This window comes from Peromyscus eremicus, chromosome 7, assembly GCF_949786415.1.
Source record: "Peromyscus eremicus chromosome 7, PerEre_H2_v1, whole genome shotgun sequence".
NCBI lineage: Eukaryota > Metazoa > Chordata > Mammalia > Rodentia > Cricetidae > Peromyscus > Peromyscus eremicus.
In genome coordinates this window covers 990,356-1,526,159 of record NC_081422.1, presented here as the reverse complement: position 1 = coordinate 1,526,159, position 535,804 = coordinate 990,356, and the positions used below count along the sequence as shown (strand labels likewise).

The 535,804-nt window shown below is 37.0% G+C and overlaps 1 protein-coding gene and 1 long non-coding RNA gene across 2 annotated transcripts; one reads left to right on the top strand and one right to left on the bottom strand.

Moving 5' to 3' along the window:
• Positions 1 to 72,888: 72,888 nt before the first annotated feature.
• On the bottom strand, positions 72,889 to 393,291 carry Gucy1a2 (guanylate cyclase 1 soluble subunit alpha 2). Its single transcript, XM_059267262.1, has 8 exons — positions 393,010 to 393,291; positions 366,023 to 366,084; positions 361,260 to 361,381; positions 332,193 to 332,911; positions 209,827 to 210,312; positions 191,601 to 191,744; positions 95,034 to 95,188; positions 72,889 to 73,378 (listed from the first exon to the last, which is right to left on the bottom strand). The coding sequence occupies exons 1-8, from the start codon at positions 393,289 to 393,291 to the stop codon at positions 73,171 to 73,173; spliced, it is 2,178 nt and encodes a 725-aa protein (XP_059123245.1). The 3' UTR covers positions 72,889 to 73,170.
• On the top strand, positions 222,345 to 247,233 carry LOC131914682 (uncharacterized). The gene is made up of 3 exons (XR_009380173.1): positions 222,345 to 222,440; positions 225,176 to 225,301; positions 247,146 to 247,233. It is a non-coding gene; the product is annotated as an uncharacterized LOC131914682 (long non-coding RNA).
• Positions 393,292 to 535,804: the final 142,513 nt, after the last annotated feature.

Sequence of the window (535,804 nt, the reverse complement as noted above, 5' to 3'; positions counted from 1 at the left end):
TCTCTCTCCCTTCTCAGGTCTTGAACTGTTTTCCTCACATGTTTAATTGCTTTTTCATGGTTTTCTTGACTTTCTTTAGGGGATTTATTGATTTCTTTCAATTTTGTGTTTGCCTTTTCCTCCATTTCTTTAAGGAATTTTTCATTTTTTTTCTTGAAAGTCCTCTAGCATCTTCATGAAGCTATTTTTATAGTCACTTTCTTCTGCTTCTTCTACATTGTGATGTTCAGGTCTTAATGTTGGAGAAGGGCTAGGTTCTGCCGATATCATATTGCTTTTTATGTTATTGTATGTATTTTTGCATTGATGTCTGCCTATCTCTTCTTCTAATAGGTACAAGAGGTGCCTGTGTCTGAGCAGGTTGCTATTGGTCCACTGTGCTTGTTGTGTCTGTGTCTCACGGGGCTCATATGGGTCCAAACTTAGCTATTGGTCTAATTGGAGCTGGGAGATTCTGTATGTCAGGGAGCTGCTCTTGGCTCAACCCAAGCTAGTTGATTCTGTGACTCACGGAGTCACTCTTGGTCTTATCAGGGCTCTTGGTCCAGTCAGAGCTGACAGATTCTGTGTTTCAGGAAGCCTCTCTTGGTCCAATGAGAGGTGGCAGATTCTATGTCTCAGAAAGCCACTCTTGGTCTATTGAAGGCTGACAGATTCCCTGTCTCAGGAAATTACTCTTGGTCCAATAAGAGCTGTCAGTTTGGTTTCCTTGCCTCAAGAAGTTACTGGGTCTCAGGCAGATGGATATTGGGGCTGGGTGTGTAGATTACAGGGTCTGATGGGGGTTTTGGTGGGGAAGCCTTCTTTCAGGAGTTTCCCTCCTGGCCAACAACTGGGGCAGAGTTGGGTGGGGTTCCGAGGAACTGGCTATGTCCCCTGTTCTTATTTCTGAGATTTTGTTAATGTAATGTGGTATAAAGAAATGATCAGTTTCTTTTTTATTCTTGCTTACTTCAGGGTCTCCGTTGTAATTAAGAAAATAATCCAAACACCTAGATATTTGAAAGAACTGGATTCAGAGTCACTATTACAGGCTGGCATGGTGCTGTGTTGGTTAGTTTTATGTTAATTTGACACAAGTTAGGATTATATGGGAACTCTCAATTGAAAAAATTCCTCCATAATAATGACCTATAGTCAAGCCTGGTTTGGCTTTCTTGATTAGTTATTAAATTAATTTAATTTTATTGGAGTAACCAGCCCTCTGTGTGTGGTGCCAACCCTAGGCATGCATGTGGTCCTGGGCTGTATAAGAAAGCAGGCTGAACAAACCGCAGGGAGCAAGCCAGTGAGTAGCACCTCTCCATGGCCTCTGCTTTGGTTTCCATCCCCAGGTTCCTGCCTTGATTCCCTTCCCTGGATTCCCTTCTTCATGAACAAAAGCTAAACAACTTAAAATAATATTTTACATTCTCCAACAGTAAGCAAATGGATGAAACTAGAAAAAATCATCCTGAGTGCAGTAACCTAGACCCAGAGAGACAAATATGGTATGTATTTACTTGTAAGTGGGTATTAACTGTTAAGTAAATGATAATCATGCTATAATGCACAGATCCAGAGGGTTTAGGTAAAGAGGAGGGTTATGGGGTGCTGCAGGCTGCAGGAATATATCGTAAGAACTCAGCTAGCTGGTTATGGCAAAGTCACTACCTGGAGGGATGAGGAATTCCTCCAGAGGAAGTCAAATCCCAAGGAGTTTTTGGTGTTACTTGGCTTGTTATATCAGCTGTATTCTGTTATGAAAATCATGTGTGCCTTCATGGTTTTCCCAATTGACTTTTTCCTAAGAAGGGCTAACAGTGTGGACTGATCACTCTCTGGACATACACATTCCAGGTATTTGGAAAATAGCCTTGGGAAAGGCTTTTTCTGGAATCAGATATCTCCCTTAGTCACTTTCAAGGACTATAGGAAACACCGCCTGAGGGGGGCGCCCAACTTCTGGGGACTAACAATGATAACAGCCCATGTGCAAGTCTCTTGACTTAAATTCCACAAGGAGATGCCGCCCAGGTGGGCCCCTACTTTCAAGGACTAACAGTGATAGCAGCCCACATGCAAGTCTCCTGACTTAAGGTAAATTCCACAAGGAGACACCACCTAGGAGAGGTGGACATTAAGTAACAGCTTTACACAATTTAGCTTGGACCCTCCCTTTTATATACCAGGACTTCCAGGGCACAGGACAGAGAAGAGAAAAGAGAATGCAAGAAGTAAATGGGTAAGAACTTGAGAGGAACAAACTGAGATGGAGAAGAACTAGATTGAAGGGCTAGAAGAGAGGACTAGAGGAACGAGATGGAAGATGAGGAAGAGCCAGATGGGGAAGAACAAGATGAGGAAGACCCAGATGAGAGAGAAGGAGATGGGACAGGAGCTGATAGGGGAAAGAACTAGATAGATGAGAACCTAGAAGGGACAGAACTAGATGAAGGAATTAAGATAGAACTAAGAGAGGACAGTGGATAAATATAGAGAGAAATCAGGCAAGAAAGGAGCTAGACATGAGAGCAGAATAGAAGCAATGTAGAGAGAGAACTATCACAGAATAATAAAGTGTATGAACTAAGGTGTTTAGTGTACATAGATTCATTTCTTTTCATCAAAGATTAATTATCAGCTGGTTGTAGATTCTTCCCAGACCCTGGGAGGGGACTATCGAGGGGCTGGACCCCTTAGTCCCTGATAATGGGGCAGAGAAATATTGTTCTCCTTGGGAAACAGAAAAGAATCTGTGGGTGGCCTGGGGACCAATGTGGATGGAGCAGAAGGGATCCGGTCTGGAGAGGAGGGAGAGAGGGAGTGTGGAAAGACATGATTGGAATTGGGAGGCATTTGGGGGACAGTGTGGAAACCTAGTGCAGTGCAAACTTCCTGGAATCTATAAGGGTGACCTAGTGAGGATACCTAGTAATGGAGGATACAGAGTAAGAACTTGTATTCTGTAGCCAGCCCAGGCTTCCAGTGGTGAGATTGGATTACATTTTGTTGCGTTTTCAGCTGAGGGGGTTTCATGGAAATACCTAAACAATCCAGACTGATACTAGGACAGAAGGTTGGTCTCTGAAAAGTGACAGTGAGGCCCCCTTGTTGAGGCCAACTTCCACACAGTTCATTGAACATAGAGAGCTTGAGCTGGTGTCTGCATGGAGCCCTCATCCCTACATTCTAGTCAGTTTGGCTCAAGAATGTACTCTGCAGGCTGAGGAAGGAGAAACCTATACATGAACCCAGGCACAAAACCCTCAACCTACAATCTGCCCTGCCTGGAAGATGTTCTGGGGGCACTGGCAGCACAAAACATGTAGGAGTAGCCAACCAATGCTTAGTTTAACTTGCAGCCCACACTGCATGAACAAGCCCATGCCCTACATTACCTGGATGGCCAGGAACCAGAGACTGGATAGCCAACAGATCTGGGTAAAATAAAACATGCTTGGCAAAAATAACAGCTAATGAAATGATTCCTAATGCTATTCTGCTCTACACATAGAACAGTGCACTGTCCAGTTGTCATCAGAGAGGTTCCCTCCAGCAGCAGATGAGAGTGAGTGCAGAGACCCACAGCCAGACATGCAGAGAACAGAGTCTAAATTGGAGGTCTCCATCTGATCTCTCCCCTCAGAGATCACAGAACCTTGCATAAGGGGAGGAAAGTCTGTAGAAGTCAGAGGGGATGGAGGACACTAGAAGAACATGGCCCAATACTCATTTTTTACTATATTTGTTTAAAGGTTTTCACGGGAGACCACTTTATTATGTGCCTGCAGTCTCCTCTGACCATGAGACAAACCTTACTTGGGCATGCCAGCCCCTGTGTGGCTCTGGTAGCTATCTCTGTCCCCCTCAGTTCCCTGAAAGCCTAGCCTCATGCTGGTGCATTTACCACCCCAGCTCTGGGAAGCTGCTTTGTCCACAATGTAGCAGACATTTTTACCTAGCACTGCACTGCTGCACAGCAGGGCCTCTTAAAAGAGCTTGTGCTTCTGTACACTGAGCCTACCCAAGAGACCACTTTCTCATGCAAGTAAGCAAGGATCACACAGGTTCACAACAACTGAATCATCAAGCATGGGGCCCTCATGGGTCTGCATCAGGCCCTCCTCTGCATATATACTATAGCCTTTAGGTTGGTGTTTTTGTGGGACTGCTAATGGTGGGAAATTGTAGATGTAACCAACTGTCTTATTAAATAAGAAACACAGAACCAGTGCAAAGAAAAAAGCCAAGAGATCAGAGCTAAGAGCCTTACCCGCCTGCTGCAGCTAGCCTCTTAAGCCAAGAGACCTCTCTGAAAGAGACCTACTTTCTGTCTGTTTGTCTTTATATAGACTTTCCGTTCTGCCTCCTCATTGGTTGTAAACCCAACCACATGACTGCCTCATCACTGCCTGTCTATGCAGACCTCCAGACACACATTGGAGCGTGTGTCTCCAATGCTGGCTGTATCCTTGAACACACAGAGATCTACCTAGCTCTGCCTACCAAGTGCTGGGATTAAAGACGTGTGCCACGAATGCCCATAGCTCTGCTATGGCTTACTATTAGCTCTGACCCCCAGGCAACTTTATTTATTAACATACAAATAAAATCACATTTCAGTAAAAATAAAATATCACCATAGGAAATGTGTATCTCTGACTCTTTTACAAGCTCTTGAGACTATTTTCTTCCTTGGGTTGCCTTGTCCAGTCTGGATATGAGGGCTTTCATTTTTTCTTATTGCATCTTGTTTTATCTTGTTTGGCTGACTCTTGGAGGCCTGTTCTTTTCTGCAGGGGAAATGGAGGTGAAATGGATCTGGGGGAGAGGAGAGTTGTGGAAGAGATGGAAGGAGTGGAGGGAGGGGAAACTATGTTTGTGATGTATTGTCTAAGAAAAGAATCTATTTTCAATAAAAAAGGAGAAAGTTTTTCAAAAAATTCATTGTATATGATAATGGATTTTATATGATATGGACTTAGATTCTTTTGACATGTTATTTTTCTCCTCATGCCTGTTACTTCCATCCACTTCCAAAAGACTTATGTGATTTAATATACTTATAAAAAAACCTAGAATCCTCAAATGAGAGTAAACATTCAATAATTGAAAAAAAATCAATTTACTTTGGCTTCTGCCGTGAAAGTGAAACAAAATTGAGAACAAAATCTTACAGGTATGAGGCATGAAGAGAATCTCCAGAGTCTGGTTTTGATTAACTCAAATTTTCAAAGACAGGTGCCATGCTTCCCAATCATTTCACATTGACACTGAGTCTTTTACTTGAGAGTTTGTGGCATTCCATAACTATTTCATAAAGAAAACTCTTGGTTGTTTGGGATATTTGTACACTGTGTGAAGGTGTATTGCTGTGGTTGGTGTAATAAAAAGCTGAACATCCAATAGTTATGCAGAAGGTATAGATGGAATTTCTGGGGAGAGAAAGGAAGAACAGGAAGTATCTAGATGAATGGGAGACACAGAGAGGAAACAGAAGGTTCAAGATGCAAGAGAGGTAATGTCATGTGATAGAAAATAAATTTTTGTAAATGAATTAATTTAAGTTATAAGAGCTAGTTAGGAACAATCCTATGAAAGGCTGAGCTTTCATAATTAATGTTTCCATGTCACTATTTAGGAGCTGGCTGGTGGGACAAAGAAAGACTCATTACATATAATATCCAATGTGGAGGCTTGAATGTTGGCATAGGGCATGAGAAAGTGGTCTCTTGGGTAGGCTCAGTGTACAGAAGCACAAGCTCTTTTAAGAGGCCCTGCTGTGCAGCAGTACAGTGCTAGGTAAAAATGTCTGCTACATTGTGGACAAAGCAGCTTCCCAGAGCTGGGGTGGTAAATGCGCCAGCATGAGGCTAGGCTTTCAGGAACTGAGGGGGACAGAGGTAGCTACCAGAGCCACACAGGGGCTGGCATGCCCAAGTAAGGTTTGTCTCATGGTCAGAGGAAACTGCAGGCACATAATAAAGTGGTCTCCCGTGAAAACCTTTAAACAAATATAGTAAAAAATGAGTATAGACCATCATAGAAAAAAGTAGCTTAAAAGTAACAAAAAGCCTTTAAAGAGTAAAGTAATATAAAAGAAAAAAGCCACATAAAGGTGGGAAATAAACAGGGCATCTAAATCCTGTATGGTGTTTTGTTGACTTTGAAAATTTGAATGCTGATGAGCAAATAGCAGCTGCGGAGAGACATTGGATTATGGAAACTGCTAAATTAAAACTATCTATATATTTTTAAAATGTCTTAACTTCAAAATGGAAGTCAGAAAATATGTTTTATCGGGGGAGAGGTTATGCCTTTGTTTCCATAGCAAACAAAAAGTTATGGTTCTCTTCAAAATTAATGAAGATCAAATTTGATTGGGAGAGACCTCCAGAAAGTCTTGACTACAGACATGAAGAAAGAAACCAAAACAGTCTACAGGATAGGTGACTTATATGCTGATCCCTCTGTGTGAGAACAGCTCTGAGTCTCGATGAAACATGATAAATCTTGTTGGCTACAGAATCCTCATGACTCATTATTACATACCATCCTTTCACATGGCATGGATAGAGGTTTGGTTATACAGTCCAAACAAACATAAAGTTAACAGATGCCTTTTACCTGCTCAAATGTAGTGATAACGCCCGCGCTACTACCACCCGTTCACCATGTCTGAGCGAGGGGCTATGGATCGAATAACAGAGACAAAGACAGCAGGTCACTTGCCTCAGAAGAATGCCGAATGTCGAATGCTATTTATTGAAAGAGGGAGGAAACTTTAAATACAGGCTTAAAGCACAATGGGAGAACCCCAGAGGGCAGAAGTTCACTACTGATGTTTACAATCTTGCATCTAAGCTGTTAATGCCCAATATGTAGGATACACAAACAAGGAACTTTCCTTAAGCATTCAGGAGGGTGGAAACTGGCAGGGAATTAGCATAGGGAAGACATCTGGTCAAGGTCGGCAAGCAGGCAACAGTTTACTCAATATGGGAAGGCCAGGGCCTACACTCAAACATAAAACAAAACAAAACAAAAATCTTTAATTGACCTCTACATGCCAGGAAACACATGACTTCATTGGGGAACAAGATCTGAATATAGCACAAACAAGTTCTCCTTCTGGCTAGGCCATGGAGAATCTGACTCAATTCTGGGAGGCCTGATGGATAGTTCACTGCATATTTCTGGGCATGACCCCAGGAACATATGTGCTACATGCTCTCCTTGTTTTTCTTATACAAATCATATTACTGGTTGCCTCTATTTTCACTTTCTTAGAGCTGAAATAGCTATTGCATTAGGAAAACTTACCCCTGATGACTCTCCTCTGGGTGAGCCAGAGGAGACGTTGTTAAAACTATACAGTAGACCTGATTAATCTTCTAAAGCCTTTGGTGTTTCAAGTGTGACCATGAGTTCAGGATTCTCAAGAACAGGATGCCGTCTTTCCAAAACATCCTGTGACTAGCCTGAAAGAGTCACAGTAGTTCATGACATTATAAACCTGCATAACTGTTTTGGAGAGAATGATTTTAACCACAAGAGTCTAGGAGAAATGCAAATAAACAGATGATATCAAGAGTTAATTGGAACAACCTAAGAACAGGGAATGAAGCAGAAACATAGGAATCCACAATGCCCTCCTTTCTAATAGCTGTGTCAATACTGTAGGATGTTGAGAGAAAGGAGACATGAGAACAATAAATAAGCAGTGCCAACTATTAAGAGTAAGCGTTTAAGTAATACAGTTTACTGGATGATAGGAGAAAACCTGGTATATCCCCCATAGGAGTAGAGTAGCACAGAATGAAGAATGAATTGATTCAGCCTTGGCTGATGAGTTAATAGTGAGAACTTAGATTTGACTAGAGGTAAAAATTAATCACTAGAAGTAAAATTCTCTTCCACTTTGCATGATGTTGTAACCGCAAAAGCTGCCCAGTGTGCCAGTTGGACACTTGTATGTGTGTCTAGTTAGAAAAAAATTCCTTTGTTACTTGCAACACTACTTATGCTCCTGACATTAAAGCTATGAATCAAGTAGGTAATGAATACTGGTGGGGGAGTTGGGGAACAGAAGGGCAACGAGGTAAGGGAACAAACTGGCAATTATTGTGACCATTATTAGAAACTTAAGGAAACAAATATGGTTGTAAAACTGTTAATGCAAACTCTTGAAACTGTATAAATAAAAACAGCTCAGGCTATCTGGGGCCACTTGTTTGAAATATGAGGTCATAGTTCCTTCATTATGCTAAATTCACACATCTGTCCCAGGTCATCAGACCCATTCCTAGCATATTCACATCACACATTCCATATTTGCATTAATGCAGGCATATATGTTACCTTTAAAAGTTTATGTATTATCAGAAAAAAAATGGACCAGACATAATTAAGTCAAGTAGCCCAGGTGATTCAGCCTCTCAGAATGTCTCTGTTGCAGTCTCTTCAAAATTCTGCACCCAGAACAACATCAAAGCTGCTAACTGAGATTGTGCAGCCTCACAGACTATCCAGCTAAGACTTCAGATAATCTCTACACTTTCCCATTACACAGACTAGACAGCCAATATTACAGCAGGTTTCCCTTAAACTGCTAAGTGGTCACTGTGGAGCTCTGGCAGATTGCTCCACCCCCTTCAGTTCTCTGAGTGCCTTGTCTCATGTTAGCAGCACCTGGCTGGAGCAATTTTTACTTCCCCAGCTCTGGGAACTTGCTGAGTCCAAGCATCAGGCATTTCTACCTAGCCTGCCAGCTGCTCAAGTGCTCTGCTGCATAGCAGAGCCTCTGATAAGTGTTGTGCCCAGATCATGACCCCCAGAGAGACCACCAAAGACGAGCATTCCGGAATGCAAAAGCAAGGTTTAATTCTGGGATATCCAAAAGCAATACAAGCCTAGGTAGGGACTTTGTTCAATACATCCAACACAGTAGAGGCTGGAGGAAGAGCCCGCCTGTCTGCAAGCTCAGTTTTTAAAGGGAGAAATCACAAGGTTACATCATTTAGGGGTGCTGGTATGGGTACAATTCTGATTGGCTCGCTTCTAGGGACTTCTAGAAATTACTTCTAAGGGAGAGGTTGCCCGCCACCATTTCTCATTGGCTGCCCTCAAGTGGGGGCATTTCTGTGGTCAGTTACCCTGGAAACCAGGGAGAGGACATTCCATAGTCCCGCAGGCATTACCTCGTGACTATCTTGTGACTCTGTACTTTTACACTTCCTGGTTCTGGAATCTGAACTGACTGGTTTCAGTAACTAATGGCCTATTCCCAAAAGGAAAAATCTTAGGCCTTAATTTTAGGGTGAAAGCATTTTGGTCTTAATTCTAAGATGGCTCATTTTGGTCTCACAATAAGAGCCTGTGCTTTTGTATGCTGTGAGCAGTGGGCTAGTATGCAATGCTAAGTGGCTCCACTGCTCAACATCTTTCAGAGGTAAGAATGACAAATGATGTTTCAAAATAATAAAAAAATTAAAATGTGAACCACACATGTTAGTTTCTGTTACAAGTACATTTTAAATTCAATATGCCCATTTAGAAACAGCTTGTTCTACTATAGTTGGTGACATACACCTGTGATGCTGGCACTTATAAGGTGGAATCAGGAGGATCAGAAGTTTAAGACCAGCCTATGCTACATAGTGAGTTTGATGTTAGCCTGGGCTATATAAGATCTCATGTCCAATACAAACAAAACCAAAGAAACAAACAAAAAACCCAAAACAATAACAAAAAACATCTTGATCAACTATGTAAAATATGGAACCCAAATATTATTTCTTAAAAAAGAAGTTGGAGTTAGAACACATGTGAGTTCAGGAACTGTTATGGTGATAATAAATGTATTCCTAAGCAATGAGAACTCTGAACCAGTATGATCATAAATATGAGACCAACTTGGGATACATAGTAAGCCCTTGTTGGGAGGAGGTAAATTCAGGATTTAGTCTCAGTTCCTGGAATATTAGGGCATGGCAAGAAACTTGTGAGACAGGCAGGAACATCCTTAGATATGCATGTGCAGAGCACAATGTGAGGACTAGCATACTGGCATGGTGTTTATACACATGGCATGTGTCAACAATGGTGTAGAGAGAATAGTTTTGGCAAGACAGATGAGAAAATCATCCATGCTACCAAAGCACTTCATCAAAGCATAGATCAAGAAGATAGTATTACTTTGACATTCTAAGAGGCTTCTTATAAATAATTATTTTTGTTTTTCAGTCATTAAAGTAAACTACCCAGGGAGTAGGAATCATAAAGATCTTTCCCCTTGAATTTCTTCCAGAAATACCTTAGCCACTATCTTTGGTTTATAGTTGTCTTATCTGTATTTGGTTGCTGTTTGTACCTAAATTAAGAATGTTAGCTTCTGAATGATCTTGTATCCCTCCAAGCAGATGGACTTGAATCTGAGCAATGCATGTTCACAGCTTTAGATAAACCTCTAGTGTAAGTATGGTCAAATTATAAAGAGGAACATTCTGATTTATTTGGATTAGTGCAATAATTTACACTAAAAAAAGCACTTGCTGTATTGACAATGACCGGTTTGCAGTAACTCGGAACTCTCTTGTATCAAACTCAATATAAAGCTACTAGGGCCCTGGACCTCCATTGACTAAGATATTATAGGACAAGGTAATATCCTTTATTCAAATCTATTGTTAACAATCTTATTCAAATATTCCATCAGCAGATGTAAAACATACACTTCTCCATATCAACTGATACTATGTGCCCTGACTACCATTTTTAACCTTCAGTTCTAATTTAATGTGGCTTAATTGTTCACATAGTGGTCAATCTTGTTCCCATCAAGTTATTTCAACACAGTTATAAGAGAAATTTCTCAATACCTACATGTGATTCTGTGGAGGCTATTACCCTATAATGACTACTTTCGTTAACTTGCAATTCATTATCATGCCCGACATCCAGTGTGATGGGAGGAAGCAGTTCCTAAATCAAGATTCCCTCTTCTCAGCTGAGTCTAGTCTGTGCCAAGTTGACAATTAAAGATAATCATCTCTACGACCATCTTAACACTCACACAATTCACTTGAAGACTTACAAGTTTCCTTATTAATTTATTCTTTCATTTATATTTACTGAGAATCTGTGAATATTCTGAAAATACTAAAATACAATGGAATGCAACTTACTTCAAAGCTCTTGACTATCTGTCTCTGTATGGAGCTTACAGATCAGTAGGTCATTGGCATCTAGAATTTAAAGGAAATAAATATGATAAAACTTTAAACACCAAGAAAACAAAACAATCTAATTAAAACTTAGAACTGAATAGTGTTCTCAGAAAAAAAATACAAAGGACTAAGAAATATTTATTAAAATGTTCACCATCCTTAGCTATCAGGAAAATGCAAATTAAAACTACTTTGATTTCATCTTATCTCAGACAGCGTGGCCAAGATTAAGACCATGAAAGGTCACAAATATCATCAATGGTGTGTAGAGCAGAGAACTCTCATGCACTGCTGGTAAGGTGCAAGTTGGTATGGCCACTGTTGAAATTAATGTGGCAGCTCCTCAGAAAACTGGAAATATGTTTACCATAGGATTCAGCCATACCTTCCCTGGCATTTTTGGCCAAATAATCAAAAGGATTCTATTTCCTACTGAAGAGATGCATGCTTAACCATCTATTAACCATAGCTAACATATAGCAATAGCCTAAATGTTTGTCAGCTACTAGATAGACAATTAAAATATTGTATTTATATATAATGGAAATTTATTCAACTATAAAGAGACATGAAATTAATTTGCAAGTAAATGAATGGAGCTGGAAAACACTACACTGAAAAAAAAATGCCACAATATGATCTTAGCATCAAATCTCTAGATTTGTGTGTTTACTTCAGAGCACCTACAGAATCCAGGAAACTAGAAATGGACCATTGATGAAGATGAGACAGAAAGATCCTAAGGGATGTGGATAGTAGAACACAGTTGATCAGAGGAACAAAGAAGTTTTAGTGGAGGGAGGGTTGAGAAGGTAGGACAAAGGAGGGGGCTGAAGGAGGATCAGCTAATTCTAAGGGTTGTTGAATTCTCTCACTTTCAAAGTAAATATATTTTAAATGTGCATGCCTCTTCTTAGAAGATGTTAAAACAACACAGCTTTATAATGTTCTTTTCATTTAAAAGAAAGACATGGAAATTGGAGATATTTGACAAAGAAAAGAAAATCTTTATACTCACAGTTTTGAAATTTGTTTGCATTTTTATATTGCCTCTTTTCCTTCCTTTTATCTGTTTATAGTAGAGCCTATCTTTTATTTTTATCTTATATTGAAATCAATCAGAAATGATTGTCATTGACCTTATGGTAGTGTGTGTCCGTGCGTGTGTGTGTGTGTGTCCGTGCGTGTGTGTGTGTGTGTGTGTGTGTGTGAGAGAGAGAGAGAGAGAGAGAGAGAGAGAGAGTCACTATGTTGTAGCTCTCCTGGCTCTCAGAACTTGTGCAGACCAGACTGTTTTTTAACTCATAGAGATCCACCTGCATCTCTCTCCTCAGTTGCCCTGATACAATTAAAAACAATTAAAGGAGGGTGGAATGTGCTCAATATTATGCCAGAAACACCCTCACATTGTGGTGAATCCTTGAAATAAGTACTTTAAATATTTAATTGGTACTATAAGGGCTATACGTGTAATTTAACAGCTACTAACATTGTAGTCACTCATTCATTTGTGTAGACAAGGACACAAATACCAGCTCATTTGATAATTGCCTCCCTGCTTCCAAACATCCAGACCCTGTGGTCAGATCACACCCACAAACATCTATAGGACATGGCTTTCATAGGAGGTGGTTAGAAAAAGCCTATCAACCTCAGGAAGTAAAGGGGAGAAGACAGACATACGATACGAAAGAAATTCTCAACTGGAATCCTCTTTGGGTTCAGTTGTTTTTGCAGCTTTTCTCTCCCTCTTTGAACAGAGTTGGAAGTGTGACATTTTAAAGTCAGTTTTTATAGAAACAAATGTCAGGAGAGGTGAGTCATCCTAATATCTCTAAAAATAAACCTGGGTTGTCAAAGAAATCAAAACTTGGCCCTCAAGCTTAGCCAGTGGGAGAGCAAAGTCTTCCTACCGTGGGCTGTGCAGCTGCCAGAGGTAACCCTAGAAGCTGAGGGCAGTGCAACTGGGGAGGCTGAAAATGAAGAGCAGAAGGAACTTGTGGGTTTTGCTTTATTTAACTGTGAAGTGGCCCTCAGGAAATGTACTATATTGAGAAGAGGAGAGACTACTTGCCTCTTTCAAATAAGGACCACGATAGACCTCCTAAGGGAGTACTCTCCATAGTTCAGAATTTAAATGCAGTTTTCTCAGCTGCAGAGAGAGTTACTTCCTGGGGATGGTATATAAGATGGCTGACGTGCTGCCAGCAGAGATTGGAGAAAAGGGGACCCGAGATTGTGGACCATCAACCCTCCGTGTATTTCCCTCTGGATCTTCTGCTTAGTATGCCTCTAGGGGGCCAAGGCAGAAATGCGTATGTGTCCCAAGGTCATGCTTTATGGCGTGCACATGTCATGTCCTCCTCCATATAAATACTTCTTGTAATACTAGTCTTCCTCTTCTTCTTCTATCTGATCTTCATGTTCTGTGTTCCTAGATCAATGATGATTTCTGTGATACAGGAAAGGAGTGAAGTAAATTTCACAGGAAATTATACAGAGATGATGACCCAGGCTTGGGTTAAGGCAGTTATGTAGTTCATGGGAAAGAACCTGCAGCCTGGGGAAGCTTTTTAGGCTTGGATAAACTGTACTGAATGTGTGGTCAACTATAGCACATGGTATGATGTGTGTCAACACACTGAACTCAAATTGGCCATGATGAATAATTCAGTTTCTGAGGATATTCCAAAGACATTTTGTAAAACTTGAGACCCTAAGGGGTATTGGCTGAAGACTGTGGATGGAGTAACATATAGATGGCATGACAAACTAAAAGTGTGGGAACCTAAAATAGGAGGAAAATAGTGGCCTCCACCAAGAAAGGGAGATGTCAACTTTAATCCAGATATTTTTTATTCCTTCTGAAGGAGTGTGGAGACAATGTGGCAGTGGTTGGAGTGATTGCTACAAGTTTTATTGGATTCCTAGATTAAAAAGAGCTGCCAGAAAAGGTGAGCTTCCTTTCATGGAAGCTCTAAAAATTGGATCAGGTCTTCCTTGGAATTTTTGGGATACAGAAGGACAAAAGTTGCTGATTTTAGGGACAGATTTCTTGTCTGAGGTCATTGTGGCCCACCAGTCATGGGGCTTGGTGTTTGCAGAGGGCTGAGGAGGAACTTAGGTGTCTGCAGGGGTCTTGAGGTCAGAGCAGGATGTGTGAGAAGGAAATGACTGTCTGGTACATTGACCACTGTTCTTATTTTTACCTTTTTTGCAAAATTGCATGTTGCTAGCCTCTAGGTCAAGTTCTCAGAAGATTGTATAATCATTAATAATAAAAACAGATTTGCTTGCTTTGGTGTTAAGTTTGGGATAGTTCCTGTGTTTAGTAAAAGATGATGGAAAATATATTGGTGATTTTCTAAGAATAACCTTAGGAAACATGAGAACATTTTGTATTGGATGATTCCCCTCCCCTTTTTTTTTCTGTTTCCCTTTACTTATGATAATAAAAGACTGAGGTTACCAGGGCAAAAACAGAAGCTAACGAAACTGTAGCAGAGAAGCTACTTAGCAACTGCAGAAGCCCGAAGTGACCTGTCAGCTTGCACGAGCACTGCCTTCCAGGTATCCCATCTTTCAGACCCCTGAAACTGCTGAGGCTGGTCCCCAGCAGTTACTGTGTGGTAATAAGCAGCCACAGTGATCTGAATTTTGGGCTGTGAGATCCACATTACCTTCAGGGGAAACTCAGGTCCTCTGTGGTATCCATGTGGGCCCTCATGTATACTGCAGTGTCAAATGGAAACAAAAATTCTACCCTGCACTGAATCCTAAGGGGCAAGCACAGAAAATGGCTTTTCTATGTAACCTCTCAAAGATATTCTACCTGTAGGCAAGCATGAATTCACTTAGAACTTGTGACAGTTAGCTTTAATTGTTCAGTTGATACAACCTAAAATCACCTGAAAAGTGACAGTGAGGGGATGTCTATGTTGGCATGTGGGTGTATATCTGTGGAGAGTCATAATTAAGTCAATGGATGTGGGTACCACCATTCCCCAGGCAGGTTGTCCTAACTGTGTGGAGAACAAGCCAGGGAGCATGCATGTCTTTACTTCTGTCTGCTCTCCACTATGGAAGTGATGTGATTACCTGTTTAAAGTTCCTACTTTGACTTTCCACAATGATGGACTATAACCTGGAACTGTCAACTGTAATAAACCCCTTTCTCCCTTAAGTTGCTTTTTGTCAGTGTGTTTAATCAGAGTAACAGAATAAAACTGGGACAGATGCACATGAAAAAATATACTGTATTATTTTTAAATTTTTCCCAAAATGTTCAAGGTTAGGGAGTTAGTGCAGCAGTAAAGCATGTGTTTTGTAAGTAAAAACACCTGAGTTTTATTCCCAAAGACAATACGAAAAATCCAGATGTGAACAAACATGCTTTCCATGCAAATACTGAGGATGTAGAGACAAATGGATCCCTGGGACTTGCTTACCAGCCAGGTGACTCTATTTGGCAATTTCCAGGTCAGTGGGAGACTTTGTCACAAATAAGCAAAAAAGGTACACAGTGCTGAAGAATAACAGGCAGGTTGTTTTCTGTCCTCTGGAGACATGTTCACACAAGTCTCACACACACACACACACACACACACACACACACACACACACACAGAACTTAGTATATTTGTATATTGTTGTGATATAATACTCTTATAAAAACAACTTAGGGAGAAAGTTCACAGTACAAGGTACAGTCTATCATGGCAGGGAAGTAAAGGCTACAGTTGCTCAAAGCAGATGGACATATTATTTACATGTCAGGTGAATAAGCAGTGAATGTATATTGCTAATGTTCAGCTTTCATTTTCCATTTTATACAGTAGAGGATCCTCTGACTAGGGAATGGCCCTGCCCACCAATAAGATGGTTTATCTCACACCAATGAACATAATCAAGGTAATTCTCAATATGCACCGCCAAAGGCCCATTGTTCAGGAGATCCTAGTTATGTCAAGTTGATAATTAAAACTCTCTCTCTCTCTCTCTCTCTCTCTCTCTCTCTCTCTCTCTCTCACACACACACACACACACACACACACACACACACACACACACACATACACACACAAATACTCTTTTTCAGATGCAGGACATTTCACACACAATAACATTATAGTGAATGACTGGCCATCGCAAACATGACTGCACTGGAGACTTGACTCAGTGGTTAAGAGTTCTCTATGCTTTCCCAGAGGTTCTGGGTTTGGTCCCCAGAACTCACAGTTGGATAGCAAACATCTTTCTGTAACTCAAATTGTAGGGGATCTGACACCTTCTGACCTCCATGGGCAACCTCACTTATATGCACATGTTCTCAAACACATTGTCTTGGTCAGTGTTCTATTACTGTGAGGAGACACCATGACTGGAGCAACTCTTATAAAAGAAAGCATTTAACTGGGGTTTGCTTACAGTTTCAGAGGTTTAGTCCACTGTCATCCTGGCAGGGAGCATGACTGCACATAAGCAGACATGGTGCTGGAGAAGTAGCTGAGAATTCTATATCCAGATCCACAAGCAGCAGGAAGAGAGAGACACTGGGACTGGCTTGAGCTTTTGAAATCTCAATACCCACCCCCAGTGACACACTTCCTCCAATAAGACCACATTTCCTAATCCCTCTCAAGTAGTGTCACTTGGTGATGACTAAATATTCAAATATAAGGGCTTACGGGCCATTCTTATTCAAACCACCACATGTACATTTATATAAAAATAAAGATGAATCATTAAAAAACTGATTACATTGCCTAGTGATATTTTAGCTTCCTTAGCTTGTGTAAAGTACACACTGAAATTCACACAGCACCAAGTTGCTTAACAATGCCTAACAAGTTAGAACAGAGTGTGTTCTAGTTCTAAGCCCCATATGGCTACAGAGCAGCACTGAATGAATCTCATGAGCACCGAAATACTCATAATTTAGATTTTGTCATTGTTATTTAACAGTACTTATTGTATCACTTACCTATCCACATATATCTACATGTCCATCTTCTGCTATAGTTTGAATACTGAAGTTACTTCAAAAGTCCATGTATAAAACTTCTGTTTGCCAGGGTGGTGAGGAGGCGGAACCTTTAGGACTTAGGGACTTCCTTGGGTTGTGGGTAGCATGCACTTAAAGGAAACTGTGGAGTTCTGGCTCACTTCTGGCTCTCTTTTGCCTTATAGTGATAATCTGGACATTTGTCTCCACTATGTAGACCCCAAACTTATGGAATCAGTTGTCATAAGCTGAGTCCTCAAAACTATGAGACGAAATTAACATTTTTTTATTTATTTTTATTTATTTATTTTTTTTTTTTTAGGATTTGATTGTCTCAAGTATTTTGATGTGTTGATCTAACATTTCTTTGTGGTGGTATTGTGTATCCATGGATCAAGTTTTTCAAAAGTCAAAAGTGGATATCAGTGCCTATGGTATAAAAGAATAAAGGCCTGGGTTCAAATCTCCAACACCTACATAAAAAGTCAAGTCTTGCTGTGTTTATCTGAAACTCCGGCATTGGGGAGCTGTAACAGCTCTATCTCAGGAGCTTGCTGGTCATCCAGTCTACCAACAGTAATGAGCTTCTAGTTCAGTAAGAGACTTCATCTTAAAAGGAACAAGGCAATGAACAACAAAGGAAGATACCCAACATCCTCTTCTGGCCCCCGCTCATCCATATGCATGTAACACACACAAACACACATAGAGAATCATATGTGTGTTGTCCTGTAGAATTTGAGAGATAATGTTTTAATTTCTGGGTTATTAAGGTCTTTTAAAACAATGATTGCATATTTTTCTCACTATCTGTCATACAGTTAAGTTGTGATAATGAAGTGACAAAACTCAGAATTTTGTTAGAGTAAATGTGGTGAAAAGGAAACCTCATATCTAGCATATGACTCCGCAGACCATGGAATGAGCAGACAAAAAGCTTGACTATGTTTTAGAAAGACACTTTAGCAGCCCAAATTCTACAAACTTTTTTTTTTTTGCTTTTTGAAAATATGATCTGGTTGATTTTACTTCAGATTCTTAAATAATTCCTTAGAAGTAGAGATGAATATCAGACGATCAGTGTCCACACTCCTCTAAATATTTTATTTATACAATTTATTTCTACTCAATTGTCCAAAGTACTTTATAAGATAGTCAAAACACTCCATCAGTTGCCCTCTTGAAGGAAACAGGATTTCTTTTAGTGAGAAATAAATGATTTGCAGGCAAAATGATCTTTACTAAACACAATGCAAATTAGAAGTGGACATTTTAGTGGGAAAAATGATAGAACACGTTTTATGTGACTTAAGAGTGCTGGATAACTCCTTTTGTTCTAAATTATCTTTTATTTCAGTTTCTTAATTCTACCTAAATTCTTCCAATTAGAGATTCATTTTAAATAACAATTCAGTGTGAGAGAAGTGACTCTAGGCCTCTGAGGCTTGTCATTGTTCATACCTGGTATAATTCAGTTCAATCCTATTTTTCTCTTTTTATTTTCCTGATGGAGCTGAACTGTAGGAACATAGTGATAGTGAATGGTGGGAGAGAAGGGAAACAGAGAGAGACATATTTATTACAATGATATTAGCTGCTATCTCCTATCTAAAGCAAAGGTGTGAATCCTGTCTGCTTATTAAAATTGCCTATGTAGAAAAGAAACAAAACCATCCTGAACTTGCTTGCCAGCTAGTCTACCCACAGTAATGTGTGGTTGATATATTGTGCACCCCAATAAACTTATCTGAGGGTCAGAGAACAGAACAACCACTTTATTAAACATAGGTTTAGACAGTGGTAGCACATGACTTTAATCTTAGCATTCCGGAGGTAGAGATCCATCTGGATCTCTGAGTTCAAAGCCACACTGGAAACAGCCAGGCACGGTGACACATGCCTTTAATTCCAGAAGTGATGGCAGGAAGCAGCAAGGTATATAAGGCATGAGGACCAGGATAGAGCCTTATTAAGCTTTTAGCTTTTACACCAGTTCAGCTGAGATCCATTTGGATGAGGACTCAGAGGCTTTCCATCTGAGGAAACAGGGTCAGCTGAGGAACTGGCAAGGTGAGGTTAGCTGTGGCTTGTTCTGTTTCTCTGATCGTTTAACATTCACCCCAATACCTGGCTCTGGGTTTGTTTTTATTAATAAGACCTTTAGAAATTTGTCTACAATAGAGATCTTCTAATTCAGAGAAAGGAACAAGGTAAAGAACAATAAAGGAAGATACCCAACATCCTTCTCTGAACCCTGCACATCCATCTGCATGTAATACATACAAACACATACATAGAATTGTGTGTATGTTTTATCCTGTAGAATTTGAGAGATAATGTTTTAATTTGGGGGATATAAAAAAGGTCTTTTAAAACAATGATTGAATATTTTTTTGTTTGACCAATGCCGAAGCCCCTCAGCTCCCATATAGAATTACATCAGAATCTTTGTGTGTGTGGCAGGAGTTGGGGAAAGCCATAGTTGTTACTCCTTAAAACTACCAAGGTAGTTTTTAAATTAACTACTTAGACTGAGTTATATCGTCTCCATCTTGGTAGCACAGTGGTACTCCCATGATAGAATATCCTGAGCAAGGATCCTAGGATTGATTTTTAAGATTTCTGAATAGTTTCAATGTGCAGCAAAGTTTATAATCATTGCTTGTATCAAATAACCTAGAGGGCTTATCCAACAAAGCATGCTGGTCTCCACCTCTAGACTTCCCAATTCAGCAGTTCTGGCTGCTGGGGACCCCCAGAAGTGTCATTTTGAACAGGCTTCAAGTGTGGAAATCATCATTTAGAATCATGTTGTAAAGCTGTTCATCTTAAGTGCCAATGGCGAACCTCGTCCTTTCCTAGGCATATCATATTTTTGTCCACCATGAGAAATGGATAAGACTTTTGTTAGCTCTATCGTTTGTGCTGACCCCAAACTGAAAAATAACCAAATATCATGTTCATTTGTGTTCAATTTCCAGCACCCATATTACAGAACTCACAGTCATGTGTAACTCCAGCTCCATGAAATGTGTCATCCCTTTTGGCCTCATCTGACACTGTACCCATATGCACAAACCACCACCACATGCATAATTCAAAAATATACCAAATATTTTAAAAACAGAGCTGAAGCAGAATGATTTTCAGTTGTAAGAAATATTTTATATTTGGAATCTATTCCGATAGCTACATAGTGGCTCTTTCTACTGTTTTATGTGTAAAGTTGGAAGAAAACCATTTTCAAGGAGGAAATGATCACAAATAAGGTTTTATTTATGAGCCACGGTATTTTCTATTTGTTATCTGGTATAATTAATGATCTTATTCTCTTATTCTTAAAGGGTGCTGACTTAGACAACGAAGAGTATGTGTCTAATTTTATTTTAGGATTCTTTTACTAGATACTTGAGACATAGAAATGATTTATCCAGTGATAAATTTTACTCTACATTATAAGAATTTCTTACTGTGCATATGAAAAATGAAGAATTCCATGTATACCTGACCTTGAAAAATATTATTCATTTCCAAATTATAGCAAAGTCTTAGCCTTTCTCCCCATATAAAAGGTTCCAGTCAGTTGAATCCTTTGTCTAGTTATACCTACACACCCTCCAAAAATCCCAAACAAGCTTTTTTCTTCACAGAAACAATGTCCATGAAGTCATGCCAAGACCCTAAGTATAATGATTAAAATAATCAATGTCACCAATGCTGTCTACCTTTGTTTTGCCATCCTGCTCTGCTCTCTAAGTGGCACTCTTGGTACCTCAGCCTGCTCCAGGGATCACAAGAGGGTGCCACTATGTTTTGATTAGCATCTACTTTTAAATCTGAATCCTGCTCCCTACCCCGAGCCTGGGGTTTCTCTGTGTAGCCTTGGCTGTCCTGAACTAGCTTTGTAGACCAGACTGGCCTGGAACTCATAGAAACAGAAATCTGCCTGCTTCTGCCTTCTATACGCTGGGATTAAAGATGTGCACTACCACATAGGCTTGTAAATACTATTCAATCAAAGCTTTAAATAAATCAGATAAAATTGCAGCCCTGCCAAAAAAAATTAGAAAGATATTGTAGAAAGAGACAAGAGTCCAGGCATAAAAAAAGAAATAAAAGTTGTACTAAATTTCTTCTAACACAAACTCTCTAAATAAAACCTCCAAGTATGAGCCTAGGAATATCAAAGTGTTCCCACACATTCACATCCTCCTCTTTTCCAACCTACTCTCAGAAAGAAAAAAGCTAAAGCCTCTAATTCTTAGGCCTTCAGGACAAACTCCCAGTGACATCAGCAAGATATTTCCTTTGCAGACAGTTATGAATTTGTCTGAAAATATTTCAAGTGGCTTGTTCAGAACTCTGCTGTCATAAGAGGACCTTTTAATCCCTTTTCTACCACTGCAATAAACTAGGATGGAAAGCCTGAACCCTCAGATGTAATGGTGCCCTCCTGGCTCTTTGTGAATAAAGCTGCTAGAATTTTGTATCTGTACCAGATCAAGAAATTTCCTGACCCTGGAAGCTGTTCTCTGCTTGCCATTTTCAGTTTAAAGATCAGGATCTGTGGCCAATAAAATTGGCAGTTTTCACTAAGGAGCTAAAAGCTCATTTACATGTGATCATGCTCGGCAAATAGCCTGATTTGAGAGGAAAAAGCTAGTTAACTTCAGACACAGAGTAGATTATTAAGTAGCACACCAAGCTAGGATCAGGGAATAAAAGCCCATTTGAGCCACCTTATATGGATGGAACTTTAAGCTAAAACAAACACCATCACGGGTGTTTGAAGTTAGAAAATGAAATGGAGTCAAGCCAGTGGAGACATACGTACTTGAGCAGAAAATCAGTGACAAGACTGGTCTCTCTGTGTTTCTTAAGTGGGTGATATTCCCCCTGGTCTCTGCTACTTTATATTTTGTCCTGTTTGGTTATAGGTAACTCTGTATTCTGCTACTTGCACTTACATAACTGATTACAGTTCTGTTTTCCACTGTCATTAAAGAGTCCCTGTGTCTTGAAGGATGGATTCTTGTAACTAGTTCAAGTCAATTCCTTCATTGGGTTTTCTTGGATTACCATCTGTCCTAGTCAAGTCAGGTAATGATGAGAAGATTCCTGCAAAGAAGGCTGTGAAAGGCTACCTTGTACAAATTCTGCTATAAGAGTATGGATTGCTTAAAACAACTACATCTTGGATGGATCTGTGTCCAAATGCTCAAAATTATATCCCTTTCTGTCTTCTAAATTATGAAATTTAAGAAAAATCTATATTGCAAATGACAATGATATCTGTCATTACAGAAAACAATGTAGTTGGGCAGCAATGGCTCATACCCTTGTTCCCAGCACTCAGAAGGCAAAGGCAGATGGATCTCTATGAGGTCAAGGCCAGCCTAGTCTACAGGGCGAGTTCCAGGACAGCCAGAATCACACATAGTAACCCCGTCTTGGAAAAAAAAACAATGTAAGTTTTCAGTTTTCTGTAATGAGTATATATATTCATATATATGCACATGTATAGACATTTATACATATGTACATTAGATATAAATTTTTTATGTGTATGATTGGTTTACTTGCATATGGGTATGTTCACCACATGTATGCAGAGGCCAGAAGAGGCTGTCTAATCTCCTAGAACTGGAGTTACAGAATATTGTTAAGCTGCCACATGGGCACTAGAAATTCAACCTGGGTGCTCTGTAAGAGCAGCAAGTTCTCTTAACTACTGAGTCATCTCTTTAGTGTCAAAAAAGCATATGTTTTAATTGTGGTATTTCTAAAGTACAAACTTTTCCTCAAAAGATCTCTGATGACATGGATGAAAAATTAAATATTATAGCCTTTGTAAAATGTTTCTATTATGAAATTTCATTAGGGTGTTTAAGAAGAAAGTATTTATATTTTTAAACTAATCCCTCATCAAGAAAACAATCGTATTAGAAGATTAAGGCCCTTGAGGACAGGTCAAACAATAAATGGCATGCCATATTTTTTATTATTGTAATAAGCTGAGATCAAAATAAATGTATTAATGTGAGAGTGTAGCTCAAGGCAGAGAGAAATGTGAAACAAAAATTTTCACAACAGAAGAAAGGGTCTCTGGTGAGAGGTTGTTTTATTTTGAGAATGAAAATTTTTGTATTTCTATCATATTTGAGTTTGATACCTTTCTATTAAACATTGGAACATCTCTTGCTTTATTATTAGTGAGCATGCATTTGGATTTGGCAGTAAACACCTGGATGTGACATAGGAAGTTTCAGTTGAACCAATTAGAACACATTTTAAGAGTAAATGAAGTGAGAGCCCACCAGCACCCAACTGGACAAAGATGTGAGTCTCTGTCCTCATACTCAAACACCCCAGCCCCTAGGCTTTGAGCCCAGGATCTCAACCCTGTACCCCTACACCACAACCCATTGCAATTCCAGTCTCAAGCCAATAGGCAGGCCTCCTGCAGACAGGTCAAACTACCACCATCCCCCACCAGACCCAGTAACCCAAAAGCCCCACCTCCCCAAATCCAACCCACCCTCCAAGACTGCAACTGTTCCCTGAGACAGAGCTCACCAGCACCCCAATTGGACTAAGTGATGAGTCTCTATCCTCATACCCAAACACCCCAGCCCCTAGGATTTGGGCCCAGGGGCACAACCCTGCACCCCTACACCACCACCCATTGCAGTCCCAGTTTCAGGCCAGTTGGCAGGCAGACCTACTGCAGACAGGTCAGACTACCACCATCCCCCACCAGACCCTGTAACCCACAAGCCCCACTCCTCCCAACCTACCCACACCAAGATTGCAGCTATTCCCTGAGACAGAGCCCATGAGTGCCAATTGGACTAAGATCTACTCCCTGAGACAAAGAGTCCATCAGCATCGACAAGACCAAGAGCTCCCACTGGACCAAGAGTATCGATCAGACCAAGAGAGGCTCCCTCAGACATAGACACCACTTGCACCAAGTGGAGAAAGAGATGGGTAGATGCCAATGCAAAAATACAGTCAACAACATAAAAACCAATATAGCCCCATCAGAACCAAAATTAGCAAGACCTGAACATCTCAACACAGAAGACACAGAAGAAATTGACCTTAAAAATGACCTTAAGAGGATGATAGAGATCTTTAAAGAGCAAATGAAAAATTCCCATAAAGAATTTAAGGAAAAGTCGAACAAAAACTTGGAAGAAGTCAGTAAATCCCTTAAAGAAAGCCAAGAGAAAACAATTAAACAAGTATGGGAAACAGTTCAAAATTTGAAAACTGAAATTGAGACAATAAAGAAGACACAAATTGAGGTAATGCTGGAAGCAGAAAATCTGAGTAAACTAACAGGAACTACAGATACAAGCATAACAAACAGAATGCAAGAGATGGAAGAGTGAACCTCTGACGCTGAAGATACGATAGAGGAAATAGATTCATCAGTCAAAGAAAACACTAAAGCCAATAAATCATGACCCAAAATGTCCATGAAAAGACCAAACCTAAGAATAATAGGGATAGAAGAAGGAGAAGAATACCAACTCAAAAGCAGGGAAAATATATCCCACAAAATCATAGAAGAAAACTTTCCCAACCTAAAGAAGGAAATGCCTATAAAGATACAAACACATTACAGAACACCAAATAGAATGGACCCAAAAAAACAGTCCCCTCGACACATTTATAATCATACCACTAAACATATAGATAAAGAAAAAATATTAAGAGCTGCAAAGGAAAAAGGCCAAGTAACATATAAAGGCAGACCCATAAGAATAACACCTGATTTCTCAATGGAGACTCTAAAAGCCAGAAGGTCCTGGACAGACATTATGCAGATACTAAGAGAACATGAATGCCAACCCATACTATTATACCCAGCAAAACTTTTAATCAACATAGACGAAGTAAACAAAATATTTCATGATAAAACCAGATTTAAACAATATCTTCTCACGAATCTAGCCCTACAGAAAACACTAGAAGGAAAAATCCAACCTAAAGAAGTTAGATACACCCATGAAAACACAGGCAATAGATAGTCCCACACCAACAAATACCAAAAAAGGGCAACATACAACACTACCACTAAAAAATAATAGGAATTAACAATCACTAATCATTAATATCCCTTAATATCAATGGTCTCAATTCATCTATAAAAAGACACAGACTAACAGAATGGATATGAAAACAAGATCCATCCTTCTGCTGCATACAAGAAACACATCTCAACTTCAAAGACAGACACTATCTCAGAATAAAAGGCTGGGAAAAGACTTACCAATCAAATGGATTTAAGAAGCAAGCTGATGTAGCTATCCTAATATCCAATAAAATGAACTTCAAACTGAAATCAATCGAAAGAGATCAGGAAGGACATTACATATTTATCACATGAAAAATCCTACAAGATGAAGTCTCAATTCTGAATATTTATGCGCCCAATACAAAGGCACCTAACATGTGTAAAAGAAACATTAATAAAGCTTAAATCACACATGAAACACCACACACTAGTAATGGGAGACTTCAACACCCCACTTTCACCAATGGACAGGTCTGCCAGACAGAAACTTAACAGAGAAATAAGGGAACTAAGAGACATTATGACTCAAATACACTTACTAGATATCTACAGAATATTCCACCCTAACACAAAAGATTATACTTTCTCCTTAGCACTCGATGGAACCTTCTCCAAAACTGACCACATGCTTGATCACAAAGCAAATCTCAACAGATAAAAAAATTGAAATAACCTCCTGTATCTTATCAGACCACCAAGGCTTAAAGTTAGATTTCAATAACAAAAAAATTACAGAAAGCCTACAATCTCATGGAAACTGAATAATGCCCAATTGAATCACCAATGAGTCAAAGAAGAAATAAAGAAATTAAAGATTTCCTAGAATTCAATAAAAACAAACGTACAGCATACCCAAACTTATGGGACACTATGAAAGCAGTGCTAAGAGGAAAATTCATAGCACTAAATGCACACATAAAGAAGTTGGAGAAATCTCATACTAGTGTCTTAACAGCACACCTGAAAGCTCTAGAACAACAAGAAGTAAACTCACCCAAGAGAAACAGATGCCAGGAAATAATCAAATTGAGAGCTGAAATCAGTAAAATAGAAACAAAGAGAACAATACAAAGAATCAATTAAACAAAGAGTTGGTTCTTTGAGAAAATCAACAAGATAGACAAGCCCTTATCCAAATTAACCAAAAGCAGAGAGAAAATCCAAATTAACAAAATCAGAAATGAAAGGGGGGAAATAACAACAAGCAATGAGCAAATATAGAGAATCATCAGGTCATACTTCAAAAGCCTGTACTCCACAAAATTGGAAAATATAAAAGAAATGGATAATTTTCTAGATAGGTACCACATACCAAAATTTAGTCAAGACGAGATAAACTAAATAGACCAATAACCCCTAAGGAAATAGAAACAGTCATTAAAAGTCTCCCAACAAAAAAAGCCCAAGACCAGATGGTTTCAGCACAGAATTCTACCAGGTTTTCAAAGAAGAGCTAATACCAATACTCTTCAAATTGTTCCACACAATAGAAACAGAAGGAACCTTACCAAACTCTTTTTATGAGGCCACAGTTACCCTGATACCCAAACCACACAAAGATGCAACAAAGAGAAAGAATTACAGATCAATATCCCTCATGAATATTGATGCAAATATCCTCAATAAAATACTGGCTAACTGAATCCATGAACACGTCAAAAAAATTATCCAGCATGACCAAGTAGGCTTCATCCCAGGGATGGATGGATGGTTCAACATAGGAAAATCTGTCAATGTAATACACCATATAAACAAACTGAAAGAAAAAAACCACATGATCATCTCATTAGATGCTGAAAAAGCCTTTGATCTTTGAAAAAGATCCCATACCCCTTCATGATAAAGGTTCTAGAGAGATCAGGAATACAAGGAACATACCTAAACATAATAAAGGCAATTTACAGCAAGCCAACAGCCAACATCAAATTAAATGGAGAGAAACTCAAAGAGATTCCACTAAAATCAGGAATAAGACATGGCTGTCCACTCTCCTCATACTTATTCAACATAGTACTCGAAGTTCTAACTAGACAACAAAAGGAGATCAAGGAGATACAAATTGGAAAGGAAGAAGTCAAACTTTCACTGCTTACAGATGATATGATAATATATATATATATATATATATATATATATATATATATATCCCCAAAAATTCTACCAGGGAACTCTTACACTCTTACAGCTGATAAACTCCTTCGGTGATGTGGTAGGATACAAGATTAACTCAAAAAAATCAGTAGCCCTCTTATATACAAATGAAAATTAGACTGAGAAAGAAACCAGAGAAACATCACCCTTTACAATAGCCACAAGTAATATAAAATACCTTGGGGTAACCCTAACTAAGCAAGTTAAAGACCTGTATGATTAGAACTTTAAGTCTCTGAAGAAAGAAATTGAAGAATATATCAGAAAATGGAAAGATCTCCCATGCTCATGGATAGGTAGGATTAACATAGTAAAAATGTCAATCTTACCAAAAGTAATCTACAGAATCAAAGCAATCCCCATCAAATTCCCAATACAATTCTTCACAGACTTGGAAAAAACAATACTTAACTTTAAATGTAAAAACAAAAATCCTAGGATAGCTAAAAGAATCCTGTATAATAATGCAACCTCTGGAGGCATCATATGATCCCTGACCTCAAGCTCTACTATAGAGCTATAGTAATAAAAACAGCTTGGTACTGTCATAAAAACTGACATGTGAACCAATGGAATTAAATTGAAGAACTCACATTAATCTACATACCTATAAACATATGATTTTTAACAAAAACCAAAACTGTATCATGGACAAAAGAAAGCATCTTCAACAAATGATGCTGGCATAACTGGATGTCAACATGTAGAAGATTGCAAACAGATCCATATCTGTCACCATGCTCAGAACTCAACTCCAAGTGGATCAAAGACCTCAACATAAATCCAGTTACACTGAACTGATATAAGAGAAAGTAGGAAGTAGACTTGAACGCATTGGCACAGGAGACCATTTCCTAAATATAACACCAGTAGCACAGACACTGAGAGCAACAATTAATAAATGGGACCCCCTGAAACTGAGGTTTTGTAGAGCAAAGGACATGGTCAATAAGACAAAATGACAGCCTACAGAATGGGAAAAGATCTTCACCAACCCCACATCTGACAGAGGGCTGATATTCAAATATATAAAGAACTCAAAAAGCTAGACTTCAAAATACTAAACATTCCAATTAAAAAATGGGCTATAAGCCGGGTGGTGGTGGTGCACGCCTTTAATCCCAGCACTTGGGAGGCAGAGGCAGGCAGATCTTTGTGAGTTCGAGGCCAGCCTGGTCTACAGAGTGAGATCCAGGAACGGCGCAAAGCTACACAGAGAAACCCTGTCTCGAAAAACAAAAAAACAAACAAACAAAAAAATGGGCTATAGAGCTTAACAGAGAATTCTCAACAGAAGAATCTCAAATGGCTGAAAGACATTTAAGGAATTGCTCAACATCCTTAGTCATCAGGGAAATGCAAATCAAAGCAACTCTGAGTTACCATCTTACACCTGTCAGAATGGCTAAGATCAAAAACACTGAAGACAGCTTATGTTGGAGAGGATGTGGAGCAAGGGGAACACTCCTACATTGTTGGTGGGAATGCAAACTTGTACAGCCACTCTGGAAATCAATATGGTGGTTTCTCAGAAAATTGAGAATATGTCTTACTTAAGACCCAGCTATACCATTCTTAGGCATATACCCAAGGAATGCTCACTCTTACTACAAGGACACATGCTCAACTATGTTCATAGCAGCATTATTTGTAAGAGCAAGAACCTGGAAACAACCTAGATGCCCCTTAACTGAAGAAAGGATCAAGAAAATGTGGCACGTATACATAATGGAGTACTACTCAGTAGTAAAAAACAATGATATCATGAAATTTGCAGTAAAATGGATGGAACCAGAAAATATCATCCTGAGTGAGGTAACCCAGACTCAGAAGGACAAACATAGTATGTGCTCACTCCTAAGTGGATACTAGATGTGATGGAAGGGATGGTCAGACTGCAACCCACAGCTCCAGAGAGGCTAGCTAACAGGGAAAGATCCTAGGAGGGACACATGAATGGCCCAGTGAAAGAGAAGTGGATTAGATCTACATGAATGACCTGGGACTGCGGGGGAGGTGGAGGGCGAGGAGTGGGGGATGAGAACATAGGGAAATGAGAGGGTCAAGCTGGAACAGGGACAGAGTGGGAGGGCAAGGAGGGAGATACCATGATAAATGAGGACGTCATGGGAATAGGAAGAGGCAGGGTCCTGGGGAGGCTCTCAGGAATCTACAAGGTTTACCCTACTTGGGAGTGTGGGCAGTGGTCTAGAAGGTGCCTGGACTGGTCTACTCTGGTAACCGGTCTAGTGAATACCCTAACCGCCATCATAGAGCCTTTGTCCAGTGACTGATGGAGGTTGATGCAGAGATCCATGGCCAGGCACCAGGTTGAGCTCCAGGAATCCAATCGATGAGAGAGAGGGGGCTGCAGGCTGGGGAACGTTGAGATCATAATGGGAAGACATGCGGAGATGACCGGCCACACTGGTGGAAGCCAATGAACTGTATGTAGACTAGTGGCTGTGGAGCCCCCATGGGACTAGACTAGGCCCTCTGGATAAGGAAGATGGTTGTTTGGCTCAAACTGTTTGGGGAGTAACCAGACAGGGGGATCAGGATCCATCCCTGGTGCATGGGGAGGCTTTTAGGAGCCCAGTGCTGGTGGTATGATGCCTTGCACAGCCTTGGTGCAGTGTGGAGGGGCTTGGACCTGCCTAGGCTCAGTGTGTTGGGCTCTGCTGTCTCTCTATGGGAAAACTTGACTTGGGGGATGTGGGGATTTGAGTTGGCTTGGGAGGAAGGTCTGAGGGGTGGCAGGAGGGAGGAGATGGGATCTGTGGGTGGTATGTAGAGTGAGTAGAAAATTTCTTAATAAAGAAAAATGAAAACAAAACAAAAAAAGAGTAAATTAAGTAAGGAAATCAGTATTTTCTTGTCTTGTTTCTGTAAGGCTTTCTATGTGTCTTTAGGGCAAGTTTTTTTTTTTAACCCCAATTACACCATTTGGTGTATTTTTTTTATGAGCAAAATAGGTATTGTATTTGTTTCTAATCCTCACAAGTAATTTTTTCATAAACCATATATTTTGATCTATGCTTACTGTCAAAGAAATTTACAAAAGAACTTAGAGAAAGAAGAAGCTAGTTTTTACCATGATGTGTTTTCTTGGCTATAATAGAATCTGAGAATTTGGAGAGATATTTGTTATTATTGGTTCCTAATGTATGAAGTTCACCTTTAACATTTTATGGCTTATCAACATTTAAGTGTCATCATTTAAGAAAGGGCAATAAGTGGAGTCTGGAAAGATAGTTCAGTAGTTAAGAGCACTGGTTTCTCTTCCAGAGGACCTATTTTGATTGCCATCATCCACATGGAGGCTCACAACCATCTTTAACTCCAGTTTCAGAGAATCCATCACCTTAACTGGGTGGACACATGATAATACATACAGGCAAAACATCCATACCCATAAAATCGAATTAAAAATAAAAATTTAAATGAATTAAATAAAGTGAAACGGATTAGTTTAGACATTTATTTTAACCTAAACTATCCTCAAAGCTTATGATCTAAGAAGTAAGAAGGAGAGCAAGGTTAGTCAAGATTCTCAGCTTTTTATCTCCAGCCAGAGTTGTCACCCACACTCAACTTCTGATGACTCTGTTCTAGATATGAGGATGTCTCAAAATTAAGTTTAACTAAGTTAACAGATACCCTGGCTCAATGATTAAAGTGGAGAGCTATCAAGAAATGCTATGATGTCATCCTAGCTTCAGTCCTCTATGTGCACCCACATACAATGTGCCCACTCACTTCTGAACACACGTGTACACACAGTACGCAGAGAGACACATGCCAAAATATGAGAATCAAGTTGATGAGTATAACTTCATCGGATAGTTTATATATTAGATTAATTAAGCAATTATTCATATGGCAAGTATTCATTGAACATCTACTATGCACCAAGCACTCTTATAATTATTTGATGCAGAAATAAACAGAAGACATGGGCCCAACATAACAGTTTTGGGTTCAAACAACAGAAAAAAAATTGTGCATTCAAAGTCAGGGGCAACATGATCTGATTTATTTTCAAAGTAATACTATACTGGAATAGAATTGGTGGGAAGTCTGAATCAGACATACATATTGAAAAGTGGCTTTGGATAAGAGCAGAGTCAGTGAAAAAAGGTGGACTGGTTCAAGATATCTTGAGAAATACTCAATATATCAACCAATTCTATTGATTAAGGGCATTAAAATAAGGGAAATATACCTCAAGATTTGGGAATAAACAGATTTGAGGGCTATTGTCTGAAACAAGAAAGATTAAACAGAAAAGATACTCTGGATGAAATTGCATCCCACCCAATTCATAGATTGAATCTCTACTTCCAATGTGGCTATTTGGAAACAGGCCATTGATGATGTGACAAAGGTTAAAGAAAATTATCATGGGAGAGTCGTAAAAGAAGATGACACCAGCATGTCTCATGAAAGATGCAGTGAGACTACACACAGCAAGAAGGTGGTTATCTGCAAATCAGAAAAAGAACCTGAAATGACATCAATCATCCAGTTGGACATATTCAGCTACCTGAATGTGAGACACATACCTCTGTGGTTTAAACCATTCAGCCTGTGTACTTTTTTAGAATATTTCCAGACTAATATGAAAATGTGGGAAATGCCTGAAGTTTGAGGTGGAAAGGAATTAATGACATACAGTACTCTTCCTTATCCATAGTGATGTACTTCAAGACTTTTGGTGGATGCACATTGATCCTATTTATACTATATATATATATACAGACTTATGATAAAGTTTAATTTACAAGTTAGGCACTGTGAAACAACAGTATCTTAAGACAGATTTTAGAAAACTTAGCATACAATTTAATTTTTTTGATATTTTTAAATTTGTGTTTCAGGACCACATGTGTTGTAGCACATATAGAGTTCAGAGCCGACTTGAAGGAGTAGGTTCTCTCCTACTGTGTGGGTTCAGGGGAGCTCAGGTTGTCAGGCTTCACTGCAAGCTCTTTTAACCGTTGAGCTGTCTGGCTGGTTTGAGTTGTTTCCTTTCCTTATTAAGCTGCGTCACTTAAAACTCTGTACCCATCTTCTTTTTTTTTTTGTTGTATCCAATTTGCCAGTTACACTGATTTTTACTAACATACATGGTGTGATTTTATAGCAGTTGTTCCAATTACAAAATCAGTGGTTGAGTGCCGGGTGAACAGGTAGTATATACAGAATGGAAATGCTGGACAAAGGGAAGATTCACATTGCAGGTGGGATAGAGCAAAACACAAGATTTCATCACACCACTAAGAACAGTATGAAATTTAAAGTTCATGATTTTTTTCTGGAATTTTCCACTTAATGTTTTCTGATTATGATTTTCCAAGTAGGGGGCAAAATGATAGAAAGTGAAACCAAAAATAAGAAGAGACTGCTTTAATAGACCTTAGAGGGAAGTCTAAGAAAATATAGACACCATTAACATTTAATATATTTGACATACAGACCATCCTACAGCACTGCAGATAAATGAGATCATGGGAAGCTGATGTGTAAATAAAAAGGAATTATGAACTGTAGCTAGAGTTTTCCTGCCTGGCCCACAGTCAGGACAAATCTCTCTCACCCGCCAGTCCCACAGCCGCTCAGACCCGACCAAGTAAACACAGAGACTTATATTGCTTACAAACTGTATGGCCATGCCAGGCTTCTTGTTAACTGTTCTTACAGCTTAAATTAATCCATTTCTATAAATCTATAAGTTGCTACGTGGCTTGTGGCTTACTGGCATCTTCACATGATGTTTGTCATCGAGGGAGCTGGCAGTGTCTCTCTGACTCAGCCTTCCACTTCCCAGCTTTATTCTCCTCCTTGTCCCGCCTATACTTCCTGCCTAGCCACTGGCCAATCAGTGATTTATTTATTGACCAATCAGCAACACACTTGACATACAGACCATCCCACAGCAATGAACTCTTGGGTACCTTTGTCTAAATTGGGTGTGGGAAGAATAGCCAGCTGAGTAAGTTCAGAAAACGTAGTCACTCAATGAGAAGCTTGTTATCAGAGGCTTACAGTAGTAGAGATGCCAAGATAAGAACATTTTAGAGAAGAGAAGTCATCTTTTTGTTACGTACTGTTGAGAAGACAGATATGAAGAAAATTAAGAAACTGCTATTGAATGTGGTGACATAAAAGTCACTGGTGATCCACAGAAGATTTTCTATGTAATACCGAGGTGGATTCCATGTTTGAGTGATCGAAAGAGTGAATCAAAAGTAAATAGGTGGTGTCTTTTATACACTCTGAGTTTGATATTGGTCTGTAAGAGGAATGCTTACCTAAGGAGGAAACTGAATCTAATGTGGGCTAATGAATCCCTGGGGAGGGTCATGTCTAGGATGGATTCCAGCTACTCCTTAGGTAATGAATATGACTCTATAAATAAGATATTACAAGCCATGTAACAACCTCCTACTTCTTAAGGAACAATTTCCTTTGAAGTATTCATTTTCAGTTTTGATTTAAAGTACAAACTTCACATCTATGGAAAGGGTTACTCACATTTCATTGCTTTCAAATAGAATCCTCAGACAGCCTGTTGTAGTCCTGACATGAACCAGCTTTGTTGGCTTCTAATTCAGTTACTTTGGCTGGATTGTTAGTTACTTCTATACTCTTGGATCAGATAGACTGTATCTCTTAACCTTTATTTAGTACTGGCTTCAAGATCTTTTTATATTGGTTTGGTTTTATTTTTATGTATTTCCTTTATCTATATGATCTAGATTTCCATAGTGATGACTTGATTTACACAATCATGTCCTGTTTCTGGTGTTTGAACAGAAAACTTCATCCTATTCTGACTGGTTTGATGAAATCATGTGTCATGTCTATCCCACCTACAATGTGAATCTTCTTTTCTTCAGTATTCTCATGCTGGCCACTGTAATACCCAAAGTTGACCTGTAAGCCACACCTGCCAAGGACAAGGTAACTTCCTGGAATGCTGGAAGCTGTAGTTCTTGAGAAATAACAAGCCACATGTTTTTATTTCCCTAAACACGTTTGTTTGAACCAACTATACTAGATGTGCTTAGTTGCATGTAGGTGGGAGGTATGTAGGCCAGAAATGTGTGAGGATGTGTGTTTGTCCCTGATTGGACCTAATGGGAAATGCAATGAATTATGGGTTTTGACTTTTTAAGCCCCTGTAAAATGTGACTCAGGGCCATTTCTTGGGAACCCAGAGGTAGACCTGACCAGAGTCACTTTTTTACCTGGCAGGTACTTAGTTAAAGTTTGCTCCAAATTTGGCTCAAAATTGTGGAACTGGTTTTTCTCTTGAAGTCTCTCACCTGCTCTCATTTTCTATGATCACAACATCCAATCTGCTGTGGAATAAAAGATGTGGATGTGAAGGACACTCACACATCAATATCTGTGTCTTCAGGGACTCTTTGTTCTCTATGCCGAGGATACTGGCCTTTGAAAGAGATAAAACCCTACCTCTTGTTTTTCTAGGTCGTAAAGATAGTAAAAATGAATCTCCATAAATGACTCCTGGCTCTTTCAGTTTCTGGACCTATGTGGTATTTCTGTACTCCAGACGAGTCATGCTCTGCAAGCATAAGGTGGAAGCCCGATGATGAGTAGCAGAGAAACTATCATAGCCTACCAGAAACGTAGTCAAAAGCCAGATTATGCTGCCACATTACCCCTCTGCCATAGAGTCTTGACTTCATTCTGGCACCAAATAAAATGTAGTTTATCTATGTCCAATGGAAACAAAAAACATGCCTCATGTGTAATCTAAATTTTCAAATTTTAAATTTGAACTTCTAATACATAAACTTATTTTATATTAATGTTTTCATTCTTTATTGGTTTTGTTGAGATATAACTCATGTGACTTACAATTTCAAAGGAATAGTTAAATGAGTTGGGAACCCCTCACTACTCTCAAATTTAGAACATTTCACTTCTTCCATCATCATATAATTTAGCAGGCATTGCCTGTGGCAATTCCCTATAGGCTTCACAGCAGACAGGGAAAAATAGATCCTCAAAAAGACAAGGATGAAACTAGGTTCAGCCTGATTTTCACTGGGCTAACATTTCTTGGAGTCTGACCTTGGCAATTTTACTTTGGCCATATATAAGCACAGCACAATTTGGGGTAAAAAGTTTCAGATAACAATGAAATGAATTTCATTAATATGTAGCACAAATCCTAATTGGTCTTAATAATAAAAACCCAGAACCAGATATCAGGGTAACTGCTGAAAGGTAAGAGAGAAAAAGGAGCAAGCCACAGCTACATCTTACCTTGCCAACTCCCCAGCCTGTAAAGGGTTGAGCTCCGGTCTCCACTTACCTTATAGCCCTCTCTATGCCCAGCCATATCACTTCCTGTTTCCTCCTCCCAAGTACTGGGATCAAAGGCATGAAATCCTAACTGCTGGGATTAAAGGTATGTGCCACCACTGCCTGGCCTCTATAGTTAGCTAGTGGCTAGCTCTGCACTCTGATTCCTAGGCAAGCTTTATTTGTTAGAGCATAAACAAAATATCACTACACTAATATGTTTTAGTAATTTCAATATACCTAAAATCTATATTTTGAACCTACATTCCTGAGTAAATATTGGCCAAAGGAATTGTTAATTCCATGTGATAGATATGCCATTTAATCTGCATCTTGAATTTGGGATGACTATGTCTCTATTGATGGAGGACACAAATATCTACCTGAAATTTTCACTTTTTGTTGAATTATATCAGTGTGAGGAAAACTGGTTTGAACATTGCTTTCTGCTCTAAAATCAGTTTTTAGTCCCAATAAGGAAACCTGCTGAGCTGTAGCAGTGACAGAGAGATAGTTTCTATATAGCAGGTATCTAATCCTCTCATTGAGTACAAGGATTGTATTGTTTGCCTTAAAGTCGGGCTGAGATTCAGTAGTAGTAGAAGAGAAAACTTTTTGTAAAATTCTTACAAAGCTAAAGTCTGAGGAAAATATAGCAACATAGCAAGGAGGGCAGCTGTGCAAGTCATTTCAGAGTTCAGACAGAAAACAAAAGTCTGAGAAAGAAGGAAATTTGGCAGGTATCGGGGAGGAAGAGACTCCGCTCAAATTTGAAAACAAATATTATATCTAAGAGGAAATGAGGAGGAAAGGAAGGAGGGAATGAAGAAAAGGTATATGAGGGAACAGGGAGGGGGAAACACATGGAGGACGGGGGTGGGGTGGGGAGAGAAGGAAACGCGAAAGAGGAGACAGAAAAGAAGAAAAGAAAAAAGGAGGAGGGGTACCTCATCCTTGGATTTATCCTGCCTCTCACGAAGACCTACAGGTGTGCATTGTTACACTTAAACTCTCCCCACTGAAGGTTTGACAAGGAGAGTGAAAAGGCACTGCAGCAGGCCTCAAGGCTAGAGGACATAAAGGTAATGATTAATGAGTAGTTTGAAACAGAGCCAGCCAACTGTCAGAGAAGGCTGTAGCATTAAATGTTGATCTTTGAAGCCATTTTTATAGATTACAAAGATACACTTAGTATCAAAGTGTCAGCCAAGCAGGACTGACACTAACACTTTTACTATGGTTCAATTTATGACAAACCTAGCCAGAGAGAAAGAAATCAAGGCTTATTGGAGATAACATGCTTAGGGAGACCACATAATTTACTGAGAATACAACACAGAACTGAATGGATGGGACACTTAATAGCAGACAAAATGGGTAGCTGCTCTGGCAAATTCAGGATGCGCGTTTGGCCTCAATGTGTAATCACTATTAAAATCTATGTTATATTTTCTGCAAGCTCATATATTGAAGTTCTAATTCACAGTGTGATTGTATTTGTAGATGAGATTATTTCAAGGACATAATAAAGTTAAGTAAGTTCATGGAGCAGAACATTGTAAAAAAATGGGGCCCTTTTCAATATAACTGTTTTCGCTAAGAGAAGAGAAATAAGCCTGTTTCTCTTGATATGTGACAGGTCATGTGACCATATAATGAAAGCAGTTAGCTGTATACAAGTCAAGAAGATGTGCTTTACTAGAAACCCACTCTGATAAAATCCTGATCTTGGAATTTTAGTCTTCAAAATTATGTGTACATCAATTTCTGTTGTATAAAACATATAGTCTATGGAATTCTGCAGTGATACCTAGAATTAAGAAAATCTTAAAGTCAAAATCCTACTTCTTTAACAATAACTATAATTAGAGTAGAAATAAAATGTATGGGTCAGGCCAATGTTGCTGACTCTAGAGAGGTACAATGTCAGTATTCCCAAAGATTGACACTAAACACCCTGGAGATTTTTTTTAAAATCAGGAATTCTGCTTTTCTTCAAATGATTCCTCACTTAAAAGAGAAAAAAAAAGGCAGAGTAGTCAAATATTCTTAGGGTAGACTCAGTGGCAGTTCATGACAAAATAAAACTCAGAAAAACTTGGGAACTGTATGAAGAGAATAGGAGGAAATAGTGGCATGTTGCTCTGTATTTATTTGCTCAAGCCTAAGGCCTCTTCTTTTGACAGTGGAGAAGCAGAAAAACTGTTTCTGTTTGGATAGTGACACCCACACCTCTAACATGTGTTAAACATGTCCTATATACTAATCAACCCATGAAATAGAAGGCACAGAATGTGAGCAAGATATGTGCTTAACAAAGTTGAAGTGCATGCATATTACATGACAATTTCAGAATCTCCAGTTCCATCTATTTTAAGCTTTAGTGAGTTTAAGAACTGACACTACTTTAGCCAATGACAAGGCTTCAACGTCATTGATAACCTTGGAAATGTAGGTTTCAGGTATCTTGAAATATAAATGGGAGTTTACCTTCGTCCCACATGTGGAATAGAAGTTGCTGGAATTTTGTTAATCATTCTCAGTCTTTGAAGAGAGTGCTTCATGGTGAGTTGTAGGGAGAAGATTGGCCTTCAGTAGAAACTTCTGCAGCATACAAGAGTAGAACACTTAGGTAAGGCCCAGGTGGCTGCACAGTTGGAGCATGCCTGGTTAAAGAGCCCTTGAACAAAATAATTCTATTGGAGCTTTGCAGTTTATTTAAAATTTCTCTCCCCTGAGATTTTTAGGGATAGACATTTAAATATATTTGTGTATTTGTGTGTGGCTCCATGCAATGCTATCATTTCTGATAAAGAGACCTTGGTGTCCTAATTCATTTGTGCTTTAAGAACTAAGTTTTGCCACCAGGCCTGCTTGAGCTAAAATCTTGTTTTTGCCACTTGACATGGTTACTAGATTTCTCTGATCTCCATGACATTGTTACACATTTGGGAGGATCCATGTGTAACCTCAGGAGTGTTCCCTGGAGACTCAATCAAGAGAGTGATTTTAAAGGCTCCATATTGCCACCAAAAGCAAGAACCTAAAAAGCAAAGTGAGATGCTAGTTTTATTTTCAAGTAAACTCAATATAATTTTTCCAATGTCTTGTCTGAAATCTGTTTGCCTTCAAGGCACCATTATTTTTAAATACTCCTGTAACATTTCTGTGACTATATTCAAACTACAGTGGAATTATGTAATACTAATACTTATTACACATATTAAATGAATTTGAAATTTTGCATTGTGATTATTTGAACTGTATGATTTTCATTTTTAGATTAAGTAAATCTGGGTATGATTCCCAGAATTTCCCTTTCATAACTCTATAGCTTGATGCAAGATACTTTAACGTGAGAGAAACAAAATGATACCGAGTACTTAACCATACACTAGTACATCTCTAATTCATAATGAGCATGAAATAAGCATTAATAATGGCATTTTATCAGAATTAAGTGAGGCAAAGAAGGGAGACAAATAGATATACATTTGCTTAACATCATAACTTAGATTTGAACACACGTGTGGGATTCCAAAGCTCACATGTTGTAGAATATTAGTTTAAAGTGTGTTACTTTTGTTTATGTTGCACTTATCTAACTCTGTGAAGCTGTGTTACTGTGCCTGTCTACAACACTTGATGGTCTAATAAAGAACAGCCAGGAGCAAGGCAGGAGAAACTATAGGCAGGACTGGCAGGGAGAGAGAATAAATAGAAGGAAATATCTGGGAGGAGAGGAAGAAGTGGCCAGAGAAGGAGGAGGACACCAGGGTCCAGCCACCCAGCTAAACAGCAAGCCACAGAATAAGAAATAATGAAAGGTATACAGAAATAGAGAAAGGTAAAAGCCTAAAGGCAAAAACTAGATGGGATAATTTAAGTAAAGCTGGATAGCAATAAGTCAAGCTAAGGCTAGGCATTTATAAGTAATAATAAGCCTCCGTGTGTGATTTATTTGGGAGCTGGGTGGTAGGCCCCCCAAAAGATCAAAGATAAACCAGCAACACCCATGCCGTTCATTCAACTAGAGCGGTGCATAGCCCCCAGTCATCTGTTAATCCAACAAAGCTAATGATATTTACTTTGTTGAGTTTTGTAAACACTATTGACAGTTTATGCTGTTTTCACACCATGCTCTATAAACACTAGTGGTTCTTAAGTTATTTTTAATGTAAATCATTGTATTTAAAAAGAAAAACAAAACACTGATAATTTGGAATCATAATCTATTAATAGATTTCCATTTACCTAGCAATAAAATTCATAATGTGAATAGACTCAATACAAAAAAAGCCCAACAACAAAAGAACAAAACTGACGAAAACACTAGGTGAATGAACCAATTGGATTTCTTTAAGAACTGGAAAAATTCATCACATATTTATAAATAACAGACATCACCTCAAGTTTGAATTTTTTCCAAATGCTAAGTTTTACCTTAGTCTCTTTCTGTGGAAAATCCAGACTGATATTTCAGAGAGATAGTTTACTATAGAGAAGGAAATCACATCCTTCCGAGATGTCTTTCTGTTTAATAAAAAAATTAAAATATGGTAGTAATATTTTGTTGAATTCTTCCATCCTCTCCACATGACCTTTCTTCTTGTTTTACTTTTCATCTCTGGCAGTTCTATTGTGGGTATAGGAACTCTTGGGGAAAAACTGATAATATTTTAAACTCATGAAATGATACCAAATAAGACACTATTTGTTGCATATATTTTGAGTGTTAACTGTTGATATGGCTAGTGGATATTGAAGATTTCACTTTTTAAACAAATGTTGCAAGAACAATGATGGCTGCTGAGTTATGTCCTGAATTCTGTTAAGTCCTCAGGTTCAATCAATGCTAAATTATAGAGGGAAACAAATATTCAGGACATTAACTGGGACTTGTCTGCTTCCCGGATGCTGTTTAGAATTATTTCCAGAGTCCAAAGCCAAGCTCTTCTGTTTAGAATCCTGACTCTTTAGTTCTCCCTACCAAAGTTTGTGTTTCTCACAAATTTTCCCATGAACCAAATAGAAGAAAGAGTTGAATCTTGTCAAGGCATAAAACAAACTTAACCTGACCTCTGTATGACTTTGAGTTTAGAAAATCTCCATTGATCATGTGTGTGCTAGCCTTGGTGGTCACTTAATACCCTACCTAACTCAATAGAACTGGCCATTGTAGTAAAGTTGAACTTCTATTTATACTGAGGAAGTCTCCTGCCCTTCAGAAGGTTTCTCTTTGTTCTTCCCTCTTTCCCTATTTTCTTCTTTATTTCATCCCTTTCTTCTCTTACACCTCTTCTCTTCCTTTCCCCCAATTATTCTTTTTATGTTTCTGCCTTTGTGCCATAACTTTATCACTTTGTACTTTGTAGATTCAATAATTGATAAGACAGAGTTTTATAAAGAAACCCTCAATTACCACTGACTGACAAAAGATTTAGCTTATTCAAAAAAATTGATGAAGGTAACCTTAAAATGATGTTTTTAAGTCTGGAGTGAAACTTGGATTTATTGTTTCTACACAAATGGAAAAACTAAATAATATTTCAGGATACTTTGAGATTGTAAGTGGATTTGTGCCCATAATTCAGAGGGTATCATATTACTAGTTTCTTCAAATTATAGAGCGGTTAAATGAAGAAGGGAATTCAACATGAAAATGACTCCCTACACACAGCTTTAACTAGGCAGAAAAGGCACCTGACTTGAAAATTACTGCTTTTTGAAATTATTATTTTGGTAGTAGAGATGCTAACTTGGCATTTCCCTCTACTTAGGCTGTGCTTCAAGCAGCATGGAACTACTGCATTAAAATCACTGGTACTGTGGGTTATTATCTCATCAGGGTCAACATTGCAAATACACTCTTAAAGAAATTTGAGGGAAATGAGCTAAACTCAAGGTTTTGCTAGTATACCAATGCTGATCTTCAAATACTGACAGCATTCAATTGTAGGGTCAGGTCTTTCGTCATGTTGAAGTACTCACATCCATCCCAGTCAATCATTATTGCACAGGAGAGCATTTGAATCTCACATTATCACTGATCCATGTTCACTGTGCAACGAAGAAACATGAATGTTCAAGTGAGAAACCAACTTGGGGCTTTTCTAGCTCGATGTAAAAGGTATGAGAGGGGTCTGGTAGGACTGTTTATTCTAGAAAGATTATTACACTGTGATTTTTAAAATTATATATATATATATATATATATATATATATACACTCTATATGGAAGTAAGTAAATTAACAGAATTTGGCTGTCTATAGTTCTCTCTTATTTCATTAGAGCATGCTAATCAGCACTTAAAGGCTTGGCAAGAGGAGAAGAGCAAATGGGACAAATCAAGGAGTATTCTGTTGAGAAGACTAATAGTGTAACTCCTGCTCCAGGTGATCTGGCACCTTACTCTGGCCTCTGCAGGCACCCACACAAATGTGGTCCACAAATATACATCGAAGTGTACATCCATCCTCATAAAATAAAATAAATATGAATAAATTTATAACTAGTCTAATATAGCATATTAAGGATAAGAACCACATTGCCATCTCAATAGATGCAGAAAAAAGCCATTGACAAACTCCAATGTTTCTTTAAATAAAAAAGCTGAAGAAATTAGAAAAAGAAATTTCATCTCCCAACATAACTGAAGATATACGACAGACCTATAATCAATATTAAACTGAAGAGGGAAAACTGAAGCATCACTGCTATTTCTGTATATAAAATGCTTCAAAAATTAGCAAATAAATAAATAAGGCAAAAAGGACATTTGAACAAACAGGAAAAGGAGTCAAATGATGATTTTCCTTTTAACCAAGAAATAATCCTACACGTAAAAGAACACCTAGATGTTACCAGATGGCATGTACCTGGGAAGAACACTGAGCAAAGTAGAAGGACAAAAAACCTACACACACACACACACACACACACACACACACACACACCCCACACACACACAGTTTTTAGTAAACCAATAATGATCAACTAAAACAAAAGTCAAGAATATAACCCCATTTGTGAAACTGTGAGTTCAAGGCCAGTCTGGTCTCCAAAGCGAGTTCCAGGAAAGGCGCAAAGCTACACAGAGAAACCCTGTCTCGAAAAACCAAAAAAAAAAAAAAACCCAAAAACAAAAACCTAGGCGCCAGGCGGTGGTGACGTATGCCTTTAATCCCAGCATTCAGGAGGCAGAGGCAAGTGGATCTCTGTGAGTTCAAGGCTAGCCTGGTCTACAAAGCGAGTTCCAGGAAAGGTGCAAAGCTACACAGAGAAACCCCGTCTCAAAAAACCAAACAACAACAACAAAAAACTAGGCATAAATTTAACTGAAAATGTTAAAGATCTTGTCTTAATTAAGGTTTCTATTGCTGCAATGAAACACCATGCCCAAAAAACAAACTGGGGAGGAAGGGTTTGGGGGCTTACACTTTCATATCTCTGTTCATCGTTGAAGGAAACCGGAACTTAAACAGTGCAGGAACCCGGAGGCAGGTCATGGAGAAGTGCTTCTTACTGGTTTACTCATTCTGCTTTCTTATAGAACTCAGGACTACCATTCCAAGGGTGGCCACACCCACAATGGGCTGGATCCTCCCTCATCAATCACTATTCAAGAAAATGCCTTAGAGCTGTATTTTAGGGAAGTAATTTCTCAGTTGAGTTTCCTTCCTTTTAGACAACTCTACCTTTAGCTAGCACAGACCTCCACAATAGAAACTGTAATTCATTAAACAAAGTATCACAGGTTTTCTTTAACAAATGGAAGCTGAGGACATAGAGAGTATTACATAAAAAGAAGAGGAAAGAAACCACTAAGAATGTAGAGAAAATTGGAGGAGATAATAAATAGTAATAGAGGGAGTGAATGCTACCAGAGTATATTATATGCAATCATGTAAATTCTATAATGAAACATCCCTCCCTGTACAATAATATTTGCTGATTAGAAATAAAAGAATTTAGCATAACCTGAAATAAGATCAGAAGGACACAGATTGGAGATGTTCATTGTGCACAATTGTAGAATATTACATAGTTGCTCTGGCAATTTCTATTCTAATCTAGAAGAGACAGAAGATATTAGTAACATCTTGGTCAGTTGGATTGAAGACAGTCTTGATAGTGCTCATGGAAGGCAAGGAGCTGACATATAATGTCAACTAATACACATTATCAATTCCTACCATTAGCAAGGGTCAGGCAAGAGACACAAACTGAGCCACAATAGTGAAATTGCATCCTTACATCAGCTATGTGTCAATATCTTTCAAAGGTATTTTTTTCTTCCCTATGTCTTCACATATATCTCTGCTCTCTTTTACTTCAGTTCACTAGATAATTGTTTTTAATAAACAGACAGATAGGTCAGAAACTCAGAGATGGGCTTAGTAATGTGTGAATGAATAATGCCTACAGAATATGGTACACTTGTTCTGCTAAGAAAATAAAACTGAGATGTCTTTCCTGTGACCAGGTGCAGTTGGTTCATTTTAGAAATGAGTCCTACTTGAAATTACTTGAGAAAAATCTATGAACACTGTTGAAGATAAGCCCAAGGCTAATAAAGAAAGATTTTTATCTGCATGGGAATCAGGGCTTGTTGTATTAACTTCAAGTGTCACTTTTATTTTAAACTTGGCAAATTAAAATGAGATTAATAGTCTACTTGATCTCATGTGAAATATTGAAGTAAACTATAGCACAGATGGAATCATTTAAACAGTATTAGAATAAATGATGCTATGTATACAAAGTAAAGTAAAGGGCACTGAGACTATGATGAAATGTTTTAATTTTTGTCCACTAGAAGAAAACAAGAATTACTTTAGGATTGCTTTCTGAATAGAATCCTTATAGTTTGGGAAATAAAAGTTTGTGGGACATGAAGAAGTACTAGCAGTCAAACCCAAGACTTTACATAGGCAAGACAAGTGAGCTATATCCAAAGCCCCGTTTCTTCTTTTAATAAAATAACTTTAATTGTTTGTGGCTATGAATAATTTAACTTATCTTTGTAAGACTCTATAGTCTTGTTTTTATTTACTATAATTACAATGTAGACTACCTTAAGTATCTTTTCTGACTGCCATTCATGAACTTTGAAAGCTGAGCTGTATATTTCTCATTGAACTGTAGAGCTATGGGCTACTTCGCACACTTCATTTACTGTTTCATATAGCAGATACTCTATTTTCTATAGTAAATGAACTAGAAGTACCATTTAAAATAATTTACCTCTAAATTGACTTCCACATTCTTAACAGGGTTTAAGAACTTTGATGACTTACCAAAATTCACAGTGAATAATAGGGGCAGAGGAATAGCTGAGCTCTCTTTCACCCGAATCTAATTCCAGTATCACATAACCCAATATTGATACATTTTTTTCACAAATGTGTACTACAATTTACTTAATGAATACTACAATTCCAGGATTTTAAGGTGTTATATTTTCTGTCAAGTCTAGGGTTAATTCTAAAACTTGCTATTATATAAACTAATAAAGTTTACTACATTCCTTAAGAAAAAATAAAAACAAAAGCCCAAATTGTGCTCTAATCAGCTCTATCAGATTCCTTGTTTCTGCTATAACAGACTGTTACAAACTGGGTGGCTTACAATGAAACCAACTCAGGAAATGTTCTTTCCAATATGGAGCCTCTTATTTTCACTCTCTAAAGATCATTATGATTAAATAAAGTTTACTCATATAATCTAGGAACTTCTCCATCATCAGACCATCAGTTGAGCTAACACTATCCCTTTTGTTATGTAAGTTAACATAGTTGGGATTTCTAAGGATTAGGATACAGACATCTTTGAGAAGCCACTAATTAAACGTACAACCTATCAGAGAAGGATACTGTCAATGGTGGCTTCACCTCTTTGGCTGACTCCCTAACATTTGTTCTGTAATTACTAATATAGAGGAGGGTAAAAATGTTTACATGTGTCTAACTCTGTCCATCCTGATGGGCTACTTAGCTCGTTTTGGCATCATTACAAAAGATCTGTACAGAAGAACTGTCACCTAGTAGTTTAACCTGTAGAACTAAATCAGCAATTCCAACATATATGAGTTTTATTCATCTTGTTGCAGTTCTTGGACTTAATATTTCTGCTATGCTAACCTGCCAAACCTTCAAAGTTGTAGGTCAGACTGTTCATAAAATAGTGATTGTCTTCTGCAAGCTGAAATATAACCAATCAAAAAGAAAGAAAAAAAGAACAAAAGAAAGAAACATAGAAAAGCCTGTCAAAAGGGGTTGTAGACAATTTTTATCCAGGTACAGTACAGACATCATGTGTATTCAGTCATCATCAAAGGATACACAATGCATCCTCAAAGCTCACCTCCCACTCCTCCTCAGCAAAATTTTTAAAACTTCTTTACAGTATCCATTGCTATTAGGAGACTCATAAATGTATTATAAGCTTGTTTTTATATAGTCATTGCTCTGGATTCCAGGAAAACATAAAATGAATGCAGTCTGGTAATCAACTTCAAAGCAGTCATTGTCCAATGCAATGTATTTAAAAGTGTAGGGTCTGGATGAATTGTCTGAGAATTTGATAGACTATAATTCCTTAGGTCTCATCCAAGACATACTAAATCAAAAATTCTGGTTTTGACACACAACAAATTTTAACAAATCCTGCAGGTGACTATGATGCAAGCTAGAGTTTGAGAGCAACAAGGGTAATATGTGAGCCAAAACAGGAAGCACTAAAACAAAATGCACTCATTGTTCTGGTTATTGTTTTAAGCATATGACTTACTTCCTTCTAATAAGGCTACATACGTGAATTTTTTTCTTTACATTCCTGAAGGCATACAGTAACTCTTATAAATGAGTCTATAATCCATTGTTAGATTGAGTTTGTATTGTTGATGACTCTACTGTGAAATTATTGTGTTTGATTTTGAGAAATTGAAAGGTGATGTTTCAGGCTTTTGTTGTAGATGTGAAGTGGTTGCCATTTGAATTGGGATCAAGACAGAATAGTGTTTCATGAACTTTGCCTCCATGTAGGGAGCCAACAAAACATTTCACTGTTGCATCTGCTTTAGCAAGGACCTGTCCTGTGCAAATTTGTTTGATGTCAGGCTTTCAATTAAACTATACCATATTGGTATCCAAGCATTAGTGTCTTATGAAGAGCAAAGTTGAACTATGTCTGGCATTGTTTGAAACAGCATAAATCTCTTGTCGCTATAGGTGAGCTAGCTCAGCATCTGGCACTAAAGTCACTAATGAACTACAGAAGATATTTTATACTTCCTGAAGGTATGCTCCTGCATGGCAAAAACATGTAAATGGTTACTAAATGAACTAACAATTTTTATGAACTTTAGTATTTAAAACCTCTTGCAAATTAATAAAAACATCATGCACAAATATTAGCCAGGCCCCAAATCTATACAACTTAAAAAAAACTTATTTACATTTAGAATTGGCATTCAAAATGAAGCACAAAGCTTCATATTAAATTCTATACCTTCAGTATGAAATAGATTTTGTTCACTTATCTACCATGAAACAAAGAAGAAAATGACATAATTAGATCTAGAAATTTCAAATCTACACTAGTATTCTGATTCTGTTTGAATGCCATCTGTGAGAGCTTTGGCAGAGGAAACATAAGAGCCTGGGTTCTAGACCCAGATCTGCCAACAGAACATTCTTGAGGAAATCCCTTTCTTAGCCAAATGAAGAGTGGACCAGATTGTATTTAGCTGTGGACATTTAATTCAGCTCCTCATTAAACAGCAGCATTGTCTTTCCTTTCTATCCTGTCTGTACTTGTTCCACTCATTCAAACAGAAATTTCGACTCACTGTATATCATTAAGTGACATTTATATGCTGTTGAGCCCAAATTAAATATTCTTTATATCTCTCCTGATTTCATGCCTGTAGATCCTGTTACTTATCTAGTATCTATGCTTGGATTTCTAACAGATCCCAGTTTTTGTTTTTATAATCAGAACATTATTTATATCACTTTCCCCCTTCCCTTTTCTTCCTTCAACTTCTCCCTGCCCATCTTCCTTCCAAATTCATGGCTTCTTTTTATCTGAATAACCCAGTTTTAAGTGCACCAAATTGATCTCCTGGGCTCCATACCCAGAAACCTCATTCAGTCATGCCTCACTTACAGTGTATTTTGATTCCACATTAAAAATCCCTGGGGACTGAAGAGATGGTTTAGAGGTTAATAACATACAGTGCTCTTACAGAGGACCCAAGTTAGGTTCCCAGCACCCACACTGAGCAGCTCACAACTATCTGTAATTCCAGTTCCAGGTGATCTTCTGACCTCTAGGGACACATCCTAATACATCTGTTTCCATTCTTGTTCTTATATCAAAGCCCAACAACTGTTATCTCCATATTCTTCTTAAGTCTTATTTATACTTCTTCAGTCTGCTCAAATCCCCATGACATGTAATAATTCTCACCCACTCTGATATAATTCCTGGTCATTCTGACTGTTAATGTTGCTTTTCTTGCTCTCCATGGACACTGTCTGTTATCTTTCTACTGCCATGACAAAATATCATGACCAAGGCCTGGTCATTTCATGGGGATCATAGATTCAGTGTTAGAATCCATGATCATCATAGTAAGGAATATAGCATCAGGCAGGCAGGTGTGGCACTGAAATGTAGCTGAGAGTTTACATTTGATCCACAAGCAGGAGGCAGAGAGAGAGAGAGAGAGAGAGAGAGAGAGAGAGAGAGAGAGAGAGAGAGAGAGCGAGAGAGCGAGAGAGAGCGCTAACTAGAAATAATGGCATGAGCTTTTGATATTTGAAAGCTCATCTTCAGTGATACCTTCCTTCAACAAGGCCAAACCTCCTAATCTTTCCCAAGCAGTTCTTCCAGCTGAGGATCAAGTATTCCAATATATGAATACTTGAAATATTCAAATACATTCAAATAAATAGCCCCCTATGGGGGATAGTCTTATGCAAGCAGCCATAGGTACGGTCCACCTTCAGGCCTTTCACAATCTCCATCCTCTATTTCTTTATCAGATAGACAAGCCTTTGTTTAATATAGCTTTCTGAAAGAAGCTTATAATTAACATAATATTTAAAATTATAACATCCATCTTGATCCAGAAATATCAGACAACCATCTTGTTCTGGCTATTGTCTCACAGAAATATTTTAACTCTTAGCCTACAATACATTTTCTCAGTGTCTTAGCATAATTTTAAGAAAATGACTAAAAATATATAATTACTATGGCTGGAATCTTGAAGAAGCTATTGCTCATGGCACTATGAATGGACAACCCAAATCCAGGCTAGGAAGACTAATTTTAGGTTTTGTTTGTTTGCTTCTTTGTTTTGTTGTTTGAAGAAAATGTTATTTCATTACACTTTTCCTTTTTCTTGAGTTTCTCAGAGCAGAATGCAACATGCATAAAAGAATAATAGAATTAGGTTAGAACACCTGAGTTTGAGTCAAGACTCTCTTTTGAGAATAATGTGACATTATTCAATAAACTAAATTTTCTTTATGTGATTTGGTGGCAATAATCCAGCCCACAGTGATGGGGATTTATGTGAAAATCCTATAAAGTATGTGGTATGAAGAATGACTCCATGAGCAATCCATTCTCTTTATATATACTGTGTTTATATTTAGGAAGCATTTGCCTTGCTTACTATAAATCCCTTCTCTTTATGCTTCATCTTGAATGTAGCAGCAGAGATGATCACCACAGATGATGCTTCTAAAGTTTACTTTAATTTGGAAAGAAGCAGGGGTTGGAATTAGAGTAGACCATTGTAAATAGCCTTTCTCTATCTCACCAACCAGCTTCCAAATAATGACATGGAGACTTCTTATTAATTATGAAAGTTTGGCCCATACTTTAGGCTTGTTCCTAACTAGCCTTATATAACTTAAATCAATCCATTTATATTCATCTATCTTCTAACCTGTGGTATTACTTCCCTTCCATCATGTACCTCCTGTTTCCTCTCCATGTCTCCTGTGTGCCTAGATTCTCCTCCACTTCCTTTCTTTCCCAAGAAATTCTGCCTATATCTCCTGTCTATCTACTGACCATCCAGCTTTTTATTACAACAATCACAGGAAATATATCTTCATACAGTGTACAAATATCCCACAGCAGACCATTCTGTTGGTGTCTTTAGAGATACCATGACTCATTTCTTCCTATATTATCTATATGAGAGTTGTGGCATGGTAAAACAGCAGATCAAAATAGCTATACCAGACAATATATCACCTCCTCTCATACCCTCAACAACCCAAAGGAAAAAAACGTTCTCACACTTACTAATCCATTGGCAAGTAAACTTTTAAGATAGTAGAATATGAAAACATTTTTTCCAAAAAGTGATTTTTGCCCTCTGAATAATAACATTTATTTCTTTTACATGTGAATTTATTCATTTTGCTTCACAGCTTAGAATTTCCTTATACAGTGGTATATAAGAGGAAGTTTAGCAAGCATTTTGGTTTGTTTCACGTTTCAACACTTCACTTTTCAACACAATAGTTTCCAACATAATATTTTTGTTGATTATTGATTGTTTTGGAATTTCACATCATGCACCTAGATCACACTCTCTTCCCAGTCTTTCCAAGTTCTCTCTCCCACCCATGTGACCTCCTCCACCCAATAAAAGAAGAAGAAGAAAAAAAATGTCCAATTTGTGCTGCCCATATACTCACTGGAGCATGTTCAAACTTTCAGGAGCCAGTTCCTTGAAGAAAGCTGAGTCCTTCCCCACCTGCACCCCTGCTGGAAGCCAAGGATTGTGGAGAGGTACACTTCAGCATTCTGGTCACAATTTTTAAGAATTATCTCTGGTGCCTTTCTGTCTAGGCTGTTACTTTTTTTTTTTTTTTTGGTTTTTCAAGACAGGGTTTCTCTGTGTAGCTTTGCACCTTTCCTGGAACTCACTTTGTAGACCAGGCTGGCCTCGAACTCACAGAGATCCGCCTGGCTCTGCCTCCTGAGTGCTGGGATTAAAGGCGTGTGCCACCACTGCCCAGCTGTTACTTTTTTGAAAGGTGGGGGTAGGATGGGGTGAAATGGATGTAGGGGTTGTCACAGAAGGATTCTATTTCCTTCTTTCTCAACTTTGAGTCTTTTGTCATTGATACCAGTGCAAAAACAGATTTCAAAGCCATTAATATGTTTTTAAAAGTCCTTCAATAGAAAATCAGTTCAATAAAATCATATATTTTGATTTGATCTAAATGAAAAAATCTTTCCTTTGAGAGGAGTATTTTGAAACTAAGGGAAATTTGTCAATAAGTGAATTTTGTTGTTGTCACAGCTAGGGGACAGAATGTCACTAGAACTTAATACATAGAAGCCAGAGATACTACTAATAATCCAACCATTCACAGTTCAATTCTTCAACGGATAATTACTCAACTTCAATGATGGCAGCATGGAGAGTGACCTTGACAGACCTGGAATAAAATGAACCACATGGATATTAAACCATGACTTTGCAATCTGCAATACTTCCAGTGTAGCTTTATAACTTTCTTATGTGCTCTCTAGTTCTCAAGAGTAATCCAGAATATTCATTAAAGTATGTCGGCTTTCCAAGTGAGATTCAGTGGCAGGCCTAAAAACCATGTGCTTGTTTTTGCAATCATATAATTTTTATGTATTCATCTCTCTTCTTCCTAGATTGAAGATGGTCATACCTGCCTAGGGTTCCAGACTTGCAATGGCACCAGAGGATCTGAAGCAAACATCTTCAGGCAATCAGCTCCTGGCTAGAAATGTCCAGATGATGTCCAGGTGTCCCTGACAGCCATTATTAATGAGCATTCATTTAACTCTACTCATCACAGGTAAGATAGGCTTAAGTCTTGTTTCTCGGTCTTACCAGGAAGTAGAGAATAAGTAACAGTATACACTGTGAATGGAAATTGGCTTCAGTATCTAGTTCTGCAAATAGCATTCAGACACCTGAAAATGTCTGTGGGAGAATATAGCTATAATAAGCGTTTATTATATCCCACTTTTATCCCCATAGAATAAATTTACAAAAGAACAATTTAGTGCATTCTTAATGATTCTGTCATTAAAACAGGCTTTAAGCACAGGCCATGTTAACAAAGACTCTTTGTGAGCATGTCGGGTACATAGCACACCCCAATTCCCTTTCTTATGGAGTCTGTACTTGAATACTTTCACTTCAATACCAAGTTGGATTCATTTTCTGATATATCATTCTAAAACTGGGTCATAAAGTAATAATTTTATTTAGAAACTATTGTATTCTTGAGGAATGTCACAGTTATTAAACAAATGCAATGCTTAATATCCCTTAATTATATAAGTTTCCTTGGTTGATTCTACCCCCATATCTCCATAACCAATCACAACCACACACAGGAATCCCAGGTTAGTTAATTGTATTTGGTTATATAAAGACCTGAGGCTGCTTTAGAATGTCAGTCAGAGCCTGCCACAGACACAGGTATAGATACCAATTATAAATAGATAGATTATAGATTAGATAGGTAGATGACAGATTAATAGGTAGGTAGACAAATATTGATATATTTGGTAGAAAGATATTGATTAGATAATAATTATACAGACAACTGTGTTATCAATATAAATATAGAGATAATACAAATAGTTGATCAAAAGTATTATACAGGCTGAGAACTTCATTCTCTGCTTTCTGAAGAGCTGAGAACTAAATGGGCTGATAGGATGAAGTCCATTCTGTGTACTAAGATCAATGTTGCAGTTCAAGACTGGTAGGCAAAGAGCAGATCTCTGATGGGAGCCATAAGCCTAAGCGACCCTTGACACACATGCTGTCATGTTTGGGCTTCTCTCCTCTTTTCTTAGATCTAGGCCTTGCTTAAGTCTACATAGCACCAGAACCTCTTCTCACAGATACCAGAACCTCTTCTCAGATATCAGGTGAACGAGCTGCAGTTAAGCAATTAGGCAGTTAAGCAAGAGTAGATAGATAATCCCCAGAGTAATATTTCCTGCTGGCCGAACAGCCCATAATTAAGTCCCTTCCTGCTTGCAACCCCCTTTGACTACTTATATACGCTTTAAGAGAAAAATAAAATTTTAGAGCTTGATCAGACATCCTGTCTTGCTTTCATTCTTTGTGTCTCTTGTCCCTCTCGTTCACCAGCCCTCCCTTTGGGTCCCCATTGAGGACCCCGCTGGCCAGGGGAGATCTCTTTTTCTAGGTTATTTATTCTGTTCAGGAACTCCACATATTGGATGAGACCAATTTATAGAAAAGAGAAAATTTGCTTTATTAGATTTATTGATTTAAACACTCTTTTGGGGTATATGGTATATGGTTTATCTCAGCACTTGTTAGACTAAAATAGGAGGACTGTAAATCTGTGGCAAATCTATATTACATTGTGAGATTCTGCCAAAAAAGAAACAGGAATGGGGAGATGGATGGCTTAGTCTATAAAAGTACTTGCCTCACAAATGTGAGGATCTGAATCCCAGAACCCCACAAAAAGCCAAAAAGTCAGGTATGATGATGTGTTTTTGACACCCCAGCATAAACAAGATGGAATGTAGAGACAACAGATCCTGGAGCTTGCTTGCCTACTTGGCAAAGGTCAAGGCCAAAGAGAGACCCTGTCTTACACAAAAGCTAGAGGGTTTCCTGAGGAATGATACCGTTTGTTCTCTGACCTCCACGTGCATGGATATATACTGTATGCTTGTGAGCACACACATATATGTGAATACACAAACACACACATGCACAAGCAAAAGTAAGACAGCACATTAATTTTATTTACTGATATTTTAGTTTTCCATGATTAGATTACATGAGTAAAACAAATTAAATGAGTCAATGAATTAGAAGTTTGGAATATATGGTGATATTTTATTTGTACTGAAATGTGATTTTATTTGTACGTTAATAAATAAAGTTGGCTGGGGGTCAGAGCTAATAGCAAGCCATAGAAGAGCAGGGCTTTGGTGGCATACGCCTTTAATCCCAGCTCTTGGGAGGCAGAACTAGGTGGATCTCTGTGTGTTCAAGGATACAGCCAGCATGCAGACACACGCCTTTAATCTCAATACCAACCATAGAAGACCTGGAGATCTGTACAGACAGGCAGTTACAAGGAGGTCATGTGGTTGGGTTTACAACCAATGAGAAGGCAGAACAGAATGTCTATATAAAGACAAACACACAGGAAGTAGGTCTCTTGGCTGAAGAGGATAGCTGCAACAGTGAAGGGTAAGGCTCTTAGCCCTGACCTCTTGGGCTTTCATCTTTGCATTGGCTTTGTATTTCTTATTTAATAAGATGATTACTTCTACAGAATATAGAATTCTTGGGTTAACTATTGGCTGTGAAACATGTCTGCTTACCAAGTCTGCATTATCCCCCAGCTTCCATCCATTCTCTGTCTCTCAGCAACATTTTATTAATAATGATGAAAACAAATAGAAATCATGTTAATATGATGAATCATAGTTTGGAAACACAATGTCTTACTAGCTTCTACAGAATCTGTCCCTGAACTAAAGACCAAAGTCTTGTAGTTACTTCAGAATTTACATGAAGAGAATATCAAGTTAGTCAAGATTTCTGTGTGACCCTAGAGTAAAAGGAGCTATAGAAATCCAAGGCAATTTTTCTTGCACAGAAGTGGCAGCATGTATCATCATGGAAGTCTGGAAAGCTAGAAAAATGCACATATAAACTAAGAATACAAGAGCACTACTTTAGGAGCAGCTCAGGAAAGGTCAAGCAGACAGCTTCTCTGTGTCAGATAACACACCACTTATGGCCACTGGACCAGATGACTCTGTGGGCATGCTTCAGATAACTTCACAGGAATCATCTTGGTAGAATAATACCTTACTACTTACAATTTTAAATATTTATGAACTGTTTACATTCACCTGATCATAGACAGACACACACACAAATGTTTGTGTTACAAATGACATTTGTATAAATAACCTGGTCATCCTGATAAAAGGATGCTATAATGTTCTGTGAGATGTTCAGCCATATGATTCAAATTGCTTCATCAAGTAGTTAAGTTAGCACAAAAGAGTTCAGGAATCTGAAAGGTGTGTACAGAGATGAAGTAGTTAACACTTATAGTAGACAGTTTATATTTAATAAAATGGGAAGCAGTAAAAGCTGGTGAAAACATGTCTCAATTTCAGTATATACTATGTAGTTCAAATAATAATGTTTATGCCAAGGGTTTGCTGGTGAGCCAGTCTAGCCTACTTGATGTCCTCCTGGCCAATGAAAGATCAGGGTCTCTCAGAAACACAGTGGATGGCTCTTGAAGTGAAATATTCCAATTGCCCTCTGGCTTCAACCTACATGCAGAAAAATAGCCACTTTTACACAAACAAAATGAGAGAATTCATTTGCCAGAATTTGAATATGTCATTTGATTTTATAGGATAATATAAGAACTATTAATGAAAATTTCATATTAGGTTGAACAGATATGTAGATTCACATAAAGAAAAGAACACTGAGAAAGGAATACATATGATTACAACAAAATATCTCTCTTTTTTTAGTTAATCAGCAGTTAAGGGCTTGTACTGCTCTTACAGAGGACCTGAGTTCTATTTCCAGCACTTTTTACTCCATTTTTCAGAAGATCTGATGCCCTTTGCTGGCCTCAACTAGCACCCACGTTCACATGTGCACAGAATCACAGATGGACTGATACATATATACATAACTAAAGGCAAAAGTAAAATATCAAACAAATGCAGAAAAATCCATATGTTTTATATGCCTAGGTTTATTTCCTATTTCCCTCATTATTGGGAATTTGAAAATTAACCATTCTGATACAATTCTAGTTCTCTTGAAGTAGAATAATATTGTATGACTACATCACGTTTTATTATCATTTTAATCTCTTTTTGCATGCCTACTTGGTCCACATTTGGTGTAATAAAAAGGTTATAATTAAGTTCTACATACAGGCACAGATTCCCTTGTTCTCCCCACTCCCACCCCCCTCACCTTCCCCCCAGCCCGCCCCCCATTCCAATCTCCTCCAGGGCAAAGCCTTCCCCACAGACTGAGATCAACCTGGTGGACTCAGTCCAGGTAGGTCCAGTCCCCTCCTCCCAGGCCGAGCCAAGCGACCCTGCATAGGCCCCAGGTTTCAAACAGCCGACTCATGCAATGAGCACAGGACCCAGTGCCACTGCCTGGATGCCTCCCAAACAGATCAGGCCAATCAACTGTCTCACCCACTCAGAGGGCCTGATCCAGTTGGTGACCCCTCAGCCATTGGTTCATATTTCATGTGTTTCCGTTTGTTTGGCTATTTGTCTCTGTGCTTTATCCGACCTTTGTCTCAACAATTCTCTCTCATATAAACCCTCCTCATTCTCGCTAATTGGACTCCCAGAGATCCACCTGGGGCCTAGTCATGGATCTCTGCATCCAGATCCCTCAGTAGTTGGATGAGGTTTCTAGCACGACAATTACTCACTCATAACAGGATACTAGATGTGGAACAAGGATGGCTGGACTGCTACTCACATCACCAGGCAGGCTACCTGGAAAACAGGACCCCAAGAAAGACACAGGGATCGCCCAATGACAGAGAAATGGAATGAGATCTACATGAACAGCCTGGACATGAGTGGAGGTAGTGAAGGGCGAGGGTCGAAGGAAAGAGAGCTTGGGTGAGTGGGAGATCCCAGCTGGATCAACAACAGAGAGGGAGAACAAGGAATAGGAGACCATGGTAAATGAAGACCATATGAGAATAGGAAGAAACAAAGTGCTAGAGAGGCCCACAGAAATCCACAAAGATACCCCCACAACAGACTGCTGGCAATGGTCAAGAGACAGTCCGAATTGACCTACTCTGGTGATGGGATGGCCAAAGGTTATAATTTAAACCAAATATTGTGGCATATGGCTGTAATTCCAACACTCAAAAGGCTCGAACCAAAACTTCTAGAATCAGCAGGATTCCTTTAGAATCCAAATTATGTGATTATACAGAGACATTCTGTCTAAATAACAATTTTGTCACTCCCAAAAAAAGAATAAATCAAGTATAAAGTTCAGTAAATGGACTTTTATTTATTTTTCTATTAGCCAACTATGGAAAAGGTCTCTGTCTCCCCCTCCCATTGTCTTGCTACTGTTACTATTCTGTCTTTCACTTTCTTTTGTCACCACTAATTTTTATAAAGACCTGTAGCTTTTCTATGTGTATCAATGTATTTCTTGTTTGAACTACTTTGTTATTGTTTGTTTCTAAAGGTTCAAAAAATCTAAGCCACTCCCTATCTATTCAAACACCACAACCATCTGTTCCCCAACCCCTAACTTGTCCCTTTGGAACACTCAGTTTAAACACTGTAGCCTCTTCCTTTCTAATTTTATCTTCCCTGTTCTTTAGCCTTGCTTTGATATTCCCATCTCTTTGATTCTCTGACAGGCTTTCTTCATCCTGAGGATTCACTTCTCCATGACCCATTCTATCTTGTCTGTTAAGTATTAATGTTTTTTGCTTAATGACTTTACATTTATTAACCAAACACATTGTCTTCATACTCCAGGAGGCTTCAAGCACATCAGATCAACTTTTCCTTCTTATTTTTGTTTCTAGTTTGACCTTTTGTTTTCCAAGCTGTATACTTTATTCTTCATTCCTAGATACTCTGTCAGGCATGTATACATGCCTTAAACTTTTACTTATCATTCTGATCTTGGCTCAAAAGACATATCCGCATGACTTCTTCCTGTGTAGTGTGGTATGCATCACATGCTTTGTTACATTTCTTACATCATATTATTCACATTTTATAATTAAAAATTTGATTGTACAATTCTGAGTTGTCTTTCTTTCTCTCATGTTCACACAGCTCCCTCAAATGAAAACTATATTACTCATCATCATAACTGAACCCAGAACAGTTATTGCCAAGCAGTCTGTTTGGTAAATATTTAGCTAGTGGTGAGAAAATGAACACGTCTGTCAAGTATTAGAAAAAATCTTCTGAAATAAAAGATGAAGAAAATTGGAGTTGATTTTAAGGGAGAGAAAAATACTAAAAGAACAGATCACTGTCCCTTTGTAGGTGTTGAAAAATATAGGGAAGAGAAAATGTGATAGCTCTGTAATTATGAGGAAACTTTAATGTACTTTTTAACAACAAATAAATACCACCTAGGAAGGTTATAATGAAAAGTTAATAAGATAAAGAATATAAAGATGGATCCAGTTTACTAGGGGCCACATACTTTCTTCATTTGGGAAAGTTTAAAACAGAATTTACTTAGATTAAAAAAAAAGTTGGATACAGCCTTGAATATCCTCTCACATATGTAAGGAAGCAAAGGTCTTTGAGCTTCCAGGTGTTCATTGTCATCTAACAGAGTCCAGCACATGGGCCAATGTGATGATGTATGCTGGGTTCTGTTCAGCTTATCTTGAGGCAGTGGGAGGGGGTTGCCTACTCTTCCCTTACTTGTGAATTGTGATGTGGTGAGTTGGACACAACCAGCAAAGAATATTTTGTGATTTAATAGCAAGCTTAGCCTTTCTCTGCATGTAAGAATGCTAATTTGTAAAAGGTAATATGCTCATTCTCACCATCTTACATTAGTGCTAGTAAGTCCAGGGATCAATAATCCTAGTGAGAAATCTTGATAATGAAATGCCCCACTCATGATCCCAACAAAAATTAATTTTCCATCCATATAGAAGTAGCTGTTACCACAGACCAGTGTTTCCAATGATTGTGAACATCTTTACTGAGAACATACAGAAATGCTGAAAATGAGTGATGATGATGAGGAGAGACACTCTCTGAAAACTCTGCTTATAATTTTAATACCTTTCACACAGTGTATTCTATCCCGAAGTATCTTCCCTCAATGTAGTTAATAATTTAAAAGAAGCATGATAAAATTTTGCCACTAAAATTCACTTTACCTGTTTTCATGTCAGTGAGCTGCCATCAACCACACACAGAATAGGAAGTTGTCTTTATAATATGATGTAGGAGATTCAAAAATTAGCCATCATCCTGAAATGTTTCCTTCTTTTCACATTTTGCCATTCCTTCAGTTCCCACTTTAAGAATACTCTAGGCCAGGAAACACATGCTGTATTCTCTTCCTTTTTTAATGTTTCCCTTTAAATTCAATCTGTGGTTCCTCCTTCTCTTTAACATGGAAATAAACATCTCTATGTAAGTCAACTTTTACAAAAAGACAACCAGACTCATTCATCCTGGTTCTTTTTAAGCTTAACTGAGACATTCTGATGCATCTGATGTAATGAGAGATCAAGACATTTAACATCTGTCCTGCAGAATTCTATTTACATAATAGAATCAATGTCATAGTGAGATGATGTGCAGAATAAATAAAAAATTTAAATGACTTATATTTAATTAAGAATTATATTCTAGTATCTGTAAGATTAAGTTAGAGCTTCAATAACTTCTTTCCAGTGAGGACACCAGATAAAAGAAAGCTTGAGCTTAGAATTTAAAGATGGCCAATATTTTTATGGACTTAGCCTTTGGAAAAAGATGCACTTGGTCTAGTCTTTGAGAGATGGCTCTTTGTTTTGAAATAGCCCAAATGTGGATCTCTGAGAATGAGACCACCTGAGTCACCAATGCTATCAAAAACTGTACAGAATTCATGCAAAATCAACAGATTCCTTTCCATTCATTTGTACTCTAGAAACAGGACTCATAGTTTTATGATGGCTGCACAAGCTGCACAAGCATTTACATTCAGAGACAATGGTTTACTAAACACAAATCTAATATTTTTATATATAAGCTATTGCCTTCTTTGAAGTGAGAATATCAAATAAATCACATGCTGTAGCAAGGAAATTAATTACCCCCCAAATCTCAATCTTGTCTTAAATAAAGACTCAAACTAGTTCCACATAAAGGAAGAGGGAGAGAAAAACAGGCTTCTTTAAGTGGATATCTTAGGTGACAAAAGTACAGTTATATTGGATCACATAATGGTAATTATTGATTGTAAACTTGACAGTCTAGACTTATCTGGAAGACAAATGTCTGGACATACCAGTTTAGAAATATCTATATTGTCTTTGTTGAGGATTGTCTGGAACATAAGCAATCAAAAGGTTGTGTATGAGAGGTTGGCTACAGTTTAACATGACTTGTCCTCTGATATTCATGTTGGGGCTCAATCTCCAGTATGAGATGTTATATGTATAGAAACTTACCTGAAGTTTACAGTTATTACCAGTGGGAGGTGGTTGGGATTTACATTTGATAATATTCCTAGGTAGAGCTTCCAGGATTGAAAGCTATTTCACCATGGGAACCCTGATGGCTAGGAACTCACCTAGCAAGAAAGCTGTCACTAGAGATGGCTCTTTGGCCTTGGACCTCCGTAAGTATGAAGTAATATGTAATTCTTTAACTTTGCCAGTTGGTGATAACTGTATTCTTGGTGACAGAAAATAGGCTAAGATGGGGACAACAAAATAACGAAGGCAATTTGACTCTATGTAAACCACGATGAGAATGCAGGATCAGGATCATTAGGTTTTTGAAGTGTTTAGAAGGAATGTGCTTCATGTAGTCCTGAGAAGTACTCAGTGGGCATTTAGTTGTCATTTATTGCTGGCAGTGGTGCTTCTGCTTCTGCTTTCAGGAAAGTAACTGTCTGGTCACAAGATGGGTGGATTATGCATCTCCTATGTGGTAAACAGAACACATAAGAGTGCAGTAATTGCAACAGGAATTATTTGCTTTTATGACTAACTTGGGGGCAGATTCCATATTATAAAAATAATGCAAAATTAACCACACCTAAGATTGTGTCTTCAAGCTTCAACATTAGCCATCTAAATATCATACTGTGGTCACTCCACTCACTCAGTCATTTGTTCTCTCATTTTTTTTTACCTGTTATTCAGTCTTATCCTCAGTCAGTCACAGTGTGAATAATAAAAACTGTTTAAAGAAGAATCTGTAGACTCCTTTCATCGGTATAATTTATTGATTTAAATACTATGTAAGTGACAGTTTTAACTTTTAAGGTGAATGACGCATGATTTGAACAGTTCTGTAGTGAATCATGTAAATATAACACACATTGGTTATTTCCACTTTGTTTTTGAAGAATCTCAGGTGCCTATCAATTATATTTTACACGTACAAACTCACCTTGTTCTGCAGTCTGCAATACAATAACTATTCCATCATGAAGAAGGATATATACATTGTGTATAATTTGGGACAATAACAAATAAAATAAGCAAACAGGTAAAAAGTCGTGCTACATGAAAAATAAAGAAGATATAGTGGATGTTTATAAGTAATAAATACTGCCATACATTTACAGGTACTATTCTTAAAATTCTAGTGAAATGAAGCATATTTGATCATTTTAATCAGAAATTTTTTCTTGAAAACTGTGCTATTACTTTGAAATATAATTTGGAACATGAAATGAAACTTTAAAAAATTAATGATACAGGTTTAAGAGATGCATTCATTAAAATAAATGAAAAATAGCTTGACATTTCAAAATATATGTAATTTAACCATGCCCTACATATATAATAATATATTTACCAGGTATTATTTGATGATATTGTAATTTATGTTTATGATAACTAGATTATTTTGAAAAGAAATGATTCACAAAGTACAATCTGTTAGCAAAATAGCATATGTATATTTACAGCAAGCCAAGCCCAAATTTTAGACCCATGAGATTGCAACAAACAAATGGACCAAAATGTTAAAATAACTCAGGTATTTATTTAAGTAAAAAAATTACCTCATGCAGAGGACAGCAACGAAAGCCTAGCACATAATAACAATGTCTTTATGTTAGCACAGAAACCTAGTCTTTACTATGTGGTGCTGAATGTTCGGTGCATTGTCTTATGCACTCAAATGAGCAGGATAAACTTGATATTTAAAGTACTGTTTGAGAAAAGGAACCCTTTGGTATTAAAAAATGGCAACTCACAGTTAAACAGTCTGAATTCAGTAGGCTGATTTTGGAATGAGGAATGATATGTATCTCTGAATGCATTTAATTGGTATGCTTTAGAAGCATAAAGAGACAGGTTAGTCAGTTGAATACTAAAGATGTACTGTAGGTGCCAGAAGCCATTACAATACTTATAATTTTTTCCAAGGCAAACTCTCTGCAAGATTACTTTCTGTTCTAAATGAAACAAATTGGTCATCTGATAACATCAACAAAAGTACAATTCTCTTCATGGACTATTTTCCTACCAAACCTCCTGAATTGTCTCATGTTATGGCCTACTGTGACAGCAAGACTAGATTTCCTAATAAAGTAAATGTTGCTTTAAATTTTGTGGTCAGTAGCATGTAGATTTTGTACACTGGAATCTTAGAAGTTGATTTTCAGTCGACTGCAAAAAACACAGGGAGTGAAAAATGGGACTTTGGCTCACAGCTTAATTTCTCAATTGCATTATCCATATTTCTCCCTTTTAAAAATAACTTTTAAACTATTTCCCTAAATAAATGAAAATGGTAAAGATATTTGAGTGTTAAGATTGGTTGTATTTTAGAGACTAAAGAGGGCTTAATGAGGAAAAATCATAAGAAAACACAGTTGGTAGCCATGTAAGTTTCAATTTGGTGATTATTCTCCCATTTCTCAAGTTCAGAGTGGAGAATGGGATACATAAAAGATGATGAGCAAAGCTGTTGCTGTTGGGAGTTGTTAATTTTTTTGAAATTTGTACCTTCATTTTGATGAGATCAGAATTTAAGATTTCTGGTGCATAACAAAGAATATAATTAGAAATGGGAACTGAAATGCAAAAAGTTGCAGCTGGGAGGGTAGTTCCCAGATGGACTGCTTGCCTGGCATGCACAAGACTCCAGATTCTAACTCCAGGAATGGAAATACAATGTATAGGATGTTTGATTTTAAAAAGATATCTTCCTAAAGAGGAAAATTTAATGATACACTTATCCCACTAGAGAATACAAAGTTATTCTATGGAAGTTGGAGTATAATATTCATACAGGGATATATAAGTATAAAATAACACTTTCAATTTGGGAAAACTCAAGATTTTAAAAAGTTCAAAGTTTATTCAAATGTTGAGATATGTTTCCTAAAATTCCTCTTTTGCCTGCTTCTTTAGTATACCTAGGATACTTGAATTATTTTCCTTTACAAACCAAATACATTGATAACACATTATCTAGTTTTCCCTGAAAATTAAATGGTTTTGGATTGAGATTTATTAATGATTGATCCCTTGTTATAACAATATAAAATAATCAAAATTGTTTTTTGAATTTCAGACTGTGGAAATTCATTTATAGTAGTGACTACATCAAAATTGTGCTTAAGACAGCTATGGGCATAGATCTAAGAATCATGGAGACTACCGCATATTGTTTCTTCAACAGAATAGACATAAATTCTGTGTAGAATGTTTTCAGATACTCCAAGAACTAGAAACACTATAACATGCCAATCTGATTCATTGATCAGTATCCAAGAAGTTTGTCAGTGTATCCCTTATACCTAAAGAGCTAGTGAAATTAAAATGCATTTGATGTAACTATCATTTTGAAAGCCGCTTTCAGAAAAGCTTCTTTTCTATTTCAGTATTTAATTTAGCAGTGTGATTCTCAAGTCTCATGAAAATGTGAAGATTTAACTATGAAAAGATTTTTCTAAATGAAGACACACAGGGCAAAAGGCATGAGCTTTAAAATGCTGATTTTGATACTTCACATGAGACCTCAAAGATGTTTGTATAGACCAATGTTTCTCTTGTATGACAAAGCCTTCAGCAGCCAAAATCCAAAGTCACATTCACTTCTCTTCCCAAATGATCTCTGCTAAGTTCTAACTGTTTCCTCATAACCTCACCAGTCTACAGAGTGTTCAGTCATGTGAATGTGGAAAGAAGAAGCCTCAGCTCAAAAGAGTGAAATACTACTTTTATGCACCTTATAAGAGTTATGGAAGAAACAGAGACAGAAAAGACAGAATAAGGGGAGGAAGGAAGGGAGGGAAGAGAAGTATAAGATTTAAAATGGAGAGAGAGGAGTACAGGAATTAAAAACACCAACACATTTATAGACTTGATTAGTTGCCCTGCATAGTACCTTTGTATGCAATCCATTCAACAGACTTTTGTTGAGAGATTTATTCAGAAATGATACAGATATATCATATTTAAGTTGCAACTACAGCTGATGCAGATGCTATTTGAATTCCTATCAGGCTTCTCATAATATCATAAAGGGTATATTTTAGCTTGATTTGTCGTGTAACAAATACCAATTGAAGATATAGCACTAAAATTTCCAAAGAGAACTAAATTATGCCACTGGTGGACATATTTGATGAAGAATTTTGTTATTGTCATTTTCCTTTAAATAGTCATTCTAATTAGTGGTTTTATTAAGTTCCTTTTTTGTTTTCTAAAACTTTAGACATGCTGAATTTTATACATTATTTTATCACAGTTTTTTAAATATAAATATTGTGTTATTTAAGAAATTTGTAATGAAATACCCATATCAATAACTCAGCTTTCTCTTAGGTTAACAAGGACAGACTACAGACATAATTTTAATGTAAGCAAATAATGTCTCCTCTTTATCCTCCCTGTAGGGGCCTCTCAGGGGCCTCTTTCTTATTCTTTCCTTCCCTTCAGCTTCATCCACCTAAATATTTTATATATGCTCATAAATTAGGACAACTTTTATGGACAGATAATAATTTGTATTTCATAGACAGAAAAAAAAATGTGTTTTAAGGATCAAAAGAAAAAGCAAGAGGTAACCATTGTTTTAGGTCACAGAGTCACATAACAAATGATAGTTCTGAATTTTACAAGTGCCAAGTGACAAACTTCAAACTAATTAAAATGAAAGGGATGATAATTTTGGCTACTATCCACCTGTAATTACCTTACACAACAGCAAAAATTCAGGAACTTTTCTAAAATTCCTGCTGAATTACTTTAGTTTTATAATCCTGTACAATATCTAGACTTCAGTGATTAGAGATGGTTTGATCTTTCTTGTCACCATTTTCTGCCAGTGACTACAAAAAATATTTGTCTGAGTATCCACCTCCAAATCAAGGTGGATACTTTTAGTTCCAATGTGGAAATTTATACCCCCAAAATTGCATTATTTCACATTGTTGCTAATGCTTCATTATTTTGCTTTATTCTCTGGAGATATTTAACTAGCAGCACTTGGGGTGGGGAATGAGGAACTTTTAAGTGGTTGCATTCAAATATACTGGTCAAATCTCAGAAGAAGAGCTATTTCTCTTTTGGCAATGAAAATCAGTGACACAGAAGAAATTCAAATGCTTCCTGAAAAGCCAAGAAAGCAGAATTGCTCTTAGAACTGACATTTCTTTGGATGTGGAAATGCATGGACTCTTTTTTTTTTTTTTTTGAAACAGGGTTTCTCTGTGTAGCTTTGGAGCTTTTCCTAGAACTCACTCTGGCCTCAAACTCACAGAAATCTGCCTGCTTCTGCCTCTCAAGTGCTGAGATTAAAGGCAGGTGCCATCACTGCCCGGCTTGAATGGATTCTTTTTAGCCAGGCTTGATGTGGAATACTCTGTTATTCCAATGATTCAGATGCAGTTGGTAGCTGGCTTTTATTTCAGGTTTTTGTCTGACAATTCTGAGGTTCCTTACTATGAACGAGACTGAACACACTACTTTTGACTTTTACTATCAACCTCAGAAATAGTTTAGCAGTTCAAGTACAAGAAGACTGTCCAATTAGAGAAATATGGTTCAATGCCACAATTTGTAAGTTCATCTTATTTATAACAACTCTATAACTTTTGCCTGTAGCATGGAAAACATGGAAGAATAAAAATCATTGAAATGTAATTAATACATAATTAAGTATTATTATCATAGGATAAAACCTGAGAGACTAAGTCAAAGAATTAGTTTCTCATCACTAAAGCTCTTGGTGCATCTTAGGAAATATTTTTTTAAACCCTAACAAATCTGAAGTTTATATACAAGTGAGCTGACTCAGTATAACAAATCTGTATCCTAAATTATTTCTATGACTGATGATTCTCATTAAAAATGGGGGAGGGGAGAGGAGCCTACTCCTCCTAAATATTTGATCCTAAATGAATTCTGCATGAAGTAACCAGTTATAAGTAATTAAGAAATCTCTGAGTGATAATGACAGGCTATTCAGCTTTTTTCAAAGTTAGAAGGCAGAGAGAGTACCTTCATTTTTTCCCTGAACACTGTTCTGAGTTCTCTCCTTACCTCTAGTTCTCTGGAGCATCCCAGAGGAGGATGGGTCTGGGCACACCTAGGAGTTACTCCTTTCAGAAGCCCAGTTCTTGCTTTGTTAGCAGACAGAGTGCAGGCTGAGAAAGTATGAAATATGGAATAGCTTCAAAGATGATGGCACAGGCTTTAGGGCATGAAACATTTTCCAGACTTTGGGATTGAAGTTCCCAATAAGGAAAATGTCATTTCTATAATGACAGGGGTGAGGGGGAGTGCAATGTATAAAACAGTCTTCTTAATGAATGTTAGCTCATCCAAACATGTTCAAAGAGAGAAGAAAATGTTCTGTTTAACGCCCCTTGCCTACTGACTATCTGTCCTGTGCTACATTCAGTAGACTTTTCTGTGACATAAGGCAGAGACAGTGTTTGGCCTTCTCTGTTTTGGAGATTCAGATGTTCTGACACTTCTATTTACTGTCATCACTGTGACCAAGACTCACCCTATCTGCCACCTTCATAGAGTTGCTCTTTATTGCTCTGTGAGCTTATAAATGCAGCTTCACTGAGACTCACAGCTGCTGCAACCCTGACACTGTCTCATTTGATGACTGAAAATGGCTAGTTTGGTTTTTTTCCTTCTTAAAAAAACACCACCACCACTACCACCACCACCACCACCACCAAAACCCACAAGAGTAACATACACACAAAATGTGTTACCTAGCATTCATTAAATCAGAAGTGTCCACTATGAAAATCTCTTCTCCTAGTCTTGATACCTTTAGAAATCTCTCTGCTCTTTTTATTTTCATTCTTCAAGACCTTCTCAAACCAAGATCTATAGATGTTTCAGCAAAGTTTGCTTTCTCAATCAGCTCTTCTAACTTACATGCTACTTCCACTTATACATTCTTGTTGCTCGCTGGTATAAACTACAGAGATTCAAAGATTTGAGCAATTTACAAATAGTACATGTCTTTGAGAGAAAGAGAAATCACAGTAAAATAGTTGTAAATTATGTATCTGACATAGTCTGATGGAAATACACTACATGTCTGTAAATGAGTGACTTTTGAGATGGATTAAAATACTGTTTGTTCAATTTTTAAAATCTGATTCAACCCTTGCTATTCATTTTGAGGGAAATACCAAATAACTTTAAAAGTTCCAAACCACCAATATTATTGCTTATGGAAACCATGTCTCTATTTCTTCAAAAGTTTGGTGAAATGCACAGAAACCATTATGTATGGCATCATTACCATGGCTTAAATTATTGCTTGAAAGATTGTTATAAAGTATTGCTACAAAGTTACTTTGAGACAAGTATAAAATCCTATGTGTAATGTACATGATGAGACAAAGTATTAAGTATTAACTTGGTGTCCTTTTATAACATAGATCACAGCATTCTGAAGTAAGGCTGTCACTTCAATACATGCGTGTGTCCTAAGCTCATTTCTGTACCTTGGTGGTGAGGCCAGCAAATGTAATTAATGTACTGCACAGCTTTGGCAGTAACTAAGAAAATAGCTAGTATGCCTAATAGCCCTATAGTGAGCAATATTCATCCCTCAAGCTTATCAGTGCTGACTTCTATCCCTAATAAGTTTGAAGAAGATTCATGCTCTGAAAGCAGAGTAAGTATTTGAAACCAAAGCTAAACTCAAAATTTATGACAGAAATAATAGCAAGTAGCCCAGAGAGTGTTTAAATATTCAAATAACTATAAATTAAATAATATATTGCTATGTCAGTCAACTTGTGTTAACTTGTAGCTATTGAGACTGTATGTGTGCTTTTCAATAATCCCTACATCTGGCTGTATGTAACATCTGTGTGTAATATCAGTGTCACCTAGAGAGGTTTCCTAAATGCTGATTCTTGGGTCCTGAGACATGATGAATTCAAGTCTCTGAAGAAAACACCCAGGAATTCACATTTTTAATTTCCTAGGTAATTCTTATGGAGCCAGCCAGACACTTTTAAGCAGACCAGCTGAGTCATTAAACTAGGGTAGCAAGAAAGAGCAATGACGCATTTGACTGAGTGTACGACAAGGACACACAACATACCAGAACAAAGACAAAGACAAACCATTTCCACACATTCCCGGGTCCTCTCCAAATGACATTCCGTTTAGATTCAGTAACCACATGCACATATGCACACACAAGCATATGCGTGCACGTTGCACACACACACACACACACACACACACACACACAAGATTCAGTACTTTTTAAAACAATTTGAAGGGATGCAGTCAGTTGTGATTTTTCCTGTCCTATAAATGTCTTATTTTATCAATGAAAGGAAAAGAAGAAAGAAGAAACAGAAATGTATCAGGGCACTAAGGATTAGGTTCCAGTTATTTGAATAAAGTGTGAGGAAGGAATTTTGCACACTATCTCAATAGACTCTGACAAAATTATGTTAATCTATCTAGAATATCAGCAGCTGTTCTTCATTCACCACCACAGGAATTCTGACATGAGCCAACACCTAAGACCATTTTACTTCCTTAACAAAAAAATTGTTCCATCTTGTTAACACAACTTTTGTGTGTGTTAAGTTGGCTGTGAGTTAGGCACACTCATGTAAGAACAGACCATAAAACCAACAAATTTATTTTCTCTTACATCAGGAATTTGAGCTATCACTTTCTACACAGGCTTATAGAAGTCTCTAAAATAACTGTATTTTGTAGCTATAGGTTTACAATCTAATAACAAGAAGAACCAAACTAAGATATGATAATGGTTCAAGGATTTGAATCATTAGATTGCATTGGCTGAAAGTTCATGTATGTAAAATTATTTCCAAGGGAATATTCAAGGAGTACTTAGAGTCAGGCTGTGTTTTGAAGGAAGAGAGTAAGTGCAGACACAATTAATGACCAACAGACTGTACACAGTTAGTTGTAAGGAAGGTCCAACATCTCCCCTGATCAAGCATTACCAACTCTTTCTATGGCTGTCTGGTTCAGAAGTAAGGAATAAATGATATTTGATGGAGACTGGGCTTGAGGGGTTGAGATGGTATCTGCTGAGCACACAGAGGACAAAAGGGGGAGGGAGAGATAACTCATGTCTTACTAAAGACATGATAATACAAAAACTTACACCACTGTTACTTTCTGCCCTAAACATGTACAACACCCATCAGCCAGTCACAAAGCCAAGCAACTGTCAATGGTGATGGTCATAAACTCCAAATAACTCTTAACACTGCACTACTGCAGACACACTGTTTCAGTTAGCGGCAATACCCTTTCTGTACAGAATATGGAGCTTGATGGTTCTGTAAAGTCTTTGTTTCTGTGTTCTTTTGCTTTATTGCCAGAACTCTTTGGAAGAATTTGCAAGTTTAAAAGGATTGCTGGACTTGAGAATGATATTTTGTTTAACTCTTTAAAATCCTGTTTTGCTTTCCCTGAAGAGGCACAAACTTTCACTTTCTGAACTTGTATCACTATCCTGAAATCACAGTCATTACACAAGACAGGAAAGTTTGAGACTTTTAAGAACTAATGTGTGCTGAATCCACAGACCAATTCTCCACTTTCATGTATCACAGTCTATGTCAAAACTATGGGTCATAGCTCACTGGACTCCACATATAATATGACATTGAAAGAGAATCCCAAAGTAGTCTAAAATACAATAGGAGAAATGCATACAGAGGTAGATTTTAGAAGTTGGGTCACAGATAACCTTCACTACATACAGCTGAAAGGCCTAACTATGTTTCTGAGACATCTTACTTTTTCATTGTGGCCACTGTTGTTTACTAAACTACGTAAGACAGATTCTATATAGGAAGATTTGGATAAATATATAGAGATTATAACTATGCTAAATTGAGGATTTTTTTTTGTAGATGATGGTATTCTTCTCATCAAATGATTCTTCTGCCTCAGGGAACTATTGGTAATAATGTCTAGTTGCAAAGGCCCTTTGCTAAATTAGCTACATCACCCAATATTCAATCAGGGAAGCTATAAGTGCATGCTGTATTTGAAATCATTTTTTTCTGCAGTGAGCTAAACATATTACACCAATATGCAATCACTTGGTTTCTATCGGGATTTTTCTAAATTCCTTTCAACCTGACGCACTAAAATGTATACAATTCCTAAGAGTTTTAAGCATATGAAAGTAATGGAGAGATGTAAGTCAATAAAATCAAAATACTGTCTCATATTTGCAGTCAAAAATTCTAATGTAGGGCATATGAACTCCATTGTGTAGGAAAAATGAAAGTATAAATTTTCATAGCTTCTACCTTATATGACTGCAGTCAGAATGAACAGAATAAAGAAACTTTTATTTATTTATTTATTTTTACCATTTTACATAGTGCCCCACAAGCACATACAGCAACAGTGTAACTATTATGGTCATTTGAAATAGTTTGGAAAACTCATAAAAGGTTAGACAATTTCCTCAGACTGTCTTCAGAAATATGTTTAGATTATAGTATTTGAAGAGTATAGGTTCCTGTCAGTGATATATAATAGATTTCTGCAATGCTCTTTAAGGTGACATTTCTGAAGTATAATGGCTATTTCCTTGCTATGCAAACTAATGTAAACAAATGTAAACAAATGCAGAGTTTGCAATGATTTGTGAAAACTGAGAATAAATGAACAAATTCCCCTTTTGAGACCTATAACAAGTCACTGAATACTGGAGTGGATTTCAAATAGTAGGTTTTTAAAAATGCACACACACGTGTGTGTGTGTGTGTGTGTGTGTGTGTGTGTGTACATTTCTCACATATTTTCTTAAATACAGAGAGAATAACTGTGTGTTTAAGATAGTGGCTCAGATAAATCTTAGCAGAAAGTATAGAAATAGATTAGATGGTTCCTTGGAAATCTTTTTCAGTCATATGGTTACAGAATGTTTATTGAATATTGAATAATTGAATATATCATAATAAACACAGTTACTGCACATAATAGGCATAAATGACCTCAGTGAGCATGGCTATTTTTCCATTTCCTCAACAATAAGGAGACTCTTAGCTTTTTTCAGACTTTTTTCAATATGAGTATGACTACTTTGTGTTTCTAGCTTATTCCATCCATGCTCCCTGAAAATCCTCTCAATCCCTCTACTTTGAAGAAGGTGGGCTAATACCCAAGTCTCTTGAAGAAATTTATTTATTATTATTCTCATGAGGATACACCAGATTTAGGCTACAAAGCCTCCTAGGCATGCTCTGGCCATCTATCAGTATGATGTAAAAATAGAGACCTATGCCTGGGAAAAGGGGGAACAGGAAACAGCTTAGAACCTGGAGGCAGTATATCTTGCCTTCTCCAAGTGAAGATTGTTGAACTCATGTCTCCAATATAACAGGGCAAGAAGATAGCTCAAATTAGAGAGAGACCATGACTAAAACAAGTACTTTGCATATTTTGAAAGTTCTCAAGTCACACAATAAAGAATGTAAAAACATTGATTAACCTTCACAGACGACATTGAAAATTAATATATATCTTATCTAAACTATGTTATAAAATCTTTAGTGCAGCCCCAAATTCCTGAACAGAAAAAAGTATATTGCATCCAGTAAACATAGTTATCAGTGAGTATATATACTGGAGTAAGAAAAAGTCCACTCTAATATTTCAACAACAAATGCTTCCAGGTCATTGAACTCTTCAGAAGTTTAGATTTTATAGCTGATTCCAAATACAAAAATTCTGGCCACACTGTGTACTCGTAATTTTAGTGTGAGCCTATAATAATTATTTTTCATGCAGTGTTGGCTATTGGTAGCAGGCCATCATTTTAGTAGAACATGCAATGGAAACCTATCTGTACATATATGGTGCTTGCTAGATCAGGAGTTAGGCCTGTTCCAGTGTTTCTGAGCAGATTCACTGCTTTAAAAACCTTATCAAATTGCAGAAGAATATACTTTTTAAGAGTCTCAAAGCCATGGAATCCAGGGTTTTTCTTTTTTTGTGTGTCTAGGCAATAAAAAACAAATGTCCTGACAGGCTTTTGTCAGTAACACTGGCTTCAGGGATTTGTCTGAGACTAGAAGTTGGTACTTAGATAGCATCAGTAAAGACAGGAAGGGAAGTTACTAATATATCATGTCATAAGATGCTAGTTCAGGTTGCAAACTCCATCTACATCCTACGTTCTAACTGGAAAAGAGCTCAGTATTGCAAAGCAGTTTTGTTTTAACTGATACACATTTGAAGATTACCAAGAGATCTTTACCAAATCTTAGTTACAGATATATCTGCTACTAGAAAATTCCATTTCCTCTGGACACCAAGCTACATTAAATAAATCTAAAAAGTGTGTTCACTAAGCAGATACGTGTTTTCTCAACAGCTGATATCCTTGGTTATATATACTCTCAATCCAAGCACTAATCTCTATAAATAAGTGAAACTATATTAGATTAGTAGGTTGACATCACATAATATTCCAACAATGCGACAGTACATTCTGAATATCTAATCATGTTGTGTGAAATGTAATTATCTATAAGAAGATATATATGTATATATTTATAAAAATAGGTAATATCCCTAAAATATTTTGTTGAGTTCTTCCTGCTTGGAAGTTTAATCACACTATCATGATTTATGTATGGAATGCCTATTCAGGAAAAGATAATTAGAGAATAATCCTTACCTACCAGTTGACTAAATGTAGGAATATATATTCAAAACTGGCTCTCAAAAGTGGTACAAATATATAGGAAGAGATACCTGCATGGGTGGTGAGCAAGAAAACACAGATGCTATTGACTGGTTACTTTTGAAAAGGGGCCTGTACCTGTAAATAAAATACATATGACCAGAAACACTCATATGGATGAATAAATCATATTTTCCCTCCCACTATCCAGTTTTCTTTCTTTCTTTTTTTTTTGGCAGCAGTTATTCACCATTTCAAGGATTATTGCATGACATTGACACAGAAACTGTACTATATGTTCTTACAGAGCATTGGAAGAGAAGCAATCCCTTCCTCCCGTCGTTGGGACCCATGTTCTGGGCTTGTGCTTTTTGGAGGAGTCTTTGATCCTCAGCAGGTCTCAGAGGCTTGTCTCCCGAAGGAACATCGTGCCAATATTGTAGGAAATCTTTTTTATTCTTGATGAAGACAGAGAAGGCTTTGGCGGCTTTGGACCAGTCCTTACCTCCAGGAAATAGCAGACCCCAGGGATTTCTTTTGGAAAATTGTCTGGAAGTTCTTCACGGGAACGAGGAATGAATGTGAAACTGTCCTCTCGTTTTAATAATCTAAAAAAATGTAAATAATGTGAATGAAACAATTGGAGAAATTAGACTAAATGAAAAGAAATTCTAAGTTTAGGAAGCTATTCTCCAACTATACCAAAGCTAACACCTTTGATATGACTGACACAGGTCTCAAATATTAGGAAGTGTTATGACATAGGATAGATTTCTCCACATGTTATAACAATAGTATAAAAGCCTACTTATGGTATTTAAAATATTTCTTCAAGTCTGATTTTTTTCTAAAGAGCAGTCTCTGAGAAATATTTGTTCAAATTTGATTTTTCCTAAATAAAAGCCTATTAAAGTCAAAACATGGGGCTTTGTTTCAAATTATAGGACCTAGTTTTTCTGTTTTGAAAATCTGCCTAAATTCTGGGATTTTATTTTTATATTTTTCAGACTCTCAATAAAATTGGCATATGTGTATTGTGTGTCTGACACATGAATCTAATATTTAGTATTGGCAAATTAATGACTTCAAGTTTCTGTGATATTTGGTAACTGATTTCTAACAAGACATGTTTTCCAATCAAATCGTGGTTAATGCTTTCTAGTCATACCCAGATACTTATTGTCAGAATAGGAACGTTGCAGGAAATTTTTTCTTTAAGCTTGTTGAATTCCATGAAAAGTTCTGTTTGATAACCATATCTGAAGAGACCATCCAGCAGTTCAATTTAATTCAACAATTCTTTACGAATGACTTGATATTGTTCAAGTATCTCCCCCACCCTACTCTTGCGAACACAGTCTAAGCACTTCACAGTTTTGTAAATAGAAATAAAAATAGAAAATTAAATAAGAATGAAAAAAAGCCCTCCACAAATAGTAAAAAAATACAGTGTATTAAAACAGAATAGATGTTGTAAGAAAACTTGATACAAAAAGAAAGAAACTCTAGAAGAGGAAAATATAAAAAGTGAGAGAACCATAAAGGATTTTGTACATGAGAGGTTATTTTAAGAAATGAAAAAACTAATGCAGTGAATATGTATGATAGATCTGAGGGTCAGAAACAAGGTTGTAAGCCGGACAAATGTGTTTCAGGCCATTAGATGGACAGTATTACAGAGTATGGTGGTTATGACCAGAGATCAGGACATATTTTTGAAATCACAAACAGTTTAGATTTTATCTAAAAGATACAGTGGAGGTAAAGTCATCATCTTTTTCATAATGGCTACATTTCTTCATAAATCAGGTTAGTGTAACTGCAGCCTCATAATATCATGTAGGAGATAAGAGGGAAAGGAATCATTTTCAAATGTCCCTATTAGGTAAAATTATTATATGAAAGTGACAGTTAACAATAATAATAATTATTACATTGTGAGCAGCCTATGGTTACTGCCATGATCCATAGTTGTAGCATTTTGCTGTAAAAGGATAAAAGAAGACTTTGAATATGCCTTAAAATGTAATGCAATTCATTTGGGATGTGAGGCTCATTCTAAGTTTTTAAAATTCTTTAAATAGCCTGTATTTATTTGGTTCACAGATATAATGAAAGCAAGGATGAACATATTCCTCTCTGCTAAGTTTGTGGGATATGCAAGACAGTTCAGAAGTAGTGTTTTGATCAAGGAAGCAGCAGGGGCAGTGTGGTCTGCTAACTATTAGTAAAGCTGAGCTGGATTAAAGCTAGCAAGACTACCTTGTAAGTAAGATAATTCTCCACCACAAAAAAGTAAAACTGAGGTGCAGTGGTGTCATTAATGACAACCAGAATGCTGCTTACTTCCTTTGCAATGGAACAGATGTTCACTTCTTTACAAGTAATATCTAATCAATTACTTCATAAATAATATATTTTAAAAACTCCTAACTACTTTAGGAGAAATTGTCTAGTTTAGCAGTGAATCCCAAAATAATTTTCCTAAACTCAAGTGGAGCAGGCATTGTTGTGTGGTATATCACTCAGGGACATCAATCAGTTTATACTGGTGTTATGCTTGCAGCAAAGACAGGCTTTGAACATAGGAAAATGGGGATACTATGAATAAGCTAGTAGAATTAATAGAAAGAAATAATCATAGGAATAAAGAGGCAATACCTGCAAATATATGATGCAAGGTATCTGACATCAAATAAAACATAAATATGTAGGATTAAGAAAGAGAAAAGGGACCCTTGGACCCATGCCTAGGACACAGCCAATTCCCCGGAATCCCCACCCAACTCTGTCCCAGTTGCAGGCCAGCAGGTAGGGCTCCTTCAAGAAGCCCCACCCCCTACTAAGACCCCCCACTGGACCCTGCAATCTACACACCCTGCCCCCATATACATCTGCCTGAGACACCAGCCACTTCCTGAGGCACGGAAAGCAAACCACCAGCCCTCATTGGACAAACAGCTCTCATTGGAACAAGAATATTCTCCTGAGACAGAGAATCCGCACCCCTTATTAGATCAAGAGTGGCTTTCTGACTGGACCAAGAGCCCTGATATGACCAAGATTGGCTCTGTGAGTCAGAGAATCAACTAGCTTCAGTTGAACCAAGAACAACTCCCTGAGACACAGAATGTGCCTGTTCCAATTAGACCAAGAGCTAAGATTGGACCCAGAGGGGCCCACTGAGACACAAACACAACAAACACAGAGTGGAACAATAGCAACTTGCTCAGACAGGCAATTCTTATACCTATTAGAGGAGGAGATGGGCAGATGTCAAGGCAAAAATACATACAACAACAAAAAGAGCAATATGGCATCACCAAAACCTAGCGCTCCTCCAACAGTAAGACTTGAACATCACAATGTAGAAGAAGCAGAAGAAAGTAACCTTAAGAATAGCATCATTAAGGTGCGAGAGGCCTTTCAAGAAAAAAATGAAAAATGAAATTGAGGAAAAAACAAACAAAAAATTGGAAGAAATCAATAAAAAATAGAGGAAAAGACAAATAAAAAATTGGAAGAAAATAATAAATCCCTCAAAGAAAGCCAAGAAAACCATGAAAAAGCAATTAAGCATGTGAGGGAAACAGTTCAGGACCTGAAAAGTGAAATAGAAACAATGAAGAAGACACAAATAGAGGGAATGCTGCAAATAGAAAATCTGAGTAAACAAACAGGAAACACAGATGCAAGCATAAACAACAGAATACAAGAGATGGTAAAGAGAATCTCTGGTGTAGACGATACAAGAGAGGAAATAGATTCGTCAGTAAAAGAAAATACCAAAGCCAAAAAAGTCATAACACAAAACATCCAGGAAATCTGGGAAACCATGAAAAAGCCATTTCTAAGAATAATAGAGATAGAAGAAGGAGAAGAATGCCATCTCAAAGGCACAGAAAATATATTCAACAAGATTATAGAAGAAAACCTTCCCAACTTATGGAAGGAAATACTATGAAGATACAAGAAGCCTATAGAACACCAAACAGACTAGACCCCCCCACAAGTCCCCTCACCACATAATAATTAAACAACTGAACCTTCAGAATAAAGAAGGAATATTAAGAGCAGCAAAGGAAAAAGGCCAAGTGACTTATAAAGGCAAACACATCAGAATAACACCCAATTTCTCAATGGAGACTTTCAAAGCCAGAAGGACCTGAAGAGATGTAATACAGACACTAAGAGACTATGGATACCAGCCTAGAATAATATTCCCAGCAAAACTTTAAATCTCTGTAGACAGAGTGAACAAGACATTCCAAGACAAAACCAGATTTAACCAATACCTATCCACAAATCCAGCCCTACAGAACACACTAGAAGGAAAATTTCAACCTAAGGAAGTCATATTCACCCACAAAAACACAGGCAATAGATAACTCCACAGCAGTAAATCCCAAAGAAGAGAAATACACACACACTACCACCAAAAAATAACAGGAACTAACAATCACTGGTCATTAATATCCCTTAATATCAATGGACTTAATTCACCTATAAAAAGATACAGGTTAACAGAATGGATACAAAAACAGGACCCAACTTTCTACTGCACACAAGAAACACATCTCAATTTGAAGATAGTCACTACCTTAGAATAAAAGGTTGGGAAAATTCTTACCAATCAAATGGTCTTAAGAAGCAAGCAGTGTAGCCATCCTAATATCCAACAAAATAGACTTCAAACTAAAATCAATCAAAAGAGATCAAGAAGGACATTATATACTCATCACAGGAAAGATCCACCAAGATGAAGTTTCAATTCTGAATATTTATGTCCCAAACACAAGGGCACACGCGTATGTAAAAGGAACATTACTAAAGCTTAAATCAAACATAAAACCCTACTTCAACACCCCACTCTCACCACTGGATAGGTCTGCCAAATCGAAACTTAATAGAGAAATAAGGGGCTTAACAGACGTTATGACTCAAATGGACCTAATCAACATCTACAGAACATTCCACCCTAACAAAAAAAGAATGTAGCTTCTTCTCAGTACCCCATGGAACCTTCTCTAAAATCAACCACACACTTGGCGACAAAGCAAATCTCAACAGACACAAAAAAATTGGAATAACCTCCTGTAATCTAAAAGACTGCCATAGCTTAAAGCTAAATTTCAAAAAAAAAATTACAGAAAGCCTACAATCACATGGAAAATGAGTAATGCTCAACTGAATCCAGAAAGAAATAAAGAAAGAAATTAAAGACTTCCTACAGACCAATGAAAACAAATATACTATATAACCAAACTTATGGGATACTATGAAAAGCAGTTCTAAGAGGAAAATTCATAGCACTAAATGCCCACATAAAGAAGTTGGAGAAATCTCACACTAGTGACTTAATAGCACACCTGAAAGCTCCAGAACAAGAAGAAGAAGCAAAGTCACCCTGGAGGAATAGACACCATGAAATAATCAAATTGAGAGCTGAGATCAATAAAATAGAATCAAAGAGAACAACACAAAGAATCAATGAAATAAAGAGTTGGTTCTTTGAGAAAATCAACAAGATAGACAAACCCTTAACCAGACTAACCAAAAGGCAAGGAGAGAGCATCCAAATTAGCAAAATCAGAAATGAAAAGGGAGACATAACAACTGACAATGAAGAAATCCAGAGAATCATCAGATTATACTTCAAAAACCTGTACGTCCCAAAATTGGAAAATATAAGAGAAATGGACAATTTTCTAGATAGGTACCACATACCTAAGTTAAATCAAGACCAGACAAACTTATAAAAAGACCAATAACCCCTAAGGAAATAGAAACAAAAGAAGCCGAGGACCAGATGGTTTCAACGCAGAATTTTACCAGATATTCAAAGCAGAGTTAATACCAATACTCTTAAAATTGTTCTGCACAATAGAAACAGAGGAAACAGTATCAAAGTCCTTCTATGAGGTTACAGTTACTCTGATTCCCAAGCCAAACAAAGATGCAACAAAGAAAGAGAATTACAGACCAATCTCCCTCATGAACATTGATGCAAAAATACTCAATAAAATGTTGCCAACAGACTCCAAGAACACATCAAAACAATTATCCACCATGATCAAGTAGGCTTCATCCCAGAAATGCAAGGTTGGTTCAACATATGAAAGTCTATCAATATATTACACCATATAAACAAACTGAAAGAAAAAAAAACCCACATGATCATCTCACTAGATGCTGAAAAGGCCTTTGACAAAATTCAACTCCCCTACATGATAAAGGTCTTGGAGAGATCAGGAATACAGGGAACGTACCTAAACATAATAAAGGCAATTTACAGCAAACCAACAGCTAACATCAAATTAAATGGAAAGAAACTCAAAGCAATTCCTCTAAAATTAAGAACAAGACAAGGCTGTCCACTCTCCCCATGTTTATTCAATATAGTACTTGAAGATCTAGGTAGAGCAATAAGACAACAAAAGGAGATCAAGGATATACAAATTGGAAAGGAAGAAGTCAAACTTTCACTACTTGCAGATGATATGATAGTATACATAAGTGACCCCAAAAACTTGACCAAGGAACTCTTACAGCTGATAAACACCTTCAGTAATGTGGTAGGATACAAGATTAACTCAAAAAAATCAGTAGCCCTCCTATATACAAATGACAAATGGGCTGAGAAAAAAATCAGAGAAATATTACCCTTTACAATAGCCACAAATAATATGAAATACCTTGGGGTTACTCTAACTAAGCAAGTTAAGGACCTTTATGACAAGAACTTTAAGTCTCTGAAGAAAGAAATTGAAGAAGATATCAGAAAATGGAAACATCTCCCATGCTCATGGATAGGAAGGATTAACGTAGTAAAGATGGCAATCTTATCAAAAGAAATCTACAGATTCAATGCAATCCCCATCAAAATCCCAACACAATTCTTCACATAACTGGAAAGAACAATACTCATTTTCATACGGAAAAACAAAAAAATCCAGGATAGCTAAAAGAATCCTGTACAATAAAGCAATCTCTGGAGGCATCACAATCCCTGACTTCTAGCTGTACTATAGAGCTACAATAATAAAAACAGCTTGGTACTGGCATAAAAACTGACATGTGGACCAATGGAACTGAACTAAAGACCCTGACATTAATCTGCATATGTATGAATACCTAATTTTTGACAATGAAGCCAAAACTGTACAGTGGAAAAAAGAAAGCTTCTTCAACAAATGGTGCTGGCACAACTAGATGTCAATATGCAGAAGATTGCAAATAGATCCATATCTGTCACCGTGCACAAAACTTAAGTCCAAGTGGATCAAAGATCTCAACATAAATCCAGTTACACTGAACCTGATAGAAGAGAAAGTAGTGAGTAGTCTTGAATGCATTGGCACTGGAGATCACTTCCTAAATATAACACCAGTAGCACAGACACCGAGAGCAACAATTAACAAATGGGATCTCCTGAAATTGAGAAGGTTTTGTAGAGCAAAGGACATGGTCAATAAGACAAAATTACAGCCTACAGAATGGGAAAAGATCTTCACCAACCCCACATCTGACAGAGGGCTGATATCTAAAACATATAAAGAACTCAAGAAACTAGACATCAAAATACCTAATAGTCCAATTAAAAATGGGCTATAGAGCTAAACAGAATTCTCAACAGAAGAATCTCAAATGACTGAAAGACACTTAAGGAATTGCTCAACATCCTCAGTCATCAGGAAAATGACTCTGAGTTACCATCTTACACCTGTAAGAATGGCTAAGATCAAAAACACTGAAGACAGCTTATGTTGGAGAGGATGTGGACCAAGGGGAACACTCCTTCTCTGTTGGTGGGAATGTAAACTTGGTATAGCCACTTAGGAAATCAGTATGGCGTTTTCTCAGAAAAATGAGAATCAGTCTCCCTCAAGACCCAGCTATACCACTTTTGGGCATATATCCAAGGAATGCTCAATCATATCACAAAGACACATGCTCAACTATGTTATCAGCATTATTCCTAAGAGCAAGAACCTGGAAACAGCCTAGATGCCCCCTAACTTAAGAATGGATAAAGGAAATGTACATATACACAATGGAGTACTACTCAGTAGAGAAAAACAATGACATCATGAGGTTTGCAGGCAAATAGATGGAACTAGAAAATATCATACTGAGTGGGGTAACCCAGACTCAGAAAGACAAACATGATATGTACTCACTCATAAGTGGATACTAGATGTAAAGCAAAAATAACCAGACTACAACTCACAGCTAGTAAAGAGGACTCTAGGAAAGACACAGGGATCACCCAGTGACAGAGAAATGGATGAGATATACATGAGCAAACTGGAGGTGAGGTGGGTAATGGAGGGCAAGGTTTGGGCAAAAGAGAGCTTAGGGGAGTGGGAGGTCCCAGCTGGATCAGGAACAGAATGGGAGAACAAGAAAAGAGATACCATGATAAATGAAGACGCTATGGGAATAGGAAGAAGCAGAGTACTAAAGAGGTCCCCAGAAATCCACAAGGATACCTCCACTATAAACTACTAGCAATGGTCAAGAGGTTGCCTGAGCTGACCTACTCTGGTGATCGGATGGTCAAACACCCTAACTGTCAGGATAGTACTCTCATCCTGTGACTGATGGAAGCAGATGCAGAGATCCATGTCCAAGCCCTCGGTGGAGCTCCAGGATTCCAATCGATGATAGAGAGGCGGGATCACATGAGCAAGATATTGAGACCATGATTGGAAAAACTACAGAGACAACTAGCCAAACTAGTGGAAACACATGAACTTTGAACCAATAGCTGAGGAACCCCCATGGAATTGGACTAGGCCCTGTGGATAAGTGAGACAGTTATTTAGATTGAATTGTTTAGGGGGCCCCCAGGCAGTGAGACCAGGACTTGTCCTTAGTGAATGAGCCAGCTTTTTGGAACCTAGTGCCTATGCTGAGATACTTTGCATAGCCTTGGTGCAGGGAGGAGGGGCTTGGACCTGCCTCAACTGAATGTACCAGGCTCTGCTGACTCCCCAGGGGAGACCTTGCCTTGGAGGAGGTGGGAATGGAGGGTGGTTTGGGGAGTAAGACTGGGGGGGGTGGGAGGAGGGAGGACAGGGGAATCAGGGGTTGATATGTAAAATGAATACAAAAATCTCTTAATAAAAAGAAAAACAAAACAGAAAAAAGAAACTAAAAAAAGAGATAAGTATGTGAATTTTAGAATAAGAATAGAAAACCACAATAAGATACGTGACTACCAACTGTAACATTCAACCATAACCTTCATCCTTTCAAAATGTCCTTAAAGCCCCAAATCAACAATTAGGGCCTGTGTCTATTTCTTTATCTCATCTATAGTTTGCATCAGTGTGTTCTTTATGTTTTGCTGTAATTAGTATATTCTGATAGTGAAAAACAAATGTGGGTTTTCTCTGAAGGTATTTATAAAATACTAAATGAAGAGGGCAACCACTGCTTCAGATAACAAGACTTTTAAATAATTCATTACATTTTGTCTGGGAGGTATCTCTTGGCAACACATTGCTCTCTTGACATTTTAAATAAGTCTCATATACTATGCTACAAATCACAGAGATAGCAGCTTTTGAAGAATCTTATCCTTGTCTAAGTAAACAATTTGGTATCAAAAAGTGAATACAATTTTAAATTACAAGAATGGAAGTGATGGCTTCCTGATTCTAGCTCCTATGCGAGCCAAGATTTAGAAGTCTTTGAACACTCTGGATGACTTACTGGGGCACCTGGTGAAGAAGTCAGTGGAAATGTTTCACACAGTGTGCCTGGCCATAATTATTTATGGTTTTGAGCCAATGATCAAATGTGTGTATGAGAATTAGGAATGTAAACTGATCACCACAGAGCCTCTGATCCCTCCTGAAATGCTAAATCTAGGTGCCTGGAATGGCTCTAAAACACTTCCTAACAATTCATTTCTTCAGCACCTCAGCAGTGATTGATAGGGAAACTAATATTCTACATAAATCTAAACTAATTCCCAGCTTATTGATAGACAAAGTGGGACTTTCAAAAACCCACGTAATAAGGATTTGGAAACCAAACATTCTTGTTTAGCTGCATATCACCATTACTCCTATCAACAGGCTTTTGTTTAATTTTAAGTTGATTTTTGAAATTTTTTGCTATATTGGATCAAGATATGATACAATGCTGTAGAAATGACACTGATTCTACCTCCCTCACATCTTGCTTTCATACCTTTTCTCCTAATTGCCCCATGTTTTATGCTCTATCTTACTTATAATCTTCCTTTGGAAAAGGGTTTGAAGCTTATATTGATATACATGGTCTGAAAGTAATTTAGTTTTAATACAAGATGCAGGGTATAATGCTCTAAAAAAATAGAGTCACAATGTGTAATCTTAGGTATCTTATTATTGCGTATACAACATCCCCCCAAATTGTAAGTAGCATACTTAACTTACAGCTAGAATGTCCATAGAGCAGAGGGAAGAATTTGGTTTTCATTTCCATATGCATTTCCCCTCAACTGTATATTTTTATTTATTTGCTAATTAAAGAACCCATTGTGACTACTTGCTGAATATACATCTCATAATGTTTCAAGACTGTGGAATGAAGAAAAGTGAGCAACTGTGCCGTTTTCAAGACTGCAAACTTAGAATCATGCAGTTTTCTGACCAGTGAGGTCAGCAGGAAGTCAGATATCAGGTAGTTGTAATTGCTTTCTATGAACTAATACCTGCTTACCTCTGATTATATCATGAAACAGAAACCAAATTAAAAGGACATTAGGAAAAACTTCGATTTTTTTGAATATGTCATTCTTTAAAACAGTTATCTCATTGGCTGGTTGACCTCATGGAGAAAAACATGAATCCAATTCTAAACATGAATGGAGGCCAGTGAGTGTGTGGAGATCCTCAGTGTATAAACTTTTGAAATGTTTCATGAAACTTGAATAATCTTTTGTTTATTTCAACAATTAGAAAAAATTGTGCAATATACAAGGCTAGAAGAAAATGACATTTCCCAAATGCCTTCAAAAAAAGTAATCAAACTTGTCTATCAACTACCAGCTCACTATAGATTATTGGGGAAGGTGAATACTAAGGATTAAACTGAGGGCCCTACACATGCTTAGTGACCTCTGTCATTGAGTTTTTGCCCCAGCCCTGTGCTTTGTGAGTTATAATCTTACTATATAGCCCAGGGTGGCCTTGAATTTACATCTTTCTAACTCTTCCTTTCAAGTGATTGGATTGCCAGCCAGCAACATCATGCCTGGCCATAACTACAGGAGGTGTTAAAGCCAAAGCAGGAGGCAGTACAGAGTATAGCTGGCATAATTGAGGACTAGAAAGAATATATGGATAGTGATCTTTTATATTATTTAATTGAAACATATCTACTTTATTCTACTTTATAGTTTATCAGTTAGATTAGACATTGAATTCTTGAAGAGGAATTATTTTCCCTTCAATATTTAATTGTTCAAAAGTCGGATATTACTCTGTTTATTAGCCCACTAGAGGTGAGTTTTCTTCTAAACACTCTCATCTTCAGTGTCTGTTTCTATATTATGGAAATTAATAACTCCGTGCCTCTACAGAATAGTGGCCGATAGTGAGCTCTTTTGAAGCTTTTGACATAGTAGGATACACCTCTGGTTTGGAGACTCTTGTTTGTTCTTTCATTATTTCTTGACCTTTTCCTCTGTTTCCTTGTTGTAGGTTTCTGCTTAGTAGGACGTTAGACTAGGTAAATTGATTCTTCAATTTGTTTTCCTTCCTTTATAATTAATTTCTCATTTTTAAACTGTATTTTCTGGAAGATTGCCTTCTTCACTACATACTGTGAGATTTCATGTATCATATTCATTTTTCAGGAGATTATTCTTACATGATTATTTCCTTTTCAATTATGCTGTACTTTTACTATCTTAAACCTATGAGAACATTAATCACCTTAAACATTCTTTTACGAAAAAAAAAAAAATTGAACAGTATCTGACTATTGAGTACTGATAGCCTTGGCTGGACTACTTATAGACCAGGCTGGTTTTGCAGTGTTGGCAACCTGTTAACTGAATGCTAGGATTAATGCCACCACACCTGCCTGGAAATCCTTCACAACTTTTTTTTTTAATATTTGTTGAGGTGTTATCATATCTTCCTTTTTTTCCCCATAAAATATTTTTTCATACAATATATTCCGATGACAGTTTCCCCCTTCCGCAACTCCTCCCAGATCCTTCTCCCCTTTCCTCCCACTCAGCGCCATGTTTTCTTTCTTATAGAGCCTGCACAGGTTCAAGTCAGCTCCTATCCCTAACAAAGAAGCTATCTTCAATTAGCGTCCATTTGCAAAGGGAAAATTAGTTTTCTCCAATGGAGTCTCCCTGGGAATATTAACTGCACTTAAAGGAAGGCCTAATGCCCAGAAGTAGATAGCCAACACAAAATTAACTCAAACGTTTTTTTGTAGTCTTTTTGTCTCATATTGCCTTGTTTGGAAATTTTTTGAGTTATTGGTCTTTTGCTTGTATATTATGGTTTTTGATTTTGTATTTTTATAGGTTTTATTTTTCTGTGTGGGTATGTGTTTCTTGTGTCTTTACAATTTTTTATTAATTAGTTTTTGTAGTAGTCGTTGTTTCTTGCTAGTTTGTTTTAGCTCCTTTCTTTCAAGTCAAAGTTATTGAAAAATAATGTTCATTTTTTTCATAAGAAATGGTTGTGTGAATAAACCAAGCATAATCGCAAGACAAATCCCATGTAGACATTCTAACTTTCTAGTGCCTCACAGGACTTGTGTTCTCTGCAACACTGTATACTTTTATTACTATTATATTGTTTTTACAGTAAAAGATTATACTCCAGGAAAGAATAAGGATAAACCTAGGTTTTCATGCTGCTGTTATCATTAATTATTTACCTTGGTATCTTTTCCATAAGGAATACATTTGGAGTCATTACAATGACACTAAGCATGATTGAGAGAATAGGAGTTAAACAGACTCCCTTCGTAGGCAGACAGAGAGCAAGAGAGGCCATGGCTCAGTAATAAAGGTGGTGAATTTCCAAGATGGCAGGCTTTTTCCTCACCCTGCTGACTTGTGACAGAAGCTTGGCACCTTCAAACAAAGGTTTTCTAGGATTTTTTGCTCCCATCAGCAGGCCTCCTGCTGATGGACTGCCTCAACAAGCTCAAAGGCCTGCTCAGGACATGAATGAAACACAACAGTTCTGGACTGTTCAACCATCCTAGATTTCTTCAAACTGACCAACAAAAATTAGGGGAAGAAAACTCTATGAAGACTTTAAAATCCCCAGCCCTCAAGAAAAGCCTGGATTTTTCTGCTTTTCAAGTCCCCCTCTCTGCAAAGCAGAGAGTTTTTTCTCTGTGTATCTGCTGCACATGTGTGTGCTTCCTCATCCCCAATGAGCACCTTTCTTCACCTGCTGACTCTCTTGTGGGGCTTGAGGTTTCTCTGCTGCCATCTGTTTCCCTTGGAGATTGTCTCTGCCTTTTAATTTTTAACTAGCAAAGCAAACAAACTCAATCTAGTCCCATAGAGTGTATCACTAGTTCCACCACTTAGAGTGTAGTGGAAGAACGACAGGTTTAGAAATGAAAATTTCTAAAGGGAAGGAGTATCCTGTGTTTTTGTAAATGTTCTGAAGACCTCAAAATTCTCCTAATTTTTGTCTTTCTACTTGAGTAGAAGAGAAGAAACTGTGCTTTATATTTTTCTTTTGTGCTTCACAATTCAAGACCCTATGTAGTTTAGAGAAACGTCCAAAGACACTTTAGGTATTGAATCAGCTAGACAACCTGAAATCCCCTGAATGATTCCTTTTCTGGAAACAACTTTTCTGTCCACACAAAGGAAGTAAAAATCTAGCTCACCTTGAAATAAAGCATAAGAATAAAAATTTATTGATTTTTAAAATAGTTACTGGCATGCTTAATTGTCTGGAGGAAATGTTACAAAATTGTCAATTAGTGAGTTTTACCTCTCAGGTTAATGGGTAAGTTAAAATAAAAGAGTCTTCTTAGGTATCCACTGAAAACTAAAAAGCAAGGAGCTAAAGGTATCTGTGACCTCCACCTCATTCCTTCTGTACTCCCACACAGATGAGTTGTGAGGTGAGAAGGGTTGAATGCATAGCCCAGTCTGCATGCCTGGTGTGGAGAGCGCACTATGGGCTACACCTCCACATTAGTGAAAACACTAATGCCGCTCATCTTAGACTTTGAAATGTGGAATAACTAAGGGTTATTGCCTTCTTTGAATACTGCTGATTTTAACATTTAACAGTTTATGATCTTCATCTGCAGCAAATGCAAAGAGATTTAAAATGCAAAATAGTTATTTAAAAGTTTTACACACAAACAAAAATGAAAACTTTGACAAGATAGCTAATTAGCCTTTGTAAATGTCTTATGTTTTTTCACTTCTCTGATAATTTATCTTTAACCAAGTGTATCATAATCATACCAGGCTGTCTGTATAAAGGACAAGGGAATGGATGAAATTAAGAAAACACAAACTTTCAGTTTTTAAAACAAATCCCCACTCATTTTGTTATTTTTCAATTCTGGGTCAAAGTTGACTTAAATAAATAATCTTCCACATTCCCTAATCAACCCCAAAATAGCCTAGATTAAAAAACAAAAAATAAAACCAAGTCCAAAAAAAAAAAATCTACACAGAACCATGAAAACAAAGAAAGTAAAAAAAGCCTTGAAGGCATGGCACACTTAAAGAGTTAAATCTACTTCTTTCATTTACTCTTTTGAAAAATGTCTCTTGCAAATTCTTCTAACGTGTTTCTTAGATATAATAAATTGAGAGAAAGAGTCTATAGTAAAAAAGGCAAAAATCAGATATGAGAAGATGTGAACACAAGCTCTGAAAATCTCATCTCATGCTTTCTAGTGTCTTCTAGTCCCACACAGGTGAAAAAGTAGCAAATCAATTAAGTGTGCTCATTAAGTTACTCATTGCTCTCAATTATAAGAGAGGGAGAGAGAAAGAGTGTGTGATTGTGTGTGTGTGTGTGTGTGTGTGTGTGTGTGTGAGAGAGAGAGAGAGAGAGAGAGAGAGAGAGAGAGAGATTTCATGTTAATTTATTTCATAGCTTATTTGTAGTTTTAACATTAGTGAACCTTGAGAACTTACTAATTAAACTAAAAGGTGCTGCATAGAGCAATAGAGCTGCTCAAACATGTTGGCAGTTGTAATGAGTTTCCACATGCAGATGTGATGAGTTCTTGAAGTTTCTAAGAAAAATAACTTTGTCAAACATCATGAACACTGACTTCAGAGTGACTCCTCTTACAATGGGTGACAATGCACCAGTCTCTAAGTTTAACCAGAAACAATGAGTTAAAGCAAATGGACTTGTCAGTGCATAAAGCATTATATAATACATAACCATGACCCCTCATAGTCATCAAGAGAAAATGTACAATTTAAACTGGCTTCAATTTTTAGAAGCTAAAGAGTTCTCCAAAAATGCTATATATTTTATTAAACATTGAAATATACATTCATATAATATGAGTTGTAGCTAGACTACTTTTGGGAAGATATACTAAATATTACATAATACAAATAATTCAATATAGTGATATATAAAATTTTGTCACTTATTTTAAGAGATAGTTTGCAGAAATGAGAGAAAATTAGAAATATGAAAGGACACAGATGCTTGATTTCATGCTAAGACTCAAAGTAAGAAGTTTAAAAGAGAAAATTATTTCTAACATATTACTATGGATAAAGTCAATAGACACAGCTTTTCAGCCCCAATTCTAGTGTTGAACATGTAACACAGCCCTGTCAGTCAACCCGTTCACTTTTGTTTTATTCTCTCTGCCATGATGTCAGCTCATGACATCAGGTCTGGAACAAGGAGAAGCCCCTCCTTTAGTAGATTGTCACCCTATAGTAATCTCTACCTACTGCCTGTATGACGTTACTTGATGATTTTATATTTCCAAGTTCAAAAAACTTCTACATGTTTCTGGTACTACACAATGTTATCTAACATAAAACATTCAAAATCTCAAGTATATATTTAATTTAAAATTTTAGATTTATGGAGGAGTTGGCAAGATTGTATATTCTCCTATTCTTTTTACTGTTCCTCTTGCAAGTATAGATCAGTCATCAAAACTAATAAATTAATATTGTATATTATTAAGCAAATAGTAAACTAATAAGATTCAACTATCTTTTTACTGATTGCTATTTTTGTTTGTTTGTTTCAGTATTTTGTTTTTAAAAAAAAAGACCTATACATCATTGTGATGCAGAAAACAGATGAAATCTGTTATGTCTAAAAGAAATCAGGACAAATGGCTGTGGTGCCTATTAGCATACCAAAGCGGATGCTGGCCTCCAGGCTCACTCAATACTTGTTGTGCCGGGGGCGCGAGACCCCTGAAGATCACCAGAAACACGAACTCACCAAAACGCAAAAGCAAGGTTTATGAAGTAGTTCAAGCCATGGCAGGGCCCTCGTCAAGCCATCCAACACAGTAGAGGCTGGAGGAGGTGCCTGCCCTTCTGCACGCTCAGTTTTTAAAGGCAAAAACTATAAGGTTACATCATTTAAGGGTGCTAGTACGGGTACAATTCTGCTTGGTTCAAGTTTTAGGGGCTTTTCAAATTTATGTGTTATCTTACTTAGTTTTAACCAGTTGTTTGTCAAACTTTATAGATTACCCCTAGCATTGTGGCATTCTGTAGTTAATCAATTGTTACCAGATAGTCCTTCAAACATCCTGACTTTGTACTTTGACCATCTCCAGCATTGGGGCATTCTATGGTTAATCAGTTGCTACCAGATGGCTCTTCAAATATCCTGACTTTGCCCTGGGACCTTATGTCAGCAGCTCTGAGAATTTTTAAACTCAGGCTGGTTTCAAGCTGGGGTGAGGGGCTTGCTTGAAATGGGGGGGTGCTTTGGTTCTTCGTACTTGTGGCTCTTCTCAGCTCTTCACACCCTGCTCCCTACCCTAAACTTCTACAGCTCTTTGTCTTCCCTTCTCCAGCTTTTCATTCCTATATAACCTGCCATTTCATTCATGTGCTTTCTTGGCTCTCTCCTGGTCCCTTGTCTTGACCTCCTCTCACCTCTCTCTCTTGCCTTTCTCTCTCTTGGTCCTTCTCTCTTAGTCCCACCCCAACACACTCTTTTCTCTCATGGCCCAGTTCAGTCTGCTAGTCTTGTTTAGTCTACCACTTTCTCTCCCTGCTCTGGACTCTTCCAGATGCACCTGGCTGTATTCTCCCTCATATCTACAATAAAAACTTTCCTTTCAATCATACCTTGCAGTGGTCATGTCCTTACTTTATACAAAATCATCTGGTTTTGTGAGTTATTCAAGTTTACAAATGATTAAGACAGTAATGTCAGCTTTATATTCTTTTATTTTGCCATTATTTTATTTAATCTATCAGTACTTGGTTTTTAATATTTTCTGAATCCTTAGGCTTTTTGAAAATGATGATGAGGTTATATAGGTTATAAAAGGTCCAGGAAAACGAACTTGTGCATATACACAGAAAATGCTTCAGGAAGCTCCAAACTATATCAGAGAAGACTCACTGGGAAACTCCCAGGTAATTCCTCAACCCTAATCATGTTTCCTTACATGTGTTCTCATTTATATTGCTAAGGCATATGGGAGCCAAGAAATTGACTCAGTAGGCAGAGTTTGTCACACAAGTATGAGGGACTAAGTTTGGATCCCAGCATGTGAGAAGAAGAAAGAAAGAACTATGCTTATATTTTATCTGTGTACCCCAATAAAGTTTATCTGAGAATCAGAGGAAAAAGTCAGCCACTATAGTAAACAGAGAGGTCAGACAAAGGTAGCACACACCTTTAATCCTATCACTTGGAAGGCAGAGATCCGTCTGGATCTCTGTGAGTTCAAGGCCATAATGGGAACAGAGTCAGGCATGGTGGTACATACCTTTGATTCTAGCACTAACCATAAAGGTCTGGAGGTCTGTACAGACAGACAGGAAATGACAGAGCTGGGCAGGAAGAGGAAGTGATGTAACTGGGCAGAGACAGGAAATGAGATGGTAGAACAGAAAGGCATATAAGCGTGGGTTTTAAAATTTTTAAAAAGACATATATGCAAGAATGTTTTAAAATTAAGGAAAATTTAATATTAAAGTAATTAAAGAGTTTCTATATTTTTTAGTTTCCATAGAGGAAACAATTAACTCTGTTTTGTACAGCCATTTTTTTTGTTTGTTTCTTGAAGTGCTAAACAGTCTTATTAATAAAAAAACATGAAGCCAGATATTGGGGTGAAAACCGAGAGATCAGAAAAGCAGAAAGAAGCTAGCCACATTCTCATCACTTGGAGATTCTCAGCCAAAGAGACCTACTCTGCTCAAGATAATCAGTTAATTATTTATGGTAATTGAAGGTTTAATGAAGCCATCATTGATTTAAGCAACTATTTGGGTTTCCCAGATGTCAAGACAAATGTTTGTAATTTGTGCACTGTCTTTAAATGATGAGGAACAAAGCTGAGTGTAAATATCACTATTTGATAAAAATGAGATCATCAAACAAGGACAAATTTAAGACTCAACAATTCTTTTGTCAGCACATAAAACTAGCAATGAAATGCTGTAGGTACAGAGGAAATGATCCTGAGCATACATGCAACACAAGGACTTACTAATGTCAAAGAAAATGAGAATGCAAATCCAAGTTCTACTTCTGGCTTCCAACAGTTTATCCCTTTCTATAATGATTTCAAGATTAAAAATCTGATACTTCTTAGTAGAGGAAACTTTAGCAAATGCAAATAGCATATCATATGAAAAATAAAGCAGTTTAATTTTTTATTTGTTTATTTTATTTTATTTTTCTTCTTTCAAGACAGGGTTTCTTTGTGTAGCCCTGGCTGCCCTGGAGCTCACTCTGTAGACCAGGCTACCTTCAGATTCTGTAGTGCTGGGATTAAAGTTATAGGCCACCATCCCCTGGCTGAAGTTTAACTTTTTGAATGGTTAGGGAAATAATACCATTAGGAGCACAAGTTCTAAAATAAAATTTTATTGCTTGAGTATGTATCTGTAGAAAACTAATTTATAAAAATTGGATTTTGAAACACACCAAACTTATATGAATGCTTGTCACAATGAAAGGGAGGGATGTTTTCAAATTAAATCAGTACATTTTATTCATTTTTATTTGAAAAATAATTGAAATACAGATGATAAAACCATTGCTGGAATCATGGATATAGATTTCTTTTAGTTTTTGTACTTCAGAATTGTTATATTATTGTAAAAAGTGTTTATTTTCAATCAATTATTTGAATATTTCAAATAAAATATATTTGGGTGAACTATTAAATTATTACAATTTATTCTCATATCAAGTTAATCTCACGCTCTTAGTTTGAGTCATAAAACTTTACTGAAAATTAATCACATAAAACTTCTTAAGATTTCAAGATAATCAGGAAATATAGGACATTCTATTTGATGGAAAGTAGAAATGTCATTTCTCATGGGATTGATATTCAGTTTTACTTGATAGATTCCTGTTTTCCTTTAAAAAAGAGCAGTTTTCTTCTTTGTAGAGAAAGTTATTGCAAGGCCAGTCCTGGCATTTTGCTTTGGGGTACTCAGGAGAGGCAGAGTGTGTGTCTGTGGGTTTTTAAGTCATCTGTGCAATGTTAAAAGCTGAATTATAAAGAAAGTACTACAGTAAAGTACCACTTATGTATATTAAACATTGTAAAATAAAATTTTATTGTTTGAAGAATATGTATCTGTAGAAAGTTAATACATAAAATTGGATTTTGAAATACACTGCAGATTGCAGAACTGCCGACATCAGAGTAGAAAAAAACAGGAGTAAGTGCTAAGGCATGAACAAGAAGCAGCGAGGTACAGACAAAGTGTCTGTTCAGAGCGGTGTGTATGACACGGGGTGAGGACACCTGTGTTTCCACCACGTTCATCTCCCTACCACCAATGCAATCCCAAATGTTACTCCTGCTTTACAACCTCCGTGGTGATATTCTAAGAACATGAGGTTGATTACATCTCTCCTCTGCCTATAACTTCCTAATTGTTTTGTTGCTCTTACGATGAACCAGAAAGCCTTTAACAGGCTTACCTGCCCTTGCTGGTATGAGCAGTTTATTCTTCCATCCTCATTTTAACCCATTCCTCCTGTTGAACTCAATCTCCAGTTCAGGGTCTCCTTGATTTCTACACTACTCTGTTGCAGTTGATTATTTATTTATTCTGCATTATCTACCATCTAGTCTATGATCTCTTGTGCTCCTCATCATTAGAAACTCATCATCCACTACAATGGTTAGAATAATAGTATGTCATCAGCAAATATTTGTTATAAGAAGGAAAAAAAGGTAGGAAACAGAGAAAGAGGGATGTTTATCCTAAAGACACATGAAACATTAAAATATTTTATATGGTATTTCTAGGAATTACATGATTTAAAGACAAAGAACATATCTTTTAGGAAAAACCAACAAAGCAGTTCAGTGTGTCAATCTTTGAACCTAGCTGATTTTGAGAGGCAGGGATAAGGGGACAACAATAGAACCAAATCCTCCAATGGTTAGAGTCACTGAAATCACTCAGTTCTTTATACTTTCTCATCATTAAGGATTGTGACAAAAGGAATGTGAAAAGAATTATGAAAACTTAGAATCAGCACCAAAGCACCCAGATTTTGCGGTCTGTAGAGCTTCTATCACCTGGACACAAGCCAGTTATGGTTATGGTGCAAAAGCTCCCATTGGACAATCCACTTTTATTGCGCCACTATTATTTGTAAATGAAGTTTCCTAGAAAATATAGATATACATGGTAAATTTATGAGTATGAATATCAGCAAATTTCCTTTATCTGGATTTTTAATGGTAAAATTATGATTTCTTCTAAATAGATTTCTATCATCAAATTTGCTATGTCAAGTAATGTCAAATGCCCAGGATTATGATAGAAAAAATTGGAGAAATTTAAATGAAAATTAATTTTACAAATATCCCAAATCAGCAAATACTTGTTAAGTAAATGAAGACAGGTAGGAGGCTGGTCAGGAGAGGTCAATCAGATATGCTAAATCTGAACTCCTTTGATGAGTAAGAAGTGTATCTTTAAAGCAATTATACGAAACTCTCCATCTTAACTGAGCATATGTCTCCAATCCCAACTCTCTTTTGACTTATATTTATAATGTCAATTCCCTCTCTCATTTATTTCTAGGAATCTAGAAGTGTGTGTCATTTGTCTAAAAGACTTTAAATATCCTCTATTAAGATATGGTATGAAAAGACTCAATATTTCTATTTCTATCTTATTTACTGTTACAACCAATTTTCTTTTTTTTATTTTCTGAGGGTTTTTTTTATAATCACATCAACTGAAAATTTCAGTGGTCACTCTTTTCTACTTAAGAGTTTTTCACAGGATTTCTAAGTCATCAGAAATATAGTATAATTAAGAATCTTGTGTGATAATGCTTAGCATAAAGCCAAAGTCTCAGGCAAGGTGGGAGATTTTCAAACTGGTCTTTATTACTGATTCCGAAACAGTCCATCCTATCAAACATTTATCAGTCCATTCAATTAATGGTGGTGGAGTGTTTAGTATGTGTTAAACATTTTTAATCAAAATTCTGGGTAGATAATGATGAGCCAAACCCAAAATGGCCTCTGCCTACATGAAATTTAATATCTACTATGGAAGGTGACATCTAGCAAGAATAAAATAAGGATGGGTTAAGGAGAAAAAATTGTGTAGCACTGTCCAAAACAGACCTAAAGATAAATAGAGTTCAGGTTTTATTATGTGTATTTAATTTCATGTTTCCTATATTTCTAATTCAACGATTAAAACAAATGAACTATGTGTTTTTCCCCTTTTTTTTGCAAACAATAAGAAGCGTTTTGAAAACATTAGGATTTACAGTGTAATGTAGACTGAAGACTCTTAACATTTGCTCTTCTATGTTTTAAGCAGTTAGATCACAGCAGGACCAAGACTGTGGAAAATGACAAACCTACTTATCTCTCAGTCAACTCATATTTCCTACCCACTTTATCAGGGTGTAAAAAAAAGTTTGTTATAATTACTATATTTCAAACTGGACGGAAATACTCATAATTTCATGAAAAGTGACAGAACCAAGAAAAGAGAAAGGGACAGATGACAGAGTATCATATCAAGTCAATGCAAATGATAAGAGAGAGAAATTAGAGAATACTTACTGGTAAGTAGTTGGGCTGACGTTGATACGCCGAGGATGACTTCCTGATTCAAATTTGCTTGCCAGAGTGACATTATTTCCAAAAAGACAATATCGTGGCATTCTCACGCCAACCACACCAGCTAGCACAGAGCCTGAGTGAATGCCTATCCGCATCTGCAAAAAAGAAAAAGAAATGTAGAATAAACAATTGTTTCTATTTGACATGCCATTGTCTTTTTAAAGTTTTTTTAATTTTAATTTATGTTCATGGTTGTTTTGCCTACATATATGTATGTGGACCACATGCATGTCTTAAAGCTCTCGGAGGCCAGAAGAGAGTGTGAGATCCTCTGGAGCTGCAGTTAAAGATAGTTGTGAATCACCATATGGGTGACGGGTATAGAACCTGTTCTCTGCAGGAACAGCAGACTTAAGTGCTGAGTCATCTCTCCAGTCCTGGCATGAAACTGTTTTAAATAGACATGTTGCCAAATATTAAACAATTAGACCAGAATAATCTGAGACTAGGTCATCATTCTGAGCCTAATATGTGGTTTGTTACAGTGTTCAATGAACATGAATACTGTAGAATAAATAAAAGAATAGATTAATTATAAGAACAAGATATGCAGCCTTTTAAAAAATATTTATTTTTAACTATGTGTACGTGTGTGTGTGTGTGTGTGTGTGTGTGTGTGTGTGTGTGTGTGTGTGTAGATGAGCACATTCACATGAATGCAGAGAGTATGCTGAATTCCTGGAGCTGGATTTAGAGGCAGTTTGAGTACAGGGAACTTTGGTCCTTGGAAAGAGCAGTATTCTCTTAACTCCTGAGTCATCTGTCTAGGTCAGGATTTACAGTTAACTTGCTGCATAAATATGTTTGTTTTATGTTTAATCCTGTTCCATTTTCATATACTATCTAATAAGTTAAAAAATATTATTCTTTGTATCCTCCATCAAATTATTTCCACATGAAGACCTATTGTTCCACCTCACGGAATTAATTGCACTTGTGAATGAAATGTTTATATCTGTTTTAATTATTGAATTTTACCTTGATGTAGGTAAAATGTACCTATTTTCTTACTGCTGAATGCTCAGTAATATACAGAATAATACCTAAAGCAATGGAAACTCTCTACAAGTAAGTCATGAATGTGGAATAAATTGCCGACTCTCCAATACATTAATATGGCATTACAAAAAATTCTACTAACCCTTGATTGAGGCAAAGATTTTATTACAATGATGAATAAATTAGCCACTGTACCTGATAAAGATTAATGTGGTTCAAGACTTGAAGAAACCTTCAATATAGAATTGTTACACAGTGAAACATGAAGGAAGCAATAAAGTTCTATCAGTATGGTATAGAACCAAAAAACTGAAGCTAGGAGACAAAATAGAAGGTAAGAAGAGAGGCAGAGAGAGGGAGGGAGGGAGAGAGAGAGAGAGAGAGAGAGAGAGAGAGAGAGAGAGAGAGAGAGAGAGAGAGAGAGAGAAAGAGAGAGAGAGAGAATGTCATTATGGAACTGAGATTTCTGAACTTATTAACTCATGATAAGACCGACAGACTGAAACAAATATGCCCTAGTTGTAGTTCCCAATAATAACCATCCGCATTGAAAAACAAAAATCAAACCACCAAACAAACAAACAAAAAAACTGATTTAACTTTATTTGGAAATTCAATATGGTACGAAGTGTCAAGATACTTTATTGAAAAATGAAAATATCAGAGTATTTGTCCCACCAGCTATGAAGTTGCGTATAAGCACACCTAATTGGTGGATGGGTGTCATTCAAGAATGAAATAGATAAATGGAACAAACCTTTCAAAAAGGGTTCCACGCATGTATATGTGCCAGAAGCATGAATACTATAGGCTAGCATTTGAAATTATTGAAAAAATAAAAGACTGTCTTTCTGGTAGAATGACTTGTATTAATTTTGTCTCAAGGTAGGAGAGACATAACTTCTGAAAATAGTACTCCAACTTCCAAACACATCATGGCATCCTCCTCAAATCAATAAATGAAGATGTAATAAAAATCGCCTTTTATTTGTCTGTCTATATCATTTTCCAAGTGAGTGGTGTAGATTGTGAAGGTAGCTCTTCTTTAACTAAGGACCAGGCCATTACTTTGTGCTTCTCCTCCATGTTTTGGCACAATTAGGAGCATCCTCAATATTCAACTCATAGGATGTAGGAAGATAATACAAAAGTTGAAAGCACTTTGCAGCTTTATGAAGAATCTCTATGCAGTTACCATTTAAGTTAATTGCTCTGAACATAACATATATGTTTTCTTCTGGCTACTTTTATGTACTTTTCCTTTAATAACTTTAAATAATTATAAATTATATATTAAAATTATTTTAAATTATAAAAATAAGTCACAATTAGTTGTGATTTCCTTTTGTGTTCCTTTTTTTTTAATGCTTTGGGCTTACTGTGCCCTTCAATCCACCAGTATGTAATTTTCATGAAATTTAGAAATTTTTTATAATTAAGATTTTCTTTCCATTTTTCCCTTTTTGAGGCTCTGCTTACATGTGTGTTTAGATGCTTGCAGTTTTTACAAAGATCCCTGATGATCTGTTCATTTAAGAGGACATTCTCTTTGTTTATTTTTGGATTTCTACAGCTGTCTTCAAATTGGCTTATCTTTCCTTTTGCAAATCTTTTTAAATCTAATGTGCTCTCAATGCCAGATACTGTATTTTTTTCTCCTTAAAAGTTAAGTTTGGGATATTTTCTTTTATCTTCCAGATGCCAACTTAAATTTTAAGCATATGTACTATGCTTTAAACTATTTTGAATGCTCTATTCTGCCAGCATTTGCTTCAGTTCTATATCCATCACTTTTTATGGATTGATTGTTGTCATGATGAGTCATCATTCAGCTTTCTCCATGCTTAGATACATTTTATTAGGTGCTAGACATCATGAAGTGACCTTGTAGAGTGCTGGATTCTCACAAATATTTTTGAGCTTTGTTCTGGAATGCAATTAAATGACTTAGACACTGTTTCTTTGTATTCTTGCTTTAAGATTTATAGGAAAGCCTGGCACAGTGCTTCATGAGGCCTAGTTATTCTTTCATAGATAAGGCAATAACATTCTAAGTGGTATCACCTATACAGGGAATTTACGGCCTTTTGAAGGCTGCCTGGCACGGGCAGTGGATGAAGTCCTGAGTGAATGTGCTTTGTTGACATGAACGCAGCTATTTCAAGGACCTCAGTGCTTCAGACCCTTTGGAATGGCAATACCTTCAGAGGTCAGGCTCAGGGAAATGTCAGATCTTCCCATTGTCCCCATAATAATGTTCACAGAGTGTGCAGAAAGCATCTACCTCATGTGTATGTGTGTTTGTTGTGTTTGTGAGTAAAATAAGAATACTAAGATAATACTAAAATAATACTACTAAGATAAAATAATAGTACTAAGATAATACTAAAATAATAATACTAAGATAATACTAAAATAATAATACTAAGATAATACTAAAATAATAATAATAAATTTGAGAGGAAGTAGGAAAACATGAGGGGAGCTGGAGGGGAAAAGAAGAAAGGGTGGAAATAATATAAAAATAGTATTCATGTATGAAATTCTTAAAATATTAAATTAAAAAACAGATACTTTTTTCCATTTTTTGGTTGTTCTCTCTTCTCTCCCTTCATGGTGAAAGTTGTTTCTTCACATGGACTAGTTAATGCTTTGCAGAATATTTGTGGAAGACACTGGGGAGATAGATCTCTGGTATTTTCTGTGCAATCCTTGATTCCAGTATTCTGAATGTCACCTTTAGCCTGACTGATCTCCCCAGATGCTCAGTTACATATTTTTAATACTAGGAATATATTCCTCACTCATCCCTCTCTGGACCTACAGTTAGGAAGCTAGACAAGCCCAATATCAATCTTATTTGTTCTCTAGTTCTCAAGCCTCACCACTTTCCAGTGCTAAGGATCCAGTGTTACAAAAACACATCTCTACTTCATGTCTTGGGTGTTCATTTCATAAAATAGTAAGATATAAAGAGTGGTAATTCTGCCTCGGTGCTCCACATTGGCTGGATTCAAATGTGAGCTAATTTTTAAGAAAACAAACTATCTGAAAAATAGGCACCTACTTCTGATGACAGGTGTTCAATGTTTTTAAAGGGGGAAATGTGAGTTGCAAATGTCCCTACAGACAAGATAAATGTAGAGCATTTTTTCTAAACTTAGCAATATATTCAGTCTTCTCCTCTTCCTCCTCTTCTTCCTTTTCTCCCTCCTACTTCCTTTCTCCCCTGCTCTTCTTCCTCATCCTTTTCTTCTTCTTCTTCTTCTTCTTCTTCTTCTTCTTCTTCTTCTTCTTCTTCTTCTTCTTCTTCTTCTTCTTCTTCTGCCTCTCTCTCTCTCTCTCTCTCTCTCTCTCTCTCTCTCTCTTTCTGTCTCTGTCTCTCTTTTGCTTACTTTCTAAAAGGCTGTTTTTATTGGTACATTGTGTACTCCACACTTCAAGTGACACCCAGTCCTTACAACTGACATAAGTTTGGACCAATGATTACAGTGTGATTGTTTTAAGTGGAGAAAGGAAGGAGTGAATCTAATATTAGTAAATTTCATAGCTTCATTATTCTGTAGCATGTGTGGAACAAAAATACTTCACCTGACACAACTTCAGTGAAGACCTTGGTTTCCTTCTAAAAGACCCGCTGCTGTTTAAAAAGGTTTTCAGAAGAAGAATTATTATAATCCAAGAAAGACGATGGTAAAACAAGGGGCATTCTTGGAGTTTGGGAAGAGAAAAAATTGCGTTTTAAAAATAAATTTCTTAGAAGACTAAATTAGCAATAAAATGTACCCCCTCTGACACACACACAACTGCATAGACCTGTCTTTGCTCTATAACAGAAAAGGATTAGTTGAATTATCTAATCTGGGAAGTATTGGGGAGTTCTAAGAAGACAGGACTGGGAACTTAGAAGCTGAGTCATCATAGTCTACTTTCCTTTGCTTGTCTTGTAAGGACTTGCAGAGGTTTCCTTGGAATTGTGTCCTATATTTATGGAAGACACTGATTACCCCATTCAAAATATGCCAAGAACATCTACCAGGGAAATAAAGTGAAGAGATGCTTTTGACATTGATGCAGAGTCAGATCTATTCTGGCAGATTTTAATTATACATGAATGGGCTAAGCAAGCAATAACATTCACATCCAGTCTGTCAACATATCCTAGGATTGTGTGTTTGTGTGTGAAAAAAGATTATTCTGTATTAGGCCAATAACTCTCAACTGGGGTCATTAGTGTCACTCCCTGGACATTTGGCAATATCTGAAGACATTTTTAGTTTTTATGCCTGGGATGAGGAGCTGCTACCAGCAATAGTAATAGACCTTCAAAGGTAAACCTCCTTCTCCTTTGAAGAGTCATCTAGAACACCAAAGTTGAGAAAACCTACTCTAAACACTCCTGCAAATAATCACAAAAACAGCAGAAACAAACCTGGGGATGGTTTAACCAGACCGAAGCTTTGATGAAACATGGTAGACTTCAATTTTATGAGGAAGTTCATAAAAACAATGTCTGTTCTCAAGGTTTATTTAAAAATATATTAACTTCAGGATTTATAGCTGATGTCAAAATCGCAACTACCTAGAACTCTATGTCAAGCTCTCAATGGATTCAATTATTCACACAATATTATTATTTATCAACTGGGGCTCATAAACAACTACATTTTGGGAAAACATTCTTCCTCCTACTTTTTACAAATAGAAGGCTTAACTAGCCAGGCCTATCTTGAATTTAGTGAGGAAAGAATGTTAAGTTTGAAAGGTCACCATAAGTTTATTAGTCTAGTCGCTTTGTTTGAAATTAATTAAAGTCCAGAACAGCATAAAGAAAAGGGCAAATTAGTGTTGAGGATAGCTCTAGACCCTAGGTCCTCTGGTTCTGGGTTCAGAACACTCTAAAGAGTATGAAAATTGAAATGAGATGCCTCGGTGAGATTTCCCAGGAAATCTCAGTAAACCTACAACACTCTTCAGATTAAATTAAACAACAACAAAATCTCAGATTTAGTCTCATTTGCCAAACCTTACCACTTTCCAGTGAAAATTCAGAAAAAAAGAAACAAAACTAGTCAAATACCACATCACAAGCTGTCCACTGCCCCTCTCTCTGACTGTTCATGTTTTTCCTCACTCATGTCTTTACCACATCCCCACAGAAGATGCCCAAAGCAATCATACTATTGTGAAATTTTATGCCTGTTAACTGTTTTATAAGAAATACTGATAGTCTAGCCTCAATCACAAACTCTCTGCTGAGTACTCAGGCTGTGAAAAGAACAAAATGAAGAGTTTTTTTGTTGTTCTGGAGTTTTAAATGAATGGGAAAGATATCATAATAAACAAACACAGGTGTGCCCTCTGCACTCAGGATGGGAAAATCCCAAACTGGAAGTTAGCCTGGGCTGTATATTAAAACCCTGTCTCGAAAAGGTCAAATATTGCTAATTGAAATTAAGAAAAATGCTAAAAGATAAAGGGTTAAAGAGAAAAAGACACAAGAAAGAAGAATTTTTATTAACTCAGTCTGGGGAAGACAGAAGCCCCTTTGTGAAAAGTTCCTTAGAACTCACCTAGGTGGGCTGAGAAAAAGGCTCAACCATACTCAGGAGGGAGAGAGGAAACCATTCAGGAAGAGTAAAAGTAATGTAAAGAAAGAGTTTGGCACACTAAATAGTATATAGTAGGCCCTGGATTAAATCCTTACACCACTACCAAATGAAACAAATAAAATTATATTTTAAGATATTAAAAATGACTGTTTCAATTGAAAGGGGATTTAAGCCACTGTTCTCATTATTGAGCAAGAGAGAAGTTTCTTCATCAACTGAAACTTTACTCATGTTAGTTTTATTATAAAATATTCCTCTTGCCAATAAAATGAGGTGAATGAAATTCCTTTTCATACTTTCATCTTATTCCCCAATTAACAATATTTTCCCAATAAGAAATAGTCACCTAATATTTTAAGTTCAGGTTTCAAAGTCTCCAGATCTGTCAGCAGAATATAAACTCACATGTGTTCTGTCAGCTCTATGGCTTCTGCCTGCTTCCCACACATGCAAGTGAGAAGGAAAAGAACCTCTGTGACTATGTGGTAGTTTTCCTACTAGGAGGTGGTCTAGCCTTCTGTCTTGATGGTGTCACATGCCACACTCAATCAATATGCTTAAACAAATAGCACTGTGGGCAAAATATCTATCTATATTTACTCTGAGCACCACACAGGACAACTCATGGACAGCTCCACTTTACAGAAAATATATTACCAAATAATTATTCTCATTTCTTCTGTTAACATAAAATTTAAGATGTAGTGTTTACAGTTGGCCAATAATAAGACAAGAAAGAAAGTAGGTTCAGTCTGATTTTAGTATGGTGATGGGCCAGGACTTCTAGAGTCTGACATCAACTCATATATTTTTTGCTACATTTAAGCACAGCACAATTTTGGAAAAAAGTTTTCAGATAACAATTAACTCAGTCAAATGAATACAACAAAGCTTAAGACATGTTTACATTGAAGATCTCTACAAAGTACATATGGCTTCATCCTTAAGATGGCTTCTTGTTGACTTAGAAACAATGCTCAGGATAAGGGTCTAGGGAGAATGACTGAGGTAAATATTAATGGCTGGCCCTATGATAACATAGAAGTCACTGAGGCTGTTATAAACTACAGAAGACATCTCTTACAAGGATGAATTTTATGGCTTAGAAGCAATTTTCAAAGTTTTAGGCAGTGAAGGTCTGGGATAAACACACATAATATTCTGAGTGATATGGGAAGAGCCTGGCACAGCATGAAACAAAGGATTACCAGACTGTAAACTACATTTCCCCCCAGCATTCCAGGAGAACAGACAAATATCTTCTCCCTTTGGAGAGATCAGCTGTGAATTTCACTTTTCCTGGCTTCTCCAGTGCTTATCTGTGTACACAAGCACATTTTCCCCTCTACAGTTTTATAAAGTCATATGGGGTGAAATTTTAAACAAACGCTTGAAGCTGAGAAAGAGAATGGCTTTGTGATCTTGTTTGAAGTGTTTGATGGAGAAAAACAGAATCCTTCAAAACACTGATTAGGAAGCCTGCTTGTTAATGTTATAGCTGATGACACTGGATAAATATCAGAGATTGCTATAGGGTGGAACAATGTGGCTGAACTTCATGGCTGCTTCTTACAGGGCACTCTATGATACATATACTTTTATTTAAGTATACTTGGTAGGTAGAAAACTATTTAAATACCATCCAACCTTCAGGTGATATTATTTTGTCCTAAAAGCAGAGTTCTGAACCTTATCTTTGTGTAGAAGACTCAATATTCTTTAAAAGTAAGAAATTGATTTAAAGCAACTGTAATAGTAAAAGTAAATATGTTTACATTTTGAAACAACTAGCATTTAATTTAGCTATTGACAAAATTAGCATTTTGTGCAAGGAATATGGGTTATTAATGTATCATTTAATAACATAGTAACATTTTTTTAATTGCACCAGAAATATGGATAGTTAAGATATCCTATAACAACATTACATTAAATTTAAACATATATTAAATGATTAGTATAACACAAATTAATTTGTAGTAAAGACATTCAAGGAATTTCAAAAATTCAATGCCATTTTTTCTATCAATATTTGATTTTCATTCTAATATTTAGAATTTCTTCTGACATCCAGTATTTGGCTACTTATCCAATAGCACTAAGGAAACATTACTAATTTCATAAAGAACATTAATCAAATCTTTCTGTAATTTTTTTATTTATTCTGTTAAGTGAATCTCTTTTGTACAATTGCCCAGATTAAAACCCATCTCTTATTGATATCATAAAGGTATTCCTTGCTAATGGTGCCATCTTTAACAGGTAGAGTCTGTTAACTGCTCAAAATCCAAATGTCATAAGAGGTTTCTATTTTAAGGCAATCACTGAAAAATATTGCAACAACTTATGCACTCACTGTTACCTGAGAGAAATCATTTTTCTACAAAAATGTAGAGATTAACAAGAGGGTATTAAAAGCAAAATCTTTAGTAAGAGAAATTTTTACAGCAACATGGATCAAAAAGTAATTTTAAAAATTATGAGCATGTAGAAATGAAATTCTTTGAAAAGGAATAAAGGGATTTATGGAAAATTAATAGTATCAAGTAGTGTTTAATTTATTCATCTAAATTATCTAGCATATGTATGCATATATGTATGTATGCATGTATGTATGTATGTATGTATGTATGTATCTTCATGGAAAGAGATAAGATCAGGCAAAGAGAAGAAAACCATCTTCCTTCCTTCCTTTCTTGATGAATATATAAACTACTGACTGTGTGACATGTTTGTCAATTGCCATCTATTCCCTTCTATTGCCATGTCTTTTGAAGGACATTTGAGGATATTTCAATCCCACTACAAGGCTTTACCTGCTTCCTTTAAGAAACATGAAGTCAGGCCGGGCGGTGGTGGCGCATGCCTTTAATCCCAGCACTTGGGAGGCAGAGCCAGGTGGATCTCTGTGAGTTCGAGGCCAGCCTGGGCTACTGAGTGAGTTCCAGGAAAAGGCGCAAAGCTACACAGAGAAACCCTGTCTCGAAAAACCAAAAAAAAAAAAAAAAGAAAGAAAGAAAGAAAGAAAGAAAGATGAAGTCTTTCCATGCTGAAAAAAGATGAAAATCACATTTCTTAACAAAATGAGTATGTGATCATCACAGTCCTCTAACTATTAGAATAGTAAAGAGTTGTTCTTTTATGACCCTATCAAAACTAAAATTTTTAAATGTATTATTTTCTTTTAATAACTTACTTATTAAAAATAAAAGTAAGATGAAAAACTGAAATATTCTATTAATGTCCATAATTACTGCTGGATAATTGGGTAGCTACAGGGAAATTATATTTCATTTCCTTTCACCAAATTTCTGTATATCACAAGAAAACAATACATATGATAGAACTTTAAGAAAAACACAATTATGAGATTGTAACTGTTCCCTGAGACAGAGCCTTGCAGGACCTGATTGGACTAAGAGGTGAGTCTTTATCCTCATACTCGAACATCCCAGCCCCTAGGCTTTGGGCCCAGGGGCACAACCCTGCGCCCCTACACCACCATCCATTGCAGTCACAGTTTCAGGCCAGTCAGCAGAGGCAGACCTCCTGCAGACAGGTCAGACTACCACCATCTATCATGTGCTAAGACTGCAGCTACTCTCTTAGACAGAGCACATTAGAGCCAATTGGACTAAGAGCTGCTCACTGACACAAAGAGTCCATCAGCATCAACAAGACCAAGAGCTCCCACTGGACCAAGAGTTTCGATTAGACCAAGAGAGCCTCCCTCAGAGGCACAACTTGCACCAAATAGAGAAAGAGATGGGTAGACACCAGTGCAAAAATACAGTCAACAACAACAACAAAAATATGGCTCCATCAGAGCCTACATCAGCAAGACCTAAACATCCCAACACAGAAGAAACAGAAGAAATCGACCTTAAAAATGACCTTAAGAAGATGATAGAGATCTTTAAAGAGCAAATTAAAATTTCCCTTAAAGAATTCGAGGAAAAGTATAACAAAAAATGGAAGACGTCAGTAAATCCCTTAAAGAAGGCCATTAAACAAGTGTAGAAAACAGTTCAAGATTTGAAAACTGAAATGGAGACAATAAAGAAGATACAAATTGAGGTAATGCTGGAAGTGGAAAATCTGAGTAAACAAACAGGAACTACAGATGCAAGCAAAACCAACAGAATGCAAGAGATGGAAGAGTGAATCTCTGGCACTGAAGATACGATAGAGGAAATAGATTCATCAGTTAAAGAAAACACTAAAGCCAATAAATCATGACCCAAAATGTCCAGGAAATTAGGGACACCATGAAAAGACCAAACCTAAGAATAATAGGGATAGAACAAGGAGAATACCAACTCAAAGGTGCAGAAAATATATTCCACAAAATCATAGAAGAAAACTTTCCCAACCTAAAGAAGGAAATGCCTATAAAGATACAAACACATTACAGAACACCAAATAGACTGGATCAAGAAAAAATGCCCTTGCCACATAATAATCAAACCATTGAACATACAGAATAAAGAAAAAAATATTAAGAGCTGCAAAGGAAAAAGGCCAAGTAACATATAAAGGCAGATCCATAAGAATAACACCTGATTTCTCAATGGAGACTCTAAAAGCCAGAAGGTCCTGGACAAACATTATGCAGACACTAAGAGACCATGGATGCCAACCCAGACAGTTATACCCAGCAAAACTCTCAATCAACATAGACAGAGTTAACAAAATATTCCATGATAAAACCAGATTTAAACAATACTTATCCACAAATCCAGCCCTACAGAAAGCACTGGAAGGAAAAATCCAACCTAAAGAAGTTAGATACACCAATGAAAACACAGACAATAGATAGTCCCACACAAACAAATACCAAAGAAGGGAAACATACATCACTACCACCAAAAAAAAATAACAGAAATAAACAATCACTGGTCATTAATATCCATTAATATTGATGGTCTCAATTCACCTATAAAAAGACACAGGCTAACAGAATGGATAGAAAAACAAGATCCATCCATTTGCTGCATACAAGAAACACACCTCAAATTCAAGGACAGATACTACTTCAGAATAAAAGGCTGGGAGAAGTCTTTCCAATCAAACGGATTTAAGAAGCAAGCTGGTGTAGCTATCCTAATATCTAATAAAATAGACTTCAAACTAAAATCAATCAAAAGAGATCAGAAAAGACATTACATATACATCACAGGAAAAACCTGACAACATGAATACTCAATTCTGAATATTTTTTGCCCCAAATACAAGGGCACCTACATTCATAAAAGAAACACTACTGAAGCTTAAATCACACATTAAACCCCATACACTAGTAGTGGGAGACTTCAACACCCCACTTTCATCAATGGATAGATCTGCCAGACAGAAACTTAGCAGATAAATAAGGGAACTAACAGATATTATGACTCAAATACACTTAATAGATATCTACAGAATATTCCACCATAACAGGAAAGAATATGCCTTCTTCTCAGCACCCCATGGAACCTTCTCCAAAATTGACCACATGCTTGGTCAAAAGTAAATCTCAACAGATACAAAAAAATTGAAATAACCTCCTGTATCTTATCAGACCACCATGGCTTAAAGTTAGATTTCAACAACAACAAAAATAAAAGAAAGCCTACAATCTCATGGAAACTGAATAATGCCCAATTGAATCACCAATGGGTCAAGGAAGAAATAAAGAAAGGAATTAAAGATTTCCTAGAATTCAATGAAAATGAATGTACAACATACAGAAACTTATGGGACACTATAAAAGCATGCTAAGAGGAAAATTCATAGCTCTAAATGCCCAAATAAAGAAGTTGGAGAAATCTCACACTAGTGACTTAAAAGCACACCTGAAAGCTCTAGAACAAGAAGAAGCAAACTCACCCAAGAGAAACAGATGCCAGGAAATAATCAAATTGAGGGCTGAAATCAATAAAATAGAAACAAAGAGAACAATACAAAGAATCAATGAAACAAAGAGTTGGTTCTTTGAGAAAATCAATAAGATAGACAAGCCCTTATCCAAATTAACCAAAAAGCAGAGAGAGAGAGCATCCAAAATAACAAAATCAGAAATGAAAAGGCAGACATAACAACAGTCAATGAGGAAATCCAGAGAATCATCAGGTCATGCTTCAAAAATCTATACTCCACAAAATTGGAAAATCTGAAAGAAATGGATGATTTTCTGGAGAGGTACCCCATACCAAAGTTAAATAAAGACCAGATAAATGATTTAAATAGACCAATAACTCCTAAGGAAATAGAAACAGTCATTAAAACAATCCCAACCAAAAAAAGCCAGGACCAGATGGTTTCAAAGCAGAATTCTAAGAGATTTTCAAAGAAGAGCTAATACCAATACTCTTCAAATTGTTCCACACAATAAAAACAAAAGGAACATTACCAAACTCTTTTTATGAGGCCACAGTTACCCTGGTACCCAAATCACATAAAGATGTAACAAGAAAGAGAATTACAGATCAATATTCCTCATGAACATTGATGCAAAAATACTCAATAAAATACTGGCTAACTGAATCCAGGAACACATCAAAAAAATTAACAAGCATGATCAAGTAGGCTTCATCCCAGGGATGCAAGGATGGTTCAACATAGGAAAATCTGTCAATGTAATACACCATATAAACAAATTGAAAGAAAAAACCACATGATCATCTCATTAGTTGCTGAAAAAGCTTTTGACAAAATCCAACATTCCTTCATGATAAAGGTTCTAGAAAGATCAGGAATACAAGGAACATACCTAAACATAATAAAGGCAATTTACAGCAAGCCAACAGCCAATATCAAATTAAATTGAGAGAAACTCAAAGAGATTCCACCAAAATCAGGAACAAATAAGGCTGTCTACTCTCACCATACTTATTCAATATAGTACTTGAAATTCTAGCTAGAGCAATAAGACAACAAAAGGAGATCAAGGGGATACAAATTGAAAAGGAAGAAATCAAACTTTCACTATTTGCAGATGATATGATAGTACACATAAGTGACCCCAAAAATTATTCCAGGGAACTCCTACAGCTGATAAACATCTTCAGTAATGTGGAAGGATACAAGATTAAGGAAAAAAATCAGTAGCCTTCTTGTATACAAATAATAAATGGGCCGAGAAAGAAATCAGAGAAAATCACCCTTTACAATAGCCACAAATAATATAAAATACCTTGGAGTAACTCTAACTAGGCAAGTGAAAGACCTGTATGATAAAAACTTTAAGTCTCTGAAGAAAGAAATTGAAGAAGATATCAGAAAATGGAAAGATCTCCATGCTCATGGATAGGTAGGATTAACATAGTAAAAATGTCAATCTTACCAAAAGTAATCTACAGAATCAATGCAATCCCCATCAAAATCCGAACACAATTCTTCACAGACTTGGAAAGAACAATACTTAACTTTAAATGGAAAAACAAAAAACCTAGGATAGCTAGAAGAATCCTGTATAATAATGCAGCCTCTGGAGGCATCATGATTCCTGATCTCAAGCTCTACTATAAAGCTATAGTAATAAAAACAGCTTGGTACTGGCATAAAAACTGACATGTGAACCAATGGAATTAAATTGAAGAACTGACATTAATACACATACCTATAAACATATGATTTTTAACAAAAAGCCAAAACTGTACCATGGACAAAAGAAAGCATCTTCAACAAATGGTGCTGGCATAACTGGATGTCAACATGTAGAAGATTGCAAATAGATCCATATCTGTCACCATGCACAGAACTCAACTCCAAGTGGATCAAAGACCTCAACATAAATCCAGTTACACTGAACTTGGTAGAAGAGAAAGTAGGAAGTAGTCTTGAACGCATTGGCACAGGAGAACACTTCCTAAATATAACACCAGTAGCACAGACACTGAGAGCAACAATTAATAAATGGGACCTCCTGAAACTGAGAAGGTGTTGTAGAGCAAAGGACATGGTCAATAAGACAAAATGACAGCCTACAGAATGGGAAAAGATCTTCACCAACCCCACATCTGAAAGAGGGCTGATATCCAAAACATATAAAGAACTCAAAAAGCTAGACTTCAAAATACCGAACATTCCAATTAAAAAATGGGCTATAGAGCTTAACAGAGAATTCTTAACAGAAGAATCTCAAATGGCTGAAAGACATTTAAAGAATTGATCCACATCCTTAGTCATCAGGGAAATGCAAATCAAAGCAACTCTGAGTTACCATCTAATACCTGTCAGAATGGCTAAGATCAAAAGCACTGAACACAGTTTATGTTGGAGAGGATGTGGAGCAAGGGGAACTCTCCTACACTGTTGGTGGGAATGCAAACTTGTACAGCCACTCTGGAAATCAGTATGGTGGTTTCTTAGAAAATTAAGAATACATCTTCCTCAAGACCCAGCTATACCACTCCTGGGCATATACCCAAGGAATGCTCAATCTTACTACAAGGACACATGCTCAATTATGTTCATAGCAGCTTTACTCGTAACAGAAAGAACCTGGAAACAACCTAGATGCCCCTCAACTGAAGAATGGATCAAGAAAATGTGGCACATATACATAATGGAGTACTACTCAGCAGTAAAAAACAATGATATCATGAAATTTGCAGTAAAATAGATGGAGCTAGAAAATATCATCCTGAGTTAGGTAACCCAGACTCAGAAGGACAATCATAGTATGTCCTCACTCATAAATATATACTAGATGTGATGGAAGGGATGGCCAGACTGCAACCCACAGCTCCAGAGAGGCTAGCTACTAGGGAAAGACCCTAGGAGGGACACACGGATGGCCCAGCGAAGGAGAAGTGGATGAGATCTACATGAACAGACTGGGTTTTGGGGGATAGTGAGGGCGAGGAGTGGGGGATGAGAACATAGGGAAATGGGAGGGTCAAGCTGGAACAGGGACAGATTGGGAAGGCAAGAAGAGAGATACCATGATAGATGAGGACATCATGGGAATAGGAAGAGGCAGGGTGCTGGGGAGGCTCTCAGGAATCCACAAGGATGACCCAACCTTGGACTGTTGGTAGTGGTCCAGAGGTTGCCTGGACTGGTCTACTGTGGTGACTGGTCTAGCGAATACCCTAGCTGTCATCATAGAGCCTTTGTCCAGTGACTGATGGAGGCTGATGCAGAGATCCATGGCCAGGCACCAGGCTGAGCTTTAGGAATCCAGTTGATGAGAGAGGGGAGGGATTCTGCAGGTGGGGGATGTCGAGATCATGATGAGAGCATGTGTAGAGATGACCAGCCACAGTAGTGGAAGCACGTGAACTGTGGACTGGTGGCTGTGGAGCCCCCATGAGACTGGACTAGGCCCTGTAGATATGGAAAACGTTTTTTTGCCTTCAACTATATGGGGGGCACCCAGGCAGGGGGATCGGTATCTGTTCCTGGTGCATGGGCAGGCTTTTGGGAATCTGGTGCCTGTGGTGTGATGCCTTGAGCAGTCTTGGTGCAGTGGGAAGGGGTTTGGACCTGCCTAGGCTCTGTTGACTCTTTATGGGAGACCTTGATTTGGGAGATGTGGAGGTGTGGGGTGGATTGGTAGATAGGGCTGGGGGGTGGGAGGAGGGAGAAGTTGGGATCTGTGGGTGGTATGTAGAGTGAGTAAAATATTTCTTAATAAAGAAAAATGAAAAAAAATTAAAAGGAGCCCGTTGATACAACCAACAATGTAAGGAAAAAAAAAAAGAAAAACACAATTAATGATATGAGATTGAGAGTGACTATAGACCATGTCTCACTCCAGGAAGTATACCCAATCCTCTGTGTCCTTCTACAGAGATACATATGATGTCATCCATGTTCCTAACATTCACAATGTTAGGAAGTAGAATCATCTTAGATATCCACCAACAAATAAATGGGTAATGAAAATGTGATAAACATAGACAACAAAATTTTATTCAGATGTAAAAATAAGTCAAACTGTAGAATTTGCAAGTAAGTAGATGGAAATGGAAAATTAAACCCAGACACAGAGAAACAACATCCCATGTTCTTCTTCATGCATGGATTCTAGCTTCAAATCTCTAATTGAATTTGAAGTTTTTATAGAAACCAGGAAACTAGAATGAGACCATTGAGCAATAGATGTCTTAAAGGGACTGGGATATTAAAACTTAAGTAATATGGAATTAGAGATGAAATGCTTGGATTCCTGGAGAAGAAAGGCTTGAGCTTAGAGGAGAAGGAGGGGTAGTGGAGAAATGGAGGTTGGAAAACAGGGTTAATCAAAATAGAGTATGAAAAACCTATTAAAATATAATTTACGAGTCTGGAGAAATGGATCAGATATTAAGAACGATTACTGTTTTTGTGTAGGACCCAGATTCAGTTTCCAGCGTCTACATGATGGTTCACAACCAAATGTAACTCCAGTTCCAGGGTTCTGATGCTTTCTTCTGGTTACCATGTGATACATGTAATTCCTCCAGGTAAACATAATCTATATTTGATATGTATATGTATATCTATCTATCTGTTTGTCTGTCTGTCTGTCTGTCTCTCATCTCTGAACAAAGGTTCCCAGGAAAGAGCCCTACCTTCCACAGAACATTTTACAAGACTGAATAAATGATTAAAACTTCAATGATGTGGAGAGCTTGGAAGGTTTCAGGTAGATTAGAGACTAATTAAAATTGTCTTAGTCTAACTTTAGTCGCCTAAGTAGCCATTCCTTACACAGCTCTGTGTTTGATCTAACTTCAGGTGTAACAACAGATAAAACCTTTTGTATTAACAAAATCCTGGTTTCTACCAACCAAAAGGAGCAATGGGGCAGTAAAGGGAACCTTTTTATCTTGAAGTGCTGGTCATCACAGGAGATCTAACAATATGACAGCTGGGTATCTGAGGGTTACAGATGATGAGAAAGGTGTAATCTCTTGTGAAGATGTCAGGCTTTGGAATTTTACCTACCACTCACTTGTTCATACTCTGAGCTGATTACATCCCTAAAATCCTCTGTGGAAATGATAATATGTACTACACTCCACTCAGGTACATAATAAGCATCCCTTTGTAAATGAGGTTGATTCCTAAGAATGGCCTTCTATACTCTTGATCCACCTACTTCTACTGCAAATGTCTGGGATTACAGGCATGTTCCATCATGTATATTAGCAGATGCATGCAGTTCAACCTCAGGTGCACATTAGGAACCCTAGAATGACCTAAACACCCCATAGTTTCTTATCATGTAAAAATAGCTCATCTTTAGGTTGAGGCAATAAGAGGTATCCAGGAGGACTATAAAGTAGAAAAACAGATTAAGCATAATAATAAAAATAATAATCTATAAACAGAGAAGGCAATCAGTTATCTAAGCCAAGTACCCAACCCTTAACCCTAAAATAGTGTTGAGATAGTATTTACTCCCAGTGTGAGGGTAGGAAGGTTTTTGGCTCTTGCATCAAATTCCTGAGATGTTGAAACTGAAATACAAAAGTTAAACTGCTTGCTAAAGGACACACAGACAGTGAAGTTTAGAGACAGAGAAACAAAAAAAAAAAAAAACCACAATCCTTATAGCTTCTATTCAATGTACATTTCCATTAAACTATCCCTGAAGTCCTCTTCCCTTAATTCAGTTCTTTTATTATTAAAGTAAAAAATGCATAAGGATAATTTTATAATATGTTCCCATGAAGCTGCTTAAATAACTACATAGGAAAATGAAAGTAACAAGGCAAAGGAGAGTGTCTCTGAATGGTTGAATTTTTTTAACAGTTTTATTTAAAAATCTTACCATAATACCAGAAAGGTATAACAGAAGTCATATTCAAACAACACCAAAATTCAATCAAACTGTGAATTAAGCCCGAGCCTGAAAGCCTCCTGTAGATATCCAATGAAGATTGTGAAACATGAAAAGGATGCACTATAAAAATTAAGAACATTTGAATAAGCTGTAGTTTTCAGAAATGATATATCAATATTGGATCATTGATTGTAACAATTTTATGATACTGCTATTTCAGGTGAAACTTGGTGTGTGATATTTGGGGATTCTTTATGCCATCTTTTCATTTTAAAATGTCTAGCAACGTGTTAAAATTAAAAGTTACATATGTAAATATGCATCCTCCATTAATGTAGAGAACATATTAAACAACATCATCCTTTTTTTAAGAGACTAATATACCACAGGGTAGCCTGAACTCGCTGTGTAGCCATGAATGACTTCTACCTTATGATTCTCCTCCATCCTCCTCCCAAATGCTGGGATTGCAGGAGTATACCACTTGCCTATGCCCAGTTACACACTGTTATCGTGAAAAATACATTACAGCATCAAATTGAGACAATAATAGTGAATTTGAAGGACTGAGATGTGGAAAAATTATTGAACATAATTAAAATACAGAATTTTTAAAGCTAAGTCAACCAGTCAACCAAAACAAGCAACCAACCAAATAGCAACAGCTTTCCTCATGCCTCTGGCACATAAACTTTAATTGTCAGTTCCATTAATGATTTTGACAACATTTCCTCCACTTGGGCATTAGATGGTGCTCATGATCATTTTTACCAAGCAGAATGGCTCTTTTAAATGGGCAATAAGTCTCTCAAAAGGAGACATGTCTGAGATATTGATACACTAATGCTTGGTGAGAATAAATTATGGAAAAAAGATAGCTGTAAAAAATTCATTGAGTTGTGTAGAAAATTCAAACAATCAAGAAAATTGGAAATAAATCACTAAGCAATCCACAAGTCCTGAAGGCCCAATGGTGGTCTTCAATATGTTCCCAGGGACTGAAGACAGTGCTCTTGTTACATCCACAGCATCTGTCAGCTTTTAAAAGAGTCCAATTAACATTTTAAGTTCCAAATCATTTTATGTGCTTATATTTAGAAATGGGTTTTACATTTTATAGACATTGGTAAAGTGTTTATTTAACAAATAAATAAATTAATGAAGAAAGAATGAAAGAAATTTCTGTCCTAGGCTGAAATGTTATTCTCTCCTTTTTCTAAATACTAACAGCATTATATTTTTACCACTCTAGGCATCACATATTCGTCCATCTTTGCGTCACTCATTAACATTTACAAATTAAAACTGAGAAGCACTTTTAACAAGATATTTTGAACAAATGCATTATACCCAATCCAAATTTTAGTTGCTACATTCTCACAATTGAGAAAAACAAAAACAAAAACAAATCACTTCATCCTAGACCTCAAGAAATTATGTATTTAAATTCTCTCAAATCTGGTTAAAACCAACCTGTTAATAGCTGCAAGAGGAAAAAGAACAACTTGACAGAAGCCCAAGATAATTACTCAGAATTCAAAGCTGTATTTAGTGATAGATCAGCCCAGCTCTCATGGAGCCTTTAGTATAAAATAATACAGTATCAGTAGATTCTTATGAATCACTGTACCCCTGGTTGGAATAGGTCATTGGAGTTTACTAGGACTTTTCTTTTAACTGGGGTTATGAAAAAATTTCTAAAGTTTGAAGTGACTTAGTGGTGTGAGTGATTGCTTCATTGACCCCCACATCAACAGTTGCCCAATTCTCAAAGGAGATACACTTTTAAAATACCTTTTAAAAGTCTCTGAACAAAACTGCTTTTTAAATAATAAATTTTAAAAGTATTTCACATTCACCTACTATTTCTCTTTAAAGGGGAGTTTCATGAACCAAGAATTTAAGTAAAGAATGTTTTCCAGAAACTTGCCTGAAGTACTCTTTCACTCTTGTTATCCTACTCACTCTACCAAGTCAAAATCAGCAGCAGAAGCAACAAAAGATATGAACAGATGAAACATGATAAATCATGTATATTAAGTGTATAGGCCCATGTCACTTGCGCTACAGAATTATCTGCACAGATTGCTTTCACTTATCTCATAACTGGACACTGGGACTCAGGAACACAGCAGAATGAGGCAAACATTCTTGATACGGCCAGGGGCAAATAGAATTGGCCTTCACCAGAATCCATTTCTGACAGTCAAAGGACCAAACCCTTTTATTCGTCAGGTTAAAGTGAATAAAAATTGTGTCAGAAGATTTTGTTAGTTTGGGTTCTTTTCTTTATAGTCACATAGCCACACATATAAAATGGATCCATCTATTGCAATTTACATCATACTCATATATATGTATATGTATATGTATATATATATATTTAATTAAAAATTATCTACTTACCCTACATACCACCCACAGATCTCACCTCCTCCGCCCCCCCCCCCGTCCTCCCTCCCAAGCCACCCTGATCCCCATATCCTCCAAATCAAGGTCTCTAATGGGGAGTCGGCAGAGCCTGGCACACCAAGCCGAGGCAAATCCAAGCCCCTCCCAGGCCCGCACCAAGGCTGCTCAAGGTGCCACACCGCAGGCACCTGGCTTCCAAAAGCCTGCCCATGCACCAGGGATGGATCTCAATCCCCCTGCCCAGGTGTCTCCCAAACATTAATGTCACTGTCCTGCCCAGCCCCATCTCACTCCCTGGAATAACCTGCCCCAGTTTTTTAAAATTTTTCTGGAGGAAGCAGTGTTCTTGAGCTTGCCACATCTTGGTCACAGGAGTCTATATTCTCCACATCCCAAGGAGTCCTTTGCTAAAATTGCAGTACACAAATTTTGAACTGAAGCCTTTTAGAAAAGTAATATTCCAGTTCTAGTATATATGTGTTATACCGGGTGTTATATATTATACTGTGTCTGAGTCATTTCTCCTTTCTGAGCTTCTGTTTCTCCAGATACAAAATAGGGATTCTGTAGATGCCTCATCATAAACTGAAAAGGATAGCTAAGAAGTCACATCCCTGTCTCTAGCATTCTATATACTCCTTATATTATGTCCCACACTGTTGTTAAGTCCTGGACACTTATTATCTAATTTAATGTCATTATCTAATTACATATTTAGATATTTTGCCTCTGATTTACAGATGGTATAAAGTAGTTATGTTTATTGAAAGAAGCCTCCAATCATTATTATTACTACTTATCATAAATAGTTATTTTCCCAATGTATATTTAATCACATTTTTATTACAAATTATAATCCCTACCTTTTGCACATTGCATACTTAATTATTTTTAAAATCTTTTATTTTGATAAAGAAATATTCACATCTCCAATATTTACTTGCCTTCTCGCTGACATTAGTCATGAAATTATAATGATGACACTTGTTCGGAAGGTACAGGTGGACACAAGTCTTAAAATTATAATTATTCTAAATAGTTTGATTTTAAATTATGTTTTTAAGTTTGTTTTGATTTAGCTATGAGTATCATTAAAATAAAACTCAAGCTATGGGAGAATATCATTTTATAACATAGAGAAACATGTTTGAATATGTGATTGTGTTTGTCAAAATACTAATAAAAAGTGTTCCCTCAATAGGAGTTGGTAATATTTCATGACTTTGTAACCAAACAGACATCTACTTTATAATATTAAAAGCTGGTCCACAGATTTCTTCATGTTTAATTAAATGTCTCAATACCTAGTGGCCACTGTACTGGCAGCAGTGGACTCAATATTTTTTCCTTTTCTTTTTTGCACACCTATACATGGAGCTATATACTCAGTAGTGAGGTGGGGGCATATAAAATATCTTATGCAGCATTATTTCTTTCTTTTCAGTAAATGCACAGTAGCAGACCACAGATTGAAGCATTATAGGTGTTTGTGCTCCTTGCCCCAGTATTCACACATTGATCTCCTAACTCATGTATCTCTAACCTGTTTCTCCTTCAGATCTCCAATGCACAGCTCCAGATGGCTCTTTCTAAAACGGTCTTCTGAACAGGTCTCTCCTCAGAATCTCCTGATACCTCCTAACTTTATGGAATAATCATCCAGATGCCTTTGCAAAAAATTCAGTTCTTAAACAGTCTGAAACCTCACAGATGTCCTGGCTCATCCACTGTTCCTCCCAGATTTATAGGCTGCTGTTCTTAATGAGCCATGTGCCTTGTTTTGTGATTTGCCAAGAGATTTCACATTTCTAAGCTCTTCTATATGCTATGTCTTTTGCTTTTACTTTCCTCTCTACCTTAAGAATCTCTTCACAGTTCCCTGCTAAATTTATTAACCTTCAGTAGGTAACTCCTATATCCTCTAGTAAAAGCTTCCCTTACTTAATGTTTCTCTACTCCCATTATTGACTTGCCATAGATTATTATACTCTCTGTTATTTCACTACGTGTGTGTGTGTGTGTGTGTGTGTGTGTGTGTGTGTGTGTGTGTGGTGTGTATTTAAGCAGGGCATACAGGCAATGGTGGACTCTGAAATTCTGATGAAAAATAGAACCCAATCATGTAAGCATGTAGATCAGTGATTCTCCACCTGTGGATCATGACACCTTTAAGAGGCCAAATGACCCTTTCACAGAGTAACCTAAGACAGAAAACACAGATATTTATATTACAATTCATAACACTAGCAAAACATGACATTAACATTATGAAGTAGCAATGAAACAATTTTATGGTTGGGCATCACCACAACATAAGGAAGTACAACAAGTGTAACAGCATTAGGAAGGTTGAAAAACACTGATATAGGCGGTGAACTGTTGTGAGACAATCTTTTTGTACACTGTGAAGATGTCTCTACTAAGGCACCTTCTGCTTGGTTTAATAAAGAGCTGAACAGCCAAGAGCTAGACAGGAGAGGATAGGCAGGACTTCCAGGAAGAGATATGAAATCTGGGAAGAATAAAAGTGAGATTTGCTAGCCAGACATAGAGGGAGTGGGACTCAAGGCACTAAGCTGAGGTAATGATATACTTGGTGTCAAATGTTGGGCACATATATTCAAGCATAGAGTAGCTTGCATGTTACCTGGCAGGAGACTAGATAGAAATGCCTGCCACAGAGCTGAGGTGAAATGGGTAAATGCAGCCCTGGTCACTACTTGCGAGCATGAGTCTTGGCTCTCATGGACTTGAGGAGAGCAGAGTCAGCCACTAGCACCATGTGTTAAGTGGAGCCATGGAGCAGGTGGCCTCGCTGTTTAATGTTTGGCTCATTCAGTCAGAGAATCTGCAGACATACAGAAAGCCAGAGAAGCACACCAAAAAAATCCTCTGAACAGGTGCAATGTGCTTAAAAATGTGCTTAGATGCTGAAGAAAGAAAAGAAAATTGGTATAGACAGTGATAGAAAAAATAAATAGTTTAAAAATAATAAAGTGAAATTATTAAAGAAGAGTAAAATAATATAAAAAGAAAAAAGACCCATGTAAGGATGAGAAATACACAGGACATCTAAATCCTATACAATGCTTTATTAATTTAAAAATTTTAAATGCTAATGAGCAAAAATAACAGCTGCTAAGAAACAATAGATCATTGAAACTGCTGAATTAAACCTGGCTATAGTTTAAGTATGTTTTAACTTCAGAATGAAATCAGGAAATGTGATGCACTGGGGAAGAGGTTATGCCTTTGTTTCCACAGAAAACGAAACTCTACTGATTTCTTCAAAATTAATGAAGATCATGTTTGACCATGGAAGACCTCCTGAAAATCTTGGCTGCAGACATGATGGAAGAAAACAAAACCAAACCAAAAAACTGTAAGACAGGTGACATATATGTTAATACTTCTACATAGGAATAGCTCAGAGACTGGGGAAACATGATAAACCTTTTTGGCTACATAGTCCTCATGACTTATTATTACATGCCATCCTTTCATTTGGAATGGATGGAGATTTATATACAGTATGTTTATACAGTCCAAATTGATTTATAAAGTTTACAGATGCCTTTAATCTGCTCAAACATAGAGCAAGAAATAATTTTTAGCTAATTTGTGCATAATGCAGATATATATGTTACCTTTAAAAGATTGTGTGTTTTCAGAATAAAAAAGGACCAGACACCAATAAAGACAAGTAGCACAGGAGATCCAGCCTCTCAGAATGCCTCTGTTGCCTCAAAAATCTGCATCCATAAAAACTTCAAAGCTGCTAGCTGGGATGGTCCACCTTCACAGACTATTCCAGTTAGAACTGCAGATAAGCCCTGCACTTTCCCATCACACACAGACTGGACAACAAATAATACAGCTAGCTCACCCAGGACTTGACCATTATCCCAATTTTCTTATATTCCCCCAAGGATGCTGACATCCTCAGACAACAGCAAGTAATTTTAAGAACATGACACCTACATTTCCAAAAGGTATGGTGGTTGATATTTGGTTGTTTGGTGGGTTAGTGATATTTGTCATTGTTTACAGGAGTTAGTTGCAAGTTGTTATTGGTCATGGTCAGAGAGGAAACTAAGCAAAGGAGGTTGGATTAAGGGATTTCTTCATTCCTTCTTTCTTTCCTTCCTTCCTTCTTTCCTTCCTTCCTTCTTTTCCTTTCCTTTCCTTTCCTTTCCTTTCCTTTCCTTTCCTTTCCTTTCCTTTCCTTTCCTTTCCTTTCCTTCTTTCTTTCTTTTTCTTTCCTCTATCATTTTTCTCTCTTATCTAAAAAAGGGGGAATATAAGAATGTATTTTTGTGTATAGATACAGACTTAGGGTTATTTTTGTTATAGCATACTGTACATATATTTCTACTCTTGTTTCAAGTATTGTACTTATGCAGCCCATTTAAAATTTTAATGTAAAGTTCTAGTCATTGACACCTTCTATTACAAATTGTTTAGGATAATTAAGATAACAATAAAACTTTTAGTAAGGGTTTAGATGTAGATAAATAAGCTTTATTTAGCCACATGCATTTTAAACAGACATATGGTCTTCAATCACTCCAAAAACCTACAGAATATGGAATTTAAGATGTTTTAATAACATAAGGATTTTCATGACAGTGAGAACATGTCTGTTACTGGAAGCACCAATTTACTTTAGGAAAGGATAGTTGACATCAAAGAATCTCCATATGGAATATTTATTTTTCATCTGTGGCAAAGTTAGCCATTGAGCAAGAAACTTCCCTTGCTTTAAATGCTGATGACAGTATGCTATTCAAATTAGACAAGCAGGACACAAAAGAAAGTGACTGCCAAAATTTGTCAAGACAAGGTAGGCCAGTCCTTCAAAATTCCTGCTTCACATAAAAGTCTGTCAGATATTCTAGGCCTATAGGCTAAAGATAGATGTCCCAATATTACAGTGGAACTTTGGATGTCTGTCCAGGCAGCCATCTCTCTCTGTCATTTCTATAGCTTTGGAAGTTGTTTACTCTGTTCTTCCTGTTTACTCAGGTAATGTTTTATCCTTCTCATTTCTAGATGAGTTGAAGACTAGATAGTTATATTCTTTTCTTTGTTACCAGATTCAGAAAAGGAATTCAAAAAAGAGATATAAAGTTTATAAGGTTGAGAGACATAAAAGCTTAAGTTGTTGAACTAAGAAAATGTTTTATGGTCTAAAAATATATTGTTAAGTTGGTAATATAAGTTATGAAAGAAAGCGATTTAGATATAAAACTTTGGACACATCAAGATAGGATGATAGAATACTTTCTATCTATAAGATAGATAACAGAGTATTTTCTCCAAAGTTGCAAAATACAGGTAGACTAGACATTTTGAATGTAATTCTTACCTGATAATTGTTCTTATTCTATACAGTTTTTCTGTGTTGAGATTAAATAAAACCTTTCCCTTTTATTTAGACAAAACAGAAGAAATGTTGTGGGATAATCTTTTTGTACACTGTGAACATGTGTCTCTGCTAAGGCACCTTCTGATTAGCTTAATAAGGAGCTGGATAACAAATAGATAGGCAGTAGATGATAGGTGGGACTTCCAGGAAGAGATATAAGCCCCAGGAAGAAGAGAGGTGATTCACCAGCCAGACACAGAAGAAATGGGACATAGGGTACTAAGTAGAGGTAATGAGCCACATTGCAGGACATAGATTAATATAAATAGATTAAGTTTTAAAAGCTAGTTGGGAACAAGTATAAGCAAAGGCCAATGTTTTATAATTAATAAGAAGTCTCTGGGTCATTTTTTGGGATCTGGGAGCACAAAGGAAGTCTAACTATAGTCAACAGGATTCTAATCTCACTGACAAATTCCTAGCACAAGCCTTGTAATGCAGATGAGTTAAACATTTAATGTGTATAACCACTTTCAGCTCCTTTTAAACAATTAAAACAGAGTATAACTTTTATAGTTACCAAGAATCAATATATTGAATTTATTTATTTGTGAATTTCAAAAAAATTCTGTTCAATATGCACTCACCAAGAGAAGGGATTGTGTATAATTATTTATGTTTATGTAACATAAACATTCTATAAATATTAAACAAATGAATAAAAAAGATATCTGACCTGCAATATCAATGTTTTAATAATCACACAATACTCATTCTCTTCCCTGAATTACAGAAGTATGATTGTATGATTTAATACTGACTAATTTATTCATTCTTTAAATATTTGTGGAGCTTCTGATGTGACAGTGTAGACAGTACAGAGGTTTCTCCATCTTGTATTCTTGCTGAGGACATTTCAGGTTTAACTGGAAGTTGATGTCCTTGGTGCAGAATCTCATGGAAAATTAACCAATTCTATATTCTAGAAACTCAAGGTCAAAATGTCCTAGATAACTAATCTTAGCTTCTGTTAAATTTCTTACTTATGAGAAATCTCCCCCTTGCTGCCTGCAGCTGCTGAGTGAGTTGCCAAGACATGGTTTCTGCCTTCAAAATCCCACACTGCAGACACTTGAAACATTTAGGACCTAATTACCTGAGTGTAGTTCCAGCCATCTAGAAAGTCTTTCGATAGGCTATAAACTGTGTCTGAGTGGTCACATCTGGTGAAACCCCTATAAAACATGCTGCATGTTGTCCCAAGTTTGGTGACACAAAACAGGTGAGTGTTTAGAGTGATAGAGATACAATTAGTAACTAAGAAAAATACCATCCTGCCACAAGCTAATATGGTGATATTTTATTTTGTACTAAAATGTTATTTGTATGTTAATAAATAAAGTTGCAGCCGGGCGGTGGTGGCGCATGCCTTTAATCCCAGCACTCGGGAGGCAGAGGCAGGCGGATTTCTGTGAGTTCGAGGCCAGCCTGGGCTACCAAGTGAGTCCCAGGAAAGGCGCAAAGCTACACAGAGAAACCCTGTCTTGAAAAAACAACAAAATAAATAAATAAATAAATAAATAAATAAATAAATAAATAAATAAATAAATAAATTTGCCCGGGGGTCAGAGCTATTAGCAAGCCATAGGAAGGAAAGCTGGGAGGTGGTGGCGTACACTTGTAATCCCAGCACCTGGTAGGCAGAGCTAGGTAAGTCTCTGTGTGTTCAGGGATACAGCCAGCATTGGATACATATGCCTTTAATCTCAATACCAATCATAGAAGACCTGGAGGTCTATACAGACAGTCAGTGACAAGGTGGTCATGTGGTTGGGTTTACAACCAATGAGAAGGCAGAACAGAAAGTCTATATAAAGACTTTAACACAGGAATTAGCTCTCTTTCGGAGAGGTAGGACCACTGCAAGAGGAAGGGTAAGGTGTTAGCTCTTAGCTCTGACCTCTTGGCTTTCTTCTTTGCATTGGTTCTGTGTTTCTTATTTAATAAGATGGTTGGTTACATCTACATTTGGTGTCCAACATGACAAGAATCCATTAAAAATCGCTTGGCTTGGCTTGGCAGCAGGTCCAGTTTCTCACCTGGGCAGCCCAGCTCCCTAGCTCGGGCACAGGTTGGCTTGGTTTCAGGCCAGACTGACCGTAACCTCAAGTGGTTACATGCAGCTGTTGCTACTCGCTTAAAGCCGGTGCTACAAACAACTCATGCCTGCCCTGCCAAACAGGGCCCCTGCCTATAAAGCCAACGTACATGGTCGGGGCTTAAGGAAGCCAGAGCCCAGGTTTGACTAGGCTCAAGCGGGAAAAACGTGGCTGGATTTAAGCTTTTAGCCAGAATTTGTGCGCTCTCTCTCTCTCTCTCTCTCTCTCTCTCTCTCTCTCTCTCTCCACACCTCGGACACCAGGTGGCTGTTTTGAAATTCCCTCAGATTTCTACTGTTCTATGCAGACTTGGTAAGTCAATTAAGATATCTGTTTAAAAGAGAATTTTTTTCTACATTAAAAAGAAATGGGCTTTATGTGTACACTGGAGAAAATTTCAAAAGGTTTGAGAAATGTTAGATATTTTGGATGTGGAAAGCAAGGACATTTGAGAAGGGTAATCCTTAGCCTCAGGCTTTGGGAAACTCCCAAAGGGGCCTCAGGCAGGACCCCACAGTAAATCCAGTTCAAACCTTTCCTGCAGTTGTAGAGGAAACTCCCACTCAAAGCAACTAAATAACCAAATGCCTATTGAAATAAATCATGTAGGTTGGGATGACGAAACAGAGAGAATAGGAAATTCAGAAAAAAACAAAAAAAATTTTTTGGCAAACTTCTATTAAGCACTCTAACAATGGAACAACTATATGAGAAGATTAATATTGATTGAATTATGCAGTTTATTACTTTTCTTATCCTCATTTTACTATTTAAAAAGGTAGTCAATTTAAGTGCCAGGATAACAGTCTTAGAAAAACCTGTTAAACCTGTAAAAATGAATTATAAAGAAATTCAAATTCAGACAGAAGAAATTAACAGTGAAGTTATTTCAAAATTGATCATAAGGTTACAGAAAGAAAGTCAGTTTTCACACAATCACCCTTAATTTATCCGGTAGCCATACAGCAGGTACCTGGTGAAGAGAATGGACAAAATACTTGGATTCCAATTGAAATGTTAGACTTATGAAAATTTAAGGAGGCAATAGCATCTTATGGCATGCATTCCCCATATGTAAAGCAAATGTTAAACACCTAGTCAACTTATAATAGGATTCTACCACAGGACTGGTGGGAGCTGGCACAGGCTGTTCTTGAACCCGGACAAAATCTCCAGTGGAAAATGTGGTTCAAGGAGGAGACTAAAAATATAGAAAAAAAATGGAGGGATAAAGGAATACAAGTCTGCCAGGATCAGCTTATTGGAGAAGGCCAATATGCTTCAGTACAAACACAATGTTTATATGATGTCCAAACCCTAATTCTATGTCAAACGGCAGGCTTGAATGCATGGGACAGAGTTGAGGAACCAGAAAAAAAAACTGAGTCATTTACAAAGGTTATGCAGGGGCCAAAAGAATCTTTCACAGATTTCTTACAAAGATTGACTTAAGCAGTACAGAGAATGGTCCCGAATTCAGAGGCTAGTCAGATAATAATCGAATCTTTGGCCTTTGAGAATGCAAATGCAGCATGCAAAAGAATAATCAGGCCGTTAAAGGCAAGATCACCCTTGGAAGATTGGATTAGAGACACGGTTAATGTTGAGGCTCATGACCATGATGCTATGTGGGTAGGAGAAGCAATTTCAAAAGGTTTGAGAAATGTTAGATATTTTGGATGTGGAAAGCAAGGACATTTGAGAAGGGACTGTAAATAGGTCATTCCTAGAAATAATGTTTCTTCAAGGAACACTGGCAACAGAATGCCCTTTCCTTCTGCAGTATGCAGAAGGTGTGGTAAGAGAAAACACTGGACCAACAAATGTAGATCAACAAGGGACAGACAGGGTAATCTTTAGCCTCAGGCTTTGGGAAACTCCCAAAGGGGCCTCAGGCAGGACCCCACAGTAAATCCAGTTCAAACCTTTCCTGCAGTTGTAGAGGAAACTCCCACTCAAAGCAACTAAATAACCAAATGCCTATTGAAATAAATCATGTAGGTTGGGATGATGAAACAGAGAGAATAGGAAATTCAGAAAAAAAAACAAAGAAAATTTTTTGGCAAACTTCTATTAATGAACAAAGACCAAAACTAACAATAAAAATAAATGGTGTTTTGTTGTCTGGTCTGGTAGACATAGGTGTGGACATTACCATAGTTGCACCAGAATTTTGGCATCCAACTTGGCCTCTTCAGGAGGTAAACATTCACCTGTTAGGCACTGGCACATTATCTCCAGTGAAACAGAGTGCAAGATGGCTTGAATGTATAGGTACAGAAGGACAGAAAAGAAAATTAAAACCATATGTGGCTAACAAAGCTATGAACCTGTGGGGTTGAGACTTGTTGCAACAATGGAATACTCAGATTAACATTCCTCCAATCTCAGAAACAAATTATAAACTAGTATATGTTTCTGAGAGAAATATTAGAAGATATTATTCTAATGAGTGGTCACCAGCCATCCATGTCATACAAGAACAGGGCACAACAACTAATGATCTACCAAACACACCAACAGCTCTACCTTTAAAATGGTCAACAGACAAGCCTCTATGGGTTCAGCAATGGCCTTTAACAACAGAGAAACTACAAACTTTAGAAGAGCTGGTAGAAGAACAGTTAAATGCTCAGAATATTGAAGAATCAACCAGCCCTTGGAATTCTCCTGTATTGGTTATTAAAAAGAAATCTGGTAAATGGAGAATGGTAACAGACCTTAGAGCAATTAACAAAGTAATTCAGCCAATGGGCTCTCTACAATCTGGAATTCCTTTGCCTACTCTGTTATCAAAAGGATGGCCTCTCATAGTTATTGATTTAAAAGACTGTTTCTTTCAAATACCCTTACAAGAAAAAGACAGAGAAAGATTTGCTTTCACAGTGCCTACTTATAATAGTTCTCAATCGGTTAAAAGATTTCAGTGGAGGGTCCTCCCACAGGAAATGTTGAATAGCCTAACTCTGTGCCAATGTTTTGTAAAACAGCCATTGGAAGTGGTACATAAAAAATTTCCTAAATCTATAATTTATCATTATATGGATGATATTTTATTAGCTGACTCAAATGCAGATACTTTAGAAAGAATGTTTGAAGAAGTAAAGAAAATTTTGCCTTGCTGGGGATTACAAATTGCTCCTGAAAAGATATAAAGAGGAGATTCTATTAATTATTTAGGATATAAAATAGAGCTACAAAAAATTAGACCCCAAAAGGTGCAAGTTAGGAGAGATTGACTACAGACTCTTAATGACTTTCAAAGATTATTTGGAGACATTTCTCATCTAAGAACTATTGTTGGGGTAAAAAATGATGAACTGAATAATTTGTTTAAAACTTTAGAAGGTGACAAGGACTTAAATAGTCCAAGAGAATTATCACCTGAAGCTGAGAAAGAATTGGCCTTGGTAGAAAAGAAAGTACATGAAGGGCATGTAGATCGTATTGATCCAAAGCTGGATTGCATTTTGGTTATTTTTACATTTTAAGCATTCCCCTACAGGAATATTAATGCAGAGGGAAGATATTATATTGGAATGGATATTTTTACCAAATGAACCAAATTAAAAATTAAAAATTTATGTGGAAAAAAATCTCTGACTTGATTTGGAAAGGAAAATTGAGACTTCGTCAATTAGCAGGAATAGACCCAGCAGAAATTGTTGTACCTTTAACTAAAGAGGACACTGAAAAATTATGGACAGAAAGTAAATCTTGGCAAAGAGCTTGCAGTAATTTTTTTGGGAGAAGTTAACAGCAAATATCCCAAACTCAATAGAATTGATCTTATAAAGAGAGCTGATTGGATTTTGCCATGAATTTTATGGGAAAAAACCATATCTGGATTTCGTACATTTTATACAGATGCACACAAAGAAGGAAAGGCAAGTTACAAATCAGAAAATTTAAGTAAAGTGGTTGAAAGTCCTTATAATTCAGTTCAAAAATCAGAATTGTATGCTATTCTGTTGGCATTAATGGATTTTCAGAACCTCTCAACATAGTTACTGACTCCCAGTATGCTGAAAGAGTGGTATTACATATTGAGACTGCAGAATTTATCACCGATGAGTCATAATTAACTTCACAATTTATTCAATTACAAGACACAATCAGGAGAAGGAGTCATCCTTTATATATAACTCACATTTGTTCCCATAATGGTCTGCCAGGCCCTCTAGCACAAGGCAATGATGAGATTGATAAATTATTGATAGGAAAATGTGCTGGAGGCCTCAGAATTTCATAAAAAAACATCATGTCAATAGTAAAGGTTTAAAAAAGGATTTTTCTATAACCTGGGAACAAGCCAAAGAAATAGAAAAGAAATGTCCTACTTGTTCCTTCTACAATCAAACGCTATTACCAACAGGATGTAACCCAAAAGGTACTCAGAGGAATGAAATCTGGCAGATGGATGTGTTTAGCTTTGCAGAATTTGGAAAATTGAAATACGTACACCATACCATCGATACTTATTCAGGATTTCAATGGGCAACTGCTTTGAGTTCTGAAAAAATTGATTCTGTAATCACTCATTTGCTAGAAGTTATGGCCATCATGGGTATACCTGTACAAATTAAAACTAACAATGCTCCATCATATGTCTCTGTTAAAATGAAACAGTTTTTTTGCTTATTACAATATAAAGCATATTACAGGCATATCACATAATCCTACAGGTCAAGCAGTTATAGAAAGATCAAATAGAACTCTAAAGGATATGCTAAATAAACAGAAAGGAGTAACAAAACCCCCCAGAAATAGACTGCATAATGCTCTATTAACTTTGAATTTTCAGTGCCAATGAGAAAGGAACAACGGCTGCAGAGAGACATTGGATAATAGAAAAAACTACAGAATTACAGCGTGTATACTTTAAGGATGTGCTGACCTCACAATGGAAACCATGATATGTGTCACGTTGGGGACAAGGTTTTGCTTTTGTTTCTACAGGAGCAGATAAGCTGTGGGTACCATCAAAATTGATAAAGGTTTGATTTGACCAAGAGAGACCTCTTAATTAGAGGAGGTGATAGTTCATCAACTAGCATGAACATCCAATTTAAACTAACATACCAGTAACACATGCTTTTTCATTTAATCAGATAATAACTTGTCAAAAAGGAACATCCCCAAAAAACCTTGGGGAAAGGTTTTTGTTTTTATCTTTTAGGAGAATGAAGGTCAAGGAATCTGAAGAACACTGGACAAATGAGACAACTGAAGAAAAGGGACAAATCATCTATCCCAGGAAACAGTGAAATGGTGTATGGGTATATCATCTAAAAAATTTTATGTCTTCCTAAATGCTTGTTTCTGCTTTTCTCTAAAGATTTAACACTATTGGTCTTCTAATAATCCCAGTTCAATTAAAATTTAAAGCTGACTTTGGAATTGGAGAATGGCTCTCTCCTTCTTTAAACTCAAGCATGTTGTTAAAAGGAAAATGCAAACTCCCTGTATCATGCCAGAAGAAAAGAGCCATCTTCTGCTATGGGACAGGAGAAAAGCCAAATTAATTAAGGGACTATTCTATTACTAATCTCAACTCTTTGATTCTGTTCTGAATCTTTAAACTTTTCTTAAAGTATGAATTTTATATCAAAATTTACAAGATTTATATATATATACATATATAAGTTTAAAATGTATATATATATATATATATATATATCTTTGTTAAGATATGAATGGTCATAAGGAGTATTAACTAATTCTAGAAAGAAAAAAGGCTTCAATTAGCTGCATATATATGTCTTTGTGTTCGAGTCTCTTATCAGTTTTCTGCAGGAATTCATGGCCCGGTCTAACATCAACTGAAGTCTCCAGGAAGAAGATGGGGCCCCACAACAACAACAATTCCACGTGGACAATAATAACATCACTAAGCTGACAAACATCATCTACAGATCAGCTTTGAACTACAAAGTGCTCAGAGCAATTTTGAGAGGGCTAGTTTAGATGATCCAGTCCTAAAGACTACTTGAATAAGGAATTGAGATAAACCCTGAACTTTGACATTATACACAGACTGGATAATGAAGGATATAGTTACCTTTCCTAGAATTTGACAATTAATCTAAAATTTTTCTTTTCCAGATAAAGATACCTTCAACATACCCAGCAGGAAGCAATTTTAAGAATACGACACCCACATTCCCAAAGAGGTGGTGTGGGGTGGGTGAGTTTTTTTTTTTTGGTCTTTTAATGGGTTTTGGGTCTGGGATAATTTTCATTGATTGGGGGTTGGTTACAAGTTGTTGTCAAGGGTTAGGAAAAGGGCTAAGCAAAGGAGATTAGATTTAAGGTTCTTGTTTAAAAAAAAAGAAAGAAAAGAAAAATGTAAATACTTTACATTGGATTGGATTGTTTTATATTGTATACAAATTATATATATTGAAATTGATATTTTTAGAAAATGCTATATGTATATTTCTAATTGTACTTATACCGTTCATTTAACAATGTAATGCAATTTTCTGATCCTTGAATGTTATTATTACCAACTATTAGGATATAAAGAAATGAAAGTTAATAGTTAGACATTATAATAGAACTTGTAGTCATATTAGGTATGTTTTCAAGATTGAGCAGATATATTTTAGATAGACAGGTCATCTTCAGACCCTTCAGAGATCTACAGAATATGGCATTTAAAACATTTTAATAACTTAGAAAATTTTTCTTTTTTGTTATGATTATGAGACATGTTGGCTCCTGGCAGTACCAATTTACTTCAGAGAAAATATGGGCATTGAAAAAACTGCAATTGGAGTTCACTTTCATTGTGGCAAAATTTAGCCACTGGACAACAAAGTATCCTCAAATCAACTGCTGACAAACAGGACAGACAGGACACGAAACAAAGAACTACTGATTCTTGCCAAAACAAGTGTGGTTATAGCTTTATCAAAAGTCATCTTCTGAGGCCAGGACAATATGGCACCATCTCTGAAGTGGCCTTCACAATCTAGAAAAGGTACAGTGCCCTTTTCTTCGAAGGCAGCTGAACAGGCAGTGGGCCGATGGCTTCTGATGTGCAATGGAACAACAGCTGAAACAGTTATTCTTGAAGAGTAATTAAGCTCATGCCTCTCAATAGTAGAATCGCATTTAATAGAGGGATGTGGAGAAGAACAGGATGCTGAGATGAAGCCATATATACACAGCCAAGAGAAATGGACAGCTTAATTCAAAAACCATCAACAAGAGCCGGGCGGTGGTGGCTCACGCCTTTAATCCCAGCACTCGGGAGGCAGAGGCAGGCAGATCTTTGTGAGTTCAAGGCCAGCCTGGTCTACAAAGCGAGATCCAGGAAAGGTGCAAAGCTACACAGAGAAACCCTGTCTCGAAAAACCAAAAAAAAAAAAAAAAAAAAAAAAAAAAAAAACCATCAACAATTTCCAGAATTTAAAATCCTGAATCATGACATGACACTAGTGGAATTCAGGTGTTTCTGGTATATGGACTGCTTTCACCCAATGTGAGGTTGAACTGTTGACCTTGTGCACATCCTACTTCACAAATGAGTCTGTCAGATACTCTAAGCCTATAGGCTGAAGATGATGCCCCAACACTGCGGAGAAACCTCAGGTGACTGTCCAGGCAGCTGGTTGTTTCTGTCAACTCACAATTTTTTGGAAGTTGCTTGCATGTACTTCCTGTTTTTATTTTTGTTAGCTAATATATTTCCTTCTTGGGTCTCTGAGGGAGTTGAAGATTAGTTAGTTATAGTTGAATATTAATTAGGATAGAAAGTGAATTAGATACATTTTGGACTTACTAAAATAGGATAGATAATGGAATTATTTTCTCTGAATTTGTCAAATACAAATGGACTAGACATTGTTTAGGTATTTATTACTTGTATATATTGTATATAGTTATTGTACTTTTGTATATAGTTTATCTTATGTTAGTTATAAGCTTCTTCCTTTTTTCTTTTTATTAAAATAGAAAACGAGAAATATGGTGATATTTTATTTTGTACTAAAATGTTATTTGTATGTTAATAAATAAAGTTGCAGCCGGGCGGTGGTGGCGCACGCCTTTAATCCCAGCACTCGGGAGGCAGAGGCAGGCGGATTTCTGTGAGTTCGAGGCCAGCCTGGGCTACCAAGTGAGTCCCAGGAAAGGCGCAAAGCTACACAGAGAAACCCTGTCTTGAAAAACAAACAAACAAACAAATAAATAAATAAAATAAATAAATGCATAAATAAATAAATAAATAAATAAGTAAATAAGTAAATAAATAAATAAATAAATAAATAAATAAATAAATAAATAAATAAATAAATAAATTTGCCCGGGGGTCAGAGCTATTAGCAAGCCATAGGAAGGAAAGCTGGGAGGTAGTGGCGTACACTTGTAATCCCAGCACCTGGTAGGCAGAGCTAGGTAAGTCTCTGTGTGTTCAGGGATACAGCCAGCATTGGATACATATGCCTTTAATCTCAATACCAACCATAGAAGACCTGGAGGTCTATACAGAGTCAGTGACAAGGTGGTCATGTGGTTGGGTTTACAACCAATGAGAAGGCAGAACAGAAAGTCTATATAAAGACTTTAACACAGGAATTAGCTCTCTTTCGGAGAGGTAGGACCACTGCAAGAGAAAGGGTAAGGTGTTAGCTCTTAGCTCTGACCTCTTGGTTTTCTTCTTTGCATTGGTTCTGTGTTTCTTATTTAATAAGTCAGTTAGTTACATCTACAAGCTAATGTGTTTGTTTAAAAGAAAGTCAGGTTATTCTTAAATCCTAGGTCAGACTAGGGCTCCCCCATGCCTAGGAGGTGTTGAATTTGGAAGAAGGAATTGTGGCCTTCTGTCCATAAAAAGCAAACCAATCTATCCTCCATTTCAAAAGATTTTTCCAGTCTTTTCTGTATTCCCAACCTGTTTGTGTGAAAACGTGTTGCCAACTGAATGATTCAATTTTATTTAAATATCTGTGGGCTGAATGTGTGACTCTGCAAATGAGCAATTCCATTAGGAAACAGACAAGTATATTTAAAAGATTTTACTTTTGTCAAAGGAACTTATGTCTTAGCTATGAAAAACTGATTGGCATGGTGTGGTGGTTTGGATAAAAATGGCCCCCATAGGCACAGAGGGAGTGGCACTATCAAGGAGGTGTGGTTTTTTGTTTGTTTTTGTTTTGTTTTTTTGAGTAAGTGTGGGCCTTGTTGGAGGAAGTATGTCACTAGAGGTGAACTTTAAGGTTTCAGATGCTCAAGACAGGCCCAGTGTCACACTCTCTTCCTGCTGCCTGCTGATCCAGATGTTGAACTGTCAGGTACCTCTCCAGTACCATGTCTGCCTTCATGTTGCCATACTTCCTACCATAGTAATAATGGACTAGTAAAACTCTGAACTATAAGCCGGCCCCAATTAAATGTTTCCTATATAAAAGTTGCTGTGGTCACAGTGTCTCTTCATGCACTAGAAACACTAACTAATTCAAATAGGAATGACTTTTTAGGAATTCAGGAAAATTTAATGAGAAGCCATTTTCTACCATGATACCAGACAACTTACTTTTTGGAAAATCAGCAGGGAATATACTTCTTCAAATGGAAACAAACAAAAAACCACTAAGTGTAAACCAAGAAGTGTCTCACCTGCCAGTGTTGTTGCAGTTAATTATGCCAGGATGGGAGGGTGGAAAACAGCTTGATGATCCCATCATTTATAATAATTCTCTCTATATGTCTTTTGAGAGCGAGCACAAGGATTTTTTAAGTCTATTTCCTCCATTATCTATAAACAGTTCAGTTATTGATCTCTTCTTCAGTCACCACTGAACCTTAGAGTTGTACATCAACTTATTCAAGTATTATTCTGCATTTAATTATGTTTTGGGAAGGTGTTCTCATTCTTCAGTCTGTGTACCTTTTTAATTCCCCACAGTTACTTTTCTAGGTAAGTTGAATAAGTGTTTCTAGTATGTTTTGTACATTGCAGAACTAAGCCAACTCTTCTCAAGTGGTAAAGGAAACAGCTTCTCCTTCAATAGCACAGTTTTTGATTTAGTTAATATGTATTATTTTCAATACATACTTCATGTTACATAATTAAAATTAGTTTTAAAGACATGTTCATATTTATTCAGTTGGTTTGCTCTGAAGAAATGGAATATTTAATGACTTTCTACAAGACTGTGCTTAAGTACTAAGCACTGAGAAGCCTTTCCATACTTCCATTATACACATAGACAGCAGAAATAACAATGAGAAAGATGTTTTTGAAGGAAAACAACATGAAATGTTACTGCAAACAATGAAATATTTGACAGGATTAGATTTGGAAAAGGAAAGAAAAAGAACAGAGTATTCATCTTTGCTATGGAAAATTTGTCTCATAAAGTCATCAATGAATAAAAATAGGTAACTTTATTTATATCCACAAGGCAAATAGAAGCAGATACCATATATTGTGAATTTTTATACTCTACTTTTATCTGTTGTTTATACGTACATATTTTTATAAATTTATGTTGTGGTGCACATGTGGAAGTCAGAGAAAAGTTGTGGAACTTAATTATTTCCTTCTAGCATATAAGATTAGGGATTGAAATCAAGCTTTAGGTGTGGCAGCAGGTAACTTGACACTCTGAGCCACCTTACCATTGCAAAAGTCATTTCTTTTTTTAGAAAACAAAAACTACATTTTGTTGTTCTTTAACAATTTCATACATGTATATGTCTCCTGATCACTCTCTTCCTCCCACCCTCTCTTATCTCTCTCTAACTTTTTCAGCTCCCTCATCCCTAACAGCCCCATTCCCAGATTAATGACTTCCTAACCAAAGTAAATTAAAATTTAAGATCAACACAGACTTTAAAAAAAGAAGCGTAGTGGAAGAATATATTTCTGGATAAAGCTCCCCAAAGGAATTACTACTTTATAAGTCATTTTTTAAAAATTGATATCTTTAAACTCAAATTTTAGTGGCTTCCAAGGTCTAGATAAAGGCTACTTTTAGAGTACAATTTTTAATAGACATGAGATGAATTTTTTTTATTTTTATTTTTTTTAAATTTTTATTTTGCAATACAATTCAGTTCTACATATCAGCCACAGATTCCCTTGTTCTCCCCCCTCCCGCCCCCCTCATATTCCCCCCAAACCACCCCCCCATTCCAATCTCCTCCAGGGCAAAGCCTTCCCCACAGACTGAGATAAACCTGGTGGACTCAGTCCAGGTAGGTCCAGTCCCCTCCTCCCAGGCCAAGCCAAGGGACGCTGCATAGGCCCCAGGTTTCAAACAGCGGACTCATGCAATGAGCACAGGACCCGGTGCCACTGCCTGCATGCCTCCCAAACAGATCAGGCCAATCAACTGTCTCACCCACTCAGAGGGCCTGATCCAGTTGGTGACCCCTCAGCCATTGGTTCATATTTCATGTGTTTCCGTTTGTTTGGCTATTTGTCTCTGTGCTTTATCCAACCTTGGTCTCAACAATTCTCGCTCATATAAACCCTCCTCATTCTCGCTAATTGGACTCCCAGAGATCCACCTGGGGCCTAGTCATGGATCTCTGCATCCAGATCCCTCAGTAGTTGGATGAGGTTTCTAGCACGACAATTAGGGTGTTTGGCCATCCCATCACCAGAGTAGGTCAGTTCGGACTGTCTCTCGACCATTGCCAGCAGTCTGTTTTGGGGGTATCTTTGTGGATTTCTGTGGGCCTCTCTAGCACTTTGTTTCTTCCTATTCTCATGTGGTCTTCATTTACCATGGTCTCCTATTCCTTGTTCTCCCTCTCTGTTGTTGATCCAGCTGGGATCTCCTGCTCCCCCAAGCTCTCTTTCCCTCGACCCTCGCCCTTCATTACCCCCACTCATGTCCAGGGTGTTCATGTAGATCTCATTCCATTTCTCTGTCATTGGGCAATCCCCATGTCTTTCTTGGGGTCCTGTTTTCCAGGTAGCCTCCCTGGTGATGTGAGTAGCAGTCCAGTCATCCTTGTTCCACATCTAGTATCCTGCTATGAGTGAGTACATACCATGTTTGTCTTTCTGAGTCTGGGTTACCTCACTCAGGATGATTTTTTCTAGATCCATGCATTTGTCTGCAAACCTCATGATGTCATTGTTTTTCTCTGCTGAGTAGTATTCCATTTTGTATATGTACCACATTTTGTTTATCCATTCTTCAGTTGAAGGGCATCTAGGTTGTTTCCATGTTCTGGCTATTACAAACAATGCTGATATGAACATAGCTGAACAAGTGCTCTTGTGGTATGGTTGAGCATTCCTTGGGTATATGCCCAAGAGTGGTATAGCTGGATCTTGGGGGAGATGGATTCCCAATTTTCTAAGAAAGTGCCATATTGATTTCCAAAGTGGTTGTACAAGCTTGCATTCCCACCAGCAGTGGAGGAGAGTTCCCCTAGCTCCACATCCTCTCCAGCGTAAGGTGTCTTCAGTGCTTTTTTATCTTAGCCATTCTGACAGGCGTAAGGTGGTATCTCAGAGTTGTTTTGATTTGTATTTCCCTGATGATTAGGGATGTTGAGCAATTCCTTAAATGTCTTTCAGCCATTTGAGTTTCCTCTGTTGAGAATTCTGTTTAGTTCTATAGCCCATTTCTTAATTGGACTGTTGGGCATTTTGATGTCTAATTTCTTGAGTTCCTTATATATTCTGGATATCAGTCCTCTGTCAGATGTGGGGTTGGTGAAGATCTTTTCCCATTCTGTAGGCTGTCGCTTTGCCTTGTTGACCGTATCCTTTGCCCTACAAAAGCTTCTCAATTTCAAGAGGTCCCATTGATTGATTGTTTCTCTCAGTGTCTGTGCTACTGGTGTTCTATTTAGGAAGTGGTCTCCTATGCCAATGCGTTCAAGACTACTTCCTACTTTCTCTTCTCGCAGGTTCAGAGTAGCTGGATTTATGTTGAGGTCCTTGATCCACTTGGACTTAAGTTTTGTGCACGGTGATAGATATGGATCTATTTGCAGCCTTCTACATGTTGATATCCAGTTTTGCCAGCACCATTTGTTGAAGATGCTATCTTTTTTCCATTGTGCACTTTTGGCTTCTTTGTCAAAAATTATTTGTTCATAGGTGTGTGGATTAATGTCAGGGTCTTCAATTCGATTCCATTGGTCCACATGTCGGTTTTTATGCCAGTACCAAGCTGTTTTTATTACTGTAGCTCTATAGTACAGCTTGAAGTCAGGGATCGTGATGCCTCCAGAGGTTGTTTTATTGTACAGGATTCTTTTGGCTATCCTGGGTTTTTTGTTTTTCCATATGAAGTTGAGTATTATTCTTTCCAGGTCTGTGAAGAATTGTGTTGGTATTTTGATGGGGATTGCATTGAATCTTAGATTGCTTTTGGTAAGATTGCCATTTTTACTATGTTAGTCCTGCCTATCCATAAGCATTGGAGATCTTTCCATTTTCTGACATCTTCTTCAATTTCTTTTTTCAGGGACTTAAAGTTTTTGTCATATAGGTCCTTCACTTGCTTGGTTAGTGTTACCCCAAGGTATTTTATGTCATTTGTGGCTATAGTAAAGGGTGATGTATCTCTGATTTCCTTCTCCGCTTTTTTGTCCATTGTATATAGGAGGGCTACTGATTTTTTTGAGTTGATCTTGTATCCTGCTATGTTGCTGAAGGTGTTTATAAGTTGTATCAGTTCCTTGGTGGAATCTTTGGGGTTGCTCAAGTATACTATCATGTCATCTGCAAATAGGGAAAGCTTGACTTCTTCCTTTCCAATTTGTATCCCCTTAATCTCCTTATGTTGTCTTATTGCTCTGGCTAGAACTTAAAGTACTATATTGAATAAGTATGGGGAGAGCAGACAGCCTTGCCTCGTTCCTGATTTTAGTGGAATTGCTTTGAGTTTCTCTCCATTTAATTTGATGTTGGTTGTTGGCTTGCTGTAAATTGCCTTTATTATGTTTAGGTATGTTCCCTGTATTCCTGATCGCTCCAAGACCTTTATCATGAAGGGGTGTTGGATTTTGTCAAATGCCTTTTCAGCATCTGGTGAGATGATCATGTGGTTTTTTTCTTTGAGTTTGTTTATATGGTGTATCACATTGACAGACTTTCATATGTTGAACCATCCTTGCATCCCTGGAATGAATCCTACTTGATCATGGTGGATAATTGTTTTGATGTGTTCTTGGAGTCTGTTTGCCAGTATTTTATTGAGTATTTTTGCATCAATGTTCATGAGGGAGAACGGTCTGTAGTTCTCTTTCTTTGTTGTATCCTTGTTTGGTTTAGGAATCAGGGTAATTGTAGCCTCATAGAAGGAGTTTGGTAATGTTCCTTCTGTTTCTATTGTATGGAACAATTTAGAGAGTATTGGTATTAACTCTTCTTTGAAGATCTGGTAGAATTCTGCACTGAAACCATCTGGTCCTGGGCTTTTTTTGGTTGGGAGACTTTTAATGACTGTTTCTATTTCGTTAGGGGTTATTGGACTATTTAAATAGTTTATCTGGTCTTGATTTAATTTAGGTATGTGGTACCTATGCAGAAAATTATCCATTTCTTTTAGGTTTTCCAGTTTTGTGGAATAGAGGTTTTTGAAGTATGACCTGATGATTCTCTGGATTTCCTCAATGTCTGTTGTTATGTCCCCCTTTTCATTTCTGATTTTGTTGATTTGGATGCTCTCTCTCTCTGTCTTTTGGTTAGTTTGGATAAGGGCTTGTCTATCTTGTTGATTTTCTCAAAGAACCAACTCTTTGTTTCGTTAATTTTTTGTATTGTTCTCTTTGTTTCTATTTTATTGATTTCAGCTCTCACTTTGATAATTTCCTGGCATCTATTTTTCCTGGGAGACTTTGCTTCTTCCTGTTCTAGAACTTTCAGGTGTGCTGTTAAGTCACTAGTGTGAGATTTCTCCAGCTTATTTATGTGGGCATTTAGTGCTATGGATTTCCCTCTTAGTACTGCTTTCATAGTGTCCCATAGGTTTGGATATGTGGTGTCTTCATTTTCGTTGATCTCTAGGAAGTCTTTAATTTCTTTCTTTATTTCTTCCTTAACCCATTGGTGATTCAGTTTGGTATTGTTCAGTTTCCATGAGATTGTAGGTTTTCTGTAGTTTTTGTTGTTGTTGAAATCCAACTTTAGACCATGGTGGTCTGATAGAACACAGGAGGTTATTCCAATTGTTTTGTATCTGTTTACATTTGTTTTGTGACCAAGTATGTGGTCGATTTTAGAGAAGGTTCCATGGGGTGCTGAGAAGAAGGTATATTCTTTTTTGTTAGGATGGAATGTTCTGTAGATGTCGATTAAGTCCATTTGAGTCATGACATCAGTTAAGTCCTTTATTTCTCTGTTAAGTTTCAATTTGGGGGATCTGTCCAGTGGTGAAAGTGGGGTGTTGAGGTCTCCCACTATTAATGTGTGGGGTTTTATATGTGATTTAAGCTTTAATAATGTTTCTTTTACATATGTGGGTGCCCTTGTGTTTGGGGCATAAATGTTCAGAATTGAGACTTCATCTTGGTGGATCTTTCCTGTGATGAGTATGTAATGCCCTTCTTGATCTCTTTTGATTGATTTTAGTTTGAAGTCTATTTTGCTGGATATCAGGATGGCTACACCCACTTGTTTCTTAAGACCGTTTGATTGGAAAGTCTTTTCCCAGCCTTTTATTTTTAGGTAGTGTCTATCTTTGAATTTGAGATGTGTTTCTTGTATGCAGCAGAAAGATGGGTCCTGCTTTCGTATCCATTCTGTAAGCCTATGTCTTTTTATAGGTGAATTAAGTCCATTGATATTGAGGGATATTAATGTCCAGTGATTGTTCATTCCTGTTATTTTTTGGTGGTGATGAGTGTGTACTTCTCTTCGTTGGGGTTTACTGCTGTGGCTCTATCTATTGCCTGGGTTTTTGAGGGTGTATCTGACTTCCTTAGGTTGGAATTTTCCTTCTAGTGCTTTCTGTAGGGCTGGGTTTGTGGATAAATATTGTTTAAATCTGGTTTTGTCATGGAATGTCTTGTTCACTCCATCTATGATGATTGAAAGTTTTGCTGGGTATATTAGTCTAGGCTGACATCCATGGTCTCTTAGTGTCTGCATTACATCTGTCCAGGACCTTCTGGCTTTCAAAGTCTCCATTGAGAAATCGGATGTTATTCTGATAGGTTTGCCTTTATATGTCATTTGGCCTTTTTCCTTTGCTGCTCTTAATATTCTTTCCTTATTCTGTACATTTAATTGTTTAATTATTATGTGGCGAGGGGACTTTTTTGGGGGGTCTAGTCTGTTTGGTGTTCTATAGGCTTCCTGTATCTTCATAGGCATTTCCTTCTTTAAGTTGGGAAAGTTTTCTTCTATGATCTTGTTGAATATATTTTCTGTGCCCTTGAGTTGGTATTCTTCTCCTTCTTCTACCCCTATTACTCGTAGGTTTGGTCTTTTCATGGTGTCCCAAATTTCTTGGACATTTTGGTTCATGACTTTGTTGACTTTAGTGCTTTCTTTGACTGATGAATCTATTTCTTCTATTGTATCTTCAACGCTTGAGATTCTCTCTTCCATCTCTTGCATTCTGTTGATTATACTTGCATCTGAAGTTCCCAATCGTTTTCTCAGATTTTCTATTTCCAGCATTCCCTCTGTTTGTGTCTTCTTCATTTTTTCTATTTCCCTTTTCAGGTCTTGGACTGTTTCCTTCATTTGCTTCATTGATTTTTCTTGATTTTCTTTCAGTACTTTATTGTTCTCTTCCAGGACTTTTTTGATTTCTTCTAATTTGTTTGCCCTTTCCTCTAGTTGTTTACAGCATTCTTCACATTTTTTTGTCTTTTCCTCTACACAAGCCTCTAGCTTCTTCATGATGGCTTTCATAAGGCTATTTTCTTCTGCTTCTTCCAATTTCTGATGTTCAGGTCTAGGTGTTGGAGGAGGGCTAGGGCCTGGTGATGATGTATTGCTATTCATTTTGTTGTATGTGTTTCTGCCTTGACGTCTGCCCATTTCCTTGTGGTTCATTCTTGGCCTTATCCGCACACTTGGTTCAGACAGAGCTGACAGATTCAGGAAGTCTCTCTCTCTCTTGTCCAGATAGGAGCTCTCTTGTCCAAATTGGAAGTCCGGGGAAGGATGGGAGCTCTTGTTCAGAAGGGAAGTCCGGGGGAGGATGCTCTCTCTCTCTCTCTCTCTCCTGTGCTTCAGAAGGGAAGTCTGGGGCAAGATCGAGATGAATTTTTAAGTCTAGTGTAATGATAGAAAAGATGGACTCTGAGGCAGCAAGAGTCAAAGTCTATATTATAAACTTTTGAGTCATATGTAAGGAAACAGTTGCAAGGACAAGTAAGAGACACTGAGGGAGAAAAGCTGGAAAAGCGAATCTTTCTGTGGGCTGGGAGGAAAGAGAAATGCACAGGTCTAAGAGAAGGTGTGAACTTGGTAATGGTATTCTGAAACATGTGGTAGTCTACAATCTATACCCTCTTGAAAATGACCCCACTTACTCCTGCTGGAAGATTGGTCATACACTGCATAGGACTGTAAGAACAAAAAGTGGTGATAAACTTAACATATTGGTACTTTCCACAACCTCTAGGCAAATACATCTGAATTCCATTTTTTCCTATAAAATGTGTAAAAGAAAAAAGATCACTTAACAGTTAGCAGTATTTTCCAGTGCTTTTCAAATAACTATTTCTGAAGAACATGAACAAGTAGAGAATTGTACTCAGAAAACTCAGATGATGGGACCACACAAGTTCACTGACCCTGCAATTACTGGCCATGGCCTTTCTTGGTGTCTTCGCACTCAAAATCTTTCCCTCTTTGATTACACTGACCTGGTTTGACCTTGAGGGAGAACAGAAGGATACAAAATTAATGTAGGAATGTTTATCTTTCAGCTCTGTCCTGGGTCAGGCTTACTCCCAAGATAGGTTAGGAACATCATATAAACATATGGGTGTTACTTGGACTATCTTTTGGTTATGCAGCCTCTTTCACAGTAATTTGAGAAACAGTGTATCTTATAGAATATAAAGTTTCACTAATTATAAATGATCAAGTATTTCTGGCACTACTAACAAGGACAACACTTATAGACATGCTAATGTGTCAGGGAGGAAGCTCAGGAGACCTCAACCGTGCACAAAGTAGTACAGGCAGCTAAGGTCTGTTAGCAAGAGGAGAAATAATCTTCTCCAGGAAGGGCACACCAACTATTTTTCCAATACCACATGGTAAGAAATGAAAACATGCATACAAGTAACATTATACAGTTTGATCAAGTTGTATTTACATATTTAGGAATACACATCTATATATAACAAACATATAATATATGCAACAGCACTTAATAAAAAACTGGCCCCTAATTGGAATGAGACCAAGGAGGGGTACATGGGAGAATTTGGAAAGAGGATAGCTTGGAAGGAAGGCAATGATATAATTATATTATGATCTCAAATATTAAAAACAATGAAAAATATAGAAGTGCAAAGAAGAAAATGGATAATCTAAGCAAATATGATATTGCTTTTATGTCTCTTGATTACCTTTAATTACAAAAGGAGGTGAATTTTAAAGCAAAATTTGTGATTTTTTTTCCTATGGACATGCTTACATATAACTTGTCTTACCACATGTGCTCTACACACACACAAAAAAAAAAAAAACCAAGCAAACAATGACAAAAAATGCCAAAAAAAAAAACCCATAAGAAATATGTGGATTTTCCTGAGGTTCCTCACTTTTAGAGCTTGACTCTTCTGAATTCATGTCTAAGCTAGAGTTATTGTCACCTACATCTTCTTACCTGTGACCTTTCTTGAGGTATTAACAGTCTATATTGCATATATATGCTAATTTACAAAATAATTGGTTTCACACTGATGTTTTCACTTATATAATTTTATTGCTCATTTTTTATCCACTCAATAGCCTCCTTTGCCCTGCCTTTTCTGATTCCCTAGGTTTCTCCTCTGCTATTATGCCAACCACCCACATACTTATTTTCTACGTGAGTAAAAACATAATGTTTGTGTTTCTTACCCCCCTTTAGGGCCCCATTCCATATCATAAAATACTCCTTCTACTTTCATAGAACTAGATAATTATATATTTGGGTGGTGTGTGTGTTTAATTTTTTAATTCTTTATGGACTCTAGATATTAATCTCCTGTTGATGATTCTTTCCCATTCCATAGTCTCTTTCTTTATTCTGGTGATTGTTTCCTTGACTTTATAAGTGTTTTCTGTTTTCATGCAATCCCATCAGTCAGTCCTTGCTTTAATTTTCTGAATTATTAGAATCCAGTATGCTCCAGGGTATCTTGTCAGTGACGCCTTCCTTTCTATTGCAGTGATCACAAGGATTTCGTCACACTTCCAAGATACCACAGATACACTTGAAGTATTATCTTTGTCATCCAACAGAAAGTATTAGTCTTGTACATCCCCATGGAGAGATTTCTTCTACACCCTCATGGGAAAGGGCATCTTGTACATACTCACAAGAAGACTAACTTAATATTCTGATGAAGAGGGAATTTCCTGTACACCCACACTGGAAGAGAACTTTCTGTACATCTGCAAAGGGAGTGGATTTTCTGAACACCCTCATAAAGAGATAGTTTCCTTTACACACTCACAGAGAAGGAACTTCTGTGTACTCTTATGGGGAAAGAAATTTCTGAAAGAACAGGGACTTTCTTGCCAACAGGTGGAGACTTGTGGGTGTGAGGGTGCTGATGAGGGGACTGGTAAGAAGGCTGAAGTGTTTTCCTGGTAGACTTTTTGTTGCCCTTGGCTGTCCATGAAGCAAGGAGAGGATCAGGTATTAAGGAGACTGTTTCCACAGCCCCTTTCTTATAATCAGGTTTTATGGAAGTGTTTTTACAAATGGAAAACAGATGCATCCATATTCACTTGCTCCCTGATCCACGTATTTCATGGCCCTCTTCCATGTTTTGTAAGGAATGATGACTCCCAGTGCTCAAAGCCTCCCATGGATCTTACTACATCGGATTAGGTTCTTGCCTAATGAACTCAGAGTGGAAAGCACAATTGCTTGAACTAGTGTCCTTTCAGTGCAGTGCTATTCAATGGAAATAATGCAATGCTCAGGTGTGAGCCAAAAATAGTTTAAAATTTTTTACTTGTCCATATAGTTTAAAATTTTTACTTTTAGGTTAATGTAAAAGACAGATGAAGCTAATTTAAGAACATTTTATGTAACATATAAAGTACTATCTTTTCTGTAAAAAATGTAAACTGTAAAAATATCTTCTAAAATATGTTTCTTAAAAAGTCTGAAATCTGGTGTGTAGCTTTAATTTGCAGGACTAGTCATCATCGACGTGTTCAAAGGCACAATTAATTACTGGGCATTATTAATTAATACTGCTGTATTAGTCTGTGACACACAAGCTCACATAAGTTGATCTGTACTTTAAGGAATGAAAATTATATGACAGCAGAAATATCAGCAAGATGTGATGTCACTGTTTATCATGGGGAAAGGAAAATAGAAAACTAGGAGTGAAGCTTCAGGGAATTGGCTCTGGTAACCCATGAACAGCAACCAAAAAACTTTGGAAAAAAAAGAAAATCTGAAAGAAGATGGTATGTGCCATTGTCATAATTATTCTGGAAGAAACAAATGCAATACTTTTAAGGAAAGCTGGATGCTTGTAGTCATAGACACTGAGAGAGACATGTACAATAGCAATAATGATGAAATGTCAGAGATAACCTCTCTTCACACTTCAAACTCAAGCAATTGCCATGAACATGGTAGGTTTCAATATTAAGTCAAATGTCACAGTCAAAGACATTGTATCCATTTACTTCTTAATCTAGATAACTGTTTCCTGACCCATGCAGCTAAAGAGATGAAACTGAATGAGGTGGTGCCATTGTAAATTGTTGCTTGTGTTTCTTCTCTCAGACAATGGATTTTCATTTGAAGACAAGAACTACCTAGTATTGTTTGTGTACCAATTACTGCTTTTCAACCAAATGTCATTTATTTTTATATGGTTCAGGTTGTTATCAAAATATACATGTAATATATCAAATAAAATGTAGAGTGAAAGGGCCACAAAATAGAATAATTATGGGGAGAACTGGTTACTCAGAATTATAAATGATAGCTTTTCAATAGGTATTAGGGTATTCTGATCTTCTGATGTGCTTGTTTGAAGAAAACTCAATTTTGTTTTCACTTGATAATTGTCTGATCATGGATTTTCTCTAGGTTTTAATACTAAGAAAACATAAGTAAGTAAAAGTGAAAACTTTTATTTATTTGGTCCATGGTAGATTCCCAGGTATGTGGGGGGTTGTATTCATGTATCCCATCTAACCAAATAATAAGTTCTATCAACTTAGAGTCACATATATCTGTCGAGTATGTTATTGACATTTATTTCTCTTTTTGTAGTCATTTGTATCTCTACAGATTGTTATAATTTAAAAATGGTGAGAGAAAGACACATCATGTGACAGAGCTCATATGGAGGGTTTATTGGAAGGGTCGGGGAGGAAGGAATATACACAGAGACCTGCCTCCTCAGAGAAGAGACAGAAAAAGGGACGGGAGGTGGGCAGAGCTTGTATCTTAAAAGGGGGTATAGCACATGTGCACAGAGACTATGGTAGCAACTTGGTGGGTGACATTGTCAGGACACTGAGCAGGCTAGCATAACTGACTGAGTACTAGCAAGTCCATACATGCAGGGATGACGCATTCTGCCATGTCCCCAAGAGGCAGGCCAGCATAATGCCTGAATGTCAACACAGACATGTTTCTGGACCTGTCTCCATCTTCTCGTCTCAGTTTGTTTGTTTATTTATTTATTTATTTATTTATTATTTATTTTTATTCCATGTGAATTGGTGTTTTGCCTGCATGTATGCCTGTATGAGGGTGTTGCATACCCTGGAACTTGAGTTACATTTGTGAATGCCATGTGGGTGCTGGGAATTGAACCTGAGTCTTCCGGAAGAGCAGCCAGTGACTGATCTTAATCACTGAGCCATCTCCTAGGCCCTCATCTACATTTTTAATATCACCTTAATTCAGAATATCACCAGCTCCTCAGATCATCCCTCAATTGGTCCACCTGTTCTGAAGTTTATTCCTTCAATTTCATGACCAACAAAACCAGCAGAATTGACTCTTTCCTGCTAAACAAAACATTATACCCTAATACCCCCTGCTCTGCTTTCTGTCCAACATCTGCTCTCTATCACATCACTGATTAGCCATCCACTCACTTTGTATAAATAGTCAATTTTTTTTTCAAAATGGAAGCCTGAAATTTTGTTTTCTTTTAGCTAGCATATATGCTAATTGTATACTCATTTCCCCACATAATATAATCACGTGTTTATGTTCTCATTTCTTCTGTACTCTCACTAATGTCAAGCAAGATCATTAATTTGAAAATTTTGGGGTTATTCATATAATACAGCACATCCAAAGATCTAGATCAGAGAATCTGAGTTTTAGATAGTATTTCAAACTCAGTAGATGTTTGCCAAAATGAATTAAATTCATGAACTTATCTATAGTTGGATACAAAAATCAGAGTTTAAAAAAGTAGGTCAGAAAACTAACTCTTGGGGGATGGTTAGCTCAGGAATCCACCCTAACATTAGATGAATCATGTTCTAATTTGGAAACTGATTTGGAAATGAATTAAGACTGAACTACCAAAGATCACATATGCACAATTAAAATGTAATTTAATGCCATCATTAAATTACAAACATACCTATTCTCCAACCATTACTGTATTAAAGAAAGGAAATAATTTTCTGTCAATCAGAGTTGCAAAGGACACTGGGAACACTAAAGTTGAATATGAGCGAATCTCTGGAAATTTCTACTATAAAATGTATCTTTCTGTGCTCACCAAACAGAATATTTTACAAATTATCATAAGAGTTGTCATTTTGAAGAACTCAACTTTGATATATGTCTACCCATATAATTTGAGCTTTTTTCTTAGCTATTTTAAAATTATTTTTAAATTACATTAATTAATTAATTTATTTATTTATTTATTTATTTATTTATTTATTTATTTATTTATTTATTGTGTGTGCACCATGGCATACATGTGGAGGTCAGAGGACAACTTCCTTGAGTCCATTCTTTCCTTATAACATGTGAGGCCCAGGGGTCAAACTCAGGTTGTCAGACTTGGCAGTAAGCAACTTCATATGCTAAGCCATCCTGCCAGCCCCATTTTCTTAGATATTCTTGGAATGCAGGCTTATGAAAACTAATAAGCTGCTAAATTTCTTTGAAATGGGTTATAATAAGCTTTTTTGGAGGTATTTGAAAAACAATATAGAAACCTTATAAAGTGAAATGATCTCAAATGATTTTCCTAAACTGAAAGTAGTTACTTGTCATAATAGAGTGATGGGATTGTGATGACAACAGAACTAATTTTATGTGCCATGAAGGACATCTAATTATATACTTCATCAGAAATTGTATTTTGATGGATAATTCTACTATCAGAATGGGTAATGATTGCTTTTTCTTTGCCTTTACATTTCTTTATAATTAAGAGCTACTACTTGGACATTTAATAAATGATTGTAAAATATTTTTGTGTGTGTATGTGTGCATGCATAATGTCTCTGTGTATGTGCATGTCAAAGCCAGAGATCAACCTTGGGTGCTGTTTCACAGGTGTTTTCCAACTTGTGTTTTGAGATAGGATCTCTCACTAGGCCTGGAACTTGCTAATTAGCCTAGTCTAAAGAGCTCCTGTCTTCTTCCTGCCTGTGTCTCCCCAGAACTGGGGTTGCAAGAATTAATCACTACATTCAGCTTTTTTATATTAGTGTTCGTTATCAAATTCAGTATCAAATGCTACACAGCAAGCATTTTAAAGACACTACTAGACACTATCTCTCCAGCTCCTACACTTATTATTATTATTATTATTATTATTATTATTATTATTATTATTATTATTTTTGGTTTTTTGAGACAGGGTTTCTCTGTGTAGCTTTGCGTTTTTCCTGGAACTCACTTCGTAGCCCAGGCTGGCCTCGAACTCATAAAAAACCCCTGGCTCTTCCTCTCGAGTGCTGGGATTAAAGGCGTGCGCCACCACCTCCTGGCAACATTATTTTTTTAAGGCTCCTAAGTTTAAGTTCTCTTAAATAATATTTTAAGTGCTATGTAAACATGGCAAAGAATAAAAATTAATCAAATTTAGATATGTTAAAAACAAACTGTAATTACCATAGAAATAATTTAACATTCTGAAAAATAGTGTAATTTACTAGCCATTTTATGAATCTACTTTGCATTATAGCGTTTGTTAAATTCCATCTCATCTTTAAACAATAAAACTCAATGATAGTTATTTGAACTGCCATTTGTGGCCATATATCCATTGTCCAGTGGATTGAGTATTTAATATTTTAATTTCCTATGTGATGATATAAATATGGATCAGCATTTACTCCACAGAAATAGGAACTGAGGAATGTGTTCTTAATTATTAACCTATGTAGATAGGCAACAGATAGTAACTAGCTAGAGGTACCTGTCCTAATAAACATATAGCCACTCTGAGGAGCCTCATAATTATGTTTATTTTCTATTGTAGCCTCTTTTTATATGCTTTTGGTTAGGCCTTGCATTCAAGCGTAGAGGTTTTTAATTATTTCTCTAATCATTATTAGTGTCTGATAAAGAAACAAGGGCTTTAAATTCCCATCTTCAGGGTCACTGTCACAACAAACAAATGCACAGGAATAATCATGCTTTTTCTTTGGCTTACATTCAGGGGTTTTCTAGTAAAAGCCATGAGAAGTCACTGGAATTGGGGCCTAAGAGTGTAGAAAGAATCTCAGTGATGATCACAAGTAGGAAGTCAGGTCATAGTGGAGGAGAAAGGCCTTTGTGTTACAACCTCTACCTTTGGCTTCTCCTTCTGTTCTATATTACAGGTGACAGGGGCAAGCCACCTCATTCTTTTGAGCCTGTTTAATTTGTAAACTGAAGATAATAAGATATACATTATAAAAAAATTTACGCATGCCTAATATAACACTGGGCACAATTTTCACTCTGAACAAACTATTAACCCTGAAACAAATGGAGTGATAGTGAGACAGTTAAATAAACAAATGCAGGTGACAGTCAATGAAGAACACAGGAACCAATATTTACATTTTCCAGTTTCTTCTACTCTGTCAGTGAAGTTTCTGAGCCTTCCAGAAGCAAGATTACTCAGATCCAACACATGTGAATGAAGATGTGAATAGAATATAGTATGATCTTTTGGATCATGAAATGTCACATGGACATATCAACTAAGTCAATGGACAAGAATCAAAAATTGATAGTGAATAATTCTAGCCATGACTGTGTAGTTTCTGGTCAACATCATTAAGCTGAACATGGTGGTACACCACAGAAATCATGTGAGAGAGAAAAGCCTGTTGTTTCAAGGGAGGGAAAAATCCCCCAGGGGACTTAGATGGATAGAGTATCACATAAGAAGGACTGTCAGGGCACCAAGGAGGGAACAAATGGAATCTTGGCTACAATAGTTTCTTTCACACTGAGTTGTGCAAATCACACCCTTTGAAGCATCAAAGAATGTGTGACAAGGGCTGTGGATGTAGCTCAGTTGCAGAGCAGATGCCCAGCATGCACAAGTTCCAGCATTCTATCCCCAAAACTGAAAGAAAATAATGTTTTAGAAAATGATAGATGGGAAATAATAGATTTAAAAGTTAAATTTCTTAAACTTTAGGCTTTTCAGAACCTTTAAAATCCTAACAAGGGTTTTTCACAGAGCAGGGACACTTTATAGTTACTTCAGTAACAGTTGTCTCAGAGATGACTATTAATGACCCATGAGGTTGGCTTTGGGATTGCTTTATGAGTATATCCCTCCCAATGTGAAGAAAATAGCAACTGCCTAAAGATTCATCCTGAAGATGCTTATTACCAAAATTTTAAAGCCCAGATGTGGAAGGTCCAGCAGCAGACACCAGCCACATATGATTTCACCCTCTACCCATCCTTTAGCAATGGGAGATAATCAAAGACAGTTGGGATCTCATGAGAACTAGGTGGCAACAGGTAGCCCATAGTTTTATGTGTGTTTGTGAGCACATGTGTTGCCTTTGCTGTGAGATTGTACAAGAGTGACTGGGTAGAATTCACCATGGAAGCTTACGAGGTGGTGGTGATTGTAACAGCAGCAAATACATAGACATTCTCAAAATGAAGCACCCTATGGAAAGTTACTGTCTATGGGAGGGTTGGTTCCCTATTGTTGTTCAAGTGCCCTTTAACAGTGTCTTTACTGAGCCACATGCCACCATAGAAATGTTGGTTAGTTTCCCAGAGTGACATTCTTACACATACTGTCTAACAGTAGGAATCCAAGCAACCAAGACTGATAAAGGCTTTCTGGAGTTTCCCATTTCTCCAAAGAAAACAAAGAGATAGAAAATAATATAGTAGGTTCTTTTAAAAAAATCACTTGGATAGCTGGGCAGTGGTGGGGCACGCCTTTAATCCCAGCACTTGGGAGGCAGAGTCAGGCAGATCTCTGTGAGTTCGAGGCCAGCTTGGGCTACCAAGTGAGTTCCAGGAAAGCCGCAAAGCTATACAGAGAAACCCTGTCTCAACCCCCCCCAAAAAAAAAATCACTTGGTTTTCAGGATAAGGTAGTTGGTCGAATTATTGTGATACACCTTCATAGAATAAAAAAGTTGCAGGTAATTTTCTCTTTTCTAAAAGGAGATTGCGATAATGGGCTCTGCTCTTAGGAGACAGAGAGAACCTTCTGTGTGAAAAGAGAAAAGAAGATTAAAAAAATAATGTGTCATAACAATAAATAGGAAACCAATATAAAATGCAAAAGCATCCTGAGGTAGCACTCCCTTCCTCTCTATCTCCAGAGAGCTACACCTGTGTGGGATGCACACATACACTCCTTGCCTACACACCAATAAGGCTCTCTTCTCTACTCTTTCTATAGGAATTACTAAAAAAAATTTAAAACTTAAGCACAAAACTTGAAACTATAAAACTACCACAAAAAGGCACCAGACATTGGTCTTTGTAGTGATTTTTTTAAAAAGTCTGAGTCCAAAGCCACAAAGAAACTTATAAATAAACAAATACGATTTCACAAAACTAAACAGTTTTGAACAGAAAAAGAAATAATTATCTCAATAAAGATACAACCCTCAGAATGGGGCAAAATATTCCCAAATCATGCTCTGAATGAGGAGAGAATATTGAAATTACCCAAAGAACTCAGAAGCTAATCAGTTAAAGACAATAGTTCTCTGAAGAATGCTCAAATACTTGTAGCTTAGACATGAAATTTTCCCCAGATCTCATGTTCAAAGTTTGCTCTGTCCACAGTTGGTCAATCTAATGATTGAAAAACAATTGAATCTTGAATACTCTGGCCCAATCAATGGGAAAGTCCACTGAAGAATTAATAATTTGATGGAATTATTAGAAAACTACTGTGAAATATTATTTGAGGATACATATTTTTCCAGCCCCCCTTTGTCTTTTTCTATGCCTCTTAGATGCTATGTGGTAAACAAGTCTGATCCATTATGCCTTTCAGCCAAGATGCTACACTTGCTCACAGGCCCAGAAACAATAGAACTAGGTCACACACTGAGGCCTCTGAAACCAAGAGCCAAAATAGATCACTCCCCTATTAGACTATTTCTCTTCCTTCATAGAAAACAGACATTCCTCAAAGGAACTTACATAAAAGGCTATCAGTTACATTATAAATATTCTTGTCTGTCATTATTAGATAATCCAAATTAGAACCACAATGAAAATATGGAGAAAGACTATTTACAAGTGGCAATTCTGTAAATTTACTGTGAATAATATTGTAAGTTTATGAAATCATTTTGGATAAATAAAAATAAATAAAAGGCTCTGCAAACAGTTGAAAATATAACTGCCATATGATCCATCAACTGCAACTAAAATCAGTGTGTTGTGGAGATGACAGCAACCACATGATCAGGGTCACACAGTACACTTAGCAAAGATATCATCCATTACTCTTTATTTTCATTGTGTGTTTCTTAATTATGCAAAGCCTGGTAGGGTAAGCTGTCCCAACCTGGGAGCTGAAAGGAGATGTTAATGACCTCTCTTTTTCTAGATAAGAAAATTAAAAGCCACTCTCTAGTTTTTTGTTTGTTTGTTTTAGGAGAAACTCCCAATATAATGATGTCTACCTGTTTGCATCTTAAACTTGAACATGTGTTGTCCCAGTTTCTTTATATCAGACTGTTGTGGGATAATGCTTTTATACACTGTAAAGATTTGACACTTGAGTTGGTTTAATAAAATGCTGATTGGCCAGTAGCCAGGCAGGAAGTATAGTTGGGGTGATCAGACTAGGAGAATTCTGAAAAGAGGAAGAGCAGAGTCAGGAGTCACCAGCCAGACACAGAGGAAGCAAGATAAGAATGCCACACTGAGAAAAGATACCAAGCCATACCACTAAATATAGATCAGAATTATGGGCTAATTTAAGTGTAAGAGCTAGTTAGTAATGAGTCTGAGCTACTGGCCTAGCATTTACAAGAAATATTAAGCCTCCGAGTCAATTATTTGGGAAGTGGCTGCTGGGTTTTTGAGAGTTGCTGGCAAGACAGAAACTTTTGTTTACATTAGACTTCACTTTCACATTTGACCCTTATATCACCTTCCAAATAAAGTAATTATAGCCACTGCTTACCACATATTCTTGAAATAATTCTCACCAGTATATCACATAAACATCTAACACTAAGTGTTTTCATCACAATATAACAAGATAGTAAATGCTTTCTTTTCTTTTCTTTTTTTTTTTGGTTTTTCGAGACAGGGTTTCTCTGTGTAGCTTTGCGCCTTTCCTGGGACTCACTTGGTAGCCCAGGCTGGCCTCGAACTCACAGAGATCCGCCTGGCTCTTCCTCCAGAGTGCTGGGATTAAAGGCGTGTGCCACCACCGCCCGGCTTCTTTTTTTTTCTTAATTTTTCTTAATTTTAAAAATTTTTGCCACAGATTCCCCTGTCCTTCCTCCTCCCCCTGCCCTCCCCCCAATCTATCCCCCATTCCCACCTCCTCCAAGGCAAGGACTCCCCTGGGGATTCAGCTCAGCCTGGTACATTCAGTTGAGGCAGGTCTAGTCCCCTCCTCCCTTCACCTAGGCTGAGCAAAGTGTCCCAGCATAGGCCCTAGGTGCCAAAAAGCCAGCTCATGCACTAAGGACAGGTCCCAGTCCTACTGCCTGGGGGCCTCCTAAATAGTTCAAGCTAATTAACTGTCTCACTTATCCAAGGGCCTGATCCAGTTCCATGGGGGCTCCTCAGCTCATAGTTCATGTGTTTCCACTAATTTGGCTATTTGTCCCTGTACTTTTTCCAATCATGGTCTCAATATCTCTTGCTCATATAATCCCTCCTCTCTCTCACCAAGTGGACTCCTGGAGCTCCACCTGGGGCCTGGCTGTGGATCTCTGCATCTGCTTCCATCAGTCATTGGATGAGAGTTCTATCATGACAGTTAGAGTGTTCGGTCATCCGATCACCAGAGTAGGTCAGTTCAAGCTTTCTCTCAACCATTGCCAGTAGTCTATTGTGGAGGTATCTTTGTGGATTTCTGGGAACCTCTCTAGCACTTTGCTTCTTCCTATTTCTATGTGTTCTTCATTTATCGTGGTATCTCTTTCCTTGTTCTTCCTATCTGTTCTTGATCCAGCTGGGAGAGCAAAGGACACTGTCAACAAGACAAAGTGACAGCCTACATAATGGGAAAAGATCTTCACAAACCCCACATTTGAATGAGGTCTGATATCCAGAATATATAAAGAACTCAAGAAATTAGACATCAAAATGTCCAACAGTCCAATTAAGAAATGAGTTAAACAGAGAATTCTCAACAGAGGAAGCTCAAATGGCTGAAAGACATTTAAGGAATTGCTCAACATCCCTAATCATCAGGGAAATGCAAATCAAAATGACTCTGAGATACCACCTTACACCCGTCAGAATGGCTAAGATCAAAAACACTGAAGACACCTTATGCTGGAGAGGATGTGGAGTTAGGGGAACTCTCCTCCACTGTTGGTGGGAGTGCAAGTTTGTACAGCCTCTTTGGAAATCAATATGGCAATTTCTTAGAAAATTGAGAATCAATCTCCCCCAAGACTCAGCTATACCACTCTTGGGTATATACCCAAGGAATGCTCAATCATACTACAAGGGCACTTGCTCAGCTATGTTCATATCAGCATTGTTTGTAATAGCCAGAACCTGGAAACAACCTAGATGCCCTTCAACTGAAGAATGGATAAACAAAATGTGGTACATATACACAATGGAGTACTACTCAGCAGAGAAAAACAATCACATCATGAAGTTTGCAGGCAAATGAATGGATCTAGAAAAAATTATCCTGAGTGAAGGAACCCAGACTCAGAAAGACAAACATGGCGTATACTCATTCATAGGATGACTAGACTGCTACTCACAACTCCAGGGAGGCTACCTAGAAAACAGGACCCCAAGAAAGACACAGGGATCACCCAATGATGGAGAAATGGATGAGATCTACATGAACAACCTGGACATGAGTGGGGGTAATGAAGGGCAAAGGTCGAGGGAAAGAGAGCTTGGGGGAGAGGGAGATCCCAGCTGGATCAAGAACAGAGAGGGAGAACAAGGAATAAGAGACCATGATAAATGAAGACCATATGGGAATAAGAAGAAGCAAAGTGCTAGATAAGCCCACAGAAATCCACATAGATACCTTCACAATAGACTACTGGCAATGGTCGAAAGAAAGCCCAAACTAACCTACTCTGGTGATAGGATAGCCAAACACCCTAACTGTTGTGCTAGAAATCTCATCCAATGACTGATGGAAGCAGATGCAGAGATCCACAGCCAGGCCCCAGGTGGAGCTCCAGGAGTCCAATTGGTGAGAAAGAGGAGGGATTGTATGAGCGAGAATTGTTAAGACCAAGAATGGAAAAACCACAGGGACAATCGCCAAACGAATGGAAACACATGAACTATGAATCAATAGCTGAGGAGCCCCCAACTGGATCAGGCCCTCTGGATAAATGAGACAGCAGATTAGCTTGAACTGTTTGGGAGGCCCCCAGGCAGTAGGACTGGGACCTGTCCTTAGTGCATGAGCTGGCTGTTTGGAACCTGGGGCTTACGCGGGACACTTTGCTCAGACTGAGAGGAGGGGACTGGACCTGCCTGGACTGAATCTACCAGGTTGAGCTGAATTCCCAGGGGAGTCTTTGCCCTGGAGGAGATGGGAATGGGGTGTGGGGGGGGAAGGCGGGGAGTGGGTGGGGAGCGGGTAGGGGGAGGACAGGGGAATCTGTGGCCAATATGTAAAATTAAATTAAATTATAAAATTATATATATATATATAATAAAAGAATATTGATGTATACTGAAAAAATCTGTTTTATTGTACCAGTAAGGGTGCAATAAATAGTCAAACTTTAATACAATTTTTCATTGTTAGTTATTCACAACTGAATCTGCTAAACTACTACACAATTGTTCTTTTGTAAATCAACTTCATTCACACTCTGGATAAACTAATCTTTCAGAGAAGAATTTGCCTTCATTCCATATAGCTAGAAAGTTGAATCCACCATCAAAGTGTAATCAGCTTTCACAGACAGTAGCAAAACAGAAAACATTTGACAAATTTAGGTAAATATATTTGGATAAAGAATTTGGCTTGAACTGGCAATCTGAACACCAATATAGAAATTTACTAGAGTACACTGATAGTTGACTATTTTAAAACATGCATTTGTCATTTTTATCAGATGTCCAAAGGCATAAACAGTCCTTGAAACAACAATGCTAAAAGGAAAGCTTCATCCAGATTGTTTACTAACTGATATGCCATAATTACATCTCTCATAGATTATCTATCTTCAAAAAATTAACATGACCTTTGCTCTACAAGATTATTGATGTAATAGCTAATCTTCGTCATTTAGAATGGATTTAGAATCATTGTAGAAAGACATTCTAATGTACAATTTGTTGGACTGTTTGTTGTCCTGAACTAAATAAAAAGGTGAAAGTAAACTGAACATCATTTTTCAATCATTTTTCTGTACTTCATGACTACGGCCACAGCCTGATCTTCTGGCTCATATTCCTGATGCCATGTCTTATCCATTAGCATGAACTGTTTCCGCTAAAACTTTAAACCAAAATAAACTCTTCCCTTCTGAAGTTGCTTCTTGTCAGATATATGGTTATAGCAAAGAAATTATAGTACATTATTCCTTACTGAAGAAATATGGACATCACAATATGTATATTTTATAATATTGATGTAACATCATTTCTGCTTTACTTCATTACACTTATGATAGCAAAGTTGTTTATTTTTTCTCAAGTACTAAAGGCGAAAAATGAATATAGACATATTTAATATTTTCAAAAGGACACAATTCAGATTATGTTATTTCAGAAAAAGAGGCATTGAAGGGATCAAAAGAAAAAAAAAGGCAAAGGGGGTGCCTTTTGATGGGGCCTGCTAAGAAATGCCACTAAATATGCCACTAAGCAAATATGTTATGTACAACAGAGTTAAGTACAAGAGGTTTATTGGGGGAGGTGGGAGGGAGAGAGTGAAAGAGTGAATGGTTGTGTTGGAGTAGGGACATGAGAGATATAGGCTACATCACTCATGTGCATAGATTGTGTGACCACACTGCGTGCAGATTATGTGATCATGCAGCTCACATAAGGCCCTAGGATGACTAAGCATCTTGCCTGGCTACTGGACAGCATACTCACAGTCATGTAGCTGGGGGAGTAGCTAGGAATTCTAACAAGTGGAGTAAGAGAGCAAGTTGCGCCTGGAGGACACATTCAAGGAGTGCACATGTCACATAGTTGATGGTAGAAAGGAACATAATAACAGGTGATGATATAACTGCCTTGGAGAATGTGGCAGGCTGCTGCCATGGCTGGAATTAACAGGCGTGTGTGTGGGTGGGGGGGAGCAAAAACAGCTTGACCACACAGCTGCCATGACAGGCTTAGGGGCCCAAACACAGCTTCTGTGACAGGCTTACTGGCAGGCAACAACTGGATTCAGGAAAAGCCATAAGCTAACACTACCCAGGGATGGGACAGCATCTAATGGGAAGTACCTGACATCTCAACACTCCAACCATTAAGATTAGATAAGATCACGAGATGTCTCTGAGCCTAGCATAGACCTAGTTTCCCTTTTTATCAAGATATCCCCTAGACAAATGCCAGCCAATCAGGGTCCTGAACCCTGGAAATCCCCTCATCCCAACCTCTGCTATGATTAAAACCCCACCCTGCCCAGGCTCAGGGATCTCTGCTTTCACCACTGCATCAGACAGATAGAGAGACCAAGCTCCAAGCTTGAAATAAAGGCTCTTTGCTTTTACATATGGAATTTGGTCTCCCTGGTGGTCCTTGGGGGGTCCCTGAAATGTGAGTGTAACATAGGTATATGACTGAGAAAAAAATAAAAGAAATATAATTTAGTGTACAACAAATTAACATAGATACTTAAGCCAAAGTATTTGCTTAAACACTTAGTAAATAATGTGGCAAAAATGTGACTATATTGGTATTCAAAGCAAAGCAGAGGGAAAAGATACTACATACAAACACAAAAGTTATAATGTTTAATTTAAAAAAATAAAGGAGTATAAAAAGATACAATGATCATCAATGTAAAAACAACTAAACAAAACTCTCTACTTCCTATAGTCAATGGCAAATTTAATTTCAATGAGCATATATGTCTAGAATATGAAATATCCTCTGTTAATGAAAAGTTATGGTTTAAGATATTTTTACTCTACCAAAGGAACAAAAGTTTCAATGTCAAATTTTACCAGTGTTGGTGCAATACCTAAAAGAAATTATTTTTTTACACCAAGGCCTTCAAATCAGCTTAATTCCCAGATTTATTTTCAATACATGGTTGATAAAATGATTTTGAGATGTTGCATTTCTCTGGAAGCTAATTGGCACCAATTACTTCCAATCTAAATTTCACAGTCATGATTTATGATTCAGTCAACTTATTTGGATAAATTTCTATCACTATAGTTTTATCTTCTGGCCATGGTTATCACTAACAACTCTAAATTTCATGACCAAAATATTTTACATAATTATATTATCAAAAGATTTGATGCTCCCACTATGTCATTATGTCATAGCCAGAAAACTTTTTGTCTGGTCCATTTGTAGATATTGTCTACTGTTTACTAATTATTAATTGAACATGTAAGTGAAATAATATACTGCTTCATTTAAAAATATCTGAGCCACTCTAATTTTAGGAACATGCAAAGATGGAAAGAAAACATGGTTCACAAGTACATCAATGTAAATCCTACTGATCATGAACAAGATAGTTAAGAATAATCCATGTACATATTTAGAAAATATAAACTAATATTAAACTATAATAGATAAATAAATAAACAGATAAAAATTGAAAATGTTCATTCTTCTAAACTAACAAGAATGAAAGTTTCCTGTCCATTATTCATAACAGTACAGTTAGCCAAATGATAGAAAAATGTCAACTGTTTTAATGAAACCAATGAAAGAAAACAAAACATACTTAAAAAAGCCCAGTGTGTGGCTAGCAATGGGAGTAACAAGCAGAAACAGACCAAAGGGAAGAGATTGGTCTGTGGCTGTGGAAACGCTTGTTAAAGTAGAAGAAATAGAATGTGTTTTTTTGTTTGTTTGTTTTCTTTTTCCAAGTCTGAATTGTTGAAACAAATGAACATGGGCTATTCCCTATCTGACACACCTTTTGAATCAAATAAGTAGTTAAAGAAAACTGGAGCTTGAACATCTGTGTGGCTGATTCAATGGTTTTTAACTGAGTAAATTTAAGTGATCAGATGTCTTGGTATAGTGTAGATAGAATTTTGTTATGAGTCAAAAATGGGAAATAAAAGAAAAGTCAGATTAGTATTTGGCAAGCAAGCAGTTTGGTCTACAATTCAATTATGCAGTTTTGTATGAGAGAAATCCAGTAGATGGTGAATGTTCAAACTGTCTGAATATAGTTTACACTTTACACAAAGCAGTGCTTTTGATTATTGTAAATACCAAAGTTGAGTAGAAGTACCCTTTAAGGGTAGATAATGCCTCCCACCCCCCAGGAGCTATAGCTTATTAAATGCAAATTCCAATGCCAGAAGTGGGCTTTGAGTTTTTGAGCATGGAGACTTCTGAGACCCCTGAAAACAATACAAACACTGTAGTTGGTTGCCTACCGGAACTAGAGAGATTAACATTCCACATGTTCTGATTACTTGATTCAGAGAAATCAAACTAGAATTGAGCTGGAAGCTCCTTCATGCTGGCTAGTCTTCACAATGCTGGAAGCTATTCAGGCTGCTCAGAAACATTTGTCATAATGGTTGTACTGATCTGTGAACCCTGTACTACTCACCAGCCAAGCCATATATTTCCATCAATGAAGTACAGGTAAATTTGTTATTGGGGCAGCCAACAACTTTCTGATCAGAATTGTGGTCAGCTACCTAGGAAGTTACTCATATCTGATAATATGGCTGGGGAGCTCATAGTCCCTATTGGGAAAGCTTCTACTGTTTTTGTGCTAAATAGACATGACCTGCCCATCAAGTTACCTTATAAATCATTATATTTACCCTTAACAATTGATGTTGCTGTCAGATTTGATTAAAGAAGTTTCTCTTCGCAGGGGATATCACTAACTGCAGAGACTCATAACCGGTCAAAGTGATGATAATAAGTGATTATTGAGTGCTCAGCTATAAATAGGACATCTATACCACCCATCTCCCAAGACTCAGAGAACATAATGAGAAAGTATACAGAAAGAATGTAAGATTTGGAGGATGGGGCAGAGTGGTATTGAATGCTTTCTTCTGGATATGACATGACCATTTCACTCTAGAATTAACAGCAGCTGTTATTACCTAAACAATAGCCACATAAGATTAAGCATATCAACATCGTGTCATGAAGGGTCAAGAGACTTAGAAGGCCCCACATTTCTTTGAGAATTCATCAAAAGTTAATGGATTCTGAGAGAGTGAGAGAAATTATTCTCAGTGGTCTAGCCACTGGTATGGTTTCTGTGACACTATAAATAACCTTTCACCTTTGTTCCTGTAAGCAAACATAATGAAATCCATTTGCTGTGGATATCGCTCTGTGTAAATAAAATGCTGATTGGCCAGTAGCCAGGCAGGAAGTATAGGCAGGACAAGCAGAGAGGAGAATTCTGGGAAATGGAAAGCTGAGGCAGAGAGACACTGCCAGCTGCCGCCATGACAAGCAAGATGTAAGCCACAAGCCACGTGGCAACTTATCGATTAATAGAAATGGGTTAATTCAAGATATAAGAACTAGATAACAAGAAGCCTGCTGCAGCCATACAGTTTGTAAACAATATAAGTCTCTGTGTGTTTACTTGGTTGGGTCTGAGCAGCTGTGGGACTGGAGGGTGAGAGAGATTTGTCCTGACCGTGGGCCAGGCAGGACTGGAGAAAACTCCAGCTACATCCATTGGCTCACAAAAACATACAAAGTACATGAAAGAATAAGAGAAACTAGTTGGATAAAGGAAGAGACCATGGGGACAAGGTGCAGAGGGAGTAGTTGGTAAAGAGTGTTAAAGTATGCTGAAGCCCATTACCATGCGTGATTAATATGCTAATAAAACATTTGAAAAGAATCAATAATTTAATATACAAAAAAGATGGTCAACTGATACCATCTATAGAGTATGGCCCTGTGATAGGGAGTGGCACTATTAGGAGGTATGTCTTTGTTGGAGTAGGTATGGCTTGTTGGAGGAAACATGTCAATGTGGCAGTGTGCTTTGAGATCTCATATATGCCTAAGCCACACCCAGTGCCTCATTCCACTTCCTGTTGCCTTCTGATCAAGATCTAGCCAGCCACTTTGCTCCCTACCATGATGATAATGGTCTGAACCTCTGAAATATAAGCTGCCACATCAATTAAATGTTTTCCTTTATAAAAGTTGCCCTGATCATGGTGTTTCTTCACAGCAATTGAAACCCTAACTAAGACAAAAGTTGGTACCAGGGACTGGAGTATTGCTGTGATAGGCATGATAATGTTTTGTTTGCAGGAATTTGGACTTTGGTACTTTGAGTTAGGAAAACAGTGGAATGCTTTAAGCATTGCTTAATGGGCCATGCCAGTAGAACCACGAAAGACAGTGGTGCTAAGAGTTGTTTGAATTGTGGGGAGCTGGCTTAAGAGGTTTCAGAGAAGAAGAATTTTAGTATGTTGTCTAGAGAATGTTCTTATAATATTTTGGTGAAGAAAGTTCCCTAGTCTGAAGAGTAAAGTAAAGAGTTTTGGATTCTCTTTGCAGAGGAAATCTCATATCAGCCTAGTATAGACTCTATTATGTGGTTACTAGTGATAACTCTAATGAAGATTTATAATGAAAAGGAGCAAGCTGAGCAAGAAAAAACAAACAAATAAAAAAAATACAGATTGAGAAAAGGGGCACCAGGACATGGAATAGAGCTAAATTCTGTGTTCAAGGAGATAAACAGATTAAGAAATGGAATAAAGGAAGTGGTGACCTCAGGACAAGATCCCACTCAGCTAAGTTTCCAACTCATGAAGAGGAACTAAAGAAAAGCTTAGAGCCTGACATGATGCTGCACACCTTTACTCCCAGTACAGGGAAGGCAAAGTCTATTGGATCTCTGAGTTTGAGGACTGTCTGGTCTACAGATCAGTTTCAAGACAGCCAAGTTTAGGCAATGAAGGACAGAAAGCTGGTGAAGTGTAATTGAACAAAGGCGCCATGTGCCATCCCCAGTAAGCAGAACTTGGCAACTTTGGTCATGTGGTTCTGGAGTTAAGGATAGAAGAAAGGGGCTATGGAATTTGCCCTGGAGACTAAGGAAAGCCACTGAGGCAAGGCATGTGTCAGGGGTATCCCTGAATGGAGGCCTAGAGAGGCCATTGTGTGAAGCTATGAAGTTGAAGCATGGATTGCTTGGCAAACCCAAGATGTTGGAGATGCTATAGTGATGAGATACCTGGCAAGGAAAGCTGCAAACAGGGGGTGAAACCAGCTCAAGAGAAAGAAGTGTGTTGCAGTCAACAAAACTGAATGGAATTGGAGATCTGAAGAGTGTTTTGACATTAAACATGGAGATGCAGAGTTTAAAGCTTTCCCAACTGTTTTTTGTATTACTTTGGTCCAGTTTCACAGTATGCTCCCTTCTCTATGTTTTGGAATGGTAAAGTATATCCTGTGTATATATGTGATCTTTTTTTAGTTTGATTTTATAGGAGATGACAGTTAAGAGATTTCATGAATCAGAAGAGACTTTGAACTTTGGAATTTAGAACATTATTGAGATTATGATAGACTATGGGGATTTTTGAAGTTGGCCAGAATGCATATTGCATTATAATATTGTTACAAGCTTATGGGGGCCAGTGTGTGAAATGTGGTAGTTTAAATGCAGTTGGCCCCTATAAGCTCATAGAATATTAGGAGGCGTGGCTTTGTTAGAGTAGGTATGGTCTTGTTAGAGGAGTATGTAACTGTGGGTTACGAGGTTTCATATATGCCCAAGCCACACCCATTGCCTCAGTCCACTTCCTGTTGTCTTTTGGTCAAGAAGTAGCCAGCACCATGTCTACCTGCATACCACCATGCTCCCTATCATGATGATAATGGACTAAACCTCTGAACTGTAAGCTCCCACCTCAATTAAATGGTTTTCTTTATAAGAGTTTTTCTGGCCATGGTGTCTCTTCACGGCAATAAAAATCTTAACTAGACAGGTTGCAAGTAACATCTATGTTTTGTTATGTTTCAAATCTCTGCTTACCTGGGTTTGTACATTGCCACAAAGGAGATCATATCTTCTACTTGCTTCAGCAGGTTAACATTGTAGAAAATTTTAACTTCAGAATGATGCCCAAACTTTTTTTCCTTTAGAGATTTCAAAATTTTATACAACAACGAGTTGTTGCTTCCTTATTAAGTTAAGACATACTTATGGGCCCCAGACCCCATCCCTGGGCACCAGCGACTCCGAGGAAGACCTGCCCAACTTGGCCCCAGGTTCTGGCCACCGGGCAGGTTCCCTTCTAGCCCCACTGGGAAGGATCCCCTTCTCCAAGACCCCTGGCAGACCCTGCAGTCTCCACGCCCTGCCCCCACGCCCATCCGCCTGAGCCCCAAGCCTCTTCCTGAGACTTAGAGGCTGGCCCCCAGTTCCCATCTTGCCCCGGACTTCCCTTCTGGAGGAGAGAGAGAGAGAGAGAGAGAGAGAGAAGAGAAAGAAGAGAGAGAAGAGCTCCCATCCTGCCCTGGACTTCCCTTCTGGACAAGAGCTCCCATCCTGCCCCGGACTTCCAATTTGGAAAAGAGAGAGCTCCCATCTGGACAAGAGAGAGAGACTTCCTGAATCTGTCAGCTCTGTCTGAACCAAGTGTGCAGATAAGGCCAAGAACGAACCACAAGGAGATGGGCAGACGTCAAGGCAGAAACACATACAACAATATGAATAGCAATACAGCATCACCAGGCCCTAGCCCTCCTCCAACACCTAGACCTGAACATCAGAAATTGGAAGAAGCAGAAGAAAATAGCCTTATGAATGACATCATGAAGAAGCTAGAGGCTCGTGTAGAGGAAAAGACAAAAAAAAATGTGAAGAACGCTGTAAACAACTAGACGAAAGGGCAAACAAATTAGAAGAAATCAATAAAGTCCTGGAAGAGAACAATAAAGTACTGAAAGAAAATCAAGAAAAATCAATGAAACAAATGAAGGAAACAGTCCAAGACCTGAAAAGGGAAATAGAAAAAATGAAGAAGACACAAACAGAGGGAATGTTGGAAATAGAAAATCTGAGAAAACAATTGGGAACTTCAGATGCAAGTATAATCAATAGAATGCAAGAGATGGAAGAGAGAATCTCTAGCATTGACGATACAGTAGAAGAAATAGATTCATCAGTCAAAGAAAACACTAAAGCCAACAAAGTCATGAACCAAAATGTCCAAGAAATTTGGGACACCATGAAAAGACCAAACCTATGAATAATAGGGGTAGAAGAAGGAGAAGAATACCAACTCAAGGGCACAGAAAATGTATTCAATAAAATCATAGAAGAAAACTTTCCCAACTTAAAGAAGGAAATGCCTGTGAAGATACAAGAAGCCTATAGAGCACGAAACAGACTAGACCCCCCAAAAAAGTCCCCTCGCCACAAAATAATTAAACAATTAAACGTACAGAATAAAGAAAGAATATTAAGAGCAACAAAGGAAAAAGGCCAAGTGACATATAAAGGCAAACCTATCAGAATAACACTCGATTTCTCAATGGAGACTTTGAAAGCCAGAAGGACCTGGACAGATGTAATGCAGACACTAAGAGACCATGGATGTCAGCCTAGACTAATATACCCAGCAAAACTTTCAATCATCATAGATGGAGTGAACAAGACATTCCATGACAAAGCCAGATTTAAACAATATTTATCCACAAACCCAGCCCTACAGAAAGCACTAGAAGGAAAATTCCAACCTAAGGAAGTCAGATACACCCTCAAAATCCCAGGGAATAGATAGAGCCACAGCAGTAAACCCCAACGAAGAGAAGTACACACTCATCACCACCAAAAAAATAACAGGAATGAACAATCACTGGACATTAATATCCCTCAATATCAATGGACTTAATTCACCTATAAAAAGACATAGGCTTACAGAATGGATACGAAAGCAGGACCCATCTTTCTGCTGCATACAAGAAACACATCTCAAATTCAAAGATAGACACTACCTAAAAATAAAAGACTGGGAAAAGACTTTCCAATCAAACGGTCTTAAGAAAAAGCGGGTGTAGCCATCCTGATATCCAGCAAAATAGACTTCAAACTAAAATCAATCAAAAGAGATCAAGAAGGGCATTACATACTCATCACAGGAAAGATCCACCAAGATGAAGTCTCAATTCTGAACATTTATGCCCCAAACACAAGGGCACCCATATATGTAAAAGAAACATTACTAAAGCTTAAATCACATATAAAACCCCACACATTAATAGTGGGAGAACTCAACACCCCACTTTCACCACTGGACAGATCTCCCAAATTGAAACTTAACAGAGAAATAAAGGACTTAATTGATGTCATGACTCAAATGGACTTAATCGATATCTACAGAACATTCCATTCTAACAAAAAAGAATATACCTTCTTCTCAGCACCCCATGGAACCTTCTCTAAAATCAACCACATACATGGCCACAAAACAAATCTAAACAGATACAAAACAATTGGAATAACCTTCTGTGTTCTATCAGACCACCAAGGTCTAAAGTTGGATTTCAACAACAACAAAAACTACAGAAAACCTACAATCTCATGTAAACTGAATAGTACCCAACTGAATCACCAATGGGTTAAGGAAGAAATAAAGAAAGAAATTAAAGACTTCCTAGAGATCAACGAAAATGAAGACACCACATATCCAAACCTATGGGACACTATGAAAGCAGTACTAAGAAGGAAATTCATAGCACTAAATGCCCACATAAATAAGCTGGAGAAATCTCACACTAGTGACTTAACAGCACACCTGAGAGCTCTAGAACAAGAAGAAGCAAAGTCTCCCAGGAAAAATAGATGCCAGGAAATTATCAAAGTGAGAGCTGAAATCAATAAAATAGAAACAAAGAGAACAATACAAAAAATTAATGAAAAAAAGAATTGGTTCTTTGAGAAAATCAACAAGATAGACAAGCCCTTATCCAAACTAACCAAAAAAACAGAGAGAGAGAGAGCATCCAAATCAACAGAATCAGAAATGAAAAGGGGGACATAACAACAGACATTGAGGAAATCCAGAGAATCATCAGGTCATACTTCAAAAACCTCTATTCCACAAAACTGGAAAACCTAAAAGAAATGGATAATTTTCTGCATAGGTACCACATACCTAAGTTAAATCAAGACCAGATAAACTATTTAAATAGTCCAATAACCCCTAACGAAATAGAAACAGTCATTAAAAGTCTCCCAACCAAAAAAAGCCCAGGACCAGATGGTTTCAGTGCAAAATTCTACCAGGTCTTCAAAGAAGAGTTAATACCAATACTCTCTAAATTATTCCACACAATAGAAACAGAAGGAACATTACCAAACTCCTTCTATGAGGCTACAATTACCCTGATTCCTAAACCAAACAAGGATACAACAAAGAAAGAGAACTACAGACCGTTCTCCCTCATGAACATTGATGCAAAAATACTCAATAAAATACTGGCAAACAGACTCTAAGAACACATCAAAACAATTATCCAACATGATCAAGTAGGATTCATTCCAGGGATGCAAGGATGGTTCAACATATGAAAGTCTGTCAATGTAATACACCATATAAACAAACTCAAAGAAAAAAACCACATGATCATCTCACTAGATGCTGAAAAGGCATTTGACAAAATCCAACACCCCTTCATGATAAAGGTCTTGGAGCGATCAGGAATACAGGAAACATACCTAAACATAATAAAGGCAATTTACAGCAAGCCAACAGCCAACATCAAATTAAATGGAGAGAAACTCAAAGCAATTCCACTACAATCAGGAACGAGGCAAGGCTGTCTGCTCTCCCCATATTTATTCAATATAGTACTTGAAGTTCTAGCCAGAGCAATAAGACAACATAAGGAGATTAAGGGGATACAAATTGGAAAGGAAGAAGTCAAGCTTTTCCTATTTGCAGATGACACGATAGTATACTTGAGCAACCCCAAAGATTCCACCAAGGAACTGATACAGCTTATAAACACCTTCAGCAACATAGCAGGATACAAGATCAACTCAAAAAAATCAGTAGCCCTCCTATATACAATGGACAAAGAAGCGGAGAAGGAAATCAGAGATACATCACCCTTTACTATAGCCACAAATGACATAAAATACCTTGGGTAACACTAACCAAGCAAGTGAAGGACCTATATGACAAGAACTTTAAGTCCCTGAAAAAAAAATTGAAGAAGATGTCAGAAAATGGAAAGATCTCCCATGCTCATGGATAGGCAGGACTAACATAGTAAAAATGGCAATCTTACCAAAAGCAATCTACAGATTCAGTACAATCCCCATCAAAATACCAACACAATTCTTCACAGACCTGGAAAGAATAATACTCAACTTCATATGGAAAAACAAAAAACCCAGGATAGCCAAAAGAATCCTGTACAATAACACAACCTCTGGAAGCATCACGATCCCTGACTTCAAGCTCTACTATAGAGCTACAGTAATAAAAACAGCTTGGTACTGGCATAAAAACTGACATGTGGACCAATGGAATCGAATTGAAGACCCTGACATTAATCCGCACACCTATGAACATATAATTTTTGACAAAGAAGCCAAAACTGTACAATGGAAAAAAGAAAGCATCTTCAACAAATGGTGCCGGCAAAACTGGATATCAACATGTAGAAGGCTGCAAATAGATCCATATCTATCACCGTGCACAAAACTTAAGTCCAAGTGGATCAAGGACCTCAACATAAATCCAGATGCTCTGAACCTGCTAGAAGAGAAAGTAGGAAGTAGTCTTGAACACATTGGCATAGGAGACCACTTCCTAAATAGAACACCAGTAGCACAGACACTGAGAGAAACAATCAATCAATGGGACCTCTTGAAACTGAGAAGCTTTTGTAGAGCAAAGGATACGGTCAACAAGGCAAAGCGACAGCCTACAGAATGGGAAAAGATCTTCACCAACCCCACATCTGACAGAGGACTGATATCCAGAATATATAAGGAACTCAAGAAATTAGACATCAAAATGCCCAACAGTCCAATTAAGAAATGGGCTATAGAACGAAACAGAGAATTCTCAACAGAGAAAACTCAAATGGCTGAAAGACATTTAAGAAATTGCTCAACGTCCCTAATCATCAGGGAAATGCAAATCAAAACAACTCTAAGATACCACCTTATGCCTGTCAGAATGGCTAAGATAAAAATACACTGAAGACACCTTATGCTGGAGAGGATGTGGAGCTAGGGGAACTCTCCTCCACTGCTGGTGGGAATGCAAGCTTGTACAACCACTTTGGAAATCGATATGGCGCTTTCTTAGAAAATTGGGAATCCATCTCCCCCAAGATCCAGCTATACCACTCTTGGGCATATACCCAAGGAATGCTCAACCACACCACAAGAGCACTTGTTCAGCTATGTTCATATCAGCATTGTTTGTAATAGCCAGAACATGGAAACAACCTAGATGCCCTTCAACTGAAGAATGGATAAACAAAATGTGGTACATATACACAATGGAATACTACTCAGCAGAGAAAAACAATGACATCATGAGGTTTGCAGACAAATGCATGGATCTAGAAAAAATCATCCTGAGTGAGGTAACCCAGACTCAGAAAGACAAACATGGTATGTACTCACTCATAGCAGGATACTGGATGTGGAACAAGGATGACTGGACTGCTACTCACATCACCAGGGAGGCTACCTGGAAAACAGGACCCCAAGAAAGACATGGGGATCGCCCAATGACAGAGAAATGGAATGAGATCTACATGAACACCCTGGACATGAGTGGGGGTAATGAAGGGCGAGGGTCGAGGGAAAGAGAGCTTGGGAGAGCAGGAGATCCCAGCTGGATCAACAACAGAGAGGGAGAACAAGGAATAGGAGACCATGGTAAATGAAGACCACATGAGAATAGGAAGAAACAAAGTGCTAGAGAGGCCCACAGAAATCCACAAAGATACCCCCACAACAGACTGCTGGCAATGGTCGAGAGACAGCCCGAACTGACCTACTCTGGTGATGGGATGGCCAAACACCCTAATTGTCGTGCTAGAAACCTCATCCAACTACTGAGGGATCTGGATGCAGAGATCCATGACTAGGCCCCAGGTGGATCTCTGGGAGTCCAATTAGCGAGAATGAGGAGGGTTTATATGAGCGAGAATTGTTGAGACCAAGGTTGGATAAAGCAGAGACAAATAGCCAAACGAACGGAAACACATGAAATATAAACCAATGGCTGAGGGGTCACCAATTGGATCAGGCCCTCTGAGTGGGTGAGACAGTTGATTGGCCTGATCTGTTTGGGAGGCATGCAAGCAGTGGGACCAGGTCCTGTGCTCATTGCATGAGTTGGCTGTTTGAAACCTGGGGCCTATGCAGGGTCCCTTGGCTCGGCCTGGGAGGAGGGGACTGTACCTACCTGGACTGAGTCTACCAGGTTGATATCAGTCTGTGGGGAAGGCTTTGCCCTGGTGGAGATGAGAATGGGGGTCGGCCTGGGGGGAAGGTGAGGGGGGCAGGAGGGAGGAGAACAAGGGAATCTGTGGCTGATATGTAGAACTGAATTGTATTGAAAAATAAAAATTTTTAAAAAAGACATACTTATGTTCATTTTTAAAAATCTTCATGTATAGCTATCATTAGTAGATATGTCTAAGACACTGAGCTGTTCCTATATGTGAACTTTTTTTTAATGGAACAAGACAAAGAAATTTTAAAGGGTGACCAACATTATTAGCTTTGCCATAAGATTGTAAATCATACATCATAATTATAGCAGCTCATATAACAGTAATGAATTCCAGTTCTGAATAAACAAATTTCTTCACTTATTTACTCTCAATCTCTCTTAATCTTGATGTTCTCAGTTATAAACAAAGATAACCTCTGTAACTATCATAGTCCATGAGTGTTATAAGGATTATATGCTACTAATTGTGATGGTTTTAATGAGATTTGTCCCCACAGGCTCATATGTTTGAATACTTGATCCTCAATTGGTATAACTGTTTTGGATTATGAGGTGTGCACTAAGGGTGGGCTTTGTGGTTTCAAAAGACTCCTGTCATTCCCAGTTAGCTATCTTTCAGCCTCTAATTTATGGATTAAGACCTAAGCTCTCAGCTGTTCCAGCTCCCTTGTCTTTGCACCAATATCATGGATTCCAACCTCTTGAAACCACAATTTCACTTAAATGCTTTCTTTTATAAGTTGCTTTGGTCATGATGTTTTGTCATAGCAATGGAAAAGTAACTAAAACACTAAGTATGTACATATAGGTCTCTGTAGCTGGAGTTTTCTCCAGTCCCGCTCGGACCCTCGCAGTTCCTCAGCCCACATATAAAATAATCTCTCAGAAGCTCATATTAATCAAAATTGCTCGGCCATTAGCTCAGGCTATTCACTAGCTCTTACATCTTAAATTAACCCATTTCTATTAATCTATAAGGTGTCACATGGCTTGTGGTTTACTGGTACTTTTACAACTCGCTTCCTCTGTGTCTGGCTGGCAACTCCTCTCTCAGCCTTCCTATTTCCAGAATTCTCTTCTCTGCTTGTGCTGCTTAAACTTCCTGCCTGGCTATTGGCCAATCAGCATTTTATTTATCAGTCAATCAGAGCAACACATTCATAGCATCCCCAGCACTTCCCCTTTTCTTTTTTTGAAAAGGAGAGGTTTTAACTTTAACATAGTAAAATTACATATAACAGAACAATTATCAAGCAAGAATTACAGTTACAATATCTAGTCTATTTATAATATCTAGTCTATTTTTATTTGGCAATATTGAAGAAGATATTTTATCTATTTTATATTTGTGAGTCTAAGGTTTTATATCTAACTTATCTTTTATCATAACTAAGGAAAATTATAACTATCCAGTCTTCAGCTACTCAGAAGGATATAATATTACCTGAGAAATGGGAGAAGGATGCAAGCAACTGGAAAAGGAGGATAATATGCCTACATGGGCATATAATCTTACTCATGTATATAATGAACATATATGCAATATATAGGAAAATAAGAGAAAGAGAGCAAGAAAGGGCACATTTTTAGCTTAGCGTCATGCCTGGTGCAGAGTAGGCACTAAGTAAGAGATTAATTTTATTAAATAATAACACATTAACAGGGCACAGAAGTTTGGCAAGCTTTACATAATGAGAGTATCAAACTTTTTCTTTTTTAATAAAGATTATTTTATTATTCATTTATTCACCCATTCATTTTTAATTAATTAATTAATTACTCTGTGTGTGCTTCTTTACACATGCTCCAAGAGGCTAGAGGAGAGTATGGACATTAAGGTGGCTTTTAGACTCCCAAAATAGGTTTTAGGATTGTAAGCCAGCCCCAAATAACAGTAGCAAAAACTGAACATATTAAAAAAAAAGGCATCACATGCAATGTAACCCACCATGACCAGTCTTAAGGTTTAGTGTACTGTTTAAAGAAAACAATTAATAGATTGATCTGAACTATTATCTTGTAAGACTGAGCTTCTTATCTCATTATCTGCAGTAACTTTTACAATTGTGGTTATTAGATAAGAAATGCCACAAATGCTCAATGACAAATACAATATGTTTTACATTATAAATCATCAAACACATGGCCTATAACCTGTGAGTGTGAGGACTGCTTTAGCTCCAAATGTACCTTCCACATTTTTCAGGAATACTGACATTATTATACCTTCTCATAAAACCAATAAAATGTTGCTTATATGTACCTGCATCATTTAGTTATCTCCTTGTGCAGATAAAAAGCATATAATTAACGTAAGGAAAATTGAAACTTTCTTATTTCTGAATGGTCCACCAAATGTGTGAAAGTAGATCTGGTGAACAGATACTCATATATTTTTAACTGAGAAAGATGGAATTGGAGGGTAAAATATTGCTGGACCTACAGTCTTGGTATGAATATTTTTTGATAAAATATTTAGAAATAATTACTTATGTAAATATATAGATTAATGACATTGGGTACACTTCATAAGGTTAAGTACATCTTGCCATTAAATTATGCATTGAGAAATTTAGGCATGTAGCCAGTTAGCCAATCAGTTAATTCACCTTTTACATGCGTCACATTTGGAAAGAAATGTTAATCTGGTGTGTTGCATATGAAGAATTGCTACTCTACAAACATACACAAACACAGACAAATATGTATGTATATGCAAGGCATAGCAAGTAATGATAATTGAAGACAGGATTCAAAAAATAAATTAGTGTAATATTTAGTTTATAACTATCAGCCTGTATATTTTAAACTGTCAACAATACTTTGGCATTTTTTTTTCTTTCTTTCTTTTTTTTCTGTTAACCAATTACACCTGGCATTGGGCTCCCTCTGGAATGTAGTTGATATACACAGTGACACTCCATGGGAGAAAACTGATTTTCACTTTCTAGCAGGTATCAGTCGAAAGCAGCTTCTTGTTTGTGGATGGAACTTTGTATCCACTTTGCTTCTGCATGCTCAGATTTTGTCTACTTTGAACTTGTGAAGGCCTTGTGCAGCTGGTCACAATCTCTCAGAATTCAGAAGCCAGTCACCAGTGTTGTGCTTGTAAACTGTCTTCTGCTTGGAGTCACCTACCACATTAGGACTTTATAATCTTTCTTCTTTCTTCACCAAAAATCACTAAGTCTTGATGAGACGGAGTTAGCTATGATATCCCATTTGTGCATGACTGCTCAAGACTCTGTTTTTCTCTCTCTCACTTCCTTCATATTGTCCATTTGTGGGTCTCTCATTATTTTCCATCTTGTACAAGAAAAAGCCTCGCTGATGAGGGTGGAGAGATGAAATGATCAATGTGTAGAGCCTATGTCTGGAGTTCATTTGGAGCTATATTTATTTAGCTAGTCCCCGGTTCTAGTCTTTCTTTCTTTCTTTTTATTCATTCAGGTTATTTTTCTTTTTATTAAGAGATTTTCTATTAATTTTACATATCAACCATGGATTCCCCTGTCTTCCCTTCTCCCACTCCACAGCTCTCCCTCCCAACCCACCCTTCCCATTCCCACCTCCTCCAAGGCAAGGTCTCCCCTTGGGGGTCAGCAGAGCTCGACACATTCAGCCTAGGCAGGTCCAATCCCCTCCTCCCTGTACCAAGGATGAGCAAAGTGTCTCAGCATAGGCACTAGGTTGCAAAAAGTAGGCTCATGCACTAAGAAAAGGTCCTGGTCTCACTGCCTGGGGGCCTCCTAAACAGTTCAAGTTAAACAACTGTCTCACTTATCCAGAGGGCCTAGTCCAGTTCCATGTGGGTTCCTCAGCTATTGGGTTCAGAGTTCATGTGTTTCCACTAGTTTGCCTAGTAGTCTCTGTACTTTTTCCAATCATGGTCTCAATATCTCTTGCTCATATAATCCCTCCTCTCTATCATCGATTGAAATCCTGGACCTCTGCCTGGGGCTTGGCAGTGGCTCTCTACATCTGCTTCCATCAGTCACTGGATGAAAGTTCTATCATGACAGTTAGGGTGTTCGGCCATCTGATCACCAGAGTAGGTCAGCTCAGGTACCCTCTCGACCATTGCCAATAGTATATAGTGGAGTCATTTTTGTGGATTCCTGAAGACTTCTCTAGCACTCTGCTTCTTCCAATTCTCATGGTGTCTTCATTTATCATGGCATCTCCCTCCCTGTTCTTCCACTCTGTTCCTGATCCAGCTAGGACCTCCCTAAGCTCTTTTTCTCCCAACCCTTGCCCTCTACCACCTTCCCTCACCCCCACTTTGCTCATGTAGATCTCATCCATTTCTCTGTCGCTGGGTGATCCCTGTGTCTTTCATAGGGTCCTCTTTACCAGCCAGCCTCCCTAGAGCTGTGAGTTGCAGTCTGGTTATCCTTTGCTTTACATCTAGTATCCACTTATGAGTGAGTACACACCATGTTTATCTTTCTGAGTCTGGGTTACTTCACTCAGGATAATATTTTCTAGTTCCATCCATTTGCCTGCAAACCTCATGATGTCATTGTTTTTCTCTGCTGAGTAGTACTCCATTGTGTATATGTACCACATTTTCTTTATCCATTCTTTGGTTGAAGGGCATCTATGTTGTTTGCAGGTTCTGGTTATTACAAATAATGCAGCTATGAACATAGTTGAGCATGTGTCCTTGTGGTATGGTATGTTTAGGTATGTTCCCTGTATTCCTAATCTCTCTAAGACCTTTATCATAAAGGGGTGTTGAATTTTGTCAAAGGCCTTTTCAGCATCTAATGAAATGATCATGTGGTTTTTTTTTCTTTCAGTTTGTTTATATGGTGTATTACATTGACAAACTTTCATATATTGAACCAACCTTGCATCTCTGGGATGAAGCCTACTTGGTCATGATGGATAATCTTTTGATGTGTTCTTGAAGTCTGTTTGCCAATATTTTATTGAGTATTTTTGCATCATTGTTCATGAGGGAGATTGATCTGTAATTCTCTTTCTTTGTTGCATCTTTGTTTGGCTTGGGAATCAGAGTAACTGTAGCCTCATAGAAGGAGTTTGGTAATGTTCCTTCTGTTTCTATTGTGTGGAACAATTTAAAGAGTATTGGTTTTAAGTCTTCTTTGAATATATGGTAGAATTCTGCATTAAAACCATCTGGTCCTGGGATTTTATTGGATGGGAGATTTTTTTTTTTTGAGACAGGGTTTCTCTGTGTAGCTTTGCGCCTTTCCTGGGACTCACTTGGTAGCCCAGGCTGGCCTCGAACTCACAGAGATACGCCTGGCTCTGCCTCCCGAGTGCTGGGATTAAAGGCGTGCGGGCGGTTGGGAGATTTTAATGACTGTCTCTATTTCCTTAGGGGTTATTGGTCTGTTTAAATAGTTCATCTGGTCTTGATTTAACTTAGGTATTTGGTATCTATCCAGAAAATTGTCCATTTCTTTTAGATTTTCCAATTTTGTGGAGTACAGGTTTTTGAATTATGACCTGATGATTCTCTGGTTTTCCTCATTGTCAGTTGTTACGTCTCCCTTTTCATTTCTGATTTTGCTAATTTGGATGCTCTCTCCTTGCCTTTTGGTTAGTCTGGATAAGGGTTTGTCTATCTTGTTGATTTTCTCAAAGTACCAACTCATTGTTTCATTGATTCTTTGTATTATTCTCTTTGTTTCTATTTTATTGATTTCAGCTCTTAATTTGATTATTTTCTGGCATCTATTTCTCCTGGGTGACTTTGCTTCTTCTTATTCTGGAGCTTTCAGGTGTGCTGTTAAGTCATTAGTGTGAGATTTCTCCAACTTCTTTATGTGGGCATTTAGTGCTATGAATTTTCCTCTTAGCACTACTTTCATATTGTCCCATAAGTTTGGGTATGTAGTATATTCATTTTCATTGATATGTAAGAAGTCTTTAACTTCTTTCTTTATTTCTTCCTTGACCCATTCATTGGTGATTCAGTTTCTATGAGACTGTAGGCTTTCTTTAATTTTTGTAGTTGTTGAAATCTAACTTTAAACCATGGTGGTCTGATAGAATACAGGCGGTTATTCCAAATTTTTTGTATCTGTTGAGATTTTCTTTGTGACTGAGTATGTGGTTGATTTTAGAGAAGGTTCCATGGGGTGCTGAGAAGAAGGTATATTCTTTTTTGTTAGAGTGGAATGTTCTGTAGATATCGATTAGGTCCATTTCAGTCATAACATCAGTTAAGTCCCTTATTTCTCTGTTAAGTTTCGATTTGCCAGATCTATCCAGTGGTGAAAGTGGTGTGTTGAAGTCTCCTGCTATTAATGTGCAGGGTTTTATGTGTGATTTAAGATTTAGTAATGTTTCTTTTACATATGTGGGTGCCCTTGTGTTTGAGATATAAATGTTCAGAATTGAAACTTCATCTTGGTGAATCTTTCCTATGATGAGTATGTAATGTCCTTCTTGATCTCTTTTGATTGATTTTAGTTTGAAGTCTATTTTGTTGGATATTAGGATAGCTACACCAGCTTGCTTCTTAAGACCATTTGATTGGTAAGAATTTTCCCAGCCTTTTATTCTGAGGTAGTATCTGTCTTTGAAATTGAGGTGTGTTTCTTGTATGCAGCAGAAAGATAGGTCCTGTTTTTGTATGCATTCTTTTAGCCTGTGTCTTTTTATAGGTGAATTAAGTCCATTGATATTAAGGGATATTAATGACCAGTGATTGTTAGTTCCTGTTATTTTTTGGTGGTAGTGTGTGTGTATTTCTCTTCTTTGGGATATACTGCTATGGGGTTATCTATTACCTGTGTTTTTGTGGGTGTATCTGACTTCCTTAGGTTGGAATTTTCCTTCTAGTGCTTTCTGTAGGGCTGGATTTGTGGATAAGTATTGTTTAAATCTGGTTTCATCTTGGAATGTCTTGTTCACTCTGTCTATGGTGATTGAAAGTTTTGCTGGTTTTACTAGTCTAGGCTGGCATCCATGGTCTCTTTGTGCCTGTATTACATCTGTCCAGGTCTTTTTAAAGTCTCCATTGAGAAATCGGGTATAATTCTGATGGGTTTGCCTTTGTAAGTCACTTGGCATTTTTCCTTTGCTGCTGTTAATATTCTTTCTTTATTCTGTAGGTTTAGTTGTTTAATTATTATGTGGGGAGTGGACATATTTTGGGGGTCTAGTCTGTTTGGTGTTCTATAGGCTTTTTGTATCTTCATAGTATTTCCTTTTTTAGGTTGGGGAAGTTTTCTTCTATGATTTTGTTGAATATATTTTCTGTGCCTTTGAGTTGGTATTCTTCTCCTTCTATCTTTATTATTCTTAGATTTGGCCTTTTTGTGGTGTCCCAGATTTCCTGGATGTTTTGTGTTATGACTTTTTTGGCTTTGGTACTTTCTTTGACTGATGAATCTATTTTCTCTATTGTATTCTCTACACCAGAGATTCTCTCTTCCATCTCTTGTATTCTGTTGGTTATGCTTGCATCTGTGTTTCCTGTTTGTTTACTCAGATTTTCTATTTCCAGCATTCCCTCTGTTTGTGTCTTCTTTATTGTTCCTATTTTACTTTTCAGGTCTTGGACTGTTTCCCTCACAAGTTTAATGGATTTTTCATGATTTTCTTTAAGGGATTTATTGATTTCTTCCACTTTTTATTTGTCTTTTCCTCTATTTCTTTACGGATATCTTCCAATTTTTTGTTTGTCTTTTTCTCAATTTCTTTATTGATTTCTTCCAATTTTGTGTTTGCCTTTTCCTCAATTTCACTTTTCATTTTTTCTTGAAAGGCCTCTAGCATCTTAATGATGCTATTCTTAAGGTTGCTTTCTTCTGCTTCTTCTACAATGTGATGTTCAGGTCTTGCTGTTGGAGGAGGACTAGGTTTTGGTGATGGCATATTGGTCTTTATGTTGTTGTATGTATTTTTCCCTTGACATCTGCCCATCTCCTCCTCTAATAGGTATGAGTAGCCTGTGTCTGAGTGACTTGCTCTTCATCCACTCTGAGCTTGTTGTCTCAAGGGGCCCCTTTGGGTTCAATCTTAGCTATTGGTCTAATTGGAGCAGGAAGATTGTGTGTCTCAAGGAGCTACTCTTGGGTCAACCCAAGCTAGTTGATTCTGTGACTCACAGAGCCACTCTTGGTCTTGTTAAGGCTCTTGGTCCAGTCAGAGCTGACAGATTCTATGTTTCAGGAAGTCTCTCTTGGTCGAATGAGAGGTGGCAGATTCTTTGTCTCAGAAAGCCACTCTTGGTCTAATGAGGGCTGTCAGATTCCCTGTCTCAGGAGGTTACTCTTGGTCCAGTGAGAGCCATTTGTCCAATGAGAGCTGGCCGTTTGGTTTCAGTGCCTTGGGAAGTGGCTGGTGTCTCAGGCAGATGGGTATGGGGGCAGGGTGGGTAGATTGCAGGGTCCAGTGGGGAGTCTTGGTGGTGGTAGGGCTTCCCCACAGGAGCCCTGCCTGCTGACCAGCAACTGGGACAGAGTTGGGCAGAAGTTCCCGGGAAATAGTTGTGTTCCAGGGATCTCAAATTTTTTCTTTTTTAAAAAAAAGATATATCTGGATTCAAAGTCAGTTCTTTTGCTGATCAGCAACATGATCTTGCCTAGTTATGTAAAATTTTAAAATGTAAAATTAATTATAATGAAACTTTTCAGAGCATTTGAGGGGCGATTAGAGGATAGGAAGTATAAAAAATAGCATAAATCTGACATTTATGGTGGACCGTCTGCATTGTTGTTTCCATATTCTTGCTCTTGCATTTACTATGTAACCTCCTCATATCTTCCTTAATATTTAAAGTATATCAAAAGAGGCTGGAGAGGTGGCTCAGTGATTGAGGGCATATACTGATCTTGTAGATTACCTGAATTTGGTTCCCACATCCACATGAAGTGGCTCATAACTGACTGTAACTATAGCTCCAGATAATCCTATACCTTCTTTTGGATTCTGTGGGTACCAGTACTCACATGTCCAGATACCCACACACATAAACACAATTAAAACATAAAATGAGCCTAATGTTAGAAGCAACCCATAAAATCTCACCAACACAACAACTGCCTATACATAAGCTAAAAAATGACAATATGCCAGAATGAAAAGGGCAAAGATCTCAAGACCTCAATCCTACATGAAAGACCACAGAGAACTAAGGAATGCTGAGAGAAGAAATAGTCTTCCCCAGGGAAGTGCATACAAATTGGTTATCTAATATAAAATGGTCAGCCTTGAAAACATACATACAAGTAATATATTTAGGAACACACCCACACACACACACACACATATGAAATAACAATTAATGGTAAATGGTAAAGAAGCTGTAAGTTTGAAAGAGAATAAGGAGGAGTGTATGGAAAGGTTTGGAGGGAGGAAAGGGAAGGCAGGAATTACATAACCATATTATAATCTCAAAAATAAGAGAAATAATTAAAAAAGAAAAGATGAAATTATTATATCTTTATGTAATACTTTTTAATTAATTTTCTAGAAAAAAATTATAAAAGCATATAAGATTTGCTTTATATAGGCTGTTATACAAATAAAATGCCAGATGGAGCAGTGTCTTTTCCAAAATCTTTCAGTTTGACTTTAGAAATGAATATGAGTATCTACAAAGACACTAGCATAATGTTGGTCTGAATATAAATAGTATTATCCTGAATATTTGATCTATACAAACCTTGAAAGACTTTATCAGACCTACCTCTCACTGATGAACTATTTAACACTGACATATTTGCTGAGGCTAAGGCAGTAGCAGAGGTGGGGGATTGTGTTCGGTTGTGAAACTACTGATGATGCCACCAGGTTCCAATGTTTAGTCCCAATCCAAAAATTACACAGATGAACTTAGTTAAACTAAACAGACTATAAACCAAACCAAAATGTCAGGAATGTGGTAAAGAAAAAAGAAAATGAGGAGTTCATAGGGGTTGGAAGGTAGAGGAGAGATGGTGGGGTGAGAAGACAACCAAGTTGCATTGTATGCATATTTGAAATTGTCAGATAACTAGCAACTAAAATTAATTAAAAAGTATTTGCCAACATTTCTGAAAACCAAACAAAAATTCCAATATTAAAAGATAGTTGAGAAAAATAATATCTATTTCTGATTCAGACACAACTTAGATGACATAACTTGTAGTTACTGATTCTGTGGATTGTAATTCTTAGGCAGGTTATAAATATTTCAGCTTCACTTACCTCTATCTCCTTCATGTATAACCAACCAGTTTAGAAATAGCAAGCATTCACATGCATTTGTTGATCAGAGTACTAAAATTATTCTTAGCAAGTCTCCAGCCAGTTCATGAAGAAACAAGTTTCATTTGAGTAGATTAAGCAATTGCACTCCAAAATAAGCCTTTCACCCCCTCAAATGTCCAGTGAACACTCTAGACCTGTGTTCTTTTTTTATTAAGAAAAAGTTTTTATTCACAATACATATCAATCAAAGATCCCCCTTTTGCCTCCTCCTGCTCCTCCAGCCTCCCCCTCTCAACTCACCCCCCATTCCCTCCTACAAGAAGGTAAGGTCTCCCATGGAGAGGTACATTTAGTAGAGGCAGATACAAACTCCCCCCCCCCATTCCAGGCTGTGCAAGATGTCCCATAATAGTGGGCTCCAAAAAGCCTGCTCATGTACCAATAATGGAATCTGATCCTACTGCCAGGGGACCCCTTAAGCAGAACAAGCTACACAACTATCTTGCTGTGCAGAGGGCCTAGTCCAGTCTCATGCAGGCTCCACAGCTAATGATCAAAACTTCATGAGTTACCCCTAGTTTGGTTTGGTTGTCTCTGTAGGTTTCCCCATCATGATCTTGATGCTCTTGCTCATAGAATTCGTCTTCTTTCTCTTTGACTGGATTCCTGGAGCTCAACCTGGTGTTTGGCTGTGGATCTCTGCATCTGCTTCCATCAGTTACTGGATGAAGGCTCTATGATGACAGCTAGGGTATTTACTGATCTGATTACTGGGGTAAGCCAGTTCAGGCATTCTCTCCTCTATTGGTAGTAGTCTAAGCTGGAGTCATCCTTGAGGATTCCTGGGAAGTTCCCTTGCACCTGGTTTTTCTCTATCCTCGTGATGTTTTCCTCTATCATGGTATCTCTTTCATTGCTCTCCCACTCCATCCCTGTTCCAGCTCAACCATCCCATTCACTTAAGTTCTCATGCTCTATCCCCTACCCTCTATTGCCCACCTCCTCATCCCCAGTTTACTCATGGAGACAGAATCTATTTCCCCTTCCCAGAGTAATCCATGCATCCCTCTTTGGGTCTTCCTTCTTAGATAGATTCTCTCGAGCTGTGGATTGTAGTCTGGTTATCCTTTGCTTTTACATCTAGTATCCACTTATGAGTGAGTACATACCATGTTTATTCTTCCAAGTCCAGGTTACCTCACTCAGGATGATATTTTCTAGTTCCATCCATTTGCTTGCAAATTTCATGATGTCATTGTTTTTCATTTCTGAGTAGTACTCCATTGTGTATATGTATCACATTTTCTTAATCCATTCTTGGGTTGAGGGGTATCTAGTTTGTTTCCAGATTCTGACTATTATGAATAATGGTGCTGTGAACATAGGTGAGAATGTGTTCTTATGGTATGATCAAGCATTCTTTGGGTATATGCCCAAGAGTTGTATAGCTGGGTCTTGAGGATTCCCAATTTTCTGAGAAACTGCCATACTGATTTCTAAAGTGGCTGTATAAGTTTGCGCTCCACCTAACAGTGGAAGAGTGTTCCCCTCACTCTACATTCTTTCCAACACAAGCTGTCTTCAGGTGTAAGATGGTATCTCAGAGTTGTTTTGATTTGCATTTCCCTGATAATTAAGGATGTTGAGCAATTCCTTAAATGTCTTTCAGCAATTTGAGATTCTTCTGTTGAGAATTCTCTGTTAAGCTCTGTAGTCCATTTTTTTAATTGGATTGTTCATTATTTTGATGTCTAGTTTCTTGAATTCTTTATATATTTTGGAGATCAGCCCTCTGTCAGATGTGGGGTTGGTAAAGATCTTTTCCCACTCTGTAGGCTGTAATTTTGTCTTATTTACTATGTTTTTTGCCTTACAGAAGCCTCTCAGTTTCAAGAGGTCCCATTTATTAATTGTTTCTCTCATTGTCTGTGCTGCTGGTGTTACATTTAGGAAGTAGTCTCCTGTACCAATGCATTCAAGACTACTTCCTACTTTCTTTTCTATCAGGTTCAGTATAACTGGATTTTTGTTGAGGTCTTTAATCCATTTGGACTTGAGTTTTGCATACCAATAGATAGGGATCTATTTGCAATCTTCTACATGTTCACATCCAGTTATACCTGCACCATTTGTTAAAGATGCTTTATATTTTGCATTGTACAGTTTTGGATTCTTTGTCAAAAATCAGGTGTTCATGATGTGTGCGTTAATGTCAGGGTCTTCAATTTGATTCCATTGGTCCATGTGTTAGTTTTTAGGCCAATACCAAGCTCTTTTTATTACTATAGCTCTATACTAGAGCTTGAGGTCAGGGTTGGTGATGCCCCCAGAGGTGGCTTTATTGTACAGGATTGCTTTAGCTATCCTGGGTTTTTCATTTTTCCATATGAAGCTGAGTATTATTCTTTCCAGATATGTGAAGAATTGTTTTGGGATTTTGATGAGGATTTCATTGAATCTGTAGATTGGTTTTGGTAAGATTGTCATTTTATTTGTGCTATTGCAAAGATTGATGTTTTTCTGATTTCTTTCTCAGCCCATTTATCATTTGTATGTAGGAGCGATACTAATTTTTTGAGTTAATCTTGTATCCTGCCACATTACTGAAGGTGTTTATCAGCTGTAGGAGTTCCGTGGTAGAATTTTTGGGCAGACCTGTGTTCTTATTGAACTAAAAGACTACACAGTCATTTGCCCACCAAAGAGTATTCTTTCTTCCACTTCAACATGTCTCCTACTAGGAACTATTTGCATACATTATGTACATTGTTGTAAAAATTGCCATATTCCCCTACACCAAGAGTCAGATCTGAATTAATGTGGTCTTATTAAATTAATTTTTATGATTCGTTCAACCTCTGAACAAACATATTTAAGGAAAAGGATTAAGTAAGATGATTTCTTCAAACTGAATCTACATGTGAAGTTGATCATGTTACACTTATATACAAGGTGATGTTTTTTGGTGCAAAAAGAAGCATTGCAAAAGTGGAGAAAATCAAATCAGCCATTAAGAAAAAGGAAGAGTTGCTAGGTAACAACGCTCCAAAATAAAAAGCACTAGAGTAGTAGTCAAAACAATTACCGTATGTGTCATGACAGTGACACAAAGCTGCATAGATTTTTGAAAGCATTTGTGATACTGAATTACTACTGGCACATTTGCCACTCAGGCAATTAGAGAGCTACCTTTCAGTGATGTGAAAATTTGAATTGTAGAAACAGGGAAACACAAAATTGACATAAGGTCAAAACAATGGAAGATGCTCCCTAGGGCTAATCTAGACCTTTTCTTCTATTTAGGTCACATGACTGTCTTTGGTACGTGGTGTCTCATGACATCACTGAATTGGATGAAACAACTTCAGTTTTTAACAGAATGTATTCTTCAGACTTACTTTATATTTCTTTGTGTTTTTATACTCATAAAACAAAAGCTTTGATTTAATATGATCATGATTGGTTGGTAAGTTATAGATGATTTGGTGCTTCCAGGGTCATCATATATTTTGTATTTTTATAACATAGGATCTATTCAAAATACTTTTTCAAGTTTGGGACTGTATATGAAATTTCAAGACAGAATATCAAACAAAACAAAATTTACAGCAACAATATCTTTAGAGTACACATTGTGTACTACTGTCTAAAACAATATAAGCTATTCTTTTTGTATTGTAAAATTCAATGTGCTAATGTTGTGTAACAACTTTTAAAAATACTATCTTAAACTAGTAGTAAAAAATTCTAGTTCAGCCGGGTGGTGGTGGCGCATGCCTTTAATCCCAGCACTTGGGAGGCAGAGGCAGGCGGATCTCTGTGAATTCGAGGTCAGCCTGGTCTACAAAGCGAGTTCCAGGAAAGGCGCAAAGCTACACAGAGAAACCCTGTCTCGAAAAACAAAAACAAAAACAAAAAAAAAAAAGAAATTCTAGTTCAATGTTTCTGAGGAAAAGGATCATATCTAAAAACAATAGACTAACCTTTCAAAATGGGCTGAAGTAATCACATCTTAACACGAACAAGAAGGGGCAAATGGATAGTCCCATTCTTTATACAACCTCAGGCAAAGCAAAGAACGGTCTGCCAAATGTGTGGAGGCTTCACCAAAGTACAAAGAAAGGAGAAGTGCATGCAAATCAAATACAAAGGAATCTCATCACTAATATAATTTTGAGCTTTTCCCTAGAGTGTTGTGCCAATAGTCCTGGGAGAGACACTTTCTGGAGAAAAACTTACAAAATAAGACAGATGATAACCTTTCTAGAATGAAATACTCTAAAAAATGAAATTTTAATAAAAGTATTTAACAGAGTAGCTTCATAAATTATTTAAACCACATATTTCTCTTTTGGAAATGTGAAACAACAACAACAAAATACTGAATAAAATAAAATGGAGCTATTACTGTTATTTGCATGCCCGTGAATACGGAGTTCCATGTTAATAAATGGAACATTGTCATCATCATTTCTCTGTTTTTCTTTCCACAAACCTGTCAATATTACATATGTTTGCATAGGACTGCCTAGAAAATGTCTGAAAAACACTATGAAAAAATCTCCAACAAGATAGTATTGTTAGGAATGAATGCCTTAGAAAGCTACTTTTTCCACGGAAATATGATGGAACATTTGTGTCTATAAATATTGGAATCACATTATTTTATCTCATTATACTTTAATTGGTTTTGTTTTGTTTGTTTTCTCTCAGAAGCCTGTTCTTTTCTAATGAGAGACAGAAGGGGAGTAGATCTGGATGGAAGAGGAGGTGGAGAGGAACTGGGAAGAGTAAAGGGAGAGGGAATTGTATTCATATTATATTGCATGAATAAAGAATATATGTTTAATAAATGGGAAAACAAAGAAGAACCAAAACAACAACAGTTAAAATGGAAGAAGCAGCAGATAAATTCAGCAATGAGGGAAATTCCTTCATTGACATATACTTTGTGGACATGTTACCTAATTATGGAACCTCATCTAGGATCACAGGGCAGGAAAGTTGCTATCTATAAATCAGCATTGAATCATCGTGCCAGACAAGTAATCTTCTATTAAAGCAAAGTTAGCCAAAATATGACATGATAATTATATTCAAAGTAGAACGTGGAATTTCTGTTTAATTTTTTTTTTTTCGAGACAGGGTTTGTCTGTGTAGCTTTGTGCCTTTCCTGGATCTTGCTCTGTAGACCAGGCTGGCCTCTAACTCACAGAAATTCGCCTGGCTCTGCATCCCGAGTGCTGGGATTAAAGGCATGTGCCACCACTACCTGGCTTTAAATTTTTTAAAGATTCATTTTATCTTTGATTGTGTGCATGAGTGTGTGTGTGTGTGTGTGTGTGTGTGTGTGTGTGTGAGTGTGTGTAGTTATGTACACTTCAATGTATGTTTCTACAGAAACAGAAGCATTTATTCCCTGATGCTGAAATCATAGAAGGCTGTGAGCACCTGACATAGAAACTGTAAGCCAAACTCAGGTTTTCTGCAACAGCATGAAATGCTCTCAACCTCTGAACCCTCTTTTCCACCACAGAGCCTGGCACCTGTGCTTTTGCACAAACAAAAATGAAAAGAGAAAAAGAGTAGGCATGATCATAATTGTCCTTGTCTGATTTCACCAGAAATTATAATTTTCAAACTAATGATAAAATATATTTTTCCTTGTGTATAACTGAATCTAATTAGAAAATGAACCATTTTGGTTGTAATATTATTAAAAATAAGTGATGTTCTTTTATTGTCTTAAAGGGAACATATAAAATAAATAAATTTCTTAAAAACTAAAATCATGGGGCTGAAGATGTGGCACAGCAGTTAAAAAAAACTTGCTGCTCTTCCAGAGAACCTGTGTTGGGTTCCCAACACCCATGGGCTGACTTATAGCCATCTACAGTTTAAGGGGATCCAACATTTTCTTCTAGCCTCTGTGGGAACAAGGAACCTGGTACAGTGACATACATGCAGAAAAAATACCTGTACATATAAAATGGATACATTCATTAAAAATAATAACTCTCAGGCAATGAAAAATTACATCTCCAATGTATAGAGGCCAACCTGAGTTATGAAGAAACCTGAAGGGATTGTATCTTCCCACCCCAGAAGATGTACCTAAGAAGACCACTACTTCAAACAGCCCTGTAGAACTAGGGGTATAGAAGCTCTCTAATAATGGAAAGCATAGACCTTAATAAAATCTCTATATTATGAGGTGAGATCCAAAAGGTAAAAAGCAAAGTTGTAAGCAGGGCTATTGAGATGGTTCAGGTAGTAAAGACACCTACCACCAAGCATGCTGTTAACTTGAATTCAATCCCCATGATCTACATGGTTGAAGGAGAGAATAAAATACTGCAAGTTGTTTCCTGATCTGATCTCCACATATGTGACATCATGCATGTGCACACATACACACACACACACACACACACACACACACACACAATGAATGAATGAATGAATGAAAATAAAAGGTATAAGCTAATATTAAAAATAGAGGGTCATACCCAAAATTAGTTATTTTTCATAGAACCCAAAATCTAGGTCAATTCATTTGATTTCTCTTTCTCAGAGCTGTTTGATTTAGCGAGTAATTTCCCTATGGATTGTAATACCAGTCTGGATCTTAAGCTATTTCTGTAATGTTGTATGTATGATCCCCACTACTGAAAATGATAATAGTGCCGGGCGGTGGTGGCACACGCCTTTAATCCCAGCACTCGGGAGGCAGAGGCAGGCGGATCTTTGTGAGTTCGAGGCCAGCCTGGTCTCCAAAGTGAGTTCCAGGAAAGGCGCAAAGCTACACAGAGAAACCTTGTCTCGAAAAACAAAAAAAAAAAAAAAAAAAAAACAAAACAAAAAACAAACAAAAAAAGAAAGAAAATGATAATAGTAATAACAGTAATTTGACACACAGGAGACAAGAAGCATGACTTAAAAATTAAATGAAATGTTGTAATAGACCATAGGCACATAATATAATAGACCATGAGGGATTAAATTCATGACATAAACTATTAGAAACTATAGTTAACCAAAATCCTCACTAGTAATATTATGTACCGTTTTATATGTTTTTTTGCAACCACTGGAGAGTGACTTACTTAAACTTCAACTACATGAATATCTATGAAAGTAAAATTAAACTGAGGGCTGGGGAGATGGCTCAGTTGGGAAAATGCTTGGTATTCAAGCATGAGTACCCAAGCTTGGATCCTCAGACACCCATGTAAATGTCAGGTAAGCATGGTGGCCCAACTATATTCGAGCTTCTGAAGGCATCCTCCAGAGCAAGCTAGTTAAAAAGACTAGCTATATTTTTGAGCACTGAGTTTGACTGAGAGACCCTGCCTTAATGAATAATATAGTAGAGTAATGAAGGATAATTCTTCATATCAATTTCAGCCTCCAAATGTATGTGCACACAGGTGCACATGTACCTGCACACATTTGTGCTCCCCATAAAACATACACATATATAGGCAAGCACAGTGCATATGTACATGAAAAATGGAAAAGAACAAAGTGAAAGTAAAGTGGAATGTGTCTGATAGATACATAGAACAGGCAGGAGCAGTTAGACTCACTGGAATAGCAAGGAGTTCATATAGCACCTAGGAAGTTCTGTCTGACCACCAGCTCTTCTCAGTAGATAGAAGATTTTGAGCTGAGAATTTCAAGTAAATGTACATACTTCATTACTAAGCACCAATTAGAATATTCTGTCAACAAATAAAAATTATAGAAGATTAAGTTATCAAATAATTAGTTTTTCTTTTGTTACATACTCTCAAAAGCTATACTCCCACTGATTAACTAAATATTTCAGTATTTGCAAAGAGTAAAATCCCTTTGAATATTAAAATAACATTAGATTTCCTTTTCAAATATTGACACATTTAAAAATTAATTGGAGATTACTTTGCAATTTCAGAAAATCATGTAAACTCATCAGCAGATGAAGTTTGAAGAGTTACAATGTAACGCATTGCAATACATGCAAATTGCATGTTAATATTTCTGCCATTGGATTAAGCAGTTAGAAAGCATTCATAGTATGTCCAATTTGCAAGTGAGATTGCTAAACACATTAATACGCAATGTGATTATATGTTATTTTTTCCAACTATTTCACAATCCCTCTATAATTGCATCATTATGTAAAATGCACTGTTCTCTGAACTAATGAAGAAAATTTGAGTTTATATGACTGTGAGATGAAATTTAATGAAAACATTTTAATGGGTCCAGAATTAAAACACAGACATTTAGATACACTCAACCTTCTATAAAAGCCTCTAGAAAGAGAAAATTCTGTTTTTCTCATATACTCGTAGCCCCATTTTCTAATTCTTTACAACACTTTTTATTTTAAGAGTAAAACCCAACTACTAACAAATATTTGGTTGTTTTAAACAGAGCAGTAAAAATGTTAGGATAAATTTGCCTTTCAACAATAAAAATTTATCTAAACTGTTTCCATAAAAATAGATCCGAAAGGGGCATGGTGTCACATGCCTTTAATCCCAGTACTCGAGAGGCAGATGTAGGAGAATCTCTGTGAATTTGAGGCCAGCCTAGTCTACAAAGCAAGTTCTAGGACAGAAAGGATTCTGTTACACAGAGAAACTTGTCTCGAAAAACCAAAAAGTAAAAGAAAAAAGAATGGGTTCATGAAAGTAAGGCAAAGAATAAAATCAGAGTTTTCTAGTAAAATTACAATATAGTTTAAATACAAAATTACAATATAGTTCAGCATCAACAACAAAAGAACAGAAATGGTTTTAATTTTTAATTTTCTCTTTGCTTAAAGTAGAATAAAATTAGCTTCCTTCTAAAGAAGAATGAAAATGCAATAGCAGTTATATCAGTAATACTATATTTTCAGATGGTAAAAAAAAAACTATTCCATGTAAATCAAGTGCAAAGAAGGATTTTTTTCTGTTTTGTTATCTTCTCTTTTTTATTTATGTATTTATTTATTTATTGAGAACATCAAGTTGGGTGGGTAGGAAGGGGGGAAGATATGGGAAAAGCTGGGGCAGCTGTCATTACAAGCTAGACCTATGCAAAACTATTACTTTATTTTTTCAAAAGTTAAATGGCTTGGAAAGCTCTCCTTTCTACAATTATGGCAACATAGGCAACAGAGCATGCAAGTCTCACATAATTCGAGATAAACAATCAGCAGGTCACTCATGAGTTCTGCTGCAATAACCATTTTATAATGAAAATTTTTTTTCCTTATGCTTGAAGATGTCCCTCTGGTACTGAGCTTGAACACATTTCAAAATCAAAGTCATAAGCCAAAAAAGAATCTTCATATACGCAAACACTATAAATTAGCAAAAGTCTGGATTTGTGAGGGTGGTTTTATTATTTTGAAATCTGTTTCTCCATCCTTATTAAATCTTTATGAACATTTCCTCTTCTGATTTAATAAGACTAACTGATTCACGAGATGGAGTAAATATTACAACCCACAAATGGAAACGTTAATGGGCACCCTGTAAAACACAATGCCCTGGCTCTGGTCATCACAGTTTATTGTGATGATACTGAAAATAAATTTTAAGCATGAAATCTTCTATCAGAGAAATCTCAATGTACAACAAAAATCCCCAACAATAAATAAGGTGGCCAGGTAATGGGGTTAAAAATGTCAGTGTGTGGTAGTTTGCAGTAGAGCTAAAGCTACATTTCTGTAGTTTATTTTCCCTGTAGTGATGGAAAGTGCCATTCATAATGTAAAAATGCCATGATGTTGAAAACTGCAAGTTTTCTTTTTAATATTCAATACTGGACTTCTATCATGACTTTAGGATTGGCCAGAAAACTCCAGGTTTTGAAACAGTTACACATAAACATAAAGACACCCGTGAAAAACAGTAAAGTGAACAATTTTGCCTGGGTTTCCTTTCCTTTTTACAGCCTGCTCTTCTTCAGTTTTAGAACAGTAGCTCCTTGTTTATAATTTGCACCTTTTCTATCAATGCAGGTAATTCTAAAGAGGTGTGTTTTTAATTTGTTAATTTTAAACTTTAACTGAGTGGAGCAACGTGGAATACTTTGATGGTGTCTCACTGTTTTTGACACTCATTCACATTGATGTCACCAACAAATTTCATTAATTACCAAATGAATGGCATGCTAAGGTATAAATATGTCATGATTTATCCACTCAAAGATTTATGGACAATTTAGTTATTTCCTAATTGAACCAATTAGGAAAAAATGCATCTATGGATTATCCTGTGTGTGATTTCAGCTATACAGTCACAAGTATCTCCCTAGGGCAAACCTCTAGAATAAGAGTTGCTGAGTTTTATGACATGCACAAATTAAACTTTCCTAATTGCCAAGTGGATTGTACCAGTCAAACCACCAACAGTTGTCATTCAGAATTCCGCTACTTTGGATCCTTTCAACAGTGACACTGCCAGAGGCTAAAAGGCTAGCTAAGCTGGTAGACAAAGTTCTGTGCCATAGTTTTATTATTTATGTGATTCTAATTATTGGTGAGGTTGACTAAAGCTGTTTTTATTAATTATATATGCTTAAAAATTCTGTGGGCTTTGGAGCTGTTCTTTACTCTCTTCAATGAACAGAAAAGCTTTAATTTTATTGTAGCAAAATTTAAACATCTCTCTTTTTATGGTTGTTAGAATTTTTATCTAAATTCACAATGTATTCTTTCCTACTTTAAGCCTCTAATTACATACACATTGAACCAACCTGGATTTGATTAAATACAGAACCAATTTAATTGATTAACTAATTGATCAGATTTATTTTCCCTACATGATTCCACAGCTCCTTTATTCAATAGCTCATGATCAATCCTACTGACCAGTTTTTTTTTCACAAATTGCCAAATGTTCTTCTCTGATGCACTTCAGTCTCATTTAGAGGCATTTAGTTTTTTTATTCCTTTGCATATATCATTTCTTGAATCCCTTAGGTAGCTGATTAGCATCTTTTAACAGTCCTAGTAAACATTTCCTTTTTTTATTCCTTGTGTATCTCAGTTCAAAAACCACTGAACATAGTAGATTCATGTCCCCATTGTCTTTGCTGCATCATTTACATATTTTGCATTTCACATTCCATTGTTCTTATTTCCTCATTAATAAACGAGATCATTAAATTATCTGGTCTTATCAATAAGAATTTTCTTCAGTAGTTCATAAAAAGAGAGATGTTTAAATTTTGCTACAATAAAATTAAAGCTTTTCTGTTCACTGAAGAGTGTAAAGACTTTTCTTCAGTACTAACTTTTAGTCTCCTGACTATGCTTCATTTGTGTATAGCAGGCTTCTAAGCCCACTCATCCAGTTCTCTCTTCATTTTTAAATTAGTGTGCTGATAGTTGAACATCTCTTCTTTCTTTTCAAGTATTTTTCCTTCTTCACATTTTACAGCTTCTCTTATTTCTTTAAGTATATTGAATACTGTCAGTCTAATTCCATATGGTAATTTTGATGTGTGATAATGTCATTACTGGTCTTGCCCTGTTTATGGTTTCTGTGGGTTCTTCTACTAGATGTCTGTGTGTCTCTTCCTTCCTTTCTCCCTCTGCCTTTCCCCTTCTCTCCACTGTCTCCCTCTCCCCCTCCCAGTTTTATTCTCTCTTGCTATATCTTTAGTTTTAGCCATTCACTTTTCAATGAAAAGTGAACCTATGTACCTATGGGGATTCTTTGAGAATATGGTTAAAGCTGGTGTTTTCTAACCAATCATAGGGACAAGTAGTATTTTTTTCAGTTTCCTAATGTTAATGACCAACCATTTATATTAAACTCAGCAATTCCACCCTTTTCAATGTACACACAATATAATTGCCACACTTTTCCATTTCCCATAATTTCAAAGATGTGTACAAATATGTGCAATTTATTTATAATGTGTTTAAAACAGCACTTTAATAGTTTAAAATGGAACGTTTATTTGGGGTGGTTAATTTAACATCACACAGGAACTAGAAAGGTACACAGATGTGAGGCATCTTTTCCCTCCATTTTTTCAAAACCTGTGGTTAGTGAAATTTTATAAAAGTTCTCCCTTGAATTTAAGGCACTTCTCTCATTATGAATGATTTGTTTTATAAGGATCTGTGGTAATAGCAATTCTGGGATTATTCTTTGAGTGTAATTGGCAGGAATGCAATTATATTAACTCAGTCATTCTCAGAGACAGATTGTAGATTTCAGAGAGCCATTTATGCATGACTACTAATAAATAAATCTCCACAACATAAAAAGATCACAGAACTCTGAGGCCCACAGCCTCATGAGGAGTGCTGGACTCGTGTGTTGGTTTGGTTAGAGCTCAGATTCTGATTTTCCCTACCAACCTCACTTGAATATAGTAACTTACCACAGAATTAGGGTCTTCTCCTTGGTCAAATTCTTTCATTTTTTTCTTCAGTTCAAGATAATTTGTCTTCCACATCACTTTCCTATTTGGACCCCTCTGAACTTGTGAGTTAGCACTGGTCATCCCTACCTTGTTTAGATTTATGAACTCCAGCAAGTATAATCCATAATGGAATTTCTGAATCCTTCCCCACCCCCCAGCAAAAGGTTCATTTGTTTTTCACATCAGCTTGTTGAGGTTACCTGAATGGGTCTTCCGTCAGGGGTCAGAACCTCTTCTGAAAGTTCCATCATCTTTAAAGCCATCAGAGCAATGGGCTTGGCATGGCATAAGCTTTTTCTATGCAGCCCTGCTGCAACACAGTATGCGTCCCCTATTGTTTCCACCTGCAGTAATCAGACAAATCAAATGCAAACATATAACGAATTAGACAAGAAATGATTAATTATCTGCAGTCACAAATGGTGCTGAAAACATGTCAAGTAAACATCAATAAACTAAGCAGTTATACAACTGTTGTAATCAAAATAGCTGTTTGTAAACAGCTACAATCAAATACTGACATCTCACTTCAGATTGTTCATTATCACTGTAGATGATCATTGAAATTAGGAATGACTGGAATATGATTATCCCTCCAAAAATAGAACTGTTGTGATTTTATCTAAATGGTTTCCAAATGATAGCTCTCTCAAGAGGCATTCTTGTATCTTCTTCAACCTTTCAATAGTCCTTTGGAAAGATTTTGTTTCTTATCTTCAACTTTCCTAACTTCTTGGTTGCCCCAGACTTCTACATTGCACTCACCTGAAATTTGATGTCAGGTTTGCTTTTACTTATTCTTAATAATTATAATACTAAAATTTATTAAAATCATACTCCATACCATTGATCATGCTAAGCACTATATATAAAATCTGACATTAAATGAAAGAAACTGATGTAAAATCTCATTATATTTGACCTGAGAAAAATAGAAAGGCAAAAGACAGCCACAACTATACAATGAAATAGTTACCAGTCCCTGTTATGGTACTTTCTGGCCCCAATCTAATTCCATTGTGGAGATATATATTAATTGGCCATTGCTGTTTCATTATTTAAAATATTAATGCAATATTAAATACCCCAGATTTCCAAAGCTTTGTTGTGAGGTCATCAATAGTTCTTCCTTCTGGAGTTAGATGTAGATTCCTATATCCAGCTTTGAATGGGTTCTAAAAATACAAACTCAGGTCCTTGTACAGCAAGTACTGTGATCTAATGAGCTTTCTTCACAACCATGATCCTTTTTATTTCTACATATTTTTAAATTTTGGAAGGTTGTTTGCTATGTACTTTGACATTAACTTGCAATTTTTTTCAGGAATCAAAATTAAAAGAGAGTAATTTATTAGTATGAATTACATGGCTGCAGCCAGTTTGAACATTAGTATGAATTATATGGCTGCAGCCAGTTTGAACATACATTTTCTTGGTTCCTGGTTCACAACTTCTTAGAATTTCTGTCATTATCACAATCATTATTTTCACCCACTTCACAGAAAAAAATGGGCTTTTCTAAATATTCATTTTTATAATTTGTACCACAAGATTTTATAACCCATAGAGAGGGTTTGGCAATAGCGCAGTTGACAAAGCACATGAGAACCTAAGAACTCCCAAGAATACTCATAAAATCCAAGTGTGATGATGTGTATTTATAAACTTCGTGCTGGAGCGGGGAGTCACGTAGATATTTGAGCCTTCATAGACAGCTAGCTTATCTAAAATCTTTGATTTCAAAGCCAATGAGAAACCCTTTCTGAAACTAACAAGATTCATTCTGAGGATTAGTATCAAGGTTGACACATGTACATGCACCTGCCCACCTGTGTATAACCACACACACACACACACACACACACACACACAGAGTTTGATAAAGATGAATCATATAAGGCATTTTCTATTTAGGAGAGAATGTAAGAGCATGAGGTGAGTTGATGTCATCAATTGATAGGCTGTATGAACACACTATAGAATAAAAATGGGGAAAGAAATTTAAACAGAATACACATGAGTTCATGAAATTCATATTAAGATACACACATGATATAATATAAATATTTTAAAACACTTGGCTTCCAATTACTAGAAAGTTATGATAGTTGTCATAAATAACAAAATTAAGAGCTGGGGAAAAATACGCCACACCAAGATTGGAGAGATTTCTTAGTGGTTAAGAGCACTGGCTGCTCATCCGAAGGACCTGAGTTCAATCTCCAAAATCCACATGGTGGTTCTCAGCCAGCTATAACTGCAGTTCTGGTTGTCCTGGCAGCCTATTTTGCTTCTGAAGGTACCATGCTACAGCAAACATACACACAGGCAAAACTTGTGTGTATATATATATATATATATATATATATATATATATATATATATATAATTTTAAGTTAAAAATTAACTTTAAAAGCATAGCAAGTCAGTGTGGCACATATTAAGATATGAAACTCTCGCAATTATTTATAAATACCCCACACATAGAGGCTAAAATAACTCTAAACATAGTTCATTGCATAGGTTTGGTTAAATCATCATGAGTTAATGTGACCTCAGAATCTAGCACCATAAAGTAACAGTTATTTCTCATCTATGTTTAGTGATTTATTCTGGTTGGAGGCTTAGGTGGAGGACAGAAATCCTTGGCACTTCTTACTCTCCAGAAGCAAGGCTAAAGCCTCCACACCTACAACCATTCCCCAGGGTCATTACAGATGCCCAGAAAGCTCCCCAGATGTGACAGATACAACTTCTAAAGAATCACTCACTAGAGCAAGTCAATAGGGACACATTTAGTGTGAAGGGCATGGGAAAAATCAAACCACCCTGGGCACAGGAGAAATAGCAATATTTGGTGAGTAGGAGTCATGAGAGCAAGAACAGTTGATTATATAAAGAGTTTCAAATGTCTAGATGTTTGCAGCATGGAAAGAACATATTTATGTGGTGTTTTATTTATTCTGGTTTATTTTCTTTTCAAGACACATTCAGCATTTTAATCCGAAAATACCAACCCCTGTGTAGTGGGATGTTCCTTCAACATGATTTCTCTCTTCTTCCTTCATTGAAAGCAGTTTTCTGAACATTTAGTAGAAATGTGTGTGTGTGTGTGTGTGTGTGTGTGTGTGTGTGTGTGTGTGTGTGTGTAGATACTTTTGTGGCTTCTCTTCAAAATAACTAGTTGCCCCAGGTTTTTGAGATATATAAGTGGATACACCATATATTGATGTGAGCTAAACTGAAATGAAGCAAGCAAACAAGCACTGAAAGAGAGGACATAATAATTGTCCAAAAGTTGGCTGTCTTTTGAAATGCTTTCTAATTGCTTTTGTAAATTTTACATAGTATTAAGTACAGCAGACACCATCAAAAATTGTGCATCTCAATTATTTTCACTCTCTCCAACTTGCTCCAGAGTAGGATCACATGCTGTGTAATGACCTCATGTACACTGTAAATGTGTGTTGCTCACACTGGTTAATAATAAAGCAGTTTTGGTCTATGGCAAGGCAGATAGGGTTAGGCAGTTAAATCAAACTGAGAACTCAGAGGAAGAAGGGTGGAGTTATGGCAGAAGCCAGCCAGCTGCCGAAGGAGCAAGATGCCAGAGAACCAGTAAGCAACAGGCCACGTGGCCAGGCATAGAATTGTAAAAATGGGTTAATTTATATGTAAGAGCTAGCTAGTAATAAGCCTGAGCCATCAGTCAAATATTTATAATTAATATAAGTCTCTCTGTGGTAATTTGGGAAGTGATTGCTGGGTATAATTGGGTAGAAAGGACAAAAAGCTCCACCTCTGTTTACAACCACATAAAAATAAAGATTTTCAATGAAGCATGCAGGTGGGGAGAGGGTAACACTTAGAAATGTCTGAAAAAAAACTATCCTTCCCTGAATGAGGGAGAAGAAGCTAAAGCAAGGTCAATAGAGCATATGACTGCTGTCTAACATATTACCAAAGCTGTTTGTTTTTTTATCAAGCTTTAAAGAGTTCACTTTTTTCCATACACCGTTACATTTTAAAATAAAGATTCAGATTATTTGAGAGATAAAGGTGAAAAAAATAAATTTCTGAGGTCTTTGAGTCCACTTCTTCTAGTTTAAGATCATTTAGAGAAGTGTATCTCTTATCAGACTCCCATTGACTAATAATCAAATTCTCCTATCCAAGTTAATGCTTAAGAAATACTTTGAGGGAGGTAGGACGAGATGAGTAACTTTCTTGGATTCACTTGTAGTGGACAACTTATTGTCACTAACACAAAGTAAAGTTTGCATGTGTGTGAGTTGTGTGCACTTGCATTTATACTTCCTCATCAGTTCACTTTGTTTAAAGGAGAAAGATATTCTCATCCAGAGCCATTCCTGGGCTCTCCTTCTTGGTCTTCCTGTCTCATCAAGGGGAAATGAACTTTTCTAGACTTGTCAGAATCACAGATTACAACTACCGGATCAAACATATCCATAAGCATATGTGTACACACACACACACACACACACACACACACACACATGCGTGCATATCCACACTCTGAATGCTGAGAGTGCTGTGATACAGTACACAGCACTCTGTGTTAGCTGAGTGTGGGTCTGATTTGAAGTTAGCTGAGTTCCACTAAATACATCCAATAAATTACACATAATGATTCAGGGATTTGAAAGTAAACAATTTCAACTAAGTGTTGACTGATAGGGCTTCCTCCAAAACATACTTTCATTTCTTAAAAAAAAAAATGAATCTAATTACACCCTTTTCGGTTGATGTTTCTGACCCAAATACTGCCTTCAAGGGTTTCTTTACAGTACTCAGTGGATACAGCATCCTGAAGGAGGTCATGGATATAAATAGAACAGCAATTTGGCCTGGGAACTATTCCCAAGTGTTCCCCACAGATTCCAAATGACTGCCTATTGAAGAGAGAGCTCTTCTTCTGATAAACATTCAGTAAGTATATCTACCATCTAGATCTAGCCTAAGAATCACAATCATGTGGAACATATTGATGCTAGGATCTACATCACTAATAATAAAGATCACTGAACACTGAGTCATGTTAGAGAAGAGAAATATACTGAAATATCCAGAGAAATTTTGTTTTAAATCCTCACATTAGATATGGGAAATTCACTTTTTTTCTGGTGTACAATAACAGATCTGTAAGATTTTTCAACAACTGTATTCCAATTTTCCAGACTCACTGACCGCTATCATTCTAATTTACTACATAGTCCTATCAAAATGGAAAGCACAATTTTCTTTACTAACTTTCTGTACCTTTTACTACTGTGTTTGTACTAAAGATATTGTTCTGTCTGGAGTCATCTTACTCATCTTGTACAAAAGAAATCTCAAATGTCTATTACTGGGCCAATAAGATCACTCAGTGGGTAAAACACTTGCATGCAACCTGACGACCTGAGTTCAATCCCTGGGTTCTACACCCCCATACTGTTTTCTGACTTCCACAAACACACCATAGCATGTGGTACCTGCAATCACACAGACAAACAAGAGTATGCTATTTTTAAGAGAAAAATTGTCAAGTAAAAATATTAATAGAAGTACTATTATTAATTAAGGTACTTTAAGAAGATAATAAAATATTTTCAAAATTTAATATTCATAGGTATAATGGAGTTATTACTTCTGATTAAACATAGTCACAGACAATGAGTTTCTCCCCACCTTTACAAAGGTCCAATCTGTCATGTGCTTGTAAATCTATCTCTTACACTATATCTTTTCTGCATCAATACCTAATTCTTCATGAAGATATTAGCTTTACTTATTTAGAATACTAATGGAAGTTTTTTGTTTTTGTAATTGCAGTAGGTTACTTTACTATCATCCCATCTATATTGATAAATCACTTTTATAGGTAGGACAATGATTTAGTTATCTTGTTTTTTGTTGTTGTTGTTTTGAAGCTTTTTGGGGGGGAATTTTTTTTTTTATTTTCTTCCTAGTTATTTTTTATTGGAAATAGATTCTTCTCTCATACAATACACACCACTGTTTCCCCTCTCTCCATTCCTCCTAGCTTTTCCCAACCTCCTTTCTCCCCCAGATCCACTCCCTTTGCATTTTCTCTTCAGAAAAAAGCAGACCTCCAAAACATGACATCTAAACAGGACAAAATATGATACAATAAGACAAGCAAAAGTCCTAGTACTGAGGCTGGACAAGACAACCCAACAGGAGGAAAAGAGTCCCAAGCAGGCAAAAGAGTCAGACATATACCAACTCTCACTGTTTGGAGTCCCACATCCTAGTATAGTAGTTAGAATTATGATATACTACTACATATCCATCTTAGTCATGAAATAAGATAATATAGATAGTGTTATGAAGTGTTTGAATGTGAAATGTCCCCAGTAGGCCCAGGTTTGAACATTTGGCCCTGAGCTGGTGGCATTTTTGTAGAAGGTTGTCAAATGTTTGGGTGGTGGTGTCTTGCTGGAGTAAAGACATCAGTGTGGGTGGACCTTGAGATTTTATAGCCTGGCTTTACTTCCTCTTCTTCTTCTTCTTCTTCTTCTTCTTCTTCTTCTTCTTCTTCTTCTTCTTCTTCTTCTTCTTTTTTTCAAGACAGGGTATCTCTGTGTAGCTTTGCGCCTTTCCTGGAACTTGCTTTGTAAACCCGGTTAGCCTCGAACTCACAGAGATCCACCTACCTCTGCCTCCCGAGTGCTGGGTTTAAAAGCATGCGCCACCACCACCTGGCTACTTCCTGTTCTTTTCTTTGCTTTTTGATTGCCCATATAATGGCCATAGGAACTGTAAGTCAAAATGAAACATTTCTTTCTTATGTTGCTTCTGTTAAATATTTTGTTGCAATAATCTATAAAGTAATTACAATAGAAATGTGTGTAAATTATCTTTCAAACAAAAATTATTGCTACATGCTTCTAAAAGAAATCTTTTTTTTCTTTTTCTTTTCTTTTTTTTTTTTTTTGTTTGTTTTTCGAGACAGGGTTTCTTTGTGTAGCTTTGCGCCTTTCCTGAAACTCGCTTTGTAGACCAGGCTGGCCTCGAACTCACAGAGATCTGCCTGGCTCTGCCTCCCGAGTGCTGGGATTAAAGGTATGTGCCACCACCGCCCGGCTATAAAAGAAATCTCATCTAGTCAACTCTCACTGGCCATTCAGGATGCCAAAATAACATCATATCAAAGTGACTAGGTTATCTGCCTAAGGGGTGGCATAGAAATATTTCTATTATTAAATAGACAACATTGGGCACATTCTCCAGGCTCCTGACATTGATTTCTTGTACAGAACTCATCTACCTAACTTGTGCTATTACTGACTCTCATCTGAGTTATATCAATAGGGCTGGTATGTCCTACTTATCAACTGACCACTCTGATCTATATCCTACACTACATTTAAAGTTCTATTTAATGAAGCAAATCTATTTGTCATTCTTTTCAAAATTCTTCATTGCCTTGCCCTTGTTCATATGATGAAATGAAAACCTTTAAGTGCTGTGGGATGGTCTGTACGTCAAATGCTCTGACTGGTCAATAAATAAAACACTGATTGGCCAGAAGCCAGGCAGGAAGTATAGGGGGGACTAACTGAGAGGAGAACTGAGAGAACGGGAAGGTGGGAGGAGACACTGCCAGCCTCCTCCATGACAAGCAGCATGTGAAGATGCCAGTAAGCCACGAGCCACATGGCAAGGTATAGATTTATAGAAATGGATTAATTTAAGATGTAAGAATTAGATAGCTAGAAGCCTGAGCCATTAGGCCAAACAGTTTAAATAATATAAGCGTCTGTGTGTTTATTTTATAAGTGGGCTGTCAGATGGCTGGAGTTTGGCGGGACCCAGAGAGAAAATTCTCCAGCCACAATGCCTAAGATTTCCATACACTGTAGCACATACCTACTTCTGTATCTACATCTCACCCTACTTGGTTCCATTACTCCTGTGATAATTTTTTTTTCTAATTCAGAATCTGAGTTGATTGCTTAGAATCCCATCTTTTCACCATTGCTCTATCTTGTTAATGTCTACTAAATCTTTATGTTCTTCTTTATCTACAGTCCATGTGCTTTCTAAAAGCATAATATTAATTTTTAGAGCACCGTGGAACTTGGAAACTGAAAAATCAATTCACCAACAAGACAGATATCAAAACAGAATGATTATTTGTGAATTCCACCTCACCTCTAACATATATAAATGACCTCTTTCCTTCTCATGGAACCATGCTCAAATGTGTGCTGGTTTCCATAAATTTGTTAACATCTGTAGGCATTTGGCTTTCTTATTAAAAGAAGTTAGACCAAAAGACAGAGAGAGAGCATCCAAATTAACAAAATCAGAAATGAAAAGGGGGACATAACAACAGACATTGAGGAAATCCAGAGAATCATCAGGTCATACTTCAAAAACCTCTATTCCACAAAACTGGAAAATCTAAAAGAAATGGATAATTTTCTGGATAGGTACCACATACCTAAATTAAATCAAGACCAGATGAACTATTTAAATAGTCCAATAACCCCTAACGAAATAGAAACAGTCATTAAAAGTCTCCCAACCAAAAAAAGCCCAGGACCAGATGGTTTCAGCACAGAAATCAGATCTTCAAAGAAGAGTTAATACCAATACTCTTTAAATTGTTCCACACAACAGAAACAGAAGGAACATTACCAAACTCCTTCTATGAGGCTACAATTACCCTGATTCCTAAACCAAACAAGGATACAACAAAGAAAGAGAACTACAGACCGATCTCCCTCATGAACATTGATACAAAAATACTCAATAAAATACTGACAAACAGACTCCAAGAACATATCAAAGCAATTATCCACAATGATCAAGTAGGCTTCATCCCAGGGATGCAAGGGTGGTTCAATATACGAAAGTCCATCGATGTAATACACCATACAAACAAACTCAAAGAAAAAAACCACATGATCATCTCACTAGATGCAGAAAAGGCATTTGACAAAATCCAACACCCCTTCATAAAGGTCTTGGAGCAATCAGGAATACAGGCAACATACTTAAACAAAATAAAGGCAATTTACAGCAAGCCAACAGCCAACATCAAATTAAATGGAGAGAAACTCAAAGCGATTCCACTAAAATCAGGAACGAGGCAAGGCTGTCCGCTCTCCCCATACTTATTCAATATAGTACTTGAAGTTCTAGTCAGAGCAATAAGGCAACATAAGGAGATTAAGGGGATACAAATTGGAAAGGAAGAAGTCAAGCTTTCCCTATTTGCAGATGACATGATAGTATACTTGAGTGACCCCAAAGATTCAACCAAGGAAAAGATACAGCTTATAAACACCTTCAGCAACATAGCAGGATACAAGATCAACTCAAAAAAATCAGTAGCCCTCCTATATACAATGGACAAACAGGCTGAGAAGGAAATCAGAGATACATCACCCTTTACTATAGCCACAAATGATATAAAATACCTTGGGGTAACACTAACCAAGCAAGTGAAGGACCTATATGACAAGAACTTTAAGTCCCTGAAAAAAAAAATTGAAGAAGATGTCAGAAAATGGAAAGATCTCCCATGCTCATGGATAGGTAGGATTAACATAGTAAAAATGGCAATCTTATCAAAAGCAATCTACAGATTCAATGCCATCCCATCAAAATACCAACACAATTCTTCACAGACCTGGAAAGAATAATACTCAACTTCATATGGAAAAACAAAAAACCCAGGATAGCCAAAAGAATCCTGTACAATAAAACAACCTCTGGAGGCATCATGATCCCTGACTTCAAGCTCTACTATAGAGCTGCAGTAATAAAAACAGCTTGGTACTGGCATAAAAACCGACATGTGGACCAATGGAATCGAATTGAAGACCCTGATATTAATCCACACACCTATGAACGTATAATTTTTGACAAAGAAGCCAAAACTGTACAATGGAAAAAAGAAAGCATCTTCAACAAATGGAGCTGGCATAACTGGATATTAACATGTAGAAGGCTGCAAATAGATCCATATCTGTCACCATGCACAAAACTTAAGTCCAAGTGGATCAAAGACCTCAACATAAACCCAGCTACTCTGAACCTACTAGAAGAGAAAGTAGGAAGTAGTCTTGAACACATTGGCATAGGAGTTCATTTCCTAAATAGAACACCAGTAGCACAGACACTGAGAGAAACAATCAATCAATGAGACCTCTTGAAACTGAGAAGCTTTTGTAGAGCAAAGGATACAGTCAACAAGGCAAAGTGACAGCCTACAGAATGGGAAAAGGTCTTCACCAATCCCACATCTGACAGAGGACTGGTATCCAGAATATATAAGGAACTCAAGAAATTAGACATCAAAATGCCCAACAGTCCAATTAAGAAATGGGCTATAGTTGGATGAGGTTTCTAGCACGACAATTAGTGTGTTTGGCCATCCCATCACCAGAACTACTGAGGGATCTGGATGCAGAGATCCATGACTAGGCCCCAGGTGGATCTCTGGGAGTCCAATTAGCGAGAATGAGGAGGGTTTATATGAGCAAGAATTGTTGAGACCAAGGTCGGATAAAGCACAGAGACAAATAGCCAAACGAACGGAAACACATGAAATATGAACCAATGGCTGAGGGGTCACCAACTGGATCAGGCCCTCTGAGTGGGTGAGACAGTTGATTGGCCTGATCTGTTTGGGAGGCATGCAGGCAGTGGGACCAGGTCCTGTGCTCATTGCATGAGTCAGCTGTTTGAGACCTGGGGCCTATGCAGGGTCCCTTGGCTGGGCCTGGGAGGAGGGGACTGCACCTACCTGGACTGAGTCTACCAGGTTGATATCATTCTGTGGGGAAGGCTTTGCCCTGGAGGAGATGAGAATGGGGGTCGGGCTGGGGGGAAGGTGAGGGGGGCGGGAGGGGGGAGAACAAGGGAATCTGTGGCTGATATTAAAATTAAGTTAAATTATAAAATAAAATAAAAAAAGAAACTATGAATTAAACAAACTTTTGGAAATATGAAAAACAGAAGTTAGAAATAGTTAAAAAATATACCAAATTCAATATATTTCTGTAACTCCAAAAAGTCTTCTAAATTGCTCCTGTTCCCTGAGCAATCAAACAGTGGCAAATGTAGATTATTGGAAAAGTGAGTGTAAGTCTTTAATAGTGTTCAATTTCAAAAGTTTCTACTGACAACAAAAGCATAAAATATGTGACTCCTGGGAGATTGTGAGCCAGTTATTCTTGCTAAGTATGACTGTCATTTCATTTAAATTCATTCATTAAATTAAAAATTCATTCATTAAAATAGAACAATACATACATATTTATAAAATTCCAGAAATAACTAGTATTTTAGAAGCTCTCCATTTTTTTTTAGAAGCATTTTATTCCTGATGTAAAATCTGATTCAAATGAAGTGATACATCCTTACAGTTCTGCTTTATTCTCTAAAGGACAGCTGAGGCCCAGTGAACTTGCAGCTTTAGCAGCTCCACACTCAGTGTCAGACAAAACAAAATCTCAGAGACAAAAGCTCTGTAAGACTTAGAACTTTGCATGAGAAAGGCCTACTTTCCTTTCTTACAATGGAGGTAAAAAATAGAAGACTTTAAGTTTCTTGTATAGCTCCTTATTTAACATACAAATTTGGGTTCTCACAATGCAGTTGTATGGAGCATGGGTGATTGTCACCAACATGTTTTCCCAACTCTCATCTTCTCTAGGATATGAACAAACAAACTCAAAAGTATGGGTTGGCAAAATGGTTCAGTGGGTAGTGTTTGTTACCAAGACTGACAGCCAGAGTTAAATCCTTGGGACCTACATGGTAAGGAGAAAAAAAAATTCTGCAATTTATACTCTGACCTCCAATGTGCACCATGGAACTCATGCATAATAAACAAATAGTCAAGCAAGCAAACAAATAAACAAATGTAATTTTTAAAGTGTACATAGAAAGTTTACACTTTCTGTGTAAAATATTCTATTATAGACATTTATCTGTATTTACTTCTGAATTCTGTGTTTATTTATTAATGTAAGTGCGTCTCTCACAATTCACGCTTTGGAAAAATAAAATCTTAATCCTCACTTCAACAATATGAGGAGGCAGAGCCTATTAGAAAGTATGTGGCTCAAGAGGACTCCACTCCTATGAACTGATTATTAGCACCCTGAGTCGTACTAGTGGGTGTGGGTTGGCTCTCTTTCCTTTTTGTCTTTGTAGTGTGAAAATGCAGCATGAAGCTCACAACAAATGCTGGTGTTTTAATATTAGGTTTCCTTGCCTACAAAGCTTATAGAGAATGTATTTATTTTCTTAAAAATCAACAACAACCACAAAAAAATACAGGTTAAGATATTCTGTTGTAGCAATAGAAAAAATGATGGGATATATAGACATCATCTCACAGAGTTAAGAAACTATTAAGACTCTGCAGTTGTCCTGGGAGGATTTCTCATACTTGCATTGGCCATGCAAGTATAACGACTCAAGTTTAGATGCTGTGGTGTTTTGAAAGACAATGGCCCCAACAGTGGTGGCACTATTAGGAGGTGTGGCCTTCTTGGAGTAGGTGTGACCTTGTTGGAGCAAGTATGTCACTGTGGATGAGTCTCATTTTTGAGGCCTCCTATGATCAAGCTATACCCAGTGTGAGGGACAGTTCAATTCCTGTTGCCTGCAGATCAAGAAGTTTCTTCTCCAGTACCATGTCTGCCTTCATGCCACCATGTCCCACCATGATGATAATGAACTAGATTTCTGAAACTGTAAGCCAGTCCGAGTTAAATATTTACCTCTATAAGAGTTGCTGTGGTCATGGTGTCTCTTCACAGCAATAGAAACTAAGACAGATGTCCAGAACTCATATAAAGCCAGACAGAGAGTATTTCCACAACCTCAGCTTACATATGTGAAATTCTCAAAGGATACATTTAAACAGTATATAAAAACAAATCATTAATGTTGTTCAATTTCAAGAGTTCATTTTACCGAAAATTCAAGCACTAATTTATGCTTTGAAAAATAGAAAAATATTTATCTACGGTTTGTAAACTAAAGCAGAACAACATGCATTATAAATAAATTGTTCATGAACATAACAGATTCTGTGACTCATATTGTATTCATGGAGATTGAGAGCTTATGTAGTCAAAACAGAATTTTCAATGGCCTAAGAATTTTCCAAAGAAGTCAAGATATCTGGCAATTTTCATATTATATTAATTAATTCTAAGAGAATCAACAAATATCTTAAACAATGGATAGCACTAATTAACTCTATTTTCTTTGTTGGTTCAATTCCTAATCTGGGATCTGATTTAGCAGGTAAGAGCTCAGGAGACATTGCTACATCCTTCAAGGAAATAATACAATTTGGGTTCTCTTTACCTCTGTGGAGACATCCTGTGTCTCTATGTTCCCTAGCAAGTCCTACACAGACCAAGACTGTTTCGGGGCCAATGTGTGCTGATGCTTCATTCCTTGACATGCTGTTTGCTTTCCAAGTCCTATAACCCATCCTCTTACACCCAGCCTCCAGATTTTATGGGCCCTAAGGGTGTGCCTGGACTTTTGTTCCTTCTTAATTTGTTTATAGGTTTTTAAAGTGAATGATACAAGTAATAAATTCTCAAAAAAAATTAAAACATAAAATTAAAATCAAATCACTCTTTGGAGGTCCACAGGAAGCTACAAGCTCTCTGACTCAGAGACTGTCATATAAAGCAAACTCCACTCTGTCCCAGAGCCAGTGCTCACCGTTTTATTCTACAGTAGGGAAAGGCAAAACGTCTGTATTCTCGGTCCATGATTCCTGAAGACAGATGTAGGGATGAGCCTGGTCACAAACACTCAGATATATGCTCAAGGCTTCTAGGCCTGCTTGTTCCTAAATCCCACCACTGCCTCCTCCCAGCATCTTTCTAGCTTTGGCTTAGGCATACATAGCAGTAGGAATTTTGTTGGTTCTGGTTACATTGAAATAAAATTTCAAAACCTTAGAGAGAGAGGGGGGGGGAGAATTAACATGATTCAAGTTCTGATTTATTTCCTGAAATGCCTGAATTATCTAACTTGTCACAAGTTTGGTTTTGTTTTGATGCAACAGGGACAGTGTGACAACTCCTGGTCATAAGGGACCAAGTGACATCATTTACATTTTTTTCAGTTCTAATAAACACTGGGTATACAAAGGAATACCCATAGATTTTCAAATATAACATGTAGCTCCCCCATCATATACCTAGGTATACTTGTCTAAAAACAGGAATGTCAGCTAACATTATATTTATTTTTCTGTACCAGATACTGTTACAAGGTATGATACTAGAGAAAAACAGAGTTAAGGAATCTATTAAGGATAGAAATCTGGATGAGTGGGAGAATCCAGCTTTCTCTCTGCTTCTTTCTTATCTCACACAAAATGTGTTGCCAAAGTTGAAGTGGAGAAGTAAAAGCTACATTGCAGTGTTACTCTCTAAAGCCTCTACCATTATTCCTATGGTTTCCTCTATTGTCAACGGACATTAATTTCATAAGTTAGAATTACTGGTTCTTCATTGTTTGCTTTCTATGTGCTATCAAATTAACAATATATGACATAGTACATTATTGATGATATATATATATATATATATATATATATCCTTCTAATTACAAAAAAAATCAAATTATAACATGAATTTCCTCCAAAGTACCCGGGTCTTCCTTAGTATTCACACACCTGTAACATCTTGGCAGCCAAGCCCTACAACGCATTTAATTTTTTCATGGCTTGAAATGTGCTCAGTAAAATCCACAGCTTCTTTCCACACCTCCCACTTTAGAGAACACTGAATTATTTTAGCAGAACCTTCTTATCATGGCCTAGATTTGCTGAATTCTTCCACTCCAATAATAATTCATCACCACATCTCTGTAATAATAGTGAAATGCTAAAATATGAGATGGGCAGCCACATGTTTAAAGACTTGGGTCTCACTGTGTTGCGGCCAACTTTGAATGTGTTCTTGAGATACTCCCTCAAGTTTGTTTTCTATTTTCATTCCACTTTATCTGCTTTATAATATAAATGTGGCTTGGACATTTTTCTCTGGGACATAATTATTCTATTCAAAACCTATAATACTTTAAATCTAGAGTTTTATATTTTGTATATCAATGGGGTTGCTTAAAAAATAACTTTTGGGATTTATGTTATAAGTATCCAACAATTCACAGCACATATTAGTAATTAGTCTATGGTATACAACAGCATAGTATAAATATGCTTAAGAATAAACTTGAATGATTTCATGATAGAAAGTAGACAGGTACAGGTCAGCCAAAGAATTGCCCATTTACATTCTTTTTAATTTATTTCTCATAATATACTTCTGTTTATCCTTTTTTTCACTCTCTTTAGAAATAGTGTGTGTGTGTGTGTGTGTGTGTGTGTGTGTGTGTGTGTGTGCACTCACTTACATGCACATGTATTTGTGTGTGCCGGAGGTTAACTTCCAAATATCTTTCTTTCTCATCCCCTGTCTTATTATTTTGAGAAAGAATCTCTCGGTGATCCTAGAACTTCCTGTTTCAGCTGGCTTAGCTAGCCAGTGATGACACCCATCAGGACCCACCTGTCTCTGTTCTCTGAGCACCAGGGTTACAGTTGCATACCACCATGCCTGGCTATTGTGTGGGTTCTGTGGACCTGAAGTCAGATCCTCATGCTTGATAAACATGCTCTTTTCTGCTTGGCCATTTCAGCCCCATCTTTCCCTTTCTCCATCCTCATCATCACTGTGACTTCAGCACATATTGCACCTCGATTGCCAAAACACACCTCATTTTAACCCAAATAAACACCCAAAGCTGTCCCATCTACCTATTGCAGATCCATATAACCTTAGCATTGAATATGTTAAAAACAAATAGCCCTGGAATTGTATGCATTCATATTTCATTACTTAAATTTGAAAAGCAAGTTTACTTTAAGAAAATTTGTGGTTTGAAACATATCTGTTTAATTAAAAGTACACATATACATGTAGTGGGTATTCATTCCACCTATGGCCTTGGGCTGTCCAGGCAGCCAGCTGTCTGTCATTTCTTGTAATTTTTCCGAAGTTGCTTGCTTGCACTTCCTGTTCACTCAGGTATACTATTTCCCTTCTCAGGTCTTTGATGGGGTTAAAGACTTGATGGTCGCAGTTACATTCCTCTCATATCTTGGCTAAGAGCATATCAGGTACTAGATTTAGATTCTTCAGGTTAGGACAGCTTTTGGAGTAATCTCTGTAATTTGCCATTTAACTATGATCTGGACAATTAGTTTGTTTCTTGATTGATGCTGTTCTTATTTTTTGCAGTTCCATTTTTGTGTTTATGTATTACCTTTTATTTCTCCTGGACAATATTTGATAATTGTTCTTATTATATATAGTTTTGTATTAGGTTTAGAACTTTCTTATTTAGACAAAAAGGGGAGATGTTTTGGTTATTCGTTCCACCTATGGCCTTGGGGTACCAGCCCCGAGGGCATGGCCTCTTGGCTAGTTTAAGATCTGGGGAGCATGCATGCCGGGTCCCCTCTGTCTCATGCTCTTGGATGGTGAAGACCGAGTCAGGTGGTGTAAAGCAGTGTGGGACTGGTTCTCAGCCTTCCAGGGACTCTGCAACTGAATTTGTCTTGACCTGTATCAGTGAGCTGTTCCCCCATATTACCCATTAACAAATAGTCCTTTTCTCAGTAATCCATGTATTTCCTCCATACATACACATAAAGATAAGAGGTAGAAAGTACAGTTAAGTATTGAAATGAGAAGATCAATTTGCAAGTTAAAGCTTACAGGTAGTTATTTATGCCTATAGGAATGTTTCCTTGGTTTAATAACATATGGGAAAATTTGAAGATCATGCATGATATTTTCACAGACTTATTTTTCCTTTGAGGTGTTGTAGCTTATCTTAGGGGAAGGAATATCAGATGTCTATGAAAGCTGATTATATTTTTAAGCTTCAAAACTGTTCTGTTATCCTCAGAAAGCACCACATTTCTCCTATTTCTCTTCAAAGCCTCCTGTATATTTTATTTAAACTATGAATTTCCATGTATTTTCTAAAATGAATCTATTTATCTATTTTTTTCACTTAATTATATAAACTTAGAGTTAAAAAATGCAAGCTGGAGGAGATAAATACTGAAAGCCAGTGATTTAAAAAAAACAACAAGATTAGTGGTTGCAATAATATGAAGGATGAAGTATGAAGGAAGAAAGTACAGGCAAATTTGGGCTGATTTCTTCTCTTTTGGGAAATAATCAGGACCAAAGAGTGTTAGGATTGGGGTGTTGCTCTAGCTTAGAACCAGACACTGAGCTACTTTTGTAACAAATTATGCAATAATAAATTACAAAGAGGTTAAAGGCAATTTGTAAAAACTCTTATTTTATATAACAAGGCATATTTCACATCCTTCCTCCACACAGAATGCTTACCACTCACAGGGTAAGTGAGCATCTGCTGTGTGTTCTATTTAATGTTCTATGTAGTCTCATTTTTCCAAGGAGACACATCTTAATGAGAATATCTCTTGAGTCATAAGCCAAGACAAAAATGAAACACGTAAATTCTTTCCAAATCTGTTTATATGCTGCTTAGACAAGTATATTAAAACCCTGCCATTCACCACTTGCTTAAATTAAATGTCCTTGCTGTCCTTCACATAAAAAAGCCCTGCACTCTGACATTACATAATCTGTGTAAGAAAACCATGCAAACTATTTATTAGGCAACTAGATGTTGAACTTCTGGAAGTATGGCTACAGTTTTAATAAGAATTCACACAGAGTTGGCCAAAACTAAATCATAAATGGTAGTTGGTACTCATTCATGACATCTTTCCATTTCAAAGTTGAAAACATTAAGGAGCTTCTAACTGAGAACTATTGACCATGTGGGGAAGAATGAGAATACTTACATATATTCTTTTAGAATTAAAGGCTCTCACTTCATTGACACTGTGAAAATCCTGATTACTCAAAGTTAAATAATACAGTCCATATTTAACATCACTTGTTATTTCCTTTAATCTATCAAAATAAAAAATTCTTAATCTATACTGGAGTCTCACATTTTAAGCAAAAAATTATTATGTGGTTCAAATTTGGCTAGTATCATATGTTTAATTATTTAGTAATACTGAATATAGAGAAGCAGCTGTGCAGAACTGTTTTTCTTAAAGAGCAATATCAGAGTTGTTGAAGCCAATATTGTAACATGAAATAATGAAATTTTGCTAAGTCTAGAAAATGTGTATTGTATATAAAATTTCTCTCTGTGTGTATATATGTGTAGAACATGTATAATATATATATATAATTCATTATCAAGTTTAAGTTAGTATGTGTTCTTATGAATTGTTTGTTATTCAACAGTACTTATATAGAAGTAGCTCATGTTTATTACCTTGTAAATATCCAAAAATCCACATTGGTGGTCAAATCTGGTATAGAGTTCATTGAGCATGCTGATCACCTGCATGGGAGTACACTGGGCACATATGGCTGTGAAACCCACAATGTCTGAGAAGAGCATGGTGACATCATCAAACTTTCTGGCTTGCACTTGCTGTCCTTGCCACAACTGTTGGGCTACATCACCAGGGAAAATGGAATACAGTAGATCCACTGTCTTCTTCTTCTCTTCTTCAAGGGCCTGGTGAGTTCTTTCTAAGGTGGCCTTTAATTTATCCATCCTCTTCTTCAAGCCATCCTGGGCCTTTGCTTGCTCTCCAACTAAAATGACATCTCGGGTAGCATCATGAATAGGGATGTCTGAGAGATGTAGTCCTCGGCCCATAAGTTCATCCAACTTGTCCACACATGGAGAGCCCAGAAACAAAACGGCATTTGATTCTGGAACATGAATCATTTGTCCTTTGATTTCCATCACCTATGAAATAGACATGGAATTTTGATCAGTTTTCCTCATACGCAGGTCAAAAAATTAATATATTACCTAATGACTAAGAGGAACAGAAATGTTTTCTTAATTGTATGGATTGTTGTTTTCACACTAGCAAATTTTCAACTGATTTAAAGTAAGTATAAATGTCATCGTTCATAATAGAAATAATTGTTTTGTATCTTATTATAAAGATGGTGACAGAATACAAAATGAGGTCAATGAAAAATGAAATAGGAAAAGATTTTTATTCAAGATGGAATTATTTCCAACTCAAAAACCTCCAGCTTAATAATAATAGAATCAGGATAAATTCACATGTCAAAATATCTGTACTTAACTGTCATTAAAATAGCACTCCATTCAAAAACTAAATCTGGGAGCTTAAGATGAACCATAACAATTATTTGGCTTTATGTTCATAATTTTTCAACCAGTTACAGTACTTGAGAAAAGTAGCAGTCATCACAATGACTAAACTAAAAGTAGTGGGCAATTTTGTAAGCTTAGAAAAAAAGAATTTAAACCAGTGATCTGTCATTAAGCCATCATTAGCAGAGAGAAGCACATCCATAAAACAAAATATACCCCACAGATATCAAATTAGAATAGCACTAAAGTCAGTTAAGAAGGTATAGTAAAGGGAAAAGTAAAGCAATGCCATCTTTTCCTTTTTTGACTTTTCACAAAAGTCAGGGAATTGACATTTAATGAAAACAAACAAACAAAAAACAAAAAAACAAAAAACAAACCAGAAACAGGGTTATGCTATCTCAGTTTGGGGTGCTACTGAAAACTGGCAGAGTGTAGCCACAGGACATGACTTCAATGAGTTATTTAGGTTAGATCAATATGCTTCAGCACAGTTGGATAGAAAGATACCTGCCTGTAAGCATCTAAGATGAAAAAAGGGCCAAGAGCTGATCAACCCTGAGATTGCCTCTGTCATTCCAAGTCATCATCCATTTCCACAGAGAATATGCTCCATACATTTACTCTCCATTATTGTTTATAAAAAGCCATAGGCTATCTTATGAAGCTAGATATCGAGAATAAATACAGGCTAAAACTATTCACCATTTACCACAACCTTGGGGAAGGGAATAAACTGAACTCTGGCTTGATGTAATGAGTTTAAAGAAATGAGTTCTCAATGCTCACTTTATGAAGTCCAGTATTTTACCCTTTTACTCCGTGTTCTAACTCTCACCAGAGCAGATATTGAATGTTTTTATTTACTAATATTGTTCTGAGTGATAAAGATAAAGAAACCAAATAACATTTTCTTTTTCAAATATTTTACAGTATATTGATGAACCCAAATTATATAAGCCAGAAAATTATGTGGTGAGAAATCATTCTCAGTTCCACACAAGTGGGTTTTCAGAGGACTGGAGGCCATGTTTGAAATCATTGTCTTGTAAAATATTTCTAGGTTGTTTCATACATTCCTAATATGCATTTTGTGGCAAAAGTATTGTTAATGTCATGTAATTTCCTAATGGAGGATAGTAAGGGCAAAAAAGGAATAAATACATAGTTTATCCTGTCATAGTTTAAAAATTAGTGTATATTGTGCCTGCTACTGAGACTCTTCTGTTGGATTTTCCAACTTCAATATGATAGTTTTTCCTTCATCTTATTATATTTTATTTTTTTAATGTTTAATTGTTATCTCACAGCAACCAGTTCTTTTCTAATAAAGAAAGGGAATGAATCTGTAGTGGAGGGGGAGGATGTAGAGGTAGAAAAAACTGTAATTGGGATATATTGTATGAGAAAAGAATTGATCTGTGGTGATATATTGTGTACCTTAATAAACTTATCTGGGCATCAGAAGATAGAGCCAGCCACTAGATTAGACATAGAGGCCAGACAGTGGTGGCACACACCCTCAATCCTATCACTTGGGAGGCAGAGATCTGTGTGGATCTCTTTGAGTTCAAGGCCACACTGGGAACAGAGTCAGGCAGTGGCAGCACATGCCTTTAATCCCAGGACTTGAGATCTCATGCCTTTGCTTGGAAAGCACACATGACTTTAATCCCAGGAAGTGACATGGCTGGGTGGAGAACAGTAGGTATATAAGGGCTGAGGAGATAGGAATTAATCAACAGTTCAACTGAGACCCTCAGGGGTGAGGACTGAGAAGCTTTCAGTCTGAGGAAACAGGATCCACTGAGAAGTTGGAAAGTGAGGTTGGCTGTGGCTTGTTTTGTTTTTCTGATCTTTCAGCTTTCACCCTAATATCTGGCTCCCGTTTTTTTTTTTTTTAATTAATAAGCCCTTTTAAGATTAATGTTATATCAATCTTTAACAAAAGAAAAAAATAGTACATTGACTACTTACTTAAAATTTAACAAAGGACCAAAAGCTTTCTAAACCTTAAAGAGCTTATAATCTTAAGTCTTAGTGGTAAGCTCTGGTGCATCTGGATTTAAACTTCTGCTTCCTCTCCTCTATCTCTCTTGTCCTCACTTCTTTCCTTCCACCCTCCTGTTCTCTTCACTGTCTTTCCTGTCTTACTTTTTTTCTTTCCTCCCCTTTGATTTTGGATGTATTTGTATTTTATCCTTCTTTTTCCTTTGGTTTTTGTTCTTACTGTCTGTCTCTCCTCACCACATTACTCCACTGCCCATCTGTTCTCCCTATGGTTCTCCTCTTTCTCTTTCCTTTTACTTCCTAGGTATCAATGGCCACATTTTCTGTCATAATTGACATTTTTTTGTTTTGATATTGTCCTTTATTTTATGACTTCTCTTTAAAGAGATCAACTGAACACACTGGAATCAATCCATGTGTGTTTCCACAAATAATATTCGTCATTTGATATGTGAGACAAAGTATATAAATTACTTTAACATACAAAGAAGCTGAGTTGAATAGTTTGTAACTGTGGTGAATCTGGGAAGAAATGACCAAACACATTGTACAAAATTCTCAAAGAACTAATAAATATATACATAAAACAAAAATATTTTTATTTATTTATTAGTGGCTATTTGTTAATTTTTTAAAATCTTGAACTTCTACAGATTTTGAGAGAAAAAAAACATGTTCACCATGAAACAAGCCAGGCGGTGGTGGCGCACGCCTTTAATCCCAGCACTCGGGAGGCAGAGCCAGGTGGATCTCTGTGAGTTTGAGGCCAGCCTGGGCTACCAAGTGAGTTCCAGGAAAGGCGCAAAGCTACACAGAGAAACTCTGTCTCGAAAAACAAAAAAAAAAAAAAAAAAAAAACAAACAAACAAAAAAAACTGAATCAAATAGCTTCCCTTTTAAGTAATTTTTATTGGTGAATTCCTCTCTTATTTAAATAGTAAGCTGGAATATTTGTATCACTGTCATATATTTTTTTCTAGTTGAAAAACAATACAAATTTTTCTTCCTGAATTGTTTGTTCACTATCAGTTCCTAAACCCAATATTTGCATGTATTAATTTAGCAATGAAAAAATACTCCTCTAGAAACCACATTTTTTTCAGAGAAACCAGAATTGTAGAAAACTGTCCCAAATGTAAGGTTTATTACATACCCAATAATATTAGAATTTTTACAAGATAATAGCCTAATAAAAATAAGTATTTTCCAACATCTATAAGAATTCATAAAATAGAAATCATAAAAAGAGATTATTTGATAATAAATTGTAATACAGGATTGAAAGTCATTGAATTAGAATTCTAGCTCAGTTCAGTCCAGTTATTCATGCTCTCAAACCTTAGTTTTCATTATGCTTGAAAGAGAAATGATGATAATAATTCTGATGAGGATGGTGTCTATAACTAACACATTTTTTGAATACTTGCTTTTTGGTTATACACAGAATTGAGGAAGCTTGATAGTTGTGGGGAAAGAGAAAGAGAACAATTACAATTTTAAGTATAAATTAATGTGATGACAAAGAAACTTTAGAGAGATGTCCTCAACAAGCAGTTAAAGGAGGAAAAATTGGTACATGCTGATAAAGTAGCTGTTTATTCATCTTATCTAGAAACTTTGTGGATGTGGCTTTGATATTTTTTTTCTGAGATATAATTTATGGAAACACACAAAGTTATATGCCCTCTGATTTTCAAGAATTAAAATGGTTTCTGGCCTGGTTTTTTATTTTACAGAGTAATAATAACTTTCAAGAGACTAGGTCTTTTGGAAAAAAGAATAGTAGACACAAAGTTTCCAGGCAGAGAAGCTTCTACTCTGCATTAAGGTTCTTGCTCTCACCTCCTAACACTGCCACTATTTTGCATGACTAAGGCCACAAGAAAGGATAAGACTGACAGTAGAGGTACAGGGGCAGCAGCAAGCACCCTTTACACAGGCTGAATGTCCCTCCTCCATATAAAGATACCAAGACACTGCCTGTCAAAATGTGTTCTATATTATCCAGTATCTCTATTATCTAACATCATTACCAAGGACAAGTTAGAACAAAGATGAATGTTATCACCCACTCAGATAAACCTAATAAAAGTAATTCCACACTAAAAATGTTTAAAGTTTAGTAGGATATAGAGTCTTCTAACACAACAGGCAGACTATCCTGAACATAATAGAAAGATAAACATTGATATAAGGATCAGAAAAATTATAACTTGAAGGAAACAAGACAATCAATTGATGCCAACTATGGTGATATTTTATTTTGTACTAAAATGTTATTTGTATGTTAATAAATAAAGTTGCCCGGGGGTCAGAGCTATTAGCAAGCCATAGGAAAGCCGGGCAGTGGTAGTGCATGCCTTTAATCCCAGAACTTGGTAGGCAGAGCTAGGTAGATCTCTGTGTGTTCAGGGATACAGCCAGCATTGGAGACACATGCCTTTAATCTCAATACCAACCATAGAAGACCATGGAGGTTTGTACAGACAGGCAGTGACGAGGTGGTCATGTGGTTGGGTTTACAACCAATGAGAAGGCAGAACCAAAAGTCTTTATAAAGACTTTAACACAGGAAGTAGCTCTCTTTCGGAGAGGTAGGACCACCGCAGGAAGAAGGGTAAGGTTTTAGCTCTTAGCTCTGACCTCTTGGCTTTCTTCTTTGCATTGGTTCTGTGTTTCTTATTTAATAAGACGGTTGGTTACATCTACAGCCAACACTGAATTGAGTCAGATATGGGAATTACCTATTAATAATTTTAAAGTCAGACGGAATAGAGAACACCAGTAGAACATGGCCCACTGAATCAACAAAGCAAGGCTCACAAGGGCTCATAGAGACTGAAGTAGCAAGCATAGGGCCTGCATGGGTCTACATCAGGTCCTCTGCTTATATGTTATGGCTATTTACTTTGTGTTTTTGTGGGTCTCCTGACAGTGGAAGCGAATGTGTTTCTGACTCTTGCCTGCTCTTGGGAATTTTTTCCTATCAGTGGAGTGTCTTGTCCAACCTCCATATGAGCCCCCACCCCACCCCCGCCCCGGTTTTTCGAGACAGGGTTTCTCTGTGTAGCTTTGCGCCTTTCCTGGAACTCACTCTGTAGCCCAGGCTGGCCTCGAACTCACAGTGATTTGCCTGCCTCTGCCTCCCGAGTGCTGGGATTAAAGGCGTGCGCTAACACCACCCGGCCATATGAGGGCTTTTACCTTGCCATAATGTATCTTGTTTGTCATGTTTGGTTGTTGTCTTTTGAATGCTTGTTCTCTTTTGAAGGGAAATGGAGGGCATGGATCTGACGGACAGGGGAGGTGGCAGAAAACTGGGAAGAGTGGAGGGAGAGGAAACTGTGATCAGGATGTACTGTATGAGAGAAGAATGTATTTTCAGTGGAAAAAAAAAAGAATTTTAAAACTGAGACTGTAGAGAAGGCTCAGCTGTTAAGAGTACTTGCTGTTATTGCAGAGGATGGCTGATTCCTAGCACCCACACAGTTGCTCATAATCATCTGTAAACACTCCCAGGATCTGATATCATTTTCTGATGGCTGCAGACATCAGATTAACACATGATGTAATGCTATGCATACATGGATGTAAAACAGTAATAAAATTAAAGTATTTAAAAGAACTTTAAAGAAAACAGTAAAATATTTCTGCAGGCAATTACAATATCTTTACAAATGATTTTTTTTTTTTTTTTTTTTTTTGTGAGACAGGGTTTCTCTGTGTAGTTTTGCACCTTTCCTGGAACTCACTCTGTAGACCAGGCTGGCCTCCAACTCAAAGGGATCCGCCTGCCTCTGCCCCCCAAGTGCTGGGATTAAAGGCGTGCACCACCACCACCCGGCACAAATGAATTTTTAAAATGTCCAGAACATATCAGTAAAGCAATAAAATATATAACTTAAACAAATGGAAATTATCAAACTGAAAAAAATGGAGTTACAAAAATAGAAAACTCTCTGGGTGTGCTCAAAAATGAGTGGAGATGACAGAAGAATTTTACTCAATCTAAAGAAGTGAGAAAAAATAGAATTTATAAAAAGGTTCCTGGAACCTGCAGGAAAATACAAAACAAACATTTACATTTATATTTCAAGTTTACATCATGAGCTTGTCAGATATACAGGTGAAATATGGTAAAACAAAAAATGTATTAGGTGAAATAATAGCTAAAAAGATCAAAATGTAATGAAAGTCCTAAAAATGAAATTCAACATGCTAAATGGATCTCAAATATATTAAAAATCAAAGATATAAACTATAAGGCTCAGCAAAATTGAGATTTTTTGAAAATTGAATAAAAAAACTCTTGAAATTAGCCAGAGGGAAATGAAATATTTCTCTTTTTTTAATTTAATTTTATTTTATTTTACAACATAATTTAGTTCTACATATTTGCCATGGATTCCCTTGTTCTCCCCCCTCCTGCCCCCCTCCCCTTCCCACCAGGCCACCCAGCCCCATTCCCACCTCCTCCAGGGCAAAGCCTCCCCCCGAGTATTGAGATCAACCTGGTAGACTCAGTCCAGGCAGGTCCAGTCCCCTCCTCCCAGGCTGAGCCAAGCGTCCCTGCATAAGCCCCAGGACCTACTCTGGTGATAGGATGGCCAAACACCCCACCCAATGACTGAAGGAACTGGATGCAGAGATCCACAGCTAGGCCCCAGGTGGAGCTCCGGGAGTCCAATTAGCGAGAAAGAGGAGGGTTTATATGAGCGAGAATTGTTGAGACCAAGGTTGGATAAAGCACAGGGACAAATAGCCAAATGAATGGAAACACATGAACTATGAACCAATGGCTGAGGGGCCCCCAACTGGATTAGGCCCTCTGAATAGGTGAGACAGTTGATTGGCTTGATCTGTTTGGGAGGCATCCAGGCAGTGGGACCGGGTCCTGTACTTAGTGCATGAGTTGGCTGTTTGAAACATTTCTTATTGGCAACAAATTAAATTATCACTGTTCTTTTCATCTTGATTTATGAAAAGCAGAAGAAATCAGGATGTAATTTTTTTCAAGTATTGAAAGTAAAACACATCCTATCAACTGAATTATTTATCTGGAAGCCATCCATCAAGAATAAAGAGGAAATTAAAAACAGAGCTGGATATATATGTGTGTATGTATGTGTCAAAGCTATAACACACGATACTGGCATATGCACAGACTGTGGAATCTTTATAGAGCCTGCTAACAAACATGATGTAGACCAGTCTTCATCAGAAAGTGGACTTTCATTACATTTTGACCTTTTTAACTAAGATACAATGGGAAAAGGATAGTCTGTTTAGTGATTCTGTTGGGAAAATTAGATACTCCATGTGTGTAAGAATTCAGGTTGATCCATGCATCCCTCTTAGGGTCCTCCTTGTTATATAGCTTCTCTGTAGCTGTGAGTTGTAGTCTGGTTATCTTTTGCTTTACATCTAGTATCCCCTTATGAGTGAGTACATACCATGTTTGTCTTTCTGAGTCTGGGTTATGTCACTCTAGATGGTATTTTCTAGTTCCATCCATTTACCTGCAAATTTCATGATGGAGCAGGAGGAGGGATGAGGTGGGGATCTGTGGTTAGTATGTGGAATGAATAAAAATTTCTTAATAAAAAAATAAAACAAAAAATAAAAACAAAAACAAAAAAGGAATTCAGGTAGATCTTTATCCTATATTATATAAAAATCAACTCAAAGTTTTTTGGACTTAATCATAGATGGAAGATATGAAACTACTGGTAGAACACACGGAGTAGGTGTTCTTTGTCATTTTGGGGGGCAATGACATTTTTGACTATAACTCTGGAAGTATAAGCAACCAAAGCAAAAATGAACAAATGCATTATAACAAACTAAAAAGTGTCTTTACAACAAATAAAGCAATCAACAAAATGGAAGGAACACCTAAAGACTGGGATAACAACTTACAAATCATAATTTAGTAATTACTTCAGATCAAACAAAATACATAAAGATATCAACTAGACAACAAATAAAAAGGAGGAAAGTCCTAAGTAAGCATTTCTCAAAAGAGGTTGTACAAATGTCTAAAAGGTAAAGTCATGTATATTTTCAATTAAGAGATGACCACATATACAACGGCAAACTTACCAGGAAAATTAGAAAAATATTTTTCCAGGATAACATTTGAACAAAACTTAAGTGAGATAAGGCACATAAAAGGCATATCTCAGTACCTATCTATATATGCACTCTATAACTACCAGTAATTATCACTGTTGCTAAGTATTATGACAATGGTAATAAATATAGCTAACACATGAGAGACACTACAATCAGGAAATGATAATGGAAGTACGTTGAAGAGGAGGGGTGTGTGTGTGTGTGTGTGTGTGTGTGTGTGTGTGTGTGTGTGTGTCTTTGTGTGTGTTTAATTTGCAACGTTGGGAATTGAAGCCAGGACCTTCTGCATACTATGCAAACACTCTACTCCTGAGGCACATACCCAGCCCAATGAGTTATGGTATTATTTTATAAAGTTCTATTGAAAAGGCATAGAATGTGTATGCATTAAAATAAACTGCAGCATTAAATTCATGGTGAAAACCTAGAGATAAAGATTTATCAGTAATGTTTCAGCTCACTTCTATCAACTAAAAGAAAATTTCAAAAACCATGTAAAATGCTACATAAATTACAATATGATGATGAAACCCGAGTTTACATTGGTAAAATGTTTCCTATACATAGGTCTTCAGAATATGTTTTCCAGGCCATTCCTGTGAATATAAACAACGTATGAAAAATTCCTTCCCAAGATAATTCAGCTGTAGAAATACCTCCTAAAAGCTGCCTGTGACCATGAGAATCATGTGGGTTACTGAAATAGGAAGGAAAGGTACACCGACATAGATGAAAGAATGAACGAAGTCCAGAGTGAAGAGTACCAATCTGATTATAATAGAGACTAAAGAAGAAAGCTGCTTAAGTTATGGACGTGTGAGTAAGTTATAACCATCAGAATATGAGTCTGGTCTATAATATTCTTTCCCTCCTTTCCTAAGTAATTACAGACTCCATTTTGTCTAAGGTGATAAATCATATAGAAGGAGAACTTGCATGCTTCAAGTCTCCTTTGCAGGTGGGATACTCGGGAAATGCCTAACCTGCCTCAGAACTAGGGTGTGAGCAAGAAATACACTTCACTGTGTTAAAGGACTAAGATTCACGTAGCACATAGCAGTGTTTGCCTTGACTAAGACAACTGATCTTGGTAAAGATCACTGTCCACCATCTTCACCACACACTTCAGAAGAGATATAGGCTTGTGTCTTCTCAACACCAGGACCTGGGTAGGAAGAATTCATCATGATCCTTTCCCAACTACAACCTGATTATGTTCACCTTTATTCTCTTGAATGTGCCCACTTTAAGGTACTGTGTCCTATACACTGATAATGATTTAGTTTCCCAAGAAAGACAAAATGATTGTATTATCATAGAGTTAGCAGTAAAGCTCAGAGATTAAATGAAGGTCAAAATGTAAGTGCTAGTATTAACAAAGAATTGAGAATATTTTGAGAGTAAGAATAACATATACAAATGCACACACTCATAGGCATGAAATTCTTAATTGTTGTCATGACTCTGTTGTACTTTTGGCATATTACTTTGGACAATAATCAATTTAAAATGTTTCTGACTTTATAATATGGTTAATAAGAACATTGCTATGAATGTCTTTAAAAAAGATGTTTTTATCTTTACGCACAGCAAAGAGAAGAACTGAGAACAGATAAGCCTTTTTTCTACATTGGAAGAAAAATCAAAATTCGAGTTAAATTTTAAGGAAAAAATGTCTTTTTCTTCTCCTTTCTCAGGGAGACATCAGAAAGAGACAAGGTTTTAGTTGAACATAATAAAAGTTCAATATTTTATATTGATAATTTCCAATCATTTGAGTAATTTGTTTACTTATTAATGCATCAGTAACTTTTCATGGCTTAAGAATAAAGAATTAACACCATATTTCCATAGATAGCTACTCCAGCTACAAAGTCTACTTTCAGGTTATAAACTATGCCATCATCTTTCATTCACTGTATGGGCTTCTTGGATTATATTCTGTACCCTACCTAGGTTACTCACACTGTCCTCTTTCTAGTGCCTCACAGTCAAACACTCTTATCTCTACTCTCCCATCAGTTGCTTTCACATTTTCTACCTCTCATTGCTTGCCTAACTTCCTTTTTATACTTCAGATCTCAAATGTGTCGTGGAGTCGATTTTTGGCTGTCTGATCTAAATTGTCTGTTTAAATTCCTAAAAAAATTCTATGTACCTTTTCTAAAAACACTCAAACTTGAATGATACCATTAAAGTCTGTCTTTTCAACAAGATTATAAATTCTATGTGGACAAAGATCATATTTTTTGACTCATGTCATTTTTTAATTTTGACACAAGGATACTTCCTAGAAAACAGCAAGTGTTCAATAAATGATGGTAGGTAAATGAATCAATGAATCATTTTCCCCTATTCCTAGTTTATACTTTTGTAATATGTATTTGATGTTATTGATCCCAAGTCTAGGTTCCTGATAATAAAGACATTTTTGCAATCTATTTTCTTTAATAATGCCAATCATAAATTATGTGTTAGGTAGTCATATATTAATAACATTGCCTTGACTAAAACTTTTTACAGAAGCACAAAAATACCTGACACACAGTTTTCTATACCTCACTGCTTCTTAGAAAATTCTTAATACCTAGCACACATCAGTGCCTGCACAGATGTATAAACATACATGTAAAGAAAGTAAGATCATGTCATTATTTCCTACTTTCCTAATTGCTTCTTACATATACACCCAACTTATTACTATCAGATAGTCATTGTTTGCTTAACTATTATTTTCTTTCTGCCTTCTGTGCCCAGTCCTGAACCCCAGGAGGACCAGGATAGACTGTATACCTTGGCTTTCATGTACTATGGCTTCCACTTTGGATTAAATGGTAGTGAGTGACAAGTGACCAAACGAAGAGAGAAAATCTGGTTTATTCTTTCTCCTGGTTTACTTTGTACTGGGATCTGGTTTGGACACTGGCTGTATCTTTCCATCAAAGATCAAAGCATTTATAGTGGGCCCTTCACAATTAACACTGTTAAAAGCATGCATTCCTGCCTTTTGCTTCAGCAGCATTAAAAATGTCCATGGTCCCACTGCTGATAGAGAATTATTCACCATCCCTTGTTAGTTTCTTTAAGCTTGTCCACAATTATATTCTTACCCACTTTGTTTAAAACTATCTTCAGTCATGCCTTTTGAACGTGCCATTAAGTTCTTATGGGGCTTTTGACTAGTACACCAATCAACGTTAAGGTAAAATTATGAAATAGGCATAGTCTGGGCTGGCAATATGATAAAACAATAACGTCCTACATTCTATATCTAAACCTCTAAAAATGACATTCTAGTCACATATTTTTTTGTTCCTGATCACTGATATTTCAATTAAGAGTCAATAGTCTGTCTGTAGGGGACCAGCCCCAACATTTATTTACCCCAGGGTGCTATGGATATCACTCTGTATGCTGTGAATGTGTTGCTCTGATTGGTTAATAAATAAAATGTTGATTGGCCAGTAGCCAGGCAGGAAGTATAGGCAGGACAAGCAGAGAAGAGAATTCTGTGAACAGGAAGGCTGAGTGAGGACGCTGCCAGCCGCCAGGAGAAGCAAGATGTAAAGATACCGGCAAGCCAAGAGCCACGTGGCAAAGTATAAATTTATAGAAATGGGTTAATTTAAGATGTAAGGTATAGCTAGTGAGAAGCCTGGGCCAACAGGCCACACAGTTTGTAATTAATATAAGCCTTTGTGTGTTTACTTGGGTCCAAGCGGCTGCAGGACTGGTGGGTGAGAGAGATTTGTCCTGACCATGAGCCAGGTGGGACACAGGAAAACTTCAGCTACAGCAGGGACTCTTGAGGAATGAGAGATAAGAGACTTAGAAGTAAAGAAGGGAGAGAAACAGATTGAAATACAGGATCGCCTTGGGTGGACCTTGATCCTTATCCACCTTTGCCCAGAGCTTTATTCCAAAGGGCTATTTATAACAATGCCAAGGGGAGGGGCAAAGGACCTCCCCTTTGCTAGTTATAGCCATGTGTAGACCCTTACAAACACCTGGCACTCGGGCCTGTGATCCAATCAGCCTCCTAGGCAGTCCTGCTGGTTACAGTCACCAGTAAACCCAGTGGGCTCCAACATCTATCAAAGGACAAAATTAATACCAATAATCATTATGGGCTAACAAAAATAGTTCAGTAACTAGTTTTCAAATGTAGTTGCATGCGTATGTAGAGCCAGGCTTTATATGAAGTCAATTTCTGGAGGACCTCTTAGAATGCAGGTTTGGATTTAGTCATTCCTGCTGGTGGCTTGAAGGTCTTTAGAAGCCTCTGAGGTGCTGAATCTTCAGCCAAATGAAGCTCCTGTTTTCTAGACCACAATTGGTGTAGCAAGGTCCTCAGGGTCTGATGGTATCTGAGGCAATGCCTCCAAGTCCATTTCAGGAACATAGGGAAGTCAGAGAGGCCAGGCCTCAAGGAATTTGACTTCTATAGCTTTACATACATCTCATTTACATATTATACCTCAAAGTAAGACTCTAGTCAGGTATTAAAAAAAATTATAAACCACTAAAATACTAGTCCAATGCAGATATTGAAGTGAAGTCAGTAGGTAGGATGGCTTAGCAACAGTTTCTAGCAAATTCATAACAGAAACGGAATTAGAATCTTGATCTTCAGATTCTGAGCACATAGTCCAAAGATAGACTGCTTGCTAAGCATATATGACATTATAAACTCCGTATGTAGCACCCCTATCTCCCCAGAACAATTAAATCTAGGTCTCTATAGTTACTTATTCTCGTCCTTGATTTTATTTTTTAATCCTTGTCTTCTCATTTTTACTTCTAGTGTCATTCCAGAGGTATTAGGTATTGTTCACTTTTACATAGACTATTGAACCTTGTTCCTGCAGAATATCTTGAATTTTCTAGTGAAAGACACATGTCATTTAAGCCACTATGTTACTCCCCATGGAAAGGAACATCTCCTTAAAAGGAACTCTTAAGCCATGTTTGCAAACACAGTAAATAACAGCAACATTTTGTCTTTAAATTTGACTAGCATTGCTTTGCCCCTATGTTAGGGAATCCATGGATATAAACATGTTTAGCCTCAGGTGCTAAGGTAGATATCCATTTTAAAGCAGATATGAATATGAAGCCCATACTATGTGGGATGATACTTATACAATTTTTCTAAAATGTAATAAAGGAAGAGCAAACATCTCCACAAGTTTGTTTTCCATCTTTTCAAAGTGTATGTACTTTCAGATTAGGGATATGTACAAGGCCTAGGAGACAGACATTATACCTAACAAATTCAACAGTATGGATGGATTATCAATATTTACTCATGTTCATCTTCAATTTGGTTATTCTCTAAGGATATCAAAGTTGAAATGTTACTGTGATCTGAAGGTCTGAAAAAGCTAATTTTATGCCTTTCACCTGACAGCTCTCTGTGACTCATTGCCTCTAATTACTATTCCTTCAGAATATTTACAACAGGCTTCTTGTGTCTCATAACCAGTGTTTACAGATGTCTGTAGTCAAACACAATGAAAACCTAGATTATATTTTTCTTCTCCTTTCCAATCTCATTGCTATAGCTGACATATTTTGAATAAACTGTTTTTCTTAATATCTTGCCACACATAAGAGGGTATAATTTACTTTACAAATGGATATAATAAGGTTGGAATGAATGGGGCTTATTGTGTTGCAATGATTAGCTGTGGGACACCATAGAAAACAGCATGTTATTCCTACAATCACAGAAATACTTCTGCCTACAATTCTTACAAATTATTCTACTTTACTGCCCCATTCCTCAAGTTAACTTTCAAATCAACAAGTCAAGGGGAAAAAAGAGAGCCCTATACATGAATACAAGTGACCAATCCATGCCATCAGTAGATGTACCCAGCATCCTATTTTCTCCACTGAGAGTTAACCCCCTCAATTTCAGGTCCAATCCCCTTTTAAACTAGAGTTACCTAGTTCTCTCAAAAGTTATTGTCTCTGGCTGTCCAGTAAAGTTACCTAGAAAAGCATTAAAATACCAATACCCAGAGTCCACCTCAAAGCAAGCAAAAAAGAAAGCAGTTATCTTATATTTCACAGATGCAATGCCTTCTTCCTATTTAAAAATAAAACACAAAGATCCCAAGGCAGATTTTTGAAAAGACATTCTTCATTCTCCCTCAAAAGTTAGTTTCCAAATCTTTCAGGTACTGCTCTCTACATTTATACTGCATTTTATATCTTAGGCTAGAGCTCTCTATATTCATATATCATTTTATATCTTAGGATAATGCTTCTTATAGTTATATACCATTTTATATGCACAATTGGATTTTTCTTAACTTTTTATTTTAAGGAATTGAAACACACCCAAGGCTTGTTGGTGCAGAAAGCATGCTGTGCAGATTTTCATCGCTTTTCTGACTGATCCTGTAGGCATTTTCTCCTATATTTGAAGACTTTGAAGAGAAGACTGACATGGGTACATTTTATCTGAGTTCCTATTGCTCAGGAGATAATTGGCTTATGTTTGTTCCTTCTCTTTAAGGTAGACTTCATTATAATTGAGTAGATAGGAAAAAGGAAGGACTGGGGACAATTAGGCAGTTACAGATCCTTCTTAATCTGTTCATAGTGATGTCTAAAATGATTAGGGAATAGAAAGGAAAAGTCATTAATATGTGACTACTAAAAGTAATGATTAAAGAGTCACTAGTGATTCTAAACTCATTCAACAAAATGCATTATATTGTTCAAAGTATTAAACCATAGATAATGTAGTAATAACCAAATGAAGAGCTCAAGGGCTGATACCTTTACCAAGCAATCTAAAACCAATAGTAAAAATGGGAAGCAGAGCATGCTGGGACATCTGTAATCCCAGCTTTAAATGCTGAGGCAGAAAATTCAGAAGTCCAGCCTGACCTGTCTTGGAGTACAAAATAGTAACATGCCTCTTGCTGTTATACAATGGAACTACCACAACCTTAGCATTCAATCCATAAAATTCACTTATTCTAATCATGAAAATGTAGATGACAAATTTGTTAACATTACAAAGAAAGAGACAATTTAGAAGAAAAGATGCTAAAGAAATCTAAAATTAACTGTTTAATACTAAATTGGATTCTAAGAAATATAAGCTATAAATATAATTCTTAAAGATAAACGGATGAATTTTAAGACAAGTTTTTTGAGACAGGGTTTGCTGTATACCTTTGGAGCCTGTCCATTTTGAGACAATCTTATACTTAGGATATATGTTCAGAGTTAGTTATTGAGGCTTAGTAATGTGATTGTTACTATGCAGATAAACCTTGCTCTTAAAAATACAAACTGAAATTTTAGAGCTAAAGGTAGATTTTGATTTCAAATCCTAAAGCTTTAATAATTGCTAAAACTTTAGAAACACATTTTGCTGGTTTCCAAATATTTTATGGTCTTAATATTCACAGTTCAGTAAAAATTATGCCTACCTGTAATTCTGCATAGGGAAGCTGAAGGAGGAATACCCAAGCTTGAGGCCAGTAAAGGGCCAAAGAGCAAGAGACCCTGTCTCAAAAAGTCAAAACAAACCAACTACAAAATGTAGCTTAATATACGAAAGGACTTGATGTGAGGCCATGGGTTTACCCTCCCATATCACAAACTTAAAAAAAAAAGATGGAAATAAATGTGAGATTCTGTGGGCGGTGATGTAGTTCAGTTGATAGAGTACTTGCTTCGCATCACAAAATCTTGGGTTTCATGCCCAGTATCTTATAATTGGGCATAATGTCACAAGACACAGATGAGGGTAGTTAGAAATGTGTTGTACAGGGGATGATCACTGTTGCTTTCTGGCCAGCCAGTCTAATGGGAAGAAAGTGAGCTTCAGTTTAACTGAGAGACAGTGATAGACAAAGACTTCTTGGTCACTAGGAAGTGGCATTATTTGAAAAGTTTAGGAGATGTGGCCTTGCTGGAGGAAATGTATCATTGAAGTGGGCTTTGATTTTTTTCAAAAGGCCAAGGTATCCCAGTGTTTCTCACAGAGTTATTTTATAATATTTCAAAAGAAAAAATGGACTCGGGATACTGAGATGGCTCAGTGGGTAGAGGTGATTGTTGTCAAGCTTGATGACCTGAGTTTGATCCCCGGAACACACATGTGAAAGGGGAAAACCAATTCCCACAATTGGTCCTCTAACCTCAATCATGCCTAGTCTATGCTATGCAGAAGATCATGAACTTAGGGGCATTGCAGGTCTTTGTGCATGCTAGGTAACACTCTATACCCTGAATGACATCCCCGGAGTTTTTTTTTTTAATAATAATAATTTTCAATAATAATACAATTTAATAATAATAATTAATAATAGAAGAAAAATCAACTCACTGAAGAATGAAACAGTGAATATTACAGTTGATTTCAACAGTTGAAAATGAATCACTAAAAATGAGTTCTAGAACATTTTTATTGCACAAAAAAGGAACCTATTATCCATTCCTGGGTAATCTCCTCTACCCTGGGCATCACTGTCACCCCAGCATAGGAAGCCACTGATATGTTTCTTCTTGCCCTAGATTCAGTTTCCTGTAAATGGAATCAAACTCTCATGTTTTCATTTGTGACTTTTATAATTTTAGAATGTACATTTAAGCCTGTGATCCATTTGGGTTTAATTTTTTTTAATGTTATAAGGTAGGCATCCAAATTTATCCTTATGAAGATAATTAGTAGTCCCTCCTTAACAATTTGTTGGAAAAAGACTGTCCTTTCTCTCTGAAATGTAATGACATCTTTCCAAAAATTGAATTAAGTGTAGAACTTATACTGGACTCTGACTTTTATCTTACAGGTTTCTATGCCTATTCTTATGCTAGCACCACAGGCCTTGGTTATTGTGACTTTGCAATAAATTTTATGATCGATAAGTAAAAATTCTTCAAACTTCAATAGTATTTTAGTAATTCCAAATAAATTTTAGAATCAATGTATTACTTTTCTTAAGGAAAATAAAGCTTCAATTTTATAGAAAATACATTGAACCTGTAGCTCATTTATGGTACTTTTGTCATTTAGTCAACATTAAGCCTTAATCAAATATCCTTCCATTACTTAGGATGTTAATTTATTTTAATATTTGTGTATAAGTCTTAGGCTTGTTTGGCTATATTTATTTCAATTATTTATTTTGATGCTATTATAAATATAATTCATGTTTTAATTTTCATTTTGAATTGTTTCTGACACTGTATAGAAATGTAATTTTGACTAGCAAGTGACATTAGATCATCTTGCTTGTCAAATACCATCTGAGACTGCAGATAGTTTTAAATTTCCACTTTGAAGAACTTTTTTGTGTTTCTTACTTGATTGTACAAGCAAGACTCCCTTGGGTAATGGAGAACAAAAGCAAGTGCATATATCCTCATATACCTCTTAAAATTAAGAAATATTTCATGTTTCAAATCAATAACAATGTTGGGTGTGAGTTTTTCCAAGGCACCCTTTAGTAAGTTGAATAAGTCATCTTTCTGTTACTGTTTTAGTGAATGCTTTGTTATGAAACAAATGTTCCATTGTGGAAAGATTTTTTTCCCCTCCATCTGTGGAAAATATTATGGGTTTTGTTCCTTCTTGTATTAACACAGTTCTATACTGGTACTTCAGATGTTAAAAATAGGCATTTCTGGGCAAATTTTATTTGATATATAGTTTTCTAAGTTGCTACATTTAGTTTATAATTTATTCATTTTTGATTATTTGTACATGTGTGAATTTTGTGTGTATATATGGCTTTGTGAGTGTAGGTGCTTGTGAAGGCCAGAAGAGAGAACCAGATCTCCTGGAACTTGAATTACAGGTGATTGTGAATGACTTGACATTGGTGCTGGAAACCAAACTCTGGTCTACTGTAAGGGCAGAATGTACCCTTAACTGCTAAGCTGCCTCTCCAGCACTTTAGCTTAGCTTTTTACTGAGAATTTTCATCTACATCAGTATTCATAAAATAAACAGATTTATAACTTTATTCTCATCTTTTATCTTGGTGTGAGGGGAATTCTGGCTTCTTGGTGCACTTGAGAAGTTTTCACTTCTATTTATTTTGATAGTTTATGATTGCTGATATTAATTCTTTAAATATTTAACTGCCAACAAAGGTTGATTGTTTCCTTGTCTTGCTCTCATTTTATGTAAGAAGCATGATGACAGGAAGAATCACAGTAAAGAGAGATTAATGTTTACTTGATTTTTTTCAACTAAGGAATTATGAGACTTTTGGTGATTTTATTATGAATTTCTATAATTTATAAGTAAAAGTGTCAGTTCTACCTGTTGCAAAAGATTAATTTGGAAAATAGAAATAGTAGATGTAAACTCCTTTAGCCAAAACCTGTCATTCTTCTAGACTCTGTCCATTTATTGTTTAATGACAAATTCTCTCAGTGGAACTCCAAGTTTCTGTTATGTGTCTAAAAAGCAAGTCTAACAAATTAATCCTCCCTTTAAGTACTACAGCACTCAGTGTGCATCAAACTAAAGTGAGTACTTACAGCACTGTATACCCAAGTCCTTCTTCTCCCCATCAGTGCTCTTATAATTACCCACCTACTGGGACAGTTGTCTTTTTGAGAAAATCAAATTGGAAATGCTGTTCATGTAATAGGAGCAGTTTAGATTGGTCCCTGCTGTACTTTCTGCTCTAAGAAGTCAAAGCCAAATATGAAATAACTGGCATGTTTCTCCTAAAATGGACTATTCACTGTTTACAGAATTATCTAAATGAGCAACTGTATCTTTATCTCCACGCTTAAGCCTAGAACCAAACAAAATAACTTGTTAATGTTTGAATCATTGTGGAGGCCCAAATTACTCAGGGTCCAAGAATCTGAGTTTACTTTACCCAGTAGTGCTGCATAAGGGGATGATTTGACCATGGGTGTGTTTACCAGGTGTTTGAAAGGATTTACACTTGGCTGTATCTAGAAAGGGAAGGTCTTTTTCCTCGCCCCTTTAGCATTGTTACAAAAAGCCCTTTTGAAGAGACAGAAGGGACTGTTGGGTTTTGATCCAGGTCCTCTTGAAGATATCCTGTGTTTATGTCTTTCTTCTCTTTGCTATCTTTCTATCTAAATTTTTTTTATTCCTCTCTCCTCCTCATAGGAACCCTGGAAAAGGTGAGAGCTGGCCTCCTACAAATCATAGGACTAACGTTAGTCTTCATCTGAATCAGCTATGTTGCTATAACAAAATACTACAAATTTAAACTACAAAAATTTATGTCTCATACTTCTATAGATTCACAAAAGAAAAACTAGAGTGCAAATAGGGCCCAGTTTTTTTAGGAAATAGTCTTTACAGCCTTTGGGCTATCAGCTTTTTAATTGCATCCTCACAGGACAGCTGGTTCTCTGGTCTTCCCATAGGGAAACATTAATCCCATTTACAAGGAATTCACACCTTATGACCTGCGTTTCATAAAGGCTCTGCTTGCAAACACCATCTCATTAGGAGCAGAGTTTCAACAAATGGACACAAAGATTCAACGATAGAGTCCAGTGGAGTTTTTCTTCTTACATATAAACTACATAAAATGAACCTACACTGGGTCTCATCTACTCTCACAACCCAAACAATATCATCCTTATTCCAACCCTTCCTTGTACACTGCCATATTACTTCGGCCAAGGGATTCATACTTTTTTGAAAATGTATGTTTTAACCAAAGAAACAAGAGAGCCTCTGTACAATTCCAACTAACCTGAGCAGTAGCTGTGCAATGACAGTGCCTCATATATTGCATGTGACCTTTCCTCCCATTTATTATCATGACTGACATCTTCAATTGTTACAAAGAGTAACTGCAGAAAATAAGGTTTATTCCATGAATATTAATGTAATTCTATGGGAGTTGCAGTTACCAATGACTTTTTAGTAATAATTAATATTGATTTCCTTCTATATTCTACCTATATTCTATATTATCTTGAGTGAATGAATGAGTGAATAAATGACTTTATTTGTCAAGAAACAAAAAGTAGACAAAGGTAGTTTTGAATGAGGAGCAATTTATAAAGTTGAAAATATCTGACAGTATACCTCAGTCAAGAAATCAGGGAGCTATAACATTTACACATACTACCTATTTAGTATGTTCTAGGTGCAGTTCCAAATGAATTTTAATCCTCAAGAAAACCCTATGGTATAGATACTACTTTATCTATATTCTATAGATCAGAAAATTGATGCTAAAGCACAAATAACAAAAAATATGAAAAAAAGTTCAACACTCTTATCCATAATGCAAATCAAAACTATACTAGAATTTCATTTTACCTCACTCAAGGAAACAAAAACCAACAAATGCCAATGAGATGGGAGAGAGGTAGGGAATATCACCCATTCACTTTTCATAGAAATTCAAATTAGTTCAGCTACCATTGGCAATGAGAATGGAGGTTCCTCATAAAACTAGAGATAGAACTACATCATGGTCCAAGTATACCACTCCTGAGGATGTCCATATTTAGTCAGTGTTCTGTTGCTGTTAAGACAAAATATGACCACAGCAAATCTCAGGTCAGGCTTCCTTATGTTTTCAAAGGTTTAGTCATTTATTGTCATGATGGGGTGCATGGCAGCATACAGACTGACATAGTGCTGGAGAAGTAGCTGAGAGTTCTACATCTGAAACCACAAGGAGCAGGAAGCAGGAAGCGAGTCACTGTACTTGACTTCGACTTTTGAAACCTCAAACTCCACCCCTATTGATACACTTCCTTAAAAAAGGCCACACCTACTCCAACAAGGCCACACCTCCTAATTGTTCTCAAGTAGTGCCACAATGGATGACTATGAATTCAAATATATGAGTTTTAAATGCGGAGGTGGAGTGGGGAGGAATTTTTATTCAAACAACCACAATACCTAAAACAAGCAAGGCAGCATACTCCACATCCATTGTAGCACCATTCACAATACCAAAGAAATGGAACCAACTTAAATGCTTATCAACAAATGAAGGGATAAGAAAATCTGGCATATATACAAAACGGAGTTTTAATAAATCATAAAGAGGAAAAATTATGTTCTTTTCTGGAGACTAGAAATCATCATTCTAAGTAACATAAGAGCAAATTATATCATATGCATAAAAGAAATATTCAAATTAAACTCATTATTCTGAAAAATGAATATGCACTGTTCTAGTTTACTTTTCTTTCTAATACTATGATAGAACACTGACCAAATACAACTTGGAGGAGTCAAGGGCTTATTTTGATTTAAAATAAAGTAAATAGTCCATCATCACCAAGGTAGGAACCTAGAGGCTGGAGCTGAGGCAGGGACCATGGAGGATGCTGCTTATGGCTTGCTGATCTTTCTAGCTAGCTCAGCTGAGTGTCATATTGACCAGGCCCACATGCCCAGGGATGTCAATGCCCATGGTAGACTGGGCCCTCCTACATAAATTAGAAGTCAAGAAAATGCCCCATAGACATGCACACAGGTCAACTGAATGAAGGCAATTCCTCAGTTGAGGTTTCTTCTTACAAAGTGTGTCAAGAACAATTGAAAAATGTTAAAGAAGGAAAATTTGGTCAAGAGTGCACCATTAGTTGGGTGCTATGAAGTAGTTTCACTTGAGTTCAGAACTAGAGTTCCAGATCTCTGTGACAACTGGACATGAAAGTGCCTAGGACTAAAAAGAGTGTAACTTAGAAAGATAAAGTGAAGAAACCTTCACTGCTCTCAAATATCATTCCAGCTACAGATCTAGCCAAAGGGGAACAAAATTATTACACTGCCAGCCCACATCCCAACTTTTTGTGTCCATGGTTTTAGATGTGTACAGTCCTTGGCAACGATGTTTATATAATAGGTTTTTACAAACTGATCTGGGGGCTCAGGAAGTTATACCACTATATAAGTGAGTAGCTGTCACAGACTATATTCTACTATGCACACTGGCATGTGTATTTGAATGTTTAGAACTGACCTAGCATGCTGGATAGTTTTAGGTCAACTTGACATAAGCTAAAGACATCAAAGAGAAGGGAACCCAATTAAGAAAATACCTCCATAATATTCAGCTGTAGGAAAGCCTATAGATAATTTTCTTAATTGGAAATTAGTGTGGATTGACTAGGCCATTGTGTGTAGTGCCATTCATGGTCCTGGGTTCTATAAGAACGCAGGCTGAGCAAGCCAGAGGGAGCAAGTCAGTAACCAGCACTCCTCCATGGCTTCTACATCAACTCCTGTCTCCAGGTTCCTGCCTCTGTGGTGAAAGTGCAGCCCAGTTGCAGCATTTTAGAGATGTTAGTACCATGAGATGACCACTAAGAACAGCAGCAGCAGTGGAGTGGAGCCAGCTGGAGCCTAGAAGACAAGCTGTGTGTTCTGCAGACGTCAGAGCTAGAGAAATGACCCAAGCCCTTCAGAAGAACTCCTGCTTAAGTTCCTGTCATGATTTCCTGTGATGATGAACCATGATGTGGAAGTGTAAGGAGAATAAATCCTTTCCTTTCCAAGTTGCTTTGATTATGGTGTTTCATTACAGCAATGATAAACATAACTAAGACAAGTTAGTAGCAGGATAGTGGAGAATAGCTATGACACACCTGATGTGTTCTGGGGAGAATTGTAAACAAACATTGGAATCTTAGACTAGAAAAGCCATTGAATGTTGAGATCTCAGTGGAGTAGTCTGTAGGATCTTAGAAGATCAGAATGTTGAGGATAATGCAGACAATGGAGGTATGGCTTGTGAAGCTTCAGAATGAAGTTTAACAACTCTATCAGCACCATTTGTTGTTTGAATTAAGACTGTAGTTCTAGTTAGCTAGGGCTGGAGAATCAGTTATGATGAACAAGATACAAGAAATACTAAATTGAAACCTTTGCTTCACTAGGATACTCAATGCTGGTCAGCTAAAACCAAGAAATTAGTGGTGATTAAGAAAAGGCCGGCATCATTGAGATGAAATCTTCTGGATAGTGTTTTCTGAGAATATGCACACAGAAGCTGTGTTCCAGACATTGCTAAGGTTGTAGCCAAACTTGATGGTGGAAAAGGCATGGTGCTGGTTTTAAAGGTGTGAATAGATCATGCAGAGAGACTAAGGCTTGGCACTATGTGGCAGGGTTGTATTCCCTGGGTAAAGCACAGGAGAGGCTACTGGTGAAAGTGAAGCCCAGTTACAGCAGAAGCCACCAGCATTTTGGAGATGTCAATATCATGGCATGCCCACCAAGAATAGCAACAGCAGTGGAGTGAAGCCAGTTGGAGCCTAGAAGACAAGCCATGTGTTCTTCAAAGGTCGGAGCTGGAGAAATGACCCAAGCCCTTTGGAGGAACCCAAAAGATCATGAGTAGATCCCAGACATTGGATATTACATTATTTACAGTTAGGAGTTTGATTTTTTTTTTAATCTAATTGTGACTGTGTCCCAGCTCTTCCCTCTTGAAGTAAGATATTATTTAACCTACTTTTGATTTTTACAGGCATTCACAGTTGGAATTTTTTATTTTTAAAAAGACTAGATATTTAAAAGACTGAATTTTTAATGTGTTTTAATTTGTAGGCTGTGGGACTTTTAAAATTTTTATGCTTTCAGTGTGATATCCTGAGGACAAATGACAAAGGAAAGGTTGTGGCTTAACAGGGAAATGTATGTGTGTTAAGTTGACAAGGGGTCAATTGTGCTGGATACTTTTTATGTCAACTTGACACGAGCTAATGATATCTGAGAAGAGGAAGCCTCAATTGAGAAAACGCTCCTCAAGATCAGATAGTAGCCAAGTCTGTAGGGAATTTTCTTAATTAGTGACAGATGGGGAAGAGCCCAGCCTATTGTGGGTGGTGCCATCCCACAGCTGGTGATTCTGGATTCTATAAGCAGCATTCCTCCATTGTCTCTGCATCAGTTCCTGCCTCAAGGTTCCTGCTCTGATTGAGTTTCTGTATTGACTTCCTTTGATGATGAACTGTGATGTGGAAGCATAAGCTGAATAAACCCTTTCCTCTCTAAGTTGCTTTGATGTTTCATTACATGGTGTTTCATCACAGCAATAGTACTCATGTTCTGCTTTATGAGAGTGAGTACAATGTGACCAGCCACCCTCCTGCTCCTGTCAACAAGTCCTTCCTTCCATCATGGACTGTATCCCTCTGGACATGTAAGCCATAAAAATCTTCTGGTTAAGTTGCTTTAATCAAGGTAGAAACTAAGGCAGACCTGATTTAGGAATAATCCATTTGGTTCAGTAACCCTACATTAGAACATATGAGAGCATAAGTAGAATATAACATCTACAAACTGTAATTTAAAATTAATTCTGCACTTCTTTTATAGTAGAATCTTAGAAACTGTGACATGGCTTGTTATGAAAATATTGCTGATATTACATAAAATTAATAAAGCCAGACTAAAATGAAAGATAAGTATGCAGTAATTATAAATACTCCTATATCTAAAATAACTAGACACTATGTATGAGTTATGGTTGTTCTGAACCGACAACTTTAAATTTTAAATACATTTTTTATTAAAGCATAAATTTTTCATGAAAATTTAAGCTTCCTTACAGAAATATTATATAACAAATAAAGGAGAGTAGATACTCCCTCATACTTAAATGAGCTATCCACCTTTGTTCTGATTATCATGTTGAGAATATCCTTTTCCTTCTAAGAAACAAAGGAAAACAAAGGACAGAGCACCAGTCAAATTTAAAATGAATTTGGTTACTTATTAGTTCCCTAAAAGTTTACTAAGTATTTATTATACAACCTACCATAACCATAAAAGTCAACTCTTCAAACTATCTCTTGTCTTCAAGAACATGTATCTTAAAGTTTAAATAAGATTTTATAGAAATTAATGATGAGAATAATAACACTAACTAACCTGACACTAATGGGAAGAGTTCCATCTTATTTAACACAATTAAATAAAAGAATGGGAGTAAATTCCTTTAACTTTTTTCAGATAGCTTTTAAGTAGTATCTATTACTATTCAGCATATATAATCTATTTTTATTTAACATGTGTGACTATTTTGCCTGAAAGTAGATCTATACCATATGTTTGCCTTTGGAAGCCAGAAGGGGTCTTTGAATGCCCTGGAACTGGTGTTAAAATCATAAGCTGCCATGTGGGTTGCGGTGGTGTATTGTGTATCCCAATATATGATGTACTCTAATAAACTTATCTGGGGATCAGATTGCTCTGACTGGTCAATAAATAAAACACTGAATGGCCAATGGCTAGGCAGGAAGTATAGGCGGGACTAACAGAGAGGAGAATTGAGAGAAGAGGAAGGCGGAGGGAGACACTGCCAGCCGCAGCCATGACAGATGCAGCATGTGAAGATGCCGGTAAGCCACGACCCACATGGCAAGGTATAGATTTATAGAAATGGATTAATTTAAGATATAAGAACAGTTAGCAAGAAGCCTGGCACTGCCATACAGTTTGTAAGCAATATAAGTCTCCTTGTTTACTTGGTTGGGTCTGAGCAGCTGTGGGACTGGTGGGTGACAGAGATTTGTCCTGACTGTGGGCCAGGCAGGAAAACTCTAGCTACACCCTAATAAACTTATCTGGGGATCAGAGGACAGAGCCAGCCACTAGATTAGACATAGAGGCCAGACAGCGGTGGCACACACCCTCAATCCTATCACTTGGGAGGCAGAGATCTGTGTGGATCTCTGTGAGTTCAAGGCCACACTGGGAACAGAGTCAGGCAGTGGCAACACTTGCCTTTAATCCCAGCACTTGAGATCTCATGCCTTTGCTTGGAAAGCACACATGACTTTAATCCCAGGAAGTGACATGGCTGGGTGGAGAACAGTAGGTATATAAGGCCTGAGGAGACAGGAACTAAGCAGCAGCTCAACTGAGATCCATTCGGGTGAGAACTCAGAAGCTTTCAGTCTGAGAAACAAGATCAGCTGAGGAGTTTGCGAGGTGAGATTGGCTATGGTTTGTTTTGTTTCTCTGATATTTCAGCTTTCACCCCAATATCTGGCTCCAAGTTTTTTTTTTTTTTTTTAAGATTCATGTTACAGTGGGTACTGGGAACAGAACCTAAGTCCTCTACACAAAGTGCAAGTGCTCTTAACTGCTGAGTCAAATAACCTGCACAAATGTAATTTTTATCAATCACTTACAACTTTAAATACTTAGTTATATTTCAATTTTATGTTTTTTCTTTGATTTTTGAGAACAAGTTTTTCTACATAGTCCAGATTAGCCTACAATTCACAATCCCCCAAGCTAACTTCTAACTCCCAATCGCTTTCCTCAGCCTCTGGGTGGCAACACCAACGCTATTTTAAAAGGCCATTGTATCTATACACTACCCTATTATTTCACATGATAAGTATCCTCATAATACATAATTCTTTAAAATTCAAAGAAATATTGTGAATATTTTTTCACAATACTGATTTTTTTCAGTAATGCTTTCAGTCATAAACAAAAAGAAATAATATGAATGAAGTGTCTAGTGTTTGCTCAGCACTTTACATATTAAACCTATGATAAAATATATATTTAAATCTCTATGTCATCTGTCTTACATTTGTCTTACATCTCCATTGACATCCATCTTTCCACTGTCATCTGTTATCAGAAACTCTCCTTACCTATAGTACTTTTTAAAAAGCATGCTTTGTATAAAATCCCTTGTATCTTGGAAAACTACTTAATTAAGCTATTCTGAAGAAAGAGACTGAGAATTCAATGGACTCTGTAAGAATGCCTGAGTGTCTTTGGTTTTGTAGTTTGTATTTTCATGTCTGAGATCATTTGCCCTTTCCATATACAATTAGCTGAGTTCATGAAACTTATCAGGTTCATGTATAATAATCAGCTCCATTAAAGAGGTACTAAAGTCTATTCTTCCACTTAATGTTACTGTGGTTGAATGGATATTCAAAATTTAAGTTGCTGCCCACATTTTAAGGCTGTCTTCCTTAGTTTCATTTCTGTTACCCTGATAGATACCCTGACAAAAAGCAACTTGGGAGAGAAAGGGTTTACTTGCCTTGTAATAAATTTCATGTCACAGTCCATTATTTCAGAGAAGTCAAGGAGCTAAGACACCTCAAAACCACAAAGAGTCTAGATCAAAGAGAGACTTGCCCTTTTCTGCTTGTTTGCTCACTTGTTAGCCAGCTAGATTTCTCTAATTTTACATAATCTAGGACTACCCCCACCCCCAGGGAATGTTTCTTTCCACAATAGTCTGGGGCTTTCTGTATCAATGAACACTCAAAACATTCCCCCAGAGATATGTCCAAAAGCCTTCATGCCTTAATGGGTGTGAGTTCTTTCTGCTCTTTTAGCAGACCAGAGTTCTGTTTCCAGCACCCATGTTGGGAGGCTCACTGTGACCTTATTTATAACTCCAGCTACAGAGGATCTGACTCCCTCTTCTGTCCCTTGAGAGGAGCCACATAAATGTAACATACAAACACACATATGCATAAATAAAATAAAAGGCAATCTTCCAAACAGACTCTCTTTCCAGGCAATTCTTTTTTGTATTAATAGTTAAAACTAACCATACACATTTCATATGTATCTTAGAGTACTAGGCCAGAGAGATGGGTTAACAGGTTAAGACACTGGCATCAAACCTGATAACCTGAGTTTGATCTCCCAGACTCTCTTGGAGGAAGGAGAGAAATAATTACTGCAAGTTAGCCTCTGACCTCCCCATGTGCCCAATGCCATGTGTACACACACACACACACACACACACACACACACACACACACACACACAAACTTGGTAAGTGTAACAATAAGAATGTTGCACTTTTATTTCAGCCTGATTCCAGCTAAAATGACTCATCACAGATCAGAAAAGGAAAGCTCCAGTCTTCTTATATTAAGAAGAAAATTTTATAGGAAGAAATTTCTTTGTTAACATATACAGAAAAGAAGCAGCTCCCCTTGCTTTTCCTCTTGAAAGGACTCCAAGTTCCTGCCCATAGCTATTAAAAGAAAAGTAGATTTATTCAGAATTCTGAAAAACCTAGTATTCCTGGTTGCGTTTTATCTATCTATCTATCTATCTATCTATCTATCTATCTATCTATCTATCTACCTATTATCTATCTATCATCTATCTAGGGACCGGGTCTCAAATATCCCAGACTGGCCTCAAACTCACTATACAACTGATGATGACCTTAAACATCTGTTCCTCCTGCAGGGCTTCTGCATGCTAGGCAAGTACTCTAGCACCTGAGCTGTATATCTCCAGCTCCACACCACCACCATACACATCTCTAGCTGTGAGTTATAAAGTTTCCCTAAGACTGACAACTTTTAACATTTTAAAGTGGAAAGCCACAACTTTAGAAATATCCTCGAAGCTGCCTTGAGATTTAACTGCAGAAGTAAAAGTGCTACTGTCAGACTGCTGTTCTGGTTCTTATGTATGTGGTATTTAAAGTTTGATATGTTATTTCAGATAACTGGTTATTAATTATATTGTAAAATATCAAAAAATGACATAAACCCCTTCAAAGAGAAAAAAATACAATAATTATATTTTATATTTTTTTCTTAAACAATAACCTGTTAAAAACAAATGTTCAAAATCAACTATGGGAAAATTACCCATTTTATAAAAGAAAAACATGTATTTTTTTGTTCTATGTCAATACCTATTTTATTACCTTAACAACGTTTATCATTATCTCAAATTCGCTTTTATTCTACTTATTTGCATAAAAATAATTTGCATATAATAAAAATCACCATTTTACACAAAGCATTTATTTTTATGAAATTATATGTGGGAAAAGAATTTTTTTTTAAAGGAAAATTGCAAACAGCAAATGTTTGGTATTTTGTATGCTTTTGTTCCCCAATCCTGAGGTGGGAGAATATCTATTTGTAGACAGTGCACTGAAATCATAAAATGATGTAGCTGATCCCATCCTTCTTCCTAAAGGAGGGAAAGCTATACTGCAACGGCTTACAATAGTTTACTGATAAGCCTGCATATTCTATGAAATCAAGATGTTGCATCATTGTCCCTACCCACCTCATCCAAGTTTGAAATGTTGCCTTTTCCAGAAAAGTCTTGCTGACAGTGAAAAGATTCTGGGTTTTGAGGCCAGAGAATAATTGTATTATTCTTTTGGCTTTCCACCTTATTTTTTTTTGAATAGTCTCTCACTGGTCTGGATCTCATACATTGTCTAGGCTGGCTAGCCAGTGAGACAGTGTGTCAGTTTCATTTATTTTCTGAACTTGCATAGCTTCTTAGCATTTCTTGAAAAATGGAAATAATATTATCACTTCCATTTAATTGTTGGGAAAACAAAATGAGATAAAGAAAATAAAGATACTATATCAGCTTCTACTACAAGCAATGAAATTACATGATAGCTGATGTTATTATTACTATCAGTATTATTATCACAAAGCCATCTTTATTAGCCCAGCCAGAATTACCCAGATCTTCTTCAGAGAGTCATTATATTTCATTTTATTTATTTATTTATTTATTTATTTATTTATTTATTTATTTATTTATTTTTAATTTATGGTATTTTTAAAGAAAAGAGGAGACTGAAGCCCTGTCTCCTTTGAATTCATTTTTAAACTCTTGGTGATTGTCACTCACAGGATTTTTATGTTATTTAGTAGAATGTAAATCATTTGAGGAAATAACTAGTCATATTTACCCTGACTTCCTCTATGGTATCTATCATACCTTAAACACATGATGCCTGCTCATGCGTGCTAAGGCTTTCAGGGCTAATTTATACTTTCTTTGTCATAAATGCATCCTTAGAAAGCAGTACATGTGGACCTGAAACCTATAGCTCTAGCTTGGTTTCTTCACATTAAAATGTTACATGGTATTATCTCCAATCTAACTTCAAATTGTGGCTGACAAGATGGCTTTGTGGGTCAAGTGCTTGTTGTACAAGCATGAGGACCTGAGTTCAGATCCTCATCACAAAGGTAAAAAGTCTGGCCCAGTGATTTACTACTATAACCCCAGTGCTAGTGAGTAGAGAGAGGATCCGAGGGTCGCATTGGCTAGCCAGCCTAGCCAATGTATGAGATCCAGACCAGTGAGAGACTGTTCAAAAAATAAGGTGGGAAGCCAACAGGGAAAACAGCTGCATTAATTTCTGGCCTATGCACACTCTCACACCAAATGAACCCTCAAAAGGGGAAGACAAAGAAAAGAAGAGAAGGAAGGGAAAGAGAGAGGTACTTCTATCTGACTTCTAAATGACAGTGAAGCATAGTAGTCATTTAGAGACTTCAACATAGGCTTTGGGGATGTGCAAGTTGAACTGTTAGTGTTCAACTATAGATAGATCTTGGTGACTTGAATAGAATTTGAAGAAAGAATGAGCCATTAAGATACCAATCCTCAGCGCCATCCTCTAAGTTAGCCTGTATTGTGTTATCACATCTGAATCCTGCTGTAGCCTCTAGGTATCACATTATTCCCCCCCCCTTTTTTTTGCTAAGCTTGAGCATGTGCTCAGTCTATAATCTTTGTAATTCTGAAGGTGAAGAGAAAATTGGCTTATTAAAATGCACACTATCAGCAGTTGTATATTTCAGTGTTTTAGAAATGTTATCTGTTGTTTCTTGTAATAATATAGGAGAGTCTTTTCTGCAGGAAAGATAACAAGAATCTTACAATAATAACCGCTAGTAGTCAATTATATTGCTAGGAGCTGATAGTAGCAAAGTCTCTTTCAATATATAAAATCTATTTGAAAAGGCAGCATAGATTGTATCTGCCCATGAAATTTTCACCAGCCTTAAATAGGGCCTTCTCTGAAGTTTAACCTCCATTCACCTTAACACCTGATATTTTCTCACTGATTAACTAAAATGAATTAAAAAAAATACATTACTGGCCTCACTTTCCTTTAAGAAGCTAAAATAACTGGTTATTCTCATAGTGGGGAAATTATCCAACATTCAGTAGAATTAATGTTCTACAATAATGGGTGATCTATTCATAAAACATCATCCAAATGAAATCATGAAAATCATGTGATCAGCAGAGAGATAAAAGAAACATAAACGTATTTATTAGCCTATTGTTATAATCTCAGAGAGATTTTCTGATAGTATGAAGAAACCATTGGGTCAAGGAAATACTTACATATCAAACTCAAATTTAAACTATAAATGGTCTGGAATAACAAACAGAGCACATACTGAGTAAAAACCTTTTTAGGTAAAATTAATTTAAAGGTCATTTTAATTTTTCAGTGTACACAAAATCGCTGAAAAGTATAAAGTTATTAATTTTTAGTATTTCAGCATTCAAAACCCAAAATAACAAGTCAACTTCTTCTAAGAAGAAAAACGGTGAGACGAAATAAACCAGTTTCAATACCATGTCACAACATGAGTGAGAACAGAATTCAAAATACTTTTGGGAGCAAACCTTAAGTTTAATAGCATATTTAGAACAAACTCAAAACTTCAAAAAAAAATTACTATGCCAAATGAATTTTTCTTGTTGCCTACTACAAAGCTGATTTTATATCAAACACGAAAATACCAATGTTCTGGCTTAACTATCATGTCTGTGTTCCAGCTTTCCTGGTTTGGGGATATTTAACATACATAGAGGATAAGAGGCATCTATTAACTGTGCTCAGTGCTGATACATATAGGCTATTCACAAATTAATCTTCATAGACAATAACACAAGTTCCAATTTTTTGTATTATTTCTTTTCCCTAACTTTCACTTCTCTACTCACCCAGAAAGTAAATATTTACACCCTCCTCTATTTCAGTTACAGACAAAGTAAAGTATGTTTAAAAACTTCCTGAGAGTTCTATCCCTTTGGTAGCTACAAGTGTGGTTTATTATCTTATAATACATACGTATACATATTAAAATACTTTATAGAACCCATGTAGCAAAGCATAACCTGAAGCTTATTTTCTACAAAGTCTTATTTGAAAAAGACAAGATTCAGTAGCAACAAGTAACAGCCAATGGAATGATAATACAGTTAAGGAAAAGTTTACCTCATATACTTAAACCAAGAAATAATTAAATTTTTATCACAAATGGTCCATAAGTATTGTTATTGAGAGTAAATAGGGAACCCTTAAGAATAAAGTTGTGGTGAAAGTTAAATAAAATTACTATAAACAGAGCTTCAAATTCTTTAGAAATATAGCAATATTGAAAAGTGGCTCTTAAAGAACTTTCCAGTTCCTGTAAATGTTTAGTATGGACACATAACTATATCTGTCTGAGAACTACTAAACTCTATTCAGATCAAAGGGGCTAAAGTTAAAATTCTAAGTTCAACATGTGCAGCATTGTCTCACCTCCATTCTCTGTTACTCCTGGCTGACATGACAGCAACTCATCACATGCTACTATCTAGCCCTTAAAATTGAGTTTGCATGAGTGAATAAATGGGTTACCAATGTATTTAATTTCAATTAATTTAAACATAAATATGCCTCTTGTGACTGGAACTAAGAAGCTGTCATGCAATGTATTATGCATCACTTCACCTTCCACAAATACAAATCAAACTCTGCCTTGGAATGAATCATTTATTGCCATAAAAATGTTTAAAAGCCAACCAAGCCTCGTGGCACAGGCCTGCAATCCCAGATGAAGCAGGAATAAAACACATTCAAAGGCCTTCCTGCATTACAGAGAAAGTTTAGGAACAGCATGGAACATTTATCAAGACCTTGACTCAAAATTTAAAACAAGTAAAACTGAAAGAGGAGCAGGGGACCTAGCTCAGTGACAAAGCTCTCACCAAATCTTCCAGAGAATTCATTTTTATCTTGATACAGAAGGTCCTATATTCAACATGGTACCAAGGCTTTAACTCAAGGAAGAAGTTGATGAATTGTGGCATTCCTAATCCACTCCTAGATACTCTGACCTATAACAGTGCTTCTATATCTATGGTATAACGAATAGATAAATAATGTTAAAAAATAAAAGGTTGGGGAAATAGTCCAGTCAGTAAAGTGCATGATACACTTTGGAGCCACAGCATGAAATTAAGGCTACACAGTGTGCAGCTGAAATCCCAGCACCAGGGAAATTGAAAAGGAACATCCGTGGAGCCCAAAGACCAGTTAGTCTTGAAAATTTGTGAACTCCAGCTTCAATGAGAGACTGTGTATCAAGAAATGATGTAGACATCAACAGATGAAGATACATGATGTTGACCTCCTGAACTCTAGACACATAAGCATACATTGCATCTACACCTGCACACGCACACACAGAACACACATAAAGAAAAAAGATTAAAAAAATGTTCTCTTTTACTGCTATTTTACTACATATTTGCTATTCACATGGAAAAATCTTCAAATTAGAACACAGAACACTGACCTCTTAGTAGCCCAGTAAAGCTGAGTCACTCTCTGGCTTTAACAAACTGGGTTAAGTTCACAAAATTTTCAGCATAATTTTAACTTTTCATGGTCATAAAATAAACACAAGAATAAAAATGTTTGGTTGTAACTATATATTAGCACACAATTCTTAAAGTGCATCTTTTTAGAGTTGTTCAGAGAAAAAAAGGTACCAAAGTGAATTATCTGTAAATATCTTTATGTGCAATACAGCTAATAAGACTATAAACTATTAGACTATGTTTGAGAACATTAATTGTGAAAACAATTAGTTTCGTTTAATTTTTAATCTTTTCTAAACCAATCTGTTAAGTAGTCAGACTGTGCATCTAATGTATACTTTTTATTTCTTCATGTCTGTTTACAAATGTTTGGTACCAAAGATGGGTCTTTTGTCATAGATGTTCATAATATTTCATTAAGTAGCTAACAGCTTTTAATAGGTTGGAAAATTTTTCAAAGAGAAATTACATATTCCCATTGAAAGGTTCAAAATACTATGCTCTTTTAATTAATTTAATTGAACATGGCTAAGCGACATTACCCAAATGAAACAAGGATCTAATTTAAAATATTCTACATATTATGGAACAGTATGTGCAGTTTAGTTGGAAACACTTTCAAGTAGCTGAATGTTATAAAGTTGAGTTTAGTTTGTTTTTTTGTAGGATATATTGCTACTTAATTTATAAATGCATTTTCTTGTTCAATTGTACATGAATTGTGTACACACAAATTTCAAATTTTATGTTAAGTTACAGTTGATCAATATTAATAGAAATAATTTGTTGATAAAAATTGCTTTTCTTTAAGAGTATTTTTTCTATTCTTGGGTAATGATTGCTGTGTAAATTATTTGAAGTGGTTGAGAGACATTTTCGTGGCTACCTGTATGACGTTAAGGAAGAAACTCAAGATTTTGGCCGAAGTTTCCCAGCTTCATTTCTTCCCTGCCTGTAACTTCTTCTTGTTACTTTCAATATGTCCACTTTCCTAGAAAATGCCGTCTTCCCTCACATCTACATGATATATAATACTCTTTCTGTTTTGTTTTATTTTTAATTAATTGATAAGTTTCTCTTGAAATGGAACAGTGGCCAACTGCCACATTTTATATTATACTAGAATTAAATTCACTGACATTGTAAGTTTCTCTTGCTTCCCCTAGTACTAAGTGTACACACATTTTTTAAGCTTCTCACTCTACACTGAATTGATGTGTTGATTGGCCTGACAACCTTATTTATACAACTCATCTCCAAGACACACATTTTTCTGCCCTCAGCAGCAGAAGCTAAGATGAAGGCAGGGAGCAGATTCTCCATTGGAGACTTTTGGAAGATCGCCACCCTGAAAGAGCTTAGATTTTTTTTTTTAATTATAGCCTACAGAACTATAAGACATTTTCAAAGCTTTTTGTTAGTTTCTAACTGCCCAGTCTATAAATGGTGAACATTCAAAGTGTTCACAATTCACTCTCTCTCCATTTTGAAATTAGATAAATATGTCTTTCTCAATTCTTATGGTGATATGTTAGCTTTCCATTTTTCATGAAATATTATTGAAAATGAATTAGTAGTCATTTATCAAGAGGTTTCAGTACTTCAAAATGTATTTCATCTGGTTTAATGTAAATTTTAAATATTCAAGTATTTGATCACCCCACAATTCACACATTTAAAGATGTTTATTTATTGCAAAATATGTACTTTAGAGTAAGCTGGACATTAGAAAATTTTAACTACATAGAAATTATTTGCAAAAATAAAAATAAAAACAAGGATTTAGTAATAGAAAAAAATCAAATGAAGGTAGGCATTAAGGTGCACACCTGTAATCTCAGCCCTTGTGAAGCTCAACCAAGAGAGTCATAAGTTAGTAGTAGGCCTGGTCTGTGTAGGAAGATTTTGTCACAAAACAACACAGTAAAAAATAAAATAAAAGGGGCCGGGCGGTGGTGGCGCACGCCTTTAATCCCAGCACTCGGGAGACAGAGCCAGGCGGATCTCTGTGAGTTCGAGGCCAGCCTGGGCTAACAAGTGAGTTCCAGGAAAGGCGCAAAGCTACACAGAGAAACCCTGTCTCGAAAAACCAAAAATAAATAAATAAATAAATAAATAAATAAATAAATAAATAAATAAATAAAAGAAAAGAAAAAAAGAAAAAGCAAATGAAGATGTCAATATTTTTATTGAAAAAACTATGCTTAACAAAACTGAATTTAACTAAACTGACTAAAAATAAATATAAAATTATTCTCACTGGTTCAAATTACTGAAGGAAAAGAAGAAACTGAACTAAACTTAAAAATCTCTTTGCAAATATTTGTATACATGTATGAGACAACAACAAAGAATAAGAGCCCATGAATTTGAGAATGAACTGGGGTAAGGCACAGTAGGAATTGGAGGAAGGAGTAGAGGAAAGGAATTATGTAAGTACAAGTATTCATATCTGAAATTGCAAAAAAATATTAACTGTAAAATTATTCCTAAGCAGACTGAATAAGACCATGAACAATGCCTGTGATTTACCAAATCACAAGGCCAGATATCCTGGAATACTCAGTGGGAAAACAGTAAAAACCATGTCTCAAACATGGCAGAAAGAAAGCACTGACACCCAACTTTGTCTTCTGGCTCCCATGTACACATAACTCTTTTTTCACATATGTAAACACACACACACACACACACACACACACACACACACACGCACACAGACACTTACAAATTACAATGATAGTAATATTACTTACCTGGGAAAGACTATTTCTCCCACGATCAGCATTCACTAGTTGCCTCTAGTTCTTTGTAGTTCTCAACCTTAAGGATGAATCTTTTCCCTTACATGTCAGCATTTCTACTCTTTTCCTTGTTCATGTTTATCTGTCACATTGGTCACATTTTACAGGTGTAACTTCTGACATTCTGAGACACAATCTCAGAGCAAACTCCCTGACCCTTTGGTTGTTACATTCTTTCCAGCACTCCTGAGCCTTCAACAGGTATGTCAATTCCTTTAACATACAGCATCTTTTTAAGACTAAAGTTCACTATGAATCCGTAGGAGAATGGAATATACACACATTCTAAAAATTTGTTTTGCCAAAACTTCTATTTTCATAGGTATTTTGTTTTCACTTTCATTTATTTTCTTTGTATATACATGTGAACAATTCTGGAATGTTAATTTGTAAAATAGTGATGGAATGGTAAGGGAAGAGTTGGGGAGCTCTTTGGTTTAATTTTAGAGTTAGCTAGTCCTTTAAGATTCCATATGACTGAAACTTCTGCGGACTATAATATTAATCCATTTATAATTGAAGAGAACAAATTAGTTTATCTCTGAGGCTCCTTCCAGTTCCAACATTCGCTGATTCTATTTTCCTTAAATTAACCTAATAGTCCAGCAGTTGGGATTATGTTGAGATATAAACAAACAATGCTTTTATTTCTAATTATATTTGATTCTTGAAAAGCCACCTCCTTTTTAAATATTGGAAATGCTATAATAACTTTAACTTCATTGGTATATTAAATTAGATTGTATGCAGAATAAATTACACATAAAATTAGCTACCTATGAATTCTCAAAGGATGAGCAAATTACAAATGATATAATTATTAGTCAAAAACCAAAGTAGTACTCAAAAGATAGGCATGCTTCAGTCAGCTTCTGACTTTATGAATAATCATGTCTATTGTTTTGACTTTATTTACAGAAAATCTATCATGACACTAAGTGATTTTACAACTTGCTCACATTCACAAAACTGGGGGATGAGTGTCTTTTAGTTCAGTTCTCTCTCTCTCTCTCCCTCTCTCCTCCTCTCCCTCTCCCTCTCCCTCTCCCTCTCCCTCTCCCTCTCCCTCTCCCTCTCCCTCTCTCTCTCTCTTTTCGATACAGGGTTTCTCTATGTAGCTTTGGCTGTCCTCTAACTCAGTTTGTAGACCAGGCTGTCCTCGAACTCATAGAGATCCACCTTCCTCTCCCTCCTAAGTGCTGGGATTAAAGGTGTATGCCACCACCCTCTGGCATAGTTCCGTACTCTTATTAACATATTACATTTGACTGTGATGACAATGTAGCTACTATCTACATGGAAATGTAAGATTCTGTCAAAGTGCCTGAAGCACCCAGTACATTCTTCACAAAGGTAATCTACAGTAATAAAACAAATAAAACCACCATCAATAAAACCAAAAATTAATGTAATGAAAATTCTGAAGTAAAAAACAACTACACCCATTCTAAAAAATTGTCAAGAGCAATTTGACATATACATTTTCTGTGGTATGACGTCTGAAATGCTAATCACTAATCACAAAGCCTCTTGTCTCTCTATTTCTTATTTTCTTTCTATTTCTTCATTTGTGAACATGGTTTTTATTTGTTGTTGTTAAAAAAATTAACTTTCTGTAAATTGATGCCTTCTGAAGATGGAAAGTTGATAGATGGGTCATTCTTACCTAAGTGTCCAGAGCTGTTACTTCAAGCTCTTAGCAAATTTGCAGAAATTCATAGTGAGCATGAGATAGAACTCATATTTTCAAAATGGAATTTTGCTTGAATATATTGTTAGCAAGATGATTGCCAGTAGTGTACTTACTTTTTCCTAATAGCTCTAATGCTCTAGTAAGAAATTAATAAAGTGAAGATTTAAAACAAGCTACTGAAAACTGGGGCAAGGAGTGAGGGGAGAGAAGAGAAAACATTGTTTGAAACAGCATTAAATTGCTGTTTTCCAAAGGCTTGACCAAGTTTAATGTGTGGTATAAGATTTACTATGTCTCATATAGAAGAACACAAAGTACCTCCTTGGACAGCATAAACCCAGTCTTCCAGAGGACTCCGCATGTGAGTTCATTTACATCAAACAACATCTGCAATTCTCTCAATACTATGTCATAGAAAATTGCACAAGTCAAAAATCTGCATTTGTTGTCGGCCAAATTTACCCCTGAAACACAGGACTTTTCTCTGGAGGAGAAGAAAAATTACACACTTGATGGTGGATGAGCAAAAAGAATAAATTCCTTTGTTGGTTGGAGTATGATGTTATGATTTTATGTGGGGACCCCAGAACTATAAAATCAACTGATGTTAAAAAGCCCAAAATTTCTTTTTAATCCACCTTTATTCTCTTAAATGAGTCATGTGGAAATTGAACACTTTAAGGTCATTATGTACCTAACTGGCAGACTTTTCATTTGTGCATATACCATTTTGCATCTGTATAAAGAAAAATGTCATCTGCCTTTGATGTGACATATTGAAGGAGTCCAGAGAAAGGAAACTGTTGCTGAATGGGATAAAAGCAACACTATCTAACCATTATGTTCATCTGTCCTGTGCTTGCAATGCCATTACTTAAAGCTTACCACACTCAGAAGGCAGTTCACATCCTACTAGAAACCTTACTCAATATTCACCTTTCATTTTCTCAACACTCTTCAAATCTTAACTCATAAAACAACTTAAGGAGACGTCTTAATATAATTATCCCTATGTATTTAGAATAAATAGAAGGTTATTTTCTTTGTTATTTATATGTATAAAGTGCACCATTTCTTTAGAAATGTTTATTATATACTTCATGTGTGAAAAATATCACATTAGACACTGAGAGTTAAGTGGTGAAAAAGCAACATGGCTTCTACTCCCATGTGGCTTTTTTGTTTGTTTGTTTGTTTTGTTTGTTTGTTTTTTGTTTTTAAGGTATTTTTTTCTTCCATGTAGATTCTCATGTTCTTTGCAGTAAGAAGTGGATGATGTGATACTCCAGGCAATTTGAGTCATCAACTTTCAAGGAAAGCTTCCCTAAATGAGTAATAATTAAATTAAATATAAAAATCTAACAAGCTGTCAGGTTAAGATTTAGAGAAAAATTCTTCCCAACCCTCTACACACATACACATGCACACACATTCTAGTGCTTGGAGATGAAGGAGAATCAGGGGTGGGAGAGACTATGGAGTGTTTGAGAAGGGAGAAAAGGAATAAAATACTGTAGCAGTTCATATCTGATTACTAGGTGGTCAAAAGTGAACCCACAAAGTAAGTCAAGAGGGAGCAGGCAGCTTTTGGAAAGAGAAAACAAGAATAAAGTTAAGAAACCAAACAAGTGTTACATAGAGGGAGAACTACCAATCACATTTAATATTTATGAACAGATGTGTGATGACAGCTAACAGACATCCTAGAGGCCACTGATGTCAGCAAGAAATGCATTACTAATATCAATGTTTTATAACTTTTTAAAATTAATGAGAGATCATGCCAGACTACCTTATTCTACCTCTTGTTTCATAGTCAGAGTTTAAATTTTGTCCAAACAAGAGCTTGACAAACAATAAAATGTCCCTTGAGGTTTTAGATAAATGTTCTTTTTGTATCTTTCAATAGAATGAATGGTTCAGTATATGACATAATCATTGACTCGAGAGCTTCCTCACTACATCATCAACAACTTTAAGACAAGGCTACTCCTATACGCAGAGACTGGAAGAACTTTGTATGAATTGGAATACCAGAGAATAGAAATTATAAATTATACACCTTTGAGTAATTATTACAGCAGCTCACAATATAATGGTCCTTGTCATTGCTGAAAGTATTAGTTTCATTTTCCCTGCCTGGCAATAATGTTTAGCAGGACATTGTTTTTTATAAAGTACATTGGCAATAAACCAAAATACTTGAATTGTCTGATTATCTTCTACAGTGGCTGTATGAAAAAGGTAATCAAGTTATTGGCACTGCACATCACAGCTACTAGAAAAGGGTTTGGGAGTAAATTTATCCATTACATTTAGATTCATGAGGCAATACCATAACCACATAACGGATGTATTTCTTTAGGAGGATATAGTACCACCTATAAGAAAACAGATGACCTCTGATGTTGGCCAAGATGCCAAGACTCAGGTGAGCAAGAAGGAAACCTTTTCCTTCAGTGCTAAATTTACTTAAAAAAAGAGATACATTAACATTCTAGTTATTTTCCTGTTCCCTGTTCTAGTAAAACCATACCACTATTCTCTTTTATGAATATATATGAATCAGTTAATGAATGCAGATCCCATCTACAACATAAAGCCACATAATTCCATCTTTCCAATTATGAATAGGTACAATATCCTCTTCCTATTTATCTTAGAAATGTGTGTGGGTTATATGAGATTATGAATGTAAATTAACTTTGTGAAAACTCTATATAAATTCAGCAACGCATTAACTACAGATATGATGCACTAAGATAAAATGCTTATGTAGCCAAACAACAGATGTGTTGATTATTCCTAATGGAACAGCCAAGAACATGCCAACTCCGTATTTGCATACTTTTTATCTTCTAAAGAGAATTATTGGAAAATATGAAGTCATTTTCAATTATTTGTGACATGAGTATTTTTCACACTGTTTTTCTTTACTTCTTGGCCACAGAGAGCTACCATATAAACCAGGTAAACTGCCATCCAGAAGGGAAAATTTTTTATTTTTTTTTAAATTTCATGTGTATGGGTGTTTTGTCTGTATGTATTTCTGTGCACCATGTACATATGGTGCCCATGAACATCAAAAAAAGGTGTTAGATGCTCTGGAACCATATTGAAAAATTGTTGTGAGCCAATATGTGGGTGCTAGCAATCAAACTCAAGTGCACTGGAAGAGCAAATAGTATTCTTAAATGCTGAGCCATCTTTCCAGCCTCAGTGATGATGTTTTGTAGCTTCTCTTGAAGTCAAGTGTGGCCTAAATTCTGGCCAATGGAATATAAATTGAAAAGTTATTTTAATGAAGAGTAGTAGGGTCCTTAAATAAAGGATGTGCATTTCTTCCATCCCTTTCTCTTTCCTAACAATTTACATGGTGTGGAGCAGAGAGATAAAAACAGAGAGAGATGTTGGAACTGAAGCAGACATTTTAGGTCAAAAAGAACAACCTACATTCTATGGAAAGTGGAACAAAAGGACAAAAGTTAGCTGTGTTCCTGAAATGAAAATGCCAGCTCCAAATGGTCAACATACACATTTCACATGAAAAAGAAATCAACCTATTTTGAATCTTTAGTTAAGCAAAGGAAGATCTCATATTATCTGAACATTGTCTCTCTGTCCCTCTCATCTCTCTCCCCGTTTCTCTTTGTGTGTGTGTGTGTGTGTGTGTGTGTGTGTGTGTGTGTGTGTGTGTGTGTCTGTGTGCATGTGTGAACTTCCACTTCTACACATATGTACATATATATGCCTACTGTTTGGTATCTATCACTTCAGAATGACAAACATAAATATAAACAAGTATGTATAGATATATGAAAACCTATTTTGTATATACTAAATTTGACCTACAACTGCAAAACTGAGATTATTTAACTATAAAGTAGGAAGGAACTTTGAACATGGAATTGTCTAAGAGGACTAGAATATTACCCTTGTTGATGTAATCTACAGTATTAATAACGTACTCTTCAAAAATGGCTTCCAAAACACATCACACAACAGTTCACGAAGTCTCCAGTGGTTTTCATTTCCTTTAGGACTAAGTTCATATGAAGAAGCCCTTCATAAGGGAGCCTCTTTTACTTTGGGGTGTGTAACCTGTACTCCAGTTTATGGTGTCTCTCTGCCTCCATAGAGACTTCATTCATTTGTGCTGAGATGTCCTCAACTCCACCTCTGGCCCTCCTCTTAATAACTCACTAACACTCAAATTCCATCTCAAATGGTATTCCTCTGGCTAGCCGTAACACTTGACACTCATCTTCCTATGGCTCTGGTTGTGTTGATTTCTTTACTTTCTCCTTGGATTTCATGAACAAATTTATAATTTGACAACATTTAAGAACCTAGTGAGCATCAGACACTACCTACCTCTACTATAACCATCAAGTATATTGTCAGATTTAAAATATGTTCCCTTAAGTCTAAAGGATATAAACAGTAGGTTTTCAGTTTCTTTAATTCTTTGTGCTCTATACAGTGCTTAGCAAGTGACTGATTATTAGAAACCTGACCTTCTCCTTGTTCAACTGGGTGTCCAGGCACCCTTCTGTTAGAGTTTCTTAATTTCATTTGCTCTTGTTTCTCCTTTAGCTGGCCTCATTTTAGATGAGTATTATGCAGGGGAAAAGGCATCTTATACATCAAAACCCAAATGGCATTTTTCTTATCCATAAAAAACACCCACTGTCTCTTCTCTACTCACAAGCAAGACTCCAGTCTCGGCTCCATGCTTCTTCCCAGTTACCAAACACTTGCCTGACTCATCTTAATTCCTGTACCATCAAGTGGACCTCATGCCCATCATTTCATTCACTCTTAGTGATGAGTAAATCTTACTCCTTTTATTCTCATTTGGTGTCACACCAATCCAAAAAGTCTTTCTAGAAGGATAGTTTTTTGTTCATAACTCCGGGTACTGATAACAAAGAAAAGGGAAGCTATGTCAGTGATAGAGATGAGTTGGTTAAGTGATAGGCATCATAACTAGATGATTTTTCATTAGTTAGTTTAATTAGGAATTAAACTGAGTAAACACTATGGAACTGGGTCTGAAATCAGGAATAATTCATCTCACATTTCTGTTATTATAACAGCAATTGTCTATGACTACATTTTAAGAAGGTATTTTCATCTTTGGCTAGTAGTGCTGAAATATTATTTGATTCTTTCTTAGTCTTTACAAATTATGTACAGGAATTATGAATAAGTAACTTCAGAGCTTACTTGATAAAGTTTCTTCATAAAATAGGTGTGGGGAAAAATAATCAAAACCGTACAAATGCTTTCATTTCCCTTGTCTTCTGGTTTCATTAGATGACTGTATATTTTCCCTTTATAGTCAATAGGTGTTGCTAACACAATAAATGTAATGAATTAATAAACAACTAAGTCATCATTTCTGAACACCAGGTAGCAAGGAGATGGCAACTGATTCTTTGTTCGCTAAAGTTAGCTGAAAACGTTGTTTTCTTTAGTGCTAGATTATTCTCTTTGACCATTGGTAAAGTAAGTGACTTCCTTCTCAATTAGACATCTCAATATATTTTTCTACTTTAGCCCATTGCCTGGTTTAGAACAAAAAATCATTTAGGCCTTGATCAATGAGAACTAAAGACAGTAGGAGATCCTGTTTTAGGAAGAAAAGCATGCCCCAAAAGTATAGCATAAAGGCAATAGTTCAGTCCAATACTCAATTTAAGAAATTCCAAAACTGTATATTAATTAAAGATAATTTTCAGTGTGGTGTACCAATTCTTTGCATAATAAACATTGAATACAAACTGGTTCTCATACTATCTTTTTACATAGTTTACATTTTAGTCCTTTATGTTTATTAGTAGTTATTTAATCTCATCACATGTTACCTAGATTATTGTATGTAATTTTTAGTATGTTGATTTTGCTTTTTTTCCTCCAAGGTAAGCTCTTTCATGTTTAAGGTGATCCCCAGAAAATCACAGAGAGGAAAATGTAAAGAAGGATGAATCAGGGAGGAAGATGCTAAATGACAGAAAAGAAATCAGCAGATGAGTAGCAGATTCTCTTAAACATCTGAAAATAAAAATGTTTTCTCATTTCAGATGTTCCCAAAGCCACCCAAGTCTCCAGTACTTTACAGCTTACTACTGTAGCTGGGAAGAATCCAGCTCCAAGTCATTTATTATAGGACTTCTAAAACATGAAGCATTTTAGAGCAAAAGAAAATGAATCTTATGACTTTATTTTATTCATGTTAAAATGGCTGAATTTATTAATATTACTTTAAAATCTTGAGATGTAAGAACAATTAATTTATACAACGGCTGCTTCACCTTCCCTTTCTATTAAAATTTCAGTCACTTCCCATAATTGACCAATGGCATCTTCTACATGTGGTTTTTTTATACATGATGAAAAGCATCTCCGCATATCTAGTTTTTGTCTGTTTGACACAAGCCAGATTCATTTGTTAAGAGGAACCTCTTGGGAAAACGCCTCTATAAGAACGGCCTGTAGTCAAGTCAGTAGGGTTTTTTTATGGATGTGGACGTGCCCAGCCCACTGTGAGCTGTGCCAACCCTGGGCAGGTTGTCCTGAGCTCTTTAGGGAAGCCAGCTAAGCAAGCCCTGAGAGTAAGGAAGTAAGCCACATGCCTCCATGGCTTCTTTTTCAGTTCCTGCCCCCAGTTCCTGCCCTACTTGAGTTCTCACTCTGATGTCCTTCAGGGATGAATGTTACTCTTTCCTACCCAGTTGCCTTTGGTCATGATGTTTATCACACCAATAAAACCCTGACTAGGACAACATCTTGGAAACAGAAGCTGTGCTACAACTACAGCACATAACAAAGCCTGACATAGCTTACTGACTTTTGGCACTGGGCAATGTGCTAATCACATTTTTTTTTGTTTTTTTTTTTTGTTTGTTTGTTTGTTTTGAGACAGGGTTTCTCTGTGTAGCTGTGTGCCTTTCCTGGAACTCGCTTTGTAGACCAGGCTGGCCTCGAACTCACAGAGATCCACCTGCCTCTGCCTCCTGAGTGCTGGAATTAAAGGCGTATGCCCAGCTAATCACATTTTAAGGCTGCTTAATAGTGACTTTTATTTATAGTGTAAAAGACCACTTTACATTACAAGAATACATTTCTTAAAAACTTTATAGCAAAAGGCATATTTTATATAAGTGAAAAAGCCCCCACTTTGCTGAAGTGATACATGACCTGTCCATGCAGTTTATATTGTGTGGGGAACTCTAAATCATAAACTTCATCTGCCCAAGGCTGCCTCTCCTCTCAATTTTTATCAACTAATTTAAAAAAGTCACTTTATTTTCAACGCCCATTAACCTTCCACTGTGTATTTTTCCCCATATCTTTGAGGCCCAATCTACCAAATTGTTATTTATAACAAAAACATTTACTGCACTTGAACTCAAGCCTCCACCAAATGTTACCCTGGTCTGAGATGCATTTGTGACTACATAAACAGTAAGCCAACTTCTGTAAGTTAATGACCTCCTCATCATTTTAATTCTCATTCTTCTACCTGTTACAATATTACAATGTTGCCATCACACAAATAATTCCACCTTCTCTTGTTATGCTGACACCCTTTTGTTAAAAAATAATAAAATACAATATAACATAAAAATATAATAAAATAAAACAAAAACTAACACATTGGAATTGGGCAAAACAAGCAAAAGCAAAAGGAAAAGAGCCTAAAAAAGACACAAGTATCAGAGACCCACCTGCACATGCATTCAGGAATCCTGTAAGAAGAGGAAACTGGAAGCTATAACACATAGGCAAAAGAGCTATAGGTTAAAAAGATATATATATATATATATATATATATATATATATATATAAAATAAAATTAAATAAAAAAAAACAGAAGAGCCCTGACATTACATTGAGACAAGAAATCTCCAAAGATGTTGCTGAGTTTTTGTTTTTGTTTTTGGCAAGCCAGAAAACATAATGAATTTAATTTTATTTTAGAAAGTAACTGTAGCTTTTATTTAATGCTTCACAAAATTATGTTTTTATTTCTACAAACAAAAAGTTATATTACACATGGTGGAAATTTGGTTGCATTTTTTAAAAATAGATTCCTTCTTTTATTTTTACTCTAAGGAAACTTTATTTTTGTTCTAATAGCATGCTCATCCAGTTTTTTTTATTATTATTATTCTGTCATATATTACATCCCAGCTGCAGTTTCCTCTCCCTCTCCTCCTCCCATTCCCTGCCACTCACTACCTCCTATGGTGATATTTTATTTGTGCTGAAATGTGGTGATTTTTTTTGTGTTTTAAAAAATAAAGCTTGCCTGGAGATCAGAGTAAATACCAAGCCATTTTAAGTAAACAAAGAAGTCAGGCAATGGTAGCACACAACCTTAATCCTATCACTTGGCAGACAGGATCTCTGTGTGTTCAAGGCCACACTAGAAACAGAGCCAGGTGTGGTGGCACACGCCTTAAATTCCAGAACTAGTTAACTATGAATGTCTGGAGGTCTGTACAAACAGACAGGAAGTGACAGAGCTGTGTAGGAAGAGGAAGTGTTGTAGCTAAATGAAGAGAGCAAATCAGATGGCAGAACAGCACGGCATATAGAGAGCAAATCAGAAGGCAGACAGGAAGTAACTAGCGTTTGGAAGCTGCTGAGTTGATGAGGTAAGGTTAGCTGTGGCTTTCCCTATTTCCCTGATCTCTCCCAGGCTTTCACCTGGCTTCATGATTTTATTTAATAAGACCATTTAGAAATTCATCTACAACCTCCCCTTTCCCCCACTACAGTTTCTTCTCCCTCCTTTCCTCCCAGTCCCTTCCACTTCCCACCTCCCTCTCCCCCAGAACTATGCCTCATCTGTTTCCCTTTAGAAATGAGCAGGCCTCCCAGGCGTAGCAAGTTACAATATGAGTAGGCACATATTATCATATCAAGGATGGACAAGACAACACAGTAGGAGGAAAAGGGCAGGAAAAAGAGTCAGAAATAAACCCTACTACCACTTTCAGGTGTCCCACAAGAAAATCAAGCTACACTACCATAGCATATACGCAAAGGGCATAACTCAGACTCATACATGCTCCTTGATTGACACTTCAGTCTCTGTGATTCCCTATGAGTCCTGCTTTGCTGATTCTGTTGGCTATTCTCTTGTGGTGTCTTCAACTCTTCTGATTCCTACAGCATTTTCTCCCCCACTTATGCAGGGTTCCCTGAGTTCTGCTTAATGTTGTCTGTGCACATCAATTGTAGGATGAAGTCTCTCTGATGACAATTAGGCACCAATCTATGAATATAGCAGAATAACATTAGGGATCATTTCATTGACTTTTTTAACTTTCTTTTCTTCCTTCTTCTTCTCCTTCTTTCTTCCTCTTTCTCACCCCCTCCTTCCTTTCTGCCTTCTTTTCTTCCTTCTCTTTTTTCCCCAGTCGTATCTGGTTCTATCGTACATCTCTGAGCAATCCAGCCTCTGTCTTTTTGTTTTGTTTTTGCCATCTAGGCAGTGTCAGGCGTCAGTTTCCTTGAGCTTGCTCTTATGGCGAGAGCCTTAAACTCGATCAGTCATTGGTTGGCCATTCCCACAACTTCTGAGCCACCATTACCCCAGGTCATATTTCAGGCAGGAAAAACTATAGGTCAAAGGTTTTTGTGGATGGGTTGGTGTCCCGGTCCCACCACTAGAAGCCTTGCCTGGTTACAGAAGATAGCTAGTTCAGCATCAGTGTCCCTCATTAGGAATCATCACTAGGGTTATCCTGATAGATTCCAGGGAGTTTCCATTGCACTTGGTTTCCACATCATCCCCAAGGTACCACCCAGTTCCAGCAGTCTTTCCCAGAACTCTCTCCCTCCATTCCCTTTTGGTTATCTCCTGCTCAGCATACAGCTTACCCTTAAGAGTAGTTTGTTTCCCTAGTGAGATTCACTTAGAGGAAACTAAATTTTCTTTAGTTGGTGGTTATCAACTGAACATTGCTATTCTGTTAGGGATGGGGGCATATACCCACTTCTTTCAGCTGTACATCCCCAACTGGTGCTGATCCCTGCCCACCCTGTGCATGCTGCCTCAGTCTCTGTGAGTTCATATGAGCTTTGATCATATTAATTTAGACTGTAAATTTTAGAGGGTCTTGTTTTCTTGGTGTCCTCCATCCATTATGCTCTTATACTCTTTCTGCCTCCACTTCTGCAGAGTTCCCTGAACTCAGTGGGGAGTGATTTGATGAAGACATAACATTTATTGTTGAGTGTTCCAGTGTCTCTCACTCTCTGTGTACCGGCTGGCTGTGAATCTTTGTGTTTGTTCCCATCTGCTTTAGGAGGAAGCATCTTTGATGATGGCTGAATAAGGTATCGATCTATGAGTACAGTAGAGCAACATTAGGAGTTTTTAAACCAGTAGTATTTGGTTTTTCCCTGTGTCTCTGAGCTATCTAGTCTCTGGTTCTTGGTCACCCAAGGAGTGCTGAGTATGGATTCCATTTCAAGGAGTGGGTCTGAAGTCATATTGGACATTAGTTGGTTACTCTCACAAGGTTTATGCCTCCCTTGTCCTAGCATATTCTTCATGCAGGACAGATTGTAGATAAAAGATTTTGTGGTTGGGTTGGTGTTTACATTTCTTTTTTTTTTTTCTGGTAGCCTACAGAGTACTTTCCCATGACAAAAAAACTAAAGCATAGGAGAGAAGGTTCTATGTAGTCACTAGCTCAACCTCTCCATATTCAATAAACCATAGTGGTGTTGTCTTCAGCAATAGGGCTTTGCTGTCAGTTTGTGGAGAGCAATCTATTATCTTGGCAATAGCCTGGGTTGTTTAGGGATTTCTGTAGAACCCTTTCAGCCAACAATTCAGTTGCATGAAATCCAGTCCTGGTATTGGAAGCTTCATTTGGTAATAAGAGATGGCCAGTTGGGGTTCTGTCTCCCTCATTATTTGGAAACTTCATTTGAACCACCTTCATTTAGGAAGTAAAAAAATAAGTTAAAAGTCATAATGATATGCAACAATGGAAAGGCTCCTATAAGAAAGACTGATGATACCAACAGATGAGAATGGAACTAACCACTATGTTGGTAGAATGTAGTCTGTACCTTTGCGAAATATTGAAATGTACAATAATGTTTATCATATTCTGACTCCTGGAACTTACAGTTTCATCACTGAACATTATCCTAAAGAAAATTAGTGAACAATTCATAAAAATATTTGAACAAAACATTTTTCCAAAAACTTTATTATCCAGACCTAGAATCTAATCCAATGTTCTCTAGTGGGTTACAACATCACATTCCCTTTTACATGTTACATTGTGATGTAGTAAAAATTCATTGTTTTCTCTAAGATTAAAGACTCATCTTGATCCAAAGTCTAATATTCTTCAAAAGAAGGTTATGTATTTTCAACCTAAGGAGCTATGAATATTTCAGTTACTTGTGTCCCTAAATAAATTGTGTAAATAAGGTTGACTAAAATACATAAAAATTTATGTAAAAATTGGGTAATATAATATCCAATGGTGTTATGCTTCTTCAAGAAATAGATATGGTGAGAATATGCAAGGTTATTAAATACATGAACCAGGGTGCTGGAGAGATGGATTGTCAATTTAGAGCAGCATATTGCTGTTATAGAAGACCTGATTTCAGTTCCCAGCACCCATACCAGGCATCTTACTATAACTTTAGATCCAAGGTATGCAATGTTTTCTTCTCTCCTGCACAGGTATCAGCATTCACATGTACTCACACACATACACATAATTAAAAAGTAAAAAAAAAAAACATAATAATAATAATGTTTTAGAAAAACTCATGAACCATTCCCTATAGAGTGACATTAGAATCTAAACTTCCCAGAGTATGTAGGAAAAATAATTTAAGAAATGGTTATATTTGAGTTTCACAGAGAACTCAGAGGTCTACAGAAGAAGTGAAGAGGGGTCATCCATACAGTCACAATCACCACTCTAATCACCACATCATCAGATACATGTAGATCAGTGCTTGCTCAGCTGTCATCAGAGAATCTTCCTTCTGTAGCAGTTAATAACACTTGGACAACTACTGGATTATTGGATGTTCCATTGGTATATAACTATTGTTGGACTAGCTTGATCATAGTCTGTAAGCCATTCTAATAAATTTCCTTCATATATGTATATATATGATACATACATACATGCATCCATATATATAGATTCATTCTATAATAGAATTCATTCTATTCATTTGCTTTAGGATAACATTCGGTGATGAAACTGTAAGATCCAGGAGTCAGAATGTGATAAGCATTATTGTACATTTCAGTATTTCGCAAAGGTACAGACTACATTCTACCAACACAGTGGTTAGTCCTGTTCCTCTAGAGAACCCTAATATAAATGTCAAGAGAAATAGGTACTTTAAATTTATGAATATGGTATATATTATTGAACATTTTAAATATTACTATTTTTTCCAGAATTATGTAACTTTCTCCTAGGTATTTGTATTTTACAAATTTTTCAGTTATTAATTGGTGTTCTTATGAATGATGCATTAAATTTAGTTCATATCCCAAATGGTTCACTCACAGTAGACTCATCTGGCACAGCCATATCTGAATGGAATGGCAGAAGTCATAAAGCCAGCACAGCTGCTTGACAAAGATCCAGCAAAGCTGAGCCACATGATGGCTGCCATGCCACCTTTGGTTTTCATCTCCACCTGTTACATACTTGGGGCACTTTTAATATTTGTACAATTTGTGGATATTGGATCAATGGAAAATTCCTTATGAATCACTTATGCCTTCTCCCAGGAATGCTGCTTCTATGCTCATCTAGGAAAGTCCTGAACATAGTATCCCCCCACCACTTTGAGGGAAATATCCTTATCTACTTGAAGGTGTTCCTTATGCCTTGGAGGTTGTGACACATAAAGAAGCCAGAGGTCTCTTCATGAGGCTATGAGACATTCTTGAAACATCTGTCTCTGTAATTACACTGGAACAAGATATTCAAAACAAAGTAAAATTAAAAAGTTCAACAAGATTCAGTAGGCTAGAGGAATCATCCACAGTTCAGATCACAAGCCTCTTCCCATTGTACACTCAGACAATTAGGTGGCATACAACTGCCCTACATAGAGACATATTGATAAGTTAAGTATGGAGTGGAAAGATGATAAAAGTATGAGGTGTCAGGACCTCCCTCTCTTAGAAGTTAGCTCATGCAGAGCCACTATAATGTCATATGACCAAGGAACAACAGAATGCCAGGGTTAGACATATAGACCAATTCTATAAAGATATAAATGTGAACATTGATTGTATTATGCCAGAATTTAAGTAATAACTGCAGCTTTAGCCTTAGGATTTTTCCTGGGCACTCTGATCACTAAGACTTAATAATACATTGCTTGAGACATGACAAAATGCCCAAGGTGGTTGAAGATTTTTGTTTTGGTCTAGTGTCCTTGAAGCAACCAAAACAACCAGCCTGAGCACAGGCCTCTAGATTCTCAAAAACTGGGTTATGGGTTTATGAGTAAGAATGATAACTCTGTTTATTAATGATGTCAAAACTTGAGGGAAATGATTGGAAATGAAAACTCTGTTCTGTCATAGTTTATTAATGATGACTAAAAGATGAGCAAAAGGAAGTGAAACACGTGTCCAAAAACAAAATTGATATGATCTATGTTTTGGAACATCATGAATGTATCCCTGCTAACTAAATTCTGTATAAATAAAGAAACACTCTGGCTGCTAGTCAGTCAGGCTGCAAGATTCTCCCGACCACCATGGCCTGGCTCACTTCCTTCTCCCACCAACTCCTTACATCCTCTGCAGGACCCATCCACAGGCACTCATCTACAGTAAGACATTAACAATATCGACAAATGTAAAGACACCCCCTATTCTCTTTCTCATTTATGTTCTTACTTTCTTATTCTAGACCTGAAATATACTCATAGTAACCATCCTAGATGGATTTTAATGGAAGTTTTATAATCATTTCATATTTGGGGAGTTGCTACATGTATAATGAAATTCTGGCACTTTGCTAATTTTAGTTTTAATGCTATGATTTTACTCTACTAAGGATTTTCAATGCCTTACTCCTAAAAATCTCTGTTCCTTTCCAATTCAATCCTGATAATTTCAAGAAGGTATCTAGTCCCATTATCCTACCTGCAGGACTTTACAACTTTCTTTGAGGTCATTTCTCCTTTAATAAAGATGTTAAACAAATTTTTACATACTAAATTTCTTGTTCTTAGTCAATAGTTCAAATTTTCCTTCTTTTCTTTCCTCAAACAAGTAACATTCAAGGGGATGAGGTAGGACTATAATAGTCACACCTTGTAAAGAATGGTCAAAAACTCATAGCAAATATATTTAATATGGTAGAAAATTGGAGTAAGATTATGTGATAGAACACTATGGATGTTCACAAAAAGTACTCAGTAAACATTGACAGATATCATTATTTTTATAAATGAGATGATTCTTAAGAACCTTTTCCAACACTGAAAATGAACAACTCCTGAAAACAATTCATTAAAATAATTGTATTTATTTCACTGTGTTACTATTTGGGTTTAGAGACTAGAAGTGTAAGAAGCAAATACGTTTCTTTGTAAGAAAATAGTAACAACAAAATGTTCCCACAAAGAATGATACACTCATTGGATTCTTCTTTCCAGAAAATGAGGGGCGGAATATAAGGGGTGTTTTTAAAGCATCTGCAAATTTTTGACATTTTATGTATACAAACCATAATCAGATAAATAATCTTACAAGATCTTCCCCTGAAAACCTCCATAGCTGCAGAGAACTAATATGACACATGCAACAAGATTTACGGTTAGACAAGGGAAGAACTTGACAATACAAACACCATGTATTTATTTGTAATCACTGAATCAAAAGTTTGTTGGCTACAAGCATTTGACCAAATTCAAAATGTACAAAATCACACAGAATGTAAAATTTCTGGTGTTTGATAAATCGTTAAACCTGCTTCATATTTGAAGGAAAAAAATAAACCAGTCAATTTACTTATTATTTATGCTGCTTAATATCCCCAGGCCACCAGGGCAGTGGTGGTGCACGAATTTAAACCCAGCACTCTGGAGGCAGAGGCAGGTGGATCTCTGTGAGTTCGAGGCCATCCTGGTCTACAGATCGAGATCCAGGAAAGGCACAAAGCTACACAGAGAAACCCTGTCTTGAAAAACCAAAACAACAAGAACAAAAACAAACAAACAAACAAAAAACAAAAATATCCCCAGGCCAAATATAATTAATACTTCTCTTCAAACGCAAAATTATAGATCACAATATGAGACACAAATTTTAAAGATATATGGTTGAGGGGCTGGAAAGATAATTTCATGCAAATGCCCAGAACTCATGTAAAAACTGAGTGGACATGTTTGCCCACCTGTAATCCAAGACTCCTGAAAGCAGAGAATGGATCCTCCTGGTAAGTTGGCCACAAAGTACGCAAAAGTGTGAGCTGTTGATTCACTGAGAGTCTCTGCCTCAGTATATAAGGTGAAGGGGGCTCAAGGAAGACATACCATTAAGGACCTGGACATGCATGTATGGTCACATGCACCTGCTTACTACATGAAAACACACATGCACACATGTACACACAAGTACACAAATGATAAATATACTAGATGTACTTTCTGTTTCTCGTCCAGGGTGTGAGGAGTTTGAATGATACCATTCCTTGCTAATTACATGAAAATCTAAACAAAATGAAATACCAACAGCCTTGCTTAAACTCAAAAGAGAATTGTCTCTAAGCTTCAGGCTCTAGCATGTTCTTGCAATTGATACTGAAAAAAAAAATCACTTGGTGATTCCAGCAGTGGAGAGAAGAGAGGAGACTGACTAAAATTTACCACAACATTCTGTTCTTCCTAACCAGATCTGCCATTAGGAGAAGTGAAGTAAGCAGAGCCCGACCTTTGTTCCCACAGAGCTTTACTGATTGAGAGTTTGAATACTTCCTGCAGAGAATCGAATACCCAATGAGAAAATAATATAGCAAGGGAATTTACCAGAAACACTGCAGGACTCTCATAATGGCAAAAGGCCTAATTCTTCAAGGAGACAAAAACCTTAAAGTATATAAATCTAACAACATCAAAAGGGGTGAGGCAAAAATAGATAAAACTGTAACTAAGTTCAGATAAGTCTATTAATTGACAGAGACTTCAAAACTCTTCTCTAAGGAGTAAGGATGCAGAGCGTAAATTTGGTACACACAGAACTGAACTCAATGATATCATCAGTCAACTGGGTTTACTGAACATATATAGGCTATTGATTCCAACAGAAGGATAATATAAATCTTCAATCTCACAACATTCACCAGGATGGACCACATTTTGAGCCTTATGACACACCTTAACAAATCTAAAAGAGGTTTGTAATGTTCGTTCTCAGACTACAATGAAATTATCTGTAAACCAACACAAGAATCACAGCTCAAAAAATTCTAAGGTATTTTAAGGATAACACATTTTAAGTAACATGTATCTTAGGAGTAACTTGAAAGAAAGTTTATAAATAATACTAAAATTAAAATACAAGTTCAAGAGAATTTGGATGGCAGGTACCTGGGAGATGCTTGGGGGAAAGTGATGCAATTATGTTTTAATTTAAAATATAATAATAGTAATAATAATAATAATAATAATAATAATAAAATACAACCTATCTAAAAGGGTGATTAACAGTATTAGAAGGGACAGAGGGACACACACACACATATATGATGAAATAAGATTCTAAAGTCCATCACAGAAGCTTCTATACTAAGCAACTTGAAAAAGAAGAGCAAAGGGAATCCAAAGAAAATTTTAAAAAAGTATCAAAATCACATTACAAATTAGTTCAAATTGAAACAGGAAATTTATAGTGACAAAAATAAGTAAACTAGATATTTGTTCTTACAAAAGGTGAATAACCTTGATAAGTTTCTAGCTAGGACAAGAGAAAGAACATAGATTAATTTGCATGTTAATTTTTAAAACAATATCATTTTTAATCCCAGTGATATAAAAGACAATAGAGTAATCTTATGAGAAAATCTATACCCATAAATTTGATAAACTAGATAAAAATGGATCAACTCAAGATAAGCCAAAATTCACACCAGAGACAATAACAACAAAAAATGTTAATATAAATTTGCCATATAGATATGTTAATGAAAATGAATAAAAAAATATTACTCTTTCTTAGCAGAAAGAGCAAGCTTCTATGGGCTCATTGGCAAATTTTACCAAACATTAAAGGAAGAAACTTCATTAATTTTCTACAATCAATCACAGAATATAGAAGCAGAAGGAATACTACACTTATGACCCATAAAAGAAATAAAGACAAATTAGAGTTCATTAATCTTTTTAAAACTTAAATGCCATAAAAACTATTAAGAGAATCAAAAGATGAGACACAGATGGAAAAAATATTTGTAAATTGCAAAAGAGAACTGAAATTATACAAAGAACTCTTAAAACTCATCTATGGGAAGGCATTCAGACTACTTTTAAAATAGGTCAAAAGATGTACAGAGACTATGAAATATAAATAAAGATTACATATAATAAACCATGATGGAAAAGCAAGTTAAAACAACAATAGAATACCCAATATTCACAACACCAACAACATCAAGTATTGAAAGGAATTTGGAGCAGTGAGGATGCTTGTTCACTGCTTCTGAAAACAAGAACTACCAGGCATTAGGAAGACACTTTGGTGGTTCCATACAAAGCTAAGCAATTCTTGCCATATGCCTCAGAAACTATGTTTCTTGAAATTTAAGCAAATGTGTTAGAAACAATATATATGGATTAAAAACATACAGAGGGCTATTTACTACTCTAGTAGTGGTAGTACTTGTGAAAATGAAGCCAATAAATGAGGTGGACTAAAGTCTCATGCAACAGCCAATTTTATTCAGAGCATCAGATTATTTATACTCTGAGAATCAAGAAGAGTCAAATGAGTAAAGCATACAATCACAAGGGCAAGCTACACATTACAAAAAAAAATACCCACTACCACCGTCAAAAAAAAAAAAGAAAAAAACATGTTTACACATAAAAGGCAACAAATAACAATAGCCAGTTGAACTGAAAATTCTGAAGCAGACTCACTCCTGTTCGATATACCTTAGAGGGTCACAAAAGCACATTTCAACAATTATGTTTTTGAAAAAAAACTGAGGTCACAAGACTATTGTCTTGTTTTCTTGGAGTTTTCTCACAAGCACTAAGAATTCTCACTCAATTCCACTTTTTGGGCTGTGCTGCCACATGGGTGTTTATAATAGCTTTATTGAAAACTGCCAAATCTTAGAAACAACCAAAACATCCTTCCATGGATGTGTGGTGAACAGTCATAAACCTACACAGTGGAATATTACCAACACTAAAAACAAATAAACCACCAAGCCAACAAAATATAAAGAGAAACTTTAAAATTGTATTATATGGTGTCTTAGTTTCTTTTCCATTTCTATAATAATAATAATAAAACTGACAAAAGGTAGAATGGGTTTTGGGGGGCTTATAGTTCTGCCGGGGATGGCATATAATATGCCTGAGATTGGAGATGAGGAACCTGAGATTGTGGACCATCAACCCTCCATACGTTCCCCTCCAGATCTTCTGCTTAGCATGCCTCTAGAGGGCCAAGGCAGAAATGTCTATGTGTCCCAAGGTCATACTTTATGATGTGCACATGTCATGTTCTTTTCCATATAATTATTTCTTGTAATGCTAGTCGTTTTTTTTTTTTGTTTGTTTGTTTTTTTTGCAACTGGTCTTCATGTTCTGTGTTCCTAGATCAACAGTGATTTCTGTGATACAGGAAAGGAGTGAAATAAATTTCGTGGGAAATTATACAGAGATGATCATCCAGGCTGGAGTTAAGGCAGTTATGCAGGTCATGGGAAAGAATCTGCAGCCTGGAGAAGCTTTCAGGCTTGGATAAACTGTACCAAATGTGTGGTCAACTATGGCATGTGGTATGATATGTATCATCAGCACAGTGGACTCAAATTGGCCATGATATAACTCAGTTTCTGAGGATATTCCAAGGGCATTGTGTAAAACTTGAGACCCTAAGGGGTATTGGCTGAAGACTGTGGATGGAGTAACATATAGATGGGATGACAAATGAGTAGTGTGGGAACCTAGAATAGGAGAAAAATGGTAGCCTCCACCAAGAAAGGGAGATGTCAACTTTAATCCTGATATTTTGATTCCTCCTGAAGGAGTGTGGAGACAATGTGGCAATGGCTGAAGTGACTGCTGCAAGTTTTATTGGGTTTGTAGATTGAAAAGAACTGCCAGGAAAGGTGAGCTCTGAAAATTGGATCAGCTCTTCCTTTGACTGTTAGGATAAGAAGGACAAAAGTCACTGACCTGCAGGGGCAGATTTCTTGTTTGAAGTCATTGTGGCCCACCAGTCATGGGGCTTGGTGTTTGCAGAGGGCTGAAGAGGAACTTAGGTGGCTGCAAAGGTCTTGAGATTGGAGCAGGCTGTATGAGATGAAAATGACTGTCTGGCATATTAACCACTGTTCTTATTTTTACCTTTTTTTGTGAAATTTCATGCTGCTAGCCTCTGGTTCAAGGGCTCAGAAGATGGTATAATCATTAATAATAAAAAATAGACTATGCTTGCTTTGTCGTTAAGTTTGGGATAGTTCCTGTGTTTAGTTAAAGATTATGAAGAATATATTGGTGATTTTCTAAGAATAACCTTTGGAATCATGAGAATACTCTGGATTGGGTGATTTTCCCCTTTCTTTCTGTTTCCCCTTGCTTATGATAATATAAGACTGAGGTTACCAAGACAAAAGCAGAAGCTACTTAGCAACTGCAGAAGCCCAAAGTGACCTGTCAGCTTGCATGAGCACTGTCTCTGAGTCGGTGCTACACCTTCCAGGTCCCATCCTTTGGACCCCGGAAACTGCAGAGGCTGGTCCCTGGCCTAGTTCTAGTTCAAATTCGCATAATAAATAATATAAAGAATAAGCTGCAGTAGGCGTATGAACTTTGGGTGAATATCTGTAGAGGTAGAGCCCTCGGTTGTGATAAATATAAAGGATGTTAATAATGGGAGAGGCCAAGTACCTGAAGACAAGGTTTATGGGAAACTATTGTACCTTTCACTAATACTTGCTGTGTACCTAAATGATCTTGAAAAATGAAACATGTTTAAGATGTATTATTATTTACTTAATATTTGAACAATTTATGTACATTACACAGCAATAAAAACTAAAATAAAATATGACATATGGACATGAAAAATACTTTGTCATAGGATTTCTGAAATGAGAATATTTTGCAAGAAGAGAGGAAGTAGTGCTACTTTAGAAATATAATACATTTAACTGAGGGATGATCAATCCATATAATGAAAAGCTGCCATCTACAAACTACATATTATAAAATAAGATTAATATGCCTGCATTTCCATAAAGATTCAAGAAAAATTAACATAATCTAGAAAAATATAATGTTAAATATAAAAATAGAAATGCCTGGCATGTGGAATATTTAGAAGAAGCCTAATGCATGCAGTTACCATGGTAAGACAAATAGAACAAGTGTGGGTGAACTTCATGTATTATAAATTAATTCTTAAGTAACTAAATAACCTAGGCTTTGTGTATGTAATGTCCCATCAATGATTACAGAAAAAAATTTCCAGCAACCAGCTGACTAGTCTAGAATATGGTGATAGCATTTTCTTCAACAAAAGTTAGAGTACTTGTAACAATTTCCTTCAATATAAACTACAAAGGATTATTTATAAGAAATTCTCTTGGTTGCCTTGTACCCTTTACAGCTAAAATAGTAACCATGTATTGAATTTTTGCATAGTAATAATGCAAGGTGTTCTTGAAGATCCATAAATATATCTAGAGCATATGATATATATTATCAATCATGACATACAGAAAATGGTAAATATTTTTTCTTGGTTTTTTTTTTTTTGAGACAGGGTTTCTCTGTGTAGCTTTGAGCCTTTCCTGGAACTCACTCTGTAGTCCAGGCTGGCCTCGAACTCACAGAGATCCGTCTGCCTCTGCTTCCTGAGTGCTGGGATTAAAAGTGTGCACTACCACTGCTTGGCAGAAAATGGTAAATATTTTAAGCAAATCAAACATGATTATTCCATGAGCTGTGGATGCATAGCACAACATAATAGAGAAATTAATGATAGAATATGAATACCTGAATAAACACATGATATTGTAGTGCAGAAAGATTTCTAGGTATTTCTAATGCTAAATCTCATCTTTTATTAGTTCTTGGGAATATTTTCTATAGCTCTAGTTTTCCTGTGTCTATAATAGTCCTCAATAGATAAATATGACTATGTTTTTCAGAAACTGTAAGAAAATAGTTTTAAAAATACTACATAAAAATGCTATAACTTTAATTTTAAAAAGTCATATTTTTTTTCCAGAAAGCTAGTATATCTTGTCTACTTGGAGTAGAAAAGTATACATTTAAGAATTAAAGAAAATAATTCTTTCCAGTGTTATAGAATTCAGGGATTTTTCTAGTAAGAGAGTAGTATTGCAAGATCAAACAGAAAACTGACTTAAGTAAAGACACATCACCTTTTCTTATGGTTGTCAAGCCTGCATAAGCTTCTCAGATTCTCTCATGGACTCCATAAAGCCTGAATTTTATCACAACCATTACCAAAATACTACCTGTATTTTCATCCTATCACTGATGACACCAACGCATGTAGAAAAATATGTTGGCATTCTCAAAGGCCACCAGAAATCTAACAGCATCAGACTCACTGAATTATCCAAAGAGCATTTATATGTCTCTTGGTGATGAACCTGTGGTCTGCTAGGAATAATCAGACATAAGAATATTAACCCAACTGCTGTGGGATGTTCTATATGGCAAATGTGTTGCTAATTAGTCGATAAATAAAACACTGATTGGCCGTTGGCTAGGCAGGAAGTATAGGCGGGGCAAGGAGGAGAATAAAGCTGGGAAGTGGAAGGCTGAGTCAGAGAGACACTGCCAGCCGCCACGATGACAAGCCGCATGTGAAAATCCTGGTAAGCCACGACCCATGTGGCAAGGTATAGATTTATGGAAATGGATTAATTTAAGCTGTAAGAACAGTTAGCAAGAAGCCTGCCATGGCCATGAAGTTTGTAACCAATATAAGTCTCTGTGTTTACTTGGTTGGGTCTGAGGCTGTGGGACTGGCAGGTGAGAGAGATTTGCCCTGACTGTGGGCCAGGCAGGAAAACTCAAGCTACAAATGGCGTCCAACGTGGTGGCAAGAGTTTCCACCTAAAACCTGAGAAAAGATTCTAAAACGGAGCTAAAAACAGCTCCTAGTTGTCTCTTTCAAGCTAGCAGCAGCCTGCGTGTTTGAGCTACTATGGCGGGTTCCTGGCGTGCATGCTCGACCTGCAGTATGGCGGGGATGAGGCCTCTACAAGTGGCACATTAAACTGTGTGGTGGATTTAGCCTTTGCTAGTACAAAACAAAAAAAGATGTTTCTGGGCTACACGCTGCTTAGATAAAAGCATATACCCACGATAGTTCCCAGAGCCGGTGGTAAAGTACCACAGCCATGTTGGGAAGCTGAGGTGGGCAGAACCAGCAGCCACAGCTGCTGCAGTTTAAAGCAACAGATTCACAATAAGACAGATTCAGATGTAATAGTTTACAATGTGTGTAAAAATGTACTTAGGCTTGAAAAAGAGAGAAAAAGGAATATATACAGTTATATAAAGAAATAAATAGTTTTTTAAAATAAAGTCTTTAAAGAGACAGTAAAGGTAGTATAAAAAATAAGCCACGTAGAGATGAATATTACACAGAAAATCTCAATTGTGTTGTCTTTGGGATTCTTAACTGCAGAGAGATATTTGATTGTAAAGGAAGCTGAGTTAAACCAGTATGTATATTTTAAAGGTACCTTGACTTCAAAATTTGAATATAAGGATATGTTGCTTTGGAAAGGAGACTCTGCTTTTGTTCCCACAGAAAGCCAGAGGCTATGGATTTGTTCCAGATTAAGATACATCAGGTTTGACCAGCCAAGACCCCCTGAAAGGTCTCCGATGACATCATGGCCCAGATGATCCAACATCCGGAATGGTTTCAAGGCAACTGGCTAAGACGATACAGCCTCATGGACTATTCCATACTCCTAAAATTTTCTTTGTGTCCCCATAAGATACAGCGCCCCCCTCCAGCAGGAAGTAGTAAGAGAAACTACGCCCAAATTCCCAAATTATATGTAATTTTACTTTAAGGTTAAAACCTTCCTTTTTGAAAAAAAAAAGGGAAGTGCTGTGGGATGTTCTATATGGCAATTGTGTTGCTAATTAGTCGATAAATAAAACACTGATTGGCCGTTGGCTAGGCAGGAAGTATAGGCGGGGCAAGGAGGAGAATAAAGCTGGGAAGTGGAAGTCTGAGTCAGAGAGACACTGCCAGCCGCCACGATGACAAGCCGCATGTGAAAATCCTGGTAAGCCACGACCCATGTGGCAAGGTATAGATTTATGGAAATGGATTAATTTAAGCTATAAGAACAGTTAGCAAGAAGCCTGCCACGGCCATACAGTTTGTAACCAATATAAGTCTCTGTGTTTACTTGGTTGGGTCTGAGGCTGTGGGACTGGCAGGTGAGAGAGATTTGCCCTGACTGTGGGCCAGGCAGGAAAACTTTAGCTACACCCAACTTCAAGCATGTATACATTGTTTTATTCTGCCTTGGAGCTCTGCTTTTATTCTTGATGCTCTAAATTTTGAAAGGAGAAAAAATAAATTCATAAAATATTAACTAGATGTGACTAAAGTAATAAGAACAAGAAGGTGCTAAATAAATATTAAACCACTGTTACATCTTTTAGGAAGATATAAAAAAATGTATTGCTTCTTTCTAAAAAAGAAATTCACAGCCAGTAAATTTCATTCTCCTGCTCTGACTCTTTCTGGCCATGTTCAGTTTTCTTAGTTTAATTGTGTAGCATCTCTATCTTGATTCAATCTAATCTTGACCTTACTGACTATCTCTGGAACAACAATGATACAAAATTTCTTTTATTACATTTCAGTATTATGTCTTCCATTATGACTTATATTGTGACAAAAAAGCAATGACCATGCACAACTCCACAGAATTTCAATTGTCCAACAGATCTGTTTCCTACTCTAAGGAATTGTTTCCTAACAAGTAGAAGTATCACTGTTTGCAGATTATATATATATATATTGTTTTTTCGAGACAGGGTTTCTCTGTGTAGATTTGCACCTTTCCTGGAACTCGCTTTGTAGACCAGGCTGGCCTCAAACTCAGAGATCTGCCTGCCTCTGCCTCCACCTCCCGAGTGCTGGGATTAAAAGCATGAACCAAAAATTCTATCAGGAACTCCTACAGCTGATAAACACATTCAGCAAAGTGGCTAGACACCAGATCAACTAAAAAAAATCAGTAGCTCTCCTATATCCAAATGACAAGTGGATTGAGAAAGAAATTAGGAAGACAACACCTTTCACAAGACCAACAAACAATATAAAACATCTTGGAGTAATCTTTACTAAGCAAGTGGAAGACTTGTATTATAAAAACTTCAAATCTTTGAAGAAAGAAATTGAAAAAGATACCAAAGGATGGAAAGATCCCACAGCTTCATGAATCAGTAGCATTACCATTGTAAATATGGCCATAAAACCAAAGCAATCTACCAATTCAGTGAAATCCTCATTAAAATCAAAACACAATTCTTTACAGAACTTGAAAGAACATTACTTAATATCATATAGAGAAACAACTAAGCATAGCTAAAAACAATCATGTCCAATAAAAGAACTTCCGGAGGTATTGCCATTTCTGACTTCAAGCTCTGACTATAGAGCTATAGTAATAAAAAACCCAGGGCTTTTATGTAAAAACAGAAAAGTAGATCATTAGAAATTGAAGACCCAGGCATAAATCCACACACCTATGATGAACACCAGATTCTTGAAAAAGAAGTCAAGATTATGAAATGGAAAAAAAAGAAAGCATCTTCAACAAATGGTGCTGGTCTAACTGGATGTCAGCATGTAAAAGAATGCACATAGATCCATATCTATCACAAAACTCAAATCCAAGTCAATCAGAGACCTCAACATAAATCCAGATACATTGAACCTGATAGAAGTGATAGTGGAGAAACAGACATGAAAGAGAAAATTTCCTGAACAAAACACCAGTAGCACACACACTAAAATCAACAATTAGTAAGTGGATTAAACTGTAATGCTTCTGTAAGGGAAAGGACACTGTAAATAGGACAAAATGGCAGTCTACAGAATGGGAAAAAATCTTCACCAACCGCACATCTGACAGAGGGCTAATTTCCAAAATATGTAAAGTACTCAAGAAACTATATATCAAAAGACCAAACTACCCAATTTAAAACATGGGGTATAGATATAAATAAAGAATTCTCAACAGGAGAATCTCAAATAGCTGAGAAATACTTAAAGAAATGTTCAATATCTTAAGCCATCAGGGAAGTACAAATCAAAAACAGCTCTGAGATTCTATCTTACACTGTCAGAATGGCTAAGATCAAAAACACAATTGACAGATAATGCTGGTAAGGATATGGAGCAGTGGAAGTACTTCTCCATTTCTGGTGTGAGTGCTAATTTGTATAACTACTTTGAAAATATATATGGCAGGTTTCTCAAAAAAAAATGGGAATTGATCTACCTCAAGACCCAGCTTATATCACTCTTGGGCATATACCCAAAGGATGCTCAATTATAAACCACAAGGACACTTGCAGAACTGTTTGTAGCAACTTTATTTGTAATTGCCAGAAACTGGAAACAAGCTAGAAAATGTGGAAGATTTACACAAATGGAGTATTACTCAGCTATCAAATACAATGACATCATAAAATTTGTCAGCAAATGGATGGAACTAAAAAAGATCATTCTGAGTGAGACAAATCAGTCCTCAAAAGAAAAGCATGGTATGTATCTACTTATAAGTTGATATTAGCTGCAAAGTAAAAGATAACCATGCTACAATAAACAGACCCAGAGAGGCTAGGTAAGCAGGAGGTCTCTACGGGGAACACTTGAATCTCTCTGGGAAGGCAAAAATAGAAGGGATCTTGTAGGTGGACTGAGGGTAGCTAGGGATGGGAATATGATGGATCAGGTAGGGGGAATGGAAGGGGAAAGCACTGAAAGTGATTACTGGAAAGGGGGTGCATTTCAGGATGAGATAGAAAACTAGTGTAGGGAAAACTCCCAGGAATCTACAAAGATGACCTCAGCTAAGACTCCTAGAAACAGGGATATGTCACCTGAACTGTCCATCTCCTCTGATCAGCAAGACTAAGATATCATGGATGCCAGCCCAGAGTACTATATTCAGCAAAACTGTAAATCACCATAAATTGAGAAAATAAGACATTTCATGAAAATGTCAAATTTAAACAGTATCTATCCACAAACCCATCCCTACAGGAGGTACTAGAAGGAAAACTCCAACCTTTGAAAGTCAACTACACCCATAGAAATACAGGCAATAGATAATCTAACACCAGAAAAACCCAAAGGAGGGAAACACATAGACATGCACACACAAACACACACACACACACACACACACACACACACACACACACACACACACACAACCACCATCAACATCAAAATGACAGGAATTAGCAATCATTGGTCATTAATATCCCTCAATATCAATGAACTCAATTCACCAATAAAAAGACACAGGCTAACAGACTGGATATGAAAACAGAATCCATCCTTCTGCTGCATACATGAAACACACCTCAACAGCAAAGATAGACGTTACCTCAGAGTAAAGGGTTGGAAAAAGATTTTTCAATCAAATGGAATTAAGAAGCAAGCTGGTATAGCTATCCTAATATCTATCAAAATAGACTTTCAATCAAAAAATTAATCAAATGATGTGGAGAAGGGCATTTCATACTCATCAAAGGAAAAATGCATGAAGATGATGTCTCAATTATGAATATCTATGCCCCAAATGTAAAGGCACCCACACTTGTAAAGAAACATTAGTAAAGCTTGAGTCAGACATAGAACACTACACAATAATAGTGGGAGACTTTAACACCACAATCTCACCAATGGGCAGATCATCAACAGAACTAACAGATGTTATGATTTAAATGGACCCAACAGATATCTACAGACTATTTCACCAAAACACAAAAGAATATACCTTCTTCTCAGCACCAAATGGAACCTTCTCCAAAATTGACCATATACTCAGCCACAAAGCAAGTCTCAACAGATGTGAAAAACTAAATAACTCCCTGTATCTTATTCTGATAACTATGGGTTAAAGCTGGATTTCAACAACAGAAACAACAGAAAGTCTACAAATTGATAGAAACTGAACAACTCTCTACTGAGTTACTACTGGGCCAAGGAAGCAGTGAAGATGTTAAAAACTTCCTAGAATTCAATGAAAATGAATGCACAGCATAACCAAACTTATGAGACACAATGAAAGTGGTGCTAAGAGGAAAGTTCATAGCATTAAGTGCCTTTGTGAATAATTTGGAGAGATCTCATACTAGAAACTTAACAGAACATCTGAAAGTTCTAGCAGAAAAAGAAGCAGACACACAAAAATGGCAGGAAATAATCAGAGGGCTGAAAAGAATAAAATAGGAACAAAGAAAACAATAGAAAAAATCAGTGAAACAAAGAGTTAGTTCTTCAAGAAAATTAATAAAATACATAAGCCCTTATCCAAACTAACTAAAAGGCAGAGCTAGAATATCCAAATCAACAAAATCAGAAATGAAAAGGGGGTCATAATAACAGACTACAAGAAAATAGAGAATCATTAGTCCATACTTCTAACACCTGTATTTTACAAAATTGGAAAATCTAAAAGAAATGAACATATGTCTTGATAGATATCACTTACCTAAGTTAAATCAAGATCACATAAACAATTTGTATAGACTGATAGCCCCTAGATTAAAATCTCCCACCCAAAATAATCCCAGGGCCAGATGGTTTTAACACAGAATGCTACCAGACTTTCTAAGAAGAGCTAATACAAATACTCTTCAAATTATCCACAAAGTAGAAACAGAAAGAACATTGCCAAATTCTTTCTATAAGGCCATAGTACCCTGATACCCAAACCACATAAAGACTCAACAAGGTAAGAGAAGTATAGACTAATTCACTCATGAATATTGATGCAAAAATACTCAATAAAATACAGGCAAACTAAATCAAAGAACACATCAAAAAGATCCACCATGATCAAGTAGGCTTCATCCTAGAGATGCAGAAATGGTTCAACACATGAAAATCTGTCATTGTAATCTCCATATAAACAAACAGAAAGAAAAAAACCCACATGATCATCTCATTAGATGCTGAAAAAGCCTTCAACAAAATCCACTACTGCTTCATGATAAAGGTCTTAGAGAGATAAGGGATACAAGGGACATAACTGCACATAATAAAAGCAACAGACAAGCCAATTGACAACATCAAATTAAATGGAGAGAAACTCAAAGCAATTCCAATAAAATCGGGAAGACAATGTTGTCCTTGCTCTCCATACCTATATCACTTGAAGTTCTAGCTGGAGCAATAAGACAACTAAAGGAAACCAAGGGGATACAAGTTGGAAAGGAAGTAGTCAAAGTATCATTATTCACAGATGATAATCTGTAGGATTAACATAGTAAACTGACCATCTTGCCAAAAGCAACATACAGATTTAATATAATCCCCATTAAAAGCAGAACACAATTCTTTAAAAAGACCTTGAAAGATCAATACTCAAGTGCATATGGAAAAACAAAAAATCCAGGATAAGTAAAACAATCCTGTACAATAAAGGAATTTGCAGAGGCATCACCATCCTTGATATCAAGCTCTATTACAGTAATAAAAACTGCATAGTATTGGCATAAAAACAGACAGGTGAATCAATGGAATTGAAGACCCAGACCTAAACCTACACATGGATATCTGATTTTTGACAAAGAAGCCAAAATTATACAATGGAAAAAAGAGGACTGTCAATAAATGATACTAGTCTAACTGGATGTCAGCATGTAGAAGAATGGAAATAGATCTATATCTATCATCTTGCACAAAACTCAATTCCAAGTGGATCAAAGACCTCAACATAAATCCAGCTACACTGTACTTGGCATAAAAGAAAGTAGGAAATAATCTGGAACAAATTGGCACAGGAAACAACTTCCTGAACAGACACCATATACCACAGGCACTAAGACTGACAATTTGTAAATGGGACCTCATGAAACTGAAGTTTCTGTAAGGCAAAGGACACCATCAATAAAACAAAACAGCAGCCTACAGAATGGGAAAGGATCTTTACCAACCCCACATCGGACAGAAGGCAGATTTCCAAAATATATAAAGAACTCAAGAAATTGGATACCAACAAACCAAATAATACAATTAAAAATTGAAGTACAGCTCTAAACAGAGAATTCTCAAGAAGAATCACAAATGGCCAAGAAACACTTAAGGAGATGTTCAACATCCTTAGCCATCGGGGAGATGCAAATCCAAATGCCTGAGATTGCATCATATACCTGTCTGAATGGCTAAGATCAAAACCATAAGTGACAGCTTGCTGAAATGATATGGGGCAAGGAGAACACTCCTCCATTGTTGGTGGGAGTGTAAACTTGTACAACCACTTTGGAAGATGGTGTGGCAGTTTCTCAGAAAACTGGGAATCAACTCATGGGCATATACCCAAAGGATGCTCAATCATACCCAAGGACACTTGCTCTACTATGTTCAAGCAGCTTTATTTGTAATAGCCAGAACCTAGTAACAACCAATATGTCCCTCAACCAAAGAATGGAACATTTACACAATGGAGTATTACTTGGCTGTTAAAAACAAAGATACCAGGAAATTTGAAGGGAAATTGTTGGAACACACACACAAAAATCATCCTGAGTGAGGTAACCCAGACCAACAAAGACAAACATGATATGCACTCATTCATAAGTGAGTATTAGCTACAAAATAAAGGATAATATGCTATAATCCACAGACTCATAGAGACTAGGTAGCAAGTAGGGTTCGTGGAGGGACACCCAGATCTCCTGGGAAGGGGAAATACAAAATATTTTCTGAGTGGACTGAGGGAAGGTGGGAAGGGAACGTGAGCAATCAGGTTGAGGTGTAAACAGAGGAGGAAAGTATTTAAAGAGACTACTGGAAAGAGGAGCATTTCAGGGTCAGATAAAAACCTAGCACAAGCAAATATCCCAGAAATCTACAAAGCAGCTTTATTTGTAATAGCCAGAACCTAGATATCCTATGCTAGCAATAGGGGATATATAGTCTATGACCGGGTTGGTGCCCAGCCCATTTGTCATCAGAGAGAAATTACCCATCAACTGATAGAAACAGATGAAGAGCCACAGCAAACCATAGGGGGGGTTCAGGGAATCCTGCAGAAGGGAAGTAGAAAGGATTATAGGAGTCAGAGAAGTCAAAGACACCACAAGAAAACTCAGAGAATCAAGTAACTCGGGCTCACAGGGGCTCACAGAGACTGAATCAATAACCAGAGAACCTGTATCACACTGACCTAGGCACCCTACATATATGTTACGGTTGTATAGCTTGGTCCTCTTATGGGGCTCCTAACAGTGGGAACTGTAGTGGGTAGCTGTTCCAGCTTTGACCTGGAAGTACTACCCCCACTGTGGCTTCCAGACCGTCACACCTACCTATGGCCTGCCCCTAAGGAGGGGTCGAGATAAGAGACCTTAAGACCCAGGATCCATAAATGCTGCTCTCTTTGTTCCTGGTGATCCTGGGTGTTGGATGGTAGACTGAGCAAAGTTCACCAGAGAACACCGCTGGAGTGCACTTCACCTCTCCTGGATCCTGTAACCTATCCCTTTACTTGTTGTAAGTAAAACCCCCAAATAAACCTCCCTCTTAACTATGTGGAATTGTCTTAATACTTCTACCAATAGGGAACAGTGGCTATCCCCAACTCTTTTACCTGCTTTTGGACTACTACTCCTCATACTAGGTCAGCTTTCCCAACCTTAATACATAGGGAAGTGCTTTCTGCCACTTGATATGCCACGTTTTGTTAATACTGATGGGAGACTTGCCCTTTCCTAAGCAGAAATGAAAGAAGAGGAGGTTGGGAGTTGGGGCGTGGTGCCAGAGGGACTGAGATGAGAGAAGGGAAGAGAAACTGCATTTGGGATGTTAAAAAAATAAATAAATACATTTATTTTAAAAAAACCCAAAGAATTATAATACATGGCTGGGGAGAGGGCTCGGCAGGTAAAGGTACTTGCTACCAAGCCTGATGACCTGAATATGATCCCCAGAACTAACATGGTTACAAGAATTGACTCCCACAAGTTGTCCTCTGCTAATAACACATGGGCTGTTTCACCTCCAATAAATAATAAAGCAATAACTCCCTAAAAGAATTGTTTTCTATAACTTTTCTCCAAATAATTTTGACTTCACCAAAACCAAACTCCCATTGTAAACAAAACCATGAATTGTTTCTCATTGTTCATTTGAAACCAATAGCCATTTTGTCTTGGTGGTATCTGCATCTAGCTCTCTAAAAGAAAGACATCCAGGTATTTGGGACTTTGCTAACTAGTTTGAAATTTGGAAATACTAATAAAAAGTAGATTTGCAATTTTTGTAAAAAAAAACCAAAAAACAAAAAACTCTGTATATCTCTTCCATTGACATGGAGCCAAGATAGAAGAGAAAGTGTTAAATAGCAAACGGAGTTCTTTGAAATATGTAACTATTCTTCTAATTAACTATTAACTTTACAATATTATGGTCACAAATAGGTAATGTTTTTACAATATTCAGATATACTGTTAGTTCTCAGCTGATATGAGGGGGTCATCATTTGTATAAAACATTTTCTAGGATGCTCGAAAAGCATTTCCCACAATACAGCTTCTCAACCTTTGTTCAATCTAAGCTGTCCATAAATAAAAGCACCCAAAGTAACTAAAATTAGATCCAACTTCTCCAACATAAAACTAAGCCTCTCATAGCTACCATGGTTTAACCTGAGATTCTTTCTAAGCAACCAGATTTGTTTGTTGGCAGCTGCAAAGTAAGACTATTTTTAACAATATACTTTTCAAAACAAGGTTGAGGTCTGTTAGCTTATCCTCTCTGGACCTCCATTATCTTCAGAGCAAAGCAAAATTTTATGTTCCACAATGCAGGGTGTAAAATATATTGAGGGCTTTGCCAAGTTTTGATATCTTCAAAAGTACCTTTTGTTCACTAAATATTTAGAATACATAATGTGTATGCATATGTGTTTGTTTATGTCTGTATAGATGTACATATATGTGGATATATGTCATTAATTAATAAATTCTTATAAATTCTTTGGAGATATTTACCAACAAACAGTTTAAAAATTGATTTTAGAGGTACCTGATACACAGTCATTATCATAGCACTTGGGTTCAGAGGCAGGAACATGTAAAATTCCAAGTCAATGTATCTCCAAGAGATAATAAATAAAATAAACTGTCAAGTCATTTTAAATGTTTCATTTTTATATGAATTAATTTTGACAGAGAGTTTTTAAATTACTTTTTTCACAATTTATAACAATTGTGGCACCATCCACCCTCTTCATATATTTAGTCACTGAGATACAGGTTTTTAAAGGTACATAAAGGATGCACTTTTTCTCATACTCACTATCATATTCATTTTTATTTATGTCTGAACTCTACAACAATTTAACAATCTGAGAATAAAGTCCCCAAAGTAGATGTGAGAAAATATCAAACATATCCTCTTGAGGAAAATTAATGATGCCAACAGACATAAAAAAATAACTAAATGCAATTATCTAATATTTTAGGAAGCTCAGTCTATTGAAGTGGTTCCTGACCTAGAAATCAAAATATCAAGATGCATAAGTAACATGTGATTTTGCATTTCAGTAGCCTCTAGTGTAACTCATGTGGCTTAATTGAATTAGAATGAAAAATTATTTTAAATCCTGGATGTCAGAAAAGACAGGAAATGAGGCACAAATTCAAGCCTGAAATGTAAGGCACTGAGGTGCTAGACAAAGGAGATGCCTTTCACATAGTTCTGCAGGAGTCGGTAAACACAAGAAAATAAAACCAATGTTTCATTTACTTTATTTAATACCTAAACACTCTAGAACAAAAATAGACTGTTAAAAAGCAATTTCTAATGGGAAGATGACTCATAATCACGTCTGCCATGGGATTAAATAATATAGCAATGAGTCTAACGCCAGACTTAGTGTCTTAGTCAGTTCCGGCTTGAATAACAAAACACCATGGACTGAGGTTCTTAAACAATTTATTACAGATGTGAGTAGAACTACCGTGTCAGTACACTAGCATGGTCTCGGGCCGATAGGGGCTCTCTGGGTGGAGTCAGACACCTTTTCATTGAGTCCTCATGTGAGTCCTATGAATCTTCTTTTTCTATGGCAGAGCTTCTATTGGATCAGGTACTCATAAAATAACTACACTTAACCTTAATTACTTATCTCAAAAACTGTGGGAGGTTAGACCTTAAAGATGAATTTGGAGGGAGGGTACACACGACTTGTAGAGAATTAGGGTCCAAAAGATACTGCCAGCCAAAACAGAATTTTAAGTGAATCACATCCCCTTGCCTACAAATTTTCAAGATGAAGCTAAGGTATAGAAATTTTACTGCTACGTAAATAAATCTATCCATAAAATTTTCAAGAAGATGTAAGCAGAACTTCAAATCTTTTAGCCAGACTGGTATGAATGAAAATTAAAATTACATATAAAAATAACTGCATATCTATTGGTTTATGCACAGCAAATGTAGTAGAAATAATTCAAACCTGGATGCTAAAAGCACCATTAAAAAATTAGGGAAATGACAGCGGGGTTCCCTCACTAATATTTGAAGAGAGGAAGGAAACTGAAATTAGAAAGTGTATTCCTTGTCACTTAACTCTTTCTTTAATAAGTATAAATAAGTAATTAGCAATTTCAGTGGAACTCAAAAAATTTCAACACCAGATTTATTTTTAATAAGAGAAAAACCACATATCTCTAGATAATTTAAGTAGATAAATATGTGACACATTTATTTAAATGTGAAAACACACAGATTGTAACATATTTTAAAGGGATACACCAACATCTTACACAGAAAAGTGAGTATGGGACATGATCTATTAATTTCTTTTGTCATTACTGTGACCAGTCAAGAAGCAACTTAAAGGAGAAAGTTTACTTTGGCTTATAAGTTAAGAAAGACTAAGTATGGTGGAAGTTAATTGGGGCAGCTGGTCACATGACAAAAAAGCATCCTATGCTAGGTTGTAAAACTTAAGGATCACCGGCAGTAACTCATTCCCTTAATCATGTCTCAATCTCCTGAAGTTTCTACAATATTCACAAACAGTGCTACCATATATAGACTAGAAATTCAAACACATGAGTTCATGGGGATGTTTCACAGTCAAAACATAACAAGTAGAAACCAGTGACAAAGTAAACACTAAACTTGAGAATAAAGAACGAAGAGAAAAGCTTTGCACAGAGTTATTTATGATTTGAGACAGTGAGGAATACCATTAACTTAATTCTCATAGAACAAGTGTGAAAGAGAAAAAGAAGGAAATCTGAGCAGAGAAACAAGTAATGGCTTCAGCTATGCTCTGTGTGACTGTGTGCCTGTGTGTACATGTGTTTCTGTGTCACTGTGTCTCTGTGTAACTATGTCTGTGTTGTCATATGCCTGTTTATCGCATATGTAGGTTTGTCAATCTTCTATCATGGTCTAGACACATAATTGTAGTTCACTTGCTTGCTTTCAGTTAATGTAAATATCCGACGAAAAATGTCACTGGGTAATTACGTATGCTATTCTGAAATATCACTCATGAACTTCCCTGTATGGTACTTTATTCATTTTATAAAATAAGAAGGAAGAGCAAAGACAAATCCATCAGCCAGGATCTATCAATGATTTCACATTAGACTCTTTCTTTCTCCAACAAGAAGACACCTATATGAACCAATGTGGGCCATTCATATTCAAACCACCACAGACTGCCAGGAATTTTTCTCTAAGAAAGACTTCAACTTTGGCCTAGTGGACACCTGCGTTGTATACGTTTTAGAGTATTATCACCTATCCAAGCTAATTAAAGAAAGACAACTTATACTAAAGAATTAGCTGATTGTCGGGACAGTTTTCTGACGAATCCTGGTTGTTTATGAAAACTGGAGTCTCCTATAGGGACTCCACTCTTAAGATGTTAACATGAATGTCTAGCACAAACTTGAAGTTCAAAAAAGTATTTGTTAAAGCAAGGAGGAGAAGTGAGAGGAAAGATAAATGGAAATAGCTGTGAAGAAGCACTTAGAGAAGGAGTGCAAACTCTCAGGTAACAGACAGCAAACATAAGAAACACACACAGTTTAACAGAAAACCTATCACCCAGAAATCATCAATCTGACATTGTATACTTAATATAAAAATATATTATTTTCTTTAAATTAAGACATTCCCTTGTGGAGGCTCTTAAGACTCACAGAATTAAAAGGCTCAAAAAGTTAAGGGAAGTAACAAGGTTCAAAAACCTCTCTCCCCAAAGTTGCATAGCAGTAAGTCTCTTCTGTGGAGAGGAGAGCCCTGTTGACTGTGCACAGAGCTCCAGGGATGCAGCACTAGTGAGTCCTTACTTATGCTGAGGCCATATTTTCAGTGCTATAGCTGCTTGTGAGTCACACAGACTCCTGTAGGTAATCCCCAAATCTCATTTGTTCACCAATCTATGATTGAGTGGAGTTCCAAAACACAATTAAAAATTTGATAATCCAGTAAAATAGGCAAGCACAAAGTACCCAAAAACCAGAGCTCATGTTATACCTACTGCACTTACTTTGTTTCTCCAGACACTTGCCACCAGTAATAAAAGTAATGTGTGTTACAGGTCCTTTCCCTCACGTACTCAGACACAAAGCAAGTCTCAATAGATACAAGAAAATTGAAATAACTCTCTGCATCCCATCAGACCACCATGGATTAAGCTGGATATCAACAACGAAAACAACAGAAAACTTACAAATTCATAACAACTGAGCATCTCTCTACTGAATGAAAAATTGGTAAAGACAAAAATAAGGAAAGAAATGAAAGACTTTCTAGAATAGAATGGAAATTAATACACAACATATCCAAGCTTACGGGACACAATGAAAACAGTGCTAAGAGAAAAGTTCATAGAACTAAGTGTCTATATGGAATAACTGGAGAGATCTCATACTAGCAACTTAACAGCACACATGAAAGCTCTAGAACAGTGGTTCTCAACCTGTAAGTCATGGTCCCTTCATGGACTGCATATCAGATATTCTTCACATCAGATATTTACATTATGATTCTTAATAATAGCAAAATTATAATTATGAAGTAGCAACAAAATGATTTTATGGTTGGGGATCATCACAGTATAAGGAACTGTATTAAAGTGTCACAGCATTAGAAAGGTATTTACTGTTCTAGAATAAAAAGAAGTAAACACACCCAAGAGGAGTAGATGGCATTGTCAATCTGAGGACTAGAATCAATAAAATAGAAGCAAAGAGAACAATACAAAGAATAGACGAAATTGATTGATTGAAATAAAAAAGTTGGTTCCTTGAGAACATCAACAAGATTGAAAAACCCTTACTCAAACTGACTAAAAGACAGGAGATAATATCAAAACTAAAACAGCAAGAAATGAAAATGGGGACATAACAGACATCAAGGAATTCCAGAGAATCATAAGGATGTACTTTAAAAATCTTTATTCCATAAAACTGGAAAATCTAAATGAAATGGACAATTTTCTAGATAGGTACCACTGACCAAAGTTAAATCAAGATCAGATAAACAACTTAAATAGATCCATAATCCCTTGTGAAGTAGAAGCAGACATTAAAAGTCTCCCAACCAAAAATAGCCCAGGGCCAAATGATTTTACCCAGAATTCTAACATTTTTCCAAACAAAAGTTAATGCCAATACTCAACAGTTTATTCCACAAAATAGAAAGAGAAGGAACACAGCTCAATTCATTTTATGAGGTCACTGATACCCTGATACATAGATCACATAAGGACTCAACCAAGAAAGAGAATTACAGACCAATTTCTATCATGAACATTGATGCAAAAATATTCAATAAAATAATTGCAAGTGAATCCAAGGATACATCAAAAAGATTATCCACCAGAAACAAGCAGGCTTCATCTCAGAGATGGAGGGACAGTTAGTTCAACTTAAGAAAATCAGTAAATGTAATCCACAGTATAAATAAACTGAAAGAAAAAAATCACATGATCATTAGACGCTGAAAAAGTCTTTAACAAGATCTAACTCCCCTTCATAATAAAAGTCCTTGAGAGAATAAGGATATGAGGATCATATCTAAAGATAATAAGGACAATTTATAGCAATCCTATAGCCAACATCAAAGTAAATGGAGAGAAACACAAAGCAATACCACTAAAATTAGGAAGAAGACAAGGCTGTTCATTCTCTCCATATCTATTCAACACAGTATTTGAAGGTTTAGCTAGGAAGAGTCAACTGGAATTGGGGGAAATTTGGAGGGTGGTTTGGAAACCTACTGTGTCTAAAGGGAAAGGGAGGGGAGTAGATCTGGATGAGAAGAGAGGTGTGAGGACTGGAAAGAGTGGAGGGAAAGAAAACTGTAGTTGGGATATATTGTTTGATATCCAAGTCTTAGCCCAGGAATCTTCTCAAATGAAAACTAAAAAATTTAGTTTATGAATGTCTACAGGTGGAAATACCCTGGAATGCAGATTTACTCTATTACTGCTATCTGAACATATGGTTCTGATGAGACTTGGCTCTCTGCTTTTTCACATTCAATTGTAAATAAGCTTGAGAAGCTCGGAACAGCCAGTCCATTATAGGAGATTCCATGACTTCTCCAGTTCCTACAAGCATATGGAAGCAATATTAATGCTGATAAAATAATGATTCCAAAAGAGAAAATAAGAAAATAAATATTAAGTGTCTTTTATTTCTGTTTGTTTAAAGTCATCTGTACACAATATCAGAACAATTTATGGCTAAGTGAAAAATATTGTCAGCCAGTTATGGGATTGATCTCCTCTTTTTTAAACAAACTGCACTCACACCTGTCCTTGAAGGTCTCAAAGCAGCCCAATATTTTTGCTTCACATATTTGCCTTTGCCAAACACATTCTGGATAAAATTGTCAAATGTGAGGTGGACATGTTATATGTAGAAATATTAAGAGTACCTACATACAGCTACCAGTATGTGGTTTTGTTTTGGTCCTTCTTCCAAAATGAATGCATCTAAGACACACAAACATATAAGACACACTCACACACACACACACTTAGAAAGAGAGAGAGAGAGTGACAGAGACAGAGAACATTCTTTTAAAATATAGATTCTATAGAAAAATAAGATTAAACCCTGGACAAAATATAACACATAAATATCACAGAGTGACTTGCTTCATCACAAAATCATTTCAACTAAAATATCAGTTGTCTCTTATGAATAAATCTGCTATGAAAATAGTTGAGCAAGTGTCCTTGTGGTATGACTGAGCATCCTTTAGGTATATGCCCGAGAGTGGTATATCTGGGTCTTGATATAGATCAACTTCCAATTTTCTGAGAAACCGCTATATTGATTTCCAAAGTGGTTATACAAGTTTGCACTCCCAACAGCAATGGAGGGATGTTCACCTTGCTTCACGTTCTCTCTAGCATAAGCTGTCACTTTTTTTTTTATTTTAGCCATTCTGACAGGTGTAAGATGGAATCTGAATCATTTTAATTTGCATTTCTCTGATGGCTAAGATGTTGAACAATTTTTTAAGTGCTTCTCGGCCTTTTGAGATTCTTCTGTTGAGAATTCTATGTTTAGATCTATACCCCATTTTTAATGGGATTATTTGTTTTTTGATGTCTAGCTTCTTGAGTTCTTTATATATTTTGCAAATGAGCCCTGTGTTGGATGTGGGATAGTGACAATCTTTTCCCATTCTGCAGGCTGCCAAACCTGCAAATGTGGTACATTTCCACATTGGAGTATTACTCAATTGGTATAAACAGTGACATCATTAAGTTTTAAGGCAAATGGATGGAACTAGAAAAAATCATCTTGAGTAGGGTAACCCAGACCAAAAAAGACAAAGAGATTATGTACTCACTCATAAGTGGATATTAGCTGTAAAGTAAAGGCTAACCATGCTACAATCCACAGACCCAGAGAAACTAGGTAACAAGGAGGCCTCAAGGGGGAACACTTGGATCTCCCTGAGAAGAAGAAATATAAGAGATCTCATGGGTAGACTGGGGGCTGGTGGGGATGGGAACATGAGGAATCAGGTTGAGGGGATGGGTGGAGGGGGAGAGTACTGAAAGAGATGACTGGAAAGGAGGGTCATTTCTGGGTGAGGTAGAAACCTGATGCAAGGGAAACTTCCAGGAATCTACAAAGATGACTCTAGCTAAGTCTCCAATTAATAGAAGATATGCCACCTGTACTGGCCATCTCCTTGACCAGGCTAGACTTGCAGTGGAAGTACTGGGGCACCAACCCAGCCACATAACATTTGAGCTATAGTCTGTCCTGCCTATGGGGTGTGCTAGGATAAGGGGGGCACAGAAATTATGGGAGTGTCCAAGCAATGATTGGTCCAGCTTGAGAGTGAGCTGACCCCTGACAACCCCTGGAGTGCCAGGACCCAGAGGCTAGATGGTCCAGAGGTCTAGGATAGAACCAAACACGATTGGAGAAGAAAAGTCAATAATGGTGCCTAAAGGTATTCTGCTATACTCATAGATTGGTGGCTGCCCCAACTTTCATCAGAGAGCCTTCATTCAGTAACTGATGGAAACAAGTGCAGAGACCCACAGCCAAACACTAGGCTGAGCTCAGGGAATTCTGCTGAAGAGAGGGAGGAAGACTGGTAGGAGCCAGAGGTCAAGGACATCACCCGAAAGCCCACAAATTGACTGGCCTGAGGTCATGGCAGCTCATGGAGTCTAAGCCAACAACTATGGAGCCTGCATGGGTCCAATTTAGGCCCACTACATAAATATATGTGACAATTGTGTAGCTTGGCCTCCTTGTGGGACCTAACAATGGGAGCAGGGGATGCCCCTAATACTTTGGCTGGCTTTTAGGAACCTATTCCTCATACAGGGTTGCTTTGTCAAGCCTTAGTAAGAGGGGAGGAGCTTAGTCTTACAGCAACTTGATATGCCATGTTTTGTTGACATGTGGGAGTCTTGCCCTTTTCTGAACCAAAACATAGGAGTGGATTGCCGGGGAAAGGAGTGAGGGGGCAGAGGAGAGGTGAGGGGATGGAATGGCAAAAGTGAAGGAAGGGTAAACTTCTGTGTAGATGTAAAATAAATAAATTAATATAATTTAAATATTATATTAGTTGTCTCACCGTGTTATTGTTGACTAAATTCCAGATGGGTTTCCTATAAACAAAACAGCAAACACTCAAGGGTCAGATTATACTTTAGCTGGAATACACAATGAGAAACTTTATCCTACCTACTTATCCTCTACAGCTTGAGCAAAGACTGGAAGAGTGGTTTGTTTGTTTGGGATGTTGATTTTTATCAGATTAATGGCAAAGGAAAAAGGGAAAAATACAATTAAAAAAACTTTTTTTTCTTTATTAAGAAATTTTCTACTCACTCCTCATACTATCCACAGAACCCCCCTCCTCCCACCCCCAGCCCTCTCTCCCAAGCCACCCCACATCCCCACATCCCCCAAATCGAGGTCTCCCATAGGGAGTCAGCAGAGGCCAGTACACTGAGCCTAGGCAGGTCCAAGCCCCTTCCCACTGCACCAAGGCTGTGCAAGGTGTCACACCACAGGCACCAGATTCCCAGAAGCCTGTCCATGCACTAGAGACAGATCCCGATCCCCCTGCCTTGGTGCCCCCCAAATAGTTCGAGCCAAACAACTGTCTTCTGTGTCCAGAGGGCCTAGTCCAGTCCCATGGGGACTCCACAGCCAACAGTCTACAGTTCATGGGCTTCCACTAGTGTGGCCGGTCATCTCTGCACATCCTCCCATCATGATCTCGACGTCCCTCACCTGCAGTATCTCTCCTCTCTCTCATCAATTGGATTCCCGGAACTCAGCCTGGTGCCTGGCCATGGATCTCTATATCTGCCTCCATCAGTCACTGGACAAAGGCTCTATGATGACAGCTAGGTTATTTGCTAGGCTGGTCACCAGAGACCAGTCCTGGCACCCTCTGAACCACTACCAGCAGGCCAAGGTGGAGTCAACCCTGTGAATTCCTGAGAGCCTCCCTAGCATCCTGCCTCTTCCTATTCCCATGATGTCCTCATCTATCATGGTATCGTCCTCCCTGCCCTCCCACTCTGTCCCTGCTCCAGCTTGACCCTCCCATTCCCTGTACTCTAATATGTTCATATCAGCATTATTCGTAACAGCAAGAACCTGGAAACAACCTAGATGCCCCTCAATTGAAGAATGGATAAAGAAAATGTGGCACATATACACAATGGAGTACTACTCAGCAGTAAAAAAACAATGACATCATGAAATTTGCAAGCAAATGGATGGATCTAGAAAATATCATCTTGAGTGAGGTAACTCAGACTCAGAAGGACAAACATAGTATGTACTCACTCATAAGTGGATAATAAATGGGAGGGAAGGGATGGCCAGACTACAACCCACAACTCCGGAGAGGCTAGCTAACAGGAAAAGACCCTAGGAGGGGCACATGGATGACCCTGTGAAGGAGAAGTGGATGAGATCTACATGAGTGGACTGGGGGTGGGGGTGGGTGGCAAAAGGCAAGGAGTGGGGGATCAAAAAAAAATCTTAGGAGAAACAGATAAAACATGCCATCAATGTGTAGTAACCATGTTTGCCCAATGTTTAGTAGTACAGATGTAGGCCTCTGTACTCTGATGTCACTACTTGTTCAGATTTTCATCCAGTTATATATCCTTCCTTCAACTTGTTTACTGAAACCAGTATTCAACCACAGTTCCATACCTGCTCCACATGATGAATAGAAAACTCATTATATTTTAAGTTTTTATAGAGATCAACAAAATTTAGTAACAGAATTACTACAGTACAATTAGCAAGTAGATTCATGATCAGCTGCTCTATCATATTGTGAATAGCCTTTATTTTGCTTACAGCATGGATTTGATTCCAAAAGACTATAATACCAAGCTTTGACTGCTATTGTTCACATCGTAACCATAAATTACAAATATGGTGATAATATTAAATGTAGAAACAAGATGATTATAAGCAAAACAAAAGATAATAACATTTTAAAACTTGAAACTCTGAATAGAACATGAATATTGTATGAGTATTTGGAATTATCTAATATAATGAATACTTGAAGGACTTCAGCTCTAACACATAAAGAGATGAGAAGTTGTCATAACATCTACCAATAAGAAAATAATGAACAAGGTGAAAGTTAACAACTTTTAGAATATAAGGATGCAAACAAGAAGAAACAGATATTTTCTGCTAATTTTTATAAAAGTACCAATCTAGAATTCTATATACAGGAATCCTGAAAATCAGAAATATGGACTTTCAAACAAAGCAAGAAGTCCTCATTACTAGCTTGCTGCAGAGTAGACAATGTATTTTGTTTCATATTTTTACATAGTTCAAAAATATACATTTTTATGGATAAACAAGAGTGACAAGATGAACAAATAAAGGAAAAATTAGATATTCCACATTTTAAAATGGCATATGTGTATGTACAAAGTAGTAATAGCAACAATGAATAATATGATTATAGCATACAGTTTTTAGGCTATGGATAAGTGACAGTAAAGTCATGGATTAGGAATGCAGAAATGGACAAACTTTGTTTTGAGCTATCCAAAAAGCAGCATAAATATCACTGGAAAGTGGACTTAGATTGGCTGTAAATATGTATTCAAATGCCCAGGTAACCACAAAGATTGACTTACATATGAAAAATACCATGTTTTTGGACTGAATAACAACTTATATATTTATTTGTTTAATTTCAGTCTTAGGTAATGTAGAAAGCATATCTTAGGGACTAGAAGAATGTAACAGAGTGGTAAAATATGTGCTTAATTTGAAGAAGATCCTGGGTTAGCACCACAAAACAAACCATAAAGCATATTCCAGAACATGGCCACAGGAGTACTGAAGTCATTTCTGAAATCAATTAATGGGGATCCTTGGGTTTGGGGAGTTGATTCAGTCAGTAAAGCTATATACAGAAACATGTGAAAAACAGGGTACAGCAACATACTCTATAATCTTAGTACTCGGGAGGCTGAAAGAGAAGCATCTCTTGGACTTCCTGGCCAGCTAGCTAGTCTAGCCAAATAAGCAAGCTCCAGTCTCAGTAAGGGCTGTCTGAAAAAATGAGGTGGGCAATGATTAAAAAAATAAATAAATAAAGAAAGAAAGAAAGAAAGGAAGGAAGGAAGGAAGGAAGGAAGGAAGGAAGGAAGGAAGGAAGGAAGGAAAAGAAAAACACCTGACTTTGACATCTGGCCTCCATATGCACATGCAAACATGTAAACATGTGCAAAAGAGTATGCATACACACATATGTGCACACACAAGAACACATACACAAAGCAAAGAAAGGAGGACTTTTGCTCTCATACAATTTCCATACAGATAAACCAGTCAATTGAGTGGAAAGTACTATATTGCCCATTTACATGAAATCTCACATTTATTCTTTCTGGTGAAAATGTGCTGGGCATTATAAGCAGTAGTCCTTCTTGCCACTCTGGACTTAGAAACAATGGATTAACAGTCTCAGGAACCTGATAAAAGAAGAGCTTCTATGGACACAACATTTTCCCTGTAAAATCAAAACACATAATGAGGGAACCCAGAAAATAAGATACACAAAAGACATGATTAAAATTAATTCTGATGGACCCAGAAGAACAGGTAGGCCACCCACCTGCCTGCTGAACTCTCCCACCCCCTTGTTTTGGTTCTCAAAGACCCTATCCACTGCTACCCCTTCCTGTATGCCCCATGTTTTGGGACTGACTAACAATGTATACATTTATTTGTTTAATTTCAGTCTTAGTTAAGGTAGGAAGCATGTTATAGGGACTAGAAGAGTGTAACAGAGTGGTAAAATATGTCCCCAACTCAGGTGGACATCCCTTGCTCAGCTGTAGGCTCCTCTATCCAAAAGAATAGGTAGGCAAACTCAGGCAGAGACTCACTGCTGGACCAGAGACCACATTGGCCACCAGAATTCCAGAGAGGCTGCTAGCCCAGGGACCTCCTTCACTCTCTTGGTATTTCACCCTGGACACTGTCCCCAATACCCCCTCCCCTCTTCATCACCAAGTACCAGCCCCCAACTCAGGTGGAAACTCCCTGCTAGACAAGAAGCCAAGCAGGCTTCCAGAACTCCAGGCCACACAGACCAGAAAACTAGAGAGAAAATAGAAATCAAGGAACAAAACACCCATCCAACAAAGACACACTCAGAAATTGGCACCAGGACCTATACTCACCCCAAACACAGATATCTAGACATTAGCTTAAGAACACAATCAACAACAGCAAGGGCAATATGATACCATGGGAATCCTGCTATCCTACTACAGCAAGCCCGGAAAATTCCAGAACAACTGAAGAACAAGAAAGAGACCTTAAAACCAACTTACAAAGATGACACCAAAGGAAGAAACCCATGGAAAGACAAACAAATCATTGAAGGAAATGAATAAAACTGTTCAAGACCTGAAAATGGAAACAGAAGCAATAAAGAAAACACAAAATGAGGGAATTCCCGAAACAGAAAATTTAGGTAAGTGAACAGGAACTACAGATGCAAGCATCACCAACAGAATACAAAAGATGGAAGAGAGAATCTCAGGCCTTGAAGACAACTATAGAAGAAATAGATGTATTGGTTAAAGAACATGTTAAATCTAAAAAATTCCTGACCCCCCAAAAAAAATCCAGGAAATTTGGGACACTATGAAAAGACAAAACTAAAGAAAATATTTTTAACAAGGTCATAGAAAAAATTTCCATAATGTAAAGAAGGTTATGTCCTATTTTTGCCTACCTTTTACAAGAAAGCAGACTTGGTTGGTTGAGTCTACTTTTCCATATAAAAGGTAAAAAATATTAAATTCAAAATCATTACAAAAAATAAAGCACAGTGTCATGGCCCTGAGGCAGACAGAACCTGAGCTGATATCTGAGGCTTTTGTCATCATCAAAGGCAGAGCAGATGCCTGGAATTTGGGCCCATACCTGGAGACATGTGGGGGTTTGAGGTCCATGCTGCCATTGGGTCTATGCTGATCTAAGTGACCTGCATCCCAAGAGGGACCATAGTGACATCTGAGCCTAGGCTGCTGCCAAGGACCATGTCAGGGTCCATGGTCCACTCACATCTGGACTGTGTATTGAAGTCCATGGACCACCAACTAGGGCCAGGTTTTGTCTGAGGTTGAGCCTCACCTTTACCATGCAGATCTGATTAGCCCAGGGCCATGGTATCATCCAGGTCTGGGTTGATGCCAAGAGCCATGTCTGGGTCCATGTCCCTGACACAGTGACAATCTGTGTTGATGTCTGTGGCCCACCGAAAACAGTGAGGATAGGGCTGCACAGAGTTGTCACTGTCTCTCACTGGCTGCAGCACTAGGGAGAACTGGCTCTGCCCCTCTGCACTACTCTGGAGAATGGGCCCTGTACCTCTGCAGGGAAGCACAGTAGAGTTTCCCCTGATAGGAGTGGGGGAGGGAGAGTGCTATTGAGCAGGCCCTGAATATGTGAGAATGAGAGAGCTAGCCTCTTGGTCTGTCACATGGTATCATGGGCAAGGGAGAGATATCCCACCCCTTTCTCCTCACCCCTCACCACCCATTATTGCAGGCAGGAAAAACTGGTCTCATGGTCAGAAGAGTAGGAGAGCTGATCCTGCATCTCACAGGCTACAGTACTTGGGAGAGTGGGTCCTGCACTTAGTCAGGGCAGCAGAGTAGAGCTGACCCTGGGGATGGATGCCTAGGTGATCTAGCACTGTGAATGCGCAGCATAGAAGATCTGGCCCCACCCTTTATCTACCAGATGGTAGAGTGAAAGAGGGAGAGATGACCTTCCCCCTCCCCTCCCCTCTCTGACCTGAGATGGATGGAAGAGCTGGCCCTGAGGTCATAAGAGTGGGAGAAATGGTACTGCCCCCCCAACCACCACCACCAACAGGAAGCAGCACTAAGGGGAGCAGGCCATGCACCTCACCTGGGCAGAACAATAAAACTGACCTTGTTGGTAGATCTTCAGGTGAGCAGGGCTTGAGGGTGTGAGATCAGGAAAGCTGTTCCCACTCCATCTCTGGACTGTCATGAGATGGCAAGGCTAAGGGAAATATGCCCTCCCCCTATCCCTTGCCATCTACAACAGGCAGGAGAGTCAATCTTCAGGCATGAGAATGGAAGAGTTGGCCCTGCCCTTCATCAAGTGTAGCAATCCAGACAACAGGTCCTACACTTCATCTGGGAAAAACAGTAGAGCTGGCCCTGGTGGTGTGAGTGCAGTGAGCTGGACCCAAGGGTGTGAGAGCAGGAGAACTGGCCACACTCCTTGTTGTCTGCTACAGGGGATGAGCTAGTCTGGGCAGTGCTAGAGAGCTCACCTGGATGATGATAAGGGAGGCTGACCAACCCACCTACCACCCAGGCCTAGAACTCGGACTATGGGCTGCCCCACTCCAACATCCACCTCATCTATGAACTGCTGGAGCACGTGAAGGGGATGAACATACAGATGCAAAGCTATAGGATCTCTATGACACTAGGCAACAAGAGGATATCCAAGAGGAGGCCCTGAGGGCCCAGTATCCAGTCTCAAGGCTATAGCACAAGCAAGAGGCCTTGAACCAGACCAATGACTCATTGTAATGAATACTTGCAAGTAAAGATGTATGGACAAAAGGATATACTGGGCCACACTATAGCTTCCATAACGAGATTTGTTCTGTTTTGTTGTTGTTATTTGTTTGTTTTGTTTTGTTTTTTTTTGTTTTTTTGTGGGTTTTTTTCACTTTTGGTTTTACTTTTAAATTTTGTTTTTGAGGGGGAGGTTGCAAGGACAGAGGGCTGAAGTGAGAGGACAAGGAGATGAGTGGGATCGGGATGCATGATGTGAAATCCACAAGGAATCAATAAAAAGTTAAAAAAATAAAATAAAGCACAGTGGTGCTGTGAGAAGACTAGTAACATTCAGACCAGAAACTGAAAAAACATTTCTAAATTGATTTTTAAAAGTTACTTAAGTAAGGTCTACTCTGTATTTAAAGTACTGTCTTAGGAACTAACTGGTAATAGAAGAAGCAAAACCAGTGTGGCTTGACTGTCATGTACATCTTGACAAGGAAAATCACATAAGAAAAAAATCATGGCAGGTAGTAAACAGCACTATGCAGAAAAATAGAGCCCCAAGGCTGAGCTATCTCTGCTCTATGAAAATTAATAGAAAATATCTCTGTATTGATTTATATTAAAGCTGAAATCTGAACATTAAGAGAACACTAGCCATGAGTAAAGGTAAGAAAAGGTCATTTCAAACCAAATAAGCAACATGTTCCAAGGCTCTGTGAAGGAAGTTGGCAAATCAGAAAATGAATGGTGAGGAGGCTGGAGAGCTGTGACTGAGACAGTAAGAAGAGAAAAGATCTGAAGCAAAGAGCAAGCAGTGCTCTTCAAGATTAGCCAGGCCTAAACTGCCTCTGCACACTAACCACATGATTTTTTTTCAAACACTATTGTCGTTAAAGATCATGAATGATCTTAAAATTAGTCAAACACTCAATACAAGCTACTTATGAAAGAGCAGGGAAGAATAAGCACATAATGTCTCCCTCAGAAGCCAGCATAAGATTCCTTGGGCAGACCTTCTTAGGGACAACTGTTGTCTCAGTTTCTTTTCCTAATGCTGGGATCAAATACTCAAGCAAAGGCGATTTAAGGAAGAAGTACCTTTTCAGCTCACAGTTCAAGTTATTGTCCATAACTGGAGGATAGTCAAGGCAGGAGAGGCCGGAAGCAGCTGTCATATGGCATCTACTATCAGGAAACAGAGGTAAATGTCTGCATGCAAGTGCTCAACTTGCTTTTCTCCATCTCTACAGTCCTGGATTCCCTGCCAAGGGCATGGTCCTACCCACAGTTAGGGTGGTTCTTCCCAGATCAATAACACAGTCCAGATAATCCTTCATAGAAATTCTTAAAGGCTAGCCTTAAACTAGATAGTCCTTCACCAGGGTACCTTGAGGCTTGCTTTTATATATTAGATTCTGTTCTAGTTGACAACACTAACCACCACAAGTGAGATAAAGCACATCCCAGGGAAGGTTTGCCTCCAAACATTTATGTTCATTTCCTTAGATCACCCCCCTTAGTACATTGATAGCATAATTTTGGATCTTTTAGCAGAACACCCAGGAATTTGCCTTCCCATTAAGATTGCTGTTGAGGTGAAATATTATTCCTAGCTATTCTTTTTGAGTCATTATTTGGGATATTTACTTTTAAAGTAACAGGAATTCAAAATTGTTTGCTTTTGCTTTCTTGTTATAGACATCAGTCATATACAAGCAGAAATAAAATTCTCTCTCTCACACACACACACATACACATACTCACACATGCCCAGGCACATACTCTCTCTCTCTCTCTCTTTCTCTCTCTCTCTCCCTCCCTCCCTCCCTCCCTTCCTCCCTCTCTCCCTCCCTCATTTCCTGCCTCTCTCCCTCCCTCCCTCTCTCCCTCCCTCTCTCCCTCCCTCTCTCTCTCTCTCTCTCTCTCTCTCTCTCTCTCTCTCTCTCTCTCTCTCTCTCTTTCACACACACACACACACACACACACACACACACACACACACACACCTTCATTGGCATCACAGATCATGAAATTATGCTTGGCAAGTTTTATGCCACTGAACCCAAGCCTTGAGAAATACTAGTTAATGATTAATTTTTGAACCCCACTCTATGAAATTATACGACAACATTCTCTAAAATGCCTTGTTTCTACTTTTCTAATGTTTGGAAGCTTTGGTACCCAATTCAGTATTCTCCCATAATATGATCATTTTTATCTCAATTTCTAACATTTTTATTTCTACAATTGACAACCAAAGATGCTGAGGAGATTGATCAATTTTCCTAATTTCTTACAGGTATTCTAAATGATGGAATTTTCAGCAAAACAACTGAAAAATATTTACTGTGTACCATGAATTCATCTGAACTGCCAATAGATTGCCAAATGACACCAGGAGCACTAAGCTGCCTGCACATACCATTTCTTCCTGTCAGTATAACAATTTCTGTTAGCTGAACATGGACCTTAGATGTTACTCACACTATAAACCAACACAACAATGTATATCTCTTTAACTACATCTATAATGTTTTCATCCTCTGACTGATGGATTTATATAGAGATGGCTTTTTTTGTTTTTGTTTGTTTGTTTGTTTGTTTTGTTTTGTTTTGTTTTGTTTTGTTTTTCGAGACAGGGTATCTCTGTGTAGTTTCAGTGCTTGTCCTAGATCTTGCTCTGTAGACAAGGCTAGCCTCAAACTCACAGAGATCTGTCTGGCTCTACCTCCTGAGTGCTGGGATTAAATGAATGTGTCACTGCCACCCGGCCTAGAGGTAACATTTTTATTAATCTATTTCTTTAGGGTTTGATTTCTAAAACAAAGTCTATGTTTATACTGAATCCCATGCTAATAAGTATTGGTGATGCTATCTGAGACTGTCCTATGTTAATTCCCCAGGCTGTTTTTGAACCTTTTCCTGCTGTTCTCCACTAGGACTCATGATATAGAAAGGCATTTTTCTTCTGTGCCTTCCAACTTCTGGTCTTCTCAACTTGTCTATGCAGCAATTTTTATTGCTACTTTAAATTTCAACTAGATGGCTGATTAATTGGATAATCAAGTAGTCTACAAGTCTCTAATCTTGCAATTTTTGAATGCTATCTCTATTCATTCTAGAATATCACTTTCTGACATGGGCCATGGTTTGTGGACTACAGACAGCCCTTCCACATGAACAAGTTCTGATTCTACATTTCTTCTTTCACTGGACAAGGATGGCTTTTTTGGTACAAGGACCTAAGATCATAACATACTCAGGCTTTTTATCTGCAACTTCCCTTTGCCTCCCTTGAATTACTGTACGTGTATACCAGGCTGAGACCACATATGGATCCTTCAATGACTCTCAGAAGGAAAATTTATGCCGTTACTAGTATCTCATTTTTCTAGAGTTAGGAAAAATACCTCTACCAAACAAGAGAGTTCAGAAATCTTAGATGATTCTGAAAATGAGAGCTGAAGTGTTGGGGTCATGGTGTGTGACTCTTTACTTCAAACTGGAGTTCTCTTGCTAAATCAAATGCTAAATAAGCAAACAAAACTAAAAGAGTCCAGTTTTTCCATAAAACAGAAAATTTACAATAACTATTGAGAAAGAGCCCAAGTGACACGGACCTGAATAATAAGAAAGACTACTGTAACACTTACAAAAAACGAACCTGAAGTTAGCCATCCAGTTTTTAAATTATTACTAATTTCTTTGTTCTAACTTGAAAAAAAATGTCTGTTCTACCAAACCCTGTAAGTTTTATTTAATAAGAAATGGTGTATGATTAATGAATACCAAAAGTCAACTTGATCCTGTAAATTGAACATGTTGAAATTATATTTTTGATACCAAAGTCCTAGGCTGTTTTTTAATTAAATCATCTCCTGAAATCCCAAAAATACATCAAGACTTTAAAAATTGAAAACTTAGAGTTGGAAAAGAAAAGAAAAATTAAAACCATTTGTAAGGAAGGCATATATTTAAAAAAGGTTGAGTTATTGTTTAGTATTGACTATTTTGTAGCTGCTTTCTATAGAAATTCTATATAATTAATATGGAAAATGCTTTAAACTGTTAGTCATGGTATTGGCAACAAAAACGCATTTATTAAATTCACTTGAACATAAAATTATAAAAAAATTAAGTAAAAGAGATTCTATATATAGAAGTATTTAGAAATTGTATTTTCTATATTTGGAATAGATGCACAAAGTAATTAGGAGGCTATTTTCAATAATTACCTCTGAATACATATGTAAATAGAGTTTTTATGATAATGAAAATCTATATGGCTTTACAATAATACTACCAATGGCTATTGTTAGTAATATTACAATATTTCTGGTTGTGTTTCTTACTTTTCTTTTCTTTCTGAAAGGCATGCTAAAATGCTGTCTTCTAGGAGGAATAGATTTTAGATTCCTGACATAATTAGTGTTCAATTGAATTTCAGTAACTCCAGGCTGAAGCTAAAATAATCAAGAGAAACATAATAGTCAACAAACACAAACATACCTCCAAGTCAGAAAAACTTAGAATGGAGACAATTGATTTCCAACTGATCTAAGCTTAGTTACTGTTCTATTTTACTTTCTGTTGCTGTGTTACATATTGACCAAATCCAATTTGGGAAGGAAGTAATTTATTTCATTTTTACAGTCTATATAGAGGAAAGGCAAGGCAAGAATCTAGAGGCAGAAACTGAAGCAGAGACTGTGAAGGGAAGGCTATTTACTGGCTTGCTTTCCATGGCTTGCTCAGCTATCTTTTTAAATATAATCTAGGACCACATGACCATGTGTGGCACCATCACATTTGACCGAATACATCCATATCAATCATTAATTAAAAAAAAAAAAAGTCCCACAGGCTTGTCTCCAGACCAAGGTGATGGAGGCAATTTTTAGCACAACATACACAATGTTCCCCATTTCCGGATGACTCTAATTTGTGTAGAGTCAATGAAAAATAAACAATGTAGTCACTCATTATCAGTTCAACATGAGGTATATTTCCTGGATGAAAAAGAGAAAAAGAAAGAAAGAAAATGTGTTTTAGGACTGGGGATTTTAGTTCACATATCTATCTTCTCTAGCTCTTTTCAGTCAGGCCATGTCTAGATGATGATGAGCACTTTAGCTCAAGTGCTGGTGACAAATGAGAGCTTATTCACCGAGGGACAAGCTGGGTAATATGGTCTCTGGAAAACAAAACACATGAGCAGGAGATTGAGAAGCTCAAGATGATATTTACACTCAGGAAGGATTGACTTAGAGCTGCCCTGATCTCTCAACACATAAACTGAGAATGTGTTAGACTGTCCACAGCTACCAGAGAACAAAGGACATGATCTAGAGAGATAGACCATCTTCCTTGGATGAGGCTGCAGCTGAATGCATTAGCTTATAGAAATAATTTATCTCATTTGCTAGGAAAAAAACATAAAAGTAATTAAATTACACTCCATTAATTAAACTTATATAACAGTGTAGATGAAGTGTAAATGTTTTAAATCTTATTGAAAGTGTAAACAGGGTTGCTATTTTGAAACAATTTTATTCTACTACAAGTAATTGAATTACTTGAATGGTTTAGATATTTCTAACTATTTGCCATTTGAATAATTTTTTTAGATTTGTTTGATTTTTGATTTTTTTTTGTTTATTTTTTTGAGATCGGGTCTCACTATGTAGCTCTGGCTGTCCTAGGACTCATTGTATATATCAGGCTGGTTTCAAACTCCCAGAGATTCTCTCGCTTCCGCCTCTTGTGTGCTGAGATTAAAATTGTGAGACACCACACCTGGCCCATTTGAATCTTTAGTGGTGAATTCTCTTTTTTTTTTCTTCTGACACATTGTTATGTTCAGAATTCTGTAAAGAGCTTAGAAAAAGACATAGAAAAAAAGAAAAGACTTTTCTTTTCATAGTTAAGTCAATTCAATACATGCATTGTGCACTAAAGCCAGTAAAAGTATCAAGTCAGAAGGCTAGCTACTATAGACCTCAACTTACTCAAGCTATGTGTAATATGACAATTGTGGGACACCATGGGGAAAGCCAGGAGCAGGGTGTGAAAGTCATCTGTTTTTGAAGCTTGTTTATGACTTTCTCACCACTGTTTCCATGTTAACTGAATTCAATTTTCAATATCGTGAAACGTTCCAAGACCAGAACGTATAGTTAGATTTTTGCTTCAACTCAGCCTGACCAGACAAAAACAACAAAACCCCCACTTCTAGCCACAAGAATACTCTAGTATGTCCTTTCTACATACTCCCAGGGTAGTTGTTTTTTTTTTTTTTTTTTTTAATGGGAAAAGTTGTTTTTTTTTATTTTTTTTTATTTTTTTTTAACAATTCTTTTTTTTTTTTTTTAATTTTTATTTTGCAATACAATTCAGTTCTACATATCAGCCACAGATTCCCTTGTTCTCCCCCCTCCCGCCCCCCTCACCTTCCCCCCAGCCCGCCCCCCATTCCAATCTCCTCCAGGGCAAAGCCTTCCCCACAGACTGAGATCAACCTGGTGGACTCAGTCCAGGTAGGTCCAGTCCCCTCCTCCCATGCTGAGCCAAGGGACCCTGCATAGGCCCCAGGTTTCAAACAGCCACCTCATGCAATGAGCACAGGACCCGGTCCCACTGCCTGGATGCCTCCCAAACAGATCAGGCCAATCAGCTGTCTCACCCACTCAGAGGGCCTCTTGGGCATATACCCAAGGAATGCTCAACCACACCACAAGAGCACTTGTTCAGCTATGTTCATATCAGCGTTGTTTGTAATAGCCAGAACATGGAAACAACCTAGATGCCCTTCAACTGAAGAATGGATAAACAAAATGTGGTACATATACACAATGGAATACTACTCAGCAGAGAAAAACAATGACATCATGAGGTTTGCAGACAAATGGATGGATCTAGAAAAAATCATCCTGAGTGAGGTATCCCAGACTCAGAAAGACAAACATGGTATGTACTCACTCATAACAGGACGCTAGATGTGGAACAAGGATGACTGGACTGCTACTCACATCACCAGGCAGGCTACCTGGAAAACAGGACCCCAAGAAAGACACAGGGATCGCCCAACGACAGAGAAATGGAATGAGATCTACATGAACAGCCTGGACAGGAGTGGGGGTAGTGAAGGGCGAGGGTCGAGGGAAAGAGAGCTTGGGTGAGTGGGAGATCCCAGCTGGATCAAAAACAGAGAGGGAGAACAGGGTAGTTGTTGTAGGGATGGAAAGCAAGAACAGAAAAATTACAGAAGTGGTACATCCCAGAACAACGGGGATTAATTCAGTCCAGAGCTTTGTTTACGTACACTAAATATATAAAACTTTTATAGTAGACATACTCTTATTTAATATTTTGATTCAATATCATTACAGGAAAATTTTTAAACTTGCTTCGCGTTTTTTAATCTTTATGGTTACTAGGCTTGAAATACTCTCTTCTTGGGCAAGAAACTTTAGGTTTAAATTTACTCAAAATAAACTATGTTAAAGTAAATAAATTGTCATTTTTCCTTCAAAAAAGAAATATGATATTATAAAAGATTATTACAGAAATACAGCAATACTGTTGAAGGGCTGTCACTCTACTTTCTAGAATCTGCTTCACATAAATACTTTAGACAACTTTCTTGACCCAGTATGATCCCACCATTCTTATCTTCCTAGTTTTCTTCTTAAACAACAGACTGTTCTCAATTTTCTGATCACATACACAATGTTCATAGTTCAAAATTTTAAACTGTGAGGTGGATAGAGGGATTTGACCTCATAGACATTCAGAGAAGATCAAGTATGATCGCATATAAAAAGATTATTTCGAGGCCTTGTTCAGTGTAAGCATTTGTCAATCAATAACTAAATAAGTGAACAAGTCTCTTCTTTTACAATGCATTGAGGTCTGATGGAAGCTTATTAACAACAGATGGCTTGTTTATCATTATATCCTTAGTATCCAGCACAAAACAGTGGTCAGGACTGAACTCTTCCTGAGAATTAATAGAGTTATTGAGTTTATCAGGAGGAATGGTTATTTGCTGGGCTGGAAGAATGGCACAGCAGTTGAGAGTGCTGCTAACTCCGGGAGAAGACCTTGATTAAGTGTGTTCAACTTCTAGCACCTACAGTGTCAGGTCACAGCCATCTGTAACTCTAGTTTCAAGGCATCCAGTCCAGTGCCCTTTTAGGGTCTCCCAGGACACTATGCATACATGTGGTACAGACATATGTGCAGGCAAAAGACGTATACACATAAATAAAAGTTAAAAATACATAGAAAATGTTGTCCTCAAGTATAATGCAACCATCAACTCAGTTCCCAAATAGTACTTCTATGAAAGCCAAAGGAAGGTTGAGAGCTCTTAACACTTACATTTCTAGCTTTTGCATAGCATGTTTCTCCCATGAAGCTTGTTCCCAAGACAAGTATCAGTAGAGGATGATGCTACTAACACAGAATATATAAAACAATTTAAAAATTTATTTTCTACTTTCCTCAATTATAAAGCAGAGATATCCATCTTTTTTTTATTTTGCAGTACAATTCAGTTCTACATATCAGCCATGGATTCCCTTGTTTTCTCCCCCTCCAGCCCCCCTCACCTTCACTCCAGCCCACCCCCCATTCCCACCTCCTCCAGGGCAAAGCCTCCCCTGCGGACTGAGATCAACCTGGTAGACTCAGTCCAGGCAGGTCCAGTCCCCTCCTCCCAGGCCGAGCCAAGCGACCCTACATAGGCCCCAGGTTTCAAACAGACAACTCATGCAGGGAGCACAGGACCCGGTTCCACTGCCTGGATGCCTCCCAAACAGACCAAGCCAATCAACTGTCTCACCCATTCAGAGGGCCTGATCCAGTTGGGGACCCTCAGCCATTGGTTCATAGTTCATGTGTTTCCATTTGTTTGGTTATTTGTCCCTGTGCTTTATCCAACCTTGGTCTCAACAATTCTCGCTCATATAAACCCTCCTCTTTCTCGCTAATTGGACTCCCAGAGCTCCACCCAGGGTCTAGCCATGGATCTCTGCATCCAGATCCCTCAGTAGTTGGATGGGGTTTCTAGCACGACAATTAGGGTGTTTGGCCATCCCATCACCAGAGTAGGTCAGTTCGGGCTGTCTCTCGACCATTGCCAGCAGTCTGTTGTGGGGGTATCTTTGTGGATTTCTGTGGGCCTCTCTAGCACTTTGCTTCTTCCTATTCTCATGTGGTCTTCATTTACCATGGTCTCCTATTCCTTGTTCTCCCTCTCTGTTGTTGATCCAGCTGGGATCTCCCGCTCCCCCAAGCTCTCTTTCCCTTGACTCTCGCCCTTCATTACCCCCACTCATGACCAGGCTGTTGATGTAGATCTCTTCCATTTCTTCATCATTGGGTGATCCCAGTGTCTTTCTTGGGGTCCTGTTTTCCAGGTAGCCTTCCTGGTGATGTGAGTAGCAGTCCAGTCATCCTTGTTCCATATCTAGTATCCTCCTATGAGTGAGTATATACCATGTTTGTCTTTTTGAGTCTGGGTTATCTCACTCAGGATGATTTTTTTCTAGATCCATCCATTTGTCTGCAAACCTCATGATGTCATTGTTTTTCTCTGCTGAGTAGTATTCCATTGTGTATATGTACCACATTTTGTTAATCCATTCTTCAGTTGAAGGGCATCTAGGTTGTTTCTATGTTCTGGCTATTACAAACAATGCTGATATGAACATAGCTGAACAAGTGCTTTTGTGGTTTGATTGATAATTCCTTGGGTATATGCCCAAGAGTATAGCTGGATCTTGCGGGAGATTGATTCCCAATTTTCTAAGAAAGCACCATATTGATTTCCAAAGTGGTTGTACAAGCTTGCATTCCCACCAGCAGTGGAGGGGAGTTCCCCTAGCTCCACATCCTCTCTAGCATAAGGTGTCTTCAGTGTTTTTGATCTTAGCCATTCTGACAGGCGTAAGATGGTATCTCAGAGTTGTTTTGATTTGCATTGTTTTGATTTGCATTTCCCTGACGATTAGGGATGTTGAGCAATTCCTTTTGACAAAGAAGCCAAAAGTGCACAATGGAAAAAAGAAAGCATCTTCAACAAATGGTGCTGGCATAACTGGATATCAACATGTAGAAGGCTGTAAATAGATCCATATCTATCACCGTGCGCAAAACTTAAGTCCAAGTGGATCAAGGACCTCAACATAAATCCAGCTACTCTGAACCTGCTAGAAGAGAAAGTAGGAAGTAGTCTTGAACGCATTGGCATAGGAGATCACTTCCTAAATATAACACCAGTAGCACAGACACTGAAAGCAACAATCAATCAATGGGACCTCTTGAAACTGAGAAGCTTTTGTAGAGCAAAGGATATGGTCAACAAGGCAAAGCGACAGCCTACAGAATGGGAAAAGGTCTTCACCAACCCCACATCTGACAGAAGACTGATATCCAGAATATATAAGGAACTCAAGAAATTAGACATCAAAATAACCAACAGTCCAATTAAGAAATGCACTATAGAGCTAAACAGAGAATTCTCAACAGAGGAAACTCAAATGGCTGAGATATCCATCTTTTTACTTTAAAGTATTAAGATGATAATCAGACACAGTGGCTCACACTTGTAATGTCAAAACTAGCTAAAGCAGGAGGATTGCCATGAGCAACCTTTAAAAATTGTCTCTTATGGTTTTGGTACAAAACATCCCCAAGTAATGCTCATCTCTTAAAAGTCTGGTCCACAGCTGGTGATAGTACATTTGGAAGTTCTGGAAACTTTGAGAGTTAATATCTGTTTAGATTCTAGAGGAAGTGGGTCTCAAGGAGTGGATTTTGGAAGGTATATATAATCCCTGGCCCTTCCAATTATATTATTTGCTTCCTTGTTGGCCAGGATATTAACAGCTTTGCTCTGCCTCAGACCCCTGCTGCCCTAATGATTTGCCCAAGTACATGAAGCCAAACACACCATAGGGTGAACTCCCTGAGACTGTGTGTCAGGATGCACATCTCATCTCTTACATTGCCTATATCAGATATTTTGGTTATGGTGCTAGATAAGGAACTAATATTGTGTTATTAGGAAACCAACAATTTGGAGAACTGGTCCTGACCCTCACCGGTTACAGCACACAAGAGAGCAGGCTCTGCACCCCAGCTAGAACTGACCCTGCTGTTGGGGGTACAGGTCAGCCAGCCCTGAGGACATGAGAACAACAGAGGTGACCCCACCCCACACCCTTCTTATGCCCCCTACAGCAATCAGGAGAGAGGGCCCTTCACCTTGCCTGAGCAAAACAGTAGAGTTGTCCCTGGTGGTATGAGTGTAGGTGACCCAGATCTGAGGACCTGAGAGCAGGAGAAGGAACCGCTCCTTGCTTCAGGCTACATTAGATGAGGTAGCTGGGGTAGTGAGGATGAGGGGAAGCTGGCAGGCTGACCAGCCCAACCCAGTCATCATCCAGGCTCAGAACCAGGGCTATGTTAGCCCATGCCAACATCCACTACATCTGTGAACTGTTTAGAGCATGTGAAGGGGACAAACCTACAGATCCAAAACTGCAAGATCTCCACAACACAGGACAACAGGATATCCAAGAGGAGCCCTAGTGAGAGCCCATTATTCATGGCATAGTGGAAGCCAGAGGCCTCGAGTCAAAGCAATGACACATGGCAGTGAACACTTGTAAGTAGAGATGAATGGATGAAAGAGTAAACTGTGTGACTCAATCAGCCACACACTACAGCTTCCACGACAGATACTTCTCCATTTTTGTTTGTTTGTTTGTTTTGTTTTGTTTCTTGGTTTTGATTTGGTTTTGTTTCTTGGTTTTGGTTTAAAAAAAAATGGGGAGGGGCAGAGGAGATTGCAAGGACAGAGGGCATATTCAAGGGTACAGGGAAATAAGTGGAATGTGAATCCATGATGTGAAATCCTCAAAGAATCAAGAAAAGTTAAAAAAGGAAAGAAAAGAAAAAAGAAATCCACAATTTAATTAAAAAGACAAAGAAATACACTCACACATCCCCATACACGCACACATAGTACTATAGTGAATGTTATAATATTCCACTGGAGCTGAAAATGTGATATACTCATATGTGCTTCTAATATGCTTAAAATGAAATACCTATTCAATAAATAGTCACCAACCAAACCCTGACTGAATATATGCAGGCAGCAATGGCAATAAAGAAGGTAAGGAGAGACTGCTGGGGTCTCAAGGTGAAAATGTGTAACATTCATTATAGAAACACACTAGAAAATGAAGAAGAAGAAGAAACAGGAAGGTGAAACTGCCTATGTCCTGTGCAGTGTTCACAGATGACCTTAGGATCATGAATGAGGGCCCTTTAGGAAATTACTTTATTAGCATCTTATTTGTAACTCTATTTTTATAACTTATTGTAGCACGAATCGAATCTTAAATGGTCTCACTAATAAAATCAAACCAGAGCAAGGTATTGGGGTGAATGCTGGAAGATCAGAGAAGCAGAACAGGCCATAGCTACCTCACCTTGCCAGTTCCTCAGCTGATCCTGTTTCCTCAGATGGGATGCTTCTGAGTCCTTATCCAGAATGAATCTCAGCTGAACTGTGCTACTCAAAAGCCTAAAAGTTTATCCAGCTCTAGTTCCTCGTTTTCATGCCTTATATACCTTTCTGCTTTCTTCCATCACTTCCTGGGATTAAAGGCTCTTGTTACCATGCCTGACTGTTTCCAGTATGGCCTTGAACTCATGGAGATCCAGGCAGATCTCTGCCTCTGGAATGCTAGGATTAAAGGCATTGTGTGCCACCATTTTCTGGCCTCTATATCTAGTGGCTGTTCTGTTCTCTGACCCCAGATAAGTTTATTAGGGTGTACAATATTTTGAGGAACACAATATTACCACAACTTATGTCAGACAGATCATAATGATGACTAGAGAATTATTGTTTAAGTAATCAAACTATTTTGTTAGCTATTGATGCTTAAATATTGCCACTAATTAATGAAAAATAATTTCACCATGTATAATGCTTTTGTACTTTTGTACAAAATTTTACTTTAAAAAAATTTTAAAATGTTGTCATGTAGATTCTCATACATTGGACCAAAAAAATTTAGTATGGATTTCAAAATCACATAATCACTACCTCACATTTAACGAGTGGTTGCTGTTCCACGTCAGGGATAAAATAATGATCCATGTTTGACATACTTAACTGAAAAGACAGAGGACAGGAATAAATGGGTCACTTGTGTGACTGGTCAAATCAAATCCCAAAACTTCATTTGAGGGTCTGCAGTCATACCCATAAGTAGGCCTGATCAGTCCACTATTTTTCACAGGTTAAGTGCAATATTGAGGAAAATTTTGAAGAAACACATGGAGGAGGTGGTAAGAGACATGGAAAGCAATGTTCCTTTTAAATTTTGATTTTAGCAAATATTAAAATCTTCAAGGAAAATGATACCAACATAACATTCTATTGAAGAAAAAAAGAGAGCTAAATTATAGTGGGAATGCATACCAGCCAGGAGGACCTAACTGGCTATAAAATAAGATAAACCAAGCTAACCTGAAATCTGAAAGAGCTACATTACAACAGAGGTAAGTTTTCATGGGGATAATAATGGACTAGGTTTTTGCCAAGACCATTTGCAAAGCAAGACCAATACAACAAAGATAAGGTTTTCTCTTGTTATGCAATTTAAGGAAAACTGAGAAAAATAATACCTTTGAATCTTTGAGGGATATTATAGAAAGCAATTAAGATGGCATTAGGATTTCCTATTAGTTTTATAACAGTTTTTTTTTTTCATTTTTTTCGAGGCAGAGTTTCTCTGTGTAGTTTTACACCTTTCCTGGAACCCGCTTTGTAGACCAGGCTGGCGTTGAACTCATAGAGATCCGCCTGCCTCTGCCTCCTGAGTGCTGGGATTAAAGGCATGTGCCACCACTGCCCAGCTATAACAGGTTTTAAACCACTTTAAATTATACCAGTTTTCCAGGGAGAGCAGACAGAGCTTTGATGGAAAGATTTTTAAAATATATCAATATATAATTTGACAATAAATAATTGTATTAAAGAACAATTAAATACTCATTTACGTGTGATATTTAAAAAGAATTAGCTTGTATCAAAATAGAGGGATTGTAAACTCACACTGATAATAAAGCAAGGGACAACTTTACACATTCTGTGTTAATTATGATCTTCATATATTTATATCTTGTTTTCCAAATTAATTTTAGACTCTATAAGAATAAGAATTGTATAGAGCCTACAGCAGTTGCATCTTTCAAAAAATGTTGAAAACATATGTTGGCTGTTATTACATCAGCATAATCTACTAAAGTTTATTTCAGGCCATATATTATAACATGGACTTTAGGGTTCAAATGCCACTTTTGATGAAGGTACTTCATAGTTACATCATGTTGGAAAGCTTTCTTAGCCTTTTGGTATTTCAATTTGCTCATCTAAATTTAGAAGTTTTGAGAAATGCATAAGAATATTTTTCCTCTTTCTGGAAACATGAGATCTTAGCTTTGCTAAGATTATAGAAAATAGTTCAAGTCAAATCCACATAAGAGGTGGGACACTGTAACAGTACCCATCTCACAGAATTGTTGGGGGTATGTACATGCTAGAAAGAGTGTCTGGTACTAAGCACTCAACAAGCATGCATTTCATCCTTATCACTGTTATATTAGCAGTCATCACCTTTGAAAGGTACCGAGGGAGCTACCACAGGGTTTGCAAAGATAACGCCTACTCTGTTGTTACCATGATCCACTAAAATAATTAAATACCAAAGAAAGTTTTTCAGTGGTCTAGTCACTAAAATAATCTTTTAAAATAAATAGAAAAATATAGATTTCAACCCCATTTTTAAAGAAAATCCTTTTACTTTTTAAATCTCAATGAACTACACAATCCTTCCTAATAACTATGGTGTTTTGCTACATCTTACAGCTGCTTTCTCCCTGACAAATCTTCAGGATACATCTTTTTTTTCCTACTGCTGGTCAATTCTGTACAACAAGGAGGAAAACTGATTTAAATTATCAACTGTCTTAGTGGATAAACCATGTCAATAATTCTGGAACTCAAGTTTAAGTTACATGAATGTAAATCTTTAGATGTTTTGATTAATTCTAGAAGAAACACAGAATGAATTATTAGATAATCTTCACCTCAATTTTGGATAAGATTAATAATCTGATAGTTAAAAATCTTATAGTTAAAAAAGTATTTCTAGTACTGTAATAATAATAATAATTTATAGATACCTTAATGGTCTGATAAGGATCTATGCTAAAACAAAACTGTCTTAAAATATACCAAAATAACTTATCTTGACAATGTTAAATACCAGCAATGATAAAAGTGACATAAAATTACATTACTGTTTTATTATTATAATTATTATTATTTTTTTTGAGACAGGGTTTTTCTGTATAGCTTTGCACCTTTCCTGGAACTCACTCTTGTAGCCCAGGCTGGTCTCGAACTCACTTCCCGAGTGCTGGGATTAAAGGTGTGCACCACCACTGCCCAGTGAGTGTTATTTTTAGTTTTTATTTATTTACTTTTTTTTGAGCATATACTAGCAAAAGAATATAACAGTTTCTGATAATACTTTTTCTCCTCAGGAAATAAGTTCTGAGTCTTGCTTAGATTACAGAGAACCATTCAAACCAGATTCATTTAATCATCTCTTCCGTTTGGAATTACTGAATTAGTGGCTAAGGGAAACAGAACTGATATGTGTATGTTCTATATTTAGACATTGTGAAGTCACGGGACACATTTTAAAATTAAATTAATTTAAATTGGTATATGATAGGGGTGGAAAAACAGCTTTATAAGTTAAACATTGGCAGTAGCCAGAAGGTCACACTGTGAAAAACTAATTCTCTTCAAACAAATTCCTGGGGAAAACTAAAGGATGTAAATCATACATGAAATGTACAAGATAATGTTCTCTTAAGAAAGCAAAACACATTTTTACACTGTCCAGTGATCCTAGTCTGAATAAAATGAGAGATTTTTTGTCTCCCATTGTGATAAAATTATCTTATACAATTTAGTACTGTTGATTCAAGTTCAAAAAGTCATTATCTATTTACAAATGGAAAGCTGAAAAATTTGAAGATATCAAATCTATTAAGTATGCAATTCCATAAAACTAAGAAGATTATAAAGAAACAGAAAATAGGACCTATGCATAATTTATTTGTTATTATTTCTTTGTATAAATTAAGAGGATAAGTAAGAGTTCTACTTCAGAAGATTTTGTTCACTTTGGAGGTGTCATGGGATATAAGTATTTTGTATAAAATAATATAGAATGAAACATATCACAGAATAATAACTATATAGCATGCAAAGTCTCTAAAAGCCTGGAGATTAAAAGAGTACAACTTATGCTTGTCTTTTTATTTCACCTGTGGTCTGGGAAATCAAACTCAGGTCCTTACATTTAAAAGGCAGTCCACCTCTAGGACCCAGGCCCTGGGACACAGTCATTCCCTGGGAACCCCCATCCATCTCTGCCCCAGTTGCTGGTCAGCAGGGAAAACTCCTGCAGCAAGACCCCCAACTAAAACCCCCATTGGATGCTGCAATCTTCAAGATCCATGCCCTATCCCAATACCCATCTACCTGTGAACCCAGTAACTTCCTGAGACAAGGAATCTGCCAGCTCTCATTGGACCAAGAGGTGAGTGACTCTTCTCCCAACCAGAGAGTCCTACCTCTGGAACCTAGGCCCTGGGACACAGCCAGTCCCTGGAAACCCCCGCCCATCTCTGTGGGCAGGCTCCCCCACCAAAACCCCCCATCAGACCCTGCAATCTACAAGACCCATGCCACATCCCAATACCCATTCACCTGCGACCCCAGTAACTTCCTGAGACATGGAATCCATTAGCTCTCAGTGGACCAAGAAAGGCTTCCTGATACACAGAATCTGTCAGCTCTGACTGCACCAAGAGCACTGATAAGACCAAGAGTGACTCCCTGAGGTACAGAATCTGCCAGCTCCAATTAGACCAAGAAGTAAGATTTGACCCAGAGGGGCCCCCTGAGACACAGACACAGCAAGTACAGATTAGACAAATGGCAGCTCACTCAGACACATGCACCTCTTGCACCTGTTGGAAAAAGAGATGGGTAGATGCCAGTGCAAAAATACACACAACAACATAAAGAGCAATATGGCATCACCAGAACCTAGCCCTTCAATGATAGCAAGACCTGAACATCACAATGTAGAAAAAGCAGAAGAAAGCAACCTTAAAAATAACTTCATGAAGATGCTACAGGCCTTTAAGAGGATCATCAAGTCATAATTCAAAAACCTGTACTCCATAAAGTTGGAAAATCTAAAAGAAGTGGACAATTTTCTGGATAGGTACCACATACCAAAGTTAAATCAAGACTAGATAAACAATTTAAATAGACTAACAACCCATAAGGAAATAGAAACAGTCATTAAAAGTCTCCCAATCAAAAAAGCCCAGGACCAGATGGTTTCAAGGCAGAATTCTACCAGATTTTCAAAGAAGAGTTAATATCAATATTCTTCAAATTGTTCCACACAATAGAAAAGAAGGAATGTTACCAAACTTCTTTTATGAGGCTACAATTACACTGATTCCTAAGCCACACAAAAATGCAAGAAAAAAAAGAGATTTACAGACCAATCTCCCTCATGAACATTGATGCAAAAATATTCAATAAAATATTGGCAAGCAAACTCCAAGAACACATCCAAAAAATTATCCACCATGATCAAGTAGGCTTCATCCCATCAATGCAGAGATGGTTCTACATATGAAAATCTGTCAATGTAATACACCATATAAACAACTGAAGGAAAAAAATCCACATGATAATTTCATTAGATACTGAAAAGGCTTTTGACAAAATCCAACACCCCTTCATGATAAAGGTCTTGGAGAGGTCAGGAATACAAGGAACATACCTAAACATAATAAAGGTAATTTACAGCAAGTCAACAGCCAACATCAAATTAAATTGAAAGAAAGTCAAAACAGTTCCACTAAAATTAGGAACAAGACAAGGCTGTATACTCTCCCCATATTTATTTAATATAGTACTTGTAGTTCTAGCTGGAGCAATAAGACAACAAAAGGAGATCAAGGGGCTACAAATTGAAAAGGAAGAAGTCAAACTTTCACTATTTGCAGATGATATGGTTATATACATAAGTGACCCCAAAAATTCTACCTGGGAACTCTTACCAATGATAAACACCTTCAGTAATGTTGCAGGATACAAGATTAACTAAAAAAAATCAGTAGCCCTTCTATATACGAATGATAAATGGCTGAGAAAGAAATCAGAGAAGCATCACCCTTTACAATAGCCACAAATAATATAGAATACCTTGGGGTAACCCTAACTAAGCAAATGAAAGACCTGTAAGACAAGAACTTTAAGTCCCTGAAGAAAGAAATTGAAGATATCAGAAAATGGGAAGAACTCCCATGCTCAAGGACAGGTAGGATTAACATAGTAAAAATGTCAATCTTACCTAAAGCAATCTACAGATTGAATGAAATCCCCATCAAAATCCCAACACAATTTGTCACAGACCTGGAAAGCACAGTACTCAACTTCATTTGGAAAAACAGAAAACCCAGAATAGCTAAAACATCCTGTACAATAAAGCCACCTCTGGAGGCATCACCATCCCTGACGTCAAGCTCTACTATAGAGCTATAGTAGTAAAAACAGCTTGATATTGGCATAAAAACTTACATGTGGACCAATGGAATCAAATTGAAGACCCTGAAATTAACCCACACACCTATGAACACCTGAGTTTTGACAAAGAAGCCAAAACTGTACAATGAAAAAAAGAAAGCATCTCCAACAAATGGTGCTGGCATAACTGGATGTCAACATGTAGAAGATTGCAAATATATTCCTATCTATTGCCATGCACAAAACTCAAGTCCAAGTGGATCAAAGACCTCAACATAAATCATGCTACACTGAACCTGAGAGAGGAGAAAGCAGGAAGTAGTCTTGAATTCACTGGCACAGGAGACCACTTCCTAAATATAACACCAGTAGCAGACACTGAGAGAAATAATTAATAAATGGGACTTCCTGAAACTGAGAAGCTTCTCTAAGGCAAAGGATACAGTAAATAAGACAAAAATGACAGCCTACAGAATGGGAAAAGATCTTCATCAACCCCACATCTGAAAGAGGACTGATCTCCAAAATATATAAAGAACTCGAGAAACTAGACATAAAAATAATGAACAATCCAATTAACAAATGGGCTATAGATGTAAACAGAGAATTCTCAAAGGAACAATTTCAAATGACCGAAAGACATTTAAGGAATCACTCAGCATCCTTAGTCATTAAGGAAATGCAAATCACAATGACTCTGAGATACCTTCTTACACCTGTCACAATGGCTCAGATCAAAAGCACTGAAGATAGCTTATGTTGGAGAGGATTTGGAACAAGGAGAACACTCCTCCACTGTTGATGGGAGTGAAAACTTGTACAGCCACTTTTGAAGTCAGTGTGGTGGTTTCTCAGAAAATTGGGAATCAATCTTCTTCAAGACCCAGCTATAGTCAAGGAATGCTCAATCATAACACAGGGACACATGTTCAACTACGTTCATAGCCACATTATTTGTAATAGCCAGAACCTGGAAATGACCTAGATGCCCCTCAACTGAAGAATGGAGTAAGAAAATGTGGTACATATATATAATGGAGTACTACTCAGAAGAGAATACAATGACATCATGAAATTTGCAGGCAAATGGATGGAACTAGGAAATATCATCCTGAGTGAGGTAACCCAGACTCAGAAAGACAAACATGATATGTACCCACTTATAAGTAGATACTCAATGTAAAGCAAAGGATAATCAGACAACAACCCACAACTCCAGAGATGCTACCTACAAAGGAAGACCCAAAGAGGGATGCATGGATCACCCTGTGGAGGGGAAATAGATGAGATCTCCATGAGTGAACTGGGGGTGAGGAGTGGGCAATGGATGGTACGGGATGTGGGATGAGAACACAAGGGAATGGGATGGTTGATCTGGAATAGAGATGAAGTGGGAAAACACTGAGAGAGATATTATGATGGAGGGAGATATCATGGTGATAGAGAGAAACCCAGTGCAAGGGAACTTGCCAGGAAACCCCCAGGATGACCCCAGCTTGGACTACTAGAAATAGTGGAGAGTGTGTCTGAACTGAACTTGCCCCAGTGATCAGATCGGTGAATACTCTAACTTTCATCACAGAGCTTTTCTCCAATGAATGATAGATGCAGATGTAGAGATCCACAGCCAATATCCAGGCAGAGCTCCAGTCAAAGAGTCCAGTCAAAGAGAGAAGAGGGATTCTATGAGCAAGGGCATCAGGATCATGATGGGGAAACTTGCAGAGTTGACCAAACCAAACTAGTGGGAACTCATGAAAGTTAGATCAATAGCTGTGAAGCCTGCATGGGACTGGGCTAGGCCCTCTGTATGACAAGACAGTTGTGTTAGCTTGATCTGCTTTGGGGCAGCGTCGCGGGGAGGGTGGGGTGGGGTGAGGTTGGCCTGGCGGTAGAATCAGAATCCATCCCTGGTGCATGAGGGGGGTTTTTGGAGCCCATTACCTATGATGGGACACCTCATACAGCCTTGAGGAAGGGGGAAGGGCTTGGACTTGCCTCTACTAGATGTGCCTTCCCATGGGAAGCCTTGCCTTCTTGTGGGGGGAGTGGGCAGTGAACTGGGATGGGGGAGGCTGGGGGAAGAGGGGGATCTTTGATTCATGTGTGTAAAATGAATGAAAAATTTTCTTAATTAAAAAAAGGCAGTCCAACCAACTAAACTGAATCTTTAGCCTCTTAGAATCCTTTAAATGCAAAATTATGTTAATTTTCTTCTAACTCTTGTTTGTGGCAATTATAGAATTAGATGTATACTTACTGTATTCATAATAAAAAATGCAGAAGTCAGGGTGCTATAAACCACAGTGTAAACTTTCTGATATGTTTACAAAGACATAAAAATCCTTACCATTCTCCCTAAAATGGAAGAGTTCCTAAACTTGTGTTGATGGTTCAAAAGAAAATCATTAATTTTTTCATAATTTTGAGACATGAACTTGAAATCTCAACCCCTTGAAAGCATGTAATCATAAGCTTCTTAGTGCAACCATCAATAACATCACAAATGAGCCTATCCTGGCAAGAACTGAGTTCTTGACTCCTTTAAAGAGCAGGAGTAGAAAATTGACTTTCTTCCTTTGATTGTTTCTTGCAAATAAGGTCAGATTGTTTACACCAATGGTAAATATACAAGCTTTTTGTTAGGAGAGAAAGGAAAATATACCGAGTCTCTCATGGGATTTGAACATAAATGCTACTTTCAACAACTAGAATGTAATGAATTAAACTCCTCCTGTTATAGGTCAAGGTCACACTGTTAAAGAAAACGAAGATTTTGGGGTATCATTTTTCAAGTATAATGGAAACAGACCTATTTAAAACAAGATCAGTCTTTAACCACCAACACAACTGCAATAAGAAATGGCTTTAATTTTTTAGCAACTACACAAGCCAGAATATAAACTCATTAAAGATGCATATCCTAATGACTTGTTTGCAGTTTTAGCATTCCCTAATTGTCTAATTTCATGGATGCTGCAAAACATAATTAAACAGGTTTCTTATAAAATACCGTTGTAAGTTGAAAATATTTTAATGACAGTTTTACTCTGTTTAACTATTCATAACAGATCATTGAGATTAAGTCTCATTGCATTTTGAGAAGTGGGAGTTGGCGACTAAACTTGAAATTTAAATATATGTAGCATTCCAAAGAATTTTATTGAGTCATATTTTAGAAAGGCACTGTGTTCTAAGCTTTAGAAACACAAGGAATGATTGTGGAATTACAGCTTTTATAAATCTGCCCGTAATATTAGTTTATTATTTCATCACATGTATGGTGACAGACACAATGCAAAACTATACTAAACAGCCAACCATTATTCCTTGAAATTAGTGAGCACTGGAAAACCTTTACTTTAAAGAAATTTGAGCTCTCTGTATGACTTTTTAATAGAATGTTACTAAGTGATTGTCATTCTGCTTTGGGGGCTCTTATGTACTATATAGCTGATGACCTCATAAAGCAATTCCATTTATCTCTAATATTTCTAATTTGTTGAAGTACTCCTCTTAATCTTTAAACAAATCTACTTACTAGTGACTTCACAATCCTGATTTTTCTTCTGAACCAAAATAAATACTATCCATCTTGTTATGATAGACTAATCAAATACCTGAAAGTAATGACTTTTAAATATGTTCATGCATGTATGCAAAAATGTATCTGAAACATGTATATATGTATATATATATATATATATATATATCTGTGTGTGTGTGTGTGTGTGTGTGTGTGTGTGTGTGTGTGTGATGATGATAGAGAGATAGAGAGATAGATAGATTGTTACTGCCACTTTGTAGACCGGCACAATTACTACATTCTAAATTTTATCCTTACACCTACACATAAATGTACCTGCAACCCCTCATCAAAGAAGCCTTTCTGCTGTGGGATGGTCTGTATGTCAAATCTGTTGCTCTGATTGGTCAATAAATAAAACAAGATTGGCCAGTGGCCAGGCAGGAAGTATAGACGGGACTAACAGAGAGGAGAATTGAGAGAACAGGAAGGTGGGAGGAGACACTGCCAGCCGCCGCCATGACAAGCAGCATGTGAAGATGCCGGTAAGCCACGAGCCACATGGCAAGGTATAGATTTATGGAAATGGATTAATTTAAGATATAAGAACAGTTAGCAAGAAGCCTGCCATGGCCATACAGTTTATAAGCAATATAAGTCTCTGTGTTTACTTGGTTGGGTCTGAGCGGCTGTGTGACTGGCGGGTGACAGAGATTTGTCTTGACTGTGGGCCAGGCAGGAAAACTCTAGCTACATCTTTCTATGTAGCAAATGGAGACATCACAGAGAAGCACAACTAGACACACTTAAAATATCAACAGATCTGGGGGTTTCAGCCCCATTAGATATCTAAGTCACAAGTCCTGCTTCTATGGTTCAGGAAACCAAAGAATGGGCTGAAAGATTGTAAGAGTCAGGACACCAAGAGGTTGGTTGTGAAACAAGTTTTTTCTAGAGATGGCTGTATAAACAAAACTAGAACAATGCAATATCAGTGGACATGATAGTATGGAAGGGGAAACCCACACACAAAGAACTATAGGTAACTGACTACTTGGAGAAGGAAAAGTAGTTTCTCCCAGGGATTTCTTGTCCAACACAGTGTTCATCCTTGAAACTATAAAAACAACAAAGTGACTTCAGCAGGTAATAATATGCTTTTAAATATTAAATCATATTTAAATAATTTTCTCTGTGAAGGAAAGGTGTTTAATTTTAAAAAGAAGAGTTAGGCTTAATCAAAAAAAATAATTGGAGCTAAAGACACAGTTCACTTTGAAGCAGTTTTTAATATAACTCAAGTAGAAAGGAAAGAGGATTTATAATGAGGAAACAACCAAGAGAATAATAAGGGAGTGTTTGGTGGAAAAAACTGAATCAAATCTTATGTCATGTTATTTTTACAAGGAAATAGGAGTGAGCAAGAGAAGATCAAGGACTATGAAATTGGCAAAGAAAATTAGCTCTAAAAACGAAAATTGCTCAAGATCTCACAGACATTGTAGAGTTAGGATTTAAACTTGAGAAGTCCAGCTTGAGAGGAAATACTCTTCATTGATGGCACACAATATTCAAGTGCTTATTCAAAACTGGTAACCAACTAAGACTCAAGTAAAGCTAATTGTTTCAATTATAATCATTATATACTGTCATGATAACCATGTCAAACAGAAAGATATGCACCTGAAGTCACAACTTAAAAGTTGTTTTACCAACTGGGAATTAAATGATGATCCGAGTTCTTGGTCCTTTAGAGAACACTATATAGAAAAGAAGAGAGAGAAATCTAATGTGTTATGCTGCAATGCCTGTAAAATCTTTCTTTAACCTGCATATACTTCAAGAACACAGAGGCAGTTGCCATAGCCATATGAGCCAATTCTACCACATCAATAACAGGGCAGTGTCAGATCAAATCTTACTTTGACCAACATCACATAAAGGTTGCTAAGACAACTACTGGTCTTCTCTCTGCTCATGTATCCTGTGATGTTTTTACAACAATGCAATATAAATAAATGCTTTTGAATGGCCCACAGAGTGCAATTTTTGTTCAAAGAAAAGACAAAAAGGCCAAAGATACACCACAGTTTCATAGTTTAATTGCAATTTCTGTGTGTCATGTAGCAACATAGGAAGAACACAACAGCCAGAGAAAGCTTTTTGCTTTTATTCCAACCCAAAGTATGCAGGGAAAGGATAAAATCTAGCACAAGAGAAAGTGATGGTATAATATGGAATTAGTACTGACCAACAACAATTTAGACATGCATTTCTATAGAGGCTTCAGAAAAGAATATTCTTTACAAAGATTTTGTACATATGAGGGTACACATATGTGAGTGTGGGGTGTATGTATACATGTTTGTGGGTGTACACACCTCTGTACACCAATACAAAGGTCAAGGAGGATGCCAGTGTCTGATCTATTGCTTTCCACATTATTATTTTGAGACATCAATATTTCTCATGAATATAGATATATACAACATATTAAGTTAATTTGGCAACAGTCAAAAGAATCATTCACCATGACTTAGTGGGATTTATGCCAAGACTTCAAGTTCAGTTTAGTTTATGAAAATCAGCTAAGACAGTATATCATATTGCAAAAATAAATGGGAAAAGTACCTAATCATCTCAATAGATACTGGAAATAGACTTTGTACAGTCCAATGCTGACTCTTGAATTTTGAAAGTAACATCTTGACATACTAGGGATAGAAGATTCTCAATGTGGTCAAGAACAACAGCTAATGTGATATACTGGGAGCTTTGAAGTTAAAAATTAGGCAAGACTTTCTACCACTCACACTTATTGTTATGATAAAGGTTATAGCTATTTCAATCAGAAAAGAAAATGTGTGAAAGTGAGAAGGAAAGATTGAGAAGAAAAATAACTATCTGAACTATCAGATTAAAATCTTATACAAAAAATGTCTAAGGAATCCAGTCCCAGACAACAAATGTTTCCTACTCTAGAGTATTGAACTATTCTGAGGTTAGTAAAAAGCCCCCATCAATATGCAAATATGTTTAGTATTCTTATGAACCAAAAATATGAAAACAAAACTTAAAAGAGAATTCTGCTCAAAGAACATAAAAAAATAAGCAAAATATCTAAAGATAAATTTAGCAAACACTTGCAAGACCTATACATTGGACACTGTAAACTATCTCATCACAAAAGTTAAAAATGTTTCTTAAAAAGTGAAATATATAATATTCTCATGGAATTTTTTTCAGATGCTATTATTACTAAATTGGTCTATAGATTCAGATTGACTTGTGGTGGTATTGTGTTCCCCAAAATATTGTGTACCCTAATAAACTTATCTGGGGTCAGATAACAGAAAAGCCACTAGATACTTAGGATAGGCAGTGGTAGCACGTGCCTTTAATCCTAGCATTCTAGAGGCAGAAATCCATCTGTTCAAGGATACAGCCAAGCATGGTGACTCACGCCTTTAATCCCAGGGAGTGATGGTAGAAAGGAAAGATATATAAGGCCTGAAGACCAGAAACTAGAAGCATTTGGCTGGTTAAGCATTTGGCTGGTTAAGCTTTTAGGCTTTGAGGAGCACAGTTCAGCTGAGAGCCATTCGGATATGAGGACACAGAGGCTTCCAATCTGAGGAAACAAGATCAACTAAGAAGTTGGCCAGGTGAGGTTAGCTATGGCTTGTTCTGTCTCTCTAATCTTCCAGTGTTCACCCCAATAACTGGCCTCAGGTTTGATTTTATTAATAAGAACTTTTAAGATTCATGCTACATTGATTAATGAAAACTCTAGCAATAGGGCTCAAAATGAACTCTGTAGTAGAGTGCTTGCCCAGAATTTACAAGGCTCAATGTTCAATCCTCAACATCAGAAAACAAAAAACAAACAAACAAATAAACAAAAAACTCCAGCTGCTTTTCCTTAGAAGTGAACAAATAATATTTTAAAATTTTAAGATAAATGTAAAAGATTTAGACTTGTCAAGAAAATATTTAAAATAATAATTAGAACACTTTCAGTATAAAATTATACTTTGATAAAGTTATACCAACCAAGGAGTGTTAACAGCATGAATTCTGGCATGAAAAAAGAAATAATGAATACATACATTTAAGCATCACACAGATCCAGGTAAGACACATACAATTTGTGTGAAGTAACAAATTATTAGGAAATAGTTTAGAAAATATATGATCTAGGCCTTCTTGATAAGATTAAAATGTAATCATCTTATTGAGATCATTAGATATCAATGGTGAACAAGCAAACAAAATAAAATTAAAAAGCTTAGGGTATCACAGGACACACAGGAATTATCTCAAAGTGGATCACCAATCTGAATATAAGTGCTAAGATTGTCTAAACCCCCAGAAGGAAAAAAAAATATACTCTGTGATCTTCTGTTGCACAAAAGATTTTTAGGTATCAAAGCAAATGAATGATTGGCATAAGACACTGCTGGTATATTTAAAATTAAAACTATTCTTTAAAGAACAGTCAGTTTTGAAGCAACAGAGTATTAGCATACATTTAGGAGATCAGGTTCTCAGTACAGCCTGACCTGAAACTTGTTCATTTTCCTGCTTCTTCCCTGAAGTGCTGGGATTACAGACATACACAAACTACCTATCTCATAATGTATATATTTTTCTCAATAGGAAGACAAATGCACAAATAAATATGGATAAAACATTTGACTAGATGCTTCATAACAAAATTAACTATGCCTATTATCAATAAGCATGAAAAGGTGCTATGTCATTATAAGGGAAATATGAATTAAAATTTGAGATACTACATTCCATAGGAAGACTATTATTGAAAAGACTGACAATATAAACTGTTGGTAAGGTTATAAAACTATTGGACTTCACACATAGCTGGTCAAATGGGAAATGATCTAGCTTTCTTGGAAAATAATTAGTAATTTTTTAAGACCCTAAACACATATTTCCAATGTGACAAAGCAGGTTCTCTCCTATGAGTCACCCAAGAAAAATGGGAAATGCCCACAGAAACTCCTGTATGTGAGTAGCCACTGTGATATTATTCATAATAGCCCAAACCTAAACTCATCTGATATCCACACACCAGTGAATTGATGAACAATAGGCATTGCTCAATATGCACATATCTGTGCCATGGAAGTGTTCAGTAACAGAAATTAATATACCACTGATACATGTTACATCATGAATAAAACCCTGCAAATTATATGGTTACATATATTATATGATAAGAAATTATATGATAAGAAATGCCCGTGAAAGTCAAATGTATAAAGATGGAAGTCAGAGAGAGGTTGCCAATAGAGGCAGACATTGGCACAAATGAGACCAGTAATCTTTGGATAGATAAAGTGATATGTCCTTATGAGTCAGGTGTACACTTACTAAATGTCTTTGTACTTATGCTCACCAAAAGATATTCCTGATTAAAGAGAACTCCTTTCAAAAAGAAAAGATAGGCAATATTCCAAACAAAACTCCAGCTTTTACTTCTTTGAATCTTAAAGTGACTGACTAAAAAAAATGTATTCTTACTTCAATACAAAGCAACAATTTTAAAGGAAGACTGTATGACTCTTTTTAACTAAAGAGACCAATTTCTGCCTTTAGAATCCGTTATACTATAACTAAATAAAATCAGATGTCTGATAGCAGCCATCTGCTTTGTAAGCTCAAGGCTGAAATCATTTTGCTGAGAAAATTTAAATTGGCAAATATATGCTGCTAGGAGTCTATAACTAGTATGCAATTATCTGGATGTTAGAGGATTCTGTAGAAAATACAGTAGCTATACAGGAATGAAATTAATGGCCTCTATTGACTTGTACACTTGAATGCTTAGGGAGTGGCAATATTTGTTAGATTAGGTGTGGCCTTGTTGGTGGAAGTGTTCCACAGGGATGGGCGTTGCCATTTCAAAAGCCCAAGCCAGGCTCGGTGGCTCTCTCTTACTGCTGCATCCAGATCCAGATATATAACTTTCAGTTACACCAGCAACATGCCTGCTTGTGTGCCACCATGCTTCTGATCATTATGATAATGGAATAAACCTCTGAAACTGTAAGCAAGCCTGATTAAATACTATCTTTTATAAGAGCTGCTATGGTAATGGTATCTATTCATAGCAATAGAACACTGATAAAACATAGGCATAGAAGGGAGAACATAACAAACATATACATAAAAATCTCAATTTGTGCTTTCTATTTTGAAAGGCAGTTCTCAAGAAATGTGAGAAATACAAAAATTGAAATTAAAGATACGATCCTTTGGGCATATGATAAGTTGTGGTATAGAATTTCTAGCTGTATACTAAATAGTAACTGTTATATCCACAGATAAGTGTAGCTCTTTCCCCTCTCCAAAGATGCTTCTACTAGTACATGAGTACCATTACAGAAAGTCACATCTGATGTAAATGCAGAGAAAAACTGACTGAGGGTGATGGTCCTAACATCTACAACGCAGAAAGCTCAGGGAATATCACAGAAGAGAGATCTGTTGCAAGGTAGTGTCCTAGTGGGGGACAGCACAAAGTGGAGGGAGCTAGGGAAGAGGGAGATTGATCTGGGAGAAGTTATGGGGGGTGATTATGATCAAAATATATTATATGAAATCCTAAAAGAATTAATATATCACATTTAAAAAGTACCACTTGTATTTAGAAGAGCAAAGATGACTCCAATTTGAATGAAGTTATATATGGTGTTCTGGTAATGTATAGAGAAAAACAAATGTCCAGTCATCCCTCACCAAATCTACAGTTTAGTATTTGACATTCTCTAGTCAATTATTATGATCTTAACAGAGAAAAAAATGCTTACACTTTGCTAAATTAAATTAAATTTAAGTTGAAGTCAATTATGAATCCTAGACAGCCAACTAGAACTTACCTTTGAGCAATTTCATTATGGTATGGTAAATATATATATATATATGGTAAATATATATATATGATACTTTTCAATTATCACATCATAAAAAAGATAGTACTTGTGTAGAGAAAGTGAAGGAACATTTTAGAAATCAATTTGCTCAAAGAAAGAGAGAGATTATTTCTTTCTTGGTTTCTGGAAACATTACTCTTACTCAAGACTTATTCAAGTCTTAGATAAATAAGTCTAATGCGAAGAAATTTTTTAATAATGAAGAATTGTGATTTTGCTATGCTTTATCTCAATGCCAACTTCGATAATGAAAGTGGAGAAAAATAACAATGCTATTGTTCTGTCCCAGGGATAATATATTTCAAATATTGGCCTCCTTTCAGGATGTAATTAAAGTTCTTTGAAGTGTTGCTATGAACAAAAAAAAATAAAAATAAACTCATGTAATTTATTGTTTGTGAAAATCCATTGCTGCCATACTCTGTGCCTATGACAACCTGTTTATTTTAAAAACCACTGAGAGATGCAGTGCTTTTTACAAGTAAAAACACAGATATCAGTGACCATGTGTAATAAAAACTTGATTATAAATTTTTATTAGTATGTAAAAGAGATGATAGGTTTTAATGAATAAATACATATATGAAAAAATCAAAGCATTAAAAACACATTAAAGGTTGTAGTCTGTATGAAGATGAAAATCAGCCCAATCCCTGTTTTTTAAGACATTAGTGAAATTATTATTTCTTTAAATTATTAACTCTACTGTTGAAACCAAACACTTTCTTCCATAAGGCAAGAAGGATGCAGAGAAATGGTAGGAGGAATGTCATAAGTGGGAAATAACCCTAACAGTGACTGGTAGAAATAAGAATCATGAATATTTATTCAGCACTTAGCCCCTGAGCAGAAGATGTTAAGGATTTTATATGGATTATACCACTTAATCCTCACAAGTAATTTTCTCAGGTGGGATACTTAATCTGTCAGAGAAGTGTTTTAACTTAATCTCAATAATAACATAAATTCTTCATGGTGGATCAATCAGACTCCCTCTGCTGTCTTTAAACATTAATCTGAAATCACTAGATCACTAACTTCATAGAGAAGAAAATCTTTGTGATTAAGCAACCTTATATAAATGTATCTGTCTGGTATAGTTTGAATATCAAATGTCATTCATAAGCTCATGTGTCATTATACTTGAATCCCATTATATGTTACTATTGGGGAGGCTATGACATTTTTGGGCCACAAGATCATTAAAGACAAGCTACTGAATATTATACCTACTTCTTGTTCCAGCCCAAGTTCTGTTTTCCATCCACCAAGATGTGAGAAATCTTTATTACATCCTCCTATAGCAATGGGCTCTGCCATGCCTTCCCCACTACCATGATGTCAATCCATTGAAATCATTAGCCCTAATAAACTTTTCCTCTGTAAACTATTTCTGTCAAGTATTTTGTTACAATGATGAGAAAGGTAAATAATGACCCATACATGGCATGATTTAAAAAGGAGTACAAATATTGTTAATCTCGGTTTCTTCATTTCCAGGTAGAAAATATAACAGAAATTATAAAGATTTATACTAAGATCAGTGTCTCACAGGCACCTCTTTCCAATCAGCTGACATTTTCTCCATGAATTGTGATTTAATAACACAGAGAAAAACTTTATGGGCCATTACCCTGATTTCTAACAGCACTCTATATCCATATCTGCTCCACTGAAATGAACTTTTTTTTTTAATTTTTATTTTGCAATGCAATTAAGTTCTACATACAGGCACAGATTCCCTTGTTCTCCCCCCCCCCCACTGAAATGAACTTTAAAGTATCTTTCAGTGCGTCAGGTTTATATGACTGAATGTTAACCTCCAACCACTTTTCAAGTTCACAACAAGATCATGTAACTAAAAAAGAATATATTTCATAAATGTTCATAACAATGTTAAATATTAATGATGTGAAAGGGATCAAAGCACAATTCAAAATGTATTTCTAACTAACAGAATCTGTATTGATGGTGAATCAGTTTAAAAAATAATCAATAAGGGGCTGAAGAGATGATTCAACTTTTAAGAGACTTCTATTCTTCCAGAGGATTTCCACTCAATTCATAACTATCTTTAGCTCCAGGCAAGGCTCCTATGTCCTCTTATGACCTCTGTTGGGTACTCCTATGTCCTATTATGACTCTGTTGAGCACATGATGCACATACATACATGCCAGCAAAACATTCATAGCTAAAAATTTAAATATATATATTTATTAAAATTATTATGTATTTATTAAAATACATATTAATTTTAAATTATAAACCAAGTGTGGTGGTTTGCATAAGAAAGTCCCCCATAGGCTCATATGTATGAATGTTTGGTCATTAGGAAGTAGAACTACGTGGGAGTGATTAGAAGATTTGGAGTAGATGTGGACTTGTTCTAAGAAGTGTGTCACAGGCGGTGGGTTTTGAGGTTTCAAGCCCAAACCAGCCCCAGTGGCTTTCTCTCTTCCTGCTTCATGCAGATCGACAAGTAGAACTTTCAGGTACTTCTTCAGCACCATGTCTGCCAGCAGGCCACCATGGTCCCTGCCATGATGACAATGGACTAAATCTCTGAAACTGTAAGCCAGAGACTTTCCATCATCATGGTATCTCTTCATAGCAATAGAACATTAAGACAGAAGTTGGTACCAGGGAGTGGGTTATTGCTGTGACAGGCCTGATCATGCTGCTTGTGAATATAATGTGGTAGACTTTGAGACTCTGAATTCAGAAAGCAGTTGAACATTTTAAGTGGGGCTTAAAGGGCTATGCTTGTAGGAACATGGAATATGGTGCTGAGAGCCATGTAGATTATAATAGTCCAGCTCAAAAGGTTTCAGAGGAGAAGAATATTAGTAAGTCACATAGAGACTGTTCTTGTGATATTTGGATGGAAAAATGTGGCTTCTTTTGCTCTTGTCCAAAAAAATCTGTCTGAGACTAAATTAAAGAGTTTGATGAATGGTGTTGGCAGAAGAGATATCAAGACAACCTAGTACAGACTGTGTTGTGTGGTTATTAGGAATCTCTTATGCAGATTATATTATTAAAAGGAGCACGATGAGCAAGGAAAAATATAAATCTGCAGTTTGAGGAGAAAATGAGCACCAAGAAGTGTAATGGAGCTTAGTCTAGTGCTCAAGGATATAAAAACTTTAAAGAAAAGACTGATGTTCAATTGAGTAAAGAGAGTAGTGATCTTAGGGCAAGTCTCCACCTAGTTAAGATTTGAATTTTTGAAAAGGAATTAAAAAAAAGCTTAAGCAGTGAAGGAAATGTAACAGAAAGCTGTTACAGATATAACTGAACAAGAGGGCATGTTCCAAAACTAGCAATTAGTAGAATTTTGCAGCTTCAGCCATGTGATTCTGGCTTTAGAGCCAAGGATACAAGAAAGGGGGTGTGGAATCTCCTTCCATGACTAAAGAATGCCACTGAGACCAGGCATGTGTCAGAGGTGTACCTTCATGGTGGCCATTGAATGAAGCTGTGAAGACGAAACCTGGGTTGCATGGGAGACCCCAAGATGTTGGAGATTCCAGAGTCATGGGATACCTACCAAGAAGAGCTACAGACAGGATATAGAACCAGCCGAAGAGAAGTATGCTGCAGTTAACAAAGCTGAAAGTAGTTGGAGACCTGACAAGCACTTTGGCATCAGATATAGAGGCAGTGGTTAGAGTTTGCCCTGCTGATTTTAGGTCTTTTTTTTTTTTTTGGTGCAGCATTTTCTCACTATGGTCCCTTTCCTCCGTTTTAGAATGGTAATGTATATCCTGTGCCATTATGTGTTGGAAGTCTGTGATCTGCTTTTTGATTCTGATTTTACAGGAGGTTACAGCAGGAGTTTGTCCCTGGAGTCAGAAGAGACTCTGAACTTTGGACCTTTAAAATGATGGACTGTGATAGACTATGTGGACTTTTGAAGTTGGACTAAATGTATTATTTTTTTTTTTTGCATTATGATATATAGGTATAAGCCTATGGGGACCAGGGAGTAAAATGTGGTGGTATGAATAAGAATTGTCTCCAATAGTTTCATATCTTTGAATGCTTAGTCATCAGGGAGTGACACTACTTAAGAGGGAGTATAAAGTATGGCCTTGTTGAAGTAAATGTGGTCTTAGAGGAAGTACGTCACTGGGAGTGGGCTTTGAGATTCCAAAGTCACAGACCAGTCCCAGTGGCTTTCATTCTTTTTGCTCCCTGCAGATCTAGATGTAGTGCTTCTCCAATACCATGTCTGCCTTCATGTCACCATGCTTCCCTGCCATGATGACAATGGACCAAACCTCTGAAATTGTTACCCAGCTCCAGTTAAATGCTTTCCTTCATAAGAGTTTCCATGGTCATGGTGTCTCTTTATAAGCATAGACAACTAACTAAGGCACTAGGTTATTCATTCTTAATGATTGACCTAAGCAAAGAAAATAATGAAAAGGAAGTTGAACTTTAAAAAGATTAGAACAGGAATGTTGCTACCCTTACACATCCATAGCCCATATAACAGGATCAAGTCCATACTTCGGAGTTGAGGATGCTGGCTTTATTTCATAACTGTCTCGTCAAATCACTCATGAGCATGATCAACTTAGCCATACACTTAACCTGACTAAGAAAGCAAAATGCCAAAGAGCATGGTTTATCCAAAGCATTTTAGTTAAACCTGAAAATATTTCTCCATCCTGTAGTTTAAGATTAACTGTTGGCTTCATCTTTTTAACAGCAGTTGATGGTTCATTACTATTTAGTACATAGGCCAGAAAAAAAAAGTTAATAATGAAAGACTTCAATGTTGGACCTGGTAATAGAATCCTAAAGTTATCTTAAAAGAGTACTTTCTAATCAAAGAAGAAGAGGCTCCAGGCACATGTAGTCATCTATCAAGGATAGCTTAATGAGGAAATAGTTTATATCAAGGTCAAATTCAACAAAAAGCACATAATGTTCAAGCCTGATTTTCTTTTCTCTTTGCATATTTGAAAAAAACCCTCTGTACAGGGTATATGTTGACATACTAATTCAAATGTTATTCATTGTTCAAGAGGCTATGCAATTAACTGAATAGTTTTCAACTGCAGACAACTATAGCATCACAAATTCCTCATTCTGGCAAATATAAATGAGTGAGCAAGAATGAAAATATAAGGTTGAACAGATTACTATCTCATTCTAACTAAAATTCCTGCTATCACATTATTTTTAAACCATCACCAACATGTTTAAATGATAATTGCATCCTCTCAATGAGCACAGTTCCTTATTATTGGAATTGGCAGGGGGCCCTGACATTTGAGTCATCATCTCATTATGTCTATTTCTTATCCTGGTACACAAATTAAATAGAAATCCAAGCACAGTGAAATTTGGGAGAAGTCTGAGCAGTAACAACTTTAATTTGCAGGGTTTTTTTTTTAATTTATAGAGTATATAATGGATTAACATTTGTAATAATATATTCTCATTCAGGCAATTTTTTAAAGGCTAGCTTTAATCTTAAGGTAAAAAATGCTTCAAAACTTCTAGACAAATATTGAAGTTTTACAAAACAAAACTGATAGTTTCAATATTCTCTAACTGTAAAAGCTAGAATAATTATAGTTTTAAAAAGCAACTACAGCTGGTTGGTGCTAGTGCACTCCTTTAATCCTAGCACTCAGGAGACAAAGGCAAGCAGATCTCTGTGAGTTTGAGGCCAACCTGATCTAAAGAGCGAGCTTCAGGATAGCCACAGCTACACAGAGAAACTTTATCTCAAAAAAAAAAAAAAACCAGAAACAAACAAACAAATAAAAGGCAACTACAAATGTAGTAAAAAAAAAAAATACATATTTGACAAATTTCTTCCATCCTGAAAAGGTTTCAGAACTCACAGTGATTATCAAATATATAGCATACGTGTTAAAATATTAATAAAATACCTTTACATGATCAAATAGGACCAATAATACTAGGAGCTTTAAGCTGAAATATCAAAATATCCCCAATGGGAACCTAAGTCTATCCTCAAGTAATTTCAAATCATTGGACTTGTATGAAAAAAATTTTACTGGTGAATTTTCTAAATCACTTGACTTAGCCATTTAAAATAAATGAACATCTTTCTATCATTCTCAAATGTCTTTTTATTTCTTTTTTTCATTCAGCTGGATTATTTATTTATTCATTTTTTTGTTGTTTCTGCCATTTTCTTCATTGTTCATTCTAAAAACCAGCAGCTTCCCCAAACCACTTAGAATGCAGAGGAATAGAAAGAGATTCAAAAATATATTATTGGAAACTAAATAAGCATGCATTCAAACATCTACCCTGACAATTAACATGATTTTTCTTATGGATTACTGAAAGTATATCACCAAAAAGCCAAAAGTAGTCAAAACTGATTTTTTTTTTTACATTTCATATTGACCTTACTGTTAGCTATTTCAAAAAATAAGAGACAAATATTTGCTTGAATTCAACTATCTTTAGGTTTATTTCTGTTATCTCTTCATTAATTACTTATAGTTTTATGGCCCAGATTTCCAAATGGAAACTCAAAAAATAAAAATCTACAGTGAAAATACTATGCATTGTGTTCTCACAAGGAATGACATTGTTTAAAGGATAACTCATAATTTGAATACTAAAATTTAATTAGTCCATATCCAACATTGGGAGAATACATATTTTTCTTTCTTTTGCTACATAAACATGACATAAGTGGAACGTTCCAAGACTATGAAATTTAAAAGAGATCATAATTACTAAGCAGCAGGTTTTTCTCTTTGTTTACATAAAGATAAGTCAGAAAACCCTCACAATGTTGAAATTTCTCTCACAGTTTGACTTGTTCATGGAAACATTCATGAATGTATAATGTTAGACTTTTATTGAGCCCTATCATTTTGTAATTGCTGTGGCTATTATTAATAAGTGTCTTCTTTTTATGTGCTGAAATAAATTAGCAAATCAGGCAGACACTATGTAAAAGGCCTGGGAATACAGCCAAATCTTTCTACATACATCCAGGGACCAGTAATCTTCTAAATGGCACTTAAAGCTCTCTTGTCTAAATAATTACAACTATAGCCAGCATGGAATTTATTGAAGTAATTATCCATTCTACTAGATCCCGTCATGCATCTGGAATCTATGGCTACTTACCTTATCTTTATTCTCAGTACCAGAAGCTTCCGGCTTGGTCCTTATCACAAATGGGGTGGACAGACGCAGCAAGACCCTTTCAAAAGTGGCATTAACCTTTGGAGAGACTATCTCAAAACAGTCCTCAAACTTCAGCACTTTGTGAATGTCACATCGAAGCTGCTTCCTTAGGCCCTCTCCGAGCTGAAGAACTGTCATGTTGGGGTCAAACATCAGGTGGAATGGGAAGGCTCTACAGAAGGTATTGATGCTGATTCTGAGATCTGCAGGAACTTGGGAAGTACCCTGTGGAATATTCTTTGTAATGTGAATAGTCTCACATTCTTTGATAAGGAAAGAAAGACAGCTACAATTGCGTGGATTTGAACCATCAGAGCACAACTTTTCATTTTCAATTTGCTCTACTTCCACATTCAAATGATAGATTCTCTTTCCTGCAGCCTTAATCATCCCCAGCATTGCAAACCCCACAGTATGGTGAGGGTGGAAGTAGTGGAGCATAAGAGTTCCTTCAGGAAGCTCTTTGCACAGGAAAGATGGTGACTCCAGAGTGGCCTGTTTCCCAAAAGAAGTCCTAATGTGTTCCAACAATGCATCAAAGCCATTGAAGAAGTCCTGCAGTGTGCCACCTACAGCTCGAAGGACTCTCTCATTCTCATCAAAGCATATCTTAAAGAATTCCTCACCAAATCTTTCTTGAATTTCCTGGAACTTCAGACCTAAAGGTAAAGAAGAATAAAAAAAATGTTAGTAACATGAGCTAGGAATTGAATATATAGCTTTCAAGACACTCATCTAAAGAGGCAGTAATTGAGAACTGGAGAGATGGTTTAGTGGTTAAGAGCATATAATACTCCCAACGAGGACCTGAATTGAGTTCCCAGTATCTACATCAAGTGGCACAGAACTGCCTCCAAGTCTAGATTCAGGAGAATTCAATGACTGGCCTTGTGGCCTCATGCACATACTTATACACAGGCACACACACACACACACATAATTCAAAATAAGTATTTTTAAAGGGTATTGCATTAAGCAAAACAAGTGACATATTTTCTTGAGGCCCCAAATTACCTACAGCAGTTAATTTTAAATTAGAGAATAATTTTTCAATTAATTTGCATGCTTCTAAGATATTAGGGAAAATTTGATTTTTTTTTTAACGTTTAAATAGACTATTCTGCTGGGCGGTGGTGGTGCATGCCTTTAGTCCCAGCACTCAAGAGGCAGAGCCAAGCAAATCTCTGTGAGTTCGAGGCCAGCCTGGTCTACAGAGCAAGATCCAGGACAGGCACCAAAACTACACAGAAAAACCCTGTCTCGAAAAATTTAAAAAAAAAATAGACAAATATTAGATTCAGGACAAAAATTAGTAGAAAGTAAAGATATTCTCTACTATTCCCTCTGTACTCCACAGACACATAAATTCCCCTATCATGTATGTATTCTCTTTCCATTCATCTCTTTCTTCCCTGTGACTCACAGAGTGGGAACTTTTTAAATACTAATAATCTAGAAATTAATTTTCTCTTTAATACCTCATAATTTAAATAACACAAATGACTTACTCATTTTCTTAATGATTTCACTAATCCTTACAGGACAGGGACACACACAAACATAGATACACACACACACACACACACACACACACACACACACACACTTATGCGTTCACTAGGTGGAATGTAGCTATCAAAGAGATCATCTGTGTGTAGTGCATGTGTGGGTAAAAGTATCAAGCTATTCAGTGGAAATAAAGTGTTTATACTAACATAACAGGACAAATCATGCAATTTAAATAGACTCCATTGGAAAAGAAACAAAAACAAATATAAAATTGTAGAACTTGAAATCATTAGCATTCTTTCAAGCACAAAAATGAAAGAAGCCAAGAGTAGAGTAGGAATCTGAGTAGAGAGAATCAAGATGTTTGTTTTCCTAACATATGCATCCCCAGTTGTCCTAGAAAAAGAAACACTACCTTACAGCAATGCTTTATAGGGTAAACAGAGGCACAGAGTTTCCTTTTTAAGGATGGTTGTTGTGTGACATTTTGTTTGTGTTCTGACAAATAAAGCTTGCCTGGAGATCAAGGGCTAGCCACTAGTTAACCATAGAGGAAAGGCAGTGGTGGCTCACACTTTCACTGGCAGATCTTGGGAGGAGGAAGCAGGAAGATCAAGGAGTTCAAGTTCACCCTGGGGTACACCAGACTGAACCAGTCTAAAAGAGAAACAGAGTCTGGTGGTGGTGGTGGTGGTGCACTCCTGTAATCCCAGCACTAGGGAGGTGGAGACAGGAATATAAATCGGGTGCAGACAGGATCTCCCCCAATTCCATCTGAGGATTCAAAGAGGTAAAAGTTTCTAGTGGCTGCTGCTCTGCTTCTCTGATCTTTTAGCTTTCACCCTCAATATCTGACTCCATATTTTTATTGTTAAGACTAATTAGGATCTCAATTCAGATGGTCTGAGGAAAAACTGGAGGAGAGGTATTATACAAACAGGAATGGAGTCACACTATGGCATCTCCTTTGCCTGAAATTAATACGTGTAGTTTACATATCATTTCTTGTACAGCCTGTCCATCTTATAAGGAATTCTGAAATTCAAACAGGACTGATACACTCTCTTTTTTGTTGTTTTAAGGAAAGAAAGGCTTATTTGGGCTAATAGCCTGAAGGTTCTTTCCATTATAACCCAAACAGCAGCAAAAACTGAGAATGTGAATGCTCGTGTTCAGACCTCTTTCTCTTTTTTATTCAATCTACAGCCCAATTCATGGGGCCACCCACACTCAAGGCAGATCTTCCCATCTTAGTTAACCTGTTTCCACCCTCACAGGAGTGTCCAGAGGCTTGTCTCTTAGGTGATTCCAGATTTATTTCAAGTTGACAATCAATATTATTATCACAATTCTTCCATTTAGATTCTTCCTTTGTTGTTGGTTTTAATGTCCCCTGTATACTCAACCACTCAGAGAGGAAATCTGTACATATCATCATATACCAATGAATAAATCACTTAAAACTCTGAGATAGTCTGAGGAATATTCTTATACAAAGTTTGGTAGGCTATAATGCTAATTCTTTTCTTGTCCTTTCAATTTAGAAAGATCCGGAGGGATTAACCTTCCAAAATCATCATCTCTTTCTTAATGTCCTATTAGAGTACACAGCAATCTATGCAGTGTGTGGCTTAATTTGTTGTGCTCACCTCTTTTACCCTTAGGATGTTCCCTCCCTCTAGAAGGGAAGTAACAGAACAATCAACAACGTTATTTTTACTATTTATTTTAAACACATCAAATAGCTTAAGACTTTTCTATAGTCTTGACATTGTGATAACCAAAATAAGAAGTCAGTTTTACAAAGGTATCTTTACAACTATTGTGAAATGAAAATAAGTGAAAATTTTAATGATAAAAAGCCCCTTTGTTAAAACATTTCACATTAATTTGATTTTTCAGGTTTGATGTTCAAGGTTAACTAGCAATGTAACCTATTGAGATAACAGCCATCACCCAGTTTACATGGACCTGCTATGAGATTACTCTTCAACACACACTGTATAACAATAGAACTACACAGAACTGATAGTATTGATCTGCCCAGCTCTCTAGAGTGGAAGAGAAAAAACCGAGACAGATGATATTCATAGAAACTTGGCTCCTGCTCTAAGTGATCTGCTAGAAATGCTTTCAAAATTATATAAGCCAGTGTACACTGTTTTTTCTTTATTTTGCTTAATTTTCTTAGTTGTCTTCACTTTAATTTGATACTATCCATGATTTCTTCCTAACTCTCTTATCTTTAATAGCTTATTGAAAAGTAATTTCCTGATACAATAATTATGTGTTTTGAAAATCCATTCCCATATTCTTCATGAAAACTCAAAAAATCAAAGTCTTAGGAGACAGCTGAGAGAGACCCATTTCTCCCTGGGGCTCTAGGCAGGAGTTAGATGCTGCTAAAGTATTTTTTAAAATAGTTTTAAAATTACTTATGATGTTAATTATTTAAATTCTTATCATACATCATCCTATTGTTCATTTTCCTCTAAAAAGCAAATAACGTAAAAGGGTAGAGCACTTTGATGTCCTTCGTGTAAGTTGGTGGACATTCCATTGCTGCTGTAGATACCATAAGCAAAAGTACTACCAGTCATGTAGCCAACTGGGTGGCCATCATGCCACAATGTGGCCGTCCACCAGCATGTGGAACACCTTATAGGTGCTTTGAGAAAACTACACAATAACCATGACTGATTTCTTTGACTTCTAAAGATATAGCCTCAGCCAAGACTGTCCAAGCAAGATCTCAGGATATATATGGAGGCTTCTCAGGCTTACTCATTAGGTCATCTGTGCTGCCCCCTCTGGGGCTACAACATTAGGACCAATAAAAAGCTTCTCTCAATTAATATTTTCTTGCCTACATTCAGTAATATTAAAATGGAAGCAGAAGAAGCAGAAGTCAGGCAATTTGGCAGAGCCAGTAGAATGGTGGTGGGATCAATAGCTGAGCAGTTGGCAGGACACCCGCTGAAAGTAATGGATACCTGAAGAAGAATCAGATGAACAACTGGAGAGTGGTGAGGACAGGAAGGACAGGAGACTGAAAGCAAGGGTGAAAAGTTGGGGCTAAAGAAGGATAAGAGGACATAAGAATACAGAGAAGAAAAGTGAAGGTCTTGGCTGCCGGATAAGTTCCAGAGAGCTGACAATTCTTTAGGAACAAGAGTCCTAAAACTGTGGCATGCACTGGTGTTAAGGATTGAGAAATCTTGACTTCCTAGGCAGACCCAAGAGTTGTAATACTTGTAGGGTTAAGGGTTTACAATCACCACTGCCTGCATAAGGAATGTGACTGTAGAGGGTGTTACCTGCTGCCTTCCCCTTCCCACTGCTTCAGCTCACTGCTGCCAAAGACCAGCATTTATAGAGCTTCTTGCCTACTCATGATTTCTATCCAGACAGTAAAAGCTGGTCAATGGCTAGCACCTACATCATCATCAATATGAACAAATAAAAAAATTGAATGCATACAAATCACAATAATGCTCACTTTGCTGATAGTATTCTTCATTACCATGAAATGTTCTGTTGATCAAATTTTTATATATGTAAATATTTTATATATATTATACATATTTTATACATGTGTATGTATTAAACTAAAGCCAGAATAAACAGTGCTATAATCTGGTTTTTTTCATATGTACCTACTATATTGCATGGAGTGCTTCTAGATTTTAAAGAAAAATATTGTCAGCCGGGCGGTGGTGGCACACGCCTTTAATCCCAGCACTCGGGAGGCAGAGCCAGATGGATCTCTGTGAGTTCTAGGCCAGCCTGGGCTACCAAGTGAGGCGCAAAGCTACGCAGAGAAACCCTGTCTCGAAAAACCAAAAAAAAAAAAAGAAAGAAAAGAAAAAAAAGAAAAATATTATCCAAAAACTTCAGGTTTTTGAACACAGAACAGAAAAATTATTGCTTGTAACTGGTATTGATGTTCAAAGGAATGAAAATGCACTCACAGTTAAGTGGAACACATACATGTAAAGACAATACAGTATGCTCATGGATGTTATCTTATTAGTGTCAGATCTTAAATATTCTTCCAAACAATAACCAGTAAGTAAATGTACCAGAGGCAGCCAAATGAAAATTGCTGTGTGTACAGGACTCTATCAACAAGAAATCTTTGCTGCTTTAAAAAGTATATCTGTACCTGAAAGCACAATGACTATCAGTTTTCCAATGATCTCACTCGGGCACACAGCATGATACTAAAGTTACTCTCATATCATTAAAAACAATCAGTTGGTTTGAATAGTGTACTATGTATGACAATTTTCTTAAATTGCATTTAATTAATTGTAAAGATTTTTATCCCCATAATTGTTAAACTGAACAAGATCAGGAAGAATTCTTTGAGTGAAAAATTAAAAGTAACATTTTTGCACATATGCTATAAATCAATATTGATGATGATATTTTATGTTGTTTCAAATCTCAAAAGGCATAGAGAAAGCAGTTTAGGTCAAACAAGGACTGCAGTTCCAGTTCCCAGCATTCTACCTATGCTTGATACAAACCCTTACTTGCAGTAAATCACTTCAAACATATAGATAATACTTACTTTCCCATATCACAAAACACCGTGACAGCTTGACGTTTTGGGCTATAAGAATACATTTTCTCAAGAAGCAGAATTATATTGAAATTGTTTTCATTAATAGGTAAGTGGAAAGTCAGAATTTTAAAACTCACTATTAATTCACCTTTTTTAAAAAGTTATTTGCTTAAATGCTGGAATCCTTTAGCTACAAGTGAAATAGACTATATTCTTTAATGGATTAAGATTGTTGTCTATTTTTATTAAGCCATCTCAATGTAGCTGCGAATATCTTGAAGATAAAGTGTTCTACTTATTGGTTCATTCATGTCCATCACCAGCGAAATGCCTGGCCCATGGAGAATATCTTCCTTTCTTTTATAATATTCATCCTTGGTGTACAGGTATTAACAATCTTTCTATGCTTCAGTTATATCATATATAAGGATGTCGGGACCAATAGACATGCTCATGTCTATTCATGCAGTTCATTACATTGCCGTGTGATTAGACTATCACAGAAAGACACAGAACTACCTTAGGAGGTAAGAAAATGAGTGTTTACTTCTCTTGAGGGACTGTTTGAAGAAAATGAGGTGTTCAAAAAGCCAACAAAGAAGGTAAGTATCTCTGTCCCCCAGCAGATGAACTATAATGGATAAATGGAGGAGAAGGTGGAAGGGTACAGCAGGGAGTGAATGAGCAGGTTGTGAATGGATGACAGCTGGCAAGCAAAAGTGAGGTGTATGCAGTTAATTAATCAACACTGGAAAAACTAGACTTGATAATGGCGAGTCCAGAATTAAGAACACTAGCCAGAGAGATAATGTGATTGAAACATGAATATTAAAAAATGCATTAAAAGAAAAATATTTGAGAACAAAAGTAAGAAAATCAAAGCATCGCATACATATATTATATGCAGAAACTTATAAAAGTTGTTCAATTACTTAGCACAAACATTTCAAGACATACCTTTCAGAATTATTTTTCCATGCAATATTTTCAAATAGTAAGAAAACATTTGCAATAAACATTTTTAAATAATGAAAACTGTGCCAAGAAAATGTTATATGGCTGAAAACTAGTCAATATACACCCTTGGATTAAAGAGAAAACCAAAACTGAAGCTAAAGCATTTAGAACTCAAGGAAACCAAAATCAAAGAAAAATGTATTTTGTGTCTTCAGAAATAAAAGTAAGTAAATACATACATAAAAATCATTCAGATTAAAACTCCATGGGTGCAACTTCCCTGTCATATCTAGGAGACACAATCTCATAGCAAACTTTTTGTTCCTCTAAGAAAATCATGTTGAACTTAAGGTAAAAAACAAATTATAACATGAAAATAGGTACAACTTAAAATTGAGAAACAAAAATCTACTGAAGGAAATGACATAGGTACATACTGAGAAGAAATGGAGAAAATGAGACCTTTGAGTCTGAAAAATGGAACTGGACAGTTCATTTGATAAAGATTGACTTTCACTGTTTAAAAAATATTTTTTTTTATTAATTGAAAGTTTCATCCTTTTATACAATGTATTTTCATTATATCTATCAACCACTACCACCCTATCCCATCTACCTGCCAACTTCTGATCTTTTTTTTTATTACTATTAATAACTACCTGAGTCCAGTTAGTACTGCCCATTTCAGAGGCGATTGCATCACAAAGACTCTAGCATCATAGAGGAACTAATTCAAAGTTGAATGGAAGAGGTAGATTCTAGCTAAAAGAATTTAGTCCTTGGACTTGTCACTGGCCCTACTCATTGTCCCCTCCCTGCTTCCTGGCTGCCATGAAGTAAAGGGCTTCACTTCACATTTTGTCTGGCGGATGTCATTTGTCAACCCAATCCCACAAATGGGACTAAGCTAACATGAACTAAAACTTCTAATAGGAACCAAAATAATTCTTTGCTCCCTTGTGTTCTTGGGTATTTTGTTACACCCATGCAGTGACAAGTAAAGGAAAGAACCATGAAATGTTTCACAAATACCTGTGTGGACAACAGTGTGAGTGAACAAGGGGTAAAATGCAAATGATTGAAGCTCACTTTTAATAAAAAAAGTAAACAATTTCAAAGTTACTCGATTATTTTCAGGTCATTGGAGTGGTGCTTGATTTATTATTTTTCTTTTATTAAAAACAGATTTTTTTCACTTAATATATCCTGATTATCATTACCCTCCCACTTCCTCCCTACTTCTCCTTCCTTTTCTGTCTCATTAGAAAGCAAACAGGCTGCTTCTTCTTCTTCTTCTTCTTCTTCTTCTTCTTCTTCTTCTTCTTCTTCTTCTTCTTCTTCTTCTTCTTCTTCTTCTTGGTTTTTTGAGACAGAGTTTCTCCGTGTAGTTTTGGTGCCTGCCCTGGATCTCGCTCTGTAGAGCAGGCTGGCCTCGAACTCACAGAGATGCGCCTGCCTCTGCCTCCTGAGTGCTGGGATTAAAGGCATGCACCACCACCTCCTGGCTTACAAACAGGCTTCTAGGGGAGAATAAACTGTAATATAATAAAATAAAATAAAACAGGAGGAAAAGAGCCTAAGAGAGGACACAAGAAACAGATATATGTGCAGAGATGCTCCCATTTGCACACTCTAGAATCCCATAAAAACATAATATTGGAAGCCATAATATGTACACAAAAGTTAAGAGCACTGACTGCTCTTCCAGAGGTCTTGAGTTCAATTCCCAGCACCCACATGGCAGCTATAATCATATGTAACTGTAGTCCCATGCCCTCTTATGGTGGGTAGAAAAAAGACTTTAAGTAAATCATTTCTGCTTCATTAAGCCCATACACAACCTGTCAAAACCCAATATGGTATATTAAGACCAATTTCTCTTATGAATATTTTCTAAAGTATTAGGCAATAGAATTGGTAATTGGTAAAGTAATTGTAAAATAAAATTGTAAAATAAAAAAGTAATTGTAAAAAGTAAAATAGTAATTGGTAAAGTACCAAGTAATGCTTATATGTTATATAAAAAAGTAAGTCAACAGTAGAAAAATCTATCAACCAAACTTACAGAATTCATAAAACTAAATAAGAAAATAAAAGATCATATCAGCAAATCCCAAAAAGTCTAAAATTCAAAAATTTTTATAAACATTTAACAAAATAAAAATAAAAAACCTATTCAAATATAATAAAAGCTGTTTTCCAAAAACTAGATGCAATGCTTATTCTAAATGACAAAAGTTAAAAAACTTTTTTACTGAAATCAAATTAAGTAGGAGGCTTGATTTCATGGCCATTGTCCAATGTTGTCTTGGAAATTCTAAAACTTTCAGATATGAAAATACAATTATTATATAAATTGGAAAGAATAAAAGAATGTCAATAATTTTGTAAAAATAAATCTAAGTATGCATTATGAGAGTTTAAATTATTTAAAAACTGTATTTAAGTTCAATGGAAGAAGAGTGGTCCACTTACTACCAATGTACTAGCTACCAAACCTTCTGAAAATGTTAAAATTAAATCCCATCTCACACCTCAAGCAAAATCATATTCAGGTCAGGAAAAGCTTAAAATACAAACAAAAAATAATAGAAAAATGCTTTTGGGGGCCTTTCCAGACTGAGACAGATGCCTGTATTTATTAAGCTTCCAAATTACCTGATGGGTATTGGGATCTTAACATATACCACACAGTGTTTGCTAGTTTGTCCACTCTAACCTACTTAGATAAGAGTTTTTTTTATGTTTACCACTGTTTTATTCCTCCATTTTAGGGGGAAAAAAACCTCTCTGTATCTGCCCTCAGTGCTGAACACTGGACACACAAGGATGATAAATACAGAAATGTTTTTTTAAGCTATGTGACAGACAATCCAGTAATTCCATACATCTCCCAACAACCAGGAGTATTATAATAATAAGAGATGATACAAGTGGGGTTGTGAGAGGGCTCAGAGGGTCAAGGTGCATGCCACCAAGCCCGAAAACTTTAATTTGATCTTCACACCCATACCTTGGCACATGTGTGCAAACATGCACAAATACACACAAAAATAAATAAGTGATATAGTCATAGGTAAAACAATAATTAAACAAATAAAATTAACAAAGCTAAAAGGTGAGTAACAGTTCACTAAGCTGCTAGGAAGTAAATAGGTAAGAAACTAGATTATTCTAGAATAAATCAAAGTTTATTTATAGAACCCAGAGGAGAAAGCAACAGGAAAGCTTCTGAGAAACTAAATGAAAATCACCCTTGCAGTCTTTGTCTGTAGGAATATTTTAATGAACAGATAAAAAATAAAGCAGTCATTTAATAGGCAAATAATTACAGTTATATATAACTGACAATATGTCCATGCACAACAAACATTACATGATATATATAATGTATTTAGTAGATATGCACTCAGATAATTGGGTATAATTGTTTTTCATACCCTTCAATGTTCTTTGGCATGTCTTTTTACTCAAGGCAGATAAATTATACTACTACTGACTTATCAGGTATGAGTACTTTTAGTTGACAAATTCTTATTTCTTTTTTAACAAATAGCCACCAAGTTTGAGTAATGGACAGACTCGGGGAAGCATGTATAAAACCAGCCAGTCTTATCAGGATGCTATACTGACCACCTGTTAGATGACAAAATGCTCATCACATCCCCAACCCTCCTTCTCCAGCACTGTGGCAGGCTGCTGTGGAAGACACAAAACCAGGAATTCAGCCACAGCATGGTATGAAGTAAAAAACTGACAGATATATGCTATTTACAAAGGTGTACTTCAGGGCACCTGCCTCAACACTGCACCATCTCTGTGATGCCATCTGATACATTATAAACATATGTCAGTAACTTGTAGACTGGTGGTGCCACCCCACTGATAAAACATGAAAAGAATAGAAACAAAACAAAACTGGGTTTATGTGATTGGAAGGATACTCCAAGTTATAACTCTGTAAGAAATCAAAAAATAATGGAGATAAAAATAAGAAAATATGTTTCAAATAAGGGGGCTTTTCTGGGGCTACAGTGTCTTAGTTTGTGAAACAGACCTCTCTGTGTGTTCCTTCTAACTAGAGTGTACCTTTAAACTGTACCTTTATCCTATTTGATTTCCTGACATTGTACAATGTACTGTTTTCATTCACAATTTCCTTTATAAGATGCTAAGTTGACTTTTGAAGGACCTGAGTTCAGTTTCCAGCGTCCACATTGAACAGCTCACAATGGCCTGTAACTCCAGCTTCATAGATATCCAGTACCTCTGGCCTCTATAAGTACCTATACTCACATGCACATGGGCACACACACACACACACAAAAAAAAAACCACACACATGATTTAAAACAATGAAACCAAATCTTACTTTAAATGATGTTGAACTAAATGAATAGTTTAGGGCAGTGAAAATGGGCACAGTAGGCGCATATAGGAAATTAGGCTCATGCACATTGCCACTTTATTATCCTAAAAGAGGCCATTCTAAGAACGGCTGAAGTGAGCCACACACACACACACACACACACACACACACACACACACACACACAGAGCACCTGTTCATAAATATTATGATGTCAAAGTGGTTCTAATGGAGCACAGAGCTGTTTGTACCACAGACAGATGTCACAGATAAACCAAAGAGAAGCTTGAGACATGCAAAAATATAACAAAACTTATCTTTTTAAAAATTGAGTAAATAGAAGAAAATAGGAACCTGAATTCTTCTGTTACTACAAAAGAAATAAACAATTTGAAGTCCAAGTTTATGGGCTGAGAGGGTTATGAATTCTTCTACTTTTGCAAAATAGTTTTGTTCATTTTCTACATCTCTTTTCAGAAATATGTAGACCCACACACATTTTTCATAGTTAAATTCATAATGTTCAAATCAACACAAATACTTTGTGTTCAGCTTTTTCATTTTCTATAATGTTTAATGAGGCTAGTAGTGTTTGTAGCTGCCAGCTCTCAGTTGAGTTTTGCTCTAGGTTTGACTTCAGCTGAAGTTTTGAAAGCTGGCCCCAGCTCCTGCCCCTCCCCATGGCAATATGAATCCAAACCCAGCTAGTTTGGGGAGAAAGAGTTGAACTACAAAGGCTTCACTTCCTTGCCTAGGTCAATAATTCTGGAAAGAGCATCTGAGGCTTAACTTCCTACTTTGCCCCATCCAATCATCCCAAATCTTCAAAAGGAAAGGCTCTAGCAAGGCCAACTCAGATAAATATATGTGCTGGTTCTTATGAAAAAAGAAAGATGACTCAGACAGTAGAACTGAGAGCCATGAAGGGCCAGTCTTTTTGGCCTTGAAACTTAATGAGGTTTGCCTGATTGACTCAATGATCCTGAGGTTTGATTTTCTGTGTGTAAATTTCCATATCAGCATCTGTTTCCCAGGGAACTAGAGCTGTAACATCATAAACATTCCCTGGGCTGAATTACATCTGTGCACATGATTCTAATTTAAACATCTGTTTAACATTCTCCAAAACTGATGTATCATCTGTTAATTGACCATTCAATACCACTGAGCTCCTTTTTGTTGTCAATACTTTGTAAATAGAAAGAACATTCAACAAACATTGTCAGATCATAATTTGAAATTTCATCTTTCTTCATTGAATTATTTCTTTAAAAATATGGCAGGCATAGGTCATTATTAAGGCAAAGTTTTTTAAGCCTATTTATATGAATGTTTTCTAGTTTATTGTATCAAAATCTTAAATCCAAAAGTAAGATATACCAACAGGATGCTTAAGAATTCCGACAGATTATTTTAAGAATTACTGTATGTTTGAACTAAGATTCAGAAAAGGGTGTTTGAGAGGTCTACAGAGAAAAAAATTGAATGGTTTGTAATTAATACTTACAAAGCAAAGAATCTAGATAATGAAAAAATGTGGACTGGTTATAGATATAAGTTCTTAACTCTAAATTCTTACTTAAGCCTTCCTCAGCAAGATTAAGGTGGTAGCAACTGTGCTGGTACATTATGGGTACATGTTAGATCCATTTAATAGCTTAGAAAGGAAAGGATTAAAAAATCAGTAATTGAGGAGGAACAAAGTAAAATTATTATAGCCAATAAGAATATTTGAAATCAATCAGAAAAACAATAGTCCAAGTGTGATAGTTAATACTGTCAACTTGATAGGATTTGGAATCCTCTAGGAGACAGCTAGACATGTCTGTGAAGGAACTTCTAGGCTGCTTTAACTGAGGTGGGTGGACCCACACTAATCATTCTATCAGCAGGATTTAACAATTCTATCAGCAGGATTGCTGGAAGGCATAAAAATGAGAAAGGGAGCTGAGCACAGGTGTTTGCCACTTTTGCTCTCTGACTGTGGATACAATGTGACCAGCTGCCTCAAGCTTCATAATAGACTGTACCTCCCAGTGTAAGTCAAAATAAACCTTTTTTATTTAAGCTGATTTTGTCCACTATTTTGTCACATGAACAAAAAAAGTGTAACAAATAAACTAATTTTTTAATTGTCTCACCAAGACCAGCACCATAAATTCATTGGCAGGAATGCTAGACATGAGGAGATGTCTATGAAAATACAATACCTTAAAATCTGGTGACAAGTGAGAAAGGAATGGGGATATGAGGCTGGATATTTACACCTTCTCTTTTGAGAAAGGGTAAGAACCATTCCCTGTTCTCATTTCCCATGAGACTCCACAAAAAACATTTCTCAAATTAAAAACTAGTCTCTCTGGTGCCTCGTGCATACCCTACTCATTCACTCACATTCCTCTGTTTTAGTATGACGAAACTGGAAGGCTATGAATAAAGGAAACAAAGAGGGAGGCTCCTTCTTTTGAGAAAGGGTAAGCTGGAAATACTAAAAACAGAAGCAAAAGGAGGGAGCATACAGTGCCACAGAGGTTAATCATATAGGTAGGATTGGGGCTGGCTGACCTGAAAAAAATGTAAAACAAAACGGTACACTAATTTAAAGATCTTGTTCCCATAATTTTTTTTTACCATTCCCACAGCATCCTTTAATTCCTAAAGAAAGCAAAGGGTTGTATTATGAGAGATCTTTGGAAGATTGGAAAGCAAACAGAATAGCATTATCTAAAAGGTCAGCTGAATCTAGCACTCTCAGGAAAAAGATGTTACAGATATGAGTATACTGAACTCACACACACCAACACACTCTATGCTGTTTCCAAAATATTTCTTTAGTGTGAAACAGAAAAAGTCACAATTAAGAGTGAAAATTATCAGACGTGGTGGCTCACGCATGTAACCCCATCCACTTGGGAAGCTAAGCCAGGAGGCTTACTACATACAGTTCAAGGTCACATGGGTATATACACAGTGAGTTCTAGGTCAGCTTGAGCTACACAGAGATACTTTTTTTTAATGTAATGAAAGAATAATCTGACTTTTCTCATCTCAGCTCCCTATCAGCCTTGCCAGAATATTACTGTTATTTCCTATCTTGTTTCCAAGAAGATGTCAAAGGGCAACATAGATCGTTTTTTCCAACCCAATAACAGTTCAACAGTTAATATGGGTGACCTAGAAGGCATGAACATAATTTAGATTTTTTTCTATTGCTTTGTAGCTCTGGAAACTTCATTCCACCATTTGACTAAAAATGTAGTTCCCCAAAGACCAAGACCACAAGGCCCAAAATAACAAGAAAGTTGTGGGGGGGTTATAGAAATCAGATGAATAGGGGAGGGAGGAGTGGACATTTTAAAAGATAAGATGACATTTATAATTGCTTAGGAAAGCAAGTTTTAAATATAAGGAGAACTAACTTAAGCTCTGCTATTTCTATATAGTAACTAATGTTTTAAATAATTAAACAGATAAGGGCTGGAGCTGGCTCTGTGATTGTGAGCTCATACATGGAGCATTCACTTAGCATGATGGCTTGTTCTTTGTGAAGATTCCATTTACCTCACTGTACATATGGGGGTACAAAACATCTGACTGCTGCTAATGATGGCAGCATTGTGTAATGACTAATGCTGAACTATGAAAAATAACTGCCCTGGTATTTAAAATCTCAGGGAAGTGACCAAAAAAATCAAACTGTAGAGGGGACGATATCAGTGATTGATGAGCCTTCTGAATTCAAAAGTCTTGGAGAAATCTAAAATTACCATAACATAGTAGTAAGGGGATTGTTAAAAGAAAATTATATGTCACATTGTGGCTATCTTTTGCTGCATTATGAAAGAAGTAGGTAAACTAAGCAATAGAAGTAGTCAGCAATTTTATTTTTATTATGTTTTCATTTATACACATATTTTCTATGTAGACAAAAAACACTTTCTAGAACATAGAGAAACTAATTGCCCAGTCTGGTACCAATTGCTATGTGATACTGGATGACAAGAATAGGATAATGTTCACATGGAAAATCTCCAAAGTCTATGTCACAACATCAGGCTATCAGTGAGAATATAGAACTACAGAAAAAACTCCATGGGATAAATTCTAATCTAGACACTGATTATGGAATGTGTTATTTTATTGACAATACTAAGAAAACCAAAATACTTAACAATTATAAGGAGACACCACAAGGTAAGTTTGACATAATAGTTTCATTTAGTTTAGGATTTTTGTTGATGTTTTAACTGGGGCTCCAGCCTAGTAAAACCAAAAGCAATTTTTTAGGGACACATGATTATTTAATTACAGTTTAACTTTATTTAACAAATATTATACTTTTTTCTTAATATAATTTATAACTTAGAAGTTGGAAAATAGGAAAAAATATTTAAATTAAATTAAAAACCAAAATGATTTCACTTCCCTCCTCCCTTCCATCCCTCCCTCCCCATCACACATACATGTACATACCCACACACACATACACACATAAAACATACATCCCATTTGAGGGCAGCAAACATCACAACCTTTCATCCCTAACTATTTTGCTGTTTTTTGATAGTAGATGATCATCTAATTCTCAGTATATATTAAATTTTTGCTGATTAACTCAATAATTTCCTTTATAGCTAATTATATTCTAACGCAAGTATCAGTTCAAGCATGATGATATTTTTTATCTGTTCCTTTTTTCTCTGTAGTCTCTGAAGGGGTTCTAGCACGGCAAACATGGCTCTGACAGGCCTTGCCCTTCCCCATTCCCTCTATCTTGCTAAAAAGCATTCTATCACATTCCTAAAGCTAGCTACCAAGGTCTATTCCTTTATATGGCCACTGCCTTCTCCTGACGCTGACTACCAAGGTCCAGCTATCCAAGTATTAAAGTCCAGCAACCAAAAGCCCCCTTATAAATTACCCTAATTAACACGCTCAATCAAAATTAACCAACTCATCCTAACATGGGGTCCTCTTATAAACTGCCATTTGTCCTCTCTATCCAGAGGCAGTCCTTTGTCCCTCCAGGGCAAATATGCCTTCCCTCTCCTTTGCTCCTTTTCCCTAATGCCTTGTCCTCTATCTGCTGTCTTTGTCTCTTATTCCCTACCCTTTGTCCCTTTGTGGCAAATAAATCTCCTTTGTGCTGAGAACTTGGTCTTGGGGTGTCTTGTGCCAATTCTGGTCCTTCTAATTTCCTCTCTGTTCAATCATTTCCTCAACCTTTCAAATCGTGCTTGTTGGCATCCTATCTTCCATTTGAAATTAGGTACTTCCATAGCCAGATTTATCATTGGCAAAACATGTTTATAGGGCTTGGGAATGCAGTTCAGTGATATGTGTTTGTCTATTATGTCAAGGACTCTGGTTTCAATATTTAGTTTTGCCAAAAACAGATAAAAATGTATTTAAGGAAAAGATGCCTAATTGAAAGTAGACACCGAAGTAAAACACTGTACTGACAATAGAATGTAATAATATATATGCACAGGTTTTGGGAGACTGGCTTAACAAACATAAATTGTGCTTGTAATATGACACTACTATTTATATGCAGAAATAGCAAAAAAGGTAACATGGTAAAAAAGCAATACATTCTTTTTGAAGTTGAAAAACTATATTCAAAGCCTTCCTTCAGTATTTGTTAGCTAAATAATTTGGAATAAGTGACATTCTAGGCCTTAATTGCTTTGTCTGTAAAATCAGAATATTAATATTAGTTCCATAACCCAATAAGGCATTAATTAATAGCTGTAAAAAGTCCCTTGCAAATAGGAAAGTACCTCATAATTTTGTGTGTGTGTGTGTGTGTGTGTGTGTGTGTGTGTGTGTGTGTGATTTGCTTAATGAAACAAAAATGATTCTCATTAGCATATGGACATTTCAATCCTTTCTACCCTTTTTTCTCAGGGTCCTCAACAGCCCTCATTCTGAAGTGACATTATTTGTTATTTTGTATTATTTTCAGTGTCTGCCTTCCCACTTTATATCTGGTTTTTTTTTCTCCCTGTTCATAACTGGCACCTACAACAGAACCAGAAAACAGAAACTACTTTAAAAAAAATTGCGCTGGTGGAAAGAGTCCTAAAATTGTTCCTCAAATAGGGCAGGCATGTCCTCACAGATGACACAGACTTCTGTAAATTAATAACCCTTCCCATGCTTAATAAAATGAACTTTAACCATAAATTTCAGTGACCATTTAAATCCTCAAACTAAAGAAATTTTAAAGATTTGTAGCAAAATGGAGTCTATTGATTATTAAATTTTTTATACAAAATATTAAGCTTAAATATGGCACTAAAGCAAATGCCTAATAATGAACTAAGAAGCAAAGTTTTAAATGTTTGGTCAATTTATATGCCTAAATTTCCTAAAGTGTGAGATGAGAAATCATTTACTTTTTGGGTTTTTTTTTTTTTTTTTTTTGAGACAGGTTTTCTCTGTGTAGTTTTGGTGCCTATCCTGGATCTCACACTGTAGACCAGGCTGGCCTTGAACTCACTGAGATCCACTTGGCTCTGTCTCCTGAGTGCTGAGGTTAAAGGTGTGCACCACCACCGCCCGACTAATTTATTCACTTTTGTTTATTAGTTCTGTATATTTGTGTTGTATACGGGTATGGGCACATGAGTGTGAATGTCCAGAGAATCCAGAAGAGGGCAGTGAATCCCGTGGAGTTAAATTTTAAATGGATTTGAGCATCCTAATATGGATTCTGGGAACCAAACTCAGGTCCTCTACAAGAACAGTATGCACTTTTATACAGCCTCAAGATTTCATTTAAGAAAAATGAAAAATAGTATGAGGTACAGAATTGAATAAAATAATGAAAGAAGTGTGAGAATGATGTGGAATATACAGAGAATTGAAAGCAAAAGAATGAACAGTTGAAAAATGACAACAATTGGATATAGTCAGTCAAAATTTTCTAGAGACTGAGGTAACTCACATCAATTCAGGACCATTTGTCAGGGCCATTCCCTGGCCAAAATTCTTGAATTCCACTTGGAAAAATCCTAAGCCAGCTGAGACCTTTATGAGAGCTCAAGCAAGTAGAGACATCCCTTCCTTGTGGCAGGAGCAAACTCTATTGCCCACTTTATTTTTCTACTAGAGTATTTGTCTCCTTTTTTTTTTTTTTTTTTTTTTTTTTTTTCGAGACAGGGTTTCTCTGTGTAGCTTTGTGCCCTTCCTGAATCTCCCTCCATAGACCAGGCTGGCCTCAAACTCACAAAGATCTGCCTGCCTCTGCCTCCCGAGTGATGGCATTAAAGGCGTGTGCCGCCACTGCCCTGCGAGTATATGTCTCCTTTAGTGATTGATAATATTTGTGATTCTAGAAGTACAAGTTGACAAAAAAATTTTTACCTATGTCTCTCACATGGAAAACTGGCAGTAATCTAGCATTTTACTAATGTCATGTGAGCCGGGCAGTGGTGGCGCATGCCTTTAATCCCAGCACTCAGGAGGCAGAGCCAGGCGGATCTCTGTGAGTTCGAGGCCAGCCTGGGCTACAAAGCGAGTTCCAGGAAAGGCGCAAAGCTACACAGAGAAACCCTGTCTCGAAAAACCAAAAATAAAAAAATAATAAAAAAAAAAAAGAACGAAATAGCCAATAGCAAGGCAGGAGAAAAGCTAGGCAGGGCTGGCAGGCAGCGAGAATAAATAGAAGGAGAACTCTGGGAAGAGGGTTGGAGATCTAGCAGAGAGAGGAAGAGGACGACTCCAGGGTCCAACCACCTAGCTACACGGCAAACCACGGAGTAAGAGTAAGATTTACAGAAGTTAGAGAAAAGGAAGGATTTATATGGGAGCTGGGTGGCGGGCCTCCAAAAAAGCAAAAACACCACCAGTTAGCAACAATAAGTCTTGTGTCCTGTTTCCCAACAATGGAACTAGAAAGGATTCACCATTTTTGCCTAGGATAGGATTATCCTTTGAGCCAAGGTGGCAGGTCCTGGATGCTCACCAGAACCGCAGAGGGAACTTAGCTTTAAAAACACTGCTCTGGATACAAGTATTCAAAATATCTGATTACTGTGTCCATAGGCCATTTTTGTTAATGTCTCTGGATGATCTCACCAAAAAATCCCTTGCAGTATATGAATTATGCTGATATACAGTTTGAAAATAAAGATAATTATTAATTAGATTAAGATTCAAATAAATAATGCAGTTCCTATTGCCTTAAGAAGGGAAAAGAAATAAATTTATAAAAATTAAATATTTTTTTAAATTAATATTTTAAATTAGATTTTCCACTCTCTTCTTGTCTAGCTCACAAAAATGCTCTATACTGGCAATTATGTATCATTCAGATAATAGTTCAACATCTGTGCTTACAAACGTCATCAAGCAGCGCTGGAGCACTGGCTGCTCTTCTAGAGGAAGATCTCTGGGCTCACAAGAATGGCAACATACCAGGCACAAAACTATACTATTTGGATTAATTCCATTCTTACTTAATTTTTTAATTAATTTTCAAAATTAAAATCTGTAAGTGATTCAAAAATGAAGTTATATAGCAAAGAACAACGCAAATAGAATAATAAGGAATATACAAAAATCAATAGAACCATGGGTCAAAGGCTATGGAATTAATTAGCAAAAGCCATCAAATAAAAGGAGCAAAAGCTTAGAAGAAGGACAGTTGCACGTTCATTCAAGCTGATGTATTTTTTTAAGTTAAAAAAAACAGTACTTTGAAAGTGTATTACAAAGTGACCATAATTTTTTAGATAAGATGACAAAAAATAAAATGAATTATATATTTGACAGGTGATGTAACTATAAGCCAAATCATGTCTTTATATAGTTAGGAAAACAAACTTCCTTCTAACTCAGAAAGAAAAAAGCCAAAACCACTGTTGTTTCATAACAGAAGCTGAAATCAGTGAGGAGGCAGCAAGCTTTTCTCCCGGCCTCACTGGGATTGCCTTTCGAGGGTTAGTTATAGGTCCAGCCAATGCTTCTGGTCATATCCTGTGCTTCCTTGTCCACCATTATGTGACCAGCCTCTAGCACAACCCTGTACCATGAACTAAGGAGTCTCACTCTGCCTTCCTGACATGATGACTAGAACCCTCTGAAATTGTGAATGAAAATAAATCCTTCATCTCTTATTTTGCCAAGCATTAGCATCACAGTGATGTAGAAATAACCAATGTAAAGCAAACGTTCGATGCTCACCACATGCTAAAGGTATGACCCCATGCAAGCAGCCTGACCTATCTGGGTTTTCGTTTATTTTGTTCAATATCAGAGACCAATGTTTCATTTTTATTTTTTCCATGTTAGAAACTTTTCAGATAGATAGCACTGGTAATATGGTGGGAAAGCAAACAGGATGGAAGAAATTTGTACATCTTATTCATGAATTTAATGTTGCACAGTAGAGTTTGGCTTATTAGCCACTGAGTATAGATAGGTAGATGAAGATGATAGATGGATAGATAAATAGATGATAGATAGATAGATAGATAGATAGATAGATAGATAGGTGATAAATAGCCAGAGACTGTCTTTAGGAATCTTAAATTTTCAACAGCAACAACAGAGTCATTTTCTGTCATATTACTTCAAAGCTATGCTCAAATTCATAAAATCTTTCATTTCTCTCTGCATAATGCTGCCTAATTCAATCCGACAGGTTTATTTTTATGAAATAAAAACAAGTTTTAATAGATTAGTACCATGGTCAACTCTTCTATAACTAATGTATGCTTTAAGCACTTTCTAAACAAAGTCATAAAATCTTGGGAAGGCAATCAGAATTACAAAATAGAAAAATAAAATTCTTAATTATAGTTTGTATTTGCTGACATTATAAAGATATAGCAGAAGTTGTTTTTATTTATTAAACTTTTAAGGAGAAAGACACAAACATGAGAATGGCTAAGGTTAAAATAACATGAGCAGTAATAATTTCTAAGGACTATGGACAATACAACTTCTCAGCCTTTGGCTGAGATCCAAGTCAGAATATGAAGAGCAACCAGATTAAATATTGCTGTGACAAGGCAAATGGCACCATGATTTTGTTACACATTTCCATGTTTATTACAAGTTACACACAGTCCAGTGGCCCTAGTCACATCCCAGGTTACACAAAAACTTATAAGTGAATTGTTCATAGAAGAGTCATTATTATCTGCCCCAAATATAGTCAACCAAGGTGCTCTTCAATAGGAAACTACATAAGAAAAATATTGGGCATATATTAATAAAATAGTATTGGTATGGAGGATAATGAGCTATGAAGCTACACAAGCAAAGGAAGCAAGCAAAAAGTTTGTATCATTTCCTTTTCCAGGCATTTTACAATGGGGAAATCTATAGCAATAAAGATGAAGGGACACAGAGTTGGGTAAGTGAAACATGTTTTCTTTTTTCAGGAGATTAAAAATATTCCATACGTTAATATGACATATTATATTATTAATATTCATGGAAGTTAACACAAAGTAAGTCTTGAAGTATATCAATTTTAATGTTACATATTTAATTTTAAAGATTACACACACACATAGGACAACAGATAATGACAAGAATTGAGAAATGCTCACTTGCACCTAAAGAAGCAGTGTACAATGGAAAATTATTGATAATAAGGAAATATGCATGCAGAAAACAAAGATTTAGAAAGGAAACATGACTGCCATGTTTTCCAGTAATATATGTATACTGGAAATATATTCAGGCAAATGTAAAGTGCTTGCAGCATAAATGTGACAAGATTCAGAATGTGAAGCTCACAAAAGAGAAAGAACATCTAAGAGGGGGAGAAAACCACCCCGTGTTTCCAAGCTGTGTGTTTTTTACCTAAGTAAATTGATGTATATGTTTTCCTGAAAACAGTTTTTAATGAAAGCATTTCATATGCATTGGAGGCAGTGTTCACATGTGCTGATGTCATTCCTTCACAGGCATAATACATACTATTCATAATTATTTAGAAAAAATATGTATATTTCAGTTCTCTTCAATTCACATAAACCAAAACTCAAGATTTCTGCTGCAAGTAATTAAATATTTTTTTTAAAGATTTATTTATTTATTATGTACACAGTGTTCTGTCTGCATGCATGCTTGCAGGCCAGAAGAGGGCACCAGATCTCATTACAGATGGTTGTGAGCCACCATGTGGTTGCTGGGAATTGAACTCAGGACCTTTGGAAGAACAAGCAGTGCTCTTAACCTCTGAGCCATCTCTCCAGCCCGCAAGTAATTAAATATTATCCTGTGACTATATCCTTAAGTTTTCCATTTAAACAAATGAATGAACTCAGAAATATAACCATTTTGGTGAGGAGATAATAGAACAGTTCTGATTTGAAAATAGGAGGAATAATACTGGTGGTTAAAGGTCTAAGTGGGAATGGGGGTGAATATCAGATGAGAAAGGGCATAGAGATGTGTTAACTAAAACTAAGGATGCATAAAAAATCATTATAGAAACACACTACTTTGTAAAGTAATTTTAAAATATAATTTAAACAAAAAATAAGAGAGTTTGAACATAAGTAAACTGTGTGGGTGGACAATAATTCTCCAAAAGACAAGGGATATTAAATGAAAATCTCAGTGTCAGGCATGGAACATCCTCACCAGTAGTTATTGAATAGGGATCTCAGAGACTCCCAAAACAATACAGCTTATTGCCATTGCTCTTGATTGTCCACTATAACTAGATGGTAAGACCCTATTGCTGAAGATACACACACACACACACACACACACACACACACACATAGTGACTATAGAACACAGAAAAATCAAGCTGGAATACAACTGAAAACTTTCTTCCAGCTTGCTAGCTTTCATAATGCAGGAAGATGCTATACAGGCTGGTAAGCAAGAATAGTACTACCTGCTGGTGAACTCTGTCAAGCAAGATATGCTTATGGGTGCAATAATGCTAACACTTTTTAAATTGAATTTAAGGCCTTCTACACAGGAGGGAATTCACGCCTGGTACTGAAAATCTGGTAAAAAGTCTCAGGAGGTCATAGGCCCTAGAGAAGACCATACTACTGTTACCTTGATAGATGGACCTATTGTCAAACTAACTTCTAAATATTCACATTTAAACATGTAAATTAGTGTTGCCTCAACCTTGACCAGAGAGCTTAACTCTGAAGTGGTCAGAAGTCAATTCAGACAATCATAACTGACCGGAATCATCAAGTGACTATTGAGTGTTCATTCCTAAATGGGACATATATATCAAACACCTAAGACTAAAGAAACATCACAGAAAAGGTACAGAAAGAACAGAAAAGCTGGACTATGGAGAAAAATGCTGTGAAATGCTGTCTTCTGGACATGGAATGGCCATTGCCTTCATGAAGTCGCTTTAGCTATGCTTACCTGGCCGAGATCAAGCCAACAATGTCATTCAAGAGTCCAACAGTTAGCACTAATTGGAATCAGTAGGACACAAAAATAAATTTAAAAAAAAGGAAGGACATGAGCCGGGCGGTGGTGGCACACGCCTTTAATCCCAGCACTTGGGAGGCAGAGCCAGGTGGATCTCTGTGAGTTTGAGGCCAGCCTGGGCTACCAAGTGAGTTCCAGGAGAGGTGCAAAGCTACACAGAGAAACCCTGTCTCAAAAAACAAAAAAAAAAAAAAAAAAAAAAGGAAGGACATGAAATGAGGAGGACGATGTGTTAGTGGTACCTGGGATGAATGGGAAGGGGGAATTGAGAGTGGATATGATCAAGATACATCGTTTACATGTGTCAACTCGCCATAGAATTAATAAAAATATTCCTTTTGTGGAAAGAAAAAGAAGCACAGCCTTATGTAGCCTTTTACCAGCCCAATAACGTTTAACATACTAATCCATGTTTAACACAATAAGATCTACTTGAAAACTTCAGGCCAAAAGTTTCAGCATTGTGTTTATCACATCGTAAGTGTGAAGTCACATTTATGTCATGAAGGCAAACACTGCCACCCTAAATTTGCATCTCTAGCACCTAAAAGATAAAGAAAACTTATTGTGTTGCTAGACTGGAAATGATCCAAATCACACTAAAGCTGCAAAATCTTCAATACTGATGACAAATAGTCTTAGTTTTGATACTACTTGCTACATACAAGCAACTCTCCCAAGTTCAATTTGAAAGAGCAGCAAAGCTGGGCCATGAGTGTAAGCCTATTGTCATATCTACTTGGGATGCTTTTTTATTTTATTTTATTTTATAATTTAATTTAATTTTATGTATCAGTCACAGATTCCCTTGTTCTCCCCCCTCCCGCCCCCTCCTGCCCCCTCCCGCCCCTCCCCCCCCTGCCTTCCCCCTAGCCCACCCCCCATTCCCATCTCCTCCAGGGCAAAGACTCCCCTAAGGATTGAGTTCAACCTGGTAGATTCAGTCCAGGCAGGTCCAGTCCCCTCCTCCCAGGCTGAGCCAAGTGTCCCTGTATAAGCCCCAGGTTTCAAACAGGCAACTCATGCACTGAGTACAAGACCCGGTCCCACTGCCTGGATGCCTCCCAAAACAGATCTGTTTGGGATGCTTAAGGTAGGAAGATCACAATCTTCAAAGCCTAGTTTTGTTGTTGGTTGGCCTTTTGGGGGGCCCACCACCCAGCTCCCAAATAAATCACACACAAAGGCTTATTCTTAATTATAAATGCCCTGCTTTAGCTTGGCTTGTTGCTAGCCAGATTTCCTTAACTTAAATTATCCCATCTATATTTTGTCTCTGGGATTTTACCTTTCTTATTTCTATATACCTTTTCTTTCCTTCTTACTCTGTGTCTGGCTGTGTAGCTGGGTGGTTGGGTGGCTGGGTGGCTGGCCCCTGATGTCCTCCTCCTTCCTCTCTCATTCTTCTTCTTCCTTCCAGATTTCTCCTGCTATATATTCTCTCTGCCTGCCAGCCCTGCCTATCCTTTCTCCTGCCTTGCTATTGGCCATTCAGCTCTTTATTAGACCATCAGGTGTTTTAGGCAGGCACAGTAACACAGCCTCACAGAGTTTTAAACAAATGCAACATAAACAAAAGTAACACATCTTAAAATAATATTTTCCAACATGGTTTAGCTACACAATAATTTCAAGACCTACTTTGGCAACTTAGTGAAACTCTTGAATAAAAATAAAAATGAAATTAGGCTGGGGACAGAGGTCAGTGGTGAAGTTCTTGTCTACATGATGCTTTTGGTTCAATCTCCAGTGTTGCAAACCAACAACAAAATGATGAATTAAGTAAATTGTAACATCATAACAACATTGATCATTCACAAGATTAGAGAGGTGATACATAGTTAGCATAATCAGCATTAGAGAGACTGAATGAGACTTTTAGTCAGTAACTGAGAGAAAAGCAATGTATTGAATGTGGTATTTGGAATCAGAATGATCCAGATTTAAACAGTGCCCTTGTAAAGCTTGTTTGTTCAGAGTTAGACCAAAAATTAACAAGTTAACAAAAATCAGTTTCCTCACCTATTAACCAAGTGAACAAATCTTTTCAGGTCTACTGAAAAGATCATTTTAAGGATATTCAATAATAATAAAAACAAACAACAATGTGGTATTGGTATGTTACCTGTCAGGTTATTAGTAAGTACTTTATATAAATTAATCTATTTTAAGCTTCCTAGCAACTCTAAAAAAGGAGGTACATAATTACATTATCTCCAATTTACAAATGAAAAATCTAAGGCATGACTACATGGAATAAGTGATTCCAGTCAGATAGATAGTAAGTTGTTAAGTTCTTCCTAGCCTAGCCTAGCCCTAGCTAGTCCTTACTTTAAAACCTTTACATTGCAATGCACTACAATAGAACTGTGAGTCAATCACTTCCTGTCTTGATAATTGTTCTATTGCTGTGAAGAAGCACCATGACCATGGCAACGCTTATAAAGAAAGCATTTAATTGGAGCTTGGTTACAGTTTCAGAAGGTTAATCTATTATCATCATGGCTAGAAGCATGGCAGCACACAGGATGCTGGAGAAGTATCAGAAAGCGATATCCTGATCAGTGGATCAGGACATCCACTGAAAGAAAGAATCTGGGCTTAGCCAGGGCCTTTGAAATGTCAAAGTTCACTCGTAGAGGCATACTTCCCCCAACAAGGTCTACATTCTAATTATTTCAAATAGTGCCCCTCCCTGGTGACCAAGCATTCAAATCTATTATCCTATGAGGCCACTCTCATTCAAACCACCACACCCCTCCAACCACTTTAATTCAAATTCATCTCATTAATACTCAAAATACTTTTAAGAAAGAAAAACCCAAGAATTTATTAAGTTAGAGTGACTAGAACTATATGGATAGAATTTATTTGTGGCTGTCAATCTTATTTCACCTGTGAAAGTAGTAAGTTGTTATTTTACCAACTAGTTCCCTAAGATGCTAAACATATGAAATACATTCTAGTCCAGTAAATAATGTCACTTATTAATTATATAGCAGTGTTATTCCAAGAAAAAAGTTATAATAAAGGGATAATTTATCACTTTTATCATCAATTAATGATTTCCAAATAGACATTTTAAATCATAATAAAAAAATTCACATACAGGTTGAAATAAACAATAACTGATTATTTTTTAAAAGTCAACAACATAAAAACATCATATCAAAAAAATTCTGGAATCTGTAGCAATTTCTAAAAGGCTCTGATTATACAGTATTTCAGAACTTCTGATACAAGAAAATACTGTGAAGAATAGGCTCTGAGATCATTTCCTCCATCCTCCTCACTAGCACTTCCAAAGTAAAACAATCCCTGGACAAGACTCTCAGTCAGACTTTAAACTTTTTGAACCAGCACACCACTCTGACAGAGACTTTTAAAACACAGAAAATGTTGATGAATGTCCTATCCACAACTCCTGCACTTCTTGATTGCTGTGAGAGATGATTCTTAACAAGGGCAGTATGAAACTGTTTTGTGTGATATTTAGCCAATAACTGATGCTGAAGTAGCAAACTTTATATAATTCATCAGCAAATGAGTTGATGTACAACACTCATATTTGTCTGCTTCTTGACCTACTGTGGATGTCTTTCTCAGAAAGCATCTCTCAGTTCCTACAATTAAATCTTTGCAATTGAAATACCAACAAACCCCATTCTATTGATTAATAGAATCAAAACTATTTAAAAAATCAAAGTGTCCTAACTACACTGATATTTAACTCATTATAGCAAAGAGGATAAGACAGCTTGTCATCTCTCTCCCTTAATTCTCTGCATTCATTTTGTCTCCCTCCTTACAGCACTAGCCAAATCCAAGCCATGCTACCAAGGGACAACATATTCAAAACAATGTTCAGGCCCTTATGATACAAGTTTTACTACACCACTAAACCAATATAATTTACAGTAAAATACAAAAAAAGTCCTGTTTTATAAGACTATATGCATGTTTTTACCATTAATGCAAACCAGAAATAGGTTTTCCATACCATTGTTTTAAAAGGTAGATATTTTTCAGACAACTAAAATTAGACCATATCACAATGCAACAGATATTATGATCCAAATAATGAAGTCATTTAACACTTAAAGTCACAAGTAAGGAAGGCACCATTCACACCTATCATCTCTTGTTATAAGGACCTCTTGAGAGGAATTCTGCTGTGCTGTCACAGTGATTATCAGGACCCCAACATGAGATGAACAGAAACCAAGAAGCATGGTGTGGTCAGTATTTCTGCTTTGGAAACCTTGTGACAGATAGTGGGCACAAATGAAAAAATGTTATGTGTGAATATTTTTTTCACATTCATAGAGGGCCAAGTACCAGGCTTTGGTAAGTAACTATTTTCCAGGCCTTCAGTGCAAGAGGTGATAGAATCAACACAAAATGAAGGCGTTGCTGGTCTTCCAAAGTACCATTCATTCTTTTCCGAGGCATAAAGAAATATAGGGATCCCCCAAAAAACTGAATTAAGTTCATTTCAAAAGCAGTAAGCAAAATGAAATTAGGAGATAATTTTAAATAACTTCTGTAAGAAATTAGGGCTAAACAGATTGCTGCTGTGACATTAGCTATGCAGAGTGCTCTTGCACACCCACATCTTCATACTTTTCTAGAAGTCAGACCAATTGTAGAATGGAGTGCATAGTTCCACTTATAACAGTACATTTACCCATGTTGGGAATATCCAAAGTCATGAAGGTAAATATTGGTATCTTCAAGGTGCACACTCTAGGCCTAAGCCCAAGCACAACACCCTGTAGATGACAAGCTTTACTGATATGTTACAACAAGGGAGTCCCAGAAGTAAGAAAGTATGAGCCTGAGAAGAAAAAAAAGATCTTACATTTCAGGTGAAGGTAAGATGTAGAGTAATATGGATTATGTCAGGCTAATACCAACATCATAGAAATATTTGAAAACATTTCCCCAGAATGTAAGAATTTGCTGTAATGTTCTTGAATTTACAAGTAATTGGCTTGTTTGTAATTTCCATTTAAACATGTTCATGGATGTAAAACTAAATACTTAAAGACAAGTTCTCAGTCTCCAATTCCCACAATCTCCAAATAGAAATGATACACTGATACCTTTACTTCCCATTCCACTTATATTATGTCAATTATATAAATATATAATTAATATACCGAGTACATTAGCAGTACACTGAAGAATTCCTGAGACATCTTCAATTTCCTCTTTGTTGGAATGGTCTGCATAGGAGCATCTGTTAGAGATATTATGGAAATTCTTTTCTGCATCCCTATAACTAAGAAGAAAATAAAATTAGCATATGGAGGAATTTTGAAAACATTTGCAGATGCACTTATATCTACACTAAGTACATACAGTCTATGCTTTCAGGATAACCACCTATAAAATAACTGATTCTTTAAACATAACTCTGATATGTATAACCCACTATTCCCTTTAATATTAACAGTACAGGACTAGATCTAGGCAACTGTTCATTAGAAAATTCCTGGGGCTGTAGTAAAATCCATATGATATGAAGGAGAAGAGAGGAATAATGGGGAGAGAGCTTTAAGTGGGGAGAAGGATGTGAGGATTGGGTGGGGAGAAGAATAATTGAGGATGTTGAGAACACCAAATGCACCTCTACTAGTTTGTAGGCTTTCTAGAGATTAAAACAGTGACATGAAGGGGTAAGAGAGGTTTAGGTGAATAGAGGGATAGTAGGATGGGGCAGAGGTGGGAGTTGAAGGAGATATAACTAACACTAAGGATATTTGAAAACACCACATGGAAACCTACTATTTTTATGAGATTTTAATATATATATATATATATACATATACACACACATATATTATATTCATAAAAAAGATTATCTGGAGTTTCCCTACACAGGAGACAATGCTCCTCTCAGAAGCCATATTTTGTCAAATAAAAACCCAGTGCTTTTATATAAGCCTCCAGATTTATGTAAAAGGTGTTCTGGAGATCACCCAAAAAATAGAGGCTATTCCCATTGTTCATAGTAAACCACTACAAACTGATATTAATATCTATTGCTGAATACATCATATACTTTGTTCATTAGACATGGTAAAATCAGGTTGGTACTGACCAGGAAGCTTCCTATCTTTTTGCTAGCTTTCATAGTACCAAAAGTTGCAATGCAGGCTGCTGGGAGGAAAAGTCATTAAGAGTCTTACCCAGTTGTGAACCCTGTGAGCTACTCATTTATGAACCCAGTGGGCTACGATGACAGTCAGCATAGGAAGACATGACCATATGTGCAGTAGTGGCATGAAAGTTAAAGATTAAAGAACTGCTTTCTTCTTGGATTTAAAGCATGCTTCATGAGAGGAAAGTCATGCCTGGTACTGTAAATCTGGTTAAGAACTCAGGGCTGGGGAAACCATAGGCCACAGGCATGAATCTACTACTATTATTTTGCTGAATGGAGGAAGTATCAAACTAACCTCTAAATTTGTATTTGTATACACATGGAATAGTGAAACTCCCAAGTCACATTAGAGAAGTTTCTTTGTTCAGTGGAAACTCACAACTGGTCAAAGTACAGAGAATAATTGTCAGTTATATGCCAGAAATGGGACATCTACATCACCCCCACCCAAAGATGTAGGGAATCATTGCAAAAGAGGGGGAAGAAAAATTGTAAAAACCAGAGGTTGGCTTCTGGACATGACAGGAATACTACACTCATGAACTCTCAGCAGCATCTTAACAGACTTATACAAGATCAAATCAGTCAACATTTCAGCATGGAGCGTGAGGGAGCTTAAAAGCCCCACTTCTTTTGCTTTTCCTGTACCTTTGGTATCTGGTATGATGTATTTGTTGTAGGAAATCCCCCACTGCCTATATTGTTAGGAGTCCCACAGATTCATCAGCTGTTAAACTCAAACTTACACTATAGACTCTCTAAGAGGGCTTCCAGACCTCTAATCTCACACTGGAGTCTTCACTGGTCCCAATTTTCTGAAGCTTCCAGCTTCTTAGACTGGACAGCAATTGGTTTAACTACAGTGTGTAACCAGCCACTATCAGACTATTCAGCTTCTGATCATATAAGCTTGTCTAATGCATTGTATTTTATAAGTGTGTGTGTGTGTATGTGTGTGTGTGTGTGTGTGTGTGTGTGTGTATCCATATATACCTACAAGGTAATTCTAATGCATACTAATATTTAAGAACTACTGGCTTCCAGTAATTTTTAAATTATTTTTCTATGATAAAAAGTCAGGACTCAGAAACATTAAATAGAAGCCAGGAAATCAGATCAAAAAATCTCAGTAAGAGATGATGATGAGAGTAGAGAGAAAAAGATTTATCACATAGCATGAATAAATTATTTTACTATTCATTTTCCCAACACAAATGGTCTCTATGAATAAATACATGAATGAGGGAAGGGATAAATTAAAGCATAGAATAAATATTTAAAGATGAAGCACTTGTGGCTGAGAGGTTATTTTACTCCATAACAAGAGGCTCTATCTTCTTTGTGATCCTTTGAACAGACGCTCCTTGAGTCCAGTGCTAGGTTCTGGGAGAAATGAAAAGGTCTCTAGCAGTTTCTATTGGCAACAGGTATAAGAATTCCAGGAATGATGTATACTACCCCAGATGTTGATATGTAAAGCAGATTAAAGGGCAGAGTTTTAAGAAAAAAAGAGGGGAAATAGAAAGACCAGTCACTGAGCCCATATTGAGAAATTAAAATGAGTCCATCCATACACTCTGTCATCTCTCCTGCTTTAACATTTCTGTATGTAGTATCTGAAAGCTATATTACTTCAAGACAAGCCTTCAAGACAAGCAGGAAAATAATCTTCTTAGACATATCTCTCCAAAAATATAGAAAATAATGCTTGCTAGCACTTATTCTCCATTGCCTGAAATTCTCTTGACTGTAAAAAACACATTGCTTCACAGTTAGAGATAAAAGGCCCTAAACTGTGTTTTGTGAAGAGGAATAACACATAGGTGTGAACACATTAGTCCCAGTGTTAATATTAGCTTCTCTCCTTTTTCAGTTTTGTAAAGAAAAGTAGTCTTAGAGTCAAATGAGAAAGTTGAAAAGGAAGCTATAAGATGAGTGAAGTAGAAAGAAGGGAAGATAGAGTCAAGAAAGGTAAGAACAATAAGACTGTTTCCAACTACCTCCTTAATCTCCATAAGCATCAAGGCAAATAAAGGAATTAGTGGTCCATGTCCTAGAAGTCAGGCAAGCAAACATGTTGATAGTTCTGTTTTAATTAGGTTTGATATCAAGACACCTTGTTACAGTCAAATTATCCATAGCCCTTATATTGTGTTGGACAGAATAAACACCCTAGGTCATGTCATCATAAATAGAGAAGATAGTCAAGGTAGAATAAACACCCTAGGTCATGTCATCATAAATAGAGAAGATAGTCAAGGTAGGTAGACAAAAGGGAACTCCATCCCACCAATGGCCAAAGGCTGCTCTGTTAACTATTACAATGAGGTTAATGATCTATTTCAATGGTAATGTAAGAGTCCAACTCCTAATTTGTTCCTGAGGCAGTTCAATTCACAGATGAGAGAATTTCAACAATTTCTTAATTCCAAAACAATGACAGCATTCATAATTCCAAAAACAATTTCTTTGAGTTTGATGACTGGCATTATCATAAAAATATAAAATATAATAATAATAATAATAATAATAGATATACAACACTTACAATAGTTAAAAATTGTTTTAAGTGTAAGAAGTAATCGACACAGTATATTTTGAAAGTAGCCATCACAATGACAGTGATTAAGTTTTATTTTAGAATGTTCAAGGAAAGATTAACTTGGCGTTCTTTAGCTCCATTAGGATAAACTATTTTAAATCACTAATTGCATCAAATTAAAAGCCATATTATAAATTTAAATGTTTTTCCTAGGACTGAACTCTTGAGAATTAATGTGTCAAAGTTTCAAAGCAATTCCCACCGAAAAGACAATCAACATCATCAAGTGATTAAAGCTCATGGTATTATGTTAGGTTTTGAAGTCACTTTTTATTCTTATATCTTTCTGTTTTATTTTTAATCACATCATATCCTAATAGCTCAAAATTTATTCCTGATCCCCATAATGTAAAAGGATAATATTTCAAGAGTTACCAGAGTTTGACTCTTCACAAAGACAAAACATTTGCGGTATATAGAAAATAATAACAAAGTATAGTGACAATATTTATTATTTCTAATGTTAATTGATTTAACATGAAAAGCTAAATTACTCAAAAAATTAAATTTGATTTTTTTGGTATTTGCCAAACTGCTGTCTACTATGGCCAATCAAAAGTGTCTACAAAATACTTTCACTAAAATCATATCACCTTATCATAACATGTCTTTGATTTTGTTATTAATATAACCATTATATTTTACTAAAATTTCTCTGAACTGATGAGGCCTTGATTTCTTATTTTTTGGTGTAACATATTCTTAACACACACAATTATCAAAACCATTTGAAGAAATAAAGAATAACAGAGAAAAACATGCAGCATGTGACCCTGACCAAACCAAGACCTATCCTTAAAGTGTGATTTCAGTCAAACTCTATATAAGAATTCAAAATCCCATTCAAAGACTCCCTCTTGGTATCAACAATTCTTCCCTTGTAGTAAAATAAAATTATGAGATTCAGTCTTGCAAATGGAAGATAAGAACATTAGAAAGGGGTGGGGGTGGGGCAAAAAGAATTTCAATTTTTATTTAAAAGAATTAAAGACAAATAAACCAAAGGACATCACTTAAGGTCCTTTTGTCAGTCCCGGCCTACATGTTAGGAAACAGACACTATAAAGTTGACTTTATACTAACTTGCAAGCTCAGCAGCTGCACTTGAGAAATCACTTTGAATTTGTTCCATAGAAAAATGCATTTTTACTCACCCAATAACTTGATGTTCATAATACTGCAATGTCCTCTTGAGAGTCAGCTGTATAGTCTGAGGCTACAATATGGTAACAAGAATGAAAACACATCATCAGCTCATCAGTGTGCTTCCCAATCAAGAACAGGCAGCTTTATCTCATAAAAGTTACTATTTTGCAATATTAATGCAATTTTCATCTAGCCATGTGTTTTCCCCAGAGGATCTAAATGAGGCAGTCAGCAATTGCCCAGTTTCCCAATGTTGAATACAATGATATTTTCTGCATCAACCCCCCAATTCTTTTGATGAGCTATTAATAAGTATTCAATAAAATACTCATTTACTGCAATGGAGGGTTTGGTAACAATGGGGAAAGGCACTGCAGAAACATGGCTTGCAGCACTTACTAGGTACTGTGTATGATCCCTGTAAGATAATGACCAGCTGAAAGTGCACACCTATATATGTTCTTTCATGTTGTAACAAGACTTGCAATGGTAGTCTGAAAGTAACAGTAAGTTGAGTTAAAACTGTTAACTCTATAATTATTTACTTTAAGCTTAATGAACTTTTCTTTTTCCATTAGTTTTGTGTCTAAATGGACTCATAGGATGGCCAGGGTGAGACAGGAAGTAGTAGCCCAGACTACATCAGCAATACTTCAAGTCAGCCTAACTTCCTATGTGTCCCAAGAAATATCAAGCAGAGGATTGTTCTTGTGTCTCATGGAAGGGCCACAATGCTTTGGATTGCCCACCTCATATCTTCAAAAAGAAGTCTATAGTTCATGAATGAATTATATAATTACTTCCAATGGTAGGTCAAAACAGTTTATTAGTCCTAGATCAAAACATTATTCTCAGCTTTATCTAAACAGTAGGTAGGCCAAACTTGGAAAATCATATGAACAAATAAATGGAATACAAACATCTCAAAACATTGGTTTTTATTAGGATGCTATGATAAGAAGTAAATTCTCAATGACAAAAGAGTGAATCTTTAAAACACAGACCCAGAGAGACTAGGTAACCAGATCTCCTATGATTGAAATGGTTTCTGTATTAATAGAAGAGAAGGAAAAATAGAAGAGATTTTGTGGACTGAGGAAGGGTGGGGACAGAAACGTGAGTGATCAGGTTGCAGGGGAGGCCAGAAGGGGAGAGTACTGAAGGAGACTACTGGAAAGTGAGCATGCGGTACAACATGGGGGGTGGGGGGGTGAGCATTTCTGAGTCAGGTAAAAATCTGGTACAAAGAAATCTCCCAGGAATCTACAAGGCAATAGCAGATAAGTAGCATGAACTGGCCATCCCCTGTAACCAGATTAGTGCCTAGCCCAATGGTTATCAAAGAGGCTTCATCCATCAACTGATGGAAACAGATGCAGACACACAGCCAAACATTAGGCCGAGCTCAGGGAATCTGCAGAAGGGGAGAAAGGATTGTAGGAGCTACAGGAGTCAAGGACACCACAAGAAAACTCACAGAATCAAGTAATCTGGAACCATAAAGACTCACAGAGACTGAACTGACAATGAGGGAGCCTGCATCTGACTGACCTAGGTACTCTGCATATATATTACAGTTGTGTAGCTTGGTCTTGTGGGCCTCCTAACAGTGGAAACAGTGGCTATCTCTGACTCTTTTACTGGCTTTTGGGACCTGACTTCCCCTACTGGGCCACATTGCCCAACTTAATACATGGGGAAATGCTCAGTCTTAAAGCAACTTGATATGCCATTTTTTTGTTCATACTCATAGGATACCTGTCCTTTCCTAATTTGGTAGATTATTAACACAGAAACCCACAGGAAATAAGAGACTGCAGGGTGAGAGACTCTAAATGGGACAACTGTATCATAGTCCCATTCCAAAGGTTCAAGGATCATTGTGGAAGAGGCAACAGAAAGATTGTAAGAACCAGAGGTAGTAAAACTATTTGTGAGACGTGACAGGGCTGCTGCACACAGGAACAGAAAGCAGTTGCAACTGCCTGCACAAAACCCACAGAAGAGGAAGCCAGCCAAATTTCCAGCATGAATGACGAGGGGCTCATGGAGTCCCACCCCTAGCTGAGGTGATGTTGGCAACTGAAGGCTGCTGAGGGAAAGTCAGTTTTCTTTAAGGAAGTGGCTTCTGAGAGGATACCCATGTTCCAGTAGACAATTCCATACCAACAAACACACAGAGGCTCTACGTGGACTCGGTGGTTTTTTTAAGTACATAATGTTGGAAAGGAAAGTGGGGAGAAGGATAGGGAAGGGATTACATGGAGGGCAAATTTGATCAAAGCACATATATACATATATGAAATTCTCAAACAATAAAAACTATAGTCAAAAAGAAATGAATCCATGAAATGCTTGGCAAAATATTGATCCATTATACCAAGGATAAGTTTCAGGAAATACATCTATAACACACATTCTTCAATACTCAGGCACCACCACAGTTTGGTAATCTTAGGGACTACTACTAATTAATTCTACCGAATTAGTGTCTCTAAAAAGGTCATCTCTAGAAAGATCCAGTGCTGTGCTGGTTGTCTATAAAAGAGTTAATAAGTATCAGTTTCTAGTTTCTAATCCTTCAAAGTGAATCTTTAAAGCATATAATTTAACAGGAGGTCTATGTTAATTTTCACCTGGACCTAGTCCATATTCATCTTTGTATAAAACATCAAGGATGAATTTGATGTTCTTCTGCCTCAGTTCTTTAATACACTCTTTTTGTGAGAAATGGTTGTTTCAAAGTCAAAAGTTGAGTTTAAAATAATCAATAAAACAGGGGTATTCACTGAGACACAGAAAAGTATGTGTGTCTATCTAAGAAGACCATATCACTGTATAAATCTAAGGCCTTAGATACTGTCTTGACCTAGACAAAGCCAAGTCATAAATTAATTTTGAGGAAAAATCAGTCGCTAAAAATTTAAAGTGAGACATTGTGCTCACTACACCTTCTGTGTTTGGATTTTGCCTATCTTATATCTGTGCAGGCCCTGTGCACACTTTCACTATCTCTGTGAGTTAGTTTGTGTATCAGCCCTGTTGTATCTGGAAGACACAGTTTCCTTGGAGTCATCTATCAACTCTGGCTCTTACAATCCTTCTGCCTCTTCCTCTGCATAGATTCTTTCATTTATACCAGGTTGTAAAGATAAAGGAGATAGCAAACTAGCACAGAGATTTATACTAATTGGGGGGAGAATCAAAGTAGAATAAATAGAATGTACCTAGGAAAGAAAAAAATCACCCCTGAACCAAGAAATCAAGAAGCACTTGAGAAATCCAAAAAGAATGGAGTACACAGCCCCACTTCAGTGCACATGAAAAGAATACTCTCAGTCCAGCCATGGCCAGCTGAACTATTACTGGCTAAAGGCCCCTGGGATCTAATGATTGACAGTTTCTGAGTTAAAATAGTTTTACCTTTGACAGTGAATATCACAGAGGAATTCTCTTCCAATATCCAAAGCATGGAACAGAAAGCAAGGACTAGAGTGCACATGGCCAGCAATGACTAGAATGATCACATTTGTCCAAAGGACATCTTTTCCCTACACTAGAAATGTCTACATCATTAACAAGCACATGTTTGTGAAAGGATCTCAGCTTGTTAAAGAACTGGCTTTTGTTCTTGTGTGAAGCAATCACCTCCACAGTTGGTAGAAGTCAGGCTTACAATTCACAAACACATTAAATAGAATGATTCTCGAGGTACAACCAAAAAGCCTTTAGGATGGTAAATAGTTCTTTACTTGCTCTTTCTTGCTACAAGTTAGTGGGCACATTCTAATGGCTTGAACCAGGAACAGAGGGGCTGCAAGGTATTTCCCTTGAGGCAAGGAAAACTTTAACACCATGCTGATCCCTCGGTATGTCTTAGAATAATGGATTCACTTCTGTTTTCCAACTTCACTTCATGGCCTCAACCCAAAGTGTTATCAATGAGAGACAAACATATCTACATAGTCTCATGGTGTCTATTTTCTGAATAAAGAGATTTATTAATTTTTTTAATTTTTATTAAATTTATTTATTAATTTTATTAATAAATAGATTAATAATTAATAAAGAGATTTATTAATTTTATTAATGAAATGAAAGTCTATAAATAGGTCCCTTCTAAGGGTGGCTTCTGCTTTGAGGAGAGTGACTACTTCTTCATCAAGCCTTTTCTGTGGAGGGACTAGGAGACAGTTCAGTGGGAACAATGCTTAGTAAGCAAGGCATGTCAGCACACCTCAGTTACTCAGGTGGCATGGACACAGTAAGATTGTGGGAAATCACTGGACAGCTAGTTTACCTGAATCAGGAAGTTATAGATACAGTGACACTTTCTCAAATACATATTTATTTAGAGTGTTTTTAATTTAAAAATAAATGAAAATTAAAAATGAAATTAAAATACAGTGTTGAGAAAGACAACTGACTTTGACCTCTGGCCTCCACACATAAGCCTATAACACACACACACACACACACACACACACACACATTTATACCACGTGCATACATGCACACCTGTAACATACAAATATATACCTATACACACACCTACACTACACAGAAGCACACACATATGCCTGTACAACAATACAGGCATATACCTACATCACACACACACACACACACACACACACACACAGAGTTGTACCACACATATACACACAAATACATACATACACACACACGTGCACCCCATATGTGCCTGTACAACACACACATGCATATGCCTGTATCACACACACACACACACACACACACATAGGTGCACCCCATAAACACATGCCTGTACCACACAGATATACACACACACCAATATGCCTATACCACACACATATATACACACATCTGAACCACACATACATGCACACACACATCACTGTACAACACACACATATGCTTGTACACATGCATACATATACACATGCTTGCACTACACACATACACACATATGCCTGTACAACAGACATACACAAATATGCCTGCACCACACACACATACACACATGACTATATTACACACACATACACAAACACAAATGTATATGCTTATAACATACATATACACCTGTACCACACACACACACACACACACACACACACACACACAAATTTATATGATTGTAACACATACACACTCACAGAAAAAATTTTAAAATATCCTACACTGTCAATTAAGCATCTTCTCTGAAGGATGGAAACTTTTCAAAAAAAAACAGAATGCCACATCAAACGACCAGCAGTACTAGAAGTCTAGTTGATTAACAAATGCAAAATGCCAAGTATACAAAAAAGAGCTAATTGAAAAGTAAAGGTGCATTAATATTATAACTGGAGTTCTAGTCACAGTAGTAGAACATCTGCAAGATTTCAACCAACATCTATGTCATTCTCCCTGTGAAGGTTTGAATGAGCCCACAAGAACAGAGAATTAAGTATAATATAATGCTAACTGACACATAGGTAAATTCAAAGTTATATAACATTTGTGTAATTAAAAGCATGCAAAGCACAGAGGGTCTATCATTCTATCTATTGATTGTAAGTGGATATACTTAACATATAATCAATATAATTAAGTCTTTCTATACAAAGTGTATTCCTTTTCTAAGTCTTTTGTCCCTTTGTTACTTTACTTCAATGGTTTCTAAAAATAGCTATTAAATTCCAATTTGATACAAGACCCAATTACAATCAATACCAATTTAAAATGAGGACTCTTGAAAAAAATTAGAAGCAAAGGCTTATTTATTTAACCTTTCTCTCTACCTTCATGCAACATCAAATTTAAGTCACCTGAGACTTTCTGATGCTTGGTAACATAACTAATAATACCACCTTTGCTTTGGATTACAACTCACAGTTAATATATCACTTTCTTTGTCTTTATTCTATTAGATGTTCACAGCATCTTCCTGAGTCTCCAGCTTAATTATCTACATTTGACAGATGAAAAGCCTGGGGAATCAGTGAGGTTACAATATTTTAAGTTTATATCTTCTGTTTTCACTTCAGCTACTGAGCTGTAAAAAAGCATAAACCAAAACACTGGTCCCCCATGTGTTTTCTTCACAAATTGATGTTTCCATCAGTAATTGGTTTCACTTTGGTAATCATTAGGAAATGCTATCTAAATGAAACTCCTTGTTTGCCTTTAACTGTTATCTTTGAAGTCTATGCGAATGATGTTAGCAAATTGTCCTCCCAAACTTGTAACTGTTGCGGCAGTGACTTAAGAAACTGCTTAAGTTTTGTTAAGACCATTATTTTCTGGACAGAGATTTCAGGAGATCGTGTTTGACTGCTCATCATCTTGCCTAGTCTGGCTCAGTTGAATGAAATGAAATTATGAAATGAGATAGCACTGTTTTGAGATGTTTTGTCAGGAAAATCGATTGTGCCATATCAAATGCCACTGGGAGACCTGGATACAGTGATGAATTACTAACCAAATGGAATCTCACAGTTAACACAGAGTTGACTCAGTTCACAGACAAACTTATGCTTCAGACATCCAAGCCAAGTACTGTAAAAGGAGCTAACAATGGGTAAGGTGCTGAGTGTCCAACATGGGACCCAACATCTTATGTGCCTCCAGTCAGTTTACCCTCATGGAAGGCCTTCTGGAGAGGAAATAGATAGTAGCACTGTAATTTTATAAATGTGATAATCTGAGATCCAGAGAACTTGAAAAAACTGCCAAAAGTCACTTTGGTAGCATGTATCTGAGTCAATGTGATTGAGGTCTAACCACTTCCAAATATTGAGATTCTTACTGTCTCCAAAGTAATTTTTCCTTCATCTTCTCAAATACACAGAAGACTGTAGTTGAAAGGGATTCACCTACCTATGCTATATGATTTGAAATGTATTTTTATTTTTCTGAGCCTTAATACCCTTTCTTTAAATGTAGAAATATGGATATCTTTAAGTAACTATTTCTCAGGATTGTTAATACAACAAAATAGAATGAAACAATAAAGTAGCATACAAATGTGTTATGTAGTGGCTGATAAAGTAGTCAAAAGTTATTCAACTGAACAAACCTGATTCTTAAAGTTTTAATGTAATTGGCCCCCATAAGCACATAGGGAGTACACTATTAGGGAGTGTGTCTTTGCTGAAGTAGTTGGGGCTTTGTTGGAGGAAGTGTGTCACTATAGGGGCAGGCTTTGAGGTCTCCTATACTCATTATACCTCAGTTCACTTCCTGTTCCCTGGCAATCAAGATGTAGAAATCTCAGCTGCTTCTTCAGCACCATGCTGCCTGCATGCTGCAATGCCCCACCATGATGATAATGGACTAAACCTCTGAAACTAAACCATTCCAATTAAATGTTTTCCTTTATAAGACTTGCCATGCTCATGGTTCCTCTTCACAGCAATAGGAACCCTAACTAAGACACTGACCATTTCTAATATCTAGGATTACTGTCAGACCTGCCTCACAGCTCAAAAACACAAACTAGTAAACATTTTAAGGATAATTACAGCCTTCTCTCAGAGTTCCTATTGGATCTCAAAGGGCCTTGCATAAAAAAAAAAAACTTCTTTTATTTTTAAGTCTTTTAAGGAATCTAAATATACCCAATGAATTTTTTATTGCTTCCATCATTGGGAGGAGCTACACTGAAGTGTCTCCCAACAGATATCTATAAGTAAGAAAAGCACAATTTCTACCTATTAAGTACTAAAATTAATACATGAAATGCTAAGATAATTTGTCAACTCTAAATGTGCTGACTTCAGTGATCATGTGTAAGGTAAAAGAGAATTTAGTCTATTCACTTTCACTAGAATTTAGTCTAGTCACTTTCCAGGGTGAAGCCCCATACAGGAACAGGGGCTAAGGTAAAGAAGGCAACCACAGGAGGAAAAAGAAGAACAATCATGTGTGGAACAGATCTAAATTGTTTGGGATCGTATGAATCCTCTGTTATGTTGAGGAATACTCCTCTAATAAAGAACACCCTTCAAACATCATATTATAAGGGGATCTTATGAAAAGACTTGCAGTATCAGCTCTCAGTGACAACATCTCCCCTACAACTGGGAGCAAAAAATTTGGAATAAGCTCAGATAGGAGCAAAGAATTTGGAATAAAGTCATTTTTCTTTGGCTCTACATAGATTAAAGCAAACTTCTGATTATAGCTTGGCTTGTCAAACAGCCTGAGCAGTATGAATTATGCTGTCATTGGAGACTTTGAATAATGAGATTCATTTCACAGCTACAGATTAATGTAAATAAGTAAATTGTCATTCAGATGCCAACTACAGTGCCATGGGCATTTTGTTTAGCCAGTTTAGTCAATAGCTTAGAGTGTAATCATTTTAGACCCTGATAAAAGTGAGTTCTTGAGGTTTGAAGGAAAGTTTCAGGTGCTGAAAAATGCCAGAATCATCGGAACATTATTTCAGAGTAGGCCCCACTGTGCTCTACTGCCTTTACCACACTAGAAGTAAAAGGACCAGCAAGACACTGAATGTGACATGATGTAGTACTGCCTGTAATCTGATGATGCAAAAAGATATTCTACATGATTATTAAGCAGGTATTAGGAAGATGACAGCCATACCACCAGTGTCTACAATGCACTAGAACCCTAAGTTATAGAGAATAATCACATTTTTCTGAAAAAAAAAAAACATATACCAACCTAAGAATATTTATAGTGAATCAAATGGAAAGTCTCACTATTGTAGTTTAACTTCAGATGATTAAAGCACATTGTAACCTACCTATTACTTGGTTCTTTACAAATATCATTTCCTCATTCCTTCTGATAAAGAATAGCAACTTAATATTATAATTAGTTATGTCAAAGCATATGTATATACAGATGTTCATAATTATATGTAATGTGTTAAAAGAACTAATACTCTTATATACAACTACATTTGTGATAATCATAACATCCTTCACATTCAGAAAGCAAATGTCAAGTTTTGTCATTGTTTTAGACTCTGCAGCATAAGCTAGGCCATTGGCAACAATGATGGCTTTTGTCAGTCTGCTCACAGCTGCCTCAACTTGGGAGCCTAGAGCACATGGACATGACAGCGGAAAGGCAAACTAGGTCAACCTAGAGGCAGAACCCCAGTGAAGAAAGAGCCCATTAGCATTTCTAACACAGGACTGCCACAAACTTAGAACTGACTCTGGTAATAATAAAGTCCAAGAAAACTCACAGGAAATTTCAACCAGTCCCTTCTCAGCAAGTCACTGAGTGGAAAACATATGAGAAATGGCATAAAACGTACATGGAACATTATTGTACATGGAGGGTGAAGCTATTTGTGGTCAGAAGGAGACATGTGAGAATAAGATTTGAATCTGAAGTAGGAGCAAAGATATTAAAATGTAGGTAATGACGTTGAATAAAGAAAATGTGATATACACATGGAGCCTTATCTAACAAAGTGATGAAGTTAAGTTGGAGGTCGTCATGCCTTACAAGATAAATTAGACTTTGAGAGACAAATAGATATTTTCCCTCATACTTGGGAAAAAATGAAGTAGAATAGTGACTACTGGGAAGAGGACCAGAAAGCAGAAATAGAAGTTTGTAACAGGGAGTAAACACAATCAAAGCACTTATATACATTCATGAAATACCATTAACATACACTGATAAAGTTTGAATGTGACTAGTTATCAACTTCTTCATTTGGGGCAAATTACCATTCCTTTCTGAACCTCAACAGAGTACATCCCCGCAGATCTAAGTGTGAAAAATATTTAAGTGATATAGATAGTATCTTGTGAGTATTACCAAAAAAAATAGGTGGTAAATTCCTTGGATCATCTAATCTGCTTACACTGAACACTAAGCCATTCATTATAAAACAGTCATCACGATATCAACTGTTATAAAGAACATTTAGAACACATAAGCAAAAAAAAAGATTTTTGGAGGAAGGAAATGGGGAGATGATAATATTTTATTATATATGCACAAAATTCTCAAAAACAAAATTTTATAAGAAAAAATGCTTATATTAGAATCAAAATTTTAGCTCTTTCTAGTCATTTTCTTGTGTTATTAGTCAAGAAACAATTAAGTATCTAGTAAAAGGAAAGAGCAAAAGGATGCTAGGAAACAGGTACCTGTAGAAGAGGGGAAGAGACTTTGACACAGTATTTTAATTTTATAATTTTACAAATTATTTCGATAAGAATATGTCAGTTTTAAGTATTTTATTGTATAATTTGGCTTCATACATATCAGTGCAATAATAACCACACAAGTTATATGGATAAATATAAACATAGACTCATGCTAAACAACAGGGAATGATAAAAATAATACCTAGAAACAAGATACTAGATTGGCTACTGTGCACTATTTTCCAGTTTTAAAAGCATTCTAATTCTTTTGTTTGCATAGTTTCTCTTTAACCCATAAATTATTCACATAAGTGAAGAGACATTTGGAACCTTTAAGCACTTACCCCTATATTCTTCTCCATTGAATACTAAAGTAGCAGTAATCATTCTTTAAGATAATGGAAATGGTTTAAGATCTAAAACCTAAAAGTATAATTCCACATTCTCAGACATTCTAAATATATATGTGATTTTTCCTATCTATCAACATGCTAGTCCTGCAGATATGAGGACATTCAGCAATTTAAATACCTATGAGAGACTTCATATGCTGTCTGGACAGCTCTTAGAAGCACAATTCTTATGTAATCATTGTTATACATTAGAACCTGGTGGGGACAGATCTGGATTTGAATTTAGGAGCACCAGAGTGCTGTCTCACCCCACACATCACCACTCTTTCCTTCTAAATATATTTTTACCCATAGTTGTTAGGAATTAAGAGATGTAATATCCAATTAATTTAATATAAAATGGTGTCTAAGATGTACTCAGTAACAATTTATTAGGAAAATTCATAGAATGCATTGTGGCATGAGAATTTGGTTCAGGAATCAATAAATTGGAGAGGGCGGATGAAAGGAAGAAGGGGAAGAGAGTATAGATAACCAAAAATTAACTTCTATACAACCTTTTTTATCCTTAATCCATAAAATATTAAAATTGGAGCCACTATAAAGAACCAAGTGATCCATATCCTGGCCCACACCTCTGGTGGAAGCCTCTGTCCTGACTAGAGGCCAGGCCACCATCATGAACCCCAGCCCACATCTCTGTCAGAAGTCTCCTACTCCACTAAAGGTGAGATCAGCATCCTGAAACCCAGAGACTAGGCCAGCTCCCTAAAATCCAGGCAGAAGCCTCCTACCTCAGAAGCCTGGCCAACATCCTGAAACCCAGAGGACCCCTGGCCAGATCAGAGGCTACCACATTGCCAGAACTGCGGGTCCCAACTTGGACAGCAACCTCCTGCTGGACCAGAGGCCTTCCAGGCCATCAGAAGTTCAGCTCCAACTTGGGTGGAGACCTTATACTTAACCACAGGCCACGCTAGCCAGAAGACCAGAGAGGAAACAGAGAACAAGGAACAAAACACCCATCCAACAAAGACAAACCCAGAAATAGGTACCTAGATAAATAATCACCACAAGCCCAGTTGCTTAAATGTCAGTTTAAGAACACAATCAGCAATAGCCAGGACAATATGTTGCCACCAGAGCCAAGTCATTCCAATACAGTAAGCCCAGAATATGCTAACACAGCTGAAGCATAAGAAAATAACCTTGAAACCAACATGAAGATGATAGCAGTCTTTAAAGAGGATATGAATAAATCCCTTAAAGAAATCTAGGAAAAGACAACCAAAAAATTGGTGGAAATCAATAAATCCCTTAAAGAATGTCAAGAAAGTCAAGAAAACAAACAAACAGTTGAAGGAAATGAATAAAACTCTTTAAGACCTGAAAAATGGAAATAGAAGAAATAAAGAAAACATAAACTAAGGGAATTCTGGAAATGCAAAATCTAGGTAAACAAACAGGAACATAGATGCAAGTATCACCAACAGAATACAAGAGATGGAGTAATCTCAGGTGTTGAAGACACAATAGAAGAAATGGATTCATTGGTCAAAAAAATTCTAGATCTAAAAATTGCCTAATACAAAAACATCCAAGAAATCTGGGACACTATGAAAACACCAAAACAAAAAAAATAGGAGTAGCCTGGTGGTGGTGGCATATGCCTTTATTCCCAGCACTCAGGAGGCAGAGCCAGGCAGATTTCTGTGACTTCGAGGCTAGCCTATTCTACAGAGTGAGATCCAGAACAGGCACCAAAACTACACAGAGAAACCCTGTCTTGAAAAAAACCAAACAAACAAACAAAAAAAGAATAATATGAGTAGAAGAAGGAAAAACTCCCATCTCAAAGAGCCAGGAAACATTTTTAACAAAATCATAAATGTAGAAGAGGCTTACAGAATACCAAATAGATTGGACCAGAAAAGAAAAGAATTGTCAATCAAAACACTGAACATATAGAACAAAGAAAGACTATTAAAAGTTGCAATAGAAAAAGGCTAAATAATATATGAAGGTAGACTTACACCCAACTTTGCAGTGGAGACTCCAAGAGTCAGAAGGGACTGGACATATGCCCTGTAGACTTTAAGAAACCATGGATGTCAGCCCAGACTACTATACCCAGCAAAACTTTCAGTTACCCTACATGGAAAAAACAATACATTCCATGACAAAGTCAAATTTAAACAATATCTATTCACAAATCTGACCCTTCAGAGAGTAGTAGAAGGAGAATAATCCCAGGAAGTTAACTACACACACAGAAACACATCTTACACCAGAATAACTCAAAGAATGAAAACACACACACACACACACACACACACACACACATACACACACTACCACCGCCAACTACAACAAAAAAAGTCATTGGTCATTATTATTTCTCAGTATCAATGGACTGAATTCCCCAATAAAAAGATACAAACTAACAGAATGGATTGGAAAATAGGATCCATCCTTCTGCTACCTACAAGAAACACACCACCTCAACATCAAAGATAATCATTGCCTCAGAGGAAAGGGTTGGAAAAAGATTTTCTAAGCAACTGGTCCCAAGAAGCAAGCTTATGTAGCTATTCTAATATCTAACACAACAGACTTCAAGCCAAAATTAATAATAAAAAAAAAGATTGGAACAGACACTCAGTATCCACTGAGATGATGTTTAAATTCTGAACATCTATGACCCAAACGCAAGGATACCCACATTTGTAACAGACACATGACTAAAGCTTAAATCACATATCAACCCTCACACATTGATAGTAGGAGGCTTCAATATCCTTACTCTCACCAAGGGACAGGTCACCCACACATAAACTAAACAGAAATAATGGAGTTAACAGATGTTCTGAACCAAATGGATCTAACAAAGCTACAGAACATTTCACCTAAACACACACACACACACAAGCTAGAAATTTTCTTAATCTTTGATATGCCATTCATTTTCCATCTCCATATATTAGTAACTCTGGGAAAAAAACAAGAAAATTCATTATATAGAGATGTAAGACAATAAAATCTGTTATATTAAGTTTTTAAGATGTTTTTAGGTAAGAATATCTTGATCTCATTTATGAATCACATAACATAGTGAAAGTCTTACCAAGTGGTCAAAAGTTGTTGCTCTGATCCATATTTGTACATTCATGCTGTATATTCATACTTTATAGTTATACAAGACTAAGATATTTTCATTAACTCATGTATAAATATCTTTCTACTATGCATATTTTTGAAAAGTTTATTATGATGAAATAACAGTAAAATTAGTTTTGCATCTTATCTAATGCAACTGTTAATTTTGTCATTATAGTCATCACTAATGATGTAGCCTCTGAAGGGAATAAATTTTACCTCTATAATTGAAATAACTGGGTATCTGCATCAGCTTGGTGTTTGGGATCTACAGTACCTGGATTTTACTTAATAGTTAAGGTAACTAGACTGACAGTAGAAATTTATCTTTACAAGTTAACTTAATATTTGATACTCTTCATCTTCTTTTATCCTTGGAATGGCTAGTTTTAAATGTTAACAACACAATCTAGAATCTCTTGAGAAGAAAATTAAAATGAGAGAATCTCCAGATTAGGTTTGGCTCTGGGGATTGGCCGGAGGATACCTAATTTACATTAAACTGATCTTTGTAAACCTGGTCCATTGTGGATCGCACCATTCCCTGCATAAGTGATCCTGAACTATATAAGTTCACATAAGGGCCTCAGCACAAGCAAGTACATACGCATTCATTCTCTCTCTGGATGTGACTAATTGCTTCAAATTCCTGCTGTTATTTCCCCACAACGTCAAACTGTAACCTGGAACTGTATGATGAAATCCCATTCTCCTTTAAGGTTGGTTCTGTCATAATATTTTATTGCAGCAACAGAAATGGAACCAGAACAAACATAACCTTAAGTATGCAGCTAAAGAGGGAGAGAAGAATGTAAGCAAGTGGAAGAAAGACTAAGTGTTCACATTGCCAGCCACTGATGACAAGCTGTAGATGAGTTTCCTCCATATGCACACATTTGGAGAAAGAATTTAACTTGAAACAAAAAGAAAAATAGTTTTCTTTGAGATGCATTCTTAATGACAGTAAGTTAGCCCAAGAGAAAAGAAAAGATACTTTATAGTTTGCAAATATTGCCAGGCTTATAAAACATTGATTGATCTTTGCATCAAGAAGAAACAATAAATCACTCTTCTCCAGAGTCCACACAACAAATACCTCATATCTGTCTGAAGCTTCAAATGGAATTATAACTGTCAGTAGTTAAGATTTACTCTTTCAGTCTCTGTCTGTCAAAACTCAATCTCAACATCATCACTCTATAAAATAAATTATTTGGGAGGCAACAACATTTTATTAAGAAATAAGGGACTTTTTCATTACTTGTGGCAAATTTTAAGAAGATACAGAGAAAGTAAATGTGCTTATTCCAAATTTCAATTAAACAGCATTATTCCACTCAGTAACAAGTAGCAGAATCATTTTTTCTGTCCTATACAATCAATAGTTCATAGATACACAGGGAATGGCAGGTTTCCAAAAACACTATTAAAGTAAAGCAGGGGTTTTACATGTAAATAAATGACAAAGTTACAATATGTAGGAATCTGTGTCCTTTCCTCTCTTGGAAATAACCTCTGTAAGCAAAATCACAAGATATTTGGTTAAAAAAATCAATAAAAAAATAAAAAAATAAAACCACTCATAAACGAACAAATCAATCTCACAAGAAAAAAACCATGAAATTAAAAGAAAGCTATCTCAGACAATCTGATCAACAGGTACTTTTTGTACCAGTCTATAGATCCCTACTGAATGAAGATGACAGTCTTATTGCCAGCATAGCAACAGCTGCTCCTTTAAATTGTTGGGCTCTTGTGAGTTTCTCTTTCAAAAGTTCCTGCTATCCCTTTGGGAAAACATTGTAAGAAATAGAATGAAAGCAACATACAATGCTTCTGAATTCCATTCCAGGAATGTGTAAGACAAATCAAAAAAAAAATATAAAGGGAAAGTTGTATTTCTCATCAATTATTGAGGCATTTCAAATTCCTGGCCCAGGAAAAATCAATAACAAATACCTGTTTAATGATACAATATTGAATTTGTACACACATATGTGTGTATGCATATATATAAATATATATTATGAAATAACTAATTTTCTTTTCTACTAGTGTGTAATGTAGGTTGACTGGTGTAATCATCGGTCAAATTTTAAGTGTTTTCTTGAATGCTCATATAATCTGCTACACCAGTCATATATATATATACAGCTGTTGTTGTGTGGGGTACAGGGTCATCTACTGGAGCATGGACAAGCCTCTCAGGAGCAACATCCCCAAAGATAACTGACTGTCCCTCTCCCAGCAGCTGTCAGTTACCAGTAACTCCTAAGCTAGGGAAGGGACTTTTTGACTCCTTCCCCATCCATGTTGGTATTTTGGCAGGCTTGATCTTTTACAGGTTTTGTGCATGCAGTCACAAATGCTGTAATTTCATGTGTGCAATGGTGTTGTCCAGAAAATACTGCTTTTTGTACTAAGCCTCCCAAATCTCAAGGTTCCTCTCATAAGAGGGAGCAGAAAGAATGCATTACACTCATTTTAGGCCATCTTACATTTCCCTGGGACCAAGAAAAAATACACTTATTCTTGGGAAAGGAGTTGAAAACGCTGTGAGAGCAACCCTGTACTTTCTCAATTCTCATTCATTTATGGGCTTTGCTGTCACCTTCAAACATGAGTCTCTCACTGTTTAATGAACTGATTTGGTCTCACAGGTTTGGCTCCATCTCATTCTTTCTAAATCTCTCTCTTGGATTCCTCTCTCTCTCTCTCTCTCTCTCTCTCTCTCTCTCTCTCTCTCTCTCTCTCTCTCTCATACTACCAAACACTAGGAATGGGATTTTATGACCACCTTTCCCTATACATATGGTAGAACCATGTGTGCAGATTAGACAAATCATTACCAAGTATGGACAAAGACAAAGGATCTCAATGTCCTGCAGAACATGTGAAGGCATCATGCGTGCATTGCTGTTGTTTTTAATGAAAAATATGCATATCCCTTAGCATATTGCTGATCCGGGTTCATAGTAAGGACTCAAGATCAGAAATGTTTAACATAGCATCTTTTGTTTATTCATTGCATATTCCATCTATAAATCTCATTTAGTAGTTTCTCAGGTGCAGGATTAACATTGACTTTCTAAGGATAGGAGGTAGCTCATTCATAGTGGCTTTGAAAACACCATCCTTAATTTTCTTAATTACTTTGCAAATATCACCCACTACCTCCCCTGTTCCTACACAAAAAGCACAACATTCTGTTAGAGTTTGTTTCGTGGTTTTGTTTGCTTGGGTTCATTGTTCTTTAGTTCTCTATTATTATTTTTCCCTTTCATTCACAGAACTTGTCAATTTTTAATATACTAGCTGTCATCTCCAAATTAATTGTCATTAACAATGAGCTTTATTCCAACCTGCAATTCTGAATCTTCAATTTTCTCTTCATTGAACTGATTAACAAGCCATGTGATAAGGCTAGTGACTCCATGATTCCAAGCCCTTGAAGATCTCACAGACTTCAGCTATTCACTTTATCCAAATCCAAAACACCAAAATCCAAGCCTGCCCTTGTCTTCCTTCCCATCCTACTAGAAGCCTGAAAGTTATTGACAGCCATCCATTAGTCAAGATGCAAAGAAACCTTATGTTGTAACAACTACAAACTTTAAGTGACACATTGAACAAAGTACCCAAGTTTTCTTTATTTTTCAGTAATTTTCTCTAACTATAAAATAAATACTAATGTAATCAATTAGTTTCAAGTTAGTTGCCAGGTTATCCAATTTTGGCATGTAGAAGGGAGCAGACGGCAACTCTAAGACTGAATAATGAGGGAATAAAAATCTAAATATCTACTAAATAATGTTAGCATTACATTTATATCGCAAAAGAAAGACGAGAAATGCTTTTAAATTATTCCAGTCTGTCATCTTTGGCACTCTCATCACTTTCCTAAAGCACAACTCTCCCATCTAGTAGACTGGTAGACTGCTCAAATGCCTCAAACTCAATCTAAGATATAGGTATTTAATGTACAGTGAACACCATTGCTACTTTGTAATTCTCTGAGCCATACCTTTCTCCTCAATTTGGGCTAAAACTTTATTATCCATAGCTTCATGCAGCCCCTCAAAAAATACATAAGAATAATCTTATCTTCTGCTTGATTTTTTACTTTGTTTATTTAAATGCACATTTGTAAGTACAGTATATTCTCCAAGGACTCCAGCTCTCCAATGCTATTGTGATATTCATTAATGATTACAAGATAGATCTATGAATGTGCTGACTTATAGAGTTTTGTTCAATAAATACTTAATACCTGTGATTCCCCACTCTGAAATAGGAATAAATAAAACCATATGTTGATATTTTATGACTATAACTTACAGTGTGATAAGTATCTTTAAGAGATAATATAAACTTTTATAAATGACAACTATATGCTCCCCTTTAGACTTACTGTGTCTATAAGTATTTAAACCAAATTTAGAGGCAACTTGCATAAAATATGCAGATTTCTCAAAAGGTAAAAAAAAAAATAACAGAGTATTTTGAAATTCTTAAAGCTTTTGAGAAAATAATATTAAAATTAAAACCACTCATCAATTAGAATTAGGAAATCTGGTAGCTTCAGTCATAGTATCAATTTAAAAACATATACACATATTTTATCAGAAAAATATTGATATATTGATCATGTAAGTCTTACATTGTAGGATGTGCCCCATTGCTTACGTATTTGAACATAGTCCAGATGGATGATGCTCTTTGGGAGGCTGTGATAACCTTTGGGTCAGAGGCATAGGTGGTAGAGGCTACTAGGGACCAGAGTTTGTGCAGTAAAGCCAGGCCCTACTTCAAGTCCCATTCTCTGCTTCCTGGTAGGCCACTATTTTGTGACCTGTTACAATATTCACCCATGAACAAGGACTGAACCATGCCCATCACCATGTGTTCACTGCCATGATGGTCAAACCCTTGAGTCCAAACAAGTCCTTCCTCTCCTAAGGTGTTGCTGCTAAATATCTTGCCACAATGGCAAGAAAAGAAACTAACACAAGTGAGAAAAACACAGTCTAACTCAGAGCTTGTTTTTAATCTTTTGAGAAAGAGTGCTTCCTATATGAGAAACTTTAACATTTACCAGATTGTTTTGTAGAATTTACTTATTTTTGATTGCAATATTATTTCTTTTCATATTTTGCACATGATTACTGGTGTAAAGGCTAGTATTTCATATGTTTATTATATAGAGAGAATACTTGCTAATCTCATTAGTTCTAATAAATTTAGCAAGTATTTTTTAAATTGACACTTAAAATTGTACAAGCCTTTGGTGTATTAGAGTCTTTTATTTTCTAAGATTATGTACATGTCAATAAAAATTGCTTTTTTCTAGAATTAAATTTTGTTTTAGTTTTAATTTTATAAATTCAGTAGTTTAACTAGCCCACTAATAAACTAATACACATAAAAAATGAAAAAAATATATAATCTTATTGTGTCTGCAATAAATCAATAGACATAAAACTGAAAATAAAGGATGGTAGCACAAAAACATTGTTACCTATGAAGTGAAACCAGTTGATTCACTCATTTATTTATTCCTCTAACAAACATTTTTTGCCTGTCTTTACACCACTGCTAGATTTGGTTATGCATAAATTAAACATGATTTAGAGAGAGCCAGAGCAAACCCAGATCACAATACATTATAATTAGTCCTTAGCAGAGATGTGAATAGCAATTTCTGCAAAGACAAAACATTGCAGTGAAAGTGTGCACACATGTGCATGAACAAATAGAAAAATCATGTCTGCTCATGCTGCTGGGGTTTCTGAATGAAAGATGCATAGGTACAAAGTAATAAAGAGTGAAAGTATGTTGATTCTTGCCACACAGAACAGAAACATAGTGCAGTGCATGTAAAAGAAGTCATTGGATTCCAACGCCATGCAGCTAAGGTGACATTAATACTTCAACACACACTGCCTTCTTTCACGAGACATCAACTCTAGAGCTTCCTACAGATGCAAATCCAATATTGGATCACCATTTATATTAAGAACTAAACTCTACTCACTTACTCAATGATGGATTGGTTTTCTAAAATTGTAGATATTAGCAACAGATTCTATTTTTGTGGAATTGTGGCAGGGTTTGAACAGTAGCACCTATATGACTGTATCTGAACTTCCCATTGTTTTCTTTCTGAAACAAATCATCCTCCAAAATAAATCAGTACATGGATGATTTGAGTGTTAACCTCCCTCCAAAAAGGCTGCTGGTCATGTCATATTGACCCTCATAATAACCCTTTCTCTTTCCTCTACAATCCCATCCATTTTGGATGTGTATTCTTTTATTTTATTAACAGGATCACTTACAGCAATGGCTCCTGAACACAATCAGAAGAAACAACAAAACAATTGAAGGAAAAGTTGGAAGGGTTCACAGATAATTAAAGCTACAATACGTGAATGTCTAATCCCCTATATACCACAACCAACATATCGGATGTGGTGACAGTGGTTCTTGTTCATAGCCTCTACCCTTGTTTCCATATGCCAAGATTTGTCTGGGATGCATGTGTGTATGTGTGTGTGTGTGTGTGTGTGTGTGTATGTGTGTGTGTGTTTGTGTATGTGTGTGTGTGTGTGTTTGTATATATGTATGTATGTGCACATACGTGCATGTGTTCATCACAAAGAAACAACTTCCCAGATGAATCTTTGCAAAGCCCACTGAGCTTAAATCAATGGTCTCTGGGGTACTGGATACAACCACCTTTGACCACAAATTAATATGTCTATCAATCACCTTGAGTTTCATTCACATTTCCCAGGCCTTTCTCTGGAAAACTTTCAAATTAGGTTCTCAGGATGTAAGACTACAAATGTTAAAAGTTTCCCCCATTTATGCACTACTTTGATAACCACTAGCTTAAATGAGCAATTTCTTGACAGTAAATCTCAAATAAATCTTGTTGATGAAATGTTTTCTTCCTGAGGTGTTTATAAAAATATTCACTGTCGGCCAGGCGGTGGTGGCGCACGCCTTTAATCCCAGCACTCGGGAGGCAGAGGCAGGTGAGTTCGAGGCCAGCCTGGTCTACAGAGCGAGATCCAGGAAAAGGCGCAAAGCTACACAGAGAAACCCTGTCTCAAAAAAATCAAAAAAATAAAAATAAAAATAAAAAATATTCACTGTCTTTCAGTACCCCACAACAGCCCAATGAATCTCCAGACTTCAGAGATACTTCCAGCTCCTTGCTTTCTAAATCACTGCAGGCCTGGAATTTTCAGTTCTACATGGTTCTTAAAGCACATAAAACAGACCCTACTTTGATGTGATATTTGAGGACTAAATGACATTATTTCCACCCCTAGCAGTACATTTTCTGCAACAGTAGCCCACTTGGTGAAAATCATTTCTCTTATTTGACAGAGAATTGTGTAGAAAATGGAAGCAACACAGACTGAAGGAGAGTCATTACATTTCCCTAAAAGGAGAATATCATTCTTTTTTTTTTTTTTTTTTTTTTTTTTTTTGGTTTTTCGAGACAGAGTTTCTCTGAGTAGCTTTGCGCCTTTTCCTGGAACTCACTTGGTAGCCCAGCCTGGCCTCGAACTCACAGAGATCTGCCTGGCTCTGCCTCCCGAGTGCTGGGATTAAAGGCGTGTGCCACCACAGCCCGGCGAGAATATCATTCTATATGTTTTTGTAACTATAACTGCATTCTGATGTTTCACTTAAATAGCAGTGGTAAGCAAAATTACATTCTTGAGCCTGAGTGCAAATTCTACATGTTTTTGATAAAAGCAAATACACCAAATAATTAAACACAAACAAATATAATTAGACAATTATTGAAAACATCCATTTCTTCACTCTGTGTATTTTATTAAATATATATCAGGTACTAAGTTCTGTGCTCAATATTAGATAAGCATGAAGGCATTAAAGAGTCAGAATTTAAATAGATGCTTTGAATTTTCAGTTAAATTTCTGGCTCATATGCCACACAGGGACCTCAAAGAGTCAGCTAGCAGACACACCTTGGCAAACATTCTTCCTACTTATAATATTTAAATTTTCTTTTCTCCCTTGATGTGTGTAAAATCCCCAAAGGGAAAATTATACCTTCTTGGTAACTCATGATGCACAATGTAGATATTAACATGATATTGCATTTATTTTCTAGCATGGTCAAAGAAATGTGTGTTTTTATTTTATTTTTAGATTTGTATAAGAGGCCACAGAACAATAGGCAAGATGAATGCAAAATGTAATTATGATATAGAGGGAAAAATGCATTAAGGAGTCCTATGATGCATCTCAGAATTCTAGAAAGTGGACAAATTATACACTAAAAGTGAATGTATAATCTCATCATCTCTTCACCAGTTAAGAATCACTGGTGTCATTCTCATTATTCAAATGTATTTTAAAAGTAAAAGCCTTGCAACTGAGCTTTAGCTACTGAACAGAACACTAGAAACGCAGCCAAGATACACAGGCTTTAAGCTGATATTTATTACATTATCTCCCAGCCTCACCCTTTGAACACATAAACTGATTAGTTTGAATGCAATAGGTGAGGAATTTTTAAAATTCTCAGACAAAATGAAATAAGTAGTTTCTCTCTCACGTTTACTTATAATTATAATTCATTTATTATGAATTATTTACATCGTATCACTCAAAATTGTCTTCATATCATTACATGATTCATAAAGGTGTTTTCTGAATTGCCACACAGCAGTAAATAGTTTGGTAGAAATGTTGGAATTACAATGATTATATAGGCCTGTGTACACTTACTATCCATAGCTAGGATAATCAAAGGAGACTCAGTTTTAATTTTTTCAGATGAACTTGTTGGCTATACAAACAAAATAAAGTTCCTTTTTTTTTTTCTCCTGACACGGGGTTTCTCTGTGTGACAGCACTAGCTATCCTGGAACTCGATTTGTAGACCAGGCTGGCCTGTAATGTACAGAGATCTGCCTGCTTCTGCTTTCAAGGGCTGAGATTAAAGGCATGTGGTATCACGCCCCGCTGATGTTTCTTATCTTTTTATCTTATTTGTACTAAAATCATTCTATAAATCATAGAATATGTTTATAAGTGATCTTGATAAAATAGGCAAGAACGTTTTTACATTTTTTTCAAAGCATTCAAATTTTGTTGAAATTTATGGATCACACTCTGGAAACTTTTCCAGAGTTGAGGAAGGTTTATAAAAATGTACATACATGCAATGTGTGTGTGTGCGTGTGTGTACACAACCATGCTAACAAATTTGTCTAATAAAACATTTAATTATGAATACGTTTTAATAATTTTATGACTAGTCAATTTGCTTTGCTTTTGCTTTTTCAGTCAAATTGAGCCCTACATTTACATAAACTTATTTCACCAACAACTTTTGTGTATTTTTCATTATTTACATTATTAATTACACTCAGAGTTTATGACATTGGTTTTAAGAATTTGTGTGTATCAGAGAACTAATTTTGTGTACTATCAGAAAAAGCTAAACATACCTGTCTGTCTCCCTTTGCTTTTCCTTAGACTTTTACTACTACAATTTCCTTTCCTCAAATAGGAAAACATTGTTTGTTTTTGCCATGCCAGGGTCCTTGAGTTTTCATTTCACACTTTCTTGGGATGAATTTCCTTTTGCCATAAGCTTTCCTCTCCTGCTTTGTTATCTTTCCATTTGTGTTATGTTTCTTCCAGCATTCTACTAACTGAGATGTTCAAAGGCACCTACAGTGATTCAACAGTGAAGAGAACTCTCAAAAGAAGCCTCAATTTTGAATGGGTCTGCTGGCATCTCTCCACTGACAGGGTGATGAGAACAAACTCCAAACTGATATCAGAGTGATAAAGTAAAATATAATAAAATGAGTTACTAGGTTGACCCTTGATGCAAAGACCCCTCCTAGCTTCTCAATATGTTTTTCAAGTATCCAATTACTTAAAAATAAATAATAAGTGGTTGATATGCCTCCAATGAGGCTTGTATAATGATGTTTGTTATTATGGCTACACTCCAGAGACTCATAGTGGAAAAAAAAAAAACCACACCCAAAATTTTCCCTCGATGTCAGCAGGGTAATCGCAGTTCCTATGTTCTCTTCAATGCACATTTCTAAAATTAAAGACTAAAAGAAAGAAGTCCATGAAAACTGGGGGTTGTTCAGCATCTGTATTGCCAGTACAATACTTGACACACAATAGAACCTCAATTACTGGTTAAATAGAAAAATGATTTGATGATTACATACTTTGAAAAGTAATATACCTTTCTCAAAAGTTTTCAAATGCAAAATGTTTCCTCTGTATGCCTGATGATGTGTCTCAGTAGAATTTCTAACTAAAGAGGAACTTAAGCATAACACTTTACAGATGAGCAGGGTCCCAGAAAGCTGAAAATGTGCCCAGAGTTACACAAGTAATTACTTGTTCAAAACAAGAAGAATCAAGACTCTTAAATTCTGTTTTGTTTTCGTTCAATTTTATCAACTCTATTTACTTATATTGTATTATTTGTGTAATATTATGTATTATATGTACAATATTATTGTATTATATGTGTAACATTGTGATTTTTATAGCCAAGATCGATACACCTAGAAATAACTACTAAAATGTCAAAAACTTTGACTATTCTATGAGTCAAAAACTGGTGTATTATGCACCAACACATTAGTATACATTCATTTCCATTTTCTAACTTGCAAGTCATTCTGAATGAAGACTGAATCCCAACTGATTGAAACATATGAAAGCAGGACCATGAACAGCAAGTGCATCTCCTCCTAAAATAAATGGGGTTCAGGAAAGTTCACAACACTAAAAAAAAAAACTTCAAATTCCCCCCAACAGTGGGTATTCTAGGCAGCTGTGGTTATTTTTAGTAGTAAGTAAACAGATAGCGTGCTTCACATCTCCTCGACGACTTCCAGAGTTTAACATCCATGTAGTATAGAAGGATGAATATAGTGAAACTTTTTAAGGCAATGTCTTGTTTGCCAAATGAAAAGAGGAACCACACAGCACTCACTGACTTGAAATGGAAACTCTCTGTTTTGTCTATGACACCAAGTCAACGGGTGATAAGACTACTAGTCACTGAGGATTCTTCTTTTTTCTCTGAAGTCTTTTATGGGTACACATGTTTGCTCCTGCTCACCTATAGGCTCTCAGCACATACCTGACAGGCATTTTCCAAAATAAGTTAGTTGCAGCTTGTAAAATACATAGAACTTCTGCAACATTTGATATAACAATTATTTTCAATTTCTTATTCTGATAACCATTATCTGGGCACACACTTTTGACATCTGTCGCTAAACTCCAACTTACAAAGTAAACCATCAGAAATTATTTCCTGCTTTTCTTTCTCACAGTAGATACTTCAGTTATCACTTTATTTTCCCTTACCCTCAAGTGAGTGGCTGAGAACAATCTAAGCTAAACTGTCATTATCAAAGACACTGTTAATACTTTTTAGAAATCAGTAAATTTTGGTTCCCAGACACAAAAATCTGGGGTTACAAAGATAATCCTATCGCAACAGATCAGTATCTTTAGTTTATCTTTGTGTTAAATCCAAACCTGTAATACTGAAGAATTAGTATGTTGCAAAAATGTTGTGTTGGGGACTACCACAAACCTACAGATACACAGGATCTGAATTCTCCTCATAAACAATTGTGCTCAACAATTGGCAGTGTCAAATATTTCCCAAGATTTATCTTCTCCGGGAAAATCTACTGGGACGAGTGAAAAAGAACAGCCAACCTCCTCTGAAGTATCTTATAGATTGTTTGCCGAAACATGTTAAAGAGCAACACATACTAGAAAGGAAGGACACTGAAACCATGCACTAAAGGGTAACACACCAGAAAGGAGGGAGACAGAAAACATGTTTCAGTGCTGAAAGAAACAACCATTCTCCAATATAGGTACCACAGTGATGTTTGTGGTGTTGCCAGGTACCAGCATCTAGACTCTCAGCATCTCACTTTTTCAAAGGCCCTTCCTAAAACTAGTTCAAGAATGCTTTCAAAAGGAAAACCTAGGAGTAGCCAAACAAGATTACGTTGAGGGAACTTTAAAAAGTTAAAGTCTAGGGGATAGAGGCACAAAAAGGAAAAAAGGGGGGCTGCTTAAAGAGAGGTAAAGTTCTTGCTTCCAAAACCCAGGTGAGGCTTAAAGGTGGGTGGAATTTAACATTTATCTCCTTTGGATTCTGCAATTGAGCAGACTCCTTCAAAGCCAAGCTCATCTAGTCAGTAAAGGATAAAACCAGAGGTCTGGCATTTCTGCAAAATAGGGTAGCTGGAATGTCTGAGGAGGGATGAGAAAGGGGTGGTATGGAAGAATGCCTGGAACCATGGGGAGTGGTGTATAGTGAGAACCGCCAATGCAGATACCCCAATATCAGCACAAGTTGCCGAAGTACATGAAGGCATTTATTCATTCAATAAACATATGTGAGGGTTCTAATATGAGGAAGGCAGGAAGCACGGAGAATCTAAGGATGGAAAAGTGAAGGATGGTGTAAGGGTACAAGAAGTACCAAGAGACTTAAAATATATATATATTTTAAAAGTATATATATATATATACTTTAAAATATATATATATTAATATATATATATATATATATATATATATATATATATATATATATATATAACAACAAAAAACCGCCAGGTTTACCCAGAAATGAAAACTGAGCCAACAAATGCACAACAAATAAGACATTAGGAAGCCTCTGTGTGTGTGTGTGTGTGTGTGTGTGTGTGTGTGTGTGTGTAACACAGGATTACAGGTTTGCATGTGGAAAGACAACTCAGGAAAGTATCTGACAGGGTTCTTAAATGTGAGAAAGGCATGCAGCAGAGACTGTGAAGAGCCTGTGGAATTCAGAGATGCCCCAGAAGGTCACTATTAGGACCAAGAGAGTGTGGGAAATAGAGTAAGGGCTTCCAGGGGCGGGGCGGGGGCTCCTTTGGGATGCTGGAAAAGGGAAATGGATCTGCCAGAACACAGCCTGGGAAAGTTTAGAAGAAAAAGAAAAAAAAAAAAAAAAAAAAGCAAAGCAAAGCAAAGCAAAACAGGTGGCCTGAAGGAGCCCTGAGGCCATCAGAAATGACAGCAGTGTAGTTGAATTCAAGGCTGGAGCTTGGCAGCCAGACCTCGATAAGAATGAGGTCTTATTCCTTCCCAGTGTTCTCCTTCTGCCTAAGCCCAGACGGTTGTCTCCCAGGGGGCCACTAGGAACCCTAGGCCGACCAGGATAAGGCCGGGTCGCCCCCAAGCTCCGGGAGCTCCCCAATAGCCCTGCTCCAACTTTGCCCATCCCTGTCCTCTGCTGAAGCTCGGACTTGCCTGTCCCCAGCTCACCGAGGGTGCCGTCAGGAGGCTGATGCTCTCGCCTAGGGAGTCCAGGTTGACCCTCCGGCGGCGCTGCACCCTCTTGGACCCGGCGGCGGCGGCGGCCGAGGCAGCAGGGGCCGGGGTGGTAGTCTTGGCTGCCGCTCTGGAGCCGTGTAGCCCTGGCGGGCTCCGGCTGCCATTCCAACAAAGCTTGGACAGGGGGCACTCCCCTTCCTCCTCTGGGCTGGTCTCCAGGTAGTCAGAGCCTAGGGAACTAAAGGACTCGGATGAGATCTTCCTGCGAGACATGCTGCTGGAGATGCTGCTACAGCCGAGGCGGCAGTGGCGGAGGTGGTGGCGAGGACGCAGCGGTGGCGGTGGAGGTAGCGGGACCTGCTATGGCAGCGTCAGGCGCGTCGGGGACGCTGGGTGCTGCGCTCGCGCTCGCCCAGACGGGAGTCCCCGGGGCTGATGAGCCCTGCCAGCCAGCTGTTCATGGCGGGAACTTGAGTCGCCGCGGCTCCTTGGGGGCCCAGGCTCGGCGGTAGCACGAAGGATGCGTTGGGGACCCAGGGACGACCGCCACCGCCTCCGCAGCTGCTGCTCTTCCCGGCGCAGCCTCAGCACCGTCTTGTGCGCGTAGCTCCCGCTCCGGGGCTGCGGGGATTGGGGTGCAGTGGCTCCTCCGCCTGGAGTCTCCACCGCCCGCCCAAGGCCCGCGTCCTCCGCCCCCTGCACTAACGGCGCGCCTCCCTCCTGCTCCCTTTATCCCTCCGCCCCACAGCTCTGCCTCCGCCGGCATCACGTGTCGCCAGCATACTCATTGGAAGTCTCTGCCTCTCTGGTCGCCACGTTTCAGGAGCAACTAGGACACTTTGCTGCTGTTCTCTTCGTTTCTCCCCGCCCCCCTGCCACCATGTCTTGCTACTAGTGGGCTCCTATAGTGGTTCCCATAGGACCAAAGGTCCCCAAGCCAAATGCCGCGTCCCTTGGTCCCTGGGAAAGCAGATGGGTAGTGAACACGCCCAAGGGCTGACCATAGGATGCGGGGCACAGATCTGGGGGAGAGATCTTCCTCTGTAGAAAACTGAAAGCCTGACATGGGGCACTAGGGTCCCTGCACACACACACACACACACACACACACACACACACACACACACACACACCGTGTCCAGTTCTAGTTTGTTTTTTAAGTTCAAATCGGTCACCCCAACTGTTCCGGTGGAGACATTTCCAAAGGAAGGGAAGGCTAGGGCAGCCCGTGGAGATGGTTTCCTGCCTCGAGCAAGGCCGCGTGGGCAGTGAGGATAGCGTCTGGTCAGGCTACAGCCCTGTTGCTTTGTGTGCCCTGAGCGCTGTGGTACCAGCCGATGCCACCTACAGCGAGCGGTCTCTGTTCCAGTACTGGACAGCTCCCCTTGCCACCTGCACCTACTCTATCAGGTGGTGACAGGATCTGATCTATTCCTATGCAGACTCTTTGGCCTGACCCAAAAGAACACGGGGAAGTTTCCTACGTCCCTCAATCACTGGGCTCCTTGAGTCAGATATGCATTCAGTTTATAAAACCGAGGGTAGTGGGAAGAAAGGAGATCGTACACCAAAACCATATTCTCCACAGCAAAAGCAAATCTCAACACAGCAGCTTCATTTCAAAGCTTGACTCATTGCAACCAGCTACAGGGGTGGCCACAGGGGCCTGGTGCAATTCCAGAAAAGGTTTGGGCTTGTTTTGAAATTAGAGTAAGCAATGGTAAAGAGGGGGCAATTGCAGTGTCCCAGAAGAGGAGTGCCAGGCTTAGTTTCCCAGTACAGAGAAGCAGTTGAGCACCTTCCTTGTCTTCCCCTGACAGCAGAAGGGAAAGTTCAAGGGCTTTGGCTTTAACTCAGACACAAAAACTAAAGCATTTTTACTTTTGTTTCCAAAGGATTGATCCAGGTAAAGCAGATAGGTTTAAGTGAGCAGAGTCCTTTTAAAACAAAGAAATCCTCAACATTATTACTGTTTCTCCACCTCAATTTGCTTTTAACTCTAAATCTTCCTAATTTTTTATGAGGACCCATGTAAGCATACTGAGTTTTCCTTTTATACTTTTAAAAAATCAGATCTTAAGTGGATATCAAAGATATGAAACAATTGTGTGCACTACAATAAGCTCATTTAAATACCTATTTATACTATATCTATGTTATATACATACTGTTATTGATATGATCATTATTAATATTATTTGGATTGTGTTATGTATTCATTGTTAAGTTCATCATTACCTCAGTTAATCCTCTATGTCTTTATGCTAAAAATTAGACATTGGCCGGGCGGTGGTGGCGCACGCCTTTAATCCCAGCACTTGGGAGGCAGAGCCAGGCGGATCTCTGTGAGTTCGAGGCCATCCTGGACTACCAAGTGAGTTCCAGGAAAGTCGCAAAGCTACACAGAGAAACCCTGTCTCAAAAAACCAAAAAATAAATAAATAAATAAATAAATAAATAAATAAATAAATAAATAAATAAATAAATAAATAATAAAAAAATAAAAATTAGACATTGGCTCATGGTCTGGGCTGCCTGAAGGCATTCAAAGGCCCACCCAGTGCCTTATGTTGTCAGGTGGGTAGATTCCATTATGGTGAGCAAGTATATGGTGGAGAAATGGGAGAGGAAGAGAGGCAGAATGGTTCATGTGCTGTGATAAGAGGCGGATCTAAAGGATCGAGGGTGATGAGGAATGGCTAATATTGGTGGCCTGTTTGCCACCTGGGACCAGGGTAACTTCTGGGCCTGGGATGCTGCCTAGGAACATGTCTGGGTCTGTGGTCCTACCATAGCTGGGGTCTGTGTTGACATCATGACTCATGATAGCACCAAGGCCACAGCAGTGACCAGGGTCTGGTCAGATATGAGAGTCTGTAAGCCTCTTCTACATTTATGATTTTGCTAAAAATATTTTCTGGCCCTTTGAGCTGGGAATATTTTCCTCCTTCTACTCATATTATTCTTTTTGTTTGTTTGTTTGTTTGGGTTTTTTTTTTTTTTGAGACAGGGTTTCTCTGTGTAGTTTTGGTGCCTGTCCTGGATCTTACTCTGTAGACCAGGCTGGCCTCAAACTCACAGAGATCCGCCTGACTCTGCCTCCCAAGTGCTGGGATTAAAGATTTACGACGGTAGGATTTGCTGAAGGAGGCAGAGGCAGCTGGTCTACAGAGTGAGATCCAGGACAGGCAGCCAGGCGGTGATGGTGCACGCCTTTAATCCCAGCACTGGGAGGCAGAGCCAGATTGATCTCTGTGTGTTCGAGGCCAGCCTGGGTTACAGAGTGAGTTACAGGAAAGGTGCAAAGCTACACAGAGAAACCCTGACTCGAAAAACAACAACAACAACAAAAAAAAAAATAGAGGGAAATATGGTGATATTTTATTTGTGCTGAAATGTGATTTTATTTGTATGTTAATAAATAAAGTTGCCTGGGGATCAGAGCTAAGAGCAAGCCATTAAGCAGAAGTCTGGTAGTGGTAGCACATGCCTTTAATCCCGATCACATGGCAGGCAAAGTCTCTGTGTAGTCAAGGACACAGCCAGCGTGGTGACACATGCCTTTAATCCCAGTACCAACCATAGAGACCTGGAAGTCTGTATAGACAGTCAGTGATGAGGAAGTCATGTGGTTGGGTTTAGAACCAATGAGAAGGCAGAACAGAAAGGAAATAAAAAGACAGAACACAGGAAGAAGGTCTCTCTCTGAGGAGAAGGATGGCAGCGAGTGATAAGATAAGGTGGTCTTAGCTCTTGGCTACTGCTCTGATCTCTGAGCTTTTAACTCTTTATTTGGCTCTGTTTCTTATTTAATAAGACCGTTTAGAATTTCATCTACACCCGATACCATCAAAGACCACGGCAATGCCAGGATCTAGGCTGCAACCCTTGGCCATGCTGGTATCTGAGGCCTGTGCTGCCACTGGGACCATGCTGCCAAAGGCCATGTCTGGGTCCATGGCCCAGCAGCAGCCAGGGTCTGAGTTGAGCCCATGGCTCCTATTACCACTGAGGACCTTACAGATGCCTAGGGTCTGGATAGGCATCTGAGACCATGTTGGTATCCAAGGACCTTGCTGCTGCCGGAGCCATACTGAACTGGGTGGCCTAGACTGCCACAGGAGCCACGGTAAAGTCCTGGCCTGAGCTGCTGCTGAGGGCTATATCTGGGTTTGTGTTCCTGCTGCAGTTGGGAATTGTGATGGTGTCCATGGCTCATGTTACCAAAGGGGGTCATAGGAACCATGTATGTTGAAATCTGAGGGCTGTGCTGAGCTGGAGCGCCCCTCACTAACTGTGGGATAGCTTGCCCTTCCCCTCACTGGACACGACAACAGGAGAGCTGGTCTTAGCCCCATGGAAGAACTAGCCCCTGCAATCAGGAGAGATGGACCTACCCCTCACCACAGGTGTGAGAGAGCTGGCCCTGATGGCATGGGTCTAGGAGAGCAGGGTTTAGTTGAGGCAGGACCAAGCCCCTCCCCACTACATCAACAGTGAGCAAAGTGTCCCATCATAGGTAATGGGATCCAGAAAACCAGCTCATGCATTGAGAATAGATCCTGATCATACTGCCAGTGGCCCATCAAACAGACCCAGCTACACATTTCTCTCCCATAAGGAGAGGGTCTAGTCTGGTCCCATGCAGGTTCCATAGCTCTTGGTCTAATGTTAGTAAGTTCCTATTAGCTTGGTTCAGTTGTCTCTGTAGATTTCCCCATCATGATCTTGACCCTCCTTGCTCATATAATCCCTCTTCCCTCTCTTCGACTGGACTCCCGGAGCTCAGCCTGTTGCTTGGTTGTGGATCTCTGTATCTGCTTCTTTCAGATACTGCTTACCAGGGTAGGTCAGTTCAGGAACCCTCACCACTATTGCTACTAGTCCAGTCTGGGGTCATCATTGTGGATTACTGGGAACTTCCCTAGCACCAGGTTTCTCCCTTACCCCATAATGTCTCCCTCTATCAAAATACCTCTTTCATTGCTCTCCCACTTCATCCCTCCCTTAGCTCGACCATCCCATTCCCTCATATTCTCATCTCCTGTCCCCTCCCCTCTATTGCTCCTCCATCCCCAGTTTACTCATGGAGATCTCCTCAGTTTCCAATTCTCAAGGTGATCCTATGTCCCTCTTAGGGTCCTCCTTGTTTCCTAGCTTCTCTGGAGCTGTGGGTTGTAGTCTGCTTATCCTTTGCTTTACAACTAGTATCCATTTATGAGTGAGTACATACATGTTTGTCCTTCTGAGTCTGGGTTACCTCACTCAGGATGATATTTTCTAGTTCCATCCATTTGCCTACAAATTTCATGATGTCATTGTTTTTTACAGCTGAGTAATGCTTCATTGTGTATATGTACCACATTTTCTTTATCCATTCTTCAGTTGATTAGCATCTGGGTTGCTTTCAGGTTCTGGCTATTATGAATAATGCTGTTATGAACATAGTTGAACAAGTGTCTTTGTGGTATGATTGAGCACCCCTTGGGTATATGCCCAAGAGTGGTATAATTGGGTCTTGAGGTAGATTGATTCCCAATTTTCTGAGAAACTGCCATACTGATTTCCAAAGTGGCTGTACAAGTTTTCACTCCCACCATAGTGGAAGAGTGTTCCCTTGTTCCGCATCCTCTCCAATATAAGCTATCACCAGTGTTTTTTATCTTAGTCATTCTGACAGGCTTAAGATGGTATCTCAGAGTTGTTTTAATTTGCATTTCCCTGATGACTAAGGATATGGGGCAATTCCTTAAATGTCATTTGGTCATGTGGGATTTTTCTGTTGAGAATTCTCTGTTTAACTCTGTAGCCCATTTTTTAATTGGATTGTTTGGTATTTTGCTGTCTAGTTTCTTGAGTTCTTTATATATTTTGAAGATCAGCCCTCTGTCAGATGTTGGGTTGGTGAAGATCTTTTCCCATTCTGTAGGCTGTTGTTTTGTCTTAATTACTGTATCTTTTGCCTTACAGAAGCTTCTCAGTTTCAGGGAGTCCCATTTATTAATTGTTGCTCTCAGTGTCTGTGCTACTGGTGTTATATTTAGGAAGTGGACTCCTGTGCCAATGTATTCTATGCTACTTCCTGTTTTCTCCTCTCTCAGGTTCAGTGTAGCATGATTTATATTGTGGTCTTTTATCCACTTGGATTTGAATTTTGTGCATGGCAATAGATATGGACCTATTTGCAATCTTCTACATGTTGACATCTAGTTATGCCAGCATCATTTGTTGAAGATGCTTTCTTTTTTCCATTGTACAGTTTGGCTTCTTTCTCAAAAATCAGGTGTCCATAGGTGTGTGGATTAATGTCAGGATCTTCAATTTGATTCCATTGGTTGATATGTCAATTTTTATGCCAATACCAGCCTGTTTTATATTACTATAGTTCTATAGTAAAGCTTGATGTCAGGGATGGTGATGCCTTCAGAAGTTGCTTTATTGTACAGGATGTTTTAGCTATCCTGGGTTTTTTTGTTTTTCCTTGTGAAGTTGAGTATATTTTTTCAGGTCTGTGAAGAATTGTGTTGGGATTTTGATGGGGATTGCATTGAATCTGTAGATTGCTTTTGGTAAGATTGTCATTTTTACTGTGTTAATTCTACCTATCCATGAGCATGGGAGATTTTCTGAGATCTTCTTCAATTTCTTTCTTCAAAGACTTAAAATTCTTGCCATACAAGTATTTCACTTGCTTAGTTAGAGTTACCCCCAAGGTATTTTATATTATTTGTGGCTATTGTATTGGGTGATGTTTCTCTGATTTCGTTCTCAGTCATTTATCATTTGTATATAGAAGAGCTACTGATTTTTTTTTTGAGTTAATCTTGTATTTGCCCACATTACTGAAGGTGTTTATCAGCTGTAGGAGTTCCCTGGTAGGATTTTTGGGGTCATTTGTGTATACTACCATATCATCTGAAAAAAGCAAAAGTTTGATTTCTTCCTTTCCAATTTGAATTCCCGTGATCTCCTTTTGTTGTCTTATTTCTCTAGCTACTTGAAGTACTATATTAAATATATGTAGGGAGAGTGGACAGCCTGATTTTAGTGCTCCTGATTTAGTGGATTAAATTTGAGTTTCTTTCCATTTAATTTGATATTGGCTCTCGGCTTGCTGTAAATTGCCTTTATTATGTGTGTGTATATTCCTTGTATTCCTGATCTCTCCAAGACCTTTATCATGAAAGGGTATTGGATTTTGTCAAAGGATTTTTCAGTATCTAATGAGATGACCATGTGTTTTTTTCTTTCAGATTGTTTATATGATGGATTACATTGATAGATTTTCATATGTTGAACCATCCCTGCATCTCTGAGATGAAGCCTACTGGACCATGGTGGATAATTTTTGATGTGTTCTTGGACTTGGTTTTCCAGTATTTTTTGAGTATTTTTGCATCAATATTCATGAGGGAGATTGGTCTGTAATTCTCCTTCCTACTTCTGTCTTTGTGTGGTTTGTGCAGCCTCATAGAGTCTGGCAATGATCCTTCTATTTCTATTGTGTAGAACAATTTGAAAAGTATTGGTATTGGCTCTTCTTTGTAATTCTGGTAGAATTCTGCACTGAAATCATCTGGCCATGGGCCTTTTTTTCATTGGGAGACTTTTAATGACTGATTCTATTTCCAAATTAATCATAGGTCTATTTAAATTGTTTGTCTGATCTTGATTTAATTTGAGTATATGGTACCTATCCAGAAAATTGTCCATTTCTTTTAGATTTTCCAATTTTGAGGAATACAGGTTTTTGAAGTATGACCTGATGATTCTCTGGATTTCCTCATAGTCAGTTGTTATGTCTCTCTTTTTGTTTCTGATTTTGTTAATTTGGATACTCTCTCTCTGCCTTTTAGTTAGTTTGGATAAGGGTTTGTCTGTCTTTGTTGATTTGCTCAAAGAACCAACTCTTTGTTTTATTGATTCTTTGTACTGTTCTGTTTGTTTCTATTTTATTTATTTCAGCCTTCAATTTCACTATTTCCTGGTGTCTACTCCTCTTGGGTGAGTTTGCTTCTTCTTTTTCTAGAGCTTTCAGGTGTGCTGTTAAGTCACTAGTGTAAGATTTCTCCAACTTCTTTATGTGGACATTTAGAGCTATGAACTTTCCTCTTAGTACTGCTTTCATAGTGTCCCTTAAGTATGGGTATGTTGTACATTCATTTTCATTGAACTCTTGGAAGTCTTTCATTTCTTTCTTTATTTCTTTCTTGACCCAGTGGTGATTCAGTTGAGCATTATTCAGTTTCCATGAATTTGTAGGATTTCTGAAATTTGTATTGTTGTTGAATTCTAACTTTAAGCCATGGCTGTCTGATAAAATACATCAAGTTATTCTTTTTTTTTGTATGTGTTGAGATTTGCTTTGTGATTGAGTATGTGGTCAACTCTGGAGAAGGTTCCATGGGGTGCTGAGAAAGTTATATTCTCTTGTGTTTGGGTGGAATGTTGTGTAGATATCTATTAAGTCCATATGAGTCATAACATCTTTTAGTTCCCTTATTTCTCTGTTAATTTTCTGTCTGGTAGATCTTTCCACTGGTGAGAGTGGGGAGTTGAAATCTACCACTATTAGTGTGTGCAATTTGATGTGTGATTTAAGCTTTGGTAACATTTCTTTTACAAATGTAGATATCCTTGCATTTGGGCCATAGATGTTCAGAATTGAGACTTTATCTTGGTGGATTTTTGTTTTGATGAATATATACTATCCTTGCTGATCTCTTTTGATTGATTCCAGTTTTATGTCTATTTTATTAGATATTAGGATAGCTACATCAGTTTGCTTCTTAAGTCCATTTGATTGGAAAGTCTTTTCCAAGCCTTTTACTCTGAGGTAGTATCCATCTTTGAAGCTGAGGTGTGTTTCTTGTATGCAGCAGAAGGATACATCTTGTTTCTATATCCATCCTGTTAGCCTGTGTCTTTTTATAGGTGAATTGTACCCACTGATAATAAGGGATGTTAATATACAGTGATTGCTAATACTTGTTATTTTTTGGTGGTAGTGTTGTGTGTTTCCCTTCTTTGGGATTTGTTGGTGTGGGATTATCTGTTGACAGTGTTTTCATGGGTGCATCTGACTTCTTTAGGTTGGATTTTTTTCTGTCTAGTGCTTTCTGTAGTACTAGATATGTTGATAGGTATCGTTTAAGTCTGGTTTTATCATGGAATATTTTGTTTACTCCTTCTATGGTAACTGAGTTTTTCTGGGTATAATAGTCTGGGCTGGCATCCATGGTCTCTTTAGTGCCTGCATAACATCTGTCCAGGACCTTCTGGCTTTCAGAGTCTCCATTGTGAAGTCATTTGTTATTCTGATGGGTCTGCCTTTATATGTTACTTGGCCTTTTTCCTTTGCACCTCTTAATATTTCTTTCTTTATTCTGTATGTTTAGTGGTTTGGTTATTATGTGGTGAGGGGATTTTTTGGGGTCCAGTCTATTTGGTAATCTGTAAGCTTCTTGTATCTTCTTAGGTTGTGAAAGTTTTCTTATATAGGTTCCTTCTTTAGGTTGGGAAAGTTTTCTTCTATGATTTTGTTGAATATATACTCTGTCTTTGAGCTGGTAATCTTCTCTTTCTTCTATCCCTATTATTCTTAGGTTTGGTCTTTTCATAGTGTCCCAGATTTCCTGATGTTTTGTGTTATGATTTTGTTGTCTTTGCTGTTTCCTTTGACTGATGAATCTATTTCCTCTGTTGTATCTTCAACACCAGAGATTCTCTCTTCCATCTCTTGCATTCTGTTGGTTATGCTTGCATCTGTAGTTTCTGTTTGTTTAGTCAGATTTTTCCATTTCCACTATTCCCTCATTTTGTGTCTTCCTCATTGCCTCTATTTCAGTTTTCAAGTGTTGAACTATTTCCTTCACCTATTTGATTGCTTTTCCTTGGTTTTCTTGGCTTTCTTTAAGGGATAAAGTCATTTTAAGGTTGTTTTCTTCTGCTTCTTTTGCATTGAGGTATTCAGGTCTTGCTAATGTAGAAAGAACCACTAGGTTCTGGTGGAGCCATATTGCTCATTATATTCTTGAGTGTATTCCTGTACTGGTGTCTACCCATCTCTTCCTCCAACTGCTGCAAATAGTGTCTGTGTCTCAGGGAACCACGCTTGGTCAGATGGTTGTCCTTACTCTAATAGGAACTCTAATGGGAGCTCTTGATTCAATCAGAGCTGGTGGAATCTGCATCTCAAGGAGCTGCTGCAGTCTCAGAGGATGGGTGTGTTTAGGGGGTGAAGTGGGGTTTGTATGCTATAGGGTCTAGTGGGGAATGGTGGTAGTCAGGCCTGCCTACAGGAGTCCTGCCTGCTGGACTGCAGCTGGGGCTGCAATGACTTTTGGTATGGGGGCAGGAGCAGGTCGTGCTCATGGGCCTAAAGCCTAGAGGCTGGGATGATTGGCTAGGATAACAAAGCCTCACCTTTTGGTCCAATCAGAGCTGGTGAAGTCGAGAGATTTCTTTGTACAGGCAATAGTGAGTAGCAAAGAAATTCACAGCTGGTCAAAGAGCAGAGAATAAGTGTTAGTTGAGTGGTCAGCAACAAATGAGACATCTATATCACATACACAATTACACACGCACACACACACACACGTACACACACACACACACACACACACACACACACACGTGCGCGCGCGTGCATGAACAGGAATCTGAAGCAAGTGGATCACAAGGTTGAAGCCAGTCTGGGCTATAGAGTGACATCATCTCACACATTTTTTTAAAAAGATAGCCATCAATTTTGCTTAAATAAATTCATAGTTCCTTTGTTCTGAATTATAATTGATATTTTTTTGAGAATTACATTCTTCCAAGTTTTGGAAAACTGTGTAATAATCACACTGTTCAGTATCTCACAGCTTAATTGAATTCATAGTTGTCTTCTTTAGTAAGGATATTGTATCTGCCAACTTCTTAAAATTACAGATGTTTAGAGCTATTATTAAATATACTAAGTAGCATATGCCCTTCCCATTTCTTCAATTAACTGTCCCTCTCCTTCCAAAAACAGTTCTAAAATTTGTGTTAATTTTTTTAAGATGAACATATAAAGTAATCAAATTTACTATGGCATTTTTATATATTCATGTTATTATTCTTTATTCTCCTCTATCCTCTTCTTTGGCTTTTGTAACCCTGGCTGCAAATAAAATCTAAACTTAGAATTGCAACTTTTTCCTAATCATCTCAACTCTGAGAAATGGGTATTTGAAGCACTTGAAAGAGGGTCACACATCTTCCCGCTTACAGTGGAAGTTTATTGCCAGAAAGGACTCTGAAACTATGATACGTATGTGTGTGTGTGTGTACATGTGTATCTGTGTGTGTGTGTGTGTGTGTGTGTGTGTGTGTGTGTGCCATTTGAATCAAAGAGTCTTAACAGAAGTGATTTCACAGTTTCCATTTTGATTTTTAAACCATAAACAAATGGAGACCTAAAGACAGACAGGGCATCATCAGCTTTACTTTCAACAGTTTCTTTGTATTCCTGTTAAGTCATAAAGCTCAAAAGCTCACAATATGAAGAGAGCTTTGTTCTATATTCTAATTAATATTTTAAAGGTTATAACCTACCTTCCATTTGGAAAATACATTTTAGAAGAAGTAAACACACTGCAAGTATGATAAACAAATTTTATCTATTGAAAATGAATAATCTATGGTCTGATTTTAGGAAGATAAACCCTGGAAAAATTCATGCACACAAATGTAGCCTGAGTGGTGTGTAATACTTTGGTAAGGTCTTTAAATATAAGCCTGAAAGATAGTTCAGCATGTAAAAATATTTGCTGTCAAGCCTGATGACCTGACTTTGATCCTTAAGAACCATTTGGTGGAAAGAACTGTATCCCACAAGCTGTCTTCTAGCCTCTACATATACAGTATGGAAAACAAGCACCCCCCATGCACATACACAATCAATCAGTAAATAAATCTAATGTAGTTTTTAAGAAGTCTGTAAATCTTGTTATTTTGTAAAAGAAAAATCCAAGCAAATTTTCTTCTGTCTCTGTCTCTGTCTCTGTCTCTGTCTCTGTCTCTCTCTCTCTCTCTCTGCCTCTCTCTCAAGTTTCGGGTATCTAAGGACCAGTTCAGATTAATAAATTCTGAGAAAGATAACTCTAGAAAGCATATGTCCAACCTCCGTCAAAATGTCTTACCAGTATATAAAACACTGCTATTTAAAAACCCATTTAATATGATTTTCATACTTCATATAGAAGTAAAGGAAAATCACACTTGTCATGCTGTAATAAGAAGCACAATCAGTCCTGATTCTCCAAAATTTTTTGCATTCAGAGCTCGGAACTCTCGTAAATTTTTCATCTATCTAAGTCTCCAGCAAGAAAACCTGCAACATTTGCATAAATGTTCCCTGAAGCAGTATTCTTTCCTAGTATCAGAAGACTCAGGAAATCTTTCTCTAGAGTCAATTGGTGCATAAATCTGGCAGCTCAATGAGACTGTATATGTTGTATTAAAGCAGGCTCTCTATTGAAATATGATAGTCATAGAATTCTTAACTAGTCCAAGCTTTTCTGGATTCCTTACCTAGAAAACCACACACACACACACACACACACACACACACACACACGCACGCACGCACGCACGCACGCGCACACACACACATACACACATACACACACACCCCTTACCTAGAGTTTTAACTCTGAGGCCATCTTACCCACATAAGAATGAAATCTGTCTACCATTTCATTTGCCATGTCCTTTTATCCTTGCGATCCTTTATTGTGTTGAGATATGCTTCTTTTTTTTCCTAGTTTCATTGGGACCTTCTGATTTTTAACATGGTTAGGAGATTATTTACCAGAACATAGGCATAAACGAGTTATCAGTGAAGAAAGAGATACTACTTCCCCCAGTCACCATTAACTGTCAAGAGTGTGTTAGGGAGGGGCACCATGAATTTTTTTCTATGACAAAATATTGAAGGGCCCAGTCTTATGCAGGTAATCACAATGACTGTGGATTCATGAGTATATCAGCCATGTCATGTCCAGAAGACAATGTTTCATAGCACCCCTGCTCACCTAACAGGAAGCAGGTGTACCTTTCTAGTGGAAGACTGAATGATGAGAAGAGATGCTGTAATTCTCATTCTTGAGTAACTTTAAGTAATATTAAAACTAACTACTAAAGATAGTGTTAAAGTGAGAAGAACCATCTGATTCACATATATGCAAATAGTCACATGGGAGATAATGTAATCTATCACTCTATGGCTATTTTCCAACACAGAATTATCCTTGAGAAGAGGAATACTCACTACTGGGCACAAAACAGGGATGGGTTGAAAGTCAAGTAGAGTATCAGAGTCAATACTATGTAGTGTCAGAATGAAAAAGAGTGAATAGATGTTTTGATGCTACGAGTAAAAAGCAAAGTCAGCAGGAAAGATGTTGGCTAATCAGTGTATTTAGGCACCTTTGACAGACTGCTCCATGTCTTAAGTGACTTTGGGTTGAACCATTAACAGTGGACGTCCATCTTTCCTTTTGAGATGGGGCCCTACAAGACAGTATCTCAAGTAAGCTCTGTAGCCTTTTATAGTCCTCAGCCTTTCTATCTTTAAAGTGCACCTTCAGAATTCTTAGACCTGCATGCACTTCATTTAATCTTAGGTTCTTTGGGGCACTAAGTGTAAGCTACACTAAGATAGTATTGTACTTTTCTACACATGTTCATGTGTTCTAAACTATTAACCTTTTATGTCTAATAACCACAATATTTTTTAAATTAAATTATATATTATCTAATTATATTATATATAATTATATATTTTATCATACTATAATTATGTTACTATGACATTTAGTTTTCATAAATACTTACGTTCACCTTGTATCAATTTCTCCAACTTTTTAATCCTTTAAATCTTTTCAGTTGAAGGCAGATAAACATTTTTAAACTAGTGGTACTAATGTCTGTTCATTTATTTCTATGATTATTTGTTGTTGTTTACAATGCCCAGTGTGACATGTTTTCCCAGTTATATAGGCATGAACATCCTGACACAGAAATTTTAAATATTTTTTGTGATATAGACTTAATAAAGTTATAAAGTTATAATCCCAGTCCATGCTTTTCCAGTATAAAAACTCTTGTTAGCTTCTTGTAATTATTTTAAAATTCCCTGGAAATATAAAGGAAAAAAACCTGCTGAATTAAAACAATTTGAAGGGGGTTTGTTTTGGACACAAAACAAATTGTTCATCCACACATTTGAATTACTTTCTGGAAGATTCTGTGATGGTAAATGCCAGAATATGCAAAAGTTCCACATCCTAGTAACTACTGTGTTACCAAAATCAAGTTGCATAACCTGTCTGAGAAACAGATGTGTTATCCTCAAATTAAAAGAGCTAGATAAAATCCCTGGGGTATAACCAATCCAAAATATTCTAAAACTTTTCTAGTTGTTGAGGTATTCATTTCCTCCCAGATAATACATAATTTCCTCCCTAAGAGATTTTTCTTCATCCAAATCATAAAAGGTTGGTTTATTTTTTTCCCTCCCTATCACAGCTTTCCTGAGAATTCAATTTCTCAGCATATCTTTTCTTCAACTACTGAAGATCTCCTCCATATATGAAGCCATCATGAGCAAAGTCTGTAGAATTAAGTGGATAAAGAGGAAATTTTCAACTCAATTGTATTTGGTTAGACTCTTACTACCCGCCTGTCTTTCCATAACCTAATTTTCTCTCTGCTTTATTATATTACAGAAAGGAATCATGTATTTCTGTCTGTAACTTATTAACCTTAACAAGTAACAATAACAAGTATGAATTATTAAAAAGTATGCCCTCCTTTAACACTATTAATGATGTTACTTAAAAATGTTCTATTTGTAACAAACATAAATCTTTATTTAGATATTATTTTAAAATAATGAATCTATTAAAAATAAGTTCATAAAGATGCTAGAAGTCTTAGAAGTATTAACATTAAAAATAAAGTATGCTGTTTCTAGTAAAAAAGTAAAAGAACTTTAGCAAAATATTATGAGTAATCATTAGATGGCAATTTTCTTAGAGTGTTAAGAAAACAAACAAATGACAATGAAAAGTTGTAAGATAATTATGGTTCAAATTTTAAACTGAATATTAAAACTAGTTACTTTATCAATGAAGCATAGAAAACCACATTGGTATTTAAATAACTGAATCCTTTTTCTTCTGAGAGTAGTTAAATGTCAAGCCTTCAGTAATTTTTGAGAAATTTTTTTATAAGTAGGGAATATTAACTTCCTTTTTTGTACATAGTGAACCAAAACCCAACACACCACTTCCCCGATCCCCTTATAGTCTGAAGAGCATGAGCAGAAAAGGACTTTGCCTCTGGGTGACTAGTTAGGGTTCACAGTCTTTTCACTGAGAACCTATTTAGGTTCTCTGCAACAAGACTTCAGGACTGTGTTGATCTGCATAGTATGCTGACACAAACTAGACTCATTCATTCCATCTGCAAAGATGTCTTTGTGTTTTACTCTCAGAGAAAAAAAATTGCACATTTTCTAGATTTTCAGGTTTTCACACTAATTTTTAGCTGAAAAAGTTTTAATTAAAAAAATTTCCTTTTCCCAACTCCTCCCATATTAATTTCTGTTGTCACCCAAACCACCTATACAAGTGTTTAATATCCTGATAATTTTGTAGTATGTGTTAACAAAATATTTATAAAAATGAAGGAAAGATAGTTTTGTTGCATTCTTAATCATATAATTAATATTTTTACATAATTAAACAAATTGAACACTGAACAACCTCTCAAATTTTGGGGTCAGATTGGATACTACCACTCTCACCTCTTGTGCCATGTTAGATCTCCTCTAGTTCTTTTTTTCTTATCACAGCACCGTCCTCAAACCACATTTATAACCATATAAAGTGATTGAAATAATGGAACTCAAGACAGCTAAAAATGCAGACTGCCAGTAAACAATGGTTTCCTTGGTATCAACAGACGTTAATATGGCACTTGTGAATCTTTCAAAAGTTTAAAAATGCCTCTCAGCATATATGTGTCTTCACTTCAGCATTCCAAGACTGTGGCACCCACTTTGGGTACTGTGGTTTGACTTTCTCAGTTTCTGCAAAATTCTCAGTAAAAGTTGCCCTTTATCTTTATCACAGACACTGAGTAAATAGTCAATATCTTAAAGATGTAAAATTAAAATTATGCATTTGCATGCCACTTTCTGTTCTGCTAAGGTTGGGTGCATAATATTGACTATGCGTTAGTGATTTATGAACACCACTTTATTCCTTGGTTAAAACCTGTACAACATTTTGTGCTTGTGAGATGATTCATGAGGTAAAGATATGTCCAAGTCTGACTACCTGAATTTGATTCCCAGGATCCACATGGTGGAAGGAGACATGACTCCTACATGTTGTCTTCTGATCACACACAGTGTGTACATGTGTGCATATGTATACACAGATATATAAAATTTTAAAAATAAAATAATTTTAATTAATTTTTAAAACATGTAACATTTAAAAATCATGAATTTTTATCAACTAAATTTTGTATACATAGCCACAAGCAAGACAACTTGTAAAGGCACATAAAATATTTGTTTTCTATGTTTCATAGACATGCAATTTTTTACCAGAAGTTGTATATATGATAGTTTTATTAGAATACTATTATATCAAAATATTTATTAACAGGTTCTAACTGATATTTTCTTTAAAACTGTCTCTAATTATGTTAACTAATTTTTGTCTTTTTTCCTACAATTCCTACTATTAAATAGGAGAGGAAACAACATTACTGCATTTTGTTGATAGAGAAACAAAAGCATGGAAAGACTGAGGGACATGGTCCAATAGCATGGAGTTAATTATAATCTATCTCTTTACACAATAAAATCTCACTCTATATACGCACTATAGGTTCTTTCTAACATAAACTGTGCCTTCTGGAGAAATAACAACCCTGGCTTATTATTTGCAGAAAATGCCATGTGACTTATTTTCTCAGGTACAATAATGTCTCTCTTCCCCAGTTCATTGTTTGAAATAATGAATGAAAATCTTAAAAATAAACATTTCCTATGATTAAACCTGTGTATTGTTCTTAGTAGGGTGGTGAAGTCTCACATCATCCTGCTCCTTTTATCCCTGAACTTGAGTGACGTCTTTGTCCCAAGCATCTGTACTGCAGAGCTCTACATGATACCTGTTAGTCAACAGGTTGTCTGTCTTCTTCACTATCACATGAACTATCATGGTATTACGGTATGTTCAAGTAATCCTTATTTTACTTAGTAATTGGTCCCCCCAAAAAATTATAGCATGTTATTATTAATTTTTTTAACATTTTATCAATTGTTAATTATTTCTTACTGTGCTTAAAACTTAAGTTTTATCATGGGTAAAGATGGACATATACAGGTAAGTAGCATAAAAAGTTTTAAAACATCTACTGAGGCCTTCAAATGTATCATTCATGGACACAAACTATAGTAATAACATTTTTATCTTGACCTAGCTATACATACTCATAGCTAAGAAATTTCACTCATATTTACTCATCTCAAAATGTTTCCAAATATTTAGAAACAAAGTACAATGAGCATAATAATGAGAAGTCTCCACATCTGGGAATTTTAGACTACATAAAGGAAAGTTAATGCCATAAAAAAGAGTACCTAATCAAATTAGATTTCATATGTAAATGAGCATCACAATAGTTTTTGAAAAAATTAAGTTCTATATATTTTCTTATAGAAATTGAACCTGAATTAATCTCTGAAGAATTTGGAAAATTTGACTAAGTGGAAATGAATGTACTTGGGATCAAAGGGAAAGGATAAATTGTGTTTGGAAATACTATGTGCCACATCCAAGATGGATCAAAGAATGCATACTGAGATATAAGATTAGAAGATAATGACAAGATAGGGAAACCTTCCAAAGGACTTTCTTTGGCAGACATTGAAAAAAAAATCACTTCAACTTTTTGACCTTGGAAGTGACAAGAAGAGAGTTTTATATGGGTTAAGGCCCTCACTCTTCTTCTACACAGCACTTTATTCCTAGAAACATAAATTAACAGGGAAACAAAAAAACTTGTTTCATGCCATTAAAACTAAACTAGGTATTTGTTGTCTTTGAGACGTCTCTTTTCTCTGTGTGTGTTTGTGTGTGTGTGTGTGTGTGTGTGTGTGTGTGTGTGTGAGAGAGAGAGAGAGAGAGAGAGAGAGAGAGAGAGAGAGAGAAAGAGAGAGAGAGAGCACTTACACAAATAATATTCCCCATCAATTGAATTATGACACACTTTCTACAATTATCACTGATTATATTATCCAAGAATATAAATCCAGTCAACAATTATATTATCTTACCATCTTGGCTTATCATTTGTCTAAACTAACCAATGTTCAAGCTATATCAGTCTTTGACAAGCAAATAATAGCAAGAGATAGTATTTACAGAATATTTTAATGGAAAGCTCCAAGAAAAATTAAGTGCTGCGATCATGATGTCTGACTTAAACAGACCCAAGTCACTTGTTGGATATCTTAAATAAAAACTTGATGAATTCAAGGAAGAAGACTATAAACCATATGAGCTAAGAAAAATTACGACTGGGTGGTGGAGGCGCATATCTTTAATTCCAGCACTCTGGAGGCAGACCCAGGCAGATCTCTGTGAGTTAGAGGCCAGTCTGGTCTACAGAGCAAGATCTAGTACAGAAACTGAAACTAGACAGAGAAACCCTCAAAAAACCAAATAATAATAATAATAATAATAATAATAATAATAATAATAATAATAATAAAAGAAAAGAAATAAAATTTACCACAGTTCCTCAGTCCAAATCTAGAGCACATGCCTGTATTTTCAGTTTGGCAACTTTCTCTTCTTTATCGGAGGCAGATTCTTGAGTGCTCTGCGCTTGTTTCAACAAGTGGAGAGGAAAAGTTCATCCACATAAACAGAAAATTGGCTCTTGGGAATGTCTTCTCAGAAAGTAGACCAGGATAAATCTACATAGTTCAAACATTTGCAATGATATTCACATGGTATTGAAGGCAAAAAGGAGGATTAAAAACAGACACATATTTATAAAGATTGAGAAACATCAAAGTGACTGGGATATTTGGGTATAGCGAGATAGGGTAGGGTCAGATATAAATACAACCCAAAACAAGCAGTAATGAAAATAGAGTGTTAAGTCATCAGACAGGAATGGTGCTGAAACAATGACTAGATGAGTGTTCCCAAGGAGGATATTACAAAGGACAGTAGCTGAGGAGACAGTGTTTATTAATAAATTGATGAAAAACTTAACAGATAGAACCTTTATTCAGAAATTGTATAATGGAGAGAGGTCAAACTAGTGTTTGTAAAGACAAGTAAAAAAAATCATTGGAAAGTGAGTCATCTTCCACATTTTTTATTGACATTATGCATGTTGGTTAGGAGTAACCATCTGTTTTTGTTACTTCTCTCATTGCTGCAACAAAATACCTAATAAAGGCAACTTAAGGAGGGAAGGATTCCCTGAGGCTCATAGTTTGAGGGAACATATCACTCTGGTGGGGAATGCATGTCCACAGAAACATGAGGCAGTTGGTGAGGTGGTGTCTGCAGTCAGGAAGCAGAGGGTGGTGAAAGTTGGAACCTCTAGTGATTTCTTCTCTTTTCCTTTTTATTCAGTCTTGGACCCCAGTCTATGATATGGTGCCACCCACGTTCAAGACAGGTCTTCTCACCTAAACTTCTCTGGAACCACACTCACAGGCACACTGCAAAGTGTGTTTCCTAGGTGTTTCCAAATCCATCCAAGCTGACAATGAAACCACTACACTACCATTTGCAAGATTGTTTAAAAGAGTCTGAAAAGGTGCTACAAACTATTTCACAGGAACATAATCACAAGTATGGTATCCAAACTTTCGGCATCCAACCTGAGAAAGCTTGGAAAAGGGTTCTAGATAGAGAAATGGAGACAAGTGCAGTTTCCTAGTCTCATGTTTCTCATGCAGGCCACAGTACAGGGATGCATCTCCTGGCTACTACCTGTGGGCTTGAGCTGCCAGCATGCCATGAGATAAGGCACATGGCAGGTTTCCATAGTCTCTCACATCAGCCATGAGCTAAGCCAAGTGACAGATTCCTGAAGTCTCTCACACCAGCTGCAATACTGAAAAGTATCTACTGGCACCTGTCTGCAGGAGGAGCCAGCGTAAAACTGCCATGGGCTACTGCCATGCGCTAAACTGAGCAATGCTGGTAGCTAACATAGCAGATTGATTTGCCTCATGTGATCAAAAAATAATACAGATGCTTGTTAAAACAGATCCAGACAGAAACTTCTAAACAGGTTACAGTGTGTTATAAAAACACACAAAGACTTGGAAGAGAGAAGACAAAGAGTATATACAGTCATAGATTAAAAAATATAGTTTTAAAATAATAAAATAAATTCCTTATAAAAAGAATAAGATAATATAAAAAAGCCATGTACAGATGAAAAATAGTCAGAGAGTCCAAATCCTGTATGTTATTGTGTTGTCTTTAAATTTTTTTATTTCTAAGGAAGGAGCAATAACTGCTAAGAGATATTTGATTATAAATGCTGCTAGATTAAACCAACCTATATATTTTTAAATTGTCTTGACTTCAAACTGAAAGTCAAAAAATACGTTACTTTGGAAAAGAGATTTTGCTTTTATTTTCACACAAAAAAATGGCTGTGGATTCATTCAAAGTCAAAAATGATCAGGTTTGATTGAAAAAGACTCCTGAAAATCCAGGTGACAAACATAAATAAACCTAAAAAAAAAAACTACAAGACCCATGATGTATATTTTTACTTGCTCAAACATAAAACAAAAATCATCTTTGGCTGACTTGTATACAATACACAGTCTATACTATACAGATATGTATGTTACCTTTATGTATTTTCAGAACAAGGGGACCAGACACCAATGAAAACCAAGAGCCCAGATGACCCAGCATCCAGAACAGTTTCAAGGCTGCTGGCTGAAATGATCCAGCCTCACAGAATATTCCTGCTGAGACCTAACCATTATCCTGATTTTCTCAAGGTTCTCACAATGATTACCAGTGCCCTAGACAACAGGAAGTAGTCTAAAGAATGACACCCGTATTTCCAAAAGGTGGGTCATTTAGGGGAGGGTAGTTATAAGTTGCTATTGGTAATGGTCAAAATAAATCTGAACAAAGGAGATTAGATTTAGGAATCTTGTTCTGAAAAGAAAAAGGGAGGATATAGAAATGATAGAATAAAAGGGTCAATTATTAAATCTACTTTTAAACCAAAAAAGCAACTACTAGTATTAAATATTTTACATTGGTATGGATTTTCATATATATGCTATATGCATATTTTTACTCTTCTTAGAGGTATTAGGTTTACAGCCCATTTAAAATGTAATATATAATTAAAAATAGATTAATAGTCATAATAATAGCCAAACTTATAGTCATATTAGGTATGTTTATAAGTTCATACACAGATATATTTACATAGATAGATGGTCTTGAAACACTTCAAAGACCTACAGAATATGGCTTTTATATGTTTAATAACCTAAGATTTTTCATGACATTGAGACACATTTATTACTGACAGCAACAATTACTTCAGAAAAGATAATGGACATTGAAGAAATTCCATATGGAGTTTGCTTTCTTTATGACAAAAGCTAGCCATTTGGGCAAAGAAACTGCCTTTGCCTCAATTTCTGACAGTTATTGTACAAACTGGATCAACAGTACGCAAAAGAAAGGTGCCTGCCAAACTTTTCCGAGACAAAGTAGGACAGTCCTTCAACATTCCCTGCTCCTCAAAAATGTCTGTCAGACATGCTAGACCTATAGGCCAAAGGTTACAGAAGAACTTACAGTGACTGTCCTGGCAGCCAGACGTCCCTGTCATTAAGTAACATGTCACCTTTCTGGGGTCTTTGATGGAGTTAAAGACTAGAAAGTCATGATTTAGGTTTTCTTAAAAGGTAAATTGGGAATAAATCTTTAGAGTCACAAAGATAAAATAAATAATAAAGTATTTTTCTCTAATTTTGCCAAAGACAAGTAGATTGAATATTGTAACTGTAGTTCTTGCTTAATAACTGTTTTGTTATATATAGTTTTACTATGTTAAGGTTAAGACATTCCTTTTTAATTAGACAAAATTGGAAAGTATTGTTGAATAATCCTTTTGTACACTGAATATGTATTACTCTCATTGGTTAATAAGGAACTGAGTGGCTGGTAGCCAGGCAGGAAGAATAGGCACAACAACCAAATTAAGGATGCTGGGATGAAGAAGGGCAGAGTCAAAGAAGCTGCACACAGATGCAGAGAGATGAACATGCTGTACTGAAAAATGGTAACAAGCCATGTGCCAAAGTATAAATAAGAAATATGGGTTGTTTAAATGTAAGAGTTAGCTAGTAACAAGCCTGAGCTATAGGCTGAGCATTTATAATTAATAAGACTCTCTTGTGGTTACTTGGGAGCAGTGTGTGGGATGGGAAATTTCCACCTACACAAGTACCACATTCAAATATCAATGTTAATTACTTCTGAATATTTTAACAAGATAACTAATGTATCTAAAACCCCATATAGCATTAAAATCACCAAATGGAAATAGTTGACTTCTTCTGTCTCAACACTATCCTGTCCTGCTTCTTAATTTCTCTTAATTTACATGGGGCAAGAATTTTAAAAGACTTATGTAATGAATTATAGTAAAACTAATTGTTTCCAGGATAATGAAGTCATACATTTTTTCAGGATTCTTCAGTAACATTATTTAGCAGCATCTCTTCCCTAATTATTCTCTGTTCTATCTGTCATCCTACTTCAAAAATGGACACTTTTACTTTGTGATGCTTGCTTTCTATTGGGAATTTGCCATTAATAAAAAAGCAATACCTTATTCTGTAAAGCAACACAATGTAATTTCCATATGAATATAGCTCAATAAGATTAAGTGGAAGTCACTGTAAGTCAGTAACAGGCCATTCTCAACCTATAAAGTAGCTGATGAAATTCTTTATATATCTGAAAATAAAGTATACAAGAGTACTCCTAAGCTGACATCATCACTCAGGTTCATTGGAGTACAGCACTACTAGTGAGAAAAGCTGGTATTTGACTGAAGCAAGGCCCAATATGTTAAAAATGTACATTCTTTCATAAAGAAGAACAATCTTTCTCTAAATTATTCGTCCTCAGCTTGCAAGATACAAAATAGATACATTACTGTTGGGAAAATTGTCAATTTGGAAGGAACTATAAGTAGTTGCATGCCTGAATGGATATATGTACAATGTAAAATTAGAAGATATATTCCTGTGGTAAATAAAATATTCTTCTTATCAATAAACATTAATTCCATGACTGTTTTGTAGATAGTGATTTTTCTATTAAGATAAGACTCTACACCAAGGGAGAATTCATTTTCTTTTCCTAGTGATAATTGTGCCTGCTATGATTATTGTCTGAATATAGTGAAAGTAGTTTTCTGCACAAAACATTAAAAAAAACTGTTCCCTGGGCCTGATAAAAATAATTTTAAAAACCAGTATACACACATTAATTTATTCCTTCATTCAAAGGAATTCATTTATGAAATAATATTTTAAGGCAGGTACTGTACTAGTTACCATGGACAAAGGAGTATAAACCATGGCTTTTGCTGTCAATTACTCAACAATGGAATTTAAAAACAAAACAGACAGATATGCATACATATTCCCTAGAATTGCACTGTCACAGTAGAGGTACAAGGGTACAGAGAAGCAACTAGTACAAACTTAAGAGAAAGGAAATTTAAATGGATCCTGGGTGATAGCTGAGCTGAGTGTTAAAGGAGTGAGCAGAACTTTGGTGACAGATGGGTTAAAGAAAGGAAAATGAAGTCTAGGTTGCAAATCAAACAGAAAATAATAAAAATGAGATACACTGAAATACAAATAGTTCAAAATTGTTAAGAGTATGAGATAAAGAGATATATCTTAGTATCTCATTACTGCTTAGTATCTTATTTCCACTTAGTAAAATGTGGCAATAAGAAATGTAAAAAGATTTCAAATCCAGGAGGCTTATGTACCTCATCAGGGATTTACATTCTCATCTTGTGTAGGTCCCATGACTGTGTAGACTTGATGAGCACAAACTTTTATCACAAAAAACAGGAGAACAAGAAACCTAAAAAAAAAGATTTGGGGATCAAAGGAAGCCAGACATGGACTCAACACTGAATTTGTATGTAAAGAAAATGCAATATAAATATACAATAGAATACTTTACAACCTTTACAAAAGAATAAAATCATGTTATTTGCGATTTCATGGGTAAAACTGAAGAACACTATTTCTGTTACATGGGATAGGTTAGACACCTAAACGCAAATATTGCATGATATCACCTATTTATGGAATCAAAAACTTTATAGAAGCACAGAATCAAATTCTAGTTTCTAAGGGGCTAGGAGAGCCTATGATTGGAAAGGTGTTAATCAAATACACAAAATTTCAGGTAGACTAGGAGAATAAATTCAAAGATATATATGCATGAATGTTATGTAACAGAGTAGATTTTTAAATGTTGTCACTACAAATAAATAATAATCATGAGGTAAAAATAGTCATAACATCTTTATTCATAAAAGCCAGAAAAGTTAGCCAGGTGGTCGTGGCACATGCCTTTAATCCCAGTACTCGGGAGGCAGAGCCAGGCAGATCTCTGCAAGTTCGCAGCCTGGTCTACAGAGCAAGATCCAGAACAGGCACCAAAACTACACAGAGAAACCCTGTCTGAAAAAAAAAGCCAGAAAATTTAAGCAACTTAAATGTTTATCATTAATACAGTGAATACATAAATAATGACATATTTATACAATATAACAAATATATATATGTATATGTATACTATATATACACTATATACTATATACTATATATACTATCATATATATATATATATATATATATATATATATATTTGATACTCCAACCACTTGGTTGCTGTTTTGAATGAAATCCATGTATCACAGGGCACATTCCATTCATATGAAGTTCAAGAAGATGCCAGTCTAATCTGGGGATATGAAGGTGGAAAGGGAGATTTAACTAGAAGCTAGGGGGAACTTGCTGTGTAAGAGCAATTTATGTCTTAACTCATGTATTAGATCCATAGATAAATATATCTTTCAAAATTTATCAAGCCTTATTTGCCAAACTTGATGAAGAAAGTCATTTCTGTCTTACTGTTATCTAGCCCCCAGAGTCCAGTGAAGCATCTATAAATGAGCAAATGTGTGTTACCAACAATACATACCGATGTAATTGCTATTTGGTGCATAAAGATGGGAACCAGATTCTAGATGTTCTGGGTACATATTCTTTCTAACACAGAAAAACCTTTCAACTCTATATGGGCATGGCTATTCAACCTCTCTGCATTGATCATGAGGGTAGGAGGGGTGTAAGATGTTGAAGATCACCTTCAGCCCAATTGCTATTCTATTAAAATAGGAGGCATAAATGAAGAGGTAAGGGGAATAAAGAGGGGAAAAAGAAATGACAGGAGTGTGGGAAAAGAAGGCAAGGATGTAGGGGAAATTTTCTACTTGTGAGATATTGCAACAATCCCTTCAGAGATGCCATCCTAACACACACACACACACACACACACACACACACACACACACACACACACGAGAGAGAGAGAGAGAGAGAGAGAGAGAGAGAGAGAGAGAGAGAGAGAGAGAGATTCTGCATTGTTATACAATATCTATGCAATGATTTGAGATACTTAAATAGTAAATGCAAAGCTCAAATATTATTTATAAGAAAAGGTAGATCTACTAAAATAGCCCATCTGTGAAAAAAGAAATACTTTTCCAGGGTTGCTTTTAAATACTTCATGTTGCTGTTTTACTTGTTTCTTCATGTTATAACATCACCAATAAAAACAAAATTAAAATTACTTCACTGCCTGCTCTAATAGACCACATAATAGTCATTCACTTACAATTTAGCCCCATCTTGTGGTAAGCTCTGAACTGTGATTACAGGCTCCCACTGTCTTATTATGTGTTCAAAACTATCAGTATAAATGACACTATGTCTAGTTAGCCTTAACCCAAAAGATACTAAGCTTTGGAAAACAAGTAGCCTGAGGAAATGGCTTCTTTCTCCTTCTCTGCATCACACAGACATTGAGAGGAGTTTGTGAAGTACTTTGGCTTCCTCAGTCAGACAAACCAATTTTCTCAAAATAAGTGATTTTCTCAGAAGACTAGTGCTAAATAAAAGGTGTCTGCCTGCATCATTTCTCCTCTGCCTCAGCAAACCAAACGCTCTTGCGTTTAGAAGCTATCTGTGGCCTAGATCAGAAAAACCAAACCTGCTAAGAAGGATAGTTGTGTTGTTCACTTCCACCACCAAGAGAATGTTGAAGCATACAACAGTTCAGAAAACTATGAATCAAGGTGTTATAGCAAGAAGCCATGCTGATCGGTGACAGTTAAATTATAAAACTGGAATTTGTTACCCTGATTTCCATATTTTAGCCTTCAGGATTATGTAGGAAAGGCATTTTAACTGCCTTTTGCTATGAAAGCACTGTAGTTTTTTTATTCTCTCGCTCTTTCTGTCTCTCTTTCTATCCCTCTATCTCTTTCTATCTCTACCTGCCCCATGTGTGCGTATATATGTGAGTGTGTGTGTGTGTGTGTGTGCTGCCTGTATGTATGTCTGTGCACCATGTGCATACCTGATAGCCAGGAATGTCAGGACATCTTATGGAACTGCAGTTACAAAGGGTTGTAAACTACCAAATAGTTGCTGGGAATTGAACCCAGGTCCTCTGGAAGAGAAGCCTGTTCACTTAAACTCTTAGCCAGCCATCTTTCTAGCCTGAGCACATTTTTGAAAATGTCATTCAGAAATGTCTTTAGCTTGACTTTTCAATGCCAAATGAAAGTGTCTCTATGTAACCCACAGTAGGGATTCATTTCTATATAATTTATTTGAATATTACACGACTCCAAACATCATAATTAATCATAAAGAACCCCCACAATGAGAATTACTAAGACAATCATGGAACTGAGTTTCATTAGGTTAAATGTATCGGTAATTTACAAAAGATGCTTATGTTTAGACCGACTTCATGGTCACTGCAAACTGAGGAAGGAAATATAAATATGAGTTATAAACACACTTTAAGCACTACTTGTTTGATAACCACTGGAAAATAAAATTAATATCCAAGAACCTCTATCATACACTATGAGTCACCTTTAAAAGGAGGAATATCCTTCTCTTTAAAGAATTTAGGGGGAAAAAGATGTGTTCCTATTTGATTCAATAAAATAGGCTTCAAAATATAATACGTAATTCCTTTGTAAGTTGGATAATATTTTCATATTGAATTAAATGATATGTAGTTATATATTATTATGTATATTTTATTTATTTCTAATTACTAATTATTATTATTTTGCATAGAGATCATATGTAGGCCAGACTGACCTCAAATTTCTAATGTAACTTATTATGACCTTGAACTTCTGATCCTATTTGCTCGACCTCCACTGGGATTACAACGTTTGGGACCACATCAAATTTATCCAGGGCTAGAAATCAAATCAAGAGCTTTGTGCATGCCAGTCTACTAATTACACTACAACCCCTGCTGGTTTCTAATTAATTAAATTAGCATATAAACACAAGGTAAACATAATTTACAAGGCAATACTCTGTTTTCATGGGATGATGAAAATAAATTCCTCATCTCTGCATTTATTTCCTGTTAACACTGTTACATAACTATCTGCATATAACTAAATGAATCCATTAGAAAAGGATTTTTAATCAACTATAATACATTTTGGGCATCCTTAATATGTGCATTTGCATGGTCTTTCATCTGTGTCTGTCAGTGTGTATCCTCATGGACCTCCATTTAGCAAATAAATACAATTCTTAAATTTCCCCTCCCTGAACACGAAAACTTCTATTTCCTTCTTCTACATCTTTTTTCTGTTTCCTAGGTGCCATCTCCTTGTCTCTTTGTGACTCTCATCTTCTTGCTTCCCTTTCCCTCATCTCTCTTTGCTGTTTTTAATAATTTTATCTTAATAGGACATAATAATCATAAGTTAAGTGCCTCTCTTATTTCTCTCATTCCATCTCTCTGTTTTTCTTTTAGGAACATCTGTTTTCTCTTACTGGTTGCCAATAGTACAAAGTTGATTCAGTAAGTAAACCATGTACATTTTCATAATTGGTCCCATGTCAGCAACAATTTAAATGTTGCCTTAATATGGAATAAATGACTCCACACAGAGTTGGTAGTTACACTATATCTTAAATAGTTTTAAATTGTACTTAGTCAATTATTATTTTTGTAATTATATTCTGTACATCATTATTAACACTAGATTTGCAAATATTCCTGTATTCTATAAATAATTAAGAAAACATAGGGATGGACTCCTGCAAGACCTGATCACAAGTTCATAGAACAATCAATGTATATACAACCCTGACTTATGATATTTATGCCTAAAATTAGCATGCTCAATACATATTTTGAGTCATGACTCCTGTACTCAGAGCCAAAGGTATTTTAAAGCATCTGAGAAAAGTTTCTCTAAGACAAGCACATACTTTATAAGGCATATCATGATGATCTGTTGCTAGAGAACACAGTAAAACTATACCTGAGGCCAGTTTAAAAAAGGAAATCACTAACAAGAAAACAGATTAAAATCTAATAAACAACTCAAATAGTACATTTCTTCATAGTAAGAGTTCCAGCGCAAGAATGAAGAACACAGTCTTAATAAAACAGGTGAATCAATGCTCTGCAAGTGTCTGCCAGTGGCCTCCAAGCTGCCATAATACTGATTTGGAAGGTACAAAGTATAGACATTAGACATATTTTAAAAAATAAAGACAGTGAATAATGAGAAACAAGTATACTCTGGTTACAGAGAAATTCAATGTTATGATTAATAAAATATATTTGCACATAAAATCTTTAGAGTAAACTCTATGAATAAAATAGAAAAATGCAAACCAAGGTGAAGAACAAATGATGTCATTTCTACCTCTTATGTTAATGCATTTTGTAATTGAATGATGATGCCTATGTATAACAAGATACATCTAAGACTGATGTAACAGTTATGTTCAAAGCTTTACAACTAAAACTATTTTTGTGATAAAAATTTAATGAAAATTTTATTCATTATTATTATAGTGTTGTATATGCATACTCTATTGGCACACATATAGAGGTGAGAGAACAACTTTAAGGAATTAATTTTCTTCTTTTAACTTTGTATGGGTTCTGATGATCAAACTCAAATAATCAGGTCTACATGACAAAACCCTTCACTCAGTAAGCCCTCATGCTGGCCCCAAATGTTAACTTTAAAATGAGAAAAGGGATAAAAATTCATTTAAAACTTTTGTAGAAGGTCCAAATGTAAGACAAGAATGGTGGGTTTAATCTTGAGGTTGAAGTGTCAGAAAAGCTATGTGATGTTGGATAACTGTTCTATGCTGGTTTCTTTTGAAACGGAATTGGAGAAACACTGGAAGGGTTGAAGGGGGAAGCGATAGGGTAGAAATAATGTAACTGTAGCACTCTTGTAAGAAATACAGAAATACAAAATGTAAATTAAAAACATACATTTGAAGAAATTATTCTTATAAATTAAATGATATAATACAAAAAAGTATACAAAACAACTATCATTGCAATTACAATTAATAGAAATATAATATGTATGTTCAAAGATATCTTGACTCCAGTAACTAGTAATTTTAAGTCTTTTGTTCACTGTTATTAGATAAAAACTAGTAGAAATTTTATTTGTTTCTAAAAATCCAACAAAAGCCTAAAACATTTTTTCTTTCTTAGCTATAATCTTCTCAGATGCTCAGAACTTCTGACTTATCAAGAAAGAAGAAGAAAAAGACAATTACTAGTTTTAAATACTTTACATTGGATTGGATTGTTTTATATTGTATACAAATTATATATATTGAAATTGATATTGTTAGAAAATGCTATATGTATATTTCTAATTGTACTTATATCGTTCATTTAACAATGCAATTTTCTGATCCTTGAATGTTATTATTACCAACTATTAGGATATAAAGAAATGATAGTTAGTAGTTAGGCATTACAATAGAACTTGTAGTCATATTAGATATGTTTTAAAAATTGAGCAGATATATTTTAGATAGGTCATCTTCAAACCCTTCAGAGAACTACAGAATATGGCATTTAAAATGTTTTAATAACTTAGAAAATTTTTCTTTTTTGTTATGACTATGAGACATGTCGGCTCCTGGCAGTACCAATCTACTTCAGAGAAAATATGGGCATTGAAGAAACTGTGTATGGAGTTAGCTTTCATTGTGGCAAAAGTGAGCCACTGGACAACAAAGTATCCTCGAATCAACTGCTGACAAAATGGACAGACAGGACATGAAACAAAGGACTACTGATTCTTGCCTAAACAAGCGTGGTTATGGCTTTATCAAAAGGCATCTTCTGAGGCCAGGACAATATGGCACCATCCCTGATGTGGCCTTCGCAACTTGGAAAAGGTACAGTACCCTTTTCTTCGAAGGCAGCTGAACAGGCAGTGGGCCGATGGCTTCTGATGTGCAATGGAACAGCAGCTGAAACAGTTATTCTTGAAGAGTAACTAAGCTCACGCCCCTCAATAGTAAACTGGCATTTGATAGAGGGATGTGGAGAAGAACGGGATGCTGAGATGAAGCCATATGTATACAGCCAAGAAGAATGGACAGCTGAATTCAAAAACCATCAACAATTTCCAGAATTTAAAATCCTGAATCATGACATGACACTAGTGGAATTCAGGTGTTTCTGGTGCATGGACTGCTCTCACCCAATGTGAAGTTGAACTGTTGACCTTGTGTACATCCTACTTCACAAATGAGTCTGTCAGATATGCTAAGCCTATAGACTGAAGATGATGCCCCAGCATTGCGGAGAAACCTCAGGTGACTGTCCAGGCAGCTGGCTGTTTCTGTCAACTCACAAATCTTTTGGAAGTTGCTTGCATGCACTTTCTGTTTTTATTTTTGTTAGCTAATATTGTTTCCTTCTTGGGTCTCTGAAGGAGTTGAAGATTAGTTAGTTATAGTTGAAGGTTAGTTAGTTATAGTTGAAGATTAATTAGGATAGAAAGTGAATTAGATACATTTTGGACTTAACAAAATAGGATAACGAAATTATTATCTCTGAATTTGTCAAATACAGATGGACTAGACATTGTTTAGACATTTATTATTTGTATATATTATATATAGTTATTGTACTTTTGTATATAGTTTTTCTTTTGTTAGTTATAACCTTTTTCTTTTTTTTCCTTTTTATTAAAATAGAAAAGGGGAAATGTGGTGGTATTTTACTTGTACTGAAATGTGATTTTAATTGTATGTTAATAAATAAAGTTGCCTGGGGGTCAGAGTTTTAGAGCCATACCAAGTGCATGGCGGTGGTGGCGCACGCCTTTAAAGACCTGGAGGGCGGTACATACAGGCAGTGACAAGGCAGTCACGTGTTTAGTTTACAACCAATGAGAAGGCAGAACAGCTAGACTATATAAAGACATACACACAGAAAGAGGCCCTTTTCGAAGAGCTCTCTTGGCTGAAGCAGGATTGCTGAATCAGGAAGGGTAAGGCTCTTAGTTCTGACCTCTTGGCTTTCTTCTCTGAATCGGCTCTGTGTTTCTTATTTAATAAGATGGTTGGTTACATCTACACTTATAGCTTTTATTATTCACTAAACATAGAAGAAATTTTACTTAATGCTCTATAGACTGTTTGATAGACAATAATCTTCAAAACCAAATATTTTTTCTTTTTGTTTAAATAAATTCATTTCTCACATAATATATCATGATTAGTTTTCCCTCCCAGTTTGTCCTACCTCCCTTCCCATTCTACTCCCTTTCAGTCTCTTCTTAGAAAAGAATAGGCCCCTAAGAGAAAATAATAAAATATGCCAAAGTAAAATATAAGATAAAACAAAAAAACATTATCACATTGGTGCTGGACAAGACAAACCAAAAGAAGAAAAAAGGCTCAAGAGAAGGAACAAGAATCAGAGAGCTCATTCTCATACTCAGTAATTCCACACAAACACTAAACTGGAAGCCATAAGATATGCACAGAGGACCTGATACAAACACTTGCAGACCCTTTACTTGCTGCTTCAGTCTCTGTGAGTTCATATGAACTTTACTCATGGTGATTTAGAGGACCTTGTTTTCTTGGTGTCCTCCATCTCCTTTGGTTCTTATATTCTTTCTACCTCATCTTCCATGTGGGTGGGGTTGGAGGTTCCCAAACTGGGTATGTTTTATTGAGATGTGGAATTCAAGAAAAGTCCCTGGTGACTGAAAAGCAACATACTTTGTAACAATGAGCTATTTGTTAAAAATCCAGAGTCCCCTGAGGAGTTACCACCCCTTCCAATGGAGAAGTCCCAACCTTGCTTCTCTCCAACATAGAGTCTTCTGAAAGATGACATTTTGCTTGGCAAAGAGTAAGCCTCCTTAAATGTAAATGAAGACAAATCTGTGGCTATTTTTAGTGAATAATAAGCTGATGGCATACAATTAATTGTACACAGTAGTGAGAAGGTACTCCTGTATCTAAAAAATAAAATAAAAATAAAATAAAAAAAATCAAAGCCAGGCGTTTTTCCTGTCAGGGGAGACTGTTAACGCCCCTTCTGACACACTCAAAATCCCCCTCAGCTCCACTGTGTGTCCACATTATGCAATTATTCAGCCATACACACTTGAAAGGATGACAGATCAGCAACAGAACACTGACAAGAGACTAATCTAGTTACTCATCCACAGCAATGAAAGTTGCTAGAACAAAAGTGCTAGAACAAAAAAAAATGAAAGTTGCAGCAGTGTGGTACATCCAAGTCCCATAATGGTTCTTTGTCTCTGACTTTCTCTCTACACTCTTCCTTTACTACACCTGTTTCTGAAGCAGATGTGCAACATCTATATGCTAATGGACGAGATGAAAATAATCATTAATGCAACTGTGGTACATGTGTGACACATAATCTCTCAAATGCTCTTTCTTTTTTACACAGTGTATCACTGTGTAGCCCTAGCTGTCCTGGAACTCTCTATGTAGACCATGCTGGCCTCAAACTCATAAAAATCTACCTGCTTCTGCTACCCAAGTACCAGGATAAAACCTGTGTGTCACTGCACCTGGAAGGCATTATTATTTCAATGTATTTACAAGAGATTGGGATTCAATGCCCCCTAAATAAATTACCAATCAAGTATCTAAAACCTACTGAAGAACCACAACAAAATCTCAGTTCATGAATAGAACCCAACTGCTAAAATGATGTGCAGGTAGATAGTTTCCATGAACTACACCACAATTATGGTCATGTAGACAAAATTTCCCAAGTAATAAGAAAAATTACTTTTCTCTTTAGAAAAACATCTAGAATCACATGTTTTTTAAAATTGGCATGGACATCAGACAAATGCACATTACTTTTTGCCTTCTTACTTTCAGCAAAAGATCTGTTATTAAGTAAATGGCTTGGGATCTTATACTCCAAATCTCCCTCCCCAGACTTGTTGCTTTATCCAAGCCCCCACCACAGCAGACACCCCCTGCTAATCCAAAGGCCACTCCTGCCAGGGAAGCAGGTAGAGTGACTGCAGATCTTCACCTCTCCATCTGTTCCTCCAGATTCAATTCCCCAGTCTCATCTCCAGCTACAATTTCCATTTCCTCTTTGACCCCATGGATCAAAAGAATCTTCTCCCAACCTCCCTTCCCCAGACCCATCCCATTATCGCAGTCCCAAAAACTAGAAGACATTCACTGAGAACATACCTCCTGAGCTGGGCAGGGTAACAGATAAGCCAACTAGAGACTTTCAACACTCTCCTCCCCTCCAAATCCAATCCCCCAGTCTCACCTCTAGCTTTGCAATAGAACACCACCTACAGTCTCCTACACACACACACACACACACACACACACACACACACACACACACACATCTCCTGCAGATCCCACAGACTTCCCCTACTAACCTCACTTTATCCCAGCCTCCAACTCCAGGGGACGGTGTACGTCCTGCTAACTCACAGACTACTCTCGTGAGGGATAAAGGTACGCTGACCATAGCTCTTTCCCTCTCCTTCTGTTTCTCAAGATCCAATCCCCAAGTCTCATCCCCAGCTCTGTAGCAGATCATCTGGGGTGACCTTACTTCATTGTCTAATCACATTTCAAGGAGACTAAATAAGCAGATTCTGGTGGAACATTCTGCTCTCCTTCCTCCTATGAACCCCTATCACTGTTCCTATAAATAAACTCCTAACACTCAGAAACACAATTTACCTGGAAACCCCAGTGGCCACACTTATCATGTCCACAGAAAATTTCCTACTAGGCAGCACACAGCCATCATTTGTTCCTAAAGCCCTAAGAGGGAAAAAAAAGAACAAGGAACAAAACATCCACCCCAAAACCACAAGAAAAAAAAATGGATATCAGCACCTAGTCCTACAATCATCCCAATCCCAGATGCCTATATGCCAGCATAAAAACACAATCAATAGTAGTCAGTACAATATGTTTCTATTAGCGATCCTACCATTTCAGGCCCTGAATATTCCAACATAGCTGAAGCACATGAAAAAGACCACAAAACAATCTGTGTGAAGATGATAGAGGCCCTTAAAGAGGAAATTGAGATGGCTAACGAAACTCAATTTTATGCTAGGCATCTATCTTGGTACCCACTAGCTGTTTTCCCTGACTCCAGTCCCTTAAAAATAAGTTCCCAGTAACCTTCACTGAGCGAACCCCATGCAAAATGTACAGGTATGACTTTCTGCTTGTTATGATATGGCTGGGGTATTTTCGTTTTATTTTGGTTTGGTTTGGTTTTTGCTTCTGTAACTTTCTTATGCAGATACCCAAAGACTGTTTTGAGTTGCTTTAACATCTTAACTTGGCAGAACAGACCAGTTTTTGCTTGCTTATATAGATATTGAAGATCCTCTTGTGGTTTTATTCTTTGAAAACACTTCCTCATAACCTTCCTTCATGGTAATCTCAAATTTACCTCAGAGATTGTTCATCCAGCTAGCAGCTAATCAATAAATATTTTTATTATAATTGGATTGAGACTGGTCTTTTCCAGGAATCACAAACTTCATAAGAGAATTGAATAAATCCCTTAAAGAAATCAAGAAAAACACAAGCAAAAACAATGGGAGGAAATGAGTAAACCCCTTAAAAAAAGCCAAGCAAAACACAAACAAACCAGGAAAGGAAATGAATAAAACTGTTCAAAACCATAAAATAGAAATAGTATTAATAAATAAAACCCAAATTGAGAGAATTCTGGAAATGAAAAATTTAGGAATTCAAATAGGAACTCTACATAGGCAAGCTTTACCAACAGAATATAAGAGATGGAAAAAAAATCTCAGGCATTGAAGATACGATAGAAAAAATAGATACATCAGCCAAAGAAAATGTTAAATTTAAAAAATTCCTAACAGCAAACCTTCAAAGAATCTGGGACATTATGAAAAAAAAACAAATAAAGGGATAATAGGACTACATATAGAGAAAACCCAAATAAATTGCAAGGGAAATATTTTCAACAAAATAATAGAAAAAAATTCCTAAGATAAAGAAGGAGATGTTTTTAAAGGGACAAGAACCATATAGAGCACCAAATAGACTGGAACAGAAAAGAAGATCTCCTCAGCAAATAAAAGTAAAAACACTAAACATACACAACAAAAGAAGAATATTAAAAGCTGCAAGAAAAAATGGCCAAATAACATATAAAGGCAGACCTATTAGAATTACACTCAACTTCTCAATGGAGACTTTAAAAGCCAGAAGGGCTTGGACAGATATGCTGCAGACTCTAAGAGATGGCAGATTCCAGAGTTCAGCCCAGACTGCTAAACTTAGCAAATCTTTCAATCATCATAGATGAAGGAATTAATGTATACCATGATACAGCCAAATTTAGGAAAACATTATTTACAAATGCAGCACTATGGAAGGTGCTAGAAGGAAAACTACAATCTAAAGAAGTTAAATACAGCCATGAAAACACATGAAATAAATAATCTCACACCAGCAAAATAAAAAGAAGGGAAATACATACATACACACAGACACAGACACACACACACACACACACACACACACACACACACACACACACACAGAGCTGCCTCCACCAAAAACAGCAAAATAATGAGAATCAACAATTATTAGTCATTGATATCTCTCAATATCAATGGTGGTGATTCCCCAATAAAAAAACTCAGACTGATAGAATGGCTGTGAAAACAGAATCCATCCTTCTCCTGCATCCAAGAAACAGACCTTCATATCAAGGATAGACCTCAGGATAAAGGGTTGAAAAAAGATATTCCAAGCAAATGGATCTAAGCATCAAGTGGGTATAGACATATTAAGATCTAACAAAATAGATGCCAAACCAAAACTAATTAGAAGAAATAAGAAAGAAAACTACATACTCAACAAAGGAAAAATTGGTCATGAGGACATTTCAATTTTTAACATCTAAGCCCAAAACAGAAGGGCACAGAAGTTCGTAAAAGAAACACTATATCAGCTGAATTCGCAAATTGACCCTCAAACACTGATTGTGGCATACTTTAATTTCCCAATTTCACCAGTAGACAGGTCATTCAAACAAAAACCTAAACAGAGAATTACTGGAGCTAAGAGACATTATTATAAAACAAATGGACCTAACAGATCTTTACAAAACATTTCACCAAAAAACGCCATTGCCAAATATATATATATATATATATATATATATATATATATATATATATATATATTTTCTCAGCACTTCATAAAACATTCTTCTAAACTAACAGCATACTCAGACATAAAGCAAGTTTCAACATATATAAGAAAATTGAAATAATATTTTGCATCTTATCAGACAAATACAAATTCAAGCTGTATATTAACAACAACAGAAAACACACAAACTCATGGAAATTAAATGACTCTATACTGAATGAAAGGTAGGTCAAGCAAAAGTAAATTAAAGATGTTCTAGAAATTAATGAAAATGAATACACAGCATACTCAAACTTATGGGACACAACATGAGTGGTTCTAAGATTTACATAGCACTAAGTACCTACATAAAAACAACTGGAGAGATTTCATACTAGCAAACTAACAGCACACATGTAAGCTCTAGACAAAAAGAAGAAATCTTACCCAAAATGAGTAGAAAGCAAGAAATAGTGAAACTGAGGGGTGAAATTAATAACATAGGAACAAAGAGATTCTGTGGGATGTTCTGTATGCTGTGGGTATGTGTTGCTCTGATTGGTTGATAAATAAAATGCTGATTGGCCAGTAGCTAGGCAGGAAATATAGGTGGGATAAGCAGATAAGGAGAATTCTGGGAAGAGGAAAGCTGAGTCAGGAGACACCAGCCTGCTGTCTAAGGAGCAACATGTAATGACAGGTAAACCCACCGAACATGTGGCAACATATAGATTAACAGAAATGGGTTGAGTTCAAATGTAAGAGCTAGACAGCGGTAGGCTTGAGCTAATGGCCAAGCAGTTTTAATTAATATAAGCTTCTGAGTGATTATTTTATAAGTGGCTGTGGAGTCCGTGGTGCTAGGCAGAACCAGAGAAAACTTCAGCTACAAAGAGGACAATACAAAGAATCAATGAAAAAAAAAGATGTGGATCTTTGGGAAAATCAATAAGATCAACAAACCTTATCCAAATTAACTAAAAGGTAGAGAAAATATCTAAATTAACAAATCAGAAATAAAAAGGGGGCATAACAACAGATACCAACGAAATTCAGAGAATCATAAGGACATACTTTAAAAACCTGTATTCAATCAAATTGGAAAAATCTAAGAGGAATGGACAACTTTCTCCATACATACCACTTACCAAAGTTAATCAAGATCAGAGAAACAATTGAAACTCATAATAACTCCTAGTGAAACACAGTCATTAAAAGTCTCCAAGCCAAAAAAAAAAAAAAAAGCCCAGGGCCCAGTGAAGGTGAACTGTAATGAAGTTTCCAAGCAGTGAAGATGAGAGAGTACCAACTGGCTATCTCTTGTCATCAAATGAAGCTTTCAGTACTGGGACTGGATTACACCTAATTGAGTTGTTGACCAAAGGAATCCCCAAACAACTAGAGGCTACTGACCACAAACTGACAGATATATCTATCATGTATATCCTTTCAACAGAACTTTACCAAGTCATTTTACTCACTAAAAATTGATCTCTTCATAGTATGTTCCACTGTATCATCTGACACTACAAATAAGTCCAACTAAGACATCATCTCAGTTGGCTCACCCTCAAGACGCTGCTTCACCGATTCTACATATATTTTTCCAAGTGAAGTCCCCTTACAGTCTTATTAGAACAATGTCTTTCTCTCATTATAGTTCTTTGTTTTTGTATTTTTTCAAGACAGGGTTTCTTTGTGGAACAACTCTGGTAGTCCTAGAACTCACTTTGTTTATGAGGCTGGCCTTGAACTCACAGAGATCCATCTGCCTCTGCCTCTTGAGTACTGGGATTAAAGTCATGTGCTACCACTGCCCAGCAATGATTTCTTACAGTGGAAAGAATAATATAGTCTTTCTTACTAGAAATGCTTATAAAATAGTAGAGATCCAAGAGGGACCTAAAAGCTAAAGCTATACATTAAGAAAAATATAAGGTTCTATAAGAAGACTATTTGGGATAGGGTCATCTTACCTTTAGCTGTCTTAAATTGTTCTGCACTTAACTTTAAGTAACTTAAAGTTACTTAAAAAGTGTATGCTTTCCTCATGATCATGATAACCATAAACAATGAAAACTATGTCCCATCCTTAGGAACCTTGAACAACCACTAATAAGAAATCGTCAAACAAGAGGTATAAGAAAGGTCAGAGAAGCTATGAGAATCATCCTGAAACAAGACCAGTTGGTTATTGTTTGTTTAATTTCAACTCTTAGAGAAAAGGACCAAAAAGACGAAGATGAGGCAGCACTAGAAATCACAAGTATAGGCCACTATAGACCATTGAATAATAGTTTTCAGACCTATCTTTTACAAAATAACACTAACTCCCATTTGTTTAATGTACACTTTGTGCCAGACCCTACCCTAAGCTTTTTTATATAATTGTTTTATTAAATAAGTCTAGTCCTCTTAACACAATGCTCAAGACCCCTGTTGACCTCTTGATCTAAATGACCTATTGATCCTAACTACCTTGCTAACTTTATCACACACTATAAGTTTTCCTGTGTTCCAACCAGCTCTGTGGTCCTGTAGCCACTTGTAAAATAATCATTCAGAGGCTTTATATGAATTACTAACTGGATGGCCTATGGCTCAAGTTTCTTGCTAGCTAGCTCTTATAACTTAACTCATTTCTATTAATCTATATGTTGCCATGTGGCAACATGGTCCGCTGGCATGTTGCTGTTCCTTGGGTGGCTGCTGGAATATATCTTAGACTCCACCATTTTTCTCTCTGTATAGCTGCTTGGATTTCCCACCTGCCTCTAAGCTGCCTTGCCATAGGCCAATGTAGCATTATTTATCAATCAATCAGAGCAACACATATTCACAGCACACAGAAAGACATCTCACAGCAACACACAATTCTAATTCTTAGTTTCTCTACTAGAGTTACACAAAGGCTTCTCATCACGTGGATCTCTATAGTTTCTGTTACCTGGACTTCTCTTTCTTAGCCTCCTTAGATTGTTCAACTTCAGTTTATTACTCAATACTCAGTTTAACTGTCCCCTTCTCTGGGAAGCCTTTCTTGGTCTCCCCAACAAGAAGTAAATTCCCCTTCTTTGGGAACTCTCCCAAACCACAAAATTTCTCTGAGGTCTCATCACTCCAGAATTTCTTGAAGACATGGTCATTGATGTCATCAGCACGTGGTATGGAGCTGAACAAATAGCCATTCTTGAATGAATAAAATACAGAAAGCAAATGTTATGCCTGCATACAGCATGACCTGTATCCTAAGTACAAAACACAATCTTTATGATCGAGGCACATATAATATACTTCATTGTTCTTCAACATGGAAAGGGAAAAGTAGTTGAACACTGTCTTCCATATATTAATCTTTTAAATATTTTAAATAATCATATAGTTCTTGGGTAAGAAATAAAACTCTAATATTTTAAAATTTATTCTCAGGTTTTATCACTTGATGCCTCTAAAGTATTTTAAGAAATAGTGTACAGAAACTTTCAGTAGGATCATTGTTCCCTAACAAAGATCTGATAAGTATAGTCATGGATTCCTAAAGATGAGTTCCATTACTAGAAAAGCCTTTGGCAAAATGCAAGTAAGTAATCATATTTCCTCGGCTTACAATTCATTTTCCATTGTTTTTTGTTTAAAATCCAAACTCATAATCTCCTGTCCATAACCACTCTAGCCTTCTTCATGAGCCCTATCTTGCACTGTCTAGACTATTCCTGCTGCTTTTCAGTCAATGTCTGCCAAGCTGGCCTCATAAATGATCCCAAAAAATGAAAAGTTTGTTAGAAGCCTAGACTCTCATGTCTATCATCTGTTGCACCTTGTGTAATTTTGTGTGTCCTGATTGCATGTTCATACAGATTTCCATCCAAATACATATTCTTTTTTGAAGAGATCTTTTGTGTTTCTGATATACATAAACAATGTCTTTCCTACATCATTAAATATAATTTTACCTTCACTAATTTTAATAGCTTTCATCCTCAGATGAAAATGTGCTGCATGTCATGTGATATGCACACACATATGTGTTTCCTTTTCACTTGCGGTTTGTTCTCTTCCTAACTCTTGTCCATAATTTCAGAAATGTATTCAGAACATTATGAAGTTTACCAAACCATGGTTGAATGGACAGATAAACCTGTTCTTATCTGTTTGGTGTGTATTCTGTTCTCCCCCATTTAAGTGACTGAAAAGTTTTGTATAGGCCAAGTCTCAGAAAGACCTCTAATTCTACGTTGGAGATGACAATAAATCTTGGGTCTTCCAATTTTCTGGCCTTGCCATAGACACTAAATGTCTCAGAGTCTTAGCCTCCATTTTGCAAAATGCAACTAATTGTGACTATTTATTTAAAAAATACTAAATGAAATTATTTAGATAATCCATTCAAATATACCTGATCAATATTTTGTCTCTCTACCAGATTTACATTTGTACTTTATAATGAATAGGTATAACTCTGAATGAACCATCAATTGAATGACTATGTTAAAAATCTCCCATGGTGTCTGAGGTATCTGGGATACAAGAATGGGTAGATAACTTCCTCTTCCTCTACAAGTCAGAAGAAACAGTGGACTATTTGAGAGACAAAATTCTCAAAAAGGACATTTTGTCTAAAGAAAAGAATAATTATTGCCCTGGTTAGAACTTCAAGTACTATATCGAATAGGTATGGAGAGAGTAGACATTGTTGTCTTGTTCCTTACTTTATCGGAGTTGCTTTGAGTTTCTCACCATTTAGTTTGATGTTGGCTATTGGCTTGCTGTATAATGCCTTTATTATGTTTTGGTATATTCCTTATATCCCTGATCTCTCCAAGACCTTACCATGAAGGGGTGTTGGATTTTGATGGAGGCTTTTTCAGCATTTAATGAGTTGATCATGTGTTTTTTTTTTTCAGTTTGTTTATATGGTGGATTACATTGACAGATTTTCATATGTTTTGTTTGTTTGTTTGTTTTTGAGACAGTGTTTCTCTGTGTATTTTTGGTGCCTGTCCTGGATCTCGCTTGGTAGAACTGGCTGGGCTCGAACTCACAGAGATCCACCTGGCTCTGCCTTCCGAGCACTGGGATTAAAGGTGTGTGCTACTACCACTGGCCTAGATTTTCATATGTTGAACCACCCCTGCGTGTCTGGGATGAAGTCTACTTGATAATGGTAGATGATGTTTTTTATGTATTTGCCAGTATTTTATTGAGCATTTTTTGTATCAGTTTTCATGAGGGAGACTGGTCTGTAATTCTCTTTCCTAGCTGTCTTTGTGTGGTTTGGGTATCAGGGTAACTGTAGCCTCATAGAAAGAGTTTGGCAATGTTCTTTCTGTTTCTATTGTTTGAAGTGTAACACTCTTTCAGGAGTGTTAGCTGTTCTTTGAAATTCTGGTAGAATTCTGTGTTGAAATCATCTGGCCCTAGGATTTTTTGGGTTGGGAGACTTTTGATGACTGCTTCTATTTCCTTAGGAGTTATATGTCTATTTAAATTGTTTAATTGATCTTGATTTAATTTTGGTATGTGGTATTTATCTAGAAAAGTATCATTTCTTGTACATTTTCCAATTTTGTGGAGTACAGGTTTTCAAAGCATGACCTAATGATTCTATGGTTTCCCTGAGTGTCTGTTATTATCTCCCCCTTTTCCTGTCTGATTTTGTTAATTTGGATATTCTTTCTTTGCTTTTTGGTTAGTTTGGATAAGGGTTTGTCTATCTTGTTGATTTTCTCCAAGGACCAACTTTTGTTTCATTGATTCTTTATATTGTTCTCTTTGTTTCTATTTTGTTGATTTCAGGCCTCAATTTGATTATTTCTAGTCATCAACTCCCCCTGGGTGACTTTGCTTCTTTTTGTTCTAGGGTTTACAGGTGTACTGCTAAGTTACTAGTGTGAGATTTCTCCACTTTCTTTATGTAGGCATTTAGTGTTATGAACTTTCCTCTTAGTACTTCTTTCATAGTACCCTATAAGTTTGGATATACTTGCATTGAACTCTAGGAAGTCTTTAACTTCTTTCTTTGTTTCTTCCTTGACCCATTGATAATTCAGTTGAGTATTGTTCAGTTTCCATCAGTTTCTATTCTTTCTACGATTTGTGTTGTTGTTGAATTCTAACTTTTAAGCCATGTTGGTCTGATAAGATAGAAGGGGTTATTCCCATTTTTTTGTACGTGTTGAGATTTATTTTCTTACTGAGTATGTGACCATTTTTTGAGAAGTTCTATGAGGTGCTGAGAACAATGTATGTTCTTTTGTGTTTGGGTGAGATGTTCTATAGATATCTGTTAAGTCCATTTGAATCATAATATCTGGGGAAATCCCCAGGAACTCACAGGGTTGTCCCCAGCTAAGACTCATAGCAATGGTAGAGAGGATGCCTAAACTAGCCTTCCCCTGTACTTAGTTTGATGTCTACTCTAATTGAAATCATAGATGGAAATCACTGATGGAAGTAGATGAAGAGACCCACAGCCAAACACTTAGCCAAGCTCCTGGATCTCAGTTGAAGAGAGGGAGGAGAGATTATAGGAGCAAGGAGAGGTGGTCAAGATTATGATAGGAAAAAAAAAAACACACACACACAGAAATAGCTGATCCAAGGTAGTGGGAGCTCACTGACTCTGGACTGAAAACTGGGGAGCCTGCATGGGACTGCACTAGGCCCTCTGAAATGTGGGTGACAGTTGTGTGGCTTGATATTTTTGTGTCTCCTGGAAATGGGACGAGGGCTTATCCTGGGTACATGAACTAGGGGGGAGGGGCTTGGTCCTGCCCCAAAACTTGGTATGAAAGCCTGTGCTGACTACCCAAGGGAGGCCCTACCCACTATGAGGAGGGGGTGGGGGTGGGATGAGAAGAGGTACAGGGGAGCAGGAGAAGGGAAGGGAGGTTGAAAGGGATTGGTATGTAAAATGAAAAAAATTAAATAAAAGAAGATTAAAGCATAGAGAGAGAGAAAAGAAGATTAAAAAAGAAATGAATAATTAGACTAAAGTTTATGATAATATCTAATGGGTTCTAATAATTATAAAACTACCTAGAAGTGATAACAAAATTCTCATCCTTTTTTTTCAGGACCTTTACAGCTTTGTTTTAAGCATACATTTTTTTTTCTTTTTTGCTTTTGCTGCTATGTAAAGTGGGTATTAAAGAATATGAAATTAATATATATGGGCACATTAACTGTCTGGACTTACATTTCCTGTTTAGTCATTACTTGAGCTCTTTTGTTTCCCAACACAAGCACTGTCTTATTTAGGGTTTCTATTGCTGTGAAGAGACACCATGATCAAGGCAACTCTTACAAGGAAAACATTTAATTGGGGTAGTGGCTTACAGTTCAGAGATTCAGTCCACTTTCATCATAGCGGGGAGCATGGTGGTATGCAGGCAGACATGGTGCTGGCTACATCTTGATCAAAAGGCAACATAGAGTGGACTGAGACACTGGCCATTATCTTGAGCATAGGAAACCTCAAAGCCTGCCCCCACAGTGACACACTTCCTTAAACAATGCCATTCCTATTCCAACAAAGCCAAATCTCTTAATGTGCCACTCCCTATGAGCTTATTGTGGCCAATTACATTCAGACTATCACATGTAGCTAAGTTATATCTCAGATATCTCTATGGAATGTGGATCTGAAGTTAGAACCTAGTAACCTAATATTCTCTCATTTGGGAGAATCAAAAAAGTTTAAAAATGGAACAGATTTGAATGGCCATTAAAAATACTATTAATTATTATGCTATATTAGAACATACTGAATAATTTAGAGGTCCTTAAATTGATCTATATATGAGTATTAAGGAACAGAGAACTTTTTACTTTTTTATATTTAATTTATATTTATACTTTTTCATAGTTAATAATTTAATCTAAAAGTTAAGCACTGTCTATTTAACAATAAGACTATACTGAATACAATTTCAAATTTTTCTCCCTTCTAGATAATTTAAACACATCCATCCCCATTTCTTTCATTTCATTAATATCTGTGCTTCTTCAAAAGAACAAAGGAAAGCTGTGTTCTTTCAGAAAACATTTAATGAGGGAGATACGTTTAGTGTGACTCAAGGGAATGCCAAGCCAAGTTTCCGGTAACATATGCATGCCTGCCAGTTCAACAGGTCCAGAAATAAATGGATGTTAGGATTGTATTTGCCAACTTTCATCACTTCATCATTAAATATATATCAATTCTTTAGGACTGATAATAGTAAAATAGAACCGTAACTCAACAAACGAAACAGGCATAGCCTTGCAGGCATAATTTTACATAACTAAAGTTCTAGTGGAACATATTTCACATTTTTTGGATAACATATAGTGATTTTTCAACCCCAGTCCTCTCTCTCTCTCTCTCCCTCCCTCCCTCCCTCTCTCTCTCTCTCTCTCTCTCTCTCTGTCTCTCTCTCTGTCTCTCTCTGTCTCTCTCTCTCTGTGCATGTGTGTGTGTATGTGTGTGTGTGTATGTGTGTGTGTGTGTGTGTGTGTGTGTGTGTGTGTGTGTGTGTGTACAGGCTCATGTATGCCATAGTGCATGTGATGTGTGAAACTCAAGGTATGAGCATTGAAAAATCTGTTCTTTTCCTTCATCTTAGGTTCCAGGGATCAAGCTCAGATAAAGTATGGCTTACATGGAAAGTTTTTTGTTTGTTTGTTTGTTCTTTACACACTGAGACTCTTTCACTGTATTCATACCCAATTTTCATGTTAGAATCTGCATAAAAGATGAACTATGACATAGGCATCTTCTCTCTTATAGTAGACAGAGGTTGCATTTGTTGTGTCCTTACTTTTAATGGTGTAAGAAATACAAATGTGTGAATGTAGCTTTAAAAGTCCCTTTGTCATTTCTTTTCTTTATAAATAAATGTTCAGTATTAATTTAAAGCATTCATTCATTCATCTACTCATTTAATAAGTGCTTGAGTTGAGGAGATGGCTCAGTTAGTAGATGCATGACACCCAAACATAAACAACTTGAGTTTGAATTCTAGCACCCAAGTAAAAAGCTGTGTATAATGGTACATGACTGTCATCCTAGCACTAGAGAATTGGGGATAGAAGGAGCCCAGTTGCTATTGGCTATCCAGTCTTGCCCAATAAGTGAGTTCTAGGTTTAGTGAGAGACTCTATCTCAAAAAGAAAGGTGAAGAGTGACAGAGGGAAATACCCAGTTTTGACCTGTGACCTCCATGGGTGTACCCACAAATGCACACCTAGGAGCAACTCCATGACTAAAATGAGTGTCAGCTTTGGAGATATATAAGCAACAAATGGGCAAAATCCTCATGCTTGTTTACTTCAGGCAGAAGCCTTAAGAATTATCTTTTCTCTCTACCGCATTACAATACAAAGCATTTTTTTTTTGTAAATTACACATAAGTGTTAGGGGAGAGATATGATCAAGATATGTATTTATGGAGATGAGAAAAGGAGGACAGAGGAAGAGAGGTTTAAAAGAAAGAAAAGGCATTTTTAAAATTTTAGTATCAAAAAGGAAATCAATGTTAAATTTCTTCTATATTTAAACCTGAAAGCACTAAAGTGCCTTGAAAAGACAAGGGAGGGTGTTTTAATACTGAAAAAAAAAGAAAAAGAAAAAGAAATAGTTTTAAAAGACTATCTCCCTTTCCAACTACTGACTAGGATTAAGGTCACCTTCCAGTTACTAAATCTGAATCATCTGATATCTTTTACTTATATGTCAAGAAGAAGAAAAGGCTTAAAGATGTTAACAAACAAAAAAAACATATCTTAAGGAAAAACTACTAGCATGAGCCATGGTTACTTCTGATTTGAGAATAAAGAGAAATGCTAAACTGAAGAAAAACAACTTTCTTTTTCTGTTATTTTATTTGAGAGAGGGTTTCACCATGTAAACCAAGCTGGCCTGAAACTCACTATGTAGACTAGAGTGGCCTCAAATTCAGTGATCTGCTTGTCTCTGCCTCCTGAGTGTTGGAATTAAAGGCACTATCACAACTGGATAGCTTTTATTTTGTTAAAATCCCAAAGAGACATACCATCATGGTTCTGAAAAACACAACCACAGGTGTGCTAGACTGGGTCATAAAATGTTCACAGTCACCTCCAGGTTCATATTATGTCCAACTGATCATTTTTTTATAAACCCTTTTATACTTAACAGATAATTGCTAAACTTCTCCTTTTTTAATTTTCAATATCTAAAGCTCTAGAACTTCTAATAACCAGCTCTCATCATGACACTCCCATCTAATCTCATGGTGATTTTTAATGACTTCTTGTCTGCTTGCTTGTTTATTTAGGGTCTGACAACATTCCCTGGCTGGTCTCTGATTCTTCAAGGGAAACCTCATGTGCTTGGAGCTATAGGATTTTCAAAGACTTTTTAAAATAAGATTCTATCTAGATTTGATACCTCTAAAATATTTTAAGTTCAAACACAAACAAGCTTCAATATCTCTTGTTAAATAAAGATATCTAAATACATGTGCATTTGTGTACACAGCAACATGTGCAAACATTGCAGAGAAAGCCTTTCAGGTTTTTGGCTAATAATCTACCTTCTTAAATTCAAGACACTGAATGATAGAATATGAATTTTTAAATATCAGTTAGTGAATAGTATAGTATGAATATTTTGGAAAAGAGATGATGATAAATGTATTCTGTTCTCAACAGATACTGCTCACTGGTATGCCTACATCCTGTGTCCTACACAAATAAACCATATAAACATGCAAATGTTGCTGGAATAATGGAGAGTAGAACCTTGGGAAGTAATTTGAGAACATTTTTTTGCTTTTACCATGTTGTCAAACTTATTTCTAGAATAAAAATCAATGCCTTATCAGTAAGAAGATAGTGAAAGAATATGCAACCTCTCCTAGGATATGTCTTTGCCACATACTTGGTCTCCCTACATTCATTCTTACTTTCCTTAAATCAATATATCACACAGCACCATAAGTGCACTCCTTAAATATAAACCAAACTTATTACTCATTTGACTTAAAAATGTTCAAAACAGTAGTTTCAAATGAAAGATCATTAAATTTATTCATGATGTATTCTGTGAGAGTGGATAGTCTTTGAAACATGACAGGAAATCCAAGTAATGTAAAGAACAATCAGATAAATTTGAGCCCCAAAGAACAACTCTGTATAGAAAAATGCCAAGATGAGAAAGATAATTTATTACAGCATCACTCTGCATACTTTCAGTAATTACACATTGATCAATTCACATGGAATTCAGATAAATCAATGGCCCAGTGGAAAAAATGATTAAAACATAGATGCCATCACAAAAATACAAACATAAAATGAAATTCCAACCCATTCACAGTTCATAGAAATTTACTTCAAAAGACAATGAGATACTATTTCCTACTTACTAAATAAACAAGAATGAAAATATGTACTGACATCCAAAATTCAAGACGTAGAAAACCAGGCAATCTCAGAAAGCCAGAGGGAGCACTTTTAAGTCATTCAGAAAAAACAAGCCAGTGTTAACTTTCAAAACTTCAGAAATTATAAAATGCTGTTAATCAATGGTTACTTTTGGAAAGATGTGCAAGAGTTTTCATATAAACATGTCAGTAGTACTATGTTTCATCATAGCAAAACAAAACAAAAGCAAAATGTTGGCAGCAGATGCTGAACAGGCCTTGTGCATAGCCTGTTTGCTTGCCCTAAGTTGCCCTAAGGTGTCCTTTTGTCCTTCCTCTTTCCTATGGTCAGTAAGTCACAAGATGTTTACAATATAGCTATTGCTGGAACATTGTTTCAAGAATCAGCTCTCTGCTTGCGGTTTTCCTGTTTGGCTGAGCTGCTGGGACACGGATGGGAACCTGAGGACCATACCCTGACCCCATGGAGAGTAGGAAGTAGCAGGGTATATAAGGCTGATGGATAGTCAATAAAGGGGCTCTCTTTGAATGATGAACCATGGTGTGTCCTGAGTGCTGCTTAACCTCGATGTCCCTCGCCAGTTCTGGGTCCCAGGCCGTGCGGGGTCGCGGCAGGTGGAGGTCTCACTGAGACTTGGAAGCATACAAGGCTCACCTTCACAAAGGAAGGGGGATTGGATGTAACAGAGGAAAATAGGGTACGTACCATGGGGAATTCCACAGCTAAGGCTCAGTTGGCCACTGAGTTGAGAGAGCTGTTGAAAAAACAAGGAACAGGTATTAAGTCTAGTACCACACTCACATTTGTGGACACTATAACTGAAGCTAGCCCGTGGTTTCTGACAGGAGGAGGGTTGAATATCCATGATTGGGAACAACTAAAACGTGATCTACAGAAGGTATTGCAGGACAAGGGACCAGAGGAGTTTCCTATTGCAGCCTTTTCTCTTTGGAGGCTGGTAAAGGATGTGCTATTAACTGACAAGGTGAAAGTAAAAAAAAAAAAAAAAAAAACAATTAACAAAATGTGAACAGGCTTTTGCCACTGCCAAGGAAGCTGAAACTAATAAATCTTTAAAAAGAAAAAAAAAGGCTGGGCGGTGGTGGCTCACGCCTTTAATCCCAGCACTTGGGAGGCAGAGCCAGGCGGATCTCCGTGAGTTCGAGGCCAGCCTGGGCTACCAAGTGAGTTCCAGGAAAGGCGCAAAGCTACACAGAGAAACCCTGTCTCAAAAAACCAAAAAAAAAAAAAAAGAAAGAAAGAAAGAAAAGGCTATAAATCCCCCGCAAAAAAACTTGCAGTTCGGGATGATGAGAGTGACCTTGAGTCTATACATGAGTTGTTGGATGAGGACGAGCAGTTAGAGAAAGAGATCAAAGAATTACAATGGCAGCGGCTGCAGAAAACAAAAGTAAAACATAAAGAGCCTTCGGCTCCGATCTGCTGTCGTCCGCCTCCTCATAATCCATACTGGTTGAATAGGGACAATCAGGATGATAAGGAGGAAGGGAAACGGAGGGGAGTTATCTCGCAAGATACTGTACAGGCTTATCCTGTTTCCAAAACTGTTAATGCTGCCAGACAAGCCATCAGGAATCATATACCTTTGACATTAAAAAAAAATAAAACAATTAAAAAAAACAATGAGCAGTTATGGTCCACAGGCTCCATTCACTGTGACACTTTTTGAGTCCTTTTCAACTAGTTATTTAACATCTAGCGATTGGCAGCAATTATGCCGTGCTGCCCTGTCTGGAGGAGATTATCTTATAAAAAAATGAAAATCACAAAAGATGCTTAGAGCTGGCACGCATTAATGTGCGGGCAGTCAACCCCAGAGGAATTATGACATGCTGACAGGCACAGGGCAATATGCTGATATTCAACAACAAATATTGTATGACCCTGGCACTTACGCTCAAATAGTTAATGCAGCGGTCTGAGCCTAATAATCTCTGCCAAACCTTGCTGTGGGAGAACAAATTTCAAAGGTATTACAAGGTCCTTCGGAACCCTATGCAGATTTTGTGTCACTTTTACAATTGACAAAAAGATCTTTGGAGATTCTGATCAGGCTATGCTAGTAGTTAAACAATTGACATATAAAAATACAAATAAGTATTACAAAAAAACATTAAGAGGGAACAAAGGCAAGAGTTTAAATAACATGCTTCATGTCTACAAAGACATAGATGGTAATCATATTATTAGACAAGTTTTAGCTGCTGCCATAAGACATGGCTTACAAGGCGTGAATGGCCGAGGTGCTCGACTTAAAGGATATTTCCAGTGCGGGCAGGAAGGCCGTTTAAAATGCGATTGCCCACAAAACAATACAAACCAGTCCCAAATGTAAAAAGGGTCGACACTGGAGTAATGAATATAGATCTAAATTTAACACACAGGGTAACCCACTACCTTCGGGAAACGGGGGACGGGGCCCACTCCAGGCCCCAAAAGCCAAAATGTACAAAACTATGCAGACCCAAACAGTAATCCCAGACAATGTTCGCCTCCGTTTCATTCCAAAAAACAACCCCTTTCAATTGACCAACTCAGTCACGGAACACCAGGAAGTGCAGGACTGGACCTCAGTTCTGCCGCCAGAGCAATCTTAACCCCTCAAATGGGACCTCAAGCACTACCCACTGGAGTTTATGGCCCCTTACCAAAAGGATCTGTGGGACTGCTTTTGGGTGGAAGTAGTGCGTATATGAAGGGCATAAGGATTTTGCCTGGAGTGATAGATAATGACTATAAGGAAGAGATAAAAATCATGGCAGAGGCAACACAGGGGGGTCTTAGTGATCCCGCAAGGGGAATGTATAGCTCAGCTACTTCTGCTTCCTATTGTTTCTACAAAAAAAAAAAAGAAGTTTATGTGTAGCCCAGGGTAGCCCACCTAGACTCTAGGCCTAAATTAGAATTAAAAATTCAAGGTAAATCTTTTATCTTTTATGGGGATTCTTGATACTGGGGCAGATGTTTCCATTATATCCAAAAAATATTGGCCTGCACGATGGCCTCTGGAGGATTCTACAGCAGTATTACAGGGCATAGGACAGACCAGACCACAGAAAAGTGCTTGCATATTGAAGTGGAGTGATCAGGAGGGGCATGAAGGACATTTTCAACCTTATGTAGTATTAGGTTTACCTACTAACCTGTGGGAAAGAGATATGTTAAAAACCATGAGAACGGTTCTCACTACTCAAGCTCTAAAAAAAAAATCCATTTGTTAATAACATAATGATGGATATGGGATGGACACCAAAAAAAGAGCTGAAAAAGACAAAACAGGGTTATGTTGCTGCTCTTACTGCCACCGATGAGGTCACCAGACTACCTGTAGATCGGAGAGGCTTAGGGCATTTTTAGTATGGGTCACTGGTATGCGGCCTTCTCCCACACCTATTACTTGGTTATCTGATGAGTCTGTGTGGGTAGATCAATGGCCCTTGCCATCAAAAAAACTGAGGGCCGCCCATGAGTTAGTACAAAAACAATTGTTAACAGGACATATTGTCACTTCCACATCCCCTGGGAATACTCCCATTTTTGTTATCAAAAAAAGGTAAAAAAAAAAAAATGGAAACTTTTACAAGATTTATGTACAGTAAATGCTACTATACAGTTAATGGGGGCTCTTCAGCCAGGCCTTCCCAGCTCAGTTGCTATTCCCAAAGATTGACATATGATAATGCTAGATTTAACAGATTGCTTTTTTACTATTCCTTTGGCTCAACAAGATTGCCAGCATTTTGCATTTTCTGTTCCTTCTATTAATTATAAAAAAACATATAAACGATATCATTGGGTTGTTTTACCTCAAGAAATGGCTAATAGCCCTACTATATGTCAAATGCGTGTTACAAAAGCCATACAACCCATTAGAACAAAGTTTCCATATGTATATATTATACATTATATAGATGATATATTATTGGCAGCATCCACCCAAGACTGTGTATTATAAATTTATACAGATTTACAACAAATACTTATAGCTACAGGATTAGCTATAAAAAGGTACAAAATATGGCTCCTTATCAATATTTAGGATATACTATAAATTCTGTAGGGGTATTTCCACAAAAATTACAATTTCATATTACAAAATTAAAGACATTACATCATTGACAGAGGTTTTTAGGAAAAATTCAATGGCTCCACCTCTCACTCCAAATACCCACCAGAAACCTTAAGCCTCTCTATGATGTTTTAAAAGGAGATTCTTCTCCGACTTCCTTAAGGACCCTATCAGCAAAAGCCAAGGCTGCTTTAAAAAAAATAAAACAAACACTACAAAAACTCCAAGTACAACAAATAGATTATACCAAACCCTTATTATTGCTAATTCTTCCCTCTAAATTTTCACCTATGGAAATATTTTGACAAACAGGGCCCATATTTTGAGTACATTTATCTACATCCCCATCTAAAACTTTAAATACGTATTATAAATTAATAATTCAACTCCTATAAAAAACTAAATATATAAGAAAATCCTTGTTTAAAAAGTCTCCTGAGTACATTGTACTCCCTTATACACAAAAAAATGTTAACTTATTTACAAAGAAAACACAAAACTTGGTGCCTTTTCTTGTGTAATTTCACAGGCTATATAGATAATCATTATCCAAAACATAAACTTATAAAAAGCTTTAAAGTATATAGTTTTATTTTTCCCCATATTGTAAAACAAAAACCTATTAAGGGTTCTTGTTTAATTTTTACTGATACATCTAAAGGAGATTTTGCTGTGGTCATCAATGGAGATGAGGTAACACAGGTGGCAGAGCCCTCCATGTCTACACAACAAGCTAAGATTACAGCTTTACAATTGGCTTTAAAAGTTTACTCTTTAGAACCTATAAATGTCTATACTGATAATTACTATATAGCCAAAATGATACATAATATTAAATCCACTCCATACATTAAAAAACAGTCCACAGTACATTCTCAATTACAGACCATTCAAAGGTTAATTTGGGCTAGAAAACATCCTCTGTTTGTGGGCCATATTCGAGGGCACTCTGGTCTTCCAGGGGTGCTTGCAGAAGGCAATGCCTCTGCAGATGTAGCTACTCATTTCACTTGTGTAGTCACCACCTTTGATCAGGCATTTTAATTACATCAGAAATTCCATCTCAATGTGCAAACTTTACAGCATCGTACTGGCTGTACTCGCGCTGAGGCCTTAAAAATTGTATCTACTTGTGCCACTTGTGCTCCTTTTATTCATGTACCATCATTAGGTGTTAATCCTCGTGGCCTACGTCCCAACGATATCTGACAAATGGATGTCATGCATATTTCAAGTTTTGGAACTTTATCATATGTACATGTGTCTGTGAACACGTATTCTCATTATATAGTAGCCACCTTTCACAAGGGGGAGCGTGCACAAAATATAATTAAACATCTTTTAACTACTTTCTCTTATATGGGAATTCCACAATGTATTAAAACAAATAATGGACCAACTTATGCCAGCCAAAGTTTTCAAAAATTTTGTTCACAATAAAATATAATTCATAAAACTGACATTCCCTATAACCCTCAAAGACAAACGATAATTAAATGAACACATAAACATTTATAAAAAACAAAAGAAGGTGAGATGTACAGGGACCACAATTACTCCTTTCCATTACTTTATTTATTTTAAATTTTTTTGCTTGTGGATGTTCATGGGCATACTGCTGCTCAACGGCATTTTTCGGGCCCCTCTCCCTCTGAGGTTCTGGTCAGGTGGAAGGATCGTTCCACAGGCACATGGCAGTCCCAACGTCACTATTGGCTAGGGTGAGGGGAGCAGTTTATGTATACCCTCCAGGTGCTGAGAAACCAATCTGGATACCAGAACGGTGTGTTCAGCCTGTGGAACAGACACAGAAATCGCAACATGAAGAACCTCATGATTCCGATGGTGTTGATGGTCCTTAGCCCTTGGGTCTACACAGAGCCTTCATGGAGCCTGGTTAAGAATCCTCCAGTTTTGTTGCCAGTAAGTATTGAAAGCTCTGTGTTTCCTGCTGTCTTTGCCTCTAATTGGACTATCAGAACTACAACTAGTAATGTTAAACATGATGTGCAAAGCATAAATGTCACCATAAATTTATGTAATTCCCTATGCTTTGCTCGAAATGTTACTGCAGGATTCAATAATACCAATTTTTTTCTTTATTCTCTGGAATGGCTTGGGCGTGGGAAGGGAGGAGTTAAATTGTTCAGCTTTGAATTGCAGCCTAAGTAATTGCTGGAGTCCTAATGTCACACATGATGTGGTGGTGAGAATTCATACCTTTGTCATGATGCTGCTGGAACAGAATGCAGCACAATTTCCTTTGCAACTCCATCACAGCAGACGGGACCTTGGCATAACTGCTGCTGTAATTGCTGCCATTGCAACTTCGGCTGTTGTAGCCACTGCAGCTGGATTGGCTATTTCCCAGGGAGTGCAACAGGCTACTACTATTAATGCCCTGTCAGAAAGAGTGGCTGGTGCTTTGGACATCCAACAGACTTTAAATGGACAATTAGATAATGTATGTTATATGCCTATGGGTTTTCTGAAATATGTGTAACCCCTCGTATTGTTGTAAATGCATCTGCTAAGGTTAAAGAATTGAATGATTACTTAAGAGAGGCATGGAATGAAACTTTTGTAAATTTTACTTTGCAATTAGTTCATGCCATTGTTCGTATTAATGAAACTAGAGTCACTCCTATTGATGAAAATGTTTGGTGGCAAGCTATGTCAAAAATTGCTGGATGGGTTACTAGGTGGTCAGGGTTCATTTCACCGCTTATCCTGTGTATATTGGGTCTTGGGCTCGGATTCTTCATGGTGTACCGATGGCATCTCCAGTTTAGTCGAGGCCAACGGGCAACCAAGCAAGCTTTACTAGCTATGCAGCCCCCTAAATCTGCTCAGGTGTGGTTACATATGTTAAAAAGATAGTACCCAAAGACGAACAACTCCTGTGCCATGCTGATGACCTAAGACGGGATAGAAGGGCCTCCCTGAGGACGGGTAAGTCAGACAGGGTGCTACAGATGACCTAAGACAGAGGCTATCTGTGTGCTTTAAAAAGAAAAGGAGAGGACATGTTGGCAGCAGACGCTGAACAGGCCTTGTGCATAGCCTGTTTGCTTGCCCTAAGTTGCCCTAAGGTGCCCTTTTGTCCTTCCTCTTTTCCTGTGGTCAGTAAGTCACAAGATGTTTACAATATAGCTATTGCTGGAACATTGTTTCAAGAATCAGCTCTCTGCTGATTTGCTTGTGGACTTCTTGTTTGTCTGAGCTGCTGGGACACGGATAGGAACCTGAGGACCATACCCTGACCCCATGGAGAGTAGGAAGTAGCAGGGTATATAAGGCTGATAGATAGTCAATAAAGGGGCTCTCTTTGAATGACGAACCATGGTGTGTCCTGAGTGCTGCTTAACCTCGATGTCCCTCGCCAGTTCTGGGTCCCAGGCCATGCGAGCTGTGGCAGCAAAAGCCACAAAAATGCAAATTCAAGTGATTTGTCTTAAGATCAAATACACATAAAATGAAATATTATTTAGCTTTAAATAAAAATGAAGTATTCTTCACTGCTATTGTTTAGCTATACTGATATGGTCTCAAACTGAATTCTAAATATTTATGTTTATACACATAGCAAATGATAGTCTCATCTTTAATCAAAAAAGTTTCACCTTCAATGAATGATAATAAGTCTAGAAATGTGATTGCCCAAAATGCTGAAAATAAGTGACAATGTAGGCCTCAGCCAGTGCTATAGTCATCTGAGAGGAGGGAAACTGAGTCCAGAAAACTCCCCCATAAGGTCAGGCTGTAAGATAGGAAGGCAAGACTGTTGTGCAATATTTTTATTAGTGATTTTCATGAGAAGGCCCAGCCCATTGTGGGTAGATCCTCCTGCTGGCTGATGGTCCTGGGTTCTAAAGGAAAGCAGACTAAGTAAGCCAAAAGAAGCAAGCCAGTAAGTAGCACTCCTCCATGGTCTCTGCTTCAGCTCCTGCCTCCAGTTTTTTGGCCTACCTGAGATCCTAGCCTGTGGGAGTCTGTGGGAGACCAGCTCTGACCTACTCCTACTTTTCAAAGGGTTCTTGGGTAGAGGATAGAGGAATGAGAAAATATTAAGTAGGAAGATAGAAAGAGATGATAAGAAAGACAGAGACACAGGATAGCTTTGGGAGGGTCCTGGGTCAATACCCAGTCACCCAGAGCTTTATTCAAAAGGGTTTTTTTATAATATGCCAAGGGGAGAGGCAAAATACCTCCCCCTTGCAAGATCAAAGCATACCATACAGCCAAGTATAGACCCTTCCAAACACCTGATAAACATGCACATGGCCAAATCATCCTATTAAGCAGCCCTGCTGGGTAAAGCAAGCTCAGAATCTCTGACCTTGAGTAAGGTCTCACTAGGAAACCTCTGTGGGCCACCACACTAGCCTGTCTGCTTTCTATGATGAACTGTGATAATAGAAGTGTGAGTGAAATAAACCCTATGCCAAGTTATTTGCGGTCGGGGTGTTTCATCAAAACAATTATAGCCCTAAGATATGGCCTAAGCAAGACATGTATACCGCTTCCTCTAAGAAATGGGGAACATGACTAAAGATTGTGTGGAAAGAGCTGGGAGTTAGAAAAAAAAGGACCAAAAAATGTACAGACATTATAAACACGATCTTACAGAATGCATTTACAAAGGTCACATTGGCCAAATGCATGTTTGGTATCTCTGTGAAAATGTTTTTGCTGTCATAGCATTACTGATACTATCTCCACTTTGACTCATCTGAGTAATGACATCATTTGTATATGTGATGTTCCTACATTCAGCTGGATAGAGAAAATACTAACATTTTGCACTTACCTTAAGACATAGGTTATTCAGCCAATAACTGAACTGACTTAAGGCCTACTGCATGGAATGGAACCCATACCTACACTGTTTTGGTTGACACTGAGACAAGATAGCCCAGGGACCTAGTAGTATCACTAGGATCTATGGTAACACCAAATGATACTGGTCTTTAAAAAGAAAGAAACAAAGAAAGGTAATAACATGACTCCTAATGGCATTCTGCTATACTCATAGATCAGTGCCTTATTTAATCATCATTAAAGAAGCTTCCTTCTGCAGCAGGTGGAAACAAATATAGAGATCCACAGCCAGACAATACGCTAAGGGTGAAAGACCTCGGAAAACTCATCTCTAAATTGGATGTGCAAATCAAATGCCTCTTCTCAGAGATAAGGAAAATCTGGAGAAGAAGAAGCTGAAAAAATGTAAGAGCCAGAGAGGATGGGAACACCAAGAAAAGAAGGCCCTCTAAATCAATATGAGCAATGCTCATATGAGCTCACAGATTGAAATAGAATGCACAGGGCCTATGTGGGTCTGCACAGGTCATCTGCGCTTAAATTATGGTTTCCAGTGTAGTATTTTTATGGAATTTCTGAGTGTGCAAATGATTAGTTCTCTGACTATTGTGTGTTTTGGACTTTGTAGTTGTTTGAATAGTAATGGCTTGTATCAGTATAAGTGACATACTTGAAAATCTCAGATAGAGTAAAATCAAAAATGGATTATCATCAACCCATTAAGGACCCAAAGATAACCTTTGGGTCTGGGTGGACTACAGAGTATAATTGTTTGTCATGTTGCTTGGTAGTACCAAAACTGGAACATGAAGGTTGTTGTATGATAATGAAATATCCATGTTATAAAACTAGACAGATCAATAAGGTTTTTCTTTAGCCACTATCATGAGGATAAGAGATGATGACCTTGTTGTTGATTGCTCTAGGTCAAGTAGTAGAGAAATACTTGTCTTTTTTCAGATTTTTTTTATACTGTCTCTCTGATCTAAACTAAAAACCTACCACTAAAATGACATAACATCAGCCCTGAGTGACAAGAGGCGACTCAGGAATTGCAAACATTTTTGAGAGGCAACATTAGCCTCCCTTTCCCTTGTAACGTGACATCAGAAGATCTCAGCTTTGATGATCAAAATTTCATCTATAAGGCAACTTTGCATATCCTCTTACTGGTAGGTATGGTCCCTCATTTTTCCCAGAGTTCAGAAGCCAGGTACTCAGATTTTAGTTTACCTGTTCATACCACGAAAAGCACCAATGACAAAACTCTTACAAGTCCACAAAGATGATCCTGCGAAAATATAAATCTTGTCAAATATCATTTGTTGCAAACTAAAAATCTAGCTTGTAATGAATCTTTGATGCTCCTCTTTGTCTATGTAAAATTTCACCACAAAATATTTTAGTGTCTGTCTTTTCCTTCAAAGATGACAAATGAAGCATTGAAAATGTAATGCTACAAACAAATAAAAACACCAAAGGACACAATTACTCAAATTTAGCATCATAAATATCCCAACTCCTTGAAAAATAGAAAATGATTATATAGACTGTAACATATTTGAACTAACAAAATAGAATTGTCTAAAGCCTGTATGTATCTTTATTGTAAATGGTTCCTATAATGATCTACCTCCCAAGACATATTTTTAATGAGTTAAGAATAATAAGAGGCCAAATGAAGTATGTTTGGGTCTTCATTTCAACTTCAAAGTGGAAGAGCTTTATCAGACCACTTGAGCAAACAATACATTCTCCTGTTGCCCCCATTCTTGTGCTGTGATAAAACATTCTGACTGAAGCAAATTGTGGAGGAAAGAGTTTGTTTCTTTTCTTTTACTTGTTTACTTATTGGGCTTTCTTGCAATGTACTTTGATCACATTTACTCTCCCCTTCCCTAACCCCTCTCAAACCCACTCCTCCTTTCCTATCTGCCCAAGTTGATGTTTTATCTTGGTGGTAGTGGCTGTGGCAGTTGAGATGACACTGGTGATGACACTTATCAAACACAATCTGTGATACCTTTTCACTATTGGACATATGACCTTCCACTGCACCATGATCATGTACCAGAATCTATATTCTTAGAAAGAAAATTGACTTTCCATATCCCAGTAGCTAGCAGTTACCAATGACCCCTAATCTATTGGCGAGACTTCATGTCCACCTCTACTCTTCATGCTAGCATTTTATCTGGCTTGAGAGTGCATATGTCTTATGTATTCTGTTATGATTGCTGTTAGTTCATATGAACACTTGTCCTTCTATGTCTAGAAGGACAGTTTCTTGTAGTCATTCATCACTGCCTCTGGATCTTTCTACCCCTTTGTACTTTAATACCTGCACCTTGGAAGGAGGATGTGTCATATAGATGCTGTGATAGTTTCAGTGTAACTGGCTCCCAAATATCACAGGGAATGGCAATATTAGAAGGAGTGGCTTTGTTGGAGTCATTATAGCCTTGTTGGAGGAAGGATATCACTATGGGGATGGGCTTTGAGGTTTTCTGTGCTCTGGGTAACACCCAGGGTCTCAGTTGACTTTCTGTTTCCTGCAAGATGTAGCACTCTCAACTCTAGCACCATGCCTGACTGCATGCCTGCATGCTCCCAGTCATGATGAAAATTAATTGTACCTTTGAAACTGTAAGTGAGCCACCTAAATTAAATCTTTTCTTTATAAGAGTTTCCTTGGTCATGGTGTCTCTTCACAGCAATAAAAACTCCAAGACAGAAGTTAGTACCAGGAACTGTGGTATTGCTGTGATAGGCCTAAACATGCTTTTGTTCAGAGGAATTTGGATTTTGGTACTTTGGGTTATGAAATAAGTAGAATGCTTAAGCACTGCTTAATGGGCCATACCCAGTAGGAACATGGAAGACAGAGCTACTAAGAGCTATTTGAACTGTTGGGGGCTCACTCAAGTTTTCAGAGGAGAATTTAAGTATGTTGCCTAGAGATCATTCTTGAGATATTTTGATGAAGAAAATGGCTGCATTTTATCCTTGCCTGAAGAGTCTGCCTGAGGCTGAAGGGAAGAGTTGTGCATTAATTCCATTGGCAAAAGAAATCTCAAAACAGCTAGTATAGACTCTGTCAGGTGGTTACTACTATTCATGCTTATAAAGATTTATAATGAAAAAGGGCAAGCTGTGCCCGGTAAATTATAAAATGTAAGTTTTGATTAAAAAAAAAGCAACAGGAAGTGGAATGGAGGTAAATCCTGGGTCCAAAGAGATAAACAGATTAAGAAATGGAATAAAGGGAGTGGTAACCTCATGGCAAGATCCCACCCAACTAAGTTTCCAGCTTGTGAAAAGGAACCTTAGAAAAGCTTAGAGCCAGATATGGTCAGGCACACCTTTAATACCAGCACTGGGAAGGCAGAGGCTGATGGATTTCTGTGTTTGAGGCCAGCCAGCCTGGTCTACAGAGCAAGTTTCAGGGCAAGCAAGCTTAGGGAGTGAAAAACAGAAAGCTGGTGAAGATGTAATTAAACAAGGGGGCCATATTCCAGCCCTAGCAAGCAACAGAACTTGGCAGCTTTTGCCATGTGGTTCTGGCTTTAGAGTTAAGGATAGAAGAAATGGGTTATTGAATTTGCCTCTATGCCTAAAGAAAGCTGCTGAGGCCAGGCATGTGTCAGGGTTTTCCCTGAATGGAGAGCTAGTAGAAAGGCTATGATGTGAAGCTATAAAGTTGAAGCCTGGATTGCCTTGGAGAACCCAAGATGTTAGAGATGCCAAAGTCATGGGATATCTGCTAAAGACAGCTGCTAACAGGGAGTAGAGCCAGCCCAAAAGAAAGAAGTGTGTTGCAGTCAACAAAGCTGAATGGAGTTTGAGACCTGAAGAGCATTTGAAAATCAGACATGAAGATGCATAGTTTGGAATTTGCCCAGCTGGTTTTTGGTCTTGCATGGTCCAGTATTTCCTCACTATGCTCCCTTCCCTATGTTTTGGAATCATAATATATATTCTGTACCATTATATGTAGGAAGTATTGACCTGGGTTTTTTTTTAAATTTTGATTTTACAGGTGATAGAAGTTAAGAGATTGCATGAATCTCAGAAGAGACTTTGAACTTCGGACTTTTAAATATTGTTGAGACTGTTATAGAACCTGGGCACTTTTCAAGTTGGACTAAATGCATTTTGCATTATGGTACTGTTACAAGTTCATGGAGACCGGGAAGTAGAATACAATAGTTTGAATGTAACTGTTTCCCATTATCTCATAGGGAGTGGCACTATTAGGAGATGTAGCTTTGTTAGAGTTGGTATGGCCTTTTTGGAGGAAGTATGTCACTGTGGAGGGTGGAGGGCTTTGAGTTTTCTTTTTCAGGCTACCACCTAGTATCTCAGTTGACTTCCTGTTGCCTGCAAGATGTATCTTTCTTAGCTCCAGCACCATGTCTGCCTGCATATCTACATGCTCTCCATCATAATGATAATGGATTGAACCTCTGAAACTGTAAGTGAGCCACCTAAATTAAATATTTTCTTTATAAGAGTTGCTTTGGTCATGGTGTGTCTTCACAGCAAGAAAAAATGTGACTAAGACAGATGCCCAATTTAACATTCCATAGCCTCTCATTATCTGTAGGTCTCTGTGAGAATCACCATCTACTATAAATAGAAGCTTCTCTAATAAAGGTTAAGAAATTTATTAATCTATGAGTATAATGATGTCATTAGGAGTTATTTAACAGAATAATGGTGATTAAATCAGTTTTAAAAAGTGGTTGGTTATTCCCATAATGTTCATGTCATGATTGCACAAGTGGGCATGTCTTTCTAGGGCAGTCATCATAGCCTAGACAAAATTTGCTATTCTTCCAAAAATAATAAATCAAATAAAATTAAATTATATAACGAATTGAAAGACTATGCAAGAAGGAATCATTTTTTTCACAGCTCAGACTCAAAAACAATGTCTTATTCTTTCTTCTATATTCTATCTACTAGAAATAAGTCATTTAATCCAATATATATTGAAGGAGGAGAAATTATTTACCAGTACTCATATGAGGTGGTGAGAAGTCACTGGGGACTGTCTAGCACCTATGCTTGAACACAACCACTTAGGTTTCAAAGCGAGGCCAGGTGTTGCTCCCTGATGATAAACTACAGGTTTCTACTGCTTTCTTCCCAATGTCTTTACCAAGTTAAGAGAAACTAAATATCCACCACCATTTAGGAGAACATACCACAATGCTTCAGACTATGATTAAAAGAATGTCCTTAGTGTAATTTCATGATAAGAATTTTTGAAAAGGTTAAGTGAAAACCAGTCTAAATGATCCATTCTCACTGGCTTACTTACCCTAATTCTATCTTAGGACAAGCTAATGCTGTGTAGTTTGGATGCTTTGCACTCCTTGAGTTTTCTGCTATTTACTTAAAAGTCTTCTAATCTCAGTATGAATATATTCATAAACATCAGTCCATTCTTTGGAAAGTATTCATGCATCAGTGGAATGCTATGTTAAATATGAAGATGTTACCCTTACAGTGTGTTAAATGTTTCCCCTTTGACCTGAAGGAATTTAAATGACACACATGAGATTGTTTGTAATATGGGCAACATCTACACAGTGAAAATAACAAATAACTTTATACTGATATCCTACTACAATCTTCTTTCATAGTCTTGGAAAACAATGCCTGAAGAACTAGAAATAATGTTTAAATGACATTATAACTTGAAAGATAATCAGCAAAAGAAACATTGTTAATTTGAAATCTAAGATTTTTTGCCTCAAATGCTAGGAAAGATATATTAGTGTTATTGACAAAAAAAATAAATAATCATGGCCATAAAGAAAAAAATGGAAAACTGATTTTCAAATAGTATTTAAGGAAGCTTTCAGATTACCAATAAATTTTCCCCAATACTTACTAGAAGCCACTTAGGGCTCCAAGCCTGCTAAAATGAATCCATGCTTCAACCTAGGTATCTCTATGTTACTTCATATGTGGGGCTTAGTTTCAAATGTAAATAAAAACTGTAGATACCTAGGCTAGCAAGCTTATTAGAACTTGGTTTTATGCCTACAGTAAGAATGTTAATAATTACAACTTTAGATTCAATCCATCTACAGATCTATCACAACATAACTCTGAATGCTTTTTGTCCCAGAGATTCCACCTCTAAAACATCATGTTAGCTAATACCTTACAATTGCGCAGCATAAACTCAGAATAACATATTTGGTGGGAGAGTGAATTTAGAATGATTTAGCCCCTGGATAATCAAGGGACTTAGGCTAGTCTTTATTTGTTTTGAAGGACTTATAGGCATTTATAAAATTTGAAGGGAAGGCCACATGTAGGATAATGCTTATTTCTTATTGAACAGTATTTTTTTCCTTTTTTAAAAAGTTTCATATTGAACAGTAAATACCAGAGCCTGATATAAGGAAGTAATCAAAATAAATTTGCCAAGTAGAAAAGCAAATGCATGTTGAGCAATACATAAATTAATAAGGAAAATAATGAGAGTGTATTTCTCTGTCTCATAGCACAGTTATAAATGTTCCTTTCAAAAAATCAAACAGACAAATCTTAGACACTCTTTCATCTATTATAAAGAGAAATCAAAGACAATTCTGTGTCTATGGAAAGGGTTATAAGCTACACACCCATAAAAGTCATGAATTTTAAAGTATTTTCATTGTAGTGCACAAACATTACTTACTTGAAGTCTCTGGGTAACCATGAAAATAGTACAGTTAGTTTTATATTACTGTTTAGGCATTAAGTCACAAAAATATTAACTCCTTTCATTAATTTAAGTGGTAGTCTAGAAGGAAAGTGTGTCTAATCTGAGACTTAATTTTTCTAGACATATTCTGTGACACCATTAATACTCAGTGAGCAAGATATATAAATACTGCTTCTTGTCACATGTTCAGCACTAAAATCTATATTATAATGATATCAACATAGCATTTCTACAAAGAACTACAATATAGGTTTAAAGCCTAAAGTACTATTTCAATAAGGTCACTGATGTAATGTGAATTCTAATTGGTTTTAATAATAAAAACCCAGAGTCAGATATTGGGGTAAATTCAGAAAGACCATAGAAGTAACAGAGCCAACCACTAGAGAGACTTCTTACCTCTGCCAAATCCTTAGACTGAAAGGGGCTGAGCTCCTGTCTCTGCCCTGCCTTATCACTTTCCCTCTCTGCCCAGTCATATCACTTTCTGTCTGTTGTCTATACTGACTGCCATACCTGTATGATTAGCTAATGGCTATCTCCACCTTCTGATCTTCAGACATGCATTATATGTTAGAACACAAACACAATATCAACACATTTTCACTTTTTTGTCTAAAATAAAAACAGAAGGTTATAACTAATATAAGAAAAAATATGTACAGTAAGTACAATAACTATACACAATATATACAGGCAATAGTTACATCAACAACTTCTAGTCTATAACAATTAACAAACCCAGAGAAAATACTTGATATTTACCCTAACGTGGTGATTCCAAAAGGTTGTACCTAACTCACTTTCTATTCTACTTGCATTACCAAAACTATCTTTTAATGTCTCTCAACCCTATACACTTTACACTTCTTTAGTGAATTTCTTTTCTGAATCTGGTAACAAGGGAAACTATAACTATAAAGTATTCAACTCCATCAGACCTGAGAAGAAAATTATATTACCTGAGTAAGCAGGAAGGGTAAGCAAGAGACTTCCAAAAAATTGTGAGAAATGACAGAAATAGCTGGCTGCCTGGACAGTCACCCAATATTCCTCTGAAATGTTGGGGTATCCACTTTGGCCTGCAGGCCTAGCATATCTGACAGATTTTTCTGTGAAGCAGGATATACTGAAGGGCTGTCTTACCTTGCCTTTCCAAAGTTTGGTAGTCACTTTCTTTTTTGTCCTGCTTGTCCAATTTGGATAGCATATTGTCAGCAATTGAGACAAGGAGAGTTTCTTGCCCAGTGGCTAACTTTTGCCAAAAGCAACACTCTTCATCTTCTCTGAAGTGGATTGGTACTGCCAGGAGCAGACATGTCTCATTGTCATGAAACTAAAAAAAAAAAAAAAAAAAAAAAGTTACTACATCTCATTGTCATAAACTTAAAAAAAGAACATATGCTACTAAAACATCTTAAATGTCATATTTTGTAGATCTCTAAAGTGTTTGAAGACCACCTGTCTACCTAAAATATATCTCTTTGACCTTGAATGTAGCAATAACGCCCGCACTACCACCACCCATTCACCATGTCCGAGCAAGGGGCTGTGGATCGAGAGACAGAGAAAAAAGACAGCGGGTCATTCGCCTTAGCAGAATACCAAATGCTGTTTATTGAAAGAGGGTGGAAACCTTAAATACAGTCTTACAGAACAGTGGGAGAACCTCAGAGGGCAGAAGTTCACTACTGATGTTTAAAATCTTGCATCTAAGCTGTTAATGCCCAATATGTAGGATATACAAACAAGGAACTTCCCTTAAGCATTCAGGAGGGTGGAAACTGGCAGAGAATTAGTATAGGGCGGACATCTGGTCAAGGTCGGCAAGCAGGCAACAGCTACCCAAATTGGGGGGCCAGGGCCCTACACTTGAAAAAATACCTAACATGACTACAGTTTCTATTGTAATGGATGACTAACTACTATCCTGCATTTCCTTATTATCCTAAATGGTTTGTAATAATAACATTCAAGTACTAGAAATTTGCATTACATTGTTAAGTGAGTTGTATATGTACAATATCTCAACCAAGAGTAGAAATGTATGTATAGTATATTCTAACAAAAATAATCTCAAGTTTGTATCAATATACAAAGATCCATAGCAATGTAAAATATTTTAAACTAGTAGTTGCTTTTTGGGTTTAAAAGTAGATTCAATAAACTATCCTTTTATCCTATCATATTTATATCCTCCTTTTTTCTTTTTGGAGTAGATTCAATTATCTACCCTTTTATCCTATCATTTCTATATCCCCCTTTTTTTATCTTATTTTTTTAAAACAAGAACCCTGAATCTAATCTCCTCTGTTCAGCTTTTTTCTTAAACCACTACCAATAAGAACTTGTAACCAACCACCCTAAACAATGACAGATATTCATGACTCATTGAACCAAAACCACCTGCCCCACCTCTTGGGAATGAGGGGATCATGTTCCTAAAATTACTTCCTGCATTCTGGGGGCAATGGCATCTTCAGAGGACCCTAAATATATATTTTTTGGTTAATTGTCAAGTCCTGGAAGAGGAAGTAATATCTTTAGTTGTCCAGTCTGCATAATGAGAAAGTGTAGGGTTTGTCTCAAGTTCAGGCTAAAGTCTGTGAGACTGGATAATCTCAGCTAGCCACCTCAAAATTGTCCTGAGCACTTTGTAGTCGAGAGCTGATCTTTAGATGGCATTTGTCAGCGTATATGTATACATATATATATATGAATCTTATAAATATTGAGATAATATTTGTACCTTAAGAAAAGCTTTAAAGTCAAAATAAAGCCAAAGGATTATGAGATTAGTGTAGCATGAATCTTAAAAGGTCTTATTTATAAAAACATACCCAGAGCCAAGCATTGAGGTGAACACTGAAAGATCAGAGAAACAGAACAAGTCAATTCCAACCTCACCTTGCCAGTTCCTCAGCTGATCTTGTTTCCTCAAACTGGAAGCTTCTGAGTCCTCACCCCAATGGATCTCAGCTTAACTGCTGCTAAAAACCTAAAAATTTAAAAAGGCTCTAGTTCCTGGTCCTCATGCCTTACATATCTTTCTGCTTCCTGCCATCACTTCCTGGGATTAAAGGCCTGTGTCACCATGCCTGGCTTTTCCAGTGTGGCTTTGAATTAATAGAGATCCAGAAAGTTCTCTGCCTCCTGAATGCTAGGATTAAAGGCTTGTTTTACCACTGCCTAAACCTATGTTTAATATAGTGGCTGTTCTGTTCTCTGAGCCCCAGATAAATTTATTGAGGTGTACAATATATCAACCACAGATTAGTGTCAATAGAATAGTCAATAAATTTGGTTTTTCTTCTGTACCATATAAGGTCGCTCTTCTGACATGAGACAGAGATTTTGGATTTTACTTTAACGAGTATGCTTGTGTTTAGAGAAGGAGAGAGCCACATTCCAACTCCAAAGCCAGATTTAATTTTCAATTGAACTGGGACTACAGTTTTGCATTACATTTCTGTAGAGACCAATTTCATTATAGTTTTGTAGAGAAGATCAGAAACAAACATTTGGGAAGATTTATGTAATTTTATCCTGTTTGAGATGTGATATACTAATAAGCCAATTTACTCTTTTTCTTGGAATATTTTTTTCTGGATGATTTGTCCTTGTCCTTTTTCTTCACACGTTTCATTTGTCCAGTGGTCTTCAGATTCCTTGTTTGAATGCCTTCATTCTCCTGAAAAGATAAAAATAAAACCCTTCCACAAGCCTAATTTTGGGGAGGTTCCCTTATAGCAAGTTATATCTGATCAAATGAAAAGCATTTGTCAGTCATATAGTTAGTTTAAATTGAATGGCCATGCTGGTTGATGACCTATCACCTTTCCTAATCAAGATGTCTCTCTTATTCAAATCTAATCTTTATCAGTTTTTTTGTTTGTTTGTTTTTGTTTTTTTTTTGTTTTTTGTTTTGTTTTTGTTTTGTTTTGTTTTGTTTTGTTTTTGTTTGGTTTTTTGAGACAGGGTTTCTCTGTGTAGCTTTGCGCCTCTCCTGGAACTCACTTGGTAGCCCAGGCTGGCCTCGAACTCACAGAGATCTGCCTGGCTCTGCCTCCCGAGTGCTGGGATTAAAGGCGTGCACCACCACCGCCCAGCCCTCTTTATCAGTTTTGAGTTATGATTTCTCCTGAAAATTTTATTCTGTTTTCTAAAGCTGTTCTATTATCGAGAGCAGTATGGTTTTTACAATTGCTGGGAATGAGTTTCCCCTACATTGACAAGGAATGACTGAACCACATTTAGCATGGATATTTGTGAGAAGCCCTTCAGGGCATTTCCCAATGGCAAAAGGTTACCTTTTCTGTCCCTTGCTGATCAATATTCATTGGTCCAATGTTGGCCTTTATCACACTTTCTGCATACTCCAGAAGGGAGGGGAATTCTGTTTGAATTATTCTTAGAAAAAAACATGTTTCTTATAATGCCCTGCCTACAGTCCCTTTTAGGTGACTCTTTACCATAATTGAAACCCATATCCCTTCAATTTTTTCTTCAAATCCCTGGAAAGCACATCTCCTATCCAAGCATCATCAAGATTAGATGATTCAATATTGACTGTATCTTGCATATATTCTGCTAAGGGTGCTGATCTTGCCTCTAACAGCCTAATTACTCTTGTCCATTGTGCACTAGCATTTTCAAAATCTAGAGTTTAAATTATTATTTGTCTAGCTTATGAGATTCATATCATTCTATTTAACATTGAAGTCAATCTTTGTAAGAAATCAGTCAAGGTTTCTTTTGGACCCTGTATAGCTTTAGTAAATTACTCAGTTTTCTTTCTGACTTTTTCAATTCTGTCCCAAGCATTCAAGGCTGCTGTATGGCATATAGTCAGGGTGTGGTCACCAGACAGAGATTGCCTTTGTACATTAGCATAATTTCTTTCTCCAAGAAGTTGGTCTTGGGAGATTTCCATACCTCTAGCCCTACTTTGCTTTTCAGTGATCTTATCCTCATCTTTCTACCAGGTCTTTGACTGTAATTGAGGATCAGGCTCCAAGACTGATGTAATCAAGTCTCTTCAGTCTTGAGAAATAATTCTATTATAAGTTAACCATGAGTCTAACATAAGCTCCACAAAAGATGAATGCATGCCATATGAGACTATCACTTTCTTGATTCTCCTTAAATCTAACACTCCCACAGGAGTCCAATCAGCTCTTACACAGCCTTGGTGATATCTATCATTTGGCAATTCCTGTAAGGTTACTGGATAAATTAAAGTCAGCTGTTTGAAAACCTTAGGCGGTTCCTCTCTAACCTTATAATGCAACACTGAAATTGATTCTCCTTTAAATTCCTCTGTCTGGGTTTGAATATGTCTATGATCTGTTTTAATAAGATTTTCTAAAACTTGTATCTTTGCAATCACATTAACCAATATTTAGTGATAAAACAAAAATGATGAAACTAATAGTTTATAATTAACATTATATAAATTGCATCTAAATTAATTATACTCTCATTTAATCATTCTGTTTTCAAACTGTCCAGTATATTATCATAAGAAACCTAACTCCCTCCATTGTAACAGTATTTCCCTTTTATTAATGTAGGAGGAAAAAACTCTCCCTTTTACTTAATTCCTCCTTTTTAGAAATGCTAAACATCTCACCAAGTCTGATGATGATGATGGTGAGAATGTGGGGCTGACTGTTGCTGTGTAGAACAGTAGAAGCCCTAGTGGCTTTTCAAGGTAGCTACCTAGTTTGGCAGCAGCCCAAGAAGGGAGTCCAAGGAAAGCCCACAGCATACCTGGAAAGGAACTTACTGTCTGAAAAATGCACACAAGAGATCATGGAGAAGAAGAACATGTGGCAGGAGCTACCTAGAAGCAGAGCTGGTCAGTGGTAAGGGGTTAACCCTGGCAGCATTAGAGCCCAAACATTTGTGGAGTTTGTTGCAGAGAGGTTGCAACAAAAAAATTCAAAACTCACTCAGAGGGCTTGGAGAAAAGAAAGGAGAACCTATCCAGCAGGGTAGTGATAGCAGCCATGTGCAGCTCTGGCCTGTGCCAGTGACTGCAAAACCACAGGCAAGTGACTTTTTTGTGAATTCATGTCACACAAGTTGGTTGCCAAATGTAACATGAATTCTAATTGGTCTTATAATAAAAACCCAGAGTCAGTTATCACACACACACACACACACACACACACACACACACACACACACTTAATAAAAATAAAAATGTACTTTAGAAAAGAATGAAAAATTGGACCAGCCCCCAGCTCCCATCCTGCCCAGAGCTCCCATCTAGACAAGAAGTGAGTGCCTGGAGTCATACCCAGAGAGGCCTGCCCCTAGGTCCCATCCCTGGGCACCAGCCATTCCAGGGAAGACCTGCCCAACTTGGCCCCAGGTTCTGGCCATCAATGGAACCCCCTACCCTGAAGGCTTCCCTTCTCCAAGACCCCCCCAGCAGACCCTGCAATCTCCATGCCCTGCCCCCCAACCCATCTGCCAGAGACCCCAGCCACTGCCTGAGACTCAGAGACCAGACCCAAGCTCCTATCCAACCCAGAGCTTACATCTGGACCAGAAAGAGGCTTCCTGAATCTGTCAGTTCTGTCTTGACCAAGAGCACTGATAAGACCAAGAACAAACCCATGAGGAGATGGGCAGATGTCAAGGCAGAAGTGCATACAACAAAATAAAGAGCTATACAGCATCACCAGAACCTAGCCCTCCTTCAACAGCTAGACCTGAACATCACAAAATGGAAGAAGCAGAAGAAAGCAACCTTATGAATAACATCATGAAGATGCTAGAGGCTTATAAAGAAGAAATCAAAAATGAAATGGAGGAACAGACAAACAAAAAATGGAAAGAACGCTATAAAAAATCTAGAGGAAAGGACAAATAAAGCAGAAGAAAATAATAAATCCCTGAAAGAAAATCATAAAAAAGCAATGAAACAGATGAGGGACAGTCCAAGACCTGAGAAGGGAAATAGAAAAAATGAAGAAGACACAAACAGAGGGAAGGCTGGAAATAGAAAATCTGAGTAAATGAACAGGAACTTCAGATGCAAGTAAAACCAACAGAATGCAAGAGATGAAGAGAGGATCTCTGGCATTGAAGATACAGTAGAAAAAGTAGATTCATCAGTAAAAGAAAACACTAAAGCCAACAAAGTCATGACCCAAAATGTCCAAGAAATTTGGGACACCATGAAAAGACCAAACCTATGAATAATAGGGATACAGGAAGGAGAAGAATACCAACTCAAAGGCACAAAAAATATATTCAACAAGATCATAGAAGAAAACTTTCCCAACTTAAAGAAGGAAATTCCCATGAAGATACAAGAAGCCTATAGAACACCAAACAGACTAGTCACCTCAAAAAAGTCCCCTTGCCACATAATAATTGAACAACTAAACATACAGAATAAAGAAAGAATATTAAGAGCAGCAAAGGAAAAAGGCCAAGTGACTTATAAAGGCAAACCCATCAGAATAACACCCAATTTCTCAATGGAGACTTTGAAAGCCAGCAGGACCTGGACAGAAGTAATGCAGACACTAAGAGGCCATGGATGCCAGCCTAGACTAATATACCCAGCAAAACTGTCAATCATAATAGATGGAGTGAACAAGACATTCCATGACAAAGCCAGATTTAAACAATACTTATCCACAAATCCAGCCCTACAAAAAGCACTAGAAGGAAAATTCCAACCTAAGGAAGTTAGATACACCCTCTAAAACACAGGCAATAGATAACACCACAGCAGTAAACCCCAAAGAAGAGAAGTACACACACACTACCACTAAAAAAATAACAGGAATGAACAACCACTTAATTTCAAAGGACTTAATTCACCTATAAAAAGACACAGGCTAACTGAATGGATACAAAAGCAGGACCCATCTTTCTGCTGCAAACAAGAAACACACCTTGAATTCAAAGATAGACACTACCTAAGAATAAAAGGCTGGGAAAAGACTTTCCAATCAAATGGTCTTAAGAAGCAAGTGGATGTAGCCATCCTAATATCTAGCAAAATAGACTTCAAACTAAAATCAATCAAAAGAGATCAAGAAGGGCATTACATACTCATCACAGGAAAGATCCACCAAGATGAAGTTTCAATTCTAAACATTTATGCCCCAAACCCACATGTGTAAAAGAAACATTACTAAAGCTTAAATTACATATAAAACCCCACACATTAATAGTGGGAGACTTCAACACCCCACTCTTACCACTGGACAGATCTCCCAAATCAAAACTTAACAGAAAAATAAAGGACTTAACTGATGTTATGACTCAAATGGACTTAATCAATATCTACAGAACATTCCATCCTAACAAAAATACACCATCTTCTCAGCACCCCATGGAACCTTCTCTAAAATTGGCCACATACATGGCCACAAAACAAATCCCAACAGATAAAAAATATTGGAATAATCTTCTATATTCTATCAGACCACCGTAGTTTAAAGTTAGTTTCAACAACAACAAAAATTACAGAAAGCCTACAATCTCATGGAAACTGAATAATGCTCAACTGAATCACCAATGGATTAAGGAAGAAATAAAGAAAGACATTAAAGGCTTCCTAGAGATCAGTGAAAATGAATACACCACATACCCAAACTTGTGGGGCACAACGAAAGCAGTGCTAAGAGGGAAATTCATAGCACTAAATGTCCACATAAAGAAGTTGGAGAAATCTCACACTAGTGACTTAACAGCACACCAGAAAGCTCTAGAACAAAAAGAAGCAAAGTCTCCCAGGAGGAATAGATGCCAGGAAATTATCAAATTGAAAGCTGAAATCAATGAAATAGAACCAAAGAGAACAATACAAAGAATCAATGAAAAAAAAAAAAGAGTTGGTTCTTTGAGAAAATCAACAAGATAGACAATCCCTTATCCAAGCTAACCAAAAGACAGAGAGCGAGATTCCAAATTAACAAAATCAGAGATGAAAAGGGGGATATAACAACAGACAATGAGGAAATCCAGGGAATCATCAGGTCATATTTTAAAAACCTCTACTCCACAAAACTGGAAAATCTAAAACAAATTGACAATTTTCTGGATAAGTACCACATACCTAAGTTAAATCAAGACCATGCAAACTATTTAAATAGTCCAATAACCCCTAAGGAAATAGAAACAGTCATTAAAAGTCTCCCAACCAAAAAAAAGCCCAGGACCAGATGGTTTCAGTACAGAATTCTACCAGATCTTCAAAGAAGAGTCAATACTGATACTCTTTAAATTGTTCCACACAATAGAAGCAGAAGGAACATTATCAAAATCCTTCTATGAGGCTACAATTACCCTGATTCCTAAACCAAACAAAGATGCAACAAAGAAAGAGAACTGCAGACCGATCTTCCTCATGAACACTGATGCAAAAATACTCAATAAACTACTGGCAAACAGACTCCAAGAACACATCAAAACAATTATCCACCATGATCAAGTAGGCTTCATCCCAGGGATGCAAGGGTGGTACAACATACGAAAGTCCGTTAATGTAATACACCATATAAAAAAACTCAAAGAAAAAAACCACATGATCAACTCACTAGATGCAGAAAAGGCATTTGACAAAATCCAGGCTTCATGAAAAAGGTCTTGGAGAGATCAGGAATACAGGGAACATACCTAAACATAATACAAGCAGTTTACAGCAAGCCAACAGCCAACATCAAATTAAATGGAGAGAAACTCAAAGTGATTCCACTAAAATCAGGAGCAAGGCAAGGCTGTCCACTCTCCCCATACTTATTCAATATACTACTTGAAGTTCTAGCCAGAGCAATAAGACAACTTAAAGACATTAAGGGGATACAAATTGGAAAGGAAAAAGTCAAGCTTTCCCTATTTGCAGATGACATGATAGTATACATGAGTGACCCCAAATATTCAACCAAGGAAATGATACAGCTTATAAATACCTTCAGCAACATAGCAGGATACAAGATCAACTCAAAAAAATCAGTAGCCCTCCTACATACAATTGACAAACAGGCTGAGGAGGAAATCAGAGATGCATCACCCTTTACAATAGCCACAAATGATATAAAATACCATGGGGTAACTCTAACTAAGCAAGTGAAGGACCTATATGACAAGAAATTTAAGTCCCTGAAAAAAGAAATTGAAGAAGATGTCAGAAAATGGAAAGATCTCCCATGCTCATGGATAGGCAGATTAACATACTAAAAATGGCAATCTTACTAAAAGCAATCTACAGATTCAATGCAATCCCCATCAAAATACCAACACAATTCTTCACAGACCTGGAAAGAATAATATTCAACTTCATATGGAAAAACAAAAAACCCAGGATAGCCAAAAGAATCCTGTACAATAAAACAACCTCTGGAGGCATCACGATCCCTGACCTCAAGCTCTACTATAGAGCTACAGTAATCAAAACAGCTTGGTACTGGCATAAAAACCGACATGTGGACCAATGGAATAGAATTTTAGACGGTGACATTAATCTGCACACCTATAAACATATGACTTTTGACAAAGAAGCAAAAGTGTACAATGGAAAAAAGAAAGCATCTTCAACAAATGGAGCTGGCATAACTGGATGTCAACATGTAGAAGGCTGTAAATAGATCCATATCTGTCACCTTGCACAATACTTAAGTCCAAGTGGATCAAAGATCTCAACATAAATTCAGTTACTCTGAACGTGGTAGAAGAAAAAGTAGGAAGTAGTCTTGAATGCATTGGCATGGGAGACCACTTCCTAAATAGAACACCAGTAGCACAGACACTGAGAGAAACAATCAATCAATGGGACCTCTTGAAACTGAGAAGCTTTTGAAAAGCAAAGGACATGGTCAACAAGACAAAGTGACAGCCTACAGAATGGGAAAAGGTCTTCACCAACCCCACATTTGACAGAGGGCTGATATCCAGAATATATAAAGAACTCAAGAAATTAGACATCAAAATGCCCAACAATCGAATTAAGAAATGGGCTATAGAACTAAACAGAGACTTCTCCAGAGGAAGTGCAAATGGTTGAAAGACATTTAAGGAATTGCTCAACATCCCTAATCGTCAGGGAAATGCAAATCAAGACAACTCTGAGATACCACCTTACATCTGTCAGAATGGCTAAGATCAAGAACACTGAAGACAGCTTATGCTGGAGAGGATGTGGAGCAAGGGGAACTCTCCTCCACTGCTGGTGGGAATGCAAGTTTGTATAGCCACTTTGGAAATTAATATGGTGCTTTCTTAGAAAATTGGGAATTAATCTCCCCCAAGACCCAGCTATACCACTCTTGGGCATATACCCAAGGAATGCTCAATCATACCACAAGAGCACTTGCTCAGCTATGTTCATATCAGCTTTGTTTGTAATAGCCAGAACCTGAAAACAACCTAGATGCCCTTCAACTGAAGAATGGATAAAGAAAATGTGGTGCATATACACAATGGTGTACTACTCAGCAGAGAAAAACAATGACATCATGAGGTTTGCAGACAAATGGATGGATCTAGAAAGAAATCATCCTGAGTGAGGTAACCCAGACTCAGAAAGACAAACATGGTATGTACTCACTCATAGGAGGATACTAGATGTAAAACAAAGATGACTAGACTGCTACTCACAGCTCCAAAGAGGCTACCTAGTAAACAGGACCCTAAGAAAGACACAGGGATCGCCCAATGACAGAGAAATGGATAAGATCTACATGAACAACCTGGATGTGAGTGGGGGTAATGAAGGGCAAGGGTCGAGGGAAAGAGAGCTTAGGGGAGTGGGAGATCCCAGCTGGATCAAGAACAGAGAAGGAGAACAAGGAATAAGAGACCATGATAAATGAAGACCACATGGGAATAGGAACACGCAAAGTGCTAGAGAGGTCTCCAGAAATCCACAAAGATACCTCCACAACAGACTACTGACAATGGTCGAGAGAAAGCCTGAACTGACCTACTCTGGTGATAAGATGGCCCAACACCCTAACTGTCATGCTAGAAATCTCATCCAATGACTGAGGGAAGAGTATGCAATGATCTATGGCCAGTCCCCAGGTGCAGCTCCAGGAGTTCAATTGGCAAGAAAGAGGAGAGTTTGTATGAGCGAGAATTGTTGAGACTAAGATTGGAAAAAGCACAGGGACAAATAGCCAAACGAATGGAAACACATGAACTATGAACCAATAGCTGAGGAGCCCCCAACTGGATCAGGCCCTCTAGATAAGTGAGACAGTTGATTAGCTTGAACTGTTTGGGAGGCACCCAGGCAGTGGGACCTGGACCTGTCCTCAGTGCATGAGCTGGCTGTTTAGAACCTGGGGCTTATACAGGGACACTTAGCTCAGCCTGGGAGGAGGGGACTGGACCTGCCTGGACTGAATCTACCAGGTTGAACTGAATCCCCAGGGGAGTCTTTGCCCTGGAGGAGATGGGAATGGGGGGTGGGCTAGGCGGAAGGCAGGGGGCTGGTGGTGCAAGGGGAGGACAGTGGATTCTGTGACTGATATGTAAAATTAAATTAAATTATAAAATAAAAAAATACATTAAAAAAATGAAAAATTATCCAAACACTTTGAAAAACAGTTTCAACTTGCAATGGGGTATGAAGGTTTTCTATTTATATGTGTTTTATTATTTTATGCATTCTTTGTACATAATAATGTTCTCATTGTAGTCATCTTGAGCATGTATATTATGCACTCTGATATGATACATCCCATTACCCTGTCCTGTCTCCCCCTTATTCCCTTCTTACCAAATAATTCCTTTCTGATTTTAAGTCTGTATTTTTAAGTCTAGAATCCACCTTTGAGAAAAAACATGTGACATTTGTCCTTATGAGCCTGGCTTGGTTCATTTAAAAAGGTTATCTCCAGAGTGTTTTCCTTTCCAATTTATTATTCAAATATGGAACATTTCTCTAATGATCAACCTTATAAATATGATGGGAAGAAATTCCTATAGTTTTCAAGTTGTCTCAAAAGCTTCCCAGGCATGTGGAAACATGCACCCTTCTCCAGCAATATCAAGTAAAACTTTTAGATGATAGATTGCTTTGACTTGTATTTTCATACCTTTAGCATTAAAACATAGTAAGGTCATGAGAGCAATACTTCAATAGAACACCTGGTCAGTTCTAAAACCTCAAATCAGCTGATTCTTGTGAAATACTAAGATCTTTTACTTTAATCTCTAAATTCAGGTGGGTCCCTTTAAAAAATATCTTTGAATAAGTTCTAGAAAATAAAATTTCCTACCTAACAGTCACATTTTACTCCTTTCAATATCACATATAACTCCTGATTCTTTCTTTCTTTCTTTTTTTTTTTTTTTTTGGTTTTTCAAGACAGAGTTTCTCTGAGTAGCTTTGTGCCTTTCCTGGAACTCGCTTTGGAGACCAGGCTGGCCTCGAACTCACAGAGATCCGCCTGCCTCTGCCTCCTGAGTGCTGGGATTAAAGGCGTGCGACACCACCGCCCGGCAACTCCTGCTTCTTTACAAAGCAGAGTACATCAACCTTTATCATGGGAAGGTGTCTTAGTTAGTGTATCTATTGCTGTGAAGAGAAACAATGACCATGGCCACTCTTATAAAGGAAAATATTTAGTTGGGTGGCTTGCTTACAGTTCAGAGATTTAGTCCATTATTGTCATGGCAGAAAGCAAGGCACCATGCAGGAAGATTTGTGCTGGAGAGGGAGCTAAGACTCATACATCTTGATCCCGCAGTCAACAGGAAGTTAACTAGAATACTGGGCACAGTTTGAATATATATATATATATATATATATATATATATATATATATTCAATTGAATATATAAATATATATATATATATATATATATATATATATATATATATATATATATATATATATATATATATATTCTCAAAGCCCAAAGCCCATCCTCACAGTGACACATTTTCTCCAACAAGGTCACACCTACTTCAATAAGACCACATATCCTAATAGTGCCAATCCCTATGAGCTTATGGAGGCCAGTTATATTCAAACTACCACAAAAGGTGATAAATTAAACAAGATCAGAAAATTTAATTCCAAGCTGCAACCTAAACAACACAAGACTACTAATTAATTCAAGAGCCATTACCTCATTGTCTCCCAGCTAGGTAATTAACACACCTTGGTTCTAGTGAGAATTTTCTAATCTCTATTTGTTTGGTAATGTTCTAGAGGTGTATCAATAAAAGGCTCATAAATAAGCATAGCTCTTCTCTATTGGCTTTTTTCAAAGGCTAAAACAGTCTTGATATGAAACAAAAAGTTTGAGAAGTTTTAAAATATTTATAAGCTTTGGGCACAATATTTCATGGTTTAGAGACATAAGATAGAAAAATTCAACAGTTCTAGCTTGAATAATACAAGTAATTAGCAGAGGAATGCATGTGTAAAATCTTTAAAATGCAGTATGTAATCAAGGAAGTGTGTTTGGAGCTATTAGATTGGTGGGGAAAGGAGGCTGATAATCAACATAGGCAAGTTGAAGCCTTTTGCATTCAAAACACCCTAAATTTAGGTTAGAGGGCTTGTTTCTACCTTAGTGCCACCATTATCATTTATGACATGAAGTGAGGTACTTATAGTCTCTAATTCAGTACTTGAAGAAATATTATAACCCTCCTAAAACCGTTATAAGAGATGAAACCATTTTAAATAAAATAAAAACACCTAGGGTAGCGTTAAAAGAGCTGGGTTTAAGTCTCAACTGTAGCCAAATTTCTAAACAGTCTTATTAAATAAGAAACACAGAGCCAAATATAGGAGTGAAAGCCTTAGAGATCAGGGAAATAGTGAGAGCCAACAATCTTACCTCTCCAGCTCTGCAGCTATCCAAATGTGAGCTACTCCTGTCTACCCATACCTATCTTGCCTTGCTGTTCTCCTCACTTCCTTGTTACTGCCTGTCTGTACAGACCTCCAGGTCTCTATGGTTGGCACTGGGATTAAAGGTATATATCACCATGCTTGACTCTGTTCCCAGTGTGACCTTGAACATACTGAGACCCTGCCTAACAAGTGATCAGATTAAGGGCTTGTGCTACCACTGCCTGACTTCTATGTTTACTTAAAAATGGCTGGCCTTTTCCCCCTTGATGCTTTATTTATTAACATACAAATAAAATATTACCACAATTCAGCACAAATAAGATATCACCACATTTCCCCTTTTTTGTCTAATAAAAATAAATATAATAAAAAAGTTAAAGCTAATATAAGAAAAACTATATACAATAAGTACAATAGCTATATACAATATATACAAACAATAAATACATCAACAATGTCTAGTTGATTTGCATTTGACAAATTCAGAGAAAATATTCCATTATCTATCCTATTTTGGTAATTCCAAAATGTACCTGATTCACTTTCTATCCTAACTTATATTACTAACAGAGAACTATCTTATAATGTCTTTCAAATTTATACACTTTACACCTCCTAGTGAATTTCTTTTCAGAAATTTCTTAACAAGGACAATTATAACTATAGCTATTTAATCTTCAACTCCCTCAGAGACCCAAGAAGGAAATAATATTACTTAGTAAAACAGGAAGTGCAAACAAGTGACTTAAAAAAATGTGAGCTGACAGAAACAACCAGGTTTCTCTGCAATGTTAAGGCATCATCTTCAGCCTACAGATTTAGCATATCTGACAGACTCATTTGTGAAGTAGCATGTACACAAGGCCTACAGCTTGACCTCACATTTGGTTTGAGTATTCCATGTACCAGATAAACCTGAATTCCACCAGTGTCCTTTCATGATTCAAGATTTCAAATTTTGGAAATTGCTGGAATTTTTGGAATTTGGCTGCTTATTCTTCTTGGCTTCTGGGTGGCTTCATCTTGATGTCCCACTCTTCTCCACATCCCATTCTTCTTGGCTTGTGGGTGGCTTCATCTCCTTTATTAAATACCAGTCTACCACTGAGAGGTTAGACTCTATTGGCCTAGTTACTTCTACAAGAATAACTATTTCAGCTACTGTTCCACTGCACACTAGAAGCCATCGGTCCATTGCCTGTTCAGCCTTCTTTGAAGGAAGGGTCATTGTAACTTTTCCGGATTGCAAAGCCACTTCAGCAATGGTTCCATATTGTCCTGGCCTCAGTGGATACCTGTTGCTAATGCTACAACCACACTTGTTTTGGCAAGGATTGGTAGTCCATTGTTTTGTGTCCTGTTTGTCCATTTTGGACAGCATACTGTCAGCAGTCCATGCAAAGGCACTTTGTTGCCCAGTGGTTAACTTTTGCCACAATGAAAGTTAACTCCATATGCAGTTTTCTTCAATGTCTATATCTTCTCTGAAGTAGATTGGTGCTGCCAGAAGCCAACATGTCTCATAGTGATAAAAAAAGAAAAAACTCTAAGTTATTAAAACATTTTAAATGCCATATTCTATAGATCTCTAATGGGTTTGAAGATGACCTGCCTATCTAAAATATATCTCTGCTTAAACTTGAAAACATACCTAATATGACTACAAGTTCAATTGTAATGTCTAACTACTAACTTTCATTCCTTTATATCCTAATTGTTGATAATAATAACTTTCAAGGATTAGCAAATTGCATTACATTGTTAAATGAACTGTGTAAGTACAACATCTTCAACAAGATTAGAAATATTCATACAGCTTTTTCTAATGATATCAATCTCAATATATATATACATATATATAGTATACAATATATAAAAATCCATTCCAATGTAAAGTATTTAAAACTAGTAGTTGTCTTTTAAAAGTAGATTCAATAATCTACCTTTTATCTTTTTTCCTTTTCAGAGTAGATTCAATAATCTACCCTTTATTCTATCATTTTATATCTCTTCTTTCCCCAGAGTAGATTCAATAATTTACCTCTTATCTATATCCTCTTTTTTTCCAAACAAGAACCTTAAATCTAATCTCCTTTGTTTAGCCCTTCTCCTAACCATCAACAACAACAACTTATAACGAACCCTCCTAATAAATGACAACAATCCCAAACCCCAAACCCATTGAAGACCAAAAACCACTCACCCACCTCACCTCTTGGGAATGTGGACATTGGGTTCTTAAAATTGTTTTCTGCTGTTTGTAGGTGAAAGTATCTTTAGGGGATCTGGCACAGCCATATCTGAATGGAATGGCAGAAGTCATAAAGCCAGCACAGCTGCTTGACAAAGATCCAGCAAAGCTGAGCCACATGATGGCTGCCATGCCACCTTTGGTTTTCATCTCCACCTGTTACATACTTGGGGTACTTTTAATATTTGTACAATTTGGGGATGTTGGATTGATGGAAAATTCCCTATGAATCATTTATGCCTTCTCCAAGGAATGCTGCTTCTAAGCTTACCAAGGAAAGTCCTGAACATACTATCTCCCCAACCCCCAATTTCAGGGAGATATCCTTATCTACTTGAAAGTCTTCCTTATGCCTTGGAGGTTGTGACACATAAAGTAGCCACAGGTCTCTTTATGAGGCTATGAGACATTTGAGTCTATGAGACATTCTTGAGACATCTGTCCCTGTACTTACACTGGAACAAGATATTCAAAACAAAGTAAATTCAAAAAGGTCAACAAGATTCAGTGGGCTAGAGGAATTGTCCACAGTTCAGATTGCAAGCCTCTTCTCACTGTACACTCAGACAATAACATGGCATACAACTCTGCCCTACATAGAGACATATTGATAAGTAAAGTATGGAGTGGAAAGATGATAAAAGTATGAGGTGTCAGGACCTCCTTCTGTTAGAAGTTAGCTCATGTAGAGCCACTATAATGTCATATGACCAAGGAACAACAGAATGCCAGAATTAGACATATAGACCAATTTTATAAAGATATAAATGTGAACATTGATTGTATTATGCCAGAATTTGAATAATAACTGCAGCAGTTTTGGCCTGAAGATTTTTCCTGGGCACTCTGACCACTAAGAGTTAATAATACACTGCTTGGGACATGGCAAAATGCCCAGGGTGGTTGAAGATTTTGTTTTGGTCTAATGTCCTTGAAGCAACCAAAACAACCAGCCTGAGCACAGGCTGTCATATGCCTCTAGATTCACAAAAATTGGTTATAGGGTTTATGAGTAAGAATGATAACTCTGTTTATTAATGATGTCAAAACTTGAGGGGAAATGATTGGAAATGATAACTCTGTTCTGTCATAGTTTATTAATGATGACTAAAAGATGAGCAAAAGGAAGTGAAACACATGTCCAAAAACAAAAATGATATGATCTATGTTTTGGAACATCATGAATGTATCCCTGCTAACTAAATTCTGTATAAATAAAGAAACACTCTAGCTGCTAGTCAGTCAGGCTGCAAGATTCTCCCAACCACCATGGTCTGGCTCACTTCATTCTCCCACAGACTCCTTACATCCTTTGCAGGACCCATCCACTGCCGGGGAATGGCTCCCGGCAACTGGTGCCCAAACAGGGACTTGCAGAGGTAATCTACTTGTGGTAAGGATTGGACTTCACCCAAAGGGCTTTAAGAGCCCCCATTGATAAGAAGTAGATGAGGAACTAGAATGGGGTGAAAAGATAATAATTATAAATAAGTCATGGGCCATAAAGAGTTTAAGAAAAAAGACTATAGATATAAAAGAGAACTTTATAAAAGGTATGGGCCATAATGAGTCTAAATAAGGAAGATTCATTATAGATATAATACAACATATTCAAAGAGAGAGAGAGAGAGAGAGAGAGAGAGAGAGAGAGAGAGAGAGAGAGAGAGAGAGATATCCGTTTTAGCTTACCCCAGAGAGTTAAGTTTTACCCCCTAAGATAAAAAGTCTAATACTCGCCGATGCTGTGGATTCCTTTCATGCTCTGTGCTGCTGGAGGCTGGACCTCCAGGCAGCAATACCTGGCGCATCAGGAACAGAGATATTGAAAAGATAATCAAGAAGACTGTCTAGGGCAGAGATGGAGGCATCTCCTGGGGATTGTCCATACAAGAAGAGGCAACCCTCTAATTTTTAGAATTTTAAGAATACGATGCCCACATTCCCAAAGAGGTGGTGTGGGGTAGGTGGTTTTTTGGTCTTTTAATGGGTCTGGGGTCTGAGATAATTTTCATTGTTTAGGAGTGTTGGTTACAAGGTTTTGAAAAGGGCTAAGCAAAGGAGATTAGATTTAAGGTTATTGTTTTAAAAAAAGAAAAGAAAAAGAAAAGTAAAATTACTAGTTTAAAATACTTTACATTGGATTGAATTGTTTTATATTGTATACAAATTATATATATTGAGATTGATATTATTAGAAAATGTCATACATATATTTCTAGTCTTGTTCAAGATATTGTACTTGTAGTGTTCATTTAACAATGTAATGCAATTTGCTGATCCTTGAATGTTATTATTACCAACTATTAGGATATAAAGAAATGAAAGTTAGTAGTTAGACGTCACAATCGAACTTGTAGTTATATTAGGTGTGTTTTCAAGATTGAGCAGATATATTTTAGATAGACAGGTCATCTTCAAACCCTTCAGAGATCTACAGAATATGACATTTAAAATGTTTTAATAACTTAGAAAATTTTTCTTTTTGTTTTGACTATGAGACATGTCGGCTCCTGGCAGTACCAATCTACTTCAGAGAAAATATGGGCATTGGAGAAACTGCACATGGAGTTAACTTTCATTGTGGCAAAAGTTAGCCACTGGACAACAAAGTATCCTCGAATCAACTGCTGACAAACAGGACAAAATGGACAGATAGGACACAAAACAAAGGACTACTGATTCTTGGAAAACAAGTGTGGTTGTGGCTTTAACAAAAGGCATCTTCTGAGGCCAGGACAATATGGCACTATTGCTGAAGTAGCCTTTACAATTTGGAAAAGGTACAGTGCCCTTTTCTCCAAAGGCAACTGAACATACAGTGGGCCGATGGCTTCTGATGTGCAATGGAACAGCAGCTGAAACAGTTATTCTTGAAGAGTAACTAAGCTCATACCTCTCGATGGTAGACTGGCATTTAATAGAGGGATGTGGAGAAGAATGGGATGCTGAGATGAAGCCACACACACACACACAGCCAAGAAGAATGTACAGCTGAATTCAAAAAACATCAACAATTTCCAGAATTTAAAATCCTGAATCATGACATGACACTAGTGGAATTCAGGTGTTTCTGGTACATGGAATGTTCTCAACAAACATGAGGTCGAACTGTTGACCTTGTGTACATTCTACTTCACAAATGAGTCTGTCAGATACACTAAGCCTCTAGGCTGAAGATGATGCCCCAACACTGCACAGAAACATCAGGTGACTTCCCAGGCAGCTGGCTGTTTCTGTCAACACATATTTCTTTTAGAAGCTGATTGTGTGCATTTCCTGTTTTTATTTTTTATTAGGTAATATTATTTTCTTCTTGGGTCTCTGAGGGAGTTGAAGATTATAGTTAGTTATAGTTGAAGATTAGATAGTTATAGTTATAGTTTTCCTTGTTAAGAATTTCAGAAAAAAACCTCACTAAAGAGGTGTAAGTGTATAAATTTGAAAGACATTATAAGACAGTTCTGTTAGTAATATAAGTTAGGATAGAAAGTGAATCAGGTACATTTTAGACTTACCAAAATAGGATGGATAATGGAATTATTTTCTCTGAGTTTGTCAAATACAAATGGACTAGACATTGTTTAGGTATTTATTGCCTGTTTATATGGTATATAGTTATTATACTTTTGTATATAGTTTTTCTTATATTAGTTATAACTTTTTTTCTTTTTTCTTTTTATTAAAATAGAAAAGGGGAAATATGGTGATATTTTATTTGTACTAAAATGTGATTTTATTTGTATGTTAACAAATAAGTTTGCCTGGGGGTCAGAGCTAATAGCAAGCCATAGCAGAAACCAGGCGGTGGTGGCACACAACTTTAATTTCGAACACATGACAGGCAGAACTCTGTATGTTCAAAGATACAGCCAGCATGGAGACACACGCCTTTAATCTCAATACCAACCACAGAAGACCTGGAGGTCTGTATAGACAGGCAGTGATGAGGAGGTCATGTGGTTGGGTTTAGAACCAATGAGAAGGCAGAACAGAAAGTCAATAAAAAGACAGATACACAGGAAGTAGGTCACTTTTTGAGGGGAAGGACAACAGCGGCAGTAAAGGTGAAGGTGAAGAAAGGGTTTTTAGTATCAGGTCTTAGCTACTACTCTGACCTCTTGGGCTTTTAACTCTGCATTTGGCTCTGTGTTTCTTATTTAATAAGACTTACATCTACATATACTGTCAAATCATCTGCAAATAGTGAAAGTTTGATTTCTTCCTTTCCAATTTCTATCCCCTTGATCTCCTTTTGTTGTCTCATTGCTCTAGCCTGAACTTCAAGTACTATGTTGAATAAGTATGGGGAGAGTGGAGAGCCTTGTCTTGTTCCTGATTTAGTGGAATCACTTTGAGTTTCTCTTCATTTAATTTGATGTTGGCTGTTGGATTGCTGTAAATTGCCTTTATTAGGTTCCCTGTATTCCTGATCTCTCCAAGACCTTTATCATAAAGGGGTGTTGGGTTTTTTCAAAGGCCTTTTCAGCATCTAATGAAATGATCATGTTTTTTTTTCTTTCAGTTTGTTTATATGGTGTATTACATTGACGGACTTTTGTATTTTGAAACAACCTTGCATCTCTGGGATGAAGCCTACTTGATCATGGTGGATAATTGTTTTGATGTGTTCTTGGAGTCTGTTTGCCAGTATTTTATTGAGTATTTTTGCATCAATGTTCATGAGGGAGATTGATCTGTAATTCTCTTTCTTTGTTGCATCTTTATTTGGCGTGGGAATCAGAGTAACTGTAGCCTCATAGAAGGAGTTTGGTAACATTCCTCCTATGTCTACTGTGTGGAACTATTTAAAGAGTATTGGTATTAACTCTTCTTTGAAGATCTAGTAGAATTCTGCATTGAAACCATCTGGTTCTGGGCTTTTTTTGGTTGGGAGACTTTTAATGACTGTTTCTATTTCCTTAGGGGTTATTGGTCTATTTAAATAGTTTGTCTGGTTTTGATTTAACTTAGGTATGTGGTACCTATCCAGGAAATTGTCCATTTCTTTTAGATTTTCCAATTTTATGAAGTTCAAGTTTTTGAAGTATGACCTGATGATTCTCTGTACTTCCTCATTGACAGTTGTTATGTCTCCCTTTTCAGTTCTGATTTTGTTAATTTGAATGCTCTCTCTGCCTTTTGGTTAGTCTGGATAAGGGCTTGTCTATCTTGTTGATTTTCTCCAAGAACCAACTCTTTGTTTCATTGATTCTTTGTATTGTTCTCTTTGTTTCTATTTTATTGATTTCAGCTCTCAATTTGATTATTTCCTGGATTCTATTCCTCCTGGGAGACTTTGCTTCTTCTTGTTCTAGAGCTTTCAGGTATGTTGTTAAGTCACGAGTGTGAGATTTCTTCAACTTCTTTATGTGGGCATTTAGTGCTATGAATTTTCCTCTTAGCACTTCTTTCATAGTGTCCCATAAGTTTGGATATGTAGTATATTCCTTTTCATTGATCTCTAGGAAGTCTTTAATTTCTTTATTTCTTTATTTCTTGACCCATTGGTGATTCAGTTGAGCATTATTCAGTTTCCATGAGATTGTAGGCTTTCTGTAATTTTTGTTGTTGTTGAAACTAACTTTAAACTACGGTGGTCTGATAGAATATAGAAGATTATTCCAATTTTTTTGTATCTGTTGAGATTTGCTTTGCTTTGTGACCGAATATGTGGTCAATTTTAGAGAAGTTTCCATGGGGTGCTGAGAAGAAGGTTTATTCTTTTTTGTTATAGTGGAATGTTCTGTAGATATCGATTAAGTCCATTTGAGTCATAAAGTCAGTTAAACCCCTTATTTCTCTGTTAAGTTTTGATTTGGCAGATCTGTCCAGTGGTAAGAGTGGGGTAGGGAAGTCTCTCACTATTAAATGTGTGGAGTTTTATGTGTGATTTAAGCTTTAGTAATATTTCTTTTACATATGTGGGTGCCCTTGTATTTGGGGCGTAAATGTTCAGAATTGAAACTTCATCTTGGTTGATCTTTCCTGTGATGAGTATGTAATGCCCTTCTTGATCTCTTTTGATTGATTTTATTTTGAAGTCTACTTTGTTGGATATTAGGATAGCTACACCAGCTTGCTTCTTAAGACCATTTGATTGGAATGACTTTTCCCAGCCTTTTATTCTGAGGTCGTGTCTTTCTATGAAATTGAGATGTGTTTCTTGTATGCAGCAGAAAGATGGGTCCTGCTTTTGTATCCATTCTCTTAGCCTGTGCCTTTTTATAGGTGAATGAAGTCTATCGATATTAATATTAATGACCAATGATTTTTAATTCCTATTATCTTTGGTGGTAGTGTGTATTTTTCTTTTTGGGATTTATTGCTGTATTTGCCTGTGTTTTCATGGGTGTATCTCATATCCTTAGGTTGGAATTTTCCTTCTAGTGCTTTCTCTAGGGCTGGATTTATGGATAGGTAGTGTTTAAATCTGCTTTTGTCTTGGAATGTCTTATTCACTCCATCTATGGTAACTGAAAGTTTTTCTGGTTATATTATTCTAGGCTGGCATCCATGGTCTCTTGGTGTCTGCATTACATCTGTCCAGGTCCTTCTGGCTTTCAAAGTCTCCATTGAGAATTCAGGTTTTATTCTCATGGGTTTGCATTTATAACTCACTTGGCCTTTTTCCTTTGCTGCAGAATAAAGAAATTCTTTCTTTTTTCTGTAGGTTTAGTTGTTTAATTATTATGTGATGAGGGGACTTTTTTTGGGGGGGTCTAATCTGTTTGGTGTTCTATAGACTTCTTACATCTTCCTAGGTATTTCCTTCTTTAATTGGGAAAGTTTTCTTCTATGATCTTGTTGAATATATTTTCTGTGCCTTTCAGTTGGTATTCTTCTCCTTCTATACCTATTACTCTTAGATTTGGATTTTTCATGGTGTCTCAGTTTTCCTGGATGTTTTATGTTATGACATTTTTGGCTTTGGTATTTTCTTTGACTGACAAATCTATTTCCTCTATTGTATACTCTACACCAGAGATTCTCTCTTCCATCTCTTTTTTCTGTTGGTTATGCTTGCATCTGTGTTTCCTGTTTGTTTACTCATATTTTCTATTTCCAGCATTCCCTCTGTTTGTGTCTTCTTCATTGTTTCTATTTCCCTTTTCAGGTCTTGAACTGTTTCCCTCACATGTTTAATTGCTTTTTCATGGTTTCTTGGCTTTCTTTAATGGATTTATTGATTTCTTCCAATTTTTTATTTGTCTTTTCCTTTATTTTCCTCAACTTCATTTTTCATGTTTTATTGAAAGGCCTCTAGCATCTTCACGATGCTATTTTTAGGGTCATTTTCTTCTGCTTCTTTTACATTATGATGTTCAGGTCTTGCTATTGGAGGAGGTTCTGGCGATGCTGTATTGCTTTTTATGTTGTTGTATGTATTTTTGCCTTGACGTCTGCCCATCTCCTCCTCTAATAGGAATAAGAGGTCCCTGTGTCTGAGCGAGTTGCTATTGGTCCACTCTGTACTTGTTGTGTCTGTGTCTCAGGGGGCCCCTCTGAGTCCAATCTTAACTCTGGATCTAATCAGAGCAGGCAGATTCTGTGTCTCCGGGAGCTGCTCATGGGTCAATCCAAGCTAATTGATTCTGTGACTCACAGTGCCACTCTTGGTCTTATTAGGGCTCTTGGTCCAGTCCGAGCTGACAGATTCTGTGTTTCAGGAAGCCTCTCTTGGTCCAATGAGAGGTGGCAGATTTTTACGTTTCAGAAAGCCACTCTTGGTCTAATGAGGGCTGGCAGATTCCCTGTCTTAGGAGGTTACTCTTGGTCCAATGAGAGCTCTTTCTCCAATGAGAGCTGGCTGTTTGGTTTCCTTGACTCAAGAAGTTTCTTGGGTCTTAGACTGATGGGTATTAAGGCAGGGTGTGTAGATTGGCAGGTCTGATGGGGGGGTTTGGTGGACCCGGGCTTTCCACAGGAGTTTTCCTTGTTGGCTGGCAACTCTTGGTCCAATGAGAGCTCTTGGTCCAAGAGAGCTGGTGGTTTGGTTTCAGTGCCTCAGGAAGTTGCTGGGGTCTCAGGCAGATGGGCATGGGGGCAGGGCATGTAGATTGCAGGGTCTAGGGTGGCTTGGTGATGGGGGGCCTTCTGGCAGGAGTTTCGCCTGCTGGCCAGCAACTAGGACAGATTTGGGTGCAAAGTTAAAGTTATTTTTGTCATATTTAAGGTATTGTACCTATACAGCTTATTTAAAAATGTAATGTAAATTTTTAGTTCTTGAAAGCTATTTAGAATAATAAAGAAATACAGGTTAGTAGTCACCTGTAATAATCAATCTTGTAGTCATGTTATGTATGTTTTCAAAGTCATACAGAAATATATTTTAGGTAGATATATCATCTTCAAACACTTCAAAGACCTGTAGAATATGGCATTTAAAAATGTTTTGATAACATAAGATTTTTCTTGGCAATTCTACATGTCTGCTACTGGCAGTACCAATTTACTTCAAAAAAGGATGATGGGCATCAAACAGCCTCCATATAGAGCTTGCTTTCAGTGTGGCAAAGATAGACATGAAAAAAAACCTGTCCTTGCCTTGGTTGCTGACATTATGCTGTCCAAACTGGTCAAGAAGGATACAAAAGAATTTGATTGCCAATTTGCCAAGGCAAGATAGGACAGTCCTTCCAAATTTTTGCTTCACTGAAAAGTCTGTCAGATATTCTAGGCCTATAGGCTGAAAATGGATATTCCAACATTACAGAGAAACCATGTATGATTGTCCAGGCTGTCAGATGTCTCTGTTGTTTCTATAGTTTTAGATGTTGCTTGCTCAGCACTTCCTGTTTACTCAAGTAATATTTTATTCCTCTTGCATCTCTGATGGGGACTGAAGACTAGCTAGTTATACAGTTTTCTTTGTTACCAGATTTTTAAAAAGTATATTAAAATGTAAAGTTTATAGGTTGAAAAACATAAAAACTTAAGTTGTTTATCTAGGATGTTTTAAGATTTAAAAGGATATTTTTAGGATAGTAATAGAAGTTATGACAAAAATGGTTTAGGTAAAAAACTTTGTATTCAGTAAAATAGGATAGATAATACAGTAGTTTCTCCAAATTTACCAAATACAAATGGACTGGAAATTGTAAATGTAACTGTTACTTGATAATTGTTCTTAATGTATATAGTTTTACTGTGTTAGAGTTAAAACCCTTTCCATTTTATTTAGACAGTAGGGGAAAATATTGTGAGATATTTGATTACATTCTGTAAAGATATGTTACTGTGATTGGCTTAATGAAAAGCTAACCAGCCAATAGGTAGGCAGTAGGTATGGGAGGGATTTCTGAACAGAGAGAGCTCTGGGAAGAAGAAAGAAGGAGTTATGAGCTAGATGCAGAGGAAGCAGGACTTGCAGGAGAAGTAAAAGCCCTGAGCCACATGGCAGCATGTAGATTAATAAAAATGGGTTAATTAATGTTATAAGAGCTAGTTAGAAACAAGCCTAAGCTAAGTCTGAGCTCTCATAATCAGTAAAAAGTCTCTGTGCCATTATTTGAGAACTGGCTGGAGAGACAGAGAAAGATTGTTCTACCCACCAGAAATGGAAGAATGTTCCCTTTGCTCTACATCTACTCCAGCAGGAGCCATCACTTGTATTTTTGATTGTAGCCATTCTGACAGGTATAAGGTAGAATCTCAGAGCTGTTTTGATTTGTATTTCCTTGGTGGCTAAGGATTTTCAACATTTTCTCAAGTGTTTCTCATCCATTTGATATTCCTCTGTTGAAAATTCTGTTTAGATCTGTGCCCCCATTTTTTAATTGGATTATTTAGTTTTTGATGTCTAGTTTCTTGAGTTCTATACATAACATGGAAATTAGTCTTCCCTCAGATGAGGGGATGATGAAGATCTTTTCCTATTTTGTAGGCAGCTGTCTTGTCCCATTGATAGTTTCCTTTGCCTTACAGAAGCTTTTCAGTTTCATGAAGTCCCATTTATTAATTGTTGATCTTAGTGTCTGTGCCATTAGTATTCTATTCTGTCTAAATATTTATTCTAAGTTGCCTCCTATTCCAACACAGTCAAGGATATTTCCCACCTTCTCTTCTATCAGGTTCAATGTATTTGGATTTATGTTGAGGTGTTTGATCCACTTGGACTTGAATTTTTTGCAGGGAGATAGATATGAATCTATTTGCATTCTTCTATATGCCAGAATCCAGTTATACCAGCATTATTTGTTGAAATACTTTATTCCATTGTATAATTTTGGCTTCTTTGTCAAAATTTGGGTGTCCATATGTGTGGATTTATTTTTGGGGTATTCAATTTGATTCCATTGATGCACCTGTTTGGTTTTTTTTTTTTATGCCAATATCATGTGGCTTTTATTCCTACAGCCCTGTAGTAGAACTTGAAATCTGGGATGGTCTTTCCTCCAGAAGTTCTTGTACAGGATTGTTTTTAGCTATCCTGGGTTTTTTGTTTTTCCATATGAAGTTGAGGGTTTTTTTCAAAGTTTATAAAAAATTTTATTGGAATTTTAATAGGGATTGCATTGAATATGTAGATTGCTTTCCATAAGATGACCATTTTTACTGTTCATCCTACTAGTCCATGAGCATGGAAAATCTTTATATTTTCTTCAATTTCATTCTTCAAAGACTTAAAGTCCTTGTCACACAGCTCTTTCACTTGCTTGGATAGAGTTATACCAAAAATGTTATATTTCTTTTAGGTATTGTGAAAGGTATTGTTTCCTTTATTATTTGTATATAACAGGGCTACTAATTTTTTTTAATCTTGTGTCCAGCCACATCACTGAAGGTGTTTATTAGCTATAAATATTCTCTGGCAGAATTTTGGGGTCATGTATACTATCATATCATCTGCAAATAACAAAAGTTTAACTTATTCCTTTCTAATTTGTATCCCTTTGATCTCTTTCAGTTGTCTTATTTTTATATCTAATACTTCAATTACTATACTAATAGATTTGGAGAGAATGGATAGCTTTGTTTTCTTCCTGATTTTAGTGGAATTGCTTTGAGTTTTAATTTTATGTTGGTTATTGCCATGCTGTATGTTGTTTTCATTCTGTTTAGATATGCCCTTTGTGCTCCTAATCTCTCCAAGTCTTTTATCATGAAGGGGTGTTGGATTTTCTCAAAAGCTTTTTGGGCATCTAAAGAGATGATCATTTTTTTTCCTTTTAGTTTGTTTATATGGTGGATTACATTGTCAGATTTTCATATGTTGAACTATCCTTACATCCCTACACTTGATCATGGTAGATTTTTTTATATATTCTTAAATAATTCTGTTTGCAAGTATTTTGTTGAGTATTTTTGCATCTATGTTCCTAAGAGAAGTTTGTCTGTAGTTCTCTTTCTTTGTTGAATCACTGCATGGTTTGGGTATCAGGGTGACTGTGGCCTCATAAAATGAATTTGTCAAAGTTCCTTCTGTTTCTATTTTGTGGAATAATTTGAGTGTATTAGTATTAGCTCTTCTGTGAAGGTCTGGTAGAATTCTGCAATGAAACCATCTGGCCCTGGCTCTCTCTCTCTCTCTCTCTCTCTCTCTCTCTCTCTCTCTCTCTCTCTCTCTCTCTCTTTGTTAGGACACTTTTAATGACTGTTTCTATTCCCTTGGAGGGTATAGCTCTATTTAAATTCTTTTTTTTTAACCAAGATTTAATGTACATTTATTCTTAACACGTGGAACATATAGTATAAAGATTTCATACTGAATAAATGATATTCATTAAGCCAAAAAAGGAAAAAAAGGAGGAATTTACATCAAGTTTTTAGCTACATTGTTGAAATACAAATATGCAGATTTTATCACTGAAAAAATCTCAATTGTGTTTCTTCATCAGGAACTTCAACTGAACCTAGAACTTTTTCACACCTCGATTAGAAAGGAAACAAAACAAAACAAAAACCCAGAAAAAATAAACTATAAGTTGATTGGCTGCCGAGACAGCAAGGACTTTTTACAGAGACCTGTACAGCACCGCACCAAGAGGGGCGATGTCTGGCAAGAGATTAAATAGCTGTGTCTCGCTTTGTGCAGGTCACCAACTTGTTAACTCGTCATACTATAAAGGGGCAGCGGGAAGGGGACCGAACTGTGGAGGTTCAGGGGTATGTGCAATGTACAACATCGTATATACACACGCGTGGCAGCAGAGCCGCTGCAGCTAAAGGTTAAAACCAGTTCTAAGAGGTGATCTCAGGGTTATTCATACAATCAAGGAGGAGAGAAAGAGGTCAGGGTGTTGTAGGTTCACACATGATACTTTGGGGGAAAAGCCTTTTTTTTTTCTCCTCAACATTTAACTAAAAACATTTTTAAAAACCACAGCTTGCTGCTGAGCCAGCGTCCTCTCTCATCTCCATGTGAGACATTATTATTACAGTATGTTTACAGTATCAGGTGTACGGTACAGTACATGAAAGGGTCTACACTCTACTGCACAGGCCTCTCTAGTGAACAGAACTGCCAACTTCTCGGCTCCTGTGAGATTGTGAATGGACAGCAATAAACCACACAGTTCAGCAGTCACCTTTTGTCCTTCAGGGTTTTTTTGTATTTTTTTCCTTTTTTTTTAACCATTAAAAACAGTTATGAAATGTGGCATCCCATTGATGCAAGAACAGGGAAAGCCATTTTTTTCCCCAAACTCACTGTAAACAACAGTAAATTCTTTATCTGATCTTAACTTAACTTTTGTAAGTGGTATCTATGCAGAAAAATTTCCATTTCTTTTAGTTTTGAAAAGTACAAGTTTTTGAAGTATGACCTAATGATTCTTTGGATTTCCTCATATCTGTTGTTTTGTCCCCTTTTCATTTTTGATTTTGTTAATTTGGATAGTCTCTCTCTGCCTTTTGTTTAGTTTGGAAAAAGGTGTATCTATCTTGTTATCTCAAAGAATCAACTTTGTTTCATTGATTCTTTTATTGCTCTCTTTGTTTCTATTTTACTGATTTCAGCTCCAATTTTGATTATTTCCTGTCATCTTTTCCTCTTAGGTGTGTCTGTTTCTTTCTGTTCTTGATCTCTCAGGTGTGTTAACTCTCTGGTATGAGAATTCTTAAATTTCTTTATGTAGGCACTAAGTGCTATGACTGTTCCTCTTAGTACCACTTTAATTGTGTCCCATAATTCATTTTCATTGAATTCTCAGAAGTCTTTAATGTTTAGGTATTCAAGTTACTCCTTCAGTAACAGATATTTTGCTCTGGATTTAGAACATTTAGTTCTTCATATCCAATGTTAAAACTGGCTTGGGCCATTAGTCTCCTAATACTTTTGCATTGTACAAATTAAATTTTTTTTGTAATTTGACTGTAAAGAAATGTTCTCAAATGCCATTCTTTGCATAAAACACTAAGGATTATTTTCTTCCTTTTTATGGTCTCTCAACTCTTCAAAAATAAAGGAAAATTCATATGAAAAGTATTTGTTTCATATTTTCAGTCATAAAATATATTCAGCCAATTTGTTATAATATTGGGAGAAAAGAGTAGTATATGCAACCCAAACCATCAAAATACAGGTGGTGAAGACATGGAACCCTAAGAAACAATTGACATTGATCACACAAGGTCTTGTCTTTGTGACTTCAAATATATAGATGAAATAATCTCCGGGTTCTGCTAATTTCCTCTCCTAAATATTTCTCCAAATTCTTGACAATATAAGCTAACTATGTAAGTCTTCAATGAAGTTTTGTTTTATTAGCTATGATTTAAACTGTAACAAATTTCTGACTTACCCTTTACCATAGTCCTTTCTCTCTCAACTACATCCACCAAATAACCTTCATGTTCAAACAGGCTATGAAGCTTTCCATCATAAAACCCTTATTGGTCCACATTACCTTCAGGATGAAAGCCAAAGTCACTAACAAGTTACATAAGGTCTTCAAGTCATATTGTACCAACTGTGCATTCTTCTTGCAGTACCCTGTATTACATTATAATTTCATCCTGTACACACAGCATAAATTCTGCCCTTCCCTATCTTTGTTCATGCTGCTTTGTTTTTTGTTTGTTTGTTTTTCTGTTAGTATTTGTGTGTTTATGTGTGTGTGTGTGTGTATGCGTATGTGTGTGTAGACTGTCTTCTTCCTGCCCTGATATTTGCCTATCTCTTTTCATGCTTTGTCACTCAAATCTGTCTCTACCTCATCCCCAAATCCTTGCTGTAAGTACAATATCCTACAAGCTCCTCCTCATATTCCTCTAACCTGTGTGCATGCCTCTACTATTGCCTTTAACACAAACCATGATGACATGGTTATCTAAAAAGATCTATTTTCTCCAGCGAAATTAAGAAATCATGATGTACCATGGTTTTAAAATGTCATATTTCATTCAGATCTTTTTGGACATAGTATAGGAACCAACATAGATAGTACATTTCTCCCAGCCTACTAACCACACCTAACCCTATTTAGCTTACAAAATCAGGAACATTCAGGGTGGCATGGCCCTAGATGGTATCTGTCTTATAAGCTCTAAATTTTTCTCTGATGCTGCCCCAGAATAGTCTATTTTGGGGGGTCCTCTGTTGGTAAAATACTAAAATACATGTGCTCCCACTTTGAGTTTCTCATTTTGTGAGGGGCAAATAAAAAGAAGATATTTCTCCTTAAAGTTGGATGGAGTGGTTTGTGTTGAGTACAATCTTTGTTTCAAGTGGAGGGGGAAATCTCACAGTTACAATGCAATCAAATAAATCTACATAGAAAATCCATCTGAACTAAGCCCCAGGCACCCAAAAAAGATTGAAGCCTCTTTAGCTTGTACCATCTTCTTACTGTGGTCTCTTGCTACTGCTTGTACTGTCTTTTCACTGTGGTCTCTTGCTACTGAGGCAGTGTAAATACAGATCATAAGCTCCCTAGTCTCTGACTAGTCCTGTAGGGAGCACATCTCCCCACCTACTTTCATAAAAGATCAAGCAGCAATGGTATATGAAAACCAGTTGACCCACAACAGAGGTTAAATCAGCAGAAGCTTTAGGCCCCACCATGGCTTGTATAGAAATTATATTATATTATATTATATTATATTATATTATATTATATTATATTATATTTATTATATTATATTATATTATAGATAATCATCCATTGTAATCATTGATGTATTTACAGGAATCATCAAGAACTATCTTCCTAGAAGCAGTGAAGCAATAAAGCAAAAGTGCAGGAAAGCTTTAAGTGGTATAAATAAAGAAAGCCATTTAGGAGAGAAATTTAAAAAAAACAGCAAGAAAAGGAAAATGTCTTATGTATGAATCACTGTCCAGTGTAACTCAAAGGAGAGAGGCATTATTTTTGCCAAAGTGAGAAAGTAGCTCCTCCAAGGAGAGGAGGCCAATGTAAATTCCACATAATTATCCATTATTACTAAACAAGACTCCATTATATCTTCAAAGTTGGTATCTGAAGATTGGACTCACCTGCGAGTTTTGTATTTCTCTATTATTCTTTATAGTGGGTTTTGTTCTTTTTTGACTCCCATACTGTAGGTGCCATGACTCTAAACTCAGGAGAAATGGTTCCCACATTTTGGCATTTAATTTTTTGAGAAAAATAAATAAGATGTTGAGTTAAAAGATTAGAAGTTGTAGCAGGAATCTTAGAGAGTTCTTATTAATAACATCAAACCTGAGGCCAGTTATTGGGGTGATGCTGGAAGGTCAGAGAGATAGAACAAGCCACAGCTAACCTCACCTGGCCAACTTCTCAGCTGATCTTGTTTCCTCAGACTGGAAGCTTCTGTGTCCTCATCCCAATGGCTCTCAGCTGAACTGCTGCTATAAGCCTGAATGCTTAACCAGCCAAACACTTAACTAGCCAAATGCTTAACCAGCCAAATGCTTAACCAGCCAAATGTGTCCAGTTTCTGTTCCTCACGCCTTATAAACCTTTCTGCTTTATACCACCACTCCCTGGGACTACAGGCTGCTTTCTGGGATTAAAGGCATGAGTCACCATGCCTGGCTGTTTCCAATGCAGCCTTGAACTCACAGAGATCCAGAGGGATTTCTGTCTCTGGAATGCTAGGATTAAAAGTGTTTACTAACATTTCTAGCCTAAGTATCTTGTGACTTTTCTGTTCTCTGACCCCAGATAAGTTTATTAAGGTACACAATATTTTGGGGAACACAATACCACCACATTTCCTCTCTTTTTGTCTAAAATTTAAAAAAGGCTTATAACTAATACAAGAAAAACTATCCAACAAGTATATATAATATATACAGTCAAGATTACATTAACAATGTCTAGTCCATTAACATTTGACAGATTCAAATAAAAACTCCATTATATATATTAACAATGTCCAGTCCAGTAAAATCTGATAAACTCAGACCAAAAAATTTTCATTACTTCTTATCTAAAACAAGTAGTTCCTTTTTAAAAGTAGATTCCATAATCTCCCTTTTTATCTTATCATATCCATATTCTCTCTTTTTTCTTTTCATAATACATTCAGTAGTCTACCTTTTGTCATTTTTATATCTTCCCCTTTTTCTTCAGTGTAGATTCAGTGATCTCCCTATTTATCCTATTATTTCTTTATCTTTTTTCTCAGAGTAGATTCAATGATTTATCTCATATCTATATTCTGTTTTTCTTTTTGCTTTCTAGGGGTGAAAATATCTTTAGGGAATCTTGAAAAGAAATTTTTGGGTTAATTGTCAAGTCCTGTATCATTTGTCCAGTATCTGCATAAAAGGAAAGTTCAGGGCATGTCACAAGTCCTTGTTCGAATAGTCTGTCAGGCTGGATCATCTCAGCTAGTCACCTCGAAATTGTCCTGACCAGTTTGTAGTCCAAAGTTGATTGTTCCATGGTGTTAATTGGCTTAATGGCTTTATCATAGTCCATGTAGAATCATCGTTGTGGGATCCCATCATCCTTTTGAAGATTTCAAAGTCACTGTTAGGCATTGTCATGGTTCCCTGCAGACTTTTTTTTTTTTTGCCTCCTCTGTGGTTTGGAGTAATCACAGTCTGATAAATGTCTGTCTCTCAGAACCATGAACATTCTTCCCTAGAACAGAAAATCTTCACAGCAATTTCTCCCCACCATTTGTCTTGCCAAACTTTTCCAAACTGACCTTTGCCGATGCTTTCTTGTAACATGATGGTCCTGGCAATTCTTCTCTGAGCAAGCAGTAGTAAACCCTTCGTCCCAGGTAGCAGCATCATTGCAGTCACCAACATGATGAGAAGAAGCTGGCAACATGGAGCAGTAGCCACTGCTTCCATGGTCCCACCACTGTTTGTGGCTCAGTCCAGGCCGAAGCTTCTCCCAAGCCTCCTAGGCTGGCCTCAAACTCGGGATCCTCCTGTCTCTACCTCCTTCAGTAAAACCTACCAGTATGCGCCACCACAACCAGCCTAGTGTAGCTCTGGCCTCAGCTGGGGCTCACAAGGCCACAGGGAAGCAGCTTTTTTGTGAATTCGTACCACCAACATTGGGCGCCAGATGTTGACTCCCATACTATAGGTGCCATGACTCTAAACTCAGGAGAAATGGTTCCCATATTTTGGCATTTCATTTTCTGAGAAAAATAAATAAGATGTTGAGTTAAAAGATTAGAAGTCTCATATTAATTAGCATTAGCTCCATCCCCTGTGAGCACTTGATGCAATTTCATGAAATTTTGGGATCTGGAAACCATAGTTTTATACTATCTGAGAAGAGATAGATAGGGAAGAGGGGGGAGAGGTAGAGGGAGAGAGAAAAAAAATAAGTAGAGATACTTACTTTTAATGGATGAGATTAAAATCTGAATAAAGATTAGTGATACATCTATATATGAGGTCATGTTAGGAGAGAAGTGTTGTTTGAATCTTAGATGGTCTTATGATTAAAAAAATACCCAGACCCAGATATCAGAGTGAAAGCTGAAAGATCAGAGAAGCAGAACAGCCAGCCACTAGTTCTTACCTCTACAAAATCCTCCTAAAGAGAATGAGTTCCTCTTTGCTCATGCCTTATATACCTTCCTCTACCCTGCCATATTACTCCCTGGGATTCAATGTGTGTGCTTCCCAAGCAAAAGCATAAGATCTCAAGTGCAGAGATTGAAGGTATATGCCACTACTGCCTAGCTCTATGTCTAAACTAATGGCTGGCTCTGTGCTCTGATTCTCAGACAAATTTATTAGGTTATAAAATATATCACCACATTTTCCTTTTTTGTCTAAAATAATAAAGAAGGTTATAACTAATATAAGAAAAACTATATACTATAAATACAATAAGTATATATAATATATGCAGTCAAGAATTATATTAATAATTTTCAGCCCATTAACATTTGACAGATTAAGAGAAAATACTCCATTACTTATCCTATTTTTGTGAGGCTAAAATGTTGTACCTAATTCACTTTCTATCCTAATTGGTATTACCAACCAAAAACTATCTTTTGATGTCTTTCAAACTTATACACTTTACACATCAATTGTGAGGTTTTTTTTCTGGATTTGTTAATAAGGAAAACTATAACTATCTAATCTTCAACTCCCTCTGAGACCCCAGAAGGAAATAATATTACCTAAGTAAGCAGGAAGTGCAAACAAGTAACTTCAAAATATGTGAGAAATGACAGAAACAGTTGGCTGCCTGGACAGTCACCAAAGATTTCTCTGCAATGTTGAGGCATCCATCTTTGGTCTACAAGCCTAACATATCTGACAAACTCATGTGTGAAGCAGCATTTTCTAAAGGGACTTCCTACCTTGTCTTGGCAAGGTTTGGCAGTCCTTTCTTTTGGGCCTTGCTTGTCTATTTTGGATAGCATACTGTCAGTAGTCGAGGCAAGGACAATTTCTTGCTCAGTGGCTAATTTGCCACAAAGGAAGTAAACTCCATATGGAGTTTCTTTGATACCCAACATCTTCTCTGAAGTACATTGGTGCTATCAGGAGCAGACATGTCTCATTGTTATTAAAAAAATCTATGTAATTAAAACATCTTAAATGCCATATTCTTTAGATCACTGAAGTGTTTCAAGATGACCTGTCTATCTAAAATATATCTCCGTTTGATCTTGAAAAATGTACCTAATGTGACTACAAGTTCAATTGCAATAACTAACTGCTAACTTTTATTTTTTTATATCCTGATTAGTTCTTAATAATACCTTTCAAGAACTAGCAATTTGCATTACATTGTTAAATGAACTGTATAGGTACAATACCTTGAACAAGATTAGAAATGAATGTGCAACATTTTCTAACAAAATTAATCTCAAATTTGTATCAATATATATAATTTGTATACAATATATAAAAATCTGATCCAATGTAAAATATAAAATATTTATAACTAGTAGTTGCTTTCTAAAAGTAGATTCAATAATCTAACTTTTTATATTATCATATCTATATTCTCTCTTTTTTCTTTTCAGAGTAGATTCACTAATCTACTCTTTATCCAACATATCTATATTTTTTTCAGAGTTGATTCAATAATCTACTTTTTATCTTATATAGCTATATCCTCTTATTTTTCTTCTGTTTTTTCAAATAAGAACCCTAAATCTAATCTCCTTTGTTTAGCCTTTTTCCTGATCAATAATAATAACAACTTGTAGCCAACTATCCTAAACAATGACAATTATCCATAACCCAATGAACAACCAAAAACCACCCATCCCACCTCTTGGGAGTGTGGTTATTATGTTCTTAAAATTACTTCCTGCTGTCTGGAGGTGAAGGTATCTTTAGGGGATCCTGAGAAGAAAAATTTAGGATTAATTGTCAAGTCCTGCAAGAGGTAGCTGTATTATTTGTTGTCCAGTCTCAGCATAATGCAAAAGTACAGGGCTTGTCTCAAGTCCTGGCTAGAGTAGTCTGTGAGGCTGTATCATCTCAGCTAGCCATCTCAATATTGTTCTGAGCAGTTTGCAGTCCAAAGTCAATCTATGGGTGGTATTTGTCAGCTTAGTGGTATTATCATCATGCTAATGGAATCATCATTGTGGGGTGCCATAATCTTTTTGGAGACTTCAAAGTCACTGTTAGCATGGTCATGGTTCACTGCAGAAAATCTTTTTCATGTAACACTTTTTGTGGATGATTTGTCTTTTTTCTTCAGATGTCTCATTTGTCCAGTGTTCTTCAGATTCCTTAGCTGGATGCCTTCATTCTCCCGAAAGACAAAAACAAAAACCATTCCCCTACCTTAATTTTGAAACATCTAACATTATTGTTTTTCTTCAAATCTCTGGAAATCATCTCTCCTATCCAAGTATCATCATGGTGTCATGATCTTTCCACCAGGTCTTTCATTGTAACTGGGTTCCAGCCTCTGAAACAGCTGTAACCAAAATTTTCCAATCTTGAAGGATAATTCTATTACAAGTTGACCACAAGTTTAACATCTGCTTTACAGAGAATGCATACCATATGAGACTATATGGTGACATTGTTTACCACATTTGAAACATTTGACATTACTATTTTTCTTCAAATCTCTAGAAATCACCTCTCCTATCCAAGTATCATCATGGTCATGTGATTCAATATTAATTGTATCTCTGATCCATTCCTCCAAGGGTACTGATCTTGTCTCTAATGGCTTAATTACCCTTTTGCATATTGCATTAGCATTTTCAAAAGCCAAAGATTCAATTACTGTCTGTCCAGCTTCTGAATTTGATATCATTTTATTTACTGCTGAAGATAGCCTTTATAAGAAATCCATGAAGGTTTCTTTTGGGCTCTGTATAACTTTCGTAAATGACTTAATTTTCTTTCCTACTTCTTCAATTCTGTCCCAAGTATTCAAGGCTGCCATGCTGCATAGAACTAGGGTGTGATTATCATATAAATATTGTCTTTGTATATAGGCATAATCACCATCTCCAAGAAGTTGATCTTGGGAAATTTCCATACTTCTAGCCCTACATTGTTGTTCTATAGTCTTAGCTTCCTCTTTCCACAAGGTCTTCCATTGTAACTGGTTTCCAGACTCTAAAACAGCTGTAACCAAATCTTTCCAGTCTTGAGGGATAATTCTACTACAAGCTGATAACAAGTTTAACATCTACATTACAAACAGAGAATGCATCATACCATATGAGACTGTAGCTTCCTTGAATGTCCTCAAATCTACCATTTGCACAAGAGTCCAATCAGCTTGTACATAGCCTTGAGCATTTGGAAGTTCCTGTAAGGTTACCAGATAGATTAAGATTGGCTGTTTGAAAACCCTAGGCTGTTTCTCTGTAACCATATAATGCAATGCTGACATAGGTTCACCTTTAAATTCTTCTGTCTGGGTCTGAATATCTCTATGATCTGTTTTAACAATTTTTTCTAAAACTTTTATCTTGGCACTCAAATTAACCAACATTTTTAATGATAAAACAAATATGACCAAACAAATAATATTCATAATTTAATTGTTCCATTTTCAGACCAACTAATGTATTATCAAACAGATACAAAACAGAAAACTTAACTAACATAACTATATGTTTAATTATCATGGATGACTAATTATTAATCTGTATTTTTTAATTATACATTATAATTTCAAATGACCTGCACAAACATAGTACCTTGAACAAAAGTAGAATTATGCATACAGTATAAAAAAATTAACTTAAAATTTATATCAATAAACTAAAATGCATAGCAATGTAAAACATTTTAAAGAACTTTTTTGCTCTTTAAATGTAGATTCAATAATCTACCTTTTTATCCTATTATATCTACACTAGTCCCTTTTCTTTTTTATAAAGAGATTACATTTATAATCAACTCCCCTTTAAATAAAAATAAGTATTTATAAACACTATTTTGGGAATTGGGGTATAGCTTCTCATACTACTTTCTGCTGTTTGGGGTGCTGGCAATCTTATTCAAAACCTGAGAAAATTAAGAATTATAGTTAAATCTTGGCTGTAGTAGTCCGTGGTGATGGATAATCTCAGCCAGTTGCTTTGAAGATGATTTTGGATGTTGGATCATCTGGACAATGGCTGTCATCAGATACCTTTCAGGAGGTCTTGATTGATCAAACCATATTAGTTTAGAAACAACCCACACATTCTCATCTTCTGTGGAAATAAAAGCAGAACATCTTTTCCAAAGCAAAGTATCCTCAGACATAAATTTTGAAGTCAGGATACCTTTACCTTTAATATATATATATATATATATATATATATATATATATATATATATATATATATATATATATATATTTTACTGGGTGCATGCCTTGAATCCCAGCACTCAGGAGGCAGAGCCAGGCAGATCTCTGTGAATTACAGGCAAGCCTGGTCTACAGAGCAAGATCCAGAACAGGCACCAAAACTTCACAGAGAAACCCTGTCTCAGAAAAACCAATATATATATATAGGCTTAACTCAGCAGCCTTTACAATGTATTTCAGCAGTTAAAAAATCTCAAAGACAATATAATCCAGACTCTGTGTAATTTCCATCTTTACATGGTTTATTTTTATACTACTTTTACTGTGTCTTTAAAGACTTTTTTTTAAATTATCTATTTCTTTATATAACTGTCTGTCCTCCTTTTTCTCTCTCTTCCAAGCCTATGTGCATTTTTACACATAATGTAAACCATTTATAGTTTTATTCCATCTGAATCTGTCTTTTTGTGAATCTATTGCTTTAAACTGCAGCATGGCTAGTATTGAAATGGCAGCCTTGGCTGCTTGCTCTGCCCATCTCAGCTTTCCAACACAGTAAAGGTAATTCACTGCCAGCTCTGGGGACCATGCTCTCTGCCAACTCTGGCAGGCAGTGGGTCTATGCCTCTATCAAGCAGCGTGTAGCCCAGGAACTTTTTCTTTTGGCTGTACTAGCAAAAGTTAAATCCACCATGCAGTGCACTACACATCTTGGAGACACCTCTGTGTACCATGGCAGGAATCCACCATACTGTAGGTCAAGCCCACATGCCACAAACCTGCTATACTAGATAGCTCAAGATTGCAGGCCACAGTTTGTCTGAAAGATACAACTAGGAATCTATTTTTAACTCCATTTTAGAATCTTTTTAAAAAGTTTTCTCAGGTTTTGGGTCAAAATTCTTGTTACCATGTTTGGGCACCAAATGTAAGATGAATTGTTAAACAATCTTATGAATAAAAAACCCAAAACCAGATATTGGGGTGAAGACTGAGAGATCAGAGGAATAAAATGAGCCACAGCCAAATTCACCTTACCAACTCCTCACCCTCCAGAGAGAGCTACTTCCTGTATACTCATGCCATATACCTTTCTGTGCCCTGCAATTTTTCTTCTTTCCACCAAGCCCTATCACTTCCTGTCTTTCTGTCCAGACCTCCAGTTAACTAGCACTGGGATTAAAGCCATGTGCATCCATGCCTGGCTCTGTTCTCAGTGGGGCTTGCACTCACAGAGATCCAGATGGATCTCTGCCTCCTGAATGCTAGGATTAAAGGCATGTGCTACCACTGCCTGATCTCTGTGTTTAATATAGTGGCTGGCTTTTTCCTCTAATCCTCAGATAAACTTTAATAGTATGCACAAATAAAATATCACAACAATTATCTCATTAGATGAATAAAAAGCCTTTAACAAAATTCAACACCCTTCATAATAGAAATCCGGGAGAGATCAGGGATAAAAGGGATATAATTCAACATAATTAAGGCATATTACAGAAAGTATAGGGCAAACATCAACTTAAATGGAGAGAAATTAACAGAAATTCCACTAAACTCAGAAACAGGACAGTGCTATTGAGTCTCTCCACACCTGTTGAAGTCTTAGATAGAGTAATAAGACAACTGACCGAGATCAAAGCAATCATTAGCCACTAGGGAATGCAAATCAAAACTACTTTGAGATTTCGTCTTGTAACTGTCAGAATGGTGATAAAATAAGTGACAACTCATTCTGGCAGGAAGTAGGGTAAGAGGAACACATTGTTGGTGAGAGTGCAGACATATAGCCACTATGGAAATCAGTATGATAGTTCCTCAGGAAGATGGGAATAGATCCCCTTCAAAATCCAAATATACTACTGTTGTGGAAGAGAATATTTGTTTAATTATGTAAAGATATGTTATACTTGTTTGTGTTGCAGAATAATTGTTTAATTATGTAAAGGTGTGTTGCTTTTGTTTATGCTGTATTTGAAGATGTGTTGCTTCTTTACTCTGCCTGCCTAAGGCCCCTGATTAGTCTAATAAAAAGTTAAATGGCCAATAGCTAGAGAGAGGAGGCATAGGAAGAGCTTGTGGTCAGAAAGAAAGGGGAGCTACACAGCCAGCCAGGGGCTAGCCAGCCAGGGGAGCAAGAACCAGGAAGGCAGGATGGATAGTAGATAGATGAGGTAAACATGAGCTGAGGCAGCACATAGATTAATAGAAATGGGGTTAATTTAAATTTTAAAAGCTAGCTAGAAACTATTCTAAGCTAAGGTCAAGCATCCATAATTAATACATAATTAATAAATCTCTGTGTCATGGATTGAGGGCTAGTGGTCCAAGAAAGCCTGCTACATATCACTCTCGGAAATACACGTGAGGAATATTTCATTCTACCACAGAGACACTGGACTAACCATGCTCATTGCTGTCTTCATAATAGCCACAAATTGAATACAACTTAGATGTCCCTCACCAGAAGAATGAATAGCAAAAATTCGGTACATTTACAAAAGTATATTACTCAATCATTTAAAAAATGACATTATGCTCTCTTTCCCTCAACCCTTGCCCTTCATTACCCCCATTCACATCCAGGTTGTTCATGTAGATCTCATACATTTCTCTGTCATTGGGCGTGCCTGTGTCTTTCTTGGGGTCCTGTTTTCTAGGTAGCCTCCCTGGAGTTGTGAGGAGCAGTCTAGTCATCTTTGTTTTACATCTAGTATCCTCCTGTGAGTGAGTACATACCATGTTTGTCTTTCTGAGTCTGGGTTACCTCACTCAGGATAATTTTTTTTTCTAGATCCATCCATTTGCCTGCAAGCCTCATGTTGTCATTGTTTTTCTCTGCTGAGTAGTATTCCATTGTGTACATGTACCACATTTTCTTTATCCATTCTTCAGTTGAAGGGCATCTAGGTTGTTTCCAGGTTCTGGCTATTACAAACAATGCTGATATGAACATAGCTGAGCAAGTGCCCTTGTGGTATGATTGAGTATTCCTTGGGTATATGCCCAAGAGTGCTTAGGGGAGTGGGAGATCCCAGCTGGATCAAGAACAGAGAGGGAGAACAAGGAATAAGAGACCATGATAATAATCACTTCTCGGCCTTTTGGTTAAGATCATGTGAAGAGACCATGATAAATGAAGACCACACGAGAACAGGAAGAAGCAAAGTGCTAGAGAGGTCCACAGAAATCCACAAAGATACCTCCACAATAGACTACTGGCAATGGTCAAGAGAAAGCCTGAACTGACCTACTCTGGTGATAAGATGGCCCAACACCCTAACTGTCATGCTAGAAATCTCATCCAATGACTGAGGGAAGAGGATGCAATGATCCATGGCCAGTCCCCAGGTGGAGCTCCAGGAGTCCAATTGGCAAGAAAGAGGAGGGTTTGTATGAGCGAGAATTGTTGAGACTAAGATTGGAAAAAGCACAGGGACAAATAGCCAAACGAATGGAAACACATGAACTATGAACCAATAGCTGAGGAGCCCCCAACTGGATCAGGCCCTCTAGATAAGTGAGACAGTTGATTAGCTTGAACTGTTTGGGAGGCACCCAGGCAGTGGGACCTGGACCTGTCCTCAGTGCATGAGCTGGCTGTTTGGAACCTGGGGCTTATACAGGGACACTTAGCTCAGCCTGGGAGGAGGGGACTGGACCTGCCTGGACTGAATCTACCAGGTTGAAATGAATCCCCAGGGGAGTCTTTGCCCTGGAGGAGATGGGAATGGGGGTTGGGCCTGGGGGAAGGGAGGGGGGGACGGGAGGAGGGAGAACAAGGGAATCTGTGGCTGATATGTAAAATTAAATTAAATTAAAAAATTAAAAAAATAAAGTAAAATAAAACAAAAAATGACATTATGAATTTTCAAGTAAATTGATAGAAGTAGAAAAATAATCCTGAGTGAGATTTTCCAGACCCAGAAAGATAAATATAACATTTATTAACCTACTTGTGGATATTACCATTGAAGTCAATGATTACCAAACTACAATTTATAGAACCACAGAGGGTAGACTTAGAGTAAGGGGCTAGAGGAAACAGAATTATTTAGGAAAGGGAAATAGAATAGATATTAATGCATGTATGTGGGGGGTGTCTGAAGTTGGAGGATCAAGTGTTGAAGGGAGGGAAGAGGAGACACTTGAGGGAATGTAGGGAGATACTTCTAAAATTAAGGGGCATTTGAGAGGGAGAGTTTTACCTGATAAATTGAAACCTCCTAAAATATATACATATGTGAAGGCAATCTAAATGTCATTGCCAAATAATGGGGGAGACAGAGCACTGACTAGCCATCTCTTGTCACCTGACAAAGCTTTCAATAACAGGATTTAGTTACACCTAACTGAGTTGTTAACCAAAGGGGCCCAATCAGAATCACCAAACAACACAGACTGTAGGTAGAACTATAGGTTGCTCTTCACAAACTGGCAGAAAGAACCTATTGCTGACAATAACATCTACACAACTCATTGAAGATGAAGATGTTGAGCCACTAACTGCATAGAGCATTCATCCCTATGACCCAATTTCTTTGGTACACAAGCCTACTCTGTATGCTCACAAAAGAGAACTCTAAACACCAAGCCAGCCACAACCCTTTGTTCTAGAATTTGTGTCACCACATGCTAGGACAATGGTGACACAAATCTTGTGGGAATAAGCAACCAATAACTGATTTTACTTAAGGCACACTCTGAGAGATGGAACCCATACCTGACACTGCTTGAGTAACCAAGAATATGAGAATAAGTAGCTCAAAGACCTGCAGCAAAACCAAATAATCCTCATCTAAAAAAATAAATAAATAAGAAGAAAGAAAAGAAAAAGAAAAATGGTAGCAATAAAATGGCTCCTAATGAAATTCTGCTATAATCATACATCAGTGCCTTGTTCCACTATCGTAAGAGAAGCTTTCTCCTATAGGAGATGGGAACAAATATAGAGAACCACAGCCAGACATTTCATAGACAATGAAAAATCTTGGAACACTCAGCCCTAAATAGGCTATTTCCATCAAATCCCTTCCCTCAGAGCTCAGAGAAATCTGTGGAAGAGGAGACCAAGGAGTGTTGATACCATATGGAATGGAGGACAACAAAAAAACAAAGCCCTCTAAATCAACTGAGCCATGCTCATGCTCATATGAACTGACAGAGAAAGAAATAACAAACACAATGCATGGGTCTGTACCAGGTTCTATGTGCATATATTATGGTTTCCAGTTTATTATTTTCATGGGATTTTTGAGTGTGCAAATGAGTGGGTGTGGTGATATTTTATTTGTATTAAAATGTTATTTGTATGTTAATAAATAAAGTTGCCTGGGCATCAGAGCTATTAGCAAGCCATAGGAAAGCAGGGCAGTGGTGGCATATGCTTGTAATCCCAGCACTTGGTAGGCAGAGCTGGGTAAGTCTCTATGTGTTCAGAGATACAGCCATTATTGGATACACATGCCTTTAATCTCAATACCAATCATGGAAAACCTGGAGGCCTATACAGACAGGCCGTGACGAGGCAGTCATGTGGTCGGGTTTACAACCAATGAGAAGGCAGAACAGGAACTCTATATAAAGACTTTAACAAAGGGGTAGCTCTGGTTTGGAGAAGTAGGACCACTGCAGGAGGAAAGGTAAGGTTTTAGCTCTTAGCTCTGACCTCTTGGCTTTCTTCTTTGCATTGGTTCTGTGCTTCTTATTTAATAAGAAGGTTGGTTACATCTACATGGGTGTATGACTCCTGTACCTTTTTTTTGGATCTTTTCCTTCTGTTGGCCTGTCTTGTCCAACTTTATTTTAAAATTTTTGTCTTATTATGTTTTATTCTGTTATATTAAGAATAAAAAGAATGAATGAATGAACATAAACCTAGCCACTAGGGTAAAGTTTAACAACAGATCTGTTATTTATATCTGCTAGGAGAGGAAAAATCACTTTTTCCAATGGAATGACACTGAGTGTATCAATCACTCCATGACAGTTTTCATGTTCAGGAGAAATTGACCAACAATTTATTCTACAGTTATTTTGTGTACTTTTATTTCCTTACAACTTGATTTTGTGATTGTTTTCTTGTTTGTTTGTTTGGAGACTGTTGTTATATTTTGTTTTTTAGGTTTGTGAGATTTTGTTCTTGTATTGGGTTTTTGGTTTGTTTTTTTTTTGAGAAAGACCTTGGTTTATCAAATGGGAAATTAGGGAAGGACAATGGAGGAAAGCAAACTAACAATAATGATGATAAAAGAAAGCCCTCTTTGTACAATGGTCTTCAAAAGATATATTTAACCCATTAGTTAGAGACTATCATAATCCCTTATATAGAGAAAAATCCTAAGAAGATAGGATTATTTGTTGGTCAACTTCTCCTGAACATGAAAACTGCCATGAAGTGGTTAATATACTCAGTGTCATTTCATTGGAGAAAACTGATTTTTCTTCTCCCAGCAGGTATAAATAAAAGATCTGTTGTTAACCTTAACCCTAGTGGCTAGGTTTATGTTCATTCATTCAGAAAGTGTTTGGTGAGTAGGAAGCAGGAGAGCATCTGGATGGAGGATCTTGGGGGAGGGTAGTATCTGATTAAAATATATTTAAAATTAAATTTTTTTAAAAAATTAATAAATTTTTAGAAACATTCTAGCAATGTTCATCTTCTATATTCCATAAAATGCCAAGCATAACATTAAACAAAATGCAATTGCCTTTATAGGCAATCTATAATGGTAATTTATTGAGAGCCACTGGTAGCAAAAGTCCATGAAAGTACACAGCAGTGACAACCAGAGCTCAGAAGGTCAGTCTATCAGAACTAAGGGTTCTGTTAGAGGAAACCATCACGCAAGGTGTTATGAAATTACTGCCTTTTGAATGAGTTGGGTTGTTTCTTGTTGTAAACTTCTTGTGCAATAACAGCTATGATTCTCCCCATTTACCATGCAGCTCCATGTTATGTGTACATGTAATCTGGTGATTGCATCTCAATCTTGGGCACAACTTTCCCTATACATTTAGGTAATTGGATAACTGTCCCCAACTGTGTTTATTTTTCATTAACATATATCTGGCCAGGGCCATTCTCTGGACAAAAGTATTTCAGCAAAGATACCTTTTTTCAAGGACAAATGCAGAGAAAAAAACATTTGCTCATCTCACCCACAGATGGAGAAAAAAACCACTAACAATTAAATCCTCAACTCCTTACCTTCACCCCGGGTTATTTACACAAGACCCTAATTTAAGAGATTTACTGCTCACATTCCTAGGATGATGTTTTAGCCATTTGCTAGTTACTGAGTTAAGGCAGTTACTTCCCACTGATGCAAGAAGATTGCCTACAAGGCCAGGCAGGTGATAGGTGCCAAGCTTCTTTCTTGTGCAAATTAAGTTTTTATTCCTCCTCAGCCAGGTGCTATTCCTAGATTTTCTCCTTAGCAATTACTGTGAGTGAAAGTGCTTTTACTAACCAAATGCTAATACTCTGACATAGGTTTCTTAGCCACCTAGTATACATCCCCCTCCCTATCAGAAAGCAGCTGCAGCTGGGATGAGGAGGAAAAGTGGCACCAAAGACAGTTTACTTTCTTGTGACTTATTGACCCCTAACATTCTACCTAGCCATTCTAGATTATAGTTTGAGCACATAAATTCTCTAATTGATCTTAGCTTTTAGTTGACCCTACAAGAGAACTCCCTTTTAGTCACTCCCCTTTTTTTGTTGTAATTGGAAGCTCACAATTATTGTGTGGATCCTTATCCCTTCTCTCTGTGACCCTTAAAACTTCAAGCCTCACATTGCTTTGCCAAAAAAATTACTGTTTGGGTATATATACTGGCTCTCTGAGAGCACTGGAGAGAATTGATTAAGAGAACAAAGATGAAGACAGAGATGAAAATAACTAGGTAGAATGATGACAGAACAGCAGAAGAGACTGAGAGCAGAAAGGATTAAGAGCAGGAGCTAAGTATGAGAACAGAAAAGAAACTGTAGATAGAATTGACTTAGAAAAATAAAGTGAATGGACTAAAGCACTCAGTGTGCTTAGGTTCATTGAATATTCCTCAGATTAGTATTCTTAGCCACTTGTAGCATCTGTTCTGGACCCTGATAGAAATCCCCTCAAGGCAGGCACTTGGGGAGAATTTGTTAGTAATTTCAAATCCAGCTCCTTAGACTATAAATTATTAGAAATTAAGATTACTTCTAGGGGCTGGAGAGATGGCTCTGCAGTTACAGGTGCTTGCTTGTTGCTCTTCCAGAGGCCCTGAGTTTCTTTTCCTACTGAAGATGATGTCTAATTGTTTCCTCATATAATCAAACCCAGGACTATGCAGAGGAGCAACTCAAGGAGCCACTTCCTGTAATACTGATCTTATCCATACAACCAAATCACTGCAAGAAACTGATTTACCATGTGGATAGATTTTAAGTCTTATTTAGGACTCAGTATAACTTTGTAATTTGTAGGTTTAGTGTTACATAAATCCTAAATGGTCTTATAAAAACCCAGAGCCAGATATTGGGGTAAATACTGAAAGATCAGAGAGACAAAGGAACAAGCCACTAGAGAAACTGCTCACTGAATCCCCTGAGTGAATGCCTCTGAGTCCTCAGCTGAAAAGGCTAGTTCCTGTCTCCTCATACCCTATATGCCTTTCTCCACCCCAGCCATTTCACTTCCTTGCTAGTGCTGGGATTAATAGTGTGTTTGCTTCCCAAATACTGGTAGCAAAGGCATGAGATCTCAAGTGCTGGTATGTGACTCCCAAGTACTGAGATTAAAGGTGTGTACCTCCACTGCCTGGCTCTGTTTCTCTCCTACACTGAATCAATCTGATATAATCCAGAGTGGCTTTGAACTCACAGAGATCCAGACAGATCTCTGCCTCTGGAATGCTAGGATTAAAGATGTGTACCACCACTGCCTGGCCTCTATGTTTAATATAGTGGCTGGCTCTGTTCTCTGATCCTCAGGCAAGCTTTATTTGATACATAATATATCACCACAGTTTAGGGAATCCATCATTCCCAGCTGACTACATGTGTATCTAGTGTCAAGAAAATTCTATGTGTCACACAATGTGGTGATTGCCAGAAAAACAACCACAGGACACAGCCCCTATCTTCCAAGATTTTGCAGTTTAGCAGAAGAAATAAACTGTAACAAAGAATTGCAAATGAGTATGACAAGTTCTTCAGATACTATAGAACAAAATGTCTGGAAAACTCTGTCTAAATTAGTGAAGTCACAGCTAACTTGAAGCATAAATAGGATTTAGACATGGAAGTTGGCACCCTCCTGGAGTCACCCTAATCCTACAGTGGACACTAGCATCTAATTACTGTGGTTTAGATTCCTGCTCTTACAAATCATGAGCTGAGTGGATGTTGGCCTGCAGCCTATCTTCTTAGGATTTTCCTCTGTAAATAAAGATTATGATAGTCTCTAGCTATGGGTTAAGTATATCTTTTGAAGACCATTGTACAGAGGGCTATCTTTTATCATCAATAATTGCTAGTTTGTTTTCCTCCATTGTCCTTCCCTAATTTCCCATCAAGTTAGAATTTGCCATATATGTGTTTACATCTCAGGCACATTAGTCAGTCAGTATTATAATCATTCAGTGAAGTTTCTGACCAGAGCTTATAGGAATTCTCATAATCATTAACCAAATAAAGATCGGAATAATGAATATCAGGTTGGAAATGAAGGGAATTATTTCTTCAAAATTCCGCCATAATCATTAGAGGCAAGCTGTTCTACTAATTATAAAAATAATAACTGGGAGTGAATGGTGAAGTTGTTTGTTTACAATGATATTAGAGATAAACTTGCATGCATGGAGTTTTAATAAAGCAAATAAGCCATGTTAACTGAAGATTCTTAGAATGTATGGCTAATTGATAATTTAATAAGAATCAGCAGCAGCTGTAATCCCAGCACCATGAACACATGTAGCATTTTGATATAAATGTCTCCAGATTTTCTTCTGTGCACAAAAATACCTCTGACCTCTAAAGGTATTCACAAACTCTTTTATTTTTATAAGAATAAAACTGTGCTTTACATATCATTTAGTTGACTACTCATGTTAGTAAATAATTAGTGCCACCATGATTTACTTCCACTACCCTTCTGAATATCTGCTTTCTAAGCCTACATTGTCCCCCATTTGACATCTCTAAAGCCCAGAATTGTTGCTGGAACACACTTAATCACTGGGTAAGTTATAATAGCTTGAAGTAAAAGCTGCAAGCTCTTCCCTTTGGCTTACTTCTTCTAGGATACCTTACTTAGATAAAAATTCAAGGACCACAAAAGGCTGGGGGATCCCCAACAATTCATATCTACAATCTATATCAGACAAATGCTATATATCTAACCATCTTAGACTCAAATTCACTTAATGACCTCTGTACTTAACTGTGTTGTCTCTGTATATTAACAGAGAACTCACAACATAAATTATAACCTTATCCAGCTACTAATAAACAATATTATCTCTATTTTTATCAATATTACCTGCTTGCTTGGCATCACGTGACACATGACAGCATGACAGAAAGCTGGCCTCAAATCCCTGACTACACTGTCATTATGGGAATATCAAGTCCTCACCTCTGACCTCTAAAGGTATTCACAAACTCTTTTATTTTTATAAGACTGAAACTGTGCTTGACATATCATTTAGTTGACTATTCATGTTAGTAAATAATTAGTGGCACCATGATTTACTTTCATATTAGTAAATATGTATATAAAGCATCTGGTTTTTTATTTTCTTTCATTTATTTTAATGGTTTTATTGAAGAAATATTACCATAATTTATTAAGATAATTCTTTCTCATTGGAAGTTTGTTTCCAAGCTTTTAGTGTTAAAATTACTGTCTCTGAAACCTACTGTAATGTACATCACTGGCTGTGTCTGATTATACTCAGTAGAACATGAGCACCACATCCTGCATATTTTTCAGCACACCCTAACTTCCCTAGGTCTGTATCCAGGTAGCTAGAAGCTCATAACAATTTTGTTTCTAATGAAATTGTGTGCAAATGGCCCAAGAAAATGCAAGCTTCCAAATAGAATTAATTGGTCCCCCAGGAAACTCATGCTAAATTTCTGATAGAGCCTCTAGAACAAAGGTAACTTCAGTACTCAATTCAGCTTTCAGAGGTAAGCTCAGCTCTATGAAACACAATAAGCAGAGATTATGGGACTAATTTCACACATCTGCTGAACCTCTCACTGTGCACTGCTGCTGAATTTCAGTCAGTTGTGAGGGTATAATTACTGGACCTCAAGTTACACTGATCCTGACAAGGGCAGTTGTGATGGCTAGTCTTATGTAAACTTGACACACAGAATAAAATTAACTGAAAGGAGGGAGCCTCAATTGAGAAAATGCCTCCATAAGATCCCACTTAAGGCGTTTTCTTAATTAGTGATTTATGGGAGAGGGCCCAGTCCATTGTGAGTGGTCCCATTCCTGAGCTGGAAGTCCTGGGTTCTATAAGAAAGCAGGCTGAGCAAGTCAGGGGAAGCAAATCAGTGGGTAGCACCTCTCTGTGGCCTCTGCATTAGCTCCTGCCTCTAAGATCCTCCTCTATTGGAATGCCAGTCCTAATTTCCTTCTGTGGAAATTTAAGCCAAATAAACCCTTTACTCCCCAACTTGCTTTTTGTTATGGTGTTTTGTCACAGCAATAAAAAACCCTAACTAAAACACCAATTTAGAGGATATTTAGAAAAAAATGAAGAAGAGCACATTGCGGTAGATCAAAGGCATTCTTTTCTAATTTCTAATAGCTCTCTCATAAGTGCAAAGAAGATTCTGGGTACGAATCTCCTTGAAGGAAACCACAGTACCAGTTCTTCCAAACTCACGGAAGTGTTACCATTCATGATTTGCATCTGAAATAAAAGCTCAATCATAAGTAATAATAGTAATGTTTGTATTCTATTTTAAAATCACAATAGTTCAGAAATATCATGTGGTTGAAAAAAAGTTAAACTATGTAGCAATTTGAATGAGGAATGCCTCCCATAGGTTTGAATGTTTGAACCCTTGATTTCCAGATGGTGGAGCTGTTTGGGAAAGTTTACAAGATGCCATCATGCTAGAAGTTTGTCACTAGCAGGGGAATATGGGAGATCATAGCCTAGCACTACTTCCAGTTCTCTTCTTTCTGCTTCATTCTTGCAGAAAAGATGTGCACTTTCAGGTTTCTGATCCTGCCACTTGTTCTCATGCCTTCCTAACATGATGACTTCCAGAACAATAAGCTTAAATAAATTCTCTCCACCTAACAACAATAAATAAATAAGGCACATGATGTCTTCCAAAAAGTAAATTGGTGACTATACAGATATACCTACTGATACCTGAGTACATTTTGCAGCAGGTTGACCCCTCTGCCATCCTGTCCAGCAGTCCTAAGAAAAATCACAAACACACACACACACACACACACACACACACACACACACACACACAATAACAGAAAGAGAGGGAGGGAGAGAGAGAGAGCCTTTCCTTACAAGTGCCAGTTGTTTTTGTCCTCATTAATAGAGCTGTCCATCACATGGTATAGTCCTGTATCTTTCAACATAAATGGAGACATGCAAGGTAGGTTGTCCAGACAAATTGTCCTGTGTCCTGGCAGATAACTGGTCAAGGGACAGACTTACAACTCAATCTTTTGCAATGACTGCACTCACTGATAATAGCAAATTCAGAAGAATTGTATCCAGAGATTTTTAAGCCTGCAGACCCTGTAAAACATAGAGCTACTCAATAACATCTCAGTAACTGCAAGTGTAGTAGTTAGTTTTGCATCACTTTGAGTTAAAGAGAGGAATTGTTTATTTTGGCTCATGGTGTCAGATGGTTCAGTCCATCACAGTGAGGGAAGACATAGAAAAGCATCTGACACCAAAGAAGACAGGAAACAGAAAGGAAGAAAACCAGGAAGGAGTCAGGGACAAGATACTCACAAGCCACCCCCAGTGACTGACTTCCTCCAGCTATATATTTCCCAAAGTTTTCATATTCTCCCAAGATACCACCATAAGCTAGGAACCAAGCAATTGAAAAACAAATCCATGGGGCACATTTCATATTTAAACTATAACAAGAACAAAATTTTCTCAAGGTGAGTATGTTACAGAACATGAGAACTTTTAATTACTCCTTGGAGTAAATTTCTCTGACTTGCAATTAAAGAGAGAATATCTCAGCAAATGTGTTCATTTGACTTCTTTTTGGGAGGGTGTAAGATAAGTTGTTTTCAGTGTAGTTCTGGCTGTACTGGAACTCAATTTATAGACCAGGGTGTCCTTGAATTCAGAGATGTGACTGCCTCTGCCTCCTAAGTGGTGGGATTAAAGGCATGCACAACCAAGTCCAGCTTTTGATTTTTACAGAAGTCATCTGAATCTAAACCCACAGTTTGCCAAGGAACAGAGATTAGGAGGTTGGAGAAAGTTCCTTCTCAAAGGGAATATATATGTCTCTTTTTCCAAGGGATCAAAGATAATTGGGAAGAAGAGGATGAACAAGTGTCAGAGGCAGAGTTAGTGGACAACTACAAGGAAGGTGTCTTCTGGAGACAGAGGAAAAGCAGCACTTATAACTTCATAGTGATTGCAACAGCATTCACAAGCTTTATGCAAGCCCAAGTCAGATTTCACCTCAACATGGAAAGGGAAATTGGGCACCAAGTTCCAACCCTCACTGATAAGGAACTACTGCCAGCAGTTAACTGCTGGGAAAGGAAGAGCTAGATTTGTCTAAGTAAAGCCCCTGAGATGTCAAAGACACTCAAGTGGAAGAGTACACATTCAAGAATATCTGGTCTATTAACACAAATTTTCCTAGATCAGGGGTCAGAGAGGACACAAATTTGGATGGAAAGAGAGGAGGGATGGATCTGGGAAGAGTGGAAGGGAGGAAGGTTAAAGTTGATCAGAACTCATTATATAAAATTCTCAAAGAATTAATAAAAAATAAAACAAAAGACTGCTGCTAGAATGGAAAATTAATCATCATTCACATATATGTTAGCCATATTGTGGAAATTTTGTTCTGTTTAGATATATACAGTTTTTGTTAATGAAATTTGTTATCATTCACATTTCTTCTTGGGCACAGCATTGACCAAATAAAGTAATAAATTCTTCATTTTTCAACCACTCATTCATTTATTCAAATTACTACCTGACACTTTTTCCATCTTCTTCAAACTTTTTAGCATTATCTGCTCAGTCACATTACTTTTGTTCAAGTATCTATCTCAATATTTCTCTTATCCTGATATACATATATATATATATGTAGATAGATAGATTGATAGATAGATAGATAGATAGATAGATAGATAGATAGATAGATAGATAGATAGTTCATAATATATATTGTTTTTTTGAGACAAAGTTTCCCTGTGTAACAGCCGTAGCTGTCCTGGAACTCAATTTGTAGAACAGACTGGCCTCAAACTCACAGAGATCTGACAGTCTCTGCTTCCCAAGTGCATCCTGAAATATTTTTACAGCAACTGTAAGTGCAAAAGTTGGAAAGGGAAGTTGTTTACTGGATACAGTTTGCATTCCATAAGATTAAAACTTTCTAGAGGAGTTACACAACATGAATATACTCAAGCCTATGGAACTGTAAATGAAAAATGATTATGAAAGTCAACTTCATATTGTGTACTTTTGTAGAAAATTTGGGAACCCTGTTAGACCATAAGAATGATTTAATATTTTATGGTTTGATCTGAATTCTTCTAAGAAAGAAAGTAAATAGTTGAAGTTTTTTCTGAAAGAACTTGGAAAAGAAGCTGTACCCAACCCCCAATCCAGGGCCCTAGTGTTGGCTTGTCACCAAGGATTACTGAGATACGGAAGCTCTTTTGTGTAGTACAAGGCAAAGCAGTTGAGCTTCCAGAAAAGTCCAACACATAAAGCAGGAAGACATTAAAATAGTGGGAGATTGATGTATATGTAATCTGGCCCTTCTTTGTGGCCATATGAAATGCTTTCTACTGGCACATGATAGGAAGCATAGATTCTTTAGTGAGAAATTGACAGTGACGTTCATTACATTTCAGTACATATTTGCGTCAATGCTGCAGTTCAGAGGACCATTTTGAAGAGCCATTGAGAAGTGAAGTAGAAAAGGTTCCAAAAGATACTTAAATTAAAATCTACTTAACTTCTGCAGTGACATAATAAAAAGGGTGTATACATCAGTTGTGTTTTATGTGCAAGGAAGCTGAGGCTCAGAAAATCTAGGCCTATGGTCCAAAGTGAAGCAATCTATAAGCAAGAAGCCAGGTCCTCTGAATGATGTTCCAGTACACCATACACAAACACTTCCACTTGGTCACCCACTATCACTGTGCAAACCAAATGAACTTTCCTTAAGGCCTGTACCTGTCACCCTAGTGTCAGCTCAAACTTATCATCTGACAGGAAAAAATTTAAAGCTGCTATAAGTCTATCTCATACAGATTTTTAGTGCAGGGACTAAACCGTGAGTTTATTCACCTTTCACCTCTGGTGCTAGTCAGACATCTGGAAGTTACTTTAATACATTCATTAAATATACCATTTCAGTTCTATATCTTTACCTAAATGCTAACCTTTACCTAAACTTTCAATCTTGTAGGCTATGAAATCAATCATTTCTTGATAGAATTTAGTTTTAATATAGCAGACTGTTTCTATATGCAATTAGAACTTTATATTTTAGTACCTTTTCCCAATGTTATATATTCACATCAACAACAATGACATGAAACTGATGCATGCAATTGAATTCTTATCTCTAGAAATTTTTCATCTGATAGAACTGAAACCATTAAAGACTACTTGAGTGCAATGATGTGATTGAGCAGGCAATATTAAATAAGTTGGTGAAGGACACTTCTCAGAAAATCCAAAGTTTAATTTTTCTTATTATTCATGCTATCTTAATCTTAAAGTCCTCAATATGTATTGTGACTTCTTTTTTCATCAATTGTTATTGCATGCATATGAACTTGAAAGAGAGTGGTGAGGGGTATATGGGAACATTTGGAGGAGGGACAAGGGAGGGGGCAAGTAATTAATATACTGTTTCAAAAACAGCAAAAACAATGTGACTTGAAAAACAAATTCAAATAGTCATATTATTATTTTTTCTTTTCATGATAATCATTCAAATGAAAGAATTTTAGAACTTGCTGTCATTTGACAACTTTGTAATTCATGGGTTCAAACTGTGGAAAGCCTTAGGGATTTCACTCCAGTGGGTGATTATATTTATTTCTTGTTACTTGGGGTATGAGAGATAACTTTTTCTTTGCTCCATTTATATCAGTTGACAAGAGTGGTCATAACAGCCCAGCAATTTAAACAAAGAAGGAGAAAAACTCAGCCTGCTGGTACCTGCCTTTAATCCTGGCACTTGGAAGACAGAGGGAGATTAATCTCTGTGAGTACATCCAGGGCTACATAATAACATCTGTCTCAAAAAAAAAAGGCAGAAAATAGCAGCAACTTGTTGTCTCACTGAGGCAGAGTGAAAAGATTCAAGTCCTTGAATTCAACATTTATAATCTTAGACCACTCAACTCCTTCACTCTCACAACTGAGAGCCAGGATTGAGTAAGGCCACCTACTGTTTTAAAGAGGTAGCACAGGTAATAAAACAAACAGAAATGATGCAGTCCTTCCATTCATTTCTAACCAAAGGAATATTAGCATGGCCTACTGCATCACTGAGTAGATTAGAGGATATTAAACCAACAAAAGTGTTCCATTACTAAAAGTATTTGAAAGTCAATGGCCTCTGCTTGGGATGTTCTGTATGCTGAGAATGTATGGCTCTGATTGGTTAATAAATAAAAAGATGATTGGCCAATAGCCAGGCAGGAAGTATAGGTGGGAGAAGCAGACAAGGAGAATTCTGGGAAAGGAAGGCTGAGTCAGGAGACACCAGCCTGCCGTCCAGGGAGTAGCGTGTAATGGCACACAGGTAAAGCCATGGAACATATGGCGATATATAGATTAATAGTTATAGGCTAATTTAAGATATAAGAGCTAGCTAGCAAAAGGCTTGAACCATGGACATGCATATATAATTAATAAAAGCCTCTGTGTGTTTACTTGGGTCTGAGCAACTGCAGGACTGGTGGGTGAGAGTGATTTGTGCTGACAGCTGGCTGGCTGGGACACAGGAAACTTCAGCTACAGGCCTCTTCTACTTTCACAATACATCATTTTTTGTATCTTGAATTTGTTGCCTTTTTTGCCATAAGTATACTCACAAAAGTTTTCTTCTTCTCAGACTTAAATATATAAGAAGTTATCTTGAAATATCAGCTCTTTTCTAGAATTTGAAAAGGTTTGCTTTTCAGAAACAGATTAACTTACATGCTATTTCCAAATATATATTCATTCTAAAGCAGTGGGGTGCTGATCAGTTTTTTGAGCAGATTTTTTTCCTTTAAACTAAATACTTTGGATGATCTCAATATATAAAACAAACAAGTTTATATAAGAATAAAACAGCTGTGGTTGAAGTCAAGTTGTTAAGAATAAAGCCCTAGTGGTCTGGAAGTCCTATTAATCTTGTGGGGACTAAATCAGCAAGCTGTAGCCCTTCAAGACGGAGTAACTTCTCTCAGGTCAAGTGATGGGGCCAGTTCTCCATAATATCAAAATGTAATATCTCCATCTAGTGTTCCTGACTATTGCCAGTTGTGGAACACTTCCATTGGCCGAGGTTTAACCTCATTCAGCAACCACAGATGGCTGAGGGTAACTAATACTATCATCCAACACAAAGACAGGTAAAGCCACATGAGAAATGTCATTTAGTTGAGTTGTAATTTACTTACTTACTCTCTTTCTACTCTTTGATGCACAGTGTGTTAATGCTCCACATTATTTATTTCAAATAAAAAAAAGATACTCAGAGAGAGTTGGCATTGTGTGTTAACCTGGGGCAAAGCTACTTGAGTGTATTTTCTGTGTTCCTTTACATGACTTTTTGTTCCTTTTTGATAGTATGTCCTACTTAGATTTATTTATAACTTTTATTCCATGTAGAACCAGAAACCACATCAATGGAATAGAAGATTAACATCTTTAATTTACAACAAAATCAGTTGCTGGAGAAATTTGGGTCTAACCAATTGCTGAGTTGTTAATAACTGCTAACACAGAAGTAACTTGCTTCCCCTAAAAGCAAATTATGAACAGCCCTACAGACAAAAGATTATCTAGCAAGATGGTCAGCGTTACTAATGGACAGCAAAATGTAAATATAAACCACAAGGAAATATTAGTTCTCAGAAGGATACAGACAAAGAAAAGATTTATTAGGGTAATTGGCTCATATGATTCTGGAGGCAAGAGTTCTCAACACATGCCATCTGGAAGCTAGAGATAGAGGAAGGCTATGACATGATTCAAATTCATGTCCAAGTTCAAAGCCTAGGAATGAGCAATAGAGAGGACATTGACCCAGTTCTGCCATCTAAAGATCCCAAAATCAATCTTTGATGTTTGAGTATAAAAAAAATAGATGCCTCAGCTCACAAAGAGAGCAGCTGTACTCTTACTCCATTTCTTTTGTTCTATTTGGACAGTCTATCAGTGGTTTGGATAGTAGTAGATAATATTAGCAAGAGTAGATATTTTTAATTATTTTAATTTTTGTGTTTAATGGAGAGGAGAAGAAAGGGAAGCAGGAAGGAGGGTGAGGGAGTAATGTGTGATGCATGATGTAAGAGGTTTCACATATGTGCATGACACAGCCTATACATGTGGATGTCAGAAGACAACTTTCAGGAGTCAATTCTTTTCTTCCATCATGGGTTCCAAACGCTTAGCATATCACCAGGGTAGATCTTAACTAATACTTGGAGGTGAAGAGTTACTTTCTTCTTGCTGCTTTCAAATTTCTTTGTCTGACTTCTATGAATTTGATTATAATGTGCTTCAGCAAATATTATACTACCAAGGCTCAGGGACAATTGCAATTCAGGTTAGAGAGTAGAAAGACTGTAAGAGCCAGAAGTAAGGGTAGACAGGACTAAAACAGTGGCATTCTCAACATGATTGGACTACTGTTCATGAACTTACAGCAGCAGTGGGTATCTGTCCAAGAGCTGCAGGAGATGAAGTGAATCAAAATTCCAGCTTTGAGTGAGATGACACTCATGTGCCCCTACCCTTAGCTGAGAATCTATTGACAGCGTGTAGCTCTTAGGAAAAGAGGAGTCAGTTTTCTTGAAGGTTGTGTCATCTAGTAGATAGAACATTCTCCAGCAGATGACCCACAACCAGAACTATATGGACATAGAGAACTTGAGTTATTAAAAAATAAAGAAAAGAGGAAAGTGAGAGAGGGGACATGAAGTTGAGCGAAGAGTATAGGAAGGGGTTGATCTGAAGTAGTTAAAAGAGGAATAAGGGGAAAATATGATCAAAATTAATTGTAAGAAATTCCCAAAGAATTAACAATTTTTTATTTTGTTTTTTGTTTATTTTTATTTTATTATATTGAGAAAAGATGCTTTATTTATTTGCGATCCTTTGGGACTCTTGGATCTAGATGCTCAGTTCTCTCTCTAGATTGTGTAAGCTTTTATTTGTTAACAGAAGTTTCTTTATTTCTTTCCAGAAAGATAAAAGTGAGTGAGAGAGAGAGAGAGAGAGAGAGAGAGAGAGAGAGAGAGAGAGAGAAGACATGATGTTCAGAGGAAAGTGTAGGCAGGGGTGGATCTGGAAGGAGTTAAAAAGAAGAGTAAGGGGAAAATATGGTTTCCCCACAGATACTTGTGGGCTGGCTGGTGATGTACACAGCTGGGCCCATTCCTAGAGTCTATGGGTATGATGCCCTGATACTGAGTCCTTAGGAGTTAATCTTAACCTATTATCCACATCAGCAAACCTGATCCCCTTTCTACTTCCAAACAGAGGAGTATAATAAAAACCATAAGCTTACATAAGAAGTTTTTTGTTTTTGTTTTTTTTTAAGAAGTTGGGTGGTGCTGGACAGATATATTGGTGTTTAAGAAAATGTACTTGTTCTGTAATTTGTTTCTGAAAAGCACACTATTTCAAATTCTAGAAATGAGCTGATATTTCAAGATAACTTGTTTTTGTTATTACTGTTTGGTTTAGTTTTGTTTCCTTTGTATTCATTTTAATCAGTTAATAACAATTTTATTATTTATTTTCTTTATATCCCTCCACTCATCCTAGCTTTCCTCTCTCCAAGATTCACTACCCCTCTGCTTCCTTTTCAGAAAAGAGCAGGTCTCTAAGAGACATAGCCAGACTGGACAAAACAAGATACAACAAGATGAGGCCAGGTTTTTACATTTATTTTTCTGAGAAGCAGAAAACTTTTATGAGTATAATTATGAGACAAAAATTAAAAGGTAGCTAATTCAAGAGACAAAGAATGATGCATTATAAAAGGGAAGGAGGCCACTAACCTTTAAGAGGACATGAATTAAGTTCCCAGTACCCACATCTGGGTGGCTCACTACTGCTTACAAGTCCATCTCCAAGGTGTCCCACATATCTAGTTCCTTGGGCACTTATATTATTGTGTACATGTCCATGGAGAGACATACATACAATTTAAAATAATTTTTATCTTTTTATTTTCATTTTTTCCTTTAGTGGAAAGATTCTTTTCTCAAACAATGTATCCTGCTTACATTTCCCTCTCCCTCAACTGATCCCAGTTCTTCCACACCCTTTCTGTCTCTCCTTAAAAAAGAACAAGCTTCCAAGAAATAACAGCCAAACATGACAAAATAAAATACAGTCAGAGGAAGTGAAAACTGTCATATCTAAGTTGGATACAGCAACTCAACAGAAGAAACAGAGTCCCAAGTGTAGGCTCAAGAGTCAGAGACCCACTTGTTCTCAAGTTGGGAGTCTTATTTTAAAAAAAGCTAATAGCTATAATAATAATGTAGAGGACATAATATAGACCTATGTAGACACAGTGCTTCCTACTTCAGTTTCTGTGAGTTCATATATGCCTTGTTCAAAGACTCAGAGGGCCTTGCTCTTATGGTGTCCTCTATCCCCTCTGCCTCTTACAATCTTTTTGCCTCCTCTTCTTCAGGATTGCCTGAACTCTAAATGGGGTGATTTGATGGAGACATTCCAGCTAGAATCTCTCTTTTCACAATGTCTGGCTGTGGGTCTCTGCATGTATTTCCATCTACTGCCAGAGGAAGCCTCTCTGATAATCCTGGATAAGGCAGAGATCTATGAGTATCCCAGAATATCATTAGGAATCATTTTTGATACTTTTTTTTAAAAGACCAGTAGTGTTTGGCTTCACCCATGGTCTGTGGGATATCTAGTCTCTGGTTCTTGCTTACCCAAGCAGTATTAGATACAGTTTCCTTCTTGTGAAGTGAGCCTTAAGTCAAATCAGACATTGTTTGACTACTCCCACAAAGTTCTGTGCCACCACTGCCCTAACTGCTAGGGCCTAGAAATTTTTCAAGTAGGACAGATTGTAGGTCAAAGGTTTTGTGGCCTGGTTGGTTTCTGTATTTCTTTTTAGAAACCCTGCAGAGTACCGAAGAGACTAGAAAATGGGGGTGAAGGTTCCATGTGGGCACCAGTTCAACTTCTCCATGCTCAATGAGTTGTGTGGTTATTGTCCTCCAAAATGTGCTCCCCCCATCAATTTGCAGTTCATGATTAATTCATAATAGCCAAAAGTTGGAAACAACCTAGATGTCCCCCAACCTAAGAATGAATAAAGGAAATGTGGTACATTTATACAATGGAATACTACTCAGCTGTTAGAAAAAAAAATGAAATCATGGAATTTGCAGAGAAATGGATGAAACTTGAAAAAACAAATCATCCTGAGTGAGGTAACCCAAACTCAGAAAGATAAATATGGTATGCAGTCACTTATAAGTGGATATTAGCCATTAAGTAATTGATAGCCAAGCTACAATTTGTAGGCCTGGGGAGATAAAGAGGAAGATAAAGAGGAAGTGCCTAGAAGTGGGGGAAAGGAAGATAAAGAAGGGTCTGGAAGTGTGTGTGTGGGGGGGAGTTCACGGATCTTCCTGAGAGGGGAAAGCAGAATAGATTTTAAAGTTGGAGGGGGGGCAGTGGGGACAGGAGAGGAGAGAGCAAGTGAGGGGGAGATGGGGTGGAGGGAGGGAGTAGGGGAAGAGATGGCTGTAATTGGGGGGCTTTGGGAATTCTGTGGAAATATAATGCAATGGAAACTTCCTGGAATCTATGGAGGTGATCCTAATGAGAACTCCTAATAATAGGGGATATGGTGCCTCAACTAACCATCTCTTATCACCAGGTGAGGCTTGTAGAGGTGGGACTGGATGATATTCAATTGAGTTGTTGGCCAAAGGAGTCCAGTGGATATACCCCAAAACAACTTTTAAAAACATCAAAAAACATTTCACAGTATTAAAAAACACCATATAGAAAAATTTAAGAATTTCTAAGAATGAGAAATTGATATTTACAGATTATGACTCTAACCTTTGCAAAAGAAAGAAAACAATATATAGAAAAATAGAGACAATTATTACTCCAATACTGAATAAATTGTGTTTAAAGAGCATTTCTTAGCACACGGAATCAACTGAGAGGCATTGGAAAAGTCTCCTTTCTTCTTATCTTAATGAGGTAAAGCAGATTGGGATATTTTTTTCAACTATAGTATAATCAAGAAACTGAAAACAAAGAAAATACTGGAATGTACAAAGATACGGATTTATGGAAAACAGACTTCTGATCCATTCTCTTGATGTATTTCCCCTGCATGTGCCAACAAAGCACTTAAATGTACATTTCAGAACTTAAGCTCTCACTATGCTTTATGGAAAAATAGGCATTGTTGGTCTTAGTTTCTAGTTGTTCTGACAATTTTAAGTGTTTCCAAAAGGACTTCAGAAAACAACTAAGCTAGATCTGGACTAAGAACTCATGGATTGGGTCATTCTGATTTTCTGATATCAGAAGGTTCTCTAGATACTGAGATGCATTTGGCCACTGTGTGGCTTAAAGAATACACTGATAATCCTTTTGAGGAGTTCAAAAATTAAAGATTTCAGCAAAGTACATGATCATATAAGTTAAACAGCTCCTATGTAAATACACATTTTCTATATGATTTGAAAAACTAATTTTCAAAAGGTTGTATATGGAATATTAAAATTAAAAGTCTAATCTGTAGAAGGCTATGAAGTATGATTGCCCAGGAATCATCTTGGCTTCTGCATCTCCAGTGCTAGGAGGATTACATTGGCAGCTCAGTTTCTGAGCTGAGGCATTTCAAATCACCCTCCCTGTAACTAAGTCATGATCTAGGACAAAAAAAGTTAGCAGCAGCTATGAAAAGACCACAGCATATACAGGTTCAGGGCTACATGATCCAGTCTCTTTTGGGCTGCAAATAACCACCCATAGACAACAGAAAAAGTGCAAAGGCTGTTGAACTAGTCATTAAGGAATCCTGAACTCTGCCTCTCTGCTGTTGTTCCTGGTACTTTAATAGAATGAATATGGACATTCAATTCAGCTGCTCTAAAAGAGATTTTAGAAAGAACTTTGTTTACATCCAGAAAGGGGAATCAAAGAGAGTTGGTTCTCCCTTTGAAGCAATGATATTGACAACAATAATACAAAAAAGCAAAAGTGAAATCAGCACAGAGCTCTGAAAGTCCACAGGGAAACCTGCAAAACAAAACCTGGAAATGGGAAGTGCATTTCTCAGAGGGAAATAGCTTTTCTTGATAACTTTGTGTCAAATCTATCCTTTTCTTTTTATTTTTTTCTTACAAAACTAGAATTTAGGATGAGATAAAATAATCTAATGATAATATAGTGGGCTACTGAACTATAGTTATGTCATCTCATTAAAGTATTTCTAAGAATATTTTAAGTGCTAAAACTATTTTAGTTAAACTTGTTTCTGGACCAGCCATAAATTCCTATTCAATGTGACCCTGAGCTAAAGGTTATGAGAACTTCTTGACCATTTAACTACTGTCTCCCTGCTTCCATAAATAGCACTTGCTTGTTGCCAGCATCCAGAGCTGTCTTTCTGTATATGTCACAATTGTGCTTTTTTGCCCTTATAAACCCAAACAAACACATCTCACTCGTCTTAAGTGAGACCGCCCCACTGGCAGTAAATAAAGATTCCATTTAACTGATTCAATCATCTCACAAGTTTTTCCTCTTGAGGTATCTGATAATAATAATTTAAGTGGTTTATTGTGAAATCAGGCTCTGTATCTATAAGCCCTTTGAGCCATAAGAGTGGCCAGGTCCCTCCCCTGAGGATGTCCAGCTGCCAGGTTCCACCCACAGAACATTCTAACTCCCCCAAAAGGCTGAACACTGTCCCCACCCTACAGAGTAAAAAGCCCAATCTCTGGACTTGAAATCCCACCAATCTCCACTCTGGAAAGCTTCACCTTGAAAAGTTCCATACACACACTAAAGAAACTCTATATAAACCCTGTCTTCTGCTCAGTTCTTTTTTGTTTCTTGCTTGAGCAGATGTGGCCACCCTCTGTATTTTTCCCTACCAATAAATCCCTTGTGTGAGGTTTGTTTTGCCTTTGTGGTATTCCTTAGCTCCATTTGCTAGGATACCTTTCCATCCAAGCTGTAATACTTACAGTACTACCATCACTACAGAAGTCAGTAAGAATAATTTGTGTCCTAGACCTCAACAACAGGAAGTACATCATAGTCTATCCAGTATGAGCTCTGAAAAGCCACTTTGAAGGCTTAGAAGATAGACTCATTATAGAAGAAGCTATAAAGAAAAGGAAGGGACCTAAAATGGTGTTGGCTTCTCTGGGTTGAGCAGTTTGCCACTGATCCCTCCCTTAATGCTTTCATAATCATTCTGCTATCATTGAGAACCCTCTCCCTATGAACACTCAGCAACCCTGGGCCAGGTTCCTATTGCTTCCTACCTGTTTTCCCCCAATGAATTTCATGCAAAGCTTTCCTGATCTCCTCTCATCCAAGGCCTTCTACTTCAACATCTTGCCAGGTGGCAGTTAATTTCTTTAAGACTTTGTTTGAAGTTAATGCATTGTTGACTTCTTACCAGACTACACCTGATAACACATAGGCCTACAGGGTACCCAAGATCTCTGGGGTCTCCTTTATCCTCATAGTTTGTTGGTAACCAGGCCATTAGTACAAAGGGAGCAGAAGGCGGGCAGAACTTTGTATAGCTGTGAGTATAATGGAAATACCCTGCCAGGAGTCAGCTTCAGTAAGACAGTTAAACTTTATTCCAGAGTGAGGGGAATATATAGGAAGAAGACAGTAGCTGGAACATCACCTAATGCATGCTCATAGTATGCTTCATTTGCATTTATCAACATGATCCCATCATACAAATGGGAGCAACATCTAATTATCATATGGGTGGCAGTAGGATAGCATTTGCAGTGAACTGTGTCAAAGGTCACACTTAAGATGAGTCAGGCAACCATGCTCAGGGACAGCTTCTAAATAATGCCAGCCATGAACATAGTTGAACATGTATGTGTCCTTGTGGTATGATTGAGCATTCCTTGGGTATATGCCCAAGAGCAGTATAGCTGGGTCTTGAGGTAGATTGATTCCCAATTTTCTGAGAAACTGCCATACTGATTTCCAAAGTGGCTGTACAAATTTGTATTCCCACCAACAGTGAAGGAGTGTTCCCCTTGCTCCACATCCTCCCCAACATAAGCTGTCTTCAACGTTTTTGAACTTAGCCATTCTGACAGGTGTAAGATGGTATCTCAGAGTCATTTTGATTTGCATTTCCTTGATGACTAAGGATGTTGAGCAATTCCTTAAATGTCTTTTGGCCATTTGATATTCTTCTGTTGAGAATTCTCTGTTTATCTCAATAGCCCATTTTTTAATTGGACTGTTATATATTTTGATGTCTAGTTTCTTTAGTTCTTTATATATTCTGGAGATCAGCTAGGAAGGATGGAGTGATGGAGAAATGGATGAGGTCTACATGAGCAAACTGGGGGTGAAGGGGGTAATGGAGGGCAAGGCACAGGGGAAGAGAGTTTAAGAGAGTGGGAGGTTCAAGCTGGAAGGGGAACAGAGTGGAGGAGCAAGGAAAGAGACACCATGATAAATGAAGACACCATGGGAATAGGGAGAAGCAGAGTGCTAGGGAGGTTCCCAGGAATCCAAAAGAATGACTCCACCATAGACTAGTGGCAATAGTCAAGAGCGTGCCTGAGCTGACCTACTCTGGTGATCAGATGGCTGAATACCCTAACTGTCATGATAGAACCCTCATCTAGTGGCTGATGGAAGCAGATGCAGAGATCCATGGCCGGGTCTCAGTCAGAGATCCAGGAGTCTAATCGATGAGAGAGAGGAGGGATATTGAGACCATGACTGGAAAAAGTACAGAGACAACTAGCCAAACTAGTGGAAACGCATAAACTGTGGACCAATAGCTGAGGAGCCCCCATGGTACTGTACTAGGCCCTCTGGATAAGCAAGACAGTTGTTTAGTTTGAACTGTATAGGGAGCCTCCAGGCAGTGGGATCAGGACCTGTCCCTAGTGCATGAGCCAGCTTTTTGGAGCCTAGTGCCTATGGTGAGACACTTTGCACAGCCTTGGTGCAGGGAGGAGGGGCTTGGACCTGCCTCAACTGAATGTACCAGGCTCTGCTGACTCCCAATGGGAGACCTTGCATTGGAGGAGGTGGGAATGGGGGGTGGGTTGGGGGGAAAGCTGGGAAGCGAGAGTAGGGAAGACAGGGGAATCTGGTTGGCATGTAAATTGAATAGAAAATCTCTCAATTAAAAAAAGGAAAATAAATAAATAAATAAATAAATAAATAAATAAATAAATAAATAAATAAATAAATAAAAAGGCCAGCCAAAGAGTAGGAAGCCCCTGCTGGGGGAAGGGAGTCTTCCATTCTGTGGTAAGCTCAGAGAGCTATCCAGACATGGTGAACTATAACCTCAAACAGCAGGGTCTTCCAACAAAGTTTTTTACTTCTGAAGGAATTTTTAGCCTTGTGATTAAATAAGAAATAAAATATAGAAGTTCAAATCATTTTAAGTTGACTACATTCAAAACCTTGAACAATGGGGGCCTTGAGAGTTTTTTTTTTTAACCTGATAAAGAATGTCACTAAACACATTAGCATCCCCCCCCCACACACACACATACACAATTCCAAGCCTATCTCAGAAACCCTCTGCCCTCCTCTCCTACCCAGTCTTTACTGATTTTTGTCATGCTCTGACCTCCACAGTGGTGATTGAGCTTTTGTTTTGCTATTACTCATGCTTGCAAAAGCCCAAATAAACATGATGACAAAAACACTCAAGAATGTGTTTGATTAATTAATTTTACTTTCTTGTAAGCATGAGAGAATAAAGGAATCCACCATCCATTGAAAAGTGATTAAATAGGTAGAAGTCTTGCTTAGAATTTAATCAGGTCTGCTTGACCTTATTACATACAGTATTGTACTATACTGCACTTTTTGAAACTATTACTCATAAGGATTAAACAAGCTTGGAAACTCACAAGGCTTGGAAACAAGCCTGTGGTTTTTTGTTTTGATTTGTTTTTGTTTTTTGGTTGGTTTTTTTTAGGCTTTTTAAAAAAAATTATTTTTATTTTATGTACATTGGTGTTTGCCTACATGTATGTCTGTTGGATCCCCTGGAGGTAGAATTACAGGCAGTTGTGAGCTGCCATGTGGGTGCTGGGAATTGAACTTGGGTCCTCTGGAAGAAGAGCCAGTGTCTTAACTATTGAGCCATTCGCCTTCCAGGAAAAGTTGAAAAAGTCATAAGTCAACCCTTGGGCTATCCCAGGTCAATCACTTTTTATCCACATAATCCTGATGTGTCAAGTACTCTGAGACTGTGGGGGTTGAAATGAGAGTCCTAAGAACCAGAAAACATGATTGTCAGGGAAAGATTTATATAGGTGAGGAAAAAAAGACCATAATGTTTTGTTTTTACCTAAAAGTGAGTTTCCCAATGTGGACAAGATGACTTTCTTCTTACCTAAAATTATCTAACACCTCATTATCAGAATGACCTTGCTCAAAAGAAGTTCTTCTTGGACTGGTCATAATGACACACACCTATAGTTCTAGCTATTGGGGAGTCTGAGGAAGGAAGATTGCTTGAGTCCTGGAGTGTAGATGTAACCAACCGTCTTATTAAATAAGAAACACAGAATCAATGCAAAGAAGAAAGCCAAGAGATCAGAGCTAAGAGCCTTACCCGCCTGCTGCAGCTAGCCTCTTCAGCCAAGAGACCTCTCCAAAAGAAACCTACTTCCTGTCTGTTTGTCTTTATATAGACTTTCTGTTCTGCCTTCTCATTGGCTGTAAATCCAACCACATGACTGCCTCATCACTGCCTGTCTGTACAGACCTCCAGGTCTTCTATGGTTGGTATTGAGATTAAAGGCATGTGTCTCCAATGCTGGCTGTATCCTTGAACACACAGAGATCTACCTAGCTCTGCCTACCAAGTGCTGGGATTAAAGGCGTGCACCACCAACGCCCAGCTTTTGCTATGGCTCTAATAGCTCTGACCCCTGGGCAACTTTATTTATTCACATACAATTAAAATCACATTTCAGTACAAATAAAATATCACCATACTGGAGCTTCAAGACAAGCCTTGGCAATATATCCAAACCTTGTCTTTTAAAAGAAAATTTGCATTTGAAACCATGTCCTTCTAATATATTTATAAAAAATCAGCCCCCTCAAAAGTCTGTCATGTTTCATATTCAGTGGGGGAAATAGGTGAGGAGAAGTAAATACAGCTGAGGAAATGAACACATTATTTCTTTTTTTCTTTTTTTTTTTTTGAGACAGTATTTCTCTGTGTAGTTTTGGTGCCTATCCTGGATCTTGCTCTATAGACCAAACTGGCCTTGAACTCACAGAGATCTGCCTGACTCTGCCTCCCAAGTGCTGGGATTAAAGGTGTGTGCCACTACTGCCCGACAAACACACAATATTTCTAATACTCTGAATGTTTCAATGCATTAATTCAAGAAGACTCTACTGGCTTCCTATGGGCTTCCCATGCTATTAAATTTTACCAAGACTTTATTTTCTAAGAAGGAAGCTCTGTTCACACAGCCACATTCTTATCCCTGAATTTTATAATCTAGCTAAAAGAGACTTAATTCTTTGAGAACCATGGTTTCTTCTTTAAACCTAATAACCCCCAAATCTCCCTTAATTCTGTAAACATAATTAAAAGATAATTTTTCTACAAACATACTTCTAATGTCATTGACAAAAAGTTATTCATAATAAAATACAGGCCATGAGTTCTAATGCACAGTGCAGAATGTCCAGCAGCCGTGACTGACTAAAATGCCAACCAAAGTGACAATGGAATCCTCTCCTACACTTTTGAAAAAGTCGTACAAAAGTAGAACACTGCTAATTTTGCTTATTCACAGAGTTAGAAGTCAATGTCATCCCATGCCAAGATGGAGCCCCATTCTTTAAGGAAAAGGACCACAGCATCCAAGGGCTACATTGTATCCTTCCATCTAACTTCTAAACTAGTCTTGTCCTTACTCACTCTTGATTAAGAATTTTCAAAACACTGTTAATAATGAGTGAAAATATTGAGATTAAAAGTCACACTTCTTCCCATAAAAAATGTAGAATTGAAATTTGAAGCTCACATTTACATTTAAGATTTAGGCATGAGAAAACCTCCAATACTTCATAATGCAGTTATATCTTAAATTCAGCATTAATAAGAAATAGCCTTGGGTAAAGGTTTATGAAATCTGCCAGACTCAGATCCTCATTTTCACCACCTGTGAAATGGAAATCACATTGTCATTAAGAACCAGGTATACCTGTAGTGTCAGTGCTTGGGAAGTGGAAACAAGAGGATCAGGACTTGAAAGTAAATCTTTGCCATGCAGACGTCATAGATAATTGTGAGCTACCTTGTGGACACTTGGAATCAAACTCAGGCCCTCTGTAAGAGCAGCAAGTACTCTTAACCATGGAGCCATTTCTCCATGCCACAATAAAAATTTCTTAGTGGTTAGACTACAGAGGTAAGACGAGCTATCATGACAATCAAAATGGATTGTCCTCTTATGGCCTCCGTTGGTACTAGATGCACATATGTTGCACAGACAAATAGGCAAAACACCCACACATAAATGTTTGAATTAAAAATTTTATTGCTATTCTGCTGTGGATATCGCTCTGTATAAATAAACACTGATTGACCAGTGGCCAGGCAGGAAGTGTAGGCGGGACTAAGGGAGAGGAGAAAAGAGGAAACAGGAAGGAAGAGGGGACTGCCTGGAGCCGCTGCCAGGACAAGGAAGATGTAAAGTGCTGGTAAGCCACGAGCCACACGGCAAAGTAAAGATTAATAAAAATGGGCTAAATATAAGAGTAAGAGCTAGACAATGATAAGCCTGAGCTAATGGTCAGGCAGTTTAAATAATGTAAGAGTCTATGTGTTTATTTCATAAGTGGGCTCCGGGGCTGGCGGGACTTAGAGGGAGCTGGAGAAAAATTTTTCAGCTACACTATTCTATACTAATTAGCCATTTATAACTAATTATGACATCACAGTTCAAAAATAGAATATTAAAACTTGAATTTTTATCTTTTGAAGTTACCCTTCTGTGTATTTCATGTATTCTCAGCATCAAGAGTCAATCATTATCTGTTTCCTGATTTACAATAAATCACCTGAACTCAAGAGCTTTCTGGCAACGGGGCAGTTAAAATTCCAAGAAATTTGATGGCTCTCTCAAGCAAATTAAAATTGCTTAAATGAAAATGAATGACTTTGAATGTAAGGTGAGAGAGACATATCATTGCTATGAAATGGTAAGTCAGATGTGAGAGGCTATGAAAATCAACTGTGTATATGAAGAATTTCCCAATTAAAAGTGCCCTGCTTAGTGTATATAAGAGAGCTGACTTTAACTCTTTGGTTGCTGGTCTTGAAAATACTGTGGTTAAAAAAAATACATATGCATTAGAATCAAGGAAAATGCATTATTTCCTGTAGAAATAAGATTCTTAACTGAAATTTCCAGAGCATTGCGCCACACTAGGATAGCTTGACAGATCAACAAATGTTCCCTTCCTTTTGTCAGCAGAAGCAGTGTTTTGACAGTTCATGGCATATTCTACAGGTCTACTGAGACCTCTGGAATTGCATTAAAGGAAGGATTTAGTCTTGTTTCTATGGAAACCATAGACACTCTATAAGCCTGTTAAACAAGACAGTTCACAAGATGGTATCTTATTCAAGATGACTAGATTTTGCAATATATCACTGATTTTTTTTCTATCTGGATTTCAATATCTGCCTGAAAAAAAAATTCTTTGATGCTCTGTAGTAAAGGAACCAGCCACCCAGCCATGGTACAAGCAAGCTGCACTTCACTTCAGATCATATGCTGAAAATCAGAATGGCTTCAACCTTAAGGAAAAGAGATTCTGCCCAGCAATCAGGACTAACATTGACACTATTTCCTTAACAAGCTTCCAATTGTGTTTGTGTTTATTTCTCACTTGGCTAATTACAAAGGGATTAAGCCACTTAAAGTAAATTGGCTTATCACCATAGGATTATAAAAGTCTGTTATCTCTTTTACCTACTGTCTATGATGATTGATGTACATCTACTAGAGTGTCATTTATCACCAGCACCTATCACAAGACCCAGCACATAGGCTAACAAGCAACTGTATGGATATAACAATAGCATCATTTTTTTATTGGTCAGCAGCTATATTATAAATGTTATGGTCATTTCCATCCTCAAGACATTTCTATGCATTGATACTTTGATGATCTCCAGTGCACATGTAAAGAATCTTAACTTCAGTGAGTCTAGGAAATATGGTCTGTGTTGTGCAGCTAGTACATTAGTAGTAATGGAATTTAAAGTTTTGTCTGAGGTCAGAATGGCTAAGATCAAAATCACTGAAGACAGCTTATGTTGGAGAGGATGTTGAGCAAGGGAAACCCTCCTCCACTGTTAGTGGGAATGCAAACCTGTACAGCCACTCTGGAAATCAGTATGGCTGTTTCTCAGAAAATTGGGAATAAGTCTTCCTCAAGACCCAGTTATACCACTCTTGGGCATATACCCAAGGAATGCTCAATCTTACCACAAGGACACACACTCAACTATGTTCATATCAGTATTTTTCATAACAGCTAAAATCTGGAAACAACCTAGATGCCCCTCAACTGAAGAATGGATAAAGAAAATGTGGCACATATACACAATGGAGTACTACTTAGCAGTAAAAAAAAAAAAAAAAAAAAAAAAAAAAAAAAAGGATATCATGAAATTTGCAGGCAAATGGATGGAACTAGAAAATACCATCCTGAGTGAGGTAACCCAGACTCAGAAAGACAAACATAGTGTGTACTCACTCATAAGTGGATACTACATGTGATGGAAGGGATGGCCAAACTGCAACCCACAGCTCCAGAGAGGCTAGCTAACAGGAAAAGACCCTAGGAGGGACACATGGATGACCCTGTGAAGGAGAAGTGGATGATATCTACATGAGTGGATGGGGTGTGTGGAGGGTGGCAGAGGGTGAGAGGTGGGAGATGAGAACATAGGGAAATGGGAGGGTCGAGCTGGAACATGGACAGAGTGAGAGGGCAGGAAGGGAGATACCATGATGGATGAGGACATCATGGGAATTAGAAGAGGCAGGGTGCTGGGGAGACTCTCAGGAGTCCACAAGGATGACCCCACCTTGGTCTGCTGGCAGTGATCCAGAGGGTGCCTGGACTGGTCTACTCTGGTGACCGGTCTAGCAAATAACCTAGCTGTCACCATAGAGCCTTTGTCCAGTGACTGATGGAGGCAGATGCAGAAACCCACAGCCAGGCACCAGGCTGAGCTCCAGGAATACAATCAATGAGAGAGAGGAGGGATTCTGCAGGCAGGAGACGTTGAGATCATGATGGGAGGATGTGCAGAGATGATGGACCACACTAGTGGAAGCCCATGAACTGTGGACTAGTGGCTGTGGAGCCCCCATGGGACTGGACTAGGCCCTCTGGATATGGAAGATGGTTGTTTGGCTTGAACTGTTTGGGGGGCACCCAGGCAATGGGATCAGGATCTGTCCCTGGTGCATGGGCAGGCTTTTGGGAATCTGGTGCCTGTGGTGTGATGACTTGCACAGCCTTGGTGCAGTGGGAAGGGGCTTGGACCTGCCTAGGCTCAGTGTGCCAGACTCTGCTGTCTCCCCATGGGAGACCTTGATTTGGGGGATGTGGGGATGTGGGATGGCTTGGGAGAGAGGGCTAGGGGATGAGAGGAGGGAGGAGGGAGGACCTGTGGGTGGTATGTGGAGTGAGTAGAAAATTTCTTAATAAAGAAAAATGGGAAAAAAAGATGAATTATACAGAACATAAAATCTTTTAGTTCTGTTTGCTTTAAGTATGTCTGGGAGTGTACCCCCTGTTCATATAAAAGCTAGGTATCTGTGAGCACCATCATGGGTTTTAGAAGACTTCATCTAAGTACAAACATGTGTGAGTCTGTCATGTTTGAGGACATCTGCTCAGTCACCTAATTATTGTCACAAAAGTGAAGCATATTATCAACTGTTGAATTCAGTTTCTTTGTAAGCAAGTTTACATAAGGTTTAATTCACTAAATAAAATTAAAATATACAAAATAAACATGAAAAACAAAACAAAGCAAAAGTTCCATCTGAGGCTGGGGAGATAGCTCAGTTAAGTAATGTATTTACCTTGCAAGAATGAGAACCTGAGTTCCATCTTGAGAGGCCATGTGAAAATGTTGGGCCTAGTGAGCTGGAGAAAGGGATCAGCAGTTGAAAGAGCATACTTCTCTCTCAGAAGACCCAAGTTTGGATCTCAGCATCTACACTGGGCATCTCACCATTTCCTGTAACCCAGTTTCAAGTGGATGTTCTCTAGCTGGCCTCTGCTAGCACCTGCACTCATTTGCACATACCAACCACCTATACACAATTTTTAAAAAGTGTTCTTTTTTAACACTGTCCCTTTGAGATACCAAGTTATAATGCCAGAACTGGGGAAACAAAGAGAAGAAAGCCTAAGGCCAGCCAAACCTAATTGGTGAGTATTGGTCCAGTCAAAGACCTTGATCCAAAGGAAGTGAATGGTGTTCCTGAAGATAATACCTGAGGCATGTGTTCATACCCATACACTGAAAAAATAGTAGTATCTTGAAGATACCACATAGGCAGCAAACTGTGATTAAGTGTGATTAAGTTAGACATTAACCCCAATATGAAGTATTTTCTTTACATAGCTTCTTATTTTTCCTCTGATATGAGTGCTGTGCAGAGTAGAAGACAAAAGAGACTCCCCCTCAAAAAAAACAAAAACAAAGTTTTCCTTTAGCCTGAACTAGTAATCTTTGCAAAGAAAAGAGGAAGTAAAGTTTTCAGGCATACACTGTGGAGGAGCTGAGATTTTGCTATTTACAGAAGCTTAGAGCCAAGTCAGTACTCATGAGATGATGCACGAGGTGGCAGAGCTTAAGTTGACACACATCTTTGCTTCAGTACCGATCTTGATCTTTATTTCTGGCCACAGTTGGCTCTTGTAAGAGCTGTTCCTGGGGCTTAATGCTCAGTTAGCCTTGCTGAATTAGTGGGCTCCAAGTTTAGACAGAGCCTTGTCTCTAAAAAGTAATGTCTAGAGTGATGGAGAAAAACTAAGAGGTTTCAATCGAAAAGCTGCAGGCAGATATATATACGATTTTATTTTAAATTATTTTTTCATTTTACATACCAACCATAGTTCTATTCCTTCCCCTCACACCACTCCTTCCCACTCCCCTCAGTCCCACAACCATCCACTCCTCTGAGAAGGTAAGGCCTCCCATGGGAAGTTAACAAAGTGTGGTACATCAAGTTGAGGCAGGCCCAAGCCCCTCATGCCTGCACTAAGGCTGAGCAAGGTATCCCACCATAGGGCTCCAAAAAGCCAGTTCATGCACCAGGGATAAATTCAAGTCCTACTACCAGGAGCCCCACAAGCAAACCAACCCACACAGCTGTTATCCACATTCAGAGGGCTTGGTTCAGTCCCTTAAAGGCTCCCTAGCCATCCACCCAGAGTCCTTGAGCTCCCTCTAGCTTGGATCAGTTGTCACTGTGGCTTTCCCTATCATGATCTTGACCTCTCCTGCTCATACAATCTCTCCTCCCTGTCTTTGACTGGACTTCAGGTGCTCAGCCCTATGTTTAGCTGAGGATCTCTGCATCTGCTTCCATAAGACACTGGATGATAACAGTTGGGGTAGTCACCAATCAGACTACAGGGGAAGGTCAGTTCAGGCACCCTCTCCACTGTTGCTAAGAGTCTTACCTGGGGTCGTCCTTGTGGATTTCTGGGAATCTCTCTAGCACCAGGTTTCTTCCTGACCCCATAATGGCTCCTTCCATCAAGATATTTTTTTCATTGCTCTCCTTCTCCTTTCCTTCCCCTACTTGACCACCCCATTCTCTCATATTCTCATTCCCCCACCCAGACCCCTCTCCCCATGCCCTGCAAGTTTACCCAGGAAATCTTATCTATTTCTTCCACCCATGGCAATCTATGCCTTTTCCTCTTAGGATTCTCCCGGTTACCTATTCTCTGGGGTTGCAGATTGTAGCCTGGTTGTCCTTTGCTTCATATTTATATCAACTTATGAGTGAGTAAATACCATGTTTGTCTTTCTGGGTCTGGGTTACCTCACTCAGGATGATTTTTTTCAAGTTCCATCCACATGTCTTCAAATTTCATGTCATTGTTTTTTGTTTGTTTGTTTGTTTGTTTGTTTTTACTGCTGAGTAATACTCCATTGTGTAAATGTACCACATATTCTTCATCCATTCTTCAGTTGATGGGCAACTAGGCTGTTTCCAGATTCTGGTTATTATGAATAATGCTGCTATGAACATAGTTGAGCAAGTGCCATTGTGGTATGATTGAGCATCTTTTGGATATATGCCCATGAGTGGTATCACTGGGTCTTGAAGTAGATTGATTCTAAATTTTCTGAGAAACTACCATAATGATTTCCAAAGTGGTTGTATAACACTGAATCCCACTAGCAATGGGAGAGTGTTCACCTTACTCTATGTTCTCTCCAACATAAACTATTCTCAGTGTTTTTAATATTAGCCATTTTGACATGTGAAAGATGGTATCTCAACATCATTATGATTTTCATTTCCTTAATGACTAAGGATATGGAGCAATTCCTTAAAAATTTTTAGGCAATTTGAGAGTCTTCTATTGAGAATTCTCTGTTTAGCTCTACATCCCATTTTTCAATTGAATTATTTGATATTTTGATGTCTAGTTTCTTGAGTTCTTTAAATATTTTAGAGATCAGCATACTGTCAGATGTAGGATTGGTGAAGATATTTTCCCATTCTGTAGGCTATCATTTTGTCTTATTGACAGTATACTTTGCCTTGCAGAAGCTTCTCAGTTTCAGAAGACCCCACTTATTAATTGTTGCTTTCAGTGTCTGTGCTACTGGTGTTATATTTAGGAATTGTTCTCTTGTGCCAAAACGTTCAAGGCTACTTCCTCCTTTCTCTTCTATCAGGTTCAGTGTAATAGGATTTATGTTGAGGTTTTGGATCCACTTGGACTTGAGCTTTGAGGATGGTGACAGTTACAGATCTATTTGCATTCTTCTACACATCAACATTCAAATATACCAACACCATTTGTTTAAGATGCTTTCATTTTTCCATTGTACAATTTTGGCTTCTTTGTCAAAAGTCATAAAAGTTCATAGAAGTGTGGATTAATATCAGGGTCTTCAATTCCATGGATCCACATGTCTTTTTTTATTACTGTAGCTCTACAGTAGAACTTGAAGTCAAGAATGGTGATGCATATAGAACTTTCTTTATTGTATAGGATTATTTTGGTTATCCTGGGATTTTGTTTTTCCATATGAAGTTGAGTATTGTTCTTTCAAGGTCTGTGAAGAATTGTGTTGGGATTTTGATGGGGATTGCATTGAATCTGTAGATTGCTTTTGGTAAGATTGCCATTTTTACTATGTTGATTCAAGAGCATAGGAGATCTTTCCATTTTCTGATGATTCAGTTTCTTTCTTTACAGACTGAAAATTATTGTCATTCAAGTCTTCCACTTATTTGGTTAGAGTTACTCCAAAATATTTTGTGTTGTTTGTGGCCATTGTAAAGTATGATGTTTCTCTGATTTCTTTCTCATCCCTTTTATCATTTGTATATAGGAGAGCTACATTTTTGTTAGTCTTGTATCCTGACACATTACTGAAGGTGTTTATAAGCTGTAGGAGTTCTTCAGTAAAATTTTTGGGGTCACTTATGTATACTATCATATCATCTGCAAATAGCAAGAGTTTGAATTCTTCCTTCCCAATTTCTATCCAGTGGTCTCCTTTTGTTGTCTTATTGCTCTAGCTAGAACTTCAAGAACTATATTGAATAGATATGGAGAGAGCAGACAGCCTTCTCTTGTTCTTGATTTTCATGGAATCATTTTGAGTTTCTCTCCATTTAGTTTAATGTTTGCTGTCAGCTTGCTGTATATTGCCTTTATTATATTTAGGCATGTTATTTGTATCCCTGATCTCTCCAAGACCTTTATCATGAAGGGATATTGGATTTTGTTGAAAGCTTTTTCAGCATCTAATGAGATGATCATGTTTTTATTTCAGTTTTTTTATATGGTGGATTACATTGACAGATTTTCGTATGTTGAACCATCTATGCATCTCTTGAATGAAGCCTATTTGATCATGGTGGATGATTTGTTTGATGAGTTCTTGGATTTGTTTTGCCAATATTTTATTGAAGGGGATTGGTCTGTAGATCCATTTCTTTGTTGTGTAATTGTGTGTTTTGGGTATCAGGGTAACTATAGCCTCATAAAAAGAGTTTGGCAATGTTCCTTTTGTTTCTGTTGTGTGGAACAATTTGAGGAGTATTGGTATTAGCTCTTCTTTAAAATTCTGGTAGAATTCTGTGCTGAAAACATCCAGCTCTGGGATTTTTGGGGTTGGGAGACTTTTAATAACTGCTTCTATTTCCTTAGGGGCTATCAATCTATTTAGATTGTTTATCAGGTCTTTATTTACTTTTTGTATGTTATACCTATCCAGAAAATTGTCCATTTCTTTTAGATTTTCCAATTCTGTGGAGTACGTGTTTTTGAAGTGTGACCAAATAATTTTCTGGATTTCTTCAGTATCTGCCGTTATATCCTCCATTTCATTTCTCCTTTTGTGGATTTGGATATTCTCTCTCTGCCTTTTGGTTAGTTTAGATAAGGGTTTGTCTATCTTGTTGATTTTCTCAAAGAACCAACTCTTTGTTTCATTGATTCTTTGTATTGTTTTCCTTGTTTCTCTTTTATTGATTTCAGCTCTCAATTTGATTATTTCCTGTCATCTACTCCCCCTGTGTGAGTTTATTTCTTTTTGTTCTAGGGTTTTCAAATATACTGTTAAGTCACTAGTGTGAGATTTCTCCAAATTCTTTATGTTGGCACTTAGTGCTATGAACTTTTCACTTAGCATTGCTTTTATAGTGTCCCATAAGTTTGAATATGTCATACGTTCATTTTCATTGAATTCTAGGAAGTCTTTAAATGCTTTCCTTATTTCTTCCTTGACCCAGTGGTGATTCAGTTGAGCATTATTCAGTTTCCCTGAGTTTGTAGGATGTCTGTAATTTGTGTTGTTGTTGAACTGTAACTTTAAGCCATGGTGATACAATAAGATACAGGTGGTTATTCTAATTTTTTTTGTATCTGTTGAGATTTACTTTGTGACCGAGTATATGGTTAATTGTAGAAGTTTTGTGAGATGCTGAGAAGAGGGTATATTCTTTTGTGTTTGGGTGTAATGTTTTATAGATGTCTCTTAAGTCCATTTGAGTCATAATATCTGTTAGTGCTCTTATTTCTCTGTTAATTTTCTGTCCAGAAGACCTGTCCATTGATGAGAGTAGGGTGTTGAAATCTCCCACTATTAGTGTGTGGGGTTTGATGTGTGATTTAAACTTTACTAAAGTGTAGGGCCCTGGTCTCCTCCCATATTGAGTAAAGCTGCTGCCTGCTTGCCGACCTTGACCAGATGTCCTCCCTATGCTAATTCCCTGCCGGTTTCCACCCTCCTGAATGCTTAAGGGAAGTTCCTTGTTTGTGTATCCTGTGTATTGGGTGTTAACAGCTTAGATGCAAGAATGTAGAACATTCAGTATCAAACTTCTGCCCTTGGGGTTTCTCCCATTGTGCTGTAAGCCTGTATTTAAGGTTTCCTCCCTCTTTCAATAAATAGCATTCTACATTCAGCATTCTGCTGAGGCAAGTGACCTGCTGTCTTTGTCTCTGTTTTTCGATCCATAGCCCCTCGCTCGGACATGGTGAACGGGTGGTGGTAT

Bases quoted from the DNA above. Each gene is read 5' to 3' on its own strand.
- Gucy1a2 (XM_059267262.1), bottom strand. From the start codon at position 393,291: ATGTCTCGCAGGAAGATCTCATCCGAGTCCTTTAGTTCCCTAGGCTCT. The intron at 210,313-332,192 runs GTAAGTAGCCAT...TCTATTTCATAG, and splicing joins GTACTGAGAATAAAGATAAG to GTGATGGAAATCAAAGGACA. The intron at 95,189-191,600 runs GTAACCTCAACA...TCTTTTTTGCAG, and splicing joins CTGACGGAAGACCCATTCAG to ATGCGGATAGGCATTCACTC.